The 541,100-nt window shown below is 45.0% G+C and overlaps 6 protein-coding genes, 1 long non-coding RNA gene and 1 pseudogene across 13 annotated transcripts; 4 read left to right on the top strand and 4 right to left on the bottom strand.

Moving 5' to 3' along the window:
• Positions 1–13,596: 13,596 nt before the first annotated feature.
• Positions 13,597–16,764, top strand: LOC118590693 (annotated as a pseudogene).
• Positions 16,765–38,637: 21,873 nt separating this feature from the next.
• Positions 38,638–76,855, top strand: Gch1 (GTP cyclohydrolase 1). The gene is made up of 6 exons (XM_036199473.1): positions 38,638–39,128; positions 56,271–56,380; positions 61,277–61,332; positions 72,281–72,312; positions 73,198–73,282; positions 74,792–76,855. The coding sequence occupies exons 1-6, from the start codon at positions 38,792–38,794 to the stop codon at positions 74,916–74,918; spliced, it is 747 nt and encodes a 248-aa protein (XP_036055366.1). The 5' UTR covers positions 38,638–38,791; the 3' UTR covers positions 74,919–76,855.
• A 59,825-nt stretch (positions 76,856–136,680) lies between these two features.
• Samd4a (sterile alpha motif domain containing 4A) lies at positions 136,681–360,160 on the bottom strand. Of its 4 annotated transcripts, none has more exons than XM_036198739.1 (13): positions 359,837–360,160; positions 357,816–358,445; positions 221,523–222,041; positions 187,017–187,280; positions 176,389–176,498; positions 174,247–174,333; positions 167,421–167,739; positions 163,967–164,052; positions 158,258–158,376; positions 153,958–154,159; positions 152,323–152,449; positions 145,355–145,438; positions 136,681–140,321 (listed from the first exon to the last, which is right to left on the bottom strand). In XM_036198739.1, the coding sequence occupies exons 2-13, from the start codon at positions 358,009–358,011 to the stop codon at positions 140,293–140,295; spliced, it is 2,142 nt and encodes a 713-aa protein (XP_036054632.1). In that variant the 5' UTR covers positions 358,012–358,445; positions 359,837–360,160; the 3' UTR covers positions 136,681–140,292. The 4 variants fall into 4 exon arrangements, with proteins under 4 accessions (XP_036054632.1, XP_036054634.1, XP_036054635.1 ...); XM_036198741.1 differs by lacking the exon at positions 359,837–360,160 and adding an exon at positions 359,165–359,185; XM_036198742.1 differs by lacking the exon at positions 187,017–187,280 and having other exon boundaries at positions 359,837–360,158.
• Positions 360,161–389,831: 29,671 nt separating this feature from the next.
• On the bottom strand, positions 389,832–416,572 carry Cgrrf1 (cell growth regulator with ring finger domain 1). The gene is made up of 6 exons (XM_036199983.1): positions 416,322–416,572; positions 404,987–405,126; positions 399,297–399,474; positions 399,018–399,165; positions 391,037–391,144; positions 389,832–390,818 (listed from the first exon to the last, which is right to left on the bottom strand). The coding sequence occupies exons 1-6, from the start codon at positions 416,423–416,425 to the stop codon at positions 390,498–390,500; spliced, it is 999 nt and encodes a 332-aa protein (XP_036055876.1). The 5' UTR covers positions 416,426–416,572; the 3' UTR covers positions 389,832–390,497.
• An 8,798-nt stretch (positions 416,573–425,370) lies between these two features.
• Positions 425,371–437,052, top strand: Gmfb (glia maturation factor beta). The gene is given in 8 exon segments (XM_036199972.1): positions 425,371–425,549; positions 431,083–431,179; positions 432,777–432,826; positions 433,335–433,384; positions 433,937–434,019; positions 434,715–434,788; positions 436,065–436,130; positions 436,132–437,052. Coding segments are annotated over 8 exon segments (465 nt in total). The 5' UTR covers positions 425,371–425,546; the 3' UTR covers positions 436,174–437,052.
• Positions 437,053–461,213: 24,161 nt separating this feature from the next.
• Positions 461,214–467,156, bottom strand: LOC118591435. Its single transcript, XR_004945928.1, has 3 exons — positions 466,569–467,156; positions 463,975–464,167; positions 461,214–461,275 (listed from the first exon to the last, which is right to left on the bottom strand). It is a non-coding gene; the product is annotated as an uncharacterized LOC118591435 (long non-coding RNA).
• Positions 466,693–478,965, top strand: Cnih1 (cornichon family AMPA receptor auxiliary protein 1). Of its 2 annotated transcripts, XM_036199747.1 has the most exons (6): positions 466,693–466,908; positions 470,738–470,806; positions 471,041–471,088; positions 474,677–474,789; positions 476,221–476,364; positions 478,100–478,965. In XM_036199747.1, exons 1-6 carry the CDS (start codon positions 466,828–466,830, stop codon positions 478,125–478,127), a joined length of 483 nt encoding a protein of 160 aa, XP_036055640.1. In that variant the 5' UTR covers positions 466,693–466,827; the 3' UTR covers positions 478,128–478,965. The 2 variants fall into 2 exon arrangements, with proteins under 2 accessions (XP_036055640.1, XP_036055641.1); XM_036199748.1 differs by lacking the exon at positions 471,041–471,088 and having other exon boundaries at positions 466,696–466,908.
• Positions 478,966–483,593: 4,628 nt separating this feature from the next.
• On the bottom strand, positions 483,594–496,060 carry Cdkn3 (cyclin dependent kinase inhibitor 3). 3 transcript variants are annotated; one of them, XM_036199453.1, is made up of 8 exons: positions 495,964–496,060; positions 493,945–494,027; positions 493,143–493,198; positions 492,486–492,530; positions 488,985–489,207; positions 486,779–486,810; positions 485,329–485,432; positions 483,594–483,806 (listed from the first exon to the last, which is right to left on the bottom strand). In XM_036199453.1, exons 1-8 carry the CDS (start codon positions 495,970–495,972, stop codon positions 483,720–483,722), a joined length of 639 nt encoding a protein of 212 aa, XP_036055346.1. In that variant the 5' UTR covers positions 495,973–496,060; the 3' UTR covers positions 483,594–483,719. The 3 variants fall into 3 exon arrangements, with proteins under 3 accessions (XP_036055346.1, XP_036055347.1, XP_036055348.1); XM_036199454.1 differs by lacking the exon at positions 492,486–492,530 and having other exon boundaries at positions 483,620–483,806; positions 495,964–496,034; XM_036199455.1 differs by lacking the exons at positions 488,985–489,207; positions 492,486–492,530; positions 493,143–493,198; positions 493,945–494,027; positions 495,964–496,060 and adding an exon at positions 488,431–488,803 and having other exon boundaries at positions 483,620–483,806.
• Between the last annotated feature and the right edge of the window lie 45,040 nt (positions 496,061–541,100).

The raw sequence follows: 541,100 nt of genomic DNA, 5'->3' as shown, positions 1-541,100 counted from the left end.
TATGCCACGCCTTAGGTGTCGGTCCTAGCCTTCACCTAGTTTGTTGTCTGCATCTAGCCCATGGGCTTCTGGGATTCTCCTGTCTCTACCTCTCATCTCACTGTAGGAGCCCTGGGATTGCAGATGTGTGCTGTGTGCTCAGCTTCATGTGGGTTCCGGGGATCATGTAATGGGTGCTATACTCACTGAACTATCTCCTCAGCCCCACATTTTATCTAGTCTACGTGGAGATTAATACAAACTGAAACACAAAGTATGGATGCAAATAAAGTGAGGTGACTTGAAATCAGGCATAGTGTACAGGTTGAAAGGAGTCAAAGAAATTGAAACTGTAGTACAGGAACCATAGGATAGTTCTCCCACAGTGACTGAGCTTGGGAAGGCTACACTTCAGCTCAAGGACAGGCACATCACTGAAGAAGAATCTAGCAGTTATTAAACACCGTATCAAGACCCTCGTTGGGTTTCCAGCACCCATATTATGGCTCACAACCATCTGTAATTTCAGTTCCAAAGAACTGGATATCTCTTCTGACCTCTAGGGACATGAGGCACACATATGATGCATGCACATACATGCAGGCAAAACATTCATACCTATAAATAAATCTAAAAAAAAAAAACACTTAAAAAAAAATCACAACATAGCACCAGCTGCACATCCCACACACACAGGCCTGTGGGGAACATCCCCGTACAAACCATAGAATTGCACACATACATGCCCCACACAGACACAATGGAAGTTCAATGGTTTGTAACAGTTACTTTTTGCCATTGTGCTATAGTTGTGTAAGATTAATGCTGAGGAAGGCTGGTAGGGGAGCAAGTAGCTGGAGACACCCTGAATCTAGTGATAAGAAGCCCTAATGTGGCACTTTTAGCCTAGGGAGGGAAAGTTAGATTCTTTAAAAAAATTATCCCTTTAATCCCAGCACTCGGGAGGCAGAGGCTGGTGGATCTCTGTGAGTTCGAGGCCAGCCTGGTCTATAGAGCAGGTTCCAGGACAGTTAGAGCTGTTACAAAGAGAAACCCTGTCTCAAAACACACAAACAAACAAACAAACAAAAATTTACATTTTTAATTTTTTAGATTTATTTTATATGTATGAATGTTTTGCCTGCATGTATGTATCTGTTCTCAGAGGTCAGAAGAGCATGTTTGATGTCCTCAGAGGTCAGAAAAGCACATTGGAATGGTTGCGAGCCACCATGAGGATGCTGGGAATTGAACCCAGGTCCTCTACAAGAACAATTGCTCTTAAATACTGAGCCATCTCCCAGCCCCTACATTTATTTATTTATTCATTCATTCATTTTCATGTGTGTGTGTGTGTGTGTGTGTGTGTGTGTGTGTGTGTGTGTTTATATGTGGCATGGAACATGTATGTGTTTAGGAGAGGTAACAACTTTCAGGAATTGGTTCACTCCTTGCCACCATATGGATTCCTTCCGGAGCTCAAACTCAGGTCAATGAGCTTGGCAGCAAACATCTGTACCCACTGAGCCATTGTGCCAACTTAAAGAGAAGTGATTTTTGATTTCACTTTCTTCACTGTATTTGAAATTTTTTTTAATCCCTAGAATTACAGCAGTCTTCTGAGTGAGTGGAGACACCAGCAACAGTCTAAGAATGACTATGGACAAAAGAGCTGGAATCTTTGACAACACACTGAGTGTCCAAGCCATTCTTACAACAGCACGTCCAGGCATGGGGTGTCCACATGGCTCAAGGCACTGACACTCAGCCTTGGAGAACAGGGCACTTGCTTCACGCCCCAGCTTCCCACAAATGGAATCAGATCTCTCCAGGACGGAGGCAGTTTTCCGGGGATTCCAGTGTGCATTAACTATGAGAACCACTGAATTAACTCGATTTTAGTAGGTATCCAGTTTCTAGCAGTAACAAAAAGTAATTACCTGGGACAGCATCTTACTAAAAACACTTATTTTAAGTGAGAGAGAACATAGGACCCTGGAGGATTGAAAAGATCAGAACCAGTTCATTTTCCCATCGGCTTTGGTTCAGCCATCTGTGAAACTTTCCTAACATTGACATTAATTTCCACAGGTTCTTGGATGACTGACTGGGACCAATGTACAGTGAAGTTACAACACTAAAAATAGAACCAGCCAGAATAACGAAGAAACATGGTTTGGTCCTCTGCCTTCTGGAACTTCTCACCTGCATTGTCACTGGTAGTGTTTCTGGCAGGATGGTGGCCCAGCATTGTGTCTGTCTTTTCCAAATGCTAAGAGATGCTGGCATGAGGATCCGTTCCATTAGCTTCAGAAACATCTGTCATGGTTTTTCACATCTGCCCTTAGAGGATCACTGCAAACAACGAAGAAACTAGCAGACAAAAAACCTTGGAATTAGAAGTAGGTGGCGGTGGCGCACGCCTTTAATCTCAGCACTCGGGAGGCAGAGGCAGGCGGATCTCTGTGAGTTCGAGGCCAGCCTGGTCTACAGAGTTGAGTTCCAGGACAGGCTCCAAAGCTACACAGAGAAACCCTGTCTTGAAAAACAACCAAACCAAACCAACCAACCAACCAACAAACAAAAAACCACAAACTGTTGGTCACTACAGTGTTTGACACTGAAAACAAGCTCTTCACTTGCTCAGTTGCTGCCTACACACAACTTGTCCTTTGACCCATTAAACAACGGGAAACAAATACAGATTTAAAAGTAAACCCGGGTTGGGGATTTAGCTCAGCGGTAGAGCGCTTGCCTAGCAAGCGCAAGGCCCTGGGTTCGATCCTCAGCTCCAAAACAAACAAATAAATAAACAAATAAATAAAAATAAAAGTAAACCCACAGAATTAATAATGAAATGTAAAAGCATCGAGGAGTGGGAAGATATCCATGTCTAGAATTCAATAAACTTTGGGAGACCAACAACAACAACAACAAACGTAAAAGAGGCCAGTGAGCAAGGCCTGCAGGCTAGCAGCAGCCTGGAGGCTTGACCTGCACCTGTCCCTAATGGTGGTGCAAACATGCAGATTCTGGTGGACCAGTCTAGGAGGGCCTGAGAGTCTGCATTGCTAACTCTTTGCAGGTGACGCCATCAAAACTGTTCTGGTCAGCGGGTCATAAGCCAGGTCTGCTTGTGGAACCTGAGAAGGACTTAAGGCTGAGAGGAGGTAGGGGTCGGGGAGCGGGGGCTGGAACCTCAGAGATTCATTACAGCTCTAATGTGGGGTCTGAAAACCCATTCTCCATTCCCACAGCCAGTCTATTCTGTAGAAATCAGGTTCAGAGTTACCCAATCTTAGTTTTAAAAAAAAATCTAGCATTTCCGTGAAGGATCCTGACTTTGTCCTATTTTGGGCAGCAGACGGAAGGCTTCTGTGTTACAGACAAGCAGATTTTTCTAGGGAGAACCAGAGTTGCACATTGTGACACTCCGGGTTCTTGTCTGCTCACAGCGTTGAGGAGGAGGGAGCAAGCTGAGGTGAAACAGCCTGCAGATGCCAGTTTGTACTGAGGATTCAAAACCACAAGGGTTTGACCAAGGGGCCTTAGACTGGGTAGTTTTGTCATTAGACACATTTGACACATTTGGAGTCATCTCAGAGGAGGAGCCTTAATTAAGAAAATGCCCACAGAAGATGGGGCTGTAGGCTAGCCTGTAGAACATTTTCTTAACTAGTGATTGATGGGGGAGGGCCCAGCCCTTTGTGGGTAGTGCTAGGCTGGTGGTCCTGGGTTCTATAAGAAAGCAGACTGAACTGGGCAGTGGTGGTAGACGCTTTTAATCCCAGCACTCTGGAGGCAGAGGCAGGCAGATCTCTGAGTTCGAGGCTAGCCTGGTCTACAGAAAGAGTTCCAAGACAGCCAGGGCTACACAGAGAAACCTTGTCTGGGGTGAGGAGAAGCAAGCAAGCAAGCTGAGCAAGCCATGAGAGCAAGCTGGTAAGCAGCACCCCTCCATGGCCTCTGCACCAGCTCCTGCCTCCAGGTTCCTGCCCTGCTTGAGTTCCTGTCCTGACTTCCTTTGATGATGAACAATTCAGCTGGTGTGGTGGTTTGAATGACAATGGCCCCCATAGGCTCATGTTTGAAGACCAGGTCCCCAGTTAATGGGACAGTTTGGGAAGGATTAGAAAGTGTGGCCTTCTTGGAGTATGTTTGTCAGAAGTAGGCTTTGAGGAAGCAAGTTTTGAGGTTTCAAGAGCCCACACCGGACCCAGTCTTTCTCTCTCTCTCTCAGCTACTGCTCCAACACCATGGTTGTCTGATTCCAACCCTCTGAAAATGTAAGCAAGCCCTCAAATAAATGCTTTCTTTGTAAGAGTTGCCTTGGTCTTGGTGTCTCTTCACAGCAGTAGAACACTGACTAAGACACCTAGGAAACACTCTCCCCGGAACAATCCATAATCATAGTGCTGGCCATGTGGAGAATGGATGCTCGCAGGCTGCTTGCTCTGCAGTGGGCCATGGCTGAAGTGATGAAAATATTAATACTTTTTCTTTTTCTTTTTTTTAAGATTTATTTTATTTTTTTGCCATCCATATCTCCAGTTCCAGGGGACTCATATGTGGTGCACATAATACTCATACACACAAAATAAATAAATCTTTAAAAAAATTAAGCCAGGTGGTGGTGGCACACACCTTTAATCCCAGCACTGGGGAGGGAAAGGTGGGCAGATGTCTGAATTCAAAGCCAACCTGGTTTACAGCAAGAGTTCCAAGGCTGCAAAGAAAGACCCTGTTTTGAGAAGAAAGAAAAAAAAAAAAGACTTCTTTTATTTTTTAAATAAAACATGCACATGCAGAGGCCAGAGGCTTCGCACTGGATGCCCTGGAACTGGAGTTGCAGACAGTTGTGAACCACCCAATGTGGATGCTGGATCTTGAACTTGGGTCCTCTGAAAGAGAAGCAGTGTATGCTCCTAACCACTGAGCCATCTCTCCAGCCCTAAGGTAAAGAAACTACGGATATCTCAATAGTGGCACCGACAATTAACATACAACAACTGCTTTTGTTTTTGCAGGGAGGGCAGACTTGGTGGCACACACCCTTAATCACAGCTCTCAGGAGGCAGAGGCAGGTGGACTTCTGAGTTTGAGGCTAGCTTGGTTACTTAGTGAGTTCCAGACCAGCCAGAACTACCCAGTGACACTCTGTCTCAAAAACTAAATAAAAATCAATCAATTAATTAACGGTTTGTTATTGAACTAAATAGGAGTGACGGTGGTGGAGGAAGATGGATTGAGCTTTGCCCTGAATGACACGCTTCACCTGAAAGCAAGCCAAAAATCAACAGGCAAGCATGGTTCAGCAAGGTAGAAAAATCTCTTCTACATGTGTTAGATAGTGTTATATTTATAGCTTTAGTTTGTGGAGGCTAGAGGCCTCTGAAAATTAATGATACATTTCAAGAAGCTGATATATTGGTTATGAGACTTAGATCAGATGCAAAAATAAAAACAAATGGCTATTAAAGGCCCTAAAATTGCCTGGGCTAATTTAGGCTTCTGACCTATAACATTCCATTTCTTTCCAGTCGTGATGGTCTAGTCAAAGCCAAGGCCCTTGTGAGATCTTTTGCATAGACACACCTGCTGTAGAGAATTTCAGATCACAGCTCCTATCGCCATCCATGTGCCACAGTGTATATGTTTGGAGGCTAAGTGTTTTCTGCCCCAGGAAGCTTGGAAGGATGTGATATAGATGAAGCTAAGTACGTGGGAGAGTCGTCTATAGGGGAGAGAAATAGTTGTCGAAGCCATTAGTGGAGGCGTCCTGCATCATGGCACTGTTGTTAGCCATCTGCTTCTGTTTCTTTTTGCCTGCCCTTAGCATCTGATATAACATGTACACATCACATATAACAAGAATGTTGTGGCTGATAGAGAACAGCACTTAAAACAGGCAGTGTGGTGCGATTGGTAATTCCAGTGCTTAGAACAAGGGAAGTCGGAGGATTGGCAGCTTGTTAACACAGCAAGAATGATTTTCTAAAAAAACCCATCCAAACCAACAACAATAAAGAAACAGGGACAGTGAGGTGGCTCCATAGGTAAAAATATCTAGAATGCAAGCCTGACCACCTGAGTTTGAGCTCCCCACATCCACAGTGGAAAAAGAACTGACTTCCTCAAGTGAGCTCTTTGATCTGCACCTTGTGTACCCACTCATGTATACACATACATTATGCACACACATATACACATCATAAACACATACAGCATACACAGAGTTGCAGAATATGTGTTTATTTATGCAAAAATGTGTTGCATTTGTTTAACTATGTAAAGATGTATTGCATTTGTTTAATTATGTAAGATGAAGCTGGGTGGTGGTGGTGCTATCCTTTAATTCCAGCACTTGGGAGGCAGAGGCAGGTGAATCTTTGTCAGTTCGAGGCCAGTCTGGTCTACAGAGTGAGTTCCAGGACATCTAGGACTGTTAAACAGAGAAACTCGGTCTTGAAAAACCAGAAAAAAAAAAATGTAAAGATGTGTTGCTGTTTTACCTTGCCTGCCTAAGGCACCTGATTGGTCTAATAAAAAGATGAATGGCCAATAGCAAGGGAGGAGGCATAGGTTGGACTTTCAGGCAGGGAGAGTAAGTAGGAGGAGGAATTTAGGCTGTGAGGTGGGGAAGAAGAAGAGATGCCAGGTAGATGCCAGGGGGCCAGCCAGACAGACATGGAGGAAGCAGGAAAGCAGGACATACAGAATGAAAGGTAAACGGCTTAAATTAGGTTTAAAGAGCTAGTGGGACAAGCCTAAGCTAAGACTGAGCATTCATAATCAATAAGTCTCCATGTCTTTATTTGGGAGCTGGTTGGTGAACCAAAGAAAATTCCAACTACAACACTCTGTAATTTACCTGACAAGACATTCCTCTCTGTGTCTGTAGTCATCTGATGGCTGTTTGCTTGATTCTTGTTTTTAGAGACATGGTCTCTTGTCACCTAGGCTGGCCTCGAGCTCACCAAGAAGCTGACCCTCCTGCATCCTCCTCCTCCTCCTCCTCCTCCTCCTCCTCCTCCTCCTCCTCCTCCTCCTCCTCCTCCTCCTCCTTCTCCTCCTCTTCTCTGTGAGTCCGAGACCAGTCTGGTCTACGTAGTGAGTTCCAGGACAGCCAGGGCTATAAAGCAAGATCCTGTCTCAAAACAAAACAAAACAAAACTTTAAAAATGTTGACACTACAATTTATAAAATAGCTATTATAAATGTGTATGTATCCTATAGCTCCTTCCCTCCCTCCCTCCCTCCCTTCTTTCCTTCCCTTTAGGAAATTGTAGAGTATATTGTAGTTTTATTACAAATATTTGTGTCCTTAAAAAAGTTTTTAACCTTTATTTTTATTTTATAGGTATGGGTGTTTTGCTTGTTTTGTGTGTCAGTACAACACATGCATGCAGTTCCCTCGGAGGCCAGAAGGGGGCATTGGATCCCCTGGGACTGGAGTTACAGATGGTTGTCTACTACCTGGTGGGTGCTGGGAATTGGATTAGGGTCCTCTGGAAGAGCAGCCAGTGCTTTCAACGGCTGAGTCATCTCTACCCGTGAACGTGTGTGCATGTGCTCTCTCTCTCTCTCTCTCTCTCTCTCTCTCTCTCTCTCTCTCTCTCTCACACACACACACACACACACACACACACACATTTTAGACATGAAGCAAAGAAGATGGGCTCTTTGTTTTTCAGACAAATGGACGAGAAAGGAAAGGAAACTCACAAGTTTCTACTGAGAGCAGATCAGTGCTCCGTGAACACTGCCATTTATTTAGGCACAGGGGATCAAACTCCAGTTTTACTCAGTGTATAAGACAATCTGGAAATAGTTTCATCAACTTGATCACTCTTAAAATCTTTCACAGATCTGTCCCATTTAAAAATCATTTTACAGCTTTCCAACACCGGTCCCAGGTTATGTTAGTCCCTGGCTCCGTTGACTGTTGGAGAAACACTCATCTCTAGAAACTGCCCCCTCCCCCACGATTTTCATGTTCTCAGAGAGCAGGCTTCATTTTTCTCACAGAGCTATCTCTCTTCTTCCTGTTTGGTTGGGTTATTAGTTCAAGGCCAGCCTGGTCTACAGAGCAAGATCCAGGACAGGCACCAAAACTACACAGAGAAACCCTGTCTCTTGACCACATGTGTTTCCCACAGGCCTGTTCATGTCTGTCTCTTTTCTCCTATCTTAATAAAAGCTTTTCTGCAGATTTGTTGTGTTTTGGGACGTTTCCTCGCAGGGTAAGAGCGCTGCCAAATAATTAATACATACCCCTATACAGAGATACATGCATGCACATACTTTAAAAAATAATAATTTCAAAAGGACTTGTTTAACATTTTTGGTTTCACTGTAACCTCAACATCTGGAATGGCTGAGGCAGAAGGATCGTGAGTTTGAAAGTCAGCCTGAGCTATATAGACTTTGTGGCCCCTCAAAGTGTTGAGAATAAGTGAGCACTGGATGCTTAGCCATAAGCGGACATCAAGCCCCCTCAGAGCCTCGGAACGTGGCGGAAGTGGGAGCAGAGAGAATGAAAGGGTGCTGGTGTGGAACTGGCTTTTGGGCATGGCAGGGCTGTTGAACTCTTGAACCCACCGCCGCTGTGCTTACCTGCAAAAGACCTGTAACAAGATCCGGCCCACCAGCATTCCATTGTGAAGGGGCCCCAAAATACCTTGACCACACAGCAGCCATGACAGGCTTAGGGGCCTAGACTCAGCTTCTGTGACAGGCTTACTGGTAGGCAATACCCAGATCCAGGAAAAGCCTTAAGCTGATACCACCCAGGGCTCTACCAGGGGTGAGGAAGTACCTGACATCCCACACATTCCAACCATTAGATCAGGTGGCCAGATGTCCGAAGCCACACTGAGTTTGGTCTTGAGTGTGACCATTAGCTAATTTTCAATACCTCTCAGAAAGGGATTGTAGGCAGTCTCCACAGCTGTCGTAGCTCCCTCAGTTGTTGAAACTCTCTTTGGAAAATTGATTCCTTATTTATTTATTTAATGTGTATGGGTGTCTTGCCTGCATGTATATCTGTATACTACATGTGTGCCTAGTGCCTGAGGAGGCCAGAAGAGGGTGTCGGATACCCTGAGACTGTAGTTGCAGACGTTTGTGAGCCATTTGTTAGGTGTACTGATGTCTCACTTCCCTCCTTCTCTCACTGAACCTGGAGAGAGGCTGATGATCAACAAGTGATATCCATCCTCCACCATCACACATTCCCCCGGTCACGGATGCGCCTGACCAGCTGGTTAAGTCCTTTTTTTTTTTTTTTTTCCAAGCTGAGAATCAAACCCAGGGCCATGAGCTTGCTAGGCAAGCACTCTACCACTGAACTAAATCCCCAACCCTGGTTAAGTCCTTTTAACATAACATTTTAGTAATCAGAAGTAGCCCTTTAGTGAGTAGAACAGAGAAGTCTATGTCCACCAATCTGGAAAAGCCTCCTTGAGTTTTCTAAGATTTCCTTCTCCTCCTCCTCCTCCTCTTCCTCCTCCTCTTCCTCCTCTTCCTCTTCTTCCTCTTCTTCTCTTCCTCTTCTTCCTCTCTCTTCCTCCTCTTCCTCCTTCTCTCTCTCTCTCTCTCTCTCTCTCTCTCTCTCTCTCTCTCTCTCATTGTTTGAGACAAGGCCACTCTATGTAACCTTGGTTGGCCCTCGACTCACCATGTTGACCGGGCTGACTTCAAACCCATAGGACTCTGCCTGCCAAATGCTGGGATTAAAGACTGCACTATCATGTCCAGCTTGCTTTCCTGTTTTATTATTGCAGGGTTTAGTCATTTTAGCAGTTTACTCTGGGTTTTAAAATACTTTCTATTGCATCAAAATTTAGACATAGCCAGCCATAAGTTCATATATATATATATATATATGTATACTTTTTGTTTTATTGTCCAGAGTATCTATTTTAGTCGATAAAAAAATAGACATATCAAATGGTCCCCCTATAAACTATAAAGTCAAGTTATCATCAGTTAAATTACCTAATTTTCTAAGTATTTATAAGTTGATGCACCATACTTATCAAATATGAATCCAGCGGGAGCATCAAATGATTCTTCCCAAATACTCCCTTCCTCTTGAATTGCTGTTTCTCATGTTCTCAGGGCTTCCATTTCTTCTATGCTACCTGACAGAGTGTGTTCTGGATTGATTTAGGTAGGAGTTTTGAAGGTTGCTTCTTGAGTTTTATCCCAAGGCTGGATCCCCTACTTGTCAGGTCTGTCCTGCATGAACCTAGTCTGGCATGCTTCAGTCACTGCTGGTCACACCTTACACTTGTCCTACCAGAGGAGCCAATAAAGTTGCTTCTGATCCAAGCATTGGGTCTGTTATTTCAGGACTTTCCCATGAGGCCAATGTACACCCTGGGGAGACTCCCTTCCCCCGGTACCTCCAACCTGTTGGGTTGGAGGGAATGAATGCCTTTTCAGGGTTTTTATGATCTGGTACTCGTGGACCATCAATGCAAAGAGGGGTGAGGTTGCAATGATAGGAGAAAAGGCCTGTGGTGGTACCTGAACCAATGGGGAAGGTCCAATGAATGGTCGTCTCTGGGTACCATGTTGAGTGCCAAAACTGTCAATGGATAGTAATGGCTCCGCTTTAAAGAAGACACTTTATGCTGAGTCACACAAGGGTGACTGTGGCCCAGAAATCGGAATTCAAGTTGCCCCGAATGGCATGTTCCATCTGGAGAGGACATACATGTTTCTTGTCACAGAACAAAAGGAGGTCATAATTTATTACATTCGCTAACCATTGCAGTGGTCTAGAGAACACCAGTGGGAGGGAGGATGGGGTCAAGGGTTGTAGCAAAGTAGGAAAGGCCTATCTGCGGATCCAGAGATACGCGCTCAGCTTTAGGCTTGGCAGACGCTGGACGTCTAACACAATGTTAACGACACATTCCAGGAAACTGCTCTCTTGGTTCTGTGACTGTTAGGTCAAGTGCAAAAGTTAAAGGGTCTATGATAATCAGCCAATGTAATTTTGGCTCCCGACCTGTAATGTCCCATCTCTCCACAATGGCCATGTTCTAACAAGCCAAGGTCAAGTTTTCTGCAGGTTCTTGAGTGTAGCTGTAGGTTCTTTCATTTAAAACAATTTAAAAAATCTATATCCGTTTATTTTGTGTCGGGGAGGCGTGTGCATGCCACAGTGTGAACGCAGAGGTAAGAGGGTAACTTGTGGGAGTGGGTTCCTTTCTTTTCCTAGGTGGGTCTCAGGAATCACACTCCCGGTCATCAGGCTAAGCAAGCATGGTTACCTTTAGAGCCAGCTTGCCTGCCCTTTAAATTTTCAATGGACTACTACTGTGGGTTTGGATGTGAGCAGGCATGCCTGCCACGCTGCCCATGTGGAGGCCAGAGGACACCTTTGTGGAGCTGATGCTCTCCTTCCACTTTTAGGTGTGTTCTCAGACATTGAACTCATCAGCCCGGCTTGTGCAGCAAGTGCTTTTTCCCACTGAGCATCTCACTGGAGCCAGGGACAGCTTCCTCAGGGAGCTTCAGTCTCCTGTGATGATGGTCCCAGTGAAATCGGTCTAAATTGACTATGCCAAAGTAAAGTGGCAGCTTCCAGAAAGGGGGAAGGGTAAGGAGTTAGAATACTAACATCCTTAGAAAGTAGGAGATAAGTTGGCTTTCTGTAGTGACTGGAACAAATGTTAAGACTTCATCTGTTGATTGAAGATATTTGCCCTTAGAAGAATTAAGAAAAGTGCTATCAGTATGGAGGATGTGAGCTGAGTAAGTGGGCTAAATTCCCGTCTTCCATAGTAAGTGAGTTAAAAGTCTGTGTCCTAAGTTAATTAGTAAGAAGTGCCAGTAAGGACGTCTGGTCACCACTGAAAGCCCAAACAAGAAGGGCTAGTTCAAAGCTGGTACCTTATGGGGCCGGAATGATGGCTCAACACTGGCTGCTCCTGCAGAGGATCTGGGTTCGGTTCTCAGCACTGACCTGGTGGCTCTCCATTTGGAACTCAGGTATCAGGAGATCTAACACCCTCTTCTGGTCTCCATGGATACTCAAACACACATGAATACGCATACAAGAAGACACACATACACATACATATATTTCAAAAAGAAGCAAGAGTTGGTGCTTTAGAAGAGTAGAGTCAGGAATGGCTTTCCATTACAAGTCAGCTCGTTGTTCACATTGATGCTTAGCCATATGTGTGCAATATGAGTAATAACGAACATGCCTATATCAAGTTACATGAGTATATAGTCTAACTATCCATGGGTACATGTTTAAAAGTCTGACAGAGGTGTGAGTTTGAGAAAACTGGTAGAGCAGAGAGTATCTCAGTTCATGTGAGAAGAAAACACACTGAGGGCTGGTGAGATGGCTCAGGAGGTGCAAACACTTTCCATGCAAGCCTGAAGACCTGAGTTTGACCTTGGAGACTATATAAAGATGGAAGGAGGGAACCTATTCCACAAAATTCTCCATATATGCATCACAACATGCATATTTACATACATCCCCACCCCCACCTCCCACATATACACATATACACCTACATATGCACACACCTACCTACACACCCACATACCCACAACACCCCTACACACAGACATTCACACTACACACACACACATACCTACATACACATATACACCAACATATACATATGCATATACCTAGACACCCACACATCCCTACACACAGACATTCACAATACACATACACACATATCTACACACACATAGACACATATATACCTACATACACATATTTACACATCTACACACACATATCTACATATACACCCTACAGTCACCTACACACAGAGACACATACCTAGACACATACCTACACACATACATATATAGACACATACATACATGCCTTAACAATCATCCCCACCTACACACAAACACACACACACTACAGTAGCCCCCACATCTACACATACATACATATTTACACACCTGTACACACAAAACAATAAATAAAAGAAAACACATTGAGTTCATGCACAGCACCAATTGACTTTAAGAGAGAGAAATAGATTAATGTTTACGGGATCTGCATGTCATTACCAGGGTGTGGAAATCTTTTTTTCAAGTTTTCTTTCAATCTGAAGATACAAATTAAAATGTTAGTTCTTCTTCCCTTCTGTGTTGCGCATTTTACCATCTTTGAAAAGCAGAAAAATCTGATGATGTAAAGGAAGACTCAGAGGGGAGAATGGACTGACTGTAGCAGAGGACCAGGCAATGGCTGAGTGAGTCCAGGAGAGAGGGGGCTGACAATCAGGCTTTGGTGAGAGATGCTTCTCTTTGCAGAGGGCAACAGTTAATCCAGAGTGTGGGAGTCTGTGGGAGACCAGCTCCAATCTGCTCCCACCTATTGAAGGGTTCTTGGATGGAGGAGAGAGGAATGAGATATTAGAAAGACAGAAGGAGACGATAGGACAGACAGATACAGGATAGCTTCAGGGGGGCCCTGGGTCAATACCAAAGCTTTATTCAAAAGGGCTTTTTATAATATGCCAAGGGGAGAGGCAAAAGACCTCCCTTTGCAAGATCAAAGCACACCATATAGCCACACAGCCAAGTGTAGACCCTTCCAAACACTTGGTAAACATGCCCCTGACAAAATCATCCCATTTTGCAGCCCTGCTGGGTAAAGCAAGCTCAGATTCTCTGACCCTGAGTAAGGTCTCACCAGGAAGCCTCTGTGGGCCACCACTAACTGGTGGAAATGCTGGAAGAAGTAACTGTTGAGTGCTCAGCCTTGAGGCAGACATTCAGTTCACCTTCCCCAAGACTCAGAGAACATTACGGAGAAGGGGGCAGAAAGAATGCAAGAGCTAAGGGATGGGGAGGAGTGTCGTGAGATGCTGTCTGCTGGATATGACATGGCTGGTGCATTCATGAACTAACAGCCACTGTGGTTGCCTGCCAAAGACGGGTCTCATCAGGGTTCCTATTGCTATGAAGAGACGCCATGATCATAGTGACTCTTATTAAGGAAAACATTTAATTGGAAATGGCTTACAGTTTCAGAGGTTTAGTCCATTATCATCATGGCTGGCAGTGTGCAGGCAGACATGATGCTGGAGAAGGAATTGAGAGTTCTACATCTTGATCTGAGGGAGCAGGAGACTGAGAGCCACTAGGCAGGCTTGAGATTCTGAGACCTCAAAGCCTCCTCCCAGGAACCCACTTCTTGCAACAAGGCCACACCTTCTCCAGCAAGACCACACCTCCTAATAGTGCCACTGCCTATGGGCCAAGCATTCAAACGTGTGAGTCTATGGGAGCTGTTCCTATTCAGACCACCACATAAGGGGTTCACAAACCTCACCCTTCCTGGTGGAGCCTTTTGGCGGTGACTGGCTGTGGGGGAGGGAGTTATTTTCTTCAGTGGACTAGCCTAAATTCCCATGTCCCAGCAAATAATCTTCCCCACCCAAGTTAAACATCAGGACAGGGCTGGAGAGATGACTCAGCAGTTAAGAGCACCAGCTGCCCCTGTAGAAGACCTGGGTTCAGCTCCCACACTCACATGGTGGCTCATAATCATTTGTAACTCCAGCTCCAGGGGACCTGACACCCCTTTCTGGCTTCCTCAGGCCCCAGATACACATGTAGTGCACAGTTGTGTAAGCAAAAACACTCATATTCATAAAGTAAGTCTTAAAACACACACACACACACACACACACACACACACACACACACACACCACCACCACCACCAACAACAACAACAACAAAAAACCCAACCAACTAACTTTGCAGGTCAGAAGAAAACAGACATGAAAACAGAGAAGAGGGCTTGCTGGAAAAATGAAGGGGTTCGGCAAGAGTGGATGAGAGCTGAGGAAGGAGGGTGAGGGTAAAAATGTATCATATATATGGATGAAATCATCTAAGACTAGTAAATAAAAGAAATCTTAAAACTTGCTTCTCTGCCTTTTGTCTAAAATCAAGGGAAAAATCAACTTACAGCCAATTTTAAATGTAGAGTTGGGGTTGGGGATTTAGCTCAGTGGTAGAGCACTTGCTTAGCAAGTGCAAGGCCTTGGGTTCGGTCCTCAGCTCTGAAAAAAAATGTAGAGTTACTACAAAATCATGTTCAATATAGTATTTAGACATGTAAGGACTGGAGAAACAGAGGTCCTGCTCTTTGAGTGACCTGTCTGTGTCTTGTCTGATAGAGCTTGTGACTGGCCTGGTGGCTGAGAAGTTCAGGCCTTGCCCAGAGGCACTGAGCAAGTGGGCAGGCAGAGGTGACTTGTCGCCGTCTGGAGCTCTTCCGAGGAGAAGACGCTGGCAGTTCCTGACAAAAGGCGGACTTGGCACTTCTGGGTCAGCCGATAATGTTTTTTATTGATCGTGTTCAGTGTGTTCCTTCAGGCTGCCCCTCGGCATCGGCTAATAATATAAGATAATCTGATAGCTATTAGTGTAAGTCCAATACTTTCTTTTTCACTTGTTTTGACTAGTAATTAATCTTGTTGAAAATGTGCATTACAGGGCTGAGGATGTAGTTTGGTAACGGTATGCCTCCCCAGCAATGGATCTGTAACACCACAAAACCAAACACATACACATCCTCATTTATTTGCAGACTGCTTAGCAAGTGAGAGGCACTGGAACCATTTGTGTGTGAGTGTGTGTGTGTGTGTGTGTGTGTGTGTGTGTGTGTGTGTGTATTAGACAGTCTCATGTAGCCCAGGGTATCTTCAAAATCACTATGTAATATCACAGATCACAGATGATCTTGAAAGTCTGACCCTCCTGCCTCTACCAACTGAGTGTTGGGATTACAGGTGTGTGCCACCACATCTAGTTTATACAGGGCTGGGGATCAAATTGAGGGCTCTGTGCATGCAAGGCAAGCATTCTACCAAATGAGCTACTTCCTCAATCCAAGCAACTATTAAATTATCATCATTCCCATTTTACAGCTGAGTCTGCTTAGAAAGGTGAGGGCTGGCATATATATATAAGTGATAGCACTTGCCTAGCATTTGCAAGTCACTGGGTTTGATACCCAGCCCCACAAAGCCCACGATATTTGTAAGGGAGCTGGAGAGATAGATCAGTCTTTAAAAATTCCTGCTTCCTACCAGAAGACAGTCACAGTGCCTAGCTGGAATGGCTTGATCTGAAGAAGCCCCATTTCCTCAGGGACTGGCTGTAGTGAGAGAACACTTGGTTCAACCAGCCAGTGCACAAGATCAGCCGACACAAGGTCTGGCAGGAGGAAGTACTTTGCATGCCCCTGCCCTGCGTCCTGCCCCACCAGGCCTGTACTGAGGTGCCCTACCTCAGTGAGATACCAACCCAAGGTCTGACCTGGCAGGGCCTTCAGCCTGAAAAACTCAGGGTGGCTGGAAGCTACAAGAAAGTGGCCCTCACGGTTGGCATTTCTGTAGACCCAAGGAGATAAAACAAATCCACCGAGTCACTACAGGCCAGTGCGCAGTGCTGAAGGAATACCGCTCCAAGCTCATACTTTTCCCCAGGAGGCCCTCTGCTCCAAGAATGGAGGCAGTTCTGCTGAAGAACTCAAAATGACCACCCAGCTAAGAGGACGACCTGTGATGCCCATCTGAAATGTCTTACAAAAAAGGAGAAAGCCAGATTCATCACAGAGGGAGAGTTGCACTATAAGGCCTTTGCCAGTTTTCGTGCCTAGCTCCCTGCATCCGGCCAAAAGGGTGAAGGAAGCTGGGAAGCTGCAGAACAAGATGTTGAAAAGAAACAGCACTGTTGGAGTAATAAACTTTCATTAAATTAAAAACAAAATAACAACAACCCTGAAGCGTGATCCTAATTAATCAATAAAAACCAGGAGTCAGATATTAGGGTGAAGCTGAAAGGTCAGAGAAGCAAAGGAGCAGCCACAGTCGCTTCCTACCTCTCCCAATCCTCAGACCAAAGAGGGGGAGCGCTGAGATCCTGTCTCCACCTGCCTTACATTCATGTCTTCACCTCCCAATTGTGCTGGGATCAAAGGTGTGAGCCTCCCAAGTGCTGGTATTAAAGGTGTGAGCCTCCCAAGTGCTGGTATTAAAGGTGTGAGCCTCCCACGTGCTTTGATTAAAGCACTTGGATTAGAGCCATCACTGCCTGACCTCTAGTGGTTAACTAGTGGCTAGCTCCACCCTCTGCTCCCATGCAAGCTTTGTCAAAACACAAATATCACACATATACTACCTAAAAAGAAAAAACTTACTTTTCTTGCAAAAGACAAGAGTTCAGTTCCTAGCATTTACAGCACACATAACACATTGCTAACAACTCCCTGTAACTCCATCTCCAGGGGGCTGATGCGCATGCGCGTGACACACACACACACACACACACACACACACACACAATAAAAACTACACTCTTTTAAAACTAGAAAACTACATAGTTTTTCAAAGGTCAAATCACTTGAGGTGTTCACTTTATCTTAAATTTTTACAAATACAGAGTAAGAGAATGTGTCTTAAATGCAAAGAGTAAGCTGTCCGTCTACACCTGTACAAATTCAGAATTCTGTTAAGTCTCAGAGTTTGTCCTATCATAACAGCAAATGTTGGACTCTGTTGTTAAGGTATTTTACTAAATTAACTGGGTAATAATAATAAGCTGTTCGTCATTTTGGAGACAGAGTTTGACTGTGTTACCTTGGCTGGGCTGAAACTGGTTATGTAGAGCAGGCGAGTCCAGAACTTCCAGAAATCCACCTACCTCTGCCTCCTGAGTGCTGGATTTAAAGGTGTGAACCATCCAAGCTGCCAAAAGCCATTTTTAAAAACTGGCTATATAAAGAACATGTGGTCCTTATATACAGAGGAACAGTATCTGCCTCTAGAAAATAATGAAATCTTACTACCTGGGACAGGTATGAAACTGGAGATCATTCTGTTAAGTGAAATAAGTCAGACACAGAAAGAAGGAAAGCCCTACATAGCCTCACTCATTGTGGAGTTTTGAATGAGAATGGTCCCTTAGAGGCTCATATCTTTGAATAGTTGGTCCCCAGTTAGTGGAACTGTTTGGGAAGAATTAGGAGGTGTGGCATTGGAGGAAGTGTGTCTCAAACAAAACAAAGCAAAACAAAAAAATGTGGGAGGGAATTCTGGGAGGGGAATGTAAAATATCTTATTACAGGGATAATTATTCCATCTGTCTGTTTAGAATGGCTTAAGCCAGTGGTTCTCAACCTTCTAATGCTGTGACCCTCTAATATAGTTCCTCATGTTGTGCTGACCCCCAACCATAAAATTATTCCATTGCTGCTTTATAACTGTAATCTTGCTGCTGTTATGAATCATAATGTGAATATCTGATATGCAACCCCCAAAGAGTTGCAACCCACAGATTGAGAACTGCTAGTTAAGGTGAGCCCGCTTCCCTGGGAGTGTTCTTTCGGCCAGGTGATTGACCTGCCCAGGTGCATTAACTTACTTTGGGTAGCTTGGAATGTGAGGACTCCATCCAGGCCAGAGAGTTCATCCTCTTGACCAGAAGGAGCTGGTGTCCTTTAATGGATCTTTACTATTGCACTGTCAGTTACAGCTGGGTAACAAGAAGAAGTTCCTTGGGGCTATAATATGACATGCAGCCCATAGACAATGATAATGCATTGCGTTCTAAAAGGCTACACGAAACAGTTCTGAGAATTCTCGCTATAGAGGAGTAATACATGGATGGATGTGGTGGTGCACACTTTTAATCCCAGCATTCCCAATGCAGAGACAAGCAGACCTCTGTGAGTTGTAGGCCAGCTTGATCTGCACAGTGAGTTCCAGGATAGCCAGGGCTACATAGTGAGAAATAATACATGTCTAAGGAGAAAAAGTAGGAAATATTTGAAGACAGCTGGTTTGCATGCTTTAAACATTATGCAATGTGTACATGTATTGAAACATTTTACTTTTTTGATATGCACAAATTTTGTTTTTATATATTGGAGGATAAATTTATTTAAAATTTAATAACAAGACCAGGCATAGTGGTGCAGGTCTTTAATCCCAGCACTTGGTGTTGTAAAATGGCACTTGAGAGGCCTTGGCAGGTTTGGACTAAGGTGTTCCTGGGTGAGGCCTGCCATGAAGATGCACTGGAAAGTCACTCACTCTATGCAGATGTGACATCCATGTGGAAAGTTTTATTATAAAGGGAGAGGGGAGAGGAGAGAGAGATACACAGAAAGAGAGAGAGAGAGAGAGAGAGAGAGAGAGAGAGAGAGAGAGAGAGGGAAAGAGAGAAAGAGGGAGTAGTATTACCTCTGGAGAGATAGGGGAGAGAGAGAGGGTGAAGGGGGAGGAGTCTTTTCTTAAAGTGATTGTAGGATAACGTCAGGATGCTGGGTGGGCCAGGGTATTATCTGCTTATTGGGCAGGATTCCAAGAAGTGCATCTGAATGCTGACCTTTGGGAGGCAGAGGCAGGTGGTTCTCTGTGAGTTTGAGGCCAGTCTGGTCTACACAGTGAGTTCAGGACAGCCAGAACTACATAGTGAGACCCTGTCTCCAAAAACAAACAAACAAACAAACAAACAAACAAAAAACAAAAAAACAAAAAAACCAACCAGCCAAAAGAACAATATTTAAATGCAAAGTGGCTGCCTTATGAAATATTTACAAAAATAAAAATAAAATAGAAAAACATGACAGAAAGTTTTGCTGTAGTATGGAAAATGTAGAATGGTGAAATAAAATGTAGATGATTAATGGAAGGTAATAAAGTAAAGGAGAAGAAAATGTTTGGATATAAGAAAACATTAAAAAGAAACACAGCAAGCTAGGCATGGTGGACTGTGGCACACACCTGTAACTGCAGTGCTCATCAGGAGTTCAAGGCCAGCCTGGGCAATGTAGGAAGAACCTGTCTCAAACAAATCAAGAAAGAACCAACCAACAACCATCCAGCAAAAATCCTCAAACGAGGCTGGCAAATGGCTGAGTACTCCAGGAAAGGCACTTGCTGCCTGACGACCTTAGTTCAATATCCTGAACCAATGTAAGATGGAAGGAAAGAGCTGACCCCACAAAGCTGTTCTAGACCTTCACACATGCACTGTGGAACATGTGTCCCTCTCCCTCAGGTCACACGTGAACACACATTAAAAAATTAAATAACTTTAAAGAAACGAATAGAAAAAAAATTGGATGTACAAGAAAATGACTATAAAAAGTGAAATTATGGGAGATTTAAATCATTTTAAGATAATTGTTATTTTTCCAATACCAACTTCTTATCGGGACCAGGGAAATGGCTCAGCCAGTATGGGTGCCCTCCACTGAACCTGTTGAAGAATTCAGTCCCTGGAGTCCACACAGAGAAGGAGAGAACCAATACTCATATATTCTCTCTCTCTCTCTCTCTCTCTCTCTCTCTCTCTCTCTCTCTCTCTCTCATCCTCACTCTCTCATTATTAAAATATGATAAGCTTGTTTATCAATCACAAATAAAACCCCTACTTAATAGATAGCAGAGTAAATGTCCTATCTGTAGGGATTGAAGCAGTACAGGTTTGCTTTCCTTTTAAATCAGATGTGGAAAGGATAAAGGGATTTAAAAGTGAAGAATATTTACACTTAAAACATGGAAAATTTATACACTGTTTGCTAAATGTCTTGGCAATAACCCGAGTGTTATTTTATCTTAAAGGTGCATGCCAGCCTGTCCCGATGGGAAGAGAGAAAATGTCAGGGTAGACCCTCTGTAGGGAAGCTAGAATATTTCCTGGGTCCTTTGTGACTATTAACAAGTGATTTTGAGGGTTCAAAGAAGGACTATATCTTTTCTTTAGGATCAGAAGACCTTGGGGGACAAATCTGAATATTTGCTCTATTTACATGCTTCTAAGGTCTGTGGCAGCTCAGTAAGGACTCTTGGCTCAGCATTGTATAGTCCCAGGAGAAAAACAGTGGATAAACATAACATTTGCTCATTTCCCTTAAGCAGGTATAATACTAATATTTATGGAAGCTTGCAAAGAGCCACTTGATGGAGGAGCCTGAATCGGTTCAAATGTGTGTTGCTGGGATACAGTGTCTGGAGGCAAATAGCCGAATTGATTTCCAGGATATGGTGACGCTGAGTAAGTGTGTGGACAGGTGCAGGCACACAGACAGCAGTTAGCCTTTTGTTTTCTAAAAGTCTTAGATGAAAGACTTTCTGCTGTTCTGTAGTAAAGCTGAGAGAAGACAGAGGAATGAGGAGAATAAGAGATGGGTCTTGGCTATGGGAATCTTAACAGTTCCTGCTTATCAGAGCCTGTTTGTATATGCTACTTCTTACTTTACAAATACGTTTTATTTCCTTCCAGCGAGAACATTGCAGTGCAGAGAGATGAAACATTTCTCCAAGGCCACAGAGTAAACGAATCCCAGTCGGCAGGGCTTCAGTCTGAGTTCTTTGCCTCAGTTTTGGGCTCCTTACCACAGTGGCCAAATGGTCATATTTTTGTGGTCAGAGGAAAAAACCATTTTTTTGGTAGTACTGGAGATTGAACACAGTGCTTCACCACTGTCAAGCAACTAAGCTACATCCTCAGCCAGAAGAACATATTTTCAAATACAACTTTCAAATACAATAAAATATGAGAAAGAAGTTGATCATGGCTTTGGATTCCAGGTTTTTTGTTTGTTTGTTTATTTGGTTCTTTTCTGAGGGGAATCAGATGTATGTTTGCCAGGGAAAATGTTTTCTGGAGTTTATCTGATACATTTTATGGGAAATATTTATGGTTTTAGTTAGGTTTCAAGTGTGCAGACAGCGTCCTTCGATTACGTGTTCTTGACACAGTGTAAAGGGAGGAAGTGTGGAGACTCTTAAGATGGGAATAGCCACATGCCACTTAGTAGTAATGTGACCTTGAGACATCCTCTCAGGCTGACTGAACTTCATCTTTGTGTAAGGATTATGACATCTAGATTGCAGATGTGGCTGAGAGATCTGGATTTCCACAATCTTGGGATAAGAGCCACACTGTTTCTGAATCAAGTTTAGCCTGACCCCAATCCCATTTGTCAAATCTGTGTGTGTGTGTGTGTGTGTGTGTGTGTGTGTGTGTGTGTGTGTGTGTGTGTGTGTGTGTGTGTGTGTGTGTTTTACCAGAATGGGGAGTTAGGGGCCTGCTTTGGGGTAAATGGGACACAGGAAGGTCTTTGCTGTTCAGTCCATCTGTTTGCCAGAGAGATGCTCTTTGGCCAAGCCGGCCAGCTCCCTCAAGGCAAGCACTTCCATGTGCCCTCTGAACTTGAACTCTTAGTCAGCCTTATAGACCAAGTGCCTCTGTGACCCAGAGAGACTCTTCCAGTCCAGGGAAGGTTTCCACATGCATGGCAGGTCGGTTACTTGGCAACACACTGTGATTTCAGAGAGCAAGAAAATGAGAGGGAAAGGAGAAGGAAGACAGAGATTTTTAATGTTTTATTCTTTGACGGTTTCATACATCAATACAATGAGTGTTCACCCCTCTTACCCTCTCCTATCACCCCCTCTCTCCTGCTGAAAACCTTCTCCTAGTCAGCCCCCTACTATTTGATGCCCCTCTTTTCTCACTGAGTTTAATTGTGATTGCTTGAATGAGCATGAGTTGGGGGTTATTAGTTGGAGCATGGACAACTTATCCATGGCTAGACCACTGGAAAAAATGGCAACCCTTCTCACAGCATCCATTAACCGCCCATGATCCCTGGTGATGGTTAAACAGTGACAGGTGTGGTGAAAGTCTTGCATCGATAACTAACCAGAGTGGCAGCAAGTTTGTGACCAAACTGACCACGGCACAGTTTCACTACTCCCCAACTTCTGACTCTTCCATTCCCCCAGGTCCTCTTCTGGATGTCCCCAGAGTCTTGGAGGGGGTGATGGCAGATGTCTTGTTAAGGGCCCACACTTCCCATCACTATTCTCTGCACTGCTAGGAGATGCAAGTCTACCACTGATCTTCAAATAGTACACCCCTCCAAGCCCCACACCAAAGCACCAATCCTTACTGAGAGTTTTAAAGTTAAACTTCATTCTTCTTGATTCTAAGTTGACACACCTTCTTCTTTTTTTTTTTTTTTTTAAATTTAGATTATGTGTATAAGTGTGTGTCTGTGTTTGGACATGTGTATGTGAGAGCTTGTACCCATGGAGGCCAGATGCATTGGATTGAGTCAGCCAACCTGGGTTTCGGGAGTTGGATTTGATCCACTGTAAGATTAGTTAGTATTCACTCTTGACTGCTGAACTATCTCTCCAGCCCTGTCTTTTATTTCTTTCAATATAATTAATATTGTGCGTGTCATAAAAGAGTAAAAACCGATTTTGACAGTGTAGAAGAAGAAAGAGGAAGAAGGTTCATTAGAGTTAGAGAGTTAAAGAAAATGAGATTGCTTGTGTGCCAGTTATTTTCATTTGTGACAAACACCGTCAATTCCCTTAACGGGGAAGAGTTTCTCCTAGATTGTGGTTACAGGGATCCAGCCTGCCATGGCAGAGAGGCACAGTGCCTCCAGCTCTGTCCAGGGGTACAGCCCGCCATGGCAGGGGATACACAGTGCCTCCAGCTCTGTCCAGGGGTACAGCCCGCCATGGCAGGGGAGGCACAGTGCCTCCAACTCTGCATCAGCAGAAGTACAATCCAGCTTGCTCATACCTCAGTGGATTTAGAAGCAGACTACCCTGCTGGGACCAGAGGGGTATCTCATTCTACAAGGAAGCCAAAAGCACCTCTGTTCAGAGCCACAGAATACATACATACATATATGTGTGTGTGTAATAAACATAATGATATTATTATTGTTGTTGTTGTTGTTGTTGTTGTTGTTATTTTGGTTTTTCAAGACAGGGTTTCTCTATATAGCCCTGAGGGTCCTAAAACTCACTCAGTAGACCAAGCTGGCCTGAAACTCAGAGATCTATCTGCCTCTGCCTCCTGAGTGCTGAAATTAAAGGCATTCACTTCGCTTCCAGGCATAAATAAATATTATAAATAAATACTTTTAAACCCACAGAGTCTTTTGTATCCAGGCAGTTGGCTTGTCAAACAGGGACTTTGAGGAGCTTTCCCCAAGAAGACACAGCTGGCCCCATACCATGGACATCAAAGGCTCAGTCCAGGTCCTTGCCCATCACAACTGCAGGTGGTCGGACGAAAAGGAAGCATCCAGATAGCACACAGGCCCCTGCAGGTACCCCTACTTGCAGCTTGTCTTCCAACAATGGGAGATGTAGGAAGAACAGAAGGGAGGAGGGCTCAGGAGCAGGTAAGACAAGGCTGTACCACCTGGCCTGGCTAGACCCAACACCTGTTTCAGGTTTTACATCAGCCAACAAACTAAGTGTGTGGCCCTGACCTCCCAGCGGGACAGCAACCAGGGACACAGACACATTGTGACAGTCTCTGAAGCTCACCTTCAGAGATCCTTGCAATGTGAACAGACACTCCCTGTACAGACAGAGCTCCAGGCATGTACCTGTGTAGGTGAAAAGGCCTAACTTAACATTAGTGCAGCCACAACAGGCTGAGACTAACAATACTAAGACCAGGCCTCACCCTTACAATCACCAGGAAAAGCCACAAACTGTATCCTGCAGGGCACAAATCAGAATTGAGACAAACAAGTACTAGATGCTCCAGAACATTAAGGATAGCTTACATCATATATATATTTCCTTGCAGCAATGCCAGCACCAATTCCTGTTTGACAAGACTTCTGTTACCCCACTCCTGCCCAGTCAGGAGTTCAACCCCCATCTGAATCTAGAATTCCCCTACCTGCTATCCTTTACTCCTTAAAATCCCTGCTTCAATTGAGCTCAGAGCTCTCCCTGATCCAACCACTGTGTCCGAATGGAAGGGAACCCCAAGCTCGAGCTTGCAATAAAGGCTCTTAGCTTTTGCATATGAACTCCGACTCCTGGTGGTCTCTGGGGGGCTCATGACTTGGGTATAACATAAGTTCTACAAGTCACAGGTTCAGCTCTTCACTCAGACACAGCTGGACAGAGACCACATTGATGGACCACCAGTAGGACCAATCCTGCCATCACAGAACTTAGGTCTACCATTCTTCCAGGATGGCCTTGCAATAGCAACAGATAGTTGCCCAACCTGTGTGGCAGTTGCGCCTCCATAGGGAATCTGTACCATCAGAGGCACTGGGGGGGGGGGGGGGGGGGGGGGGGGGGTGGGAGCAAGCCTGGCTACAGAAGCAGTGCCCTTAGGGAGTAGACAGCCAACCCCAAGCTTGTTGTGGTTTGCAATAGCTGTAGCAGCCAGGCCCCCTCCCATGCAGCTTGGTCAACACCTCAGCTGGGTGTTTGAGATCCATGGCTGCAAGACACTGGGTTCAGGGTTGCCCTTTCCAGGGTTCTCAGCATGGAGCCAGAAATGACTGTCATCTCAGACATCAAATACTTTGTCTTTTGGGGGGGTTCTTTTTGAAAAATTGAATTAGGTATTTGAGCAGTCCTGAACAGTCCAGAAACAAGAGGACTATAAACAAATACATATCACACATAAATTAGCATAGTCCTTACACTCAGGAAAACAGTATGTGCTTTGTAGTTAGACCCAGAGAAACTGTTGGGGCTTTGGATCAACTCAATCTATACATTTTTGGTCAGGAGTTTCCTTTGTGGGTCAAATTTCTCCACAGATGTTAAAGGACAGAACGTTAGCTAAGAGGTCCTTTGAGAGCCAAAGTTACATTTTAAGTTTTAATTACTGTGCCTAAGAGATCCATAAAACAAAAATGCCTCTGATCTGCAAGCCCCTTGCCCAAGGACAGATAGTTCCTGAAATGCTGGAGGCTATTGTTTAAGGGAGATAACAAGCCACATGTTTTCACTCCCCCAAACAAGTTTGTTTGACCCAGCTGCACTGGATGTGCTTGATCACATGTAGGCAGGAGGTTCACAGGCAAGAAATATATCAGGATGTATGCTTGCCCCTGATTGGATGCAGGTTGGAGGTACCTCAAGATGTGTGCTTGCCTCTGATTGAACCTGATGGGAAACGCAATGAATTATGGGTTTTCCTTCTTAAGCTTCTGCAAACTGTGACTCGGGGCCATTTCCCAGGTACCTGGGTATGGACATGGCCAGAGCCCATCAACCTGGTTAGTATTGAATTAAAGTTTGCTTCAAATTTGGCTTTAAATGGGAGTGGTAGTGGTCTGATTCTTGATGGGTGGGATTAACAGTAGATAAAGAAGCTTTGAGATTTTGAGGTAATATAGCAGAGAGGATTCGTTTGTTTGAGTTAATATAATATTCTTAGAGGAGAGACATACCTTTGTTAAACAAAATATCACTTTGGGGTGAAAAGTACATGATCATCTGGGCTGAGTCAGGCTGGGGCATTAGTGATATGCTTACACTCTGCAGTGTGAATGGTTTCTTGATTTTAAACAGGAACAGAAGGCTTACAAACTTTAGCAGAGCATTGCATTTATAGTGTTTTTCTACAATGTGAGTTGCTTCAGGAAATGAAAGGAATTAGGAAAAGAAACGGCTAGCCTTTGTGTGCAGTTGAGCACAGTGGTGATAAATGAAGCCTTTACTTCTCTACTTACATTCACATCTGTTTCTCCCCAGGTGAAGTGGTGTCATGATTTCAAAGGCTTTATAAGGTCTATCTCTACTGTGCGTTAGATGTCTCTCAACACATTGGAGATAGCTGAAGGCTTTCCCACATTGTTCACATTTATAGGACTTCTCTCTGGTGTGAGTTTTCATGTTTTTGAGAGAGCTGGACCATCTAAAGGCCTCATCACATTTATTACATTCATAGTCCTGATATTGACATGGTACACAGGTATAGACTGATGTGATGTTTTTCATAGGGGTTTAGTGACCAATGGCTACTTCTCCACAGACATGGTAATCACAAGATTTATTCCAGGGTGAAGTTTCTGGTTGACAACGAAGTCATTATGTTGTCCTTACCATCTGCCTAATGAAGGCAAGGGTACAAACACCACCAACTCAATAAATCGTTTTATATTTCTGAAGTCATGGGAATCCTCTAAGGGAGAAGTCTAGGGCTGTTGTTTTTGAGGACTGGGATCTCTCTGTCTTTCTACTCAGTAATCCCGAACTTGGGCTTGGGGTCTCCTGAACAGAGGAAAGCTATACTTCTAGTATAGCTTTGTATTCTTGTAGAGAGAAAGACTATGTGGTTGTAATTGAGTTTATCAGCTCAGTATTATCTGTCTTATCTATCTATCTATCTATCTATCTATCTATCTATCTATCTATCTATTTACTCAGTGTTGCTTTTCGCCTTTCCTGGAACTCTCTCTGTAGCTCAGGCTGGCCTTGAACTCACAGAGATCTGCCTGCCTCTGCCTCCCAAGTGCCTTAAAGGTGTGCACCACCACCACCCTGCACATTTGAGTCTTTAAAGAGGACAGATAGGCTGGGTGGTGGTGGCACCTTTAATCCCAGCACTTGGGAGGCAGAGGCAGGCAGATCTCTGTGAGTTTGAGGAAAAAGGCGCAAAGCTACACAGAGAAACCCTGTCTCGAAAAAACCAAAAAAAAAAAAAAAAAGACTCAAATGCCATCTGGCAACAGTAATAACTTATTGGATAAACTATGTACATGGCCACCATAGCTGTAAGAATTTGAAAAATGTGTGGTTTGTTGTTGTTGGTATTTGTTTTCTTAGTCAAGTCCAGGAACATGATTTCTTTAAGCAAAATTAAAAATCTTTTAGTAAAAGAAAAGGTTTAAAAACATTTGACTGGGTATCTAGCACTGACTTCCACAAAGCAGAGGCCCATTGGTACATGGCTTCATCTTACTATTCAGCATCCATGCGTAAGACATCATTGAGTTGGCCATTAAGATGCTTTCCTGCCAAAACTCTTGGATTACCACAGTTTTCTATGGGTCTTCCTTGGTTCTTCTGGGTATAAAGATATTTTCAATTTATATAAGCTTCTTCCTCTGGTTATTCAATGAATTAGTAGAATTTAGAAAAAAAATGTATTAAAATTACTTCAGATCTATCACTGTCATGAGTGATGCCAGAAAATACTTACTAGAAGCCAAACATTTGAACAGCTTTAAACAAGGCATCAGATAAACTACAATTATATCCAGGGAAGAACTGCTTGATGTGTGACATTAAAATGCAGTTCCCCAGGCAACTGGAAGATTCATTCAATAACAAGAGAGCTTCCAAGAATCACTAAAATTCTGCAGCACCTTTTTATTTTTCATTGACAGTTAAATTACTACTTGAAAGCATTTGTTGACTAGAAAACAAATCTTCTATTCTTGGTAAACCAGAGATTCTCCACAAACAGCCGCTGCCATCTAATTGACAGATCAGGCAGAAGACACAGGTCGGATGTGTGTGGCCTCACTCTCAGATGGCGGTTAGTTGACGTCACTTTTTACAGGTGGGTATTCATCTATGTCTTGATCGTTGCATCCCAGGTGAGAGCCTGCCCACTATTCTAATCAAACATAAGCTAGACAAGTTTTCTTTCTTTTTCTTTTTTGGTTTTTCGAGACAGAGTTTCTCTGTGTAGCTTTGCGCCTTTCCTGGAACTCACTTTGTAGACCAGGCTGGCCTCGAACTCACAGAGATCCATCTGCCTCTGCCTCCTGAGTGCTGGGATTAAAGGCGTGCACCACCACCTCCTGGCAAGCTTTCTTGTTCAATTGTTACATTGCACAATGCCTGGGAATATAGTATGTGGACATTCAGTAGTCAGTGTTATTCAGTGAAATGTATTTATACTTTCTGAGATATAATTCCCTATTTCTACAATCAGGTATCTTACTAAGTGAAAAATAAACAAACAGAACCAAACTTACGGTACTCCAGTTTCATCTTTCAGAAGACCAAGGTGCTGTGAGACTTTCTGAGCACTGGCTTTTGATTTCACAACCATTCAGATTTCAGATTTTTACGTAAGACTCAGAAAAGCTCATGCAGATATTTCCACCCCCAAAACCTCTGAAATATGAAGCACCTCTGGTCCTAATTATTGCAGATGAGGGATACTTAATATGGTGGTTAATTTTATGTCAGCTTGACATATGCTAGAGTCCTTTGGGAAAAGGGACTCAATTGAGAAAATACCTCCAAAGACTAACTTGTAGGCAAGTCTGTTGGGCAGTTTCTCAATTAATGATTGTTGTGGGAGGACCCAACCCATTGCAGGTGGTGCCAAACTGGGGCATGTGGTCTTGAGTAGCCTAAGAACATAGGCTGAACAAACCATGAGAAACAAGTCAATAACCTTGATGGTCTCTGCTTCATTCTGCCTTGAGTTCCTGTCCTGACTTCCGTCAGAGATGGAGTGTGACCTAAGAGCTGTGAGCTGAACTAAACCCTTTCTTCCCCAAGTTGCTTTTGATCATGCTGTTTATCAGAGCAATAGAAACCTAAGACAGAAATTGGTGGCAGGATCATGGGGGTATTGCTGTGACACTCCTGACCATAGACAGTGTTTTGTGGAGGACTGTGAAAGTGTTTGGAACTTGGGGCTGAAGAAAACACTGAATATTTATAACAGGCTTTCTTCCTTCCTTCCTTCCTTCCTTCCTTCCTTCCTTCCTTCCTTCCTTCCTTTCTTTTTCTTTCTTTCTCTCTTTCTTTCTTTCTTTTTTTCCAGAGCTGAGGACCGAACCCAGGGCCTTGCCACTGAGCTAAATCCCCAATCCAATAGGCTTTCTTTTAGGCTCTAACCAGCTCCCAAATCATGACCTGGAGATTTCTTATTGGTTATGAGTGCCTGGCCTTATCTTATGCTTGTCCCACAAGCTGTTATGACTTAATCTCTTCTTACCCTTCTTTCCTTCTGCACATCACAGTTTCACTGCCTCTCCTGTCTGACTGGCTGGTGGCTGCCTGGCTTCTGGCCTTGAGCATGTCTCTCTCTTTCTCCCTTGTTCTCCTTCTCTCTTGAGCCTAGATTTCTCTTCCTACTTATTCTCTCTCCCTCTCCTGCCTAGCTATTGGCCATTCAGCTTTTTTTCCCCCCTGAGACAGGGTTTCTCTGTAGCTTTGGTGCCTGTCCTGGATCTCACTCTGTAGACCAGGCTGGCCTCGAACTCACAGAGATCCACCTGCCTCTGCCTCCCGAGTGCTGGGATTAAAGGCGTGCACCTCCACCGTCCGGCTCAGCTTTTAATTAGACCAATCAGGTGCCTTAGGCAGACAAGGTGAAACAAATACAACACACCTTTACTAAACTAAACAAATGCAGCACAATCAAATGTAACACATCTTTACATCATTAACAAAGGCAGTAGAAAAAATGTAACACACCTTCCAATAGTTAAAGTAATATTCTGCCCCATAAACAATTGTAACATCTTTGCCTAGTTAAAAAAAAAATACTCCACAAGTATTCAAGGCTTATGGGAGCTTAAAAGAGAGTGTGTGGAGAGAAATGTAGGTAATGGAGGTCTGGTTTGTAAAGTTTCAGAGGGCCACTTGTGATTTTTTTTGGGTTAAGAATCTGTGGTTTATCCAGGCAGTAGTGGTGCATACTTTTAATCCCAGCACTCGGGAGGCAGAGGCAGGTGGATCTCTGAGTTCAAGGCTAGCCTGGTCTACAGAGTGAGTTCCAGGACAGCCAAGGCTACCCAGAGAAATTCTGTCTGAAAAAAACAAACCCAAACCAAACCAAACCAAAACAAAACAAAACAAAAGAACCTGTGGTTTCTGGTCATTCTGAGATGAAGAAACAGTTGCGATTAACAAGAGATCAACACTACTGAAGTGAAACCTTTTCTTTGCTGAGACAAAGGTTGAGTGTGAGTCAGCCAGGGCTAAAGAATCAGCTTGACTAAGAACAGCTTTACTGAGGTGAAAGCTTCTGTGTTTCCTCAGGGTTAGCATACAAAAGCTATAATCCTGAGGGGCCCAAGGTTGTGCCTCCTGCTGGCAGCTGGACTTGGTGGTGTGTAAACATTTCCTAGGCGGTACTGGTTTGAAGGAATGAATGGCTCATGGAGAGCAGCTGAGGCTCAGCACTCCGAGAGGCCATAAGAGACGGTTGTTCAGTGTTCAGCCTCATCTGTAGTAGTTTTAGGATTAAAAGAATCGTGAGGAGAAATTGAGACTTGGCACCATGTGGCAGGATCAGAGTCCCTGAAGAGAGTCAGGGAGAGGTCATTGGTGGTGGTAAAACCTTGGTTGCAGTGAAGAGCCCAGCAATTTAGAGATACTAGTATCAGGGAATGACCACCAAGGACAGCAGCAGCTGTGGATGCTGTGCACCGCAGAACAAGAGAAGCTGCCCAGACCCTTGGGAGCCCATGGGATCGTGCGTTGGGCCCAGAAGCTGAGCACTGAACTTTTTACACTGTTGACATTTTGCTTTGTCTTGATTGTGACTGTGCCCTGGGTTTTTCCCTCTTGGAATAAAGTATTTAAGCCGGGCGGTAGTGGCGCACGCCTGTAATCCCAGCACTCGGGAGGCAGAGGCAGGTGGATCTCTGTGAGTTCGAGGCCAGCCTGGTCTACAAAGCGAGTTCCAGGACAGGCACCAAAGCTACAGAGAAACCCTGTCTCAAAACTCCTCCCCACCCTCACCCCCCCAAAAGAAAGTATTTAATATGATTTTAATATTTTTTTAAATTTAACTTTATTTTACATACATTGGTGTGAAAATGTCAGATCCCCTGGAACTAGTATTACAGATGGTTGTGAGCTGCCATGTGGGTGCTGGGAATTGAACCCAGGTCCTCTGGAAGAGCAGCCAGTGCTCTTAATGAAAGGATGAATGGTTCTGGGGGGTTGGCGGGAGGGCCACTGCCAGGGTAGAACCCAGTATTAGTTTTTAGAGCTTTAATGGAGGGAAGGGGCGGGGGAGTAGGAGCCAGGCCTGGCAGGGGAGGGAAGTGGGGCTGAGCAGAGCAGAGAGGAAACAGAGAAGGTGGGGGTCCGTGTGCGGCTTTTAAGGCAGAGCGCCCCCTGATGATGTAAGACCTGAAGAATGAGAGCAGGATCCTAGCATTTAACCCCTGAGCCATCTCTCCAGCCCCTGTTTTTGATCTTATAGTAGCTCACAGTTGAGAGAAGAGTTTGACTGTGCTTAACATGATGATATGATCTCAGTATTAACTTGAGGTCTTGGGGATCCACAAGAAAGGAAAGTTTACGATATAATAATGATCTGTTTGTGTGTCGAGTTGACAAGGGGTCAGCTGTGTTGTTTAGTCTCGTGTCAACTTGACACAAGCTAGAGTCCTTTGGGAAGAGAGGTTCAACTGAGGAAAGTACTTCCATAAGACTGGCCTGTAGGCAAGCCTGTTGGGCAGTTTCTTGGTTAGTGATTGATGTGAGAGGGTCCAGGTCACGGGAGTGGGGTGGGATGGGGGGGGTGAGGTGGTGGTGGTGGTGCCAACCCTGAGCAAGTGGTTTTGACTTGTATAAGAAGGTAGGTTGAGGGCTGGAGACATGGCTCAGTGGTTGAGAGCACTGGCTGCTCTTCCAGAGGTCCTGAGTTCAATTCCCAGCAACCACATGGTGGCTCACAACCATCTGTGATGAGATCTGGCGCCCTCTTCTGGCCTGCAGGCATACATGCAGGCAGAACACTGTATACATAATATATAAATAAATCTTTAAAAAAAAATAAAGAAGAAGAAGAAGGTAGGTTGAGTAAGCCTCTAGGAGCAAGCCAGTAAACATCACTCCTCCACAGCTTCTGCTTCAGTATTTGCCTGCAGGTGCCTGCCTTGAGTTCCTGTCCTGACTTCACTCTAGGGTGGAATGTGACTGGAGAGCTTTAAGATAAGTAAACCCATTCTTCCCCAAGTTGCTTTAATCATGGTGCTTTATCACAGCAATAGAAACCTAAGACGCTCAGGTTAAATAAGACTCCCACCTCCTCTTAGTATAGTTTGGCTTTGTTTGGCTCTTAGATGTTTATTCTGCTGTCTTGCTATTTTTCTGTCTTATATCCATGTTTGGCTAACTACTTATAGACCCTCGATTTCTTTGATGTTATTGAAAGTGACATCTTCACATTTCCCATCTCTACCCCCTGGCTCTGCTATAGTTCAGAGCTTGAAGAGTTTGCATTAAATGACCTTTCTTCCATGAGGGATTATGAAGGTTAGAACAGAGTTTAGCTATGGGAGAGTCCAAAGATAACATCCATGTTGCTAATCATTCTTTTAAGATGTCAAAGTGCTTCTACTGGAGCAGCCAGTGGTTTGGGTTGTGTCTTCTCTTTCCTTGTGAGGGGCCTTTACTTTCTTATGGACTCCTGACTCTTATGGAGCCCATGAGTCTTAACTTAGAGCTTTCATTTTCTTAATTCTCCCCAAGAGTTATTCCATTCCCCTTCAGAAGAGAATATGGCTTCATTTAAATTCTCCATATAATGATGGATTAGCAGTATTTTAGGATCCTGTTGACTCCGCAGTCCTGCTTCTAGCATCAAGGTGAAAAAAGGACAACTTTCATATGTACCTACCTTAGGATTTCTACTGCTCTGGTGAACCACCATGATCAAAAGCAGCTTGGGGAGGAAAGGGTTGATTTCATCCCACAGCTTGTGGTCCATTATCCAGGGGAGTCAAGGCAGGCATATGGAGGCAGAAACCATGGAGGGGTGTTGAGGAATATTATTTTAAGGTGTGTTAACTTTGTTTATGTTGCATTTGTTTAACTCTGTGAAGCTGTGTTACTGTGCCTGCCTAAAACACCTGATGGTCTAATAAAGAGCTAAATAACCAATAGTGAGGCAGGAGAGAGAAATAACTGGGGCTGGCAGGCAGAGAGGATAAATAGAAGGAGAAATCTGAGCTCAAGGAATGAGAGAGGAGGAGGAGGCCTCAGCAGTTATATTCCCCAAACCTCCTATAAAAACTCCAAGTACCCCCTCCCCAATATCTTCCACAGACACTCCCTTCCCATAGGAGAGTGTCTGTCCTTCACTGTTTGAAATACAGTCAAGTCTGTTGAGGTCAGTTTCGGGTCTCTCTTCTGTCTCCTGTCTCTTTAATCTGCTTTAGAAATCTAACAGTATACCAGTCACTGCAATGACCAGTTTTGCAAAGGAGAGTTTATACATGAGGTGCAGTGTGAGTGTGTGTGTGTATGTGTGTGTGTGTGTGTGTGTGTGTGTGTGTGTGTGTGTTAGCCTCACCTCCCTGAAGACTGGCGTGTCTATGCAACTGAGTTGTGGGGAAGGGTATCAGAGATAAGCTGGAAATGACTGATGTTCTACACACATAATTAAACTGCATAGTTCTTCATATGATGCATGCTCAGAAATAGTGGCATTAGTGTGCCCTGAGGGTACATGCGTACGAGGCCATCCACTAGCCATTGGCAGGTGAAGTGTTAATGATTTTAGCCATTTTGAACTCTAAGTTCCTGAAAAATCAACTGTGTGTTATTATTGCAAGCCACCCATCACAAGTTTTATGAATCATACTTTGCATTGTTCTGAGAAAAGTACCCGAGAGAATAAGGTAAAGGGTGGTGGGGACGATGGCTGATTTTGTTCATTATTTTAGGAGGTTCAGTCTGTGTATGAGAGTTCCTATAAAGAACTGCCCCTTATGCTCAGCCTTCTTCAAGGTTGACTCATACAAAACTTCAAGATTGTGGGAAGTCTGGGATATTCCAATCCAGAGCCAAATTATTTTGGGCCATCTTTAACGCTCTTAATAGACATTTATTGCCTTTCTCTGTAAATGACCTAACATCTTTGTGACTATTAGGTACTCTGGTAGTTTGAAAGAAAATGGCCCCTAAGGAGAGCGGCACTATTAGGAAGTGTGGCTTTTGGAGTAGATGTGACCTTGTTGGAGGAAGTGTGTCACTGTGGGGGTGGGCTCTGCGGTCTTCTATGCTCAAGCTACTCCCAGTGGGACAGACCACTTCTTATTGCCCGCAAGTCAAGATGTAGGGCTCTCAGCTCTTTCTTCAGCACCATGTCTGCCTGCACACCGCCATGTCACACCATGACAACGGACTGAACCTCTGAAAATATAAGCCACCCAATTACATGTTTTCCTTTTTAAGAATTACCATGGTCATGGTGTCTCTTCACAGCAATTAAAACCCTAACAATGAGAGTTACATCCTTTGGACTATTCACAAACATCACTGGTTCCTCACCAACCAAAGGGATAAGAATGCAGTCAGGGGGATTGGTGATTTATCTCAGTGGTAGAGTGCTTGCCTAGCAAGCACAAGGCCCTGGGTTCGATCCTCAGCTCTGGCAAAAAAAAAAAAAAAAAAGAAAAAAAAGAAAAAAAAGAATGCAGTCAGGTCTATCCGAGGGGCATAGGCAAGTTTTCCCCAGTTTTTAAAAACCTGCCTATCCAGTGTGCCAAATTCTAAGCATTATGTATAGGAACTGTAATGACACCATATTTCTAACCCAATAAGAGACTCAGCAGCAGGTTGTACCCAGTCTAGTAATTTCTTTCTCCCGAAATGCCAAGGAACTTTTTTTTAATCCTATCATTTCTAGGGCATGGGGCAGAAAAAGAGGTAGATAAGAGAGACACATGGTGTCAAAGACTGATTGCTGCCAGACTAGGGAGACAACCTAGTCAGTTGCCAAGAACAACACATGAAGTGGCATTAGATATTGAACAATGGTAGTTAGAAACATGCAAATGTCTTCTGGTAAACTTGCTAAAGGTTCTATATTTGAAAGTCAAGCTTTGGGGGAGACTCTGGGTCACAGTGGAAAGGTCTTGTGCTGGCTAGTTTTATGTCAATGTAACACAAACTAGAGTCACTTGGGGAAGAGGAACCTCAAGTGAGAAAATGCCCCCAACAGATTGGCTTGTGGTGCATTTTCTTGATTAAAGATTGATGTGTGAGGACCCATGTGGGTAGCGTCACCCCTTGCAGAAGATTCTGGATTCTATAAGAAAGCAGGTCAAGGCATTCAGCAGCAACCCTCTGTTGTTGGTTGGTCTTTGGACTTTTGGCTCTTTTTTGGGGGGTGGGTGGCACTGCCACCCAACTCCAAAGTAAATCACGCACAAAGGCTTATTTTTACTTATAAGTGCCTGGCCTTAGCTTGACTTGTTTCTTGCCAACTTTTCTTAACCTTAATTATCCCATCTACCTTTTGCTTCTGGGCTTTTCCCATTCTCTTACTTCTGTAAATCTTACTCTTAATCCGTGGCTTGCTGTGTAGCTGGGTGGCTGGCCCCTGGTTTACAGAGAGAGTTCCAGGACAACCAGAGTGGTTACACTGAGAATCCCTGAGTCAAAAAACAAAGCAAAGCAAAACAAAACAAACAAACAAACAAAAAGAGTCCAGACAAGCTGGGTGGTGGTGGCACATGCCTTTAGTCCCAGCACTCTGGAGGCAGAGATAGGCAGATCTCCGAGTTTGGGGCCAGCCTGGTCTACAGGGTGAGTTCCAGGATGGCCAGGACTACATAGAGAAAATGTCTCAGAAGGAGGAGGAGGAGAAGGAGGAGGAGGAGGAGGAGGAGGAGGAGGAGGAGGAGGAGGAGGAGGAAACCCAGTTGATCAATAACATTTCAGTTTGTACCAACATCTGGGGAATGGATCTTTGTACTTAAAATTGATCAACCTCCTATTTCCCCACAAGACACACGTGTTTTTTAAATGAAAGCGCTAACTTTTTTCACTTGCAAATCAATTTTTCCAGGGTCAAAGTTCTGGCCACCACAAATGTTAGCCAGCAGGAGGCTTACCACAGGCAGGCAGCTAATCCGAAAAGCAAGTGAGGCAGTGCTAAACTCGGGGGGGGGGGGGGGGGGGGGGGTAGACTCAGCTGACGGCAAGAGGAGGGGCTTCTTGCTCTAGAGTGACAGTCTTAGGCCTGATGGAGGTGGCACACGTCTTTGATCCCAGCACTTGGGAGGCAGAGGCAGGCAGATGTCTGAGTTCGAGGTCAGCCAGGTCTACAGAAACGTTCCTGGGAAAGCTGTTAGGGAGGCAGTTTATGCAGGAGATGGGTGATTGCAGACTGGTGAGTGCCTTCTCATGTCTGTAGGTTTGTGGCCAAATGACTCACAACTAAACTGATCCTAATTGCTGGCCAGAAGATGGTTTTCAGCTTTGCAAATCTCAAGAACATAGATGACTCCTTCTTCATCTACTCGTTTTTAAGTGATTTGGTTTTTTTAAATCATTTTTTATTTTGTGTATGTATCTCTCTGTGTGTGTGTGTGTGTGTGTGTGTGTGTGTGTGTGTGTGTGTGTGTGTGATTGCTAATGCCCATGGAGGGCAGAGGGATTGGATGTTCTGGAGCTGGAGTTCTAGATGGTTGTGAGCTGCCTGACGAAGGCGCTGGGAACTGAACTCAGGTCCTCCGGAGGAGCACCAAGTGCTCTTAACACCTGAGCCATCACTCCAGCCCCTCTTGTCTCCTCGTGTCACTGATTAATTTGCCAAAGTTCCTGACACATTACACACTGTCAGACTGGAGGATGTAGCTGGCTGCTCCAGTCCTCTTGCTGGTCACCAGATGCAGGGTAATGAAAGAAAACAAGCTTCCCTAATCATTGTGAAAGACAAGGTCAGGGGAGGTTAAAACCGTGGAGCAGAGATCTGGCAGCTTACAAATACTGTACCTTCCTGGGCAGAGGGACTCCCAGGACTGCTCTTTACTCTAACTCATGCCTTGATGGTGGCCAGCGGGTTCTCTAGAGTGCCAAGTGTGTTGTATACATCTGAAGTCATCACACAAGTTTCAAGTCACAACTTCTCTAGCCTCAAAAAGCACCAGAGAGGCTGGGCACATGTCTTTAATCCCATCCGAGGCAGGCAGATCACTGTGAATTAAAGGCCTTCCTGGTGGTCTACATACCGATTCCAGGCCAGACAGAGCTATATAGTGAGACTTTGTTTCAAAAAATAAAACAAGGATGACACCAATGGACATGTGAACATGGACCGGGTGATGATGGTGAATGGGATGACTTCATGAGGCCTTTAGCTCTAGCTGAAGAAGGACAGGCAACCAAGAAATGTTGAGACTGGGAGAGTCTTCCCCAGGAAGAGCACACTAGTACCAAATGGTCAGCTCTGAAACTATATACATACAAGTGATCTTAGACAGACAGAGCAGGTTGTATTTACATATTTAGGAACACACACAGAGATGTAACAACTATTAAAGAAAAAGAGGCTGTGAATTTGAAAGAGCAAGGTGAGGAGGGGACAGGAATATGGGAAGGTTTGGAGGGAGGAAAAGGAAAGCAGAAATGAAGTTAATTATAATCTCCAAAGAATAACTAAAAAGTAAAAAAAAAAAAAAAAAAGTGTTTTTTAAAGAGTGCTGGAGTTGCTTATCACCAGCTAATTTGCTCCACCCTGCCTGCCCCCAGCAAGGTCACCTGTTAGCTCATTTTTCGCAGGGCAACCAGACCAGACCACAGCGGGTTTTTTGTTTTGTTTTTTTTTTTGCGATCACGCCCCCTTTGTGAAAGTGAAGTGGACCGGACGTCTCTATTCACTGAGGTTCCAGCTCCCTGGACTCCTGTCGCATTGCTGACTCAGTTCTTCCCATCATAAGCTGAGGGGGTCCAACCTGAAGCTGGTCTTGTGCAACCGCGGGGCTTAGGGGCCAATCGGGAGGGCGGGGCGAAGGGGCGGGGCGAGAGCCGTGACGCAAGAGGCTCGGGCCAATGGGAACACCCCGCGGCGCCGGCAGAGTGGCCCCGGCATAAAAAGAGAGGCGCGGCGGGGCTCCCCAGCTGGCCGCTGCCCTTCACTCCGAGCGTCTCTCTCCAGGCTGATCTCCCGGCCCCGGTGACGGCCACAGGTCCCGGCCGCTGGCGAAGCGGAGCCGCAGGGCTTGCAGCACCCCTGGGTGTCTCGGGAGCAGTCGCACCGGGTCCATGGAGAAGGGCCCGCTACCGGCGGAGAAGCCGAGGGGAGCCAGGTGCACCAATGGGTTCCCCGAGCGGGAGCTGCCGCGGCCCGGGGCCAGCCGGCCTGCCGAGAAGTCCCGGCCGCCCGAGGCCAAGGGGCCACAGCCCGCCGACGCCTGGAAGGCAGGGCGGCCCCGCAGCGAGGAGGATAACGAGCTGAACCTCCCCAACCTGGCGGCCGCCTACTCGTCCATCCTGCGCTCGCTGGGCGAGGACCCCCAGCGGCAGGGGCTGCTCAAGACGCCCTGGAGAGCGGCCACCGCCATGCAGTTCTTCACCAAGGGCTACCAGGAGACCATCTCAGGTCCGTGCGGCCGCCGGAGGGAGTGTGGGGCGCGGGGAGGCGGCTTCAGGAAGTGGGGGCAGCTCCGGGAACTTTCCCGAGTTGCTTCACTTTTGGCACTGGGAGCCAAGCTGTCACCTCCCAGCCCCAGCCGAAGCCCAAGCCCTGGAGCCTCCAGCGTAACGGAGGCGAGTTCCCCTCCTGGGTCGTGTGGCTGGCTGGCACCCAGGGGCCTTGGGGAGAGGGGACTCGAGTGGGCCTAGCCACTGACCCTGAGCTCCGGGGCGGGAGGGAATGCGGGACCCTCTCACCCGAGTTCTCAGAGCTAGATGGACGTAGCAGGTGCAGTACCCACCTTCCCCACATAAGGATCCCCTGGACACTTGTTGAAAGGGACGCTTCTTCTGTCAGTCTGAGATGCAGCGCTTTTGGGTGAAGCCAGGCTTCCTGTGCATCCAGTGAGCCTGTTAGTGAGCAAAGTTAGGTACTTGTAATGGCGATGGGGGACATCTTCAGAGAGTTGTAATTCTACCACCTCGAGTTTACTCCACTTTAGGACTTTGCCAGCATTCGGCACAATTCTGGGTTCGGGCTTCTGCGGTTTGAAGTGTGGGATTTTCTTGGGCTAATATTGTTAGTGAGGGCCTTTCACACTTGCTCTTTCAAAAGAGAGGGACCCCCTGGCTACTGTTCTGAGAGTTGAGGTTCAGTGGACCTGGGACTCCGTGCTTGTGTGCCCCCCCCCCTCCCGCCCCCAGCCTCAAATCAGCAGTCTGAGCTTGCAGGTAGTAGTCTTTCCTCCCCAGTGATGGGGAAGCAGTTGGTGTGGGTAGGGTACGGAGGCAGGGTAAGCAGTGTTGGTCTTTATTTTAAAACAAAAAGCTTCTGGTTCTTTTGGCTGAGCTCAAAGGCCTCGGGCTCAGTTTACATCGGTGCGTCTCTGACGTGGTTCTTGGCCTCCACTGATTTCTCCTGGAAAACAACAACAACAAAAAACCAGGGCTGCCATTTTCCTGAAGGTGTTGAGAGACTGAGAACCCGTCCCAGAAAGAACAATCATTTCTGCCGAACCTTCCCCCACTTCAAAGGAAGGGTGGGAGGGAAACCAGAGCCTGAGGAGGGTGGGGCCCCAAAGGAAACGGAACCGCTTCCTAATGCTAGGGAGCCGACCCAGATCTAGTTCTGAGTCTGGGTTTCATTGCTTTATGTTTTGATGGTGCAAGTTTGGATCCCGACAGCAGAATGTGAAAACGCAGACTGATGAACAGTCACTGGATTTCCTGTGGATTCGGTGTCTGAGAGTGTTAGTGTGTTTGGTAGTCCAGGATGTAACATGGAGCATCTGATCTTACATCTGCCTCTTGTAGATGTAAAAGGTGGTCCTCACCTCTAGATTTCATCACTCCAAGGGAGAGGAATCTCTAGCCCTGGTACATGTCACACAGTTCTCTAAAGAGACTGGCCTGTTTTTTGAGATCTGCTGTCACAGGCTTGCCTCATAAGCCGAGATTCAGCTACGGAGGCGTCTGGACTCCAAAGCACCCTTCATTCCAATTTATTAATAAAAAAAGTCCATTGGCCTGGAGACAGCAGATTGGCACCTATCAGCTGAGGAAGACGGAGGGCTAGAGAGTGACAGCCTAACTCAGAGTTTCCTTTTCCAGTGACAGAAATGTTCACCTCACAAATTGTGAATACTACCGAACAGCACACTTTTCACATGGCCAACATGAAGAATTTTATAGATATTTACCACAAAAAAATCACAGACTACTTAAGATTATTGATAGCTATTCATTGAGATTAAAAAAATTATTATGTAGCCTTGGCTGGCCTGGTACTAGATATGTAGGCCAGGCTGGTCTAGAACTTGCAGATATCTGTCTGCCTCTCTATCTATTAATTCCTTGTCTGGTGCTCTATCTATTAATTCCTTGTTGACTTCTGTCAGAAATCGTGTATTTGATACCCTCCCTTCCCCCATTCTCTTCCAGTTTCTTTTCCGTTCATTTCTTGGCTTGGGGGAGGTGGTCATTTCCCACCACCCTTCTCTGTCACACCTTTCCTCTCTTTCCGGTACCTGCCTTTCCTTGGGAGTGACTGTAGTGATCCATGACAGGGCTGGGTGTGTCAGGGTTACCAAGTCTCCCTGCGGCTATCACTACTGGGATGTACCTTGTGGGCCAGGAGGCAGGGTGGAGGAGAAGTCAGCACCTCGGCCAGGCCTGGCTGCCCTTAGAATCTAGCACCAGACTGATGCTAACTCAGACTGAGTCCTCATTCTCCATTTCTGTCTCCTTCCAGTTTAACCAGACTCCTCTTCTCTTCCAGACTTAAGATTTTAACCTTGGTGAGTTCTTCTATGCAAGGCACCTTCTCTCCACCTCCTGAGTGCTGGGGTTACAGGCGTGCGTCACAACCACTTTGCCTACACTTCTTCTGTTCAGAACCTTAATTAAGTTGGAAGGCCCTTTGGCTTGGCCCTTTCTCTGTGTTATCTTCTCCCAGGTATGAATAGTGACAACCCTCTTGTTGTCATTAGCCAGCAAAGGTTAAGTGCTATATCCGATCCCGTCATCAGATGAGCCTTTTCTGAGTTTATGGAAATCCCCAAGTTTTAACTCTTCTGTCACATTTCTTCATGAACATGTTTCCACTTGTCCTTCCTGGACTGCCAAGAGTTTTCATGATCATGTCCACAGTGTCCTGGATTTCGGGAAGCATATGGATAATCCAGCATGAGGTAGTGGCACTGTTGGGGACAGAAAGCCATGGCCCTCCCTCAACCATTTGTATTGCAGATTGTTCCTGCTCCCCGAAGAGTGTATTCTGACAATGAGATACTTTTAAAAAAAATAAAAACAGAGTCTTCACTACTTCAAGAGAAAATTTAGCAATTATGAAAGATTTTTCTTCTGAAATCACAAATGTATCTGATTTATTAAATCAGGTTGCATTGGGGAACTAAAAACTGACAGCCCTGAAATATCAAGATAGACAAAAAATAAAATTCTCAAGAGCTATTTTACTTTTTAACTATATGTAGGAGTGTGTGTGTGTGTGTGTGTGTGTGTGTGTGTGTGTGTGAGAGAGAGAGAGAGAGAGAGAGAGAGAGAGAGCGCACATGAGGACATCACATTCCTTGAAGCTGTAGTCACAGGCTGTTATGAGCTGTGCAGTGCAGTGTGGGTGCTGGGAATTGAACCTGGATCCTTCAGAAGAACAGTACTTGTTCTTAGCCTCTAAGCCATCCATCTAGTCTCAAAATAAAATTCTTTTCTATTCCCTACTATATCAGATGGAAGGTAAATTCATGCTCTCAGTTTTAAAGTACATATTATAGGGGCTAGGGAGATGGCTCAGTTGATAAAATGCTTACTGAATAATCATTAAAACCCACATTTGATTCCCAGCACTCACATAAGAAAGCAAGGCATGGCGGTGCACTTGTATACCACTGAGGAGGTAGAGACAGGAGGATCCCTGAGACTTGCTAGCTAACTAGTCTAGCCAAATTGGCAGGCTCCAGGTTTCTGGAGAGAGTGACTTAAAAGATGAGAAATTGAGGAAGACTGCTGACATTAACCTTGGGCCATGAAAACACACACACACACACACACACACACACACACACACACACACACACAGAGAGAGAGAGAGAGAGAGAGAGAGAGAGAGAGAGAGAGAGAGAGAGAGAGAGATTCATTTTACTAAGGGCTGAAATGTTGAAATGGACAAATATGAATGTGTAGCTCATTTCAATCTTGACTCACTAATACTTTCTGTTGTTAATTTGGTTAGAGAATTATTAAATAGAGCCTATTTGTTGCCAGAAAGAGAACCATGAATAAAGGAGAAAATAAGAAAGCCGTTGGTACAGTAGTTTATGTAGATCAGAGCTGTTGAGAACACAGGAGAAAAGCCACGAATAGGCACATAAAGGCACCACACACAACTTCAGAATGACAAACAAGTATGGCACTTGCCCCAGTTACTTTTCTATTGCTGTGAAGACACACCATGACCAAGGCGATTTATAAAAGAAATCATGTAAGTGGGGGCTTTCGTATAGTTTCTGAGGGTGAGTCCATGACCACCATGGCGGTAAGGGCAGCAGCAGGTAGGCTGGCATGGTGCTGGAGCAGTACCTGAAAGCTTACTTATCCTCAGGTTGGAGGCAGGGGTCTGGTCTTGGCATGGGCTCCTGAAACCTCAAAGCCTCCTACTCTTTCCCAAATGGTTCTACCAAATGGGGACCAAGCACTGAAACATGAGCCTCTGAGGGCCATTGTCATTCAAGCAGGACTACAGCATTGGTACTGGTAACAGTGTCTCGGCTGCCATAGAGAAATGCCACAGCTAGGGATTTCAGCAGCAGACATCAGATTTTATAGCCCTCGAGGCTACGTCTGAAAATGAGGAACCAGCAAACTCTCTCAAACTGTACTGGAGACCTTCCATGTCTCATCCTAGTTTCTGGTTGTGAAATTCAATCCCTGTTCCTTGGTTTTCATCCATCACTCCAATTTCTGTCCCTGTCAATGTCCACATTTTTGTCTTCTGAGGACACTGGTGATGGTAGATTCAAAATCTAGTATGTCTCATCTGAATTTACTGAGTTACACCTATAGCAGCACCGTATCCAACAGCATCTTATTCAGAGGCACCCAGAACTTCAGCATGATTTTCTTTGTAGGGTTCAATCCAAGCAATTATGAATATTATGTCTTCATAATATTACCTGGGAATTTTATCAGTGTTTCACTTAATTTTTATTTTTGTTTATTTGTTTATTTTGAGACAGGGTCTCTCTAGGTAGGCTTACCTTGAACTCACAGAAATCCACCAGCCTCTGCCCCTTGAATGCTGAGAATTAAAGGTTTACACCACCAGGCCTAGGATCACTTAATTTTTTTTTTCACTGTGTTCCAGGAATTGTGCTGAATGCTGAGAATGGGTGAAGCTGAATGTTGTTCTTGCCCTCACAGGAACTCACAGCCTTTTAGAGGAAAGAAACATTAACCAGTCACTGGAAGGAGAAATGTGACAATAACCACATGGCTCTGTGAGCATTTAGCAAAGGCACTTGACTCATGCTGGGAGATGGCCACATGGAAGGTACAGCCATGCTGGGGCTGCCTGGTGTCTTTGCTCACTGGCTTGGAGCCCTCCCCGAGTCCTTGAAAGGTGTCACCTTGCTCTGTCTTCATAATAGCCCTACAGGGCATGCAATATTCCCATGTTATAAATAAGGAAACTGAGGCACAGTGAGGGCTAGCTCCAGGTGGTACTGAAAAGAGGCAGAGCGGAGAGGATAACGAGCATCATGGGTCATGGCTTTCTGTTGATGACAGTGTTTTTCTAATTAACTTGGCTCCTTCTTCTCCTTTGTGTTTTTTCCTGCCGTTTGTTTTGTCTGGCTCGAGAAACTCCTCCACATCCTGGCATCTCCCCAGGTCTGCATTTGCAGCATCCTTTGGTTCAGCGTTTGGGTGAATGAGCCTGCAGTACCAACATTTACCAGGAGAGGGCTGATGTCTGATTAATGATTTCTAGATTAGGAGTCTTGGATTGGAGGGATCCTAATTCCAGGCTATGTGAAGGGAGATGTTTCTGACAGCTGTCGATTCTCTATTGAGTCTCTGGCAGTTATACTCAGGGATAAGCTAGAGTGAGCTAACTGAGATTGTCTGAACTATCTGGGAAATCTGTTATGCTCAAGGCTGAAGATACTGACTTACTAGAATTTTCTTTTACAGTAGAATGTGTTCAGAAAAGAAGGGACTGTAGGCATCCCTCTTTGAATTCTCAGCAACTGTCCCTCACAAGTGATGGACTTGATGGATATTGGATTTGTTTCTGAAGGAGAGAGAATATTTGGTGCTTTGTCTTGTTAGGATTGTGGATTTAAAAATTATTTTAAAAAGACTCTTCTTTTTATTTTGTGTGTGGGTGTTTTGTCTGCTTGTATGTCTGTGCACTGTGTATGTGTAGTGCCCATGGAGGCCAGAAGAGGTCATTGGATCCTCTGGAGCTGGTGTTAGAGATGGTCGTGAGCCACCACGGGTGGGTGCTGGGAGACCTAACCCTAGTCCTCTGGAAAAGCAGCTTGTACTCTGCTGAGCCATGTCTCCAGCCCAGAATTAGAAATTTTAAATCCTTTCTTGTAGAAGGGTTTCAGTGTGCATGAGAATAGGCTGTGTCCCCATCACGCATCCTCTGTGACTGTCAACATGAATGTAGGTCTGTCCTGCTTTGTCCCTCCTGGCCTTCATAACCCTTCTTCACTGAGTCACCTTCAAGCAAGTCCCTGATGTGACATTTATTGGTACACAGTCTACTGATCTCTAAAATATAAGGACTTGAAAAACAATAATGTATGCTCACATGTGAAGTTGACCATAGCCTCCTAATATCAAGTATCTAGCAAATGTTTGCAGTTATGATTCTCCCACAGGTTTCTTTGTATAAACTGATCTTGATTTAAACAAAACTCCTACATTATTCTGGGAAACTCTCCTTATGGTCCTGTGGTGGTATGTTGTGACATACATCACCACATGGTCCTTTCGTTGTTGTTGTTGTTGAGACAAGGTCTTTCATGTAACAGCCCTGGCTGTCCTGGAACTCACTTTGTAGACCAGACTGGCATCAAACTCACAGAGCTCTGCCTGCCTCTACCTTTGAGTGCTGGGATTAAAGGCACGTGCCATCACTCCTTAAGGTTTTTATAAGTCACCCACATTGACTTCTTAGACTCTAGTAAGTTGCTGAAGAAATGGGCCATTTGTTGTGCAGGATTTCCCACATTGTAGGCTTTGTTTATTTTATTCCCGAGTTAGTCTAACATGAACCTTTATTTCTTGTATTGCATACACAGTAGTTATCAGATTGGGAGACTTACTCATCTCTCTAAACAAACACTTTTAAGGTTAGGCAAGCCTGATTCATAGAAGGAAGCATACAATTCTGTCTGGAGAAGCCAAATATCTTCCTTTTCTGGCATTAAGCTTGATTAGCCTGAAGGGTCTCAGTCGAACTCGTCAATGAAAGAGTTCCAGCTTTTCACCTACTGCATTAGGAGCTATTGGTGACTACCTAGACCTGGCAATTATTAGAAGTGACAGACTAATGATCTTTGGTTGTTTAATTCATTTAAAACTTATTAGTTGGAATTCTTTAAAGGTATAACAGGACTCTTGTGCCCCTTTATAAAGGGATATAATTCAAAGAGTATAACTCTTTGGCAAGTTTTAAAGTATCCAAAGCTTAAAAACCATAAAAAGTTGTAATTTTTAAATGCATTTAATTCTGTAGTAGAAAGCTACTTAATTATGGCTTCAATCTAAGAGCCATAAAATATGACTGACATCATAAAAATTAGGAATTTTCATATGTTAAATACCAGTACAAATGGAGTCAAGTGATGAACTGTGAGGAGTCATTTAGCACCCCTGTCCTGGACAGTGGGCTGATAGTTACATAAGAAGAGATGCTGGGAGAAGGGTGAGCCACACAACTGGAAATTGCCAAAGCTTGTAAAGAGAAGGTTCTTAGTAAAGGAAATCCAAAGGGCTCCTTAAACCCCAGAAAATATGAATGATCTCACTCTCCACAAGAGAAACACACAAATCCTAGATATAGGTACATTATTCTTTGTGGGATTGACAAACATACAGAAAATTGATACTATCGTATTGAAATTATAAGAAAACATCATGTGTGTTCAAGGTTAGTTACTATCTAGAAATGACTTAAATACCCATTGTCTTACAATGGCTAAATTGTAGCTAAAGTTTTCCTGTGTCCTGCCCAGTCCTCAGCCACTCAGACCCAAGTAAACAGACAGAGGCTTATATTAATTAAAACTGCTTGGCCATTAGCTCAGGCCTACCACTGACTAGCTCTTACACTTAAACTCAGCCCATTTCTGTTCATATATACATTTCCACATGTTCCATGGCTTACCTGTGTGCCATTACATGCTGCTCCCTGGATGGTGGGCTGGTGTCTCCCAACTCAGCTTTCCTTTTCCCAGCATTCTCCTTATCCACTTATCCCACCTATACTTGCTGCCTGGCTACTGGCCAATCAGCTTTTTATTTATCAACCAATCAGAGCAACACATTCACAGCATACAGAGCATCCCACAGCAGCTAAATAGTGCAGAAGTTGAATTTTGTGTGAAAATGGTGTGTATAGAAACAGAATGTTGTGTTAAGAAATTGAATGATAATGCCAGCATTTGCATATTACTGAGAGACAAGGGCAAGGATAGAAATGCTCAACAGCACTCCATAGTTGTCTGGGAGTAATGCTGGTGTCAGGGCACCAAGCTCTGTAGAATTACAAGTTCCTGTCTAACTTTGAAATCTTCTAAAAGTTGATAATCTGCGATCGACAGGAAGCCTTACAAATAACAAACAGGTTAATCCAGAGGTGCTATGTTATGTGTATTATACACAATAAAATGTTTATAAACTATGAGAGATCACTTTTACTAGGTTATACAACTTACTAGAAAGAGGAACTGCTCAAGAGAAGATTGGCAGATAAGCCAACACAAACTCATGACAGTAGCAATGGGAGGCAGCTATGAAATTATGATGGTTCTTCAGTTAATAGTTTTGAGGTGTCAGGCATTGAACCTGGGGTCTTGTGTATCCTAGGCAAGGGCCCCACCACTGAGCTTATCACCAGTCCAGTTAATGCCTTTCCACTTATGACTTAATACTGGAATGTTTATTTATACTCGACTACAAATGGCACTATGTGGGCCATACTTACATGCATCTGGAAGAAGTTTCACTTTGTGTGAATGTATATGTATGTGTGGAGGTCAAAGGTTAACATTGAGTGTCTTTGTCATTTGCTCCTTCACCTGATTTTTGGGATAGTCTCTCCCGGAATTTGCAGCTCTCAGATTGGCTAGATGGCCTGCAAGCCTCTGGGGGATCCTCCTGCCTCTGCCTTCCCAGTGCTGGGATTATGACCACCATGCTCATTTTTTTTTTTATATTGGTTCTGAGGGATCGAAACTTAGGTGCCTAAGCTTATACAGCCAGCACCTTACCAACTGAGCTCTTTCCCCACTCTAAGTATTTACTTTCAAAATGGATTTGTGCATATTGTCAAGGTAGTAAATGATTAAAGCAGATTGCTGTCAGTGCATATTTATTTTATATATACCTTAATTTTAGAAATGTTGCATTGGGCGGTGGTGGCGCACGCCTTTAATCCCAGCACTCGGGAGGCAGAGCCAGGCAGATCTCTCAAAGTTCGAGGCCGGCCTTGGCTACAGAGTGAGTTCCAGGACAGGCTCCAAAGCTACACAGAGAAACCCTGTCTCGAAAAATCAAAAAAGAAAAAGAAAAAAAAAAAAAAGAAAGAAAGGAAAAAAAGAGAAAGAAATGTTGCTAAGCTAGCTGATTCTGATACCCTCCCCCCCAAAATTGTCAGAAATATCCTAAGCAACCTATATATAAGTAAATCAGCACAGTTCAATCTTATGGGTCTACTGTATATTAATATATTTAATTTTCTAAGTACATGTTTGGATTTTCAAATAAACTGAAAACATTGTGACAGCCATGGAATGTAGCTTTAGCTCAGCGAAAGAAGAGCTCCATGCTCATCTCACGATCCAGTGTATGTAGAAAATGGCAAGTGTATGAACTATGCTCAGCCCTGTAGTCAACCTCTGCCAGCCAGGACCTCCTTAAGTCACTCCATGATGGCTGTCCCACAGACTCCAAACTTGGCTCCACACTGCTGAGCCAGGTGTTGTTCAATCAAGACCAGGCCCTCACCGGACTGCTCAGGGCTCATCCATTCCAATATATCTCCAGTGCTCTCTACCTGGTTGCTGGTAGACCACCATTTAGCACCGTGAGACCAGTTTCCTCACAGGCTGCACAAACAATGTCAGCACATGTAGCTAACACAACACAGACAGCAGGTCCAGCCCTGTACCAGCAGGTGCTATAGCTGTTCTTGCTTTTCATACTGTTTCCCAGTATAAATATGCTGCAGGAGTCCCTGGTCCACAGCAGTATCTTAATACACAGTCACCATGCAACAGCCTGCTGTTCATGTACAAGGCCAAGGTCCTTGGATGGCTTCCATGTTGGCATTGGTCCCCTATCAAGAGCAAAGGCAGAAGTTGGGTGAACAGTTGTTTCTCTAATTAAAGCCACACACCCGACTCCTGCTGGGAAGGTCACTGGCGTGTTGTTGGAGGTTGATGACTGGGAACCAGGTCACAGGGTCGAGTCTCCAGGGTCTCTCCGAGCCATGGCTGATGGGTAGACTGCAAATACATCAAGCTGAAGAGGCTGCCCAGGAAGCAGCTAGCAGTGCCTTGTGGCTCAGCTGCTAAAATTGATCAGGGGTCATGAGTAGAACGGCATGCTTCACCAAAGAAAAATATCTAAACACCAAAATTTAAATATTAGGAAAACTTTGCAAAGTACAAAAATGAAAAGAAAAAGAAACTTTGACTCTTAACATCCCAAGAAAATGCCAGGTCTGGCAAGAAGTGCCAGTCCTATGTTACTTGACTTAAAAACAACAAACTCCCATAAAATATTTTATTTTGGGAAAAGCATTCTTTTACTCAGTTGTGTATATACATATAACATCTCTGTGGCATCTCTTTTCCTTTTATCCTTTTTTTTTTTTGAGTCTCACCATGTAGACTGGGCTGGTCTTAAACTCATAGAGACCCACTTGCCCCTGCCTCCTGAGTGCTGGGACTAAGGATTTATCCCACCACACCTGACAGCAGTTCTGCTTTAAGGAACAGAATTGATAATAAGTAAGGAAATGTAATTTGAATTATAAAATTCTTGCTTTCATAAAAATTCCTCAATATTATAGGAGCCTGAGCCTGGACAGTTTCCTCACAGGGTTTCTGATGAAGTTAGGAGGACAATGAAGATGTGAGGGTGCCGAGGTGGCGGGTACTGACAACAGGAGACTGTGGTGATGCTGTCTAGACTCAGGCGTTGGATGCTGGGAGAGAGGATGAATGGGGGATGAATGAGGGCTAAGTGCAGGGGCGAGACAGGCAGCCTTAAGGAGGCTCAACAGCTCAGCTCTCTCTCTCTCTTTTTTTTTTTTTAGAGTCAGCTATATTTTCAAAACAAATGCATTGAGGTTTCACCTAATGTCCAACTAGCTGTGGTGAGGAAGCAGGTCAGGGGGAGAAACACACTGACCAAGCTAGTTCAAATCCAAGGCTGGTAGAGCTGCAGTCCTCTGTGCTGGCTACTTAAACACTCATTACGGCAAGACCATATATACCACTGGACACTTGGCCTGGAACTAAAGAGAAGTGGATGCATATGCAGTTCTGTGCCTCCTGATGCTCCAGTCAGCATCACTCACGTACACTGAAGTGACCCCATAAGATTTTAATGGAGCAAAACCCCCTGATGATCAGGACAACCCATTGCCGATGTGTATCAAGCTCCTCTGTTTCTGTAGATTAAGAGCATAGCACATACAGCTATGCACAGCACCAATATTTGACTAATAGCAAGCCACCATGTTCCAGGGTGGTATATTTGCTATCTTAAACTTTTAATTGTTATTTCAGGATGTGCCCCTACTTATTCAAAACACACAACTATCGAACGCAGAGCCTCTTGGTCTTGCATACACCATACCACTTGATTGCATTATTTTCTCTATGCTTGCTGTAACCTTGTGTTTTGTCTGTCATGACCTTAAAACAATAGAATATATGCACAAATATGTAAGTATTCACACACAGATACACACCATTAGTGTTGTGGAGTCTAAGTGGATAGCAGGTTGTATAAGCATGTTCCATGGTATTCATACAGTAACAAACTGCTTAATGATTCATTTCTCAGAGCAGAGCCCCATCATAATCAGGCATAGTGGCATATCCTTGTAATTCCAGTACTTGGGAGGTGAGGACTGGCCTACACAAGACTCTATTTAAAAAAAAAAAATCCCCATCATTAAGCAATGCCAAGTTTGACTTTATTGAATACAGGCAGATAAGAGCTTACAAGTGATCCTGTCCCTTAGCTGTATGATTGCTGGCATGTCTATAAATTTGTCCTTCTTTTCATTTTATATATGGTGGTAATACTCCCAGAAGAATTAAAAACTGCAAAAAGCATTGGATGCTTGATATACCCCCACTTTGTGATGAGAGGGAACCATGGTATATTGGCTTACAATGTGTCTTAAGAATGTGAGCCACTTTGGGGCTTTGAGTCACCATAGAAACAACCCCAAGGCTTCTGCTCTCTGGGGCCATCTTGACCACATGGAGAGACCACTTGCTGGTGGTTGAGACATAGCTGAAACACTGGACGTGTGAGTAAAAGCCCCTCGTTCGACTCTAGCCCTAGGTGGAGAGGAGTAGTGGCCAGACACTTGTTCTGGGTCCTGTCTCGTTTCTGAGCCACAGAACCTATGGACCTCATAAGCTAGCTGTAGAACACTTCTGGTTATGCAGCAGAAGCATCTGGAACAGCTTCTGAGATGAGGCTACATAGAATTTGCATTTGTACAGAGCAAAGGGAGCAGCTTCAAGCAGTTTTAGGCTAGAGATTTAAATGTGTGAATTACGTGTGGAAGGCTGAGCCTGGGAGAGAGCCTGAGTACATGAAAGAGGGGAGGAACTTTAGATGTCTGCACTGTTAGTGTGAGGTGTGAGAGAACTCCCAAGCTAATTCTGAAGGGACCTTGTGTTTAACTTTGTCTCGGTGCATGATGTTGCAAGGGCACTGTGGAAATGCCAAAGCGGGAAGATGGAGCATTTACTCTGGCAGTCTGGAACCCCACGCTCTCAGTACAAGTAGCTGTGGAAGCCTGAGGCCCAATGACACAGTGCTGTGAGCCTTGACAGTTTCCCGATGTTAGTAACACTGGGGGGTTGGGCCTGTGATACAGATTTTCCCTCCTCGAACAGGATAGGCTTATCTTTGATGGCGCCTTTAAATGATTTAATTCTGGGTAAGAGCAAAGAGTCCCCATGCGCTGGGTTGCATTGCTGTCTTCCTAATCCCTGGGCTCCATTGTTCCTCCCCCTTACCTTTCTCTCTGTTGGCGGACCCTGTAATGTCCTTCTTGTCCCTAGGATGGAGGGATGCCGAAGGTTCCAAAGCCATCTTTCATCAGGTTTGAATGCTGGAAGATGCATCGAGGATCACACCCTGGCCTGGCCCCTCTCGCTCATGCCCAGAAAACAGTAAAAACAAGCTCCACTGACAGGAGTTTCTCCCTCTTTTGCCTTCCACCCTGGCAGAAACAGGTCTGTTTGTCCTAAACATGCACGTCCGTATCCGAGCATGTAGGAGATGTGAAGGTTCTGTGTAGCAATGCAGCCTCAGAATAGGAGCTCTCAGAGCATGGATCCAGCTAGCATCATGGATCTGGGACCTTTGCAGAAATCAGATTCTCAAGCCCACCCAGACCTACAGAGAGCCATGTGCAGATGGGACCCAGCAATTTGTGTTTTAACACAACCGCTGGAAGGGGCTGGCAACCCCTGCTGCAAAAGATGCTTAGAGAGCATCGCATTGTGGCCTTACTGTATTTCCAGGAGGGGTCCTAGCAGGCTAAAAGCTTGAGGGATGGGTGCTGAGCTGTGTTGCTTCGTTGTTTCAAACTGGTAAGTGCAGTGGTGGTGGGGTGGGCAAACCCTGACTTTGGGAGGCTGTTCTGGCTTCCTTTGTGGTTGTGACTAACAGACAGTGGAAGGGAGAGTACTGTGAACCCCGTTTCCAGGGTTACCTTCTTGCTACTGATAACGGGCAGGAAATTAAAACAATCTGTGATAAAACTTTGTTCTTATTATCCACAGATGGCAGCTCTCAGATATGCGGGAGCAAAACCTAAGTAAATATAGCCGGGAGACTTCATTATTGAAGAAAAATGACTTGGTGTGGTCAAGTTTCTGGTCTGGGTCCGTTGTAATGAAATGGGAAACAGGCGACATTCTAGTGTCTCAGTTCTACACAAAGCATTAAGCCTTAGGAGGACAATTGGGTTTCTTCCTGGTTTGATTTTTGAGTATATAAACATTCATATGAACTCAAAGTCAAAACGACATGACATGGGCTGGAGAGGTGGCTCAGTGGTTAAGAGCATCTGCTGCTCTTCCAGAGGACCCAAGTTCAGGTCCTAGCATTGCTAACTCCAGCTCCAGGGGATCCAATGCCCTCTTGTGGACTCCACAGGCCCCTGTGTTCACAGGTGCACACACCCTGCCCCATACACATAATTAAATTTTTATGTATACGTGTGTGTATAAATATAACTATGTATATATATGTGTATAACTATATATATAGTTATCAAACCACAAGGGCAATGACAATGTGGGCCTTTTCTTTTCTTTTTTTTTCCTTTTGGTTTTTCAAGACAGGGATTCTCTGTGTAGCTTTGCTCCTTTCCTGGAACTCACTTGGTAGACCAGGCTGGCTCGAACTCACAAAGATCCACCTGGCTCTGCCTCCTGAGTTTTGGGATTAAAGGCGTGCGCCACCACCGCCCGGCAATGTGGGCCTTTTCTATTACCCCAAAGGTTTCTTCCTGTCATTTTGCAGTCAGATCCTTTCCCACTTCTCTGCCTCCTGTAAGCCATCTATCTTCTTTCTCCTTCTATACTTTTGCCTAGGACAATCTTGTGTCACTATGCGGTTTCTTCAGACTACACGTAACTGACCTGAAGAGACTAGTTCATGACTAGGAGACTGTCTTCTCAGAGTACCACTGCATACGTGACCTGTCATTACCTGAATGGTGCAGTGCACAAGGGTAGCCTTCCATGTTTCCATGTGACTTTATGCCACTAAGAGACTGGAAGAATTGTCATGTGTCAGTAGTTCATTGTGTTTTTCACTGATCATACTCTGTTGTTTATACATCTTAGTTGCTGGATATTTTTTTGTTTAAATTTTGAAATAATTTTAGACTTATGACGAATATACCATTTCACCAGCTTCTACCAAAAATAAATAAATAAAAACCTTACATGCCGTAACACTTCAGAAGTCAATATTGGCATAATGCTGCTAACTTCATACTTTATTCAGGTTCTGCTTTAATTTTAATTGCACTTAGCTGTTATATTTCAACTCCGACAATTTCACAACTTTTTTTTATGACCTTAATGATTTAAAAAAAAAAATACCCAATTGAGCCATGCCTAATGGTACACTTGCCATCCCAGCCACTTGGGAAATTAACCTGAGAGGATTAGGAGTTCAAGACTAGCCTAGATCTCTTAATGAGACCTTGTCCCTAGAAAAAGAAAGAAAGAAAGAAAGAAAGAAAGAAAGAAAGAAAGAAGAAAGAAAGAAAGAAAGAAAACTCCACTTAGAGGGATCTTACAGTGTAGCCTATTCCTCACCTTTAATACTACACTGGTGGTATCCAGTGTCAGTATGAACTAGAAATGGCCCAGCTGCCCCGAGCTGCCCCGATTGGCCAGGTTTCTCCACTGAAAAAAAGCTCTTTTCCCCACTGTGTGCCTTGCCTAAGGTCCAACAACTGGTTGGTGACAGAACCAGATTCCACCTTAGCCTGACTCGAGGCCGACTCTGTGCGCTCTGTAGTCATGAGAACTTTGAAGATTTCCTTCAACAGAGAAAATGAATGACTGACATCCCATGATTCTCTTTTGTTCATTTAGAAACAGTGCTTTGTTTTCACTCTAGGTCATATTTTTCATGTGATTAAAGATTTTAGTGAACTGTACCTGCCCTTATCATAGTATTGAACTCTTGGAGAAATTCAGAGTACTTCTGGGAATCTCAAGGAGCTGTATTTAAACTGCCTTCAGAAATCCAACCAAAGGTTAGGGTAGAGGATTCTGCACAGGAGACTGCTACCAGAAAAGGAATATTTACTTAGGGAATGACAGAGAGCTTGTCCCTGTCTGTTCTTATCACTATTGTTCTGTGTGTTTAAACCCTACACACGTCCATTCTTGCTGGTCACATTGTCACTCTCCTATCACACAATCAATCCCAGGCGACTCCAAGTAGCCTGATGAGAGCAAAGGCTTATGCATGACTCAGTAGCAGAGCTCCTGAAGGTCAGGCAGTGGGGGTGGGCACTTGCACGTCTCTGACTCAGCCTGCCTTTCTGATGGGGAAATGGCTGTGGGCAGCTGCAAAGCCATGCTCATCTCCCCACGCTCATCTCTTTGTACTGTGTGGACCAGGTATTCCCTGAATCCTTGGAATCACACACTAGCTGTCTTGGTGTTCTCTGGTCGGCCAAGCTGTGAGATCAGGGTTTTCCTGTGCATGTACCTGTTTTATAAAAGTGAGAAAACACCCTCTGTGTAGCATCTCTTCTTAGTTGACAGTGACACACAACGTTTGTGTATAATATTAGGGCACCCATCCGTTTGTCAGTACCATAGCTGTGACTTATATTCCTTTATCTTTCTGTAGCCAGAACAGGATGCTCTTGCTGTCACAGGTTGAGTTCAGTGCTCCCTGTGGTCAATCTTCTCCTTTGCAGACGAGGAAGGGCCACTTACTAAGTGCAGTTTTTAAACATATAGCATTTTGTTTGAAATGTCTCTTATATGCCTGACCCTATGTCTGAGGTTCACACTTACACATGACTGCTGCTCCTTAGAGAGACATACATGTGCAGATTATAGGATTTATTTCTTTAGGAAGGCAACCATTTAGTATAAGTCCAATGCTTCCCAAAATAACTTTGAAGAACTTTGCGAAGTGTAGAAAATTATTTGGCTATAATAGAGGCCAAGTTTATAGGCATATTGGATCTGGCATCAGAAGTCCGAGGGCTAAGGCTTAATGTTCTTCTCATCTGTGGCTTTGTGCGTATCTGTTAGAAAATGTAATGGTGGAAAGAACGACCCATCTCTACCTCCAGAAGCAGCACTTTGTCATACCTGCTCCTCTCCTCCCTTCCTCCAGTTCACAATACAAATACACTTTGAAGTCTACATTTCTCATGAAACATTGCCCCAAGGATTTTTATATCAATTAAAGAAAAAGACTGCTCACTTAGAAGGGAAATTTGACTAGTTCTCATTTTTATTTTCTTAATGTTTTAGTGAGAGTTTAAAAATATTTATTGTCTTTTTGTGTTTAACCAAACTGGCTTTTCTATCTTGTGTTTTCTTGATTTCAGATGTCCTGAATGATGCGATATTTGATGAGGATCACGATGAGATGGTGATTGTGAAGGACATAGACATGTTCTCCATGTGTGAACATCACCTTGTTCCATTTGTGGGAAGGGTAAGATTCTTCTTGTTGCCTAATCATTTAAGAATGTATAGTAAACGTTTTAAATTAGGGTAGTTATATTTAAAACTGTCACCAATTCTTAATATTCTCTGTTCACAGTTTACGTAGATATTTTTATTCTATCCATTTTGCCTAACCTAATAATTGGAAATTTAAGCTGGGTGGTGGTGGTGCATGCTTTTAATCCCAGCACTCTGGAGGCAGAGGCAGGCGGATCTCTGTGAGTTCCAGGACAGCTAGGGCTAGCTACACAAAGAAACCCTGTATTGAAATATGGTTTTTTTTTTTTTTTTTTAAGGACACTTAAAAAGAGAACCAGCCAGGTCTAGTGGCACAGACCCATGACATCAGCACTCATAAGGGAGAAGCAGAAGGATAGGGGGTTTGAGACCAGCCTGACTTACACAGAGAGACATTGTCTCAAAAACAAACAGAACAAAACCCAAAGATGTCCAGAATCAGACTTTCATCTTTAACACCATGTTAGTATATTGGGACAATGAGGTTAAAATTTAATCCTTTGAAGGTGGTTACTGTATCTCTGAAAAGTTTTGCTGTATTATTTTAAAAGATTTATTTATTTATTTATGCAGTGTTCTGCCTACATGCATGCTTGCAGGCCAGAAGAGGGCACCAGATCTCATTACAGATGGTTGTGAGCCACCATGTGGGTGCTGGGAATTGAACCCAGGACCTCTAGAAGAACAGCTAGTGCTCTTAACTGCTGAACCATCTCTCCAGCCCAAATTTTTCTGTATTTTGAATGCACTATTTGATCTAAGATCCACATGTGCAGAATGTGACATCATGACATGAACAGGGATGACTGCAAAGTTTTTGGTGGCAGAGATTATGGTATTAGTGGATTTAATTGGATTCTATCCCTTTTTATATTAGGAAAAGAGAATCCAATGCAGGCTAGATAATAATAGTCTCATAGTCATTCAACACACCTTTGAGAATGTGTATGTTTACAACAAAGAAATGTCCTGTTATGCCCACTATCATAATAGTTCAATTCTATTTTGACTTTCTGTTATTAATTTTCCAACAGGAGACTTGTAGGAAATAATATCAATATTTACCCATTATCTAAATTTAATAAGTACTAATATCTGCTTTGCCTTTTTGTTAAAATATTTTTACTTTCTTATGATTGTAAAACATAGAAATAGCACATCACACAAAGATGTGTTTATTTTCATTGTTATACATTATTACATTGTAAAAACTGCAATCCAGCACTTGGTGAACATTTGTTTTCTTTTCTTGCAATTAAAAATAATATGGTTGCCAACTTTCTCTTGGTGCACATATGCATCATTTTTGTATGTAGGAGTGCAACTGTAGGATCGTAAGTGTGTTGCAGGTATTTGATGGCACTGTGACACCCTGAGACTGTGTTAATAATGTTAACTTTGAACGGGAGGGTAGAGCCAGGGACGAGTTGACAAGAATCAGTCACACAGTATACAGGATACGGATTGAGAGGCACAAGAAGGAATAGGGAGGGACTTGGAGGTTCATGGGCTTTTTGGACTTCCTCTTCCAGCTGGATAGTGTAGAGAGAAGGTCAGCTGGTCACTTCTCCACTGTTTTTTTTGATCTATCAGATTTTCACCTCAATACCTGACTCCTGAGATTTTATTAGTAATAAGTGTGTCCATATTCACCTTACTCCCTGCTGACCTTTGGCTTTGCAGAGTGGTTGTACCAATTTGCTTTCCCTGAAGCATGTGGAAGTTATCAAAATTTAATATTCTTTTTTTTTTTTTTGGTTTTTCGAGACAGGGTTTCTCTGTAGCTTTGGAAGCTGTCCTGGAACTTGCTTTGTAGACCAGGCTGGCCTTGAACTCACAGAGATCCCACCTGCCTCTGCCTCCCGAGTGCTGGGATTACAGGTGTGCACTACCATCGCCCGGTTCAATATTTAATATTCTAACAGCATTTGGCACTTTCCTTTGAAGTTCAGTATTTAGTGCACTCTATATCTACCTGTCTATCTATCTATCTATCTATCTGTCTGTCTGTCTGTCTGTCTGTCTGCCTGCCTATCTATCTATCTATATCTATCTGCCTACCTATCTGCCTATCTATCTATCTATCTATCTATCTATCTACCTACCTACCTACCTACCTACCTATCTGCCTACCTATCTGCCTACCTATCTGCCTATCTATCTATCTATCTATCTATCTATCTATCTATCTATCTATCTATCTACCTACCTACCTACCTACCTATCTACCTATCTACCTATCTACCTATCTATCTATCTATCTATCTATCTATCTATCTATCTATCTATCTACCTACCTACCTATCTACCTATCTACCTATCTACCTATCTACCTATCTATCTATCTATCTATCTATCTATCTATCTATCATCTATCTATCTATCTGCCTGTCTATCTATCTATCTATCTATCTTTGAACACATTTATAAAGGAAAAAATGAACATGTATAATGGCAGAAATACTAGTATTATGGAGTTCCATGTTCCCATCAACCAGCACCAGCAGTTATCAATACAGGACCAATCATATTATACATAGCCACTCAATGGTACTACATTAAGTCCAATCTCAGATTTTATTTCTTTCATTATATCTTTTATCATGTTTCTGTAAAAGATAAGGATTAAAAATTTTTTTGGTAAGTTATCAATTAGCCTTTCAACATGTTAATGAAAGTATCATGCATTATGCATAGCACTAATTATTAATTGGCATTTCTGAAATATGTACCACATGATGCTAATAATTAACATGTATTTCTAAAATATTTTCTTGCTCACAAATCACCACAGAAATTAATAATATGTCCTAAGTAGCATTAGTCTAAGTTTTTCCAGCTCTTTCAGAAAATTTTTCATGTTGGTCTGTCTGAAGAAGGATCCAGCTAATAGTCACATTAGGCTAGGGATGTAGAGACTCAGTGGTAGAATGCTTGCCAGGCATACATAAGGGCCTATGTGCAATCCTCAGTATTGGAAAGAAGACAAGAGAATTCTGTCTGTTTTTACATTGCATTTGGTAGATCTCCTGAGTGTTGTTTATTTTGGAATATCTCCACATCCTCCTATTGAAGAGCCAAAGCTGGTTACTCTACAGAGTGTCCAACCTTCTAGATTTGTTCATGCAACCTCTGGATTACCTATAAATTAGACTAGATTTGTAATATTAATTAGGCTGAACATTTCTGACCCAAGTAGTGTTCACAGAGTGCTGAAGGCTTTATATTATATCACACCAGGAGGCAGCAATGTCTGGCCATCCACAGTTAGTGTTGAGGGAACCTTTTTTTGCTCATCCTTGCCTTTTATTGTGGGTGAGAAAGCTAGTCTGTTGTCCAAGATGATGGGAAGGATTAGTGGCCTGGCTGGGCTAGACTCAGTACTTTATCCTGTTCTCAGCCCTTCTCTGTTGTGTCCTGCTACCTTCTGTGATAATCCCCGTGTTTGGGCCACTTTGCTTTGTTTCTCTATCAGGAAGACAGTTCTCAAATTCTTATAGCATAGTGCTAAGTACTACTACATGGGCTCTATAAATGTGTGATCAATATTAAGTGAACACGTGAAAACTGCTTAATGCTGGCATTTAGGATGCAGTTGTATTGGAACAAATTTTGTCGACTGCCAACAAATGACCCCTTATTTTATTAGTAGTTTGAAAGGTATGTTTTCTCATACTTTAATTCTTGGCTCAAAAAGTAGTAACATTTATACCACAGCTATCCATCCACTGATAGATTTTAAGATCCTAGTGTTTCAGGAGTTTGAGGCCAGTCTGGTTTACAGAGTGAGTTCCCGGACAGCCAGGGCTACATAGGGAAACCCTGTCTCAAAAAAGAACAAAACACAAGGCAAGAGAACCTGGGTCATACCTTCATGTTCTGTAAGAGCCATCGCATGGTGACTGTCCTTTTTCTTCTGTCGGATGATGGAGCTCTCCAGCAGCTTAGACAACGAAGAGGAAAAGGACATGGGAACAATGGGGCAGCAGGGCTCTCTGTGACACATGCGATAGCGACACTTACATATATTCCTGCCATCTAAAGGAGTCTCTTCTGATTACACCTTGATGTTATGGGGTCATCTCTCCCTTTACCGAGTGTCCTTTTCTTAGAGGAAAGACTTTCAGATTTGAATCAAGAACTTAACTTCACCAAGGAGCGTTACAACTTTACTTTTGTCATTTCAGCAACAAGTCTGTTCTTTTTATTAAAATTTATTTTACTGCATTGGTATGAAGGTATTAGATCCCCTGGAAGGGGGTTGGGGATTTAGCTCAGTGGTAGAGTGCTTGCAAGCGCAAGGCCCTGGGTTCGATACTCAGCTCAAAAAAAAAAAAAAAAAGGAAAGCTGGGTGGTGGTGGTGCACGCCTGTAATCCCAGCACTTGGGAGGCAGAGGCAGGCGGATCTCTGTGAGTTCAAGGCCAGTCTGGTCTACAGAGTGAGTTCCAGGACAGCCTCCAAAGCTACACAGAAAAACCCTGTCTCGAAAAACAAAACAAAATAAAATAATAATAATAATAATAATAATAATAATAAAAAATAAATAGATCCCCTGGAACTAGAGTTACAGACAGTTGTGGGCTGCCATGTGGGTGCTGGGAACTGAACCCAGGTCCTCTGAAAGAGCAGCCAATGTTCTTACCAGCTGAGTCATCTCTCCAGCCCCAAGTCTGTTCTTATCTAGTTTCCCTTTACTGTCGTTCATAATTTGAAAATACATGTAGAACTGATTCTCAAGTTTTAAAAATACATTGTTACAGTGATAAAATTACATGTATGTGTGCTATGGTCTTCCTATACCCATTTGTGTTGTTAAAAAGAAATGCTGGTCTTCATTTAGCTGATAATTTCTCTCTTCCATGAAGGTCCACATTGGTTACCTTCCCAACAAGCAAGTCCTTGGCCTCAGCAAACTTGCCAGGTAAGAATGAGTTAATAGAATTGTTCCTATCTGCTGAGACCCTCAAGATTTCTTACCTTCACCTCTGTGGATCCAACTTAGAAAGTAATATGTAACTTAAAAATCGGTACTTGCATAGACAGCCCTATTTTCAAAACCAGAAACACTATGTCTCTGGCTTTTTCTCTTTCACCGCCTGTTCCTCTCCCACTGCCCGTCATTGGCATATGAGCTCAGAGCTTTCTCTGCAGAGTTCCCCCCAACTGGAAAGGACCAAGATTACCTACCCCCAGTCTAGCCCGGGTCTTAAAGGGAGGTTAGTTAATGGTGAGGGGGAGAAACATGTGCATGGGTCTAACTGCACTATCTTTATATTTTGGGGGGCAGGGAATAAAAGAGCATCTACATATATGGAGAACAGTGTCAAGTGTATAGTAGGAAATATTATTGTGTTTATATAAGTCATGTAGGCAAAAAGCACATCCAGAAGCCTGGCTTTGGTTTCTTACTCACAGTGAGGCCTAGACTTATGAAGACATGTCCCATGCCTTCTACACTGACTCTCAGTGAATGCAAGTAGAGGCTTTTGATTATCTCACTGTTGAAGATTTCCTGCTAGGTGTATTCTTTTATGCTCATGAGCTGAACAGAAACAGCTAGAGACTACAGACTTCATATTCGTGAATTTTCTCCATTCTCATGGGTGCTAGAAAGGGCTTGCGGTGATGCAGCCTTCATATATTCTTTATTGGAGTTTCCCTCCATTGTGAATCCTTCATGTTATCAACAGAACTGGACTGATCGATACTTTCCAACATGCTGACACAGAGAAGTTTTCTTTCCAGTGTGAGTACATTCATGTTTGTAAGGGTACAAAAAGAAAAACAAAACCAAAACAAAGTGAAGAATTTCCCACATTGATGTACAATACGGTTTCTCTCTACCGCACACTCATTTATGTATTGGGACGTTACTCATAAAACACATTCATGGGATTTCTGTCCACTGTGAATGGAAAAACTGGAACAAATGAAGGGTTTCCCTTTTGCTTACACATAGGGCTTCTCTCCAGTATAAATTCTGTTACGTTATAGAAAGAATTATAACCAGGGAGGGTTTTCCCACATTCCTTAGATACGTGGTGTTTCTGTCTGATGGGAATCATTTCATGTTTCAGAAAGCACTGAGGATAGCTGAGGGTTTCTCACCCTCCTCGCATTTACGTCTTCTGTCCGTGTTCCTGGTATTCATGGAACTGAATTCAATGGGCAGACTTAGGGATGAATGGCCAAGAGGGACTTCTGTACTCTCACTGAGCCTGTGTGGTTTTACCTAAGGAGGAGTTTTCTTATTCACTGTGTGGTCAGGCGGTCAGGTAAAGGTTTCTCTGTATGGATCACCCTGTTTTGTGTTCTGAGTCTCTCTACCACTTCTTTGCAGCTTTCTTCTAGAGTTTTTGAGGTATTTTCAGTGTTCTGACCTTTCCATTATTTTCCATTTCCAGGTTTTCAGAGTGTTGTGGTATCTTAACCAGACTCTTGGAGATTTCACAGTAATGGGAGCCAAGACACTTGGGAGCTCTGTTAGCATGTGAACTATGTGTTTTTAAACCTTTGACAAACCTGCATATGGGGCTTTGGCTTCCACTTGCTTTTCTTTGCATCTGTGCCTTGTGCATTTCTTGGGGTCCTGCAGGCTAGTCAGTCCATTCACTTCTTGGTCATCATCTTTTTTCCTTACATGTTCAGGAGTTCAGAAAAACATTTTTGAGCTGGGCATGGTGGCACACACCTTTAATTCCATCACTCAGAAGGCAGAGGCAGGTAGATCTCTCTGAGTTCCAGGCCAGCCTGGTCTGCATAGTGAGTTTTAGGACAGCTGAGACTATATAGAAAGACCCTATCTCAAAAAATAAAATAATAAAAAAATTTTTTTGCCGGGTGGTGGTGGCGCTCACCTTTAATCCCAGCACTCGGGAGGCAGAGCCAGGTGGATCTCTGTGAGTTTGAGGCCAGCCTGGGCTACCAAGTGAATTCCAGGAAAGGTGCAAAGCTACACAGAGAAACTCTATCTTGAAAAACCAAAAAAAATAAATAAATAAATTTTTTTTCTCCCACTTTTATTTGGGATTTGGGGAGAAGAGGTGATATGTATACATGGTAATTTGTGTTTAACTGAAAGTCGGTATGAGGGTTTGTGTTCATATATCTCTGCTAGGCCCTATCCATTAGTGTTTTATTTCCCCCTAAATGTCCTTTTGTGTTTTAATTTGGTTTTATGGAGTTAGTGAATCTTAGGTTTTCTGGAGAAATACTGAGGGGTGTGTGTGTGTGTGTGTGTGTGTGTGTGTGTGTGTGTGTGTGTGAAGAACCAAATGGAGGGGTAGGTAATGAATGTGCAGTCATTGCATTTAAAGCTAAGTTTGAATCTCTTGATTGAGGTGACCTCAGTCAAAATTGGAACAAATAAATCTCCATGACTGACTGTTGGCTTTGATGGGTTATAGTGAGATTTGCCATAGTCCTGAAGTGGTAGCCCTCATATTTCTCATTTCGTTTTTGGAATCTATGCAGACCCGTGGTGGCTTGAATGACAGTGTTCCAATAGGCTCATGTGTTTGAAGACTTGGCCCCGACTGTTGGTACTATTTAGGGGGGCCTAGGATGTCTGGCCTTGCAGAAGGAAGTATGTTAACGGGGTTGGGCTTTGAGGTTTCAGAAAGCCTCATGCCATTTCCAGTGTGCTTTCTGTGCTTTGGGCTTGTGGTTTAAGATGTGAGCTCTCAGGTCCAGTTTCTGTGCCTGCCTGCTGCCATGCCTCCCCACCAAGATGGCGATGGACTCTTATCCCTCTGCATCCAAAAGGCCAGACAAACCCTTCCTTTTTTAAGTTGTCATGGTCATGGTGTTTTTATCACAGCAACAGAAAAGTAAGAACAGTCTTCTCCCCAGTCACTTACTCCCAAATAATAGGAAAAACAAACTTATATCAACTGTGAATAATAGTACCATCAGCATGCTTATTCTACACAGTCATAGGTCCAGTGTTCTAGTGTTCTCTTTTCCATCAAGAATACTCTCTATGCTTTTATCATGGAAATGCCGGCACTGTTGAAACTGTAACAGACTGTCTATGCAGCGAAGATGGAGTTGGGGGGTGGCTTCCATATTTAAAAGAAGTTTCACAAAGCACTGTAAGCTTAGGTGTGGTCTTTTTATTTCCCTCTCTTGGATGCTGAGGATCAAGCCCAGGGCTTCATTCAGTCTAGGCAAGTGAATGGCTCTGCCACTGAGCCACACCCCCAAGACCCCTGAAGACCTTGATGACCATCCTCTAATCATGACTGACAGTACGAGCAATGGTTTCTGGGGCGATCCAGTAGGGTCATGGGATGACTGATGAGTCAGAGGCACAGGAGGACAATCTTGATTCTGTCCTTTCCAAGGGAAAAGATCTTAAATAATTAATTCTTCCGTGAAGTAGAACAAAGAAGCTGATTGTTCGTATGAGGATTGGCCATTGTGCCAACAAGATTAAAATTTAGGAATAAAACGGAGCACCGAACCAAGACGTTGAGTGTGTGTTAGTTCCATGTTTTGTAAAAAATTGGAAGAAAGAGTCTGTTAAAGAGAAAAGTCAACTGAGATGTTTATCCAACAGCCCATTTCTTTTAGGAAGTAAGAATGCTCAGAGAACGAGGAATAATACAGAAAGCTACATCTTAGCAAAGCCTGACTGTTCATTTTAATCTTGCGTGCGAAGTTTGTTGTGTGCTCACCTTTAAGTGCATGACCTTTCCATTCCTGTAAAGTCAAATATCAAGCAGGGAAGCCTTAAGTAACAGGAAGACACCAAAAGTGAGTTGGTTGGGTTCTAGGGGAAGTCTAGAGTAAACTCACATCAAATAGAAATTCTCTTTGTTGCTAAAAATCTGTTTTCTTACCTTAGAACAATTGAATGAATATAATTAAATCTTGAATTTGGAATCGTAGTTCCAGGGGATAGCCTTGGCTAACTTGTGTATCTCGTTACCTAGTGTGGAAGGACTCTCTAGGCCAGCTACTGCCATGGCCAGAGAGAAGGAAGCAGCAGGAGAGTGAATGTGATGAGATAGCTATAGCCACAGAAATGTCCACCCTCATGCCCAGGGCCCTGGGTTCAATTCAAAGTGCCCCAAACAGGTTTGCTTTGAAACTTCAGAGTACCCATGGTAACAGTGGTGTGCCCAGGCAGAGTGATGCACAGAATCCTAAATGGGGGAGACCTTTGAAGGTGTAGTTAATGCCTAGACCAAGGCAAATAAGAAAGTGGGAGAGAGGCGTGTTGCATTGTGTGCAGTCAGACTCGTTAATGGAAATAGGGGATTTAACTTATGGGGGATGCGGAGACACTGTAAAGTTGGCTTTGGCTACAGAAGGATTAAAAACTGTGACACTGTGCCCAACACTACAACTTTCTTTACAAACATTTAAGCCTTCTTTATTTTACTTTATGTCTAAGAATGTTGTGCCTATATTCCTGTCTGTGCACTACATGTGTGCCTGGTGCCCATGGATGCCATAGGAGGGCATTAGATCTTCTAGAACTGCAGTTACAGATGGTTTTGAGCCACCATGTGGGTGCTGGGAACCAAACCCAGGTCCTCGACAAGACTAACATGTGCTCTTAACCATTGACCCATCTTTCTGGCTCCTTAAAGAATTTTTTTAAAAAGTGTTTAGAAATTCCTTGACATCTTTTAGTTCCCAAAACCTAACTTTACTGGGCTTCAATCCCAGCAAGGCAGATTTTTGTGAATTCCAGTCCAGCCTGGTCTATCTAGCAAGTTCTAGGCCAAGTAAGGCTACATAGTGAGAACCTGTCTCAAAAAGAAAAAGCCCAACTTCCTTTTCAGGGCCACATTACATTTCTTTGACTGCTTCATTCACTTGCCCAACTTTTTCACACTTGGCAGTTTGAGACTGTTGTCGAAATCAGGGAGCATTTGGTGATGTATTTCAATAAATTATTTTTGCACACTTAATCTACCAACAAGAACAGAACTTTCTGGATTGAGGTAGCTGAAATTTTGGTGTTGCTGAATTGTCCCCCAAAAGGTCATACCAATTTATCCCCTGATAGATTGGGGTAGTGTGGTTCTAACTCCACATGGTGACTCAAAACCCTCCATAACACTTTGAAATCTGTACCAAAAGATAAATAAAAAGATGTTCTCTCCCGCCCTTTCTTACTTTTTTTCCCAAGACAAGGTTTCTCTATGAAACAATCCTGGCTATCTTGGAATTCGCTTTGTAGACCAGGCTGGTTTCGAACTCAGAGATCCACCTGCCTCTGCCTCCCGAGTGCTGAGATTACAGGTGTGCGCCACCATTGTCTGGCATTATCTATTTTTTTAAAATTGTGATTTATTTCTTCTATCCCCACCTCACCTGCCATGCTAGGGACTGCACTTAGGGCCTTTTACATGCTAGACAAGCACTCTACCACTGAGCTACCCAGCTCATTTTGAACTTCTTTAATTGCATAAGGTTGATTTTTTTTCCCTCCAGAAAGGCTCTAATTTTCCATTGATTTGCATACATGTTATTGTTTTCCACATATGGGAGAGAATGCGATACTTGGTTTTCTGTATATAATTTATTTCATTTAATATGATGACTTCCAATTTCATCTGTTTTCCTGCAAATGTTAACATTGTAGTCTTCTTTATGGTTGAATGATATTGTCATATATGTGTGTTTGCACACATATATAAATATATATAATATATATATATTATATATATGTATATATCCACATTGCTTGTGTCTGTTCATCTGTTAACAGACACACCTAGGCTTATTCCATAACTTGGCTGTTGCAAATAGTTCCATGATAAACATGGTATAGAGGTATCTCTTTTGTATATGGGTGTCTTTCCTAGATGGATCGTATTGTGTATGTGGAGTTTCTGAGGGACTTCCATTCTGTCCCCCATCATGGATGTAGTAGTCAGCGTACCCATTGACATTGGGGAAGGTCCTTATTTCCCTACATCTGCCTAATGCTTTCTTTTTGTCATTGCTGTCGCCATTCTGACTAGAATAAGACGGAACCTCCTTGTAGTTTTGATCTAGATTTCCTTGATGGCTTTCCTCTTTATCACTGAGTCCCACAGCTCTTTAACTTTGCATACCTGTCAATGCTTTTCATCTGTCTCTTGATTTTGCTTTGTGGGTTTTTGTTCATTGGTATTTTGTTTTTGTTTTTGAGACAGGATCTTGCTGCATAACTAAGGGTAGCCTCACACTGTGTAACTGGGGCTGCCCTTGAACTTGGAATCCCCCTGGCTCAGCCTTGAGTGCTGAGATGACAGGCCTGACTGCTGTCCTGGCTCTGCAATAGTCCGTGTCCATAAAGAAACTTTATAAGCTGTTCTCTGGTCGCAAGCTCTGTACTAGTTTGTATGGCTTCAGGCTTTATTTTGTGTTCAAATCTTTGTTACATCTTGATGTATTTGGGGCCAGGAATAAGAAGCCGTTCATTGCTTCCAGATGCTCCTTGCCTCCTCCAGCTCCCGCCTCTGTCTGGTGGGGCTTCCTGCTTGCGGTCCTCCTCACTGCCACCCTCTGCTGAGCCCCCTCCTCTTCCTCCTGGATTGTCTATGAAGGTCCTGACTCTACTCTGCCTCTTCCAAGGGTCCTTGAATCTGGTCACGAGTGCTGCTGCAATGTTATTTCCCAAGTGCAGATTTAATTATGCTGTTCCTTTTGTGACTACCCATTGATTTTAAGACAAAGTTCAAGATCTTTGGAATAACTGAGAAAACTCCCAGAGAATAGAAGTGACAAGTCCAAACATTGAAAATACTGAATCAGAGATTCCTGACTGAGGGGATCCATGATAATATTTAGGAATGAGAGCAACATAACAAAAAGATACCTAAAAAGCCTCAACAATCGTCTTGTTCGTCTTGAGACAGGGTCTTACTAGTTCAGGCTGGCCTAGAACCCATGGCAGTCCTCTTGTATCTGCCTGCTCAGTGCTGGGATTGCAGGGCCCAGTCACCATGTCCAACAAGAGTTTAAGAAGCATTATGAGTGGGTTTTCAAAGACGAGGTAAGATCGCAGTGGAAGCAGGAGAGCTGCACGCGAAAATGAGGACAGAGGAGGGCAGAGTAACGCTTCGGTAAAGGAGGGTCAGAGCGGCTCAGTCTTATGAGTAGTCCTTCCTCGTGGACCAACCAAAAGGACCACTCAGTTTTGATGTATTGATAAATTCGTAGAATGGCTTTAATCCCAGCACTCAGACAGGAAGATCTCTATGAGTTCAAGGCCAGCCTGGTCTGTGTAGTGAGTTTCAGGGCAGGCAGGGTTACAAAGAAACACACTCTCTCAAAAAAGCCAAGAAGAACTCATAGAAGAACCTGTAAGGTCGCTTGAGTAACGTGATGGTGTCACTACTCCTGACAGCACAGCCTGATGAGACCCGGTAATGGTTGCTGATGGAGCTCATTTACAAATATAGTTGCACAAATTCTGAATGGAAAAACTTTACTCTAACGAGTTGGGTTCACTACTGCTGTCAGACCCGAGGCTCATTCCTATATAAGTGCTTTATACTGACATCAACAACCGCTCTCACAGAGGTACAGTGAATGAGGTTGTGGATGACTGCCGGCCCTGTGTATGGGCGGTCGTGCTCTGGGGGTGCATAAGCACCTGCAGTGAGAATGTGTAGGACTTTGGGGGTGCATAAGCACCTGCAGTGAGAATGTGTAGGACTTTGGGGGTGCATAAGCACCTGCAGTGAGAATGTGTAGGACTTTGGGGGTGCATAAGCACCTGCAGTGAGAATGTGTAGGACTTTGGGGGTGCATAAGCACTTGCAGTGAGAATGTGTAGGACTTAGCACCTAGCTAAGGTGTCTGTCCACACGGCACATCAGAGGAGGGATGTGGTCTTTGATTAGGAAGAGCAGGAGGAAGCACCCACAGGTTCATGCTCCCAAAGCCCTGTGCAGCTTTCAAAAGGCCCCAAGGCAGGCGCTGTAGTTGATGGTGATGGAGAGAGGCTCTGTCCCACAGTCTCTAAATATTCAATATTTTAAAAGTCCAAGTTTTCTTTACAAATCCACCATCTCTTTAAAAATTCACTATCTCTTAACTGTGGACTCTTGTTGGAAAAAAATCAAAAACTAGATAAATACTTTCATACTCCAAGAGGGAAGAACCAGGGCACAAGCAGGGCACAGGTCCATTCAGATCAAAGCCAAGCACAGTGTGGCAGTGTGAAGTTCAGTGTCAGGTATCTGGGACTCACATCTTCTGGGCCTCAGAGGCTGGAGCAGCTCCATCCACCCTCCCTCCATCCTTTCCACAGCACACACATGAGTCTAACAGGCCCTGTGGCTCCACTCTCAGCTGCTGCTGTCCTTGGTGGTCATCCTGTGGTCCTGGCATCTTCAGAATGCTGGGCTCTCTGCTGAGGCTGGACTGCACTTTCACCAATGGCCTCCTGTGCTCCTTTCAGGGACTCTGACCCTGCCACAGGGTGCCAAGCCTCAACTTCTCTCCATGACCTTTTCAACCCCAGTCCTGGGGCTTCTACTGCCACTGAGGCTGCACCTTCACAGTGGCCTCTCCTGGCCTCTCACAGTGCCGAGCCTCAGCTGCCCGCCATGACCCTTGCATATCTTCAAAACCAGTAGCACATGGGAGACTCCTACACATTACCAAGTTCGGCTGCCAGCACGAGATGCAGCCTTGGGCCCGTCTGGATTATGGCTTCTGTGTGCTGACCCTAAGGAAACGCTCTCAGGGCATTCCCCTCAATGACGCTGGTCTCTTCTAAATCACAACTCATTCTTCAGCCCCAGCTGACCTGTGTGGATTGTCCCGCGAAGTAAAGGTTTTGTTTCAGTGGTGCTAGTCTCTTGTTGATCACAGCTGATTCTTCAGCTCCAGCTTAGTAAATACTATAGATTCTTAATTCAAAATATCACATGAATAGCCCTGACAGACACCGATTCATTCTGAAACCTCACAAACTTGGCTTCCATTGTCTGCATCATTCTCAACATTGTCTTCAAAGTTCCTACATAAGGCACTGAACACTCACTGGCCTTTCCAGGCCAAAGTTCCTAAATCCTTCGCAAGCCTCCTATGACAACATGATCATGTCTGTCACAGTAATAGTCCACTCTCTGGGACCAGTTTTGGTCTTACTTAGGACTACTACTGCTGTGATAACACACCATAACCAAAGGCAAAATGGAGGAGGAATGGGTTTATTTCATCTTAGAACTTTTATGTCCTATCCTATCACCTAAGGAAGTCAGGGCAGGGACTCAAGGCACGCACCTAGAAGCAGGAACAGAAGCAGAGACTGTGGAGGGCCCTGCTTAATGCCTCGTTCTCCATGACCCACTCAATCTGTTTTTTTATTACTATCCTGGACCACCTGCCCAAGGATGGCACTGCCCACAATGAGTTGGACCCTCCAACATCAACCATTAATCAAGGAAATGCCCTATAGACTTGCCTTCAGGCCAAACTTGTGGGGACGTTTTCTCAATTATGATTCTCTCTTCCCAGCTCTATTTATGTTTATATCAAGTTCTTCCCAACTATATCCATGTTCATATCAAGTTAAGAATGTTTGCCACACAACTGCATAGGAACTCAATAAACATCTACATGAATAATCTACCCTCTGCCTTCCAGTGCTGGGAATGGAACCCAAGGCCTTGTACATACTAGGCAAGTGCTCTACCACTGATCCATACATCCAGCCATATGGATGGTCTTCTTGATATGAAAGCAACTCACTGCTAGAAATAGGCAAGCACTTTAGGTGATTTGAAAAATGTCAGAGATAGTCCTGTTAGAGTGTAGAGTGGAACATAGACACCCAGTGTTACCACCATTTGCCCACTCACACCCTCAATTCTACTTAAGAAAAAGAAATGCTAAAATGAACTTTTAACTATAAATCAATGACGTCTCTTACTTATTTGATAAACTAATCACCTTAAAAAAAAAAAAAAACACTGTCAGAAGTAATATATAAAAAAATTTAGCTCAGTGGCTCCTGTCTCTGGTTTTAAAAAAACCACTCTTTTTGCTCAAACTAAAACAATATCCTATCTCTTCAACATTTTAAACTACTGTGCCTAAGAATCAGTGTTTCTTGCCATGAGGGGTCTCCAGATTGGGCAGTAAACTTGATGGTATTACTGCAGCTGAGTGTATCCATGATAGCTAAAAAGGAGCAATTTGCCAGAGGTGTGTGTGTGTATGTGTGTGTGTGTGTGTGTGAGTGAGATAAAATGTCTCGTAGAAGAAGTGACTCTTAGATGGAGTCCAAATCATGAGCAATCAGTAATGTTTGAAAGCAAAGGTCTGTAGTCTGACTTACCACCTTCACGTGGGCCTCTCTGCCACCTGGCAGGTCTCATTGTCAGGCCAGGAGCCTTTCATATATTTAGGAGAGCATTAATCCTGTGAAATACTTACATAAACCTTTTGTAAAGAAATGCCTGAAGAAATCTAATCTGCTATAATCTGATTACTGTAATAGATTTAGCTGGTTCAGTAGTTGGCCTACTATTAATTAACAAATGCCTTTTTATTTTTAACTTGAACTTTAAGCTCTGATAAGACAATATGATTAATTAGAGCTCTGGAGACTTAGCCTGAAGTTGATGAGTGGGGAGCGTCAAAGCTTGTTACTTCCCTGTAATTATGTTTTTCCTGAGCGAATGCTACACTAGAACTCGCTAGTTCTCCCTGTCTCTCTTCTGGGACAGAGGAAGCAGAGCTGCGGTGTGAGTGGGGGTCTCTGCTTGAATGTGTCCCTCTCTTCTTCCCATAAGCCACCCCCTCCTGCCTGCATTCCCCCATTGCTGCCACAGAGTCCCTTTTGTCTCATGAGGGAGGTTTGCCAAATTCAAGTGTGTGACTAACTGAAATGATTCTTTCTTTTCTAGGATTGTAGAAATCTATAGTAGAAGACTACAAGGTAAATATTTACAATCCTCAGTTACAGAAAACATTTTCCCTATAGAACACAGACCTTTACTCTGTTAGAAGTGTAATAAATGCAAAGGTCAGAAATGGAGCCCTTCGAGGGAGGTACAAGAGAGTCTGTTTACACCTGTAGAGGAAGCCCTGTCATGCTTTTATATCCTTGTATGTCTATGCACGTGTCAACAATAACAAATCAGACCGCACCCAGTTGAACAAGGAAGCCTCGCTTCCCTCCCATTTCCTTTTCACTTAACGCATGTTGAACAACCCCCACACCTCACACCCCTAACCATGTCATTCACTTCTGTGGCTGTTTCAAATTCCATTGTGTGAACTAATCCGCTAGCCAATCTCTGCCCTGGTAGACATTTGGGGATTTTTGTCAGTTTTCCAACATTGGCACGATTCTCCGAACACCTTTGTATGTGTTCAAAGACAAGCTGTTTTTGACAGCATAAGAAATTGAGTTATTTAGGTTCCAACACTGGTTTTCAACAGTCCAGCAGTTAGCTTCCATACTAACTCTGCTGAAATGTAATTCATTCTTCACTCCACTCTACATCTATAGAGGATGCTTGTGAGCCGGTATTGGTTCTTCTTGATGCATATGGAAGAGATACTTGCTGCTCAAGTCCCTCCCCTGCAGAGGTACTAGAGGGCCAGGGGTCTCCCAGGACCTGTAGTGCTTGTAAGGATACAGACCAGGGACGACTTCAAGACTTAGCAGATAGAATAATCTGGGAGAAAGCTGGCATGTCTTGAATGTTAAATCCCACAAACGCCTGCTTTGTAAGATCACAACTATTCTAGAGGAAAAAAAAATCTTCCAGCTGTTTGTGTCTGGCTTTCAAACCTAGCGCTCTGTCACACTCCACAGTTCAAGAGCGCCTCACCAAACAAATTGCGGTGGCCATCACAGAAGCCTTGCAGCCTGCCGGTGTCGGGGTAGTGATTGAAGCAACGTAAGTCCAAACCGCCTTTGATAATGTCTCAGTAGCACCAGCAGCGACCTCCACCTCTAGCCCAGCTCAGCTTCTGTAGGACAAGCAAGGAGCACTTGCTGCTGCTGCTGGCCCCCACCCACAGGCCTGCCGCTGCTTTTCTCCTTCCTCACTGGGGTGCCGACCGAGGAGCCAGGGCATAGAAAGGGGATTTTTGTTTTGTTTTAAGTCGTCTTTGAATCCTGTGTACGTGTGTGCCAGTAGTGTTTGTGGAGGCCACAGGTAGAGTGACAGGTAGTTGTGAGTCTCTTGAAATAGGCCCTGGGAACCAAACTCAGGTCATTTGATGTCCTCTTAATCATGGAGCCATCTCTCCAGCCCCTGGTGGCTGTTTTTCCCTCTTTGGAGCTCTTGGGAATTGTGTGTATGATTGTAAAATTCTGTGTGTGCAGTCAGTCTGTTTGTGGCTGGCCTTTTTCCTCAGCTTTTTTTTTTTTTTTTTTTGTGAATGCACGTTTGCCAAATAGGAAAAAAAAAAAGTAAGAATTGGTGCAAGGGCACTGAAGACACTGTTTTTAAAAAGAAGAACAGATATTTTCTATTTTTCAATTTAACTGTTAACTGAGGTTTTAGTAAACATGGAAACAGTCTGCTGATGATCTACAGCATGGTGTCTTGATGGCTGTAAGGCTGCACTGTTTAAATTGGGGTTAACTGTCCCTAGTCCCCGGACACTCATCATCCCTCTATAAGGAAAGCAATTCAAATGCCTCCTCCTGCTTTTGAAATAATGCACACTCGGTTGTCATCTCCACTCACCCCACTCTGCGGCAGCAGGTCATGGTTCTCACTGGATTTAGCTGTGACTTCAAGCCCAGCTACCCAGCTCGGTGCTTCCAGCCTCTGGGAAGCACTGTTGCTGTTCTGTTCCACGAGATCAACTCTCTCAGAGCCCACATCGGAGTGCAAGCTTTCTGTGTCTGCCTTATTTCACCTCCTGTAAGGATCTGCAGACACTCTTGAAGCTGGAGTGAGTTACGAGAATTGCTCGATTGTGTAGACAGTTCTCCCCATGCTATGGCAGTCCCTGAGCTCGGCCCCCGTCTATGCTGTCCAGCTTCACCATGTTGCTTAGACACACTGACTGATTTTACCTTCATTCTGCTGGCAAGATCAGTGTCCTGGAGTATCGGTCTCTTGAGACACTGTTGTTGGCACCATGCCATCCTGGTCCCGAGGGTGGAGCAAGCATGATTTCTAAATTCCTTTTGATTTAGAACTTTTGTGCTTCTTTACCCAGGAAGAACATTCGGCTTTTCCCTTCTGCTTAGACTAACCACAAATAGGAATAGAAGCTGGATGACATAAAATGATTCAAGAAAATGCACAATATTTATTATCCTAAGAAGGAATGTTTTGACACAGTTGATAATGGTGAACTGGAGTTAGTCTTTGCCCTGCTTTTTATTAACTAAAAATATGACAGCACCATCTATGTCTTTAAACCAGCCCTGTTGTCTTATTTTATAGACACATGTGTATGGTAATGCGAGGCGTGCAGAAAATGAACAGCAAGACCGTCACCAGCACCATGCTGGGGGTGTTCCGGGAAGACCCAAAGACTCGGGAAGAGTTCCTCACGCTCATCAGGAGCTGAACTTCGGTGTGCACACAGGACCTGGTTTGCAGACCCCACTGCTACCGGCGTTATCTGTCTCAATCATGCATTCCAGTTTCAATTGGTACAGATGTGAATTTTGTTTCTCACCATGAATTGTATTTAATAATTATTTATAGACATGTCCAATAAAAGTAATTAACTAAGGGGTGAGCCTTCTGCTTTCTTCTTACCACCTCCTTAGTGGCCATGTTTAAAGTGAACAGCCGAGAGTATGGGTTATCCACATTGACCACTGACATTGCTCAGGATGCTGTCAAGGAGGAGAACTCATGCATTGCTTGAAATCATAGATGACTCATTAGCAGAGGGCACTGGACATTCAAGTAGCTGTGGCCACTGTGCCATGTTCTCAGTGGACACAGTAGAATGCAGAAGGATGTGCTGGGGACAGTGGCTGTACAGAGAACATTGCTCTCTGTACTCGAAGACCACAGACTCCACTCTGCTTTGACCATGTGCGTGAAACCACCAGTGACATTTTACTCTTGATATAGTTATTAACTGTCTGCCTGTAACATTAGTCTCTGAGGGAAGGTGGCAGGATGGCTGTCTTAACTTTGCTATGAGTTAAAAAGGCACTTTCTATATTTTAAATACGGAGTAGATGGAATTCATTCATGGAGTCAGCATCCATGGATGGTAGAGGGTTGACTCTGTGCCTTGAGGAGACTATTGCACCCTTTGGAGTATAGGTACTTTTTCCATCTTTTAGGAAAAGCCATTACTTCATAAGTTTATAAGTGCCAACTCTGCACCTAACTAGCCATTGTCGATTTCCTGTTAGACGGTCTTGGGAGTTTGTTTTGTCTATTCCAAGGAGATGATGCTTTCAAGGCATTTTCAAAAACTCTTATGAAGTATTTTTCTAAGTGTTTCCAGGATCTTTTGCAACTGCCTATCCTGTCGGCTCTGCAGACTCTTAGCTCCTCAGAACTGGAAGGAGCATGGAATGGGCTGAGGGAGGCCTGTGTGGGGGCTGTGCCTACGGCACCAGCCAAGTTAAGCCATGCTGCTGCTGCTGCTGCTGGCGTCTGTGCAGATGCACTGGGGACTTCAGTCTTGTTTCTTTCTTGTCGGTGTGTGTCTTGTCATCCGAACAAGTGGGTTCAGATGGTGAAGCTGTTCAGGAAGCTTAGCTTCTTACCACTTACTTTCAATATCCTCCACTGGAGCAGCATGGGCCATGTGAAAGCGCAGCATCCAGCTCCCCGCACACACATGAGCATAGGTGTGAGCAGAGGTCTCCCTCTGGCTGACACAGTGCTCTCTCAATGTGTCCCTACAGCCCTACCCCTGCCGCTTGGACACTCATCAGCTTGCGATGAAGCAAGATGACAGACAGAGCTGGCTTTTTATTTTATTCTTGTTACTGTTTTTAGCTCTATCTTTCCCTGACACTTTCTATATTTAGAGTTTCTAAAGTATAGTCAGATTGATTTGGAGTTTCCTTCCAAATCTAACCTGATTACAATGTCAGCCCACTTACTATTGAGACATTTCTGGGTAGAATGCTAAGTATCCAACTCATGTTTGGTATTTTAAAGGAAAACAAAACCTGTGTGAATTGACTTAGAGGACCAAAGAAATTGTTTGCCATATCTTTCATCTTTTGGGGATGATCATTTCTGAATGGCTCTGTTGGCTCATTCCCTAGAAGTTCTTAACAAAAAGCCTGACATGTCCACAGGCTAGTCTCCTCAGTACCTGCTAAGTAACATCCTTGTCTGTTTCACTCTGGTCTGTAGTGCTTCAAAATTACTTTTCACATCCATGACTCTGAGTCCATCTGGGGGATTTTTAAGAAGCTGACATATTTACATGTACTGTTCAATGACATGGTTTGGATTTTCTGTATGTGTATGTATGTTCCTGAAGTTGGTTCTATTTAAATGATTAAAGTATTATAATTTGTTCCTGTGAATGTTTCTTTTTCTATCACCAGTATAAATATAGCGTATCCATTAATTTGATTGTTTTGATTCTGTTTAGCTAAAATACCCATCAGGAAGGTGAAGGCTTTGTTTACCCAGTAAAGTGTGAGAGTCCATATCTCTATCATTATGCAACGTGAGGCTCTGATAGCTCCTCTTTGGTGTATGATGGTGTCACTAACTCCAGCCTCTTGCTGGTATTGGGGAGGGAGGTCTGGGGCAGGTGCAGCCTCCTGGGGACAGGCACTACTCCTGTGTGAGATGCTGTTGAGGAAGGAAAGTGGCCAGGGCAGGAAATGTACACGGCGAATGAGATGCAAAAGGTTTTGCTGGATTTTTTTCTGCTCTGTGTCCGGGTCCACGTGTCGTCTTACTCATGGTCTCCCATATTGCTCTCCCCGACAGTGGCTCCAGCCCTCACTGGTTGTCTGTGTGTCTAGGTGCCAGGCTCTGGACTTACAATACCCTGAGGATGTTGAGTGTTCAATCTTGCCAATCTGAGGAATGCTCACTGGTATAAAATAACTCCCAAAACAAAGTTCCAGGTGTCAAAACTGAAATGCTCAACTCAGCCCAATCTGTTGGTCCTGAGATTTTTCTCTGAAGCATGTATAAGTCCTTGGTCACCCAAAGTTGAAAGAAAAGCTTTCCAGAGACAGTGCATGCCTTTAATACCTGCGCAAACTAGGCAGAGGCAGGTGTATTTCCATTACTCCAGGGGCTGCACAGTGAGACCCCCTGTCTTAAAACCAAAATCAAAACAAGGCTTTCTACCAAACTATTATGACAGGCATGGGTCTTTCACAGACAGTGAGAAAAGGAAGCCTTAGGAGATAAGTTCAAGGGGAAGTGAATCCGTAACTACCATACTTTCCCCCAAAGAAACCTGGCTTGTTTTATTTTTTGTTATTGTGCAAAATAAAACATGTACAGCAGTAGAGACACTAGCATATGAACCCCACATACCTCTTCCATCTTCTGACATCTTCTGTATAACGGTAACACCTCCCATCCCTGCTGGACTGTTGCAAAACAATTTCCAGGCATTGTGTCTCCTCCTCCTCTCCTTCCTTTTTTCTTCCTTTCTTCTTCCTCTTCCTCTTCCTCTGTAATAGAATATCATTTTAAGATGTGTTACTTTTGTTTATGTTGCATTTGTTTAACTCTGTAAAGCTATGTTACTGTGCCTGTCTAAAACACCTGATGGTCTAATAAAGAGCTGAACGGCCAATAGGGAGGCAGGCACAGAGGATAAATAAAAGGAGAAATCTGGGAGAAAGAGAAGAAGTAGCCAGAGAAGGGGGAGGACTCCAAGGGAGCCACCCAGCTACACAGCCAGCCATGGAGTAAGAGTAAGATTTACAGAAGTAAGAGAACGGGAAAAGCCCAGAGGCAAAAAGTAGATGGGATAATTTAAGATAAGAAAAGCTGGCTAGAAACAAGCCAAGCTAAGGCCAGGCATTTATAATTAAGAATAAGCCTCTGTGTGATTTATTTGGGAGCTGGGTAGTTGGCCCCCCAAAAGAGTGAAAACCCCCAACAACACTCCTTTCTTCCTCCTCCTTCCTTCTCTTTCCTTCTTCCTCTTTCTCCTCTTCTTTTTCCTCCTTGCCCTCCTTTCTTCTCTGGTTCTGCCCTTTTGAAGCAGGCTTCAGTTTTAAAATATCTGCCACGTGGCTTCTTTACCTTTAACTAAGAGGGTTGTTTGGCTGCCAAGATTTTGGATAAGGTGGAAGGATGTGTTAGAACTGGAAATAATGATGCGCACAAGACTTTGCATCTCTTCTAGGGCCTATCCTGGGGAACTTCAAGAATTAGCTTGGGAGGTAGGAGTGCTTGGATTTCCCTACCTTGCCTTCAGTCTCATTTTGGTGAACCTCTGGGCAGGAATATCTGGCTTTGGCTGGGGGGAGGAGACACTCCAGGTCTCCCACCTCTGTTTCTCTGCCTTCCTCCCTCCCTCTTCCCCTCCTCCCCTCCCTCTCCCTGCAGTGCTGTGGATTGAACCTGCTGGGCCCTCTTTGAGGCAAGCACTGTAGCACTGATCTCCAGCCCCAGCCCTGCAATGTCTCTTCTAGTCTCTCTCTGACGGTTAGCGACACCCTTGTGTGTGGATCTCCTCCATGTGTGGTCCTCCTAATGGTCTGCTTTCCTTTCTTCCACTTGTTTTGAGCAACATGTGGACAGCCATGCCCTTTGGGAACTCCCTTGGCTGGAACTGACTCTGCTGGCCAGGGAAGCTGGTTTTGTTGGTTGGTGAGCACCGGGGAAGGCTGGGCTGAGGGGATCCTGGGCTGTGATGCCTGTGCTTGGTAAAAACTTCCAGAGGTGGTTCATTATTTTTTCCTGACTTTAGGAGGTGGGATTCTTCCTCTCCTGCCCTTTGCTGGATCTTCACACTTGAACACACTCTGAATAGTTAGACAAATACAACATGTTTTTGGTTTGTCTTTTTGTTGTTGTTTGTTTGTTTATTTGTTCGGTCTTGACTGTAAATTTCTTTATGGAGGTTTTTCTTGCTTTTCTTTTCTTTTTTTTGTTTTTTTGTTTTTTTTTCTCTTGATGGGCTTTTTCCTTGTAGATCAGAGAGATACAATGAATAGCATGGAGGAAAGCTGGGGCTGGAGAGATACTTATGTGGAAAAAGTGCTTGCTGCATAAGAATGAGGACCTAGGAAGGATGCATGGATCACCCAGCAAAAGAGAAATAGATGAGATCTACATGAGCAAACTGGGGGTGAGGGGATTAATGGAGGGCAAGGGATGGGGGATGAGAACATAGGGGAATGGGAGGTTTGAGCTAGAACAGGGACAGAGTGGGAGAACAAGGAAAGATACCATGATAAATGAAGACATCATGGGAATAGGGAGAAACAGAGCGCTAGGGAAGTTCCCAGTAATCCACAAGGATGACCCCACCATAGACTACTGGCAATGATCGAGAGGGTGCCTGAACTGGCCTGCTCTGATGATTAGATGGCTGAATACCCTAACTGTCATCATGGAGCCCTCATCCAGTGACTGATGGAAGCAGATGCAGAGATCCATGGCAGGTGCTAGGCCGAGCTCCAAGAGTCCAATCGATGAGAGAGGAGGGATTCTATGAGCAAGGGACATGGAGACCATGATGGGAAAAAGTACAGAGATGACTAGCCAAACTAGTAGAAATAAATGCATGTACTATGGGCCAATAGCTGAGGAGCCCCCATGGTACTGGACTAGGCCCTCTGGATAGGCAAGACAGCTGTTTAGCTTAAACTGTTTAGGGGGCCCCCAGGCAATGGGATCGTGAACCCGTCCCTAGTGCATGAGCCGGCTTTTTGGAGCCTAGTGCCTATGGTGGGACACTTTGCACAACCTTGGTGTAGCGAAGAGAGGCTTGGACCTGCCTCAACTGAATGTACCAGGCAGGCTCTGCTGACTCCCCATGGGAGACCTTGCCTTGGAGGAGGTGGGAATGGGGGTTTGGTTGGGGGGAAGGCTGGGGGTGGGAAGAGGGAGGAGAGGGAAATCTGTGGTTGGTATGTAAAATGAATAGAAAAATCTCTTAATTAATAATAATAATAATAATAACAGGAAAAAAGAAAAGAATGAGGACCTAAGTTTAGATCCCATGTAAAAGCTAGGCACACCTGTGTAACCCCAGTTCTTGAAGGCGGTTCCTCCCTGCTCCAGAGCTTGCTGGCCAGCCAGTCCTGCTGAGCCCCAGGTTCAGTAAGAGATCCTGTTTCAAAATCAAGGTGAAATGTGATTGCGGAAGATACCAGACATTGACCTCCGGCCTTGGCATACAAGCAAGCATGTGAACCTGTGTGTTTGTATACACCACACCACACACACACACACACCCACACATTACATTGCACACACACCCACACACACACACCACACATTACATTACACACACACACACCACACATTACATTACACACACACCCACACACACACACCACACATTACATTACACACACACACACCACACATTACATTACACACACACACACACACCACACATTACATTACACACACAAACATACACACACACACACACACACACACACACACCACATACAACACACCACATACACCACACACATATACCACACACACACACACCACACACACACACACCACACACATACACACACACTTCAGCTTAAAACAATTCTGAGTAGCAGGGACTCCAGAGTTATTTTCTGGCAGTCATTTGGGAAGTTCCCTTAACCAACCAGGGGCAGCTAATCTCAGGTAAAATTTTCTCACTAAAGTCTCCGCTCTGGGTTTCTGAATGTTGATGTGCATATAAGCACAGAGTATGGGCGTATAAAGTCTTTATCCAAGGCTCATCCAAGCACCTCCTGCCCAGTTGTCCAAATAACTTTCTTCCTGAAGGGAGAAGAGGAGATTGACCTCTGTGGCAGTGTTGACTATCCTAGCAGAATCTCTGTATTAATTTAATATTGAAAAGAAATCATGGGTTGGGTGTGACATGATGTATATATGATAACAGAGCTTTGGAAGCTAGGAGATGGCACATTCAGGGCCAGCCTGGGCTGTATAGTGACATGCCATATGTCAAAACATTAAAAAAAATTGTTGCATCACCTTGTAGTTCCATCCAGTCTTAATTAAATGCTCAAATTGTCCTAGGATTACTTCTATGGGTGTTCCTGTGCTTAGCACAAAGTTCAGATAAAACAAAACATCCCAACAGTAGAATGTGTGACTCTAGAGTGGGGAGTGGTTTCTCTAAGAATTAGAGTGTAAAATTCTTCCTGACTGTTTTTATTGAGTTCTTTTAAAGTTAGTGTATGTTAACTATGAAAAATGGAAAAGCAAAATTATCTGCATTAAAAAAAGGTGTCACTCTATAGAGCTTTTAACACCCTGGCTAAAGAGAAAGAGGCTTCAGGAACTGAGTGCCAGGGTAGACCCTCTAGAAACCTGGTTCCCTTCTGCCTTCACTTTATTTGATCTTATAACACACATGCACAAAGCCCTGAAAGACGGGAAAGAGAGAGAAACACACACCCCCCTTCCTGGCACCCAGCCCTCTTCTCTACCGCCCCCATTTTCTTGTGTATTCTTCCAAAAGGATCTCAAGCACATTCACACACATTTATTTATATCAGGGATTTGCAGCCACATGTGCCTCCCCCAAACCACCTAGGAAGCTTTTGCCAACACATATGTCTGCACCCTATGGAGAACTACTCAGTATCCTATAATTGTTTGGGGAAGGGGAAAAAAAGCCCTTGGTTATTCCAGTGAGCTCCTTTTGTTAGAACTACTAGCTAAAATTACAATTCCTTGGACCCATGAACTGGACCACCAGGAAACTAGTACGCTGCTGCCCGGGCAATTTGGACAGAATGTGGGGAATGGGCTGCAGCTTCCGGTTTAGGCCGTTAAGAGCATCTGCAGTCACTCAGTTGGTAAGTCTAAAGGTAAATTGCCCCTTAAGAGAGACTGTCTCCAGATTAATACAATCAGTGCCACAATTACCTGTGTATGAATAACTTATTCCTCTGGTATAATTCTTCTGAACATATCATATGTCTACTCCCTGATTCATCATGGAAAACTTAGAAAATAAGGTAAGGGAAAAAGAAAAATACCAGTTACTCAATTGTATCACTAGGAAGTAATTTCTGTTAATATTTGTTTTCTTTCATTTTAGTAATTGTGTAAATAGTACATATATATTTTAAAATATATGGTGATTTAAGGCTATTTCATCCAGACATTATGTCACCTGTATTTACCTCAGGATGTATTACTGATGGTAAGGAGTAAACAAACCCCACCTGACCTCTCAACGTATAATATTAATTCCTATCTGATTCTGACTCCACCCTGGCCTTTCTCAGTTGGTTTTAAACTTCTTTTAGGGTCAGACTTTGACATGTATCCCTCCAGTCTCTGCCCATCTTCTTTGATGTAACTACCTTGGAGACCCTGAGGCCCACATAGCTTTCCCTCCTCTTTCCTGGTGTCCTGTCTTTATAGCTTTATTTAAAAAGTTACATGGAATTCTACAGTATAAATAACAAAGGCAACAATTATTTTCACAATGGCAAACTTTTAATTGTTTCCTGTGATGAATAATGTTACAGTGAATACCTCTATTTCCAGAAGGTAGGATTCGAGTGTGGAGTCCTTGAAACAAACAACTCATCTGTCTCTCTCCCTAAAGTAGCAAGAATGGATGCCTTCAGATGAGCTATTTGCCTGCCTCTGGCTCTTGCATGGTATAATTGTCCTCATATATCTTAACCGTCTTATAGCTAAACTTTTAATGGCACAAAAATTTATTGGGGCGACACACTAATATTGAGATTGCTTGTATCTCCCTTGTGTGTGTGTGTTACGTTCTGTGATTAACTAACTCACTCTGGGTAAGTCATAATATCCACCATGACGGTGACTGTACTGAGCAGTTCCAGTCATGGGACCTTACCAAGTTGCCTATTTCATTCACCACTCTACCACCAGCCCCTTCACATTTTAAAGACTTTGGGTACATACTTCAAATTGTTTCCTAACAAGGTATTACTAAATTCATGACACACCAGCATTGAGTGTGTCATTTTTAAAGTGTAATATGTTATTGGGAAGGTGTATGCAAGGTTTGGGGCACTAGGTGTATTCGAGGGGGTGTCAACATGACTACTCCATTATTAGTGTAAAGTTTTTATTGTGAATAAAAGAGAGAAATTATCCAGAGGCATCTGGAAGAGTCAAGAACAGAGAGAAATAAGAAACTGAACATGGCCAGGCCTGGGGAAGTGGGAGTGTGGGAGACAGTAGTGGAGATAGTGAGTTAGCAAGAGATAGAGAGATGTGAGGTTAGAGAGGAGGGAGGGAGGGAGGGAGGCAGGGAGGGAGGGAGGCAGGGAGGCAGGGAGGGAGGGAGGGAGGGAGGCAGGGAGGGAGGGAGGAGGAGGGAGAAGGAGAGAGAGAGAGAGAGAGAGAGAGAGAGAGAGAGAGAGAAGAAGATAGTGGGTTATAGGGAAGATAAATAGCTATGGGGAGGGAAGGGCCAGGAGATAGTGTGGACTTTGAAATGTATAACAGGTAGTGCCAGCTTTGATATGCTGATAGGCATTATAGGTTGCCACAGTCCCTTCTGCCAGAAGTAAGGGAAATGACCCCTATGGGTCACAAATTCCTGAAGAATGATGGCTTTTATCTAACCCTCCAGAAACCCTTCTGAAGTCCAAGTTGAGCTCAGTTCTAGATATATGGACTGTTTGTGAAGCCTAACAATAGGTGAAGTCAGAGTCGGCAGAGCAGAGGCACAGGTCCCTGCTGTCACTCACAGCAAGCTTGCCTTTGTTACTAAATGGGGGAAAAAAGAAGAGAGAAAGAAAGAAAGAGAGAAAGGAAGGAAGGAAGGAAGGAAGGAAGGAAGGAAGGAAGGAAGGAAGGAAGGAAGGATGAGAGAAAGAAAAGGAAAGGATATGACTGCTCTTAGGTATGGTGGAGGGGAAAGTCGTCCCCCCTCCCCCACCCCGAGACAGGGTTTCTCTGTGTAACAGTCCTAGCTTTCCTGGAACTAGCTCTGTAGACCAGGCTGGCCTTGAACTCAGAGATCTACCTGCTTCTACCTCCCAAGTGCTGGTATTGAAGGTGTGCGCCACCACCCACCCAGCTAGGAAAAAGTTTATCATAGCTATGTGGGAGAGCATAGTCAGAGGCAGGGATATCAGGAGAGTCTGGAGTGGACATGAGCAGACTGAGCTGGGTCGTGTGGGGAGAGGGGGAGAGGAGTGGAGAGGAATGGAGAAGGAGAGGGGAACCAGGTGTGGCAGCCAGGAGGACAAAGGTCCAAAAGGGAAGGGAGGGGCGTGTAGCCAAAATGGCTGCATTATATAGGGAAGAGCTGCTGGGGGAAGGGCAGCCTAGTCCCTGGGCTGGAGAGTTCAGGGCAGATGGCAGGATATGTAAGCCACACCCCATAACAGGTAGGAACTGAAGGATGCTGGGAGAACCTGGCAGTCCTGTCCAGCTTTGGTATGTTAAATCAGCACCCCAGCTGTTTGTCCTGGGTTAGAAACTTAACAGTTACCAGCTCCCCCCCATAAGATCAAAGTGTCTGTGGATCAGTAAGGAGTCCCAAGATGAGCCACTCCAGGGACAGTTTGAGGAATAGCACCCGCTGTCATATAGTAGAAGCCTGCTGACCACGATTGGTTAGCACATTACCTCGGCTGGACAATGGGCATTTCCACCACCAGGGTCTCCATGCCGGAGAAGTATATAAAAGGAGACTCATCAGCAGACTACTTCAGGACTCAGTGTTCTGGGAATACTCAGGCACGTGGCGTGCCACGCTTCTTATTTAGAAGAGTGTGCCAAGAAGGCTGGCCACCGGCTCATTCTGTATTTTCTCCTCCAACTCTGAGGAGTTCCTTTAGTGTTTTAGGAACCTCAACTCAGGTAATACAGGATCCTTGACCTCAGTGCAGAAAATAATTTTGGGATGAACCTGTATGAAGTAGAGTTGGAGTTTATTAAAGATGTTTTTGACATGGGTTTTATGAATGAGGGTTAATAGAAAGGCTCTCAGGAAGAAAGCCAGACGTGTAAGAGAATGGGTCTCCTCAGACATGTTGGTGGCTCTCAGGTATGTCTCAGAGGGTTGCTAAGAAATTCCACTCCCGCCCCCTTTTTGAGAAATGGGATTACAGTGTGGCTTTGGCGGTACTTTGGATTAATATGGCCATCAGATAAGTTAAAGGGGGAGACTTTAGGGCAAACGGGGTTTAGGGCATGTCCTTTCACCATACATGCAGCTCTAGGTGAGATTTTACAGAAGACTATAGGCTTTCCAGCAGAACAGGAGAAAACTAAGTCAGTAGTTTTCAATCTTCCCAACGCTGCAACCATTTAATACAGTTCCTCATGTTGCGGTGATCCCCAAACGTAAAATTATTTTCATTGCTACTTCATATTTGTAATTTTGCTACTGTTGTGAATCGTAATGTGTAGCTGAAAGTTTTCCTGTGTCCTGACTGGCCTGAGGTCAGGACAGATCTCTCTCACCCGCCAGTCCTGCAGCCACTCGGACCCAAGTAAACACAAAGAGACTTACTTCAATTAAAACTGTTTGGCCATTAGCTCAGGCTTACCACTGACTAGCTCCTATACTTAAACTCAGCCCATTTCTGTTCATCTATAAATTGCCACATTTTCCGTGGCTTTACTTGTGTGTCATTACATGCTGCTCCCTGGACGGCGGGCTGGCATCTCCTGACTCAGCCTTCTCTTCCTAGAATTCTCCATGTCTGCTTATCCTGCCTATACTTCCTGCCTGGCTACTGGCCAATCAGCATTTTATTTATCAACCAATCAGAGCAACACATTCACAGCATACAGAACATCCCATAGCAATAATGTAAATATTTGATATGCAGGATATCTGATATGCAACCCCTGGAAAATGGTTGTTCAACCCCCAAGGGGGTTGTGACCCACAGGTTGAGAACCACTGCTAAGCAAATACTGTTTTTATGCTGGAATTCCTGATTCCCAGCAGGTGAGGGGTTTCCTGGACTCATGGTCAGGGGCTCCTTCCCTTCCTGTGTTCTCACATTTTTCTGTGTCTTTCTGTCCCGCCTCAGATAATACTGACAATGTCTATTTTTATGTCAAGTTTCTGGAACACAGACCATCAGTTCTGCTTCCCAAGTGTTCAATCATTCTCCTACAAGGAGAGGGACAGATGTTCCACCCCTCTGGTTGTCCAATACTCAGAAAGATTGTTTTCAGTGAAAACCAAATGACTGAAGCTGCAAAGTGCAATAGCATGTGGATTTTCCATTTTAACAAAGCTGCTGCACATTTTAGAAACACTGCTTGTGAGCTTGAGGCAGTATGTGTGCATTTCAGTTTTTGGTGCTGAGGGTCAAAACTAAAAATCAAAAAGCCTTACACAGGCTATACAAACACACTAAGCACATGCCACACACAACACTAAACACATGCTACATATACACTAAGCACATGCTAGGCTCTTGCTAATCATGCTCTACCAGTGAGTGACATTCCCAGCCCATGAATTATCCCTCTCTCCTTCCCTCCCTTCTTTCTTATCTTTCTCTTTGGGTGACCTTGAACTTCTGATCCTCCTGCCTTCATTTCCAAGTGCTGGAACTGTAGATGTGTACCACTTCCCTGTTTTTATGTGGCACTGGGGACAGAGTCTAGGGGTTGGTGCATGCTAGAAAAAAATTTTGCTGACTGAATTACATCCACAGCTTCCTCCAGCAGTGGTATTTCCTTGCTGGGTTTTCTGGGGAAAGGCAAACTGGAAAACTTTGCTAACATTGTTAAAGGAGTTTTATCTAACTCAAAAGATACTTTAAAAACATTTAATAAAAGTTATTTTCTTGAAGTTGAAGTCATCTTTCAGAGGCAGTGTGTGTGTGTGTGTGTGTGTGTGTGTGCATGTGTGTGTGCATGTCTCTGTGTGTGTGTGTCCGTGTGTCCATGTGTGTGTGTCCGTGTGTGTGTGCATGTCTCTGTGTGTGTGTGTGTGTGTGTGTGTGTGTGTGTGTCTGTCTGTCTGTCTCAGTTTCCCTGTTTGAAGACAACTCTGGGAGGTGGGGCTCAGTTTCCCTGTTTTGAAAATATGTATATTTTTTCCTGCTAGTTAAGCTAGGTAATACTGTTTCCTTTGTGGGGTCAGAATGCTTGCTGGTCTGTAGTGGTGTAGGTGGGGATCTGCCTGTGTTGTGAGCTCAAATTTCTGCTGAAGAGATTAGAGTTGAGGCAGTTATAAATAACAGATTGGAGAGTGAACTTGGAATAGAGAGGATCTCACCCTCTGTGTGGTGTAGAGAGTAGATGGAATGCAGAAGACTGTCCTCAAGCAAACGTAAGTGGGGAGGTACTTTGATCAAATATTTAATTTAGGATGAGTCAGTACCCAGTTAACCTGGAGGAATTAACCAAAGATACACTTTAATTTTAACCATGTAGTCATGCATATTTTAGATCAAGAAATTATAGATGGAGTATGGACAAAGAGGAACAGAGTCTAAAATGTTGTATATACGTTGTATGCATGCCATTTAAAAAAACAGTAATTTCATATATATTTGTTCTACTTTGGGAGCTTTTTTTTTTTTTTAAATTCCCCCCTCTCTCTCTCTCTCGTGTGTGTGTGTGTGTGTGTGTGTGTGTGTGTGTGTGTGTGTGTGTTTGTATATAAAAGTGACTCCTGTATATATGGTTATTTATTGTGGTATTTTAAAATTCTTGTTTATAAGTCAGTTCTAAACCCAAAGCCGATGCCATGATCTCATGTGGTTTGGATTGATTTTTAGGGTCCTTCTTCCCTGACCCACTGTTCAGCTTATGTCTTCAGCTCATCCTAAGCATAGTTCTGAGGCTGGACCTGAGCTTGGCTGGTTCTCATTGTGAATCCCTCAAAGCATTCATCATTTTGTGTATGAGCATATGTGGATTGGGGACCATTGTGGAATATTATTTTAAGATGTGTTACATTTGTTTATGCTGTAGAACATTTGTTTAATCATGTAAAGATGTGCTGCATTCTTTTATGTTGCATTTGTATAACTCTGTGAAGCTGTGTTACTGTGCCTGTCTAACACACCTGATGATTTACTAAAGAGCTAATTGGCCAATAGCAAGGCAGGAAAGGGATAGGTGAGACTGGCAGGCAGAAAGAATAAATAAGGGAAAAAATTTGGGAGGAAAGAAGAGCAAGAGGGATCAAGGAGGAGGACATCAGGGGCCAGTGACCCAGCTACAGAGAAGCCATGGAGTAAGAGTATAAGTAAGATATGCAGAAGTAGAGAAAGGTAAAAGCCCAGAGGCGAAAGATGGATGGGATAATTTAAGTTAAAGTTAAGAAAAGCTGGCTAGAAACAAGCCAAGCTAAGGTTGGGCATATAAATTCTTAATTTTATAATTAAGAATAAGCATCTGCGTCATGATTTGGGAGCTGGGTGGTAGGCCCCCAAAAGAGCCAAAGCATGAAAAACAGCCAACAACAGAACATGGCCTTCTTGCTTTTCTGTTACTTTCAGAGACTGGAGCAGGGAGGTCAGGGGGTTCTGGACAAGGTGCTATCCATACAGATGATAAAGTGGTTGTGGCTGTTCATTTTCAGGGGGACATCTGGGCTGTATAATTTGCTTTGTAGATATGCAATTGCTTTAGTAATCTGCAGGGTACTGTAATCAGGGAAGATCATACCTAGATACCTAGAACTTCTCACAGTTTTGTCTCATGGAGTTCCCCTACTAAAGCTTTCAAATGTGCAGCAAAGAATAAAAGAAGGAGACAGGGAATTCTCTAGGGCCCCACCTGTCCTTGTTGGGAGACACACATATGTAGTCACAGTGTGAACACCAGTTGCTGAGTTCACTGAAAACTGAGATATCTTTGCTCTCAGGAGGGAGGATGGTGTGAGTTCCATTCTCGTCTGTCACAACACCATTTGGGTAGCATCTAAACTGATCAGCCTGGAAGAGCAACCCAAGGGTAATTTTTGGCTAAGTAACTAGTAGACGGGATAGCCGGAAAGTCTCATAGGTACCTGCCTTTTTCAGTAGGTGATGGGGCCATGTGAGACAAAGGACCCCTTCAGTGAGACACTTTTTCTCTGTCACTATTTGACCATCGAAAGTTGGGTATCTATACTCCTAGCACTCAGGAGGCAAGAGAATCGCCATGAGTTTAAGGCTAGCCTGGGCTATATTAGGAGTTTGAGGCCAGCTTAGAGGACATAGGGACCACTACCTCAAAAACAACACATGGGGCTGGAGAGATACCTCAGCAGTCAAAGAAGACATATTATTTCAGAGGACCTGAACCCACTTCAGGTGGCTCACAACCACCTGTAACTCCAGCTCCAGAGGACCCAATGCCTCATTTGGTCTCCAATGGCACCTGAATTCATGTGTACATACCTGCTGCCCCCATCTATACCTGTGACTTGAAAAAAATAAAAACTACAACAACAACAACAACAACAACAATAAATCAGGTATGCTTACTTTGCTGAAAGTGAAAATCTTATCTGGCTTGAATTTTTGTATGTTCATTACTCTGTAACTTACAGGCTTTGAGTAATCTAAGTCACAGACTAGCAACCTTTCCCTGGAAAGTGCCTGGGAGTAAACATTTTTGACTTTGTGGCTGCATGTTTTTGGCCTACTCTGTCACCACAGTTTGTGAATATAGTGAAATTCTCTATAGAAAATGTCTTGGTCAGTGTTCTATTGCTGTGAAGAGACACCATGACCATGGCAACTCTTTTAAGACAAAACATTTAATGGGGGCTGGCTTACAGTTGCAGAGGTTTAGTCCATCGTCATCACAGTGGGGAGCATGGTGGAGTGCTGGCTGGTACTGGAGCAGTCTCAGTAACCGTGCATCCTGATCTGCAGGCAGAAAGAGAGACTGGGCCTGGCATGGGCTTTGGAAACCTTCAGTAACACACTTTCTCCCACAAGGCCACAATCCTTGTCATCCTTTCAAACATTCACTGGTGACCAAGCATTCACATATATGAGTCTATAGAGGCCATTCTTATTCAAACCACCACAGAAAATATGTAAGTGGATCAGTATGGGGTTTTTTTTTGAAGTAATTTTATTTATGATCACTGACATTTGGATTCCACATAATCATTTTTAAGATTTAGTTTTTATATGTGTATTTGTGCATGCCTCTGTGTGTACCATGTATTTGCAGGTACCCAAGGAGGCTGGTAGAGAACATAGCTCCCATGGTGCTGGAGTTACAGGTGGTTGTGAGCCACCTGACATAGATGCTGAGGACTGAATTTGGGTCCTCTGGAAGAGCAGCAAGTGATATTAACCACTGGGCCATCTCTCCAGCCCATTAGATAATTTTTATGTGTCATGAAATATTGTTTTTTCAATTATTAAAACATGGAAAAACCATTTCTTAACTCCCGGCACATACACAGACAGATGGAGGATAGGAGTTGGCCAGCAGCCTGTCATTGGCAGACACTTTCTCTGGATCTAACACATTGGTGTGGCTCCCTCACAGGCAGAGCAAGGAGCTCCAGCCATCTGGGCTGCTGTGGGAGCTTTTGTGGAGCAGGCAAGCAGTCACAGTGATGGGGGTTGTCTTAGAGGGCTTTGAGTCCCCATTGGGACTTAGAAAATTAACTTTGTTTCTCCTCTCTCGACCTTGTTCTCAATTATTTGTGTGTGTGTGGTGTGTGCGTGTGTGTACATGCACGCACATGTATGTGTGTTATTCATTTTTGTGTGAGTGCAGGTGTGTGTACATGTATGCTCACATCAGGCCAGATGTTGGGTGTCTTCCTCTTTTAATCTCAATCTTAGTTTTTGAGACAGGGTCTTTCACTGAACCTTGAACTCACTGATTCAGTGAGACTGGCTGACCAGTGGGCGCCAGGGATCCACCTGTGTCCATCCCAGCACTGGGCTTAGGGATGCATGCTTCCATGTCCAGCTTTTACACGGGTGCCAGGGATCCGAGCTCAGATTCTGATGCTTGCATGCAAACACTTTACATGCTGAGCCATCTCCCTCATCCTGCTAATGTGTCTTTAATTGTCTAAGTTTAGAGACATCCCTGCAAATGAAGCCATAGTCTAGTGACTACTTAGTTTCATTGGCATAGGCAAGGATACGGTCTGTCTTAGCTTGCTTCTCTGTTGCTGTGATAGACAACGCTATGACCAAGACAGCTTGGGAAGGAAAGGGTTTAGTTTGTCACAGTTCATCACCGAGGGAAGTCAGGGCAGGAGCTAAATGCAGGAACTGAAGAAAAAACCATAAAGAAATACTGCTTACTGGCTTGCCCTCTGCTTTTTTTTTTTTTTTTTTTATAGAACCCAGGACCACCTGCCCAGGGATGGCTCTGCTCATAATGGGCTGACTCCTCCCACATCACTCATGGATGGAGAAAATATCCCACAATCGCACCCATATCTGATAGAAGCAATTCCATACAGATAGAGAGTCCCTCTTCCCAGATATGTCTGGGCGTCTGTCAAGTTGACAGAAACTAGCCAGCACATTATTGATAGTTACAGAGGCAGGAATTTGGGCTCTCTGGTGCAAGACAGTTGGACTGGGCACCTTGGCCCCAGAAACCTCTGATGGTATGGACTTATCAGAGGCTTCCTGGGTGTCGGGCCCTCTTTCCTCCCACAGGTAGAAAAGCTAGGTAAATACTGGAGTGAGGTCCTACCTGTCCAGGGAAATAACACTGAAGTTTCTTCTTCCTGTCACTGCTGTTGTGAGGACATAGCTCTTTCCTGAAATGGCTGTGTAAAGACTTTGCTCTCTGAGGTTTAACTGTGCTGTATGTAGAAACACAAAGGCGAGCAAGACAGTCCTGCCTTTTCGGACTCAAGTGAGATGTGAGCAATGGGCACACATGTTTGGAACCCATTCAGGAGCTCTAGTGTGCATGGGTCCCACAGCAGAGGGGGAGTTCCAGAGGTAGAGGGTTGGAGAGATACTCGCAGGGCCAGATCACAGAAGACCTCACAGGCCTTTCTCAAGAATGGATCCAGAAGCAGTGGGAAGCCATGAAAAGCTAGTAGGAGGCTTTCAAGCAAGGAGATTTGGGGCTGTGATCTGAGTCTGAGGATGGACATCTCGGGCTACATTAACTCAGGGCAAAAAGCAGGTCAGTGCACCCGAGCCTGAGAAGAGACAGCAGAGAGGTTTAAAAGCTAGGAGCGGGTTGGGGATTTAGCTCAGTGGTAGAGCGCTTGATTAGCAAGTGCAAGGCCCTGGGTTCGATCCTCAGCTCAATAAACAAACAAACAAACAAAACAAAAAAATAAAAGCTAGGAGCTGAAGAGTGTGTTCACCACTGGGTGAGGGCTCATCCAGAGCAATCCTGCCTGGAGGATTGGATAGCTGGGGATTATGGTAGCACTGGCCACAAAGGGAGTAGCAGAAGTGGGTGGAGTAGCCCCTGTTCTCACTGTTAGGACCAAATAGTTGACAAGAAGCAGCTGAAGGGAGAAGCGATTTATCCGAGCCCACTGAACCTGGGAAGGCTCATGAGACCTGTGGGTTACAGCTGGTCAGGTTGGAATCCTGGAAAGCTATAGCCTATAACATCTGCCTCCAAGAGACCCACCTCCTAAACACAGCAGTCAGCTCCACAGCAGTAGGAACATGATATGAGGGGGTACTTTGCAATTCATCACGTCTTGGAGAAACAGGAAACAGAGCTGGGACAGGAGGGGAGGCTGGTCTATAAATCTCAAAGCCCATCTACCCCAGGAAAAACCCATCTCCCCCAAGTTCCACAGCTCCCCAAACAGTGCCATTAGCTGGGGACCAAGCATTCAAATATGCAGGCTATGAGTGGGTGTCAAGGAGCTGTTGGACAACGGTGGGCAGTGGAGCCGTCAGCTTCAGAGCTGCTCACTGAGGTCTCTGAGGGAGATATAAGCAGAAAGGGGGCTGGGCTTCTTGTAGACCAACTCAAGTTGTGCCCAGGGCTGAAGTCAGCCAGGGAGAGGCTGAAGAGCAAGGGAATGGGGAAAAAGTAACTCCTCAAAGATCATACACAACCGGGGCTCAGTAAACAACGGCAGATGGACCCGTCCACACTCAGGAAGGGAGAATGTGAGAGACTAGAGGGGCATGGGTGTGCACATGTGTTTCTATGAAGATGTTTACTGAGAAGCTTATAATACTGAGAATTTACAATAACAGAAATAATCAACCATGGAATTCTCATAGCGTGTCTTATGATATAACATCACCAAGTCATCAAAATGTTTTTAAAAAAAAAGTAAAGGAAAACACTCATGATTTAGAAAATACTGAGATGTTACTTCTGTCAGATTTGATATTAGTTAGCTTTCTGCAAAATATGCAAGTAATAGAAACTATTAACTTAATATTCATTTATAATTTAGTAATTATTAGTCAGTTAAATTTTCTCATTTTCTGTCTTTCCTCAAAATCTGTACAATAATTTTGTATCACTGTGTTAGCTTTCTGTTACTGAGGAAAAAAAAAATAACGGAGAAAATCCACTTAAAGCAGGAGAGATTGATTTTATTTTGCAGTTTCAGTTCCTGGCTGGCTGGCTGGCTCCACCGTTTTGGGCCTGAGGCAAGGCAGGCAGTGGTGATGATGTATGGCAGAAGGAGGCTGCTGCTCCATGCAGCCAGCAAGAAAGAGGGTGAGAGAAAGGGAGACAGAGGGGAAGGGCCAGGGAGAAGGCTAGGTTAAGACATAGCTCCTAAGAGCACCCTCCTCCCATACACACACACACACACACACACACACACACACACACACACACACACGCTCCCTCAAACTAGGGCCCACCTCCTCAGTCGCCATCACCTCTGAACCTATCAGTGGACCAATCTCTTGATGAACTCAGTGCTCTCATGGTCAAGATTCATCAGACATACAGGTCTGTGGATTTCTATCCTGAGGTATTTTTGTCTGGCTTTGATATCAGACTAAGACTGACCTCTTAAGCCTTTATTCCTCTTGACATTTTTGGAAGATGGGTAGATGGATTGGCATTGATTTTAAATTTGTGAGACTTTATTAATGAACTTTTCTTGAGATCTTGACCAATGAGTCAGTCTCTGTGCTTGTGATGGATGGCACACACTTTTCTGTTTCTTCATGTTTTAGATTTGGTATATTGTGTTTCTAGGAATTGGTTTATTCATTTCTTCTGAGTTATCCAGCCTGTTGGTGTATAATTAATTCATCATTGTAGTTTTGAATGATCCTTTTAAAATTTCTTTGACACAAACTATACCATTTTCCATTAATTTCTAATTTCATTGAATATTATTTCTTTTTCTTATTTAGTCTAGCTAATAGTATTTCAATGTATTTATCTTTTCAGAATTTTAACGCTTTATTTCATTTTTTAAAAACTGTCTTTCGGTGCCCTATTTTGTCTATTTCTGCTCCCATCTTTATTTCATTTTTTTGCTAACTTTGGGCTTAGTTGGTGTCTTAGGTTTCTGTTGCTGTGATAAAATACCATGACCAAAAGCAACTTGGAGAGGAAAGGCTTATTTTACCTTATACTTCAAGGTGCCTATTGCCGAGGGAAGTCAGGGCAGGATTTAAGCAGGGCAGCCATGGAGGAATTCAGCTTACTGGCTTACAGTAAGCTTATGGCTTACTCAGCCTGTTTTCTTATGGAACACAGGACCACCTTCCCAGAGGTGATGTGGTCCACAGTGGGCTGGGCCCTCCCACGCCAATCATCAATCAAGAAAATTCACCACAGGCTTGCCCAAAGGCCAGTCTGATAGGGGCATTTTCTTAATTAAGGTTTCCTCTTCCCAAATGACTCAAGCTTGTGTTAAGATGATGTGCAACTAGTTAATGTATGACTTGTTCTTTTCTAATTCCTTGAGGTGTGAAGCCAATTGCTTATTTTGTATCTTTGGTGCACTCCTTTGATTCCAGCACTCAGGAGGCAGAGACAGGCAGATCTCTAAGAGTTTGAGGCCAGCCTGGTCACAGGGAGGGGAGGGGAGCAGGGAGTTAGAAGACCAGAAGTTGAGAAAAATGTGGACAGTAGAGGCCCAACTCATGAGATCACAGAGGGGAACAAGAATTCTGTCAGGAACTGGGCTAGAGGCCATTTGTGCTACATTCTGGCAAAGAATCTGGCCGCATCCTGCCAGCATCCTAAGAACCTGAACGAGACTGAATTAAGAAGTAATGGATTAACACATTTGGCAAAGGAAATCTCATGACGGGACAATTCAAGCTGTGTCATGATCCCTGTTCAGTGCTGTTTATCCAGGTCCACAGTGAGAAAGAGCAGCACGTGGAGCTGAAAGACATGAAAAATGTGCCGCTTGGTAGGGAGAGGATAGAGTTTAAAGATGCAGACAGGTAGGTACAAATCCAGCAGCAATTGTTAGAGGAATTAGCCCCATTAAAGAGAGACCTAGAGCTTTGTGGAAAGTGCCCGTACCCATCACAGCCTTCAACATGTACAAATGGAAATGCATTCGAAAGGCGAGACCCTGAACAGAAACTGCAGCTGAAAACTATTCCCTGTCTGAAAGCAGCCATGTCGACACACAGAGGCCACTTCCACCTTGGTCCAAGGGTGCCAAGTTGTGTTTGAAGCTGGCAACAGAATTTATTGGCATTGTCCATATGGCCCTGGTTTTGAAAGCATGACAGATACACGCTTGAGGTCATGGCATCTTGTGCCATGTTTCCAGAGAGCCATTGAGAACAGGCAATGCGTGGCAGGGTTGGACTACCTGGTAGTGGTAGCCATTGTGTGAAGCCCAAGGTTCAGTGGAAACCCCAGAACCATGGGATGTCCACAAAAGAAAGCTGCAGGCACAGGGTGAAGCCAGCCCAAGAGAGAGGTTTTGCAAGTTTCAGGCAGCAGAACTGGGTGGACCAAGCTGCCCAGGCTGTGAAAGTCCAGACACTGGACATGGAGTTGCAGAATTAGGTATTTGCCTGATGGATTTTTATGCCCTCATCTCTCTTCTTTGGAATGAAAATGTTTATTCTGTGTCATTGTATATAGGAAGTATGTAATTTATGTTCTCCTTTTTTTAAGATAAAAAAAAAAGTATATGGGTATTTTGCCTGAATGTATGACTGTACACCACATACATTCAGTGCACATGGAGACTAGAAGAGATTGTCAGATCCCCTGGAACTGAAGTTATAGGGGGTTGTGAGCCACCATGTAGATACTGGGAACTGAACCCAGGTCCTCTGGAAGAGCAGCTAGCACCCTTAACTGCTGAGCCATCTCTTTAGCACCATAATTTATTTTTTGTAATTGTTTACACTTAATAGGTCACATTAAGCCTCAAAAGAGACTTTGGACTTTTGAGCAGTGTTGGGCTGTTAAAGACTATGAGGACTGTAGTTAGAGTTTTCCTGCCTGGCCCAGTCAGGACAAATCTCTCTTACCTGCCAGTCCCACAGTCGCTCAGACCCAACCAAGAAAGCACACAGAAACTTACATTGTTTAGAAACTGTATGGCCATGGCAGGCTTCTTGTTATCTACTTCTTCTATCTTAAATTAACCCATTTCTGTTAGTCTATACTTTGCCACATGGCTTGTGGATTACCAGTGTCTTTACATGTTGCTTCTCATAGCAGCGGCTGGCAGTGTCTCTCCCCAGCCTTCTACTTCCCAGAATTCTCTTCTCTCTTGTCCCGCCTATACTTCCTGCCTGGCCACTGGCCAATCAGAACTTTATTTACACAGAGCGATATCCATAGCACTTCCCCTTTTCTTTCTTTTCTTTTTTTTTAAGGAAGGTTTTAACTTTTACATAGTACAATTACATATAACAAAACAATTATCAAGTAAGAATTACAGTTATAATATTAAAGAAGATATCCTATCTATCATATATTTGTGAGTCTAAGGTTTTATATCTAACTTATCTTTTATCATAACTGAGGAAATTATAACTATCTAGTCTTCAACCACATCAAAGACCTCAGAAGGATATAATATTACCTGAGAACCGGGAGAAGGATGTAAGCATTTTTCAGGAGTCTTGCAAGAGTAGACAGAGACAGCTGGCAGCCTGGACAGTCACCTAATGTTCCTTTGTAAAGTTGGGGCATTTGTCTTCAGCCCACAGGGCTAGAGTCTCTTGGTCACTTCTCTCAGTGTCCTGTAGAATGTCCGGCAGTTTCCTCTGCGAAGCAGGAACCTGATGGACCATTTTGTCAAGCAAAGTTCAGTGGTCACCTTTCTATGGGTCCTGCATGTCCAGTTGATCGAGCAGTCCAGGCAAGAACAGCTTCTTGCCCAAATGGCTATTTTTGCCAAGGTGAAGATAAACTCCATATGAAGTGTCTTCAATGCCTATCTTCCTCTCTGAAGTAAAATGGTGCTGCCAGAGCAAACATGTCTCACTGTCCAGAAAGTCTAAATTTTAAAAATATTTTAAATGCCATATTCTGTAGACCTTTGAAGTATTTGAAGATTACCTGTCTATCTGAAATATCTCTATGTATACCTAGAAGACTTAACTAACATGGCTATGAGTATGATTATCATAGATGACCAGTTATTAATCTATTTTTAATTATCCATTACAATTTTAAATGAGCTATACAAACATAACACCTTAAACAAGAGTAGAAATATATACACAGTATAACAAAATTAACTTTAAGTTTGTATCAATAGACTAAAATCTATGCCAATGTAAAACATTTTAAATGAGTTGTTGTTCTTTAGAAGTAAGTTCATTAATCTACCCTTTCATCCTATCATATCTATATCATATCCCCTTTTTATCTTTAGAAAAAGATTGCATTTATAATCAACCTGTTTTAAATAAAATAGTGGTTTTTCTCTGTCCCACACCAGAGGGCTCTTCTGATTTGGGACACAAGAATCTCTTAACCTTTTCTTTTAGCAATATATCTGGGTTTAGAGAAGGAGTGAGCCAATTCCATTTCCAAAGCCAGCTTGATAATTTTGGGAATGTGGGCGTAGTTTCTCTTACTACTTCCTGCTGGAAGGGGGCGCTGTATCTTATGGGGACACAAAGAAAATTTTAGGATTATGGAGTAGTCCATGAGGGTGAACCTCTGAGCCAGTTGCCTTGAAACCATTCTGGATGTTGGATCATCTGGGCCATGGTGTCATTGGAGACCTTTCAGGTGGTCTTGGCTGATCAAACCTGATGTATCTTAATCTGGAACAAATCCACAGCCTCTGGCTTTCTGTGGAAACAAAAGCAGAGACTTTTTTCCAAAGCAACATATCCTTATATCCAAATTTTGAAGTCAAGTTACCTTTAAAATTTACATATTTGTTTAACTCAACAGCTTTTACAATCAAATCTTTTTCTGCTGTTAAAAATCCCAAAGACAAGACAAACCAGATTCTCTGTATAATATCCATCTTTGTAAGACTGAAACGCCACTGTGGCTGCTGGCTCCACCCACCTCAGCTTCCCAACATGGCGGTGGTACATTTTACTGCCAGCTCTGGGTCTGGAGCCATGTGTACCATCAACTGTCAGAAGCAGTTCTATCAAAGCAGTTCATAGCCCAGAAACTTTTGTTGTTGTTGTTTTTAACTAGCAAAGGCTAAATCTCCCACACAGCAGAGTAAAGTGCCGCTTGTAGATTCTTCATTCCTGCCACACTGCAGGTCAGACACACACACCAGGAACCCGCCAGGAACCCGCCATAGTAGCTCAAACCAACAGGCTGCCACTAACTTGAGAGAGACAACTAGGAAGCTGTTTTTAGCTCCGTTTAGAATCATTTTTCTCAGGTTTTAGGTGGAAACTCTTGCCAACACATTGGACGCCATTTGTAGTTAGAGTTTTCCTGCCTGGCCCAGTCAGGACAAATCTCTCTTACCTGCCAGTCCCACAGTCGCTCAGACCCAACCAAGAAAGCACACAGAAACTTACATTGTTTAGAAACTGTATGGCCATGGCAGGCTTCTTGTTATCTACTTCTTCTATCTTAAATTAACCCATTTCTGTTAGTCTATACTTTGCCACATGGCTTGTGGATTACCAGTGTCTTTACATGTTGCTTCTCATAGCAGCGGCTGGCAGTGTCTCTCCCCAGCCTTCTACTTCCCAGAATTCTCTTCTCTCTTATCCCACCTATACTTCCTGCCTGGCCACTGGCCAATCAGAACTTTATTTACACAGAGCGATATCCACAGCAGAGGACTCTTACAGATGGACCAATTCTTACAGATGCATTATGAGATGCAAATGAGATGTTAGGGACCAAGGCTGGGGTGGAGTGTTATGATTTGAAGTGATGTGCTTGAAGGTCAAGTGACAAGTCATGATTGTTAATCTTCATGGCCAATTTGAAGGGATTTGGATTGCCACAAAAGCACACCTTTGAGTGTGTCTATGAAAGTATTTCCAGAAAGGTTTAATATGACAGAGAAGACCCAGCTTGAATAGGGCAGCCCCATCCCATGGACTGGTGTTCTAGACTAACTAAAAAGGAGAAAATGAGCTGGGCACCAGCATTCATTGCTCTCTGTTCCCTGACTGTGGATGTAATGTGTCTCCCCACTCTCCTGCCAGCATGCCTTCCCTGCTATGATGCACTTCTTAAACAGTGAGCCTAGACAAACCTTGCTTCCTATCAGGTGTTTGGTCCATGTAATGAGAAAAGCAAGTGATCAATGTGGTCATCGTTTGAGCATGCTTTCTCTCTTTTCCGGCCATGTCATGTGAACAAGCCTCCACAACATCCTCTCACCACATAGTGGCTCTGTCATACTCTGCCATGCCTTTCCCACTCTGAAGAACTGAAATCCCTCTGAAACCGTGAGCCAAGTGAATGTTTCCTCTCTCGTTTTGTCATAGCAATGAAAGTTACTGTTTTTAGCCCATTTGAGCAGTGTTGGGCTGTTAAAGACTATGAGAACTTTTACAGATGGACTAAATGTATTTTGCATTATGAGATGCAAATGAGACTTTTGGGACCAAGGGTGGGGTGTTATGATTTGAAGCCATGTCTCTCTGGAGAGCTAAAACAATAAACTTCACTTTTCTCTTTTGTATAACGTCTACAGGTATTTTCTTGATACACACATAAAATGTAACAGTATACTGCTGTCAACTGGTGACAATGTAGCTACAACCACTTGCAAAATGATGCATTTTATTGATTTAGCAATTTACATCTATCCATACAATGCATCGCTTAACATACATTGGCTATAGCCATTTTTTATATTTTTGAATTTTTATTTCTATTATGCAGCAAACAATGATGCCCTCACTCTCATTACTGTGGTTACCATGTTTTATATGCGTCTACGAATTTTCCTGCATTAATGTGTTTAGTACTTTCCCATGCAACTGTGTTACTATCATCCTTTCATTTCAACTTGGACAATTCCTTTTAGACTCTAGACTCTAAAGCAAATCTGGTGGTGATGGACTCCTAAAGTTTTGTTTGTCTAGGGAAGTCTCCATCTGGGGTGTGTGTGTGTGTGTGTGTGTGTGTGTGTGTGTGTGTGTGTGTGATATGTGTGTAAGTGTTCCTGTGGGTCAGTGTGCATGTAGAGCCATAGGTTGACTTCAAGTCTTTTCATTGATTGCTTTTCACCTTGTTTTTTGAACAGGGTCTCTCACTGATCCTGATATCTCCAGCCTGGCTAGGCTGGCTGGACAGTGAGCTCATGGAATCCGCCTGTCTCCCTAATGCTGGGGTTACAGGTGTGTACCATTGTGCCCTGCTTTCACGAGGGTATTGAGGATATGAACTGGGGTCCTCATACCAGCGTAGCAAGTTCTCTCTACCCACTGAGTCAGCTCCTGGGCCCCTTCTCATTTTTGAAGAATATTTTTTGCTAAGCATAACATTCTTATGTTGAGTTTTTTTTCCTAGCACTTTGAAATTATTATTTTCACTCCCTTATATGTTTCTGATGAAAATTTGATGTCTCACAGAATACAATTTCTTGTCACATGAACAAGGAAAGCACTTCAGGGTAGAACCTAGGCTAGGTCACAACACAAGTCTTAAGTTTAAGGAGATTAAATGCCTTTTCTGACCACCAAGGGTGAATAGCATGGGAAAATAGGAAAATTTTAAAATCCATGAAAATGAACAAACATCAAACATCTGTTGGATCCAAGAGTGACCAAGAATGATCCAAGACATTTGTAGACTGTTGCTTCCAAAATTCTTGTTTTCATTGTTTGATTACAATGTATTTCCACAAAGGAAAGTAGATTTCTTAGTATTCATCTGTTTTGGGAACCTGATGTCTTCTTAGATATGGGTGTTTCCTTCTCTCAGATGCAGGAAGGTGTCCAAAAGTAAATCTTCAGGACTTTCCTCTTCTCCATCAAATACTCTCTGATAATGAGTCTGTCTAAGTACTAGTGTTTTCTAAGAACCTTCAGCTTCCTCCATTCTTTGCCAACTCTATTTCTCCTTGTTCTCCTGATCGAATCATTCCTAGACATGTATGTTTGGATTTATCGATTCTTTCTCCCCCACCTCCCCCTGCTTGATCTGGTCTGTTGAATCTCTCTAGTGAAAATTTTAATTCAGGTATCATATCCTGCTTCAGCTCCATTCTTTCTATTTCATACATTTTGATAATATCCATTTCTTTGTTGAAAATTTCACCTTGTTGCTGGGTGTGGTGATGCACACCTTTAATCTCAGCACTCGGGAGGCAGAGGCAGGTGGATCTCTGTGAATTCGAGGCCAGGACAGCCAGGGCTACGCAGAGATCCTGTCTTAAAAAGCAGCTCCCCCAGACCCCCACAAAAAAAAAGAAAAGAAAAGAAAAAAGAAAGGAAGAAAGAAAACATCAGTTGTTTGTGTAATTTCCCTTGCCTTGAGTCTTCACATTCTTTGACCTTTCATGCTGGTGCCTATGCTTTAGACAAAGCAGGCACCTCTCCTGGCTTCCACTATGAGGAAGAAATAACATGACCAGACTGTCCATCGGACTTCAGCCTGACCAGAGACTCTGGGGTCCTCTGTGACACTTTCCTTTGCTAGGGCAGAGCAGGCAGCTATGGCTTTGCTGTGTGCTGATGTGCTGAGTGAGCTCTGCAGAGGAGGCTATTACCACCACAGTCAAAACCACCATCCTCCTCATGGCTGGACCATGTCCGGCCTGCCAGAACTCAGCACTGGCAAGACAGGTCCCCAGACAAATGGCGGCACTGACTGTGTAGCGTCATTATTTTCCTTCTGGGGAGAAGCTGAAAACTGGGACATTTTTTTGTTCACCCATTCCAGGCTGAACATGGAGTAAACCCATGGCATCTTGCACCAGGCTTTTTCTTTTGGGCTACCAGCCAGATCCCAAATCATGACGTGGAGACTTCTTATTAGTTATGAATGTTCACTTTTATCTTACGCTTGTCCCACTAGCTCTTTGTTTTTTTCTTTTTCTTTTTTGTTTCTTCGAGACAGGGTTTCTCTGTATAGTTTTGGAGCCTGTCCTGGAACTCACTCTGTAGACCATGCTGGCCTCAGAGATCCGTCTGCCTCTGCCTCTCAAGTGCTGGGATTAAAGGTGTGGCCCCCCCCCTGCTGTCCCACTAGCTCTTAAACTTAACCTTTTCCTCTATAGTTACGTTTTGCTCAGGGCCTTTTACCTTTCCTTCTGTAGATTTGACTTTCACTACTTCTTGTGTCTGACATGCTGTCGGCTGGCTGGCTTCTCACCCCAGGTGTGTTCCTGCCTTCTTCTTCTCTCAAGCCTGGATTTCTCCTCCTACTTAGTCTCTCTGTCCACCAGCCCCACCTATCTCTCTCCTGCCTAGCTATTGGCTGTTCAGCCTTTTATTAGACCAATCAGGTGCCTTAGGCAGGCAAGATGAAACAAATGCAACACATGTTTACATACAAATGCAGCATAAACAAAAGTAACACACCCTTGCACAGTTAAAGTAATATGCTGCAGCATAAACAAATGTAACACACCTTTGCCCAGTTCAAATAACACTCCACAACAGTATCTTCCAATCCAAACTGTTGCCTTTCTCTTGCCCTAGAATCTAGATCGTTTTAAACCTGTCAGAACTGAAGCCCAGAGAGACAGAAGCTGGACTCTGGTCTCCTCAGAAAAACCAGAGTTCCAGGCACACAAGGAGATTGCTTTCTCCTCTTGGAGAAGCGGGGAGGTAGGGAGTCTTCGTAACTGTGTTGCTCTGTGCAGGGCAGAGCGTGTCACCAGATGAGTCTGATTTTACATTCACCTGATGTCCAGCACCATCTCAACTAGCTTCCGGATTTCTCCCTCCAGACATTTATCTGGGAACTGTTGCTGAATTGGTGTGTTTGTAAGGTAAGAAGAGGACCAGAGCGTCTTATTCTGCTCCCCTGCAGCTGTCTCTCTGGCTTAGACGTCTTTAAGTCTACGGCATGTATCCTCTCCCATAAATCACAAATAATGCCTTTGCCTTGCACTTCCAACATGCGTCTGTCTGCCCCTGAACATCCCTCTGTGGAATCCCAGCTCCCCCGAACACTCTTCTTCCTCTGTCGTCACCCTGCTTTCTCCCCTGCACTCCTCTGTCACCCTGCTTTCTCCCCTGCACTCCTCTGTCACCCTGCTTTCTCCCCTGCACTCCTCTGTCACCCTGCTTTCTCTCCTGCACTCCTCTGTCATGTCCCTTGGTTTGTGTCTCTTCTGAAAAAGAAAAAAAAAGAACCTTCCCTCTTAGGTTGGGGAACTAGACAGATAGTTACTGTTCTGACAGGCTGGCAGTGGACAGTCCCAGGACAGCCTTCTGCCACATCTTCAGAAGAGGAGTGGAAGGTGAGATGCAGTGGTGATGCTCAGTGGTAAAAGCGTGACCGAATCAGCATCTTTGAAGGAATGTATGGACAATGAAAAGGTTCTGAGAGAGCCAGAGTCAAAAGAAAGCACCCTTATCATGCACTGGGTCCCTTAGCTGATGACAAATGGCCCAGGTGTTTCACTCACCTGTCATTGAGGAATGGGCTGCATCTCTGTCGGCCATCCTAGCCTTGTCTATCAGCTTTAGTGATGACATCTGGATCGAAGCTCTTTCTTTCCCCTTGCATGCATGTGTCTTCCTGACTCTTTGGCTGGACTTTTTTCCCCAAGTAAGCTTCAGCACTGGGAAGGGCCACCCTGATATCTTCTTGGTCAAGCAGGATTTAATGGCCATAAGAGTAACCATCTAAGATGTCACATATAGTTATCAAGGTGGGTCCTGCCCTGCACAGAAGGACTGTGAAGAGTTTACCATACTATGCTGCCTATAGGAAAACATAATATTCATGGAGGGAGATTTGTCCCATTAAAAAAAAAATGTTCGGGGTTGGGGATTTAGCTCAGTGGTAGAGTGCTTGCCTAGCAAGCATAAAGCCCTGGGTTTGATCCTCAGCTCTGGCAAAAAAAAAAAAAAAAAAAAAAAATGTTCCTGAGCGGGGCGGTGGTGGCACATGCCTTTAATCCCTGCATTCGAGAGGCAGAGCCAGGTGGATCTCTGTGAGTTCGAGGCCAGCCTGGTCTACAGAGTGAGATCCAGGACAGGCACAAAAAAAAAACCCTGTCTCAAAAAACAAAACAAAACAAAAAAGTTCCTGTTTATGTGAAAGAAACACTAAGAGTTGAACTGCATCTATCTTCCTGGGATACACGCATTAGTTACTTTTCTATTGTTGAATAAAACACCATGACCAAGACAACTTATAAAAGAAAGTGTTAAATTGGGCTTTTGATTGTAGAGGGTAGAGTCCACAATGATGGAGTAAAGGCATGGTAGCAGGAGCAGTTGAGAACTCACATCTCAAACTAGAAGCAGGAATCAGAGAGCACACCAGGAATGGTGAGACTCTTGAAATTTCAAGGCCAGCCCTCAGGGACACACCTCCTCCAACAAGGCCACACCTCCTCCAACAAGGCCACACCTCCTCCAACAAAGCCACACCTCCTACAAGGCCACACCTCCTCCAACAAAACCATACCACCTAATCCTTTCCAAACAGTTTCACCAACTGAGGACCAAGCATTCAAACATATAATTCTATGGGGCCCATTCCCATGCAAACCACCACAATATATGTGTTCAAAGAAGTAATAGTATAAAGATCAGGCCAATGAGTACACATGCAAATTCCATGGATAAATGAGCAATGCTCCTTTATCTAGTTGTATAATCAAGGATTAGAATGTTCTACCCTCACACAAAACCTCCATGTCTCATCAAGGCTAATTATGAAATTAATCAGCATCACGACTGAGCTGTTTCTCGGTTCATCCAGGAAAAGGCACACACAGATCACAAGTTGCCGGGTGACTCAGAAGTTCCTTGTCCCTTTTCAGTCAGTGATCAATCAGGCAACACACTGAGCTTATTTTGTTAAGTGGTAACTGTGTTGACAGTAGCCAGAGGAAAGGCCTCCCATGTCTCTGGTACACATGAGCAAAGAGGCCAAGATGAGGCCAATGTGTATGCTGCACTCAGAGAGTGTTAACCGCGCATCCTATGGGAACATCCACTCTCTTGTTTATTTAACAAATATCTAATGAACAGTGTGTAGGTACCAACCAGGTCTGCTTTTAGATACCAGGGACCCAATGAAGAAGATATCAAAGTCTCTACTTTTGTGCTCTACTTGGAGGGTAGATAATATGAACCAAGAGAGAAGTTTTGGTGCATGTCTGGGGTGCAGGAAAGATGGATCTCTGTCGGTGGGGTGGGGTCACCAGGGGCCTTGTGGCCATTAAGCATGCCGACTTTCACTCAGCGGAAGGGGAACCACTGAATCACACTGAGCAGAGAATCTAGACCAGACAGGTTCAACAGGGACACTCAGGCTGTTCTTGTGAGACCAGAGTAGGGGAGAAGGTGGGAACATAGTTGGTGGCTTGTGTGGGCCATAGCTGGTGGCTAGAGACAGTGGTGGCTTGAACCAGCTTAGTCACGATGGAGATGTAGGAAACAGGCCGATTGCGGCTATGTGGTAAAGGGAGAGCAGACGGGATCCGGTGAGAGCTTGAGCATAAGGTGTAAGTGGAGCTGAGGGTAGCATGAAGAATCTTGGCCGTAGCAACTGGGAGGGTGGTGCCATACTGAAGGGAGGGATGTTCAGAGGCCTGGGGCACCAGCCACTCACAGAAGTGGGTCTAAATTTGGAGTGGGTCTTTTTTGTTTTTTCGAGACAGGGTTTCTCTGTAGCTTTGGAGCCAGTCCTGGACTAGCTCTGTAGACCAGGCTGGCCTCGAACTCACAGAGATCCACCTGCCTCTGCCTCCCGAGTGCTGGGATGACAGGCGTGCGCCACCACCGCCCAGTGCTTGCTTGTTCCAATGAGAAGGATTGTACATAGGCAACCAATACCCTCCCCCCTCCCCCCGGGGGGGAATGGTGGTGGTGCTGAATCTGGCTGGCAGACATGTTGGGTTTGGTTCCCAAAGTATTGTTAAATAACTACATTAGCCAGCTCATATAATTTTGTATAAAACCTTAGGTTTCCTGCTCCTTGGAGAACAGTGAAAAGCATGGTTTTGCTGGTAGGTGCTGAGTGACAGCTGGGTCCTTTGGTAGCCATGTCCCCACCCTCTACTGTCTTACAGCTGATTGTCACCCTCTGAACCCTGTCTTCCTCAGTGGAAAATCAGAGTCATAGTAATGCCTACTTTCCGGGGATGCCTACAGGAGAACAGAGATCATTTCCGTAAAGCACGGCACAGTGTTTACCAGGTGCTTAAAATATTGCTGTTGCTGCTGTTACAACTATTTTATCATCCTGATTGTAGCTATTACCATTGCTGTTTCGTCTCACCAAGCTTTGAGCTTTCAGGCAGAGTCTGGAGAGCTAGAAGATCATAGTCACAGGGCTTGAGAGGTGAGCCAAGCTTCCTTTAATGAATGATGGCACCAACCCAGAAAGCGGGAGGGGAGGAAGGGAAGCGGGCCCCTAGACACCTGGAAAATTGCGCCGGCCTCAGCGGTATCAGCACCGGCAGATCAGAGCTCATCTCTCTCCTTCCGCAGAGCTGGGCACAGTGGCCTGGCTCACCCAGTGACTCATCTAATAGCCCTGCAAGTTTGCCCAGCTTGCAGCCTCACAAATTACATTTGCAGCCTCCTTATCAGGCAAGCTAGGAAATTAAACCCAAGCGGCCACGGTGTTGCTAAGTAATACGGCAGCGTACACAGACACCCGGGGCTGAGACCATCACAGTCCCATTAAAGTGTCATTCCCCACTGTGGCTAATAAGGTTTGAAATCTTCTAAGGAAACCCGCTGTTCTTTTTTAAGGTCAGGAAATGGGATAATTTGGTTATAAGCAAGTGATAGAGCTTCTTTTCCTAGATGTGTGCACGTGCATGTGTTTGTACACGGCACGGATGGGACATCTCCATCTCCATTCTACCTCGAATAGAAGTGGGAGGAGATGACAAACAGTCATCTTGCCATTCCTGTACCCTGGACTCTGACCAGGGCGGTCCAGGGTCCTGTCTAACTCACGTGGGTGCCTCACCTGGCACGGAGGTGTTTGTTGAGTGGCTGCTGGCTCTCCAGACCCCGAGATTCTACTGAGGAAAATGCAGTACTGGGCAATGAGGACAGTCTAGGCACTCTCCTCCATGGGATTTTCTCCCCTCTTCAGGGGTTCTGGACACTTGAGAGCTGAGCCAGATTTGAGAGTGACTTTCCCTGTTCTCACTGGCCAGACCCTGTGTCCATTTTAGGGCTCGACTCCCTGTGGACACAGAATTCAGAACTGAGGGGCACAGCCCCAGAGATTAGGACAGTGGCTGACTGGCCACTTCACCCATGAAGGCTTGGATTTAGTGTGTGTGTGTGTGTGTGTGTGTGTGTGTGTGTGTGTGTGTGTGTGAGAGAGTGTGTGTGATTCTCCCAGTGTGGCTTTTCAGTGGCCCCAGAAGTCATACTTTACATGTGTGTAGTCAGGGGCTCAGGACATTCAGAGTTCACAGGTCTTTCTAGCTCAGTTCCCTGGGGGAAAAGTTAATATATCTAACCTGGGCTCCTGGGATAGCCTGGGCTTCTGGGAAAACCTGCCTCTTTAAGTTTTATTGTGAGCATATATTATTTGTTTGAGTATATGTGTGGTTGTGTGTGTGGTCAATGTCAGATGTCTCATTCCTCAATCACTTCTCACCTTATTTTTCAAGATAGACTCTCTCCCTGAAGCTGGAGCCAGCTTGTCTGGCCTGTGAGCCCTGGGGATCCTCCTGTCTCCGCCTCTCCTGGGTCACAGATGCACACTGCTGCTGCTGGCTTTTTCTGTTCGTGCTGGGGATCTAATGTCTGTATGCTCCCAAGTCAAGTCTGAGTCATTTCCCTAGTTCTTCGTTTTACTTTTTGAGAGAGTCTCATGTAGCTGAGGTTGGCCTGCAACTCTGTGAAGCCAAGGATGACCTTATGTTGGGATTACAGGTATAAACCACCATATCAGTTTTAGTCAGATTGAACCCAGGGCTTTGTACATGCCAGGCAAGGATTTCACTAACTACATGACATCCCAGCCCTGATCCCCTCCCCTTTAGAACAGTAGCTTTAATCTAATCTTGTCTCTAATACTGAGGATCAGTTTTCAAAACTCACTCCGGCAGGTTGAATGCCGTAGTATGGGCTTATAGGAACACACCCACAGTACAGTGGGTGTGTTTGTCCTGCCCAGATCTGGTCAGATCTGAGCTCCTTCAGCTGGTAGCTCTCAGTTATCTGGCCCATAAGTCCCAATGTTTGCAGAAAGTGGAGGAGAATTCTAGAGCTGTCTGTGGCCCTGTGTGAAGGGAGACAAAGCAGTATCCAAAGATCACAAGGCCTTTCAGAGGGAGAATGTCTTCACATCAGTCCTTCCCTTGTCAAAGGCAATCCGTGCAATTTGTGGGTCTGAGGCGTGCCTGGGCCCATTTCCTTAGGGAATGTTGTGCTCTGCTGGAACTGAGCTGACCTGTGGGACCAGACAGGCTGGCTAGTGGTCTGAGTGATCCCCATGTCCCAGCACTGTCCTCACAAGGGGGACACACGTGACATGAGATCAGACTTCAATGGTGCCTTTGTCTTAACAACTCATGCCATTTAAATACTGAAACTCAGTTTTCACACCACCAAGACATCACCCCATTTTGTAGAACTTTGCACATCTTCAATGGCTATGAGCTACAATTTGGTTTGTGTACATGTGACCTGCCACTTGGGTCTTTGTTGGCCACTTTTCACATGGCTGCTTTTGACAAGAATCTCACTCCTCAGGGAAGAGTTGCCAGGCCCCACTTCTGTCCAGTACTATTGCCAGGCAAGGAATTTTGGCCATGTCAAACATCACTCATTTTCTTTCTCTGGAAGGTCATCACTTGCTTGGTTGTATATATACTTTCTCCTTGGATTGATGCTACAACCCATGATCTTACTGTTGAAAAGACTTTCAAAGGTTGAGTCAGCCTCAAACCCAGGGACTGAATGTCTGGCTGTGTTGCTAAGCACATATATTGCAGGCCTCTGCATTTGCCTGCTCCTGGGATGTTCAGTTCCAGCTGCATTGCCTTGGATGATGTAGAAACAGCCATGTACCATTCTTTCAAGGGGGAGGGTAAACATAGCCATCACTGGCCAGGTCCCCTGGCAGATAAAGGTCAGGACATTATGATTATTTGAGGGCCACAGAAGGTACAGCTCCCAGGTTAGACTAGTGACATGTTATAGCCATCTGCTCTTGGGATGTTCCCACCCCACATTCCCACCCCATTTTCATCTCTACCAACTTGAAATGTTCTGGATATGTCTAAACCTGCAACCCGCCTTCATTTCCTGCAAAACAAAGACTGGTGAGAGCCCCAATTGTACAGATTTGACTGGGAAGGGCATTAGAAAACAAGAGTGTAAGATTCAGAAATCATAGCACATTCAAGGTGGGAACAATAGAAAATAAAGAAAAGGCCCCACATAAAATAAATCAAATAAAGCGAGGTGTGGTGGTACACCTAGGTGGAGGTAGAAGCCAAAGAATCAAGAGTTCAAAGTCAGCCTCAGCTGCAGAGTTAAGTTTGAAGCCTAGATTATCTGAGATCGTGTCAGTCACACATACACACACACACACACACACACACACACACACACACACACACACACACTACATACTTCCACACCCACTATTAACTGGTTGATAGTCATTGCTTCCTGAAACATGTATTTCAAATGTACAGATTCTTTCTTACACACATGTGTATACACATGCACATATCTTTTTTTAAAAAGTGGGATGTTACTTTTTTTTTTTTTTTTTTTTTTTGGTTTTTCGAGACAGGGTTTCTCTGTAGCTTTGGAGCCTGTCCTAGACTAGATCTGTAGATCAGGCTGGCCTCAAACTCACAGAGATCCACCTGCCTCTACTTCCCGAGTGCTGGGATTATAGGCGTGCACCACCACCGCCTGGCTCGTTAACCTATTTTTTAAACTGGTGTTTTCATTTAATAATTTAATGTTATAAGCAACATTTTCCATGTCATTAAATAACTCTACAACATCATTTTGATTGCCTGTCAGTCATGATATGGAAGGTGCAAGTCTATTTAGCCAATCTCTGTTATGTGACACTGTTGTTTGTTTCTGCTCTTTTGGGGGACCCACCATCCAGCTCCCAAATAAATCACAAACAGAGAGGCTTATTCTTAATTATAAATGTCCAGTCTTAGCTTAGCTTATTTCTAGCCAGCTTTCCTTAACTACCTTTTGCCTCTGGGCTTTTTACCTTTCTCTATTTCTGTATACCTTTCTTTGTTTCTTATTCCATGGCTTGCTGTGTAGCTGGGTGGTTGGGCGGCTGGCCCCTGGAGTCTTCCTCCTTCTCTTGCTCTTTCTTCCCCCCCCCACACCAGATTTCTCCTTCTATCAATTCTCTCTGCCTGCCAGCTGTGCCTGTCCTTTCTCCTGCCTTGTCATTAGCCATTCAGTTCTTTATTAGGCCATCAGGTGTTTTAGACAGGCACAGTAACACAGCTTTTAAGAGTTAAACAAATGCAACATAAACAAAAGTATTTTAAGGTGTGTACCTTAAAATAATATTCCCCACCATGACACTCAAGGTGTTATTTTTTTTGTCATTATAAGCATTGACGTGATGAATATCCACAGGTTTTCTTTTTAGTATTGAAGTTTAAGCATTTTAAACATTTATATTTATTTATTTAGTCTGTGTGGGTAGCTGGCAGGTGTGCACTCTGGGGTGCATTTGGGATCAGAGGACAGTTTGTAGGGACCGGTTCTCTCCTTCTGTTATGTGGGACAAGGGGCTCCAGTTTAGGTGGTTAAGCTTGGCAGCAAGCAACTTTACCTGTTAAACCATTTTGTTAACCCTGGAACTTTCCTTTGAATGTATGTTGTGTGTGCATGTGTGTATGCATGCATGCTCCCATGTGTGTATATGAGTGTACACATATGTAGGAGTTGATTAATTTCCACCATATATATATACATAGGGTCTCTTTCTTGAGTCCAGAGCGTGCCAATTGGCTAGTCCACTGGCCATCTTGATCTGGTGATCTTGCTGCTGTAAGGGCCTAGGATTACACATGGCCCACCATGTACACCTAGTATTTATGTGGGTTCTGGGGATCCAGACTCCAGTCTTCACACTTGCACAGAACCTCTTTTTCTGCTGAGATATCTCTCAAACCCAACAACTTACAAACAAACAAACAAACAAACAAACAAACAAACAACCCTTTGTTTGGTGTGGATTCGGCTGTACGCCTTCCTTTTGTTTTGTGTTGTTTTTATATCTCCCCAGTGCAGCCCCAGCTAATCTCCAATATCCAGCCTCAGCCACCCTCTACCCTCCCATCTCAGTCTGCAGAGCATCAGGACTGGAGACACACACAGTCGCTTCTGGCTTGTGTGTATTGCTAACCAGCTGTATGTGGTTTCCTTCAGTTATAAACAAAAATATATTTGTTATCTTGAAAGGTGGAATAGGCATTTCATTGTTAATACCCTGGATTATGTGCGGTTGAGCATTCTCCTCATGGGTAATTGGCTGGTGGGGCGATCTTGAGCTCCTGGATTTCCAGACAGTGGAGTTTAAATGCTGTTAGTTAGCACTTAGGAAGATGGAATTGGAGCGTGCTGCCAGGCAGCAGAGGGCTGTTAGAGCAGTCACTGTTAGTCTTCAGAGCCTTCATCTTCCTAAGTATCTGTTTTCAATCATCCCTGAGTCTGGCTTTTAGTCCAAGGCAATCTTGCTGGGCTAGGCCTGTGGCTAGCAGGAAAAGCAGGACTCAACAGGCTTGGGGGGTGGGCAGTACAGGGGTGGGTGTTCTATACTTGTAGCCTTTTTTCCCTTCCCATCATGCATGCAGACAACCAGGTAGCCACAGCTCTCGCTGGGTTTTGGTGGGTCTATTCCTTTCAGTGGTGATTCTTTGGGTCTGAGGTTGGAGGCCAGTGTGCTGAGCAGGAGGCTTAGGGGTGTAAACACTACTCAGTGTCTAGCATTAGGTGTAGAGGTCATGCCGAGAAGGGAGGGGGATGATTGAACAGGGAGCCAGAGTTTGGTGTGAGCACTGTGGGCAAGAATGTGCCCTGAGTTAGACCCTCAGACACTTGCTGTTTGGGGAGAAGCAGCCATCGACGCTGGGCTGGGCATTGAGGGCAGGTTGGTGATCTGTGCCGCTTTGATGATATGGATGAAAGAGGCTTTAGCATCGTTTATTACAATTGAAAGATCCAGGGACTGATCTGGTTACAGGAAGAGGAGGCAGGGTGTGTTTAGCCAGTTTCAATGGCTGAGATGCTGAACAAGACCCCAAAGGCCAGGAAGCCTAAGGTTACTGGCTTCTATGTAGCCAGGTAGGAAGGAGGAGCTGTTCCCACAAAGGCAAAGCACCGTCATGAACCCTGTCTGGTTAGGTGCTTTCAGATTGTAGGGAGGAGGCTCAAAGCATGTGTGTGTGTGTGTGTGTGTGTGTGTGTGTGTGTGTGTGTGTGTGTGTGTGTATTTTCTAGTTCTTAAAATCATATCAAGGCACAAACAACCCAGAGATGCAGCCTGGAGGAGAATTTAACTTGCCTGTTCATTGTTCTGAGAAGCCAGAGACTGAGGGATTTATACTTTGGCCTCTGACTCTAAAGTAACTTGGCCAAGGCCAAGTGAATTAAATTGATTAAAAGGCTTATGAGGTACCACAGTGCCTTGTGGGGATGAAGAGTTTCTCAGAGAAAACTCAGCTCTAATATTGGCAAGTCCTATGTTCTTCTGAGGCAAAAATACTCTTGAACGTTGCATGGATCTCTCGATGTCAGAGGCTGAGAATATGGGAGCACTTTGGTAGGGATTTACCTCAGGCCTCCACTGCAAAGTTCGTCATGGTCAGAGGAGAGGTGGCCCATGAGGTTGGCTGCCATGGAGAGGTCAACCATCCTTTGGAGGAATTCGGTTGAATTTAGAGTGTGTTAACACATTATTAATCACAGTGAAGTGGCTTTTGTGTTTTTCATAGGGCTTTTTCATAATCTGACTAGTCTTCATAAGATATTTTCCACTGGCTTTTTGAATTTAAGTTTGTCAGTGTTGGACAACTGCTCAGTATCATGGGAGGGCATGCTTTATCACAGGTGTGTAAGGAAAGCTAAACAGCACAGGCTGTAGCAGGAAGGTTATGATGTGGATGTGGAACCCTAGTCCCCATGGGGGCACTGTGGGGTCACCGATGGGCTGGCTGTGGCAGAGAGGGAGTCTCGGACCACAGTAAGCACCACTGCAGAAGCTCGTCTCCCATCCCACCTCAGCAGCATAGAGGCTTTGTTGTCTTTCTCAAGGCCTGTGTGTAAAGCTGTGTCTTTGCTGCATGGGCTGTAGCAGGTCAGCTAAGCTCTGCAGGCCATATGGATAATAACAGCATCCAGCTGGGCAGTGGTAGCACATGCATGCATTTGATCCCAGCACTTGGGAGGCAGAGCCAGGCAGATCTCTGTGAGTTTGAGGCCAGCCTGTACTACAGGGGGAGATCCAGGAAAGCACCAAAAACTACACAGAGAAACTCTGTCTCGAAAAAAAAAAATCACATCCATATTAAGAACGGTATGAGGATTTATCAGTCCATTAATAAAGCTGTTCAGTGTATATTAATCTTTATGGTGACTGTAATACTCACAGCAGTTGTGAACTTCAGAGTTCCAGACAGAAGCAGCCTCAGGCGATGAGTTTCCCCTGGACCGGTGTGGCTGCACTGTCCTTCTCCGCCTTGCCAGGAGCATGCACTGAGGGTAAGGATGACATTACTGTACTCCAGGAAGCTGCGTTCGGAAGAATAACACAGCCTGTGGCTTTATGAAATAGGCCGAAGTGGGAAAGTGGGCCTGGATGGACCTGTCCATCAACCAACTCCTCCTTGGGTAGGACTCCAGCAGTGGAAAGACCCAGGTCTGCCTGACAGCTGTGTGACCTGTTCCTTCACCGCTCGGAGCCTCCGCTTGCTTACTTGTAAGCTGAGTGAGAACAAATGAGTGGTGGTTATAAAGTCCGAAAAGTCAGATGGTATCTGAGCAAGCTAGTGTCTGGACACCCTGAGAAAGACTGATGATTGTGGGAGGTGGTAGCACCTCCCAGCACTCGGGAGGCAGAAGCAGGTGGATCTCTGAGTTCAAGGACAGCCAGGGATGTTACACAGAGAAACTGTATCACAAAAAAATCAAAACCAAACCAACCAAACAAACAAACAACAAACCCAGAAAGAAAGATCACTGAGAGTCTCCCATTAGTTTTATTATGTGTTCTGACTGCTAGAACCCTCTGTGGAGGTTTGAATAGGAATGGCCCTCATAGACTCGCCTTTGAATGCTTGGCCCATAGTAAGAGTGGCACTGTTAGGAGCTGTGGCCTTGTTGGAGGAAGTGTGTCACTATGGGGGCGGGCTCTGAGGTCTCATACACTCAAGCTGCGGGTACATAGTTCACTTCCTGTTGCCTGGGGATCAAGATAGTTAGCCACCTCTCCACCATCATGTCTGCCGGCATGTTGCCTCCATGGCGATAATTGACTAAACCTCTGAACTATACGCCATCCCCAGTTAAATGTTTTCCTTGGTAAGATTTGCTGTGGTCATGGTGTCTCTTCACAGCAATAGAAACCCTAACTAAGACATCCATTTTACAGCTTATAATCTACAGTATGGGAGTAGGGAATGCAGGTTACTCTCAGAGCAGGGCTTGTCCTATGATGGTGTGTTTACCCCCACCCCACTACCACAATCCCAGAAACTCCCCACCCTGGCTACGTTTTGCCTTCAGTGGTTGTCCATTCATAGAATGGGAAAAGGTGTTCCCCTTCTGGCTGCAGAGAACCTGGCTACAAGTCAACCGCCTGCCTCTGCCTCTGTGTGTGGATCTGCAGTCCCAGGAGTGAGAACCAGCTCCTATTGCACATCAAAGCTTTAAAGGATTTTGAAGTATCCAGACCCCAGCCTTCCTTGCGGATGACTCTTCCTAGTTTCTCTTGAATGTATTCCTGTTTGTCATGGCCTCAGCGGCCCTCAGTGGCTTCCTCTCCTGCGTCCTTCGTCTTCTGTCACACACACCCCTTGCAGATGTTCTTGTCTGTCTAGTTTCTGAGTTCTTGTCCCCATTGCTCTGATGACAACTTCCAGACTTTCCTTGAGTGTGTGTGGGGGGGGGGGGGGGCAGGTTCAGTCAGGAGGTGAGGGGTTGAGTCAGGAGGTGAGGGGTTGAGTCAGGAGGTGAGGGGTTGAGTCAGGACTGCATTCAGCTACAAGTAATCAGCAAGCTGAGTGGAGCGGCTGCCACAGAGGGATTATTTCTCTCATAGGGCAGTAAGTCTGATGGTGGGTGGCTGTTCCCCTTGCCCTTGTCTCCGTCTCTTCCGCTCACAGCTCCGGCCATTGCAGCTGCACTCCAGACAGGAAGAAGGGAGGAAGGAAGGAAGGAAAGAAGGAAGCATAACTCTTACTTATGCTTTTCCTTTTTCCTTTTCTTTTTAGTACAGGAAATTCAAGATTTTCCTAGTCATTCCCAGCATACCTCCACTTGTATCTCACCAGCCTAACCACGTTTCCTTAGCCTCCAAAATGGAGGCAGGCGAGGGAAGGGGGTGCTGGGTTTGACTGACTTAGCAGTCATCTGAGTCATCTCCTGTAGGCCCAGCTTTGTGGTATTGACAACTTACCCCCACCTTCACTCCTCCCACCACACAACCCCACGGGAAGCTGCCAGGTACCTGGATGTTGGGCCAGCCTGGCTCCAGGGACTGGTCCAGAGCTCCCAGGCAAGGCAGGGAAGGAGGAGACAGTGAGTGAGCTGAGTTCAGACTGCAGGAACCGTGGGGGGGTCAGAGAGGGACCTTTCCTTTTTGGCCTTGAGCATTGCCTCAGCCAGAACTGCTGGGCTCTTCAAGCACCCCTAAAAAAGCTGTTCTGATTCCTTTTCCTGACTGCCCTTGTTAAAACTTGTCTTCCTTTAGTTCCCATCCCCATCAATTTGTTAAGCTATGATTGATGTAAACCTCAGTGTTCAGTTTTCACCCAATGTCTTTTGCTTACCTTAATCATTTTGAGATTCACCTTCGCTCTTAGGTGTATCTGCAACTTGCTCTCTTTCCACCACTGGATAGTGTTCCATAGGCACACCACCTGATAGTATTCTAGAGGCACACCACCAGATAGTGTTCCATAGGCACACCACTGCATAGTATTCCATAGGCACACCACTGGATAGTATTCTAGAGGCACACCACTGGATAGTGTTCCAGAGGCACACCACTGAATAGTGTTCCAGAGGTACACCACTGGATAGTGTTCCAGAGACACACCACTGCATAGTATTCCAGAGGCACACCACTGGATCTATATATAAGTATATCAGGATGTCATTTGGAATCATTTTATTGTTACTTTTTTTTTAAGACCAAAAGTATTTTATTTTACCCTAGGTCTCTGGGATATCTAGTCTCTGGTTCTTAGTCACCCAAGCAGTGTCAGGTGTGGCGATCCTGTGGGGTAGGCCTTCAGTCAAATCAGACATTGGTTGGTTACTCCCACAAGGTTTGTGCCACCATTGCCCTAGCATATTTTGCAGGCAGGACCGATTGTAGATCAAAGGATTTGTGGCTGGGTTGGTGTTTATATTTCTCTTTTGGTAGCCTGCAGAGTACCTTCTCATACCAGAGACACTAGGCCCTGAGGGTGAAGGTTCTATGTAGGCACCTACTTGACTTCTCCGTGTTCAGTGAATTGTGTGGGTGTTGACTTCAGCAATGGGGTCTTGCTGTCAGTTTGTGAAGAACTTATTGTGTTGGCAATAGCTGAGGTTGTTTGAGAATTTCCACGGGACCCCTTTGGCCAACAACTCAATCAGATGTAACCCAGTCCCAGTACTGGAAGTTGCATTTGGTGAAAAGAGATGACCAATTGAGATTTCATCTCCCTCATTGTTTGGAGATTTCATTAGGATCATCTTCATATAGTTTAGGAAGTTTCCACTGAACTAGGTTTCCATACCACTCCTTGAATGCCCCTTAATTCTGTCTCTCCCCAAATTCCCTCCCTCAACTTTACCTCTCCTTCTCCCCACATAATCCTCCTGTTCCTGTTCCCAAACCCCAGGTCCACCCATAAAATTAGTTCTATTTCCCCTCCCAGGGAGACCCGTATGTCCTTCCTCTATACCTAATAGGGTCTACAGATTGATACACTATATTCTTTGGGGGGGGGTGATTTTTGTTTTTTTGAGACAGGATTTCTCTGTGTAGCCTCCTGGAACTCACTCTGTAGCCCAGGCTGGCCTCAAACTCAGAGAGAGATCTGCCTGCCTCTGCCTCCCAAGTGCTGGGATTAAAAGCATGTGCCACCATCACCTGGCAGAAAAACATCTTGTTATTACAAAATTGTACGTGTTTCTTGTAAGAACTCAAATGATATATAACTGTATGTAAAAAGCAGCAGCTCACGTAGAACCCTTTTTATCCCCACCTGGAAGTAAAACTGTTAACAGTTGTGTCTGCTTGAACAGCTCTGGTTTGGAGTTTCTTCTTTCTCTCCCCCAGTCCTCCCTCCCTTGGAGGCAGAGTCTCCCTAAGCAGCTCTGGATGGCCAAGAACTCATTATATAAACCAGACTGGCCTGGAACTCACAGACATCCTCCTGCCTCTGCCTGCCTGAGTGCTGGGTTTAAAAGCGCCACCACCACCCAGCAAGATCCATACAATATATTCTAATCATGGTTTCCCCTTCTCCATCTCCTCTTAGATCCACCCCACCTCCCCACCCATCCTACTCCATTCCTCCTTTCTCTCTCTGTAGAAAACAAACAGGCAAATAAACAACAACAAGAAGAAAGAAAAAGAACAAGAAACATATATACATCAAATAATGGAGAGGCAACCGAGCTGGACATCTCTTGCCACCTCCAGTACCAGGAATGGATTACATCTAATTGAGATGTTGACCAAAGAGGTGCCAAGGAAGCCCTCAAAACAGCTTAGGCTGTTGACAAAGTTTCTCCCCACAAATAGATAATAAGGCCCTATTGCTGAACACAACACTTACATATCTCATTGAACACAGAGAAATTGAACTGGTCCCTAACTAGAGCCTTCACCCATACTGACTAGTGTTCATGGTACTAGAGAGTACTTTGCATGCTATCTGAGGAGAAAGGTAAACACCAAACAGCTACAAACTCTAATTTACAGTGGTGACCTGCTTGCATGATACATTTGTGTGATAGTGGCACGAACATCGTGGGAGTAACCAAACACTACCTGATTAGATTTAAGGCCCGCTCTGTGAGATGGAACCCATGCCTGACAGTGCTCAGGTGGCCAAGAACCTGACACATCATGGACCTAGGAGAAAATCAAATACTACTGTTCTGCTACGGGAACAATTAAATGACTCCTAATGGCATCCTGCTAGTCCCATAACCAATGTCTCATTCAGTATCATTACAGACACTTCTTCCTGTAGTAAGTAGATGGGCACCAGTACAGAGACCCACAGTTGAACAATGTGCAGAGAGCAAGAAACTTTGGAACACTCAGTCCTTAATGTGATATCTCAATCAAATCACACCTCCTCAGGGCTCAGGGTACTATGTGGAAGAGGAAAGGCTGTAAGAGCCAGAGGGGACGGAAGACAACAAGAAAACAGTGTCTTCCAGACCATGAACTCTTGATCTTCCTGACTCCACCCCCTGGGATGGCAGGCATACACACTGCGTTCAGCTTCAAGGAAAGGTGTGTGTGTGTGTGTGTGTGTGTGTGTGTGTGTGTGTGTGTGTGTGTGTGTGATTGCACACCTGTAATTCCACCCCAAAGGAGGCTGAGGCAGGAGGATTACTAGTTTCAGATCAGCTTGGACTATATATGAGATTCAATCTTAATGAAACCAGACATAAAAACAAATAAAAACCAGAAACAACTTTAAAATATAAACATGGCAATTCCCAGACCACCCCCACAGATGAACGAGATGAGAAGGCACATTTTTGGTTTGAAGGGTTGGGGGCTTTGCAGAACATGAATCCCTGGCTGCTTTGGCCAGGCAAAGGTCTAGGAACAAAGATGGAACCAGGCCAGAGGTGACAGATCTCTGTTGAGGTCCTGTTGTACCAGGCTAGTTTTAGTATTAGGGATGTTTGTGGGCTTTCTCAGAGTTCTATATCAACCACAGCATCTTCCAGATACCTGGAGAAGCCTCTGCAGTCCTGGGGGGTGGGGGGTCCTTGCTGGATGGAATCAATTTCTTAGGAAATGAATAGCACCCTGCTTCACCGTGGCCCACCCATCAAACTTGTTCAATCTCGGAGACAAATATCAGAAATAGCATGACTCCAGATACCAGGAACAAAGAAACAAATTGGGAACACAGTGTGAAAAGAAAAAAAAAAAGATTTTAATAAAGATTGAGCTGGCTTAGTGTGTCAAGCCTGCCAGTCTTTTTATTATGATCCCAACAATGATGTAGGACCAGAATGAACGAAGTGACCTCCTCTGATGTAGATCACATTCCCCACACTGCCTCGCCCAGGCAGACTATAGCACTGACAAGAACGGTAGGTAGTTCCTTTCCTGGGGGCTGCTCCAGGGTGTGCGGGGTGGGGTGGGGTGGGGAGAGTGCATTTGTTCTGGACTCAGCTCTGTCAGCCCAGGATCCTGCAGCTGAGGTCCCTGCCCACCAGAGGCTGACGAAAGCAGGTTCCTGGACCCTTACTTTGCAAAGTCAAGCTTCTCTGCAGGCTTCTTTCTCTCTCTTCTTCCGCTTCTTTTTATTTTAAAAGTTCAGAGGCATGCACGACAGTAAACAGAATGGTGTGATGAACCCCTGTGTACAGACCAGCTTTAATAGCTCAAGATGCAGCTAGATTTCTTTCCTCACACCTCCACAGGGTTCCTGTTGCTAGGATGAAACACCATGACCCAAAAACAAGTCGGGGAGGAACTCACACTTCCACACCATGGTTCATTACGAAAGGAAGTCAGGACAGGAACTCAAAACAGGACAGAGACCTGGAGGCGGGAGCTGATGCAGAGGCTATGGAGGGTGCTGCTTACTGGCTGGCTCCCCATGGTTTACTCAGCCTGCCTTCTAAAAGAACCCAGGATGGCCAGGGTAGGGATGGCACCACCCACCATTGGCTGGGCCCTCCCCCATCAATCACCAATTAAGAACACATCCTACAGGCTTTCCTACAGTCCAGTCTTATGCAGGCATTTTCTTAATAGAGGCTCTTTCTTCTCAGACGACTTTAGCTTCTGTTGAGTAGACATGAAACTGCGGAGCACAGCTCACACCACACCTATAGCACTTTGAGCTGAATCTCAAATATACTATGATTCTATAGAGGACAGCCGACGGAGACTTAAGTGTTTTTGTTTGTTTGTTTGTTTGTTTGTTTGTTTTTTGTTTGTTTGTTTGTTTTTGCCAGAGCATGGCCTTGCGCTTGCTAGGCAAGCGCTAAATCCACACCCCCGGGTTTTTGTTTGTTTTACAGCTTGGGAGATTGAACTTCCTGCTTCAGCCTCCTGAGTGCTGAGATTGGAGCTGTAGACTTCCACAATCCTGTTCAAGTTTATTTCCTCTTAAGGCGATTGTCTCAAGCATTTTGTAGTTTTCCCACCTGTGTTACGAAAAAAGCGCGCTTCCCCAGGGAGTCTTCACCACCTCCCTGCCTTCACCTGAACTAAGGAGAAGGGATGAGGTGTCTGGCTGGATGCCAGGCGGACAATCAGTGCTGCCGGCCAGCTTCCCGACCGTCCTGCGCTCACTGGGATAGCTGTAAGGCTCCACCTTGGCACCAGGATCCCGATTCCCCATCTCCCCCAGATGCTGACTTGGAGTTAGCTGGGGTTCTCTGACCCCCAGAATCCAAGGCTGGTGGGGGAAGAGACTCCTGGGCTCTGCTGGCTCCTTGTTCTCCCTGCCCCAGGGGAGGCCTCACATTCAGTCAGTGAAGTGCTCCTGGGCTACGTTCTGTCTCCTGTGGGGAGTGAGCTTATAGAGGAGGCTGTAGGGAGGAGCAAGTGGAGCCAGTGTCTTCTCCTGTGGTCTGTTCCAAAGTTCAGGTGTGTTGTTAAGCTGTAAGCAGCCAGGAAGGTGGCTTGGCGCATCAGGCCACTAGCAACATAGTCCTGGAATGGGACTTCTTCCTTCAGCAGGGACCCCGGGTGGCCAAAGGAGGTATGGCACTGTTGGCCTTCATGTCAAAGGCTCTTTCTCTGCTTCCTTAAGAAACCTGGGAAGGTTGACATGCACCCCTGCTCCAGGGCCAGCCTGTCCAGGAGTGTCTGCTCACCAACTAGACACACCCTGTAGCCCTAGAGTCATGAAGGCACCAACCTGCATTAACCCTGGCCTTCTGGAGATGGCTTCCAAGAGGCATAGATGTGGGCAGCTGCAAAGACACATAGCATTTGGCTGATGAAGTCCCAGTCATGAGTTTGAGGACTTTGTAAGGGCCTTATACTGTGATGGTGACATCCTTGGCTTCGGAGTCAGGCGTTTCTAGGTTTCACTCTTGGTCCATGGGAGGGTCAGTTGGTGCAATGATAAAAGAGATGAGTCAGGTGGGTATCTAGAGTGCTGGTCACATATCCTTTAACTCAGCCATTCTGCTGTGTGGAAGGGTGTATGTGCAAGGGGATACACACCATGTGTTTGTAACAGCAGACAACCTGCAATATCAGTAGTAGATGAAGCTCACTTGGTTAGTCCATACAATGGACTCTCCAAAACAATGAGGTGGCTATAGGCATTTGTGGCTGCAACATGACCTTCCACGGTGTTAATAAATAGGAAAGGGAGGTTTCCAATAGTGTGTAGTATCTACCTTTTGTGTTAAAAACATAAAACCAAACTTCGGTGTGTGTAAAATATATAGAGAGACAAAGATAAGAAACTAACAACAGGTCGCCCCTGAGGTGACTTGGGTGCGGGGGTTGTGAGGGTGGGAAGATGTGTTTTCAGAGTAGCCTCTGTGGTAAGGTTTGAATTTGTGACATATGTATGTATTTAAAGTAGATTTAAGTCAAATCACCTGCATTTATAAACGGTGTGATGGGGAATCACACAGTCTCTGAGCCTTAGCTATAAAATCAGGAAAGCTCCAAGTCAGTGTCGGGATGAGGCTGTAAGGAGTGAGTAGGAAGTGATCAGCGGGTTGTGGACATAGTAAAGGACATGGTGAGTCGGGTGGGTATCCAGAGTGGTTTGCTGGTCATATTTAAGTTACTGTCCGGAGGCCAAGCCAGACTAGGCAGCGCTGTGGTCTGAGAAGACCGTAATGTCTCAAAGGCAAGGGCATCTCATTGTGGTTCCCTGCAGAGCAGGTGGAATGGGGCCCAGCAGACTAGGTCAGCTTCCGGCTGAGCACTTGGCGGCCCCCTCCTGGAGGAAGTGGAGAGGAGGCCGGCCACACTGTCCACCAGAGGGCACCGGTTACATGACTTCTCTCTAGAACTTCTATGCTGCCCAACTGTGGCATTCACCACTAAATAGTCTACTTAATTGGTCCCTGTAAGGCCTGGAGGACCTTGTCATCACAAAGAGAGCTGCAGAACTGAAGGGCTGAGCTGTATGTAGCTCAGTGGTAGAGAGTTTCCTTAGCAAGCGCGAGACTTGGAGTTCCTTCTTCAGCTCTGTCGGGGTGGGAGTGGGAAATTTTACAAGTAGAACTCTAGCAACCATGGGGATGGATGGGGAGTAGGCTCGTGTGTTCATCAGGGTGAGGGGCTGGATCACCTCTTGTTTATATGGTAAATCCTAGTGTGTGAGCGCATGCACACACACACACACACACACACACACACACACACACACACACGCTTACACGCACACACTCAGCATGCTGTTGTTATTACCCTCCTACCCTGGACTGCTGTCTCCAGCTGATGCTGTTTCTCCATCCTGCCACACATTCCTGATGCCCTTTAAGTATTCCTCCATGGGCAGGACAAGGAAGGACTCCCTGAGAGAACCCCGTGCTCAGGCTTACCTCTCTCAAATGTTCTTTCTGTAGGATGGTGTTCCTCCAGTCCCCACCAGCCCTGGCATTCACAGCCTAGTAGGTTGTATCCTCTTCTAGCAGACACAGGGTGGCTACGGAACTCCCCTTAGCAGCTCCAGAGTCACAGTATCAAGGGACTTAGCTCACGGCTCCTGGGTTTCAGATCTAACCTTCAAGTAGGAACTACAGCAGTCTGTCCACAGGCTGCCTGGCCTCTGTGGGTGCTTCTCAGATGAGGAGGGTGCTGGGAATGACCCTAGGTTCTGAGCTTGTAGCTCATGTCCTTTGCCACCGACCACCGATGTGTGGACTAGATGGCTCTTGGCGTTTGCTACCATGGTGACTAACGCGTGTCACTTGCATTCAGAAATACATCCTGTATCCTTGTGGTTCCAGGCACCCTGTATCCACAAACGCTGAACACCCACTCCACTGTGCGGCTGTCCTGTTTCACACATGAAGAAGCTGGCGTAGAGAAAGGCTGAGTCATTCATCTAAAGATACCCAGTAGTAGGCAGCAGAGCTGGGGCCTGAACAAGGAAACTGGACACGAGGGGTTTGAAGCCAGTTTGTGCAGACTCACAGCTCCTCTTCAAGGTACCCAGGTAGGGGAAGTCCCCATTACACAGGAGGAAGCTGCCAGCTTTCAACACAGACAGCGTGCATCTGGTTCCCAGGGCTCTTCTGAAGCAGGCAAGGCAGGCCCAGGATTAATGTTTAACAGAAATGTGAAAAGCAAACCATTTTGATAGTGTCTGTGAGTTGGGGTGCGGTTGGGTGGCATCTGGGCAGGGTGGAGCCTCTCCTGCCAAGAACCTAAGGCCAAGTGTACTATCTCCTTCCCCCTGGGTGCCCATGAGTCACAGGAGCAGGACCAGGATGGGAGGAGCACAGCCTACCCAAACGGGAGCTGGAGGAGCTGTGTATATGTGTATATGGTATGGTGTGGTGTGTAGGTGTGTGTGGTGTGTGGTGTGTGTGTAATGTCCTATGGTAGGTATGATGCTGTGTGAGTGCATGGTATGTTGTGATGCATGTGTATTTGGGGTGGGGTGGGTATGTTGTGTGAGTTTGTAGTATGGTGAGGTATGATGTTGTGTATGTGTGGTGTAGTGGGATATGCTGTGATGTTGTAGGTAGTATGTGTGGTGTGATGTGCTCTAATGTGGTATGTATAGTGTAGTAGGATGCTCTCTCTCTCTGTGTGTGTGTGTGTGTGTGTGTGTGTGTGTGTGTGGTGTCTATGCTAAGGTTGTGTCATGCCCCACACGGCTGGTGGGAATGGTGAGAAGCAGCAACCAGCACTTCTGTGCTGACTTCCGTTTCTTTCAATGTAGTTTTGCAGAGAGTCCTCAAAGGCTCAGGCTTGCTGGCTTCCTGCAGACTCTCCAATGAACCGGCCTTTGAGGGGAAAACTGAGTCAGAGCAGCTCAAAGGGCCCTGACAGCAGGAGCAGCTTCTCAGGGCACACCTGCAGGCAGTGCGTGGTCCTTGTCTGGGTCTTTGAACACAGTAAGGTGCAGGTTGTAGGCCAGCTAGAGAGGCGCCATAAAGGAGATTGGTGCCCAGGGAGGGGCTGGTGAGAGCTTATAGAGGTGAGGATGGGGGCAGTCACAGTGGTATCACTGCAGGTGAGTAGGTTCCCAGCTATCCAGGACACACCTCATCCAGAGATGTCACAGTATACTCCTCCAGGCCCCGAGGGCATTCAGGCTTGCAGAGAATCAGTTTGTTCTGTAACAGGACAATATCCACAATACCAGGGATGGGCCTCAGTGAGACAAGAACCCTGAGCCCTCATCCCTTTTCAGCCATTCTGTGCCTCTCTGGAGAGGAAGGCATCAATGCTGCCTGGCAACCCTTTCTGGGCAGGATGGGGCTGTATTTCCCAAGTCCCCTCGTGCTTGTTATAGCCTCAAATAGATTTTGGAGGTTGAAGTGTGAACAGAAGAGACACATTTGACTTCTGTGGAAGCAAAACCTTCCTTCCCCTGCCACAGCAAATGGCAATGCTCTCACGGATGGCAGCTCTGACAGCTCGGGTCGCAGCTGGTGTGGGAAGGACATGCTGCCCAAGGAGTGAGACAAACCTTTTATGGTTTTTAAGCCACTGGTGTTTCAGGATTATTCACTGATGGAGAGGAACCTGCCTTCAATTGGATGTGTGGACCTGGGCTGGCTAGGGCATTCCAGTTAAGGCATCACCCAGGTAGCGTGTGCTATGTGTCCCGGGCAACAGGTTCACCAAGCTAATTGAAGTCACAGACTGTAAAACAGAGTCCTTGCAGTGGGAGCCACAAGCTCCATCGGAAGTCAGCAGGGAGAGAAACTTGAGAGGGGGCGTGCTGAAAGCCCACTGCCTACTCTGCCGGTCCTGGAGGATCCTGGAGGCAGGGTGCCTTGGAGTAGTGCGGGGCATGAGCTTGTTCTTCATTCTCAAACAGAACCCCAAGTGGGTCCTCTTCCTCTGCATCTGCCGAGGCCGCAGAGACACTGCAGCCCAGACCACTTCAGTAAAGAGAAGCGGCTTCCCTAGACTAGCAGTTCTCAACCTTCCTAATGCTGAGACCTTTTAATACAGTTCCCCTCCAGCCTCTCCCTCCAGCCTCTCCCTCCAGCCTCTCCCTCCAGCCTGCCCCTCCAGCCTCCCCCTCCAGCCTGCCCCTCCAGCCTCCCCCTCCAGCCATAAAATTATTCCCATTGCTACTTCACAACTGTTATGAATCGTAATGTAGATATTTGACATGCAGGCTATCTGATAGGCGACCCCTGTGAAAGGATCCTTCAACTTCCAAAGGGGCCACGACCCACAGGTTGAGAACTGCTGCTCTAACGGGAAGGCCTGGCTTTCTCACATTTGCTGCTTATTAGGATCACCTGATGCCTAACCTCCTTGAGCCACGCTCCAGAACAATCAAACCAACATCCCCAGGTACAGAGCAATGGAAACATTGTTTAGCAAGTCCTGGGAGCGGCTGGTGGAGCCCACAGTTATATGTCTTCCTTCCATCACCTTGGGCTGCGTTTGACCAAATGCCTCCCCGATAGGCAGCTTGGAGAATTCTGATGTCTTTGGCTTGAATAGCCATGGAAAAGTGGGGGCTGGGAGACTCATCGTACCGAGTGTTCCTATGACATTCCCAGAGCCTCAGACAGCCTGCCATAGTTGCTTCCTGCAGAATTTGGGGCGGACATATCTGGATCCGGGACCTGTGGCTTCTACAATCTTTAGCAAGTTGCTTAGTGGCTGTGAGATGGTTTTCCCGTCTGCAAAGTGGAGTCCAATCTAATGTCCACAGATTATTCTCTTGACTTTTACTCCTGGTTTTTCTAGTTCCTTGGGGTCGAGTGATGGGTTACTCATTTGAAATCTGCTATTTCTACTGTTGTTACAAATCTCCTTCTTTTTACTATAATTTTTTTAAAATCAGCATATAATATATTAGATACCATAATGACGTTTTTTAACAAAGCGTGCTTTGTGGCTCCCCGTGTTTCCTACTGATGCCCCATTCCTTTCCCCTTTCCTGTCCCACACCTCCTCATCACTTAGCGTCACCCTCACTCTTAAGCCTTCCTCTTAGAGCTGCCTTGATGGGACCCCATAGGTTTTGCTGTGATGTGTTTCTGTTTTCATACAACATTTAAATTTCCTTTGTAATTTCTTCTTGATACATCGCTTGTTCAGGATGTGGCATAATTTCAAGTTTTTAAAATTTGTCAAGGCTTGTTTTGAGGATGAAGATATGACGTGTCCTGGAGCATGTTTTTCATTCCATTATGTATTCGATAGCTATTGGATGGGATAGTCTGTGGATGTCCGAGCAGTCCATTTGGTCCAGGCTGTAGTTGAACTGTGTGCTCTTTGGTTGAGTTTGTCTGTATGGCTTGTACGATGCTGGAAGTTTGATGCTGGGTCACTGGATATTACTTATTCCTTCATTCAGAGGTGTTAACATGTAGGTCTAATACTAGATTATTAGGCATACATACATTTATGGTGTTATTTCCTCTTGCCAGATCTACTCATTTATTGCTAATTAATGGCCTTCCCTGTGTCTTCTCACGCTTTTGACTTAATGTCTAATTTATCTGATATAATAGGGCTGCTTGCACCATTTTTAGTATGTCATTTGTGTGGAATGTCTTCTCTCACACCTCCCTTCAATGTGTAGTCCCTAGGGGTGAAGTGAGTTCCTCACAGGCAGCATGCATTTTATTCGTCTTTCTTCTTTTTAAAAAAATATTTATTTTATTTTTATTTATGTGTCCATGTGTGGGTTGTGTATGTGCCCAGAAGACGGTGCCCAATCCCCCCAGAGTGCCAGTCCTCTGCAAGGGCAGCGAGTCCTCTTAATGACGGAGCCACCTCTGTGGCACCTCTGCCTTATTCTTTCCCTTTTCCAGCAGTGGGTCTTGGAAAGGCTGATGTTCCTTTGTTGGTTCTCATTGGACTTATTCTGTTATTGTTGCTTTCTATTGTGTCCTTAACTTTCCTGCTCAGGGATTTCCATGTAACTATTTTACAGTTATTTTCAAGTCTCTGGTTTCTCTGGTCAGAGGGCCAAGTTGTTTCTCTGGGCTTTCTTGAAACTGTTAGTTTGGTCTTAAGCATTTGCATGGATGGTTGGTTTCTGGGATCTAATTTTACCACAGATCACATTTCCCTGCATATTTATATTTATTTTTAAGTGTGTGTGTGTGTGTGTGTGTGTGTGTGTGTGTGTGAGAGAGAGAGAGAGAGAGAGAGAGAGAGAGAGAGAGAGAGAGAGAGCGAGCGAGCAGGTGCCCACAAAGGCCATCGATGTTGGACCCCCTTGGAGCTGGGAGTGGTTGTGAAGCACCTGATGTAAGTTCTGGGTACTGAACTTGGGTCTGAGCCATTTCTAGCGAGGCCTGAACTTTTTTCTTTTCTTTTCTTTCTTTCTTTCTTTGGGTGGGTGAGTGGGTGGGTGTGGGGACAAGGTACCTGAATGAAGACCCAGCTGTCCTGGAACTCAATATTTAGACCAGGCTGGCCATCAAACTCACAGAGCTCCTCGTGCCTCTACCTCCAGAGTGTTGGGGTTAAAGAGTCCCCCCCCCCTTGATGTTTGCTGGGGTGTAATGATCTCTGTACATCAGAGGGTGCTGTTTACTCATTTCATGATCTGGCCTCACCTGTGGCTTTCCTTCCGGGAGCTTTAATCAGGATGCAAGTTTTCTCCAGAGCCTGTGGTTGTTTCTGCTGTTTGATAACTATATGGAGCCTTAAGTACAGGTTTGTCCCAAGTCTGTGGCTGGTGTGTTCTCGCTGTCTCACTAGTAGAGGGCACTCAAGACCAGATTTGTTACAAACTTGTTTGGTGTGCTTTTCAGTGAGTGCCTAAAAAGGACCCCTTCTGGACATGGGCCTGGGTGGGCCCAGGTGCCTCGTCACAGTCTCTGGCCTGTGCTCAGGTGTTGTGTGGAATTCTGCCTAGCTTTTTGAATCCTGGTGCGGGTTCTGCATGGTGCTGGGTTTCCGCAGCGCACTGACACTGAGTTCCAGGGCAGAGTCCTGTGTTTATTTCTCTGTTGTACCTGTCGGTGAGCAGGTGGAGTCTGCCTCTATGCCAATATTGATGGGTAGTGATGGGGGAAGACCTGGGGCTCCCTGACTAACAACAGGGGTCTGGAGGGTTGGGCAGATTTTGGCTCTGCTTTTCAAGGGCAAGGCCTGGATTTTCCTCTTCTTGCTTTCCCAGGTGGGAGGACTGTCCAAGTTCCGTTGCCAGGGGTTGGAGGAGGAACAATTGGGACACCTCTTTCCTTCTTGCCTCTTCACGGTGTTGTTCCTTCATTTTATGCAAAATACAGACTTGGTACGTTTTCATCTGGTGTCCCGTACTCTCCTAAGAGAGCTTGTGCCCGACTATCCTTCCAAATAGGTGTTTCTGTGAGATGGTCATAGCTGGAGGGCCTAACTCAGTCACCATCCCTTAACTATGGTCCCTCCTCTTAGTATTTGGGGTGTTACTCTCTTCCAAGTGACAAGGAATGAATGCTTCTCTCTGTGGTGAATGAGGCTTTTCTAGGGACCCCGAAGACCAGAGCAGAGCTCTGTCCAGGGCTCCATCCTGATTATAAGGGCCATCACGTCCTGCTAGGGAGGAGTTGGGTAGCAGGCCCACTTTGTTGCCTCTAATAGTCTTCCTAGGCTCATACCATTCAAGCTGAGACCAAAGGAACAGGGTAGGGGTGGTGGTGGCGGCGGGGGGGGGGGCGGGTGTTCTGAGCAGCTCAGGTTTTGTCGTGTGGGGTAATGTGGCCACCTCACTGTAACTCTGAACTTCTTCTATGAGTCCAAGAGGACCTTGGTGCTGGTGTTCTCTTTTTCCAGGTGTCTAGCTGGTTAGTGTCTCATTCTCAGGATGTTGTATGTACAGGGAAGACTTCAAAGCCCAGACCTCACACTCATGCCTTGAAATCTTTGTGTTTTGAAGAGCAGGTGGAACATGAACTGTTTGGAAGCAGACGTGGAGAAACTGTACTGAACTGTAGGTGAATGAGAACCTGGATTCTGGATCTTAGCAGAGCTATGTAAGGTTCCTTAGGAGATGGGCTGGCCCAGCCTCAGAGCAGAGAGATAAAAAAAGGCTGTTGGCTCTCTGTGCCCCCCTGAGGGTTAGCATGGTGCATTTAGCAATGGTAGAGAGAAATTGTCTGTAAAATGTGTCTTTATTCTCTCATCCACATGTGTGTGCACACTCTGTCTTGCAAGTCAAGTACTCAGACCAAAGTTTGGAGAAGTTCAGGGAGGTGTAAAAAAATGAGTGTTAAACCTCTTTGGACTGATCAGATTTGGAGTAAACCCAACAGAAATGTCGTGGTAAGGTTTGACTGGATAGATCTGAGGTTAGGGTTTGTAGATTCATTCAACCCCACTTAACTGAGCCCATCAAGAGTCTTATGGTACACGTGAAGGTGTATACACACACACACACACACACACACACACACACACACACACACACACACACTGGAAATATCTCCTGAGGACATCGAAGTAAACAGAGTTACACTCAGTCTGGCTGCGGTCCTCCAGGAGTGAGGCTGTTTGTTTAAGTCCCACCAGACCTGGTGAGGGACCATATCACTCACCAGGTCTCTGATTTTGTTTCTCCTGCACTGGACTTAAAACAGTAAAATTTCAAAACAAAACAAAAAACAAAAAGCAATAGCAAAACAAAAACCCCCAAAACCCAAACAAACAAACAAAAACAAATGCAATGCAGTATTTAAAAAAACAAAACAAAACATGTTCTCTGAGTCAAATATAAACACAAAACAGTCTTTATTTTAACATATAAAGTCAACCTTTATAAAGTAGCCCAAATACTTCCTTTTTTTTTTTTTTTTTTAAAGTTGAAGTAGAAGCCACTTAAGAGTTTAAAATATTCTGGGTTGGGGATTTAGCTCAGTGGTAGAGCGCTTGCCTAGCAAGCGCAAGGCCCTGGGTTCGGTCCTCAGCTCCCAAAGAAAACAAAAACAAAAACAAAGAGTCTGGTTATAAAAAAAATTAGTACTTTATCCAGGCAGTGGTGGCGCACACCTTTGAATCCAGCACTCGGGAAGCAGAGGCAGGCGGATCTCTGTGAGTTTGAGGCCAGCCTGGTCTACAAAGTGAGTTCCAGGAAAGGCGGAAAGCTACAAAGAGAAGCCCTGTCTCAAAAAACCAAAAAAAAAAAAAAAAAAAAAAAAAAAAGAGTTTAAAATATTCCACAGAGGAAATTCTTAGACACTGAATTCCTGAGTTGAAAACATAGAGGAGTCAGTGTCTGTGGACAGAAGCCACATGGGCAAGGCTGGCCAGGAGAGGCAACTGGCCAGGCTGAAGCCTGGAGGACACACTGAACATTTATTCAAGCAGAGCCTGTCTATGCCTGTCTCCCAGTTTTCCTAGCCTACATTTCCCACTTCATAGACACACAAACACGCACATGCATGCTCATGAGCACATGCACATACACATACACAAACAAACAAGTCACCCTCCATTCTTAATCCACCAGGGCCGGGAGTCAGGGATGGGAATGTGGAAAGCAGAGTTTGGAGGGTGACCTGGGAACGGCACTGTAATGACAGTTTTCTTACCAAAGACTTTGGCTTCTGTTTTGACACACCCACACTCCCACTTCCTGTCCCCCCCCCGACTCCCCCACCCCCATTTGTTTTCCGCTTTAGAGTGACTAATGGTCCATCGTTCTTGGGCCAAGTTCTAGGTATCCCTGGGACCTGGGAGTGACTTCTGTCGGCACAAGAACTCCACCATCCATCTCCTCCTGTTGGTTGTCCTCAGAGTCTTGCAAAGCAGAATACAGTGACCTTACCGGGACTGGATAGAATAATTTGCTTGATTTCATAAAATACAGCAGAGGGCCAGTGTGGGTTTAATATTTATTGTACCTCACAAAAGAGTTGGATTCTGTTAAATGGGAAAAGCCGGTAACCGTGCGATGTTCACAGAAGCACGGAGTAGAGTAGCAGATCCTGGAGCTACTGCTGAGGGATCAGAAGATGAATCACTCATAGAAGCAGGGGAGGGGTTCTAGTGTCAAGATAAGTGGACGGAAACAGAAAGCAGAGCTTCTTGTACGTCTCATGTCTTAGTGACCCTTCCCATTGTTGTGATAAAATACCCCAGTAGAAGCAACTCAAAGGAGGAAGGGGTTAACTCAGTTTGAGATTACAGTCCATCACAATGGAGGTTACAGAGCGGCAGCTCCCCGGAGCTGGTCACACCACTTCTGCTTCCATAATCACAACATCGAGCAAAGAATGTATGTGTTGCTGCTCGGCTCTCTCTCCTTACACTGCCCAAGATCCCAGTTAGGGAATGGTCCCACCCACAGAGGGCTGAACAGGCATGTCCAGAGGCGTCCATCAGGTGATTTTGAAGTTGACAATAGCCTTCACATCTGTGAAACACTATCTGCAGGCCTGTGGAGGGATGCCAATGTGCCGGAATGTCTGTGGAGAAGAGTGTTCTTCTTGTGGGTGATAGATGTGGTGATGGACAGTAGGATAACAGAGTAGACTCCCCCATCACTGTCCACTGGGCTAGGAGTTGATGACTCATCTGTGGCCTAGAGTCTTGAACTTACCTGTGGCCTCTTCCTGACAGCTACCATTTAAACATGACAGTTGTTCTCCTTTTTTTGGGCTATTTAACCCTGGTTGGTCTCAAACTCACTATGTAGGCCAAGTTGGCCTTGAACTCCAGAGAGCCATCTGTCTCTGCCTCCTGAGTGCTGGGATTACAGGTGTGTGCCACCACGTCTCACCAGTTTCTTTTAAAGTGTGTGTGTGTGAGAGAGAGAGAGAGAGTGTGTGTGTGTGTGAGAGAGAGAGAGAGAGAGAGAGAGTGTGTGTGTGAGTGTGAGGTGTGTGTGTGAGAGTGTGTGTGTGTGTGAGTGTGTGTGTGTGTGTGTGTGTGTGTGTGTGTGTGTGTGTGATTGGAGGACACTTTGCAGAACCAGTTCTCTCTTTCCATCATATAGTTTCCCTGGGTTGACCTCAGGTTGTCAGATTTGGTGGCAAGTTCCTTTATATACTGAGCCATCTCACTGGCCCAATTCTTTTTTGAAAGTGGAATTACATCTCTTCAGTGCAAGGGCTGCAGGATGCCCTGGAAGCTTTCTTCTAGGCAGAAGCTTTCTGTGGTGGTTTTGTGTTCCCCCCAAAATATTGTGCACCCTAATAAACTTATCTGGTGTCAGAGACAGAACAGCCACCAAATTAAACATGAGAATAGGCAGTGGTAGCACATGCCTTTAATCCTAGCATTCCAGAGGCAGAAATCCATCTATTCAAGGATACAGCCAAGCACGGTGACTCACGCCTTTAATCCCAGGGAGTGATGGCAGAAAACAGAAAAGTATATAAGGTGTGAAGACCAGAAACTAGAAGCATTTGGCTGGTTAAGCTTTTAGGCTTTGGAGCAGCAGTTCAGCTGAGGCCCATTCAGATAAGGACACAGAGGCTTCCAGTCTGAGGAAACAGGATCAGCTGAGAAGTTGGCCAGGTGAGGTAGCTGTGGCTTGTTCTGCTTCTCTGATCTTCCAGCTTTACCCTGATACCTAGCTCAGGTTTGATCTTATTAATAAGACCTTTTAAGATTCATGCTACAGCCTTCTCCAGGATTGAACATTCCCTTACAGAGGCTGATGTAGAGAGCTGTAGCTTTGCTTGTCAGGACCAACTACCACAACCCCATTCTAGGTGCAGTGATAATCCTGCCTTTCTCTTCATTCTGTACATTTAAAAGTGAGAGCCAATATTCTCTTGTGTGTTTTGTCTTACAGCTCATTTGGGTTATAAGGATTTAACTTCATGAGGAATTTCATTTTGTCTCATAGTGTAGCATATGTTTTCAAGCACCAATTTAGATTTTTCATGTCTCTTAAGCAGCTGAGCCTGGAGAAAGGGAATCACTGTGTGCTCGTTTGTGGTGGTTTGAATGAAATGGCCCCATAGACTCACAGGGAGTGGCATTATTGGAGGTGTGGCTTTGTTGGAGTGTTGTAGCCCCATCATGAGACCCTGGAGCAAGACCACCACAGAGCCGATATCAGATGGAAAACACACAGGGGTTTATTAATAACAAGCAAGCCCAGGCTTGGTCAGCGTCCAGCATCCGACACAGCGGGTGGAGGACGGCCCTGAGCTCTCAGGGTGAGGGGTACCATCCTCAAGCAGGGCCGTACAAGCTTTGGCATCGTATGATTGGGAGAGGGTATGTAACCTTTGAATTTACTGGTTGTGGGTTACAGTTATTTTTTGGGCAGGCCTGGACACGTCCCAGGCTTTGTCCTTGAGCTGCCATGGAGGCTGGCTGGCCTTGCACATTTACAGACCCATGCACATAGCTCTAAGTTGGTGAGGGGTCCCAGACAGTAAACAACTGGCTGAACCTTGAGTAGTCAGAGTACGTGCAGAAAGGGAGCTACTGCAAGGACTATGTCTTTTGTTCATGGCCCTCCCAGAAACTGCTTGCTTAAATTTCTGGAAACTGAAGTTAAGGCCAAATCTCGAGAGAAGACTGACAGCCTGTTATGGCATCTGCTTGGTCCTTTCAGGAGGAAGTGTGTCACTGGGGGTGGGCCTTGAGGTTTCAGATGCCGTAGCCAGGTCCAGTGTCTCTCTTCCTGCTGCCTGCCAATCCAGATGTCGAACTCTTAGCTCCCTCTCCAGCACCATGTCTGCCTGCATGCTGCCTTGCTTCCTGCCAGGAAGATAATGGACTAAACCTCCGAAACTGTAAGCCAACCCCATTTAAATGTTTTCCTGTATTAGAGTTGCCATGGTCATGCTGTCTGGTCACAGCAACAGAAACCCTAAGACACTACTGACCTAGTGCCAAGTGAGGCTACCTCAGAGAACTTTGGGGTTATGGGGTCATAGGTGGGACTAACCTCTGTCTCATATTTTGTTTTCACTTCTCTTTGGCTTAAAGGTCTAAAGACATAAAGGTTGAATCATCGTAGGCCAAAACAAAACACAAACACAAGGCATAGAGAGGTTAAGAGCCTTGCCTTAGGTCACGGAGCTAAGAGAATGCGGAAGCCAGACCTCAACCCAAGCCTGTCTCCCCGTCACACACTTACCCATAGAATGCTGAGAACTTACGTAGTTTGCATTTACTCTGGGCAAAGCATTTATTGACTATTCTGGGCACACAGAGATCAAGTTGCATACATTTGCCAACCCTTTCCCTGACCATTTCCAAAAGGAGCATGTGGCTAATGATGGACATCACATGGTGCTATCAGCTGAGAATAGTTAACCAGTAAGTTTATCTGGTTCTTCATTGAGGGCTGATTCCTAAGACTTGAGGGTTTTTTGTTTGTTTGTTTTTGTTTTTTGTTTTTGCTTTTTTGAGACAGGTTTCTCCATGTAGTTTTGGTGCCTGTCCTGGATCTTGCTCTGTAGCCCAGGCTGGCCTACCAACTCACAGCGATCTGCCTGCCTCTGCCTCCCAAGTGCTGGGATTAAAGGTATGTGCCCGGCTTGTCTTTTTTTTTTTTTAAATAATTGATGGTGTTTATAAAAAGAGAGGATTAAAAAGACACACACACACACACCCCAGTGTTACAAAACATTGTATTAATCATTTCCCGTCACTCTCAATATAACCATATGAAATATAGCCATGATTCTTAATTCTGTAGGAGGAAATGAATAATAAATACATTGTAGCAAGTTTAGACCACAAGGGTGTTGTCACTGGTAACAACATTTGAAAACTGTACACTTGCAAAGAACAGCATCTTCAAACATTAGTATATCTGTATATCAGTAAAGCTTTTACATGTAACAAACATGCTCTTTCCATATATGACAAATTTAAAAAATATGCATTGCTTGGCAACATGAACTAGGCAAAAATATTTCTTTGTTCACTAACTTTATACAGGAAAACAGGACAAAAGGCATGCATGTACAATACAGATGCCTGCACAGGGCATGCAACGAAGGAAGCCTTTTGAAGGTCAGCTTACGTTAGGCATAAATACGTGAGGGTTATATATTACTAAGGGAGGAAGTCTTCTGTTGGCCATTACTAACATTCTTGCTTTCTCCTTGCTCCTCCCAGAGGGATACACATTCACCTTTAAGTCAAGATAAAGGAATTTTAAAAAAAAAAGTCATTTTGCAAACATCTCTGATGAGTTGTAAAAAAGAAAAACAAACCAACATTAGTGTTATCACAGCTCCGTGGACAATTTATCCTTCTGCAGGTTCTGTTTGTAATAGGCACACTTGAGCACCCTGGGCAGGGTGCTTCCCCCCCCCCCCCCCCCCGACTTAGGCTCTAGTGGAAAGGCAACCCACTTTCCTCTACTTCCTAACTCAGCCCTCAGCCCAGGCTCTGGGGTGCACAGATCTACAAACCTTACATGAGCACTAACTACAAGAGGCACAGAAGAACAAAAGACCCGGAGAAGACTCCCATTCTGTAAAAGGCATCCAGCGACACCTCAAAAGGAAATCTAGTTTCCCTCAGTGTCGCCTTGGAAGAACGGGAAGAGGTGGGGCTCAGCTGCAGCCCCCATCCCGGGGAGCAGAAAAAGACCTTGAATCTTCACTCAGTTCAACCCAGGGCCTGAGAGCGTGGTGCAAACAGCAGCCCTTGGCAGGCAGACCCAGCAGCATCTAGTCCGTCTGCTCGATTTGTGTTTTCAAAAGTGAAACTCAAAAGTTCGTGGCGGGGAAGGAGAAAACCAAACCAAACCAAACCAAACCAAACCAAACACCATCAGCAGCAATGTTTCGTGTCTTGTACACAGTTTGTGTGTTTCTTCCTACTGTTTTCTGGTAAGAAAACACTGTGAGTAAAAAGCACCAATAAAACATCACCCATGATGCTGGAGACCAGCACTGTGCCTCAGACAGTGCAGAGACATGCTGCTTAAATCAGAGCAAGGGGTGGGTGGGGGGAACCTATGCAGTGAAATAGATTTTACTGTGAAAGTTTTAAACCTTTCCTGTTTATATAAAACAGCTGCATGGCGGTGGGGGTGGGGGAGAGGGTGTCAGTGGGTAAATACAAAAAGGCACTGCAGCTTATCCCTAAAGGTCTAACCTCAGCCTCAGGCATGCAACTGTTTGACCCTTTTTATAAATAAGATTCCTTTGCTTTAGGATTTTTAAATTGAGCTGTATACCTGCAGTCAACACAGGACTCAAAACAAGGTGGGAAGAGGCTCTTAAAATCATCAGAAAACTTAAAAAAAACATCAACATAGCAAACCACAACTAAGTAGATAAATCTATACAATCAATGAAAAATAAGCTTTCCTTTGTTTTCTTTTTTTAAAAAAAAAGAATTATGTTGTTACTAATAACAGACTTTATCATGGTTACCAGCCATAGCGAGTTAATAAGTAACATATCCAAAATAATATCTCTAATAATCAGATAGCCATTGTTTCTATATTCAATGAAGGAATAAATAGAAATTCAGATTTGCAAATACTCTGTGGTCTTCTTTTTCGAAGATTCACGCTCATGTGATTGTGTTTACAATCAGGTTTCTGAGTAGCCTTGTCCTTATGGATTCATGGCAGATCCGACACCCTTTCCTTCCTATAAGATGAGGAATCCTGTTGTTCCTCTCTATTCCTCCTCAGCATCCTCCAAACACATCCTCAGACCCTCTGGCCTTACCTTTGGCCCTTCGACATTTTGGCCTATTCTGACTTACATGTGATCCTCCATCCCAGTTCCTTCCCCAACATTGAACTTGTTTGGAAAAGGGACGTGAGGGATGAGTGTTAATGGCACTTGGTTAAAAACATTTATATATATATGTATATAAATATATATAAACGAAACATGCTGCCTCCTTCTGCGCATGAATTTGCATCTTCAAGACCTGGTCACCCGTGGAGTTGGCCTGAATCTTTTGTTACTGCTGTTGTAATGGGCTGCACAGGATAGTGCATCCAAGCCTTCCATGCTCACTAAAAGCTCTCTCTATCTGCTTACCGTGCCCTTGGCTTTTTGGACTGTCAAAAGACTTCAAGATCTCTGTTGCAAGCATCCAAGGCTGGGCTGGGTTTACATTTGTAATCTTGACAGGCAAACAAAGTTGTGTGGATCTTTACTAAGGCCTTTAAAGTCTGGATACCCTTCATTAACTTGAAAAAATAACCATAGGCAAGGTACCACCATTTCATGGTCTGATCCCTTTAATTTTGACTTAGACATCACATTTTCTTTTTTTTTCTTTTCTTTTTTTTATTTTATTATTTTTTTTTTAGAGAGGCGTCGGTCTTGCCCATTTAATAAACGGGCCATCTATTAGTATATTACCTCCTAGATCACGCCTCTGGCTAAGCACTCATACCATCACACTTACACAACTAATTTCCCAGTGCCGTGCACAATTCCTTTTTGATTTCCTATAATATCCTCCATTGCATCAAATTCTGAAATACTGTCTTTGTTGCCCTTAAGAAATAGAGCTATTACCCTGTGGTGCCACAGCGGATCTCTCATTGTGTACTGGGTACATGTGTGTTTTCCCTTTCCTATGTAGGCTGGATAAACCACCCCACAATACAGCCAGTCTCTGACTCACATGCATGGACAGAACCACTGTTTCTCTCACCCATTTGACCTTTCCTGCTTCTGCTTCACTGCCCGCCTTGGATGGTGGAGCCTCTGCCTCTCTGCACTGGTCTGTCTCTCTGTCACTATTGCTGGACCATTCTTCTTCAGCAGAGATGGAGTAAAAGGGATACAGTTCCCAGGCACAGGCTCCTGCGAGGTCTCTCTATTGCAAATGCTCTGCGTGGGAGACCTCTAGAAGGACTTGTACCCACTTGCGTGTCTGTGGAGTGAGACGGGGGTGGGGGGGTGGGGGGGTAGGATGGAGCCTGTGGGGATGGTGGAAAGCAAGACAGGCCTCAGGAGGGATGTAGATCCAGCCCAGAAAGGGGTTGCAAAGTTCATCATCTCTGGGTGACCAATGAGCAAATCCATAACTGATCACATGGTGCCACCATCTTTATGTCCTTGCCTAGAGCTGCGTCACGGCCACGTCCTCGCCCTTCAAATCCATCCACACACTCCTCCCACCTCGTGGTGGGAGGATGGCAACTCCAGGCCTCCTTGACTGCATCCATCTTCCCGAGAAGCAGAGCTTGGCAGCCATTTTAAAAGACAACCCTGCTACTATTATAAAAATAGATGAAACAAAATGAATCCATAACAATAATCAGTCTTTTACAAAAACAAAACAAAACCCATATAGTATGAAGAGTTCTACCCAAATGCTACACATTATGTACCCTTTAAAATTCTTATGTAAACAATACACAAATCAAAGTTTATCTGAAAGTTTGCTGGAGGGAATTTCATCCTCTTGCCCTTACTGCTGTACGGCCCTCTCTCGTGGCTGTTTCACGCAGGGCCTCAGGGAAATCCAGTCAGGGGAGACACAAACAGGCCAGCTGCCATCTTGCTCTGGTTGCTTGTATCCTCCGTCTTCTGCAGCCTGACTATGAAGCCAGGCTTTTGAGGAGGTTCCCTAGGGCAGGGCTGCTCCCTTCCTCCTGTGTGTCTCTCCTAGCCACACTCTTCCCCACCCCATTTCCATCCAGGAAGCCACTAGCATCCCTCCACCCCCTCCCATCCCCACATTTCCCTCAAGTCCCCTCCCCACCCTGCATACCGTCCCATCCCATGACAGAAACAAATGACAACATAACCAACCCCAGGTCTACTGATATGTTTACAAGGATGACCTACGCTCTCACAAAATCAAAATGGGCGAGGGACCAGGGGGAAAAAGGCTGCAAAGTGTCTTGGAAGATTCTATGCAACCCTGAAGATGGCTGACACTGGGCCCGCAGCAGTCGATTTCACGGCCAGCGCGGTCACTCTCCTCTTCAGTTTCTAGATTGTGGAGGTCCGGTCAACCCCATCTGTGAAAAGGAGCCACAAAGGACTGCATCAGCAAAATGGGTGCTGGGTTAGCCCACCGCCAGCAATGCCAGCCCCTTAAGCATCCTGGGCTCTGAGGTGATGTCTTTATTCACTCACCCATCCACCTACCCACTCACTCACCTACTGACATAACCACCCATCCAACCTCTGGAGAGTAACAGGAACGCTATTGAGCCTGGGAGCCAAGATGCGACCGTCCTTACTTCCCAAGTACTCACAGTTTAGAATTTACATTACTGACACGTAAATCGATAGAGATGCTCAGAGTGATGATGGGTCTGACCAGTGTGTTTCCAGAAAGATGGAACATGGAGGAAGGAATGTGTAGGTCAGCCCCAGAAGCCAAGGTTTCATAAAGAGAAACCAACTTCTGATGGTACTGGTAGGAGTATGTTAGGCAGGAAAGGATGATGGGCAGAGGGCAGGGAACAAGAGAGGTGGATGGTGGGACATCAAATAGAGGGGTTGGTGGTGAACTCTAGGTGTAGGGTGAGGGCTTGGGGGCCAAGTGGTCAGAGCAGGCCTAGAAAGACAGGAAGGGCTTTAATAGGAACGCAAATCCAACTGAGGAGCTCACACCCATTTCCTTACTGAAAGTCCTTGATGAAAGGCTACAGACAAAGAGCCCTGTTCCTGCCCACAGCGGGGCAATCAGGGGGATGGATGGATGTTGCTGATCCAAATTCTCAGCAGCAAGAAGAGGCACAAAGGCCGGAAAAGCAAAGCCAGGTGCCGTGTGCATACAGAGTTGGGAGCTCGTGACGGGACGGTAATTCCCCAAGCCTCATTGACACGTTAGAGAATCGGTCATACAGCAAGGTGTATGTCTGTGGGAGGGCACTGGACTGTGGAGCTGCTCGGCTCTGCTCTGCTGCCTGTTTTCACCAGGTTTCTAGTACAGTCCCCAGTAGCAGACCCAATTATCTCGCACACCAAGAGAAGGACCTTGGATGGGTACAGGGGGAGCTAAAAACAGCAGAACAATGCAGTCTCACTTTAGATTGGCTTCTCTGGCAAGTAGTCTGATGAAGGCAATGGTGGCGGCAGAGAAGCAGCGAAGAAATACCCATGCTGGTGCGTGCTGGAGCTGATGGGGCTACATACAGCAGGCAGAGAGAAGCGTGGATTGGTCATCACAGAGTAGAAAAGAAGATGTCCAGTGACTGCTGGATGAGGGCAATAGTGGACTAGCTATAGAATACTTCCTTGGCTTTGGTGAGCTCTAGAGGCCAGCCAGTGTGGCTAGTCCAGTCCCCATTACAGCCAGCTAGGCCTAGTGGGGAGAACATCTCTAGTTGCTATGCAAGACCCAGAGGCAAGATAGAAGTGCCTGAGCATTCCAGGGAAAGTTAGGGACCTGGAAGACATGAAAGGCAGTGAGTCTCCTGCAGGGGTTTCCTGACCTCCTTGCTGGTAGGGTCATATTGGCAATTCTGCCAGCTGGAACTTGGGGATTTTTTTTTTTTTATTGAATAGTTAATATTGAGATAATTATAGGTTCACATGCATTTATAAGAAATGGTCTAGCAAGATCATATGGGTACCCTGCCAGGTCCCATAGTGGTGACAATCTGTAAAGGTGTAATGGGACATTATAGTGAAGACAATGACTTTGATATAATCCATTATTTAGATTTCTCCAATTTTATTTGTACTTGTGTGTGTGCGTGTGCATGTGTACAGGCAAGAATGGACAAGCATATGCATGTAAGTTATGCCAATTTAGGGAGAGATTTTTAAGAGGGGACAGTGGTCCTTGCCAGTTTTGGGTGTTGGAGCATCAGCTAGCCCATAGGCATGAACTTCTGATCAATAACTGACCTTCTGTGGTGTCAACCTGAGCCTGTGCATAGGGCCTAACAATCTTAGGAGAACAGGAGTGTGTGCAGAGATTACTGTGTTGTGTGATGTCTATAGATATCTCTAGAAGTATAGCACACTCTTGCTTGGCTCTCTGGCCCACACATTAATGCTAAATCTTCATAGTTGTGAAAGTGAGGAGCCAGAGCCGGGAGTGTGAACATCTCAACTAGCTCAACTCCAAGGCACATTAACATTGCATTTCAACAACACGGTACAGCTTCCAAGGAAAGCCAGACTTACTATCTTCAGTTGTGAGGACTGCACATTGACAACCTCGGGGGGGGGGGGGGGGCACCACACCCAAGCAAACACCACAAACACCATAGGTTTTATAGTTATCACTGCAAGAGATGCTGTCCTAGTGCATTGAGAAAGTAATTTGCATAGGATCTCTGCATCTGTGACAGTGGGGCTGGCAAGGCTTAGGGAAGGGTGAGTTGACAAGGGGAGAAGGAAGAGGGAGAGTGTGAACTTAAGAACCCCCAAGAAAGAGCTGTGTGCTCTTCTCTCAGTATGGGCCTCAGACTCTGACTGTGGAATGTCCTATAGCTCTCGGAGCCCTTCTATGAGAGACCTGGAGGCTCATCTTTCCTGAACACCTCAGGTCACACACTTAGGCAAAACAGAGAGCCTGATGAAAGACTCCTAGCGCTCCACCTGGCTGTCCTTTTGGGTTTTGCTGCAGGGGCCTCAGGGAAAGAAGAGATGGAGAAGGAAGGCCAAGAGAAAAAGGGCTTAGAAAAGCACCAGGAAGGCCGCCGTTGCCAAGGAAACAGAGAAGCGCAGAGGCATCAGAGGCACCTGAAAGTTGGCACAGTGGATGGTCATCTGGGATACAGACAACTTGACGCCCTCCTTAATGCACAGAAACTTCTTTTCTCTTTTCCTTCCTTTTTATATGTCTCATCTCTGTACGCATGTGCACACACGTGTAAGTGCAAGTGTCTCTGTGTGTGGAAGGTCAGAGGTCAACATCAGGGAGCTTCATTACTCTCCTGAACCCAGAGCTCACGTTTTTTGATAGTCTGGCTACTTTGAAGACTCCAGGGATCTGTCTGTCTCCACTTCCCTAGTGCGGGCATGACAGGCACATTTGAAAGCTACTACCTGTAGCTTTTTGCGTGGATTCCGGGAATTTGAACTCAGGTTTTAATGCTTTTATGGCAAACACTTTGCACACTGGGCTGTTTCCCCAGCCCCAGAGGAACGTTAACTGTGCTTTCGTCTTGCCATTTGTCTTCCTATAAAATGATTTAATTTGTCGGCATGATGTCTCCAGCAAGGTCATCTTCCCTGGCACCTGGAAAGGCCTGGCCCAAAGAGACTCGGCCAGAGCTGGAGGCCACGGTGCTCCTGTACTAGGCCAAGCCGCCAAGCCTCAGGCCCTGAAACTGCTTAGGAGGAGGCTGCCCACAAGAGGGGATGATTGAGAGAAAAACGAAAACCCAAAAGCACAGCAATAAAAAGGCTTAGGAGATTAACAAAGATGAAAACATTCATGAAAACCCATCAGTTCCAAGAGGTATTCTGTGAAAATAGAAGAACCGGCTTATGAAAAAAAAGAAAAAAAAAAAAAGAAAAAAAAAAAGAAAAAAAGTCTGTCCAATGAAAACTTCCCCCGAATAAAGAGTAGTTGGTATTTTCACTGCTAAAGATAATAGCAACATTTAACCGTTTGATCAGAGCTTCCAACATGCCAGTTATCCGAGGTCCATCAGGCCCTGTGGGGAAGGTCAGGGTTCCTTGCTGACTCTCAAGGCAGTGGAATGCTGCACCAGGCTGCCCAGGCAGCCAGCAGACAGAAGGGCAGCAGTACAGTGGGCTGAGGGTTTCTGACCAGTGATGCTTTCACATTGGTCCATGTTGTGTTTACGGGCACTTCTGCCCTGGTAAGGTTGCGATTCATTCCACTGAATGGCTACCCCAGTTTGTTAATCCTTATTTGGGTGGTCTCCCACTATTTATTAAGGGGCTGCCGGCACAGGAGAGAAGAGAAGCTGCTGCCCCCTCCTAGAGGTGCCGTGAGACGTCCAGAATCAGTGCGACCAGAGAGATGGAGCATGATTTGCAGATAGGGCCCTGTAATGTCATGATAGCCCCAGGGCCCTGGCGCTCCCTCCTGACGTGAAGTCTGCTGGGAGAGTTCCAGCCCTTCACTCTGCTCCCTACAAACCATTTATTTCCTGTTTTGTTTTCAGGATCAGATTATATTTTCCCACAATCCTTCGCCTACAGAGATTAAACATCTAAAAGCCAGGGGTGGAGGGACCTGGCAACAGAATTTTCAGGGGCAGTAGTTGACAGCAGGCAGCCTTTCTACCCACTGATGCCAGAGGATGCTCAGCTGGGCCCTAGGTGTGGCAATGGCCCAGATCTCAGGTGGCCCATCACCCAGGCAGAGAGGTACATCCAGGGAGAAGAGGGCTGTTGAGGAAGAGGAGGACAGGAAGGGGTAGCTGGGAGGGTAGACAGAGCTCATTTCTTTTTCTCCTACCAATTCTCTACAAATGCCCTGAGCGTGGGCCCAGGAGGGCACTGAAGCCCCCAGGACAGGCATAATGGGGCACAAGCCAGACTGATGAGAGTAGGGGGCATCTGACGTGGGGAGCATGTCCCTGGCTCTAGTCAAGACGTGTGAGTGTATCCAACCCATGCCTGTCATGTGGCAAAGGGCACCTCAGCTAGCTTGGGGCGCCAGCGTCACGCAAGCCATTTGCAACAGGGAGGTATAAAAACAAGCAGGGATCTTTGTTTCAAAAATTCTATTTTTAGAGCATGTTGGGATATGCTTGGCCCAGACTGGTGGATCCAGTGCCGAGAGGGAACATATCCAACGCTGTGGGAGACACTGCCATTAGAAGCCGTGTCTTTTGTGTGTCTGACGCCTCCAGCTCCTGCATTTGGCTGGGACCACTGCTGTGGGGTTCCAGTGTGTGCTTAGGGGAAGAGCTTCCAGGCCTAGGGGGAATGGTGTGGGTCTCTCTGGCCTTCTCTGACTCATCTCCCACGAAAAGAAGAGAGCATAAAGACTGTGCAGGGAAGGGACTCCACAGCACCCCAAGGCTGCTCTCTTCCTATCCTGTGAGATCTCATTTTCTTCCCATCCCCCCCCCAAGTTGGCCCAGGTGTGTGGGGAGGACATACTGACCTCCCAGGGCATGCTCCGTCATACTGAGGCACAGGGACTCCAGCCTGTTGTTGATGTCAGGTTCAGTCACAGGAAGCTGGAATTCTGCAGGAAGGAAGAGGTACATTGATTACCGGGACTCCTGGGACAAGGAGAAAGTACCCATGGTGCCACCATGGTTCCAGGATAAGTGCCTAGTGTCCTCCTCTAGGAGGACTCAGGGTGACATTCAGGGCCAGCATGAAGAGTGACCACCTCTAAGGTCTGTTAGATTCATGGTAGACACAGGTAGCTGGAAGCAAACTGTTGACTAAAAATATAGCCAGTCATAGTCATAGGCCGTCACTCTTGCTTGGACCGTGTGATGGCTTTCCCACAAAAAGAAGAGCCAACCCCAGCAATGGTCTGCAGGGCCTCCGTGCATCCCTGTCCTCCTAAGATTCCCTCTTCCTCTGGTCTATCCCAAGTGCTCTTCTACCCTGGGCCTCTTCACTGCTGCTTTTCCTGCCTCAGTGTTAGCCCACAAATGTTCTTCCGGCTCAGGATCTACTGTCTTCTTGAAAGTACCTTCCCCTAATACTTTTGCTTCTTCTCTTTCTTTGTATCATTGACATGGGATGTTTCACACATTTGCCCTCCTAGTTTAGGGCTGGCATCATTGGAGCAGGGCTTAGCAACCAACAGTCACCGAGTCTGAAACCCAGCCTATGAATGAAATTCTGCTTCCCGGTTCCTGGCGAGGAGCAGGTGCCATACCCTCAGCCCAGCACATTCTCCTTCTCAGTGAAGAACTATGTCGATGCTTCTGCTGCACTGGCTCCTTTATTGCCCAACAAACTCAGTCCCCAACGGGGCTCAAGAGGACTGGTAGCCCATCCAGACTAGGTAGGAAGCATAGGGCTAGAAGAAGAGCCACGTCTGCCTCCCTACCATGGTGACCACCATGACTGTTCAGCACTTTTAGTCTCTAAGCACATTGGTTGGAAGAGCTGGGGGCCCTTACTCCATGGCAAGGAGTCACAGACAATCCATGACCCTCTACCATCGGGGTGTTCTCCATCTTTCAGGCACTACTGTGCCCTCTCCTCCATGGAAGGCAGCTCCAAGGGCCTCCTTCTCTTTCTGGCTGGGACTCAGTGTCAGCCTCCCTTCCTCCCTCCTCCTCTGGAACCTTAGAATGCCGTTAAGTGCCTAGAAGAATCTTGCAAATGGCGACGGTGCTTTGACTGTCTATATCTGACTCTCCTAAAACATCTAGTGCCCTCTTCAGCCGCTAAAAACTGTGACATCCTTATGGACAGGAGCAGAAAGGCAATCCTGGAGCAGGTGCTGGCAGTGGGGTATGTTCCAGGCGTCCGGGATGTCCCAACACGCCTACTACTTTCTACGTGACCTCGGGAGGCTGTTCTTTTCCTTGGGATGTACTTCCACCTGGCATGTGGGGAAAAGGATGGGGTGGGCCAAAGTTCAGGCTGTTTGCTTGCTCTTCCACTACTATACTGAGAGCCCATGGTTTGAGGAGACCAATGTTGATGGTTTGGGAAGAAAGCAACTTGAAACCACTGGCTAGACCAAAACGTTGGTTTTTATCTAAGGAGCTGTGCATTAACATCTTTCTCTGGTAGATGAGATGGTTCAGTGAGGCGCAAAACTGACACCCTGAGTTTCAGTCTCTGGAAGGAGTTCTCTAACCTCCACACTCACTCTCCTCCATGTGAACCCACACACAAACATACACACAATAATAACTTAAAAAGAATAATTTTAAAGCACTTCTTTTGCAGTTTGCATCCCCTCCATCAGCAAATCCAAGGCAGGTGCCATTTCCATCATTTCAAATTCTCGGATAAGGCTGGCAAAACCAGTCAATATGAAAGCACCGAGCAGCAGAAAGTGACCTTTCTATGGCAAGTTGCAGCATCCATGAGGTTTGGAAGACAGCTGGGCCCACTCCTGAGTGGATGGAGACCCATGAGATTTCTAGGGAAGGTGGGAGCCAGAAAAAGGATGGGAGGAATTTCTGCTGAGCCTAGAAGCTGCTGCTAAGAGCAGGGTTGGGGCAAGTAGACCATCCCAGGGGGAAGAGTATTTTCGTATTTTCATCCATTCATGTGAAAATTATATGCACGCAAAAATTAGCAGCCTTTGGGGTGTGAAACCTATAAAATAGAAACAGAATTTTATATATAGCTAGTTAGCAAATACGGAAGGAAAAAAAAACAAACTTCAGCAATTATAGCCATCCATATGCTCACTGGAAGAGTGCGTTTACTCTCCAGCGCTCCCCTTTAAACAAACACTGTGCAGAGATTTGGATAAATAAAGACGCTCGACATTTGGAGAGAAGAGTCTCAGCTGCAGGATTTCTTGCCAACACGCAGCAAAATGCCATTTTCCAAGCCCGGGATTGCGTGTTTCCAGGAAGGAGGCTGAGAAACACAGGGCTCTCAGCTCCAGGATCTCCAAGCCGTCATCGTGGCTGCTCTTTTAGGTGGGAAGTTGGTTTGCTTGCATTTTCTGTCTCTGCTCTTCATGCTGACACTGGGGAGCTGCGATTCTCACCCTGCTCAGAGCGGTACTGAACTATTCCAAGTCTTGGATAAGGCCATATGTTCACGTTTCAGAGAATGTTAACAATGTGACTTTGTAATTGTGTATTTGATAAAAACAGACCAATGGCATCTTGCCACACACATCAGAGAGGATGATCAGGTAGATCAAAGCTTCTGACTGGCTAGCATGCTTCAGGGGTGCCTCCTCTGCCCCCTCATGGGTAGAGCCCTCCTTATATTTAGCTCTAAGGGATGGACAATCGGGTAGTGCTGCTGGCCATTAATATGTGGGTGTCATGTCACTTATAAGAAGGTAGGGGCAAGTGCTCAGTAAGACAAAAGCAAGGGCTTTCTGAAACCTTCTTGCTATTATCCTCAGGCGGTCCATTCCTTCATCTGGGACCACAGCTCTGAGCTGCTGTAACATGAAAAGCCACATTCAGAATCCTTTACATGTGGACATGATACTACCAATACTTTGGATTTGGGTACATTTCAGACATTCAGATTAGGGTAAAGTTTATACAAATAGTCTAGAATTTGAAAAACTCTTGACATTTGAACATATGTGATCCTAAACACTCTGAATAAGGAATATTCAACCCATACCAGGAATTCTTCTTTCCCTCATCATTGGGCTATTCTAAAGTTTGGTGAGGATTCCAAAATAGGGCTAAGGTGGACTCAAAACTGAAAAAGACTTATTATTTTAAAAATTTTATGTGACTGTGTCTATGTCTGTGTGAATGTATGCTACATGTCTGCATATGCCCAGGGAGGCCAGAAGAGGGCATCAGATGCCTTAGTGCTAGAGTTACAGGAGGTTGTAGCCACCTGATGTGAGTGATGGGAAGAGCAGCAAGAAGAGCTCTTAACCAGTAAGCTATCACTCCAGCCACAGCTTGCGATTTAAATTGTGCCTTTTCGGAAGTCCTGCAAGCCCAGAGCACGATAATCTCAGCCCAGAGTCAAGAGATTCTGAAAGAAGCTGCTGCCCATCTTTTGTAGGGGACCACTGTGGAGTCCACTTCAATAGCCCAGGAGGCTTGTTCCAGGTAGAAATGGCTGCTGGGTTGAGTGGTGTGTGCAATATTATAGTACTGTTGGTGAGGTACACTCACATCGGGACTTACGAATATGCAAAGGGCAGGGTATTCCAAGAAGGCTGTACTAGCCACCTTGCCACTGACCACCAAGCCTGCTTTACTACACAGCTCAAAGGGCTTTCCGTTCACATGTGAGGGTAACAAGGTGCTGAAGGGGATGGAGTACTTGGACTGCTGTAATAAGATGAACAAGGGAGAAAGGGGGAGGGAGGTGATAAGGCAAAGGTGATAAGCAGCCCAGGTAGGGTACAGAGAGCTGGTGGGGTAGGAAGGCTGACCACACAGAAATGTTGGCGGCCAGTGGAAGAATGTGAGTAACAAGTGGCATCTGACATCACTGGGGGGGGGGGAGTAGGGGTGTGTGTGTGTGTGTGTGTGTGTGTGTGTGTGAGCGCACGCTCTGAGGCCATTCTATAGGACCCACACATCTATGAAAAGTTATAGAATCAGGTGATCTAGTATAGGACCATCTTGCCAGAGTGGCCTCTCAGAGGTAGGAAGGGGGATTTGCTCAGCTGCATTCTTGGCTGGGATTAGAGTTGAGTTATTGACCAATTGCCCTACCTCCTGTCTCCAAACCCCATCCAAGCTGTTTGCTTAAGTTTATTAGCAGGTGGGGAACAGCTGTTTACCGCATCCTTTAAATGGTCCCTCTTCTGGCCTGGGTCTGCACAGTAGCCCCTTTGACCTCTCTAGCGGACTCGGGGCACTAGTGATACCCTTCCTGTCGCCATTCTTTCTAAAGGCATCACACACTGAGGAGGAAATGAAGAACAGCCGCCCAGAGGGCTGCTCATCCAAGTATGCAGCCTTCTGAGGATGGAGGACACCAGTCATGAGCCAGGGCGTAGGGGAGGTTTGATGCACAGGGCAGGTATCACACTGAAATGCTGATGTTGAAGGGTTCAGTCTCACCCATCTTACACACAGGTAGTCTGGTCCAAGAGTGCTTGGCACGTTGGTTTTGTGCAAGTGAAGAGTGCCATTTCCAGAATGCAGGCTTGTGAAGTATACCTTGCTTGTGATTCTTCTTGTGGATCCTGCTCTAGGCTTCTCTGCCCCTTCTTTTTGGTCCTCCTGGGGGATAAGAAAACTTCATGGCCTCTGAGTATGCCTTAAGATCTTCTCTGATTGAAGCCCAAGGGCGACCGAGCCTGGTTCAACAGAAGCGGAACCGCTTCCAAAAGGAAGGGTCATTCTCTCAGCAATTTCCGAGTTTGATTTCCAGAGGGAAAGTACCCCACCTCTGCGCAGCATGGCATTCTTGCTGGGTGCCACAGGTGTGTTGAGTCCCCCCAGTCCCCTTTGGTGTCCCGGTCTCTGTCATGCTTACTCCAGGAGGCCCTGCTAAGTGTTACTCCTCATTCCAGGGGCCAGCCAGAATCATCAGTGATTTGCTGGTCTTCCCGATGGAACCAAGACACACTGACACACCAGTATGCCCATGGGTAGTCCCCAAGAGGTCCTACTGTGCAGTCCAGGGAAGCACTTGGTAGAACTGAACAAGGTGACTGATCGTCGATACACACCTGGAAGCCTCTCCATCGTCTCCAGAAATAGTCTTCCATTGTAAGGCAATTATTTTGAAGTTCAACACTTGTTTAGACTCTGTTGTAGCTTTCAGGATTTGAGACATTACTTGAAGTGGATGCTTTGAAGACATTTAGCAGCTGGGAGAAAAACATACCTTGTACCCAAGAGAAGTATTTGATATGGGGGTTCACCATCCCCAGTTCACTTTATGTTCATGTTTACTTCTGGCTGTGTAAAAATGAAATCCACATTCTGCTTTGCTGATTCTTGTAGTCCAATCTCAGCACATGCCCATAATCCCTAAGATGTCTCCATGGCTGGCCAGGTTGGGTTCTTCTGAAAGGCCTACTTCTAGGTCCCACTGATAAGTAAAATATCCCCCAGTAGTGGGTAACTCCACTGAGGATATAAACCAAATCAAGCTGAATTAAAGTCCAGGTTTTAATCTGAGCAAAGCATTCCCGGGTGGTCCCAGGGGAAGAGGAGAAACCTTGAGGCAAGCCTATGGGTCAGACCTTAAATGCCCTGGAGGGGTGTCTTGAGGAGCTCTGGGGGAAGAGCGCTGCTTGGCTGGCTTTGGGCAGGGTTTGGAACGAGGCCTGAGCTGGAGACTGCCAACAACCACCTCTCAGGTTAAGTCTGGTCTGGCCTGGAGGTGAGAGGTATTCCTGTGAAGGAAGCCGAGAATTCAGACAGGTTCTCACAGTCACTGTTGGATTGGCAGGGAAGCCTGGCAAAGGCCGAGGTGTGCCCTTAGCAGAGACTCTCCACAGCTCCGTTTCTCCTTAGTGAGGGGTTCTGGGTCTTGGCTGTGGCTGCCTCACCCTTCATTGCCATGTCCTAGAGGAACCAGCCAGAAGGTGCTGAATGTGTGAGGGCAGTACCTGGAGGGGCCTCTTGGTTGACGCTCCAACTCATCCGCAATCAGGATATCTGAAGTAGCATTGTCATTATGCCTTGGCATTATGAGGGGTTTAAGAAGGGGTTTGCAACATCCAAGGAAAAATCTTAAAAAAAAAAAAAAAATCCCAAGAGGTCTTAGAGTTCTAATACTCAAAATAAATTTAACTAAAGATTTTCCGGAAACACTGAAATCAAAGTCCCCTAAGCAATTGCATCTGGGACATGGTGCTGTGAGGTGGGGGTAAGACTACCAAAATGCCAGGTGCCATCTCTTGTTTGTGTCTGGCGGGGGGGGGGGGGGGGGGGCAGCTAGACAGCTAGACAGGTGTAGCCGTGGCAGGTTTGTGCAACTCTGGAGTCTAGAGTTTTAGGAGGCATGGTGATGGAGACCATGTCTCCCCCCCACCTGGCCTGGAATCCACTTTGTCAAGTTGCTCTTGAGTCAGTAAACGATGGCTCTATTTTCCAAGGCAGTTCCACAGTGACGTCAACATTCATGTTTTCTCTTTCATTGTCTTATTCTCTCTGCACACATTCTCCACACTCCCCCCCAATCTCCACATCCCACCGCTCCACATGGAACGCTATCAGACATCTCTCTCTGGTTTAATCAATCTAGGAATCTAGATATCTGACAAGCATCAAAAATATCCCTGTCAGATTGCAGCCGGTGCTGGGACTCCAGGCGTTGGCTCCCGGCCAGGCAGCCTCTGCTCTTGCTGGCAAGGCACGGTTTAAAAAAAGACTTCCAGCACCAAAGAATGTGTGGTGACAGTTGAGGCTCAGCACTTTCCGGCTGGGTCACCAAGGGCGTCCTGGGTCTCTCTCCTGTGTCATGGAGAAAGAGGAGAAGAGGAGAGGATCGTGTGCTAGCCATGTGCTAGCCAGGCCCTACCTGGTTGCTGGAACATCAGCATGTTTTGTGGGGAAGTATGCACGGGCAGTGAGCGGGTCTTCTGGACGGAGCTGTGGGTACGGCTGGGCATGCTGTTGCTGCCCCCGGGGTTGGCAAACCAGAGGTTCTAGGGAGGGACATACAAGAGGGGGGGCATTAGTCCAGACCCCCGAGGAGAGGCGGGGAAGCAGAGCTGTAGCCAGAACTCAGGAGACAGCTATCCTAGGAGAGATTTAGAGGGCCAGCGCCACCCACCCGTGGATTTACAGAGAGATGGTTTAGACTAGTCTGATGGTCATTCCCAGGTCTTGCTTTTAAGCTCGAGCTTACTTGGCCACCCTTTCTATCTCCAGAAGTCTTTTTACTCCATCTGTTGCTTTTTCCGTAAAAAGGGAGGGGGTGGGGGCACTGCCTTAGAAATGCTTGTAGCAAACAGTACAATGAGTTTAGGGCTCTTGTTTGATTTTCTTTTGGAGAGTCCCCAAATTCACTCCACCACGAGGAGAAAAGAAGACTCAGTACTGATGTGAGGCTGGCTCCATGCCACTCACGTGTCTCCTGTGGTGATCTCTCCTAGAACTGATGGGGAGGGGGGTGCTTCGCAGACATGCCCTTCCCTTTGGGAGGGAGTGCCACCAGCCTCGCCTGGGGTAGCCTTTCCATTCTGAAGTCACGCTGTCATGAGGACCTGAGCCTCAGACCTGCTTGTCTATCCCCAGTCCCAAGATCAACCTTCTTTAGCCCCATGGGGCTGAGGGAACATGAGGGAAAGGCAGTGTTGGGCTCATGGGACAGAGAGGTCACGGTCAATCCCACAGCAAGGGGCAGCTTCTCCAACTTAATCCTGTGGACTCTCCATTGCAGCTGGGACTGTGACAAAATAGCCATTTGTGACATTAAAAATAAAAAAAAAGTCAAAGAAAGCTTATTAAAGGCCAAGGTCTTCTAGAACCTGGAAGGTGATGAGGAGGTATGTTTGAGTGGGTCAAAGCAGACACAGTCCTTGCATGACTGTCTACGAGGGTCACTGAGATTAATGTGGTACTTCCCAAGCAGCAGCCATGGGTTATTCAGTTCCCAGGGAAACAACACAAACAGTGCTGGTTACCTGGAGGTATGGGCTCCATTCTCTCCCCTTGGTTTAGTTCTCCAGGGCGGGGGTGGGGGGAATCAATTTCCATTTTGGAGATTATCTAGGTTGGGGTCATCCTAAAGCCTCAGACCCCGAGCTTGTTCAACCTCCCCGCTGCTATGGATATCGCTCTGTGTAAATAAAGTTCTGATTGGCCAGTGGCCAGGCAGGAAGTATAGGTGGGACAAGAGAGAAGAGAATTCTGGGAAGTAGAAGGTTGGAGAGAGACACCGCCTACCACCGCCATGAAAAGCAACATGTAAAGACACTGGTAAGCCACAAGCCATGTGGCAAAGTATAGACTAACAGAAATGGGTTAATTTAAGATAGAAGAAGTAGATAACAAGAAGCCTGCCAGAGCCATACTGTTTGTAAGCAATATAAGTTTCTGTGTTGCTCTCTTGGTTGGGTCTGAGTGACTGTGGGTAAGAGAGATTTGTCCTGACTGGGCCAGGCAGGAAAACTCTAACTACACCCTGCTTCCCTCCCAGAGCAGAACCAACCTGTCTTCCTTGTTTCATAATGGTGGGGTTGGCAGCGGTGTGGCGCTGGTTAGAGCTGACGAATCCACTGGTGCCCAAGAGACCAAGTCGAGCAGAAGGGACATTCCGAGAGGCAATCTGGTACTGTCGTGGGTTCCGTCTGCCCATGCCGCCGCCCACTGAGCTGGCTGTCGGGAGGGAGTTGGACTGCCCAAAGCCACGACTGTGAGAGCAGAGAGAAAGGACCTCAGGTGTGCTCCACTCCTCCACAGCCCAGGCTGCCAGGGAGGCCTCCTTGGGACTGACAGTTAAGAGGTCTTGGGGGAAATGGCAATAATGGGCTAAGACTAAACCTGTATCTAGTATCTAAAAGCAACAGCATATGCTGGATGTTGTAGCTCACACACTACCCTTAACCCACAGGACAACCCTATGAAGTAGGCTCCCTAACCCTTACAGCTAGAAAAAAACCAGAAAGCTTGAGAATTTTTGTGATTGCTACACAGCCAGAAGGGGGCAGCACCCAAATATGAGCCCAGAAGGGAAACCCATATATTCATTCTCCTGCTTTCTCTCATTCTTGTTTTGTTCAACCTGTGGGTCTTCGAATGAGCGCATGGTGCCTTGCGGGAAGACACAAAGCAAAATAACGGAATCCACATCAGAACTGATCTGACTCCTTTCTGGTGCTCCTTCATTATGCCATGGTTCATTTCTGATCAGGTTGTCTGTAGGCAGCCTTGGATGGAGGACGCCATTGAAATATAAGAAAGGATGGCATGTGTCTTCCTCAGCCTCGAATGTTCCAAGTCCGAGTCAGGAGTAAGCCTTTTCCAATGCTGGGTTGAAAGTGGGTATAAGTAATGAATGAGTCGTCATGTTTCTCCAAAGGAAAGGCCAGTCTGGTGTGTGGGGTTGACTCCAGCCCAGAGAGCAGGGGCATGAGATGGCTGACTGTAATTTGCAAGTGTCCTGGACCTAGGACAGTCCTGTCTTTTCATTCCTTAGGCCCTTCCTGCAGGACGAGCCTCAAGCTGGAAAGGCTCCGCTCTTCGGATTCATGCAGGAGACTGCTTCTCAGTGGGTCGGATGAGCTCAGCAGAGAAGCACTCATCTCCTCCACCAGCCCCGGGTTCTGGGAGGCTTCAGGAATCGGCACATTCTTTCCAAGGGAGTCAGTCAGCTTTATTCACGAGGGTGGAGGGGACGTGCGTGGCACACAACAGCCACTAGGTGGAGCAGAGTCGCTTGGTTGCTAAACTGAGGAGTTCTCTACAAGCTTCTGAGCTGACTGCTGACGCTGACTGAGTTGAGCCAGTGGAAGTCCAGCGGGGCGGCGCCTCACAATACTCAGTTCCTAATTCAGAAGATGGTTGTGCGTAAATGTGGGGGAGGTAGTGTCTGAGAGGGCTGTGCAAAGGCTCTCAGACTTCCTAAATTTCCTAGGCAGAGAAGGGACAGCAAAGAAATCCAGGCAGCCTGTCTTCTTCTAGGGTTTTGGGGTCAAGAAAAGTGTTCTAGATGCCATTCAGAAGAGAAAGTCATTCTTGGGTTCTTGGTCTCTTTAACTTACCATCTCTTCACTCATTCATCCCCCCCCCCCAAAAGTGTAAGATTTTTAAATTGAAAATTAGGATGAGGAGAGCTAAGATTTCATGGAATCTGAGACACCCCCCGCCCCCACTTTGGAGGGGAGACAGTAAGGTAACTTGAAAATGTAGGAGCAAGAGGGGATTTTGGTTCTCAGCTCTAAGAACGGGTCCTTTGGCTTCTAAAGTTAGAATTTGGGCCACCTGGTAGAGAGATGATCAGTATTCTGCTAAGATTCCCCACACCCCTTATTTAGTGTGAATAGATTTTTCTCACTTCCCTTTTTGGCTGGATTTTTAAAAAGTTATTTCATATGCAAAACAGTAGTAGATGAGTGTTGCTAAAATGACTTGTTCTTCCATGAAAGCAACATTGTAGCTTTTATAAAAAAAACATCTTTTTTTTGAGAGAGGATCTCACTGCGTAGCACCACAAGCTGGCACGCTGGCGCTACCTGAGAAAATCAGACCTAGCTCAAGACTATTTTCTAGCAACATCATGTGCAGAAGGCTCTGGTAAGGGGCAGCCATTGGAGAAATGGAGAACCTTGAGACTTTTAAGAGTTAGATCTCAGCTGTTTGGGGGAGGGGGAAAAAGCCCAGAATATTCCTAGATTGGGGGGGGGGCGTTACCGCACAGTGGGGTGTGTCCTCAAAAGGTTGCTTTTACAAAGCCAGGATTGCTGAGAGTTACTCCCTACTGATAGCCGGAGTGGACTCTTAGGTCGCTTGTGACCACTCAGCTTAAGGAGAGAATTTCGATTTCTGAGAGAGGACAAAGAAGAAATTAAGCTCTCCATTCTCCTGCTTCTGTTCTGAGCATCTATGCCTTGCCTTCTCTGCTTTTCTGAGTCTAACTGATTTCCTTTCCTTGCAATACATGAAAAGTCTTTGATAAAAAATAACATTAATAAGAAGCAATTAATTTGGGATCTGTGAGATAATTTGAGCAGGGGCTTGCCTGCAGTTGCTTTTGTATGGGAGAAACAGTTTTTCAAAACAAATTAACAGTGTAAAAATATCCCAGAGGTAAAATGCGTGGAGCAGGCTGTGTTTCATGGATTTGGCACCATCCTTTTGAACAGCCGTAAGTGGTGAATGAATTCATCCTTATCTAGTCAATAAAAAAGACCCACGAGGACTCGGACCCGGCAGACCTCAGGCCGGCCCTGACCAGGGGGGCCTGGTGACAGTGTGGAGAAGCTGAGTTCTGTCCACGCTTCTCCCTCTGTGCAGCTCTCCAATGTGGATACACAGGGCAGACCGTGGTGAGGGGAGCAAGGAACTTCTAAGCCGTCTCTTCCACTTCTACTTCAGAATGACTTCCTCTAGGAACGGGGCTCCACGGGGTACTACAACAGGATGTCCTCCTCATCTGGGAAATGTAGCCTTGCTTGTAGAAGCAAGTGCTTGGCAGCAGCACAAGGTGAAAAGCAGGCCTCACCTTGCATCCAGGCCACTGAGCAGCCTCAGAGCAGGAGTGATCCGCAGCCCATTAGGGTTGGCGACCCCCAAGGGCTGGGGGGAGGGTGCTGGTATAGTATGCATTTGCAGGCACATCCTTCCTGTGCATAAGCCTGAGACCAGGACAGCCTCCTGACTCTGCATTGGTGGGGAGCACTGATCTGGTGCCCAACACTGGCCAGCTTGGTCCAAATCCTGGGCGCCTTTGCCTATCAATTCATCTGTAAATTGAGGCTAATAATAGCAGTTATGCTTCATAGGGTTGTTGTGAGGATAGAATGAATTCATATTTTTTTAGTGCTCAGATACCACTGGGCATGTGCTAAATAGACCTTTGCTTAATAAATAACAGTGCTGTGTGGTGGAATGTGAGAACACCTTAATTTTTAAGTAAATCTGTCATCCAGCTGGCCCTATTTCCTTGAAGTGATAAGGCATACTTATGCAAATGAGTGCCTCCCCCCTCCCCCCCAATTTAACAACATAACTTCTGGACGTGCACTGAGAAATGAATTCAGAACCTGTTAGGGGCAAGTGAAGACATGGTTGGTGTATGAAAACACAACACAAAATGGTTGTTGGCATGGTCGCTCTCTCATTTCCAAACCCTCCCCATCATTGTCCACACTGAAGTCAACCCTCCTTTGCCCTCCATTTCTATGGTAAACGCTCCTTCCCGTCACCACTCCCATGCACCTGGTTTTCCAATTTACAGTCATATTAAGGTAACATGTTCGGAAGTGTGACCAGGCTTATTTTTAACTGCATCCAAGAAGCTGAGCTACTATGAAAAATCAAGAATGGTACTGCCCCACTATTAGACTGCAGCTCCGACCAAAATAGCTGAGCACTGGGCTCTTCACCCCGCCACCAACTATAATTAGCTTGTCTGCAGCTGGGACGGAGAGAAAGGCATTACACTCCACTTAAGGTGCTGATAGAAGATTCCACTCAGGTCCTTTCTGAGCCCCACTTTGTGGTTCAGCCACCCATGATTTTGCTGGCACTCATTGCTTCTAGGCGAGTATCAGCATTTCTGACCCTGTAAACTGAGTTACACACGCCCAAATTCAGCTCTTCCTCTGGGAATGTTCCTCCTAACAGTTCCTCTTCCGCCACAGCCTGTTTAGGCAGTGTGACTTGGAACCCTCCACGGATGTCCTCGTGAACAGTGAGTGATGCCCTGCCATATTCCTGCCTGGCACTGAGGCAGGCCATGAGGCGCCAGGGAACCACCATGCCTTACAAAGAACAAAATCCCAACATACTTTCTTTGCTGTCGATATCCTGATATGTCTAGAAGGGTTTTCCGAGGGAAAGACCGAAAGAGCTTCTGCACCTGCTGTTTCCATGACAACAGTCTTTTTTTCTGTGTCTCTGTAAATGCCTGCAAAAACAAACAGGACTTTTAAACGGGTGACGCAGCCTGGCATTAGAGGGGGAAAACATACAATTAATAAAGGAACAAGCCAGTGTCTCCACAGCAGCCTCTTTTCCCCCACCTGTTTCCAACCTGGTCCAAACAGCAGTCAGTTTAAATTGGAGCCATCTGTGCTGAAGATGCCAGTTATTTGGCATTGGGAGCACCTGGTTCAGGCATTAAGCTCTTGACAACCTTGTTTTCCGGCTGCATGTGTGGAAGACCCACACCCATCTTCCCGTCCTAAGACTCCTTCCTGGAGTTAACCAAGGATGAGCTGCAAAATTGATTGTGAGGTATCTAGCTTTGCAGACTCCCTGCATTTTCATAATCAATGGAAATCCTAAGCCACTCCAAAAATCAATTGGCTTGATGGTGTATGGTCAGTCTGGAGTGGTCTGCAGGGCTTCAGGAGATGGCCACATTCTGTGTCTTGGGCTTTTTTTCTGAGAGATCTCTAATTAAACAGCCTTATGCCCTGTGGGAAACCCCAGTGCACCAGCCCTAACCTTAACCTTGCCTATAGTTGAGGGAAGGCCTGATGTCTTCTCAAGTCTTCTAGTTAAATTTGGAGTGCAGGGAGACATTTTGCCTAGTGTCTATAATACATGTCTACTCATCTTTATCACACAGCACACATCTATACGGTCTATAGCACACAGTATAAATCTATATCATGTTCCCTGTGATGCATAGCCTTTACATTCACCATAGTCCAGGGTCCCAAGTCCCTAATGGAGGGACTCTCAAGTGCAAGTACATTAAAATCATCTAAGGAGACTGTTGTATGTAAGTGATAGCCTCTCCCGCAACACCTCAAAGCAAGACTGAATGAATAATCTAGTTTTCCAATAAACAGTTTATAGAAAGTCCCCTGATAACTGTCCAGGAAGAGCATTGTGGATTTATGGTGTCCCAGAAAGTGAGGATTCCATGTCATAGATGAATCCCCCACTAGGTTCCAGAACTTGGACTTGGAACACATAGTGTGGAAAAACTGTCTGGTTGGATTGGTTAGCATTAGGAGTGACAGAGAACGTTCCCAAGAGGTTTTGTCAATAAGGCATAGAATCCTTTAAGTAGTAATACAATATTAGAGTAACAGACTAAATGCTTGCTTTCTATAAAGGAAACAGGTTTCTTGAAAATTGAAAAAAAAAAGAATGACAGCTTAATTTTCCCCGGAGGATGCTTAATCTTTTAGGGATGTAAACCCGAGAACTTTGTGAATAAAAGCAAAAGGGTACCACTCAGCTGTGGAAACGCTATCCTCAGCACACAGACCCTTCCTTCCTGGGTAACCTCAGCCAGACCCACTGAGGCTGTTCAGGGAGGGTTCTGCCCGACTGAAGGTCACGGTAAGGTCCCTATGGTTGTGTGGCAGAGGCTCTCATGGCTGGAAGGCGAGCATGTGGCTCTCCTCCACGGTCCTTCTCATTTGTTGGTGATGACCATTGCATGCCCATCGCGGCGCCGATGCTTATATCTGGACTCAAGGCTGACATTGCTGCTTCATTAGTAAAGGCGGGAAATGGGCTCTCTGACTTTGATTAGCTAATCCAGCTAAATGCTGAGGACACAAGATACAACTCTGCTGGCCAAGACAACTTGGGGAGGATGGTTCGGCCCAGTGGGTCTTAGGCACACGGGTAAGGCTCAAATCCGTGAATACAATTATCCAAGTCCTCTTATGGAAGACTTAGTGCTTCCTGGAAGGTGACACTCAAAAAACTCTGTGAGAATGAAATGCATTGGGAGTGGGTGCTGAAGATGTGCTTCATCGGTTCCACGTGTGCTGCGCCCGAATGCCCTAACCAGGTGACTTTGGTTACACAGATGGACCCTGTGGGGTCGTCTATGTAAGTTCCTCAGGGATGACTTTAGGCCTTAAGAGCAGACAAATCAAATGGCTTCATCGTCTTAGAACCACAAAACCCAGCTGTACCGGAGCTTGAAGAACAACTGAGTGTCCAAGACACAAAGGGCTCAGAGGCTAGATGCCCCTCCAAGGATGTCATTATGTTGATGACATCTCTCATGGTGGCACACAGCATCTAAGTAGATAGTGTGGACGCCCTCGTCCCCAGGACATCACCACACTCTTTGATGGGTGCCGAGTGAGCAGCTCTTCCCAGCTGGGAGGCACCTGGCAAGTGAGCTGAAGGCAGGTCACACCTGAAAATGGAGTTCTGTTTCTACAAGGCAGCTTCCCTTTGCAGGGAACCAGCTAATGGCTCCTCCCCTGACAGCCCAATACCAGAGGCTCAGGCAAGGAAGGAAGATTCCCAGCCTGTAGACTTCCCGGACATGACCAGTCATCCTGCTCAAGTCCTCTGCCCCTGTCTGGCCCAGACCAGTCTGTCTGGAAAGAGACAGCCACCCTCAGCCTTAAAGTTTACCCACTGGGTGAGAAGTCTCAACAAGGAAGAGCCCATTGCTCCAGAACCACTTCAGGACTGTGGAGTGGAAAGCTGAGTCCGAAGACTCAGACATCAAAGTGAATTGGCATCAGAGGTGAAATTCAGAACTTCCCTGTTCTTCCCTTTACTGCCTCAGGGTGTTGGGACCTTCCTCCTTAGGAAGGAGGTATCTCCATTTAGCAGCCACCTTCCTGATTCAAGCCTGCTAAAGAAGAGTCGGCCCTGGCTGTGAGAAGGAGCCCTGTCTGAGGCTCAGGACAGGAGTGTGCTGCTGACATGGATTAATCCTGGGCTGTGGAAAATTATCCAGTCAATAATCAAAGATTTGAACAATGCTTTCCCTTCCAGAGCAGAATGCAGACCCCTCTATCCTGACACAAGTTCATGCAGAGAGACCTGCCATGACACCCGTGTGGCCGGTGAAGGAGGTCCTCTCTGGTACACAGAAGGTGGGACCCACAGCGTGTCCTCTTCGCACCAAGCACTCGGGGTGCCAGTGAGGAAAAAGGGAAAGAAAAAAGACAAGGCAGGGTTCCCAGGGAGGGCATGAGGGTCGAAGAAGGTCAGGGTGACACTTCAGGGCCAGGTTAGACCAATCCAGAGGCTTGTGCACAGTTCCATGGAGGCAGCTAGACTCCGAATTTGGTCTCATGGGTCCAAATAACTTGGGCTGAGGTGAAAAGCACCCTTTCCTCTCAACTCTAGAAGCCTTGATGTTGGCCATTGGGAAGTCCCAATTTGCTTTTACACAGCCTAGCTCTTCTCCTACCCCACCTGCCCCAACCCATCCACAAATGTCCTCCTCCAGTGCAGACCATTGGATTCTACCTGAACACTTGTGTTCTTAAAAGTTGTGTCTTTTTTCTCCTTAAAGATTTTTATTTTAATTTATGCACAAGTGTGTGTGTGTGGGTGGGGATCTATATGTTAGCAAGCACACATTAGTTTAGGTGCCTATGGAGGTCAGGAGAGGGCATGTGGAACTGGAATTACAGGTAGGTGTGAGCTACCTAGCGTGTGTACTGGGAACCCAGCTCAAGCCCTCTGCTCTTTTTTTTTTTTTTCTTTTCTTTTTTCCAAAGCTGAGGACCGAACCCAGGGCCTTGCACTTGCTAGGCAAGTGCTCTACCACTGAGCTAAATCCCCAACCCAAGCCCTCTGCTCTTAAGCACTGAGCCATCTCTCCAGCTTCAGAAGTCTCTACCACAGTGCTAGGGCTGAACTTCCGGTCTCAGCTTTGAGACAGTCCTTTCTACTACTGGAGAGGAAGTGCCCTGGGTTCCAGGTCCAGGTTAGGTGCCCACTATTTCCCATCTTTGAGTTCTAAGGCACCCCGGGTGGGAACCTCACCAGAGGTCTTATCATCATGGACAATGTCCACCACAGACTCGTGTTTGAACTCTTGGTCCCTGCTGTGCATGGTGCTGGTTTGGAAGGCTGTAGAACCTTTAGAAAGCGTGGCCTCATTGGTTGAAGCGGGTACTGGGAGCAGGCTTTATGGGTCATAGACCCATGCCAGTTCTCACTCAACTTTCTTCTCTTCCGGGTATAGTGCTGAGATAGAACGGGACATCTCAGGCTCCTCACCAACAGAAGCTGCTCTTGCCTCGTACACTTTTCCCACATGAGGAACGATGTCTGGAAGCTGTTTCTAGTCAGGAATTTGATCACAGGAAAAGAAAAGTAATGTGTACACCCATTTTCCATTTATTTTCTTCAGTGCCTTCATGTCTAAGCCTCTTAGGCCAGGGACCGTGCTTAGCTGCTTCCTAAAACTGTGCTTGCCTTCCCTGTTCTCTGTCTTTTTTTTTTTTTTTTTTTCCCTAGACAAAAACAAGGGTAACATCAGGATTGCAATGCAAAGTGTTACTTGGGGTTCATGGGATGTAATCTTGTCCCTTCCTGAAATAAACACACAAGGAAGGCATCAGCCATTGTTAGGCAGGGCCTGCTTGCTCTGGAGTTATTAGAGAAATAGTTGTTTTTGTTCAGCTGAACGTCTAGGACTTTGGAATAACTGTTTCAGAGACTGATAGGCCCGAGTTCACAACCTAGACAGTTGATGACTGTGCTCACAGTGGCAGAGGGCTCTGGCTGGGTCAAGGGGCTCCATGACTTCATGCTGCCTAGAAAAGCCACTATTGAGATGATTTGAGCCTGGGGGAACAGAGAGTGATTGTCTGGGAAGGGACCCCAGGAGAACGGGAAGTGGATATGATGAGTTGGCAGCATCAGACCACAAGGAGGGCTCTAAGAATGGCAAGAGACACTTGTGCCATTGCGAAGGAGATTGAGTGCGAAGGCAGAGTGAAGCCAGGCCTCTGTGCTGGCTAGTGCTGTCCCCAGAGCCCCCAGAACTCTTGGGGTTCCGTCTACCAACAAGTAATTGGGAGAGGCTCTAGCCATCTCATCCTCACATCAAAATCCAACAGAAGAGTCCACTACCCTATTTATCTGGCCCTGTGTCTAATCTAGATCTCATACCGATCTGTCACTCTCGGAGGCAGGGCCCCCACAGAGCCACTGATTGCTTGGGTCTGAGCCCTAGCCACCTTCCCCTGTGAATTGCTGAGGAATTGCTACCCTCCTAATCATGCCCAGGATTCTTCCAGGCTTTTACATGAGGTCTACTCAGAGTCTACACCCTATCTGTCTCCATCTCCCTCCAAAGGTCAGATGGCAAATACAGGTCCTATAGCAACCATAAATCTAGACCGTCCCAGCAGCCTATCCGTACCTGCCTGGTCACTTTCTTTTGTGGGCTCTCTTTCTTCCTCTTTCCCCCAGTTTCCCTCATCAAAGGACACAGTGTGAAGAAGTCTCTACACTGTGGAGCTGGGTAGCAGTGCTGGGAGTTAGTTACCCCAGGTATGGTCACTTAATATTCCTCTGGAGTTTGAAGTCCTTCCCAGGTATCCCCAGACATCAGTGCTCTCTATCTGGTGAGAGCTGATGTCAAGGGGACACACATGCAGAGTTTTACAGGTGGCCACAGTCTAGTTCTGTCAAAGCTGTTATTCGTGGCCAGGTGCTTGTCAAAAACAAGTTGCTGGGGACCAAAAACGATCCCATCACAGAAACCCTGAGAAGCATTTCTAAGCAATGAGAGAAACAGGTTTAAACCAGTTGCCACTCACCTCATGTACGAGGCACTTGTCTAAGAGCTGGAGATAGGAACTTATGTTTTCCTCATCGGGTCTGGAGACCAGGAGCTGTGTGCACACTGCGGATTAAGAAAAGATGAATCAGAACACTGCACACTGTTCCAGTCTGGGCTCTGCCTCTTTCAGGACCAGGACCTCTTGAGGGACGTCTGCCTGTGATGTTACGTAAGGCTCACAGAAAACACAGGGGCTCGTCGTTCCACTGAAGTCAAATGCTCAGTTGCCACGGGAGCCCTCACCTCAGCAACTGCTTGGGTTTGTTCCTGTCATACCATTCTATATTAAGACCTCAGACAGAGGCCTGAAGACAGACACTCCGAGAGAAGAAACAAAGGTCTCGGGCTCTGCTTTTGCAGGTGGTCCAGAGGAAAGGAGCTGCCAAAGCCTTCTGAGCCCTCTGCCACAGTGGCAGAACAATCCCATTCTATGAATGAACCACACGCCCCTCACCAGGTGGGAAGGCAGTGGTGTTTGTGTGTAGAGAACGAGGCTGTGCCACATTTTGGCTGTGAAGCACGGAGGCGTGCATGGAGCAGAAGAAACCTGCCATTCCATCATTTGCAGGGTTGCTTCCTCAATGTGATATACACATTTATCCACATACGCCTTCACCTACACACCCAAGCATGTGCCAGAAAAGACAGGGCAGTGCTTGTCTGTGGGTAGAGGACACGTAGTACCAGGTTTCTTTTCTTTCATTTTTTTTTTTTTTTTATGTTTTTGGTTTTTCGGCAGGATTTCTCTCTGTAGCCCTGGCTGTCCTGGAACTCACTCTGTAGATGAGGGAGGCCTCCAACTCATAGAGATTCTCCTGCTTCTGCCTCCGAGTGCTGGAATTAAAGGCGTGTGCCACCACCGCCTGGCAATGTACTAGGTTTCTTATGACCATGCTCACAGCCCACTCTGCCCTTACCGTAAAGGCCACTGGCAAAAGGAGTCCGAGTTGGGTATATGTCAATCAAAGCACACCATGCTTGAAAGCCAGGGATCAGATTTCACCCCTTTCCCTTCCAACCATCCTGACACAGATCCCACCAATTCATGAGCTTTCAGAATAACAGTGTTTGCGACAAAAACATGGGAATGGCCTCAAGATCTACCCATGGGTGACCTTGTTAAATAACCTTATACACGGCGGAACAGTGTGCAACCTTAAAAAAAGAACGGTGCCCTTCATACTGACAGAAATGGGCAAATATGCCACGTTTATGGAAATACCACCAAGCTGAGGAGAGGATCTTAAAACCCATGTCAGAGTGGATAGCCACACATGCGTGGATGATGCTGAAGGTTCGGAAAGGACATCCCCACATCCATCAGTAGCCACTCCTTGAGAGGGATGGCAGAGCTAGGCAGGGGCAGCATGGAGGCAGTTGGTTTTCACTTCCCACTGTTTAATTCATAGGGGGATGCTGAGTGTCAGTTGGGTTGTGGCTTCTCACACAGTAGTTAGCCTGTCAACAGAGGTTGTGTTGAGGGGAACCATCTCCCAGGGCTGAGCCCCACCATGATCCCCTGTACACAGGGATAGGAGTATGGAGCACATTCAATTAGATTTGCTGGGCTGGGTCTTTCCCAGGATCCAACAGTGCTGAGGGGTGACCAAGAGCTGAAAAGGCCCGCTCTGGCTACCAGCTCATCCCCAACCCTGCCTGGGGAAGCTGTGAGTCACCACCTTCTATGTCAGAGTTTAAAGGATTTAGGTCTCCCTAGAACAGTTGTATCAAGGGCAGGGCACAGGGGTCCACTTCTGCGAGTGAAAATTTGGTTCTTTAAAAGGAAAGAAAAAATGGCTCCTCCTTTTAAAAGGAAAAGTACTAGCATTCACCACAGATTTTTTTTTTCTCAATAATCAGAATGTCTTGTGAAGGATCTCATAAGCACAAACTATTCAAAGGTGGTGCATTTTCAAAGATGTGGCCATAAAGGCCTAACTGCAGGGGATGCAGAGGGTAGTGCAGGCTGGAAGGTGTGACCCACAGGATCCTCTTAGCTCTGTCCTGCCCTGATGACACCGCATAGTTTGCCCATTGCTACTGTGTGCACGGTCAAGCTCCAGGCTCTGTGTGGCAGCCCCACCTTTCATCTCCTGGATCACGATGCTTATCAGGCACCTACCATCAGTCAGGCCCTGTGGATCCTGCGGCTATTAAAAGTGGCCTGATGGTACTCGGTTAATGGGTTTTACAGTCAAGCAAACACAGCTTCAGTGAAGTGTGAACTGAGTTAAGATGAGGAGACTAAGGGGCTGGCAGGACCTGAGGAGTGTACCTCATGCAGCCCAGAGGCCCTGTTAGACTCAAGCACTGGGCGGCTTGGCTGGCACTCAGAGGACCGGGAAGTAGAGCAAAGGTAAGGAACTGGAGCGAAGGAAGGCACTTTCAGCCCAAGCCGTCACATATAGATGTGCAGGTTGTACAATTCTTGAGTAAATTGACGGGAGAGACCACAGTCCGGTATGCACTCAGAACGGTTCCTATTTTGTAAGTCTGAGGCTCTTTTGGGGTAGTAGGACCCTGGCTCCAGACACAGGGAGCCTCTGTGCAATCACTGGGAAGCAAGAGATCACACAAGCTCCTGGGAACTGAGACGCGGAGTCTGTCTGACATGTAGAATTGAGGTGGTGGGGGCAGGCGCCAAGAGAGTCTTTGGGCTCCGCTATCAACGAGGCAAAGGGAGCATCCCATGGTATTCAAATGTGTCTACCTTGAGCTACGAAGATCTCCTGGTAACCCTGGGGGTGAGAGGCAGAGAAGCTGCAGGGTTTCAAATCCCTATCTTACTCATCTTGGATTCCTCTTCCGTGAAATGGGGTGTTTGGGGTTCACCTAAGTCCCCTAAGAGAACCACGGCTATACCAGCCTGTGGTACACAGGAATTATTAAGCAACCACAAGCCGACAGCCCAAGACCACCAAAGCATCCTGTGAGGTGGATGAAAAGGGAAAGGAAAGATGTAAACTGGGGAGGCTGAACAGAACAGCTTTGTACTAAAGAGTTGTCCAGGGCACGCCCAGTCTCTGAATTGCCCGGTGACTGGGAAGCCCCAGGGCCTGGGGACTCAGTAGGTGGTGCTTTCTGGGCTCTGGACCCAAGCTCTGGGGCTTCACTAGTTCCCAGACCCTGCTGCTTTGGGGAGAGGCCGGTAGTTGCGTGAGGTTTTTGTACTCTGAAGGATCTTTTCCATTCCTTGTCTGTCCCACCGGCTTCCCTGACAGTTCAAGGCCCAATTGGGGCCGTACTGGAAGGGCTTAACATGCCTAGAGGGGTCCACAGGCTGGAGTTGAGACCTCCCATGGGAAAACCTCATTTCTCTAGGGGTGCTAATGCCACTTACTGGGGACAGGAAGCCCATTTACATCTCCCCCATCCTATCCCAAGCCCCCAGGACTCTTGGCTCTGGCTAGGGCTCCTAGAGAGAACAGTACCTTTCCCCATGACGCGCGTGAACTGCCCAGGGAGGTCCCCCTCTGGCAGAGGGGCAACAGCCAGCTCTCCATCGCAGCTGCTCAGCTGGGGTGGTTGCAGCCCACCGCTGGCGCCGGCTGAGGCACTGGCTGTGACGCTGTTGGCCACCGTGGCACTATCTTTGCCGTCGGTGCTGGGATTCTCCGGGCCCATCAGGGAAGGCTCATGGCGGCGCGCCTCAGGAGTGGTACTGGGAGAGCTGTAGGCCTTGATGGGCGTCAGGATCATCTGATGCAGCTCCTGGAGGGGGATGCGCAGGCTGCCCCCTTCGATGATGTCCTGGGTGAGAGAGGGGGGGACTTCAGTGAGTTCAGGGGGCCTGCTGTCCCCATCCAGGCCCTTCTCTCTGGCCCCTGCTCCCAGAGATAGCCCCATACAGGACGGTGCAGGGCAGCTGGAATTTATCATACATAAGAAGCTCAAGGGACATTTTAGTAGGGGAGAGGCGGTTTTAGAACGAGTCTGAAGAAAATCATGTTTAATGTATAACAGAACTGACAGATGGCTGTAAAGTACCCATGGTGCACTTTAACAGCATAGGGATCTCAGTTCAGATCCCAGTACCCATGTAAAAACTGGGCCCAGCAGGGCACACCTGTAATCCCAGTGCTGGTGAGAGACAGGCTCCCCAAAAGGCTGGTCTAGCAGAATCAGTTAACTCCAGGCTCAGAGAAAGACTCCCCATTTCAAAAGAAAAAAAAAAGAGTAACAGAGAATGAAGAAGATGTCTGATGTCAACTGCTGCCTTCTGGTCACCCCCCACCACACACACACACACACACACACACACACACACACACACACACACTTGAGTGCAAACCCACATATATACTTGCAAACACAGGTTAATTTATGTAAGCATTTTTGTATTATGGACATTGCTTATTAGAAAAAGAAAGTGGGTTCTGGTGGGGATGATGGGTTTTGGATAAGCCCAGGTGGCTTGGGTCCTGGCTTGGGGTAGGATGGCCCCTCGTCACCATGTAGCTCCCAGAGCTTATGCAGTTTTGATATTGAGTCTCTCTGGGACCTAGGAGAGACCTACCAGGGCCCTGATTACAAACTTAGCATTTAATATCCCTAGAGCCCAGATTAGCAAGACCATGATTTAAAAAGCTTGACGCACAAAAGCCCAAACCATTTCTAAGATCCTCTTGTGCCAAGAAAATGGCTTGATGGTGTTTAAAAAAAGGCAGACTTGAGGAACATGAGCGCTTCTGACCCAAACCCTCCCCCTCAGCGGGCCAGACAAAGGAAAGCTGGCAGAACAGACGTGGGGTGGGGTGGGCCTCAGTTCTCAAAGACAGTGCACATTGGTAAGCCAAACTCTTTCACAGGTGGAAGGCTGCTCTTTGGGTGGGCTGTGTGTATGGAAAGGAAGCAAGAATTGTCATTTGGCCTAGTTGCCACAAATTTTATTTACGGAGGAAGAAAAATTCTAGTTAGCCACCAGAAATATCCTAACCCTGCTCAGAGCCATATACAGTTTAAGTTGAAGAGCAAGTCCACCTCCCTCTGTTCTCTATCCCTTAGCTTTTGGGTCCCAGTTCTTCCTCTATACAGCAGGTTAGCCCGGAAGTCAAAATCTCCCAGCCTCGGCCTGAATCACAGTCATGTGCCAGGACGCCTAGAGCAAGTCATCCATTTGCCTCTGAGAGGATTGCAAAGAAGAGTCTGCCTCCTCGATTGTGAACACAGTAGCAGGAGGAATCAGGGTCCCCTCAGCCTGTGCTACCCTCTCCATATGCTCGTCACTGTCCCCAGGCTCCCCGGAGCCTGGGTATCAGCATGGAACTGGCCTCCCTGACTTGGGCCTTGACTTGAGCTGAGCAAGGGGCAGGGCAGGTGAAGCAAGCTGGGTAGATGAGCCGTGCTCAAAGAATAACCTACTGCCTCTCCACTCAACCACACAGGAAGTGCTTGCCCTGAGGGACTTCCTGTCCAGCACATTGCTGAAGAGGAAGAGGGAAGAGAAAGTCAAGAAACGGCTCTGTAAACGGGGTGCAGGTGGGACAAGCCAGGGGTCACATATGGTCTTGCCATGCTGTCCCCGTGGCCAGTGTCACCCAGGTGAGCAAATGACAGTTTGAGACGCTGTCAATGGCCACTGAGCCCTTTCTGGCTTGTGTCACATGGCTCTGCACTTCACGGTATGTGTGGGAGATTTTGGTTATACTAAGAGCGGCAGTGTTCAACAGAAAACAGAAGCCCCTAACTTTTGCTCTTATGTCCACCTTCTGTAGGGGTAGGCAAGCAGCCACATCCAGAGAAGAAACCCTGAGAAACTGAGAAGATGGCTCATTTAGTGATGTGCTGGTTTTTGTGAACTGCACGACCGGTGTGCAATCCCCAGGACTTACATCAAAAACTAAAATTAAACAGCCATGCTTGTAATCCCAGAGCTGAGGGGACAGACAGGTAGATCCTTGCAGCTCACTGGCTAGCTAGCCTAGACTATTTGGTGAGTTGCAGGTTAGTGGCAGACCCTGTCTCTATAAACTGTGACCATCGGCTTACATTCCGGATCTCCGCTGAGGGCCCATATTGAGAAGCAAGGCAGGAGACAGTCTGAATGGAACTCGATCTAGTGTTCTCCTTGAGCTGTGGGAATTAATTTTCCACATTGACAAGTCGCTATTGATCCTTCATGCCTCAAACATAATCCTACATTATAAATACAAAGGCAAAATGAAGTTGTCCAGTGACTGGCTCAAAGCTGCCAAGCAAGGACTTGTCTAAAGCAGGCGACAAGAAGTCAGGCCCATTGGGTGGCACCCCAGAGATATCTCAGGGGGACAGTGGGAATGAAATTATAATATCATCGGCCTAGCACTGGCCTTAAGGCCTTGGAAAGAGGCTGGTTTGGTACCTTTAATGAGCATATGATAATAACAAGGTATAAGTCATCTGAAAGAGAGCTTGGGGCAGCCACAGTGCTCCCAGAACACTCCCAGACATGTCCCCAGCCCCATCCTTCCCTCCAGGTGGTGATAATTTGAAGCTTTCATAAAATATAGGGTTCCTATTTCTACCTAAATCTGTTCCCTCTCTTCATTCACCCACCAGTCAGCAGCTGAGCTCAACAGCAGCTGGGCACTGTGCTATGTTGGGAATATAAAAACAAGTCCTCATCCCTACCCTGAGAGACTCAACATTCCTAAGACTCATAGGGCAAGAGAGTGTGAGGACAGAGGCTCAGGGAACAGAGTGGGCCTGCTGGCTTTCGAATCCACAATCTCTCTCCCCTCTCTCTCCTTCCCCTGCCCCCACCCCATGTGTGTGTTTTGCTTTTCTAGACAAGACCAACAAATAGCACAAGGGACAATGGGATGGGAGGAAGGGTACCAAGAGATGAAGGGGAGGTGATTTTCCAGGGCTGACCATGCAGTGATTTGCTAAGGAGGTTGAGTTGCTGGGAGTTCCATTTTCTCAAAGGAGGCCTCTGTCCTGATTGCCTTGCGAGGAGGCTGCTGTAGGGCCGGATGCAACAGTGTGCACAAAACCTCTCTTGGCCGTTTCCACCAAATGTGCCTGGCTAGTATAAGGCATTATTACCTGGAAATATTTATTACTCAATACTATCAAGTTGAGCCAATATTTCTCTGCAGCAGTTGCTATAAACAGGTCACCAACGTGATCTCAAAAGGCCAAGGTCTGGAATGTCTAAAGAGAAGGCATAGACGCCTACAAAAGCAGGTGTCTCTGTCTGAGTAGGAATAAACAGAACTTGTGTGTGTGTGTGCACCGAATGCAGCTCCTAGCTCCTTGCTCAACATTAAGGTTGTAGGCCCAGAAAAAGGTTCTGTTTCACAAAATGGGAGTGGGTTGGAAAGGAAGACAAGGTATAAAAGCACATGGGGCCATTTTCCTTGTTAAATATTCCTTGTTAAATATTAATATTAAAAAGTCTCTTCCCTTCTGAATTTCCTTTTCTTCTTATTTTCTTTCCCACAGCTCACAAAGCCCACAATTCGGTGCTTCTGCCCCATCACACAGCCATACTCCCGATGCCAGTCTTTCTGCTTCAGATCTCCTCCGTTCTCCTGAACCCTCTTCTCACCCTGGCCGCAGTGCCCAGCTGGTCGCCAGTCTTCACGGTATACGACACATTCATGGAACTTGTTGGGAATCTCTGTCTCCCTCTCTGGTCCCTTGAGGCGGGGCTCACGGCTCAGCCTCTGTTACCACAAGGTCCTCTCTGATGGTACTCCTTCTTCAGCTCTTGGGGACAGCCACTTCCAGTTCCACATAGTTCACTAACATCTGGGTCACGTCTAGGACGCCAAAGTTGCTTTCTGGCTACCAATTTGCCATTTCCACCTTGGTGTCCCACAGGTGCCATGGCAAACTCAACTTCCTTTCTCCCAGGCTCCCAGTAAGTTTTATGGTTCTGTCCCCAAATGCCACTTCATCTGATTCAAACCTTCTAACAACTTCTGGCTCCCTCTACATGAGCTCTCCATTTACACCTTCTTTCTCTGTACTGGGGGAGGGGGGTCACAGGCCCCCAGCAGTATCTGGCCTCTACTAAGGTGTCTAGGGAAGTTCTCTTTCTGCCTTCAATGATGACACCAATCACCCTGGGTTGTGAGCTCAGCAGCTACAATAGCTTTCTGTCCCAGGGCACATTCCAAGATACCCAGGGCCAGGAACCACATACCACTCACGGTTATCCTGCAAGGATGAGCAAAGTGTGTCCAAACATGTGCTTAGCAAGCATCCAGGAACTGAATGGAAGGAACATGCAGCCAGCAGCTTCTACTGATTATGAACTAGCTACGGGCGGGGTCCCGGCCATCTCCTTAGAAATGTGGGTTCTATGTGAGGTAAGAATGCCAGAGGCAGGCAGGAGCATGCTGATGACATTTCCAACAGTGTCACAACAGCCAGGGTTGTGAGAATGCCTTAGCTGGGTCCCTGAGCCACCAGCAGTAGCGGATGACTAACAGCTAGGTATATGGTTCCTTTCCTAAAACGGCAGGAAAGTTTCCTGGGGATCAAAGGAGAGAGTCAGGGGCTCAGTCCTCAAGGATGGGTACTCCTGAAGGGACAGCCTAGCACTCAGGATAGCAAAACACTCTTGTGTTAGCATAATGTGGTCATCTGACAGGCACGGCTTTCCTTTCCCCAGGACGTCAAAGGGAATGAACTTGATCTCCTCTTGCAGTTGTAGACATTGTACATTTGGCATCTTTTTATCTTCTCCATTTCAGGAGGCCTTGGAGGGAGCATTTCGTATAGTCAATGTGACTCTAGGTGTAACTCCAGAACACAGAGTATCACTGACTTAACTGATGCCCAGTCAAAAGGCACAGTAGACACACAGTAGACCCCTGATGTTGACTTCCAAAGTCACACGTGCGCGCACACACACACACACACACACACACACACACACACACACACACACACGATACATGGATGTCAGCTCAAGGGTGAAGGCAAGAGGGAGCTGCACTTCCTCATTCACAGAAGCTATTAATGAATTCCTAAAGGATGTTCCAGAAACGAGAGGGAATAGGCTTACAATATAATCTTCATTCAAAACACTTTGTGTAGTTTCCAATGGACAATGAGTAAATTGGCTTTTTGAATGTTCTCCAAAAGAGAACAGTGTCTTAGATTAAAAATAGCCATAATCACTCTGCTAGACAAGCTGCTTGGCAGAGGAGTGAGCATAAAATTAAGAACACCCAAACCTCAGGTTTAGGTGGAGAGCTACATGTAATGTGTAATTCCCTTTGGTTAAGAACACTTTAATCAGGGGTGTGCATGTGAATAGTTCCTACCTATCTGCCCATTAAAAGATTTTAAAAAGAAAATGTCTTGATGCATTTTTATATGTTTGTTCTCCAAATATAAATGATATGTCTCATGGTACATATTAAATGCAACCCAACATGGTATATAACATTAAGCACACACATACCTTTATGAATAGCTTTTTTAAAATTCCCACCCCATTAAAACACTTGCCTTAGGAACCTGCTGGAGCCCCCACCTTGCTTAGTATTTCGTCTGTTTTCAAAGGCTCCCTGAGTTTGCAAAGAGATTCAGACTCTACACTTGTGTTGGCAGCTAGTGAGACTCCAGGCATCCGGAAACCACTCAACACCAGAGTAAGCAGGTAGCGCCCCAACCAAGGAACATTTGCTAGTGTCCAGGTATCTTTTGTTTCCATGAGAAAAATCAGCACAGAAAGGAACTTAGAACCCGTGATTCACTCATGCTTGGTGTCGGGAGCCACACTTGCAGATTGTTTTTGGTGTTGCTCGTTTTTTTGTGGTGGTTCCTGCCTAAGTCATGGAGATGCAGCCTGAGGTTAAGTCCATGTCTGAAGCCAACTCTACCTGTGCCTATACTTCTGACCCCGCTCTAGAACCTGAAGTCTACCTGTTGAAGTTTGCCAACCCTGGATGGTTTTCTCTAAACCAGATGCCCAGGGTAGACAGCAAGGATAGACACATTAGCATTTCCTGAGTGGCTCTCTCAGGCCAGCCTTTACTGTCCTCGCCGGTCTCTATGGTTACCTACAAGGCAGAGGTGATGGACACATAGAGGGAGCATTGGTGTCTTGTCACTTGAGGCAAGGAAGTCACGGGAGGTCACTGGCAGCTCGGACCCAGAGGAATTAGTTCATCACAACATCAGGATCCAAGGAAGATGAAGAACCAGGAAGTCACAGTTCACTCTGATTTCTAATAAACGACACTCTGAACTGAGTTTCTTTAGTCTATGTTCCCATGAAGAAGGTGGAAATGTCCCCTGGGCCAATTGTTCACTTACCCTTTCCAAAGACTTCAGGAGGTTTTGTCTTTCTTTGAGCTTCTGAATACTGATGACAATTTTGTGTCTTGCACCTTTGGTAACATTCTGTAATTAAATGCAAGAAAATATATTAGAACATCCCGTTTTCAAGAGTCAGCTTAGAGACTCTCAGAGGCTATGGATTACTTTGTCTTTTTGTTCCTACACACTCACAGGCTGGCCAACCTGCACTTCTCTCTTGATACCTACCACTATCCTCAACCTCTCCCCCAGCAAGTAGAGCAACTCCGTCTAGCTACAAGCTTGCCCATGACCTTTAGGACAGAGAGATATAAAGCAGCCAATTATCCCACCCAGCAGGAGATTTCTTCACCATCTTAAATTACATATATATGAAGCCATATATATAATAATAATGAATATATACATATATATCATAATATTAGTTCAGACACTCCTGTCCTCAGGCTGTATTATTTCAGTCCCTCTAGATTCCCTGGAGGCCCCATTCTTATTTGTTCTTCGGTTTTTCAACACCTTCCTGCACCTGCGCATCTGCAGAAGGCAGATGAAGCCCAGTGCCACCCACGTGCACCACCTCCCAGGGAATTTCTGGGCAATTTACAACCTTCCTTTTTCTTTCCATTATGAAAAGTGGGATTCACTTCACGCCAGGTAAATGTGCAGAGTTGTGGATTTTATTTTAAACTGGCTGCAGCAGTGAGAGGATTTCATTAGAGCCTCATTGATGCGAGATCAGGTCTCTAAGGCAAATTTCTGGGATTCTCTGTTGTGGTACAAGCATTCCCAAATTCCTCCTAGCCAGTGAAGGGACAAGAGTGACAGTGGCCTCTCTTCTGGAAACTCTGGGGACGCATTTCCGCTTAGCTGTCCTTCCCAGATCAAATGAATTCAATTATTTCAAAAAGTCTGTGTCAGCCTCTAGCACTGTCCTCTATGTCAATTCTTTCTTTCTTTCTCTTTATTTGAGCAGCCGATGACTTGGATTCTCTCTCAACTTTGACCTAAACACAAATTGCTCTTTGAAATAGTTCCCATCAACCCCTGGGATCTCAAGCCACAGCCGAGATCCAAGAAGTAGTGAGAGAAGAGTGTTAGGAAGTTGAAATCAGTGCTTTTCACTCTCTAGAATGGTCAGTGACTCTAGGCTTTGTCGTGCTCTCAATACCGGTATTTAGCCGGTACTGAATAAGTAAGCAATGGGAAAGCTGAGGTCGGCAGGGAAGCATGCGACCAGGCCCACCGTGCCCCACAGGCTACAATCTCTCCTTTCTACAGGAGAAATATTAACTCATTTAGACCACCAATTTCTTCAAATCATTGCTCAAAGGAAACTGGGGTCAATCTGAAACATGCAAACAGCATTCTAAACAAGAGAAACAAAGGCATCCATTAGATCTGCTGGCTAGAGCCTGGCACGGTAGAGACATTCTTAGTTTCAAGGGCGCTAGTGCCTGGTCTCCGGCATTCACACTTGGGGGAAGAGGTCTAAGGAGGAAAGAGGAATTCTGCCCTTTCATGACCCCAGAAGGGAAATAAATTCTGAGACCCGGATAGCTCACTCTCAATCACTGTTCCGTGCTATTTGAGGTGGTTAGAAGAAAATAGTTGAAACAATTTACTCCAACCTCAACTAAGACCAGCGTGAGTTATGTTGGAAAAGTGTCGTGGAGTGTCTGGTGCTTCTACTGACTGGTCCAGTTAGAAGGCAGTGGATATGTAACCAGATGGTACAGACAAGGAATCTGTCACCACCCAGACCAGTCCTGGCTTGGCAAAGGGAAGAAAAGAGCCAGAGGCAAAGCTCTTTGGAACATGGATGGATGTCATTTCTCAGTAGTGTCTCCAGCTCTTCCTTAGCACCCAGAACTTTGAAGGTGTACTTGGATCTGTCTTTCCCTAACTCCTTCTCCCTTCCATTGCCTTGTGAGTGCCTGCTGATCTTTGTCTTCTACTGAACTGTCAAGGCAAGAATCTAGGCTTACTCACCAGAGGGTGGGTAGCAGCCAGCACCAGGCAGTTCCTAGACCCAGGCAAGCTACTGGGTGGGTAGGTAAGTTATGGGGCCAAACAAGGTCTATTTGGGGTGGAACTTCAAGACCTTGTTTCGGGGAAGGGTCCCCTCAAGCACTCTCATACCTGAGCCTCCAGTTGACACTCGGTGAGGGCCATCATCTCCTCGTAGGTCATCTGTGAGAACAGCGCAGCATATTTGTGCAGGCGGAGGCTTTTTAACCAAGCTGGAACATCTGTAGTGCCAGATGTGCAAGAGATGGGGAGAGAAATGAGAGGAACAAGAAGAGGTGACAAAAGATGGGGGGGGACACAAAGGGGGGAGGGTGATGGTCAGAGGAAAAAAAAGAAAAAGTGTTATTACTTAATTTGGGCAGCAAATGATGCCTCAGAAAGCTTAGGGCTAGCCTAGGATAACCCCACTGGGTCCTTTATTCTACCTTAGACCAGGCATTGCTAACTTGGGGTTTAAGCATTTCATGGTGAACAGGAATTCTACATATATGGACAGTTTTCTAGGTAGTCTTCCATAGAGCCTTTAAAGTTATCAAATGAGTTTATCATAACAAAAAAATAAACTACAAAGGGCCATTGCCTTAGCTGGGCTGTTTGACTGGCAGGATGAACACAGAACACTGAGAGCAGACACAACAGTCTTATACCCTCAAGACACCTTTTTTTTTTTTTTGAGGCTCAATGCAAATCTCCACAAGCTATGCCAGCTGTGGGATGGCTGCTAGTCACTTTTCCAAGCTTTGGAATGCATTTGAATGTGTCTTTGACTTCTTCTTTGCATGCCAACCCAAGAGATATCACAACACCAAGGATCTAGACCACAGGATAATGGACACTCCAAGGCACAACTGAAGCAAATCCAAGTCCGGCGTTTTAGAATTAAGAAAATTACGAGGGTGAAAAGCCACTGAGTCACTACTTTACTAATCACAACCAAAATAAATCACTTGCCCAAACTCTTTTATGTTAGGATTTTTCAGCTGAGAAGATCTTCGAAATGTTTCTGGAATCATCTTCCCTTAACCCTGTTCACTGTATAGATGGCAACATAGTGCCATTAAGTCTAAATCACAGAGTAAGAATGTGGTCGAGGGGGTCTAGAACCCAGGTCTTCTGAGTCTCAGCTCTTTCCTACATTGTACCAAATCCTCACAAGAACTGCAGGGATCACCAGCCAGAGCTAAGAAAACAGAGATTGCAAGTATTTTGAGATGCTAAGGCACTGGGTAAGCGTCATTTGTGCTTCCTGTGAGGTGCTGTCCCATCAGTAATCATATTGGTCCCAAGATCCTGTACTATTGATTACAAAGAGTTTCACTGGGAGGCACTGATGAGCCAGCCACACACGTTCAAAGACTGGTGGGAACTTGCAGTTTTTCAAGGTTTAGAAAAGATAACTAGGTCTGATGGAAGACAGTCAACTCTGACATTAGGTTTTGTCTCCTGGGAAAACCAAGGCTCTGGGGGTGTGAACAGGGGGTGATGTCCTTAAAGACAGGCATAGCAAGTGATCACTAGCCTACTGAAGGGAATTGGTACACTGCAGTAGTGTGAGAACCACAGATGGGGATTTCTGAGAATTAGAATTGAACATCCAATTCAGAACAGACTTTGTTGTTTTCAGACTACTTGATTCTGTGCTTGGAAGGCCTTCAATCTACTGTGACAAAAAAGAGTCCCTCTGGGACCATCATTAACTATGCTCAGACAAGGCTTCTCCAGGTGCACAGTGCTAACTCCTAACACACTCCTCAGTGCCAAGCATCCCTGGGTCATGATTTCAGGCCACATCAGGCCACGAGTCTGGTACGTTTCCTGACATAACGCCCTAGAGCTCTTTGAGTAGGACTTCCTTCTCCACCACACACTTGCTTTTGTTGGAACAATACTAACACTTCTGCAGACAAGGGTAACCACAGTTTGACACGGGTAACCATTAACTACAGTGCTTGTGTTCTGATGGGCTAACATGCCATCACTTGGCCACCAAGCTTTGTGTTGGCCATTCTTTGAAAAGTCCCAAATCATTGCTCAGAAAACACAACAGTGATGATTCAGAGAAGTCTGGGTTACACTTGGACACAATTCATTACAAAAGAGGATGGAGCAATTCATGGACCATATTTTTTTTTTTTTTAACCAAGGACCCTAAAGCTTAGTCACGCCAAATCCACTGACAGTAAGATGAACAAAATCCTCAGCTTTAAAGATGTGTTGCAAACTGGGTGTTTTATAAACCAAAGTGATAATAGGGTATCTTGAGTCAGAAAGCACCAGGGGCAACTCTCAGCTCACTAAACTCTAGTTCTTTTCTAGAAAGCAATCTGGACAGCTAGAATCCCCTAGGACAGGCAGGATTGGGGAAGTTTGCCTCACTCATTTCTTCAAAATGCAGGTCACTGGGTGTAGTTGTCCTGGAAATCAGGTTCCTATACAACTTCACAACAGGATGAGCTAGACCTTCCTAATGACTTATTCCCAGGCATATTCCTGGGAAATGTAGGCTCCTTTGACCTTCCATTCCTTAAGGCAGTCAGCCTGCTAGTTCAGCCCTAGCTCAGTGCCTAAGAAGTTCTCCCTCCTTCCTGAGGATGGGTGAACGAAGAGCAGGAAATCTTAGTCCTGAAGAACACAGCCTTCCAGCTGTACAGTAAGAGCTCATCTCAACGACGACAATGGGTCCCAAAAGAACAACAGAAAAGAACATAGCCCTACCAACCGTTCTCTCTCTGGTTGGTGGGGGGCGACTTTCTCTTGCCAGAGATGAAAACAGAACACCATTAAAAGGGAAACAAGCAAGAGAACTGAGGACCTTGACTGTTTCACTCCCATCAGCAAGAATTCCAGTGACTGGGCTGCTGAATTCTCTAAGAAGTTAGCCAGGCATGAGCTCCAACCAAAGCTAAGATGCTATCCTGTTGATGCAATGTTGAGAACCATTTTAGCTTCTTAGCTTGGGTCCCATTTCTATGGCTGTGGCTATGGTTGGAGGATTCAGGCACCTGGGAGACACAGAGAGTGTATTGCAGAGAAATGAAATGTAAATTTGGAGTATATGTATTCAGGGTACAGCTATTAGCTTCATCTAAGTTGCTTCGGTGGTTGGACATAGTGATGCAGGGTCCAAGCTAGAAAGACATCCTCACATGCAGTGCAAGACAGAGACAGATGTTTATGCTTCACATGAGGCTGATTTCCTTGCCAACTGATAGAATTCTATTTGTTCAACATTTACTAAGTACCATTAGTAGAGGTCAGCCTCTGTCAAGACATGCCATTGTCATCATGGAACTTGTGATCTACAGAGCATGACTGAGTCCCATGCAAAAAGTATAACTGCTTCAGTATAAGCGCTGAGAATACCCGAATCCTGGGATAGCACAGAGCAATGAACATTTGGGTTTGCTGAGGCAATGAGAGGAAGCTCCTCGCATGCTGCTGCTTGGAGGAGCAGCAGCTTGGAGTCCATTGGGCAAACCACATTGCAGAGGCCATTTCCCATGGTAGGAACATCAGAAGCGAAAGTCAGAGCCACAGCATACTTAGGGTAGAAAAAAACGCTTGGTGAATGGTGGAAACAGCTAGAGAGAAGTGAGGACACACAGGCAGAGGAGTCAGGTGCCTGAGATATGAAATGTCCCAACAAGGAAAGTAGATGTTCGTCTTGTGGATGAAGAAAAGCCGTTGAAATCTGCACCTTGGAAGCCTGGGTTGCCTTAGAAAGATGATGGTGGTCATGGAAAGGTGGCTGGAGGATGGTGAGAAAAGGCCAGGACTTGAGTTTAAGAAGAGGACCCAGAGCAGTGCTTGAGAAGGACGAGAGGGGAATGGAAGGGTGGAAACCGATGGTACTTGGATGTCAGGAAGACTAGGGAAGGAGGGAAACAACCAGTGAACTGAACTGAAGATGACTCCTTTGGTTCAAGTTTGGTGAGAGAGAAAACAAGGGGAAAAGCCAGTGCACCAAGACCTTGGCAGGAGGCTTGTTAATATACATGGTTGCTGGTTCTGCCATGGAAGTAGATGCAGCTACATAGACATGGAACGTTGAGTGAGACCAGGATAAAGCCACGGTGAAGCCGTAGGGTGGCAGGCATTGTGGGTCTGGCATTCCCATCCTCCCCGAGGCTCCTTCCAGTTCTTGTTGCAGGCCACGCTGGTTTATCTTCTGGCTATTTTGGATAACAGGGCTATACACCCATCTTGCATATGTTCTATGTCTACCTCAGGTCTTTAGCAATGGGATCAAATTTTAAACTGTCATCATTGCTATATCCTTTTAGAGTTTGGACGCCTTGACCACAGAGGCTTTGGGTCAGGTCCACAGCTCACACGGAAGCTGGACTCCAGTGAGAATGTGGGCTGCTTTTCTCTTATGCCTGCTGCAGTAACCAGCCAGGTCAACAAGCCATGCAGTGCCCAACCTCAAATGAGAACAGCTGATAAAGGGAAGCAACAGGAGGGGAGAAATTAAGACAGCTCTTTGTCTAGAAGAGAGAAACACGAACGAGCAGATTCCCACAAGAGAGCTTATCTGTGGTACTCTAGGTACCTGATGACAGAAATCAACTCTTAATTCCTCAGAGAGCCAGACTGATCTCACACAGCCTTCTCTCTAAGACACAGGCTGCATCCTTGCTCTCTGAGGGAGAGAAGAAACATTTGTGTTTGGGCCGGTGTGAGGGGACTAACACTTCACAGCTGAAGTTGGAGAAAAAGCAAATCCTTCCAGAACAGAGAGCAGCAATTTAGTGACCCCCCCTAAAGCCTGTCTTTATTTTTGGCCAGAGCAGAGTACAGAGCCTCATTCTGTTCCAGACGTTGAGTAAAAGGAGGAGGTGTGCTTGTTGGGTCCTCAGGAGCTGGATCCTCTTGAGGGGAACTTCTTGACCCTGAAGAGTATCTAGGGTGTTTCAGGAGGGCTCCCTTCTCATGGGGACATACCACGAATCTTTGAACAAATAAATTTGGGGTAAAAGACTTCAAAGAACTCAATGCCAACACTGAACTGAACTTTCTCCAGGTGCTTCCGTTTACCACAGCGTTCCTCAGTGCTGTGCTTTAAGTGGCCTTTGATAAAGGGAAACTGAGGCTCTTAAACCCCTCCAGCTGGAGATGCCACACCTTGAGTATCTTCTGCTCAGGAGTGGAGGTTAAAAGTCCTCAGACCTTTAAGAACTAGGAGGAGTTCTGGAATTTGCTTTCCAAAGACATCAGAGCTCTTAGCTTATAAGAATTAACACAAGCCCATCAGGACCCATTTGTGCAGTGCAGGTCACATAGCTATGTCAGAGAGTTCACACACACACATACACACACACACACACACACACACACACACACACACACACACCGTACAAAACCCCAGTGAATTTATTCCAGTTAAATACATTCAAGATAACACCTGGAAAGACAACATTCTGAATCTAAGCCAGTTTCCATGACAGCTGAGCTGAAAAGTGTCCCAGGCACACATGGTACCCCATTATGTCCCACTCATCACTCGGACTGTTAAGACCCCCAGAGGCGCTGCATTCAAAAATCCTACAAAGTTTCTCACAGTTTCTTTCTTCCATTCTTTTCTTTCTTTCTTTCTTTCTTTCTTTCTTTCTTTCTTTCTTTCTTTCTTTCTTTCCTTCCTTCCTTCTTTCTTTTTCTTTTCTTTCTTTCTTTTTTTTTTTTTTGAGATCTCACTTCTAACTAATTTCTCTCATTTCCATTCTGAGAGAGGCCAAGGATCAAAGGCCTACATTTCAAAAACAGCTCCAAATCCTAAGCCAGCTGTTTGCTAGGAGACAATATATTTTATTTGCTACAGGGAGAAAAAGTTTACTCAAGTTTCAGCTGAGAGACTCCCTCAGAAAGACAAACATTTTTCACCGTCAATGGCTTTCTCCATTCTTTGTTACTCGGTGTCTGTCAAGGTTACTCCAGCCAGGAGTCCCCTCTTTTGTCCCTGTTATGTTTGTGCACACATAATAATCAAGTTCCATTTACCTTTGTATTTTTGTGCTAATGGGAAGTGGCCTACCACAAGGATACCCAGTTAATGTTGTTCTTCGATAATGGGACTGCAGCTCCCACCAAGAACATATAGTACCAATGTCTACTCCCTCATTCAGGCAACAGTTTTTCCTACAGCCAAATCCACAGGCTTTTCCACTCCTGGAATGCAGTCCCCCAGAGAAATATCCAATACCCTTTCATGTATGCACAACACAAACTGCGCAGCTGGGCCACGGGGGAGTGTGGAGCCCCTGTGGGGTACACTGAGCAAACCTCCACCAGATGGTTGCAAGTTCCCACATTCACCATGCCAAACTGTCCATCATTAATTCCCATAGGCCCTGCACTGTAGAGGACTTCTCTAGCTATCCCAGGCAGAAACCTGGGTGTCATCCTAAATGCCTCTTGCTTATCCCTGACCACTCACTTGTCACCAAGTCCTCAACATTCTGTTTCTCATGGAGATGATGGGACACACTCCATGGTCTCCACCCACATTGTCGCTTGGCTTGACCCAGCCTCACTGTCCTCTATGGCTGAAAAATCCTTCACCTCTCCATTGGCTTTCAAATCCAGAATCCCCTCTCCTTTACTTTCCATACTGGTGCGCAGGTTCCATTTTCTAATATGCAAATCTAGGCAGGTGATTCTGTCGTAGAAATTCCTTCAACAGTTTCAGAATAAAAGACACCATCCTTTTCTAGGTCAAGGATCTGGCTCCTCCTCTGCAGATTGGGTTCCCAACTGCCTTTAACACCCTAGCCATAGATTGTGCCCCTATCTCATACAAGTTCACAATGCTGTTCCCTCAGCACAGAATACCTTCCCTCCATCTATATTGGCTGACCTGTAACCATGCTTTGAGACTTAGCTCCAGGCCTTACCTCCTCTAGAGACTTTTGCTCTGTTTGAATTAGGGACAGTCTTGGTGCTTGCCTCAAGTCGGGACAAATGTCCCAATAAGTGTCCCCACATCAGGTATCCAGTGTTAACGTGAGTCTCTTGAGGGTAGAAGACCCCTCACCTCTGTCTCCTCAGAGCTTAGTAGGTACAGAGAAGTCCAATGGCTTAAATGAAGACAAAAGCGAATCAGGAATTTTTCCCTATATCAAAGCCACACCAGGAACTCTGACCCTCTGATAAATCTCTGGGTGTTGGGCTCATCATCTCAGAGTTCATCATGCTACTCTGAGGGGCAGACACATTCCTCTCACCACCAGGCTGCCTTCTTTCTAGGAAAGAAAAATAATTTAGTAATAGGAGACTTTCTTTCCTCTCCCACCTGAGATAAGAGCTGAGAGAGTACATTCCATTCACTTGCTACCTGGAAATGAGGGCTATTATAACTGAGTACTGACTCAGAATCAAGAGTCTTTCTCCTGGGATAAGTCACAGTGAAGCTTTTGAAAAGAACACAGAGACCTGAATTTAAAACACAGCCAACATGGTTAGTCCAAACATTTCTAAGTAGCCGCCTCCTGAGGAACTTGGTAACAAGACTTTACATTCTGGCTCAGGTTGCTGCTTGAGGTTTCAAGTGGAGTACTCAATCCCATGCATGGTTTCTCTTTAGCCTGAGGCCCTACGTATTCCATACAGCCAACCTAAACCACCAGGACAAGTGTTTACCAGAAGCAGCAAAGCACAAAGACACAGGAGGAAGCAATTAATCCTCTGAGGGCTTGTTCTGCACGCTTGACCCTGTGGTACATTCCCAAGGGAGGATGGTAGCCAAGCTATTCTGTCCAGATGAGAAGGTGGGCAAGAACAAACCCTGGATTTCAGCCATGCACACCCGGTGGCCAGAAAGATGAATGCAATTATTGTAGCTTTTATTGTTTTCTCAAGATGTGTGGCAAGGATGATATGTATTCCCAGGGAACATAGGAACTCTTCCAAATTCTACTCCAGCTTCCTTGTTCTTACAGATTAGACATTTGAAAATTAGAAAGCAGTTGCTTGGTCATGACCTGGGTGTCTCTGCCCCTGCCAAGGGACCTAAGATACAGGAAAGCAAGCATGGGGTTCCACAGGAGGAGCTGGCTTCTTCTCGGATGGACATCACTTAACTATACAGTACACTACTCAGAAAGTGAGAACTAATTTGGAAATTTACGTGATCATCTGCTCTTAGGCCTGGAGATCAAACTCTTGGGATGAGTATATTAAGGATTGCTTCTTAGATGCAACTTTTAGAAGGCATGCTGAGGAATCTTGATGTGGAGAAGTTCTTGGGGGCCACTTCACAAGAGGGCTGAATAAGGAACATTTGTGCTCAATAAATACTAGCCCTATGCCACATCACAATGTGTTTGGCGGTTAGGACATTTCTACTATCTGATATTGTCAGCTGAAAATGTTTTCCCTATAAATAGAATTTTATTTTTCCCTATAAATAGAATTAATCATCTATTATGTTCTGTCTCTTGATTTTTTTTCTCCTGTTACTTGCTAGTATCCTTATACATTGATTTCTCCATCTAATTCTTAAGTAATAGATCAAAGCATGTAGAAACACATGGAGAGGGTCTTTTGTTCCAATCAGCCACCAAATAGCTTCTTTTTTATTGATACCTATGAGCTTATGATGAAAATCTTGATTGTGATATTTTGGCTGTGTGATTCTGTGACTGAGTTTTTGAGAAGACAATTCTCACCAATTCTAGAGAAAGAAATCAAGAGAGCTTATCCATAGGTGTTCATTGAGTTCTGGAAAGTGCCTGACTTTTATCCAGAAAGCAACAACAAAAATACCCAAAACCCCCCCCAAAAAACCAAAAATCAAGCCAATGGGGCTGGAGAGATGGCTCAGAGGTTAAGAGCTGTTCTTCCAAAGGTCCTGAGTTCAAGTCCCAGCAACCACATGGTGGCTCACTGCCATCTGTAATGAGATCTGGTGACCTCTTCGGGCCTGCAGGGATGCGTGCAGACAGAACACTGTATACATAATAAATAAATTTAAAAAAATCAAGCCAATGGGATATTCATTCAGTTTTCCCTTTTGCTCATGTTTCTTTAAAAACAAACACATTATCTCTATTCACTTCTTACCTTAGAAGCCTGCAAGCACACAGCTGCCCACCTTGGGAGAATGTGTAAATGTGCATAAGCCCTCCAAACAAGTGAAGAAATAACAGAAAGAAAGGAAATAAAATGAAAGGAATGAAGTAAGCATGTTCAGACATCAGACAGTGAAGCTGGTATTCTCTGAGCAAATGGCCTATTTCTTAGTTCTCCATGTTGGTCAACACAGAGACAATGTTCCTCTGACTTACCAGGGTCCCAGCTGTCCAGGCACTGAACTTCACCTGGACGTAGTGTCATTTGGGAATGGGTTTTGCCCATCCCCCAGTGCTAGGATGCAGTCCCCTGAGCCCTGTGGAAGAGAGTTCTACACCCCGCATGCCAAAAATGACTCATTTTAAGCACTAGCTGTTCTTAAAGACTCATCTGTATGCTCAGAGGAAACCTGGAAGACACATCCTACTTCTATGGGTCTCTCATTGCACAACTATCATGGGAAGGGGCCAGGATAGGGAGACACCTCCAGAAATGCTGAGAACAAGACTGGAGGGCAGCCTCACTCCCTACACTGATGGGTTCCACTCTTCAGCCTAGCTCTCTCTTACATCTGGCACCTGAGAAGTAGAGGGCACACTCTGTGTGCTAGGTTCCCAGGGAGGTTGCGAGGGAGGAGGTCAAGAGCCTCCTCTTTTATAAGGGGAGGATTAGTAACAACAAACATCAGGAGTGTGGATTAACAGCAGCATGGAGGCCCCTCTGAGAGCCTGTCCTCAGCATCTGTCCCAGAAGCCTGCCTGGTTATTGTCTCACTAGCTAACGTTGTTATCAGCGTGTCTCTGATGAGCATCTTTCCCTAAGGACTTCTATCCCCCCTCAACAACTGGTGTCTAAAAATACAGAACACATGCATCCTCTGTGAAGCCATCATGGGTAATTTGGAAATCTCTGTCTCCTGAGGAGGATCTGTAGGAGAGGGTACATTGACAGGCGATGTAGGAACATTTATTTAGGTTGCACAATAAGTCTTTACCATCAATATGCAAATCTACTATCAGGCTTAAAACACTGAAGGTTTTCACGTCCTTGAAGCAGATGCAGGGAAAAGGGGCTTGAAGGCTTCTTTGACCATCAAACAAAAAGGAGGATAATAAAAAGAAATATTACTACACTCCACTGAGAGCAAATAAAGTAATAAAACCGTCAATAGTTTGTTTCTTTGAATTAGTGACAGGTCCCTAGGCACAGCAAGGAAGAGGGTGGAGTAGCTTGGCATCTTCTCAGATGACCCTATCCAAGCTAGCAGGAGTCTTCAATGTCTGAGAGTCAGGGTACAGAAAACAGAAAAAAAGAATGTTGAACTTTCTTGCTCTGGCTTCTGGGTTGGGGCAAATGATTATTGATCACTGATCAAAGATCAGAAACAGCAAACCTCAGTAGTGTCTATTAATGGCAGCTCCAGGGCCCTTGCAGAGCCTGCCCTTGGCATTGTCCCAAAAGCCTGCCTGGCTATCGACTCACCAGCTGACCTCGTTATCAGCTGGAAAGAGGCTTCAAGACCTTCCTCCAGGGCCAGCTCTAGAGTTCTGGAGGGTGTGGCTCAAATACACAAGCCTAACGTGAGGAGCTGGGCTCCATCTCTCATGGACCACCTCTCTTTCCCCTTGGACTCCGAATCAAGGGGGGCCTCGGTCCCTCTCATGGTCACTCACCTTTCATACCACTACCTTCTTCTTGGAATGTGTTACGAGCAGTGGTCTGATCTTCTAAGTGTTCACTCCCACCACTTCCTGAAGAGGCTACACTGCTTTGTGGAGACAGGGGGGCATGATCGGATGGGAGGCACTGGGGTCCTCTAGCTCGTAAGTCCTCATGAGACATCCATCCATGTCCTAGAGGCTGGTTTGGCACATTCATGGGTGGGGTAAGGGATACAGATCGTTTCAAAGGGCTGTGGTGTGCCTGGCCTGAGAGAACTGGAAAAAAAAATAAAATGAAATAGGTTATTCTCCCCACGTTAGCCTGGGACGCAGAATAACCCACAATACCTTTGCACCCTCAGAGATACCATGGCTAACTCTTACACTCCACTGGTGGTCATAGTGGGTTGAATCAGGTCTGGGGCTGTCCTTCCTTCTGGTGGTTAAATAGGGGGCTGCCTGGACCTGCTTGTGGGCTAGGTTGGACCCTGGAGCCCAAACTTAAGGTGCTCACACACCCGGTCTTCATGTTTGTGAGTTTGGATCTGGTTTTATTTTAAACTTACAAATCAGACTTTGGAGCAGCTGGGCCAAGCTGACAGCTTGGAAGAGGCCATCTGACCAAAGTGAACAAAGCGTGTCCTGGACAATATTTCTTAAAGAGCAAGAATGATATTACCCACATCGGGATGGAGGACCTGAAGGGCAGGCAGGCTGGTCCCCATCTGGGATCCAGGCAGGGCTGATCTAGACACTGAGCTAGTTATTCTAAATAGGAGTTAGGGGACTGTCACCTCTGAATGGTGGTAGGACCTCAGGGAGGGAGCCTGGCACTGACGTGACCTCAGGGTATGGGGCACTGGCAGTCATGCTGAAAAGGCCAATTCTTTCCCTTGCCCTCAGGGTTCATGTCAGACTTTATCTGGCAAACACCTTCAGGTAACAAGGCTTTCATTCAGAAGTCAGCAAAGCACTCCCACTGAGCATGCACAGTCCTTCCACACAGTGGGCAACATCTGCAGAGCTCCTTTTTATTTTCCAGAAAACTAGGAAAAAGCAACAAAGTGCTCGTAACTGGCCAAATTAAATTGAAGGCACTCAAAGGAGGGATTTAAGCAACATCAATGCTGAGGGAGCCGATGTTACCCTTGGTTGGTTTTGCTGGGTGTGTAAAGTGACTTTACAAAATAAGTCTATTCATAACTTTTCTCTCAGTCTATTTTGATTGCTGCTGTATTAATGTGGAGCTGAGCCACATGCATTTTTAAACATTTTTCCAGGGAAGCCATTGAATTCCATCTCCAGCTCTAACCCCTGCAATGGGGCATTTGCTGTCATTACAGCCATATATTTCTTTGCTGGCAAGAAATTTCTGTGTTTTTTCAGTAGGTAGACCAGATGGCCCAAAGAGTGGAAGGTACTGCCTTTAGATTATAGATGGATATTAGCTACATAAAGACCAGAGCAGGTGATTACCATGACTCCACCTACAAAATAAAGACCAGAGCCAAAAGGTGGGCTGCTGCCAAAAAGCATCTCTGGTATGGTCTGATGGTTAGCTGGCAACATTCCAAGCCGTAGAGTCTAAGAGCAACAAGGCTCAATACTTTTGGGGTCATTGTTTCCACTTGGCTTTGTGTATGAAGTGGAACAATCAAAAGGACTAACAACTTTTTTTTATTAACAAAATAGTGTGGGTGGGGGCGCTTCTGAATGTAACATTTGTAATCTACTTAGGAAATTTCTAGTTTGAATAGATTCTGTTGAAGGCATTGGATTTGTATCTACCTTAAAGATTTGTGAATGTGACTTTAAAAAAAAAAGGCCCTATCAGGTGTATTTTCACTAGATTAAAGAATAATCTATTTGAAAAGGCTTTCTGGAAAATGCATTGCTCCCAATTGGGATAAAATTAGCAAAAAGGGGGGAAAAAAAGGAAAAACAAATAGGAAACAGCAACAAAAATGAAGAGAGAAATGAATGGAAAGAAAAGCTAGACATTCAGAAAATTCATTTCATGCCTATCTAAGTATTTATATAAAATTGGGCAGACTTGTCTGGAACCTCCCCGAATGCTGGAACTTTCTGGCTTAGCTCTACATTTTTGTAGCTCTGGTGGGGACTTGAAATGGTGCTAGGCAGGTATGACCACATTTCCATCTGGGGTCTCCTCCACACAGCTGGGATTCAAGGGAGTTTGGAACTATAGAACAGGGCTTGCCCCAAAGGAATCAGGCAGAGCAGCTGGGATCTGTGGTAGCTGGAATGTTTAGATGGAATCACAAAATTGAGAAATAATCAATATCCATGTCTCATGGTTCATGGCTGCTGTTAGTATAGCATTTCAGGTGTGTGTGTGTGTGTGTGTGTGTGTGTGTGGTGTGTGTGTGTGTGTGTGTGTGTGTGTGTGTGGTATGTGTGTGTGTATGTGGTGTGTATGTGTGTGTGTGTGTATGTGTGTGTGTATGTGTGTGTATGTGTGTGTATGTGTGTGTGTGTATGTGTGTGTGTGTATGTGTGTGTGTGTGTATGTGTGTGTGTGTATGTGTGTGTATGTGTGTGTATGTGTGTGTGTATGTGGTGTGTGTGTATGTGTGTGTGTGTATGTGTGTGTGTATGTGTGTGTGTATGTGTGTGTATGTGTGTGTATGTGTGTGCGTATGTGTGTGTATGTGTGTGTGTATGTGTGTGTGTATGTGTGTGTGTGTATGTGTGTGTGTGTATGTGTGGTGTGTATGTGTGGTGTGTTGTATGTGTGTGTGTATGTGTGTGTGTATGTGTGTGTATGTGTGTGTATGTGTGTGTGTATGTGTGTGTGTGTGTATGTGTGTGTGTATGTGTGTGTATGTGTGTGTATGTGTGTGTGCACGTGTGTGTATGTGTGTATGTGTGTGTATGTGTGTGTGTGTGCACGTGTGTGTGTGCATGTGTGTGTGTATGTGTGTGTATGTGTGTGTGCACGTGTGTGTGTGTATGTGTGTGTGTGTGTATGTGTGTGTGTGTGTGTGTGTGTGTGTGTGTGTGTGTGTGTGTGTGTGTAGGAGGACAACCCGTGGGAGCAGACTCTCTTCTTCTACCTTATGGTCCGGGGATTGAACTCAGGTTGTCAGTTTGCCAGCAAGCGCCTTTACCCTCTGGGCCACCTCATCAGCCCTTCATTTTGATTTGGATGTTCAGAGTAATAAAATACATATGTAGTAGCTGAATTACATTATTGAATAGAGCCAATTTGTTTTCTTGTACCTAAAAATTTCTCAAAATCCATGTTACCTCTCACTCCTGGTGGAATGAGTCCCAGTGTCCCCAAATGCCATCGGCAATTGGGATTAGAGGTAGATGCTTTCCTCCCTGAATGGGCTTATAGGGATTGGAACAGACACAGATTGTTTTCCTGAGCTTAAGTGAAGTCAGAGGGGAGAGGCATGAACTTGGCCTTTCCTTTTGTCTAACAAGACACTAATAGTTAAGATGCCAGGGCCTTTTCTTGGTGACTTTCCATCAAAGGCCACCTCCTCTGTATCACAGAGGGCACCCATTTATTCTTAGGATTGCCCACACTCAGACCTCTCTGAAGTCATCCAGCTGGGGCAGCCAAGCACAGAGCCTTACACAAAACTTCTGATATTTAGAGAAGGTGGGGAGTTGACAGCCTTGCTGAACTTCACCCTAAACCAAAGGAAGGCTGTGCAGGGCAAGTGCTTCCACTTCTCAGAAAAGCTGAGACTGGTGGATGGTGGAGGCTGATTTCCTCACTGTTTTTATTTTACCTGTGTGGGTTTTGTCGGTATGTATGTCTGTGTATCATTTGCATGCCTGATGCTCTTGGAGGCCTGAAGATGGTATCAGATCCCCAGGAACTAGAGTTACATGCTGTTGTGAGCTGCCTGATGTGATTGCTGGGAACCAAAGCTGGGTTCTTTTCAAGAGCAGTACGGCTCTCAACCACTGAGGCATCTCTCCAGCCCTCAGTCCTGTCTTCTTGTGTGGAGGAGACTGAAGATGATCAAGAATGATCTGAGGTTAAGATAAAGCTGTAGGTTTGGGCAATGTTTGGTGTTAGGTTTTCTGGAGTAAGCTGGTCTAAAGTGGCAGAAAGAATAATGAATATTATAGGCTCTAAGACTAGTACGCATCTGCATCTGTGGGATCAAGTTGAGGTGGCTGGGCCGAGTATCAACCCTATGGCTGCATTTGTTTTAAGAACTCACCAAGTTTTAGGGAGAGAACATATGGACATTCGGGGGAGAGGGGGAACAATGAAAAAAGGGTTTTTGTTTGTTTTCTCATGAGTCAGGATGGAGGAATAGTAATAGCAGACACCTGAGAGGTTTTGCAGCCTGGCCAGTGGTAGCTGCCCTAGAAAGACAGAGGCTCTTGAATGCGCTTGCTAGTGACTGCTGTGAGGTAGCCAGTGGCTAAGGATTGCTTCGGAGGGCTGTCCAGGAGTCCTATTCAAATGCTGCAGTATGAAGTGTACCTTGACAAAACCTCCACAGGGCCCCATTGGCAAGTTCTGCTTGAGCGGAGGCCCTAGATTTATACTGCATTTGTTACCTTTACAACTGTGTGTGTGTGTGTGTGTGTGTGTGTGTGTGTGTGTGTGTGTGTGTGTCAGGGGTGGGATAGGGTGGGGTGGGGTGGGGAGGCACAGTGTGCTGTGGGATGGTTTCGTTATGTGAAAATTCACACTAAAATTTGCCCAGGGGAGCACAGCTGTGACTCTTTGGCATCACTGAAAAGGAACCTCAGGATTGTATATAGTATGTATTCAATTCTGCTTATAGTTTTAGAAATCTTGATGAGAAATTTCAGGTCTGTACTTGTCTGTATAAGTAGCTTCACTTACACATGCCATTGGGATGTCAGAACCTGCAGGGTATTTATAAATTCAAGACTCGAAAGTAAACGGTAAGTATTGAGTCTATTTGAAATATGGGGGGGAAAGCAAATAAAAATAATCTTGCTGCATAGCAGCCAAGTAGCATGGCAGTACTGAGGACGTCTGGACCACATGATAAACTCCATTTTGCCACTTGGGGACAGCTAGCTTCTCCGACCTCATGATTTCTTTCTCATCACCTAGCATCTTTGATGTGGCCCCTTTCAACACCCTGGAAAGGAAATAAATGGCAGCTGTCCATGGAGTCTGTTCTGAGCATTTTCCTGAAAGCTGGGAATTCAAATTTATTTCTCATTTTCTTTAACCAACTTAGACTTTGCCTTCATTTTTAATTAGTGAGATAAAATTCAGGCAGAAAAAAAATTCAGATTACTTAGGACTCTTTGGAGAACATTAAGTGAAATTATTGCTTCTGCCTCCGGCAGAAGGAATAAGGAGGTTTGCAGGGGGAAGGAAGGTATAGGATACTGGACCTACTGTCTTTGGTTCACGTTGGATGGAATCTTCTATAATGGGATAGAAGTTAACAGTGCAACTCTAACAAACTCTCGCCGGGCGGTGGTGGCGCACACCTTTAATCCCAGCACTCAGGAGGCAGAGCCAGGTGGATCTCTGTGAGTTCGAGGCCAGCCTGGTCTACAGAGTGAGATCCAGGACAGGCACCAAAACTACACAGAGAAACCCTGTCTCAAAAAACTCCTCTAGTGTTAACACAGACCTTTCATTATGCATCACACTTATCAGCTCTTTCTTATTTCGTGATATGTAATTAAAAAAAATTTTTTATGAGGACAGACTCCTAATGCTTGAGAAGTAGAGGCCTCTGAGAAGTCAGCATCACTCAATAATTTTTAACTGACAGCCGTGAGGCCCTGAAAAATCCCTATGCACACCAGGCCCTGCCAGGGAATAAAATACTGCGCTATGAATCTTATGAGCATGTGGACAATTTGGGAATTAATTTGAGATAAATATAAGTGAAAATGACCAATGCTGAGTTCATAGCCATTTTTGCTTTTGTTTTTGTTGGGCTCAGCAGATCTGAAGTGCCAGCACTACCTTTTCGTCTTCTTTATTAACTCACCTGGTCCCTTTGTATATTAATCTGGGGCACTGTCAGTTGACAAAGATGACTGTTCTGTCTTGATTGACAGGTGCTTCCCAGTGAGATCCAGGGGATTTTAGGAACTATTAGAGTATTTTCTGTGGTAGTGACTTCCTCATGTTCAAAGCAGCCATGGCTTCTCTTTGCTACCACTGGGAGTTTCTACCTATCTCAGGTTTAACATTTAGAATTTAGACTGTTGAAGATGTTGGATGTTGATGTTCCAATAAAGGCAATAAGTATCCCCACCTAACTAATATGGTCCTCTCCCATCTGACCAAGTAGCCTATGTTCTCACCTCAAGGTTGGGGTCTGTGGGCATAGTGACACAGATAGGGCTTTCAGCTTTTTAGTACATTCATTTTAAACTCAAGATGTTGCCTGTTTCTCCCAGAAATTTGGTAACTGGAAACTTTTTCCCTTTTTTTTTTTTACTTATGCGGATGGGTGTTTTGCTTTCAAGTCCATCGAAGTGCCCAAAGAGGCCAGCAGAGGGTGTTGGATCCTGTGGGACTAGAGTTACAGGCAGCTGTAAACTGCCACGTGAGTGCTGGGAATACAATTTGGGTCCTCTGGAAGAGCAGCCAGCTGGTGCTTTTAACTGCTTGAGCCACCTCAAATTTCTAGATGCTCATGTGATAGAATTTAATCCAATAGCACAATTAAAGTTTATAAAAGTAAGTTATTTTTATAAATGGGGGAATATATATCATATATATGTATATGAAAAGTTATTGAAACACATTATTATGTATGAGTAACATATGCTAATAAAAACTTAAAATATAATTCATTCTAATTTAGGGATTGGAAAGGTAAGGTAAGGAGCCCACATATCTGCATATTGTTTAAAAAAATTAACTTATTTCACAAATGAAAAGGTCCTGAGGGATTCCCTAGGACTCAGGCGACATAGGCGTGTACACTTATGTATGACATAGCTCCACAGAAGAGCACCCACAATGTTGCTGATGCTGCACTTTAACAGCTCCTCCTAGACCTGCCCTACCACTCCCGTTCAGAGCATCAGTAGAACCTTCGTTGAGACCATCTCAGGGCTCACAACACACAATTCATAAGTTTTACTGAAGGAGGTTGGTCAACACTTGTCAAGTTTCAAAAAGGTTGTTCCTTGAAAGGAACTGGAGTGGGCGGAGCTTCTCTTCCCCCGTTTTATCAAGCATAGTTAGGGTTCTATCCTGAGGATTTGTCTTGATGATATGTTTTCAGTGTGTCTACGAATTACTACTAGAAGCCTCCAGTTCAAAGGATGGAGTTCTACTATCATTACTTTGGATGTATAACTCCAGGCACTTGCTTCCCCTTTTCTTTCTCCTCTTCCTTTTTTTTTTTTTTTTTTTTTCAACTGAGACAGGTTCTTACTATGAAGCCTATGCTCCAGGCTACCCTCAAACTCATAGAGAGTCAGTCTCAGCCTCCCAAATGCTAGGATTAAAGGCTCGTACCTCCAAGTCAGGCTAAGCACCTTGACCAAGACTCAAGGCTAACATGATAAGTGACAATAGACCCTGAATTTTTCTTCTTTGTTTGGACTTGTGGTCTGAGGCCCTGTGATGGAAATCTTCAGGGAAGAAAAGATTCATAGTACTTCAAAAACACATTTTGAAAAATACAGTGGTAGAGACCTTGATCAATGACATCATGCAAAAAGCCCCCCTAGGAGTCACATTTATGGTCACGAGCAGAGTTAAGTAGTAGGGAGGAGAAGAAAAGAGAGGATAATTAATTATTAGGTCAAACTTCACATGCGTTGCCATCACTGCTTTAGAAAACAGATTACAAGCACATCCGGACAGTCAAAAGCCTCAACTCTGCATGCTGGCCCTCTGCTTCTTGCCCAAACGTTTAGAAAACCAGGGCTTAGAATGTGGGAACCCCTGAGGAAATCTCCCCATCAGGCTTCAGACTCCACTTCCTTTTTGGGGAAGACAAGAGAGCATGCCACAAAGCAGAGATGTGGGTGGGAGATGGGATGTTCCCAGCAAGCCGAGGGGGGAAGCTGCATGCTTTCTGTGAAGAGAAAGTGCTGTGGAGACCAGATCAAACCAGACAAGACTAATTCAAACCAAACCAAACCAACCAGACCAGACCAGACCAGACCAGACCAGACCAATTCAAACCAAACCAAACCAACCAAACCAACCAGACCAGACTACACCACACCAGACCACACCAGACCACACCAAACCAGACCAGACCAATCCAAACCAAACCAAACAAGACCAGACCAGACCAATTCAAACCAAATCAAACCAACCAAACCCAATAGACCAGACCAGACCAGACTAATCCAAACCAAACCAAACCAACCAGACCAGACCAAACCAAACTAGACCAGACCAGACCAGACCAGACCAAACCAAACCAGACCAGACCAGACCAGACCAGACCAGACCAGACCAGACCAGACTGAGGCTCTAGAAGGAAAGAATGCTGCAGAGAATGTTACAACCAAGTTGGCGAGCGCCTGTGGCTTCATCTTCCGCTCATTAAATCTCTTTTTCATACATGATTGAAATGAAAGTGTCCCGTGCAAGGATGGCTTCTGGAGAAGTCTTTCCAATATCATGAGTCCTTGTCACCGTGTCGGCTCTTATTACCTCCAGATGGTTTAGCCCTTGGGCAGAGCAGAGATGTTCGTCTCGGCCTTCATGCTATCACTTAAATATTTGGTTTTTAAGAACTAAATTAGAATGTTTCTATCAGGTTTTTATTACAGCATTCATCTTGGGAACATCTCACTTGAGACCTTGTCTGTTTCTGTAACGGCGAAACTGGGTGTCATCCTGTAGAAAATCTACTTTAATAACTGCTGCTTGACACCACAGCATCATTATTTGTGGAATAAATTAGACCCCAAACTAACACAGACATTTTATAAAAATCATTAGATTCACATTTACAATTTCAGTTTCAAATCAAGTGGACCTGAAAGGAATTATCCCAGAGCCACTCCCACAGTACCATCAAAACCAAAGACAGTGACTGTGTCGGTAATGCGACACCACTTAAGCAGGTGTCCTAGCACACTCAAGGGACCATGGCATTGGTCCAGCCCTTTTCAAGCCCGTATACTGGGTTCACTTTACTTTTCTGTGTTTTCCTTTTCATTTCTACATCTCTAACTATGCATGCCATCCGAAGCTTTGCCCAAGAATTTCTATTCACACAAAGTAATATCCAGAAATTAGTTCAGACAGAGTGACACACTTTGACTTGTTTTGTTCATGACGCCAGGTAAAGAAAGCAAGGACAATAAACAGGTGCCAGGAGTAGATTTAACCAGACATTTCCCTTAAAGTTTCCCCACATATGCATTTTAAAAAAAAAGTGTTTCGAGAAAAGTGAAACTCAGAGAGATCCTTTTGGGGCCACATTTTCCTTTAAACCCTTTCTCAAAAGATAACTCTCACATTGTACCTGCCGTCCCACCCACTTGCACACCTATCCAGGGAGAGCTTCCTTGATTTATATAATACAGCATTCATCTTGTGCTTAACAACTCTTCAACCAATAGTGAGTGTGGGACCAGCAAGGCAATCCCTATTTATTACTGCAAGTTGCCAGGACTTCACGACTGAGCATCTGTCCCAAGGCCATGCCTGGCCAGAATTACTGAACCATCATCCAGGTCTCTTTTTAACACCTTGTTACCACCAACAACACTTATTCAGAGAAGCCAGCTAACTGCTTGAAAGGAACAAACACTATCTTCAAACCCTGTCTACTAGCTCTTGTTTGGATCTGAACCATAAGCAAGGTCTTCACTACGCAAAAGTCCCACAGCTCACATGGAATAGGCTCTTATGTGGGCGGTCAGGCAAGGTCAGACATTCTTAGAGCATGCCTATACCCTACTGCAGACAAGGCAGACAAGCACAGCATGTGTTCCAGGATTTCTCTGAGTCTGAAACACTCAAGTTTGCCTTGACCAAACTGCCACTGCTCTTTCTTCTTTCTAGTGGTAGAAGACAGTTTATAAATGATTAGAAATGTATTATGTACTCCTAATTCTTAACTTAGCTTCTCAATAAGAAAAGGAGAACAAGAGTCCCAGCAAGGCACTGGCAGGGCAATTTACTGATTAGGGACTTGGCTCTTGTTTTCATTAAAGCATTCCATCTAAATGTCAAATGCAACAATAACACATAAATGACCATTCAAAAGGACCACAATTGGAGCTTACGCTGATAATTAGATGATTTTTTTTTTGTTGTTGTTAATTAAGAAGAATTGGATGCTTTAGCCTCTCCTGGCTTCTTGATTACACTTGATTGAATCACCACGTGATTTCAGACAAGTTATCAAGTTTCCCGTGCCAGTGCCCATTCTCCTCACCTCCATCCTTTTCCCGACCACTAAAGCATCGCAACCTGCCTCTCGGAGTGTGGGAACATGACGGGGGCGGTACTGAGTTTGGGCAATTGATTTACTGTGGTCTGTAATTACACACAGTGATTGGGATTTTTGACTTGGCATTGCATTTATCATTTAAACTGTACTGTTTTTCCCCTACCCTAGAAAAATGGGGTTTTCATAATTGCTCTCAACATCTCTACTTGAGTATTGTCGATCTGTCCTGTAATAAGACATGCCCAGACTCTGGGTTCCTGGCATCACTCAGTCCCCCAGGGCAGAGGCAGGATTTGAAGATCCTCATTTCTTGCTGGATATAAAGATAGAGAAAGCTGGCAAGAGGCTTCAGATCCTGGCAGCAAAGAGAAAAGGCCTTGCCGGCCACTGGGGCTGGGCTGTGTCCAGACGCCAATCCTGATCTTGGGGTTGATGTCCCCCTTTCTTCCCTTTTGATTGCTGCTGACCCCTTTACCTGTCCTACAAATCATGAAGGTGTGTGTTCGTTGATTTACTTAACACAGTTTCTTAGACACAACCACCCCAGATGAGGCCCCGTAACTGAATGTGGGGGTTGCCAAAGGGTTTGGTAGCATTAAAAGTTTTTCCAACATACAATGACCAAAACAATTCAAAATCAAGCAGGTAACACATCTGAGGTGTTTCTGGAAACACTGAGCCACGCTGCATCAAATGACTTCACTGTGGTCTTGGTTCTGAGCGTACAATGTACAATTAGCAGCGCCCACACCACCACACCACACTATGCCAACAACAACTGCCCGACACACCTGGCTCAGATTTGAAGCTACTGTAGGTTTTGAATTGTAGCATTTTCACTGTTCATATGGGAGTTTCTGCTCTTACAGAGTGGAAAGGTTTACAGAAAATAGACTTCTAACTTTCTCTTTCTTTCTTTCTCTTTCTTTCTTTCTTTCTTTTCTTTTTTCTTTCTTCCTTTCTTTCTTTCTTCTTCCTTTCTTCCTTTCTTCCTTCCTTCCTTCCTTTCTTCTTTCTTTCTTTCTCTCTCTTTCTTCCTCTTTCTTTCTTCTTTCTTTCTTTCTTTCTCTCTCTCTCTCTCTCTTTCTTCTTTCTTTCTTTCTTTCTTTCTTTCTTTCTTTCTTTCTTTCTTTCTTTCTTTCTTTCTTTCGAGACAGGGTTTCTATGTGTAGCTCTGGCTGTCCTGGAACTCACTCTGTAAACCAAGCTGGTCTCTCAAACTCACTCACAGAGATCCGCCTGCCTCTGCCTCCTGAGCGCTGGGATTAAAAGTGTGCACCACCACCGCCCATTTTCTTTTGGTGGGGAGAGGGTCAAGATAACCACTCTGCGACAAATGTTGTGAACCCCAGACAACTTTGCTTTCTGGGAGTCATTTTCACTCTCTCTAAGAAACGGGGTGGGGAGCACAGCCCAGGACTTTCTCTGAACATAGACCACAGGCTGAAACTTCACAACTTACTTTTCCGTAGCCTAGAAACACAGCTGTGGAAAGCACAAGCGATTCTCAACCTGAAACCCAAAGTATTCTAGACCCAGGGGTCAGCAGCGCTAGCACCTGCTGGCACCTTGATAGAAAGGCTGACTCTTAGATCTCTCCCAAGGCTGCCGAATCAGGATCTGTATTTTCACAGGGCACCAGGAGACGTGCGCTCACATTCAAGGTTAAGACACATTGATTACACACCCAGCTGTGGCTTGTTGTCTTGATACTTGTTCTGTTGATGTTGGGGTTAGACATCCTCCAGAGCCAACACGCTCTGCTGATGTGTAAAGAACTTGGGAATTCAGCTGGAATTCATGTGTTCCTTTTGTGCCCCAGGCATCCCCATCAATGGCTATCAAGAGCAACACCACAGGATTGCTGGGGGAGTGGGGGAGATTATTTAATATATACTAATGTGTTTAGAAAGTGCCATGGAAACTGTTAGACTAGTTGTCAGAGTGAGATTAACCTGGGCATGGGAGAATAAACTCAAAGTACTCACTAGTCTAAATAGTTATGCAGCATTTTCAGCACAGGACATTGCATGAACAGTATCTCTGATACTGTGTTTCATGGACCCTAAGAGTGGCGGTTTCCACATTTGGTCTGTATACTGACAAACTACCTGTTCTGCTCTGTCTTCTTCAGTCATTTTCAACTTAGCCTTTACTTACTGCCAATATGTTTTAGAGGGCTATGATACTGGGACTGAATAGTCTCTTCCATCCCAAATAAAAGTGCTGCCACTGAGTTATATCCCCAAGCCAATCTTACATGTATTTTTAGGTGTTCAGGTTTCATATTTATTTAGAGGGGGGTGTATTACAGTATATGACTCACTTCCTTTCCCATTAGTGACCAGGACTTACAAAACCTTGTCTATCCTAACATTTATAAGCAATATCGACTGACTAAAATTCTTATTGGAAATTCTAAATGTTTTCATTATATTCAGAAATTCAGGTTGAGAACCTGTTACAAGTCCGGGTAACATTTGGTTCCTCATAAGCAGAGCAAAGGGTTAGAGAAGATGAATTCACCAGACATGTATTGAATGTCCATGATGTACCAGGCTCTAAAACATGAAGACATAATGTTGAAGAGGCCATGAAGACCAGTAGATGATCTCTCAGCCCCTCCCAGAGGTGATCTTCCAGGATGCTATTAGCCCATCGATACAGGGGAGGTTCTTCCAAATGAGTCTAACTTATTTGGACATGCTATTATTTGCCTGGCCATTTTTATTCCTCTGTATCATTGAAAGTTGGCCTTGTGTACAATTCTCTGCCTGCATGTATGCCTACAGGCCAGAAGAGGGCGCCAGATCTCATTACAGATGGTTGTGAGCCACCATGTGGTTGCTGGGAATTGAACTCAGGACCTCTGGAAGAGCAGCCAATGCTCTTAACCTCTGAGCCGTCTCTCCAGCCCAAAAGTTGGTCTTGTAACATGGATAGAATGGCTAATTGGAGAAGGAGAAGAGAGCAGCTGCCAGCTCTCCGCAGGATGGATTCTGGAGAAGAGGAAGTGCCAAACCACACCTTCCTCCTGTCCCCTCTGGTCCCAGCACGCTCATTTCTCCTACACATCTAGGATCTTGTGATATCATGAATAAAGACACTCTGCTCTGTTTCTTCTACCTGCTCTAGGTTGGGGGTGCTGTATTGTCATTGTTACAAATGCACAACCTTGCACATCTTTTCCCAGTCCTTTATCCTCTGAAGAACAGGTCACATGGCAGGGAATACCACATCATCAGCTATCATTTGCTCTGCTGATTTCAGGCCAGGTACTTAATATGTCTGCACAATGTTCCATTTAATCTCCATGTAATATCTGATGAGGAAGGTAATATTAATCTTTCCCTGTATCCCCTCTTCACAGACAGGAAGTTGAGGTGCAGAGAGGATAAGGAACAAAGACGAGGCAGTGAGGAATAAGAGTCGGGGTTTAAAGTCTAAGGTTCTGTGATTTTTCTGGCCTGTGTTCTTAAGCCCAATGCAAACTGTTTCTCAGGACACAAAGAACTTTAGAATATCCATTCATCCATCCATCCATCCATCCATCCATCCATCCATCCATCCATCCACCCACCTGTCTATCCATCTAACCACCTATCCATCCATTCACCCACCTGTCCATCCATCTAACCATCTATCCATGCACACATGCATGCATCCATCCATCCATATTGGCTGAGCATCAGCCTTCTGCTAGTTGGATGTTAAAAGGGATGTTGGTAAAGGCCCACTAAAACAATATATAAGATAGTGCTTTTTCAAATGGATGAGTATTAAGTGTTAGTTTCCTGTAAAAAGAGTTTAAGCTTAATTTATTCATTCATTCAAAAAACAGTATTTTTAAATTTTTTAAGAGTGTGTCAGTGTGTGTGTGTGTGTGTGTGTGTGTGTGTGTGTGTGTATGCATGTGTGTATGTGAGTGAGTGAAGGTTTCCTAGGAGGCCAGAAGAAGGCATCAGATCCTCTGGAGCTGGGTTTACAGGCAGTTGAGTGCCACCTGTCTGCAACATCAACAAGGACTCTAACCACTGACCCATGTCTTCAGCTCTACAAACAGCATTTCTATGCACTACTGACTAGGGTTACAGCTGCCAAAAGACAAATTCACAAAACACAGGGCTGCATAGATGCAAACAGCATTTCTTATCTTTTATTAAGCCATCCCTCCGTCATTTGGGAGCCCACAGCAGCTAGGAGCCTTAAGGCAGCATTAATATTCTAAGTAACACTTTGTACGGAGGTTGCTGAAGAAGGTAAAGAAATTTAGGTGATTTCAATTTCCATTAATTTGTCACAGCTTCTCAAGAACTAATAAGTATTTCTGAGGAGACAGAAATGCACTCTGAATTGTGGCCCTCCCTTTCAAGGATGACGGTATCAGGGAAGCGCATGAAAGTCAGGAAGACCCGTCTCTTTTGCCTCTGTGGCAATGTTCACTTTCATTTCCTTGACTGCAAGTGGCAGGCACTTCCATGCAATTGTTTCAAATCCATGGCTCCAAGTAGCACAGACTCCCATAATTTGAATTAGCAGTTGCCTACCCAACCACAAAGAAAGTGTCTCATTGCACTTGAGTTTTCTCCAAATGGCTTGCAAACTTCATAGTCTGCTCGTGTGGGTGTTGAGGGCTGAGCTAGGCAAGCAGCTACATAAAAGAAGCCGAACCAGGATCTTTTTATTTTAAATTAAATTCTGGAGGAACATCAGAATTAAAAACAAAACAAAACAGAACAAAAAACCTAGGGCTGGAGAGATGGCTCAGAGGTTAAGAGCACTGACTGCTCTTCCAGAGGTCCTGAGTTCAATTCCCAGCAACCACATGGTGGCTCACAACCATCTGTAATGAGATTTGGCGCCCTCTTCTGTATACATAATAAATAAATAAATCTTAAAAAAAAAAAAAAAAAAACAACCCTAAAAATGTTAAGATAACCATAATGTTTCAAGAGCTGTGCCTCTGGGATGGTTTCCCTCAAAGTGAACATTTTGACTCACCAGGTAGCAGATGGGGTCGGAGTAGAGATTCCTTAGGCAAGCCCTCAAGAAAATCAGTAGAGAGCAACGCCAGGATTTTACTGAAAAGGAGATGTTAATGTTGTTTATATGCCCAATGGAAGTGGGCCTTAGGGAATTTTAATGATGGTGCTATATTTTATTTAAACGCTTTGGCCAAAACCATTCTTTTCAGAAGACAAGATGGTGTCAGTAATGGTGTCATTTGCTCCCCTCATTTATTTATTTATTCTTAAATTGTCACAAATGCTGACCCATAGGCTGGGAATGTAACTCAGTTGTAGAGCACTTACCTTGCAAGATTCTGGGTGTGAGCCCCCAACATTCAACAAATATATATGATTACATCCATATCATCGAATCCACCCTTCCTAGCCATTTTGTCAGTTAAGGCATCAAAGACCTCAGATATTACAGTTGTCCAAGGTCACTCAGAAAACTAGACCCTGAAGCCAAGCCTGGGACACCTGTGTTTGGGGCCTTCAAGGTCACCACATAACTTTAGTCATACCAATGTCGCTTTTTTTTTTTTTTTAAACAGCAGAGAATAGGCTTCTGATCCTATTCAAGTGGGTAATTGCTGCCTTGGTGGAGCTGGATCTTGCAGGACCCACATGTGGTGGTATACACTTTCACAACACACATGAAGCAGAGCAGCTTGGCAAAGGCAGCTTGTCCATCCCTGGGTTTTCTAGAACTAGTTTTGCCTGGTCTTCACTGCCTGGGATTTCACAGGTGCAGGCTCTTTGTATCTATACTTCTGGTGTTTACATGCTTACCACTACTCGGTACTTAACAGATCATGGGACTCTCCTGCTTTGGACCCACATGCCACACTGAACCACTGCTGTGAAGTCAGTAGGCATTGTCTATGCATTTACAAGGGCAGTACCTTCAATCCAAGTCCTCTCCCACTGAAGACTTCCACATTGCAGTCAATCTATTACTCAGTCTAGATAATATTTATCTAATTCAGATATTTTATATGAAAGTACACTCGTATGGCAGTGTATTCTTAGGGTTTGTGTATGTAGACTAGGACTGGCCATCATGTATAGTGAACTATACCTCACAGTCAGTGTCCAGAAGTAAGCTATGGTTTAGTGGAGATGGGGGGACAGCCTTCAGGCCAACACAGTCTCCCATGTCTGGACCTTTAGTTGCAACTCTGCCTGATGTAACAGCAGTTTGAGAGGACGATTCCCAGAATGCATTCAGCTTCTTGCTCTTAAGCCACATGGGGGCAGCCAGAAATACAGAGCCTCAGTTAAGGAGAGAGAAATATAGCTCTTTCCTTGGCCACTTTGGGGCTCCTTTTCTGGAGTGAAAAACCAAGATATAAACATGAAATACCCTATGTGCTTTATTCTTTCTTCAAGGAAGAAAAAAGATAAAAATCCTTTGTATTGACCATTTTAAACATTTGCTCAGGAAACTTTAAAGGCAGGGAAGAGGCACGTGGCTAGGGAGCTAGAGGGAGAACTTGGGTACCAAGAGGACCCCAGAACTGGGTGCTTCCAGGTGAGTGCTTAGGGAGCATTTTCAGTGGGCAACTGCCTCTCCAGCAGCCTGCCATTAGCGGGTTCCCTCAGCTGCACAGAGTGAGGTGTGGGGACAAAGGAACAACAGAAGCACTCCAGAAGCCAAAAGTATGCAGCTGTCTCTAGGGACAGTAAGGTCATCAACAGAAAACAGGGCAGGATCAGGACTACACAAACCTTTCTGTTCACGGACACACCTGGATGGAAAGAAAACCGTCAAGGAACACATCATTTGCTTGCAAGATATACATTTTCTCTGAGTATGGGCAGCATTCACTCCCGGAGAACAGCTCAGCCAAGCAACCCCACTGACCTTAACCTTGGAATGCACAGCTCAGATTCACATTTTGGGACTGACTGGCCTGAATCACATGGTCCATACTGTCCCCAAAGGGAGGATACTCTCAAGAAGCAAGGACTCTTTGACTTTGAAGTTTGGCCAGTAACGCTTTGAGATTTTTGAATTTGGAGCTATGTTCCCATAAGTAAACAGCTGTACAAATGTGGCTTTCTGTTTGTCCACCGCGCTTTATTGTTCTTGCAGTGAGCTCTGACTTTCAGGTTAATATCTGTATTTAACATTCAGATGAAGTGCTAAAAATGATGCTACTAAACCTAGCAGAGTCAATGACAGTGTCACAAGTGCAAAATAACATCTTGAATGACGATACGCACGTGTGAGCAGTTTCCTCACAGCCTAGCTCCCAAAGGCCTAGCGACTATAAGAAAATCCCTCCAACTGCCCAAGCACTCTGTGATCTTGAGTAGTCTCCCAGCACAGCCAGTTGAGGCAGATCCCTCCAGACCAGGGTGTACTGGTGGCCTCATGTCAGCACATTATCTCTCTCCAGCTCCTGGCCATATTTGGGAAGACCGTATTCTATGCATTTACAAGAACAGTTGAGGAGAGGCCAGACCAAACCATCATATAATAGAACTTGCTTACAGTAGAAAACAAAACTTCCTTCAATCATCCCAACATATGGAGATCTGCTATACACACCAGGAAAAAAAAAATCACCGCCAGGAACGCTTTCCATAAATTCTCTCCAACATGTTTCTGCTTATGAATGGGGAGAGAATCTCAGGAGATGGGGACTGGAATCTTAGATTTTAAGAGTTCCTGCTGGTAAAGATTAACGAGCTAAATCCAGACAATCTATACTACAAATCACAAGTTCAGTCAATGGGGAATGATTTGACTGTAACAGATGGTTTCGGGCTGCTTCTTAGGAATGCAAGCATGAAGTGAGATGCTCCATCTCCACGGCGTGTTTTCTGTCAGCCTGGATGCTGACAACAGACAAGGAAAATGTACTGCTTCCTCCTCACTTCCATTCTTTCCTCAGAAGGAGGCCGACATTCCAGCCGCAACAATGTTTGTGAGCCTCTGACACCCGTGGAGGCCAATCAGACTGTCTTGGGAACCCAGACCTGAGGGGTCGCTTTGACTTTGGCACTGGATGTTGCTTTGTTTGTGTTTTTGTTTTGAATCCACAGTGGAAAGTAGCCCCAAAGTCGCATGGCCCTGCTTCCACTGTGGAAAGATGGCTCGGACTAGCAATGTGCCAGTCACCAAACTCCTTAAAACTAAGAGCCTCCCAAGAGTTCACCTTGCTTCTCCAAAAATCCCACCGTGTGGTAAGGATGGTCTTAAATGGGCTGGAATCCAGGTGATTGACAACAGAGCCTGGTAGGTTTCAGAGAGGGGTGAGCTCGTGCACTCGAGGGTGTGTGTGTGTGTGTGTATGTGTGTGTGTGTGCATCTGTCTTTGTGTGTGTGTGTCTGTGTGTGTGCACACATGCATCTGCCTGTCTATGTGTGTATCTGTCTGTCTATGTTTGTGTCTCTGTGTGTGTGCACACATGCATCTGCCTGTCTATGTGTGTTTGCCTGTGTGTGTATCTGTCTGTCTGTCTATGTGTGTGTGTCTCTGTGTGTGTATCTGTCTACGTGTGTGTCTGTGTGTACACACATCCACCTGCTTGTTTGTCTATGTGTGTTTGTCTCTGTGTGTGTGTATATGTCTCTCTCTGTGTATATCTGTCTGTCTATGTGTGTGTGTATCTGTCTATCTATGTGTGTGTGTATCTGTCCATGTGCGCGCGCACACACACATGCGTCTGCCTGTCTACGTGTGTGTTTAAAGGAAAGAGAATGGTATGAGATGGCACAAGTCTGTAACTCTAGTAGTTGGGAGGTTGAGATAGACCATAGGAGTTCTAGGCCAGCTTGGGCTATGTTCGACTTTGTCTCACCCCTCACCCCATGTACATATCTTATAGCATGTTCTAGAATCCAACTCCCCTACCAAGAAATCTACCCTCGATAAGACCTGTGTTGATTGAAGTACTAAGGCAACTCCATGGAGTTAAAAGGGAGGTTTATTTTGTGGGGTAACATACAAGTAAAGGGATAGGTTACAGGGTCTCGGAGAGGTGATGTGCAGCCCAGCGATGTTCTCTGGAGAACTCTGCGCCATCCACCTCCAGCATCCAAGATCTAGGAACCAAGAGAGCCAGCAAATCCAGATCCAGGGTCTTAAGGGCTCCTGTCTTGGCCCCACCTCATATGCCAGGCAGTTACCGGAAGTCTCAATGTGGGTAGTGCTTCCAGGTCAAAGCTGGAACAGCTACCCACTACAGACCTGGACCAGCATTTCTTGCCCAAGTCTTTTTCTTTCTAAATGGCAGAAACTAAGCAACGTACAGCAATCCTTCTCCTAATAAGAAACTCCAATAGTTTCTCCATTGTCCCGTGCTCCTTATTTAGCAGAACTACTCCATCTTTTCTGTTAGAGAGCCTTCCTTCCATCCTTTCTCTTCCCGAGTGTCTTCATGCCTTCTGCTTTCTATACCTTGAAAGCAGGTGACAGAATGCTTCACCAGACTCACTGAGTGGTAGAAGGGAAAACATTTCCCTCTCGCAAGCCTAGCCCCCACACCCTGCTTCCATGTTCCGGGTAGCATCCACTAGGTTTCAAATCCTTTTTAAAGATATGAACGAGGCCAAAGTCCCACTCGAGCTTTCAAGCGAATGTGCAGAAAGTGCAGATTCTGGCGAGGGGATTCCTCACAACTTTGACTCATCCCGCTTAGTCATTTTATTCGAATTCCTTGCCACCTTCAGGATCACAGTGCTGTGCTGAGCACGGAGTGCTGATCCTCAGTGCTCTCTGGGCTGGAGATTTGCCTGTCTTGAAAACATAGAATTGGAGAACAGGGAAGGATCCTCAGAGTAATCAGACCTCAGGCCTTTGTAAAGGCTTGGGAGTCCCTGGGAGTCTATGACCACTCAGAGCTGCACAGTGGATTTACTAACCCACTGGCCTTTTCAATATGACACACTATTTTTCCTGGGAATGCTCTGCATTCTCAGGACTGGTCACACTTCTGTGCGCTGTATCTGTATGCTAGTGAGTGACATCCTGCTACTTAAGGGCTATTTTGATAAATATTAATGATACTCTTACTACTCATTAAATTTTGTTCCTAATTAATAATGGGCCTCAAAGGCAGGACATGAACAGTAGTTACCTTTACTTATTATTTATTCTTCCTTTGAAAATCAGATCAAGATTTAATAGTCACTGGAACAACCCTTGAGGGGATCTGGTGTTTACTGGGTCTTATTTCTTTTTTTTTCTTCTTATCACTATTATTATTATTATTATTATTATTATTATTATTAATTTTTGTGTGTGTGTGCCCAAGGAAGCCAGAGAAGCATTGGTTTCTTGCTGCCGGAGTTCCAGGCAGTTGTAAGCTACCTAAAGTGGGGGCTGGGAATTGAACTCAGTCTCTCTGCAAGAACAACATTTACTCTTAACCACTGAGCCATTTTCCCAGTCAAATACTGGGTCTTTCATACTGATCTTATAAGGGGCTTCTATTTTTTTTATTGAGAATTTTATGCATGCATATGTGTTTTGATCAAACCTATTTCCCCTGACTTCTCCCCTATCCCTGCCTCCTTTCCCCTCCCAATGTCACATGCTCTTCAAAATGAAAGAAAAAAAGACCACGACACTCTAGATAAAGAACTACAGGCGGGTTGGGGATTTAGCTCAGTGGTGGAGCTCTTGCCTAGCAAGCGCAAGGCCCTGGGTTTGATCCTCAGCTTAAACAAACAAACAAACAAACAAACAAACAAACAAACTACAGGCAGCCAAGGAACGCTGAGAGCAGGGGAAATGGTCATCCCCAGGGAGGAGCACACCCGCTGGGGTCAGCCCTTGAAAACACATACATACAAGCAACATTACAGATTGAGAAGGTTGTATTTAAGTGTTTAGCTGTGTGTGTGTGTGTGTGTGTGTGTGTGTGTGTGTGTGTGTGTCTGTGCGCGCATGTGAAGAAAAAGAGGCTATGAATTGTAAAGAGGGCAGGGAGGAGTATATGGAGGGTTTGGAGAGAAGAAAGTGAAGGAGAAAATGATGTAATTGTATTATAATCTCAAAAATAAAAGAAAGAAGAAAAGAATGTAAATGATACTGAGATAGGAGAAAATTTGGAATCATTATAACTGTTACATCTAATTAGGAGACTAAAGTTATCAGATCTGCAGCTACTGAAGTTGTAATCATTACAATGACTCCTCAAAAGAAACTTCTTATGCACACACACACACACACACACACACACACACACACACACACACAGAGGAGAGAGAGAGAGAGAGAGAGAGAGAGAGAGAGAGAGAGAGAGAGAGAGCGCGAGCGCAAAGACCAATTGCAAGCCTTAATGACCCAGGTCTAAGCATGAGAGTAGACCAGAATGCTGGCATGAGATTGTGACTCGCGCCTTCTATAAATCGCTCATTAGACAACTCAATAAAAAAAGCCTCACAGACAACTGTCATGGCCGGACTCATTGCAGAAGAGGGTAGAGGACTGACTCCTTCACGGGCTCACGTTCTGAACGGTGCTCGCTCTCCAGCTTGTGGTGCCCTCTTGAGGGCTGTGATGGCTTTACGCAGTGGGGCCTATCGTTCAAGGAGGCCATCAAGGACTGTGAGACTGTGGAGGTCACAGCCAGGCTTTGCTATCTGACCTGCTCCTCTTGCTTTGTCCTCATGATGTGAGCAAGACTCCATCACACACTCCCATACATATGAAATAAAATAATGTAAAAAAGATTTAATGGGGCTGAAGAGATGGCTCAGAGGTTAAAAGCACTGACTGCTCTTCTGGAGGTCCTGAGTTCAATTCCTAGCACCCACATGGTGGCTCACAACCATCTGTAATGAGATCCAGCACCCTCTTCTGTATACATAATAAATAAATAAATCTTAAAAAACAAGAAACAAACAAAAAAGAGAGAGACATCTGTTTCACAATAAGATGTCTTCAAAAAAAAAAAAAAAAAAGATTTAATGACTATGGATGGATGGATGTAGTGGGTAGCCATCCCAGCCTTGGCCTGGAAGTTCCAACCCCCATTGAGGCTTTGGTAATGTCACGCCTACAAGGCAGGGCTGAGAGAGAATGCTGAAGACCCAGGATCAAGAGGAGAGGCTTCTCTTGGTTCCAGGACCCTGGACGCTGGAGGTAGACTGAGCAGAGTTCTCCAGAGAACACTGCCAGACTGCACCATACCTTTTCCAGACCCTGCAACCTATTCCTTCATTTGAAAGTTACCCTACAAAATAAACCTCCCTTTTAACTATGTGGAGTGGCCTTAATAATTTCATCAATAGATGTACATATTCAAGTTTTAAGATAATGTGCTTAAGGTCTCATTCCTGTAAGTCAACGCTTTAAATGGCTGTTACAGTGAGCACATTCCCATCCTGAGCAGGTCGACTGAGAGGTCTTCTAATAAAACTTATTCTCATTTTATCTATGAATAAAGGTGATTTAGTAGTCAAACAACTTAACCATGACTATACTCCTAGTTATTGATCAAGAACACCTTATTGGGGGCCAAAGAGATGGCTTAGCTATTAAGAACACTGGCTGCTCTTCCAGAGGACAGAGGTTCAAATCGCAGCATCCACATGGCCACTAATTACCTTCTGCGACTCTAGTTCCAAGGGATCCAGTGCCCTCTCCTGGCCTCTGGAGGCACTGCACACATGTGGTGTACAAACACACACACAGGCAGACCTCCCACACACATAAAGTAAATCAATCTGAAAACAACCACCAAACAAAAACCACTTTGCTGTTTAGATCCCAAAGTTGAAGAGCTAAGACGCCACACACATCCTGGTCATTCCCTTTATATGACACTGCCTGTGGATTGTCTCTCAACAACTTCTGTGACAAGTATGGCCCTGCAGTGTAGCATGGGAGATGTGTGGGGCCTCTAACAGACAGGGCCATGTAGGAGGTCTGTAAGTCACTTGATGGTGCTCTTCTTGGGAATGATTAGGGTGGTTTTCACGAAACCTAAGAGTTCCCATTGAGGCTTGGCATAGAAGCCTGAGCCTGGCCTTGCCCAGTTCCTCTCCTCCTGTGTGCCACGTGGCCACTTGATCCCACACAGTTCTGAGACTACCCTCTGGCATGATGTGGCACAGCCAAGTGGATCCTTCCCATGTTTGGTCCCATGCAGGTGCCAAGCCCTTGAGCTCCCCAAACTGGGGGTTGAATGAACCTCCCTTTTTAAAAACAAAAAAAAAAACCCTTAGCCTGTCTCACATATTTTCACTGGTAATGAAGAGCTGGCCAGTATCAAGCTAAGTGAACCAGATCAATGCACAAAACAGTCTGTTATAAATCTTTTAGCTGTGGGAAGTCCAGCTAGCTCAGTAGTAGATGGATTTGCACACAGGCCCAATATCCTGAGTTTGATCCCTGAATCCTACAAGTTGTCAGGAAAGAATTGTCTCCAGAGAGCAGTCCCTTGACCTACACCTGTGTACGTCACAAATAAAGTGTTTAGTTCCACATAGGTCTCACTGGGGAGCATCACAGCAACGTTGACTGAAAACTTTCAAGCAAACCCTGTGTCCTCGTTGGTTGTTCTCAATGGTTCTGCTCCCTAACGACAGTGACGCAATCTGTTTATGACAACGGACCGAACACCTGGACCACAGGAGCCAGCTTGGGTCCTCCCACGCTCTTGCTTCTTCTTCCTTAAACACTAATTACTCTTCCTCATCCTTTCAGAGACACGCTGCATCCTTGGCTGGGCTTGAACTCAGCACCCTCCGCCTCTGTTTTCCAGGCTTCCTTATGCCATAGCCTTCTCTTTATTGGCTTAAATGCCATTAAATAGCAGGGGCTGGTAGGAGAAAGTGGCAAAGGCAGGCTGGTCTCTGTGAATTCAAGGCCAGCCTGGTCTACAGAGTGAGTTCTAGGACAGCCAGAACTACAGAGTGAGATTCTATCTAATTAAAAAACAAAAACAAAAACCCACCAAACTAAACCAAAACAAAATACACAAAACAAAAACTTAGACATGGAAACATGAACTTATAATCTCAGCAATGGGAAGAGAGAGACACTCTGGTTCCTGGGGCTTCCTGGTCAGTCAACCTAGCTTACTTGATGAGTTCCAGGCCAGGGGTATGCCTTCTCAAATCACAAGGTAGATGGCACCTGAGGAGCGATAACTAAGATGTCCTCTGTCCTCCACAAGCATGTGCACACCCACCAAGTACACGAGCATGTGTGTGGTCCCCTCTCCGCTGCTATCTGTCTCTGCCTATCACTGTCTCTCTCAGATTTACATTCATCTGGCACCTGAAACTTAAATTTAGAAGTTTTATCAGAGCTATGACACTTATATACACTCATGATACTTCTTTTTTTTCAGCATAACCTGATATTCCCCCCCAACCCTGAGATCTAACAAAAAAGCAAACGCGAAATGAAATGTTTTTCATTTATTTGTACAGCAGCTCTCACGCGAATAGGACTCTAAATCTGGTGAAATAAAAGAACGTATAAGACTGTATGGCTCAAAATGAATCTTAAGATGCCCCTTGCTTTCTCTTCCGCCCTGCCGGGCTAGTCCAACATAAGCCATTTATTGCAGCCAGAACACAACCTATTTTTAAAGACTAGTAGGGGACGAGGACATGACTATCTTTCTTGGTAGCTCATCTAGCGTTTAATAATCCTTGCTGTCATGAAAGTCTAAAAAAATCCTCCCAGATGAGGAGGGATGGCTCACCCTCATGACCTAAAGTATGTGGTGCCCACAGAGGTTTGGCCTTATCCAGGGCAGCGGGGTCTCTGAGGCAGGAGCCATTAGCAGCCTTCCTGCTCACTGTGGTGTTTTGTTTTTGTTTTTGTTTTGCTTTATTTATTTATTATTCATTCATTCATTCATCCATTTATTTGTTTGTTTGTTTGTTTGTTTGTTTGTTTATTTAATTGTTCTTCCCCAAGCCCTAGGAAACAAACACTAAATATTGTGAGGAAAACAGGGCCGGGTAAAACCTCTGGACTCTGGCAAAGGAGAGAGAGATTTGTCAACGGCAATACCGGTCCTCTGAGATATCTCCGAGCCATCTTTACAATGCAGTGTGCGTTGGGAAGGCCAATGCCATACTAAAAAAAAAGTTCCCCCAAAGGGGAAGGAGGCTACGGCTAAAAATACATCATGGCAGCTGTTACAAATGCCTCTCACAGGAAGCACACCAACTTTTTCAGTCGCTACCTCTTGGAAGAGCAAATGGGGGGTTAAGGAAATTGTGGGATTCTGCAGTTACTCTAGGCTGGTTAGATTTAGGGGAAGGGCTTTTCCACAGACAAAAACTATCTGTTGGTAAAAGACACACAAAAAATACTAATAATATTAGAATCTACAAGGATTAAGGTTCTCCAAATTTTCTAGTGCCGGCAAGACTTAGGGTGGGGACACCCACAGCCCACCAGGTCTCCAGCTCTCCAGGCCTGTTTCTGCGGAGAGATCTCTCTCTGCCTTGCTTCTCTTGGCCTCTCACAGGCTCAGTGGGATAAGCCCCCAATGCCTTGCAGCTTCGTAGGAAAATGTAGATGGCAGGGTTGGGAAAGGAATGGCTTCTGAGAGAGTCAGTCCTGCTGCGGCAGGGCAGATGCTGAGGGGGAGGAGATTTTCCCCTTCCGCTTTCTGGGCTCCCAAAGGAGCCATGGACCAGGCCTTCCTCCCTGCCGAGACCTCATCTACTACCAGTGTTTTCTTTGAGACAGTCGAGGCCAAGCCCACCAGCCCTTCCATAGATGGAAGGACTCCTTCCATCACCCAGGAAAACAAAAACAAACAAAAACAAGGACTGCACTATGGTACCCACCCACCTGCCTGAAAACACAGGTACTGTCTCTCCAAAGTTAGCTTCCTTCTTCCTTTTTTTTTTTTCCTTTTTTTGAAACAAAATTTCCCTATGTTGTTCAGGCTGGCCTTGAGCTTATTACGTAGCCGAGGCCGGCTTCAAACTCATTTTCCTGCTTCTACATCCAAAGCACAGGAATTACGTGTGCGCTGTCGTGTTTGGCTTATGCCTTTAGAACGTCAAGGTTGAAATAATTATAGATTTCTAAGAAACTGCGAAAATATTACAGCCAGTTCTCATGAACCAATTTACCCAGCTTCCCCTAAGTGACGCATCAGAGCCACACTATATTATCAAAGGCAGGAAATTGTCATTAACAGAAACTAACTAAACTAAATAGCATGCCTCCCACTCAGAGCCTGGCAATTTTTACCTATACTCTTTTTTTTGGGGGGGTGGTGGTGGTATGAATTTGTGTATACCCCATGGGATTTGATTACATGTATCAGTTCATAACACTACCTCCTCTGCAGTCCAGATCCACTTTATCCTTTAAAGTCTTTGATATTGAAACCAATTTGTTAGCAGACGTCACAAAAAAGTAGTAAAAATAAACATCACTGAGAGGACTGTGACAGAGGCTGAATGATCAGTCTCACGGGTAAACATTTAGTGTGTTCTGAGGGACATTTTCTTGTTTAGTTTGGAAATTCATTACTTTCGTGAACATCTGCCAGTGTGTGTAAGCCTAGGAATGGAAATCCCTGCCACTCCAAAAACATCTCTGCCGAGATGGGCACACAGCCTTCAGCTCTCAGGGCATCTCCTATTGAATTATAGTGGCTGCCTAGCGGGAGGGCAATTCGAGGAGGATTCAGAGGCCACATCTGGGCTTGTGAGAGGCAGCCATTATCTAACTGACATGCTCTACCGTGGGAGAGTGGCTCCAGATGCAGGCCAGGAACTTTCCATCTCCAAAATCTCTGTGACTTCTTGAGCTGCACAGTGTTCTGAATGCTGGGGAAAACGGGATAAAGAAATGCAGTCCTTGTTCCTAAGGAGTGCTAGGAGTTAACCATCGGGAAGGTCAGGGGTGAGAATGCTAACTGAAGGCTGAGTCAGGATGCTAAGAGCTCACAGCAAGGTGCTCTGTGAACAGCAGAGGGGTGGGGCAGCCAAGGAGCAGCCCCTCAGCTTTGGGGAGTTGAAGAAAACCAGCTGTTTTGGTGGAGTCTTATACCTGTGGAGACTGCCAAGGCCATAGGGTGGCTGGTCCCGGATGCGGAACAATCCAATGCCATTGTTACTGGCTACTCAGTGGACTGCTGAAGACAGCCTCAGAAGGGAAGGATGTGTAACCTCAAACTAGGAGAGTCTCTGGGACCTCCCCACCCTAGCTGAAATCCAAGCTAACTCAGTTTGTGTTCTCCATAAAGTTGCTTAACCTCTTCTCTGTCAAATGAACATAGCAAACGTGCCCACTTCATGGAGTTTGGAGGGTTAGATGAATTAACATTTGTGTAAAAAGTTCTAAATAGTAAATGCTATGTTGTTGTTAGCATCAAGTTACTTGTGTGTGTGAAGGGGGTGCCAATTTTCTTCCAATGGATTCTTTCTACCAACTAGAAAAACATGAATTAAGATTAATAAAACAAATCGTAACAATTGAAACCAGACTATGAACCTGAAGAAGGGTGGGGCACCAAATAGGGCTGTTGGTGTCATTTGGGTGTGTAAATTTCCCCGCTCATCCTGGTCTATCTAGCAAGACCAGTGTCTTTCTAAATTCAAATGTAGAGAATGCCAAAAAAAAAAGTGGTGTCTCATGTCTTTGATCCCAGCACTAGGCAGATTTCTGTGAGTTCTGGGTCAGCCTGGTCTGACCAAGTTCCAGGTCAGTCAGAGTTACATGGTGAGACCCTGCCTCAAAACAAACAAGCAAACAAAACACCATAATGTCCCCCAACAAGCAAGTATGAGGTAGGACGGGTGACCGATGCTTGTAATCCCAGGCTGAGGCAGGAGCATCACAAGTTCAAGTGCATTCTAGGCAACGTAGGAGACCCCTGTCTGAGAGGTAAAAAAGAGCCAGGTGTGAAGTGAAGAGGCTTACTGCTAGCATGAAGCCTTAGGTTTGATGCCCAGCCTTCCCCTCCCACAAACAGGAATCAAGCACTACTGTAATGTGGACAGAATGATTTCATGCCACTCACTGTTTTTTGTTGTGTTTAAAACCAGGTCTAAGCTGACCAGAAGAGAGCAGAAAGGCATCAGACAGTCAGAGAAGGTGCACTGACCTCCCCTGGAGGAGGCTTAGAAGCAGGAAATGCTCATCCTTTTCTGGGGTGGCTTCCCTATCCTACCTCAGACTACAGATAGGAAGCAACAGGTTCGCTGCTTCCTACATTTGCTCTTCCTTGGTGGATGAAAGAAAGTTGACTAAACCTTGTACAAGATTGTGACGACCAATACTTTGTACCTTTCTGGTCCTATCAGCTCCCATTAAAATAACCTGTACATTCTTTTGATTGGTTGGTTTGTTTGGTTGGTTTGTTTTGACAGGGTTTCTCTGTGTAGCCCTGACTGTCCTGGAACTCACTCTGTAGCCCAGGCTGGCCTCCAACTCAGCGATCCACCTGCCTCTGCCTCCTGAGTGCTGGGATTAAAGTAGTGCGCCGCCACTGCCGCCACCACCACCACGTGGCGTGACTAATGTTCTTAGTTATCGGGCTAAACAGACTGACAGAAGGGAGCACGTGGCTTGTCTTAGGCCAGAACACATCACGCAAGGCCCAGGTGACGTCTTGGGAATCTCATTAGAACTGAACAGGTGGGAATAGGTGGAATGGGGCTTAGTTGGGGGCCACTGTTTTGGGCCTTATCCTATCTTTTCCTTCAAATGCTTTGAGTGGCTGTTCCATTTGTTTTCAAATCTCCAGTAGATAACATTTTTCTCCATCTCTATGTTATAACATCTTCTAAAAGTCATCACCCATCCAAAGTCTAGCTCATCATCTTCTTCGAAATCACTGGCTCAACCTTCAATATTCACCAAGTGCCAAGAGCTCTCTTATTTATCTCTATGATCCTTCCTTGATCAATATGACGGCGAATTCTTGGTCCTACCAATACACTTTACTCAGCCCGTTACTCTCTTCTCTCTGAAATGCTTTCCCCCATTTGCTTTGAAAGGCTTCGGTGTTCCCTAACTGGGTGGCTCCTCTTAGACCCGCTTGTTACTTGGGCTCTGCTCGCCTGGGCTCCAGGTTGAACAGCCAGACTGTGAGTCTTTGGTTGTCTCACCTTGTACCATCATTTAGTCTTATTGCTTTAAATGCGACCCAGCCACTAAGTCTCTTTCCCCAAACACGCACCTACCCTACCCTACCACTTCCTCGGCATCTCTGATTCTCCATCACCCAGGCCAAGCACACCGGCGATGACACTGCGTTCTCCCCAGACTCCTCTGCCTGACGAACCCATCTCAACTGGAAGTGACATCATCCTTCCAGGAGTGGCACAGGCAAAACCCACTGGAGTCACATTGCCGTCCCCTCTCTCATTCCCTTTACTAATTGCAAAACTGAATGAGAGAGACATAGTGAGAAAAGAATTGACTTTTAAAGCAGGTGAACTGGTTGATGCATTGGCTGCTCTTCACCCGTCTACTGTGATGACCCTGGTTCCAGCCATCATGGTCTCTTCTCCTGGATGCTCCGCTAATTCCTGCACCCGCATCACGTCCCAGTGAGGCCTGCCCTGACCAGCTAACTTCAACCCCATCTACCTCACCACCTGGGCCTGGTTCTCCTGCTTGATTCTCCATGTGACTTACCAAGCTCTAATGGACCGTATGGCTTATTTTCCTACTCTAGTTTATATACACTAGACTGCTCACAAGTGATTGGTGAGTGGGTCTTATCCACTGATATGTCCAAGCTGTCTCGAGCAGTCTAGGCCTACAGAAGTTTCAATAAACATTTTCCACATGGATGAAAAAAAATGAGTCGATCAATAATGTTTGTCCAAGTTAACACTGAATCCTAATCTAATAATTTTACCTAGGAACAATTGCTTTCTTTAACTTTTTTTTATGTATTTTGAACACACTTCCCCTATGCCTTTCTATTCCCCTCTTTCCTCACCTTCCCGCCCTCCTGTTAGCCCCTCCCCCACACACCTTTCCTTCTACTTGCAAGCTTTATATATAACTGTGATGTGTGTGTGTGTGTGTGTGTGTGTGTGTGTGTGTGTGTGTGTGTGACTGACTGACTGACTGAAGAAAGTTCCCTTGTGTCTATCTACACATTTTCTTTATCCATTCTTTTGCTGCTGGACACTTGTTAGTTTTATAATTTAGCTTCTGTAAATAGTGCTGGAACATTCAGGAGTGGTTTAGCTGTGTTATGTGGAATATCAATTGCTAAATTTGTTTAATTAAAAATTTGAAATTAGGTGTCTCTGTATGTCTGTGTGTAGGTATGTGTGTGTGTGGCTGCAATGCCCACAGAGGTCAGAAGAGGGCGTTGCATTCCCGGAAGCTGGTGTTACTGCAGGTTGTGAGCGGCTCAGTGTGGGTTCTGGGAACCAAACTCTGGCCTCTACCAGAGCAGTAAGTTCTTGGCTGCTGAGGCAGCTCTCCAGTGGCCAATGGCTGGTTTCTAAGAAACCTCCATCCCAGTTTCCACAGTGGCTGAACAAGTTTACCTCTTATCAGCTGTGGATAACCACCCAGAATCTTCCTGCTCCTCTGCTCCTGCTCTCATCCTAGTGACGCTTGTAGGACTTCATAGCACAGGCTTTGAAATTCACTGACTTTGCGCCCACGGCCTGTTGCCCATCTGGTTTGCCTAGAGGTGACCGATCCCTGTCCAGCCCTGCTCGCTTCTCTCTTCAGCCCACTAAGCAGTGCTCACTGAGCCCTCCCTTCTCTCTGCTTTCACTCCTATCTCTTCACTCTCTTCCAACCTGCTGGCACACCCACAACTCCATCCCTCTGCTCAGAGTGGACATTCCTTCCTGAGCCCTCCTCCGGTCTTCCTCCCCACTTCCCATTTCCTCTGCTGAAGCTTGACCTCCTCCACGCCCCCAGATTGCAAGAACTTTTCCATTCCAAACATCCATAACCCTCCCAGCAGACAGCCTACTGCAGTCTGACTATGTTTCCCCAAGTTCATGAACTAGGAACCCGATCCCAGGGCCACAGGGTTGAGAAGCGGGGCCTTGAAGGACTGATAAGGTCACAGGGCTTTGCCATTATGAATGGCTTAGTGCTGTTAATGCTGTCTTGTTACAGAAATGAATTCAGTCCTCCTTTGCACACCCTCACTGCCATGGTATGATGCAGAAGAAGACCCTCACCAGAGGTGGCTCCTCTGAGTCTTCTCATCCTCCAGAACCATAAGCCCAACAAGCTTCTTTGGTATGTAAATGACCCAGGCCATGGTATTCTGTTAGAGCTACACAAAATAGGCCAAGACAGCCAACCAGCCAAATGACACTGAACCTACAGACTCTGTATAGCAGTCTCTGTGGGTCATGTTACACTTCGCTTTTACATAAGCCAGGGACGTGGCATTCTTTGAGGAATAAGTCAGAAAGAAATATTTAATTAGGACACTGATTGACACAGCCTCTCTCTCCCTGCAAGCAGGGTAATGCCTTCTACTTACGTTTCCCATGGATTCCAACAGTCTCAGCACAGGACAGACGGGAACTGTCTGCAGGAAGGATTGGGAACCTCTACAGGGAAGAAGCAACAGAGCCACTTTTTGGAAGGTATAATGATCTAAGAGGATATAAAATCAGTCTCTGGACTAAAAGTAGGTTAAAAATTAAAATAAGAGAGCTGGAGAGATGGCTCCTCAAAAAGAGCACTGGTTGCTCTTTCATAGGATCCGGGTTCAATTCCCAGCACCCGCACAGTTGCCCATAGCCATCTGTAACTGCAGATCCAGGACATCTGATGCCATCTTCTGGCCTCCCTGAGTTCCAGGCATGTCATAGTACACAGATATACATGCAGGCAAACACCCACACATGTAAAATGAAAGAATAAATCTTTTAAAGAAATTAACAAAACTGTAAGGGTGTGGCTGTGCAGTGAGTTCCTCGTGCACATCTACTGTGTGCTCCCTGCCGCTCTGGCCAGGACATCATCTTCCCACAGACTGAGAAGGTAAGCATCAAGAATGTTCTCATTTTACAAGTGGGAGCTATGTTCAAAGGAGTTAATAACCCGACCAAGTTGCAGTTAGCAAACTGCAGATTTAGTTTAGACCTTGGAGGGTGTTGGTTGACACTCAAGTCCACTCAAGTTTTCTACTTCCTCAGGCTGCCTCTCAGAATGTGGAGTGTTATTTTATAGACTCATGACCGAACTAATGACCTAAAGGCGTGCAATTTTGAAAAACACAACTGAGCTACCATGGCCATGCAGGGGAGTAAACACTAAAATTCAAAGTTGATGTGGCCTAAATGTTGGAAGGGAATGTTCTAGAAGGGAGATCTGAGATCTTTCACAGTTTCTGCTGATGCTCTAAAACTCCTTTTGTCTTCTAGATATATGTCACGTAGTTGTCTGGTTAAACCTCTAGTCCTTTGCAACTCAAGTACACAAGGGCAAGACAGCCATGGGAGTCATCTACGACCTTCTTGGGCTGGGCAGTCACTGTTCAAGGGAGTGGTTGCTGATGAAATCTGATGAGCATGTTCAAAGTGCCAGTATTGCCTAAACCTGATGCTGATAAATCAATCTGCAAAACAACATTTGCAATGGTGTAAAACTAAGTTCAGGATGATTGACACCGAGCATACAAACAGAGAAGATGGTGGGCTGCTCGGAACCTGTATCTCTTCAGTTACCAAGGTCTTTTGTGATCACAACTGGACCCCATCACTCATTTAGGAAACTCAGGCTAAGAGGCTTCATATCTGCTGTGGTGTTGACCATCACTCTGTTACACAGAGGCTGATTAAAGTTGTTCTTGATGGATTATGATTCTGTAAAGGACACTGACTGCCACGAGACTTTCTTACATCATAAATCACCATGGCAATACTCACCCCTAACTTACAACTGTTCAAGTCACTCATAGATAAATGCAAAAAAAAAAAAAGGAAAAACAACAAAAATCTTACATTGTGCCCAAGGCCGAGTATCATCTCCAATGTTGATTTTTCTAGTAATGTGCCGTTTGGACTCATGTCTAATTTGTCATTTCTAATTATTCGAGAAAGCTACTGAAAGAGGTCTAACAGCCAAAGGATTGGTGTGGAGGCCAAGGCATCCCTGCTCGTTTTCAAGCCTCCCTTATCTTCTTCCATCCATTTGTGGTGCCAGGGAGTGAGGCATGCCTCCCTCACACATGCTAGGGGGGCACTCTCACCGAGCTGCATTCTCAGCTCTTTCAACAAAGGGGTTTCCTGCATGTTGACAGGCATGTTGGCTCCAGTTGCACAACCTTTCCCCCAAGATAATGTAGAGTTATCTTGGGAGTGCCACACCAGTCACAGACATGTGCAAATCAACCCCAAGGATTTGATGTCAACCTCCCACAGCACCACTATAGACAGGCACGAGTGGAGGTTGGCCACCTTGCTTGGCCTAAGTAGGACACCATAGAAAGGACTCCCAGCCCGCATGCCCACTATAGAGTGGTCAAGAGAGATGAGGCTGTCATATGCTCTGTCTTCCCACAAAGCATTTCCTGACGCTCCTTGTCTAGCATGTTAGACTGAGTAAGAGGGAGCCCACATTGTTCACATCAGCCCACAGCACAGAGTGGCATTCTCGGTCAGCTAACCTGCCCAGGGCCACCCAGCCACTGGGGGTTCAGCCAGAAAATACAGGGAGAAGAGACCTTCCAGGTAATTTTTTTTAAAAAGAAAAACATAAATAAGGAAAGGAAGAGGAGGAGGAGGGGGAAGAAAAGGAGGAAGAGAAGGAGACAATACACAAAGCCATGAGGCTGGCTGGTCAACCATGGGTTAACGTCAGTTTCAGAGAAGCACACAGTAACTCAATGTCTCTGCAAATCCCTGAGCCCCGGGGTGAAAGGCATTTTTATTTGTGGAAACAGAATGGTTCCTTCTTTCACCACTGACTCTCTCTTCTCTCATTTCTTTATTTTTGGTCTGTCTAAACACTAATCTTGGACCATCCATCATTTTAACCTGCCCAGAATTTTCATCTTTCCAGAGCCAAAGAGCAACAAATACCGGGTCCAAAGAGCCCTCTCCCACAGCCGACTGCCACTAGCCCTCTCTCCTCCCAGGGTTACAGGGTGCTCAGAGCAGACGATGTCAGCAGGACGTGCCACACACAGCAAATCATCAATCCAGAATGCATTAAAGGGGTTCCAGGGGCACTTACTCGTACTTGTGCTGGTTCCAATCGTGTTGATTGTAGTAGGGACAGATGAGGAAGAGTAGAGGGGCACGTGGCCATTCTCACACCCCAGGCTTTTGTCCTGCCAGCTGGAGGCATTGATGCAAATCCCAGAATCCCGAGAGTTCTGCCATCCATTGAGCTTGTCGTCTGAGTTCTGTCTTTGGTGATAGTAGTGCGTCTGTCCATAATCCACAGAGTCCGAGCGGCCTCGGTTCTGGCTACCAAAGCTGGTCGATGTACGGTCCTCCAAATGATTCAGCCACATGGCTAGAGCACTTCGGTCTTCTAGGGAAGTGGCCGGGTGGATCAAAGCATAGGACAGCAGCTGCCTGCTCTCCTCAATGTGCTGGTTGTGTTCGATAGAGTGCGCCAGGATCTTGGGCAGCAGTTTCATATACTCTACTTTTGCGTCGAGGTTTCCTGGCTTCAGCAAAGGCAGGTGAGTTAACAGAAGGGAAATCACTTTATCCTTGGATTCCTGTTGCCATTGGTTAATGATTCCTGGAAGGAAAAGTACACAGGACACATGAGCCAATACACCCACAATCCCACTAAACACCACACTCTGAATTTCTGTGACTTAGAGTCCCAACTTGAGACACCCTGCCTATGTTCTCAAGACTCCCTGTGTATGAGATTGGTTAACTGGCTTAAGGTTTTCAGGGGCCTGGGACTTCAATGAGAAATAGTTCAAAAACTCTAAAGAGTGTGCAGAAAGTAGGCTGCATCCATAGCACTCACAAGCACTAGGCTTGATCCTTGGCACTGGGTATAGTGGTGGACACCTGTAATCCTAGTACTTTGATGGTGGAGACAGGAGGATCAGAAGTTCAAGGTCACCCATGGCTCCTTAGGAAGTTAGAGGCAGCATGAACTATATGAGACCTTGTCTCAGAAAACTAAATTATTGGGGCTGGAGAGGTGGCTCAGTGGTTGAGAGCACTTGGCTTCTTTTCAAGAGGACCTGGAATCAATTTCCAACACCCACAAGGTGGCTCACAGCTGTCCCTTACTCCAGCCCCAGGGCATCTGACGTCCTCTTCTGGCCTCCTCAGGCACTTTGCACATACACAGTGCACAGACATACACACATGCAAACACATATACATACAATCAAAATAAATACAATCTCCATTTTAAAAAAAAAGGTTTAAAAATTCAACAAACAAATGCTTAGATGTTTGGAGTCTCCAATTCTCATTCATGTCTCCAAAGAGATGATAACTACTTTAGTCCAACCAGAGAGAATTGGAAGCTGTGTCTTCCTTCTCAGATAAGACTAGGCACAACCTTAGACAGACAAGGGCCAGGGCTAAACACATTTCCATCAGCTGAGGGTCCACATGGAGGAGTTCATGGAGTGAAGCTGCTTCTCTGCTCCTAATGTCTGTTAAAACTGTCTTAATCCTTGAGAAAGGATGTGTGCGAAGCTGATTCAGCTTCCTACACAGAAGAACATGTCAGGACAAAAGGACTCTACACTTGCTTACAAATCTCAGTTCTACCAGCTGCGACTTTTTTTTTTATAAGAAAATAACTCAGAGTAACCTAGCTCAGCTCCAGGGACACCTTGGATCACACTAGTAGGTTATTTATCTTTATATGATGATGTTTGTAAGGTTTTTTTTAAAAAGACACTTTATTTTTAATTTAAACATTTTACTGGTATGGGTGCTTGAGTGCAGCACATGTATGCATGTGTATGCTCATGTGCATAGAGGACAGTGGACAACATCGGATGCTATCCTAAGGACCACCATCTACATCCTTTGAGACAAGTTCTCCCCAGAACTCAACAACTAGGCTAGGCTGGCTAGCTAGTGAGCCCTGGGAATCCTCCTATCTCTGCCTCCCCAGAGCCAGAATGACAACATGTACTACTATGCCTGACATTTTTACATGGGTTCCTGGGATTGAACTCAGGTCCTCATACTTACAAGCAAGCACTTTACCACCTGAGCCATCTTGCGAGACCCAAGACATCTTTGTTCTTACTGTGACAAAATAGGCGTCATGGTAAGCCTTTTCAACCTGCAGTTCAGTGTCATTAAGGGTACTCACAAGGACATGCAATCTACCTGACCACCTTTGTGACCTTCCAGATAGAAAGTCTTTCCTTATCCAAACAAAAACCTCCCGCTCCATTTCCCATCCTTTGGCAAGCCACCATTCTATTTCCTGTCCCCAAGAACCTGGTTACTCTAGGTGCCTCAGACAAGTGGGTTTGCCCTTTTGTTTTCTGAGGTAGGGCCTCTCTCACTCTGAAGACCTGGCTTGCCTCAAACTCATGGGTGACTCTCCATCTCAGCCTCCTCAGTGCTGGGACAGCAGAAGTGAACCACCCTGCCCAGTTATGGCACCAAATGCCTCACTTCATTGACTGGTTTCCTAGAGGTTCATGCACGTAAAGAACAGATCTTTAACACCTCCTCCCTGGCCTCAGTCAATGGCAAAGGATGTACGCTGCCTGCTTGTTTGGGAGGTGGACAGTTATCCACAGAGCTGGGCATCCCCACTGTCTTTCACACAGTGTCTTCAGGTTGGAAGGCTACAAATTCATTGGCATGTGTACCAAGGCCTCTTCACAATACTTAAAAAAACAAAAAACTCAGTGTTGTGGCTTCATCTAAGTTCCCTGAAGGTCCTATGTTAAAGACTTGCTCCCCAGTTTGGAGATATTAAAAATGGAGTTTACTAGCAGGTTTTGGGGATCACTTTGGGATATGCTTCTGGAATGGATAATAGAACCCTACCTCATCTTTCTCTCCTTTTGCTTCCTGACTGTCGTGAGATACAGTTTCCTTCACCAGCCATTATGGATTGGAATCCTCCAAACAGAATCAAAATAAACCTGTCCTCTTTTCAAGTGGATTTTCTCTTGGGTATTGTGCTACAGTAACCAACCAATCCACATGGCAGGCATGTCTAACGAAGGAGCATGGGAGTGAATCTTAGACCTCCCACCTAATTTGTAGCAGAATTTTGTTACATTGCTTAACCTTTTTTGGGCCTCAGCTGCCTCATCAGTCATGGGTGGTACCAACAGTTTCTGCCTTCCTTGGATTAAATGGAATGAAGCATCCCAAAGACCAGCTGAGCACATAATGGGGAGAGACAGTCCCTTCTTTTTCCTCTGCATCAGTCAGACCCATCATCAGTGACGAGGTAAGTGGCTTTGGACATTTCATTTTTCAAATAAGTAGAGAAACCAGGAAGGGCCCAAGGGAAGCCATTAAAAATATCCCCATGTTGGAAAAAAAGACAGAGTGAAGAGGGGGAAGAGTTATTGCCCTTTAAACAATAAGTGATATTGGACTGTCTCCATGGGTACTTCCTTATGATGCTGAAGAGTCAACATGTGGAGCAGAAGCCACAAACCTGGAGGAAGACCTAGTGAGACCACAGAGAAGAAATGGGTGGCCAGAATCATGAAAGGCACAGAGGAGTCCTGGTTCTAGAATCCCTGCTGTGGGGGAGGCGCATCTGAATACTATCAGGGCTGGGTGACCAAGAGCACAGTTTCAAAGTAAGATCATAGCTACATGTAGAGCCTGAAACTTTGCAGTAGTCAAGTTACAGAAGAGCACCAAGCTATTTAACCCAACACTGAAATATCATTTCAACATGTGATCAATACAGATCAGTAGGGAGACATTGGCCCTCTTTTGACTTGATTCAATCTTTGAAATCCAGGATGTATGTTATCACCGACAACATCCCCATTGGAATGAACCATGTTGCCAGGCTCAGGACCCGGTGTGGCTGGTGAGTAGGCCAGCACAGGCCAGAGATACTTGGATGGAGAAAGGCATGGGGTAGATGACCTCAGGAGGTCCTTCCTAACTCTCTATTTAGCTAATTGTCACCAGATGTAAGAACTTCAAGTGCCCCAGTAGGTGAAGCTTCTCTTTTAAAGGGGGTCTGGGAGATAAGTAAAACTCATCTTAATACCTCCATCCTACCCATACTTTGTCAGCAAAGACCAGGCACGATTTTCTGGTTTTTGTTGAAGTTTGAGGTAATTTTTATCTATTTGTTTTGAGAGCAAGTCTCACTATGTGGTTCATTCTGGCTTCCAACTCACAGGAATCCTTCTGCTCCAGCCTCTCAAGTGCTGGGATGATAGGCATGAGCCATGAGTCTGGCACGCTCTACATGATGACGATCTTTAGGAGGAAAAGAAATCTAGTCGGTCTGTCCAAGGGTCTCAGGAGTCCCAGGAAGGAAACAAAAGGCCCCAGAGGAAGAACAGAAGTGTCATAAGCCAACCGAGCAGGGGCAGGCAGGGTGCACACATACGCTTAAAATTAAATTTGGGAACAACTTTTTTTAATGCATGAGGCTGAAGAAGTTCCTAGCTTCCTGCTAGGCCACTTCCCTGTTTGAATATTCTGCCCTCCCACAAAAGGTTGATTAAAAAAAAAAAAAAGTCAGGAACAAAAATGAAACACAAATAGAACTCAGAGTGCAGGTGAAACACGTTATCTCCAGCAACCACTTTCAGCCAGAGACCAAGCCAGGACTCGGAAGGAGGAGGCGCAGCAGAGAAGGGAAATGGGGTCTCCATCCCTGGTCCCTTCTAGGGCTGAAATAGCCCTCCGATGGTGTGAGGTTGTGGTGTTGGCCAGGAAGACAATCATGGGTTTTGCTCTCCCGCCCCACCCCACCGCTATAAGGCAGCTTTCTGAGGCTAACCATACCTATTGGCTCCAACTTCTATTGCCATAGCTGTCAAGCTGACAGCTAACAGTATTGAGTGGTTTCTGGGGGCCAGAATCTCGTGTAAGCCCTGTGCATTTAATTACTCATTGAATCCTCTCAAGAAGCTTAGCCAGAGGGGGTGGGGTGGCAGATCTTATAACTAACCTTATCTTATTGATGAAGACAGAGGTGTGGGTGGAGCAACTAAGTTGTCATCAATCCCCTGACCAGTGAAGAGGCAGAAGGAAGGTAGACAAATTAGCTTAAGATACAGGTAGCTATCACACTAGAATGGCCATAAGCTAGTTATTTCAGTATTGGTGGTCGAGTCATTATATTGACGGTGAATAAATACGTAGCTATAGTTACAAAGCTGTGCAAATGTAAGAAAAGGAGCTGCAGAGACCACAGAGAGGATTGTGTGTGTGTGTGTGTGTGTGTGTGTGTGTGTGTGTGTGTGTGTGTGTGTGTGGTTGTGGATGCTCCTAATTTCTTTGGACACTTGTCTTTGGAAGGGAACCTTATTCTCTTGAGGTCTGGGGGTGGGGTGCGGTTTAATGAGTTGCAGGCTGCAGATGGAGTGTGGTCAGAGATGGCAATGTGTAGCTTCAGAGTTCCCCTCAAGGATGTCTTAGTTAGGGTTACTATTGCTCAGATGAGACACCATGACCCGAGCAACTGGAGGAGAAAAGGGTTTATTTGGCTAACATTGCCAATCACTTCACTGTTCATCACTGAAGGAAGTCAGGACAGGAACTCCCAGAAGGCAGGAACCTGGAGGCAGGAGTTGATGCAGAGGCCTTGGAGGGGTGCTGCTTACTGGCTTGCTTTTTGTTTGTTTGTTTTGAGACAGGGTTTCTCTGTGTAGCCTTGGCTGTTCCTGAAACTCACTCTGTAGACCAGGGTGGCCTCGAACTTAGGGATCTGCTGGGCTCTGTCACCAAAATGCTGTCACCAAAATTAGAGTCTGGGCCCTCCCCCATAAATCACTAATTAAGAAAAGTGCCCTACAGGCTTAAGTACAGTTGGATCTTATGGAGGCATTTTTCTCCTGGGCTTCTTGTTTTGTTTAGGTTTGGTTTGGTTTGGTTTTTCAAGACAGGGTTTCTCTACGTAGTCCTGGCCATCCTGGAACTTGCTCTGTAGAGCAGGCTGACCTCAAACTGGGTGATCTGCCTGCCTCTGCCTCCTGAGTGCTGGGATTAAAGGGACATGCCACCACCTTCCTGTAGAGGCACTTTCTCCGTTGAGGCTCCCTCCTCTCTAGCTGGATGACTCTACCTTGTGTCAGGTTGACAGAAGATTAGCCAATACAGAGACCTTCTGGCAATGTGCACCGCCCAGGCTTTAGCCATGTAAGGGTGCCCCCTTGCACAGGAGATCTCAGTCCTGTTAGATTTCATATGAATAGAGCTCCAGGCAGCATTCTGAGGGACCCTGAGCCACAGCCACAGATTTCTAGAGCCACAAAAACAGTATGTGATTACATATGTATTGTATTGTTCTAAGTGGCCAGCTTTGAGTAATTTGTTTCATGGCCAAAGATAAAACCAATGTATATCCACCCAAGTGTCTCTAAGAAACAAAGGAAGCTTTAGCCATGTTGCTTTGAATGTTAGGCCCCTGTGACATTCCTGTCCCTGTTCTGAGACTGACCCAGGACACTAACTTGCTGCTACTAAACATCTCCCTCACCTTGATTTTCTGCTCACCAACAATGGTAGACTGAGAGTTAGCTCCCTAGATGCCTTCAGGGAAAGAATGAACTCATTACCCGGATTTGAGCTACGTCCACATTGGGGGGTGGGGGTGGGCGGCAGGTGGAGATTTTTTTAGGGCATCTTGGAAAATGGTTTCTGATTATAATTTGGCTTCCTGTGGTGGTCTGCCTACAGGAGAATGTGTGCTGATTATCTGGATTTTCAGTATATCTCGTCAACAATGGTTCCCCAAGTCAAATTACCAAGCCAGCATTCAGGGTCTACCTCCCTGCTTTCTAGACAGCACCCGTCAGCCTCACAGTGTGAGCATCAAGGATAACACTACAAGAGGGAACTTCTCTAACCAGCCAACAGAAGCCAGATCCTCCATGAGGAGGCTTGGGATATGTTGGCCAGATGCCTATTAATCTTTGCGGTGTCTGCGTCCCTTCCAGAGACTAAGGGGATCTGTGCTGAGGTTTGTATTAGACAGATTGTCCCTTCTTGTGGACAAACCAGGAACCCTCGCCATTGTCCAAGGGTTGATCACCTCTGAGACTCAGTTTCTCCCTGACTCCCCACAACATCAGCACGTACAGGCAGCAACATGGGAAACTAAAGCCCAAAATTCATGAGTTTTGAGGATGCCAACTCATCTTTCTGTCCTCTGTGTACTTTCTCTGAGTAAAAAGTCCAGATGTGATGGGTATTTAATGTGGGGAAAAGTTAATGGCTTATAATTTTTAGTCCAGTGACATAGGAGTAAAGAGTAAAAGAAAAATTGAAAGAGGTATAGTTAAAGACCATGAGGATTGGGAAACTGTCCCATAATTCTTGGAGTGACAAGTTCGATATTATCGTCACACAATCGTATGTCAGTGTTTAAAAGGCTGCAATTGTTAGTAAATTACCCTTAAATTGCTATTTTATTATACCCCTGTTTTCAGTTTAATAACATTCACCATAAAAAGGCTTTCTCACAAGTGCATTTAGACAATTTGTTCATGCGAGAAATGGCTGGGAATTAAGTGCACACTCGCGTGAGGAACTGGCTAAATAAATGTGCTATAAAGCAATGGCACCAGTGGGTTTTCATGGTTAAATACTCCTGGTTGGAATTTACATTACAAACTTGATCCTGGACACCCCAGGAACAAGAGGCTTCTAAGGTTAGTACAACTCAGAATGACTCAAAACGCAGATGGTGACATCATTCAATAGGGTTGAGAGCTGACACGGGCACCCCAAAAACCAGGATAAAAATGGCAAATGCAGTATGCCAGTGGTGAGACTCCCATGTTGGCACCTACTATTATCGTCTCTTGTCTCTCAAAGTGTCCTCTGGCCCTGGGAGAATCGTCTGGGCAACCTGGTGGGGGTCTTTAAATGTGCTGATACGTCAGCTCTCATGAGGGATCTAAATGTCTAGAGTTACCAAGGCCCTATTGTAACAGTGGTGCTTTGTAGAAAGGAGTCAGGTGACAGGAAGCATCTCTCTCATTTGTCAAATGGTCCCAACTGGTCCTCTAATCCTGGCATTCACACCCTGTGCACTCTCCGACACCAGCACACATCTGTGTGACTAAGAAGGTGGCAGTGATGTCTTGATGAGAAGAGTTGGCAGTTTCTATCTTGCTCTTTGTTCCTTTGCTGTGGAGGAAGCCACTGACACCAACTATGAAGATGCTTAGGCATCTCCCGGGGAGGAGAACTCGGGCCTTCTGTTAAGTCAGCATAGGCTGGGCAGTCATGTCTATGAGCTACCTTGAAAGGACTTTTGTGGCTCCCGTAAGTGGCATGACAGTGCTGTGGCCAGAGACTTTGGACCTGAGCTACCCAACTAGGCTATTATTAGGCTAAGCCATTAAGTTTGGGGGGGTAATTTAAAAAAAAAGATTATTTATTTTACATGTATGTTTCATTCACATGTATGTCTGTGCACCACCTGTGTCTGGTACCCCCAGAGGTCAGAAGAGGGTGTCTGATTCCCTGGAACTGGGATTATGGATGGTTGTGAGACACCATGTGGGTTCTGGGAATTGAACCTCAATCCTTTGGAAAGTCAACAAAAGCTCTTGGCTGCTGCGTCACCTCCCCAGCCCCTAAGAGTAACTTCTTACACAGCAATGGCTAACTAATACAAAGGGCTTTATGATCGTTCCTGCCAAGGCTCAGGGAACATTTCGGAAGAGGAGGTAGAAAGAAGGTAAGAGCTGGGGGATGCGGGGGAGTGCTGTTGAGCACTACCTCTGGACAGGATACTGCTATTGGCAGGGCAGCTATGGTTACCTGCACTAGATCAAGACAGCCAAAATTCCGGCATTGATGGGGGAGGAGCTCATGAGGCTCCGCCCCTAAATGAGGAATTATCAGCAGTTAATAACCGCCGGGAACGGGAGAACCAATTCATCTTTCGAAGTGTGGCTACTGGCAAGCTGCCAATGACATACATAGCTCCAGGAGACAACCCCATACATATGCACAGACGGGTAGCACCAACTGGACTTAGTGGGTTTCTTTTTTTAATAGGACATGAAGTGGGGCAGTAGGACTCTGAAGTGAGTTGGAGTGGGGAAATGGCAGGTGGATGTGGCCATATTTCATTGTATACACACAGGAAAGTCTCAGAGAATTTCACTTAAAGAGTTTTCGGCTCCTTGAACTCACCAGAGAAGGCAAGGATCTCTATGGTAGAGCCATGAATCATGACAGCCTTCTCTGCAAGCAGGAGGCTTACAGATGCTGGTCATTCATGGGCACCTGGTCGTGTTCAAAGAGCAGAAATCAGGACTCTCTGACCTCAGTAAAGACCTGAAATGGCTCAGTCACCACTAAAAGTAGTCTTGTGGTGGTGGTGGTGGGGCTTTTCAACAAGGACCTTCTGTCTGTAAGACTTTCCACCACACCCTGGCATTGCAGGATGCTCCAGGAAGGTTCCTTTGCTCCCAAAGGACCCAGGACAGCTAGGAACTCATCCGGAGGTCTCTCAGCCAAGGGCTCAAGAAAGGGTTGTTATTCTCTTTCAGTTTCTGACCCCTGCTGGCTGTTTTTGACTTTTGTAGGTGAAGCACCCGTTTCCACAGAGTGTATGTAGCAAGCCAACTTCCCCATCCACCTGCCTGGGTTCCGACATCTGTCCTGTGACTACGTGGAAAGCTCCCACATTTGTGTTTGTAGTCCAGACGTCTCCCTTGACCTCAAGACATATGGATTCAACTGCACCCTCCAAAGCTCCATTCATGGAGTCTCAAAGCTACATGTCCAAAGATAGTATGTCCCTCTCTCTTTCTCCAGATGTCTAATCTGTTAGCATATTTACAATATATCAAGAATCTGAACATACTTTGGCATTCCACTCAATCATCACCAAAGTCTATTAGGAATCATAACCATCATTTTGCAAGAAAGATCTTTTAAGACTAGTTGATAGGTCACTCTCCAGATTAAAGATTCCAGTGCTACCCATCTGCTATGATTTGGGTATGGTTTGAGGATAGCCCAGAGGTTCACACACTGGAAGACTGGGTCCGGTGCGGTAGCACAAAAATGGTATGACTTCTAAGAGGTAGGGTCCTGTCAGAAGTTAATTAATGATAGATGACTGTCCCCAGAAGGAACTTACATAGTTCTTGTGGGGACCTTGTTAGGGCCCATGACATACCTCATCCCTTGACTTTCTAGCTTTTTGTCTCACCAAAGGTTCTCTTCCACACAGACTCTCCCCATTGTGATACCATTCACCACAAGTTCTCACAAGAGGCTCAACCCCACTGGGCTGGACTTGGTCTGCTCTTAGACTTTGAGTCTCCAAATCTGTGAGCTAAATAAACCCCCTTTCCTTGTAAGGTACTGAGTCTCTGGCACTTTGCTAGGACAGTAGGAAATGGACCAACATGCTGATTCTGCCTCTAATGAAACCTTGTTTACACTAACTTTGCCCGCCTCACCATCTCACCCTCCCCTCCCTAATTCCTGGCTGGGCTTTACTTCCCACAGTGTTAGCCCTGTGTGGCCTGCTGGATGTTTTTATCTGACTTCTGCCCCTATCCATTGGAATGCTAGCTCTGTGGAGGTTGTGATGGGCTCCACATTTCCCCATGTTTTAATATTTCCTTCTGAACCACTTTTTAATGGCTGTAGATTATTTCTGGCATTTTGTCTGATGATATTTTAGACTGTGAGTTTTTTTAAATTTATGTATCTAAGTATTTTGCTTCTATGCATATGTATAACATATGTGCCTGGTGCGCGCAGAGGTCAGAAGAGGGTGTCAGATCCCATGGAGCTGGAGTTAGAAGGGTTGTGAGCCATCACATGGGTGTAGGAACCTGAACCCCAATCCTCTGCAAGAGCAACAAGTGCCAAGCCCTCTCTCCAACCTGACTTTGGGGGTTTTTACTCAAAATGTTATTTTCTAGAAAATTCTTTCAAATAGCAGACACTGTTACATTGTGGTATTCTGATTGGTTTTAGCTTTCAAGTCAAATAAGCATGGCACATAAAAGAGAGAAAATCAGTTCAGTTTCTTAACATTCTGTTTGGGGTGGAAAAGTCGGCCACAGAACAGAGATCCTGGCTGCTCCCAATTGTCACCAACACCGATTAAAATCATCCTCACAAAAACAGATTTGAGAGGCCGACATAGCAAAATTAAACTTATTTAATACAACTCTTTTGCAAATGGCCTGTTGAACAGAAGAAAAGCAACCCCAATGGTATTGCATCAAGATTGTTTTACGTCCGAATGGTGATAGTTTTAATAAAACTTCCTAGGAACGGGTCTCCTAAACTCTTGGAAACACCATTCCCTGGCCCTTGACAACCATAGGATGCAAGTTTGTAAGGCCACTCACAGAGCTGCCAGCATAGGAAGCCACTGTGAAGGGAGGCTGCAAATTGTATAAAGGCTTGATTTCTGCCCTCACCCATCTTCACCTCACCCCAGACCAAACCCCCTACAGGATGAAGCGATGCTCTGAGTCTTTAAAATAATGGGTCCTTGTGCTGACTTTATAAAAAGAAAAGGCATGCTTGGTCATACTGCATGAGCACTGGGCATTGTCTCGCGGAAAGCACAAGAAATAAGAATTCTGACAGAAGTCCATAGTATCCAGGCTCTGCAATGTCCACTGCAATGTAAGATAGCCTTAGACAATGCTAAGGCCTAAGTGCCTGGTACTGTCCAGGAGGAGCAGTTCGGGGGTGGGTCATCTTGGCGGACTGAGCAGTCCTCAAAAGAACTTTGACAGTTCAGGCTTGATCATGTGGGCCAACCTGGATAATTAGTATCCACACAGTAGGGGTTAGCCCTAGGAAATATGGGGGAAATTACAGCCACTGTGTTCCACCCTGACACTAGGGACATGTTTTCTGACATGAATCTAGACTGTTACTTCACTGGCTCCCACACTTTCTAAACAAGACGAAGGTGCTTGACAACAGACAGACAAAATGTTCCATCTGAAGAGCTGGGAATCCAGTGTGTAAGTGTGAGTGCGTGAGCCTGGGCCATGGTGTGTAACTATATAAATACTGTCACTAAGGAACAACACATCAATATCCCCAAAATATGCGTGTTGGAGGTGTTGATAGTGAAGTTTATATATTGTGCATTTAGGCATTAAATCTGAAGAAGGGACAATTTTATTGAGGTAGGATATTTGAATCTCTGTCACAAACTGACTATGTATTGCATGATGAAGGCCCTGGTCAACCACAAGAACAGAGTTAGGTGATCCTGGAACACACCCATTGGTGCTCCACAGACAGCCCTGTAGAGGGAGTGAGAGGCACACCTCCCTTCCTAGTCCACTCCCAAGTGGTTACTCTGAGAATATATGCAAAAGCAAGCAGAAAAGGGCCGCAGACTTGTGCCACAGACTCATTCAGGTTACTAGGTGTGGGGATGTATTCAGACTCAAGTTCCAGGGTTTTTTGTTTTTTAATTTTTTTAAGAAGGGGAACTATCTCTAAAAGTTGAAGTCCTAGGGGCAGAGAGCAACAAGGACACTAGGAAAGGTGACAGTGAAGGATGAAAAGGCTGTGGGCATTTCCCCCTCGTTAGGGAATAAAGCTAGCAGAGCTATAGGTCAATGGCGGGAGCAGAGCTCAGAGGCAGACCTATCACTTCAGTTAACTTGGTGAGAAACTGCAGAAGATGAAACAGAGGCCATAGGTAGAATGTCTGTAACTCAAGCATCCTGAAGGATGCTGTCTGGAATTCTCTAAGAAAGGAAGACACCAAAACAAGGGTGGTGGGGGAGTCATGGGAAGGGAGAAAGAACAGAGTGTGGAAAAGCAGGCCCTGGCAGCTGCATCCAGACAGGAAGGAGCTTTGTCTTCACAACAGCTCGGGGCCAGCAGACCAAAGTGACGAGCTGCCCCATCTCACTGCTGAAAGGATAGGGTAGATCTGGCTGAGAGGGGCTCCTTCCAGGAGATAAATCTGAATGTTATGGCAGAAGGTAGGAGAAACAATGCTTCTGTGTCCAGGGGTTTTAGAAACTTGCCTACTGGCCCTCATCATTACTTCCAGGTCTTGAGGACATGGCCCAGTGAGGAGAAAGATAATGCAAAACTCTAGCCTCACTGGTCCTGAGCCGAAGATGACAGCAGTAGCGTGACACTTTGTTTTAGCATACCTTTTACACCGCCACCTTTAGAGATGGGTGCACCTATAACTTGATACTTTTCTTCAGTTTCAGTCACTAGAACCTGCCCTTTTCAATGAAATCGGTAGAGAGCTGAGAAAATGTGCTAAAACCATAGAAATAACGTCAATGCAGATAATTTGAAGAGAATCAGATAATAAGAGTAGAGAACCGCCCTAAAGGAGGCTTCCATATTGGGAACCAAAGGCAATGCTGTGAAAGGCAGTTGTTTTCTGATGCAGAGAGATCTTCAGCTCCCTAGAAGACCAAACACATTCTTGGCAAGAAGCACAACCCACCAGGACCTGGATCTATTGTCCCTGTTCTAGTAGAGATGGCCTTCAGCTGTTCAAATCCTGTTTCTGACATTAGCTACTCTCTGCTGGAGATGTGCCTTGTATAGACCCAAATTTCCTCCCTCCCTCCCACTGCTCCCTCGTATTGGTGGAAGATTCTGCCTCCCACCCTCAATCTCATTTTCCCACGTTAGCCACCACATATTTGAGCTCAATGACGGACCTGGCCATACGATTCTCTCTAGTCATGCTCCTATTTCCTGAGAGTAAGGACATTACTTCCTGTTCCTGTATCTGCCACTCCTTCCCCTAAATTGAGGCCGACCATAACAGTTTTGCTGGACTGGGAGATTGAAAGAGATGCATCCATTTTTCTACGATAGCTGACGACAACAGTCTGTCCCTTCTCCTCAGATACCTGCGCCTTACGACAATGCTAAGTATCAACGGTCGAAATCAAGGCAGAACTGGCAATGGCATGTGGGGTCCCAGAAGACAGGACCAGCCTTTCTCTACAAACACAACCTCAGCAGCTTCCCACCAAGCACCTCTAAGTCACATGCTCAACAGATCTCCATACCATGGATCACTTCAGACCCTGCTCACATGGAAATGCAGGTGAGGTGGGCGAGTCACCTGGGGACTGTATCCAGGACCCTAGTTTTATGCACCCAAGCTACGCTCTAGGAGTGCCTTTTGGAGGCCTTCATTTCCAAGAACTATAGAAGGCGACTAGGTATTCTAAGTGACTTGATTGGAGGTGGGGTGGGCCATAAAAAGATGGACCCTAAATCATAGTATTATCTGGGCTTGAATTTCTACTGAGCTGTATGAACTTGGTTGATTCAGTTTTCTCCCCTTCGGAAATACTAAATCTCATTCCTCCTACTTGCAGCGTGGGGGGTCAAATCCAGGGCTTTTACAGGTGCTAAGTAAGTGCTCTCCCAGTGACTTAATGCCTGAGCACAACTTATTTAATTTTTGCAACTGACTGTGAACAGTCAATTGAGATAACTTGCTCCGTTTGGACTAGCCATTATTTGTTTGTTTGTTTACTTATTTGTTTGTTTGCTTATTTATTTATTTATTTATTTATTGTTGCAAAATAAGCCTGTAACTTAGTCCTGGCATGCAGTGAGTACCATGTAACCATGAGCTATTACCACTGTCATCCACAGGATCAGGATGACTTCCCTCCGATTGGTTCTTTCCTGGGGAAGGGGGTGGAGTGGTCCAAAAGGCCTAAGTCCCACTTCAGGGTTAGGAGGCTGCAGGTCAACTTGTTAACTTGTTAGAAATGCAGACTCCACCTGTAGGTCCCAGCCCAGCTCCTGAAGGAGGGCCCTGTTTGACTATGCTTCCAGATGACTGAGATCAAGGCCCACATTTGGGAGCCACTGACAGCAGGAAGCCTCTGCATTCTAGCACTATAGTAATCCCCAAGTAAGGCAATGTGAAGCCAGGTAAGAAAAGGTGATTCATCTTATTTTATTTTATTTTTTGCCAGGAGAATGGATGGGAAGAATGGCTTCGAGAGTGACATGGCCTTTTTCTTTTTTCTTTTTTAAAGAAGTCATGGAGTTTCAAACAATAATAAACACGTCATCAAAACGTCATAATATTTCTAAGACAGGGCTGACCTCCCCATTTTTCTACCATCACAATCTGTCCGGTGGAAGGGGGTACAAAGTCCTTCTAAGGATGGACAGGGAAGCTAGGACCACACCTATTTGGATTTTAGGGTGCTGTCCAATAAAGTGTGACCCAGCCTGGGGTGGCCCACAAACACAATGAGGCCAAAAAGGTCAGTGCTGTCGTGGTTTTTCCCACAGACCCCCACCCTCACAGCCTCTACACAGTTCACAGAGTCCAGCACTGCTCTCAGCGGGGGAGGGGCGGGATGGCTCTGTTAGGCCATGGCAGCCAGAACATTACCTCGAAACAGCTGCTCCGGAGAGCCGTCTGGTGAAGAAGTATTAACTCACTGGTCTGCTGATGAACCACCAGACACGCAGCGAGAGGAGCGCAGTTCTCTTGATTAGAGGACCATAATACGGTGCTGCGTTTGAGGGGGAGGGCACAGACGCTGTACAGGTTGTATGGAGCTGGAAACATTACACTTGAACCAGATGTTAGATGAAAACTGTGCACGTGGATGGAATGATAGGTCACATAAGGGATCGCTCCATCTCCTCCCTCTCCACTTCGTCCTCCTCCTTTTCTCCCCTCCTCTGGTGTCTGCGGGGCATAGCTCCTCATTATTGAGTGGTCACCTGGGTATTGTGATGTCAGAGGCCATGCCGAGGAGGGGCAAGCGATGGAGGCTGGCTCAAGCGCTTGTGGCTGTGGTGTGAGCTCACACAGCATTTCCAGTCTCCCTCTCTTTACCTCATGACACCCCACTCCTCAAACATCTCCTGGACTTAGCCTCCCCATTCCAAATCCATATGGGAAACCGAGGCACAGTGCAAGCTGCCTAAGGTCACACACCAATAATACCCTGGTACTGCTGTCCCTGATCACTTGTCTGTGCCGGTCTGGATGGCCAAGCTGCTATTATAGAAAGTTTCCACACACCTTCTATTCCTAACGTTGATCACAAGCATTGCTGGGCCACGTGCTGCGATGGCACCAGCAGACTGCCACACACTTAGCAAGGCGCTCCATTTAGGACCATGATCACAACCTGTGTGCACTGGCTATCACTTCACTGGTTCCAGATAGTCTTGAGCTTTTGAACATCTTATCTCAAAGGCAGCTAACTAGGCCTAGCAATTTAGCTCACACAACTGAATCAGGTGGCAATGGGAAGAGATTGCTCATAACTGGCCACAGTGGGGGCGGGATCTATCTTTTTTTTTTTTAATTTTATTTAAACTGGCATTTGCAGTATCAGTGTTGAAGGAAAAAAATGAAGCTGAAAAGTCATGTGTGTCTTTCTCTGTCTCTGTCTCTCTCTGTGTATGTGTGCATGTGTGTGATTATCCAGGTGTCTTGATCCTGATGCGTAAAATGCTTAGGGACTTCGGAGAAGAAGGAAGCAAGCCGCTTGGAATAAGATGAGTGTGGAGAACAGACATGTAACCTTTAGCACACACACGGCCTGCTCCACTCATCAAGGAATGGATTCCAGGTCCTAAATAAAGCCCCAGAAAGCACACACATTGGAAGTTCTAGCATGTATATAAAACAACGAAGGGGCCGGGACCTAGAGTAATCAACAACCACGAAGGTGACTTGCTTTCTGAATCTGCCTTCCAACCGTGTAGTAAATAAAATAAAACTTCATTGTAAACGAGCCTCGGCTGTCTCCCCATGTGACGGCCTTTGCTGCCTCCTCATGTGACTAGCCTCCCAATTTAGCTCGTACCCAGCTCCCGATGACCTGTAATAACACTATTCCCAAATTAGAGCTCTCGATTTGACTTGGCCTGGGTTCTTCCCTCAAAGCAAAATAAAGCATCCGTTTTCTTATTTTCACATTCATAATACTCAGCCTCGGAGTCGCCAACTCAAACCCTGCTTGCTCCAGGCAGATGGAGCCCTCCCCCACCACCACCACCTTCTTCTGGTTAGCCAAGAGCTGGATGGAAAAACACCAAGAGACCAAAACAAAAACAAAATCAGACGAAAATTCCAAGTAAGTGACATTCAGCTGGAAAAGCTATGATTCACATGCAAATAAAAACCTCCCTGAATTCACTGGTCTATGATGCAAGCCCCTGGCTTCAACATAAAAAGGGCAGCATGAAATCACCCACAATTAAACTTACTCTGGAATACTGGAATTCTCAACTAATGATAAGAAACCCCCAACAGTAGCAGAATGAATCTAATTGAGTGGGAGCCTAGGGCAGCCCCACCTAAGCTGACAAACGATGCTGAAAACCCCAGGGGGAGTTCTGTGTTCGCTTCACATGTCTGCATCCATCCCTGGACCTCCCATAGCCTGCGAGGAAATAGGGCTAGGGCTGGGTCTCCCCGGAAAGCGCTCTCTTCCCAGTCTTCCCACGGACATGAAGACCATGCTAAGGAAGCTGGACTCACCATCCTGCCCAGAGTGCTGTATCCAAGGAAACTGTCTGTTGTGCTCTAGAAAGAGTTCCCCAACCCTGCACCGAATCTCTATCTAACCTTTGCAGTGTATCAGCCCCTGAGTTCAGGCTCAGGCTAGAGACAGTAATATATCCTGCTCCTCATACAGGCAGACAAGCGTCCTCTGACCTCCTTCCCCTCCCTCAGGAGATGAAGGTTCATCTGACATGGCTATCTCTTCCTCCACATGTGGCCTATAGAGAGTAGAGACTCCCTACACTGAACCACAGGGTTACAGAGACGGAAGGGGTCTCCTTTACTTGCTGTGAATGTCCCCACCAAAGGGTTCTTGCCTACTCATCACCCGGACCTGATGCTCCAGGCCATGGGGATCTCTTCCACTGTCAGAGAGCTGGGACTCCAAGGTCATGATTGGCCTCTTTAACATTTGTCTAGTTAACCGGGGTCTGTTTCTCTAAAACTGCAAAGGACAAATCTACGATACTTACATGCCAATGTTGACAGTAGTCAGAACATCCACGGAAGGACTCAAATGTCTATCAGCTGATAAAATGTGCAGCCAACAATGGAATATCATTCACCCTTCACAGGGAAGGAAGTTCTGACACCAGCTGCAATACGGATAAGTTTCAAAGACATGAAGTACATACACCCAGTGGGTGAAGACAGATTAAAAGGTGTCGATAATGTACACTTCCACTGACAGGAGTCACTTTCCTGGAGATAGAACGGAGAGCGGAGGCTTCTGGTGGCTGGGGTAAGAAGAAGGGGCACTCACTATTTAATGAGTACAGAGTTCTTGTTTAGGATGGCAAAAGAATTCCAGAGGAGAATAGTACTTAATGGCCCCTCAACTTTATCAGTGTATTAATACCGGAACTGTACTTAAAATGGTTAAAATGGTGGATTTTATGTTATACATATTTTATGACAATTAAATGTAGAAAAATAAATCTACTCTCCTTTTCAAAAAAAACAAAAAAACAAAAAAACAAAAAAAAAAACAACAGCTATTCTGCTAAATCTGTCTTAGTGGTCTAAAACTCACCAGCATTTAAAAGTAATTTTCTGAAATGTGACTTGTAGGTACCCCCTCCTCTTGGCCGCTCTCCTCTTAGTACATTCAATGTCTCTGAAAACCAAGAGTCTGGAGCTGAGCCTTACCCTGGGCTCAGTTGGCTTCGTCCCCACCAGACTGTTGTTCTGAGGCACCTCCTTTATAGCCTCCAAGTCGAGAACTTTGCAAAGTGGGTCTCCTGGCTGCCTGCTTTGGCTACAGGGACAAAGGTGTAGAAATTAAAAGAAGAAACAACCTGGGCCACTGTCTTAGACCTGGCTCTGTTCCCCACATGGCTGTGGACAGTTGTAGCTATGGAGGGCTGTGATGTGAGAGGGGATTCAGTTCAGCACACACTGGCTGAGAAATTTCAAGAAATTGTCCTATCGCTTCTGGGCATTGGTCAAATGGAAATGGCCAGGTCTCGAGAGTTGCTTCTCTGTACTCTAGCACAAGCATGGGGCCTAGTCAGGGTGTTCGGGGAAGTCTGCTAAATAGGTATAGCCCCAAGGGCTGAGAAAAGTGCATCCCACTGGATACCAAGGTACACACAGGACCCCTCAGCCCATCTGGAAAAGGTTATAAAATTCCAGGCAGGAAAGCTCCTTTTTGTATTTTGAAATCTGTTGAAAAGAGCAGCCTGGGTGTTGATCCCATTCCACAGAAGTCAGCCGTTTCCGGAAAGTGAACTACTCACCCTTTGGAAGTGGACCAGTGATTTGGGGGTACCATCTGAAGTGCTGTATACTTGGTAAATATTGACTGGCACAGTGTGCAGCTTTTCTAGGAACACTATTTATTTGTCAAATGAATGACCCTTCATGTGGCAACCTTTAAAAAGTTAATTCCTCTCCAACAGGAGATTGATACCTGAGAAAGGGCACTCTGTGTGTGTGTGTGTGTGTGTGTGTGTGTGTGTGTGTGTGTGTATTTCACCTCCTCCTTGGACAAAGTACACTTCAATAGGACTGACTAATTTCTCTACCTTCATTGTCTTAACTTCTGATTTTCTATTAATATCAGATTTCAGAAAATAATTTCCAATGCCAGTATATTTTGCCTGGAGTTTGAAAAGGCGGGATTGAAAGCCACTTTTTTTTTCCCCGGGAGTGTTTTGGTTTGAGGTTTTGCTAGGGATGTTCCTAAGAACCTGTCCTCTCCTGGAGTCTGTGCCCACCAACATGAGCCAGGGGTGGGCCTCTCTCCCTGCTGTGTTGGCCACCTGAGGCTGCACACCTACATAAGCATGAAACTCACTTTCTTGTGGGAGACAGTTTAGCTAGACTTCAGCCACCTAGCTTGGAACAGAGCCCTCTGCTCTGAAGAATAAAAACTCGATTTCTTCATGGCTCAAATGATCACTTTTCCCTTAAAAGAGACTCCTGCACCACCCCCTTCTCCTCGGTGAAACATGCGAGCTACAGGAATCTACAAATTCTTAGCAAAACTAGAGAGATGTAAGCTTGGGGAGCTCTATGGGGGAAGAGGTCAGGTTTGTGTCTGGTGGGCTCTTGGGCAGGAATAAATTAAACTGAGAGGTATTCTTGGTGAAGAATCACAGAAGATTTACAAAAGGCCAATCATGATCCCAGCACCTTCGTCATCACGGGCCTTTTACCTTTGTTAGAAGTAGCCCTTTCAGTAAAGATTACAGGAGTCACAAGTGGTAGCCCTGGGGTCTCCCTGTCATCCACCTGCATCTCCTGAGACGGAAGTGAGAGTTACGTGACTCTCCCTGACCCTGACTTATTTATGCCTGTGTCTTCAGCCTTCCTCACAAGGATTACCCCAGGGAAAGTTCCATCTGCCTTCCGTTCCAGCCCCTTTGGAGATGTCCTGGAATGGTGACTCTGGGACACTGGGACTCTGGGACACTGGCTGTCCTTCCTAGTCTTCTGCGGGTAGTCTTGTAGTAACAGAGCCTATACCCTAGAGGGCCAGAGCACAGGAGCCAGAACATGGCTTCCCTGTGGAGGGTCCAACTCAGGCGGTGGCGTGTGGCTTCCGACAGTGGAAGACAGCACACAGGCTACAGAGAAAACTTTGTTGGTTATCTAGGCACCAGCAACCTTTTTTTTTTTTTTTTAATTTATTCTTATTTATATGTAAGGGTATTCTGCCTGCATGTAAGTCTGTGTTCCATGTTTGTTCAGATCCCACAGAGGTCAGGAGATGGCAATGGATCTCTGTGACTAGAGTTACAGATTGTTGTAAATTACCATATGGGTGCTGGGAATCAAACCTGGGTCCTCTGGAAGAGCAGTCAGTGCTCTTTACCTCTATCTCAGTTAGGGTTTCTATTGCTATGAAGAGACACCATGGCCACGCCAGCTCTTCTAAAGGAAAACATTTAATTGAGATGGTGGCTTACAGTCCAGAGGTTCAGTCCATTATCATCATGATGGGGAGCATGGCAGCATACAGGCCATGCAGGCAGACGTGGTGCTGGCTACATTTTGATCAGAAAGCAACAGGAAGTGGACTATGACACTGAGCAGAACTTAAGCAAAAGATCCCCCAAAGCCTGCCCCTATAGTGACACACTTCCTTCAACAAGGCCACACCTCCCAATGGTGCCACCCCCGATAAGCTTATGGGGGCCAATAACATTCAAACCACCACAACCACTGAGCCATCACTCCAGCCCCAGCGATCTTGCAAACAGTGGGAATCAGTCATTTTTCTTTATGTCCAGCAGGCCTTTTCCATACAAGGCAGCAGCATTGGTCAAACAAGCCACAGAATGAGTGACAGACAGGCCTGGCTGAGCTGTGTTGCAGTAAGGCAGGACTTTCGTCTCTGTGTATCTCCTTTTATGCTTTAACGTATGTGTCCGTATCTTCCACTGCATCATTTTTAAAAATTCATTATTTTACAGAATGAAGCCAGAGAGTAGATCTATGACCCTAGATCTAGAGGGGACATTGTGGAGACCTGACCCTGCACAAGCACCAGGATCACCAGATTCCTTCCTATGCACAGCAGAAGCCCACACCCCTAGACATTAAAGGTGATACTGTGGTATGTAACAGGGATCCTTCTTTCCTGAGAGATTTGTGAAACCACACACCCCTTCCATCTCTGTGCATGTTCGAGCTATTCAACCCAGCAGCTCCCATCAGGCCAGTCCTGTAACCATAGATTGCATGTTATGACAACATAACTATTTTGTGGTCTCTCTTCAATAGCTATACACTTCCTACTGAAGTGGAATATTGCATCCATCATAAATCCTTCCGCCCTCCAGAACAGGGTTTGTGTTATAGCTCATTCCTACAGCTTTTCTTCTGGGATATTTCCAACTCTCTCTTTCTTTCTACCCACCCCTCCTTCTCCCTCCCACCATCCTCAGAGAAGCTCTGATAAACTGGCTTCTTGTACATTTTTTATTTGGTACTCCATTCATACTGCATGAAGCCAAACTTTTCTAAAATTACAGGCATCTCCCAAACCAAATGATGGGTAGACACAGCTGTGGTTTACCTATGCAATCCCTGATTTAATGTCTGATGTACTAATAACATCTCTACGTGTGCAACAGTGTTTTTGAAAGGTTGAAAAATCTCTTTCCAAGCACAATTACTTCTCATTTTCAAGGTGAGTGTGCCTGGTAACTGGTGGGGAAACTGAGGCTCACTCTTATTCCTTAGCAGCACTAGTGTCCACTGCCTTTCCCTGGGGAGGCCATGCTGTCACTGGCTGAAGAGATGGCCTGAGAGCTTCTTTTATGCTTCCTGGGTTTTTCCAACTAAGGAAGTTAGACCTTGACAGACCTTAGAAATGTAATCACAGGTGAAAAGCACATCCCAGCATGTCTCCACAGCGATACAGAATCAAATTCTGAAAGCAAACAAGTTCTTGCTTTATTCCCCATCCCTGGCTCTGCTGGCAGGCTGTGGGGGAACTGGCTGTGTCAGATGAGAAGGACTCTAGAACATACCGTTATGATTATCTAATAATAATAACAGTCTTTCTGGCAATGTCCTTCCAGAAGATTAAAATCATAAGATTTCCTTTACATCTCAGCAAGCTCCTGAGCTAAAATAACCAAGTTGAAATATAAATGACTTCATTAACTATCAGTGACACTAGTTCCTTTCTTAAAACCTGAACACTGGAAGCCAGAGAAGCTGCTGAGATGGAGATTTCAGGGTTTCCTCTCAACTGCCATGTTTCACTTTTCTGGAGAAGGATGTTTAACAAGTTTGGATAAATTTAAGTTAGTAAGTTAATTTCCCCCTTAAAATAACTATATCAAAGAATAACCACACAGGAGGAAAAAAAAGCTCCAATACAATCACAAGCATAAACATTATCTTAGCAAACAGTCCAGAGGCGCACCTCAGCATCACAGAGCATCAGCAGGAGGCCGCTTTGCCCTACAACCAGTGCTTAGAAAGTAAGCGCTTGCTAGGAAAGCCCAACGCACTGTGCACTCACAATCTTATTGATTTTTATTTTTTGAGAAGTTGCTTTTGTTCCAAACAGAAAAATCTGGTTGTTCTTATTAAAATCAACAAAACCTCTTTCTTGTATAGTTCTTTGTCTACAAATGTAGAAAGCCTAAGGAAAAAACAGAGTGACTTTAGAGAAGCCTGGGAGATTCTCTAGCATAGATATAGTGCGGGGAAAGCGTGGGGGTTGGGGGAGATGAGCACACATGACGTATGAACTGAAGAGATGGGATGTAGCTTTGGAACTGGAAACCTCTTGTTCATCCTTGCTTGGCCATACCTATTTGTCCCAAAGTTGTTTTACTTCCAAATCCTCCAGGTCACTCCAGGTCTTGTCTGAAGACTGTCAAGTGGAGGGAAATATTGCTCTTCAAATATCCTGAGGCTTTGACTAGATATGGCTCAGGGCACAGAAGGGTGTTTAGGCAGAAGCCAGCAAGACGGCAGGTATTTGGTTCAGCTCTGTCTCCTCATTCAACACAGGACCTCAGGGATGGAGCTCAAGGTTCTGGAACACACACTCTCTCTCTCTTTCACAGATCTGGCAAGACTAGCTCATCAGGGAGCTCTAGGTACCCTCCTGTCTCCATCTCCTCAGTGCTAGGATAACAGGCACATGTCACTGTGTCCAGATACATGCCACTACCAACACCAGTACATGGGTGTTAGGGGATATGAATGCAGGTATAAGGACCTTGGTGTATGAACCATTTCCCTAGACTCTGGAAATGTAATTTCTTATGCCTGAGTTTCCTTGGGAAGAGACTTTTCTCCACAAGCCTCCTCCAATAAATGTTGTGGAAAAGAATGGTTTGTGTACTCAGTGACTCGGTCCTAGCACAATGATTGACATCCACTCTGAACATCCTTGTCTAGGGTTCTTCATTTTCTCTGGGGCTAAGCCTCCACTCCCGCCCAGGCCTCATGGTGTCCATTGATATGCGGCTTTGCCTGACATCTGGTATTGGGGGAGCATGCTTAAACATTCTTGGTGGCAGATGAGTATTTTTAGCACTTTTAGAAAAGATTAGGCTGTTTCTCATACAATTCATTCCTCATAATATTAGCACTTGTGTCTTAAGAGCACGCAGCAGGGAGCTATTGTTAGAGAAGACAGGAACAGAATAAAGTGGCTGAGTTATAAAGGATATGTGCATTCTCTTCTGCTGAAAATATCTTCCACACATCACCCTTCCAATGAGCTACTCCAAAATATCCCTGCTCCAATGGGCTGTAAATTCACGAGGATCATAAAAATCCAACTTTAAATACCTGACCTTCTGTCTCAAAGGCTAATGGGGAAGTCTTATCAGGGAGTTTTGTTGGAGTCCTGCTGGTCCTGCTGGTCCTGTTGGCCTGTTGGGTACTAGTTCAAATGCAACTTAACAAAAGACATGCGTCAGAAGGGTCTGTCCTTGTTACCCTCATTTCTTCCTGCTGTCTGTCTCTTGGCTATTTACCACCCTTCCATATCACACAGCACACAGAGGGATGACCTTTGGAGTAATTTTGTGTCAAAGTCAGGCAAAGAAGGAAGCGGTGTGAAGGGTTACTACTGTCCAGGACTTCACGTTTTCCATAGTGTCCCCATAGACCTCCCGTAAACATGGGCTGACGGCGCTCGAACCAACAGCTGAAGCAAGAAGGTCACTCTCATCTACCCCTGTTCTCCCCTCAACTGGGTCTTAAAACTTCATTTCAAAGGAAGTGCTCCACACCCAGAGCAAAGGAACCCAATCATTCTCAAAGACACAGACATACCTGGAGAAACTAGACAGATGGGCCTTGGGCAGCCCCCATCCCAGATATTATCACTAAGCCACACCTCTTCCCTCCCAACTTCTGGATACTGCCCTCTTTTCAACCCTACACATCAATCCTGAAGGTTCCTGTGTCATCTAAAATTAGATTTACATCAATTTCTATACTTCCTTTTATTAAATTATTAAATTTTTTTTAAAGATTTTATTTGTATGACTGTTTTGACTGCATGTATACCATGTGCATGCCTGATGCCCTGGAAGGTCAGAAACACTGGACTCATTGGAACAGGGGGTTATGGATGGTTGTGAGATATCATGTAGGTTCTGGGAATTGAACCTGGGTCTGTCTGTAAGGGTAGTTAAGCGCTCTTAACCTTTGAACCATCTCTCCAGCCTTGAGTCTGTCTTTTGTTATTGGAACTTCAACCATGAGCCCAGTGATGGGGACGAAGATGATTCTTTGTCCCTCTAGTAGATAGATATGTGTAGGTAATAGGTAAAGATGAATGGACGGATGGATGGATGGATAGATAGACAGACAGATTATATATATATATATATGTAGGTAGATAGACAGACAGACAGATAGGTGATGATAGATTGATAGAATGTGAATTGGCTGTAAGATATTAGAGACCACTTTAAAAGCATCAGACACTAGAGTAAACCCCAGCAGACTGATTCAATAGACACGAATACTCTTTCAACAAAACATTCCAATCTATGAGAGAATTTCCTCCTTCTACCAAGTACAAATATTTTACTGTGCTTTATAAGCCTAATTAAAACAACATTGTGGTGTTCAAACATGTGTGGGTTACAGAGAGGAACAATCCGCGGCACAGAGGCCTTCCTTCCATCATGCAGACATGGACTCAGGGGCGAGAATTATGCAGGAACCTCAGAGACTTCTGCTTTGTTTCGTTGATATTCACGTATCCACTTGGGGAGAACTGTAGCTCGGCACCACCATTTCCATTACAAAGCCTCCAAAATGCCAGGAATGAGTCATGGCATTGTGCAGTCTGGGCAGTGTACTGATTTTCTCCATTAACTAGGCATGCATCCTGACAACTTCCAGGAGAAAAGCTGAATGAGTCAGTGTCAGGGATAAACCCCGTCAGAGTACTATGTGCATGGAGGAGCTAGGGTAACAGGGGTTGGGCTTTTGTTAATGTTTTGCTGTCTTTAAATAGAAACACTCAAAAAATCCATCTCTCAATCCCTTACAGCAAAAGAAAATTTCAACTCAACTACTACTAACTTCCTTATTTACTTGTGGGGCTGGGGATGGCACGGGGTCTGGTGTGTACTAGGTAAGCACTCTGCTGAGCTACTGTCTCGCTCCCCACCCCCAACTTTTTATCTTAAAATCGGGTTTCACAAATTTGCCCAGGTTAACCTTGGCCTTATTCTGTAGGGAAGGTGGGACCTGAATTTGGGGTCCTCCTGCCTCAGCCTCCAGAATGGTATTACAGGATTCTCATGTTCTCTCATCATTGCTTAGTAGGAACAGAAGCACAGCTAAGAAATACATTTAAAGCTGCAAGTGTAAAACAAGGTTCTGGACCATGGAGGCCTCTCCACACCTGTCAAGCTCCTTTATGCATTCTTATTCTGGTAAATTGGATCCACAGCCCTTTAGCCCAACACTGTCTTAAGAATTTGCTCAACTATGCATAAAATATGAAGGCTCAGAGCATTATAATCCTGGGCCATAGACTGAAGAATTTAGCATATTTCATAGGCCTAGAAATTTTCTGGAAACATGGAAATATCAAAAGGGTTGCCAGGCATGATGATGCATACCTTTAATGCCAGCACTTTTAAGGCAAAGGCAGGCAGATCTCTGGACTTCAAGGCTTGTCTGATCTGCATAGAAATTTCTAGGACATCCAGAGCTACAAAATGAGATCCTGTCTCAGAAGAAACAAAAAACAGCAACAACAATAAAAGTGTTAACACTTCTTCAGAGTGCATCTGCATCTGAAACTAGCATGTTACAATGATTCTGAAATTAAGCAAATGAAGAGGTTTTTAAAGCCATCAGGAGTGGGTAATTAATGAGGATGACTACCAGGAGCCTACAGTGGCAGGCAGCAGCATCTTCATCTCAGGTTATGCTGGGCTGTCTTCTGTCTTTCCCAATGTTGAGCCACAGGTTCTCTCTCTCTCTCTCTCTCTCTCTCTCTCTCTCTCTCTCTCTCTCTCTCGGCAGGGTGGCCTCCAATGCTTAGGTATCATTCAGCATACACAGATGACTAGATCACGTGAGCTAATTTAAGGGACTCTCCCAATTCTTTTCTAGTCTTCTACATTGAGATAAAAGTCTATGCCTGTTCAAAAAACTGAGTTTTCTAAACCTTGCAAGCAAAGACTCTCAATCTTGAGTGTTCTGAATATATGTTCATTGGACTCTGATGTCCCTCAAGCCCCAGAGTATCAAAACAGGTCCATTAAGATGGCCTCACTTGCACCAAAGCGTGACTTTCCAAAGCACAGTGAGTACAGACTGTGATGGTAGCCTGACTCTGAATATCTCTAGCTTTTGAAACTTGATAAAACTTAATTCGACATGACACCTCTCCTGAATTGCTACCAGAAGCAATCCTTTTGATTAAATATCGGCACTTCTAGAACTCGAATTTAGTAACACACTAAAGGACCCGAAGCTCTCCACTGCCAAGCCACGGATCCCCGTGTTCTCGCATTATTGTATAATCAGGAAAGCATGGCAAATGAATAAATAGATTTCAAAGGTTGCCCTCCAGCAAAGGTTCACAAAAATTCTATGGCTTTGGGGCTCATAATATACATTGCTGTCCATGGTAGTTGGGGTGTCTTCCTTCCAAAGTCTCTCTGTGCCGTGTATTGAGAACCAGTTGGAACACACCTATGTAGATGCTACTAGATTCATTCTGCAGTCCCAGGCAGAGGGTCACCTGAGTTTCTTCCCATTTTCTTGACATCTGAAGACATCTGCAGAAGATCAGACTCTGTCTGTGCATTCTCTTGGTAGAGAACTTGTCCCTGTGTCAGAACCCAGGCTCTAGGTCAATGTGATGGTCAAGAGGAAGGTTATGCTAACTCAGCATCTAAGGTGCTTTAAGGAGAAGAACCTATGGCTTTCTCTGTTGTTTCACAAACTTCTGGACACATGATGAGGTTAGGCTTTAACAAAGCTGCATTTATAGTGTGACTTTTAAAGTGAAACCCATGCAGGCCTGGAGAGATGGCTCAGTGGTTAAGAGCACTGGCTACTGTTCGTTCCGGAGATCACAGGTTTGATTCTCAGCACCTACACAGTGGTTCATAGTTATCTGCAATTCCTGTTCTAGGGGATCCAGTGCCCTCTCTGGCCTCCAAAGGCACCAGGTATGCATATGGTACACAGGCATATATACCGGCAAAACACCCATACATGTAAAATAAATACACCTAAAATATCTAAAAATAAATATATGTAAAACAATAAAAATAAATACATCTAGAACTAAAAGGAAGGAAGGGAGGGAGGGAGGGAAGGAAGGAGGAAGTAAGGAAGGAAGGAAGAGAAAGAAAGAAAGAAGGAAGGAAGGAAGGAAGGAAGGAACCTATGCAGAAAATCCACAGCAGAAGAGAAACAAAAGGAGCAGCAGAGGTCCCGTCCGTCAGTCTCTGCCTAAACGTGGAATGAACTTCTTTGGCAGTATGCTTGCTGCCACTGAACCTATTTACTCCTCAGAGGAGATAAGCCTCTTGCCAGGCTTCCTGCGGAGGTTGCAGAGACCCAGCCTTCCTCTGCATAAACTCTTCCCAAAGAAAAGGATGCCAGTGCCACAGTTTCGTATCTTGGCATTTCTTGCGGGGATTTAAGTAGGGTGTTAAAATGGATTTAGGTCGCAGTGGGGAGAAGTGAATAAATCTCCCGCACTCCTCTCTCCCTTAATTGTATGTCCCCAAGCCAGGATTTTTTATGACTCAGACAGAAGCTCTGTGTTAAGAAGCATCCGATGCCTCAAGTAGGAGAGTGGCCTTCCGAGCTCAGGCCCCCCAAAGAATCCAATCCAGACCCATGAGCTAAGAATTAATGTCTGTTAATATCTACACAAGGCTGAAGACAGACATCTCCTTTAGGTCAGCCAATGTGATGGTCAAGAGGACGGTTATGCTAGTTCTCCTTAGACTCAGCTGTCCAAGGGCCCTTTGAAGTGGCAGTGCTGGTATGAAAAAGCTTTCCTCTGAAGCACTGCAGAGCCCTTCACCTCACATCCCAGGGCCTTGACAGAGAGCCCCACCCCTGTGATGCCTGAGCATCCTGGTGGCGGTGAAGACGGGCTGTATTTCCAGTGTTCCTTTTAGCGGCTGAGAGGTTAATGAAATGAATCCAAGTTACAAGTGCTAAGCAGCAGGCAGTCTGCTTTGCTGAAACTGTCTTCAAACCCATGGTCGAGTACAAGGTGACCATTATTTCTCCACTGGCCCTGAGAATGTTTCTAATGTCTGTATTGTTTTCTAACTTTGGAAGAAGCACCAAATAAGGATGGCTTTTGGTTCAAGGTAGGAGCCAGGACTATTTATATGACCTCACTCTTACATAATATAACAAACAGACCTCTTAGGCCTGAAACAGAAAGAGCCAAGCTCTGCCTTTAGGCAAACATGTGCTGATTCCATTGAAGTCAGGGCGACTTGGCCCTCAAGCAGCTGAGGGTGAACTTCCCCCTTGAGCAAGGATGCAATGGGCAAGTCAAGATTTCCCAGCCCTGAATGCAGAACTCTGAAACTGAGCCACTGGAGGAGTATGAAGAAAATGTCTTGAAAACCCTACCCAGTAAATACTTTCCATCATGGGAGAACTAGCCTGTCTTCATTCCAAGGTGACAAGGTAACCCTTGAGAAAGCATGCCAGCTTCCTCTCTAGGGATTGCCCTCTCTCTGTAAGCCTCTGATGCAGGTGAAATGCAGTCTGGACCAGAAGTCCACTCCCCATGAACACGGCTATTTTACCCCCCTTCACTTCCTAGGAAGATGCACAGCCGGTGTGAGAGCAACCCATGACTTTAAACACATACCTGAAGTCTTGTTGTTCCCACACTACATGCAGACCATTTTATAGTAATTGGTCTTGATTTGGTTCATAGGCAAATTTACTTATGTACTTTCTTGTTCCCAAAAGAATTTTAAATGACATACATAGGGTCAGAGGAACTGCCTGCATTGCCTCAACATTAAAAAAAAAAGGATGTTACTCTTATATAATAACTTGGATAATTTTTTAAATGGGTGGTAGATTTATACAGCTGGAGTTGAAAATGATCAAGTCTATTGCTCAAACCATCCAATTTTAAATTTTCAAATAAATCCCAAGATTGACAGGGAACCTTTATGGGGACACTGTGAGCCCAGTCAGCCCTTTGTGATATCCTCCTGAATCTCACCTACAGATGTGCAGGAGGGACCAGGAGGCATAGGTCTCCATGTATGTAGACGATGATGAAGTCTTCTATGGTGGAACTCCCTCACCTCCATCTACTGCAGTGTATCCTCCAATTATTCTTAATAAAGGGGGCTGCACTTAAGTGAGAGCTATACACTCTAAGACTCGGGGAACAAAACAGAAAGGCAGCAAAGCTGAGTGTAATCTGAAGAAAGGAAGCAGTAGCTGCTGGCCATGGGTAATGTTTCCTGCTCCTCACCAGCCTCCTCCTGCCCATCTTCCCACCCTGCCCCTTGACTCCTAATACACACCTTTTGCCCTGCAGTCTAATTCCTGACTTGGACTCAGCTGGACCCTTCTTTGAGGTATCCATTCAAACCTGAGTTCTGAGCCCTGATAGTCCAAGCTTCAATTTCATGCCTGCTGGCAACTGGTTCACTGTCTGTCACTGGCACTAAGACACAGAGACTTGCCCTGAGACAGGTTTGGATTCTAGCTGCATTCACAGTGACTGCCGAATTCTAGAGGACTGAGCTCATTCCACATGTTCAGTAAAGTCCGAGACTCCGGTATTGACACTCAAGACCCCACAATCTTGTCCCAGCTTCCTCCCTAACCTTATCCTGCAGTATAGACTCTGCCTTGGCTCACGCTGCCCTACAATCCAGAAGGACACTGTCCATCTCTGCCACAAGAGCAATCCTGCACCTGGCATTTGACAATTGTAATGAACACTGAAAGGAGACTAACAATATGCCTGGTCTGTTCCAAGAACTCTGCATATCTCACCAAATCCTTACAACTCTGGATACCACTACTAGCCCCATTTTGTTTTTATTTATTTAAGTTTATTTATTGTGTTGTGTGTTGGTGTGTGTCTCTGCACTTGAGTGCACTTATGTGCGTGCCATAGCACACGTAGAAGTCAGGACAACTTGCAGGAGTCAGTTTTCTCCTACCATGTGGGTCATGAGGATCAAACTCAGGTCATCAGGCTTGGTAGCAAGTGCCTGGACTTTCTGAGCAGTCTTGCCAGCCCTGAGCCCACCTTGAAAGATGAGGAAGGAGAAGCATAGAGCTATGCCCTAGCTTGCTTATGGATTCCTTGTTCTCCATGAGCTCCATGCCTTTAGTTGTATCTCTTTTATGTCCTCAGTATTTTGATCTTTGTGGGCTTGTCCTCTTTCCTGATAGGTGTGAAGCTCCTAAGGAAGGCATCCACACCAGATTCTACTTTGGCCTTCATGGCTCACCCTTCCCCTGCTCACTCTGGGTGCATGCCTGTCAATATTCATGGGTGGAAAGAAGGAAACAAGGAAGAGAGTCAGAGTCCATTCAATAGGGACTTCAGCTGATGTGAGGAGACGCTTGTCCTTTGTTCTTACCCCTATGTGGTCACTATGTTTGATTCCCCATTTGCAGGGAGTCTTGGCACACAAAGCTATGTCTTCTGAGATGAGCAAGATTGTGCTACGTCTCCCTTTTGTTCTTCCCACATATAGAAAGCAGTGGGAATGACAGAATGTCAGGGCAGAAAACCACAGCAACGGCCACTGTAATTATACAGCACGGACTGGTCACTTTTATTCTGTATTGAAATCCTGCACACTTGACCTCAGCACTCTTACTTTACAGATGGGAATTAGATTCAGCAAGACTCAGTCATTTGGCCAAGGTTAAAAGCTGTTAGAACACAGTGAGAAGGCTTGAACTGAGATTGGCCACGCCAGGATCAGTCTGGCTGCATCCACTACACAGCAGCATCTCTTTGGGCTCCTGTGGGGCCAAAAAAAATCTAGTCAGCTGAAACCATTCATTCTGCACTTCCTGGATGCTCTTTGTGGTTTGGCCTTTTAAGAGCAAACGCGCGCTCGCGCGTGTATACACACACACACACACACACACACACACACACACACACATACACACACACATACACACACACGCTCAAGAAGCCAGCTGAACGGCAACCTATTTTTCCATAATTCAAGGAGTCTAGGAACATACTGGATGGTGAACATAGAAAAGAACCGAGACAGGAGACGGGGAGGTGGCTTGGTTGGTGAAGTGTTTGCATTAGGAAGATGAGGACCTGGACACAGATCCCTAACACACATAGAAAAAGCTGGGGGCAGCAGCATGGGCCAGTCTGGAATCTCAGTGCTGGGTGTGAGCAGAGATGAGAGAATGCTGGGAGCTTGCTGGAAAGTTAGTCTAGCTGAATCAGTCCATCCTAGGTTCAGTAAGAGACCTTGTCTCAAAAACAAGACCGGGAGTGAGGAGGGAAGGCAGACAGCATCCACATGTATGCACTCCCAGATGCATGTGTACCCCCACACATACTTGGACGTGCCAAGACAGTTGTGAGATGGCAGAGCACGGGAGGGTGGGGAGGCCCTCAGAGAGACTTGCTTGGAGTCAAACATGCAGAGAGAAACAAATGTTTCTTTTAAAAGAAAAGAGCTTATTACACTGTTTCAGGAGCCTGCAAAGCAGATCAGTTGGGCCACAGCACTCAAGGGGTGCTCACCATGGCCACAAAACCAAGTCTGTGGTCTGGGTGTAAGCTGCATACTTTCTTTATACAGGGAAAGTGATTCCCTTCCACCTAGGGGAGGGAGCAGGCAGGAACTCCCTCAAGATGCAGCACACTTCCTCATGACCCAGCTCTGACTCATCCAGCCTGGAGTGTAATTCTGCTCACTCTGGGATTCTTGGTGCGGTATTCTGTACACACTAGCAAAACCATCTTTCATGCTACTAAGTGACAGACCCATTCTCTGCCTCTTTCCTATGGCTATCATCAACACCTACAGGGGCCTAACGTTGACGAAGAATTCAGTGCAGACCCGAGGCCCCATTAGTTGTCCTTTGTCAGCGGTTTCAGCCCAGCCTAACGCTGGGTACCCAGTTCTGGTCAGAATGACCGTGAATGTGTGTCATCTTTCCTTGAGAGCCTGATGTCCTGGATGACCCTCAGGGAACAGCAACACAGGGACTTCTCTGAGGGACTCTGATCTGGGGACACACTGACTAACAGTCCTTTTGCTGAGGCTCCTGTAATGAATGGAATGCGCAGGGGAAAAAATGTGGGTGAAGGGTTCAGGGAGCGCTCTGTTTGCTCTGTTCTAACAGAAAGCCAGGTAGTTACCACAAGCCTTGCCACCCTGCCAGCTCCCACACAGATTTATAACTACGTTTCTCTTCAAATTAACAGACGTCAAAACATGATGACCCAGTCAGAATCTATGCTCAAAGCCCGAAGAGATAGCTCAATTAGTAAAGGATGAGCCATGCTAGCATGAATATCTGAGGTCCAGCCCCAGAACCCACATTAAGAAGCCCAGCTTGGCTTAGCATGTCTGTAATCTCTTGTGCTGGAGAGGAGGAGACATCTAGATCCAGGGGTTCACTGGCCAGCCAGCCTTGCTGAATAGACTACCTCCTAAAGATGTTAGCGGGCATGAATGAAGAAGACTGGTTTGGAGAATAAACCAAGCACCCTAGAAATGCCATCCGATCTTATCCATTTTCCTTTGTATCTTCTTTCACTTTCTTTCAACAAACCTTTATTCAATATTACAAGACACAGTACGGCTCCAGAAAAGAGGTAAATATTACAGAAGGAAAATAATTACTGGTCTGGAATTTGGGGGGAAATTTAGACTCTGGTCCAATGCCTTTCTTAAACACAGTGACCAGGATGGGCAGTAGATGTGCCCAGCTACCTAGGGCATCTGATAGAGGAAGAAGGAAAGGCTCTCTCTGTCATCCCCCTGCCTCCAAGGACTGATGGTTCAGGGAATGGCTCCTTGGTATTTCTCTCTTGCTGTCGCCTGCTGTTAAAGGGTGTCACCAGCCTTTTTAGGAATTTGGGACATCTCAGAAGGCATCATAGCCTCATGCCCGAAGACAGAGGGAGTGAAGGAGGTGACAGATGGAGGAAGGGTCACATCCAAAGGCATGCGGGAATTGGCAAACAGAACATCTTAGTTGTGCCCGAGGAAAGGATTTAGGAGAGTGGGGAAAAGCAGGGGGAACACTCCAGGTCAGCTTGCAGTGGACTGCTATGTGGTGAAATGGTGGGCGGTTCTGAATTCAGAGTTGTATCAGATGGCATCCTGGAGAGATTAATCTGGTGGTGGTTGTCAGAGTGGCCGGGTATCAGGAAGGATGAGAGAAGACAGCTGCTCTCTAAGGGGTAGGGAGCAGAGGATGAGAGGCATGGACCAGGCCTTGTTGGAACTCCCAGAACCTCTCTTATCTGATGTAGCTGTCTCTATTTCCAAAGAGGAGCCCCAAAGCTGTGCAGAGCACAGTGACCAACATGCTGAGGTACCTGCCAGCATGACCTTGAAGGCAAAGTGGCCGTCACAGAACAACTGTGACAGAAGACTCCCTATCCACCCGAAAGTCAGTTACTGATGAACAGCAGGTAACAGCAAGAGAGGGGGGTACAACTGAACCTTCGAAAGTCTTAGGGGACAGGTGACAGAGAAAGTCTTTCTGTGCTCCTCAATCAGATGTCCATCCTGGTCACTGTGTTTAAGGAAGACATGGGTTGCAGAGAACATAAAGCCAATGGTCTCTTTGTACCTGGAACTTTGACCTACGGACATGAGTTCCCAGAGGAAGAGGGGCCTGGCTTCTAAGTTCTGGCCTAAAGCCAGATAGTGACCTACCTACTGTTGGTCTCAGAGCCTAGGTCTGTCACAGCAGCCTACAGCACCTTCACTTTCAAGATAAGGAAACTCAGTCAAGGTCATCTGGTGAGTCAGCAACAGATGAACTCAGAGTTAAGGACTTCTCAGATTTGAAAACCTGTCTCTCATTCTAAATGTTGTCTGGGCTGTTTTGCCTCAACTGGCTTTAATAGATTGTTTTAAAATTTCATTTCAAAATAAAGAGCATAAAACTAGAAATAAAATAGGTGCCTTCATATCTGTTTAAATCTCATTGTTATTTATCATCATCATTACTACTCCTATTTATTATTATTATTATTATTATTAGTTGTATATGCAAGTGGCACACATGCATGCAAAGGTCAGAGATCAATGTTAGGTTTCATCTCTATCACTTCCCACTTTATTTGTTGAGATAAGGCCACTTTGTAGTTGGAGAGTTTCTCTCCGGGTCCCACCAAGCCCTGGCAGTCTCGCAGCCCACTTATAAAATAAACACACAGACTCTTATATTATTTAAACTGTTTGGCCTAATGTCTCAGGCTTCTAGCTATCTAGTTCTTACATCTTAAATTAACCCATTTCTATAAATCTATACCTTGCCACATAGCTCGTGGCTTACCAGTATCTTACATGTTACTCATGGCAGCAGCTGGCGGTGTCTCCTGACTCAGCCTTCCTGTTCCCAGATTTCTCTTCTCTGCTTGTCCCATCTATATTTCCTGCCTGGCTACTGGCCAATCAGCATTTTATTTATACAGAGCGATACCCACAGCATCCCTGACTGCATCTGAAGCTTGCTAATGAGGTAAACTGACTAGCCAGCAAGTCCTGAACATCTGCCTGTCTCCACATCCCAGCATTGGGATTATAGGAACACATCTCCACACTTGTTTTGTTTTGTTTCTGGGGTCCTGGAGTTCTGAAGCCAGGTCCTCATGCTTACAACAGCAAGCCCTTCCCCCACTTAGTCTTCTGCTCTAGCCCCAAATCCTATTCATTGTTAATAACTACTGTGATTGGGCCTCCTGTGAAAGGTGAGAAGTTGGCTTAAGTCTTGATTTATTTCTTAGTTGACTTGTAAAATGTCATTCTGTACAAGCAAAGAATAGGACCACTGAAAAATGTCACAATTGCCAGGCGGTGTTGGCACATGCCTTTAATCCCAGCACTTGGGAGGCAGAGGCAGGTCAGTCTCTGAGTTTGAGGCCAGCCTGGTCTACACAGCAAGTTCCAGGACAGCCAGGGCTACACAAAAGAAACTTTGTCTTGTTAGGGGGGAGAAAGAAAGGAAGAAAGAATGAGATAAAGAAAAGAAAAGATGTCACACTTGCTCAATTTTCCTTAAAACTAAGTCTCTATCTCTTGGGTACTTTCTCCTAGTTTCTAGTCTTGAGACTTGTCCCAATCCTCTAATGTAGGGTGTCTATACACTTGTAGAACAGTAGCAACTAAAGGGTTAATGCTCAGTGTCAATCACACATTGTCTTCTCAGTGAAGTGCCCCTGACAATGCGTACTATTTAGATGCTGGCAGCATCTGGCTCAGAATGGAGGCTAGTACAATCATAACAAATACAATAGTCATGCAATGGTTAGCAGGGGCGTGTCTGAAAGAGCAGGAACAAGCCGATGCCTGGGCCGCCCTAACGTGGAGGTAGATGAGGAGATGCGACCAGGGACTCAGAGGCTCACACAGTGAGCACTACCATGGAGTGCCACTGCACGTAGCACCTCCTGTAGATCCCTCATTGACCTGCCTGACCCCACATTTGTATCCAGAATGCTTGCAGGGTTCCCCTAAAATCAATCGCTATTTGATACCACATTCTGTAATGAGCAGAGGCCATTAGATGGCTGAGTCTCCACCAGACAACCTCAAAGCAAAGTCTTTTATTAAATTTAACTGAGTAAAACTAGAAGCCATTTGTCTCTTAGGGAGCGTCCTGCGTTTGGGGGTTCATACTTGGACCACTGTTTCCTTATTACCAGAATAGAGACACAACTGTTACTAAGAGCAAGCAAAATAAGATCTTTGGTTTAGATAGGCTCTTCCATCAGCCTGGAACACCACTTAACTAGTTTTCTCAGCCGGTTGTGATGTTAGTCACCACACCTTCGTTATTTCAGCCCTAGAAGACCCTCAGAGATCAAGGTTAATTGGGAAAGGTCAAAGGAGACCCAGATGGATGATGTCAGCCAAGAACCAGTGAGGATCAAGGAAATGCAACCAGTATCACCCGTAATCTCTGTGGCCACTCATCTTTTCTGTCATCTGCTCCAAACCAAGACCAAGCCCTGAGGTAGAAGATAGAGACATTAATCCTGAAAGCCCGGTCAGATGAAATGCCGCTGAATTGTGGTGTTGTACGGAAATTCAGGGAGAAATCTTTTCTAGTTAGTCTGGCAGCCCTCAGCTGTTCCGCCATTAATTGGAAAAAAGCATCTGTTATGCTTGAGAATAACACACCTCAGAAAATTCAAATTAAAGCCATAAGGGGTGGGCTGGAGGTAGTCGGCCCACACTTTCCCACGAAGCTCGTGTTCTGGCATATTTATCTTGGGGATCAGCATTCCCTGAGTAAACAGGGATCCAACAATCATACCTGCTTTATGATTCCAAGCATGCCATGTTAGCATAAGTTACAGCGTTTTCATATGGCTTTGATTGTGAAAGATAACTACCACGCTGTGGAATAGTATTCTGCCTGAAAGTTCTCAAGTACTTCCGTTAACATGTTCCAGGAGCTACAGGCATATCCATACACTTCCCCCTGCAAAGTTTAGACACAGAACTGAAAGAGATTATGAGCTTTCCTAAGTGGTTTTAAACCAGAGAGAAGAAACTATCCAGGACTACGAGGGTCCAGCCCCTCAATAGTCCCCTCCCAGGGTCCAGGAAGAATCTACAACCAGCTGATAATTAATCTTTGATGAAAAGAAATGAATCTATGTACACAAAACTCCTTAGTCCATACACTTCATTATTCTGTGACAGCTCTCTCTACACAGCTTCTATTCTGCTCTCGTGCCTAGCTCCTTTCTTGCCTGATTTCTCTCTATATTTAACTACTGTCCCCTCTAGGTTCTATCTTAATTCCTTCATCTAGTTCTATCCCTTCTAGGTTCTCATCCATCTACTTCTTTCCCCTGTCAGCACCTCTCCCATCTCCTCCTCTCTCATCTTATTCTTCCTCATCTTGTTTTTCCCCATCTGGCTCTTCCTCATTTCCCATCTCGTTCCTCTAGTTCTCTCTTCTAGCCCTTCAATCTGGTTCTTCCCCATCTCAGTTTGTTCCTCTCAAGTTCTTACCCATCTAGTTCTTCCATTCTCTTTTCTCTTCTCTGACCTGTGCCCTGAAGTCCCGGTATAAGAAGGGAGGATCTGAGCTAAAATGTATAAAGCTATTACTTAATGTCCACCTGACGCAGCTGGTGTCCCCTTCTGGAATTTACCTTAAGTCAGGAGACTTATATGTGGGCTGCCATCACTGTTAGTCCTTGAAAGTTGGGCGCCCACCTGGGCGGTGTCTCCTTGTGGAATTTAAGTCAGGAGATTTGCACATGGGCTGCTATTGTTAGTCCATGGAAGTTGAGCGCCCACCTGGGTGGTGTCTCCTGTAGTCCTTGAAAGTGGCTAAGGGAGATACCTGATTCCAGAGAAAGCCTTTCCTGAGGCTGTTCTCCAAATTCCTGGAATGTGGATATCCAGTCCACACTGTTAGCCCTTCTTAGGGAAAAGTCAATAGGGAAAACTATGAAGGCACACATGATTTTCATAACAGAATACAGCTGATATATAACAAGCCAAGTTGATATGAAGTCACAACATGCCCACACAGTTGGGCATGCCCGGTGGACCTAGACACTCCCGCCTAGTTATTTCCAGTTCAAAATAGCCATTTCGTGGCTTTGCATGGTTGCGTAAAGTGTGCCGCAGCCATGTAATCTACGTGCATGCATGGAATAGCCACATGCGTTCCTGTACGCATGCATAGCCCACCCTTTATAAAGCCGGCGCCATTTTTGCACCGGTCTCTCTCCTTTCTCTTGACCACATGTGTTTCCCACAGGCCTGTCATGTCTGTCTTTTCCTATCCTATCTTAATAAAAAAAACTCTTCTGTGGATTTGTCATGTTTCGGGACATGTTCCTTGTGGGGTAAGAGTGCCAAATAACTAACACAAGTAACACCAAAAGTCCTTGGGGTTTGGCTTCCTCTGGAGGAATTCCCTGACCCTCCAGGTAGTGACTTTGCCATCACCAGCTGAGTTCTTATGATCTACTCCTGTGGCCTGCAGCAAGAAACCACCCGAAAACACAGTGGACTTGATGATACCTCCCATAAAATTTATTTATTTATTTATTTATTTATTTATTTATTTATTTATTTATTATTATTATTGGCTACATCCTAACCTCACTCCAGGAGAAATAGATGTAGGAAAAAGCTTTGCTGGGGGTGTGGCTCAGTAGTAGAAGAACCCTTGCCAGGCACTAACAAGGCCCTGGATTCAGTGCCCGATGCCACGAACATTGAAGTGAAGCCTGAACTGTCTGAGGCATGGTTTGGTTTCCCCTTCATTTTGTTCAGCCAGAGATGGCATCTCTAGAACAGGCACCATGAAATGCACTCTGTGGTCCTCCTCCCGATGGTTCAGAGTTAGCGGGGGGGGGAGGGGGGGGGGGGGGGGGGGGTTACTTTAGTTCTTTGAACTCAGTTTCCTTGCCTGGGGAAAGAGGAAGAGAGAGGGAGCAAAGGAGAGGACCAGGGCCAGGAGAGAGGAAGTGTGTGTATTTGTGAGAGCCTGTGAAAATGGTCCTGCCCAGCTTCCCTCAAGAAGCATGGGTCCCAGTGAGCATGACCAGGAGGCTATGGGTCTGCTCTTCCCTCTGTCTGCCTCAGTCCTCGTGACGCTCACATAGTGAAAGTGTCGTGATATGGTTGGCGGTCATGTATAGCGTGTACAACAGGACTGGCTGTTACCACTCTAAAGGCATTTCTTCAACTTTAGCATAGTCAAGATGGATTCAGTGTCGATTTACAACAATGTCTGAAGTATATAATCCATAAAATGTTTATTCTCATATTTTACTTATACACATATATACAAATATATGAATTTTTGCTCATTAACAACTTGGTATAGTGACAAAACCTTGTCTTAGGAAAATGGTTCATTGTCTAGGACTCTGTATCATCATTCCGAAATAAACTCAGGAACTGTGCAGAATCTACCTAGATTTTATGGCTTTCTCCTCAATCTGTAGGCTTGTTCATATTTAATCTGCCCTTGTGTTTTAAAGCAAACTCAGCACTGATTAACAAGTCTTTCTGAGGCAACCACATAGTTCTCACATAAATAGCTCTTCATTCCACACTCACACTTCATTTGTTCAAACATTCTTCGGTTACACATATTAAACAGAGCAAGGACAACTGGTGTAAACAGCTTTGGGAGCACACCACTGGCCACAGTTTTCCGGTGGGGCTGGTGGGACAGTCCAAGAGCCCCTAGGGAACAATGAAGTCAGTGGACCACAGAGAGAGATTGGCGTGTTCATCCCGTAGAGGAGAGAGAGCAGAGGCTGGTCGGTAAATGGATTTCATAAATTTATTGTATCTCATCTGAGACTCAAAAAATAGCTAATTTCAACACTGGGGGGAAAGGGAGGGAGAGGGAGAGAGAGAGAGAGAGAGAAATGATGAACGGTGTATAGGCTGGTCTCTGGCCTGATGGCTTTCTATAAACTTGAAGAGTGATTTTTGTCTGTTCAGTTTCAATTTATAGACTACTGACCTTCAAAGGTGGGGACACTGCTTTTGACTGAGCAGAAGCTGAAAGGCAGATACAGATTTTTCTTTTTGCTCTCATGTTTCTAGTGTTTCCTGCGGTGTGGAGGTTCATGCTGTATTTTGAGATTCTGTGACTAAAATCTTTAATCTCTGAAATTCTGGCTGAGTTGAAAAATGAGTGTTAGCCGCCTTAGTTCAGTAGGTCCGACCTCAGTCCCCCGGATTACCTAGTGTTGCTATGACATGGAGCTCAGGGGAAAATATTTGGATAGAACCCATTGAGGCTGGATCCTGTGTCAACGCTGAGCACACACTGGCCAATTCTACCTCAAAACCCTTGTAGCTCTGAGGGACGGCATATTTTAAGAACCTTCATTTAGCTCTTGAGTTTTATTTATTTATGACTTATTATTTACATCCTGTCTACTTCCATGAAGGATTTGAGGCAGCTCCGCTCTTCAGTCAAAGTCACCCCTAATCATTTCAGTCATCTCTCTCATCCTGCTACGCACAACTTCAATGGAGAAGTCTTCCCAGTCCAAGTCAATTAACTTGGACTCCTGTGGTCCAGACCTTCCGCTGACAATAAAGGCTGTGCAAAGGCAGAGTCTGTGACCTTTGGTTAGCTTCCTGGTGTACGGAGAAGCCCTAGAAGTGCAGGAAACCCTGGCGGAACTTCGAAGGGCATCCCCTTAGGTGTGCAAGGCCTCTCTGGAGGACGGCGTAGAGTGTGAAGATTACCCATGAATGGGAGAGTCATTAGCAGCAGCATCCCTGTGCAGAGGGAGCCAAGGCCATGAGGACCCTCCCCGTTTATGTATATTCATTCCCAGCAAGTCCAACTCAGGGGTGCAAAAACCCCACAGGAATCATCTAAATCTACTCTTGATCCGTTTGGGTTTCCTCAGTACCCAACTTAACTGTGCCACAACTTATCACCTGCCAGAAGTATGTTCAAAGAACCTAGAGTGGCAGCTGCCAATAAAAGCCGGGAGTGTGTGTCCCAGCACCTGGAAGTCACTTTTGTCTGCCCTCTCTGGCTCCCCAGACCCTTGTTCTTGGCTCTTCCTCATGTGAATTGCCCCCGTCAATCTCAATTCTTACTTAATGTATCTTTTCTCCCCAATAAAGCTCTGCATACAAACATGTAATATGCTCATGTAACATGAGCATGCCTGTGGATCTTCTCTTTGAGAGAAAAAGCGTTTGGTACCTGGTTAATGGTTGCTAAGGTAAAAGGTGTCCTCAGCGGAGATGCTTCAGGCCAGCTGGAGATGTTTTGCTATTAGCAGTGACATATTTGATATATGCCATCCACACTCTCCCACGAATCCTTCTGCTACCAAGAACAGACATCTGGGAATAGCGGGCTGAATCTTTGTGTGGGATACGCAGTCGTGGAATAGCACGAAGCCAACTTGCATATGTGAAGAATGAATCCATGACTCACAATTCAAATAAAGACTCAGGTCAGTGCCCAGACGAGGCCCAGGTGCTGCCATGAACCAGGGTGGGAGAGATCTTCAGAAGATCACTTAGGTCAGTGCCCAGACAAGGCCCAGGTGCTGCCACTGACCAGGGTGGGAGTGATCTTCAGAAGATCACCCAGGGACTGTTTTTCTCTGCTAATTAGCACTCTATTTTAGCCACCTCGCTAACCAATCACAGACTTTTAAACACAACAAATTCACTGAAGCACAGATTTGAATTCCACAGAAATAAAAAGGCATCAGAGGAAACGCTGAAGATCTGAAATATAAGTATGAAAACGACAGTTTTCTAATAGGAAAATGCAAGTACATTTATATCTTTCTTCTCATTATAAAAATGTATGTAGACCAAAAAATGTGATTTGAATTGACGTTGCTTATTTACGAAGCACTTCCAGACCTGGAGATGTGGCTTAGAGAGCCTGCTTATCATGCTCAAGGCCCTGGGTTTGACTCCAAGCATAAATAAATAAATAAATAAATAAATAAATAAATAAATAAATAAACGCACTTCCAAAATTTTAGAGCTGTCATTGTTATTATTACAGTCTGCTTTGATGGACTTTGAAAGACTTGGGGGGCGGGTGTTTTTTCTGGGGCCTAAGTCTCAGATGTTTGGGCAAAGAGTCCATGGTGGTGAGTGAGATGGAAGGACTGACTCCTCAATTTACAGGGAAAGAAAGCCCTTGCAGAGCTGACAAGAGATCTGAACAGCATACAATTGGTTGGTTTACACGTCCTCTCCATGTCTGCACACAGAAATTCAGATTTTAATAGGCAAATGATTTTGAAACTAACAGGACTGGAGACATATGCCTGGCTATCAATCAAGTCTATGGTAAGTCATTCAAGGTTGCAGGTGGAGAATCACTTTATAAAATGGCTGTATAAATGTTGTTCACGGGACAGCTGTTAGACATAATGTGAGTCTAAACAAGAAAACTGTAACTCTTAAGTGAGTATTTTCTCTAGGCTTTCCACGAAAAGCACCTGAGTAGGTAAGCCAGCCAAGCAGAAAAATGAGTTGTGATGACTGGATTTTCCACAGGCAGATCAAGGTAGTCTGTCTCCTGTGGTTATTCCTGCATTGCCATCCTGAAGAAACAGATGATTCCCCGGGCTTGTGTCTCTGACCCTTCACTTCCTGGAACAAGTGACCCAGTTTCTCAGGAGTCTGACTTCCTCAATTAAAACATAAGGAAAGTCAAAAGATTGTCTACATCCCATGATTCTCCAAAGATGGGAGGAAAGAAGTGTTGGTCTATGAGTTTAGGTATTAATGAAGTCTCAGAAGTTAGACTTGCCAAGACCCTGGTGAAGTGGGAGGTAAAACAAGGATGCTTTGGAGTTCTCAGTGGCCCGTATTCATCATAAAGGAATTGGAATATCTGAGATGTGTCAGGGTGTCCAGTGAGAAAGGGCTTCAAGAAAAACTAGGCAATGACGCAGCATGAGTACTTTGCAAGCTAAATTTCCGGAGTTCGGTGTCTCTTACACTTAACTCTGGGGCTCTTGACTTTGTTGGAAGAACCAAGTGCAATATCGCAATAAATGTTTGTGGAGAATGAGGTAAGTCATTGGTTGTTGATTCATGGTCCAGGTAATGAAGGGTTCTGAAAGAAGAAATCACAAAACACACAACCCCCTCAGATTTAACAAGATGGCCCTGATAAGAATGAATGGAAACATCCAGAATGGAAGATGCTAACCTTTGGAACCCATGAGACTGAATCATGAGGCTTTGAGTGGCTCTGACTTATTTTGAATATACTGCATGCTGGTGGTCCTATCAGCTCTCAAGCAGCCAATAAAGCCAAGCATAGATGAATTACTCCAATACATGGGACAAATGTTAGCACATACCTGGGTAACAAAAAGGCTGGGAAAACCTCTGTAAGAGACCAAGAAATGGCCATGAAGAATTACAGCCATAAAGGTCTCCTTTTTGCATTACAGTCAGGACAGGTTCTAGTCTCGGATCCCAGGTACCACCAGTCTTGCCTCATTTCTTGCTTCTGATGTCAAGGTCTCACAAGTGCTTCATGAGACAGGCATCCCCATTTTAGAGATACACAAACTAAGCCTCAGAGAAGGCAAGCTACTTGGCCAAAGTAACCCCAGTCTGCGCAGAGGTGCCCAGCCTGTCAACATTGAGTTGATACCAAGTTTCAATTTCACATAATCTAGAATCATTTGAGAAGAGAATCTCAAAGAAGGGTTGTCTACACTGGGTTAGCCCATTGGTATGTCTGTTAGGGATTTTTGTGCTTAAGTTAATTGATGTGGGAAGGCACAGCCCGATGTGGGTGGCACCATTCCCTAGGGTTAAGAGCAGAGAAATGAGATGGGCACAAGCAAATGAGAGAGCATTCGAGCATTTAGTTTAGTTCTCTCTGCTCATGACCGTGGCTGTGAGCCGCTGCTCAAGGTTCCCGAGTTGACTTCTCTCAATGATGGTCCATGACCTGGGCTTGGAGGACGAATAAAGCCGTTCTCCTCTAAGTTGCTTTCTATCAGGGCACACTCTATCACAGTAACACAAATGAAATTAGGTCAAAGAGTAAGTGAAAACAGTTGAGGATGAGGTAATAGGAAAAGAGGAGAAAGGCCTGCAGGAGCACAGGGAAGGCCGGATGACCCTCAGCTGGAGACTCTGTGGACAGAATGATGGAGGAAGCGCCAAGGTGTTGACCCAGCAACTATGGGAGACCGTGAATGGCAGAGGAAAGTCCAGCTGACAACATATGCTGGGTAAGGAGTTGGGCTCGGACAACCTTGCGCAGGTTGGCTGTCCCTGGGTTGGGTGGCTACTGCAGAGTGTCCGACAAGCTGTGAGTATACAGATCTTGGGTTTAGCATGGGGACAGCTGGAAGTAAGGCCAATGGCTGCCCTTTGTTTAAAGAGTGAAACTTTGAGGCTAAGGCCTTGTCACAGTACAGACAAGGTGACTGTGACACAAGCTTGCTGGGCCCTTGTAAGGAGGAGTCTAGTGTGTGATAAGAAAGCCAACTAGCTACTTCCTCCTTAAGCTCCTCTCGATGATTTCATGAGTTTCAATTAAAGAATATTCTTGATTACAGGGTTCTAGAAGCTAGAACTGTCCCACTCTCTTACTGTTAAGATTATCCTCACATTTGCAAGGCTTTGGCTCTTGGAATGACTAGAACTTCACCACCAAGAAACCTTTAGACTCTCCAAAATATACCCCAAAGAGGAGATTCTTGTCTCCAAGGGATGGGGGTGGGGTGTTGCCAGGATCTTTACTGGCTGATGTGAGGTGCCCTGGCACCCCCTCCCCCACTCCTGTCTTTTTGAAACAGGGTCTCCCTGGCTGTCCTGGAACTCACAGAGTTCCACCTACCTCTGCCTCCTGAGTGCTGGAATTAAAGGCGTGTGCCGCCACTGCCGCCACTGCCGCCACTGCCGCCACTGCCGCCACCGCCACCGCCACCACCACCACCACTGCCACCCAGCTCTCAGATTCGAATCTTAAGATGGTCACTTGCTTGGCATGGCTGACCTGTCTCACTAGAGCAGTTCCCTGTTAGGACAGAGCCTGAAGGTCATTGTGTGTGGGCTTCAGCATTGCGGAGAACCACCCAGGTGTCTAGGTCATAGCAGGAAGCAAGCCTACCCTGGCAGTGGGCTGGGACAGTACTCAGTGGCAAACACCAACTACCAAGTTAGACAAGTCACCTCGCTGCTTCTCCTTAGAAACCACGGGTCTGTCTGCTGCTTCTACCGGACATGAGCAAAGGAGACAAGCACACAGCCAATCACATTGCTCCTTCTAGCTGCCCGGGAAAATGGGAGAGGTTCCTGGAGGAAGCCTGTGTTTAAATGGATGGGCAGGCAGCAGGGTAGTGAGCAAAAAGCCTTAGAGGCATGACCAGCCGAATGAGAGAAGGAAAGGGTTGGTGGGCTAGCAACGATAATTATATCATAGATAGACGGTGGATGGCAAGGCTGCAGGGCCCAAGGTGCCTGGATTATTGTAATGATCTACATTAAATGCAGATTGTCGCTGTAAGATGAGGGAGGAAACTGAAAAGTGATCCCAGTGCAGGTAACAGAAGCATCTAAAGATGGGATGTACCCATCCCTCCAGAGGGCATCCTGAAGCATCTATGGATGGGATGTACCCATCCCTCCAGAGGGCATCCTGAAAACCAGTCAAGTTGCCATTGACTTCCACTATAATCAATCGTTGGTTGTTCCGGGGGAGGAGAAAGCAGGGGAAATCTGGGTACTTGTTGCTTTGCCCTTTGGGCTTGGAAAGGCACTCGGGAAGCTCGATTTAGTTTCCCTCTTCTTGCCTATTTTAGAGATCAGCTGTGTGTGTGTGTGTGTGTGTGTGTGTGTGTGTGTGTGTGTGTGTGTGTTGTCTCATCAGCACCCAGTGCACAGTGTGGTAGTGTCAGGGCTTCTGTACCCACAACATAAACCAAAGTCCAAACTCAAGGAGCAAAGGCCAGAGAGTGGTGACCTCTGGAAGAGAAGCCTGGCCAGGAGCACCTGCCACAGATGGACCCTCTCCGAAGAGAGAAGCTTTGAGAGGGCTTCAGATCAGAGTGTCCCTCCATATGCGACCAGCTGAAAATGCTCCAGGAAGGGTGGTGTGGTCTACTGAAAAGACAAAGGGGAACAAAGAGGAACTAGAGGTGCGTGGAGAGCTGAATTCAAAGATAAGCAATATGAAAGAGAGAAGATTGTAAGCCAGGCTTGCTGGCACAGACCTATTGTCTCAGCACTGAGGAGGGTAGAGGAAAGATTAGGAATTTAAGACTGGTCTTGAATACACACTAAGTTCTAGGGCAGCCTGAGATCAAGAGAACCTGCTTCTAAAAACAGACAGACCAAGTCAAACAAACAACAGAGAAAAAAACAGCCCATTCTGCCCGTCTGATTCTTATTCATGTTTCCAATTCCACCACAAGCTAACTTCAACCATATTGTTGTAATCTTGAGTGCTAATCACTAAATGCCAAACACTCCTTTAAAGGTGCTTTACTTACACTGACTCCTTTCCTCGTCAGAACAAGCCTATGTAGACATGACCAGGGGCTGGGGCCACTCACAGCACTCACAGGACCCTGGGCTTGATTGGCAGCACCAGGAAAGACAGAAAGGAACCATGAAACTGAGGAAGAGGGTGAAGGAGTAAGCTGCTCAGTACCACGAAGCTATGGAGGTGCCAAGGCTGGATTTACACCCAGGCATTCCGGCTCCGTGACTATCCAAGAGACAACAACAGTGAACATCACCTGCTGAGCACTGACTGAGCATGTGCCCGATTGCGAAGAGCCACTACACACACGTCACCTCCCTCATTCACCCTTCCACACTCTCCCTAGAAGTCGATGTGACAGAGACATTAGGTGGAATCCTCCTCCTACTGATATTGAACTATTTTTTCTGTGTGAAAGGCGTGTGATATGACCATTTAGCATTGCTGTCTTTAATATCCTTACTTCAAGATAAAAAGCTAACATTGAGTTGAGCCGATTCAATTAAAAATATGATTCCTTTTTTTACATTTATTTTTTGTTTAGGAATGTTTTGCTTACATGTATATATGTGCACCACACGTGTGTCTGGTCTGAGGTCAGAAGATGGTGTCAGATCCCCTGGAATTGGAGTTACGGACAGTTGGTGACGGGAAGCAAAGGCAGGCTCTCTGTGGGGGCAATCACTCTAAACTTCTGAGCCATCTCTCCAGAGCCCCCAGACTTTCAGGTTTTTTGTTTGTTTCTAAGCGGGGTGTAGTGGTGTTGGCCTGTAATCTCAGTATTTGAAGCAGAGGCAAGTTTCTGTTAGCTGGAAGCTAACCTGGTGTATACAATGAATTCTAAGTCAGCCGGGGATAGATAGTAAGATCCTGTCTCAAAAATTAAAAAATGAAAACATCAACAAAACCTCCAAAAAGCATGGTTTTGGTTTTGTTAGATCATAAAATCCCACAGTGTGAAAATACTGGCCCAAGGGAATCCATGCCTTGGGTTTTGTCTGCCTTCAACTAGGAAGAACTCAGAAAACTGAGGGCAGTCCCCAAAGGGCTCGAACGTGTCCTTGTGAAGATGGATCTGACCTCAAGTTACTCCCCAACTCCCCAGGGGCTACGACCAGTAGGAATTCCCTGTCCTTCCTGGCCAAGTGGACATGCTGGGCAGGGTTCAGGACGCAGCTTTGGATGTGGCTTCCTGATTAAAAGGGAGACTCCAGGCAGGCAGGAAGGAACTCTAGATTGAATAGTCTATGTCCTCGTCATCTACCGCTTCTTAGGAATGAAAACATCAACAGAAATGACCTGGAGCAAAATAACATTCCTGGGAAAATCCCCAACTACCCAGCGAGGGACTCGTCACTTCATCTCCCTCCCGTGTCTCTGCACAGTAAAATGACACATGCAGTTCCATCATGTCACAGCACTATCTTTTGTTTTCTACGAAGACAGGGTCTCACTGTGTAGCTCTGGCTGTCCTGGAACTCACTCTGTAGACAAGGCTGCCCTCCAACTCCCAGAGATCCGCCTGCCTCTGCTTCTTTGGGGGCTGGGATTAAATGAGTTCCCAACACACCCGCCATTTAAATAAAACACTTTCAAGCTTGTATTTGATACAGCTAATGGTGACCGAAAGAAGAGAGCCCTACAAGAAGCCAGACACAGCAACCACAGTAATTCCTAGCTAAGGAGAGTGGTGAGATGTGGACCCCAAGAGGTGTTAAAAGCAATGAGGTGGGGAACTTGGTTCTGCTGCTAAGGCATCTTAGAGTCTTATCGGGGAAATCAGTTTCAGTCCACCAAACAAGATGTGGCCCATGCTGAACCCTAAACTTGTCTGACTCAATCACTGCCTGACAAGGAAGCATGAGCCACCTTCCTGAATCAAGGACGATTGTGCCAGGCTTTTTCTTCTGGGCTCCCAGATCGTGACACGGAGATTTCTTATTAGTTATGAATGCTCAGCCTCACTATACACATTCTGGCTAGCTCCTCTAACTTAAATTAACCTGTTTCTCTTTATCTACCTTTGGCCTCAGGGCTTTTTACCTGCCTTACTTCTGTGTATCTTACTTTCACTGCCTGTCGGGCCTGGCTGGCAGGCTGGCAGCTGGCTGGCTTCTTGCCCGGAGCCTATTTCCTTCTTTCTCCTCATTCTCTCCCGAGCCTAGATTTCTCCTATTTATTCTCTCTGCCCGCCAGCCCTGCCTATCTCTTCCTTTGCTTAGCTATTGGCTATTCAGCTCTTTATTGGACCACTCAGGTGCCTCAGGCAGGCACAGTGAAACAAATGCATCATGTCTTCACAATAATTAAGCACACGGCCTGACATCGTTAAACAAATTCAGCATAAACAAAAGCAACACACCTTTACACGGTTAAAGTAACGTTCTGCGGCATAAACAATGAAACACATCTTTGCCTGGTTAAAATAATATTCCACAACAGACAGGAAGAAACAGTATTAAGAGAAGGCCTTAGGACCAGACCAGCGAGGTGGCTTGAAGGGTAAGCATTTCCCCTCAAGTTGGACAGCCCCGAGTTCAATCCCCAGGGTCCTCATGGTGGAAGAAGAGAACTTTCTCCTGAAACTCTGACCTCCACTGTGTGCCATGGAGAACACTGCCCAACCCCAGATAAAAATAAATACTGAAAAGAAAAAAAAAAAATGACCTTAAAGGAAAGGAAGAACACGAGAGTGTGTCAGACCCTGCCTGGGTATGAGTGAATGGCAGCTGCCAGAGCAGAGCCCCAGGGGCATTTCTAGAGGGCTAGAGAAGGGAGGAAGGAGAGAGGAGGGAGGCAGGGAGGCAGGGGTGTGGCAAAGGCCTGACATACATGGGATCGTCCAAGCGTCAACAGTGATGTGGGAGTCAGCCTGAGTGAAGCATCATCTGTGAGGTTCACGGCAGAGGCAGGGAAGGGGAGAGCCCAGGAGCGGAGTGGGATGTGACAGAAAGCAGAGAGTAGAGTCAGGTGTCCCAGGCCACGTTTTTTTAATAGAAATAGGATTTAACCCTCACTGTCCAGTGTCCAAGTAAAGGGAACAGAAGTGAGGCACCGTGGCTAACCCTGTCCCCGTGAATTTTAAGCGATGAAGCCAAGAAAACTCACTCTCTCAAAGCAAACAATATCATACTATTTTCTACTATGTAAATTCAGATGTAGTTCATCTGTACACAGATATGGAAGGGAGAAAAAAAAAACTGAACCAAGAGTTCATAACCTTTGAAAGACCAAAAAAAAAAAAAAAAAAAAAAAAAAAAAAAAAGATTCTAGGCTGAGCTATCTAGAAATAGAACATTTTGATTACCAAATAAAAACTAGGTCAATAAGATAATGGCTGTGATTTAAATGAAAAGCACAGTATTTGTAGTGGTCTAAAAATGGTATCAATGTTACAGCAGAAAAAGAATATAATTAAATGTATTTTTAAACAGCAGTTTCCCCACCCCAGGCTGACAAATCCCAGCCTGGCCACCAGGATTCCTCCACCTCATTCGAGAGGAATGTGCTAGCAAGCCACAAGTTGGTCGGAAGAATGTGGAGTTTCCGTACTACTCCAGAAAATCCCAAAGGACTCTGGTTAGCTCCATTCTTCCATCCGTAGGTCACTGTTACTCATTTAGAAAGGAAGGAACGGGAAGGTTCACATCTGAACGTGTCTGTCATTCCTGTACTGTTTTTTATTCTCTGGCTGGAAACCTGTAAAAGCAAACATTAGCTGCCAGAAGCCTCTAGAATCTTTGAAACGAGAGCCTTCGGGAGAATTCCAGATGGTTTCAGGAGGTGGAAATACTTTGTAAGAGGTTTAACCACAGGGTAGGGATTAAGATAAAGGGTGAGGGGCCCACTTCTGGCTTTTTTTTTTTTCCTGCAACTGTGGTATGGTGCTGTGGAAACAGACTCGGTGTGTCTCTGGCTTCTTTCTGACAGGGGCAAAGAGGAGCAGGGTGAATGACACAGGGGTACTTTTGAAGGCCATCACTAAAGCACCAGCTGCCATGTGTTCTCATGTCCTCAGAGGTTTGTGCAACAGGCATGGCTGAGGAGTTGGTTTAACATGAAACTTGGGTGATTCTTCCAAATGTAAGAGACGCCTTCCAGGAAAAACAAAATCGAGCCAGATCCTATTCTCTGATCAAATATTTTAGGTGAGATGACAGGAGAGTGTCAGGCAATTTCCTTATAGAGAATTTCCTTTATAAGGAAATTGCCACCAATCCCAGAAATCTCTGAATAAGATATCAGTGTGACGACACATACATAATAATCATTCAGAATAGCTCATTTTCTGAATCTTTTGTGGGTAGTACATATTCACTAGTAAATTCATTAAAACCACCGATTCTTCAATGTATTCTAACATTCTGTCCATTCAGGCCCAAAGTTTATCCTTGGAAAGTGTACCTCCCATGAAGAAAATCTGTTAAGTGTCGATTGAACCTGCCAAGTGAGAGAAGCGGAGACCTTACTTCACAATGAGGAATGCAGCATGGACCTCTGGGCCAATCTCCGTGTCCACACAGCATCATGAAGGTAGCGCCTGTCACCTCCTTTTTCTTTGAGCTTTACAATAAAGGGTAAGATGATAGATTCCCTAACCAGGGGAGCCCCTCTATGAGAGCAGCCAGAGGAGCTTCAAACCCCAATTATCCTGAGGCCAGTGAGATACCTCACTGCAGGAGCCCTGAGGAATTCCAAACCAGGAGAAAGGCCACAAAGTTTAGGACAATCTGAGCTCGTCCCTGCTCTCTCGAGTTATTCTTATTGATAGTTTCCTCCCTCTCAACAGGATTTCTTAAACCTCAAAGTGAAAATAATGACAAAGAAACTCTGTGGCAAGGGTCGTCTGAAGCTAGGGAACCTCTGTGAAGACCCAGAAATCAAGGTGTCAGCTTTCTGAAGAAAAGCAGTCAGTCAGTGTGCGGTGTTAGAGACTCTTAAAGGAGCAAGGGGAGAACTCGCAGAAATGCTCAGTGCAAGCCTGTGAGCCAGGGCACTTGGCTCCGTGGACCCGGTGGGGGAAACTGGATTATTTCCCTGAGAGCGGAAGCAAGAGGATCAAGTAAGCACTTCACGGGGAAGATCAGAGCTGGTGCTAGTGAAGAAACCCCAGCAGAGCAGATTGTGCTGTCACAGGAGAGAGCTGCTCCTGAGGTGCCTGTGACATCCTTCGGCTTCTCAGATGGAAGAAGCAGTTGGGAGCTGGGGTAAGGGGTGTTTGGGGTGAAGAAGCAGCTGCTTGAGCACAAGTGTCAGAAGGGAAAGTCTCCTCCCTACCACTGACCCGAGAGCTGAAACTGTGGTGTGCTCTGACACTATTATTAATGCCTGATCTGACACGACTATTTATGCCTGGAGACCTTCAACAATGGGGCCACTGTGACCAAGGCAGTGAGAGAGAAGAAGTCACCAGCCAATGACATAGGAATTCTTGTTCACCAACAGTCGGAGTCACAGGAGGAAATCTAACTTTACCTGTTTAGGCAACTATTACTGACAGTTCAGGAACAGGCCTGAGTGAGGGTGTACCTAATACTTTCAATTCATGAATGAATGTTTTGTGGTCAATGGTTGAGAAATTGGAGTTGAAATGTGGTGGGGAATCATTGCTTTTTTATAAATGATTTAAAGGTTCATTTATTTTTAAAAGGAGTAACACTTCTGTATTAGTTAGTTTTCTATTGTTGTATTAAAAAACTATGACCGGAGCAACTTATAGAAAAAAGTGTTTATTTGGGCTTATGATTCCAGAGATAAGAGTCCATCATGGTGGGCAGGCATGGCAGCTGGATCAGGAAGCTGAGAGCTCACATCCCCAACCACAGCATGAAGCAGAAAGAGCAAACCAGAAGCAGGTAGGCTTTAAGCTCTCAAAGCAACCCCCAGTGGCATACATCTCCAGAAAGGTCACACCTCCCAAGCCTCACCAAACAGTGTTACCAACTGAGGACCAAGTGTGCGTATGTCTAAGACCATAGGGGACACTTCTCACTCAAACCCACCTATACCATCTGTGAGGAGGCCAGAGTTTCTTTGTGCGTATGTGAGTGAGTGCAAGTATGTCTGTGTGCTGTGTGAGGGTATATGTGCAACTGTGCACACACGTATGTAGAGGTCAAAGGACAATTTGTAGTCATCTGTTGGCACTGTCCAACTTTTTTAGAGGCAGGATCTCTTGGCCTGGAGCTTGCCAAGTAGGCTTGGCTGGCAGATCAGCAAACTCGAAGATCTGTCTGTTGCCATGTCCCCATGCTGGGATTATAAGTACATGCCACCATGCATTGCTTTATTTTATTTTAAGATTTACTTTTCTTCTTATTATTATTTGTGTGTGTGTGTGTGTGTGTGTGTGTGCCATGTGTGTTTGGGTGCCCATTGAAGTCAGAAGAAGGCATAGGGTCCCCTGGGGCTGGAGTTACAGGTGTTTGTGGGCTGCCTGATGTGAGCACTGGAGACAGAACTCAGATCCTTGGCAGCAAGTGCCCTTAACTGCTCAGTCATCTTTCTAGAACCCTGGCACCTTTTTCTTTTAATGTGGGTTCTGGGTATTGAACTCAGGGCCTCTTGCCTGCAGAGTGAGTACTTTAGCTGCCTAACTATCCCCCTAGGACCCTCTCCCCCACCAGATCAGGGTTTCTAACATGTTGTGAGCCTGATGGATTTAAGTTCCTTGTCCGTTGGACTTTATCAGGTGAGAATTGGTGAATGAGGAAAGGGAAGCCAGCAGAGGAAATTATCTCATTCAAGTAAGGGTTCTCCGAGCTCCTCCTTATTGGCACATTATAAGTCAGTACCAGCATAGATGGAGTGAACAAGACCTTCCAAGACAAAGCCAGATTTAAACAATACTTACCCACAAACCCAGCCCTACAGAAAGCACTAGAAGGAAAATTCCAACCTAAGGAAGTCAGATATAACCTCAAAAACATAGGCAATAGATAAGTCAGTACCAGTAGTTAAAAAAAAATAAAAAAAATAAAAAAATCTTGCTTTTTAAAGTAAACATTTGAATGGTTAAAAACTTAAATGGACTAGAAATAAATACCAAACAGATCATCCCTGGCTATTTTAATATTTAAAAAATAAATGTGACCTGTAGGTAGAAATCTTACATTTATACAAATGCAGGCAAGATGATTATGTGTGACAAATACTCACAGGCAAATGAGAAAAAGTAGAAAAACGTTCCCCTCTCTAAAATAAACTGATTTCTTTTTTCAGCATACATTTCTCCTAAATTCTGACATTTATGCTGGCTTGAAAAAACATTTTAAGTCAACACTTCCCACTCTGTTACTCAACCCCTGAGGCATGAAGCTTGATTAAATGGCCCCCAAATACCTTCTCGTACAAGGAGCGGGCACCAACTGCCTTGCCCTGTGACAAAGTCATCCCGGTGTGTGACTTTCCCTGTGGCTGTCTCTACTTCACTAAGCCCAGAGTTCTCCTTTGCCAACCCTCCCTCAGGACCGCAATGAAGCCATTGACTGTCCTGTGGCCTCCAGGCTCTCCCACACTATGCTGGTCTCAGCTTTCAGGTTTAATAACACCATGTCCAGGATAGCTCGCTCCTCCCAGAGACGGACTCCCTTCCTCCAAAGGGAGTCTCTGATTCTTACTTCCTAGGACCTCTGTCCCATTCTCAATTCTCTTGTTACCCAGCTTCTTTTTCTCCTCTGGCTCCTCCCTTCCCTTCAAGACCTTACCATGGCCCCCCATCATGAGACAACACTGGGGTCACATCTTCAGTTGCCTACTTGGCAGCCCCACCCCTAACCCCACATGTCTAATAGGAAACTGATTTAATGTGCTCAGAACGTGACCTCGGGTACTCATTCAATGTTTCTAGCTCAATAAAAAATATCAGTCCATTCAGAAAAAATCATTAGAGTTGCCCCACCTTCCTTTTTCCACACCATACGGCTCATCCAACCACAAATCCTGTTCACTGCCTTCAAAACAGCTCTCCCAACACTATCCACTAGTCCCCATACCCAGCACTGCTCTTCTGGTCTGAGCCATCTCTGCACCTGGCAACAGGAACAACTTGAACTTACAGGTCCTCTAACTCCTTCACTGGTCTCCTCTGGAATGTATTCAAGTGGTCGTTTACACAGTTCAATCACATTCTCCGTTTTCCTTCTAGCACCTTCTAAAGGCTTGTCATCACATTTACAATCCCAAGTCTCATCGACTTGCACAGCTCCTAGTACCCCTGTAGTCAATAAATCCTCCTGCTTAATCATGTTACTTCTCACTCTTTGCCTTGTTCACTCTAGTGCAGTCATACCAACAGTCTTCCTGAACTCGTGTGTACACGTATTAAATACTAACTGCTTACAAATGTTGCATTGATCCATCTCCCAATCTGCTTCTCTGATACAGCCCTGAGGCTAATCCTCCTCCAGCTGCCCCCTAGCTTCCTCCTGTCTCCATAAATGTCCTGTGAGTTCTGATGAAGGATTCCTTCTATGCTCAGGTCAGGTCCATGGTTGGCAGCTGCTTGCTGCCTCTAATGACTCAACTCTCCCATTTCCTTCTGTGCCTTGTACTGTTTAATATGGGTGTCCACTAGCCACGTGTGGCTGTTTAAATGCCAGCTACTTAAAATTAAAAGGCTCTGTTCCTCAGCTATACTAACCATGGTCGCGTGTGGCTGGTGGCTAATAAGCCACAGTGCTGTTCCGTCCTATCAGCACGGAAAGTTATCCTGGAAGGGTTACAACTTACCACACTCCCTCCACGGAACCTCATAATAGAGTAAACCACACACCCAAGTCCTTTCAACCAAGCTGCTTTCCTGAGGCCTTGGTTTGTAATTTCAAAGAGCTCCTGAGATCCACTCCCAGTTTTCAGGGAAAAATAGATTATATGCCCTATACCCTATAGTACATAATGCAATTTTTATTTCATTAGCCTTATTTGCTATGTAAGTATTTACACACTAATAATATTCAGTTTATACCTTTTCAATGCTGGCTTGGCTGTTATGTCTTTTCTGTGCCAAACATAGAAAACTCTTTAAAGAACACATTTTAATAAAGAGGATAATGCAGCAGGAAGGGTTCAGGCTTTGGAGTTCTCCAGGCCTAAATCTATGCTGACAATTATTAGCCTGGGGGTTATTCAATCTTTCAGAATCCTCAGTAGAAGCATTTATTTATTTTTTTAAAGATAATTTTTTCTTATAATGGTAATTAAGTGAGCTTATACCTGTAAAATTATCTAGCAGTGGGTTATACTTGGCTCCTGCCATTGCTGATACTGTAGACAGTACATCAATTACGCTGAAGAGTCATAAACAAAATAAATTTAAATAATACATGAGGAGGCTGAAAGCGTGCTGGAAAGAAAGTCCAAATGTAATTTCTTGTCAGACAGGGTCAAATGAATGTCTTCAGCTGCAATGTAATATCTATTCCTTTACTATCAAACCTTGGAAAATATGTTTGAGAGTACCATAAATTGGTGTAGAATTTCCAGTCCTTTGGAAAATTTGTCTCAGGGATGGTGAACCCATGCTTGGCTAGTTGAACAAATTTCCAGTCCTTAAATGCAAGAAGAGTGATTTTATTTAAAAGTGACATGTATGTGGGATGTGGCTACATGGGGAGGGACAGCTAACTATATCACTCTTATTCTAAGGAACCACAACAAATTCTACAGGGAGGGATAAGGGGCTTTGCAATCCAAAGCACACGAGAACATTGCTCTCACTGAATGTGTCTCAGCTCATCATCTCAATGGGGAAATAAAATAGGCGCATGCCTTCCACACATTTGGAGAATATATTTCCTTGCTTTGAATAGATGGAATTCAGAGTCAAGTATATTTGTACATGTCAACTAAAAACCAGTACAACTTTGTCATTCAGTCTCCTTTTGTTATGGCTTCTATGTGTCCTGGACCAGAGTTCTCCATGTGTGCAGCCTAGACCAATAGCAGCTGCAGCTGGGACCTAGAGCATCAGAACATCATCCCCTGCCCCAGGCTCTAACATATGTGCAGTTCCCCCCTCTACAGAGGATTCCTGGTGCCCCAATGTGAAAGTACAGTTCTGTCCTCTTTTTGAGGGACATGTGCTCTATGTCTGAGGCAGCTCCAATTGTGACATCATTAGGCCTCCTCGTGGACAGGTGATATTGAAAATATCTTTACCTGATTCTCACCTGAATGACACATAATGGGTTCAGCCTATTTCACTAAGATCTGATTCCCTGTTATGAAAATGAATGGCACCGTTTATAGTGTAAGCAGAGCCTAGGTAATGGGACCTTTGTAATCTCGGATACCCAAAGGTGGGCTGCATGGAGAACGCTAACCTCAGAATTACTTATTTCGTCTGACCTACAGACAGACTGGAGCCAAGAAAAACTTGGCTGAAAATTATATGACTTAATTTACTAGGCTTTTATAATAAGAATTGTTGATCTATGGTGATAGATGGGAATGTGGTTCAGTGGGGAGGGAATAGCTAACCATAAAGGACAGAGTAACTCCGTTAACTTAGGACAGCTCCACTCTAGAAAGCAAAAGTATTACAGAATTATGTAATGAAAATGAAATCTTACTGGCTATATGACAAAGTAAAAGGAAAAGACACAGGAACCCTTCTTCAGGTGTCTTGTAAAACAGAACATCTCTATGGTTTTTAATATTTTTCATTTTGTGTGTATGGATGTTTTGCCTGTGTGTGTGTGTGTGTGTGTGTGTGTGTGTGTGTGTAAATGTCTCTGCACCACTTGGGTGCCTGGTGCCCTCAAAGGCCAGAAGAAGGCATCAAATCCCATGACACCAGAGTTACAGACCCTTGTGAGCCATTGTAAGGATGCTGGTAATCAAACCTGTATCTCTCCAGCCCCAAGATGGAATATTTTTAACAGTCAAAACTCAAGAAATAACCTCTTTCTTTGGAATGCCAAACTCAAATAGGACTTAAAAGGACTTACGAGCAAGAATGCCTTTGATGACTTTTTTTTTTTTTTAATTTTTGGCATTTTGCTGAAAGATCCAAAAAAAAAAGGAAGTTCTTTTTAATACTTCATTGCATCTCTAATGTTGACAGTTATATTTTCGAAATTCAAATGTATTCCCCAGCAGAGTGTCATATTTATTTTTAGTGGAAGAAATAAAATTCAATATGCATAAATTTCATGTCTTGTGCTTCCTTAAAAACAAGGTTTAAGGTTTTTTTTTTTCCAAAGAAGATTGTTATGCTCTTTTTAATTAAGATAACATAAGAAGTCATTCATAAATCTGAGTAAAATATATATTGCAAAAGTTGAATGCCGGGCAGTTTCTGGAAGGAGAAAAATGTAACTTTCATTCATGTCTGTGCAGCCAGGGTAGGGCAGCACAAGTTTGCTCTTTTTCTCCTTAAACCCTCAGGTCTTATAGTTTATATGACTTTGTACATATTTTGTACAATTTTAAAAGTTGTAGCAGAAATAACTTAAAAGCAATAAATCTGAACTATGGGGTCATTAACCTTGGTGTCCATTACATGGAATGTCACATAAAAATCTCAGGCAGGCCTAAAAAGAAAGCAATCAGTAAAGTGTACAAGGACCCAAGTTTGATCCCCAGAAATCCAGACATGGTGGTGTACTTCTAATCCCAGCCCTGGGGAGGAGGAGACAGGAAAATCTTTGGAGACTACTGGTCAACCAGCCTAGTTACTAAGACTTCATCTCAGAAACCAAGGTGGACAGCACCAGGCAAACAACTCCCTAGGTTGATTTCTAGCCTTCCTGCACACACATGTACACATGCATACATGTACTCACACACAGATCCTTAGGTACCAGTTGGAGTGAACATTTCATCAATTTGGTACACACTCACTGAGTGTCACCATACTCTCATGTGGAAAGATTCGTTGACATTACAGTAGAAACCATAGGACTTTAAGGCCATGCTCAACTCTTTGCCATGTCGGCTCATACCCTGGTAAAAGTCATATCATCTTGCCTATCACAATTCCTGAAACAACATTCCCATATTCAATTCAAGGTCCAAACTGCACTCATGGATAGGCTATGGTTTTACAAACTTAAGAGTCCACCAGAACCAAAGTTGGATGCTATCACCCAGTGCCATTAACAAGTAGCCTGTGTGGTGGCAGACAGACAGAAGGGATAAGGTCACAGACTTGAATTCTGTCTGCCCACATCTGATTCCTCAAATTATCAGTTGTGGGACTAATCCTGTCTTCTGCCCGGCTGATGTGACAATTAATGACAATACCTCACTGTTTGATAAAGTTGTGACAATAAAATGAAATAATTGTAGTATGTAGTCAAGTGCCTGGTGCCTAGCAGATGCCCAGTAAAAGTTACCTATTACCAATCAGCATTTAAGTGAAGACACTAAGTAAAATTATGGCATCCTTTGCAACATTTGGTGAGATGTTCTTTTCTTTGAAGAGCTGTGTTTACAAGTCTGTGACAAAGTAAACATCTTGGTCTCTTTCTCCCTCACAGAATGGCCAAGTTCCCTCACACAAAAGTTGTACTTTGCCTTAGTTTATGGCTGGGAGTCAAATACACTTCCCAGTAGTCAGCTCTCAAGTTTCCAGGTCACACAAATGACCTTGCACTGCTTCCCCACAGCTGCTACCAGGAACATTTGTCCTGATGGTACTTCCTGACCCCACCATGTGGCCAGCTCAATGTAAAGCAGCCTCTAAGTCCTCATTAAGACCATCTTTCTTTCTATCCTTTGGTACAAAGGCCCCTGTTCTCTAGGCTGAAAGTGAAGAGAGAGAGAAATAAACAAAACCCTGTGATTAATTCTCTTTCAAATCTAAAGGAAGTAGTTTTCCACTCTTGTCTTGGCAGACGAGAAGAAATCAAATCCTTCTGACCTCCTTAACAAAACATTCTTTGATGGCACACGCAGACTCAGTAGGAACTGAAGGTTTAAACATACCTGGGATATTTGACCACATATACTTCTCCAGTGTCTTTTAACACTACAAAACTCCCAAGAGTATACTAATTCCTGATGGCCAGCCTAACTGAAAATTAAAGTGATTAAGCACATTGTCGAAACATTTCCAGAATATTTTGAATAGGTCACCAGGACTGGTAACAATGTATTGAGAACTCACTGGCATATATTTGAGCCTAGAAGACTCCCTAGCTCAAATCTGGTATTTCCATAGAGGACAATCCGTGCCAGGGTCTGGCTCAGTGACACAGTGACAGTTGAAAGCGCAGCTCTGGAGCTTGCAGCCAATCAAGGGTGTGAGACTTACACTTGTTGTCAACTGTGCTGACAAGGGAAGTTCACTGTTGGCATTGACTTCCGCCAAGCACACGTCTACGGCAGGAGTTCCCCAATGAGGGTAAAGATTTCTGGAGCCCACCTTCCTGTATCTTCCCTTTCCTGCAGTTCTTTCTCAAGCTCAGGAATGTTGAGAAGGAGAAATGAAGTAAGCCAAGGAAAGCAAGGGCTTTTTGCTTTTGTTTGTTTGTTTTTGGCAGTAGGGGTGGAGGTCTGTCACAGGGTAAGGACTTTTCCGGGGACCTGGGGAGAAGGTCAGGCCTTTGATATTACAGGGCCTTATGGATGGGAAAAGGAGTCTTTCTGGAGAGGCACTGCCCATGGCCAAGGTGACTGGAGGAGGAGGGCAGCAACACCTGCCCCTCCCCACCTTTAATCCCAGAGGACATGCCCTCTCTAGACGGGGTGTCCTTGTGTTGTACTTCCTCCTGCAGGATGACTACCCACCTCAATCAAGCTTCATCTACATTAGTGTGACCTCTGGCTCTACCCTTAGTGAGACATCTGAGAGGAAGTTCAAGGCCTCACCTGGGGGGAGACTAGACATACACACTTAGAGACTCATGTCTACCATGTGGGGAGCTTAGAATTTGTTGGCTTCTTGGTAAAAATCTCGGGCAATTAAAGGCTACTGTACACACACACACACACACACACACACACACACACACACAGAGCCCCACATAGAAAGCCAAAACAAAACTCTACTGGACTTGGAGTCAGAAGACTTGGGTTTGAGAACTGGGTTAGCCTCTTATTGGTTGGTTGTGTTAAACCCAACACACAGTCTTTCTGACCTGGAAGGAGAAGGAAGTGTTGGTGCCTTGTAGGGCTGTTCTATGCACCATATGCAAGAACTTCTGTAACACTGCTTTCAAAAGCTCATACAGAGAATGGATGGGTATAGGGAAACACGCCAGAAAAGAAAACACTAAAAGACCATTCTATAAAAAGACTAGTCCATAGAAGGGGACCCGAGCCTGGTGGTACAGCTACCATAGAGGTTGAGGCAGGAGGATTCCAAGTTCAGGGCTAGCCTAAGCTAGAGTGAGCTCAAGTCTAGCCTGAGTAACTTAGAGAGACCCTATCCCTAAAGAGGGAAGGGATTTGGGGGTGCAGCTTAGTGGTAGTGTTTGCCTACCACACATGAAGTCTCTGGATTTGATCCTAGGATCTGAAAGGAAAAAACAAAATGCAGAAATTGGTAACACATTAGATGTATTTCAAAGGAGATATGGGTCCTGATCTGTAGGATCTAAGAAACGATAAGACCAAACACACAGGAAGATCTTGTTTATAGACCCAGTGTCTTCCCGAGGGTGTTGGTGATGAAAGAGATACTGATGATGAGGCCTTTATTGGGTGACTGTGGCACATCTGGCATTCTATTGAGTGCTTGACATGCATTATTTCTTGTGTGTGCATGAGAGAGAATGATAGATGGGGAGTCAGAGACGGGAGAACTGTCACGTGTGTGAAGTCCTCACCTCCCACCTTGTTTGAGACACACTCTCTCTTATTCATCCCTGTGTCTGCCAGGCTGGCTGGACCTGGAGGCTCCAGGGATTCTCCCTTCTCCATCTTCCACCTTGACACATGCACATGGGGAGTATAGATACACTCTACTGCACTCAGCCTTCCGTGGGCTCCAGGGATTTAAAATTGGGTTCTCACGCCTGCACGGCATGGACTCTGCCCACTGAGCCAACCTATACACAGTCTTGTTCATCCTAAATACAACTTTGTGAGGCGAATAATACCACAGGTCCCATTTCACAGGAGAGAAAGCAACAAGAAGCTGGGAGTTCAAGCCCCCGTCCAGGGGGATTCCCTCAGCATGCATTTTCTTTTGAACAGATTGTTGTCTGAGAAGATGAAAGTCTCCGGAAATGAAAAACGGAGCCTTTATTCACCAAGACTAAAAGAGTGCAGAGGGGTGAAGAGAGAGAGCAGGGGTGGAAGGAAGTTCCAGACGTGGAGAAGAAACCTGCAAGAATCCTATTGTGAAGAGGGAATTCTTTGTAACGGCAACAAAAAGTCGCCTGTGTGGAAGGGGTCAGTGGGCAGCCAAAAATGTAATTGTTGAGAAATTGGTGCAGACACACCATGGCATTTTCCCCCCACAGCCTGCTCAATGCACCAGGCACACTAGTCAGCGATATTCTCATTCTTAGAGGCCTGACCTGCTGCTGTGACAATTGAGGGCTGGAGTTGAGGGCACGCTGGTGAAGCTCCTGCCATCCCTGAAGCCTCATGCTACCTGGGTGCACTCAGCACCATTCCTGTGAGCAGTGACAGGAGGAGACAGCTAGTGCTCGCTGTCACCACCAGACCGCTAATGGAAAACAGAAAGTCTGTAAACAAAACTGTCAGTTCCTCCACCATCAAGGTCGGGCCCTGTGCATGTGAGAAGAGGCTCTTTCCACTGGGGACAGTCATCCCCAGTGGGAGGGTCCCAGACAGGACTGTCTGAGAAACCATCAATGTCTACAAGAACCCCTTCCATCCCAAACGTAAGTAAGATACTCCACAGGTTAGCTACACATTTTTTACAGTTGCAAAATGAAGGCAAACGACCAGAGGACAGCATAGAATTCCTGGAACAGATGCAAAATTGTCAAGTGCTGGGGGTAAGGTGGGGAAGTAAGGTGTAGATATCCAAGAAAGAAAACAGCAGTGGTGAAAAGTTTGGCTTTATTCCCCTGGAGGCACCATAGCAGGAGTGGCCCTTCCCCGGCTTGCCTGGGTAGTGATCTGAAGACAGACTGCACACACAATCCTAAAGGTATATATATGTTCAATCAAGTACAAATATTTTAGACTTTCTGGCCAAACACAGATGGTTGAAAATAAGCAGAATCCCAAGGATCTAGTGTTTGAAGGGAGAGTCAATATCAGAATGTCGGATCTCTCAATATCCTTGACAAGAAGCCAGACACAGAGGGATCAGGAACCAGCAGCAAGAGTGTGAGTGCATGTGAGTTTCAGTTCATGTGGACTTGACCTCCCCTGCCCAGGACATCTCATTGAGATAGGCAAGTAGCTGGCAGAGTAACCTGCATGTTCCAGTCAAAAATCCCTGAGCAAAGGATATTCATTCAATCAAAGAACTGACTGACAGCCACTGAGGGCAGGAGGGCCCTCCTGGAGGGAGATGAAGGGCAGTACTGGGTCTGCCCAAGGGGCCACTTGGCCACTTCTGCTTAATGTGGCCCCATCGAGGGTGGCCATGAAGAGTGTCCCTACACATGCAGCTGACCACTTTTCTACTGCTCCTCTGGCCCTTTCAGCCCTGACCCGAAGCCTCAGCAGGATCAGAGGAGGGCGGGATGCTTTAGGGAAGGGTGGAGGATGCAGGTGAGGAAGACACACGTGCTAAGGTACCTCATCACATTCCCCTGTTCAAGCCCGCAGATGAGAAGAGGTGGGCAACAACAGCGTCAGGACAATGGCTACCACAGGCACTCCTGAGAACTCTACCTAGAATATCTGACTGAATTTGTATACAGCTTTATAATAGAGGCCGTTTTTCAATAACAGGGAAGAAGCAGAAAGTGAGAGGGGACCTAACATACTGGGGTCCACAAGCACTGAGAAGAGAGGCAAGAACCACAGATCTGATCGGCTACATCCTCAGCACTTAGGGAGCCCAGAGTGTTGAGACAAGATGACTGTCGTGCCCTAAGATGAAGAAGCATGAACATGGTCAGGTTTATAAAAGCAGTAAGTTTCCCAAAGCCAAAACAACTTGATCAGTACAGGGAGGGATTTTTCTTCAACAACGTTTAAAAATTGAGCTGCCAAGTGTCTGCTCTCCCAAAACAGCCATCGGCAGTAGATTCAAACAACAAAAGGAACTTTTCAATTTCGAGCCTGGCTGGAAATTATTGTAACTAGTTCCTCTGATGATATAAATTAGTTTGAGGATTGTGTTATAACTCACGGTGTACTCTATCTCGAGACAGTCTAGAACACTATAATAAATGACTGACAGTTGCCTATCCAAGTTTGCTTGTTGCTCAAAGAATAATCATGTTTTACTTATAGATGAATCTGCTTTTAAACCAGAAGCTGATAGTCCATCACAACGTCTCCTTCTCTTTTATGTTGATTTGAAAAGAGAGAATATATTTAAAGCTAAAACTCTACAATAGCCCTAATTTGCATATTCTGAACACCGATCTTCTAGAATTCTATTGCCTTTGTTCAAGGCAAAAAAAATATGAATGTACCCAGGGATCTGTGGGATTGACAGAGGCAACTCTGCTTGACAAATGGAGAAAATTCCATGCCCAACATGAATGGGAAACACCAGGTCAGTGTGACCAGCTGCTGTGTGCGCTGTGGCTCTCTGGTACAGGCCCACAAATCATAAGGAGTCACAGTTGCCCAAAGCCTGTGGCATTCACCAAGTGGCTGAAGACAAGACAAGACTTTGTTGTGCTCTGGGAGAGCAGAGTGAGGCCTCCATATGTTGTCATAGTCTCCTTGCTACAAAAATAGCTTTGGAGACGGATAGCACTTCCGGGAAGGAAGGAGGAATGGAGGGTGACCATTTGGCAAGTTATTAACGAGGTGGAGGCTCTGTGCAAAACCTGACCCATCCCAGTGCCTGAGACCATCCTTAAATAATGGTGCAATCCATTACCAGAGAGGCTAAGGGGTCTGCGTGTTGTTTATTGGTGGATAAGGAATTCTTAATAAAAAACAGCAAGAATTCAAGAGGTCCTGAGTGGCACATGAAACAAAGGAGGAAGAAATCTTATCTTCTTGGGATCCCAAAGGGCTATTTAGGACTGGTTTAATGTAACTGGTGTCACAGAAGGGTCAGAGGAACATGGCTATGTTGCTCAAAATGCTATTTCCAACCTGCTCATTTCTCTGTGCCTTGGGAAGCCAGACAGCTAGAGGAAGATGCCCCCTTCTCTAGGGCAGGAGGCTGACGGTGTAATCTCTGGGGCCATGAGGCAGCTCTCACCTCTTTGCATTTCCACCTAGTGCTGACTCCTCTGTCTCTCTCTGGGTGACAGAGGAAGCCTGTCCTATCCTCACTTCAGAGGATAAACAGTCCCCCTTGACATTCTTCTTGGCTTCTGGTGGCCTATGCGTCCTGGCGCTGTGCCAGCCTCACTGGTGATTCCCGATCATTCCTACACCTCTTCTTGGTTCTTAGTTCATTACTCGGTTCTTGGCCCTTAGCTCTGCTCTCTCCACCCTCAACCCTTACTGGGCTCCTGCAGTCTCTTGTCGTACAGACAGTTATAGACAAATAATCCCCAAATTTAGTTATCTACCATGTTCACTCTCCCTCGGACTCCAGGCTTACATCTCCAGCTGCCTATTCAATATTAGGGCTTGGTGGTGTACCTGCCATCCACCTCAACATGTCCCAGGACTGCTTTTCAGAGCTTCACCCTAGGCCCTTTGCCCTCTCAATCTCAGTTGAGGAAGTCTTCACCCTTCCAGTTGTACAGGCTAAAGACCTGAGGGTAATTCCTCACTGTTTCTCTCACATCCTGTATTCAGTCTGTCAGGAAAGTTTGGGGGCTCTGCCTTCCAGATTCAATACCTATCCAGAACATGACCAATCCCGGCAAAAGTGTCAGCGAGGCGTGACCCACTACTGCCTCTCTTACTTCCACCTCTTCACAGGTCTGCCTGTTGCTCCAATGAGTTGATTCTCACCAAAAAGCCAAACTCCACTTGTAATCTATAAGGGGTGGGGAGATGGCTCCATCAGCAGAGTGCTTGCTCCATAGCTTGAGGACCTGGAGTCACCCACATCCCCATAAAAAGCCGGGTTCAACAGCAGCTTGCACCGGAAATCCCAGCACTGAGACAGACAAGAGGATCCCTAAGGCTCACTGGCCAGGCAGTGTAGTCAACCAGTGAGCTATAGGTTCAGTGAGAGACCCTGTCATTCAAAATAAGGCAGAGACATGATTGAGGAAGTTGAAACAGCTGTCCCCAGGACACAAGCAACCTTCTCTCAAATGCAAACTAATCTTCGTGGCACCTGGATTCTTAAGACCCTTTCTCCCCTGAGGCTCAGACCAGGAGATTTCAAACTTTCCAACTGCAACTTCCTGCCTGCCTTTATTTCTACCTAACACTTGTCAGCTCTCACAGACCCCTGAGGTGCACTTCTCTCAGGCTGGACATCACCTGCCATTGTCTGTCTCCATCCTTGCCTCCAAGAAGACCGAATCTTTTTCTTTTCATTTTCCTCCCCTCTTGCTTGAGGTGTTCCAAGTGCCTGGTCCTGTGCCTGCCACACAGTAGTTGTTTGATGATTCTTTCTTGAATAAATGAATGAACACTTGGCTGTCGCTGTTAGAATAAGATTGATTAAACTTGGGGTCCTGCATTGTTGAAGTGTTTCTGCTTTATTTTTCATCATTTGAATTATTTAATTCCTAAGATTGTTTTATGTCTTTTTTGCTCTACATTTAATTATAAAGATATTTATGAACTATTAAGAAATGAGATTCATTTCTCTCTACAAATATCCTTGAATAACAAGTTCCAGGGTTCAAACAACATCACAGAGTTGCCCAGAGAACAAACCTTGGTTCTTGGTCCTGGGAACCAGAAGCCCAGAGAAAAATTTCACTCAAAAGTTCTGCTGACACCACTACTGGAACTGTGTCAGTATCTTTTCAAATTCTTTTAAAGTTTTATTCTTCATTATATAAAAAATACAAGTGCTTCCATGCTATCAATATTCCAGGCGAATATTACAGTATAATGTCTGTCTTGACATTTATTCAATCCCATTCTGCTTCTCAGGTCTTGTTTCTGTTGATTCAATCCTTTCATTCAACTGTATTTAATGGCTGTCTACTATATGCAAACACTACCCCATCCACTAAGGACACAGTAATAAAACAGAAGAGAATGGCCTCATCCTGTATCTCCAGCCTTCCCCAGCTCAATGTGGGACATCAGCTGACTTTATTTAGCACACACACACACACACACACACACACACACACACACACCCCACCTCTTACTCATACCACCACAGGGAATTGATTCTTTTCATTTTACAAGAGAAGAACATTAAAGCATTCATAAGAGAGATTATTATCCTTTAGTAATGGCAGAGCCAAGAAAGCATCATAGTCCTTAACTTTTCTCTTGTGTGTCCCCCTGCCCATTCCCCAGCCCTTTGTACCCAAGCCATCAGCCAAGTCAGCAGGCAGAATCCCTCCATGGCCACCCTAGACTTCCTTCCTTCCTTTCTCAACATGACCTCTTTATGTAGCCCAAGCTGGCCTCAAACTTCAGTGACTTTCCTGCCTCAGTTTCTCAATGCTGGGTTTACCAGTGTGTATCCCAACATTAACTACTGGCATACTTCCTAATCCTTGAGTACACAAGGGTTGTTCCTACCTTGGAGGTCCACCTCAGCTCTCGTGTGTCCAGAGCTTATGTAGTTAGTGCTCTTTCATCATCTAGGATTTAATGTCAATGTTACATCCACAGAATGGCCTTCCTTGGCCACCCACACTAAAGTATTCCTCCTATACCTTCACCCGCCTACCCAGCATTATACACTATGGCTATGACTGTGGATTGGCACAACCTCTTTGAATACCCAGCTGGCAATATCCATCAAAACACAAATGCATATATATTCTCATTTAAGCTAGAATTTCTTCCTCAAAAATTTAATTCTAAATATAAACAAGTACATGTGGGAAATTATACATCAGCATTATTTTTTGCTGAGTTGCTTTTAATAGCAAAATGTTGGCAATGATCTAAATGTCCATTAACAGGGCCTCCTTAAATAGGATTCAAAATGCATTAGGCACGTTCTATGTGCCAAGTAACAACTTCTGGAGCTAAGTACCATCACATACCCTATTTTATACAAATAAGTACTAAAGCATAGAGAGATTAAGGTATTTACCCTAGATGCATAGTTGAGAAGTGGTAAATTGGAAGATCAGATCCCATGCTCTTGATCTCTCTGTAAAACCATCTTCCAATACACATTTCTTTGTGGAATCCTATGCCACTATTAAAAAGCCCCCAACAGTATATGGGTTAAGGGGAAAAAGGGCAATGTCATATTGGAGCTTGAGAACCTCTTGGAGCTTCTCTTTTCTTTTCTTTTCTTTCTTAGAGAACACAAATACATATGTTATGTACATCTAAGCAAAGACATAGAAGAAACAGTGGGGAGGTAAGAAAGGTAAGAAAAAACAGCTACCCTGGCAAGACACACCCTGGGTGAAGGGGAGACTGGGAGAAGACCCGCAGTTTGCTGCATATTTGTGCCTTCTGATTTTTGTTGCATGAGCACAAACATACACATACTGCCTGTTCACACAAGTAAGAGTAAACAGATGGTCAAGTTGAGGGTTTTCCAAAAGCAAAAGAAATATGCGCAAGTCACTAGCATATTGCCTATGGCATTTCTTTCCTTGTCTAATAGTAAACAGCTTGTTTATTAGTGGCTACTTATTTAAGTCTCCACCAGAGTTAGTATCTAGAATGATCTGTGTTTTCTCTGCAGTGCTGAGGAGGCAGGCCATAGTCATTGCACTAGGGACTCAGACTCACTAGATCCTCTCACAGATTAAACTGAAAAGGACAGGGGGTGTTTTGCCATACAGTTCAGTAGCTCAGTTCCAACATGTATATACTCACTGGGGTACTGCAGCCCCAAACGGAGGATAACACATGCTAGAACTAAGAGCTGACAGATGCTAAAATAGTTAACAGCACAAGGATCTCTTGCAGGCCATAAGAATATATTACAGAGATTCAGCTGGATAGTAAAGCTATACCTAGAAATTTCAAGGTATTTTTCTAGAGGAAGCCATCTATCACAGAATATTTAGTGTTATTCAGTTTTTAATATTTCAGCTGTTTTCTGCTATGAAATTCTTGTGGGCCCATATACAGCTAGACCATTTGGCAAACAGTTCAGCTTCTCAGACCAGCTGATCCTCTAGGTAACTAACTCCCCCACTGAACCTAAGAGATAAGATGTAGATGCATAGCTTTGCTTCTTGTGCAAATGAAGCTCAGATCATCCCTTGCCTAGTGGCATTCCAGAGCCATTGACTGGGGACAATAGGACTTTTTGCAAAACCAGGTGCACTAAGAATTGGAGAATTCCAGAGGCAGCCAGAGAGAATTTCATGGCATGGCCAGGAGAAAAAGAATAAGGCAGTTTTTCTGTAGAGGGTAGACAGAGCCACATGGCTGGAGAGAAGAGAGGAATGCAGAGATTCCATAGATGGTAAGGTAGATCTCTTGGAGAGTTTTCTGAGAGCCAGGAGTAAAGAACTAGGAAAGAGAGATGGAGGAAAAAGGAACAGAGGATGAAGATGAGGTCAATAGCACAAGGGCTTAGTTATTACTGGGGCTGGCTACTCAGGACAGAGAAAGTAGGTACAGAGAGGAACTGAGACTCAGGACAGAACTGAAGCTATATAGATAGAATTCTGTCATAGAGGAATAAAGTAAATGGACAAGGAGCATGGTGTATCTAGATTCATTCCCCCACCACTGGAAGCATCTCTTCTGGGCCCCTGGGAAGGAATTTAAGAAGATGGACCTCAAAATTCCGAGAAGGAACTTTTGAATTAAAAATGTGCAAATACCATTAATGTGAGGTCCAGTCTGTTTCTTGGTATGAAAATTTAAAGTTAAAATCTTGGGCCAAAAACTATGAAAGACAGCTCTATTCAAGAGTGAAGAAGCTGATGAAGTACTATACAGGATGAGAAGGGCATGAAACAAAAAGAAGGTAACTCAAGCCTTTAAAAGTAGAGAAATTTAGCTGGGTGGTGGTGGTGCATGCCTTTCATCCTAGCACCTGGGAGGCAGAGGCAGGGGGATCTCTGTGAGTTCGAGGCCAGCCTGAGCTACAGAGTGAGTTCCAGGACAGTCTCCAAAGCTATGCAGAGAAACCCTGTCTCAAAAAAACCAAAAAAAAAAAAAAAAAAAAAGGTGGAGAAATCTAGAAATGCTGTTTGGGCATATATATAATATCAGTTGTATTTAAGCAATTTCCAATTTTGAAAATGTTCATTTGACTCTGTAATGGAAAAACTCCTTCCTGTTTGAAGCCAGACATATGATCCACCATCCCACCTATCAGTATACAACAAATAGACTTGGGAACAGGACCTCAGGGAGAAAGTTGTACACCCATGTTCATAGCAGCCTTATTCACAATGGAAGCAACCTGAGGGCCCACAAGTGGGTAACAGGCAAAGAAATTGTAGTGTCTACCTACAATGGAATATTACTGTCTTAATTAGGGTTGCTATTTCTGTGAAGAGACACCATGACCATACCAACTTTCATAAAGGAAAACATTTAATTGTGGTGGCAGCTTACACTTCAGTGGTTCAGTCCATTATTGTCATGGTGGAATGTAGCTGGGATTTCTCCAGTCCTGTCAGGGCCTGCAGCCACTCAGACCCAAGTAAACACACAGAGACTTATATTACTTATAAACCATATGGCTGTGGCAGGCTTCTTGCTATCTAGTTTTTATATCTTAAATTAACCCATTTCTATTAATCTAAAAGTTGCCACATGGCTTGTGGCTTCCTGGTACTTTACATCTTACTTCTCATGGTAGCAGCAGCTGGCAGTGTCTCCTGACTCGGCCTTCCACCCCCCCAGAATTCTCCTCTCTCTTGTTCTGCCTATACTATACTTCTTGCCTGGCTACTGGCCAATCAGTGTTTAATTTATCAATCAATCAGAGCAACACATTCACAGCATACAGAAAGACTTCCCCAGCAGTGGGGAGCATGGCAGCATGCAAGCAGATGTGGTGTTGACATCTTGATCAGAAAGTAACAGGAAGTGGACTGTGACACTGAGCAAAGCTTAAGCAAAAGAGACCTCAGAGTCCACCCCCACAGTGACATACTTCCTTGAATAAGGCCACACCTACTCCAACAAGGCCACACCTCCCAATAGTGCCACTCCCTATGAGTTGGAGCCGGGGAAAGGGGGCATTACATTCAAACTACCACAGTTACTTAGCCATAAAAGGGGAAAAACATCCTAACACATGCTACAACATGGATGAAGTGTATTATGTGAAATGGAATAAGACACAAAGGAACATATGACTCTATTTGTAGGGTACCAAGAACAGTCAGATTCATGGTGGTGGAAAGCAAATGGGATTACGGTGTTGCATACGTGTTTTGTGTGTGAGTACAGGCATGTGGAAACCAGAGGACAGCTTCAGGAGTCAACCCTTGCCTTCCGCTTTGTTTGAGGAAAGTTCTCTTTCTGCTGTGTACACCAGGCTAGCTGGCCCAGAGGTTCTGAAGATTCAGCTGCCTCTTCTTCCCATCTCCCTGTAGGGGTGCTGCAATTACAGCTGCATGACCTGCCATGACTTCACCCAGGTTCTGGGGAGCTGAACTGAGGTCCTTTCACTTGCCTGGTAGGCACATTATCTACTGAGCCATCTACCCAGCCCCTGGAGTTAATTTTTAATGTGTGTCTACAGAGTTCCAATTCTGCAGGATGAAAAGAGTTCCACGGGGGATGGTGGTGGTGGCTGAATGGCAAACTGAGTGTTCTTGTGTTGCTGAACTGTACAGAGAAATAAAAATCAAGCTGGTAGATTTTATGTGTATTTTATCACAAGTTTTTTTAATCTAAAAACTTAGCTCCAAGATACGCCAACAAACTTCAAAGAAAAGAAAGAGCCAGAAGATGCTTAGGATCCCATCAGATAAAAAACAAAACAAAACAAAAAACAAAGCTCTGCTTATCCATAGGAAGGAGATCAAGTGTGTCTAGCACTTACTACTAAGAGGGAATGGAGAGAGAAAGCTCATGCTCAGGGGGACTCAGTCCTGAGAAAACAGGGTCAGCAGGGACATGTGTGTTCTTATTAGCTTCTCAGGGTAGCTGTTACCAGCTACCACAAAGCCGGGCAGCAGTGGCTTAGGCCTTTAATCCCAGCACTCGAGAGGCAGAGGCAGGCGGATCTCTGTGAGTTCCAGGCCAGCCTGGGCTACAGAGTGAGTTCCAGGACAGCCAGGAATGCTACACAGCGAAACGCTGTCTCGAAAACAGGAAAATGGCGGTGGGACTGGGGAGGTGGCTCAGTTGGTCAAGTGCTCCTTGTGCGATCATGAGGACCTGAGTTCAGATCCTTAACGTCTTCGTAACCCTAGTGTTCAGCGGGCTGGGGGAGGAGAGGGAGGGACAGGCAAATGCTGGCACTTGCTGGCCAGCCATTCCAGCCAAACCAGGGAGCTCAGGTTCAGTGAGAGGCCCTGCCTCATAAACCCAAACGGAAAATAACCAAGAAAGGCGCCCAGTATCAACCTCTGGCCTCTGTTTTCACACATCTGCACCTACATGAGCATGTACACACAAACATTAACATGTACGTAGTCGCAGACCATCCACAATTTTTTTTTTTAAACTACTGAAGTCTGGGGGGATAGGAAAGTATTTGCCATGCAAGCATAACGATACGGGTCCAATCCCTAGAATCCACACAGAAAAGAGCTGGGCATGGTGGGATGTGCTTGTCATCCCGGCACAGGGAAGGTGGAGACAGGAGGACCCCTATGGCCTGCTGGCTAGCCAGTCTAGTCTAAATTGGATAGCTGTGGGCCCATGACTTTAAAAAAAATGTGGACAGTACCTGGAGAGTAACACAAATATGTGCATGCATACATTACATACATAATACATACATATATACATACATGCATAAGAAATAAATACTACAGGGCTAGGGATATAGCTCATTTGGCAGACTGATTCCTAAGTATAAATGAGGTCCTGTGTTCAGTCTCCACCCAAGAAAAAGAAAACTGAAACATCCAGTTCAGGTTCCTTGTATAATCCAGTTGAGGGTCATCTCTCAAGAGCACACGCCTAGAATTTATAAGCAGGATTGTGAAAATTAAGAGCCGGTTCAGGAGGCACTGCAACAGTTCAAATCCCAGCTCTGTCACTTCCCCATGTCACTGCATGACCTCAAGGAAACTCAGTAATTTCTCCATGCCTCGGTTTCCACATCTATAAAACAACACTCTGTAACTCAAAGGGTTACGAGAATTAAACGAACCACGAAGTGCTCCGACCCCTGTGTGAGGCACGGTAAACTGTCTATCAGTAGGAACAGCTGAGGTTACAACCACCCCAGTGCTGCTCACTCAAGACGGCCTTGGGAAGCATCGGTCACGAGGCACCTTTATCTCTGTCCCACCCACCCAGTGACAGCTCTGTGATGGCTTGCCCAGCATTCTACCTCACGGTCAGATCAGCAATTTCACTGACGCGGGTTAACTATTCTCCCACACAGGTATCCTGCTCCCCTCCTCACCCAGCCCCATCTGCAGTATGTGCCTCACAAGCCTGGCCACCTAAGCCGTCCGGGCCAAAGACTTGGCGCTACACATGCAGCCCAAAGGAGGTGTACGCAGGCCTCAGCCACCGGCCTCCCACTTTCTGTGATCAGGGTCCTATATTTGGATTTTGATCTCGGCCTGACTTGCTGCTAAATCTGTATCCAGTTAATCTTACAGGGTTGTGGGGGAGGAGTCACGTTGCTACGGCAACCCAACAACTCTGGGCAGAGAGAGAGGAAAGAGAATTTCAGGACCGAAGACCACCAAAGGACTCCAAAATGCCTATTTCTGCCTTTGTGTCAAACACACACACACACACACACACACACACACACACACACACACACACACACTGAATCTTGGTTTGCTAAAATAAACAGACTTCTCTTTTCTTTTTGCACAAATTTCCAACCATTGACAAAAAGAAAAGCCTGCTTATACAAGTACTGTATTCACATGCCATTTCCTAAGAGGACAGAAACTAAAATTCACACTTCATTCAGCTAGTCAGGAAGTCAGCTGGTTCCCTTATACCCCTCTGGGCATGAAATGAGCAATTGTCTGGTCTGGGTTTTATACAGAATATTACTTTTTGAATTGCAGTTTACAAATAAGCTAGCTGCCAGACACAAGTTGAACTGGGGCCTTCTTGTCATCGACTGGTTTGAGGAGCAGGGGGGAAGCAAAGAGTGGGGAAGCAAACTGCCTGGAAACGAACCCAGCCAAGTCATATTCCAGGAGAGGCTCCACCCACCTATGCAGGGACAGCACCACTGACACAAAGCCCATCTGGCTCCTTAAGATCCCTGGGACTCTGGAGCAACTCTAAGTCAAGTAATTGAAAGCCAACGTTTAAGAAGGTACAGAATCTGACCAATGGGATGGAGAGAGCTCTGGGGCACCTCCGGGATCAGCTATGGTGCTGTGGATGTTAACAGACAGTCTGTGCCTTTGAAAGCTACTGACTTAACCTCCGATCTCACACCAGAGAGTAGCACTTGAGACAGAGTTTCCTTGCTCTTTGCACTTTTTCTTTTCTCTGTCAGACCGTGGGGCATGGCTCACTCTTAGAATGCTAGCATCGCATGCACAGGATCTAAGGTCTATCCTTGGCAATCGAAAAACCAAAGAAGTCACCAGGTATAGTGGTGCACGCCTTTAGTCCCAGCACTCCAGAGGCAGAGGCAGGTGGATCTCTGTGAGTTCCAGGCCAGCCTGGGCTACAAAGCGAGTTCCAGGACAGCCAGGGCTACACAGAGAAACCCTGCCTTAAAACAAACAGGAAGAAAAAGAAAAATCGATAAAAGTCAGACATTCCTCGGTCTGATTCTCTACTTTCTGTCCCTTTCAATCTCTTTTCCTATGACATTTCTTCAAAGATTGAGTTAGAAAAATTCTAATGCAGTATAAAACATAACCCAAGGGTGGGGGGATAGGGAGTTGTAAAGGGTGTTGATTTGCTAAAGTGGTGAAATTTTTCTGGTTTTTAAAGAGAAAAACAATTGCTTAGAATTCTACAATACTATTGCTGTGGTCTGAGCTGAAGTATCCCCCACAGCCTGTCCCCCAGCCACTGGTGCTATTTGGGCTAGGCCAGGAGAAGCATGTGACCAGGAGCAGCCTTTTAAAGTCTAGCTCCCCCCTCCTCCCCTCTCCCCCCACTCTACTTCCTCCCCACCATGTGCTAACAGTCTTAGCACACAGTTCTCCCAACAACGCCACTGTGTCATGCTCATTCTGGTGGGCTAAAACCCTCTGAAGCCGTGAGACTAAAAATACTTTTTCTCACTCAAATTGTTTTCTTCAGGTGTGACAGTCAAAACAATGCAGACCAGATATGGGGGCTGGAGAGATGGCTCAGTGGTTTAAGGGCACTGGATGTTCTTCCAGTGGTCCAGAGTTCCCAGCATCCATATCAGAGGGCTCACAATGGTCTGTAGTTCCAGCCACAGAGGATCTGAAGCCTTTGGCCTCCGCTAACACCTGCACCCACATGCACATAATCACATGCGCGTGTGCACACACACACACACACACACACACACACACACACACACACCCCTACACAAAATTAAAATAATAACCATACATCTTAGAAAAAATGATGCCAAAGTAATTGATAAATTATATGGACAAACAGGAGAAATAAGATGCAATCAGAGGAAACAGTCAAGGAGGAGAAGATTCAAGTCCCTCCTCACTTGGTTCAGCCACTTAATCAGCAGAGTAATCCAGGCTATTTCAGTTTAAAGGGCACAAGGTAAGCCCCATGGTCCTGCTGCGTTATTAGGAGGACAGGATGAAGTCATACCCATAAAGTTTTCTGTAAACTGTGAGGCACTGAACAGTGATGCTTCTCCTCGGATCCCAACTTGACCATAAAGGATGGATCTCTCCTGCTGTGTATACACCCATTGGCCTCTCCTAGAGGTCTTTCTATCTGGCACCAAAAACCAAGAGTAACTGAAAATCAAAATGTGCTAAGCAATTATGCACATAGATTTCTGACCAAATTTCCAAAAGCAGGAAATTGAGAGAGAGCTGGTCAGTTTGGGTAGTCAATGCAATTAGCTATCGGCAAATCATCCGATAGCCTTCCAAAGGTACAGCACCCTGCAGGTGATGTAACTCATCTTCATCAATGGCACCATCCCCAGGAGTTCACTCACTGTTGTGAATGAGACAGCACTGTGCCTCGCAGAGACTTCGAGTCTGCAGATGGCAATCAGTTTCTCACCCCACCCACCACCCACCTCTCCACCCCCATTCACAGTGTTGGAACTAAATTAGAATGACTTACTCTCTCAACTGACAATGTAGAGGTCATTAAAATATAGGCCAGCCTGAAAGAAATACAGAATTCCCTAAAGGGGAGATTCTGACTGACAGAAGCTAACTGTGTGTTAATGACCCTGTAACCGGTGCATCCAGGATGCTGAAGCAGAGTCATTGCTTTTTCTGAACTCCTGGAACCTAGAGTCTAAGGTCAAAACAATTTAGGTATATGCACACAAGCATACAAACAGCAGTATGATGATGGTCCAGGAAGGAAGGTCCACCCTACCCCCACAGATGGTGAGTTGATAATGTTGACTTTGTTTAATGTGGCTTATAAACGGGTAGAAGTTTTTAACTGGAAGTCAAGAGATATCTCATTGTAGTGGGTACCCTTAAGCAGTGGTTCTCAATCTTCCTAACACTGCGACCCTTTAATACAGTTCCTCATGATGTGGTGACCCTCAACCATAAATTATTTTCATTGCTATTTCATGACTGTAATTTTGCTACTGTTATGAATTGTGATGTAAATATCTGTGTTTTCCATCGGTCTTAGGTGACCCATGAAAGGATCATGTGATCCCCTCCCCCCACAGGGGTCAGGACCTACAAGTTGAGAATCGCTGCCTTAGAGGCTAGATATGGGAAAACCTTCAAAAAGAATGAGTGGGCAGTAGTCACAAGCTGAACATCTCAGGAACAGGGATGAGGCTGCATGTTGGAGTTCAGAGATCTAGCTTTCCAGCTCTAGTTTTTAGGCACTTTCTATGTATTTCTGCCTAGTAAAGTAATTTCATGCTGGCATCTACTTGACTATGGGCCTCTTTCTCTAAGTATGGAACAGGTTTTTTTTTTTTTGGGGGGGGGGTTGAGACAGGGTTTCTCTGTGTAGTTTTGGTGCCTTTCCTGGATCTTGCTCTGTAGATCAGGCTGGCCTCGAACTCACAAAGATCCGCCTGCCTCTGCCTCCCAAGTGCTGACATTAAAGGCATGCTGCTCCAGCAGGAACAGGGTTTTGTTGTTGTTGTTGTTGTTTGTTTGTTTTAAAGATGTGTGAAAAGATTTACCATTTTATTCTGTAAACACCACCTGCTGATCAGAGTCACTGTCAATAAACAAGGTCTGTGGGACTCAGACAAAGCAAAACGGTTTCCTCTGAAAGGAAACATTGTTTTCTATGCTCACTGTTGGACTGTGGAGCAACTAATTACAGTATGGCAACATTTATATTGGTCCCTGACAACCTCACATCTAGTAGAGGCGGCTAGTAACTGGAGTGTTGCAAGGCCTGAACCAGGTAGGGGAGGTAATTGCTCACCAAGCCACAGAGTGTGTGTCCATCTATCCATCCACCACCTAAGCAACAGCAGGTAAGCCTAGGACTCCACTTGTTGAGATTATGCCTCACTTGAGTCAAGTTTGAAGAAACAGCTATAAAACCAGCAATGCACTATTACTGGCACTTGGAGGCAGAGGTGCCTAACCTCTTGAAACCTCTTTTTTGGGGGGTGGGGGCAGGGGCAGCAGTGATTGGAGGACTAGGAAAGGAAAGGAATGAAGAAAGTCGGGCGCCAAAGGACTCTAAATGCTACCAAAGCAAGAAAATGTGCCATTTTGTCCTAGTGATTGTGTAGAGGATGCATGGGAGACTGGCCTATGCTGTCACTCACACACAGAGCAAGCAGACAGCTGCTGGCAGCTCCAGATGTCTGTCTCGTAGACTCTATTAGTTGACAAGATCCTCACACATGTAAAACACTCTGAAATGCTGTGTTTTATCTGCTGCCTTTAAACACTTTTTTCCTGTATCTCTTTGCTGTTCCCTCCTTGCTTTAGTCATTTAGAGTCACTTTTACACACTTACACACACACACACACACACACACACACACACACACACACACAGAGTCTTTTCTCAGGTTCCCCTGTACATTGCAAAGTAGTTATAAGAATCAGTCATTGATCTTAGTCATTAAGAAACTTCATAATTACATTATCATACAAGTAAAACTTGTGCTTTTCTTGCCTGTTTGGTCAGTTCTCAGAGTCTGTTTGTAGTCCCAAGTGACTGAGATGAAGGCTGCAGTGACTTTCTGTGTCTCCACTGTACATACGGAGGGAGAGAAAGAGAGAGAAAGAAAGAGAGAGAGAGAGGTGGGTGGGTGGGTGGGTAGGTAGGGTAGGTGGGTGGATGGATGGATGGGTAGGTAGGTAGCTAGGTAGGAAGATGATACATATACACATGCATACATACTTACATAGCTAGATACAAAAATAGACAGGTTGATTGATTAATGATTTGCATGTGCAGTATATTCATGATATTCATGTGTCTGCTTGCTCAAAATAACAGAGGCTGGTCTCAGGATATTATCCTCCATCACTCCTCCACCTTATTTTTTGAGATAGGGCTTGTCACTGAGCATGGAGCTTACCCTTTCTACTAGACTGGCTGGCCAGTGGGTCCCAGAGAGCTGCCTGTCTCCACCTCCTTGTGCTGGTATTCTGGGCATTGCAGAGAAGGCGTGCCTGACTTCCTTTACATGAGTGCTTGTGATCTGAACTCATGTTCTGACGCCTGAACAGAGAGTGCTTCATACACTGAGCCTTTCCCCCGGACCCTTGTCCTGGCTAGTTTTATGTCAACCCGATTGACACAAGATGGAGTCACTGCAGAGGAGGGAGCCTCAATAGAGAGAATGCCTCCATAAGGTTGGGCTGTAGGCTAGCCTCTAATGCATTGTCTTAATTAATGACTGATGGAGGAGAGCCAGGCCCATTGTGGGTGGAGCCACCCCTGGGCGGGTAGTCCTAGGTTCTACAAGAAAGCCAGCTGAGTAAGCCAGTAAGCAGCACTCCTCCAGGGCCTCTGCATCAGCTCCTGCCTCCAGGTTCCTTGCCCTGTTTGAGTTTCTGTCCTGACTTCCTTCAGTGATGAACAGTGTTGAGGAATTGTAAGTCTAATAAACCCTTTCCTCCCCAGCTTGCTTTGGTCATGGTGTCCCATTGCGGCAGTAGTAAGCCTAATTAAGATAGCCCTTAATTGTAGTCTTTTATTTAAACCTCAGTGAACTGTAGATGTAAGTCTTATTAAATAAGAAACACAGAGCCAAATGCAGAGCTAAAAGCCCAAGAGGTCAAAGCAGTAGCTAAGAGCTGAGACTTAAAACCACCTTCTTACCCTTCCTGCCGCTGCTGTCCTTCCCCTCAGAAAGAGACCTACTTCCTGTGTATCTGTCTTTTTATTGACTTTCTGTTCTGCCTTCTCATTGGTTGTAAACCCAACCACATGACCTCCTCGTCACTGCCTGTCTATACTGAACTCTAGGTCGCTATGGTTGGTATTGAGATTAAAGGCATGTTTCTCCATGCTGGCTGTATCCTTGAACACACAGAGATCTGCTTGTCATGTGATCGGGTTTAAAGGTGTGTGCCACCACCGCCCAGCTTCTGCTATGGCTTGCAATTAGCTCTGACCCCCCCAGGCAACTTTATTTAATAACATACAAATAAAATCACATTTCAGTACAAATGAAATATGAAATATAGTGAACACAATATTTGTGCTCAGAATCATTGTTGCTGAAATTTCCTGCTACTCTTGAAGTAGATATCAAAACAAACTACATCCAAAAGGCCTTAAATTAGTGATGCTTGGGGCCCTCAGTACAACCAGGGTGTGTGTAATAAGGTTAATGGAGTGGTTCCAGAGGGGAGGTGTAGAGCCACACAGAGATGTATCCTTCCCACATCACACACTGCCACTAAAGTAGTACATGATTGGAGAGGATATGATAGAATCATAATAGAATATACAGGAATGTGTGACATTTAAATCAGTCCCTTTGAGATGACCGAAATGGATGGTCTCCTCATGCTAAATTCTTGACAAAGCAGAAGCACCACCTCTCACTTTTCTTCCTGGTTAAGGTGGAGGAGTAGAGGTCCTGGGTAGCCCTGATCCTTGTCTTCCTAAAACTTCAGAGAATGGAAAGAAGGAGAACATTGCAGGTCAAGAGACTCTGAGAGAAAGGTATAATAATGACCACCACCCCCAACTTGTGATCCCAACTGTGCTCAGCACATTTCTGATGGGTACCCACACTGACCTCAAAGCCAATTCACCTGAACCAAGGCCATCCTGTTCACCACAACCAATCCTAACTGTTTTTCTTTCTTCCAGTAGAATCTGCCCTTGGTTTTCCAGGTCCTGAGAAGAACTTTGGGACCATCTTTTATGTTTTTTTCATGTATTTCCGGATCACTTAACAGAGTTGCAATCAGCTTTGGGTGTGTTGGCTGCCTGGGGCCTCCTCCTCGTACCCCAGTATCCTCTGGTCTGATTCATACGAAAGTTCTCCCACCTGTTCATCATTTTTTAAACATGGAAGTGACTTTGAGACAGTAAAAACTACTTTGGGAAATCCATAATGGTTCCTCTGAACTTCCACCAAGGAATTCCATCTGGAAATGGGGGAAAGATGCTCAGCTCCCGGGTGGTACGGACTATAGTCCGAAATACTGCCTTTCTAGTTGTGACCCGTGGGACAGTGATATTCATTTCCGAAACAATAAGGACCTTTTGGAGACACGATCCAATGGGCTCAACCTCCGGACCAATTAACTCCACAGCTAGACAATTAAGCCACCTGCATTTTGCAGGCGGCATTTACACCTGTTAACTTAAAGGGGTCGGGATAAGTCTTCTCGGGCTTGGATGTGTAGACCCGGGGCTCTTGTTGAAATGTAGGTTCTGACTCACAGTTCCTGGGCAGGACACGGCGGCAGCATTTGTAATGCCTCCTGGGAGAAGCAGGTGTTGCTAATACACAGAACACGCTTTGCAAAGCAAAATCCCCAATGCCCAGGCTGCACTATAGTTAAACAAGAACTGGGCCCAAGGCCAGACATCTAGCGTCCTATCCGGGATAGCTGAGGTAGAGATGGCAGTCACTTTGCTTTTCCGGGGCAGAGGTCTTCTCCCAGCCTGAACCCCTTGAGTCATTCTCAGAAGCAAACCCACCAAGCCCTGTCTGCCCTCCCTCAGATCTTCAGTGTCAACGGGAGTTTCACAAGCTGCCATGGAGTTCATCAAGCCAGGGCCTTTAACACAAACTACAGCTCATTTGAAGATAGCGTCAGAAGCCCACTTCTGAAGACCACCACAGTCCTGTCTCCTGCCCACGCGACAAGCCATGAATAGCCCCCTCCTCCCATGAATTTCCCAGTCATTGAAGAAAAAGTTCATCTAAGAATTCTAAGTAGTTACCAAGTGGTGGTGGCACACACCTTTAAATCTCAGCACTCAGGAGGCAAAGGCAGTCAGATCTCAGAGTCCAAGGTCAGCCTGGCCTACAGAGTGAGATCCACAACAGCCAGGGCTACACACACACAAAAAAACTTGTCTCAGAAACCTTCCCCCACCCCAAACACACACACACACACACACACACACACACACACACAACAAACAAACAAACAAAAAACAGAATTCAAAGTGAAAAGCAGGCCATAACCACTGTTTTCTTAGGGAAACATGAAAAATAATTCAATTTAAAAAAACCAACCCGAAAAGATTATTTTCTAATTTAAACAAAACAGCACCATAGTCACACAAACAAAGAGCTTTTCACCATATTCACAAACCTTACCCTGTCACTGCCACAGAAGGACTCCATCTTGGAAAAAATTAGCATTTTTCCACTCAAAATAAGAAATGGTGAATAAGTAGCACCTTTTAATACTTAAACAATCAACAAATACTTCCTTTCCCCTAGAGAAAAAAAAAATCTTCTAAAAGAAAAATGCTTTGTCCTCTTTCTAAATTTCATGAATAACACAAGAATCGCACAGCAAACAAAATTATTAATTGTGTGTGTGTGTGTGTGTGTGTGTGTGTGTGTGTGTGTGATGTAGGTGTGGGTGTACAAATGGGTGGAGGCCAGAGGTCAATGTTGGCAGGGTTTTGGGGGAGGATTGTTTTGGGTTTTGATAATGTGCTACCTTATTTTTTTGGAATAGGGTCTCTCGGTGAAGCTGGGTCTCAGGAACTTGTCGAGGCCAGGGATTACAGACAGAGGCCCTCCTTCATGTCCATGCAGAAACACTGTACTTGCTGAGCCATCTCTCCAGCTGTGAATTATTTTTACAAGATGAACTTCTTCCTTCCCTCACCCCTGCTCTGTCGGCCTATCTGAAAGGAATTGAGCTGTGCTTGGACACACTATGAAAGTTAGATAGCTGTCCCCCTTTCTCCCAGGCAAGGCATCAATCAGATGGCATTATTGAGCCATAAGGGTTAGGGGCCAGATCTCTTTCTTTAGATGGAAAAGACCAAGAAGTAAGCAATACTTTCTGCCTTTATATTAATTTTATATAGATTAAGTCATACTATATGTGCTCTAATGTGCCATTATTATTATTATCATCATTGCTTAACAAGGTTTATAAGATCATTTTATTGAAATGTTATTTCATCATCCATGTTATTAGATCATTTTATTCCATGATCATTTTATTGAAATCATTTCTAATTTTCCGTATGACATCTAGTTTTACTCCTATGTTTTTAGTATTGTTGACTCTGTATATTTGAAGCGATCCTCGATTCTGCCTTCTCTCCCCTCCCCCCTTCCTTAAAGTACAATGGGTAAATAGTGTCTCTCTTCTCAATAACATTCTGTTACACGAATTCCATGTGAAATGGTTGCATCAAGCTAGTAATGATCAACTCGCATGCCTAGTCATTTGTTTGGGATGCAAACATTCAAAATCTGCTCTCTCATCAACAGGTGATGTGTCTCCTTGAGCCTCATCTGATTTCTTTTGGAGTCGAAGAATGTATTCCATATAACTGCAGTCTCTGGAAATCAACGGTGCTCTTATGGCTCTTGACAAGAACAACAGCAACAGGAGAGGAGGTCTAGAAGCTAGCAGTGCAGGCAGGTGCCTGTCCGCAGGACTCTTGCCTCCCAGTGGCCTGGGATGGTGCTTCCAGTGCCGGGAAAGGGGGAGCCTGTTCTGCAACTGGGCTCTTTCAGATGGTTCAAGAGTTACTATTTTAAAAAAATCCCACAGGAAATCTAGGCGTTGAGACTTGCCAGACTATTGCCTAGAGGTCAGAGCTTGCAAAACAGGCCTCTGTGTCAATGTTTCTCCCCTCCTGCCACCTGTCCTGAAACTAAAACCTCTGTGACTCACACGAGGCAAAAAGAAAAAGGAAAAAGAAACGATCATTTTTCCTTCCTTTTCTTTATCTGGTTGGGGAAGGGCCCAGTGTCTCATGGAGCCCAACCTGGTCTCCAATTATTATATAGTTAAGAATAGTCTTGAATTTGTGATCCATCTGCCTCTATCTCCCTCGGCTGGGATGATAGCCATGTGCCACAATGCCTGGTTTATTCGGCCTTGGGGATGGAACCCAGGGCTTGCACATGCTAAACAAGCACTCCACCAACTGAGCTGTATCCCCAAACCCCTAGGTTCAGTTTTTAAGTTATAATTACATTTCCTCAGGAACACCACAGCTCTAGCACATGTACCTCAAGACTTCCTTCCTACCTGGTTTAATTCCAGTTTAAAGAAGTTCAGGCCTAAAAATAGTGCACAGCATTCTGCCTGGAGAAGCTGGCTCTCGGCTGGCAAGGTGGGACTGGTGCTGTCTAAAATCTGCGCTATTCATCACCATTCAGCACATTTGGGGATCACCACAGGCACATGAAGGAGGAGGGCTGTCACCGCTGTTCTGATGGCTGGGCATTTGAGGACCAAGCTGACTTAATTTCCACAATGATGATGGCCAGGACTTACGTTTGTTTTATTTTAATTCTATGTGTTCTGAACAGTTCCATTTGCTTTATCTATTTTTTAAAACTTTTCAGAACAGTCAGGAGATGGGATCTGATATAAGGCCTCTTTGCAGATCAGTTCTGGTTTTAGGGATGCTGTGAGACCCAGGACAAGTTAAACTCCAAGCCCTCCACTCCACATCTGAAAGACAAAGACTGCAATAAGGGGATTCCTAAGACGGTATATAATGCACAGCCAAGGGTAACTGTCTCTATTAGCTGGATTCCTGGTAGAAGAAATGGAAGTTTTAAGGTCAGTTAGATGACAGATGTTCTTCTGGCATTAATAAAAAAGAAAGAACTCTTGCAAGTCCAGAGAATTAGTATTTTAAAAAATAAGATTTGTCTACTTCTGGTTTTGACTCAAGGGTTCAAAGGAAACAGGCTTGCCCCAGACAAAGCGTGATCACACCCAGATTGTGCAACAGGCTGCATGTGAAAGCTCCATCCTTCCCACCAGTCACACGGAAGGAGCGTCTGCTCTCCCACCCAAGTGCTAAGGTACATCTCGAAGAATGGGGAACCACCGGCAAGAAACAAGAGCCAGAGATTACCCTTCCCATCCCAGAGGGTTGGAGAATTCCAAGTATGCTTTAGGAGGGGGTGGAGAGGAAGTCTTCAGAACAGCTATATCTGTAGTAAATTATCATTCTTAGCAATCGCCCCATTTATAAACCATTCTATAAGTCACTGTTCACAGCAGATTTGATGGCAATGATATTCCCATAGAAATAATTCTATAAATCAACTCTCAAAACACATTATTGTGATATTTTCTCAGCCACAGGACTCTTTCTTATCTTTCTTTGTAAAAAAGCATTATATTTTGTTCTATTTTATTTAAACATGATTTATTTCTTTAAAAAACAAAAACAAAAACAGAATGTTAGCCCTATTAAACAGTTAGCCTTAGGAGAAATTACAATGCTTTACAGAGACTCAATAAACAGTGAAGTAAAAAACATTTTTTCTTTCCTGCCTGAGCCATCTTTAAGCAATTTTCCAAAGGACAAGTGTTAGCTTAAAAATAAAACCAACAAGGAAGGGAGCGGGGCAAACATCTTGTCAGCCATTGGTCGGCCTCTCGGAGTGGCAGGCATGAAGCAGCCTGAGGAAACAACTTTGGTAACTGTGCTGGGCTTTGAGACTGCAGACAAACCTGTCTCCAGAAGGAGCCATTAAATCAAACAAACATTTTGAAATATCCTCAAAGACATATTTATTCTAACTCCGGCTAAAATTCTCCTCCTTAGAGTGAGGGAAGGTAAGTATGATAAATGCTTGGGCAAAAGTCTGGGTAGAACTGTGATTTCTCAAAAAGTCCAAGGCATCGATTCCCTTTGTGACAGCACCTCCATAGATAGCCTTTAAGATCTTGAAGTCACAGATTTATCACCTTATGCTTTTTAAAGCACTAGTGGGCTGGTAAATGTTTTAAACAGCACATTGGTTCCCTGGGCGCACGGAGGAGGATTTATAGTCTGTGCCAATTGCCTTGGTGTAAATACTCCTAACATAGCTTGATTTCAGGCTACCAAGGTGGTGTATTGCAAATGCAGCTGCAAAAAGCTCTGCCCACTCAGCCTATGGGAGCCAACATGAGTTGATGTAGCATAGCACTGGAATTGAGTACATCAGTAACACCAGGCAGGCCTGAGCCAATTTAAACCTGAGCCGTACCAGAGCCATCTTTCGGGAGCCATCTTTTTTGTAAAGTTGAGGCATTTAGTTTCTCATTCTTACAATGTTTGTCACCAAAAGATTAACAATGTTGGAAACAATCAATTGCAAAGCCCTTGGGAGGAAGGCTGTTAATAAACAGAACGACTCCTTAATCTTAGCTTATACTAACGCTCTCCAACAGCTCAGAGCCAAGCCTGGAAGGAATCACCTGTCTAGATGTCATCTGTCAGGAAGGCTTTTGAGTCTTTCCCGCACAGTGCAATCATCAGTAAGCTTGTGAAAACATGATTGATCAGAGAAGTGGCAGAAAAGCAACCAGTGACCTCCTTTTTGTTTCCTTCTTCCATCCAAAAAAACTGCATTTTCCTAAGCCCCTCCCTACTACGTTCAGTGTCTCTCTATATGTCGTTGGTCCTTCAAAACCTCTATGGCTAATTTTGGTCAGATAGTAGCTAGCTCCGCCTTCTGATTCAAGGTAAACTTTATTGACACTGCAGAGCATCAGTGCGAACAATTCTCCTGCAACATTGTTATGCTTGGGTCTTGCATGGGCTCTGGGGAATCTGAACGTAGGTCCTCATGATTGGACAGTAAGCACTTTTCTCAATGAGCCACCTCTCCATCACGCCTGATTATCAAGCCTGTAGATGACGTGCAAGTGTCAGTCATAACTCCAATAACTATGATTGCATGACTTCTTAAAATTAATCACAAAAATTGACAGTTGCTGGGGGCTTGGTGGGTCATGAGACTCCACCCCTCTCTGAGGATCTATAGGCAGTTACTGGTTGCTGGGGGAAGGAGAGAGATTTTCTTCAGTGGGGTAGTTTATATGCTTGTGAGTAACTCTACTTGAATTCATTTGTTTTTCACACAGAGAGAGAGAGAGAGAAATGAAAAAGACATGAAACTAGAGGGAAGAATGGTTGGGAAAAGGAGAGAGATAAGAGAGGATAAAGGGGAAGAATACGATCAAAATTCATTGCATGCATGAAAAGTCATAATGAAAAGCACCATTATGTGTCCTTACTATATTAAATAATTAAAATATTTTTTAAACATTAATCATTAAATCAAATGTCTCTTCAAAATGACTGTATGCAACAGCAGCGCTTGGAAGACCAGACGTTTGTTCTGTTTCTCAACTTCAAAGACAAAAATGTGAAGCCACAAGGGAACTGGCCAGACCTAAGATATCTCCCTGTTTTCCTCGAAGACCGAGGAAGGAACCCTTTCCCTTTCATGTTCTCCTTACATAATCCTAAGAAACCAAGCTTGACCGTCTGTCACTGAGTGAAGAAAATGCTCCCGAGTTCTCAGTTCAGTTGCTCTTCCAGTGAAGAGCATTATGTGCTCCAACACTCACTTTGGTTGGTTATTCGTGTAGGTTGATGCATAGTTGTAGTTATTTTTGTTAAATGGGCCCAGGACAATTCTGAAGTCACAGCCCTTTCATGTGCATTTGAGAAAGAAACAGAATCCTCTGTCTTTCCCTCTGTCCTCAAAGTACTGCAAAGAGCATTACCATATTTAAACATCATCACACTAATTAAATATTTAATTTCAAAGCCTTTAAAACTCCCATGATTTATAAATATATTTTTGCTATTCATCAGGGTCTTGAATAAACTGTTTGACACGTTAGGGAAACAAGGACACATTTTGCCCTCAAAGGCATATTGGTTGGGAACAAATTGCAATCCTGGCTTCCTCATCTTTTATGAACTCACATTCAAATACCTTCAAAATTAAAGGTCACTGTTCCTCCGTTTCTACCTCTTAAAATGAAAACTTTCCTTTTAGGAAAATGCTAGGGCTTACAGGATGGCTCAGTGTGCAAAGACGCTTGCTGGGCGAGCCTGATAATCTGGTCTGTACTAATTCCACAAAGTTATCCTCTGATTTCTGTGTGAATATGCTATGCTAAACACACATGTGCACATGCACCCATACAATAACAGTAATCATTTTTAAAATTCAGAATTGTCACATTATGTATTATTACTTCAGAGAGTTGGAGTAAAAATAATTATTTGACAGGCACTTGGTTGAGTTGTCAAAACAAAATATCTCACTCGGGCCTATAATCTAAGATCTTGGGAAAGAGGAGGAGGGTCAAGAATTCAAGGCCAGCCTGGGCTAATTGACACTTCCTCCAAAAACAAACAAATAAAACAAAAGAGTAAGCAAAGGAAGTCATAGCAGTTAAATTTCCACTCTGAAAAGTAAAGAAATGAGCCCATAGGGGAGAGTATATTGATCACAGCCCAAAAGAGAACAATTTATTGTGGGTGCCTGGGATATCACTTGCCAGCCCTGGTGCTTAATCAGGAGCAAGGCTTCCCACACTGGCAGCCTCGGCCTGGCAGAGTAGCTCCACAAACTCTAGAACACATGTAATTTCAGACAAGGATGCAAAGCGCCAATTAGCAGAACAGACTTCCACCATGGCAAGGTGAGCACATTGGGGTGGTTCGTAGTATGTGGTCTTTCCTGTGGACACGCCCGTTCATCAAAGCCTTGAGTTCTAAAGATCGAAAGAAGAAGAAACAGGGCTAGGGGTGCAGGTCAATCAGTAGAGTGCTAGCCTAGCATACAGGCAGCCCTTGGTTCAAACCCTAGCAGTGCATAAAGCAGGTGTGGTGGCACACATCAATCCCAGCACTGGGGGGAGGGGGTAGAGCCGGAGGACCAGGAGTTCAAGGCCATCCCCCAGACACAGACTGAGTCTGAGGCCAACCTGAGCTCCATGAAACTGTGTCTCAACAAAACTAAACAAAAATAAGAACTAGGCATTGTGATAACTCAACAGCTACAGGCCCCCACGCCCACCCCAGATTTAAGGAAGAATAGTAACACCGGAAGGTCTGAAGGAGAATGAAGATAAATATAAAATAAAATGTAGGGGGATAAAGGGAGCAAGGTAATTTGTAATCTTCCCTTTGGGGTACTTAGCATCTGATTCTCCAGATGGTGGACAGTGGGTAGAGGTAGCTGCCTGCCCACAGTTCTCTTTCCCATAAACAGTGTGAGATTTGGTAGTCACATAAAGTATAGCATAAATTGTATAAATAAATAAATAAATAAATAAAATAATAAAAAAGGATATTTCACTTAAAATTTGAGTACAAGGAGATTTTATTTTTGTACAGAAATCCCTAACAAGAGAAAAAAGTCCCCATTAATCTGTCTTTAGTAAGGGTAAGGGAGGTTCTCTATATGTAATGAAAGAATAAAAAAAAAAAAAGCTGTTTAAAATATAGGTTTAGAATATAGTTTTGTCTTTTGTCATTGGTTGGTTGGTTGGGTTTTGGTTTTCAGACAGGGTCTCATTACATAGCCCAACTTGATCTCAAATTTCTAGAGATCTGCCTGATCCTGCCTCCCAAGTACCGGGAATAAAAGCATGAGCCACCATACCAAGCTCAAGTGTGTTTGTAAAGCCCTCATGTCAGGTAATATTTGAACACTTCAGATACTAGTAACACCATCTATTTCAAGGAAGTAACAAAAAAAAAAAAATGCATGAAGTAAAATAGAACATAGATAGTACCCAATTACAGAAGGCTTCATGTTCTAAAAGTTCACCTATAAATAGGGTATGTGGAATCTAGAAAACGGTTTTCAAGAAATAATGCTATCAGGGAAATCAAGGACACAGGATGGCCCATAAATATGTATGATCAGGAAACACTGCGCCCAGAACCTTTCAAGAAATCATTCAGAGATCCAACCTAAGGAGTGAACTATGTCTCCTGGGGACGAAGCTTTGAACTGGAGCCAGAGACCACATCCCAGGCACACATCCGCCGAGGCTTTATACTGCTAAGAAATGGAATCAAATGAGGTATCAACACTCCCTATCACACGATCTCAGGTGTCCCTGACATCTCTACCCCAGAGTCCTTTTTTTGAATAGATTGAAACAGTACACGAAAGTTACATTGTAAACTACAGGCACCCCTCCCACCCGCCCACCCGCCCACTCCCCACTTCCCCAGGTGAGGAATTCTTCCATGACAAATGACTCAGAAGCACCAGTAAGTTTGGTTGATAAATTCAGGTTTTAAGGAGAGAAAGAAAGGGGGGAGGGGGTAAAGTGGGATGGAACGAGGGACTCTGGACTTCTGGTCCACATTCCTCTACACTGGATTCACATCACAAATACCCTCTCTCTACAAGCCAGCACACCTGTCATATCTGCATACAGAAATACATTCTGCATTGACTGTGCTGGAGCAAGAAGACCAGGCCCCACCACGGGTCTCACCTCTGCCCTGAGGGCTTCATCACACAAATACACATCCAGCCAGTTTCTGTGTCACTGGGTCCCCAACTGGGGAAACCATACCACCTCTCCTGGCTCCTCTCAGGAACTGGTGCCAGAAAGCTTTCATTTTAAGGAACAAACAATGGACTCAACGCAGCGAGGTTTGTAGAGCTTTATGCTCATTAGGCCAAAAGGGCAGTACTGTTTGCCTTTCTTAAGTATTATTGGCAAACTGAGACATGTTATGAAAAGAAAATAAATAATAACTAAAAGTCTCCCACGTTTATAGAAGGCTTACATTAGACATTCGAGTTAGGGAAATTCAGTTAGTGCATGTGTGAAAAGAAGTGGGTAAATCCTCTTCTTTCTCCTCTCCACTCTGTGTGTGTGTGTGTATGTGTGTGTGTGTGTGTGTGTGTGTGTGTGTGTGTGTGTATGTGTGTGTGTGTGTGTGTGTGTGTGTGTGTGTGTGTGTGTGTGTGTGTGTGTGTGTGTGTGTGTGTGTGTAGACATCAGAAGTCAACATCAGGGGTCTACTGCTCTCCACCTTCTTTTGTAAGACAGAATCTCTAACTGAACCATAAGCTCACCAATTAAGCTACACTAGCTAGCTAGCCACTGTGTCCCTGGGAGTTTCCTGTCCCCACATCCCCTGTGCTGGAGTAACAAAAGCAAAGCTTCTGAGCCCTGCTTTGCACATGGGTGCAAGGGATGAGACATAGGTTCTCACGCTTGCATGGCAAGCACTTTCCAACTGAGCCGTGTCCCCAGCCCACAAAGACTTCTTAAAAGTTATTTTTTGTGATTAATGTCTAATTATATGGAATACACTGTTTATTAAAATAGGTGGAAGTTTTGCATTACCTTAGGGTGTGTGTATGGGGTGGGGTGGGAATAGTGTTATTTTGGTAGTCCTGGAACTTTATGTAGACAAGGGTGGTTTAACATCTACTTCTGCCTAAGGCCCTCTTGAGTCCTGGGATCACAGACCAGTGTCCATCCAAATTCTTACCTTAAAGTCAAGGTTCCTGTCTAGGTATGGTCTTGGAAGCCTTTAATCCCAGCACTTAGAAGTCAGAGGCAGGAGGATCTCTACCAGTTCAAGACCAGCCTGAAACTTTCCCTTTCATCTCTTTTCTGTATTTCATCCTAAGGGAAGCCCACATGCTAGGCAAATGCTCCACAGTTGAGCTACCCCATTGGCCTGCATCCCTTACAATCTTAAAAATTAATGGCAACTCAAAGATTTTTTTTATGTAGATTATATCTACCCAGTAACATATTATAAGAAACTTCAGAAGCATTTATTCACTTATTTTTAGAGAGCAATATGCATATTACATTAACATAAATGACATGTTATGTTATTTATGGAGCCAGCACTTTTACATTTTTGCAGACCTTTGTCATGCCTGTCTTAATGGAAATCAGCTAGAGTGCTATACCTCTTGTATCCCATCTGTTGTGCTGTGTCTTCTAGTTACATTATATAAAGAAAATGCAGACTCCCAGAACTGGACTTGGAAAAGGGAAGAGCTCAGTAGTTTCTTTGGGTAACTATTGATGTTCTTGATTGGTAGACACTAAAACTTGACAATGTGTTTCTTAAAGGCGGCATCAAAATCCACCCTGGTAAAGCTTTCACCTGAACATTCAAAAGATAATCAGAGGAGTAAATGAATGTCTTCATGTTGTAAAAATAGCTTTAACTTTTCAGATCCTCTGCAAAGGCCTTGGAGCCCTGGGCTCTCTAGATCACAGGTTCAGACCTGTACAGACTACCTTGTGGTGTGTAACTGGCAGAGGAAGGATGATGGTCTAGTTTCCTTCTAGGTTGCTGTGACACACACCATGACCCAAGGCAACTTAGGGAAGTGTTTATTTGACTTACAATTCCAGGCCACAAATCATCATTGAGGGAAGTCAGGGCAGGATCTTCAGGCAGGAACCATGGATGGATGAATGCTGCCTGTTGGCTCACTCTGTGATTTGCTTATGTAGCCCAGGACCACCTGCCTAGGGATGGTGCTACTCACAGAGGGCAGGGCCCTTCTGCATCAACCAATTAATAATCAAGACAGTCCCCAACAGACACACCCACAGGCCAATCTGATCTAGTAAATTCTTCCATCAAGGATTTCCTCTCAGATGACTCTAGGCTGTGTCAAGCTGACAAAGTCAGCTAGGACAGGTGGCATTATGTGAAAGTGAAGGAACAACACAAAATAACCTCGAGGTACCTGAGCCCACCTCAACTTCCTGGGACCTAGAAAGTGAGTCTGACAAGGAGGAGCTCAGAACGGCACCAGCCAGTCTGGGAATTTGGTTGCACCTTGATAAGTCTACACCTCTCCAGGAGGGTAGCTTTTATAAACAATATGTGAGACCCCTTAGGAACACTGTTAAGAGAGACGCTTCTCTTGTACCATGACTGTCCACAAGTGGCCCAATGCCAGCCCGGCAGGCCACACACAAGGAATTCATTACAGTTAGGCTTTGCAGGTGAAGGGTCCCTCTAGGCTCATGCCTCTGAACAATTTCTCCAGTGACACTGCTCATGGAACCTTTAGGCTGGAGGACTGCTGGGCTGCACTCCTGGAGGGCCGTAGCCTGGGAGTTTCTGGTCTAACTTCTCCGCTTCCTGCTGCTATCCACCATGTGACAGGAAGTCCCAGAGGCCGGATTCTACAGGCAAACTCTACCATGCCTTCCCTGCTGTGACGGACTAATGACACCCCACACACGTGAGCGGAGAAGATCCTCCCTGGAGTTAAGTCAGCTATCTGGAGGAAAACAACCAACATGAGGGGATCAGGGACGTCAGGTCATGGCAAAGCTACCACCTGCTTCGGTCTGTTTGAACCTGGTCCCCACTCCCTCAGGGTGCTGCCTAGTTCTTGGTGCAGGCCTCTGGCCAGGTGGAGGCCTGTTCCTGTTGGAAATGGAGTATGTGTTTGCTTGCCTTGGCTCTGGCTCCCCATGAGGATTGTGGCTCTTTCTGCTGTTGAGTGCCTTAGGCAGCCCCTGCTCGGTCCTGTGTCCAGCTTTAGCCCCTCACATCGAAGTCTGGTGCCTAGGCGCGAGGTTGGGTGTGAATCACCCCAGATTGGGTAATTAAAGAAAATCAATGTTTTCCGGTCTTTTTGCGTGGTCCCCACCCCCACCCCCGCTTCTTATTTCATGACAGAACACGGAAATCAGTCATCTTCGTGTTATTAGTGCATTTAGGGAAGAGGCTGCTGCAGTAATTAACCTAATGAAGATGACCCTGGATTGAAGAAACAGCAATTAGAATTGACAGAATAGGCATTGGGGAAATGAACACATTCACATTCAAAGAAAGAAGAGGTTTTTAAATAAGAGATAAAATTAATAACAGTCCAAATTGTATCAAGCTGGAAAAAGCTCCTGCAGACTCAAAAAGAATGAGGTGACATATGGAATCCAGTCCATCACCTTCTAGTGAAGACCAATGCAATGGTGGCCTGACACGGAGGTAAAAAAAAAAAAAAAAAAAAAAAAAAAAAAGGGTCATTTCAGGGCAGGCTGAAGAAAAGTAAAAAGTTATAAGAACCTGGCTGACTCTCAAAAACGCGAATTTTTCATGTGTATTTTTAATTATTAGCTTTTTCCCTTCCTGAACATAATAACTGCCTCTTAAAGTGCTCTTTCAAACCCTGTGAAACCACACTCCTGTGGTCTGCGCTGATGCTCTTCCAGCTCACCTCAGCCAAGGCCTGTGAGGCTCTGGGCTTGCAGAGGGGGAGAGAGGACTACAGGGTGTCCGTCCTCCAGTGGAGGAGACTTGTCCACATGTGCACATGCAGGTGGAGGCCAGTGGTTGACACCAGGCATCTTCCTCCATCCATCTCCACTTTATGTCCTGAGGGAAGATCTCTCCCTGAACCCAGAGCTCACCAATCGGGGTTCTCTCGCTAACTCTCTTGCCCCCAGGCTTTGTCTGCCTCCCGAGAGCTGGCACTTCCACGTGACCCGGCCAGCTTTCCTGAGGGTGCTGGAGACCTGAACGCTGGCACTTCTGCTTGTGTGGGAAAGAGTGTTATTCACTGAGCCATCTCCCCAGCACCAGGTGCTTCCCTAAGTCTCACAGGCCAGAGAGAGAGACAAAGGGATAAAGACAGGCAGAAGGGAACGTCACTCACTCCGAAGGCTGTGGTTTAGGTTCAGGCGAGGTGAATGGTTTCCTAACTGGGGCTGCCCACTTTCAAAGGCGGCTGATGTCCCGAGTGAGGCTTACTCACCTGAACAAGGGCCAAGTGAAGGGTCAAAGACCCCTGTGGGGACAGCAGGAGTGTCCGAACAGCATTGTTCTGATGGGGCTGATGAGTATACAAGGGACTTTTTATTAACATGCATCTTTATTAATCCAGCTTTGAGTATTTGGGGGCTTTTTTTTTTTTAAACCTTTCTATGTTCAGCTACAGTCCAAGGCTTCCTTTTACAAAGCACATTTCTGTGCCATTGCTCTGCACTATACAGCCTTGAGCCGTCATGATTAGCATGGTTTCTAAGGCAGAAATTAAGTATGCTGTAAACTCTAATTATCATCATGCTGGGCTTAGAGCTTGTTTCTAGGTGAGGCGTTAGAAAGATCTACAGCTATGTGGATCTTCACAGCTTTCTGTTTTACTCCAGTTCCACAGGTTTGGGAGAAAGGGGGGGGGGGGGGGGGGGAGACAGAGACAGAAACCAAACTTGCTTTTTCCATCTGAGTACGAGTGCTTTTTATAGTTTTTCTTTTATTTTCTACACTCAACCCAAAGAAGGTGCTAGAGCTAAACAAACCCAAAGACATATCAGTTCCAAGCTGTGTAGCCATTAGCTGTCTGCAGCTTCCCGTCGGATGGAACTGTCTGCAGATGCACAAAATCAGAATGGGCTTTCACAGTGTGAGACCTTATCAATAGTGACTTAGCTCAACTTGGCTTAAAAAAAAAAAAAAAAAAAAAGGACTGCTTCAGAAATTAATTTTATCGCAAAGAACATCGAGCTGTGAGAACAATCTAGCTATATGAGCACAGAACCAGAGTTCAAAGATCTACGCTCCGAAATAAGTACTTCTCAGAGCTGGGGCGGACAGAGAAGAGTGAGCCCGTGTCAGCCACAGTGGTGCCAGGCCCGGCTGGCTGGGACGTCCTCCGGAAGGCCTAAGGGCTCTCCGGGGCTATAATGGGCACTGTGTGAGCTCAGTCGGGAGCGCCTTCTCAGGGCCGAGGCTCAGCGCTCCTACGGCAGCAGCGGTGGGTGGCTCTCATCACCTCGAGTGGACACGCTGACTTGGCAGCACTAAAGTTTCCTCCCCGGTTTGTTTGGAAAAGAAAATGCTACAAACACCCGTATTTGTTTTGGAAACTTTTAAGAAATACTCAAAACAGAAAGGAAGTGATCCAGTTCTGGAAGAGGGGTGTCGTCGTGTTGTAGCTAGATGCACACTAGGCTGGGGAAGAGATGAAAAGATAGAGAAACGCACCTGCTGGCGGGGCTGGGGGGTGGGGGGGTGGGGGATAGGGGGGGTGGGGGGTGGGGGATAGGGGTGGGGGGTGGGGGTAGGGGTAGGGGTGGGGGTGGGGGTGGGGGTCGGGTGGGGGGGGTGGGGGGGGTGGGGGTGGGGGTGGGGGGGTAGGGGTGGGGGGTGGGGGGGTGGGGGGTGGGGGGTGGGGTGGGGGTGGGGATGATGATGAAAAATCACAGCACACACCACCTGCCCACCTGAGATGCTCCCACTTCCCATCTGTAGCACCAGGTCAGAGGACTGGAATCAGGTCTGGTTAGGGGTTGGTGGCAGGGAGGGGGGGGGGGGCTCTGTAATCTCAGCATTCACCAGACTGAGACACAAGGTGGCGAGTACAAGCCCATCCTGGCTACACAGTGAGTTCAAGGCCAGCCTGGGCTACATAGAAAGATCTATTCTTAAAAGAAGGCTCAGGGGTTACTATAGGCTCCCATGCCTCATAGCCAAAGAAAACCATGAGGACTGGGTGACTATTTCAAAGACTCACAGCTTCAGCCCTACAAACAAGTTTAACCTCTCCAAGATAGTCTAAATGATTCTGCCAACTTTTGATATCAGTCTGGCTAACTGCACATGGATTTCTTAACAGTTAAGAAGGGTCTGCTCTGGGGTTGGGGATTTAGCTCAGTGGTAGAGTGCTTGCCTAGCAAGCGCAAGGCCCTGCCTGGGTTCGACCCTCAGCTAAAAAAAAAAAGAAGGGTCTGCTCAGAATAAACATGGGACAGAGAAGGGAGTGTAGTGTGACCCAAAAGAGCCTGTGATAATATGCTGGTCAATCACACAGCTGTTGCTTTTACGTTCACATCCTGGGAATCACATCTTTCTCTCCAGATGCCGGAAGTGAGCCCTACTTGAAAGCGCCTGAGTGCGTGTGGACAGGTCCTCACTAGTGACCAAAAGAGACACAGTCGTCTCCCTCTGTGGTGGTCCTGAAGCTGTAGTCATTTCCTACTCACATCCAACACGAATGACCACAGTTTCAGAGGCTCCAAACCCTACAGCTGCCACCCTAGGGCTCTGGATGCCAGAGGTCTGAAGTGAGTCCCACTGGACTAAATCAAAGTGTTGGCCAAGCTGGGCTCCTTCCGGAAGCTCTGAGGGAGAGATCCTTGCCTTGCCTTGCCTTCCCCAGAGTCTAGAAGCTATTCACATTCTTTGGCTTGTGGCCTCCTCCTTCATCTTCAAAGCCAGCAACGGTGGCTGAATCTTTCTCACATAGTATCTCCCTGACACTAATTCTCCCACCTCCCTCATGCACTTAGAAAGGACATTGTGAGTATATAAAGTCTACTCCAATGATCCGGGACAATCACCCTACTTTAGAGTCGCCTAGGAATGTTTATCCCCTCTATAGACATAATCCCCCTTTGCACTAACAGCTCCCAGCTCTGAAGAGCAGTACGTAGACACGGGTCAGAAGTCACTCTTTTACCAACCACAGGTACCAAGGACAAAGCAAGCATTTTTTTTTTTCCTTCTTTAATTCTTTTACAAAGGCATTCTGAGTCATGTAAGGGACCTTTTATCAAGCGGTTTTAACATTATCCCAAAGCGGCAGATTCAGGCCTTTCTTTGGCGGTGACTGGCCAGGTTTTGTCACCGCACACCTGTGCAGGGAGAGATTAAGGGACCCAAGAAGACCCCTCTTCGCCTTCCTCATTGGCCCTCCCTCCTCTACTCTATGATCTTTGGCTTTGTTTTCACCTAAGAAAGCCACAGCCTTCACCTAGCACTAAAACCACAAAGGTGAATTGCTCTCAGCTTACCGCTCTGCCCCTAGCTAGTCCATTGCAGGAGAAAGTTAGCATGGCATTCAGGCAGCAAATGCAATGGCAGCACCTAGGGTGCTGGCCTGGCACATTCAGCTCTGAACAAAGGGAGCAGCTCCCAGCATGTTTCCATATTTCCTGGGTAACTACAGAAGCCAACTCTTTCCTATTACTGGCTCCCCTTTTTGGGTAATGCCTAGTTAAGTGTGTCTTCTAGAACATACATGCAAAATGAACCTTTAAAAATATGGAGGCATGTAGCAAAAACGGATACTTATTGCGACAGGTGAGGACCTGGATGGAGACACAACTAAGTTTTGTCCTGGATATCCATGGTCTGAGTGCTTCCCAGTGCATTTTCTCAGATCCACACTGTGGCTGGGGCATGCCTGCCAGGCATCATATCTCCCAAGAGGCAGTGAGCAATTGGGCTCCCCAAACTTCATTCTGTTGGCTGGGGCCACACAGCAAGTGTAAGGTCTGCCTTCCAGATGTAAACGAGTGTGGCTCCTTTCCCGATTGCTGGCTTCTAGGATCGCACGCTATGGCTAACTTCTCCTACCTCTTCTATCTCTCTTACACATCTTTTTTTTTTTTTTTTTAGCTGAGGATCGAACCCAGGGCCTTGTGCTTGCTAGGCAAGCGCTCTACCACTGAGCTAAATCCCCAACCCTCTCTTACACAACCTTAATTCTCTTGGTCATCAACCCAACTCTCTCTTCTCACAACCTTAAACAGCGGCTCTTCTCAAACGAGAATGAGTCTGGCCAGTGTGAGCACATATGAGGGACTTCTTCAGATAGTACCCCTCCATCTCGTCCCAGCTGCCCGTCAGGAACGTCTAACTGGGGGGTCTTGGTCACTGTTCTTTAGCTGTAGCCACCATGACCAAAGTAACTCTGATAAGGACACAGGGGACACGGTGCTGGCCCAATAGCTGAGAGTTTTGTGTTCTGATCTACGAGACAAGCAGCAGGTGTGGAGAGAGAGAGAGAGAGAGAGAGAGAGAGAGAGAGAGAGAGAGAGAGAGAGAGACTGGGCCTGGCATGAGCTTTTGAAACCGTAAAGCTCACACCCAGTAACACACTGCCCCCAACAAGGCCACACCCCCATCTTTCCAAACAGTTCATCAGCATCAGACTAAGCATTCAAACCTACAAGCCTATGGGAGGCTCAAACCACCACACTAGGTGATATTCTCCGCACCCTGTCAGCCATGCCTGACCTTAGCTTTGTCTCCTCTTGCCTTCTCTGGCACCACTTTCCAACCCACTGACCTTGAACTCAGCCCTCCACCTCTCCTTTGTGCTGGGCTCTGTCAAGGCTGCCGTATCCTGGTACTAATCCGCTCCCCTGTGCCTAGTAGGCTCCCCTCTGGCCAGCTACTCCCTGCTCTCCTCACCCTGCCTCTACCTCCCCATCAATCAGCCTCTGAAGCAAGCTTGAGGATTCTCTTTTCCTGGGGAACGCTGAACACTGTGATGCATGGTGGTGTGGTGAAGTCAGAATGCCTTCCTCCACAGCGTTTCTCAATGAAAAGAAGAACCAACCTGCAGGCTCTCTCCAGCCATACACTCGAGGGAGGGAGGGAGGGAGGGAGGGAGGGAGGGAGGGAGGGAGGGAGGGACAAGCCCTTTTAAGGGCTAAGTGCTACATATACAGCCTGTCAACTTCAAATTCTCCCAAGTCATTAAATCGCTGGACTTTTTGAAAATTAAAATTTCCTAGAAAAGCCCAAAGAAAGGTGCTAAGTGAATGCCAGGCCACAAGCCTGGTGCCGATTCCATGACAGGGAAATCAATCAGCTTGTGCCCTTCATCTTTGCGGGGTTACTGCACCTGCCTCAGGGAAGGGCCCAGCAGCCTCACCCCCACAAGCCTGACAATGCAGGGCAAACTCCCTGCCCAGTTCTGCCAGCCTCCCACAAAGGCACATGGTGGGAGCAGGCACATGCCACGGATTCAGCAGCACCCAGCAACACGCACAAACAGCTTGTAAACATCAAGGCTACCACAAACCTATGCCACTCATTGGCAGAGCGGGCACCCTGCAGGCTGGAACTCCTGCTGCTGAGGGTGGGACCAGGGTACAGGAGCACCATCACAAAAGTGGGGAACAGGGACAAACTGATGGGTGGGTACACACCACCTCCACCACCACATCACCAGAATTAAGAAGGCACAGCTGTCTATTCTACTCCTTAGAGTAAAGAGAACGTGTTTTGTGCTTCCTAAAAGGCAGGGCTGCTCCTTAAATTACTTTTAAAAATAATAACTTCTTCATCTTCCTTGGTCTTAGAAGATGGGAAGGTGAAGATGGATGCCTAATAGGCACTTGTCAAAATAGATGCATTGTTGTTTTATTTTAATTGTGCTCTGGTCTGTCTCTACCAAAGCAATCAGAGGAAAGAGGGCACCTGCCCCTAAATACCCGTCAGCAATGGAATAAGTATCTGGGCTCCTTGAAAAGTCTGTAGTGCAGGAACAGAGCAAAGGCTCAGAGGGGACGTGCTTCCCATACAAGTTTGACGTCAAGAGTTCAGTCCTTGGAAACCACCTAAAAGGCCAGATTTGCTGAGCACATCTGTAAGCCCAGCCCTCCTCCAGTGAGGTGGGAGACAAGACAGGAGAATCACCTGGAAGCTTGCAGACTAGATAACCTGGAGTCTGCAGCTGAGCAGAAACAACGAGAGAGACCCTGGCTCAGAAGAAGGCGTAGGAAGAGAAGTGGCTGCCCAAAGCTGACCTCTGTCTTTCACATGTGTGCCTCAACACATGCATGCATGGAATTAAACACACACACACACACACACACACACACACACACACACACACACACACACACACAGTCTGTAGAGGAAAGTAACCATTTTGTAAGACAGTTTTTGAAAGTTAGGTGTACATCAATACTATTATTTGAATAAAATACAGTATGACTCTCAATTATCTATGACACTAATCATAATAGTCAAAAACAAACAACTGAACAATATGGAAATTATTATAGACAGTTGTGGTGGGTATTGTGTTCCCTGAAATATTGGGTGTTCCCCGAAATAAACATATCTGGGGTCAGAGAACAGACAGCCACTAGAACAAAGCCAAAAATGGTGGCTAGAAAATGGGAAGAGTAAGCCATAACAGAAGTTGGGCGGTGATAGTGCACACCTTTAATCCCAGCACTTGGGAGGCAGAGCTAGCCGGATCTCTGAGTTCAAGGCCACTTTAGAAACAGCTAAGCATGGTGACCCACACCTTTAATCCCAGAAACCCAACCTTTAATCCCAGGGAGTGGGGGCAGAAAGAGAAAGATATGTAAGGCGTGAGGACCAGGAACTAGTAAAGTAAAGCATGCAGTTAGTTAAGCATTTGGCTGGTTAAGCATTCAGGTTTTGGAGCAGCACAGTTCAGCTGAGAGCCATTGGGATGAGGACACAGCAGCTTGCAGTCTGAGGAAACAAGACCAGCTGAGGAACTGGCGAGGTGAGGAAACTGTGGCTTGTTCTGCTTCTCTGATCTTCCAGCATTTACCCCAATAACTGGCCTCAGGTTTGATTTTATTAATAAGACTCTTTAAGATTCCTGTTACAGACAGTAAAGCTCCAGGCCTTTGGCTCTAAAGCCATGTCCCATCAGGGAAAGCTTTCAAGGAAACACTCCTGTCGGTCTTCAGGATCTCCATGAGCTTCCCCACCTCTTCTCTTTTTTCTTTGCTTTTACTGTTTTGTTTTGTTTTGAGACAGGGTCTGTGTATATAGCCCTGGCTGTCCTGGAACACACCAATGTAGACTAGGCTGGCCTCGAACTCACAGAGATCTACCTGCCTCCAAAGTACTGGAATTAACGTCCTGTACTAGCACGCCAGCTTCCATGCCTCTTTTTAAACACCATCATTCAATAGCTGCTGAACATCCCTCACTCTGTTGCTTTCAAAACTCAGATGTGCACCTAGTTCTTCTTGGAATGTTAGACGGTAACAAATAACCCACATCAGAAATAAAAGCGTAAATAAAGCTTCGGTGCTCCGCAGACACCCCCAGAAACGCCACCCGTCTCCAGAGTTCATGGGGATGAGTCAAAACAGTCGTCCTGGTTTTGGTTTCCTGCTTTTCAGTTTCTCCAGGGCTGGGCTGGTTTTCAGCTCATCTCTACAGCAGAAGCTTCTTGATTCATGTCTCTGCATCTTATGCTCCAAGAACCATTGTTGTGAGGGAAACGAGAAAACTAAGCTCACAAAGAGTACCTGTTTTATGAGCAGAATATCTGGTTGCATTGATGATCAACACTATAAGGGGTAAAATTAAACTGTTTTAAAGTCCAGATGAGAGAGAAAAAAAAAAAAAAAAAGAAGAAGAAGAAGTCTGAGAGTGTGGGCATGAAAAATGGCTCAGCCACTATCACTTGGTGTCCAGGACCAAAACATGGCAGGGCATACTCCAACGAGTTACCCTAGCCCTGAATGAGATTCTACAATGGTACATCAGACACTGGCATTGTTGATTTCTTGTGCTGCTCGAGACACATGGCATACATCCTGCTGACATTCACAACACAAAATAGTTGCTTATTCTTGTATGTGTGACAGGTCTCCTCATTTTATAAAGATTACACGTCCAGCAGAAACTCAAAATGTACATGTTACGCAGAACATGAATTTAAGGCAAAGACTCCTTTCCCTCCTTATTTTAGACTTACCAATGTTTACAAGAGTTTATAAGTTAGACTAATCGAATCGAATGACTTCTAGTGACGATCCATGAACAAAATTTTGCCTTGCATACAGCTCATGAACTTATTTGAAGCTCTGAGTTCTCATTTTAAGCAATAGGTGCTCATTTCCTATGTCAGAACAGCAACCCTAGGCCTCTCCTCCTGATGCCATACCTGGTTCTTTGCTTCTTGACTAGGGAGCTGCTTTCCAATCACCTCAAGCTCTTTGGTAGAGATACAGATCTAATTTGTGTTTCAACAATAAATCCAGAGAGAAAGTGATCGTGTGTTTAAATGGCCTGATTTAAAGACATTGTGGAAATCTAGTGTTCTTGCTGGACCAGCACCTCAAAATCCCCCAAAGGGCAAATCACTAATTACACCATCCACAATCAGCAAGGGTGTGTGGCAGAAAGGGAGTGTCAGAGGAAACAGTGGAAGCAGAAAGGGTCTTCTCTTTTCTCAAGCCTTCCAAAACGCTGACTATGTAAAATACAGAGGAACCCTAAGTATCTAGGAACGAACTCTCCACATACACCAGTTCCTAATGGTCCCACTACTAACACAGAGGACTGTACTAAAAACAGGGGCTCACTTTGCTCCATCATTCCATGGATATGGGCCAAATGCCTGTTCAAACATTTTTTAAAATCAGTCTCATGGGCTAATGGGCATAGTGGAAGGCAAAGCTCTACACACTGGACTCCAGATGCTGCTTGGCATCCCGAGCTGTAGAATGTCAACACTGGTCAGCTTCCACTAGCTCCAAGCACAAGGGAGCTGTTACTAAATTGCCAGCAAGCTCATTTAGGTCAGAGTTAAAAATCTATACTCATAAAAATGCCTGCACTATACATATTCTATGCCATTTTCAAGTTTAATTATATTTGAGCTAATGAAAAGTAAGATTTAAATGAAAAGAGATATTTTAAAAATAGTAGTAGTAATACAGTTAGCTTTGTCTATTATTAAATAGATCAGCTTTGTCTTGGGGGGGGGTCCAAGATAGAAATACTGTATATTAAAGGAAAACCCGACAGTCTCAGGTACTGTATAAGATGTGCCTATAATGGTCTCTTCCTCTCCTCCAGCCCCAACTGTGGTCATGCTGGTTCATCATGGCCCTAGCCAGCCCCCTTAACCCAGGATGACTACAGGGGGTGGACACCTGAGGGAGGCAGCAGAGCCCCCCCCCCCCCACTAGTGATCCTCAATCTCCAATGGGCAAATAGACCCACTGTATCCACAAAGAGATCCCGGATATATCCATACCGCTGGCTCCCACTCTGCCCTTCAAGGACCCAGACTTTTAGTCTGACAGACATGCTAAACAGCTCAAGAGGAAATATGAAGGGTTTGTGTCTCAGAAGTTTCCCAATTCTAGTGTTCCCAAGACTGGAGAGGATTCTGTCTGTGGGAGTCTCCTGTCAATCCCACGGCACTCTGGCATCTTACAGTCAATCCCCTACCCCTTCAGCTAGTGTCTGCTGATTTCTGTCCCTTTCAACACCACCCAGAACTAGAAAAGACACAAAGGAAGGGGCATTCATTCAGGAAAGGCACTGCCAGGCTCTTCCGGCTTGGTGCTATCCCGTCGTCACCGTCTTGTTTTTCAGATGGTCCTCTAGCAACAAGCACATTATTCTAGATTTCAAGTCAGCAGCGTATCAACTGATTCTGATTGGGTTTGGGCCTGCTCCACAGGAGGGAATTCCCATCTGGCACTGTAAACCTGGCCCAAAGCCTGCAGCCAAAGAGGCCATACTGCCTTAGAGGGGAAGGTACCCATCTTGTTTGCTAAATGGACATGTGGTTTCTGGCTTCTTTTCCTGCCCCATTTTTTTTTTTTTTATATCAATTTTCGCTCCACCATGATTACCAGCTATTTATGGAGTTTTCTTCTTTCTCCAGTGGCCGAGGGCTCTCATCTTATTCTGAAGCCTTTAAGGCATGTTAGCCAGATGTTATATAATTCTACAGCCCAGTTCTTACTGGTAATGACCGGAGAGTGGGGGGAAGGGCGTAGGGGAGTCAGAGTCTTCACTCCAAGCTGAGATCCTTGATTTCCACCTGGACTCCCCGCCCCCTTTTTACCCAGACGTGAGTGTCAACGGCAAAGCCTAACACTGACAGCTCCAGGGGAGCTCTTGGCCAGTCAGCCCACTCTTTCAACCTCAATATAGTCCACTCTAGCCCTTACCCAGGTGGAGGCTAACCCGCTGATTTACATAAAATTGAAAACATTTGTGCAGTAAGCGCTGAAAGCTAAATGTTTCGAGGTGCTGCTGGTGTTCCTAGAAGCGACCTTCCTCCTCGTTTGCTCACAGTCTCGATGTCCTCTGCATCAGAGCACGAAGGAATCAAAAGGACAAAGTTCAGAGGGAAGCAGGAGACGGACACCAAAGCCAAATCCTTGTGACCATGATAATAATACCGGTCGGTGGGGCCATTTTATTTAGACTCTGGACTCTACCTACTTCCAAAACGGATTTAAGAGGTCTTAAAATAAACACACACACAGGATGGCTGAAATAAAGAAAAGACTAGCTAATCCACATGGAAGGAGGAAGGATAACCCCCAGGAAACGGACCGTAGCGCTATTGTAACGAAGACTAATTCTGGCGGAGGCTGTGGGAAACCCAAGCTGGAAAGGAAACGCAACAGCAAATGGAATCTTGGTTTCGTCAGGAAGCACATGGACTCATCAGCAAAGAGCAGCATTTCTCACTGCTTACCTCAAAGAGGAACAACTCCTGGGACAGTCACCCCACCAAACACTAAGAAACCAGGAAGGACAATTTCAGCAGAATTGAAGAGCAGTTTGCTCCTTCGGCTCCAAGTCCGGAACCTGAAATGCAGTCAGGAAGACTGTATGGCTCCGAAGCCCCCCAGCCAGTTAGCGTGTCTTAGGTGGGCCTTGTTCCGGTGCTAGAAGGATGGGACCATGGCTCACGGCAGCTGAGGCTCACCTGTCCTGTAGCTTCCCTCCTCCTGGGAGAAACACTGAACAATGGCCGCTGCTGGTGAGTGTCAGGCACAGCCTGGCTCAGCTGCTGACCAACAGGCTCGGGAAGACATAGAACGTGGGGGAAAGGACTTCTGCCCTCGGCTGCCACCGGCCAGGCATATACTACTTTTGATTGCTTTTATTAACATGCCTGTTATTCCAAAGCGTTATGTGTAAGATGCCGATGCAATGTTTCCGACACCAGAGGAAAACCATTTTAGTCTAGAAAATTGAGGGCAAAGGTTATCTGGTGGCTGGCTCAGTCTCAGAGATACCGCAGTGCAGTTCCAGGAGAACATTCTGAGAGAAATGATATTCTGTGGCAGACCTGGTAGAGTGCGCCCAGCAGCTGGATCAGTAAGTGTATTAGCTGAAGTTAGCAAACAGCTTTCAGGAACAAACAAACAAATAAAAAGAAAGGAAAATAATCAATAAGGTCAATAATAACAGAGTCTTTGAAAATAACCTTGGGGGGAGGGGCCTAATTATTGGTATGGGGCCAGTAATGTCTTATCTCTCTTTCTCTTTTTCTTTCTTTCTTTCCTTCTTTCTTTCTTTCTTTCTTTCTTTCTTTCTTTCTTTCTTGCCTTCTTTCTTTCTTTCTTTCTTTCTTTTTTTGAAATAGAGTCTCATGTAGTCCAGGTTGGCCTCGAACCTGAACTCCCTAAGCAGCTGAGAATGACCTTGAACCCCTGGTCTCCCTGCCCCACGGATCCATGGGGATGACAGGCCAGCACCACTCACCTGGTTTATGTGATGCTGAGGCTCAAACCCAGGGCTCTGTGCATGTTAGGCAAGCGCTCCCCAAACTGAGCTCTATCCCCAGTCCAAAGCTGTAATATTTCCTAAGAATCTGTGTCACCAGGTTGCCTGGGTTTACGCCAAGACATGCTCAGGAGGAGGGGCCATGTTTCCCTTTGCTCTGCAGAAATCTGGTGTCTGACTTTCCCTAAACCAGAAAACAAATGTTTTGTTGTAATTTAAAAAAAGAAAAAGAAAAAACCAGGACATGGCCTTGCTTCCTGGATTCTAAAAGTGAAATTCTAGTCAGCCTCCGAGCTGTGGTTCTTCCTCCAGTCTGGCTGTAGGAAATGATGTGGGACAGGGACGGGAGCAGAAAGAAACGCCAGAGTAATGACCCAGGACTTACAGTGTGACACATGACTCTTCTCCCTGCGACCCAGGACTACAAGTTCAGAGTCTCCCCCAGTTTTAATCTCATAGGAGAGAGGCACAGGGCTTGAAGTTCCTGACTACACAAGTTACTGCCCCGGAATGTGAAGTGTGATTGGGAAAAGAGAATACCCTGGAACTCTCACTCTTGGGTCTAGGACTCTGCAGCTCCTAATGGGCTGTTCATTGTCACCTCTGACATGATCTCATCTAATTCTTAACATCAACCTGACGTGTCAGTGACAGTATTTTCCCCACTAACTAGACAGAAGACCAAGGGGCAGAGTGGCCCTTCCCCAGCCCACAGCCAGAGAAACAGCAGTGCCCAAACTGGAGAGTGGCCCTCCTGACTTCACCTCCTCATCACAGACATGAGAAACGGTTCCTCTTCATGGAATCCAAGCAGCACCACGCTTTGGGAACAGGGTCTCACTGAGCTCAGACATCGGAGAACTCCCTAGTTAGCCAGTAGAGACCCTGGACTGTCCACCCTTCTACCTCTGCCTCCTGAGAGCTGAGACCACAGGTGTGTGCCAACATGTATATGCAATGCTGGGGCTTGAACCCAGGGCTTCGGTGCATGCTAGGCAAGCACTCTACCAACCGAGCCACACTCTCAGCCCAATGCAGTATTTGTTTTCTTTTATTTTACAGTACAAATAAAAAAATGTGGGGGAAGAAATAGTAGGCCTCAGCTCTTACATGTATGGGGAAAAAACAAAACCCAGAAATTCAAGGTACTGAGATGGTGATGCTGGTGATGATGATGATGATGATGATGATGATGATGATGATGACGCAGATGATTTTGTTTTGTTTTGTTTTTGTTGTTTTTCTCAAAACAGGGTTTCTCTGTATAACAGCCCCGGCCATCCTGGAACTCACTCTGTAGACCAGGCTGGGTGTGAACTCTGCCTTTGCCTCCGGAGTGCTGGGATGAAAGGTGTGCGCCACCATGCCTGGCACTGAAATTATTTTTAAAGGAGGGTGCCAGTACATCAAGCTGCAATGTTTGTGGTGACCAACCACAGGTGAGATGTTATATATGATCTGAGTAGCACTTCTTCAAATTGTGGCTGTCACTGCATATATGAATGGCAATTTGACAAAGGGACTAAATGTCTTGAAAATAAAGACATTATTTGAGATGTCTATTAAACATTTAAATGTGTACTCCCCCCTCCGTTTTTTACTTTTTTTTAATTTATGCTAAAAGAATAAAGGTAACCCCATACAAATGTACGCAACAGGAAGTTCCTGATGGTGTTTGCACTGACACATTACAGATCATCTCCTCTCCCATCTCATCCTTACCTGTGGCTTGTTTTGCTTCACTTTGCCATGAGTCTGTTTCCTCAAAATCAGGAAAATAAATATTTTTTAAGGGCAGTGAAAAAGAGGAAGATAACTTTTGACATAGCAAATCTGTTTTTTCATAAAGAGTCAGATGAGTATTTCAAAATATGTGTCTAAAGGGCTGACAAGATGATTGGTGAGGTAAAAGCCCTGTCACACAGGCCTGATGACCCGGGTTCAATGCCCCTTGCCTGCATAAAGGTGGGAGGAGAATAGAATGCACAAAATTGTCTTCTAACCATCACACACATGTGCAGGTGCACACACACACACACACAGCTAATAACAATAAATGAAGTGTAAAGCATTTAAATGTATATAAAGAGGTATGTTGTCATATTTTAGAATGACGAAAAAGCAAGACCAACTTCTCTACCATAATCTCTAATATTTACAATATCTCCACAAGACTGGTCCCGTCTCTTACTTACAAAAATGTTCCTGCTTGCTGGCTGTTTCGTTCATGTAAAACAAGCTGAAAAGCAGGATATAAACACTGTTGCTTCCTTGTGTGTGTACATATACCATTTGCAGAGGATAAAGACTGAGGCGGCTATGGCAACATAGGACTAACCTTAGTGGACGATACACCATAGCCATGTTAGGCCAGGACTCTAGAACCAGAGTGAATCCAAATTTCTCCCTCCTCTGCACTGCTCTACCGAGGCCAGAGACCACAAGCTTGAATAACAGAGACAAAATGGATTCAAGACTCCAAAAGGGAGTAGTGGAATGGAGGTAAAGGGAGGCATGCCCAGCTCTGTAAGGGGCAGCTCCTGCTAAGCACAGCAAATTGTCCCACGTGGGAACAACCAGGACAAAGTTACTTTTCAAGGAAGTCTATTTCAATGTGAACCACCCCAAAGTCAACCTAAGTAGATAGTTTGGGTACCGGTTTTGATTTGTGTTTGTCTGTCTGTTTTCCTTTTGGAGAAAATGTTGTGAGCCCCTCCCAATGCCCTTTTGTGACATCTGAAGTGTAGCAGTCATCTCTGAGTGGGAAGGGCACTCTTCAGACCCCATGGCCTTCTTTCCTAGCTGTACCTTCTCTCTCTCCTTCAGTTCTTCCTGTACCTTTCTCTTCCTGGGGGGGAGAGGGCATTCAGCCTCTGTGCCCTGGGTCTCTGGGGGTCATACAATGGAGTGCCAGTTGGTAACCGAAGGAAAGGCAGGGAGGTCGGTCGGAGTATTTGCTAAGGCTGCAGGTGCCTGTCTAGTGCCTTCCTCAGAAAAGGCGCTCCTAGATTCCACCAGTCCCCAGCAGCCCACCTTTCCTGTTGTTATGAATGGGACCTTCTGCCTTCTTGTTGATCTCCCTGAACTCAGCCTACCACAGTGACAGCTATTCCCTGAAGTCTACTCATTTGCCCTCTTTAAAATACCACATCTTCTCTGTAAGAAACCTCCCTGATATGGGAAAGCCACACCCCATGGTCTAGTTACCATAACAAGCAGACACAACGAAGATCTTTTGGTTTCAGCCCCATGAGACCAATTCCACAGAAGGAAAAAAGCCAGGAGTGCAGCTACCTTGATTGATTCCCCTCCCACACCCCAGTTGAAAAGACACTACTTCTTGAACATTCCATGGATTCTAAATTCTCAATCACATTTCTGAATTATTAAGGACCTAAAACTAGCAACCTCTCTCTGGAGTGGTTAACATGAAAGACCAGAAATGGTGTCCCCCTGATGAAAGTACAATGTGGGAGTCAAGTGTAGCCCATGGGAAAGAGGCCCTTATTTTCCTAAAATACCCACATAGAGGTGGATAATTTCCTACAGTTTTGAATGAGCTAGGCCACTCAAGAAATGCTAGGCTATGCTCATTCTTCAAGTTAACTTCACTAAATGCCTTCAGCACTCAGTTTAATCCAAGTACTTAAATACCCAAATATCATACATTAAAAACCTGTTTTGGGAGACACTGTAGCCAGGCAGTGGTAGCCCATGCCCAGCACTCAGAGGCAGAGGCAGGAGAATATCAGATTGCCAGAGCTATACAGAGAAACCTTTTCTCAAAAAAACCAGAGGGATAGGCTGGAGAGATGGCTCAAGTGGTTAAGAGCACTGGCTACTCTTGCAGAGGACCCAGGTTCAATTCCCAGCACCTACATGGCAGCTCACAGCCATCTGGAACTCCAGACTCAAGGGATCTGACATCTGACGTCTTCTTCTGGCCTCTGTGGGCACTAACATACATTCAGGTAAACATACACACAATTAATTAATTAATTAATTAATTGATAGATAGATACATACATACATAAAAAATAGGCCTTAAAAAAAAACAAAACAGAGACAGAGGAAGACAGGAAGAGAGACCCTCAGGTCCTCTTATGACCTCCCCTCAGTTCTTTGCACTGTGATGACGGAAGTGACAATATTAATTAACTTCAGTAGAGTCATTGGATACCCCAGAACTGGAGTTACGATGGTTGTGAGCCACCATGTGGATGCTGGAAACCAAACCCAGGTCCTCGGCATGAGCAACAAGTGCTCTTAACTGCTGAGCCATCCCATGGGAAATCCTACTTCCCCCCTTCATTTGTTGATCAATATTTGTTCTGTGCCATAAGCTAGACTCAGTCACAGAGCTATAAAATTGTATGAGTTGATTTTGCACATGCTTCTCCATCTATCTGGAGTATGACAAGACTCTCTTCTGTGTGACAAGATCCCTGGTCACTTTCAAAGCCCAGCACAAAGGTCACTTCTAATGAACATGGTCTTATCTTCTAAGCTTGAGACCGGAATCCTCTTGTCTTTATAGCTCTGCTTTCAAGTTGGGGGCAGGGATGGTGTTCCATATTGTGTTAAAAAAAATAATCAAATGAGTCATATGACCACCGTGCATACTCTGTTACATAAATTCCCATGTGAAAAGTGAACTCAGAGTTACTGTTATGTTGGTACACCAAGACTAGTTCAATATCTTAAACTCATTCTTGAATTAGTCGTCGTGACCTAGTGCCTATCTTAATATGTTCCCCCCAAAAAGTCCAACCACACACCGAATCTGATTCACCAGTACAGTTTCACCTCTGAATAATAATAAAAGCCTGGGGTTTGAGCCCTCTATGTTTTTCCTCTGTCACAGTTTTCCACACCTGATGAGTCCTATCCTGTAATTAGTACTAATCAAAAGAGCCATCTGTGTTCTTACACATCAGAAGTCCGAACACTCACTGGGTATCTAATTAACACTACTGAGTTCAAAAGTACCTTTTTTTGTTTCTTGCCTTATGCAGATAATATGCTACTATAGGGATACTGACAATCAAGCTACATCTACCTGGAACTGTGAACAGGGCTTATCTGGTAGGGAATGCCTCACTCATGGGAGACTCATTTTCTGTGTTCATGTCTCTATCAGACATTCCTGGAAATCCACATTTTAAAATAGCAATCTTAAGTTATTTGCATAATAGAGGAAACACAGACATTTTCTTAGAGTAGGTGGGCACATAAGTCATCTTCCTAGGAGTAGGCAATCCTCAGATGTTGCTGGAGAAATCCCTCCAGAATTTGTGCAATGGCCATCTTGCCCCATTCCCACCAGGGACTAGTGACCTCACCAGGCTCTGCCTTCACCCCATGGTTCATCCTCCCATGGCTCACACCAGATCGAAGGACACCAGCTCCCCAGTCTGGGAAGGAACCCCTTCCGAAGAAAACTGCAAAGGGTTTCTACACTTAAATGCCAGGTGCTCTAAATCCTAAGCACCCTTGTTAAAAGAAGGGTGTAAACTGGTCCCAGGAGAACATTTGTGCATACTGCTTTCAAATGCCTTTAGCTTAGATGATACTCTTCTGGCCTTTAAAGGGAAACCATATTTCAATCAAAACTAAGTATTTGTAATTTTCCCAGGGCAAAGGTTACCGTCTGTGAGATATCATTCGTCCTTAGAACACTGCTTACTCCTTCTCCTGCTCCCATTAGCTATGAAGAAGCTGGTAAAAGCCACCTTCTTATGTCACCAGTCTTCAGTGTTAATCTCCCCTTTTTAAAAGCATAGAAAAGGGGCTGGAGAGATGGCCCAGCGGTTAAGAGTACTGACTGCTCTTCCAGAGGACCTGGGTTCAATTCCCAGCACCCACATGGCTCACAACTGTCTATAACTCCAGGGTACACCCTCACACAGACATACATTCAGGCAAAATGCCAATGTACACAAAATTAAAAAAATAATTTAAAAAGCATAGAAAAGAAAAATTTATTATTACAACCCATCTGAGATTCATTCTGACAAGAAATCCTTGATCAATAGAGAAAAAAAAAAGACAACAAAAACAGGCATAGATACAAAGTACAGTGAAAAGAAACCCACAAAATATGAAATTAACGATAATCAAGAGTTAATTATAGAGAAATTAATTAGGTTTCTAAGAAACAAGTATAATAACTATGTCCAGAAAGACTAAAACATTATAATTAGAGAAAACTAGAAACCATCCAAATTTTCAGTAACAGATGCATGGCTGAGGAAGTCAGGTACCATCTAAGCACTGGATCAGCCACACATCCCTGACACTGATTGTGTTGAAGCTCAGTGGTGGTGTGTAGGGGGTTACCACAGCATTGTACTTTTTATAAATATATGTTTCTAACACCAGCGTTCTAGAAAGATGCTCACAATAGAGCATTAAGTGAAATGTGTAAGAGAAAAAAAAAAGCAAAACACAAACTCCACAAAGTACGTACATCTTGTTTTTCTCAAATGTGAACACAGAGCAGATGGTGAGAAGTACATATCATCTCATGTTAGGCCTGAGTGGCTCTGGGAGGTAGGGTCAGTGAGAACAGTCTTCTTTTTCTACTTCGATATTCTTAAAAAATGAACTTAACTGTGAACATGTTCATTTTAGCAACTAGCAGAATGAAAGGTGGGAAAAGATACGTACATACTGGGGGCAAGACAGAGGCCCCGGACCATAGGCATGAACTTGTTCAGTCCAGAGTTTGTAGATACCACATGGGATAAGAAGACTGATGATGTGAACAGCCCATCTGGGAGCAGCTCACGAGCTATCTGAGGAGAAAACTTCACTGTAGGAAAGTATTGCATGCTGCCAGGCTGCAGGTGGGTGCAGAAGAACTTGCTATAGATGCTGGGTAGCTCTGAAGGAACAGAGAGCCCCAGCGCTGGAACAGACCTGGAGAGAATGTCACCTGGCCGTCCAGGGAATTGGCTTTGGTGGATGGGTGGGACTCAGAGAGGAAGATGGAGGAACCTGGAGGAGGAAGGGCAGCTTGAGTTTAAGGTACACATGGAGAGGGAAGAAAATGGGACAAGGAAGAAAGTCACCTTGGGAAGGCAGGATTCATGGAGAAGAGTGGCCCATGATTCAGGACTGTAAATCTAGGTAAGCGGGCAATGTGACCACGCCCCCTTGACTATACTGAAATGAAAATCAGAGACCAAATAACCTACTCAGCATATAATTTTAACCAATCATTGACCTCACTGAAAGGGGGAAATAAAAGAGAAATCATTCATAAGACTGTAAGATGCATTACAGAAGTAAGAATTCAGGCAGGACCTTGAAGAGACCCAGTGCAGTGGCTGGATCCTTGAAGAGATCCAGTGCAGTGGCTGGATCCTTGAGGAGACCCAGTGCAGTGGCTGGATCCTTGAGGAGACCCAGTGCAGTGGCTGGATCCTTGAGGAGACCCAGTGCAGTGGCTGGATCCTTGAGGAGATCCAGTGCAGTGGCTGGATCCTTGAGGAGATCCAGTGCAGTGGCTGGATCCTTGAGGAGATCCAGTGCAGTGGCTGGATCCTTGAAGAGACCCAGTGCAGTGGCTGGATCCTTGAGGAGATCCAGTGCAGTGGCTGGATCCTTGAGGAGATCCAGTGCAGTGGCTGGATCCTTGAAGAGATCCAGTGCAGTGGCTGGATCCCTGCCCCTTAGGCTACGCCACTGAGATGACCTGTACATGCACATTGGTGCGGCAATTTCAGCATCACAAATAGGGGTGACGACGTGAGCAGCAGCTCCTGAAAAAGTCTCAAGCAAGACAAAAGCAATCTTGCCTTCGTTTAAACTGTGCAAAAACTACTTTTGCCTAAAGAACAGGTTCTACACACACACACTGATGATGTTGCTCCTAGCTCTCCACTTCACGGTAGTCATTTGGCAGACATTCAAAACTGGAACGTGATTCGAGGAACAACAGCCTTGAGTTTCTCAGAGCATCTCACATCCTCGGCCCCACTAAGACTGATAACTTATCCCTTAACATTGTGAAAAACAAAGACCACCACCACAAATCTGTGCAGTTCCCCTAGACACTAGGGACAGCCTTACTACAAACTACTGGCTAGAGCTTGAATCATCATCACTGGTGACTTTCTGGCAGGAGCATCTCTCTTTTGCGTGGCAGTCTTGCACATTGCAGGGTACTGAGAATCTCCATCACTCTGTGCTGAGAATCATTCACTGTGATGCTCAGACAGCTCTCCACTCATCCCCTTTGGGTACCACCTTTGAGGGGCACTGAATGAGGACCTAGAAGATACTGCAGCAACTGAGAGACACAAGGCCAGAGATCAACTCTAACCTTTGAGTCCTCTGTGATGCAGCTCTCAGGAAATGGAGGCTCAGAGTCCTGTGGGTATCCAAGCAGCCGAGGAAAGCTGCTCTGGACGTGCCCCTGCATGTTGCTGACATCTGCCTGCCTTTCAGAGCCTGAGGCTGCCTCTGCCACATCTGGGAAGAGCTACCTGCTGGACAGCACACTACCCAGTGGACTGGGAAAAACGTGGCTCAGAAGTTGCCCACATTTATGTTTTTATGTCACTCATGGGAAGGTCATGAAGGTAACATGATGTCACTTCTTAGAAGGACTTGGCGCAGCTGACCAGGTGCATGACCAGCGTGGAGGGAGAGAAGAAGAGAAAACGCAGTGACATGAAGAGACAGAGAAGGGAGAAAAGCCAGACTAATCAGTGCCTCCTAGCCGTTGACAGTCCAGCACCTTGGAGACAGGTGTATTTCAGGATTTCCTGTCCCTTTACACATTCTTATCACCACAAACTGTCTGCCACACTACAAGCAAGCATGCACACACTCTGTACATTATTAATTCATTCCACACATTACTCCTAAGGCTGGGGGGAAAGAGTGTACAGGCCCCAGCACCCTCTTTGCATGGGCCTTTCATTCTAGATGGATGTTCTGATAATAGACAGATTAGTAATTCCATAGGTCACATGGCAAAGACGGCTGAGAATTAAATAATTGGGATGAGCAACACATTGAAATTGGTATAAATCAGACCAGACTCCAAAAGGGGGTTTAAAGAGGCTGTAGGGGTGCCTGTAGGAGATATAAAGGCAGAAGAAACTGGAGGGACTCAAAGAAGCGAGCCACACAGGCTTCAAAGGCAGCCAATCAGAGGGAACATCTGCCTCAGATGAAAAATCAAGCTGCTATCATGATTCACAAATCATGCAGAACAAATCAAAGCCGCGGGCTTTGCTTTCCAATTATGGAAGCGGCTATGTCCTAGATCTGGGGGGATCACTTCTAGCATGGCATTTGTCCTTTCTTACAGAAACCAGAGCTCTAAGTGTGCACAAGACAAGAGGGATAAGTGAGGATGTGAATAAACGAAGATAAATGAGTGGGGAAAGGAATGAACGCCAGCCATCTTATCCTTCTCCTAGAGAATCACTGGCTGAGGTTGACATCATTTGACTTACTAAATAATTCTGCATACTTGTGAAGTCTTGATACTTACGTTGAGAACATAAATTAGATGCTGAAAATATTTTTAAGTACACTGTTCATGTATATCACACATATGGAATCAATGGTCCATTTGGACTCTTGTCTTATCACTAATGTATCTTCAATTGGTATTAAATGGACCATAACTCAGATAAAAACATTCATTTGGCGGGGTGGTGGTGGTGGCACACCTGTAATCTCAGCACTCGGGAGGCAGAGGTAGGTGGATCTCTGTGAGTTCGAGGCCAGCCTGGTCTACAAAAGGAGTTCCAGGACAGCCTCCAAAGCTACAGAGAAACCCTGTCTTGAAAAACCAAAAAACAAAAAACAAAAAACAAAAAACAAAACAAAACAAAAAAACCTACTCATTTGAACACTGGGCATTTGAATGCCCAGCACTCGGGAGGCAGAGGCAGGCAGATCTCTGTGAGTTTGAAGCCAGCCTGGTCTAGAGTTCCAGGACAGCCAGGGTGGTTTACACAGAGAAACCCTGTCTCAGAAACAAAACAATAACCATAAACAAATAAACAAAACACTCATTTGAGTTCTTTGATATAGCCTTCAAACACTTATGTAAATACAGAAACTGTATAATTCTTAACACATTAAGATTGTAAATTCAACGGGGTTGGGGATTTAGCTCAGTGGTAGAGCGCTTGCCTAGCAAGCACAAGGCCCTGGGTTCGATCATCAGCTCAAAAAAAAAAAATGTAAATTCAGCAATTTAAAAACTCTTGTGAGAGGATTAATCTAAAATTCAACCCTTACCTCTTCCTAGGATCAGAAAACCAACCACAGGACACATAACATAAACTTTGTGTTGGTTTGGTCTATTTTGTTTGGGGTAGTCTGGTTGGCTTTGGCTTTTTGAGTTTTTCTCTGTTCTCTAGGCTGGCTTCAAATTCATGGTGATCCTCCTGCTTCAGCCTCCCATGGACTTGGGTTACAGGTGTGTGTCACTTAAGCCCAGCTGAAAACAAACTTTTAATTGAAGCATCACTTGCTCCTAAAAACACATTTCCTGCCAATAGAACAGCATACAAGTTTTAAATTTCCAGATGAGAGAAAAAAAAAATTTATATATATAAAAGAACTAATAAGTTAACAAAAATGCTTTAATGGAAAAAGAAGCAGGAGAATGAATATGACTTGCAACTGGACCATAAAACATGGGAAACGCCATCAAGAAATGCAGGAAGGACACTGGCTTCAGCAAGGCCTTCTTTGCTTCCACAGCACACCGTAGGAAAGGTGTTGAAGGGGTGAGCCACCTAAGTGTTCACAGGAGGAAGCCCTGGCTAGCAAACCCACATCCAAAATTGTTAGGATGTATGGCCCAGAAATGATACCTCCAGCCATCTGTATTCTGAAGTAATAACTGTGCTTCAAAGGATTTTTTACTATAGCATTCTTAAAAAAATAAATAAATAAAAATAACAGAAATGACTGCATGTCCAAGCCTGAGGGTGTGATTTAGGAAGCATGGCACAGCTGTAACAGAATGTCACATGGTCATTTAAAATGTTGTAAAAGAGTTTACAACGGCCATTAAAACCCTAGAGCTACAGTGAGAGTCGAGGGCAGTTCAGACCTGGTTTTCACTACATGATACACATATACCCTGTGCAATATGTTCACATGATTAGAATATTGAGGGCTTGTATAAAACATACATGTGTTTGTGGCAGGAAAGGAAAAGAACATGTTTCACAAACTGAAAGCTATGCTATTTTGTGGTTTTATCCATTTTGCCGGTTTTCTGCACTAGAATACAGTCCTTCCTGTAAGAATGCGGTCTTTAAAAACAAAACAACCTTTCCAGATCCTTTCCCAGGGTCTGATTTGCACACATTGATAGACTGTTTTCAGTGCAGGAGACAGTTAGCTAGCAAGTGTCTTCTCAGAAATAGCTCACTGGGTATATGTGCATGCAATGACAATTAGTGAAAGAAAGAGGTCATGAATTTGAAGGAGAGTGAGGAGGAGTATGTTTGTGTGTTTAGATGGAAGAAAGGGAAGGGAGAAATGTAATTATAATCTCAATTTTTTTTAATCTGGAAAAGAAAAGAAATAGCTCACATGCCAAACCCTCTTGACCCATTTAACTCTTCAGTTTCTTTATGCTATAACCTTATCTTGCGTAAATTTTGAGCAGAATGTTTATTTTAATCAGAAAATATGGTAATTGTGTTGCCAAGCAATTTGGCACAGGGTAGTGATGGAAAGATCTTTTATTTCAAGTCATTAAATTATACCCGAAGTTAAACAATAGCCCTAACATGGTTACCCAGTTCATTCTATCAAACAAGTTCCATTCGGAATGCCCACTATGTATAACGTACTCTAAAAAGAGTTAACTTGACAGTGCCCTCTCTAAGGCTTCAGGCCTGAGATCAAAGAACATTTCAATCCTAAGGGTTAATCAGAACAGTTGCCCTAACCCTACAGCTTGGAAGAGAGTCGGCCCCTCTGTCGGGTCCTGAAGACCCTGGTGTTTTCCCCTCAGCTGCCATGCTTGATCAGAAAATTTTCTCTCCCAATGCCACACACACATATGATGTCTCATTGTGGACCCAGAACTCAACACTGGAACACAGTTGCCAAAAAGGATGTCGATCTAACACACACTCACAGTTCAATGGTAAAGTAAGGCAGCATTTCATGTGAATCAAATTGCAGCGAAAGCAGGCCAACTGGGGCCACCTGTTCCACGTCTAGAACCAGCTCTCTTTCAGCAGCTCAACAACGAAATGCTATAAATATTCATTCCTAATGAAATTGCTCAAAGGTCACTCTTAAAAAGGGGGAGGGTTATCGGTGGGACAGCTGATAACAGGGTGGCTATTTTTAAAGACTGTCCACTTGCATTCTAGAAGGCACCGGTTGTTGAGACCATCATAATACACTATCACTAGATTGGGGGTGGAAATTAATCAAAGGCAGTACTAGCTGCAAGATCCTTGGAGTCTTTACATTTGATGCAATGTGTAATGTGCCTGTAAAAGCAAAGCCATTTAATTCTACAAAATACTTGCCTGAACAGGGGCACACCTTTTCCAAAGGTTTCTTGAATAGTGAGTGTTACAAATAACCTCTTTAACCTCCTGTAAAAACAGCCTCACTTTTTAACAGCTGTCAAAATAGATTCCAGTATCCATTTTACTCCACAGTGTTGGGAGAAGATCTTAAAATTGCCGAGGAGTGTCAGGATGTGGGTGACTTCGTTTAAAATGTTCCTCCAGCAACAGAGAAATGGAGAAAGCTCAGAAACATGATCCACCAGAGAAGACAAAGGGACCATGCCCCATTACACGCAAAGGCTGGCCCTGTGTTCATACCTGATCAGGGATGTCCTTCACCGCAGACAGGTACCTTTGTGCCTCCTACTCTTAGGGACTGGGGACATCCCTACTATGGGATGGAATTGCTAGATCCAGGGAGGGAAATCACAGGCACTCCAGTTAACTTCGCTTCCCAGATACATTATGAGTAATGTGTTTTTCTTTGTGTAGAATTGTACCCTGATTTTCATGGAGTATCTGTACTTCAAGGTTAATTGGGGTCCTGCCGTTTGTCTAGATTCCACACAGAACAGTAAGGCATACAAGCCCTGCCCTCTCAGATCCAGTGTTCCAGCAGAAGGAGCTCTGAGAGGCTAACTAAATGGTTAAAATATCGACAGTTTAACTTTCTCCTTTAAAAATTCTTTCAAACTGTACAAAAGTTAAGTCTGTAGTATAATCGACTTTCTCTTTCAGTGAAATTATCAATCCTTAATCTTCGTCACTTGACATTGGAGGCAGAGTAAGTCTGAAGACACTACATCCCCTCCCAAATAAAGACTTCACTCTGCATCTGCTAATCATGACATTTTCTCCCACGACGGAGGTACTTCAACACAAGGAAGTTGGTAGCTGACATAAGGACATGCCCTGCCTGACTACAGTTCACATTCAAATGCAGCACCTTGTTCCAGTTCTGTTCCTTATGGTCATGCCTTTCCCACCCAGGATCCAATCTAGAACTCAAGGTTGCTCTTATATGTCACCTCTTAGTGGCTTCCCTCACTCTGACAGCTCCCCAACCCCATTGCACCTCAGCCAACATACCACGTGCACAGCTGCATGGACAGAGATGGCATGGGACGATCAAGGGGCAGACCGGTGCCTCCTTCTTTGTCTTAGGCAAACAATTCTGCTTATCCAAGGCTGAACTGCTAAGGAATACCACTCACCGTTCTAACTCACAGAGCTCAACAAAATAACACAATACTAAACTGGTGAGGGGGAGGTCTCTTTCTCCTTCAGCGGGAAAATAAGAGAAAAGGTTGAAAACACCAAAACAGCAGATAGTCTCATTCAACGCTTCTTGATGAAAGTATTGAGTTAAGTGTGTACACATTCTACTGCCTGTCACCACAGCCGCCAGCAGCTTAAGATCTGAACCATGTGAGACTCGAGTTCGACCTTACTATTGGAGTTTCAGTATTTTAACTGAGTTCAGATCATCTGCGAATGCCACAATAATCTGGAAAATGTGCTAAGGTTGCCCATTTTCCCCCCAAAAGGAATGTGAAGATACAGAGGTTTTGTTTAAACAACAAAGAATACTGGAAAGGAAACTCATGCTCTCATAACCTTCCAAGGAAGGTGCAAGTAGGTAGGATACGGAAGAGTCAACAAGCAAGGCACCAGTATTCCCTCACTTAGCTGCAGTATGCAGAAATACTTGAAGGTCTTCTCGGAATAGTTTTAGGGTAAAGAGAAGCTTCTGCAAAGTGTTATCATTTTTCCAAGCAATTCTTTTAAACAATAATAAAAAATTAAAGGATGCAGACCACTAGCTAATATATAGAATATATATATTTAAAATGGCTCCATGTATACCCATACTAGAGTATTTACAGGCAGGGACACTGATCATAACATATGATTTTGTGTAGCTTTCCTCTAAAGAATTCCTTTTTTAATTTTCTGAGAATTATTGTTGTGTGTATGAATATTTTGACTGCATACACGTGGGTGCCTGTTGGATCTCCTGGAACTGAAGTCAGGGATAGTTGTGAGCCAATGAACCATCTCTCTGGCCCCATCTCCTTTGAAAATAATTCTTTAGCAATGGTCTGAGTCCTCTGTACAGGAAGAGAGTATGCAATTATGTAATTAACGAAAAGCATAAAAGTTGACACAAAGTTAACTTTGAGGGGATATGGGGACGTTAGACTGTGGAAGTCCTAACCCACAGTTTACAATTCCAGCTGAGCAGCAGACCCAGACCCAAGGTAATCATTGTTAATCAAGAGAACCATGCCTCGATTTCTGTTCTTGCTAACTGAGGGGAGGAAGAACCAAACACAGAATCTTCCTTGGTCCTTTTGAACATCTTCATTGCTGTCAGCTTCCTTTAAATAATAATAATAATAATAATAATAATAATAATAATAATAATGACATCGATGCAGTTTACAAAGAACTGGATGCACAGATAGTCCTACTAGTAGGCCTGTGTCTTCACAGTAAAAGCTCCCTCTCACAGATGAAGCGACTGAGACCCAGAAAATGTAGATAAAATCTAGAAGGTAACATGTTTATAAACCAAGACCCCCAAATCTCTATTTTCATCTAGTCTTTATTACAAACTTCTTGATAATAACCTTGTCTTGTATATACTTTTACATCTTTAAGCCTCTCTACTTTCCTCACAATCTAGATGGCTAGTCTCTTCAGAAATAGAGCTGCTTGTGATATTGCTTTACATCATTTTCCCCCCTTCTTTCAACAAAAACATACTGAGGTTGGTTGTACATGCCTTTAATACCAGCACTTAGGAGACAAAGGCAGGCAGATCTCTATGAGTTCAAGGCCAGCCTCGTCTACATAATGAGATCCAGGGCCAGCCAAAGATATACAGTGAGACCCTTTCTCAAAAACAAACAGTGTACTGAGATCCTCTGCGTGCCAGATCCGGTTTTAGGGATAGAGGATAAACAAGCTGTAGTAGACAGAATCAGTCTTCTCCTGTGAGTGCTGCACAGAGGTAATGCCAGGTGCTGGCCTACTCCTAGGAAGTGAGGCACACTGAGGTGGAGCCAGGGTAAAGAAGGAACCCCTGGTTGACCACATCCTCACACAAATAAACACCTATTCAGGATGTGCTTATGCAGTAGATGAATGAACTCCCCTCCCACAGGCAGCAGGCAGTCATGAATGACACCCAGTTCCTGCTGGGATCTAGGCTAACTTCAGAATGGCTGAGTCAGATTCTGCATAAACCCAGAGGACATTACTGGAACTGTAGATAAAACATGCTAAAATCCAGCCAAGCCTTCCTACACACCACTCTGCAAATTCAAAATATGACTGCTAGTCCAATAAAAACGAAACCTGCGGGAGCTGGGGAGCTGGTACAGTGGGTGAAGAGCTTGCTTGGAAAACCTGAAGGCCTGAGTTCAGATTTGCAGCACCCACATTAAAAACCGAGTCTGTCGTCTTCACGCTAGGGTGCAGAAATAGATGAATCCCTGGAGCTCATTGGCTAGGCAGTCTGTGTGTGAGCTCTGGGTTCATAGAGAGACCTTGTCTCAAAAACAAAGCAAAAAAAAAGTGGGAGAGATGAAGACACTTGTCTGTGTAGGTGAGAACACATATATACACCACAAAACTCTCTCTCTCTCTCTCTCTCTCTCACGCGCGCGCGTGCACATACACACACACACACACACACACACACACACACACACACACACAAATAAATCTTCAATTTATTATTAACAGAGAAACAAAGTAAGTTCCTCAAAGCATCTTAAGATCAGTTTAATGAAGGTCATCTTTGAAATGTGGGCAAACAGACCCTCTCTCATTCCCAACACAGAAAGTTATTCAATGTGGTCAGCATCTACCATGAGGACACTGTCAGATATCAAAAATCTAGGTCACAAATGGTTAAGAAGCAACTGGAAATAACAGCAGCTCTTTTTGTACGAAGAGGTGCCCATAGCTGACCTTGGTCTGTCTTCCCAAATCTTCAACAAAAGGCTATAGCAGAAAAGGTCCTTGACCAACTGGTTTTGTAACATGTCTTATAAATTAATATTCAGAAATATTGCACTATGTAGAGGCAAGAGAAGAGCCCATTTTGAATTATAGCTCTCAAGCTAATGCTTTGCCCCATTCGGCCCTAACGAGATCTGAATCTAATCCAGCCACTCCTACTCTGTCAATGTCAAGGACTCCTGAGCTACTGAGTAACACCTTCCTTAGTCTTTCCTCAGACTTGCAAAGCCTGTTGCCCTCCCAAAATCCTGCCACCCAAGCAGAGGTAGCAGAGATATCTCTTCCCTTTAAAGAAAGGAGACACAGTGAATGTCCTTTACATTGAAAAAGGGGGAGGAAGAGGAGGAGGAAGAAGAGGCTATTTAAAAAGAGGCCAGGCTACACAGAATAAAAATGGAACACACAGAGAGACACTGCAATGGGAAAGTCCGAAAGAATCCACCCGAGATTAAATATTTAAAATATTACAGCACCCCATTAAATGCAAATATCACAAATTCTAATGTATTTTTCTTTTTTTTTTTTTTTTTTTTTTTTTTGGTTTTTCGATACAGAGTTTCTCTGTGTAGCCTGGGACTCACTTGGTAGCCCAGGCTGGCCTGGCCACCACCACCTGGCTAGTATTTTTCTTATTTATTTATGCTGAGGATTGAACCAAGGACCTCGCTTATATAAGTTAGCTATATCCCCAGGCCCCAGTATTTTTTTTTAATGCAAGCATTTTCATTTCCATAAGAATCAGAAAGCCCGGTGGTGGTGGCGGCAGCGGCAGCGGCTGCGGCGGCGGCAGCGGCGGCGGCAGCGGCGGCGCACGCCTTTAATCCCAGCACTCGGGAGGCAGAGGCAGGAGGATCTCTGTGAGTTCGAGGCCAGCCTGGGCTACAAAGCAAATTCCAGGACAGGCTCCAAAGCTACACAGAGAAACCCTGTCTCAAAAAACCAAAAACAAACAAACAAAAAAGAATCAGAAAGATCCTCAGCATTCATGGGACAGCACCTCAACACGGGATCAGAAGCATCCTGGTGACCTCCGACCCCTTGAACCCTAAGTTTCCATGCCTATAGGCTGGAAATGTTAGGCCGCAGTTCAGCACTTCCTGTGTACAAGAAAGAGCCCTGTCTGGGAGCTGAGTGCATTATCTACTGTAATAGATTGCTTTAATTTCCCACCACTGGTTCTGCGCCCTGCGCCATTCATCCTTTCCATAATTGGAGTTTGTATCCACTCAGTGCTCAGCACACACAAAGTGCTAAGGAAAATGAAAAAGAGCGTGAAAAGGAGGTGATGAGCAGGGAAAAGGAAAGAGAAAGACGCTAGTTTGGCTTGACCACTGCTCATCCCGAAGCCAACTCGGACACACTGCGGACGCTGCAAAGTGATGAGCGCCGCCGGCAGACACTCAGAGCAGGAGCAACAATATTCATTAATCTCGTTGCATGGTTCCTTAAATGTGGCAGCCCGACCCATGGCGCTGACCCAGCTTACCTCGCTGCCTACTTCAAAAGAGGACAAAATTGCTCTACAGGAATAATCCACAGACAACAAGCCGCACACCTGCGACCCAAACCACCCGGAAGTACAGCAGGAAGTCCTTTCACGAGGCTCGTATTTTCTTTGCTCCTGCCCCTCCCCATGTCCCCCTCTGCCCTCCAATGTTTTGTTCCTCTGTCTTCTTTCCTGATGACCCACAGAAGTTACAGAGTCTTAAACTCAGAAAGGACTTTAGACGTCACCCAAAAGGTCGCAGCTTCTTTTTGAACTACATAAGCCTTGATCCCTGCCGTGGAGAGAACCTCTGAAGTTGGGTTGCCTGTCTGAGTGGACTGACGGTAGCATCCGCCCCACCTCATGAGGATGACCGAGGTAGTGGGTGAGTAACTCAGGAAGGTGCCTCACATGGAGCAGGTACTTAAGTAAGAGCCCATCTTGGTTAGAAGTATGTTTCTCTGTCCAGCCCAAGTCTCCTCTTCCTTGGTTGAAACCCTTCCTCTTTGGCGTATCCAGTGTCTGGGCAGCTCGGATTGGGATAGTTGTCCACTATTTTGAGCTGGCTACTATACAAATAGAGAATTCAAATCCTCTGTTCCAAACCAGTTCCCAAATGATCAACCACAAACAGTTCCCTGCTCACCTTCTTCTCAGCTTGCTTAGGTTTTCAAGTAGGCTTTCTTGCCACTCTCTCTCCACACTGGCCACATCCTGATTCATGCATTTTTCCAATGTATGCATCCAGAACGTCACTCCAGTCTCCAGGGATAGTCTGGCCAACAGGGCATAACTGTTCTGAATATAGCCGCTGTGTTAAAGAGTTTCATGGGAGGCAAGCACACTGTGACACCACTACTCATGCGTGCTTCCAAGTCTGCAAGAGAAGTTCCTTCATGGCTGCTACTGATGAATGATGCCTGCCCTAAGGCTTAAGGAGGACCAATGCAGGAGTTTGTTATATTCAACTATTTGGGGTCACACTTCTGCCGTCCAGTCCTCAGCTGCTCCTCAAAATTTGTCATCCTTCTAACAAACACACCTTCTCAGTAGTGTACTTTAAAAAAAAAAAATGTAAAACTCTGCTGTAGAGTTTCTCTCACGTCCTGGCGTGAGACACCTGTAGACATGGTTGAGCATTTTCGTGGTGTGTGCAAACCTGGAGCTGCAGAGGCTTAACATCCTGGGATTACCCTAGACACAGAGAAAGGCGAGCAGGGGGGGGGGGGGAGATATACCAACCCCAGCCCCTGTTCCTTGGCCAGTTCTAAAGCACATCCCACATGGCTCCTCAGAGTCTATCTGGGAAATGAAGCCCCCTGCTGCCCTGGGCAATGAGCAACTCCATCACAGGCCATACAGGTTTTCTGTCCTTTGCTTCTCTCTTCCTAGCTCCCTTTCCCGTTGTCTGGGATCAGTGCCCAAAATAAAACATCTGCATGGCCAGCCCTTGCCTTGGGCTCTGCTCTCCTGGAGCCCTGGGCTAAGGGAGACTCCACTGGCAGAAGGAGCATGCCTCCCTTCAGGCTGACAGCCACCAGAGCCCAGCCTGTCAATCGCTGAAGCCATCCTAAGGCCACACACTAGACTCACCCATTCCCAACTCTTCATTTTGATTCATCAGGAAATGTGGGCTTTGTCAAAGCTATGTTGAAACTTAAATGAGAGACGCCCACCCGAATTCCTGTGACTGCCCAGAACACAGAAGCCTCTCAGTGAATGCTCTCTCCTTCCCTCTCTCCCACAACCCTGTCAAAAGAGAAATGACATTAACCCTACATGGTACAACCTTCCCATGCTCAAAAAACAGAAGCTGTTCCCATTTCTTCACCCAGTGCTTGCAAGTCACAGTGTGTGTGTGTGTGTGTGTGTGTGTGTGTGTGTGTGTGTGTTGTACACATAAGTGCACATGCAGAGGCCAAAGGTCAACACTAGGTATCTTCCCCTCTCTATCATTCTCTGCCTTTTACCTTTGTTTTTGAGATAGGTTCTCTCTCTAACCCTGGAGCTTGCCCTTTCCACTACACTGGCTAGCCAGAGATCCCCCAGTACCCACCTATTTCCTCCTTCCAGTCTGGGATTCCAGGCATGTGTCTCACTTTTATGTAGGTGCTGGGGATCAAACCCAGGTCCTCATGCTTGTGCAAAAAGCACTTTATGCACTGAGCCATCTCTCCAACTACACGGATCATGGTTTCTATGCTCTTCCAGAATACCACATAAGAAAACGTGTGCCCTAACAATCCCAATGATGCATAGAACCCACCTCCTCCTCTTCTTCCTACTCCTCCTGTTTCTTTGGAGACAGGATATAATCAGGTAGCCTTAAATACTCAGTCTTCCTGTTTCAGCCTCTGGGGTACTAGGATTACAGGTATGCAACACCAAGCCCGACTTCCCTTCCTTTTCCACTTTCAAACTGGACCTGTCACTTAGCTGCAGGCTTTGGTGCTGTCTCTATCCATTAACTCTTCAAAAATGCAAGAGTACTTGCGCATCATCATCGTAGTCATGCTCTTGACTGCAGACATCGCACATCGGTGCCCATGCACAGACAGAAACGTATGCGGTGCCTGGCAACGCTACCTATGTATTTATGCTGCACACAGACAACAGATTCTACTGACAGATCAGGATATGCCATCTCAGAAATTCCAATGACTGCTGTAGGAGAGAAAGCTGAGGCAGTGGGAAGAGATTCCCGCCCGCACCCCCTCCCCCCCCACACCCCGGCCTCTGGAATTCACATTCTTGTTCTCTCCAGCTCACCCCTACAGACCCCAGCATCAGCAATCATTTAAATGTGAGACACAGTGTCTTTCCCAGAGCATCATCTTCTGTGACCGTGATGATATTAATGGATCATGTGCTTTGTTTTCCTACATGTAAATATCGTTGAAATCATGACTGCTTGGATTGACCCAGAAACCATCCCTGATACATCTCATCAAGATCAGGAAAATGAGGCTCCTGTAAAGGATCATCCGAATGCTTGGAAATTTCGGTAGAGTCAATCCATAAGGCTCAGGGCAATGCCATGACAGGGCCCAGCTCTGCCTTCCTCAAATGCAGGCTCACTTCAGGTTTCAAGAGACAAGTCCAAGAAGCAGAAAATGAATGATGACTGAAAGCCAGATATGAAAAGTCGGGTGGTGGAATGAGTGATCACACCTGGCTCAGGGCCTGTGTGTCTGAATAACAATTGAAAATGATGGTAGACCAGCAATTCCCTTGTATGAGACACATTAACATCACTGGTATACTGTATACACTTGGAGCAAAACGACCCATGAGGATTGTCCAAGGCCTGCCTGGGGAGCTAGCTGGGTATGGATTTCTAGTTAGGACTGACCACGTGGAGTCCCCAGAGGCATCCTTTCCTATCCTTTCCTCCCCGACCTTCCAAAGATGGCTGTCACCAGAGGAAAAGATTTGCCTCATTCTGTTGGTGAAGCTACCAGAGAACTATAGAGAAAGACTCGGTACATCACTTTTCTTATACACAGCAAGTTCAAGTTGTCAGAAGGAAAGTGACCAGTTTAGAACACACACTTGGATGAAGATGCTAGTGGCTAAATGACACTGGGTGGAATCAGACAAAGCAGAATAAGAAGTGAGCTTAGGAGAGTCTGATCCTAACCCTAGATCAGCTGCTCATGACTGTCAACCAAGGTCCTGCCTAGGAGCCTGGGGAAAGCAGTGTGTGGCCTCCGACTTTCAAACGTCCAGTAGGGCTGGGGCATCCATCCCCATAAACTTCCATGTCCGTTTACATGTGCAAATGAAAATTCTTGGGAGACACACCTGGAGCTTGATTGTGACTGCATCAAACTACCTCTCCACTTCCTGACCTCTGTAATACTGTGTTCTTTCTGCTCAGTCTGACCCACAGACCTCCAGCACCGACACTGCCAGGCAGAGCTCAGCTCAAATAAGAATCCAGCCTCACTGTGGACATCCTGAATTGGAGTTTCTGGATCAAGCCCCCAGAATGAATTTGTTTGTCTATGAAACTTGGAGAAAGATGAGCCTAAGCTGCTTCCTCTTTCAGTCAATGCTTGAGATGCTGTTGCTTAACGTGACATCCTAAACAAAGTTCCCTGCAAAAAGCATTACACTGTGAGGAACCAAGAGAACCATTAACATCTCAGACTTTCATGGACCTTCAGAGAGATTTTAAAAAAATATTAAAGAATCAGATGTTTTGTTTTCCAACATGTAAATGTCTTCGAAACTACAACTGCCTGGATTGACCCCAATATGTCTCATGCTTCTCTCTCTAACATGTTCATCTACTAACGGCTGTAATGCCTGCCCCTAATGTGATGCATACATGGAGCCTCCCTTTGTATGTGTGATTTCCCTGGTGAAATTGGCATCAGCCACACTAAAGAGACAGATGTCTTATGAGCATTGAAGCACACCTTCCAAATGTTATACATCTTGCACTACCCAAACCACTCAGCTCTTGCCCCTTCAGTCAAGTCCAGTTCGGTCCTATCAGTAGAATCATAACACAGAGTGACTGTTTATGGTCCGATTATTACGTCTGTGTTTGTTTCCCTCCAACTGAGTGGAAGCTCCTTAGATGAATTACTACCAGAGCTCCACTCCTTGGCAAAGTACCCAGGGCTTGGGGAGTTGGGGAGTTTGTGTGTCTTAAGAACCTGGCTCCACACTTTCTTACTGTGCATTCATCTCTTGGTACCACCCAAATAAATGGTCATATCCAGTGTGTAGAAGAAGACCCGGGACCATGTGGGCTTTATCCAGTAAACTAAGACCGTAAGACTGTATTACATGTTGATATTTGGAGTGGTAACACAATCCACAGACTGGCTTCTGAGACCCAAGGAGTCCCAGGCTCCTACAGAAGAGAAAGCCAGTTCTTGGGAGTTCCACACTGGCTCCGGGGTTTCAGGCTTCAGGACAGAGCCTGAATCTTGACTGGCATACTAAGAGAGAATGCTCACTCTAGTTCTGAAAGTTCTGCTTTCTTTAGGAGAATCCTGCCTCAGGCAGCTTCCACAGAAGCAAAAAATAGCTCAGAGGAGACGCCTGATTCGGCATCTTAATCTGTGACTGTGGAATGAGTTCTGTCAGGCCTCGGGAGAAGTGATTGGGGGGAATCAAAGGGCAGGGCCGGGCAACAAACTCAAGTAGTGATCATGTTAAGAAAACCAGCGCAAGGCCCTGGGTTCGATCCTCAGCTAAAAAAAAAAGAAAGAAAGAAAGAAAGAAAGAAAGAGAGAGAGAGAGAGAGAGGGAGGGAGGGAGGGAGGGAGGGAGGGAGGGAGGGAGGGAGGGAGGAAGGAAGGAAGGAAGAAAGAAAGAAAGAAAAGAAAAGAAAACCACAAAATTCTGAGCTCCCCATTTTGCCTGGCAAATAGGTGATATGGGCACTTTGCAGATGACTGAGGACCTTCCAACTCCTCTTATCCCTCGCCCCTTCTCTTCAGAATCACACCTCTGCAGGACTCTGGGAGCATAGGTTACTTCTCAGCCTGCCTAGCCTTCAGCTTCCCCTTGCTTGTTTATGAAGACATAAACAAGCCAACTGGACTGCTGTGAAGTCTATCTTGTGTTTGCTTTGATGAGCTGGATTATAACATTTCCTAGTTGCTGAAGCTGGTGGTCACCCACAGTAAATAACCAAACCCAAGTCATTCACAGCACAGGGCATGACCCATTTCACTGGCTACAATTCGCAGTTGTAACTTGCTGCACTATTCCAGACCATCCCAAGGATAAACGGCAATACCCTACCTGAACTGCATATCCTACAGAAGCCCTGTCTGTATATTCACTTAACCTAATGACTTCTCACATTCACCAACTGAAGAAAAAAAAAAAGGTCATTGGGAACATTAAGTCAGGGCTACAATTTTTGGAATAACCAAGCTAAAACATAGAAGCTGAGGCATGCTAGTCATGTCTTTCCAGTAGGCCCCAACCTCTTCTTGATAATTTTTAAATGCGAAGATCTCCACTGAGGAAAATACTACTACACCAGTTCCATATAATGACAGGCAAGTTCAAACCGGAAGGATACAACAGAGTCGTGTTGGGTCAGTAACAACGAACAATGACATTTATCACCATTATCACGAGAAAATTGAAGCTCTGAAATTAGCTTGGTAGTCTTGTTGGATGGATCTCAGATTTGCACTCCAAGAATCCTCTGTGACTTCTGCCTGCCTGCAGGTAGAGATGAGTGAGCTTGGGGACAATACCTTCCTCTTCTCTCTAGCTCAGTCCTTCTTTCTTCCCTTAACAGTGATGCTGACACCACCCACACCGCCCTGAGACAACTGTGCCAGAGGAAACTGTGCCTCTCTCCCTCACTTCTGTATACTGGGGGATGGGCATGTATTCCAGGTCAGCTTTTCCCCACAAGTCCAGCACTCACCACACACGTGCCCACATGTCACACTACTCATACCCACACATCATACACATTATACTACCTATGTTGTCCAATGCACCCACAAAGCACAATACTGTCACACATGCCATACATAATCCTATATACACCTCACATACCATACTACCTGTACTAAACATACCTACAGACCCATACTACTCACACCCATAGTGTATGCAGCATATATATCTGCACATACAACATACCCACATTCCTACATGGTAATCATACAACTCATACATCATACTACTCACACACATACAACATACATCCACCAGACACATTACACTACCCATACCACACATACAAACTCAAATGCCACACCATTTACACTCCACACCGTACATACACACACAACTATATACATGTCACACACATCATATGCCTACCACATACCCACCACAGACCAGTCATATACATCACATATACACTATACTATCAATATGCCATAACTCATACACCAGCTACACTACTGTGATACACCACATATATAATATCCACAAATGCCATATATCTGCATATGACATGCCACATGAACACACCACACACACTACACTGTCTATACCACATACAAATCCACATACCACAGTATTCACACCCACATGCCACGTATATACGTTGTACACACCACACAACCCACATAACATACAGACACACCCAACACATTATACAAATCTGCAATACTTGTACCACACACATCCCTCCCATCAGTGAGCCCCTTCGCTCTTCCTTCCCAGCATGTTCCCTGCATATGAGTTCACCAGGGCTTTCAGTCACTTCTGCAGAATGAACTCCAAATTCCTTGGCTGGCCACACCGTGCACACACACCACTTCCGTTTTTAGCTTCTGTGTCTTAGAGCTCAGCTACTCCACCTTCACGGTTCCCCGCCTGACCAGCACGGTTGTACAAATGCTGTCCTCTGGGCTTTGGAAGTACCACTTTGCCTCCTCATTGTAATCTTCTGGTTCCAGAACCAGTCCACAGTCACCATTCAAGATTCAACTTGACACATATTCAGCTCAATGAAGTCTTCTCCACCTCTGCCGGAGCAACTTGCTGCTCTGTTCACACTGCCCCTCAGTAGGGCTCCTTCCATGTGTTTTATAACCATATCCATGTTTCAGCACCTTCAGGGAAGTAGTTATACACTCAACCCTGAAAATATCTATCATGTACCAGGCACTGGAATGCAGTGGGTTACCATTGTATAACGCTGGGCCAGAGAAACAGCAGGCAATCAGAAAGTGTTTGTTGAGTGAATGAATGAACGAAAAAACTACAAATAATATCTTACACATCATCAAGAAAACCTCCTCTGCTGTTCTCTTCTTACTCCATCTGTGATCTAAAAAGTCAACTGAGGATAGAAAACAGCACACTGGTACTATGTGAACTCAAAGCCATAAAACGCACAGAACCAGCATCTCCACCAACTAATGACAGCAAAAGCACCTCGCTAGTGCCCTCCAACTTCCAGCCATTCTTGTCTCAAGTGTTCCCACTTTAGACAGTCCAGTCTCTGGTATTTAATTATAGGTAAGCAGCAATCTTTCTTTTTGACACTAACTTACTATAAACACACACAATTCCCTCAAAATACATGCTATTTGTGAGTTAAAAGTCCTCATGGATTAGCTTGTAGACCGTGATTTATCATACACTTTCCAATGACAAAATGTACAAATGACAATCAGTCATGAACAATGCCACATAATCTATTACTCTTTGCTATACTTTGAGTGCAGTTGTAGACTTTCTCTGCTGCCATTCTGCTAGAATCAAAGCACCTGCTAGTCCCAGAAACTGTTGCTATAAATGGAGACCAGCAAAGTCACAATGTGAACCTGGACTGGCTCACACTGAGCCCTTTTTTAAGGTCACGAGGGTTCTGGAAACAAGCTGTTACTTAGAGGGAACATGACCGCCATCCTTGACTAAGTCAGGAGTGCAGAGGCAAAAGAGTTGCACTAGCACAGGGGACCTGCATCAGTCAGTTTCTGTGACTGTAACCAGTGCCTGTGTGATCAACTTAGGAAGAGGAAAGGTTGGGGCTCATGGTGTTGGAGGTTTCAGTCCATGAACAGTTAGTTGGCCTTGTTGCCTTGGGACCACGGTATTACATCACAGCAAAGCAAAAGCATTCACCTCCTCAAGGTGAGAGAGCCAAAGAGATGAGGAAGGGGCAAACCCACTATTCTCTCCCAAGGGACACCCTCCATGATTTAGAGGCTCCCACCAGATCCCTCTTAGAGGTACCACCAAGTTGCAGAATTTCGAAGCTGGAAATCAAGGCTTTACCACATAGACCTTTAGGGACATTCCACATCAAAGCCACAGTAGGAACCGAGTCAACTACTCCCTTTGGATCTCTGATGGTTATAAACCCGAGGCAAAGAATAAATCAGTGAATCACTAGATTTGTTTTTCTTTTCTTTTTTCCCTTGTTTTTATAAGACAGGGTTTCTTTGTATAGCCTTGGTATCATGGGACTTGTTTTGTAGACACCTGAACTTACAGAGATCCACCTGCCTCTGCTTCCCAAGTGCTGGGATTAAAGGCGTGCACCACCACCACCCAGCCACTAGATTCCTAGTAAGGTTAAGGAAATGAAAAATTGGTGTTGAAGCACAACCCACAGATCTCCAATGAACCATGTTCAATGTGCAGCCTATTAAAGGTCAGTTCATAGTAATGCTTTTTTCCATGAGAATAAAATAAAGCCTCAGATACAAATTTGATCCTCATCTACCAAGTTTTTAAGTCACCAACCATGGAAAGAAATGTGCGTATATTTTAATTGCTGGTTACAAAATAAACGACACAGGGTGACTAGGGTATGGGAAATCTCAGCCACTCAATGAATGAGTCACTCTGCACAGCCTAGCTCTCTAAATTGCTGAAGCATACCAGAGCAGTTTGGAGGTTAATTACCTTGGGTGTAAATAGTCCCCATGTATACTGAACATTTTCTTGTCTTCTTAAAAAAATGTGTTTTAAAGACACCTTTTGATGCTTTGCTGCTATCACCAGGAGACAGCAATCAATCATTTATATTATTATATAGAGATGACCACAGAGCTAGTTACAAGTGCCTATCTTAGTGGTCCCAAGACTTCAAGGGTTTTGATCCAGTTCTTGAGTCTAGAGTCATACTTTTCTGTCTTTCCTAGGCGTTACTTGGAGTCACTCTTCACTGCTGGTTACAGAAGCTTCTCACCCTCTTCTAAATATGTAACTGTGTGGACTATTTTTTAAAATGTTTTAAGGGTTGAATGCACCTAGGGATGTAACCCAGTGTGATAGAGTGCTACACACACACACACACACACACACACACACACACACACACACACAAGGCCCTGAGTCCATTGTCCAACACCACATAAACCAGTGTGATGGCACACACCTCTGACCTTAGCCCTTGGAAAGATCAGGAGTTTGAGGTGCGAACATAGCAGGGTTGAGGCCAGGCTGGACTACATAAGGTCCTGAATCAGAAGAAAAAGGACGATATCTAGGAAAATAGTGTGTTCCGAGAATGTCGGGTTTTCTATGTATTTTATATCATCTTCTCTGGTTGCTAAGCAGATTCTTTTGCCCATTTCCTGGTCCTTGGCTAAGTTCCAGATAAGCAACAGGTTTGCTAGGACACATGTGGATATTCTTTATGTTCTCCACGCCCAGATTGTAAACCTCCCTGACAAATTGGCCACACAAAAGAAGAAGAGCAAAAGGCTTCCATGAAGGAAAAATATTTAGGTTGAAAGATTAATCCATAAGCAGGAAAATGATTCCTATCATATGTACTGGTTTCATATTTTATGTTCCTACATCCTTTAGACGCACAAATTGGTCAGTATTTTACTAGGTTTTTTTTAAGTTTAAGAGAGAAAAATTATCAAATGTGCCTCAAAAACAGAGAGAATTTCAATTATTTTTGTGTGTTAAATTATAAGATTTTTTAAAATGAAGCCATTTATTTTTAGTATCATACATTTAATTGCTTTACTTACTGGCTTGATGGCTACTATATCAGAAAAAATCCTCACCATTACTCAAAGGGAAAAAATGTTGCATCAATATCTGAATAGCATAAAGACAAATTATTGTTAGTTTAACCAGTCCCTGGGCTTCCTGAAGTCAACATTGGATACAAATGACTGTACTTAGATACTCTGCATTCTACAAAAGGAAAAGTTTACATAATCTTGTTTGTCAAACCCAAGGAAGCAAGCTGAAGCAGGTGAAAAGCTTTGCTTTGACATTGAGGACAGAAGCGAGGTGGACAGATCATCAGTTACCCTAGTCATACGTCTACACCCAGAGGAACGAGGTTGGCCTTCAGCTATTTATAAATGTAGCATTCAAGCTTGAGCAAGGGGGCCTAGCCGCTGTGCCCTTCTGAGTAGCTGATCTGGGCTGCCAGGCTGGGGCTGAGTGGAGTCTCAGGATGACCCTCCACACTTGGCAGTTCAGGACCCTTTGGATGCGGTCAGGAAAAGGGCCCGCAGGATCTCTCGCTCCACTTCCACCCTACGATTCTATATAAGGAAACATCCCATTCTAGTGCTTTCAGCATCGTAAGCGCTGTATCAGGCTGGAGGAATGAGGAAGCCACAAGCCCTCCTCTGTCTGTCCTAAAGGCTCACTCCCCTCAGCAACCTCCAACCCCCACGGCCCTGGGCTGGACCTTGTCAACAAATGGCAACCCAGCCCCCCCGGGAGTCTTGCAGACTCACAGCTAACATGGAGCAGCTGGAAGAGGACCCTGCGTTCTTTACTCTGCATAAACACTGGGGGCTCTGTTCACCCTCCTGCCGCAGCAGAAAGAACCAAAGAATTTCCCTGCCCCCCAAAAATATCGCAATCGCCGGGCTCTCCTACACCTCCCCCCACCCCCGGCCTCCCCTTACTCGAGATATAATTGGAATCTATCACCACCTATCACCACCCATAATGGCAGATGGCAAACCGCTGGACGTCCCGACTCTATTTACTTTCTGTAGTAGTTGCTGTGTCTGTAAATACTAAAAGGTTACTAAGAAACAATTCTGTTCTGTTCCTTAAAGTTTCCTCATAAAAGCCACACACTGTGGAGCCCAAGCCATGCCTGCTCTTCCCACAAGATCCCTTATCAATGCGGATAACGTCATGACCAATAAGTGTAGCCACATCACAGCCATGCTGCAAATGTCATTTTGACAGCCTATAGCGTCACCTACATATTACTCGGAAGACAACCCTCTAAAACCGTGCTATCCGTAGGGGTTGGAAGAGAAGGAATAATAAAATTTAATTTTCAGGTATTCTTACAGCCTGTCTGAGCTCGGCGACTGGAGGGGCAGTCCCGAGCTTCCTGGTGTATTGCTGAAAGCCAGCGAGCCACGTTACCCGAAAGGAGCGCGAAGGGGGGTCGGGGGGGGGGAGGCAGAAAATCCAGACTCTACGTGACCTGACTTACTTATTTCCAAGGAAAGCGCAGGAGAGAAAAATCAATCATTCCTGCTACCGTAGCTACCACACGGAATGGACTAAGGAGTTCACAATGGGCAAAGCCCCAAAGCGGACAGAGGAGGTGAAGAGGGAGCGGGTGCGAGGCTGATGCCCCCCGGGGGCCTGTGAGGTTGAGGTCCCCGCGGAGAGGAGGCTGGGGGGCGGGGCCCGGGCCGGAGGCGGGGAGTCTGGATTCCCGGGGAGCCGCGGCCACGCACTTACCCGGGCTGTTGGCCTCTCCTTCCAGGACGTGCAGCTCGGCGCAGTCGGCCAGCGAGTGCTCCAGGCAGAGCTGGAGGAAGCGGGCCTGGGTCTGGCTCACGCGCTTGAGCAGCGACAGCAGCGCAACAGTCTGCTCGCACTCGTTCCAGCCCTTAAACCAGCCCGCCAGCACCCCGACCTGGTCGCGAAACATCATGGTTAGGGGGCTGCCCTCCGTCTACGAAGCCTCTCGGCGCCCCTGCCCGCCCCAAAGTTTGGCGGAGCCGCAGCCCCGCGGCCTCCCGAGACGCGTTCCGGTTCCAAGGTCTCCTGTGCCCGGACGCTGCAGGTACTGACTCGGCTCCTGCCTCTCTCTCTCTCTCTCTCTCTCTCTCTCTGTGTCGGTTCAGTTATGTTCCGGTGGTTCTGGCTGATTCCTCAGAGACGGTGACAGACGGTAGCACAGAGATGTTTCTCTTGTAAAAAACAGCGATTGAAAATATAAATCCCTCACAAGGCACAAAACTGAATGAAGAATGCTCTTTCCCCTTTTCTCGTAGCTTCAGGATGGTGATTTCCGGCGTCCCGGGGTCTCCTCCCCGCTGGGCGGCAGCTCGGACCCTTCACACCCGCATTCCCAAGCGGCGATCACTACAGAAAGGACAGAAAGAGCTGCAGTGAGACCTCTGCCCCCCGGAGGAGAGCGTCTAGGGGGACCCCAGATCAGAGGGAGCCCGGTGGGGGCGAGTGTGTGGAAGCCAAGGTTGGTGGCGTCCCGCGGAGGCAAGTCCCCCAAATTCCAGCCGGCCCCTCCACACTCGGATGCGCAAGCTGAGCTATAGCACAGCTTCCTTCCCAGGTGCGGGAGGAGACCCCGCGGCTTCCTGTTGCTGCGGCTGTGACCCGCTAGTGCTCCCTTGCACGCCCCACCCGGGGTGGCCTCCAGGGCTGTGTCTGCGAATGCCAGCACCAGCAACAGATCCTCCCCGCGCTGAAAACTTGCAATGCGGCTGCGAAGGGGCGCGGGGGTGGGGTGGGGGCTAATGCAAAGCAGAGGCGGTGACAGAGGCAGCCAGGGTTCCAGCCTCCTCCTCCTCCTCCTCCTCCTCCTCCTCCTCCTCTCCTCCTCTTCCTCCTCCCTCTCTCCTCCTCCCTCCTCCAATTCCTCCCCTCCTTCCCTCCCTCCTCCTCCTCCTCCTCCTCCTCCTCCTCCTCCTCCTCCTCCTCCTCCTCCTCCTTCGGGAGAAGCAGCCGTACGGCTGCAGCTCCATCTACAGCAACAGCCAGCATCTCCACCGCCAGGCTCCCCTCTGGATTTAGGCCGTGAGCAGCCGCTGCGACAGCTCGAGACAAAAATAAACTCTCCCTACCCAAAGCTCAGCAAAGCTCAGTCGGAGCTCTCACTCCCTAGCGCCGCTCCAGCCCACCGGGGAGGTTCCCCCCCACACACACACACCCGGCCTGCTTGGCCCGCAGCAATCAGATGTGTGTGTGTGTGTGTGTGTGTGTGTGTGTGTGTGTGTGTATATACGCGCGCGCGCGCGTGTGATTTAGGCATCCTGCCCCCCCTCCTCGGTCCCCGCTGCAGCCTGCTGGCTGGAGTATCCTCGCCGGTGGGGTCCCAGGCCCAAGGCAATGCAGTTGTGGGAGCACGCCTTGCTTGGGGACCGTGGTAGCCTGTAGTACGGCTTTCCCCGAGCGGCAGGGCGGTCCCTGTGGGGAATGCAGATTCCTCCCTCTGGCACACGCCCCCTCCCGCCCCCCTACTCCCCCCCCCCCCACCGCGCGCGCAAGGACCTCAAAGAAGAAAGTTAGGTTTGGGGGCTCTATCGTCCCATCCCAGTTCTGGTGGCGCAGCAAGGAGGAAAGACTAAACGCCCGGCCCTGTGTGGGGCCGCTCCCTTCCAACATCTGACGCCTGGAAGTTCTGGGTGGGAGCGCGAACCCCCCACCCCCACCCCGCGCGCGCCCCGGTTAGGGTCGAAGGGACCGCGGAGCGCCTTGCCGGGGGCGGGCGGAGGTGCAGCAGAAGGGACGCTCACCTCTACGCGGCTCATCCCTGCGGCTTGGGGCCCTGCGCGCGGGTCCAGAGCCGTGGCAGCAATCAGCGGGGTTGGGGGCGCTCGGAGCGCGGGCTGCGGGCCATGCCGTCGGGGCTGGCGGCGCGCGGTGAGTACAGCGCTGCGGGTTCGGGGCGCTAGCGCAGCCGCTGCTGCTGCCTCCAGTGTCGGCTCGCGAAGGACTGAGCCGCCCGGAGCTCCCCACATGCTACTGATTAACATACACCATTACATCATGGGCTTGGCAGGGAGCGCCCGAGCGGGGGGGAGAGGAACCCGGGCGGCGGCGGCTGCACGCGGGGGAGTCGGGGGAGGATCCCCGGGCCCGGCGGGCGGCGGGCTGGGGGGGAGGGACGGATTCCTAAGCCGGGACCGTAGAGGAGAAGGGAGCCAAGTGGGAGGAGCGGAAGAGCACAGATTGGAGGATCTGAGAAGCGAAGCACAGAAGTTTGGAGAAGGGGAGGGGTCCGGGCGAATTCCTCCCCGCTGCCACCCGCGTGTTCTACAGCGGCCCGAGCACCGGAGACGCCAGAGCTGGAGCAGAAAGGGGACCCGGACCGAGCTGGAGCTGGGACGGTGCTGCCACCCGCTGCTCGCCCTTGGGAATGTGGCTCTCCAGATCCAGTGACCCTTTAGCCCTCCTGAGACCGGTGGGTGGCTGACCGGTGTGGACCATGGACAGCCAGAGTCACTGCTGCAGGGGGCTTGGACGGGTTCCTGGGGTCTGGAATGCGTAAAGTGGCAGAGGGCGGCGGAGGACACGGCGCAGGGCTGGACGTGCCTAGCCGCAGGGCTCCACGCGGCCCTTGTCGCAGAGAAGCCAGCTGTGCCTGGTCGACTACCCTCGGCCGAAGTCGGGCGCTGGATGCCGTTTGCTTTGCGGTCTCCCGGCCTCGCTCTCCGGGAGAAGGCCGACTTCAGCAGCCCTATCCCAAGCTATGCCTGGCGTGCGACTGTGGCTCATGGCCTGGAGCTGTGGCCGGAGACGCCCTGGGCGACAGAGAGGCGGGGCAAGACCACCTGTCAGAGCCGCGGGGTTGGGGTGGGGAGGTGCAGCCTTCACCTGCGCCTGCAGCGGGCGGGGCCCTCGGCTGGGCCTGCGTTTATCGCTGGAAGTTCTGGGATACTGCACAGAGTCACCTACTGCAAAGTGCCCGGGTCAGTCTCCCACATGCAGGGTTAGCTTAAAACACCCCAAAACCTAAACATCTCCGCACCTTCTAATGTGAGTGTTCACAAAGAGGACTCGGCCCTAATCCAGCCTGTTTTTAGAGTAAATGCCGATCCCTAGAACTTGTTTTCCAGAGACTTGGGGCGCATTTTTAAAAGAAGGTTGGGAAAACAAACGTGGGCCCCATATCCCGCCTGCTCTGCTCTGGCTAGCACAGTTTCTGAAGGTGTATCCGAGAGCTTATTCCTCCATCCTTCAGCTCCCGCGCTTGCATCATGATTTCCAACCCTGTATTAGTCCCTCCTCGGCTTTCGTTTCTGTCGTGAGGAGGTCCCGTCAGAGTGACAGCACCTACCATCTGTTATGGTATTGAAAGGGCTCGTGGGGCGGCATAATGTTTGCCAATGTTTCCATCACAACTGAGTTAGTGAATTTTTAGAAGTTCATTGTTAACCACCCAGGGGAGGTATCTGCATAATTTGATGAGAAGTTTGCTCTATTTGGGAAACATTCATCCCGGAGTCAGTGTTTGGCTCCTGATTTGTTTTACTATCGTAGAAGCAGAAAAACTATAAAACTTTTTATCCCGCATGCCAACTCCTTGGTAGTAAGTACTTCTGGTAGGAAATGGGGAAGACGATGAGAGATGGGACCACGTGGTGCTAACTCGGCCAAGGCAAAGACGATCCTCATCTGGGGCTTTTAGACGTCCCCGGAGTGATTTTTTTTTTTTTTTTCCTTTTGGTAAGGAAACCAGAGATACACCAATAACGTAATTACTGTCAGCTGCCACTTAAACAAGGAGAGGAAGGCAGGGGGGGGGGGCGGGCGGGGGTGGCGTGGCAAACACTGGAAAAAAGAAAATGGTGCCATCTACCGGACAAGTGTAGTTCTTACAGCAGCCTTTGACCTGGGAACCCATGTCTTCGCTAGTCTTTGAAGTCTTGCTGTTCAACATTATTTTGCATTTTTCCTCCTCCTGGGGAGAACTTGGAAAGGGAAGAAACTGGTGTTTGATTAGCAAATAATATTCCTGGTCAACAACTCACGTGTTCAAGTGTTTGAAAGATTACTGATTCCAGAAAGGTCAGTTCCACATTTATAAGTGCTGAAGAGGATTTCTAAGTATTGTTTTACTACAGGTATCCTTGAGGAGCCCGTGTTTATGTATTTTCGATTCAAACTTCTTCTAGACGGTTCAGTGGGTAAGCATGAGGACCTGAGTTTGAATCCCCAGAGCCCACTGAAGAGCCCCGAGAGGCCTTGGAGACAAGGGGGTCTTGGAGGCCTGCTGAGAAGCCAGTCTGGCCAAGACAGTGCGCTGCGCCAGACTCAGAGAAAGGCCCTGTCTTTCCAAATAAGGTGGGGAGCAAGAGAATACACAGCAGGGTTCAAGGGGAGGAGGGACTAGAAACGTAGGCATAGAAATACCAGCGTTAGAGCTGTTTACTTCGTGAATTAGGAAACATCGAAAAGCCTCTGCATAAAGCTATATGGCAATCCCTCTTTCCACTCAACCATTCAATAAATCTGTATGGAACACTGATTCTCAAGAACAAGTGTCAGGTCCTCAAGAGGAAACGCTAAAGTCAGAAGGCCTCTTCATCCAACATGGAAGCTCATGAGACACAGGATTATTTACTTTATGAAGAGATACATAAATAAAATCTGTGTTGCTCAAATTATGTAATTATTTACTATATTAAGAAAACATAAATAAATATTCATTATATATAGGCATCATAGGAAAATGTGTGATAGTACCCTAAAGTGTGATTTTGTTCCCCAGCATGGTAGAATTTTCGTCTTGTTACCTTGTCTTTTCTACAATGAATTTAAAAATGAAAACAAAGTTCTGCATGAGCTCACGACTGCAGCCCCAAAGTTAGAAGACATCCTGAAGAAACTGTCGTGCAGGCAATGTCCATGTAGAGCACAGTCCTGCAGATGAAAGGGCCTAAGCTTGATCCTAGCATCACAGAAGGCACAGTATTATAAAACCTAGGTCTGCCCCTCCCGGGAACTGGTGGTGAGTCTCTTCTGCTTCTTCCTTTAGTCTTGTCCTAGCATCCGGACCCCCAAACTCCCTGCCTCAGCTCTTAGCTTCCCTGACAGTTCAGACATTCACACTTCAGATTCTTCATGTTGGTATATAAAGACTCCAGATTTTGAGCATTTTCTGCTCCTCTGGGCTTCTAATTTACCACTCAGTCACTAATTTATTCAACAAGAAGCTGTTATCAAATACAAGGCATCTATGCTGGGCAAAGTAGGAGAGGCATTGATCTTCTGACCCTCTAACTGAAAGACTGAAGTATCTTTGTGATATACATGTACAGATGCACACACACACACACACACACACACACACACACACACACACACACACACACTGCCATATCAAGTGGGTTGGGTCAAGGCAAGATTCAGAGTTGAGAAAACCCAAAAGAGGCAGGCTTTCTGCCAGGAAATGAAGAAGGACACCTTCAGAGTCTGAGCCAGTATTATTGGGATGAATAGTATTAGCCAAAACACTGATGGCATCCAGTGGCAGGTGAATGTATAGAGACTGTTTACATCCACATGGCATCTGGGGAACTCCATGCTTGTGTGTTTTAAGTCCACATTTATTTTGGCAGTGATAGGTAAATCCAGGAGAGAGAAGGCACTCCTCCATGTTGGATGTCAGTGGCAAGTAGCCCACAATATCTAAGTTAGGAATATCCTTTTTTGATTACCTGGTAATATACCATTACCTGGTAAAAAACACCATTAGTGTAATGCAAACAGTATTAAAGTATAAGATAAGCAAAAAAAAAAAAAAAAAAAAAAAAAAAAATGTAATGAGTCTTTGTCCCACCAGCCAGCTCCCAAATAATGACATGAAGCCTTAATATCAGCCTTAACTTAGGCTTGTCCCACTAGCTCTTATAACTTAAATTAGCCCATTTTTTTTTTAAATTAATCTATGTTCTACTATGTGGCCTTTACCTCTCTCCCATTCAAGTGTCAGACTTGTTCCTCTTTTCCACAGCCTCTCTGCCTCTCTTCTTCCCAGAGTCCTCTCTATGCCCGGAAGCCCCAACTATACCTCCTGCCTAACTATTGGCCATTTAGCTCTTTATTAAACCAATCAGAAGGTGTCTTGGCAAAGACACATCTTCACAGTGTACAAAAAGATTATTCCATGCTCATGAATAATGTTTATTTCAGTGTCATTTGAAATAGCAAAAACAGAATAGAACCATGGGTCAGTAAACTATCAAACTTTTACACCCATGCACCTGTTTCAAAAGTAAGTTACATGAGGACAGTGCTTCCAAATACAACAGATTAATGGACACATAGAATAGATATGTAAATTAACGTGATAAAAATATAGCTGTGGCGGTTTGAATGTGATTGGCCCCTATAATCTCATAGGGAGTGGCACTATTAGGAGGTGTGGCTTTGTTAGAATGGGTGTGGTCTTGTTGGAGGAAATGTGTCACTGTAGGGGTGGGCTTTGAGGTTTCCTATACTCAGGATACCACCCAGTGTCCCAGCTAACTTCCTGTTTCCTGCAAGATGTAGTACTCTCAGCTACTATTTCAACACCACATCTACCTGCACATCACCATGCTCTCCACCATAGTAAAAATGGACTGAACCTCCGAAACTGTAAGCAAGTCATCCCAAGTAAATTTTTTCCTTATAAGAGTTGCCATGGTCATGGTGTCTCTTTACAGAAATATAAACCCTAACTAAGACAATTGCCAAAAATTAAGTATAGAAATGGGTGGTGAGTACCATTTAATTCTTACAACTTTTCTGTGTTTAGAAATGTTTATAGTAAGTGATTAAAAAGGGAATAAGTCAATAGGATAAAAATAGCCTAGAAAAATCATGTTCCAAAATCTATCCTATAATTCTAGTTTTGTGATTAGGAAAGTCATCTTACAGTTTCAGAGGTTCAGTCCATTTTCACCATGGTGGGGAGCATGCTGGTGTGCAGGTAGATGTGGTATTGGAAGAGTAGCTGAGAGTACTACATCTCAAGGGTCTGGAGAAATGGTTCAGCAGTTAAGAACAACAGGCTGCATTCCCAGAAGACCTGGGTTCAATTCCCAGCACCCACATGTCAGCTCACAACTGTCTATAATTTCAAGATCCAACACCTTCACACAGACATACATTCAGGCAAAACACCAATGCACATAAAATAAAAATAAATTAATTTTAAAAAGGCATCTCAGCAGGGTGGCAATGGTGCATGCACCAAAAACTACATGGAGAGGGACTGGAGAGATGGCTCAGAGGTTAAGAGCACTGACTGCTCTTCCAGAGGTCCTGAGTTCAATTCCCAGCACCCACATGGTGGCTCACAACCATCTGTAATGAGATCTGCTGCCCTCTTCTGGCCTTTAGTCATACCTGCTGTATACATAAATAAATATACCTTAAAAAAAAAAAAAAACTACACGGAGAAATCCTGTCTTGAGGGAAAAAAAAAGTCATCTCAAATATATAAAGAATGTTAAACTTTTTTTTGGGGGGGGGGGTGTTTCAAGATAGGATTTCTCTGTGTAGCCCTGGCTGTCCTGGAACTTGCTCTGTAGACCAGGCAGGCCTCGAACTCACAGAAATCCTTTTGCCTCTGCCTCTCAAGGGCTGAGATTAAAGGTGAGCACCACTACTGTCTGGTGTTAAAGAAAATGTTCTGCCATTTGTGTCAGGAAAATTCAGAACCACTTTGAGATTCTGTCACCCCAAGCTGTGATCAAGAAAACTGACACATACTGCCCAGAGAGGCACTGGAGTAAGAGGAACTTTGATGCAGTGTTGGTAGGGGATTAACTATTAACCACTATGGAAGTTGAACTGGAAGTCTTTTGAAGTGGAAAAAATAACTACCATGTGACTCGGCTACACCACTTCTGCGCCTATCCCTAAAAACGGCATCCTAACACCGAGATGCCCACACAAACTGCCCTGTTGATAATAGCAGGGGGATGGAGGCAGCCTAGTTGTTTTTCAGCTGATGGCTGGATAAGCGAAGCAGGAATTTTATTTAGTGATTAAGAGAAATGAAGCAGTGAAATCTACAGACGTAATTGCTGGAACAGGAAAGGCTCATAGTAAGTCAGGTGAACTAGTCTCAGAAAAGCACAAACTGTCCCTTGTACCATGAAAGTGGAAAAGAACTGGGGATGGAGAGGAGCCCAAGGGAGGCAGCAGGGGAAGAAGAGGGAAAAAAGAAACAACCGAAACAACGTTTTGAAAAGTGCTGTCTTATACAGGTTTCCATTGCTGTGAAGAGACACCATGACCACAGCAACTCTTAGAAAGAAAACCATTTAATTGGGGTGGCTTGCTTACAATTTCAGAGGTTCAGACCATGATCGTCATGGTGAGGAGCATGGTGGTGTGCAGGCAGATGTGGTGCTGGCTACATCTTGATCAGAAGGCAAGAGGAAGTGGTCTTAGTGTCACACTGAGTGAAATGTGAGCAAAAGAGACCTTAAAGCCCTCACTTCCTTCAAAGAGACCACACCTACTCCCCAAGGTCATACCACCTAATAGTGCCACTCCCTCTGGGGGCCATTTTCTTTCAAATCGCCACAAATACTATAATGAGAATTAAATTTCTGTAAGGTAATAGAAAATTTAGGAAGAGAGAACATCAGCTCTAGACTGGGAATCCCACCTTGGATCCCAGCCCCATCACTTACTAGCATGGTGGCTTCATAGGAGTCATTTCCTAACCTGAGCCTCATTTTTATTGGCAATAATCAGTCTCATTGTCATTATATTGTCACTATGACTAATAAATACCTCAGTATAGCTACATTTCCTAAAATGATGCCTAGAAAATGCTATCATTAATTATCATTGCTTGAAATAGGGTGAATGGATTGAGAGGAGCAAGCAAATGTGTGTCTCTCTCCATCAGAAATATGTGTGTGGACTGGAGAGAGAGAAGCGTGATGCAGAGTAGTGTATTTTTGTGTGTTTGTTTTAATGTTGGATGCAACTGTATGAAGAAAAATCAGAGACCTCCATAAACAGGGACAAGCTCCAAGATAGTTGACCCGCAGGCATAGTAAATTAAAAGAGACAAAAGGCTCATAGCAACCATGGGCAGCGTGTTCTCCTTTTGTTGCATTCAGATTTACAAAAATAGCTACGAAAGACATTTTGGGGGCAAGTGGGAAATTCTGAGCATAGGCTGAGAACTAGCTCCGTTAAGACACTGTTCTTGGTTTCATTGACTGTGGCCATGGCACTGTGCCTATAGAGAACATCTCTGCATCTGTTAAGGAATGTCATGCTGAGGTGAGGGTGAAGGGGCATGATGTTTGTCTCAAGAAATAAAGATGGAAGTGATGGAGAAAAGATACCTTACATCACCCTCCAGTCTATACACAGAGGCACACCCACATGCACAAATGCACACACCCACTCACTAATAAGTACCCACGCTATACTCGAAAAGTATTGTCAAAGGTCCCAGGAGGTGGCTCAGCAGATAAAGCAAGACCTGACTTCAGATCTCTAGCACCATGTCAAGGAGCTGGGTGAAACGATGTGTGTTTGTAATCTCAGCGCTGAGGATTGTGAAGGCAGAAACAGGAGGATCCCAGTGGGTATCCCTGGCCAGCCAGCCTTGCCTGTTGTGAGCTTTATGTTCAATAAGAGATGCTGGGTTTAAAAAACAAAACAAAACAAAACAAAAAAAAAGCTAAGGTGGAAATGAACAGAAGAAGATACCCAACACTGACCCCTCTGACCTCCACACAGATGTGCATACACAGGCATAAACCATTTACACAGAATAAAAAATGTGTGTGGCTGGGCATGTCAGCACATTCCTTTTATCTCTATGCTCTAGAAGCAGAGGCAGGCAGATCTCTGCAAGTTTGAGGTCAGCCTGGTCAACAGAGCAAGTTCCAAGCCAGTCAGACCTGCATAGTGAAACTCTACCTCAAAAAAGAAAAAAAAAAAAGTATGTATGGTATGCCTGTGTATAATTAGAAATAATTATGAGCTGGGGATATAGCTCAGTTGGAAGAGTGCTCCCTAGTGTGCACAAAGCTCAGTTCTCAGCACTACATAAGCCAGGAAGGGTGGTACATGACTTTAATTCCAGCACTTGTGAAGTAAAGGCCCCAAATCAGGAGTTCGATGTCACCTTCAGATATATAGCAAATTTTTGAGTTCTCGAGTTTATGGCTAGCCTGTGCTATAAGAACCTCAGTCAATAATAATAATAGCAGTAGCAGCAGTAGCAGCAGTAGCAATGCTTCTTCTCCTGAGCTTGTTAAGAGGTCTGAGAACTGGTGCAGTACTTGGGACTCAATGGATACTTCATAAATAGTAAATTTCCTTCTTCCACATGCATTAGAGTGCGTGATTTGGCTGGTATCCAATTTAGGTCGACGTCACAGGCTTTCCACCCTTGGATCAGGGTGTCAGGGCCTGCCAAGGGATTCAGAAAACTGCTACTAGACAGATGTAGGCAGGCCAAATCAGAAGCCAGCTCTGCTAAGTCAGAAACAATGAAAGGAGGGTAGGTAAGTCCAGGGGCTTGGGCTAAGCTGAGCTCAGAACATCTCAGTTATCACCAAGGTGGGCACTCCACTGAAAAGCCTGTGTTCTGTTAGGCCAGAGCAATATAGTGGGTGCCTGAAGCCATTTCCTGAATCACTTGCATATTTTTACACCAATGGGATCATGGCCTTTTGATTCTAAACCAAATCAGTCCTCAGGGACATTGGCTGGGGAGTCTCTAGGAATCTGTTTACATTCTTTTTTTTTTTCCAAGACAGGATCTCACTATGTAGCCCTGCAGGGCTGGCCTGAAACTTGCTATATAGACTAGGCTGGCTTCAGACTCACAGAGATCTGGTTTCTTCTGTCTTCCCAGTGCCAGGATTAAAGGCACATACCACACCCAGCCCCTGCTTACGTTGTTTATGAAAGTTCTTAGCACAGAGTAGTTTCCAATCTTCTTCAGTTTCTCAGCTTGAGATTTCCTCCAGATGAAAGACTCCTTGAAACCAGTGTGAACAGCTATGATTATGCCTGGGATATCAAAGTAGGATGTGGGTTGGGGAACATCAACTCAATACAGGAAAAAAAATCTCAACCTTTTTATTATGCTAACATATGTGCCCTCCTTTAACATTTGAGGTTTTTTTTGTTTTGTTTTGTTTTTGAAGATAGGGTGTTATGGAGTATTAGCTGAAGATGTGTTACATTCATTTATGCTGTGGATTTGTTTAACGATGCAAAGATGTGTTGCATTCTTTTATGTTGCATTTGTTTAACTCTGTGAAGCTGCGTTACTGTGCCTGCTTAAAATACCTGATTGGTCTAATAAGCAGCTGAATGGCCAATAGCTAGGCAGGAGAAAGGATAGGTGGGGCTGGCAGGAAAAGAGAATAAATAGGAGGAGAAAAGGAAGGAGAGGGAGGATCAAGAAAACGAGGAGAGAGGATGCCAGGGGCCAGCCACACAGCCAGCTATGATGTAAGAAGGAAAGAAAGGTATATAGAATAGAGAAAGGTAAAAGCCTAGAGACAAAAGGTAAATGGGATAATTTAAGAAAAGCTGGCTAGAAATAAGCCAAGCTAAGGCCGAGCATTCATAGGAAAGAATAAGTCTCTGTGTATTTATTTGGGAGCTGGGTGGCAGGCCCCCAAAGAACAAAAAGTAAAAAAGCCAACTACAACAGGGTTTCTCTGTATAGCTCTGGCTGTCCTGGAACTAACTCTATAGACCAGGCTGGCCAAGAACTCACAGAGATTCGCCTGCCTCTGCCTCCTGAGTGCTGGGATTAAAGACATGCACCACCACTGCCTGGCCCTTTTGTTGTTGTTGTTTTGTTTTGTTTTAACATTTCTTGAGTATGAATCTGAAGGTATGAAGTCCACTTACAGTATTAGGCAGCTTTTCCTCATCCAAAGTGGAAGCCCTACACCCATTCTGTCCCATTCTCTCCTCCAGTCCTGGCAGACACCATTCTGCTTTCCACCCATATGAACTTGAACACTCATATAAGTGAATGGTACAATATTTGTCTTTTGTGGCTGGTTTAGCACAAAGTTTTCCATGTTGTAACATGTGTCAGCACCTCATTCCCTCCTTGCTACCATCTCCAACCTCTGGCTCACAGAGAGGTGCAGACAGCAGGCACTCAATATGCAAGGCTTGTCTATCTATCCCATGAAGAAAAATTTTGAACAACTTTCCCTAGAATAGAGTCTGATAAAAAGGCCTACCTAGCTCTATGTTTTTTTCAAACACTTAGATACACTGTCTTCTTGACAGATTTGTAAACAATATAACTCAAACCAATTAACCGATAAAGTTAACCAAATTTGGGAAAAATATAAGCAAATGAGGCACAATCTCCAACACAAATGCAGATGGATTCACACCTCTTAAAAATAAACAAATGTGTGAAGCATTAATTATAATTTTTACAGCAGAACATCTCATAATGTGTCATAAACTATCAAATGCAGTCAGAAGGTTAACTGTAAGCACTGCAGATCCTATTTACAGGATCAATGTGGGTCAGGATCTAAGGGGTGGGAAGGAGAGCTTGCTCTCAGATTGACACAGGAAAGAAGTAGACATTGCCCCTACTGGAAGTCTTCAGTTCCTTCTTCTGATCACAAGCCAAGACTTACCTGTATGTGGCCAGGCATGGTGGTGCACACCTGTAATTCCAGCCTTCAAGAGACTGAGATGTGAGGGTTGCAAATAACATGCCTATCAGGGACTTGCTCTTTGGCAATATAATTTTCTATATGGCAAGACCAAGAGAAAGAATTGACTGAATCTTTTTTTCCTGAAAGTATAATTGAAATGTGCCCATAGCTTCAGGTGGTTGACATGCAAAGAAGAAGAAACTTAAAGCTATAATGGGAGACCCCAAGGGTCAGAGTCAATGGCAACCTCTGTATGACAGGAACAGTTGCTGACAGGCACAGCTTTCCCCTAAGCAGACACTACTGTTACCCAGGATTCCTTAGATCAAATGATGATCAATCCTTCTTATAGATTTCTGTTATTATAAAAATAATGTGACACAATGAACTTACAAAGAGCAAAGGTTTGCCTTGGCTCACAGTTTTAGAGGGCTCTGCTCATGAGTGACTGGCCCCGCCCACCGCTTTCAGATTGGGGTGAGGCAGCGCCTCACAGGGAAGCACAAGACAGAATGAAGCCCATCATCTCTTGGTGTGGTGGTATTGTGTTCCCCGAAATATTGTGCACACTAATACACTTATCTGGGGTCAGAGAACAGAACGGCCACAATATTAAACATAGAGGTTAGGCAGCGGTAGCACGCGCCTTTAATCCCAGCACTCGGGAGGCAGAGCCAGGCGGATCTCTGTGAGTTCAAGGCCACATTGGAAACAGCCAGGCATGGTGACACACGCCTTTAATCCCAGGGAGTGATGGCAGAAAGTAGAAAAATATATATGGCATGAAGACCAGAAACTAGCAGCATTTGGCTGGTTAAGCTTTTAGGCTTTGGAGCAGCAGTTCAGCTGAGATCCATTTGGATGAGGATTCAGAGGTTTCTAGTCTGAGAAAACAGGGTCAGCTGAGGAACTGGCAAGGTGAAGGAGCCGTGGCTTGTTCTGTCTCTCTGATCTTCCAGCATTCACCCCAATACCTGGCTCTGGGTTTGGTTTTATTAATAAGAACTTTTAAGATTCCTGCTACATCTTGGCCAGGAAGGAAAAGGAAGAGGCTGGAGTTCTACTGTCCCGTCAAGAGCACCCCCACTCAAGTGACCTGAAGACTTCTCACTGGGGCTCACCTTTTTGTTTTCTTTAAAGAAAACTTTAAAAAAAAAAAAAATCTGCTCTCTTCCAGTTCATGTTTGTGTGTGATATGTATGCGTGTGTACATGAATGTTTATATGTGTGTCTGTGTGCACAGGTCCATGTGGAAGCCTGAGGCTGATACCAGAGTCTTCCTCCATTGACCTCCAATTTGTCCACCCAGAGCTTCCAGTATAGCTAGTCTGGCTAGTTGGATACTCCTTCAACCCTGTCTAGAAACCTCTGAATCCTCATCCAAATGGATCTCAGCTGAATTGCTGCTCCAAAGCCTAAAAGCTTAACCAGCCAAATGCTGCCACACCCATCAGGCAATAAGAGTGCCGCTGGGGATTTGAACTCAGGCCCTCATACTTAGAGGGCAACTGCTCTAACCACTGAGCCATTCCTCCTACCTGTAGGTTCCCACCTTTTAAAGGTTTAATAACTCTAGTGGTGCTGCGTTGGGGAACAAGCTTTCACCAATGGAACTTTGGATATACAATATCCAAACTACGGTAGACCGTTCTTGAGGTGTTCCCCCATCAGAAAGTTTATGAGAGACTGCCCCCGTCCATAGTAGATTTTACTGCAACATCTTCCAAGCCTTTGTTTGACTAATGCTCACTGTGACTCTTCTCCTAAGTAGAGTGTATGGTAATTCCTAAATTTACCTCCATCTAAAACCCATAGCTCACAGGCCTTGTTGTGGCAGTGTTGTCCGGCACGTACTTTGAGATAATAGATTAAAGCAATAAAAATGAAAGAATTTGGAAATTGCGTAGACAGTTCCATGTTGAAGCACCACATATATATAGTACAGGTATTGTAGAAAGGCAACTGGAGTTTAGATGCTGTGGTAGTTTGAATGTAATTGGCCCCCCATAATCCCATAATCTCATAGAGAGTGGCACTATTAGGAGATGTGGCGTTGTTGGAATGGGTGTGGCCTTATTGAAGGAAGTGTGTCACTGTGGGAGCAGGCTTTGAGGTTTCATACACTCGGGATACCACCCAGTGAGTCAGTCGACTTCCTGTTGCCTGCACTTGGCTGTTTCTCCAGCACCATGCCTGCCTGCATGCTGTCATGCTCCCCACCATGACGAATTGAACCTCTGTAACTGTAAGCTGACACCACAATTAAATGGTTCCTTTGTAAGAGTTGCCGTGGCCATGGTGTCTCTTCACAGCAATAGTAAACCTTAACTAAGACAGGGGCACAGGTGTGTTTAGCCTGCTATCCACAAGCCACATGTACCCCAGGACAGCTATGAATGCTGCTCAGCACAGAATCATAAACATTATGGGGAGGGGTGCGCGCTCTAGGTTTTGTTTGTAACTTGATCATGTAGCTCTTGAGTGGGAGTTTTGCAGGAGGCAAGGTGGACCCACTAAAAAGCTGGCCGTACCTCAGGGCTACACTCCTGGTAAAGTGAACTGGGTTGAATCTTCTTTTTCCCACCAAACAGCTGTGTGTTTGGGGCTAAGTATTTAATCCTTTTCACCTCGGTTTTCTGTCTACCTGAGTAAATTGTGCCAGGATTGTATGAGATTATATCAAACTATATCGCTTGAAATCTAGCCAGGGGGCAGAATCTTTGATGAGTTTCTGAGATCATGAGTATGGAGCTGTTAACTGGAAACTAGAAACCACAGTGTGACCTGCAGTTGCAATTGCAGGAGGCTGAGGCCTTATAAAAACGTAGCCGTTTGGAGGAAGGGCTCTGCCGAGCTAAACTGCTCAGACCTCTAACTGGAAGGAGGTTTGTTGCTGGACTGGGTGAGGGAGGAGGTTCTGAGGGGGTGGGACAAGTTGTCATCTGGCCCCGGCTGCTGCTTCTAGACCATGACAGAGACTGGGGTGATGCTCAAAGGAGCAGGAGACAAACAAGAAATGTGTGGTTGTTGGTTTTAACTGTCGACTTGACGTAATGTATAACAGCGGTTCCAACCCACGGGTCGTGACCCCATCGGGGGTCACATATCAGATATTTACATTACAGTTCATAAGAGTAGCAAAATTGCCAGGCGGTGGTGGCGCACGCCTTTAATCCCAGCACTCGGGAGGCAGAGGCAGGTGGATCTCTGTGAGTTCGAGGCCAGCCTGGTCTTCAGAGCGAGATCCAGGAAGGTGCAAAGCTACAGAGAAACCCTGTCTCAAAAAACAAAACAAAACAAAACAAAAAGAGTATCAAAATTACAGTCGCGAAGTAGCAACGAAAATAATTTAATGATTGGGATGACCACAGCATGAGGACTGTATTAAAGGGTCGCAGCATTAGGAAGGCTGAGAACCACTGCTCTAGAATTACCTGGAAGAAAGTCTCAGTGGGGTGTTCTCTAGCTCAGGTAGGCTGTGGGCGTGTCTGGGGGGTGTATCTGGACTGGGTTAATTGAGTAGCATTGCACAGACTGGACTCTGGACGGGTGGTAAGCAAGAGAGTCAGTGGACACTGGTAGGCAGATGTGTGTTCGTTCTCCACACTGAACTGTGACTAGGGGCCTCATGTTCCTGCTGCCTTGACTTCCCTGTTCTAGCAAACTTGAAATTGCGAGCTAAAAAACCCCTCTCTGTTAGGTTGCTTTTGTCTGGATACTTCATCACCACAGGAAACGGGAGACAGGGAAATCTCTTCCTTCCCAGCTCCCGCAGTCGCTCCGTTTTTGGAAGCCTCGCAGAAGCAGCTGGCAATACATACGTGTTGCTGCCTGAGTCCAAGCGTCGGGATCATAAAGCACAGGAAAGACGGCTGGATGTGGATGCTGGGGAGACAGTGTGCATGGGAGACGGCGTGGTTAAAACACAAGTCCAGCCCGGGAAGGCCAAAGCTGCTAGCTGGTGAGGGAGAGCAGTCACCTGGCCATGTGGGTGAGCTCTGGGTTCACTGAGAGACCCTGATTCACCAAATAAGGTGGAAAAGTGAGCAAGGACGAGTGTCATCATCAGTCTCCTGCCTCCATATGTATTCATTCCCACACGTGTGCCTGAACACATGCAAACATGTATACACATGCAAATACCATACACATAAGAAAAAAGATTTGATACAAAAAATGAAAGTGTAATTTACTGGCACAGCGCAGAGCCTTTAATGCTTAGAAAACATCTGATCTCCAGTCTTCCTCCTGAAACCTGACCCAGTCCTGTACATGGTATATTTTTACAGAAATTCTGTAAGACAGTTAGAGTAAGTGCCTGGAGTGTCAACACACTCAACAAAACAAACAAGATGGGCTTAACATTACATCTCATGTGTAAAATGTCTAAGATTGAGCACTTTAGTTCTGTTTTTTGAGACAGGGTTGCTCTGTGTAGCCCTGGCTGTCCTGGAGCTCACTCTGTAGACCAGCCTGGACTAGAACTCACAGAGATCCACCTGCCTCTGCCTCCCGAGTGCTGGGATTAAAGGCGTGTGTCATCACAGCCCGGCTATGATTGAACTCTTGATTTGCTTCTCTGCTTTTCCCCACATATCTTCCTCCCTCAGGCTTCAGAAGTCTAACTCAAGCATGTCATCTCCCTAAGCTCACTCTCCCATCTTCCTGCTGTAGAGAAGACCCTGGCTCCTCACACCTGCCCATGCTCAGGGCCTGCCTGTGAACCCCCACCTCCACCACTGCCACACACACACACACACAAACACACACACACAAACACATCACACACTCTCACACATACACACATATATACACATACAAACACATATACACACATATATATACACACACATACACACACAAACACATCACACACTCACACACACACACACACAAACACACATACACACACACATATATACACACACATATACACACACATACACACACAAACACATCACACACTCACACATACACACACAAACACACATACACACATATACCCACACATATATACACACACATACACATATTCACACACACACTCACACATATACACATATACATACACAAACACACATACACACATATATACACACACATATACACACAAACACACACATATACACACACATACACACACAAACATCACACTCACACATATACACACACAAACACACATACACACATATATATACACACACAAACACACACATACACACACAAACACACAAATACACACACACATATATATATACACACACACACACATATATATATATACAAACACACACATATACACACACATACACACACATACATACATACACACACATACACACATACTCACACACTCTTGCTCATTTGGTTTCAGTCACACAGGTTTCTTCTCTGTTCTTAACACTGTACAGTTCTTTATCATCTTGAGACTTCAAGCTGTCTGTCCTTCGTGCAAATTTCTGGGCCCAGCTCTTATTAAGGCTGTTGTCTCTTAAGCCCCAGAACTCAAGAGAGTTCAGAGAGGCTTCCCTAGAACCACTTTAACTCCAATTACCCTCCACTGTCCTTTCATAATATGCAGCACAAAACTGTATCATCTTTGTTTTTCTCTTGCTGTTTAATTAGATGACTGTATGGACCAGCCCACTTTCAGATGATTAACTCTCTTTACCTCCTATCCACGCAAGTGGGTGCCACAAAGGCAAAGACTTCTGCTGTCTTGTCCTCTTCCAGAACAGCCTATAGGTCAAAGCACACCTCTAATGATTTGCTGAATGAATGAATGAATGAATGAATGAATGAAGAGATGAATTATCAAATAACTGAGTAACATTTTATAAAATATAGACACAAGTAAGCTAGAACCTAATCCACAGGGCCAACAGTCAATTGGAAAAGTATGTGCAGCAATCCAGTTTTTAAATTGATGTTGTTACTATAATGAAATATCTAAGGTTAGGTAACCTTTTAAAAAAGAGATAATTTAGCACAAAAATTCTAAAGTTCTTAGTGCTCACATTTGATGATAGCTTTGCTGAAAGAGTCTCTGAGCATCACATACATCATACGGTGCAAACCTGGGAGTGTTTACATGCGTGTGTGTGTATGTGTGTGTGTGTGTGTGTGTGTGTGTGTGTGTGTGTGTGTGTCCATCCTCTGATCTTTTTTTTCCTAACTTTTCTTAGAAGACCACCACAATTCAACCACAAGGGATTTATCTTGATTACTTTCTCTAGTCATATGCAAAGGTTCCATCTGTAAATACCACATTTGGATTAAGTTTCTGCCCATTTAAATCCTTCCTTTGAGGCTTAAATTTGAACACATGAGACACTGGGAAGTACTCAAACCATATCCATGCCAAAGCTGTGGATATGTGTTCCCAACACAGTTACTCCCCTGCCAAGCCAGATGCACACAGTGTCTTTAAACTAATTCTCCTTAAATGAGGCAACTCATAAATTAGACCTCATCACCGGGGCAACAAGGAAACGTTTAGGCCCTTAATCTTCTCATCTGGGTTACTGTAATACTGCCTTGATCTTGGTTTTCCTGCCTCCAGCTCCCACTTCAAATGCTAAACTCTTCTGCCAATTTGTACATTCATTTATAAGTGATGGTCCATGGCCAGCTTGGAATTAGTAAAATTCAGTGTCCTGTGTAGATAAAAATAACCATGAACTCTAATTCTCTCCCTAATGCCAACACCCTGAGCCATCTCTAATAAGAGGTGTGAATACAGTCATATTACTCAATTAAAAATTAGTGCAGAAATTCCTAAGGTTCCTTCTTAAGATTCACTCCATCATTTGGCAGGTATTCGTTAAATGGTAAGCTCTGTGCAAAGCAGTGAGAACACAGATCACCAAGCCAGATCCTGTCCTAAGCAGTTCTAGTGTGTTAGGACACAGAGCCAGCCAGGAACAAGCCAACAAGACATAAGATGCTAAGTGCAAGGATGAGCGTAAGCAGGGCATCTTACGTGAGAAGAAAGAGGGACCTACTCTGGGCATGAGGCAAAGCATTCCAGAAGTGACAGGAGCCAGACATGAGAGATAATTAAAGTGATGGCCGGGAAGAAGAAACAATATGCATGGGTCATTCTAAGTTCTGGGACATGGAAATAGTTTGGACTAGCTGGAGTGCATTGTGCAAAGGAGTAAACACAGAGAAGAAACCTGCACAGGTCAACTAAGGCAAGAACCAAGAAAAGGACAATTTGGAAGTTTTCCCTCATGGTAAAAGAGGCCATTGAAAGATTTTATAATCAAAAGTAGTTTTTAAAGCCAGGTATGGTGGTGCGCGCCTTTAATGCCAGCGTGGAGGCAGAGGCAGAGGCAGAGGCAGGAGGATCTCTATAAGTTTGAGGGCAGCCTGGTCTACAAAGCGAGATCCAGGACAGCTAGGGCTACATGGAGAGACATTGTCTCGAAAAACGAAATTAAAACAAAACAAAAAGTAGCTTTAAAAAATAAAAATGGGCTGCAGAGATGGCTCAGCAGTTTAGAAAGTGTACTATTCCTATACAAGCCCCAAGTTTGGTTCTCAGCACCCATGGCCAGTGGCCCACAACTGCCTGTAATCCAGCTCCAGGTCATATGATACCTCTGGCCCCCAAGACCACCAGAATTCACATGCACATATGCTCACACACACACACACACACACACACACACACACACACACACACACACACACACACTGGTACCCATAAAAATAACAAAAAAATTGGTGGGCTGGAGAGATGGCTCAGAGGTTAAGAGCACTGACTGCTCTTCCAGAGGTCCCTAGTTCAATTCCCAGCAACCACATGGTGGCTCACAATCATCAATAATGAGATCTGGTACCCTCTTCTGGTGTGCAGACATACACACAAACAGAACTCTGCATACATAATAAATAAATGAATCTTTAAAAAAATAACAAAAAAATAATTAAATAAAGGCATTCCTAGTTGAGTATGGGAAATGAAGTTATGTTGGGACAAGAGAGAGGCCACAGACTACTGAAAAGTCATTTAGTTGTTGGGGTGCTAGCCTGCAGGGGATGATAGGAGTATGCAGAAGAGGAGGTGCGAAATGGTGGCATACTTCTGGCTTGGGGATGAGGTTGCAGATGCTATCATTCACTAAAATGAGTGACCCTGGAAGAAAAACATGGAAGGGAAGCTTAGCTCTGGATATGTTGAGGTTGAGGAGCCAGTGAGACAGAGCATGGAGATCTAAGTGTAGGGATCAGGAGAAAGTTCTGCTCTGAAGATACATGGAGATCATTAGCACAGTGGAGAGAAGAACCAGCTGCAGGAGGGAAGAGGATCCTGAGACTCTGGGGGCACTTAAAAGAGCAGCGTGTATAGAGAAAGAGGAAGGTGTGGTAGACAACAAGGTATAGAATGTACAGGAAGGAGACAGACACCAGAATTAGTAAAATAGTGTAGAATCAAGAGTCGTGAATGTATCAGATGTCATGGAAGCAATGGGTGGGCAGGAGTGGAATTTGGGGATTTTGGATAGTTGGGAAAACAGTGTGTCACAGGCTGAGGAAGGGAGGATGGGAGGCAGATTTTTAGAGGAAACTGTTACATTTTGCACACTGCACTCTCGGAGAACAGCAGCCTGCTCTTGCAGGCTCCCCATACCATAGCAATGGTGTTCAACCAGGAGACACTGACTGGTGGGGTACCATGGGAACAACGCTATGTGACATTTAAGCTAGGCTATAAAATACCAAGCACCCCAAGGCCAGGCACTGGAAGAGGACCTGGTCTACTCCTATCCACTTCCATTCAGCATGATGCCTGAGCAGAGAGCTAGTTAACAAAGCATCCCATGGCTATGGAGCTAGAATCACCTAAGTCTCTTAAGCTAGCATAAAGAGGATTGGCTACGATTCTAGAGCTAGTGAGTTGGAATTTTAAGAAGGATGGCTATGAAGATCTACATTGTTATCTCTTCCTCAGAAGTAGTTCTCCAGCTACACTAAAAGTCAAAGGATGGTGACTCAAACCGAAGGATGTGAGTCTCTGGGAGGAGAAAATCGGTGAGCAGGACACCCTTCAGAGGGGCCACAGAGCACGAGGAAAGGAAAAGACCACGGGATGGGCTAACTGGGAGCTCTCTGCACACACCCTGCCCCCACCCGGTGTACAGAGACAGATCAAACGGTGAATGGAAGACAACAAGAATGACTGTGATTTTCGACTTGGGAGACAGCAATGACTGCCGAGGGAACTGGAGACTCAGTGTGTCCAGGGTCTGTTTTGTGGTTTAGATAAGTCAAATACCTTCTCCAGATGTTTGACACCAAGGAAAACAGAAACGGACAGAAGTTAAAAAACGAGCTGGGGGACGGAATGAAAAACAGGTTGGGAGTAGTGTGTCTCTTTAGAACTGGTAACTTTTTTTTTTTTTGCTTTTTTTTTAAATTAAAATTTTTTCATTTTACATACCAACCCCAGTTCCCCCTCCCTCCCCTTCTTCCGCCTCCTCACCTCCCTCCCACTCTACCCCCATCCCTCCTCAGAGTGGTAGTCAATAAAGTCTGGCATACCAAGTTGAAGGAGAGCCTAGCCCCTCCCCATTGTATCAGGCTGAGCAAGGTATCCCACCACAGGGAATGGGCTCCAAAAAGCCATAGAACTGGTAACATTTAAAGCTAAATTAGGCTGGAGGAAATAAGGCAGGTTGGAGATGCCAGAGAAGAGGCACACATACGTATTTGCTTTTCCAGGGCTGCCTGCCAGCAACTGTTCCTATCAGCCCCACAGCACATATGCTTCCTCTGCTGGGCCATCACACCAGCGTTTGCCTGTGATGCTGTTTGCTCCCACTGGGAACTAAACCCACGTTCTCCCTGCTTTTAATATAACAAAATCCTCTAAAGGATTGGTTACATTTGCTATCTCCATTTTATTCCTCTTATATTCCAGTCTTCATCCTGAACAGGTTTTCATCACACCTCAAGAACAGACCACAAATGACCTCTGCACTGCTAAATCCAATGGCCAGATCTCATGAAAAACAACAGCAACATTTGATTGACATCTCACTATCTCCTCGCTGATTTTGTTCCTAGTATCTAGGAAGCTAATTGGTGATGATTTAAAAACTGTAATTCAAAATTATTTAAATTATTTAATATCCTTTTCCATGAGGAAGAATCTTTTCTTTTCTTTTCTTTCTTTCTTTTTTTCTTTTTTTCTGGAGCTGAGGACCGAATCCAGGGCCTTGCACTTGCTAGGCAAGCGCTCTACCACTGAGCTAAATTCCCAACCCCAGAACCTTTTCTTTTGAACCTGGGTGGGCTTTGACTAGAAGGGTGCAATACCATGTGACCCCCAAGCTGGGTTATAAGACACTAGACACAAAGGAAGCTGTTCACTCTGCTCACTTTTAGTGGACATTGTTTTGGGAACTCTAGCTAGAGAAATTAGGAAGAAGGAAGGGGAAGGAGGGGGCAGAGGAGGAAGGGAGGGCAGAAACCTCATCTGTATTGGGAAGGAAATGACATTATCTCTGCTTTCACGTGAGCCGAGCTTGTATCCAGACAACTATTAGGACCACGAAACAGCTCAGCAGTCCAGAAGGGCATGCTAGCAGCACAAATGAATGGCCTTTCCATTCATCAGCAATGAACAATCAGAAAATGTCATAAAGAAAATAACTCAGGGCTGGGAAGGTAGCTCAGTGGGTCAAATGTTTTCTGTGAGAGCATGAGAAGCTGAGTTTGGACCCCCAGCACCCACATTAGCTAAGCACAGCAGCCCACATCTGGAACCACAGCACAGGGTTGTGGAGGCAGAGATAGGTAGATCCTTGAGGTCCCCTGGCCAGGCAGTCTAGCCAAAATAGCAGCCCCTATTCCAATGGCAGGTTCAATAAGGCCTTATCTCAAAAAATAAGGTGGAGAGTAATTGGAAAACACCAAGGTCCACCTCTGGTCTCCACACCTCCGCACATATACAGGTACACACACACACACACACACACACACACACACACACACACACACACACACACGGAGGGAGGGAGGGAGAGGGAGGGAAACAGGGACATGAGGCAGAAGGAAAACAGGAATGAAAGAAAACATTTCCATTTGTAGTAGCACCAAAAGGAATAAAGTGTTTAGGAACAAATTTTTACAAACTAAAAAACTGTATGCCAAAAACTATAAAACCATGTTTCAAAAGACATCATTATGAAAGTGAGAAAACAACTCAGAATGGGAGAGGGAAAAATTATACTTCAGATAGCCTATGGGGACTTGAAGCCAGAAATGATAAAGATTTCTTACAACTCAGTAACAAGAAGTCAAGCAGCACAATTTTAAAATCAGTAATAGATATGGATAGGGCCAACGAGATGCCTCAGTAGACAAAAGTGCTTGCCAAGCAAGCCAGGAGTGTGATCTCAGAACCCACAATGGAAGGCGAAACAATTCCCTAAAGCTGTCCTCCGGCCGCCACACATGTGCCAAGCATACATGTACCTCACTCACATATATACACACATACACAATAACAATAAAATAAATTTTTCTTAAAGCCTTGATATACATGGCTGAAAAATACAAGAAAAGATACTCAGTATCTACTCATTAGAGAAATGCAAATAAGAGAGCCATACCTGGAAGCTGGAGAGATGGCTCAGAGGTTAAGAGCACTGGCTGCTCTTCCAGAGGTCCTGAGTTCAATTCCCAGCAACCACATGTTGGCTCACAACCATCTGTAATAAGATCTGATGTCCTCTTCTGGCATGTAAGCATTCATACAAATAGAGCACTCACACATAAAACACATTTTAAAAAAAAAGAAATGCCAGGAAAATAAAAGAGACTGAGAGAAAGCCACACCTGTCTTAGCATGGTGGTTGTCTGGAGCTGTGTGTAGAGGAGTGAGTTCATAAGCATACGGAATGGTGGTTGTTGGGAGCTGGGTGTAGGGAGGAATTTTACAGGCATACATAGATTTTCAGTTTCTGGAGATGAAAACTGTCCTGGAGATCTGCTGCTGTGAGTGTGAATCTACTTCACATTAGCGTAGTTACAGTGGTAGATTTTGTTACACATTGTTTACACTAGAGTTTTAAAACAATACAATTATAGCACTTAAATCTGCCAAAATACCACGAGTCTGAAATGATAACAAATATTGGTGAGGACGTAGAGAAACTAATACACACACACACACACACACACACACACACACACACACACACCATACACTACTGTGTGAAATGTCTCAGTGGCTTTGCCAAGTTGCTGAGACATCCCTCATGAGGTTTTGCACATTACCATGTAACCGGCAAGTCTACTATTGAGGTGTCCTGGCCAGGTGATATAAAAAGTACTTAGAGAAAAACCGTGAGTTTCTGGACACTCTTACCTGCATAAAAGCAGAGCCTCCTAAAAGAACTCAATTGCCATAAATTCCCTCCCATCTCAAGGAGGGCTGGCTTATCACTGGAAGTGGGAAGTCTCCAGTACCATGCCTGGACAGACAGTTTAAAAACAAAACAAAATTAAACAAACAACAACAACAAACTTCTCACATTTCCCAACTGGGGCACATTTGCCCTGACAGTCATTTTCCTAAACACAGAGAATCCTGGAGAGACCAGCCTGGGCTACACGAGTCCTTGTCTTAAAGCAAGAAAGTCATTTTCCTGTAAGCATCCTTCTCGGTGACACCTTCATTTATTAGACCCCAGATTCCCTTTATAATTGTAATTATGTGTCTGTGTCTGTGTGCAGGTATGTGCACATGAGTGCAGGCTCCCCTGGAGTGTCAGGTCGACTGCAGCTGAAGTCACAGGTGGTTGTCAGCTGTGATGTGGGTGCTGGGAACCGTGGACTCAAGTCCTCTCTAAGAGCAGCATCTTTCCAGGCCCATGACCCCAACTTCTTAACCACTGCTTTCTTTTTCATTTTATTGTATGTGTATGGGTGTTTTTCCTGCATGTATATCTGTGCTAGGTGTGTACAGTGCTCTCAGAGGCCAAAAGAGGACATAGAATCCCTTGAAGTTGGAGTTACAGGTGGTTGTGAGCCCCCATGTGGGTACTGGGAATTGAACCCAGGTCCTCTGGAAGATCAGTGCTCTTAACTGCTGAGCTATCTCTCCAGCTCTGGGCCACATTTCTCTGTGAGCTCCAATATGTATACAAATAAAATGTCTTCTTTCCTATTAATCTGTCATCTGTGTTTCATTTAGACCCTAAACACTAAACCTAAAAGAGTAATTTTTCCTTCCTTACAGTAGATATCCAAGAGAATCTAAATGTATATACACATAAAAATGTGTGTGAATACTCACAGCATCATTATTCTCAACATATGAAAGGTAGAAGAAGCCATCTGCTCATCCACTGGTGAGTGGACAAACACAATGTGGCCTGTCTGCAGAATGGAATATGCTTTGGCAATGAAAAGGAGTAATCCGTGCTATGATGTGGATGAACCTTGAAAACGGTGATAATAAGTAAAATAGAAGCCAGTCATAAGAGACCACTAATGGTGCTATTTCATTTGACCCCACATGTGATTCCATTCATGAAATGACCAAAACATGCAGATATATAGAGCCAGAAAGCAGACTGATGCCTGCCTAGATCTAGAAGGTGGGGGAATGGGGATTGATCTGACAGATACAGGGGTTCCTTTATGAAATAATGAAAAATGTTCTGAAATTGAAGGTAAATGGGTGTAAAACATCCTGAGCATTCGAGATCTACTATTATACTTGTGTGTGAGTGTGTGTGTGTGTGTGTGTGTTGGGGTGTTCAGATCTCCATAATTTTTTTAATGAACAAACAGGAAAGGTTCACACAACTTTGGGCACAATCATTGCAAACACTCGTTCTTCAAGCCCTGGACCCCATTTAGAGATCTGCTTTCCCGGAAGCCACCAGGGTTGTATGGAGAGGCCACACTGTGTCTGAGTCATCACAGGCCAAGACTGGAGCCTCTGGGCCTTTAAATCACCCTGGCCTCTCAAGTCTTTTCCAAAGATGTCCCAAGCAAGGCAGTCTGCACCACACTGTCTAATCCCTGCCACAGACCCTGTGAAAACAATACAATGATGGTTCTGATCCAGTTCAGTCAGGGGATGATTAAGCACAAACAGATAACCATGGACCCCTCCCATGTTTTCCTCTCCCCACTTTCTTAATCTAGTGGCTCCTCCTTAATCTCCCTGAATATTAGGATCTCTAACCTCAGTCCCCAGGTCAGTCTTTTCCTGTGCGCCCTCCCAGAAACACCATGCTAATGACACAAATTTTCAGTCACCAGAGGGACCACCCCTCTGTCGCTATAGAGCACTAGGTATATTTACCTGTGTATCTGACACCTCCACTTAGATTTCCAATTGGTGGGTGTGACTAAACAGAACCAACATTCTGCTTTTTCCGGTTGTCTCCATCTCAGTAATCACATGGTCACCACCATGGCCTCTTATCTACATTATCACATGGCTCCCGGCCACCCTCAGGTGCCTTCTGCAAGGCCTGAGACCTTCCTTGACTGTGCATTTGACATTTCTACCCTACCCTCACCCTCCACTTTACCTACCTACACATGCCCACTTTCAGCTTCTTCACACCACTGTCTCCATCTGGTGCGAGACAGCCTCTTCTGAAAGGCTCTCTACCAGTGTAGGCTACAAAGGCAGCCTTTCATCTACTACACTCGTTGCTTATATCGCCAATGTCCACACACGGCAAACTGTCTCTGAGACTCCAGGAGTAAGCATAGTTGGGATCAAGAGTGCAAGCTGAATGTCAACCTCAAAGGAGATAAAACACTGCTGTCTAGGGGAGGAAAGAAGACGTCTACACGCTTTGATTAGCTAAGCGAAGCAATGCCAGGAAAGCCCTGGCTCACAGAGCTTGCTCTGCACTAAGCCTAGGTCTACACATTTCACACTTGCTACCCGGCATAGGCCGCTCAACAGCTGTGGATAGATATAGCATCATTTTGTACAGGAGAAAACTGAAGCCAAGTAATTTGTCCAAGGCAATCAATTTGACGGCAGCACTGGGCCCCAACTCTGAGAGCAGGAAGTGTCAGAGCTGTGTGGTACACAGCTGCTGAGAAAAGCAGGCGAGGTTTGGGAAGCAATGGGGAGTTTGGTGGGGATTAGTGGAGTAGTGCTGAGGGCCCAGATACACCTGAAAAGGTGGCTTCACAGTGAACTCCAGCAACCCATCAGGCCCTTGACTTCCTACTGCAGTCACACAGCTGAAGCCAAGCATGGCGGTGCACACCACAGTACTCAGGAAGCAAAGACGAGGAGGTGCTTCCAGTCTAGGGTAGACAGGGCTACACAGTGAAACCCTGTTTCACACACACACACCCCCACACACACCCACACACACACACACCCACACACACACACACCAACCAGAGTTAAGTTTAGCCACGTTTGTGGACTGGAGGACAGGAAATGCGGAGAGGTCAGGAAAACAAGAGAAGATGAAAATACATTTGAAATAGTTGGACAGGGAACCCAGGAGCAAGTTAATGAATTATGAGATTACTCAGGGACCTAGGAGCTAGAGGCCATGGTGACAAAGATTCAAGATGGAAACACTATAGAAAGCATCGAAAGACAGAGACATGGTCACTGGGAAATGCTCTGTCCAGGACCTAGAAAACAGATTTAGGATGCTGCTGAGAGAGAGGCAGGGCTTAACCTGAGTTCCTATGAGGGCAGGAGGCTAACATCATTTCCTCCCACCTTGCCCAAACTGGCTTCAAGGGTCACAAGCTTCATCAAAGCTCTTCATTCTCAAACTAATAGAAAGGGTTAAGAAAACCGGCCAACCCCACGGGGAGAATCCAAAGGCTCGTGTGCAGTGCTTGAGACAGATACATTCCCTCCCTGGAGTTTCTTTAGACATTTGAACTCTCAACAGGCACCAGGTTGAGAGCAGTGGAGTCACTGAAGGAGGAAATGGCTGTCACCCATGACACCGCTTACATATAGCAGCCCTAGGTGGGGTTTTTGCAGAATCACAGGACCAAATGTTTTCTCCAATAACGCACTCAGACTAACTGCTTTCCCACAGATGTTTTCACACAGTGCCACTGTTCGTGGCAAATTCTGACAGAAGCCTCTAGGAGTCTGTAGATATACTTAACACCATTGAATTTTACATTTCAAATGCTTAAAATAGTAAACTTTATGTAACATATATTTTACTACAACGAAGTTATGAAAAATAGAGTAATAATGCAAGGTTACCGCCCACAGTGATCCATATGAGTTCGTCTTGATAACAGAAGGGAGGCTGAAAACTGCACACAGAACATGCGTGGAACACAGCTCCTCCAGTCGACACCCTCACTGAACAGCAGAGCAGTGCAGCGCACCCACTGTTTGCACTCTCGATTGTGTGGCGGGGAGCTGCGTCTCCTGCAGATGCCATTCCCTGCCCGCCACAGGTCAGAGGCAGCTCCCTCACCCAGGAAAACAGACAACCTAACGTTTGAAGGCTTCTATGAATGTCCATCACGTCTGCTACATTGTAAAGTCAAAACTTCCCAAGCAGCAGCATTCAAGAAGTTGTCAACTGACACCCTGTAATCCCAGCACTGCACAGGCAAAGGCAGGTGAATCTTGTGAGTTTGAGGCCAGCCAGGACCACACAGAGAGACCTTGTCTCAAAGAGAGAGGGGGGGAAGGGGAGGGGGGGGGAGGGGAGGAGAGAAGGAAGGAAGGAAGGAAGGAAGGAAGGAAGGAAGGAAGGAAAGAAGGAAGGAAGGGAAGGAAGGAAGGAAGGAAGGAAGGGAAGGAAAGAAAGAAGGAAAGGGAGGAAGGAAGGAAGGAAGGAAGGAAGGAAGGAAAGGAAGGAAGGAGGGAAGGGAAGGGAAGGAAGGAAGGAAGGAAGGAAAGGAAGGAAGGAGGGAAGGGAAGGGAAGGAAGGAAGGAAGGAAGGAAGGAAAGGAAGGAAGGAAAGGAAGGAAGGAGGGAAGGGAAGGGAAGGAAGGAAGGAAGGAAGGAGGGAAGGGAAGGGAAGGAAGGAAGGAAGGAAGGAAGGAAAGGAAGGAAGGAGGGAAGGGAAGGGAAGGAAGGAGGGAAGGAAGGAAAGGAAGGAAGGAGGGAAGGGAAGGGAAGGAAGGAAGGAAGGAAGGAAGGAAGGAAGGAAGGAAAGGGAGGGAGGGAGGAAGGGAGGGAGAAAAGGAAGGAAGGAAAGGAAGAAAGAAAGAAAAAGAGGCGGTAGTAGCCAGCCATCTATACTGTATTACTTGATGACCTCACCAAGGTCTTCACACTAATCACCACTGTGGCAGGAAAAAATGATGACTTTAGCTGCAGCAAGGGAAAGCAAGGCAATTTATCCTCAGAAATCATTAAAAATAAACAGAAAAATGGATATCAAAATGTGAAATGATTTAGACTTCACAAAGACAGAAAGATGTGACGTAAACTGTAGCATGCATAAACCTTGAAAACACTGAGTGACCCCATTACATGAAATAGAATAGTTCAATCCTTAGCTTTACAGTGAACAGCGGCTACCGGAGACCGAAGGGAAGAGGGGCTGGGATTAAGTAGACACAGAAGCATAGCTTGGGATAGAGGAGTTCTGGAAATGGACAGTGGCAATGGTTACACACAGTGTAAATATACTTAATGCCACTGAGTGTATGTCTAAAAATGCTTAAAATTGTAAATTCTATGTAGCATATATTTTACTTCAAAAAAAAAAAAAAACTATGGAAAAATAGGGTAGATAGCGTTACTAGTAGAATTGTAGTTACCAAAACTGTACCTCTACAAGAAGGAATCGTCTAGGACCATTTGAGTACAAAGGCATGTAAAGGACATCAGGCTAGGAGGGAGGCTATCTTGAGGACTCTCCCACACGTCAGGGTGGAGCGGGCAATCAGGAATCACACTTCACTGCTGGCTGCAGCAGGGACTGTACTTTAGACAATCCTGCTCCACTGACAGACTTAGAGCCTCTGCTAGGCATGGGAATTGCTTCCAGCTGACCACCCATGTTCCCTCTAGGCACACAATACTGAGTCTGCTCCACTGCAGCCCAAACCCAGAAAGTCTGGTGGCTTTTGTTTGATTTGAGACAGGATCTCACATCATAGCCCTGGCTTGCCTGGAACTCATGTAGACGAGGATGAACAGGAATTCACAGAGGTCCACCTGCCTCTGTCTCCCAAGTGCTGGGATTAAAGGTGTGAACTACCACGTTTGACTCTAGAAGATATTCATTACACAGCGATTGTACGTAGAGAAAAGTTCAAATCATTTATAAAATGAAGAACAGATTTTTCTTGCAAGTGCTTCATGGGAATGGAAGGAAATGACATTTAAAAGTGGTGATGTGGGTTGGAGAGATGGCTCAGTGGTTAAGAGCACTGGCTGCTTTTCCAGAGGACCAGGGTTCAGTTCCCAGCAGCCACATGGTGGCTTACAACCATCATTAACAGGATCTAATGTCCTCTTCTGGCATGCATGCAGTCAGAGCACTCATACCTAAAAAATACATAAATGGATGAATTTTAGCTGGCAATGGTGGCTCTGGCCATTTGGGAGGCAGAGGCTGGTGGATCTCTATGAGTTCGAGGCCAGCCTGGTCTACAGAGCAAGTTCCAGGGCAGGCTCCAAAGTTACGCAGTGAAACATGTCTTGAAAAACCAAAAATAAATAAACAAATAAATAAATCGGTAACCCGGAGGCAAGGCATGGGTCTCACACAAACGTTACAGAAGAGGCTTCAGCATGCCCCTGGGGGTCTTTGTGTACTCACTGTCCTGGGACGCCCCCATTTCCCTTTCTGTTCTTGGTCACCTTGGAAAGAATGGTGAGGGTGGCGAGGTGGTGGGGGAGTGTCTATCAGGCTCAATGCTTACAAGGTGTAATGAGAAATACGGGATACTGGGTTTATTTGGGATAAAAATTGTAGAAAAAGAAAGAAGATGTTATTTGTTCCTTTTTTGTCTTTCTTCCTAGCTCTGTCCTTCCAGACCCCAACCTCTGGGTTGATTTGCTGCACAGGAGGAGACATGAGGCAAGGCGGAGAGGGCCCCACTGCCCTTCCTGGGCACAGCACATGCTGCTAATTTAATCACATCTGACAACCGAGTCTATAACTTAATTATCCAGGAGATTTTATTATCCAGGTGTTAGGTATCTGCCTCCTGTAGACAAGAGCCATCAAATCTATGACACATGGGAGCAATCAGAACTGTGCCTTATGTTTATGACTTCAAAACCTATATGACGGAAAAGTTAAAACATGTATTTATGTAACTTTGATAAGGAAAATTTGAAACCAAATGAATATTTATAAAAACAAATTTCAGAGGCAGTGGAAGGTAAAAAGCCCCTTCCAACTACTTTGTAAACTGGGGGACATTTAGTTACTTTCAGCAGAATGCAGTCTTGTAATTTCACTCCAGATTACATTAATGGAAAAGCAGTCGCCCACCCTGAAACTTGGATCTCCCGCAATGTCAAGTGGATGGGTTTTCTGAGTGACTTTTCTCACCCACATTACATGAAATCTTCCAGCTGGCCAAAGGCAGATGTTTACATTCTTCTCAAGAGCTGAGCGAGTTTTAGGTATCGATGAAGACAGCACTCCAGTGCTCGCCATGCTGAGCAGGAAGAACATCTTTGCAATCATCCAAGTATGACGTGAAAACAGAATTCCTTCTGACAGGCACAACTGTAGGGTCTGTGTTATGATCCTAAGGACACGGGGATCTGCACCTTGCATGGACAGTACACTCTCCGGCTATGACGGCGGCTTCAGGAGGTTTCCAGCATGTCCTTGTCTGGCTCTTTCTGACTGCAAAGTGCAAAGGATTCCTGCACAAACTGCCGGCACATGGGACATTGCTTGAAGTAGCACACACAGCTGTCACACAGGCACGTGTGTCGGCAAGGCAGGAGCACCCAGTTCACGCCCCCGTTCTGGCACACCACACAGTCCTTGCTGCTCTCCTCCACTGGCTCTGCATCGCTCCCAGCCAGTCCTGCCTTCTCCAACAAGCTCTGCTCGGCATTCCTGTCTGCAGGAGAAGGGGCACTGGAGGAACTGGGACTACTATTTGCAGACATGAAAAGTTGCTGAAAATCAAAGAAACCAGCATAAAGGCAATTGTGAACAACAGTTACTCTCTGAACCTGGGGTGGGGTCACAAAAGCTACTGAAAATGTATGAGCTAGCAAATTCAACAAACGGGCAGGAGTAGTTAACTTCCATAGCTAACTGAAAACCACAGTTCTCTTTAAAACAGCCATTCCTTGAATTCTATAAACAACAAATATCACATGGTATGACTTACCTTAAGATCATAAAATTGACCTTGAGCCAGGAGTAAATATTGATACAATATTCTGCAGGGAAGTTTGTAAGTCTTATCAGGAATATGAATTACTGACACCATGGAAATCTAAAATAAAAATTGGACATGAGTCAGTACTTAATACTCTTTCACAGAGAAGTGAAAAAATGCTTCTCAAATAAGAGCTGTATTAGAACATCTATATTATTTGTATATTAATTTTCACAACACTGAAAAGTAGCCAGCCACTGACACATTTTAATTATACTAAAATTTACAGATTCATGGTGGTCCCAATAAAAATATCAATGTGCTTCACTACAAGCTACAGGCACTGATTCTAAAATACTCACATAGAAAAAGGAACATATAAGAATAGGTAGGAGAGCATTCAACAGCTCAGAGCAGCCTAGCCTTATTTATTAAATATTAAATAGTGTTGAACTGACTCATAAGTAGATGAATGAATGGAAGAGAGAGAAGAAACAGTCCAGAGAAAAATAATAACAAAACAATTAGTTATGTGCAAAACTACAGTGAAGGTGTCATCTCAAGGCACAAGGTACAGGGAGGTTTGGATTGGTTTTCTTTAAGTAAATAGTTTAGAGACAACTGGCTAACAATTTGGAAAAACATAACTGGATGACTGCCTCACAGAGCACATCCATAACACCAATGTTGAAGGGTGGGCAGAGACAGGCAGATCCCTGGAGCTCCCTGGCTAGTCTTTGATTCACTGAGAGCTGGAATTTCAGCCCCTGGAAGGGGTGCCCAGCAGACAGTGTTGCTCCTAACCTGCACTGTGCATCCTTTCTGTAGAGTTGGCAAGTGCACATGTCTAGCTTCCACCAAATGCACTGGTTGAGTGGAAAACATTTTATTGGTAACACTTGGCAATCTACTTTCAGAAGCTTGAGCATACCTAGTTCCAAATGTGATTATTATGTAGCAGTTGGCCCCCACATTTTCTGATAAGCATTTATAAAACACTTTGTTGACCTTCAGCACCTGGCATCGTCCTAGCTCTGGTTTCTCTGTAGTGCTTTGATCCCTTGGTTGTCACATTCCTTTTCACATGTCTCCTGGCCTGACAGTTCTGCTGGATCCTTGACTCTGGCCTTTCCCTCCAGGCTGGTGAGTGCTTGACCAATGCAGCACTTGGAATCCTTGAGATGCCTTCACTTACACAACTTAAGTAAAACAGCTCTCTGAATGATGAAGACAGGTTTCTTCTGTGTCCCAGAATCTAATCAATATTTCTATGTATAATGCAGCTATTATTTGGCTTAAAAGGGCTTATTGGGAAATGTTATCATTTTCACTATTTTCTACAGAGAAAATATTTTCCAGTTTCAAATAACCCTGGACCTTTAAATTATAATCTGTTTTTATGTTCAAAAATAAATAAATAAAACACTTTGCTTTTTCCAGACAATAATACATAAATGGGTAAGTTTCTAAAATTTCTGGTGCTTCCCAGGAGCACAAACGGCCGATGTTTGATAGATCAAACAAAACAGTGGAGACCACTTTGAGGGGTCGTTGATAATCAACGTGAGGCACTCCTTAGTTTCCTGTGCCCGACTTTGTGGTAAATTTGACTTTCAGATTTCTAGATAAAACTAGTTCACCATCTACTGTTTGGTAATGCTGGAGGTAACCCTGTGTGAGCAGGTGTCCTTAGTTCAGAAGATCCCTGAGCTGCTTTTTTTACCCATGGAGGGAGACCTAGTACTATGTATGGCAGGGCAGGAGGAATACGTGGTACTTTAATGTCTTGGAAGTATCCTATATACAAGTGAGGGCACACTAACGCACCCCGAAGATCCAGCTCTCTACTCCCCCACTGAGCCGTTCACCCACTGCTGGAAATATGGTTTGGAGCTTATCATTTGTAGGTTTCCATCTTTGGGAGCTTTAGACTTTAGGGGCTTTGAGCTTTGAGGATTTCAGCAGTTGGTGGTGTTAGGAAATTCTGGCTGGCATCACACTCCATTATATGTGTGTGTGTGTGTGTGTGTGTGTGTGTGTGTGTGTGTGTGCAGAGGTCAGCTTTGAGTGTCTTGTTCAGCCACTCTCCACTTGCATGAGTGTGTTCCTGTGGTGTGTGCATGTCAGTGTCCTTGTGGAAGCCAGAGGTCACCATCAGCTATCTTCCCCAGTTGCTCTCCACCCTTTTTTTTTCTGGCAGGGTCTCTCACTGAACAAAGAGCTCACCGATTGGCTAGACCAGCCAGTTTGACTATAAATGCTTAGCCTGGTAAGAAGTGGTGAGATATACTTTGAGTGCCAAAATAGTTAAATTAAAAACTGATATAAACTATTGAGGAAGAGAAGAGAATCCATGAGGTCATTGGGATAACAGGTACTCAAATAAAGGGAAGGTTCTGGTTTGAAGGAGCATGCCAAGAACTGACTAGAGAGGGCTAGCATGGGAAACAGCGACATCCAAACACCATGGTAAACATAAACTCTGACAAAATCATCAAGGAGTATTAAAGACAGGCAATCTGCATAGAAAAGCAGGGCATCTGCACAGTCCTGGAGGGTCTAGAAGAGGGCAGGGCAATCAGGACCCTGCAGTCCACCTGCCCCATTCCACAGAAAGACACAAGGAAAGGAGGAAAAAGCGGGAGAAGAATGGAGGTCACACTCTCAGGTCAGCTTGATGGGAGATCAAGAGAGGAGCCCAGAGCATCAGAAAACAACTGACCAGGAGACCAACATTTCTATCGCCAAGGCCAGCAAAGAGCAGTGGGCTTCAGGGGCGGAGCCCTGGAAGGATGTCCATCACCTTGCATGGCTCACTGGCCAATAAAGCCTAACTGTGACCCAATCACAAGAAAACCTCTATGCTTACAAAAAGGATGTGTGTATATAGAAGTAGTCTAAAAATGCTGTCATAAAAAGCAAGCAAGGCTGAGCATGACAGCACACCCTTTAATCCCAGCACTCGGGAGGCAGAGGCAAGTGGATCTCTGTGAGTTCGAGGCCAGTATGGTCTACAAAGTGAGTTCTAAGACAGATAGAGGTATAAAATGAAACCCTGTCTGGGAAAACCAAAGAGTAAAGACAGTCAGAAAAAGGAAGGCTGTGGACACACCCAGGTAAAGGAGACTAACAGCGTGACAAAACCTGACCGTAGACTAGAAAATATCGAGATGTAACAGAAGGACAGAGAAAATGGAGAGGACATGGGGAAAAGGAAGGAGCCAGGCTCTGATTTACATCTCCAGCTGGCTCAAAGTCAAGAAATCCGACAAAATCAGGGCAGACTGCCCACAGACAGCAGTGAGGTCGTAAGTAGGGTGTCAAGATGATAACTATGCTGTGACCTTGAGGTTTAACTTGATTGGCACTTGTCTCCCATTCCTAACACCTCACAGATGACCTCACAGTTCCACCTGCTGAAGAATTCTTTAAGCAAGCATGTCATATTTTCAGCTTCATTTTAAACTTACTCTGGAAACTCTACCTAATCTTTAAAAACTCACTATAAATTACATCACTGGAGTGGTGTAAATTCAAAACACAAAAGCACAGGTAGATAGCTACCAAGACGTCTCTCCTCTCTGAACTCTGAACCTTTTTTTTTTTTTTTTTTTTAAGATTTATTTATTTATTATGTACACAGAAGAGGGCACCAGATCTCATTACAGATGGTTGGAAGTCACCATGTGGGTGCTGGAAATTGAACTCAGGACCTCTGAAAGAGCAGTTGATGCTCTTAACTTCTGAGCCATCTCTCTAGCCCAGGTTGCTTCTTTTCTTTTTCTTTTTCTTTTTTTTTTTTTTTTTTGAGACAGGGTTTCTCTATGTAGCTTTGCGCCTTTCCTGGAACTCACTTGGTAGCCCAGGCTGGCCTCGAACTCACAGAGATCTGCCTGCCTCTGTCTCCCGAGTGCTGGGATTAAAGGCGTGCACCACCACCGCCCAGCTCTCTGACCTTTTCTTAATCAATCCAAATCTGATTCACACTAACTTGTCTTGAAATGCTCTTATGTGGTGTAAGTCAACGCCTCAGCTTCCCTGGATGGAGGCCCTCGGCTAGAACTTCTCTGGAGACATTTGTAAGACCTGGCTGTCTTATGCTGCCAGAACATCTAAATCAGCTGGGAGGTTGGGATATAAGCACAGGTGGGATACGATACATTGTGAAATCTGTTCAGTACATAACTACATTATGGCTATATAAGAAAAGATCCGCATTAGGACATACACACCGAGTACCAGGAACAAACAGACACCACCCTCCAAGTTAACTATGAAATCAGTCATTTCAAATGCATGTATGATACCATGGCATTTGCATGCACAGGAAGATAATAATGCAGTTTTGGAAATGTCATTAGGTGGCCTGGGTCAAGTATACAGGTGTTCTTATTTTTGTAGCTTTTTGAAATTATGTACAAAAGTAAAGCTGTAAGACTACCAAGGCTGTAAAAACGGAACATTCTTCATGGGTTTTAATACTGCAATCAGAAAGCCAGGATGGAAGAGAGCAGCAACCCTACTGCCTCATTCCAGACTCCTGACGTCTGAGGCAGTGCAGCCTGGGAGGCTATTACCGTGACATTTACACACTAACGTATGGAGCTCGTGTGATACAGAAGAGATGTTCAAATAGGTCACTAAAAGAGGGCAATTCATGCAATGTACAATTTGATACTTTCCTTTATGTGCTAAAAGGCTGGCAAGACATAGGTGCCCATTCACCTTGGGATGACAGAGTACAGGCGATTACACTTTTTCTTTTAGCCTGCTTAGGCTTTCTAGGTTTTGTTTGTTTGTTTGTTTGTTTGTCTTCTGCCACAAATGCATGTTATTTGAATAATACTGGAATAAAAATAAAGAAATACACTAAAAATTCTGGCTGTTGATTCCTGGTATTCAGTGTGTACTTTCTAATGAAGATATTCTCTTATACAATTTATGTAAATATCAAAACCTTGTAATAACAACTCTTGATTTCTTTCATCAACTTAAATCAACAACAGCCAGGCTGTGGTGGCGCACGCCTTTAATCCCAGCACTTGGGAGGCAGAGGCAGGTGGATCTTTGTGAGTTCAAGGCCCTCCTGGTCTACAGAGCAAGATCCAGGAAAGGAACAAAGCTACATAGAGAAACCTTGTCTCGGAAAAAAAACAAAACAACAACAATAACAACCTAGCTCAGAATTGTACTTCACAAAATTAATTTTGGGCTGGGGATCTGGCTCAGTGGTAGAATGCTTGTCTAGCTTGCCTGAGACTCTGGGTCCAATCCTCAGTACTGGAGACTGACTGTTAGGTAAATATAATTTTATTATGTCACAACAGGAATGGGATCATTCCTGTCTTTATTTAGTGTTCACAAGCCTTAGATAAAGTACTTGGGAACCACACATGAAAAACAAATATGAGATATTTAGCTTGCCTTTAAAGAGAACCTGAGCATAAATGACGTAATGACAAGGACGCTCTATTGTCAATACCAGCCCAGATCTGAGAGATAATTAACAGAGAAAGGGGAGAACACCTAGCTAAGCTGGAAGGCCACACAAGGATGCAGATGGGCCGCCTTCCACAAGGGCAGAAGATTAGGCTGAACCTGGAGGGAACAGGCTGCCACAGCTTTGGCTCAGGAACCTGAAAGCAGATCCTCTGTATATATGTCACCAAATGGTGATGAAAATGGTAATTTCCCATTGTTTCCACTTTACCACATGTATGTGGTGATGGGGGAATCCTCCCTGTTAACATGGAACACAAAATAAGAAAAACAAAGAAGCCCAAGAACTTAAGTCCATATGGAGTGAGGTCAAAAAAGAAAGGACCTGACAGGAGCCATGAGTCAGGGTGACTAGCATCAGACCCTTTGTTTTGAATAGCTGGAAAAAGAGGGGACAGAACTCAAGGAAATGATAAGGGGCACACCATGGAGAGAAGGGTGCCATGCCCAGGAGGTAAAGAACTGTGACGCACCAACTTGACAACTGGGGTAGAGTAGGGCTGGGATTTTCTCTACTACGATTTAGTCTGTAAAGACACTCGCTCTAACACCCTATGTTGTTGTTGAAAGAAAACTTCAGGCTAATTAATGGTAGTGAATATATTTTGCACATTACACAAAAGTATCAAAATGTCACTGCATCTTTACTAATGAGCATACTAAGCACCAAGGAAAGTAGCAAACTGCGTATAAGGGCAGTCTTGCTATAAGTTTTCCTTCCTTCCTTCTTTCTTTTTTTTTTCCCAAGACAGGGTGTTTCTCTGTATAGCTTTTGGAGCCTATCTTGGAACTCGCTTTGGAGACCAGGCTGGCCTTGAACTCACAGAGATCTGCCTGCTTCTGCCTCCCAAGTGATGGGATTAAAGGCCTGTGCCACCACCGCTCGGCCCTTCCTTCCTTCTTTTCTGAGATAGGGTTTCTCTGTGTAGCCCTAGATGTCCTAGAACTTGCTCTGTAGACCAGGCTGGTCTCAGACTTAGAGATCTGCCTGCCTCTGCCTCTACCTCTGCTTCCTGAATGCTGCAACTAAAGGTATGCACCACCACACATAGTTCTTGCCATAAGAGTTCATCAAAAGTTTGTTACATATATGGGTTGTTTCTTTTATTGGAAATGCTTGGAAGTGGGAGGCAGAGGCAGGCAGATATCCATGAGTTTGAGGCCAGCCTACTCTACATAGGTAGTTCCAGGACAGCCAAGGCTACACAGAGAAACTCTCTCTCAGAAAACCAAACCAAAACAAAACAGATGCTACACAGAAAAACTGTCTCAAAAAACAAACAAACAAATAAATAAATTTATAGCAGGGCAATGGTGGTTTACACCTTTAATCCCAGCACTCAGGAGGCAGAGCAAGGTGAATCTCTGTGAGTTCGAGGTCAGCCTGGTCTACAGAGTGAGATCCAGGACAGGCACCAAAACCACACAGAGAAACCCTGTCTCGAAAAAAATCAAATATAAGAGATGCTTGGAAGCAAAAGTGGTTCAGATTTTAGATTTTTCAGATTTGAGTATATTTGCATATACATGATGAGCTATCACGAAGAAAGAGATGAGCCCCAAGTCTAACCAGGAAATTCGTTTGTGCTGTAAGAACATCTTATAAACATGGGCTAAATATAATTTTCAAAAGCATGTTTGGTGAATATACACTTAACTGGATAGGTTAGAATTTCCCACATGTGGCATATGTCAATGCTCAAAAATTTCCCAATTTTCAGATTAGGATGTTCAACCTGTATAAGTTTCCATCACACATAGAGGGTGGAGACTCAGGGTCTTTCTGACCACTTAGATGCTTTTATGCTCCAAGCAGGGAACTACCAGTCCAAAGAATCAGAACATAGCTGGAGAGATGGCTCAGAGGTTAAGAGCACCGACTGCTCTTCCAAAGGTCCTGAGTTCAATTCCCAGCAACCACATGGTAGCTCACAATCATCTGTAATGAGATCTGGTGCCCTCTTATGGTATGCAGGTATATATGTAGGCAGAACACTGTATACATAATAAACAATTTTTTTTAAAAAAATCAGTACATAGTGAGAAAACAAGATTCTAAAATGACTGAACAGAGATCCCACAGGCATAGCAGGGGCTCCGATGGACCATAACTATGGCCTGAAAAGGGCGGACCTGGTCTTAAAATCAAGCACTTCAAGTCATGATACTGATCAATTCAGTAATAAAAATGTGAAAAATAGACATGTATCCCAAAGGACATTTCTCTAAAGGATGAAATCAATTTAATTCAACAATAATCTACTTTTTATTTCATAAATAAAGCCATGTTGTTGTCATCCACAGTGCGGGGGAGGGGGATCATCATACTCTGAAGGTGTGTTACAGGATAAATTCATGCTTTAATTTTCAAGACATGTGTGTCCAAGACCAAATACATGTTTTCAGAAATTATTTTTTCCTATTTCAAAAATAATTAAGAATCACCCAAATCTTGTAAAAGTAAGGCATTCCAGATGCTTCAATTACTTACAATATCATAAATTTCCCGATCATCCTCATCAGCGAGGGTCAACAGAGCTACCAATGGATAGCGAGATCTGGGCACTGGACCAAAGTCTTCAATTTCAGTATCTCTTGGTAACTGGCAATATATTTCTTCTTTGCTGTGCTTTTTAATGCTTTTGAATATGTAAAGGCAAATTGCCAAAAGAACAAAGCTATATTAAAGAGTCAATAACTTGGTAACATTTTATTGTATCCAGAGAGTGTCATGTTTCTGTGCCAGTGAGTGCATCTGGGAAAAGGATACAAATACTGTTCTCGGTGGAGATAGTCACTGTACAGTGCCTCTTCTAATGCTTGCGGAGTGCTTATCCTGAAGCAGTAAACATGCTTCTGAAGAGCTTCATACAGTTTTTGGACACTGCAGCCCCAGAAACATGTAAGACGACTATCTTCAAGGCAATCTGTTGTCAAGGTCATGCCAGCTACAGAAAACAAACCAGAAAGAAACAGGTGTCACCCAATGCAGCAGATAATATAACAAGGGATAAGAAACACAGACTTTGTTCTTGTGGACGCTGGCCTAGCAGATGGCAATTTTAAACGCTGTTGAAGGATATGTATCTACAAATATAAAAATGTTAATAGCTATGTAGAATTTGAGCAATACAACAAAATTTTATTGTTATAATTTATCTTTAAAATGATTGGTCCAATTTTCCTTTTGGTAACTGTAACCACCTCTTTCTAACAATATATGCAATCATTGTGTGATTAGCACAAGGGTCAAAACAGCAGAGCAGAGCCATCCAAACAAACCAGGGGGTCCAGATGGCGATCACTGAGGTAGGAAAACACTAACAAGAAACCGAGCTCTATTATTAATATACACAATGGCACTTAATGTCCATCATATGGTTAGTGTTCCACGAGTATATAAAGCAGCCTGAGGAAGGGCTGGGGATGCCAACCATGGAAGGTTTATTAGCAATATTCTCCGTTTCTCTTTGCTTTCAACAAAAGGAGGTTGTTACAGTATAGGCAGACTTGATAAGTGGATAACTAAGTGCATACAAGTTGTATGTGTTGCTTTACTTATGGATTTTATGTTTACATAGCACGTTCAGTGCTCCCAACATGATTTTTGCCTCTCTTACTGGTGGCAGCTGAAGCATACCAAGTTCAAGGGCAGACTTCCCGTGTCTCATACTGTTGGGAGGGAAGCCACCACAGTCCGTGCGCAGAGGCAGGGTGTGTTTGACTAGACCTACATGCAGTCTGGGTCACTGTTCCTGGTACAGCAGCTTAGCTTCTGAACCTGGCCTAGGTCCACCAGCAAATCTGCAGGTCTCAGTGTGCCTTTACTGAAGGCTTTTCTGCTGCTTGTAACAGGAAGTGTGATTGAATGCTTACCTATTTTTAAAAATGTAATCAAGAAGCCGGGCGGCGGTGGCGCACACCTTTAATCCCAGCACTCAGGAGGCAGAGGCAGGAGGATCTCTGTGAGTTCAAGGCCAGGCTGGGCTACAGAGTGAGATCCAAGAAAGGCGCAAAGCTACACAGGGAAACCCTGTCTCAAGAAAAAAAAAAAGATATATTGTAAAAAAAGATACTGTGAGAAGATACACAAATTCAAGCAAATGCTTCACAGGATGACCAAGATGGTCCCCCTACTCATCTTCTACTTTGGTGGTATGTGTGACAGCAGTGACACAAGACTGCTATAATTAATCAAGCACAAAGTTTAATTAGCAGGAACTGCATAGGCTACTAGAATGGAATTCTATTTCAAATATTTACTTGATTTCAACCAGGTATTAATTCACCGGCAACTGAAAAGTAATCATACTTTAATGTGTCGCTAAAACTAGCACTAGAAGGTAATGAAAAAGAGCCATAGCATCTGCAGAATTCCCTCCACACTCTCTCAGAACCTTGACCATTGCATAAGGATACCACCTGATAGCAGGTCAAATACTTCTTTGCAAAACTGCTCTCCCTTTATTTTTCCCACTTCTTCTGCAGGGAGTTTCCCCTTCACATGTTCTTGTTCTTCCAAATTTCAATGCATACACAACTGCTTTATATTAATATCATTAACGAAACCTGTAAATCAGAAAGTTCAAAACCAAGTGGGTATGACTTCTTTCAACCCATCCTTATCCCACACAGCTTCACTGGGCTAATAGCACCAAGTGCTGGAGCCATCCTTGGCTCTGAGTCAGCACTGAGCCATTTAATAAGAGCAACACGGGCCAGGAAAGCCATCCTGTGAGGAGGTGACGTACAGAGAGCGTGTGTGAGGATGACAGACAGGACACGTGGACAGGACAGTTCAGGATGCAGGAAATGGAGGTTGGCAAACGGCTCTCCAAATGCTACTGTGTGCTTTGCCTAAGTCTTTTGCTTTATGTTCGCTCTCATTGGATCTGTTAGAACAGGGTGGGCTGAGGTAAGGGATACTCCAGAGTGACAACATTCTTCCTGAAGCAATCAATCCAGTTCAACTACCATATACTGAGTATCTACCATAGTTTCAGGAAAGCCTCTATCTGGGGACATGAACAAAACTCCAAACACAACACTGTTACACAACAGCAAAATCCCAGCAGCCTGCTCTAGCAAACCGAATAGCCATTTCTTGTTTGTTGTCCAGTTACATCATGTTTGGAGGTTTGTTCTTTCCTATGCAATCTGTCAGGTACTTGGGATACGGGGGTGAGAAAAAAATCTGGATTATTTTAAATGTCTGTGTAGGAAACAAAATAACCTTATAACCACTGTGCAAATCTTAAGTATATCGACCTTTCCATGGGCTTTGTTCCTATAACTTCCACCAAAATCCGTCTCCCTTTCCCCACCAGAAAACAAATAGGAAACACCACTCACTGGTGTTTTTAAGTGACTTCTTTTAGTAACTACACTCTGAGAGAACACATTTGTTTTTTTCTATTATGAAGACCGTCGGCACATGGGCACAGCTGACTGCTCCACAGACTGGCTGTCTTCATGTTCCTCAGACACTGGCAGAGTCGGCTCTACTTGAGACTGCCTGAAGGGTAGGGGTGATTTCCTCTGCTCTAGCTCAGTGGAGCCCATGTTTGACTCACAATATGATCAGCCCACCCCACTTCCCAGTGTACTTCCAGACTTGTGGACTGGACCCCAGGAAGTCATGGCTGATTTCTTTATTGGCAGTCCTTACCCAAGAAGCAGATGAGAATTTGTAGCAGGTTAAAATCTAAAGATGCTGAAGGGGGTGGGGGTGGTCATTAAAACATGACTGTATATTTTAATCAGGAATGCACGATCTCTGCCTTGTTTTAACAAAGGTAGTCTCTTTCTTTTTTTTGGTTTTTTAAGACAAGGTTTCTCTGTGTTGTCCTGGATGTCCTGGAACTCACTCCGTAGCCCAGGCTGGCCTTGAACTCACAGAGATCCACCTGCCTCTGCCTCCTAGTGCTGGGATTAAAGTTGTGCATCACCACAGCCAGGCAAGGCAGTTTCTTTTATGTCATATCATAAAATTTATTTTTCTAAAGTTAAAAAAAAAAGTCAGAATAAACATTTACATACTCTTAGGGGAAAAGGATCTTAGTTTCCTTCAACTTCTAGGGTGGCAGTGTTTATAGTTAAGGAGAAAGAATAGGAATTTCATACTTTTTAAGGAATATAAATCAAGATTTACTTGTTGGGAATACCTTGGACTGTATTACGAATTGCAGACCAGCCTTGGGCCCCAGCATGAGGCCCTGTGGAACAAAGAAATGAGACTGACCTAGACAACAACCCATACTGAGCACATGACCTGGTTTCTCATCAGGTGGTGAGCTTTGGGAGTGACAGACAGGATACTGAGCAAGAACGGTCCACGGAAGTCCGCGTGTGCCGTGGGAAGAAGGCAGGCTGCACAGCTCTGGAGGTGAGTGCATTCACTCCAGCCCAAAACTCCACTGGAGGCCACAAGTGGGATGCAGAGGTGGCAACCAGTGACCTTGGGGACAGCTACATCAGTAGATGGCTTAGGGGGAAGTCAGGCTGCATGGTTCAGAAGAGTTTAAGGGAAGAGGCAGCAAATTCTAAGAATGTGTTCTTTTCCCGTTTCTGTGTGTGTGCTGTGCATGTATGGGTGTGTGTGGGTGCACAAGCATGTGTGCACCTGGGCCTATATATGGCTTTTTAAGATTAATGTTGAGAATCTTCTCAGTCATCCCCACCTTCTTCACTGAGGCAGGATCTCTCAAACTCAGAGCTCAGATATGTCTAGTCTCACTAGCCAGCTTACTCTGGGACCCCATCTCCACCTCTGAAGCTGGAGTTACAGGTGGGCCACCACCCTCCTGACATTTTGTATGGGGCCTGGGGATCTGAACTCTGGTCCTCACACTTGTCCTTGACCCAAATTTGGACAGCTTTTATGTTTCTTTGGTTTTTGTTTTTAGCAGTTTTGAGAGAAAGTAAATGAAGTAGCGGCAAGAAAAGCTAAAAGGAATAGACTTCTAGTTAAGATAGGAAGGGTCATCAGGTGTCAGGGGCAGGCACCTGTGCCCAGATACTGGAGCTGCTTCATCTCCATCTCCATCGAACGTCCCAAAAATTTAGTTTCAAAGCCCACAGGCTCAAACTTGAATTCAATACTTTTCTTCCCAAACCCACCATTCCTCATTTTATCACTGTAGCAAGATCTGTCTATGGAAATCCATGCAAAGTCTTCTAGACTCTTCTCTCTTACCTACTGTCTTAGTCTCTTTCCCTGTATCTGTGATAAAATGCCCTCATAATAGGGACTTTAGGGACAAAGGCTCCAGTTATTCTGACTCCAGTTCCAGGGTACAGTCCCTCGTGGTGGGAAGTCAAGGTGGCAGGGGCATGGGGCAGCTGGGCACACTGCACCTACAGTCAGAAACAGCAGCAAGTGTGTACTGCTACTTACTTCTTTTTCTGTGTATATTGTCCATGATTATTGCCAAGGATCAATGCCAAACATAATGTGCAGGTCTTCTCACCTCAATGACCACAAGCAAGATGATCCCCCCACAGGCACGCCCAGAAGCCCATCTCCCAAGTGATTCTGGATTCTGTCTACCTGACAGTTAACACAGACCACCATCACACCTGTCCCACCCTGTTTGAGCCACAAACGGCTTTTTGGTTCTCTACTGCTCTGTATTTCTCACTTACTTGGGTGTTCTGTTCTTCTTCCACCTACAAGTTTCCTCCAGCCCCAGAAGACACCTACTTATCTTCCAATCAAGACTATTAAAAAAAATAGGTAGAAGAGGGGAGAGTGAGCACACTCTCTCTACAAGGACTTTCCCAAATACCTCTGCTGCAGCAAAGGCCACGCTTCCTTCTTTAGATTTCACCTCAATAGCTCCTGAGTAGTCCTTCTAACAAACCAGAAACAAACCTGCCAACTGTAATTATCACATCAAAAATAACAGTTGTGGTGGCACACGCCTTTAATCCCAGCATTTAGGAGGCAGAGGCAGGCAGATTGCTGAGTTCGAGGCCAGCCTGATCTACAGAGTGAGTTCCAGGACAATCAGGGACCAGACCTACATAGAGAAACCCTGTCTCTTAAAAACCAACCAACAAACAAACAAATCCCATATTAGATTAAAATAATGTATACTAAAATACAATTTCGGATAAAAAAAAATCAGTTGTTCTTAAAAAGGCAGCAAGCTTAAACTTACTGTTTCAGACACATTTGATCATTTCTTGTTGTACTGAAGACTACTGAATGTGGTACAGTGTCCTAACAGACCTGTCTACTAACGCATGAAATACTTCATTCTCCTCTGTATGCACACGGTCTCTGTTGACTACTGGATAAACACTTCCAGGAGGAAATCTATGAACTTTAATCCTGACATCTGCAGTATTCCGCTCAATGAGTGGTGGCGGTTAGTGAAGAGAAATAGAGACGAACACAGAAGGGCTAACGGCATGGGACTAGGGATGAGAGAAAAGCTTGGGAAAACGGCCACCAACCTGCTAGTGAAGCTGAGCACGAGTTCGTGATCTCTAAGCCAAAAGGGTTCTTGACTTGTCTCATTTGTTTCTTGAAAGCTCTTGTGCTGAACTGGGTCTCTTCTGAATTTCTCAGAATTACCGGAACATCCCAACCAAACCTAAAGAAAGGTAAAAATAAAACATAACTTCAACAAACTTGAAATTTTGACCACACAAACTCTTCCACACTGAGACTTTTGTTGTTGTTGTTGTTGTTATTTTTTGGTATGTTACTTTGTTTGTTTTTGCATTTTTGGGTTTTCTTGTTTGTTTTTCAGATATGAAGGGATGGGGAGATGGATAGGCTAGGGATGCACAATGTGAAATCCACAAAAAATAAATTTTAAAAGTCTTTAAAAATATTAGGCTTCATTACAGATTCCCTTTAAAAATAAGTACCAGGGCTGGGTGGTGATGGTGCATGCCTTTAATCCCAGCACTCGGGAGGCAGAGCCAGGTGGATCTCTGTGAATTCGAGGCCAGCCTGGTCTCCAAAGTGAGTTCCAGGAAAGGCGCAAAGCTACACACAGAGAAACTCTGTCTTGAAAAAAACCAAAAAAAAAAAAAAAAAAAAAGTACTCAGTCATTTTTTTTACAATTGTCTTGCAGAATCAGTCTAGAATTTAGGGAGGTCAGAGGTCTCACAGAACTGCACTGTATCATTTGGCTGAGTGAATCAGTATGCTCCAGAAAATAAGCAGCTCTTTCCTTTATATTGTGGATAACAATAGAAAGCACAACAATTATAGGTGAATTATACTTAAAATAAACAATATGGCCATTATAGAACCATATCCTCAAAAGACAGAAAAAAAACCAAATGTTTACTTAATGTACAGACTATGTGTTATGATTTATGAGGCCAGGGAACTATCAAAATATCAAATAGTCATTTACAATTTTTAAAATAACAAAGCAAAATGTCAAATACAGCCTTTCATTCACATAATATACTTTTAAAGGTCATATAAACTATGCAAAAGCATGAACTGTGACAATCCACACAGAACAAGCTTCCAAATAAAGAAACCAAATGAAATGTCTAATAAAATTACAAACTAGGCAAGTTTACTTGACCTAAATAGAGTGCCCTAAAACAAACCCACAGTTGGTGTTCGGTTGTATCCTCCAGCTCATTCCTGTACAGTCTGAGAAGCCCCATCGCTCTCTCTCCAGTCCCCACCCACTCTGAGAATCTCCAACAAAGAAAAGGCACCAAAAAGCCCAGTTCTGCATTTTGGCAGCTGCGGCAGCTCCTCCCCTGAAGTTGCCAGCAGCCCATGTCCCCACCTAAAGCAGTTTTTACCATACTGGGGCACAAACCCAGCTTGTTATGGACAAGTCATCACCCCTCACCTCCAGGCTATATAACCTCCATGCTTTAGTTTGGGTGCATGACTTCTCTGGCCTTGATCTCTGGGACTGGAGAACTCACCAGGGAGTTGCTTTGCTCAAATAAACCTGTTCTTTTACTTTTTAGTTCAGCTTGAACTGGCTTACTGCAGCAGCAAAGAAACCTATTATCCCACCACAGAAAAGCCTATTAGTTGGATAAGGGGACTTCACCTAAACAGAGTGTCCTAACATGATTCAATAGTTGAATCAATGGATTGAGCTATGTTCATACTTTGAGTACACCCTTTTCTCCAAATACATAGCAATGACAGGGATGAAAAAAAGAAATAGAAAAAAGCCTGTGGAAACAAACAGACATACTCACAAATACCAGGAAGAATGTATTAATAATCAGCACTGAAAAGAGATAATACATTGCTATAACCATGTAGATAATTTTTAAAAATATAAGATCTGGAGAGATGGCTCAGTGGTTAAGAGTACTGGCTGTTCTTCCAAAGAACCTGGGATTCAATTTCCAGCACCCACATGGCAGCTCACAACTGTCTGTAACTCCAGTTCCAGGAGATCTGACACTCTCTTCTGGCCTCTGTGGCTACCAGACACACAAACAGTACATACATATATATGCATGCAAAGCACCTACACACATAAAATAAAAAAAAATTTCAAAAATTTCAGAAAGGAGATACTGTATGATTATCTAATATGAAACCCTAAAAGAGGCAAAACTAACCTATGAAATAAGAGCAAGGTTGTTTCTGAGTATACAGAGCAGAGGTACCTGGGAAAGTGCATGAAGAACCTATCAGTGTACAATACTCAATTTGGGATTGTATAGATGTATTTGGTAACCCCTGGCAATTAGCATGCTTCAGATCTGCACATCCCATTGCAGGTAAAGACCATTTCAAAAGAAAACCTGGCTGGGTGTAGTGGTGCACACCTTTTAATCCTAGCATTTGGGAGGCAGAGGCAGGCAGATCTCAGACAAGGCCAGTCTGGTCTACAGAGTTCTAGGGCAGCCCATGCTATACAGAAAAACCCTGTCTTGAGAGAAGTATTAGGTCACTAGGGAGATGGCTCAGTGGGTAAAGTGCTGAGCAGGTGCGAGGACCTGAGTCAGAATCCATGTAAAGCTGGTGTGGGCCTGTGTGTCTGTTTAGTGCTCCCACAGCAAGATGAGGTGGAGACAGGAGAACCCCCAGAAGCTCCTGGGGCAACTAGGCTGGCATATGCAGTGGAACAAAGAGATTCTGTCTCAAACAAGATGGTAGGGGAGGACTCCACTGGAGGAGGCTGTCTTTGAATTTCGGGTGCACACTGTGGCACATGCGTACATGTGCACGAATGAGTGTGTGCACACACACAAACACATCACACACCACACACACACAGGGAGACACTGAACATACAAAAGAAAAGAGAACTAGGGGCTGGAGAGATGGCTCAATGGTTAAGAACACTGGCTGTTCTTTCAGAGGACCTGGGTTCAATTCCCAGCACCCACATGGCAGCTCACAGCTGTCTGTAACTCCAGTTCCAGGGGATTTGACACCTTCATACTGAAGCACATAAAATAAAAGAAAAGGGAACTATAAACAAAACACTGAACTTTATCTGGTGATAGTCATGCTCTAGTACTTAGGGGTGAAGAGAACAATTGACATTGAGGTCCATCCTGGAATAGGATGGACACACGGTGAGACAGAAGAAGGGATGAATGGGCAGATATGTAATGTAATAAATGTTGACGGCAGAATCTAAGCAACAGGTAATGTATTTCCTTATGCAATTCTCCCCTGTGTCCTGAATGTTTGAAAGTTTATATAGTAAAAAGTTGGAGAAAGTAGACATAGCTGGGTTTAAAGGCAACTACCTTTAGGGAAAATACACTGGGAAAGGCGACTGGCATGGATCAATGGGTGCTATGCCTGGAGCAGGTAGTGGGAACCAGGCCTACACAAAGGCCAAGACAGGTCATGCATGCAAGGCTTAGAACAAGGCTCACACCAAGAGCAGGTTGGGCCAGTGTCAATCTGCAACAGAGTGTCATTGCAATCCCTTGTCCTAGATTGGATGTCTAAGCATCTGGTAATAGGCACTTATAAAACAGTAAAGATAAGAAAAAGAATAAAACAAACAAAAAAAGTCCTGCCATTTGGATGCTGGAGAGATGGCTCAGTGGTTAAGAGCACTGCCTGCTCTTCCAGAGGACCAGGGTTCAATTCCCAGCAACCACATGGCAGCTCAGAGCTGTCTGTGACTCCAGTTCCAGAGGACCCAACACCCATGGCAAAACACCAATATTGGTGAAATTATTAAGGCCACTCCACGTAGTTAAAAGGGAGGTTTATTTTGTGGGGTAACTTACAAATGAAGGGGTAGGTTGCAGGGTCTGGCAAAGGTATAGGGTAGTCCGGCGATGTTCTCTGGAGAACTCTGCTCGGTCCATTTCCCGCATCCCGCATCCCGCGTCCCGGAACCAAGAGAGCCACCTCCTCTTGCTCCTCGGTCTTCCGCTCCCTCCTCTGCCCCGCCTTGTGGGCGTGATTATTACTGAAGCCTCAATGGAGGTTGGGACTTCCAGGCCAATGCTGGGATGGCTATCCACTACACACCAATGCATATAAAATAAATATAAAATTTTTTTTAAAAAAATCCTGCAGACTAAAATGTCATAATAAACTATCTAGGGATAAAAGGAATCTAAGAAAATTAACAAACAGAATAGACAGTTACTTAAGATGATAGACCTAATTTTACTGAAGTTAGATAAGGCTGCTGTGGTCCAGCCAAGTAAGAGGAAAAGTAAGCCTCTAATAGATCACATTGTTTCTAAGGAAATTAACTGTGAACCAGTAAAAAGCTTAAGAATATGTGTAAGAATATGTAAGATAATGGCCCAACAAACTCTAAGGAAAATTCATGTTTTCCAATGTTTATAATGCTTTAAAAAGTTAATGGGGGGGGGGGCGCTGGAGAGATGGCTCAGAGGTTAAGAGCACTGGCTGTTCTTCCAGAGGTCCTGAGTTCAATTCCCAGCGACCACATGGTGGCTCACAACCATCTACAATGAGAGATCTGGTGCCCTCTTCTGGCCTACAGGCTGAACACTCACTGTATACATAATAATAAACAAATCTTTAAAAAAAAAAAAAAAAAAAAGTTAACCAGCATGCAAAGAAGCAGAAAATGTTAACCAGGGGGCTGGAGAGATGGCTCAGAAGTTAAGAGCACTGACTGCTCTTCCAGAGGTCCTGAGTTCAATTCCTAGCAACCACATGGTGGCTCACAACCATCTGTAATGAGATCTGGTGCCCTCTTCTGTATACATAATAAATAAATAAATCTTTAAAAAAGAAAAGAAAAGAAAATGTTAACCATAAAGAAGAGATAAATGAATCTATAGGAATGTATTAAAAATGATGCTAGAATCTTTCTTTTTATACAAGTTGATAATCTTTTAACTGGGGACATCTACATAGTTGCCAGGACTGTATTCCATGTGCTCAAGAAGGCTTATGAGATTGAAGAATATCTAGACATAGACAATAGTTTAAAACACTCATATCAGTTTTACAGATGATAAGGCAATATTTGAGATGAAGAACATGCTGGCCAGGCTTCATAGCAGATCAGACACTGAAGAACAGAAGGGGTGTAAATGTGGAGGCACTACAGTACAAAGTGCCCAAGACGAGGGCGAGGGATGTGGCTTGGTGGTCTACTGCCTACCAAGCATAAGGCTGTAGGTTCAATTCCCAGGAACACACACACACACACACACACACACACACACACACACACACACACACACACACACACACACTGAGTCTCTGTCTCTGTCTAAAATGAAACAGAAAGAGAAAAGAAAATTGAACAAAAATGAAACATCCAACAGACAATTGTAACCAAAATCTACAAGATACAAAGTATCTTTAAAATATGAAGTGAAAATTAGAGGCAGATTAAAATCCCCAAAGGAACATCAGATCAAAGTTGTGGCTAACATGCCAACAATAGTTATTTAACAAGCAAAATGAAGAGTAGCAGCCGGGGAAGAACAAAGACAGACAAGTCATAAAAAACAAAGAGTACAATGGTGGACTTAAATCCAAGCACCCCAAGTATCACATCAAACTCAAATAATGCAAACTCCCTAACTAAAAGACCCAGATAATCAGAGAAAATGAAGAAAAATGCAGTACTAGTTATATGGGACATAAATAAGAAACCCCCAAAAAATATCAAGACAAAAATAGGTCTTAAGTAGAGGATGGGAAAAGATACTCTTGCTAATACCAACCAAAAGAGAGCGAGAAGTCCTGGGATGTGGCTCAGAGGCAGTTTGTCTACATGCTTAAGATGCTGAGTTTAACCCTGAAGAAAAGAACGCAAACTGTGGAGAGAGGGAGGGAGAAGAGAACCAGAAGCTAGCTATAATGGTTATGTTAATAACAGACAAAGCAGAAACCAGGGCAGAGGGTGCAAGAGGAAAAAAGCACTGTTTCATAATGAGAACGCAGTTAACTTATCAGCTATAATAATCCTAAATGTTTATTCATCTCCAGATAGTACTTCAAAATACAAAGCAAAAAGAAAACCACAACTCTAAAACTAAAGAGAAAACCACACAGAGATTTCAATACTCTGAACCAACGCAGTAACTGGAAGCAAGCGGTAAGATAGAAAATCAGTAAGGACAGCGAGGGCTTGAAGAGCAAGCACTATCAGCCTGTCTGGCCTGTTGACAGTTACAGCCACCTCACCAACAAGCAGCGAGGCTCTCCCTCCAAGTGCACTAGAATGTTTACTAAAGACAGCAGACTCTGGCCTGCAGGTTACAAACATCTAAAATTCGGAACTGGCTACGAATGAAAACATAGGTATCAAATTCTGTGCTCTGCTGATAAAGCTGTACTGAGAGGAAAACCTAGAAGCTGAAGAAAAAGAGAAACCTTGAACTGTCTCAAACTTAGTGCATCAAGTTTCAATCAACCAAACAAGTACGTGCTAACGCTTTGGCTCCAGAAATCCTGGAGCACATAGCCATATAGATGCATCTGACTATGTAACACTTTCCTTCTCTTACCATCCTAACAGAAGGATCTCCTATGGAGTGCACAGCTCCTATGGACGTGTGGCCCTCAACCTCCCTAATGCTGCTGAAATCCCCCCCCCCCCCCCCCCCGTCCCAGTAACTTAGGCTAAGAAATGCCATTCTGCAAGGCAAGTACTAGAAAAACAGGAGTTCATAATATGGTCGGCCACCCGGCCTTGGGAGAGATAACTATGGCCGGCCACCCGGCCTTGGGAGAGGAACCTTGAGTCAAAACAGGATATGTCGAACACCTGGCCTTGGGGAATAAACAGTTGGGCTTGGAAAATAGCCACTGTACCCTAGACAAAGCCAGGTCGGCCACACACAGCACATTTCTAAAAATTAAAGATATGTCCCCAAGTTCACCCTGGCCTTATTTGAATCAACCAATGGGAACCCTGTAACTATGCTTCTCGCTTCTGTAACCGCGCCTCTGGCCCTGGGATCCTATAAAAAGTCCCCTTTACCCTGGGAAGGCGCGCAAGTCTTCCGAGAGACTTTGTCGCCCCAGGTGCCTGTGTATTTAAATAAACCCTCTTGCTGTTTGCATCTGATCCGTGGTTTCAGCGTGTTCCTTGGGTTCGGGGTCTCTCCTGAGGGAAGATCTCCAGTGGGGGTCTTTCACTGCGACCCTTGAATACAGCTCCTCATGTTCTGCTGACCCCCAACCATGAAATTATTTTTATTGCTACTCCATAACTGTAAGTTTGCTACTGTTATGAACTGTAAAGGAAATATCTGTGTTTTCCAGTGGTCTTAGGCAGCACTGGTGAAAGGTCATTCGACTCCCAGATGAGTCAAGACCTCCAGGTTGAGACCCGCTGCTACACACACACACACACACACACACACACACACACACACACACACACACACACACACACGAGTTTCTAAAGTGGATGGACTACTTCTCAGTAGGTCAGCTGTGTCCTGGTGCAGAGCTCTTGGAAAGCAGATGTCCTAGTGGTACTACCACAGGGTCTTTCCACCAGGGACACCGGCCTTCTCACCCATGGAAAGCAGGCTGGGTCCACGGGAAAAAGGAGCTCAGAGCTCTCAGCTTTAACCTGGGCATGGTGGCTCTTTCCTCTAAGCCCAAGCACTCAAGAGGGAAGCTAAGGCAGGAGGACCAGTCCAAGTTCAAGGCAAGCCTGGTCTACCTAGAGTGTTCTGAGCCAACCTGGGCTACAAAGTAAAACCTGTCTCAAGAATTAGTAAATTCCAAACTTTCTTCATGTCTATCTAGATGTCCCCATTCCAAGTCTCAGATCTCCATTTCTTTCTAATCAGTAACATGGGAACACTGAAAAGATCATGCAATTCTATTGCCAGCACAATAAAAAAGATGGGGCAGTTTTCAGCAAGGTGACTATGGCACACACACAGAACAAAGGGGTTTAGAGCCCCCAGGAATTCTGTGATTCTCTAAGAGTGGATGAGAGTTTCAAGTTTGTTTTCTTCCTGTAAATAATCCAGCAAACCCAGGACCAGCCACTACTACCATCAACTGTCAAGGACTATAAAGATTTGCTCCCCCAGGCACCTAATTCAGAAACCACTCCATCACACTCAACCAAAGGCATCTTTATTTAAGTTGATTCCAATGCCATTACATGCAATGGGTCACTGGGATCCCATTTCTCATTAGCAGGGAGCTGAAGAATATCCCAATAACAACCAGGTGTCCAGGTTATAATCAACCCAACTCCCAAGCTCTATCTTTGATGGCATTTTGCCCAAGAATCCTCTTCTGAGTAATTCTTTCTTTCAGTCATAGTCTAGTCAGGAAACCAGAAGCACATGAACTATTTGAACAGGAAGAAATAAATGTATTAAAAACTATGAACCGGCACTGGAGATGTAACTCAGTGGCAGCGTGCTTGCCTAGCAGTGGGAGACTTGCCACCAGCTATTAAGTAACGGAAAGTAACTAAGACAGAGTAACAGAAGAGAAAAAAAAATTGGAGTTGAGATCCTATGGATCTACTGCAACTCCAATACAAAGAAATGAGACTCAAGTAGGAGAGTTGAAAACTATCAACTGGGACCAGAACACTACAAGAATGTAGTTGTTGCTTTGGAAGGCATACAAGAAAAGGAACCAGACAGAAACAACGTGCCCCTTAGGGCTGTCTAGACTTCCAGTCTGTATCCTTTCTCAGGGAAGCATTATCAGTAGACAGCTATCAAAGGAGAAATGTGCTTTAGAGTTCTGCCCCAGATTCACTAGCAGAGGACGCAGGAGCACTGTGGGGCTGACAGCCAATCCCCTACTAAGCTGTGGCGCAGAGGAGGCAGGGAATCGCTGCCAAGTCAGAGTCCTGGGTTATCTGTGTAAAGCACTTGAGAGCACCTGACTGAGGCTGTGGAGGCTCCCAGAAGCCACCGTGGAGGCTAAAAGACATCTGCTTCCTGCGGTGTGATTCTTTTTCTCTGCTATAGGATCTAATCATGAGATGCTCCTCATCTGTCAGCATGCTCTCACCACACAGGGGAACACTGCACAGTGGAGAGAAGCAAATGGCAAGAAACTCAACTGTAGCCAGGCAGTGGTGGTGCACACCTTTAATTCCAGCACTCAGGAAGCAGAGGCAGGCGGATCTCTGTGAGTTTGAGGCCAGCCTGGTCTACAGAGTGAGTTCTAGGACAAGGTCCAAAACTACACAGAGAAACTCTATCTCGAAAAACCAAAAGAGGGTGGGGGAACTCAGCTGTAAGGGGTAAGAACCGCAACTGTGAAACAGATAATCAATAAAGATCAAATGCAGACATTACCAAAACAAATGACAAGGACAGCAGTTGGCAGTTTACCGTGGTTGCCTTGGCTGGGATATTAGAAAGATGTCTGTAAGGTTAAAATAGTGTCCACGTCATCATTTCTAGTAGATAGATCTTTTAACTTGCAAATGACATATAAAAAGTTTATCTACATAGATGAAGCTAAGCTAAGTGGGAAGAATGGTTGGTTAGGTTCACCAGGACTGCTTGGGTCCAAATCAGGATGGAGGTGACTGGCACTTACTTACAAAGTCTTCCAGCCTCAGCAGTCCTCAGCCCAGACTTGAAGAAATAATATATCAACAGAAACTTGCAACACTTACGAAACTCATACTGATACGGGGTAGTAAAATAATCATTCATTCAAGTCAACCTTAAACCTGACAGAGCCAGGATATGGACCTGTGTTTGTCTGACTCCAAAGTGTCTGTCTTTTAACCAATGTGTGTGTGCGCACTCCCCCCCACAGACACATACATACATACATACATACATACATACATACATACACACACACACACACAGAGAGAGAGAGAGAGAGAGAGAGAGAGAGAGAGAGAGAGAGAGAGAGAGAGAGAGAGCTCCTGGCTTCCCTTTACCCTAGGATGCCAGCATTATGTGCAATATGAATTCCACCCAGTTCCCCAATGCTAGAGACAGTTCTAAGAGATCAAACTTAGTGGCCTATTTAGTAACAAATATAATGTAATTATCAACTAGATGCCAATTTTCCTTAGAGAGGAATATTATGTTAACGAGAGTAACACCAATATTATAGTCCTTTAAAAACTGTGTATGAGGACTGATTTTTTCACTTGGGAAACACCTTCCTAATTCCAATTCCAAACTTCCTGGAAGTAAATGACAGCAATTAGAACCCGACAGGTCGCAGGCGGTGGTGGCCTACGCCTTTAATCCCAGCACTTAGGAGAAAAACAAACAACAATAAAGAAGCTGGAAGGTTAATAACAACAACACTATGATCCAGGCCTAGCGCACACTCCTATAATCCCAGCACTTGGGGAGGACTGCATATGCTACAGTGAAACCACCCATCTTACAGAGAACAAAAATTTGTGTAAGACTGGGCTTCACCTTGTCCTGCTCATACCATAGAGAATTTTATGTTGTACCGTGGCAGGGAGGTGTCAGCTGGGAATGTTACATTTTTCTTTTTTCCCCAAAGTGGCATCTATTTTCAGAAACTGACAGGGACCTGTGCCTGTCTTTAATGATGAATATGTAATCAAGGGATATTTCTGAGCTTGATTTACAAAGCCCGCTTCAGTCCAATCCTGTCTGCTTCGGCTCATGTGGTGTTTCCAAAATTCATTCCCTCTCACTACCCCCCACCCCCCAATACCCGTTCTGCAACTATAGCTCTCGTCTCTTCCGCAAGGTCCTCTTCGGGCCGTGACTCTTGTGCACTTCAGGGGCTATGAAGGCTACAGCCTAGAACAACCGCTGCAGGCTAGTCCGATGGTTTCAACTAGCCGTGTTTATAAGGGTGGCCTAAACAGGATACAGCCACATCTCCTCAAGAGAAATACCGGGAGACTCTCTACCTTGAAATAATTGCTCCGGGGTTATGTAACTCTCCGAGAAGCAAAATACCTCCAACCCACAGAATAATTTACTCCTAAAATCTCGCTACTCTCAACAACAACAACAAAAAAAGTGGACTGCTTTCAAGAAGCTATTCAATTACCTAAAGGTAGCTACAGAATTCGGGTAAAAGTTCCTCCGAAAGATCTGAAACCAAGCCAAGGGTCAGGTCAGGTCAGAAACACAGTCAAGCTCCTTCGTAGCCCATCTGTGCCCGGTGCGGCGGGTGACCTGTCCTCACTGGGCACGGAGTAGGCCCGGGCCGGGACAAAGCCTCCGGACTCTCTGACCCCGCATCAGGACCAAGCTCTCCCCTCCCCCGGGGTCCCATCCCACAGGTGCAGCAGACCGCCTGGGCCGAGTGCGGGCGGTGGCGGCGGCCGCTCTGCCCGAGCCACCCGACCCCTCGGCACAGACCCCACACCCGGCCGGCGGTCCCTTCGCCCCTCGCTCCCAGCCCTGGACACTCACCATCCTAGTACCAGGCCGGTGGTGACGATGAAGCAGGTGAAAACCACCGCGATGTAGAAGAGCGGCGAGTATTCGTAGAGCGTTACCAGGAACACTGCGGCCATCAGGGTCTCCGAGGCGCAGACCGGCCCAGCCCGGCCGGCCGGGACCAGAGCCCGTCCGTATGGCGCTCCGGAGCGGACAAACTTTGTAGGTCCTCACTCGCCCAAGGCTTCTGGGGAGCTGGAAGCCGCGGGTACAGGAGCCAGGATGCCAATCACAAGGTTGATAAGCAAGCACGCCACGCCCCTCCTGCTCCTGTACCGACTATTGGCTGCATAGCAGGGAGGGGCCAGCTCTGCCCCGCCTATTCCACCCCGGGATGCCAATCACAAGGTAGCTAGCAGGCACGCCACGCCCCTCCTGCTCCTGTACCGACTATTGGCTGCATAGCGGGGAGGGGCCAGATCCGCCCCGACCATCCCAGGCCCCGGGATTGGTGGTCTGCGACTACTCCTCCAGCCTAGCCCAGTTCCCAAGTTCCAGACAGAAATTTGGGGTCAAGACGGACAAAACTTCAGCTGATACAGATTCTCAGACGCGCAAGGAATCCTGAAACCCTGAAAACCCTAGGCAAATTTTGGAAGAGGAGGAGGGCCGGCATCGGAGGGGCGGGGAGTGGAGGTTCTACAAAGTGAAATAAACTTACTCCTGTTCTTGTTCGATCTCGATTTACAAATAGTCACGGAAAACCAAAGAAGTGTTCTCTACCGCCAGCGATTTATTGGAACCTTGTCAGCCTTTTGAAAGTAAGTTTAATCAGAGATAATCCGGCAATACGTGTTCAAGGTTCTCTTAGAAAAAAAAAAAGCAGTTGTTTTCCCACGCCCTCTTTTATTAATTTTATTAATTGTCCTCAAATTAGAATTAGCCAGACCTTTGAGGGCTTTTAAGTAACTAATTCTTGTTTGTTTATTAGGAGACTATTTTAAGTACAGGAAGTAGCTTATAAATGTCTGCTCCCTTTCCTTACCCTTAAGGGTCAGTATCTCCCGGGAGTCTCTCACAAAACTACATTTATCTCTTTTACTAAAGCCCTAAAGGCCTAGTTACAACAGAGGTGGAGGAAACATCCCCCACCACAAATCTCACTCTGTTAGGGAGGAAGAAAGGGAAAAGGAGCATTAGGAGCATAACTAAAGGACCGGGCCATACTCCTAAGCCACCAGGAAATTCATGCTTCAAAAGGATGAGTTAACTTTGTCTAATGGCCTTGACCAAATAACCACGTTTTTTCTGGAATACTGCTATTTGAGAAGCTTGTTTCTATGTGACTTTTCATTACTAGATACTGACTTGTGAAGGTTATGTTTATTTAGTCTAGGCTCAGTTGTTAGAAATGTTTTCAGTACTATACCAAGCACTACAGTGAATATCCATAAAGCTAAATTATTTCTTTAGGCTATATCACTAAAGTAGGATTTTTTTAATGTGTGTTTTAAACATTTTAGAGACTAGAGTCTAGAAATGCTGTGTCAAACATACAACCACACCATTCCAACTGCAGCTTTAACAAAATTCTTGGCCAAGCTGAAGACAACTTTGTTACAATAAAATAAAAAGGTATCTTTATTGTGAAACAAAAATACAGAAAATTGCAGGTAAAGTTAAACATTAAACACAGAGATAGGATGTTGCTCCTGCTCAAACTCTATTGAACTTATAGTAAAGAGATTTAAGATGTAAGAGCCTAATCCCAGCACTCAGGGAAGCAGAGGCAGGGGGATCTCTGTGAATTCGAGGACAGCCTCATATATGAAATCAGTTCAAGGACAGCCAGAGAGAAAACCTGTCTTAGAGACAGAGACAGAGACAGACAGAGAGAGAGAGACAGAGAGAAGAGAAGAGGATTGGATTGTGGGGGCTCTGACCTAACCAGCAGAATAACGCTATTGATGGGTTCATAATTCGATGACGTTACTATGAAGTGGTGGAATCTTTCACAGGTAGGGCCTGATTGGAGTTATCAGGTCACTGGGGGAATAGCCATGGGAACTCTATCTTGTCCCTTTCTGCATCTCTTTCCTGGCTGCTATGGAGTGGTCAGCTTGGATCTGCCATACCTTCCTGCTCTGATATTCTGCTCTCGCCATGGCCGAGACAGTAGAGTCAGCTGGCATACACTGAAACCACTGCAACGGTCAGCCAACTAGACCTTCACTTGTGTTTCTATCAGAAATATTGTTACTGGGATTTAAAAACAAACACATCATCTACTGGGCAAAGATAAACAGTAACCAAAGAGCTTTCAACAAGACAAAGGCAAAATGACAGGTTCTGTTAGAAAAGGTACATGGGGCTATGAGGACTTAACATGGGGAAATGGAAGAATACGAGGTAGAGATAAAACAGATGTTTGACATGAGATCTGACAGAAATAGGTTTGCCGGTCTAAGGAGCAGCCTGTCTCACCTGCTCCTGTAGGATGCAAACAGACAAGGATAGTTATGGTTGCATCCCAACAACAACAAAAGACCATACGATTACATACAACAATCGTTGAGGACCAGGGATGTCATTGATCGAATACTTGCTGGCATACTTCAAGACTGGGGTCAATTCTCAGTACTTAGTGAAACCAGGCATAATGGTGCATATCTGTAATTCCAGCCCAAGAGAGACAGAGGCCAGACTATCAGAAGTTCAATGTTATACTTGGCTACATTGTGAGCCTAAGACCAGCCTGGGTTGTGTGAGACCTTGTCCGGAGAGAGACAGAAAGAAATTTTTGCATTTTTTTCTAACTTGATCATGCAGTTCTCCAGCATGAACTTTGTAGATGACAACATTGTGTTGAGATGTCAAAAAGTTGGGCACACCTGCCAGTGTGGCACAGACAAAGGCCCGGAGATGGGAAGTTGAGAAATGGAAAGGTTAGGCTGGGTGAAGTATGGAGAACCAAGAGAAATGTAGGGCCCTGGCCAAATAGGGGTTTTGCATTTTAACTGCTTACACTACAGCTACCCACTACAATATACCCTAAGAACAACTGAAACACAAGGCTGCCAGTGTATCTGAATTTTCAATAAATCACTGTGGCTAGTGTACAAAATAACTGATGGGAAGGACAGGAGAGTGTATGTAAGTAATGGGACACCAGCTACTAGATTATTTCAAAATGCCAGGCAGGAAAGCTTGGTGACTTTGATTAAGATAGTGACAAGGACTTTTAGAAGAGTATATTCTGTTTTTTTTTTATATGTGAATAACAGAAAACCAAGAGATATAATTACAATTTCCACTGAAAGTCCAGATGTGGCAATGAAAAGCCAACACTGTGTTTTGTTGTGGGAGGAACCCAGACTTCTATTTGGTTCCACTATTCACGGCCCCCATTCCTCAGGTCTGTTATGAAGGGGCCACCATCGTGTCTGTATCCTTGCTACCATGGAGGAGGAAAAATGGGAGACAACTTCCATTGAAGAAGATTCCAGGAACATATCATACATTCCATTGACCACAAGTCAGCCTTGTGTCTGAATTTAGCTGCAAGGAAGTTTGAAAACAAAACAAAACAAAACTACGGACTTCACTCAAGGAAGTCATGTGCTTGGTTAAAGACGAGAGTTCTAATCCTTAAAAAGGAGATGCAGGGTAAAATGGAACTAGAAGGCTCTCCTAGGCAAGGCATGTGGGCATAGAAGAGGAATGAGGTTCTGGGTTCTTCCAGTAGAAGAATGTACCTAATTCTGCTCTACTAACAGATTCTCTGCCATCACCCTGTTACCATTCACCTCAGTTCTTTTCTAAGCATAGACCTTAAATGGAATACATTAAAAATCTTCTGAACACACCGGTGATGGATGCAGGTTTATGTAGCCAACTTGGGAGATCCATTCTAACAGTGTGAAAACAGAATTGCAATGAGGAAATGAAGTATAAGGCCTGGCGAAGTTCCCCTCAAAACTTAAGCTTAATTCCAATTAGAGTACTTCACACTTCACATTTACCCTACCACTGAAAGGACAAGTAGGACGGTATGGCCTTTTAGGTACTGACTCCACAGAAGTGTGAGTACGTGTGGAGGGTGGGGCAGTGTTGAGGTTGGGGTTTTAAATTAATTTGTTTATTTTATGTATACAAATGCTCTATCTGCATGTACACCTTTATGCCAGAAGAGGGCATCAGATCCCATCACAGATGGTTGTGAGCCACCATGTAATTGCTGGGAACTGAACTCAGGACCTCTGGAAGAGCAACCAGTGCTCTTAACCTCTGAGCCATCCGTCCAGCTCCTTCCTGTCCCCTTTTTTTGAAAGATGGGGACTTATGAGGCTGGAGAGATGGCTCAGTGGTTAATAGCACTGGTTGCTCTGGCAGAGAACACAGTTCCATTGCCAGCACCCACATGGCAGCTCACAATCTTCTGGAATTCCAGTTTCCAGGAACGGCATGTAGTCTTCTGGCCTCTGCTGGCACTTGCACTCATGTATATACATATATAGACATAAATAAATTAAAATAAGTCTTTTCTAAGACTTAGAAAAAAAAGGATGAGGACTTACTATGTTGCCCAGGCTATCTTGAACTCCTGAGTTCATGCAGTCGTCTGCCTCAGCCTCCAAAGTAGCTAGGACTATAGGAAAGCACTATTGTGTCTAGCTAAAGGGATAGCTAACCTTAAAGTTAGTGAAATAAACTATGTGCAGATCCCAGAGTTGGCTATACCTATTGTCTTAGTTAGGGTTACTATTGCTGTGATGAAACACCGTGACCGAAAAACAAAGAGGGGAGGAAAGGATTTATTTGGCTTATACTTCCATGTCACTGTTCATCATAGAAGGAAGTCAGAACAGTTTGGGTCACTGCCCACTACCTCCCCAGTGCTAGAGTGACATCCTTTGACCGATACACAAGACTTTGAACTTGGGTCTTTGTGCTTTACACAGCAAGCAATTGATTGATTGAGCCATCTCCCCAACCCTAACTGGTCTAGTTTTGTTCTTGAACACTACTCCCATCCCAAATAGTATAGGTGTGAAGGAAGAGAGGAGAATGGGAACTTCCATTTATAAACTGAAGGTCTTATTAATATTTGGGTCTGGGGTGATGGCTCAGTGAGTAAAGGGGCTTCCTTGTACAATGGTGAAGGACTCACTTCAGATCTCCGGAATCTGTGTGAAAGCCAGACTGAGTGTGTAACCCTAGTAGTCGTGTAGCAAGATGAAAGATGAGACAAGTAAATCCCTACAAGGTCTTGAGCCAGGTAGCCTGGCATGTGCAGCAGCAGGAAGAGACTCCTGTGAAGATTGGCATGTCCTCTGACCTTCATGTGTGTACTATGGGATGCATGTACCTGTGGCACACACGTGTACACACACCTTGTAGCAGGACAGTCCCATAAGGTCGAGGAAATTGGCTCAGACCAGTTGCCAAGGCATGCACATTACATACTCCTTATGAGCCAACCTGGAGTCTGCCTGAGGGCCTAGCAACAGTTGCTGTCAGAGTTCCTGATCATGCCCAGCCAATGAGGGAGGACCACACAGACTGGGTGCTGGGAGGAGGGTATATAAGGCCTTCCCTGTTATTGAATAAATGAGCTCATTATTTACCTTCAATGGACTCCTGGTGTCTGTGCCATTGATGCTTTGCCTTCTCACCCCCACCCCCAGGAAGCTATTGGAATCCAAGCAACAACACATGAAGACTTTTAAAAAGGACTTTTTTTTTTTTTTTTTTTTTTTTTAAAAGTTTACACTTCTAAGAATCTGGTCTCTTTCAAGAAAATTCTTGTGGTGATATATTGGATACTGTAGTTAGAGTTTTCCTGCCTGGGCCAGGCAGGACAAATCTCTCTTACCCGCCAGTCCCACAGTTGCTCAGACCCAACCAAGAAAGCACACAAAGACTTATATTGTTTACAAACTGTATGGCTGTGGCAGGCTTCTTGTTATCTACTTCTATCTTAAATTAACCCATTTCTATAAATCTATACTTTGCCACGTGACTCGTGGCTTACCATTACCTTACATCCTTCTTGCCATGGCAGCGGCTGGCGGTGTCTCTCTTCCCCAGCCTTGTACCTCCCATAATTCTCTTCTCTGCTTGTCCTGCCTATACTTCCTGCCTGGCTACTGGCCAATCAGCATTTTATTTATACAGAGTGATAGCCACAGCCGTATACCCCAATAAAATTTGCCTGAAGATCAGAGAGCAAACACTAGATTAAACATAGAGGCCAGATGGTGGTGGCACACACCTTTAATCCTAGCACTTAGGAGGCAGAGATCCATGTGGATCTCTGTGAGTTCAAAGCCACTCTGGACTACATGGGATTGACTCAGTCTAGGAGAGAAACAGAACCATGTAGTGGTGGCACTCATCTTTAATCCCAGTACTTGGGAGTCACACGCCTTTAATCCCAACACTAAAAAGGAGGTGATATGGTGGGCAGAGAAAGGTATATAAGGCATGAGGAGACAGGAACTAAAGCTTTTAGGCTGAGGAACCCCTTCCAGCTGGAGCTCTTTCAGGCTGAGGAGTTGATGAGGTCAGAGGTGGTGGGTGTGGCTTGCTCTGTTTCTCTGATCTTTCAGCTTTCACCCCAATATCTGATCTGAGTTTTTTATTAAAAAACTAAATTAGATTTCATGTTACAAATTCTGTCTTCCACCCTGCGGTGGTGGCGCACGCCTTTAATCCCAGCACTCAGGAGGCAGAAGCAGGTGGATCTCTGTGAGTCTGAGGCCAGCCTGGGCTACCAAGTAAGTTCCAGGACAGCCAGGACTGTTACACAGAGAAACCCTGTCTTGAAAAAGAAAACAACAACAACAAAAAACCCAAAAACCAAAAACAACAACAAAAATTCTGTCTTCCCCTTTCTTTCCTCCCTTGTCTCTTGCTTCTCCTAAAATGACAATCTGATGACAGCAAGTGCTCATGGGATGTTGTGGGGGATGGGGCAGGAAAATGAGGGCTCAGTTCTGTACCACGATCATAGATCTTCACCAAGTTGAAGGAAACTTTTGACTTTCTGTCTGGGTGATACCCAGTGCTGAGATCTGAGGCTCCAGCCATTAACCCGTGTCAGTAAAGCCCACAGACACATACAGCCTCATAGCTCTGTAGGTCTGCTAGACTCCCCAGTGGTGTGTTATATATTATATGAAGATTCTCCTACATGTCACATGCAGGTTTTAGGGGGGTATCTTAGGATAGCAGATTAGGCCACTTCTGCCGCTAAATACAACCCCACCTTGTTAAAAGTGGTATACAGTCAAATTCAAGGCCTCTTCCCAGAGAAGAGGATTTTCTCTAATACCCCACCAATTTGGATCCTTCCATGACTACACCTTTCCCTCTGCCATTTCAGGCTGGAGGAGGAAGGCCAGAACAGGAAGTAAGGCTCTGCAGGTCTTGCAATCCTCCCCCCACCCCCCACCCCCAACACACACACACCAGATTCCACAGACCCAAAGCAGTATGCTTTTCCTTCCCACTACTGAGTTTGTCTCGGCTTCCCTAAGGAGTGGTGTACAGGAAATCACACTTTTATCAATATCTGGATTTTTAAAAAATGCGAATAGAGCTTCAAAACTGCCCAAGACCCCCTCCCTTGAAAATATCTGTTTTCCTAGGACTGGTGAGATGTTTCAGCAGTTAAGAGCACTAGCTGCTCTTCCAGAGATTCTGTGTTCAATTCCCAATAACCACACTGTGGCTCACAACCACCTATAATGGGATCTGATGTCCTCTTCTGGCATGCAGGTGTACATGCAGACAGAACACTCATAGATGAAAATAAATAAATAAAATTTAAATGAAAAGTAGAAATAAAAAAAAAAAAAGAAAGAAAATGTCTGGGTTTTTACTATGATTGTAGTTTGGAGATCCAAAACTCTACTTTTAGAAATCAAAGTTGCTCTTTGCTTTCCTTTCTTCTTTCCTCCCTCCCTTCTTTCCAGTCTTCTCTTCTTATTTTTATTTTTTTGGTTTTTCGAGACAGGGTTTCTCTGTTTAGCTTTGTTCCTTTCCTGGAACTCGCTTTGGAGACCAGGCTGGCCTCAAACTCACAGAGATCCGCCTGGCTCTGCCTCCCAAGTGATGGGATTAAAGGCATGCGCCACCACTGCCCGGCTCTTCTTCTTCTTCTTCTTATTTTTTTAAATTATTTTACTACTTTGTGTGTATGGGTGTTTTGCCTGCTTGCATCACGTGTGTGCAGTGGCCCCGGAAGCCAGAAGAGTTTTGGATCACTTGGAACTGGAGTTACACTGTGGCTACCACATAGATGGGTTCTGGAGATCCAACCAGGGTCCTCATAGAGAGGACCAGTGCTTTTAACTGCTGAGTCATCTCTCGAACCCCCATTCTTTCTTCTTTTTGAATTTCTGATGCCACTGTTCTACTAATTTTTTGAGGATAATAGTTACTTCTGGATGACCAAGGAGAAAGTCCCAAAAGGATATAAAATATTAAAGTATTTTAAAAATCTCTCACATTTTTTTTTTCCGCAAAGATGCCAACCATCTTTTTTCATTCATAGTCTTTCTTGTACCTCGTATTCTTTCACAGAAGGACAAATTTATCTCCGTTTTGGAATACCAATAGTAATAAAATTAAAAGGCCGTAACTTATAGTGTCATACTTTAGTTTCAGAATTCAATTTGGCAGTGACTTGAAAGTAAGAGACCGCATGATCAACACCGATCACCATTTACTCAGTATATGAATTCTATTTGGAAAAGAAATGTATTCAGCAACTTCTGGAAAACAGGCAGGGTCAGGAATGGCACTCTGGGACAAGTTGGAAGGATGGAAGCCGTGCCTACATTTGTAAAGCATTCAATCTGGAAGTAAGCTGTAATCAACACGCACATTCACCACTAAAATCATTGACTCGGATTTGTCATCATGAAATTCCTGCCGTTGAGGCTTGTAGAAAATGTGAAGGTACCAAGAACCTGCGCGCCGAGGCGAGGCTCTTTCCGCGGTAACTGGGAGGGCGGAACCTCCTTTCCTTAAGAGGCGCAGGGGACGCCAGCGTACGCGTTTTTTTATCGCTGAATTTTGGGCCTCGCCACCCGCCGTCCGCCGTCACGTGCGGGCCGCAGCGGCCGCGTAGTCAGGTGGGGACGGCTGAGCCGGGTGCCAGCCAAGGCAGGAAGGGAGGTGGCTGTCGAGCCATTCTTAAAGGGGCCCGAGAGATCCTACGGCGACGGGCCGCTGACGGCCGGAAGGAAAATGGTGAGTGGCGGCGGAGGGCGGCACCGCGGGGCTGGGCGGGCTCGCCGGCCCTTCCCGACTTCCAGCCGCGGCCCGGAGGACCCCCGCGCCGCGGGCCGGCGGTTGGAACGTGGCCTCCGCGTGCACAGGGCTCTGGCCCTTGTGGTCCCCGTGGCATAACGGGCTGGGCCTGAGGGGCGGCGTTGGTGGCGAGCGCTTGGGTTCTGGTTGCATCCTGGCCTCGTCCAGGCTTCGTTCTTCTTGCGTCCCCCGGTGCCCCGCAGAAGAGCTCCTGATCTCCGCATTCTTCCAGTCGAGGCCATTGGAACCCATGTGACCCGAGGGTCTCTGGTTTCGCCTCGAAGCAGCTGTCAGAGATTTAGTTTTGCGGCGCCTGGGGCCGTGGCTTCTGTTCTCCTTGACGATGGACCCCAAGCATAAAATAAAGTGGAGATTTAAGTCATTTGCCATCAGGGATCTTCTGGATCCTTTTAAAATACGACCAAGTTCCATGGAAACAGCAACAGGAAAACACTGTTGTTATCTGTAGCTCCTCTCTTGGGAACCACTTCCATCTAGCTGCTAGATTCTAGCAGATCTTACCGTGGTCACCGAACCCAGGAAACTCGTGGGTTTTCATCATTACGACCTTTAAGCCACATTCCAGAGTGTTGACAACTCAGGTTTGAAGCATTCCTTTCTTCATGCTTCCCCTTAGGCTTCTGGGATTCAGAACTCCTGGCTTTCCTCCTACTTCTGCTGATGATTCTGTTTCCCTTGGATTCCATTCTCCATTTCCTGGTCTGTGCTCCTAAGAGCCCTAGGCCATCCTGAGGCTTCATTTTCTATTGTATTTCCCTTTGCTGAATTCCTGGCTTCAGTTACCACCTACTTTGAGTTGACTTGTGAGTTCCTATCTCTGACCTTACTGCTGAGATCCAACCAGAAGTTAGATTCCACTTTTTGGTTAATATACTCAGGAAGCATGGCACCACACAGATGCCACAGAGGCTCTTCAGTTTGTCCAAAAGGAACACATAGTTTCCCCCTCACATCTGGTCTTCCTTCAGCCAGAATTCTGTAACTTGGTTAAAGGTGTCATTTGTTTCTGCTCCACAAGCCATAAGTCTTTGTAAGCCTTTGTTTCCTCCACATTGAATCTAGCCCAGGTCCTATGAGGTGGCTAAGAGAAAGAGCTGCAAAGGTCAGGCTGCCTGGTCGCTTCCTGAGTCCACTACCTATATGTCTTTGATTTGGGGGAAGATGCTTGTAGCCTGTCTAAGCCTTGCATTTCCTGCCAAATGGGGATGGGATGGTGTTAGTGTAGGTGAGATGGTTTGGAACACGAAGCAGGAATCAGCCTCATGCTACAGACATAGGAACTTAACTGATGTCACTCACTTCTTTATGCTGCTCTTCAATCTCTCAGCAGCTTGTCATCTCTTATCTGAAGTGGTCTTGCTGGTCACTGGTGCTACCATTTTCTTCTTGGCTCTCTGCCTATTTGCTGCATATCATGACAAATACGGTCTATCAAAATTCAAATGTGGCCATGTTGATAGCTTCCATTTGCTGATGGGATAGAAATCTGAGTACCTACAAGCCATTACCTAGCCTTGGTTCTCGATCCTGTTCATTGTGGGCACCTTAGTCCCACTGTCACTTCGTGATTTAGGCTGCCATGCTCACTTGAATCACTTCAGATGGCTTTTACTGGGGTCACGATGTTCTTCACCACACATCAGTTCTCAAAGCATCTTGTGGTTCTCCATTCTAACCTTTATCATAGGTGCCAGTGTTGATATAGATCTCTTCTCTACTTGTCTATAATGTAAGCTAGCACTTACACACAGTAAATGAACATTTGAGCTCAACTATCTTAAGTAACATTTGCCACCTAGAATTGTTTTTATAACTTTGTACTCATTCTTAAACACTTCCAAGTGTAAACAGGAGTAAGAGTTGGCTAAGCCTGAGTCCATTCCCTTCTCTCCCCACCCTTTTCTTCTCTCCCTCACCCTTTCCTTTTTAGAAGAGGTGATTGATCCTCCTGCCTCAGCCTCTCAGTGCTGGAATTACGGATATGTGCTACCACACCTGGTTTCTGAGTCTTTTTTGTAAGATGGGGTTTGGGGCATCAGGAAGGGAGAAAATACACTGAATTAGACGGAATGAATCAAAGCATGTTGTCATCTTTTCCACCGTGCTGGGGGTCACATGAGGCAAGTCTCTTACAAAGAGTTACACACTGAGCATGTTTGCATGGGTTTCTGAATCTATGATGTCAAGCTTACACTTGTGGCTCTGATTGTCAGTGTGTCAAATTGGTTTTGTCTAAATAAAAGTCAAAAGTTTTTATTAGTTTCATTAATTCTCTCTTTGCTCAAAGTGGATTGAATCAGCTTCAGGCAGTTCCCTGTGACTTAGCATCTCTCTGAAGAGAAGTAGAAAACTGAAAGCACACACCCCAGCAGTGGTTATTTTCTATTGGCTAGTGCCCTTGGCTGGGATGCACATCCTGATTGATTGTGTGATTGCACATCCTATGATACATGTCACATCAAATGATTATCAGAGTTCAGAATCTTTTTTAAAGTATTTATTTTTATTTCATTTGCATTGGTGCTTTGTCCGCATATATGTCTGTAGGAGGGTGTTGGAACCCTTTGAACAGGAGTTAACAGACAGTTGTTAGCTGCCATGTGGGTGCTGGGAATTGAACCTGGGTCCTATGGAAGAGCAGTCAGTGCTCTTCACCACTGAGCCATCTCCAGCCCCCAGAGTTCAGAATTTTAAAGACAGTTAAAAATGATAGCCATTTCCTGCTTTAGTGGATGCTGTCTTTAATCCAACAGAGGATCAAGCACCTAGGCTTCCATTACTTTTTTTTTTTTTTTTAACTTAAAATTGGAAGCCTTAATGATTTGAGGTTCTGATGAGAAGTGTCCAAATTTTCTTGAAAGTTGTGGGGGGGACTTCTATGAAAAGTCCAAAGTAGGTGAACTTTTTGCAACTTGACTCAAACCAACTGTAAAAAATGTAAATCAACGAGATTTGAGCACTAATTAGGTGAGAGACTAGAATTCTGGGAGGGTTTTTAAAGCAGAACACCTTTACATGTTTGTATTTCTGGTGACACATGATGTTTTTCAAATGACAAATGGTGCAACATTGCCAGGTGAATGGCTTGTAGCCTCTGGGTAAGACAGTCCTTTGGGCTGTTGTTGATATATTGTGGGCAGCGAAATGCAGATGGTAGTGATTGGAGCTGTATGATTGATACATAGGGTTTCACTATTCTCCACATTGGTGTGGTTTGGAAGGCCCTTTTCACTAATTATATTTTCTTCCTTTTTTAGAGACAAGGTCTCATTCTGTAGCTCCAGCTGGCCCCAGAGGTCTTTCTGCCTCTTCCTCTCTAGTAACGGCATAAAAGGTGTGCACCATCATGCCTGGCTGATTTTGCAGTTTTATCTACTAAAAGCATCATAGCATGGCATGGTGGCACACACTTGCAATATCTATGCTATTGGAGAGGCTAAAGCAAGGAGGATCCCAAGTTTGAGCCAATTTTCTCTTAAAATCCCCTGTCAAAAACCAGTCAGCCGAGGGCTGGGGTGATAGATGAGTATTTAAAGTAATTAATTACTGTACAAACACAAGGATCTGAGTTTGAAGCCCTGGAACAATGAAAAGCCAGGCACTGTAGCATGTGTCCATAATCTTGATGATCCAACAGCCAGGAGGGAGGCAGAGGCAGGAGAATGCACAGAAGCTCACCAGCTAGCTAACCTTTGCACATAGTGTGCAGAGGGACCCTGTCTCAAATATTGGAAGACTAAGACTAGCACCCAAACTCATTTTCTAGCCTTCATGTGTACACTGTGGAATGTGTATGCCCAAATTCACACAAATATTTGTATGTGCACATATAGTTTCTATCTATGCACCCGAAGACAAACCCAGCTAACTAAACAACAAAACAGCTGGATGTAATACCCTGGAATACTAGTATTTAGGAATCTGAGGCAAAAGACTTGAAAGTTCAAGGCCAGCCTAAGGTACATAGTAAGCTCCAGGCCAACCTGAACTACTCACCAAAATTCTCAAACAAAACAAACAAAAAGCAAAGACAAAGTAAAACAAAAATATAAAACTATTTCTGTCCTCCAGAATCCATGTAATGATTTTCTTGCTAGATTTCTGGGGAAGATCTGTTAGTATTTCTTCATAATCTCTAAGCATTTCTTTTGGCTTTTGTATTTATTTCATCTGCTTTTGCTTTTGTATATCAATATCTATCTATCTATCATCTATCTATATCTATCTATCTATCTATATCTATATCTATCTATATATATATATATAGAGAGAGAGAGAGAGAGATTTTTTTTTTTTTTTTCTTTTTCAAGGAAACAGATTTATTGAGTATACTACCAGGAGCAACCAGAGTATTGACTGCTTTTTTGTTTTGTTGGGTTTTTTGTTTGGTTTGGTTTGGTTTGGTTTTTTGAGATAGGAGTTCTCTGTGTAGTTTTGCGCCTTTCCTGGAACTCATTTTGTAGTAGACCAGGCTGGCCTTGAACTCAACAGAGATCCTCCTGGTTCTGCCTCCTAAGTGCTGGGATTAAAGGTATGCGCCACCACTGCCTGGCTGATTTTGTTGTTTTTTTAAGACAAAGGGTCTCTCTCTCTACATAGCCCTGGCTGTCCTGGAACTTGCTCTGTAGACCAGGCTGGCCTTGAACTCAGAGAGACTCTGCCTTTGTCTCCCTAGTGCTAAAATTAAAGGCATGAGCCACTGTGCCTGGCTTTTTTGTTGTTTTGTTTATTTGTTTGTTTTTGTTCTGTCCTGGAACTCACTTTGTATACCAGGCTGGCCTTGAGTTCACAGATATCCTCCTGCCTCTGCTTCCCCCAGTGCTGGGATCAAAGGTGTGCACGACCACTGCCCGGCTAAAGATTTATTTATGTGTGTATTTTATGTATATGAGTGCTCTGTCTTCATGCGCACCAGAAGAGGCATCAGATTCCATTACAGGTGTCTGCGAGCCATCATGTGGTTGCTGAGAATTGAACTCAGGACTTCTGGAAGAGCAGCTAGAGCTCTGAACTGCTGAGCCATCTCTCCAGCCCCCTTTTGTACATTCTTCATAGCTAATTTTATGTCTTTGTAGTCATCTAAGATATAAATTGTTGGTTTTTACTGTCAGGTTTACTTTTATTTTCCTCATAATTGTGAAACTTCAAAACAGTAAAATGATTTTCCCGTTCTTGTTCTTGCCACACAGTATGAGATACTGACTCAGGTGACGGCCCTTCACTCCACATTTCCTCCCATCCCCTCTACTTCACATGAAATGCTTGTCAATATGTGCTTGGTTTCTGAAATATTTATTAGCCAAAAAGAAAGTTAAAGTGAAGCTTGCATTAGAGATGAACAGGTATGACTAACCCATGTAGATCCAAAGGTTGGTAGATTTGGAATTTCTTTAACATGCACGAATATTGAAGTCATGACATTTTAAGTGTATGTATCCCCTCTCTCTTGTAGAGTGAGTCTTTGGTGGTTTGTGATGTTGCTGAAGATTTAGTGGAAAAGCTGAGAAAGTTTCGTTTTCGAAAAGAAACCCACAATGCTGCCATTATAAGTAAGCTGAAGTTGCCTCAAAATTCTATGATGTTAGTTTGTGTTCTCTTACAGTCCTTTGAATGTGCCAAGCCTTTAGACGGTAACAGTTCTTCCACCTGCTGTATTTGTCATTGTTACCTCTGCAAGTTAAGAAAGGGCTCGTTCTGGGGCTGTAAAGATGGCTCAGAGGTTAAGAGCACTGCTTGCTCTTCCAGAGGTCCCGAGTTCAATTCCCAGCAACCACATGGTGGCTCACAACCACCTAATGAGATCTGGTGCTCTTCTGGTCTGTAGACATACATGCAGGCAGAACATTGTATACATAATAAATAAATCTTAAAAAAAGAAAATAAACTGCTTGTTCTATTGCCATAGATAGCAATCCCCCTTGGGAGATTGTCTTGATCACTTGAGGAATGAGGGTTCCATTTGTAGTGATCCATGAATCTTTGTATGGCTCTGAGGGCTAACATTTGCCCACACCTAAGTGGTAAAGTTCAGCATGGAGCCTTATTCTACACTAAACTTTAGTAGTTCTCCTAGCCAATCCTCTGTGGGCGATGGTTTAGAAAGGTGAAGGAAGGTTGAGAGAGTGAAGATATGGAAGTCTGCATAACAGACCCACCAGGCAGGTGTGTACTGAATCAGGTGTGGACACCTTACCATTTTGGTTCTGTTACAGATAAATACTATCATGTGGTCCTATGAGTGTGTGTGTCTGTCTGTCTGTCTGTCTCTGTCTGTCTCTGTCTCCCCCCCTCCTCTTTTAAATGTATAAGTGTTCTGTCTGCATGTATATCACCTACATGCCAGAAGAGGGTATCAGATCCCATTATAGGCGGTTGTGAACCACCATGTGGTTGCTGGGAATTGAACTCAGGACCTCTGGAAGAGCAGCCAGTGCTCTTAACCACTGAGCCACCTCTCCAGCCCCTTTTTTATGTTTGTTTGGTATTTTTTTAAATAGTGATATGGTTCTTAATGGGGAAAATGTATAATAGTGTCATTTATCCCAACAGATGAGGCTGTTTGAAGTCATAGTGTATGTCCTTAGGATTAATGTGAATTTAGTGCAAACTCAAGCATAGTTGACTCTTTAGATAGGTAGAAAAGAATAAAGGCATAGAGGACCTAAGTTTACTCTGATTTGGGTTTGGATTATGTCAGTTATATTTGAACAGAGGTTGAATTGGTAATTCACTTTCTTAGAATAATGACCATCTGCCATGAAATTGTAATGTTGGAGAAGCTAAGGGTCTTGGGATTTCTTTCTCCTAAGCCCTGGTGAGCTTTTCTTTGGCAGTTCTGACCATGTTGCACATAGACAGTCTCAGTTAGTCTTCCAAGCCTCCTTTTATTTAAACAGTTGCACTGGAGTTCCGAAGTTCTCCATACATGCAGTACGTGTGAGGAGTTGATAAGAGTCTAAATAAGCACATTCCATGTTGGGGATTCTCCCTGGAAATGTAAAGCTAACACTTAAGTGTATTTATGCTGTATTTCTTAATGTCTTAATTTTCTGTGTTCCCCTCCTTTCATATAGACTAAAGCTGCATAGATTGGATAGTCAATGTCACCTAGAATCACACTTTACTTATGCTGTATTTTCCTTGTAGTGAAGATTGACAAGGACAAACGCCTGGTGGTACTGGATGAGGAACTTGAGGTTTGTTTAATGAGCTAAATACAATTTTTATAGTTAAGCAATTATTGTTGTCCAAACAATACTATGTTAGTTACATGTACTAAAACAAGTTCTGGACCTCCTTAAATACATGCTAATTTTACATGAAAAGCATGGGCTGACTGTTGGTTCCACATTGTCTTGCTGATTTAACTGCCTTCCTTAAAACATTAGTGAGATCCAGTGTTGGAGGTCTGCACCTAGTAAAGATGAGTTAGCTTCCTAACTGATGAGCTGTGCACAGAGTGGTATCAAACTGACGCCAGCCACTGAGTGTTTCGTAGAATTACTGTTTCCTCTGAGGTGCTGCTGTGTCACTCAGTCAACTCAGTGTCTCCTGACAATTGGAACACTCTCCTTCAGCCCTGTGTTTTGATAACAGAAGTAATTTGGTGATGTGATAACAGATTCATAGCTCTTAGCAGAATGAGTGCTCAGTGGATCTTTGGGGAAGGACATGCTTCAAAGTGTCTTTTCTCTCTGGTGCCAGGGCATCTCCCCAGATGAACTTAAAGATGAACTCCCTGAGCGGCAACCTCGATATCCTTTTCTAAGTGGTTTGGAAAGAGTTTTCTCAGTCACCAGGACTTTATTTATGAATCCATTTGTTAAACTTCCAAAAGACATTTTATATGTCATGAAAACAGAATGGGGGACTGTTGGGAGAAGGAGGGAACAGTGAGAGGGGAGGGAAGGACAAATGTGAGTGGAGTACTAAGTATATGAATGACTAAGAAGTTAATAAAAGGATCAAGACATGTCTTCAAGGCCCCCTCCGCATCATGACCACATTAAAATATGTATGCATGTGGTAGATGAGAAAAAGGAAAGTTGATATATTAGATTCTTTTTAAACAATTCTCTTTAAATGTGCACATAGAAAAAACTGAGAAAGAAAAAGTCCACATTGAATCTGGACTTTTAACAAGTTTCTTTTTGAGAAGCTGCATGATTTTATAATTTGCCCTTTGGGGTCTACTTTATAGACGGATATCAAGTGTGGTGTTTAATGAGAAGGCCATTCGCTAGCTCAGGGGTTGCCTGCTGCCTGACTTAGAGCAGTGGCTTCCATTTCTTTAACTTGAGAAAAACCTTCATTGTGTATAGTTACAAATACCAACATGATGATGGAAGAGTTTCCTACCCTCTGTGTTTTATCTTCTCCAGTCCTGTTGGTGAGTCAGCCTCTTTAATAATGTCTACTCGGCTTTGATCCATCTTTTGCTAGACAGATTTTTGCTATTTATAAAGATGAAATTGTTGAATAGCCTAAATGGAGGTCAGCTGCTGTTTGTGTTTGTGCACACACCATGTACACTGTAGAGAGCAGGTACTGTAAGGTGTGGTCTCTCAGGATGCACTTAACCTCCGCTGGTTAATTCCTAGAAGTGTAATTGTTGAGTTAAATCATACATTTTAATGATTCAAAAATACAATGACACCTTTTAGAATCAGAAGTATATATTTTAATCTTATTTAAGTATGTGATCTTTGTGTGACCATGGTAATATGCTTATGTTTGTCTTTTTTTTTTTTTAAGTTACTAGTGATATACCTGTAATCTTGAAGATGACCCTTATACTATCAAAATTAAAATAGTGCTGAATAAAGTTTTTAAGTGTCAAGACTAAAAATCAGGATCTATGGAAACCTAGAACCATTTTTAATGATTTGCTCACTTTGAATTGTATGTCTTTGTACAGACAGTGTACAGTGGAAGAATCATAGTATAGCTGTGTACATTTAGACCAAAGCTTTTGTAAACTTAGTAGTACAGGAAATCCTAAACAAATTTTTGTGAAAGATAAAAGTAATGGAAACCATTCCCTTTTCAAAAGCTATCCTTTGTCTCTGTGCTGATGTCTTCCAGGGTGCAAGCCTGAGCAGCAGATGATGTATGCTGGGAGTAAGAACAAGCTAGTCCAGACAGCTGAGCTAACCAAGGTAGTATCTGTGTTGGACATGCTTCCTTTAGAGTACAGGGCAACAGCTAAGCAGCTGATCCAGATGTATTCTCTGTAGCTGAAGCCCTGTCGACTAATGAGGTCCATAGTATAAGGCCTTGTATTCATGGGAAAGAGAACTATAGTAATCTTTGAACCAATGTGTGTTTTTAAAATAATTCAATTAGAAAAAAATAACTTTCAAAATGTGAGCAGCTTCAGAAAAGCTACTGTAACCATGCATGGTGGTACATTCCTATAAACCCAGCACTGGGGAAGCTGAGGCAGAACGATCAGGAGTTCAAGGCTAATTTGGGCTACATAATGAGATTATCTTAAAAAGAAGAAGGATTCCTAGGACACACATGGTAGAAGCAAGCAGAGAACCAATTCCTGCAAGATGTCCTCTGACCTCCATACACATACTAGGGCTCTTATGTACACGCATGTGCTTACACACAAATACAAGTGTCATTTTAAAGGTAAAAATAAAAGCAGGTTCAGAAGATGAATGCCTTGCTCAGGGTTGTGTGTTAGTTAGAGCTAAGATTCAAATTTACATCTGGTTCCACATCCCATCTGTGTGCTGTAATACCTCATCTCCCTCTAGCTCTCTGGACTGTGAATTCAGATTCCTGCTGGATAACTCTAACTGGGGACTTTGAGTGTAGCCTTATCAAGTTAGTCAACAGCTGGTATTAACATCTGATACTCAAACTGTGGAAGATTGATTGGCCTTATGTTTCTTCAGCTCCTGACTAGGTTGATTTTAGATATGTATGCTTGGCTGTCTTTTCTAATGGGCAAGGTTTACAGAATTGCTCTTTTAGCATGTATGTGCTGGTTTAGAATTTGTGGTTTAAAAGAGTGTAGGTTTTATGCCATCTTGATTACTACACTTTGGTAACTTAAGTATTTAGCACTTAAAAGAAGGTAAATATTAGCCAGGTAGTGATGGCACACATCTTTAATCCCAGCCAGCACTCAGGAGGCAGAGGCAGGTGGATCTCTGAGTTCAAGGCCAGCTTGGTCTACAGAGCTAGTTCCTGGACAGCTAGGGCTGTTACACAGAGAAACCTTGTATTGAAAACAACAACAACAACAATAAAAAGAAGTTAAGTATTGCCAAAAAGGGACATCTAATTTACTCAGATTAAGTCACGGTCATGACCAATATGAAGGAAACAGAATGTGGTATTTAATACTCAGTGCAGTGGAGGGATTTTTTTGTTTTAAGTGATGGAATATGACTTCAGTTTGTTTTTTCTTTCCTTAAGGTATTTGAAATAAGAAACACTGAAGACCTAACTGAAGAATGGCTACGTGAGAAACTTGGATTTTTCCACTAATGTGAACTTCTGTGTTTCTAAAGTATTTATGTATTAACCTGACCATACTGGAACCAGACATAAATAGTTAATTTATGCCTAAAAATGCACTGTTACTTACAGTCTGTTTCCTGCAGTAAAGAAACTTCATTTGTGCAGTTTGAACAAAGGGGAAATCATCTTCATAGTATTGGGACTTTGTGAAGTGTTTCCTTGTGTTTGTCATTCTTAGCTGGACCACTTTTTTCCAGGGGTGATTTGCACCCTGTGACTAATTTCTGTAATTTATGATTCAGATGACTGTTTGCAGACACTGTTGGAAGGTGGGTATTAGGCTGTGATGAACAGCAGTTCCTCCTTGACCACTCCTGGGTACTGGCAGTTTAGAAGTGCAGAGAGCGCCTCATCGCTTGTGACATCAGCGAGGTGCATTGGGCTAAAGTGACTGATGCTGAGCCAAGAGTCGTGACTGTCGAGCCTCTGCTGCACTCCCTAGTCCTCTCCTCTCGTGGTTTCCTGTAGCTGTTTAATCAAGTGTAGAAACTGCATCAATCACTCGTTCTTAAGGCTGGGAGTTCGATTTTAGGGTAGAGTTATGATTATTAGGTTTTCTTCTTATGGGAAGTAGAGTTCTAGTCTTAGAAACTGGTGAGTTATATAATCAAGGGCTTCGTTCCTGGTTGTGTCACTAATAGGAAGCTTAGAATGTAGCCTGGTAACTCTATAAAGCATCTCCTAATGTCTTGTGAGCACTGTTTAAATATGTTAATACTGTGCCTTTGATTTGTCAGCATTAACATTAGCTTAAGACTTCTACACTGCCAGTATTCTAGATTTGGTGAAATTAATACTTTTTTAAAGGGTTCAAGTAAACAATTTTCTAATATGTATAACTGAAGTTTGTAATAAAACCAACTTGTTATTTTTAAAATTCCAACTGTCTGCCCAAAGTCGTGAATATAGATGGTAGGTGAGAGTTATAATTTGGGGGTATATTTACTGTTAGTTTTGTGCCATATATAAGCATTATTTAAAAGTTTGGTCATAGTTAATAACACATCAATAGATGTCATACCTTTTATCCTAAATGCCAGAAGAAATTCTAATACAGACAAAGCCAGTCATATTAGATGGTGACACTACTGTTAGGAAGCGAGGCTTATAATGTACTTGTAGCTGTTACGTTACACTTAAGAAAAGAGGTAAGAAACTGCTGAGTAATAATTTGATTTAAAGAGAAAAGTAGAGAGACTGTAGAGGCTGACCAAATTTTTATGTTAAGAAAGTAATTATTTTGAGCTGAGCAGTGGTAGTGAGCAGGCCTTTCATTCTAGCACTTGGAAGGCAAAGGCAGGCGGATCTCTGAGTTCGAGGCCAGCCTGGCCTACAGAGCAAGTTCCAGGACAGCCAGGACTACACAGAGACACCTTTCTGTCTCAAAAACAAAACAAACAAACAAACCATTTCAGAACTAGCAAAAGCATTTTTATGTTGGCACGTGTTCATTGCAAAATATTTGTCTTGTTTAGGGCTCTGTACCAGCTTTACTGAAGGAAAGATAGTTGAACTTTCACAGTGGAGTAGGGTGTGCTGTATTCGCAGCTGTGTGTTCACTAACCTGTATGTCAGGAAGCAATGGCAAGTGCTAGAGGAGGTGTTTGCATTGGCTCATGAATGGAAGAGTTGCTTTATTTCAGTTTCTAGAGAGTGAGAAGACTTCACCCAAGGAGTTTAAGAGTTCACTACACAGATATTTTGTTATGGGCTAGAGAATAGCTTACTTATAATCCTACAGAAAGCAAACGAGGTCCACATGGAGAGTAACTTGAATGATTTGAATGAAGCAAATAAGCTTTTGTTTCACCTGATTGTTTAAGTACGCTGTTGAAAGTAATGCTACAAGAGCGTACGTTTTTTAATGCGGTTCTTCACTTGGGCTTGCATATTTAACTTCTTTTTGGAAATTAGACCTGCCGAACACAGGACTCTTACTTCCAGATCTCTAGCAGCAACACGGTGGTCAGCGGCTTCCTTTTTAAGCTTGTCTGACCCTTCCCAGTAAATGTGCCTTCTGCAAGGCCACATATTGGATTGGGGCATCAATAGAACATTTCTATTCTGTCTGTCCTTAGGCAGGTTTGTAAGTCTTATGCTCCAAAGTAGTTCTCAAATATTTATGTAACTTTCCCTTTACATTCTTTGAAAGTATTTTTATTGTTCTTTTTCTACTTTTCCATAAAGAGTCTGTCCAGATTTCATAATTCCAGCTTTTACACTCCATGTCTTTCTGGAACAACCATTCCCACTCAGCCTTAAATCTTAATCTTTCCTCTTTGGAAGCCACTCTTTCCAGGAACCTTTGTTTTCTAAGTCAGCTTTAGTCTGGAATTTCTGATCTTATCTAAGTTGTGCACAGCATCTAATGTCAGAACCAACTAAGAGTCACAGTGTGTATTTGGTAAGTTTGTGTGACACGGAAGTGGTGCATGAAGAAAGGTATTCTCAGGTTCCTGTGCTGAAATTCCAAAATGTCTTGACTCTTGAACAGTAACCCCTTTGTTCTGATATTGGAACAGTTCTGTGAGGAAAAAGCTGGTGGACTGTTTCGTCTAATGGACTTCGGAACTCTGAGTTGTCTATCTGGATGCCCAGTGCAGTTGAACACTCTCTTGTGGGAGGGCTGTTGCTAGACTGTCGTTAGTAAATAACGTGTGTGAGCGTCCCGTTCCCCCCCCCCCCCTTGTCTCCTATTTTCAGGAGCCAAGCTTAGCCATAAACTATCCTGGTCTGACACTTTCACTAACGGTTTCCAGTTAGAGGACTTTATTGCCAAATTAAACTTGGCTCTTCCCCCACCCAGATAGAAACTGAGGAAGTGCACATAAGACATGTTCGGACCCTTGTAAAGCTTGTGTGACAGCATCAATCTGTATATGGACTAGTGAATAGATATTTTCATAAGGGTTGAAATGCCAATATTAGGGAAGTAGAGAGTAGAGTATAGTCTGTCAGTTCTATCGACTGTTAATATAGTTGTACTCCTTATTTGTTCTGGAGACCGATAATACTGGAGTCCATAAAGTTTGAGCCTTTACAACTTATGTGAAGAAATGTTGCAGACATTTCTGGATGGATCTTATTTTGTATTTCTGGAAGAATGTAAATACTCCTAGGCCTCTTCATGCTGATGGTCCCCAGGCAGATGTTTCTTGTTAGGCTGTTTGACATTTTGGATCAGTGATCATATTCCTGTAATGTTTAAAACAATTACATTAAGCTTGTGGTATTCCTTGCTTTTTAGAATATAAATACTTGAATATTGTTTGAGATCACTAACATGCCAGGGCAAGTCCCACTGATTTTGATGGTCCAATATAATCTCATTCAGGAGGCTTGAAACATTGGTGGTTTGGTCTTGTGGATGTAACAGTTCTCTGTCACTGTTTAAGAACACCACCAGCTGGTACTACTGCTGAAGCTGAGCTTTCAGTCTCTGCTAGTTCATACCGCATGTTTATTTTGGAGTCTTTTGGTAAGCATGGTGCTTGTACTGGTTTAAATAAAATGCTAACACGAAAGGACTTCCAGTGTTTGATTTTTTTACCTGCCTTCCACCATCTTTTGTGCTACTGATGCCTGCCTGTCAGTTTCTGTGAGCCGCATGCCTATATAGCAGTTTACTTTATTACAATACTGAAAAACAGGAATCCTTGGGCAACTTGATGGAAGGAAAACATGATGACATGGAGCTTTCTAAAACACAGTCTGATGCAAAAATGATGGATTTTTAAAATGTCAGTGAAAAGCAGTAGAGGCAGAAGAGCTGGTTCCAGACGGTGAAGCTAGCCTTGAAAGGGAGAATTAGAAGTTAGGAGGTCTGTGTGCCTCTAAGCAGACCTGTCAGAGTCCTGCTATTGGAAATTGTTTATGATCATGCTCTATATGCCATGGGTGTCTAGTAGAGTGGATAAATGCAAATCAGATCACTAAAATGCTCTGTGGTTTACCATGTACTACGTATGCTTTAATCTGCTAATTGGAACAGTTTGTTTTGGTTATGAAAGGAGTAATTAATGCTTTCCTGCCTTTAAGAATCTCAAAAGGGGGATGGGAATTTAGCTTAGTAGTAGAGCACTTGTCTAGCAAGCGCAAGGCCCAGAGTTCAATCCTCAGCTAAAAAAAAAAATCTCAAAAGGACGGGTCTGGAGAGATGGCTCAGAAGTTAAGAGCACTGGCTGCTCCTCCAGAGTTCAATTCCCAGCAACTACATGGTGGCTCAAAGCCATCTATAATGAGATCTGGTGCCCTCTTCTGGTTTGCAGGCATACGTGCAGGCAGAATTTGTATACATAATAAATAAATAAATAAATCTAAAAAAAAAATCTCAAGAGAACTGGCCGCAGTCCTTATTTCTCAAATTTGATCACTTAGCTACTCAAAGAACCACTTTTTTTCCCCCATTATTTTGCCATCATTAAAAAGTATGCCTTCCTCCCAACCCGTTGGTTTTCAACAACAGAAAGTATCTGTAAGCTCTCAGGTCTCAACATGGGCCCAGAGTGGTTTGTGTGAGTGGACACTGCATCTCAGTGTATCTGGAGCTAGATCAAGGGCCCGTTAGGAAGAAGGTCTTACTGCTGAGCATCCTGTGCTTTCAGAGCTTTTATGGGGATTGCAAAGTTCAGTTCCCCGCACCAAGGTTAGACACAACTGCCTTGAACTCTAGCTCTGGGGGATCTGATGCCCTTTCTAACCTCTACAGGTACTTGGGGCGCGCGCGCGTGCGCGCGCGCACGCGCACACACACACACACACACACACACACACACAAATGAAAATGCTTAAGAAAGGAGTTTGTGGTCTGAGCTGTTACATGTTAGGTTTGTGATCCACCTGGAATTCGTGTAAGATGTGAAGAGGCTGAGGGGCGGCTTCACTCACTCACATGTAGACATGCTTGTGTTAAATTTAATTGACCGTTGAGGTGAGAATGCACTTCCGATTCTTCATTTTATATCACTGCCTATTTATATTTATGTCAGTGTTACAAAATTTGACTTTCCTAGCTTTGTATTAATTTAGCATTAAGGATATGAGTTTTCAATGATCAGATCTTGAAGTAGTTACAAACCCTGACCACTGACTAGTACATATAACTTGGAATCCAAGTAGCTGCAATTTTCAATGTTCTTTTACCTTTAAAAAATTTTATTGGTATGCCATGTTGTGGTGGCACACACCTTTAATCCCAGCCCTTAGGAGGCAGAGGCAGGAGGATCTCTGTGAGTTTAAGGCTAGCCTAGTCTACAGAGCGAGTTCCAGGACAGCCAGGGTGTTACACAGAGAAACCTTGCCTAAAAAAAAAAGAAGAAAGAAAGAATTACCGGTGTTAGTGTAGATACCCACTACAGCAGTTGTATGAAGGTCAGAGAACAACACCGTGGAATGGACAAAGAAGCCATGGAGTCCAATTTGTGTCTGTGAGCATGGCGCTGCCTGGAGCATGACTGATAGGCTGTGTTGCTCCTTTGAAGAATACAGATGTACCTTCCTCCAGCAGCTATCAGCTATGAATAGCCTCTTGGTTAGGGTAGGACTTCATGCCTACTGCCTCTCCTCCATGTCTGGCTTGAATGTATACAGATTTTGTACATACTGTCACAGTCTCTGTGTTCATATGTACATCTCCCCTGGAAAATGCCATTTCCTTGAAGTTGTCCACCAACTCTTGATGCTATAATCTTCCTGTCCCCCTTTCCACATAGATCTCTGATCCTTAAGGGAAGAGGTATGATAAAGATACCCCAATAGAAAATTGTCACGCCCACCAACTCTTGATGCTATAATCTTCCTGTCCCCCTTTCCACATAGATCTCTGATCCTTAAGGGAAGAGGTATGATAAAGATACCCCAATAGAAAATTGTCACGCCCACCTCGACCAGCAAGGATGACGCAACACTGGAGCTCTTCTTTAAGCAGTTTATTCAGGACCTTGTTACAAGCGATGTCTCTTCCTGGGCGAGCCTCTCCCAGCCCTTAAGTAGACATGGGCTGCCAACCCTGAGCACCCACGTGGGCGCTATCCATTGGTCCATGCAAACGCAAGCAACACTTGATTCCAGCCACAGCCAAATAAGGATTTGTTTACCACTTCGAGCACTCGTCCGGAGGGTGGAAGCCAGCGCCATCTTTAAGGTGCGGCTGCACGCAGCTCTCTACAGTTCCCCCTTTTTGTTTTGCAAAGCTACAGGAAAGAGTAGAGGTCTGACCTCTGTCAAAACTGGACATGTCTGTCCAGGCGTCATCCACCCAGAGGACACCTGACCCGTCCGATGCCCTTTTTACAGAGGTGGGAGTTGGGGTACCAACCCACATGCTATCAGACATGCTCTTCTCAAAATCGTATTTACCAATCTTGAGTGCAGTGCCCAAGCCTCGCATCCTGTGCTTAATACTCTTTAAGGTTCAACAACCAGGCTTGGGGAGACTGCCCTGCCTCAATGGCTGTAAAGGCTTGGATGATCATGGCTGCATTGCGACGCTGTGAAAACCTTATGCGACAGATACACCACAGGCATACCAAGGAGACGAGCACCAATAAACCTGCTAGGGCTCCTAGTCCCGGCCACTCCTTCAGATGATTCACGGCTGCAGAAATCCAGGATGAAAGTCCCTCTGCAAGTCCAGGATCCACTCGGGTGGAACAATTAACAGCAACAATGGCTAAGCGAAGCTCATCCACCATAGCATCAAATTGTCTATTCCAATTACCTGTAAGGTATCTAGAAAGCTGTTTAGACATATTTGTAGCATATGTAAAATTTTGATAGGCCACACTGGTGATGCATAATCCTGGGTATCGCCATTGACACCCCAATTGAGCTACTTGCCACAAAGTATCAACTTGTTCTTGTACTAAATCTATTCTTTGGTTCACTATCATCAGGCCTCCTTTTAACTGGCCATTTATGCCTCTTTGCAGCTCCAGGGCTGTAGCTACATTAGTGGAAAGATTATTCAAGGTTTGTGCAGTCTGCACTGTATGGGTCATTGCTACAGCAGCAGTGGCAGCACCGGCGGTGGCAAGGGCTATAGCTCCAATAATAGCCGCCGTAATGCCAAAATCTCTTTTATTTCTAAATATGCTCATGGCTGTGGGTGCCTCTACAGGTACTGGAATCCACCTAGGTATACGCACCACCATGGCTTGATAAAGTAAAGAAGCATTCCAGCATTGTGCATAAAAGCATGTCTTATTATCACAATTTTCTAAGCTACCATTACTAACAATAAACATGAAAGGAGTATGTACACAAACGGGAGTAGGCTTATATGATACATTTTGCCATGGTATTACTCCTTCATCCTCACATCCAGCATTGGTAGCGGACACACCCCTTGTTGGGTTAGCAGGGGAGGTCGTTACACGATAATCCTCTTGATGAGGTTTGTAGGAATCCCAGGATGCAAAAGGTTTTGAAGTAGACCACTTAAATTCACTTACACCTTGTTGTCCTCCCCCTATCATGACCATGGGCTCCAGATTCATACAACTGCCATTAATCCCACAGAGGAGCCAATTGTCAAACGGATTGGCTGGGCTATACAAGGATGGATCCTGGTTAGTATAATTGCATCCCGCAGTAGTTTGATTGGCAAAAGTACTAATGGTTGGTGAAAAGGTAAAGAACTTTCCGGCATTGGCCCAAACAGACCCTCGGCTCTGGCATCCTGTCCATGGCCAGGCTCCACCCCAATTATTTCCCTAACAATAAGGGGCCCACTTGGGCTGCATAGGTGGAGCTTCATTTGAGTGATTCATAGGCCACCATCCCCGGACTCAGGATGCACTAGTATTTAAACAAGGGCCACTAGTAGAGTTGGGGAGGTCAAACCAAGCAGCAGTTTGATTATATAATGGGATGCATTTTGGCTCTTCAGATCTATTATACAACAGTTGAAAACATACGGACTCTGATAACTGGAATGATCTATTTTCCCCAATGGGTGCTATCTCCTTTTCCAAGGGAAGGTAGGGTAAATCTAAGGAATAAATAATCGTGGGAACAAGCGAGAGTCATGTTGCACTGGTATTGGTCTTGGAAATGCCAAAAGGATTCCCCATCTCTGCTCCGATGTTCCCATTGATATCAGGCTGAGGACCGTCAGCATGGCCCTGAGCTTTTCGCACCAGACTCTCAGGTACCGTCGATCCTGTGGGAAAATAAACAGAACCTCGTGCCCATGTCAGCACGGGATCAGGACCATGCCAGATACCCGTTAAGGTATCCTTCCACTTCACCATTCCCTTTAAGGGGCTGTGTGGACACTGATGCCTGTCCGCAGCTGAGTAATTTGAAGCATCCAAATTTTAAAAATTTAAGGTAAAAAGCACAATAGAAAGTCTATCTTTCGGGGTACGCCCATAGCCCCCTTTTTGTTTTTGAAGCAATTCCTTTAGGGAGCGATGAGCGCGCTCCACAATGCCTTGGCCCTGAGGATTATAGGGAAGGCCATGTATCAGCTGTACATTCATTTGGCGACAGAAGGAAGCAAACTTCTGTCCAATATATGTAGGACCATTGTTAGTTTTTAGTTGTTGAGGTTTACCCCAGGCGGCCCAAGCTTCTAAGCAGTGGGCAATGACATGAGAGGCTTTTTCTCCTGCCATAGGGGTGGCATGGATGATACCTGAACAAGTGTCCACAGATGCATGGACATATTTGACACGTCCAAACTCAGAAATATGAGTAACATCCATCTGCCATATTTTTAGGGGGAGCAAACCACGAGGATTAACCCCCAGACCAGGGGGATGATGGAAAACAACACATTGGGGACAATCCAGAACCACCTTGCGCGCATCAGCACGTGAGATGGAAAATCGTTGTTGCAATGTCCTTGCATTTACATGGTATTCTTTATGGAAAGCATATGCGCGCTGAATTGTAGAGGCCACAAACATGCATTCCCTAGTGCACAAATCCACTTTAGTATTGTCTTCAGCCAAGGGCCCAGGTAATCTTGTATGTGCACGTATGTGTTGTACAAAGAATGGGCTTGTACGTTGCCATATTAACCCTTGTAATTGTTGGAATAAAGAGCCTACTGAGCTGGAAGGGTTGATCGGCCCTGCACATTCAAGGCTTTTTAGAGCATTAACATAACTTGAATCTGAGACTAAAGCGCCGTAACTAGTTTTGGAACCATCTGTAAAAATAACACTGGCCCCAGCAATAGGCTGCGAAGCAGTTATTTTAGGAAAAATTATTGGGTGCCCTTTAAAAAAATTTAATAGTGGATGTTTGGGATAATGGCAGTCTACACTTCCTTGATAGGAGCAGCATAATATTGCCCACTCATCCATGGTGGCACATAACACTTTTACTTGATTAGAATTATATGGTACGATTAATGTCTTAGGGGAAGTCCCGAGATGTAGCAAACATTGCTGAATGCCCTGCTGTGTAAGTAATGCTACAGCAGTGGGATAATACTCTATAGACTTTGCAGGAGAAATTCGGGGATGAACCCACAATAAAGGTCCCTTTTGTCATAAAATTTCAGTAGGCTGCAAGAATGTAGGTAAAATGCATAAGCTAATTTCATAAACATCCTGTACTCGGATGTAACCCACCCTCTAATTTTCTCAAGACTTCCCTAGCCTCAGGCGTTAAATGTCTTGTCGAATCAAGATCCGAATCTCCATTCTGTATTTCATACAACTGCTTTAACACATAATTGGCTGTTTGTAAGCTGCCCCTAATCCAATTTATATCTCCCAATAATTTTTGAAAATCATTTAATGTACGAAGATAATCCTTTTTTATCTCTAATTTTTGTGGCATGACCTGATGACTACCTGTTTTGGACCCCAAATAATTTATAATTTTGTTTTGTACCTTTTCCGGAGCAATACATAATCCCTTTTTTTTTTAATACCTCAACTAAAAAGCTATAGGCTGACTGTAACAGGCATTCCTCTTTAGCTGTTAAAAGTATATCATCCATAAAATGAAGGCACTTTAGCGTTGGGAATTGTCTCAAAAGTTCCAAGGCAGTTGCTACATACAATTGACATATAGTAGGACTGTTGGCCATATCCTGTGTCAAGACAACCCATTGATACCTTTTATCGGGTTCTTCATGATTTATGGATGGCAGTGTAAAGGCAAACCTCTCGCTATCTTTGCTATGCAATGGTATTGAGAAGAAACAATCCTTAATATCTACCACTATAATTGGCCAATCCTCTGGTAAGGCTGACAATAATGGGAGCCCACGTTGGACTGGACCCATAATCTTCATTTGCTCATTTATTGCCCTAAGGTCATGTAGTAACCTCCATTTTCCTGATTTCTTCTTTATAACAAATATGGAAGTATTCCAGGGAGATAGGGAAGGCTTGATGTGTCCCTCTTTCAGCTGTTCTTGTACTAGCTGCTTTGCTGCAAGTAACTTCTCGGAGGAGAGTGGCCACTGAGGAACCCACACTGGTTCCTCCGTTTTTCAAGATATGGGAATACCTTCCTCAGTGGCCCCTAAGAAAAATCCAGTCCTTGTCTGGTTTGTCTTGGTTGTGCTTGTATTGGAGTTTTTTTTTTCCTTGTAAAAATTTTCCTAACCCAAAATTAGGATGATAGCCCATATTTTTCATTATACCTTGGGATTCTTTGGAATATTCATTACTTAATTTCAGTCCCATAGACTGCATTAAATCCCTTCCCCAAAGAGAAATTGGGAGTTCTAGGACATACGGCTGCATAACACCAGAATGCCCCTCTTTATCATTTCAATTCAATAAATTTGTGCTGACATTTGGAACATTAGCGTAACCTAATCCCTGTAACGTTTGAGAGGAGACTTGTATTGGCCATCCTCGAGGCCAATCTTTACTAGCAATAATACTCCAATCTGCTCCAGTGTCCAAGAGTCCCTTAATTTTGGTGCCATTAACAGTCAATTGTAAGATTGGTCTCTGATCCAAATCTAAGGATAAAAATGTTAAGTCTGTTCCTGAGGATCCAAACCCCTTGCTTCCCCTTTCCCTATCATGTGCTGGGTAAGTTTCATGCAAACTAGGTAACAGGACAAGTTGTGCAATCCTATCTCCTGGGGAAATGGCAGTAATACCCTTAGGTGACTCAACCATGATCTTGACTATTCCAGTATAATCTGAATCAATAATCCCAGGATGGACCAGTAAGCCCCTCAGTGTTGTAGACGATCTACCAATGAGTAATCCTACCGTATCACGGTTAAGTGGACCTTTGAAATCCGACTCTACTATCTGCACCCCCATTTGGGGAGTCAATACGAGTCCGCTGGTGTCATAGCGAACCTGTGTAAAGCTTCCAACTGAGCCGCTGTGAAGGAGGCTGTGATATCATAGGTTCGGACAGATTCTGCCAATGATTTAATGACCTTAAAATCCAAAGGCTCATGGTACCTGTTACCTTGAGGATTCTGGAACACAGGGAATGCCACCTGCATCTCTGTCCTGACTTTCCTCCACACATCAGGGTTAAAGTATGCCCCCGCATTCGATGGCACAGGGAATGCGTCAGGATATGGTGGAGGAGTGAAAGGAGGGAGGTGAGACTCAGACTCCTGCTCCTTCTCCTTTTCACCCCGACTCTTCTCTCAGTCCTTTACGTCTCTTTCTTATTTTGGTACTTCGTAAAGACTCACATAATGATTCCATGTCCTCATCCTCAAGGACAGAATCGGAGAGACTGGAGGACTCTAAGTCCTCAAAATCTTCCAAATCTGAAAGCCTAGGGTATAAGCTATTCTGTCCCTTTGTTTGTGTTTCTCACCTTTACCGGCCTTCTCGGAGGCGGCCTTCTCGGAGGCTGCCTTCTCCGACCTCTCTTCCTGGAGTATCTCTAGAGCTGCCTGTCCATTTTCCACAGCGTCATTGCATCTCTGATCTTCCAGGCAACCTCTAACTAATTTCCACACTGGTCTTACCCCATTCTTAAGCGTTCCCTGTTCTGCAGCCAAGTCTAGGTCACGTCCTAGCTCCTCCCATGACACCACCGTGAGACTACCAGACACTGCGAACCAGGGAGCAATGATGTCACACTCTTCCAGAAACCTTTCTAAGGTGCTTTTCTTAATCTTTAATTTCTTGGAAAGAAGGAGCTCATTAAGAGCCAGAAAAATTGGGTGTGAGGAGGAAGCGCCCATCTTAGTATATTCTTTCTTCCTCAATTTTAGAGGTTTCTCGGAGCCTTTACCAAACAGCCCCAGCGTTCTGGTTTCACTTTCTTACTTTGTTTCCTGATTACCCGTCCGCTGCAGTCACGGCTCTACTATCCCGCTCCCCCTCTATTTACAGGTGAGAGCAAAACCCCACTTTTGTCGCGGATCCCCAATTTACCTGAGGACTTACCGGTATACCCCCTGACTGCAGAAAGTTCTGAGCCCCACGGAGAGACGAGGAGGTTCCCCATACGGGCCACCACTTGCCGTGCCCGCCTCGACCGGCAAGGATGACGCAACACCGGAGCTCTTCTTTAAGCAGTTTATTCAGGACCTTGTTACAAGTGATGTCTCTCCCTGGGCGAGCCTCTCCCAGCCCTTAAGTAGGCATGGGCTGCCAACCCTGAGCAGCCATGTGGGCACTGTCTATTGGACCATGCAAACGCAAGCAATACTTGATTCCAGCCACAGCCAAATAAGGATTTGTTTACCACTTTGAGCACTCGCTGTCGGGAGGGCGGAGGGTGGAAGCCAGCGCCATCTTTAAGGTGCGGCTGCACGCAGCTCTCTACAGAAAATTAGTAAATAGGTGTTTTTAAAATCAGCATTCCATTTAACTATTGGTCCTATTTAGGTATTATGTTATATCAGGTTTGGAATATAAATTGCACAATTAAATCACAAATTTTGAACTTTGGAAAGGGTAAGAAGCTGAATTAAACTAAACTTGAGTTTTGTGACTATATTGCAAAAAGGGATTAGTGTCTATAAATGATGTAATCTATCTTGTTTGGTTTTGTTTTATGGCGACAGGGTCTCACTATGCAGCCCAGCCTGGCCTGGAATTCACCCAATAGCCCAGGCTGGTCTCAAAATCCTGGTGATCCTCTTGTCTCAGCCTCCCTAGTCTTGGGATGACCAGAGTAAGATACCATGCCCAGCTGATGACTTCTTATGAATAAAACAATGATTCATTAAGAACATTAGGCTTCTAGTGGGCATTTTCTCCAGGGGAACAGCAGTTCCACCACCTGTTTAAACAGTGTTTGTGCACTGTTAAAAAAATGTTTGAAAATAACCTCAGAGTGTCTTCCAGATAAACTCTGGGATGAGACCAAGTTACCTATAATTTTTTTGTCCTCTCCTTGTCTTAATTAGGGTTTCTATTGCTATGAAGAGACACCATGACCATGGCAGCTCTTATAAAGGAAAACATTTCATTGAGGCTGGCTTACAGTTTCAGAGGTTTAGGCCATTATCATCATGGCAGCTTGCAGGCAAACGTGGTGCTGGAGAAGGAGCTGAGAGTTTTAGATGTAGATCTGCAGGCAGCAGAAGCAGACTGTACTGGGCATAGTTTGAACATATATAAGACCTCAAAGCCCTCCCCCATAGTGACACACTTCCTCCCACAAGGTCATACCTACTCCAACAAGACCATACCTTCTAATAGTGCCACTTCCTATGGGCAAAGATTTCAAGTCTACAGGGGGTCATGCCTACTCTAACCACTTCCTCCTGGGGAAATAGCTTTGTGGGTAAAAGCATTTCTATGCAAATATGATAATCTAAGTTCAAATCCCTAGAACCAGTATAAAAGTCATATGCATAGCATGAGTGTAATCCCAGTGTTCCTATAACAAGATGAAGACAGACCAGAGAAACCCTGGTAGCTCACCAGCCAGCTAGCCTGATGTAGAAAATGAAGGGGTAAAATCAGGAAAGGACTGACCTCCATGTGTGTGCTGTTGAACAGGCATGCCTGTGGTCTCACACAGTATTGTGTGTGTATAATAAAATTTCTTCTAAAAATGTATTTTTTTTAGCTGGGGTGGACAGTGATGGTGCATACCTTTAATCTCAGCACACAGGAGGCAATGGCAGGTGGACCTGTTGAGCTCGAGGCCAGCCTGGTCTACATAATGAGATCCAGGACAGACAGGACTATTACACCGAGAAACCTTCTGAAAAGTATGGTAAATACAGAAATATGTAAAAATAGGGGAAACTTAATATTCTACTCTTTAAGATAATTAGCATTTTAATATACATTACTTTCAATTTCCATGTATTTAAAAAGTATTGCATATGATACCCAAATCCAAATGATTAATGTTTTGTATTATCCATTAAGAACCTTACAAATGCTGGATGTGATGGTACATGCCCTTTAATCCTATGTATACCAAGTGCCACACTCCCAGTTCTAGCAATAGCTTTGAAAACTAGCAAGACATAAAATGGTTAAGTAAATCATGATGAATATACTCAAAAATATTAGGAGACTATTTGTATGTTTGTTTTGTAATGCTAGCACATGAGCCCCCCCCCCCCCCCCCCCCCCCCCGACCGCCAAGAAGCCAATTTCTGATGTAAGAACAAAAGGTTTCATTTATTCTGGCCTAGGCAGCGACCTCTCCAATACCACTTTACAGTAGGTGAAAAGAGGGAAGGCCCCGAGCACTCACTAAGGGGTTTATATAGGAAAGGGTCACATGCAGAATGTTACATATCTCAGGGGCTAGGGATGAGGTAAGCATAAGGTTGCTAATGGCTAACAGGGTTCAGGGCATCTACAGAGATAAATTTTTATTCCCTATGCACTGTTTTTGTTGACACATTCAGATTTATTGTTGCAGTCCTACACTCTGTTTTGAGTTCAACTTTTGGTCAATCGAGCCTATTATTCTTTATACCTTGTTTTGCCAAGTCTAGGATATATAGATTTATTGTCCCAGCCTTATCTTTCCCACAGGTTCAACTTTTGGTCAATTCAAAACACACTGGTCAGCAAATACCTTTGGAGGAAGAAGGGAGAAAGGAAAGGAACATCTTTTAAGATGGCTACTAATTTCTCCCTTTCAGCTACTAATTTCTCCCTTTGAGTTTTTTGTTTGTTTTTGAGACAGGGTCTCACTGTGTACTCATGGCTGTCCTGGAACTCACAGGCTGGCCTCGAACTCAAAGATATCTGCCTGCTTCTGCCTGAGAATGTAGGGCATACATGAGCTACAAAGATGGCGCTGAGAAGAAGTTAGCCTAAGTTGTTTACTCAGAGATTAGATACAAATGGTGCTCCAGGAAGTTAGCTCAAATTGTTTAAGCTGAGATAAGATACAAAGATCAGGAGATGATGTCAGTGCATAAACAATTTGTAAACAAGAAAATGAGTATAGGGTGACCTTTAAAATGATTGGTTGGTTCCTTCACCCCCTCCTAGGGTTCTGAGGTTTTTGCTATAAAAGAGGTTTATTGCCTAACAATAAACGAGTTCTTGCTTGACTTGACTTCTCACTGTGTCTGATTGCCTCCAGGTAAGATGGAGGCTGGGAACCCAGCAAGCAGCACACTCCTCGGTTCCAGGCCACCTCTTCAGAGGTGACCTAAGTTCCCGGTGGGGCAGGACCCCACAATGGCTCAGCAGTTAAGAATTCTTTCAGAGGACCCAAGTTTAGGGACCACCACCTGTGCAGGGGATCTAAGGCCCACTTCTGTCCCATTCCCACCCCAAGATACCTGCACCATGAGTACAGACACATGCCTAAGTAAAACTAGAACCTTCAAAACCATTTGTTTCTTACATGGCAGGAGTGGTTTTCTGAAGAAAAAAAAAAAATGTTCTAATATATTTGTCTTTTCTTTGATTCTTGTGCTCCGTAGCTCACTGCTGTCCTCCTGCCTAGTCTCCCAACTAAAGAAGACTAGTGTCACCAACCCAGCAGATTCTTGGACCTCAACCTCACTTATATTACTGTAGCTACATGTATTGCAAGTTGATTGAAATCAGAGGAAAATATTGCTTTGTTTATGATACTGAGGATTAACTCAGGGCACTGCACATGCAAGGAAAATGCTCATTTACTTAGTGAGATACAACGCAGGTACAATTTTCTTCCTTCCTTCCTCCCTCCCTCCCTCCCTTCCTTCCTTCCTTCCTTCCTTTTTTCTTTTTTCTTTTTTCTTTTTCTTTTTCCTTTTGACAGAGTCTCTCTAAGTTGTCCAGGCTAACTTCAAACTCTAAATTCTTCTTCATCATCTTCCTGAGAAACTGGAATTAGTGGATATGGCACCATGCTCAGATCTCTTCTTATAATTATAAATTTAAGCACACAGTGGTCTTTAAATATAAACAGTGAAATTAGTAATTATTTTAAAGTGTGTGTGTGTATGTGTGTGTGTGTTGTGTTTCTGCATTTGGGTATGTGCACATGAGTGCACTTGCCTCTGGAGGCCAGAAGAGGGCACTGTTTCCTCCTGGAATAGAGTTTCAGGTGATTGTGAGCTGCATGATGTTGGTACTGGGAACTGAACTAGGGTCCTCTGGAAAAGTAGATATATTGAACCACTGAGTCAGCTCTCCAAGCCCTCAAAATGTTTTTTAATAATAAAAGTGCATAAAAAAGTATACAGCTTACACATTAACCACACAAAACTATAAAATTTAAAGATTAACAAGTAATAAACAGATACTTTTGAAGAGGCACAGAGAATGTTTTTAAAATAAATTAATAATAAAAAAAAGATTCTGGGGCTGGAGAGATGGCTCAGAGGTTAAGAACACTGACTGCTTTTCCAGAGGTCCTGAGTTCAGTTCCTGGCACCCACGTGGTGGCTCACAACCATCTGTAATGAGATCTGGTGCCCTCTTCTGTGTATATAATAAATAAATAAATCTTTAAAAAAAGATTCTGTGACCTAGGAGCATGTGAGTCCTCATCAGTGCTACAGCTTTATTTGACAGCAGCATTTCCAGTCCAAGGTCACTTCTTAAGAGCCCAACAGGCATCTAGACACATATTGGGAGACTCACGGCCATAAACTGTGCACTAATTCCTATATTTAACTAATTTACTGGCAGCTGGTCCCATACATAGGATGGATGTAAAGATTTCTAAGGCATTGACTCAAAAAGACTCTGAATTTTTTTAACTAAGTAAAACCTTAAAAACAACAACTAATGAATAAGAGAGATTTCTAACACTTAAGAAAATTGCAGCCCAGTAAGGGCCAAGACTACATAAGACTTTCTGGCAGGTACTTTCTTCTATATCCTTTGGGAAACAATGAGACAGTGTCACCTGGTTAGGACTCTGTTCCTTACAATCCCAGTAAGCCTGACTAACCCACTCTTAGATCAGACTGGTTGTGGTGGTTGGCTCTTGTCAGTGTGACCCAAACCTAGGCATATTTGGGATGAGGAGCCTCGGTTGAGAGACTGGTGTCTACAAGATCCCTTGTAGGCAAGTCCATAGGTCATTGCTGTTTTAAATTGATGATTGATGTGAGTGGGTCCCACTCACAGCCCACGGGGGGTAGTGCCAACCCTGGGCAGGTGGCCCTAAGTTATGTAAGAAAGCAGGGTGAGCAAGACCATGAAGAGCAAGAAAAACCACTCTTGTGATTTCTGCTTCTGTTCTTGCCTCTAGGTTCCTGCCCTTGACTTCCCTCACTGACATATTAGATTGCAACCTGAGAATTGAAAGATGAAATAAACCCTTTCTTCCCTGACCAAACCTGCAGGAATAAGGGTTTTGAATGGTGAGTGGAAGGACCAAGGATGAGAAATAAAGAAGACAAAAGCAGTAGCTGGGACCGGGGGTTCTTATGTAAGCTGATGTCTTATGCCAAGCAAGTTTGTTAAGAGACAGCATCGCCAGGCAGTGGTGGTGCCCGCTTTTAATCCCAGGCAGAGCCAGGTGGATTTCTGTGAGTTCGAGGCCAGCCTGGGCTACAGAGTGAGTTCCAGGAAAGGCGCAAGGCTACACAGAGAAACCCTGTCTTGAACCCCCCCCCCCAAAAAAGTATAGCATCTTCAGTAGCTCTCAAACTTCCTAATGCTGCGACCCTTTCATCCAGTTCCTCATGTTGTGCTGATCCCCAACCATAAAATTATTTCATTGCTACTTCATAACTGTAGTTTTGCTATTGTTATGAATTATAATGTAAACATTTTTGGAGTAGAGGTTTGCCAACGGCATCGTGACCCACAGGTTGAGAAATGCTGTATACAATTTATAGAGGGAAAATGGGCCAATGTCAGCAGAGAGCTAGATCAGACTGTGCTGGTAAAGAGAATGCAGGATACCTCAGATACAGCTGCCTTAGGACTGGTAACCACAGCCCTTTAGAGAGAAAGCCAGGTTCCTAGGAACTGAAACCCTAACTCCTTCAAGGCACCATGTCTTAGGGTTTCTATTGCTGTGATGAAACACCTTGACCAAAAAGCAAGCTGGGGAGGAAAGAGTTTATTTGGCTTACACTTCCACATCACTGTTCATCGCTGATTCAGAGGTCATGGATGGGTGCTGCTTACTGGCTTGTTCCCTATGGGTTTCTTAGCCTGCTTTCTCTTAGAATCCAAGATCACTTGCCCAGGGATGGCCCCACCCACAATGGGCTGGGCCCTCCCAAATCAATCATTAGTTTAAAAAAATGTAGTACAGGCTTGCCTACAGCCAAGATTTTTTTGTTTATTTTGTTTTGTTTTGCTTTTTGAGACAGGGGTTTCTCTGTAACAGCCCTGGGTGTCCCAGAACTCTCTTCATAGACTAGACTAGCCTCGAACTCACAGAAATCTGCCTGCCTCTGTCTCCCTAGTGCTGAGATTGAAGGAGTGTGTTGCCATGCCCAACTACAGCCAAGATCTTTTGGAGGCATTTTGAGATTCTCTCCTCTCTGATGAGTCTAGCTTGTGTCAAGTAGACATAAAACTACCCAGCACACTCTGGCTCTGGCCCTTGACTGGCCCTTGCCAAGTCTGCTCCTAGACAAGGACACGGAACTAATGATGTCGCTTTGTCCTTTCATTATCAGGACCTCTGAGAAGTCTTAGTTCAGTCTGGCTCCCAAACACTTGCCCAAGTTGCTTTTGGTCAGTGGTGTTTTATCATCACAGCAATAGAAACTCTAAATAAGACACTGGCAAGAGCTGTCTCTAACAGCTGTTCAATTTCCTTCCCAGATTAAGTTCAGTAAAGAGGACATTGAATGTATAACTTAAGAATCAAACCTATAAAATAGTCATAAAGAGAATTAAGCAAATTAAGCATGTTCTTATGCTTAAAAATGTGGGTAAGTAATTCTCAAACCAGTTATTGATGCTATTTTTCTAATCCCCCTCTCTTTATAACCAGCAAGGAAGCTAGCCCTTTAGATCACCTAGTCTTGGGAAGCTTTTGAGGTAGGCTTGAAAGAAGTGGCTACCCAAAGGCCACAGATTTTCTTACCTTTTTCAAAATCCTTCTTTGCACAAGAGACACTGCTAAGGATTCTGTAGGGAAAGGAATAGGAGTTGGAAATAGGGAGTGAAAATTTGTGGGGCGTACAGAGGATCCAGAAAGACATACAGAGAGATGCCCAGGAAGGAGTAGGGAGGGACTTAAGAGATTTGTGGTCTTTTTGGTTTGGGGTGAATGGAGAGATAGTTTCTTACTGGGTCTTCAGCCAAAAGGAAGGTCAGCGGGTTGCTTCTCGACCCCTCTGAGCTATCAGGTTTTCACCCCAGCATCTGACTCCCAAGTCTTTATTGGTAGATAGAACTAGAATGATAGACACTCAGTTAAAAACTTCATTTGATTAAAGAGATGGCTCAGAGGTTAAAAGCACGGGCTCTTCTTTCAGAAGTCCTGAGTTCAATTCCCAGCAACCACAGCCAAGCAGCAGGGGTGGTGGTGGTGCATGCCTTTAATTCCAGCACTTGGGAGGCAGAGGCAGGTGGATCTCTGAGTTCAAGGCCAGCTTGGTCTACAGAGTGAGTCTCTGGACAGCCAAGGCTACACAGAGAAACCCTGTCTTGAAAAACCAGAAAAATAAAAGCAAAACAACAACAACAACAACAACAACAAACCCTTCATTTGGCAGCAGCGACAGAGCCAGTGCCAGCAGGACCAGTAATCCCACCAGGAGTGCTGACTGCAGGGCAGCGGGGCAGCACAGCTGCAGACAGTAGTTAAAAAATCAGTAGATTCAGGTGTAGCTGCTAAGCCAAAGGAAAAACAGCAGGGAAGTGACCAATAGTCCTACCCAGCCATAATGCATATGCACCACAATGACCAGCACAGCACAATAACTCTAAGGGTGCAATATAGTGCCACATATACCTTGGTAGCAACCAATAACTCTGTAATTGGACTTAGGACCTGCTGAACAAGAGAGAAGTCATACCTGGTACTGGAAACCTAGCCAACTACCTAAGGCTAGTGAGGGCATGAATCTTGGAGATCACTTTGCTAAACCAGTATACTAGCTATACTCTAAATATGTGTCCTTACACCATCAAGGAAACTTCCCTTTGGAACACACAGAAACCATCACAGAATAATGGAGGCATCTACAATACAACTCCCACCCCTAAGGCTCAGGGATCATTGAAGAGGGGATGAAAAGGTGTAAGAACCAGATGTGAAATTGTGTTTCCTATGAATGTGAGAAGCTACACCCATAAAGTCTCAGTGACATGTGTTGTAGGATATTATTTTAAGGTGTGTTACTTTTGTTTATGTTGCATTTGTTGAACTCTGTGAAGCTGTGCTACTTTGCCTGTCTAAAACACCTGACGGTCTAATAAAGAACTGAATGGACAATAGCAAGGCAGGAGAAAGGATAGGCATGGCCAGCAGGCAGAGAGAATATATAGAAGGAGAACTCTGGGAGAAGAGAAGTAGCCAGAGAAGGAAGACTCCAGGGGCCAGTCACTCAACTACACAGCCAGCCACGGAGTAAGAGTAAGATTTACTGAAATAAGAGAATGGAAAAAGCCCAGAGGCAAAAAGTAGATAGGATAATTTAAGATAAGGAAAGCTGGCAAGAAACAAGCCAAGCTAAGACTGGTCATTTATAAGTAAGAATAAGCCTCTATGTGATTTATTTGGGAGTTGGATGGAGGGCCTCCCAAAAGAGCCAAAAAGCAACTAACAACAGAAATGATTTCTTAAATGAGCTGAACAATATTATATTACTATAGCCTCGTCCTATGGACCAGAGCACATCTCTACTACCTGGAAAACTCATGGGTCTTTCTGAGCATGGGAGATGGAGGCAGAGGCAGTCTGACCTCTGTGAGTTCGAGGTCAGCCTGGGCTACATAGCATGTTGCAGGCTAACCATAGCTATATGTTTTGACCCTTTCTCAAAACAAACAAACAAACAAAAACCAAATAAATAAAAATCCCACAGGTCTTTTTGATTCCTCTCTGGTTTAAGATTCTGGATTCTCTCCTGTTCTCAGTCTGCTGCTGGGTTTTTTAAAGGTGGTCTTTGACTCTTGGAGGAATCACTGTCAGCTCAGATGAGAAAATCTCATTTAAACTATATATGCACCTTTATACACAAACTCAAATGTATTGCAGGGATTTTTTTTAAAAGTATAGTTAATAGTGTGATTCCTTATGACTTTTTCTAGCCATTCTTACAGTTATTTTGCCCTTCTCTCTGCTCCTGTATACATCTCCCTCCTAATTAGACCCCCTCCGGTTTTCCTGCCCCCACCATCAGATCACTTGTACCTTTCTATTCCTTTCTCTGTTGCACCCTCAGTCCCCACCCTAGCAACTGTCCCTTTTTGTTTTCCTGGCTTTTGAAGTTACTTTAGGATATGAACTCAGTGTAGGATTTTATCTAAACTCATTGACTATACTCTTAAATGGGAAATGTGTTTTATACAAGTCATAACTTAATAAAGTTGACTTTAAGAATGAACAGATATACAGAGCAGTGTGGAAGAATCTCAAGCAAAAAAGAAACTCAAACATTATGTTGAGCCAAGAAACACAAAGAATACATAAATGATTTCATTCAGTAAAATTCAAGGACATAAAACATCTGTGTTCTGGGATGAAAAGCAGAATATTTGTTACCTGGTGTGGGACACAAGGGAACTTTGTGGAATGATGGTAAGGTCCTTTGTCTCCTAGAGGAGGGGTGTAGATATAGATGGAAACACAGTGCATCTCATTGTGTGTCTCATTGTCTTCAAACTTGACGTTTTTGTAACATTATTTAAAGACACATAAAAATAAGAGGGATGTACTGGCTAGTTTCCTGTCAACTTGACACAAGCTAGAGTCATCAGAGGAGGGAGCCTCAATTGAGAAAATGCTTCCATAGCCGGCTGTAGGCAAGCCTGTAGGGTGATTTCTTCACTAGTGGTTGACTGGGAAAGGGCTCAGCCTATTGTGGGTGGGTGGGTGGCACCTCTGGGCTCATGGTCCTGGGTTCTGTAAAAAACAAACAAACAAACAAACAAACAAACAAACAAACAAACAAACCTGACTGAGAAAACCAGTAAGCAGCACTAAGCAGCACTCCTCATGGCTTCTGCATCAACTACCTCCAGGTTCCTGTCCTGACTTCCTCCAATGATGGGCTATGATGTGGAAGTGTAAGCCAAATAAACTCTTTCCTCCCCAACCTGCCTTTGGGTCATGGTGTTTCATTGCAGCAATAGAAACCCTGACTAAGACAAGGAATAAATAGATACAGTTTTGCACATATGAGATTGTTGGCTGAGTCATGTTTGTAAGTTTGTGAACTTACTGCTTTCATAATGGTTTTGTAATAGGTACTCCTCGAGCAAAGGCCAAGGTGTATGACCCGGCTATCTGATATTGAGAAACCACATCCTGCAGGTAGTTCAATGCTTTCTCATTGAACATAGCCTTGGCCTTCTGTTTTAGTGAGGTTTATTGCACTGGCTGGTTTGTGTGTCTACTTGGCACAAGCTAGAGTCATCAGAGAGAAAGGAGCCTCAGCTGAGGAAATGCCTCCATGAGATCCAGCTGTAGACATTTTTCTCAATTAATGATCAATTGGGGAGGGCCCAGCCCACTGTGGGTGGTGCCAGCTCTGGGCTGGTGGTCCTGGGTTTTATAAGAAAGAAGTCTGAAGCCAGCCAGTGGTGGTGCACGCCTTTAATCTCAGCACTCGGGAGGCAGAGGCAGGCGGATCTCTGAGTTTGAGGCCAGCCTGGTCTCCCAAAGTGAGTTCTAGGAAAGGTGCCAAAGCTACACAGAGAAACACTGTCTCGAACCCCTCCACCAAAAAAGAGAGAGAGAGAAAGAGAGGGAGAAAGAGAGGGAGAAAGAGAGAGGAAGGAGAGAGAGAGGAGGGAGGGAGAGAGGAGGGAGAGAGGAGGGAGAGAGGAGGGAGAGAGGAGAGAGAGAAGGGAGAGAGAGGAGGGAGGGAGAGAGAAAGAGAGAGAAAGAGAGAGAGAGAAAGAAAAGGCTGAGCAAGCCAGCAAGCCACACCCTTCCATGGTCTCTGCATCAGCTCCTGCCTCCAGGATCCTGCTCTGTTTGAAGTTCCTGTCCTTGAGTTCCTTCAGAGATCAACAGCAATATGGAAGTGTAAGCCAAATAAACCCTTTCCTCCTCAACTTTTTTTTTTGGGGGGGGGGTTCGAGACAGGGTTTCTCTGTGTAGCTTTGCGCCTTTCCCGGAACTCACTTGGTAGCCCAGGCTGGCCTCGAACTCACAGAGATCCACCTGGCTCTACCTCCTGAGTGCTGGGAAAGAACCATTTTTTTTTTTTTTTTTTTGAGCTGAGGATCGAACCCAGGGCCTTGAGCTTGATAGGCAAGCGCTCTACCACTGAGCTAAATCCCCAACCCCCTCAACTTGCTTTTTGCCATGGTGTTTTGTTGTAGTAATAGAAACCCTGCTAAGACATATATCATGAACAAAAATGTATTGGGTTTCTATTGTTGTGATAAAACCAAAAGCAACCTGGGAATAAAAGGTTTATTCAGTTTACATAGTTTAATCACAGTCCATCATTGAGGGAAGTCTGGACAGGAACTCAAGCAGGACAGGAACCTGGAGGCAGGAACTGAAGTAGAGACCATGGAGGAACACCGTTCACTGGTTTACTTCAACTCCCTTGCTCAGTTTGCCTTTTTAATACACCCTGGGACTGACCATGTGTTCAGGTGTGGCCTTTCACATCAATCATCAATCAAGAAAGTGCCTACCCCCTCCCCCCCCCCAGGATTGCCTACAGGCCAGTGTGATGTGAATATGTTCTATATATTCTCAACTGAGGTTTCTCTTCCCAGGTAACTCTAGCTTGTGTCAAGTTGACAGTAAATAAAATAAAATTTAAAAAATAGCATGGACAACCAGTTGTGAGCCCTTGCTCAGTGGCTGAGTCCATGGGCATCTTGGCAGGCAGCGCAGCAGCAGGCAATGGCACCAGAGCAGTTGCTGCATGCTTACATCCCTATCAGCAAGTGGGAGGCAGAGGGAGCCGCCTGGGAGTGGCTTGACTTTTGAAACCTCAAAGCCCACCCCAAGTGACACACCTCCTCCAAGAAGGCCACACCTCCTAATCCCTTCTAAACAGTTCTACCAATGGAAGACCAAGCATTCCACATATATAACATCCTCCTTCAAACCACCACAGAGTGCAAAGGAAAGTCATTCATCACTCTCAAGGAATGAAAGCTACCTTTTCCCAAGACTTTGGGCTGGGAAAGGTTCCTCCTCTGAGCAATAGTAAAAGGGCCATAAACCCTTGAACACACTCTGAGGTCTGCCAATGAGAAAGAAGTGGGCATATTTGTCATACTTAAGATGCTGTGACAATGTGTGACAAACAACCGAGTTCGGCAACTTTAAGGAGAGGAGACTTATCAGGGCTCCTAATTTCAGAAGTTATAGTCTACATTTTGCTGTGCTAGTGTCATTGTTTCTAGAAAGAACATCATCTAGAAAGAACAGAGCAGGGATGTGGACTAGAGTTGTTCATCTCTGGCAGCAGAGAGGAACAGGCGAGGGGCATGGTTATATTTCCAAGAGACATCCTGTCTTAGCCATTGTTCTTTTATCATGATGGGATATCATGAACAAGGCAGCTTGAAAAAGAAACCATTTATTTGGGGGCTTACTTACAGTTTCAGAGGGTTAGTCGGTTATCATCATGGCTTGGAGTGGAGTGTGGCGGCAGGCTCACATCTGATCTGCAAGCAGGCAAAGAGAGACTGGGTGTGGCATGGGATTTTGAAACTTCAAAACCCACCCTCAGTGACACACCTCCTTCAACAAGGCCACACCTTCTAATCCTTCCCAAACAGTTTCATTCTAGGGACCAATCATTCAAATATATGAGTCTATGGGAGCCATTCTCATTCACACCACTATATACCACTTGTGATTTCCTCATCCAATTAAGTACCACTTCCTGCTTACTACTACCTCCCAACAACGTCATCTCACTATGAATCCATCAAGGAATCCATTGATATATCATTTACCCAAAGTCCTACTGTAGGTGGAAGTTTTCATTCACAAGTTCCCAAATAACCAACACAGAGGTTTAAGATAAACTATAAATGCTCTGCCAATAGCCCAGGATTATTACTAACTAGCTCTTACATTTTAAATTAACCCACATTCCTTATTTATACTCTGCAATGTGATGGTACCTTTATTAGCATGGTGCATTCATCTCCTCTCCTCCCTCTGCAGTGACATATATTCATACAGTGTAAAGGAATATTTCACAGCAGATAGATATCACCTGTCAAGATTCAGGAGGTTGTCCTTGTTCAAACCTGATCCATATTAACCTGGAACAAATCCACAGCCTCTTGTTTCCCATGGAAACAAAAGCAAAACCTCTTCCCCAAAGCATTTTTTACTTCCATTTGACAAATGCATTTTTTTGTTTAACTTCTTTTTTTAAAAGTTAAGATAGCCCTAAAGTATCTAAGTTAGCTCAATTTTGCAGTCCTGTTCACAAGCCCATGTCTCCTAGAAGCTGTCTTTTGCTCTTCAGCATTCAAAGAATTCAAAACCAGCACAATAACATACAGGATCCAGACTGCTGTGTATTTCCTATGTCTGTGTGGCTTATTCTTTTTTATAATTTTACATCTCTATTTAAAGACTTTATTATTTTTAAGCTATTTTTTTGTCTGTGACTGTCCATGCCCTTTTTCTTTCTTTCTTATGCATACACACATTGTAAAACACACTGGATCCTGTTTAGAGGGTTTTTGTTTTTTGTCATCTGGACCTCTTTTACTGGGTATCATTTTTGGACTTGTGAGCAAACTTTAAACTACTAAGTGACACCTGAATCCTCCTCATGGTTCTCAGCTGGCTTGGGCCACTTCTCAGGTCGTGTAAGCCAAGCCTAAAGCTCATAGCCTGGTTGGAGGTAGGTGAGCAAGAACTGCATTCAACCTTCCTAGAGCTCTAGAATGCTGATGCTTGCACTGCAGCAGACATTTTTATTTAGGTGTTTTGTTTCTATTTAGTGTGAAAAGTATTGTGCTGTCGGCAGAGCTTCTTAAAGAAGCCATGTCCCCCCCCCCCCCCGCCCCAGCTTCCTCAGGCTCTAGATGGATATTCAGGCCTCACATTGGTACACAAAAATGTAATTATTGTTGTTTTCTTACTCTTTTGGCTCCTTTGGGGGGCGCACCATCCAGCTCCCAAATAAATCACACATGGAGACTTAGTCTTTCTTACGAATGCTCGACCTTAGCTTGGCTTATTTCTAGCCAACTTTTCTTAACTTAAATTATCCCATCTACCCTTTGCCTCTTGGCCTTTTCCTTTTCTTACTTCTGTAATCTTACTTTCAGTCTTACTCCATGTCTGGCTGTGTGGCTGGGTGGCTGGCCCCTAGTATCATCCTCTCCTACTTTTCCCATTCTTTCTCTCCTTCTCCCAAATTTCTCCTTTTATTTGTTCTCTCTGTCCAGCAGCCCTGCCTATTCTTTCTCCTGCCTTGCTATTGGCCATCTAGCTCTTCATTAGACCAATCAGGTGTTTTAGACAGGCATAGTAACACAGTTTCACAGAATTAAACAAATGCAACATAAAAGAATGCAACTCATCTTTGCACCATTAAAACAAATGTTCCATAGCATAAACAAACATAATACATCTTAAAATAAAATTTCACAACACCTCACCTCTGAACATTGCTAGGTCAGGAATCAAACCTTTAACACATAAATCTTTTCAGGGGACACTTAATGTCTAAACCATGATATTAGATTAAGGGCAACCCAGAATTTCTGTTACCCTTCTTGGCTTCCCCAATTTCATAGCTGTTCCCTCCAAGATTTATGTCTTGGTCACAGGTGTAGATTCCTGTGTTACCCACAGCCACTTGTAATTTCCAGAGACGATTACTATTTCTCCAAATACACAAACCTCTTGTGGCAGATTGGGAACTGTTGTCCTACATTATTCTTTGTGCTTGGTGAATCCTTACTCAACGAACAGTTCTCTATCCTCCTGTGGTGGTTTGAAAGAAAATGACCCCAATAAGCCCATAGGGAGTGGTACTATTAGGAGGTGTGGCCTTGGAGTAGGTGTGGCTTTGTTGGAGGTGGTGCATGACTAGGGAGTGGGCTTTGAGGTCTCAGAAACTCAGGCCAGTTCACCACCTGCTGCCTGCTGATCCAGATGTAGACCTCTCAGCTCCTTCTCCAGCACCAAATCTGCCTGCACATTGCTATGCTTTCTGTCATGATGATAATGGACCAAACCTCTGAAACTATAAGCCAGCTCCAATTAAATGTTTTCCTCTCTAAGAGTTATCGTGGTCATGACATCTCTTCACAGCAATGGAAAACCCAACTGAGACACCTCCCAAAACACTATGTAACTTGAGATAGCTTGCCCACCCCCATTGCTCTACCTTTATGAGAGTCCTGGAGTTGAATGAAGGTAGATTTCAGATCAGTTCAAGACTTGCTCTTTTCTGTTACCACCCAATCCTGTCTCTCTTGGCAGTGGCCGAGGGACTTCAGAGCTTCCTGAGCCAAAGAAGGATTGTCTCCTTGGTGTGGACCGGACTTGGTGCTGACCAGAAGGCCAAGATGGTCTCCCAGCTGGAAGAACAATGGGCGAAGTGCATCCTGTTGTCAGTTGGAAGCACCCACCGTGGACAGGTGATAAGAGGAACACAAACAAAAGAAAAACCAAGTTGGCCTGCTAAAAGACTCCCTAGATTTTGGCAAGATGGTGCTGGTTCCTGCTGAGATCTTATACAGCCCATGGCCTAGTGCCTCCCATTCATCCTGTAACACCAGCATTACCCAGTCTGGGGTGCAGACGTTTCTCAGGCATGCATCTGAACTGCTCCCAGTCTTTTTCTGAGACTAGATGCTTTGTAGGATTTACCTTCTAGGTCATCAATGCCTGACTGGCAGTGTCTCGTTATATGAGTTGGAGGGCCTGATCAGTAGGAGATTTGGAGGCAAACTAATAGGAAGAAAATTTGAGCCAGGGAGGAAGAGAGACCGGAGAGACATGGAAAGAGAATGTATAGATCAGTAAGCATTCAGCTCCACCTCTGTATACACTAGAAGCAGGAGCTTGATGTGTACTGTAAACACTCCTGTGTTTTAAGAGTTAATGTAAATCCCAGGTAATACTAAGGGCTGTTTGGATGCAGGGCACAGATTGTTCACTGTAATGGCCCTCCAAAACGTCAGGTAGACTGATTAGTTCCCTTACCTTGTATGGTTGGTTGATTTAATTAGCTCTTTGCCCTCATTAAAGTGGGTGTTTTCTCCAGCAGTTATTTTACTGTTTATCCAATAGAATTATTTTTTTTTGTGTGTGTGTGATGGTAGATGTATCCTGTATGCATAGTAACAGCCATATGAGTCACATGAAGACACTGAGTGCCAGCGATACCACTAGTTTGTATGGGTGTTTTGCCTCCATGTACTATGTGTGTGCAGTGCCTGTGGAGGCCAGAAGAGGGCATCAGATCCCTCAGAACTGAAGTGCGCCTCTGTCTATCTGAAAAGTACAATTTTCACATGCCATACAGACCTTCACTGTCCAGTACCTTAGCTACACGTAGCTATTTGAAGTTCAGCTGAGGGCTGGTGAATTGGCTCACTGGGTAAAGGCATTTGGCAAAGCCTGACCACCTGAGTTTCGTCCCTGGGAGCCACATGGTAGAACTGATTCCTGTAATTTGTTCACTGACCTATGCCTTGTTGTTGCATGGTCTCCAGGAATGGCTCTGATTGGGGTGTTGAGTGGATGAATAAAAGGTAGACACACACGTAAGAACAGCTGGGCAGGAGGACTGGGCTCTTTCTTGGATGGAGGAAGCTCAACATCCTTGAAGCTTAGTGTGTTTACTAAGTAGTGAACAGGGAGAAGCGGTTAGTGCATATAGCTGAACAAGGAAGGAGGCAGGTTTAGTAAATCTCAGTAGGAGCACATCCACACACAGACCACAGAAAGATTTTGCCATTTCCCGGAGCCTGGGAGTGTAAGGGGATTTGCCATTTTCCTGTGGATCTGAGGCTTTGGGGTCCATATCAATAGCACACCTTCACCCAGGGCATCCTCCACTCACCACAGACCAGGGAGTGTGCGCTCACACAATAAATAAATAAATTTAACTTTAAAATAAATTTTAATTGATTAAAGTGATGCAAAAGTTCAATGCCTCATCCCTCTTAGCCACTTTGTATCCACAAGTAGCCAGTGGCTGTTGAATTGCATGGATTCCAGTAGAACAAATGTCTACCACTGCAGAAAGTCTCTGAGACAGACTGAATATACCTTCTAAACCATTCTATACAATTTGCTAGTGTAAGCAAATTTCAATGCAAATATAGCATGTCTTTCTTGCTTAAAAGCCTGGAATAATGCTCACTTCCATCAGCAGCAGCTGGTAAGTAGGTGGCGAATCGCTTTTGTGGGTTGCAGCCACCATTAAAAGTGAAACAGGTGCTGTTCTGTAGAAATTTTATTTTGGTTTTGTTCTCCATCACTGGCTTTCTAATTTGTGGTCTTTATGATGTCACAGGGTTGCAATGAGAAAAAATCTTTGAAATCCTATGATAGGCAAAACAGTTGAAACACAACAAAACAAAACAAACCACAAGCTCCCCGGAGGAGGTCTGGGTGTAAACCTGAGCTCCTGACTGAACACAGTTTGCTGTCTATGAACTGACCTCTCAGTGCTATTTCACGTATGTTCCACTAACAGATCCATTGCTAGTTGCACCCAAGACAGAAGCTTTTCTTTCCTTTTCCCATCTCGGCCTTTGCTCATTCGACCTATTTCCCCCGTATTACTAGCGCTCCCTTCTCTGTGCCTGGATTTATCATCGTATGAACCTCAGATAAGCTCCGAGGAGGGATTTCTTTGACCTTTCATAGCACGCACGGGTACCTGTTTACAGGTTATAACACTATTATGGAGTCGCTCGTTTCTGGCAGGAGGTTAAATCCTTTCGATACAGGCACGTTTATGTTTACCTCTCAAGCAGAAGAACAGTCTGTGGAACAAACTGGGCATTCATTCAACGACCAGATCAACTGTGCTGACAACAGACGTGCTACGCAGACTCCGGCCATCAGGGGGCGCGCACGCGGGAGACCCTGTGCGCAGGCGCGCCGGGAGGTGGCCGCGGTGGCGGTGGAGGCTGAGGCCCGGGGAAGTGAATGGTTTTACCCAGAGGGCCGTGCGCCGCCTTTCTCCGCTGGCCCCGGCGCGCCCGGCAGCTCCTCCCCGGCCATGGCGTTCACTTTCGCGGCCTTCTGCTATATGCTGGCGCTGCTGCTCACCGCCGCGCTCATCTTCTTCGCCATCTGGCACGTGAGTAGCCGGGGCAGGGGGAAGGAGGGCGAGCGACGGCGCAGCATCTTGCACTCCGGGCCCGCGGCTGAGCGGGGCCCCGGCGGCCGGCGCGCGCCAGGACGTGGCCGGGCTGCAGGGGCCGTGGACGCGGGGCTGCGCGCTCCCGGGCCGGGGGTCGGGAGGGCCGGGCGTGCGGGATCCCGGTGTCTGCGCCGCTGCGTGCGGGCCCAGGCCGCGCTCCGCTATCCGCGAGCAGGGCTGGGCGGACGGGCGTGTGTGTGTGTGTCTGTGCGCCGGGCTGACTGCGTCCTCCATCGGGGAGGATGCCCAGTGCGCACCGAACGGCCGCTCTTTGGCGTGAAGTTTTCCGAATTTTTATCCTCGAATTACAGTTTGCCTTTTAAGGCTTCCTCGGAGCACGGCCAAAATCAGACAGAAGCTACTTTAGCTGCCTTTCCAACTCTGCTTTGATGGGCGATTTTCTAGTAGAACGCCGTGGTTCGGATACTGGTTCCTGGTGAACTTTGACGCAGCCTGGATTGATTACTAAGTTGGCCGCGTCTCCCGAGTTTTCCCCTTAAGTCATACTTGGATCACGGGAGCTTTTCAGGAGACACCCTTCCACCGTCTGTGGTCAGGGCTGCTTGATTTAATAGGGGGTGGTTTAATTTTATTTTGATAAATCTTCTGCAACCTTCACCTCCTCATATCGTTGTAGGGTGGATGTACGTTCATACCGTGCTCGGCCCTGGTGACAGTTCTCTTTGAGATAGAAAATCATGAGTTTCTCTACCGCTTAGTACTGAGAGCTCTCTGGAGATCAGCAATCCTCAAAAGTTGATCTCATTTGTTTCTACCCCTTGCAATACCTTCTGGAATAATGGTATAGTTTGAATGAAGGAGCGAGTTGAGCCTCGTGTAAATTTTAAGTCAGGTTTCATCACCATCGTGTGCATGACTAAATGGCCAGCAGTAACATGTTGCAGAAGTCTCAGAAGTCGAGTGAGACCGCAGGTCCCTTTCCTTTTGCTAAGCCTGTTTAGAGCCTGTTTGCTTGTGGAGTGGGGAATGCTGGTGTAGGCTGTTTACCGAGGCAGAAATAACTACTACTTCAAAACTCTTCTTAAAGGAGCCAAAAACTGTTGGAACATCTTCTGCCCTTTGGTGGAAGAACAGTAGGATAACTTACCAATGTGAGCTGACCCCACCGTGGCTTCCGATGAAGCTAAGTCTGGCTCCTTCCCATCTGTAGATGTGGCTTTAAGTCATTTGCTTTTGTAAAAAAAAAAAAAAAAAAAAAAAAAAAAAAAATGTCCTCAAGGATGGAAGAAGAGAGTTGTGCTGGGCACTTTGCCCACATTTTCCACATTCTATGCTTTAGTTTAAGAAACGCCTGAACTGCACTTTTAAAAAAATGGGTAATTTCTTTAGAAAGGAAGGTGCCTAGGTGAAGTGGATAATTTTAAGTACAGACTTAAGAAAAACATTTGTGACACAATCAGTGGAGAGCTAGCTTTTAGGCTCAAGGATTCCTTAGTGCAGATAATTACTGTACTTTTTTGGAAATAATTTCAAGTTTATGTTTAGTGAACGTTACTCTATTAGAGTCCCATTTAGCAATTTACCAAAAGATCCCTAGAAAACAACTGAAAAAAACTGATTAAAAAAAAAAAAAAGGATTGGTTTGACAGTAGCTCAGTTGGCAAAGTTCTTGCCTAATATGCACCGAACCCTACACATCTCAGTTCTGTATAAATCCCACATAAACGGGGCAGAGTGCTGTACACCTGTGATCCCAACGCTGGGAGGTGGTGGCAGGATGACCAGAAGTCCCCAATTCCTTCTTGGCTGTATTTGATTCTGAATTACATGAAGTCCTGCCTCCAAAAATGGTTTATGTTAATTTGCTATTCACTTGAGTCTTGCTAAATGCAAATAATCGTATTATTGCGGTTGCGGTTCTTGTCTTGAACTTCTGTTACTAAAGTAGATTGGGAATGTATCCCCAGATAGTGTGATGTAGCTGACTGTTAATATTCATAACTGATCAAGCTTATTTCCTTCTAACTGCACATTTATACTTTTAACATTTATTGTGTTAGAAATCATTGACAAAGGAAATCCCTTTTGTTGAGTACTCTACATTTAAAAATTTTAATCTAGTAGGGTTTTTGTTTCCTACTTTTTATGGCTCCCTTCCATTAAGTAATATGTTGCACCACATTAATATTTTAGACCCTGGGCCATAGTAATGTACACAGTGAAAACTTTGCTGCCCTGAATATTACATTTTTTTTTATCTTTCATTTTTGAACTTGAGATAATTTTATTTGTGTAATCCTAGGACTTTAGAAGGGTGGGCTTGAAAGTTACATGGAAACTGGAGTTTTATTGTGGCTTGGTATTGTTTTCTGCCTCTCTTCTCCTCCACTGTGTGTGAGTTGAAAACTTCTGTAAGGTTCATTTTCAGGCCAGTGAAAAGGGGACATGTAAATTCTCTTGCTGACTCCACACCTGGCTTGGGGCCCCATTTCTGCTGTTGATCAAATCTCCAGGGTTTCCTGCAGGTTCCCAGCTAGCCCCCGACACTGGAGTTCTGGAGGCCCATGTAGCCTCTGCTTGAGCAGGAGTTCTCTACCCAACAGCCATCTATTTTCTTTTCTTTCTTTCTTTCTTTCTTTCTTTCTATTTTTTTTTAAAGATGTCATCTATTTTCTTAATTTTAGTTTTTTAAGTAATTATTTTTTCACATTTTAAAATTAAAATGTAATTATACCATTTCCCGCCATTTCTTTTCCTTCCTCCAGCTCCTCCCATGCCCCTCCTCCTCTCAAACTTCTGGCTTCCTTGGATATTACATTTTAATATTTCAGTTATTTTCTCCTCCTGTTCCTGTTTAGTTAGGGTTTTGATTACAGAAGGTTAGGGTGTTTTATATGCATCTAGAGATTAAGAGAAACCTGTGCTCTTTTGAAACTAAGACCTCTAACTGAAAAGTGAGCACAGTGGAAGCTAGAAATAGGTAACCATTGGTCATGGATGATAGCCAGTGGTCCCATACACATCTAAAGACCAGAGAGGCAGCTAGGACCTGTGGTACCAACAGAACAGCTCTGTCTGATACCCGAGTTAATGCCACAAAGTGGTGTGTATCCCCAGCTTTGATTCTTTATGTAAGGATATTAAGACACTTAGGTTTAAAGCTGTCTTCTTTTAGAAGCGTGGGCAAAAATAGCCTTAGCAATGTGTGTGATTGGGAATAAGTGGAATCATTTGAGTCTGTCCTGGAGTCCCAGAGCACCGTGCCGAGGGAGAGGGTTGCACAGATAATTAAAAATGGTCGTTCTCCCCGAGGCCCGCACGTCCACTGGGGCAGACACACCTGCATGCAAATAGAGGATTCCAGAGTGAGAGATGCTGTACTGGCAGGGTTACAAAAGGAGAGATGCTGACAGGGATACAGGGATACAGGGATACTTATCCTCAGATAAGTCAGGGCACAGCCATAGAAGGAGGGGAATGGGAAGAGGGTTTTCAGGCTGAGGAAGACTTTGCATAAGGAGCGGTATAGGTAGGAAAGGCTCATCGTATAGAGAAAACAACCTGAACTTCCGGAAGCCTGGAGGAGACTGAAATTGAAGGTCACAGTGGGCTCAGGTCATTGTCGTCATAGTGACATGTTTTCAGGTCTTTAATTCTTGTGCTTTTTAGTACATTCAGTTTTGTGTAAATTGGTGCTGAAATGTTAAAACTTCTGTTTTATTCATTGATGTTCTGATGGTTGGGGCAGGCTTGTTGCTACTTTATATTAAAGTGAATGGTCCTAACTGTTCTAATTTTATTTTAGATCATAGCATTTGATGAGCTGAAGACTGATTACAAGAATCCTATAGACCAGTGTAATACTCTGAATCCTGTAAGTTATGACGTAGCCTTTATCTTTAGACTTTAACAACGTACTTGCTTTTAACTTGCTGTAACTGGAAATTGGCCAGTATTCTTGGTAGCATGCTATCTTTGAATGTCTCTGAAGTAGGCAGAATAAAAGTGTTCTTTAGTCACACTCAACTGTTGTTATTAATCTGCTGGTGAACTTGTCAGCTGCCATACTAACATTCTTCCAATCTGCTTTTTACATTGTCGGCCAAAGACAGTTGAAAAGGTCAAAAAGATAAAAAGAGTCAAAATTGCACTAAAGGTGTGTACTGCTTTTTATAAAAGTTGAATGTTTTGATGCCTCATCATCTCGTGGGGAGGGTTAGGGCATCTGTATCTGTATTGTTCTGCTCAGTGTGCTTGTTCATACGCTGTCGAGGGTTATGATTTCATGAAACTCCATATTTTATGCAAATGTTTGCTTGCTGGCCCAGTCAAGTAGGGAAAGCTGTTAAATGCGTATGCATTTTTACGTTATAGCCATAGGCACATCTATATTAAATTACTTAGTGCAGTGTTTGGAAGGTGGCCAATGTAAAATGACGTTAGTTGTGGGGAAGTTATTCTCAGGCTGTGACTTGGACACATGGACTCTAGTGTGGGCTTAGCTGCTGGATCTAGTTTCATCTCTGGTCCTGTGTCTGGTAGAACAAATGGGTTCATGCAGTGGTTGTTTCAGCTCTGTGCTTGGATCACAGATTCTTGTTTGTGGCCCCAAGATACCAGAATTTTGTAGCTGGCAGTTTGTGTACAGATGTCTGTGTGGTTATTCCTAGTCTGTTGTATTGGCCTCAGATTTCTAAAGCAGTCTCCTGGTCCATAGATTTATTCATAATGTGGCTCCGAGGTTTGGGTTGAGTGTGGATACATACAGGGCATCTGAAGGAAGATTCTTCTCTAGACTGTAGGTTGGATTTGGCCTCTTGGTCAGAAACTAACGAGTTGCTTGTGTTAAGGCCACAGACAAACAGTAGAAAAACAGTAGAAAGCAGGGCTACCCTCAAAGCTCCTTCAGGACAGTGAGGAGACCAGTGCAGTCGCGTGCCCAGGCTCTTACCTGGAAAAGCCAGTTTGCTACTAATTCTTGTTTTCCAGGTAAATGTGAGTGGTGTAGGTGTGTGGTTTGTCCGTAGAGAACCTTTACAGTAAGGCTCAGGGTAGGTACAATCCCAAGTTTTAATTCACTGGCTCCTTTGCTTGTAGGAAGTAAAAGTGAGAGGATGCCTTTTTTGGTTGGAAAGTAACAGGTATGCACTTAGAACATCTTTGCCTTGGTCGTTAAAACCAGCTCTCAGGAAGCTGGAATCTCTTTGGTTGGTTAGTATTTTCTGTTCTTCAGCAGTTTATTATTTCAGAAACTCATGATGAGGGTACTAGCTAGAACCACTTCCTGGCGTCAGGCTCTGCCCAGAAGCATTTCCCCTGGAGTTTTCCTTGAGGTAGGTGAGTAGTTACCCTCAGGGGTAGGACAGTTGGTTGAGTTGCTTTATGAGGTCTGGGTGCTCTGACCAAGGCTAAGGTCAGAGGTTAAGGCAGAGACCACACTTACAAGCTAGACAGCCTGATTTTTGAAGCTCAAACTGTGTTTTCTTAATTTATTGTAGCTTTAAGAGGGACAGATTTCATCATAGAATATAGTGTGTGATTTCTGGCTTTTCTCAATGGAAAGATATTCATACTGAGAAAAGACACGTGCTTGGATATCTAGCTCCAGGAGGGTCAAGGCCATTGTCCTAGCCCTACGCTGTGTTTTGGATAGGGTGCCGAGAATTGGCTGAACAGCAGTGCATCTGACAGTTTTCCCTATTGAAATTTGTTTTGACAGTTCTGCCAAAGTATGGGGGAAGACAAGTATTATTTAAAAAAATGTAAACTTAACAAGAGCATATATGTTTCAGGCCTATTCATTTCAGCCATGTTTGCATGAAGTATTGTTTTCTGGATACTAGTCTTAATATGAGCTTTGGGTGGAACATAGGATGAGTTTAGTGGTAATGGAATGATTGGAAAGCTCTGATTTTTGTGAGAAGTATATAATAAACGTTTCTGGACATTTTTGAGGTGCGGTCTGCTTCTTACTGGACCGGGTAGACACTGCAAGTCAAGTGTAGTACTAGCAGTCCTCTGAGGATGCCTAAGAGTGACGGGCCGTTTGATGCCAGCCCCCTCTGCTCGCCTCAGTCTTGGTGTAGCGGACAGTGATTGACTTGGTTAGGTCTCAGTGGCTTCAGGCTGAAGTAGGCTTGTCAGAGTTTAAAGCGGCATCCTGTCTTTTAAACTGGTGTTGGGAAAGCAGTTCCTGTGGCATTGGTAGTGCATGCTTTTCTCTGTCTGTTCTGGGTGTGGTTAGGGAGTTTCCAAGATGTCCTCTGGACATTAGCTTGTTTATAGTAATTTGACCTTAAATCAAGATATATATAATGTATATAATATTTGCATATGCATGCATATGTGGAGCTTATATTAGTTACTTATCATATTGCTTAAATACACAGAAAGTATCTGATTAGTGACTTAGATTAGTTGGCTCTACTAGGATTTTATTTAAAATAATGTTCATTAAAAATCTGATGCTGGGTCTGGGTATCTAGCTCAGTGGAGTAGTGTTGCTCAGTATGTATGGCCCTGGATTTGAGTTCCAGCACTAGGGAAACTTAGTTCACCATCTGGCTTTGAGCTGGAAAAAGTCATGTGGGAGTGTTAAAGATGGGCTTGAGTATACAGGATTTTATTACAGCCATGGCTTACACAGGAAGGCCTGACTCGAACACTGTGTTAACCTGCTGTAAAACTAGTTGATAACTTAGGCTTTGCAGCTGTGACTTAGGGGTTTGGGTTAGGATTGGCCTTATATAGTTTTGATATTTTATTTAATAATTCATTAGATTAGATTGAACCATTTAGGGTATAAAAGGATTTAAAACATATCACTAAGTCTTGGTCATTTTATAAGTTCACCTTGTTTGAATTAATTTCCTCATTACTGCTTATGAAAAGTCTTATTTTCTTTTTTGAGGTCTGAGGTTCTACTGGCCTTCTGCCATGTACATTTTGTTGATAAGTAGGCACAAGGGAACAAAAAGTCTAACGGGAACTCTGGAACCTGGCAATTTCTTTCATGGTTAAGAATCGCGTCTTTTCCCTCCTACATTGCAGAAAGTGTGTCTCCTGCATTGTGTGCCTCAGTGTTCTCCCCAGCTGTGCTGAGATGTTGGCTGGTTGGCTTTCCATTTAACAACTTGTGGGAAAGTGATGTGACTTGCTAAATATTGTACCTGTAACATTCTTGGTTTTGTTAAAGGCTTAAAAACACTAACATAAACTTACAAATGGGAATTTGTTTTATGGATTTTTTTTTAAATCATGTTGCATGTGCTCAGATTATTTTATTTTTTTGTATTTTTATTGCTGAATGATGGAAATAAAAGCATTCTACTTGATTCACCAGTAATCGAACAATCTGGGTGGTAATTGCAATTTAACTTGCTGCTTTAAGAATTTGAGTTTTAAATTTCTTACCTTACTGTTGAAGTGAAAGCTTCGTAACCTTTGACCAGTTTGCTTATAATCGTACTTTTGGTAAAAAGTCAAATATGGAGATAGTACTCAGTAGCATCTTTGATTTCCAATTCTAAGAAAACAGTGGTTTTTTAAGTGGAAACTTGGTTGCCATTGCTTTCCAGATAAGCAGCTACAAGTCAAATATGGAGATAGTACTCAGTAGCATCTTTGATTTCCAATTCTAAGAAAACAGTGGTTTTTTAAGTGGAAACTTGGTTGTCATTGCTTTCCAGATAAGCAGCTACAAGGCCCGCCCTGTGCTAACTAACGGCTTCTGGTTTTCTTTCAGCTTGTTCTTCCAGAGTACCTCATCCATGCTTTCTTCTGTGTCATGTTTCTTTGTGCAGCAGAGTGGCTCACACTGGGTCTCAATATGCCCCTTTTGGCATATCATATTTGGAGGTAATACTTAAATACACTTCAAATGTTTCTGTAATTAAAGTTGAAATCTGCTGTGGTTCATCAGTCATCTTTGATACTGTATGTCTGCACGACTGTTGGGTTAGCTAGTGTGGACTCAGCTCAGGACAGGTCATCTTTGTTACTGTATGTCTGCACGACTGTTGGGTTAGCTAGTGTGGACTCAGCTCAGGACAGGTCATCTTTGTTACTGTATGTCTACATGACTGTTGGGTTAGCTAGTGTGGACTCAGCTCAGGACAGGTCATCTTTGATACTGTATGTCTACATGACTATTTGGTTAGCTAATGTGGACTCAGCTCAGGACACTGTCCTCACAGTACTTGCTTCCCTAGTCCTCAGAGGAGCTTCGACACAGCACACACAAGTCTGACGTGGACAATAAGTGAATTGTCATGCACATATGTACACGTGAACTCACAAAGATGAAGATACAGCACTTCTGGCCCTCAGAAGATTTTCTGAGAGAATCAAGTTGTCTCCCCGAGACCTTCAACCTTTATCAGTTGAGATTAGTTTTGCCCATTTTAAACGTCATATGAACCAGAATGTACAATATTTGTCTTTTTTATACTATAATTTCTCATTTCTTATAATTTTTAAAACACGAAAAGCAGATTGCATAAGCTTATATAGTTAATGCCTGGCCTGAATAGTGGTTTTTTTTACCCCTCACTCCCTGTAAGTTGAAAGCTTTGTTTTAAATGGGCGTCAGAATCTCATCTCTCTCACTTTTAGTAAGTATGTGTAGACATGTTTTGGTGGAAAGTGCTGTTATGTCTTTAACTGAATGAAAATTTTCAGAAAAACTATTGGTGGTTAGAAGCAGAAAGAGAAGGGGTGCAGAGCAGAAAGAGAAGGGGTGCAGAGCAAGTATGGACAGTGTAACAAGGAGACTCTGGGAAAAGGGCCCTGCTCCTTCTGGGAGTGTAAAATTGTGTTGAGATAAAACGTTAAAAGGAACACTGTGGGCCTAAAGAGGTGATTCAAAGACCTGGGTTCAGTTCCCATCACTACATGGTGGCTCATAACTGTTGTAATTCTAGTTCCAGAGGATCTGACACCCTTCTCTGGCCTCTGTGGGCACTGCACACACATACACATGGTACACATACATATATGCAGGCAAATCACTCCTACTCATAAAATAAAAATAAGTCTTAGAAGAAGAATGCAAACACTTAGCTTTCTGATTTACAATTACTCCTGTTTTTCTTGGGTTTCTGAAATCTAAGAGTCCAGATGTAGCTGTCCATTCTTGTTATTTAGGGTCTGTAGTTTTAAGATTTACATGGTAAAAGTAAGGAATGGGACCTGCAAGCAGAGGTGTGCCCTGTGTCTGGAGCGCCACTCCGTGTAGCCAGTGCTGGAAAAGAAAACCCTCCTCACCTGTAATGACTGTGCTTATTTCAGGTATATGAGTAGACCAGTGATGAGCGGCCCTGGACTCTACGACCCGACGACCATCATGAACGCAGACATTCTGGCCTACTGTCAGAAGGAAGGATGGTGCAAACTAGCTTTTTACCTTCTAGCCTTTTTTTACTACCTATACGGGTAAGTTTGAAACCACATAGAGTTCCTAACTGTAACTCCATCTATAACTCCAGTTTCAGGGGATTCATCGCCTTCACCTGGTCCCTGAGGGTACTGCACACATGTGGTGCACAGGCAGACATGCAGGCCAAACACCCAAATACATAAAATAACGGAAACATTACAAATGAGCTGCTTCAGGTGGGATAATGCAGCCTCTGTTAATTTACATTTATTATCTGCTACGCTTCGTTTACATTTGTTTCTGTCACGTATGAGTTTCCATAATGGAAAAGGGCAAACGAAGTGTTAGGTTATGTTGAGAGGTTGTCATGTATGCACCTGGAGACGTTGCCTGGAGGAAGTCCAGTGAGTAGGTTCTGTCTCTGGTTGTGACCCTCTCTTTCCTGCTGCGCCATCTCCAGCTATGACTAGGTTCTGAATGGTGAGACTCCATCTGTTTTCCAATTTCTTGCTGATTTTCACTGTAATTTTTTTGCTTGTTTTGTTTTGAGATAAGAATTTGTTTTGAAATAAGATAAGATCTCTGTGTAGCCCTGGCTGTCCCGTAACTCGCTCTGAGACCAGGCTGGTCTCAAACTTGGAGATCTGCCTGTCTCTGTCTCCCAAGGGCTGGAATTAAAGGTGTGTGCCGCCACACCCAGTGTTTTTAGATTTTTTTAGATGCTGTCTGGATACTGCTGGAATGTAGTGGGCATTTAAAATATCCTTGATGAAAGAGAAAACATGAGTCTGGAGAGATGGCTCAGAAGTTAGGAGCACTCCCTGTTCTTCCAGAGGTCTTGAGTTCAATTCCCAGCAACCACCTGTAATGAGATCTGGTGTCCTCGTCTGGCATGTAGGCAGAACACTGTATACATACTAAATAAATACATTTACAAAAAGAAAGAAAGAGAAAAACATGAGTAAAGAGTTGCACAGTTGTAGGAATATTCATGTTTTGTTTTAAAATTATCCATGTGTTCTCAGCTCCTAGCTTTGTTTGGGTATGATAAGAATGTGCATTCTGCACCATCCCCAGTGCCTTTTTCCTTCCTTCCTTCCTTCCTTCCTTCCTTCCTTCCTTCCTTCCTTCCTTCCTTCCTTCCTTCCCCCCTCTTCTTCCCTCCCTCCCTCCCTTCTTTTCTTTCTTTTTCTTTTTTTAATGCTTTTATTTCCTAAGATTTACATGCACTGTTTTCCTCTGTTCCCCTGGCTCCTCCCAGTGCCTTTCTGTTGTCACTGTTGATGTAGAGTTGCCCTTGGCACTTTGTGAGCCTAAATCACACATTTACTGCTCCCCGCCTGGTTGTATACCTTTTTGCTGTCCCCATTTCTGTTGCTTAGAGCTGTTGTAGGCTGTAATGAAATGGGACCAGTAACAGCACCAGCTTCCTGAGAGTGCTTGGAGGGCTGAGTGAGGTCATGCCTGTGGAGGAGTAACAGCTGCAGCCCTGAGCCAGCTCTCCAGAGATGCTGCTCCAGACGGTGCTGTTTGGACTGCTGCTCTCCGCTCTGGTCTTCATTGAGTGTTCAGTCCCACTGTTCTGCTTGCAAAAATTGGAAAAGAAATAGGGGACAGTAGGCAAAAGTCCATAAATGCAACTTAAAAACACACTCTGAACTTGGCAGTGGTCTCTTCCGTGGTGTATGCTACCATGTATGAGCAGGCTATATAAAGCAGGCTCGGCTCTGTTGTGCTCTTGGGTTTTGTTATTAGGAGTGTTTGAATTAACAGCTTCTCTCTTCCTTTCAGCATGATCTATGTTTTGGTGAGCTCATAGAACAACACAGAAGAATCGGTCCAGTTAAGTGCATGCAAAACGCCACTAATGAAGGGATTCTATCAGCAAGGTCCTGTTTCCAAGAGTAGCCTATGGAATCTGATAAGTTACTTTAAAAAAAAAAATGACTCCTTATTTTTTAAATGTTTCCACATTTTTTGCTTGTGGAAAGACTGTTTTCATATGTTATACTTGGATAAAGACTTTAAATGGAATTACGTATAAATTAATATAAAATGATTACCTCTGGTGTTGACAGGTTGAACTTGCACTCTTAAGGAACAGCCATAACCCTCCGAGTTATTGCATTAATTACTGACTGCCCTGAGTCCATTGGGAGCTTTGTTTAGAGGGCTTGATGGGCTCAAGTATAAATTAGCTGTAGATACGAGGTGCTTCTGGTGAACTGAAATGTGTATCTGACTTGTGGGAAACATGGTAGGTTTCCTTAGTTATCACTGTAGATGATTATGTATGGACAGGACAGTAAGAAGAGTGGGGTTTCTTTCCCTGTCGACTTGACTATTATCCCTGTACATTGCATGAGAGAGGAGTCCCTCATTTCCACCAGAGTAACACACTTGCTTTGATTCTTGAGCATAAGTGATAGAAACATATGCTGATTACCTGTAAAGAATGCATTTAAAGCTATTTTAAATGTGTTTTTATTTGTAAGACATTATTTACTAAGAAATTGGTTATATTGTGCTTACTGTTCTAATCCAGTGGTCAAGGTATTAAGAATTTGCAAGTACTTTAGATTTTCAAAAATGAATGAGAGAACTGTGTAACTACCCTGCTGTTCCTTCAGTGCAACACAATAAAACTCTGAAATGAAGATGCTTTTCGGTGCCTTGTTTTAAAGATTACAAACAGCTATTTCTCATCCTCATCCAACCCATCATAATAAAAGACATAATGTGTCATTTTAAAAAGTAAGTCATTAGATTGTGTGTTTTCTTATAATACTTCTGGATGTAAAGACTGAATAGTTGTGAACGGACAGCCATCACCGTTACTGTTTAGGAAGAGTCTTACCTGCTGCAGGCACACACAGCACCATCGTTCTCTCACTGATTCTCAAGTTAGTAGGGGGTGTGAAGTCTTGAATGTCTGGCTTTCCAGAAGCATTCTTAGAATGGGGGTGAAGGAAATTGGAAGTACCGCAAGTAGTTTAGAAGTTTCTTTAGCAGTTGATAAAAGACAGATAATTTGTAGAGATTCCCTAATAATCAGGGCAGTGTGTGGACGTGTGCTGCTGTTTGCTCCAAGGTGTTCTTGTACTGTTCTGTTCTTTAGTGCAATAACTCTTCCCAAGCCTGGGGAGAGACGCTGCCAGGTGGGGCTTAGGTGATAGGGTAGAGATGTGGGAGAAGGGCATGAAGAACCAGTATGGGGAGGGCCAGGCCGTTTACAAAGAAAGCCTTATAGACTAACCATTCTGCAGGGCACCTGCTGGGACTCCCTCCTTTCCAGTTTGTGCGGGAGATTATTGAGTACTCCTGGACACTGAGGACTCATGCTTAGAGTATGGTACGATCAGTCATTTTGTCTCTAAACTTTGTAATTTCTAAAAATGCTCTGCATTTTCCTTTCTTGTTCACAAGGACTATTGGCCATGAGAGGCCTGGCCAAGGTTAAAATTCAGACAGACACTGCTTTCTGACATTTAAGAAACTTCCTCTTCTTTCAGATCCTCTTTAGGACTAGTTGAGATTTTATTGGTTTTCTTCCAAAATCAGAGACAGTTTGCAGCTGATTTGTAAAGAGAGCAGTGAGGTTCACTGTGTCACTCATTGACTTTAGTGTCCAGACGTGGTTGTGATCAGAAGGCTCAGTGCTTGGGTACAGACTCACTTGCCTTTCCAGTGTTTCCCGTTTTAGTTGATTCTCACAAGGAGAAAGCAGAAGACAGATCCCACCGGCTATTTTGTTCTGATTTGTTCTGAAGGTTAATCTGTTGGGAACGGTGCTGGCCTTGCCTCTGTCATCCTGGGCTCAGGCGAGGCAGTTAGTGTGATTCGTAATGTTTTGCAGTCGATGTCAAATGTTCACATTGTGCTTTCTTGTGAGGCATTTCATCTCTAACCTGCCGAAGCCATTTCCCCTAGATGGGCCTGTTTTACTGCATCTCGTAGAACCCTTAGTCACATCTGCGGCAGCAGCTGTTTGTCGCTGTAGATTACTTCGAGTTAGAACTTACACATGGTGTTGAACAGTGAGTGCTGCAGCATGCCACCAGACCCCTGGAGGTTGGTTTTTGAAGGGAGAGTGATAGGAAACGACCTGATAAGCCACTTTGAATGTGTATCTGAGTACTAGTAACCAAAGTTTCACTTACGAGACAACTGTCAGGCCTTTCCTTTAGGTTTCTGTGTTAAGTAACAATCTCACCCAGAACCAAAGGACGGGTCATTGGCAAGATATGTCTCCTCTCAGGCTAGGAGCTAGCATGGAGCTCACCTCTGCCCCCCATATTGTGAAGATATATCCTAATGCATAGAAAGGACGTAAAGTTGTGTGTGCCTTTTTAAATAGTGTTTCTAGATGTAATTACTGGAGAGTACCTAGTGATTTCTGTGTATCTCTCTCCCTGCAGGGGAGGCTCTCATTGTAAGTGTGACTATAAAACTTGACCCAGCCTGTTCAAATGGTCTATATTCAAAAGTATGTGTATGTCCAACCATTTGTCACTTAATATCCACAGGTGTACAGCTCAGTAATCACTCGCAAGTCAGAAGTTTGCGCGAGAAAAAGTATTTTAGAGGACAAAGAAAACCGTTGCTGTGCTGCCCAGCCTTGTTTATGAGTGTTCACCCTGCTGGAAGCTACTGAGAAGGGAGTTTCAAGTGACTGAGGTCTTACTCAGACCAATTGATTTGTGACCAGGGAGCAGTTAAAAAGTATCTGATGCCAGGTGGTGGTGGCGCACCCTGTAATCCCAGCACTCGGGAGGCAGAGGCAGGCGGATCTCTGTGAGTTTGAGGCCAGCCTGGTCTACAGAGTGAGATCCAGGAAAGGTGCAAAGCTACACAGAGAAACTCTGTCTCGAAAAACCAAAAAAAAAAAAAAAAAAAGTATCTGATATGGCAGTATCGCCTAGGAGATGGTTCTGAACGAATCTTCCAAAGCGACGCTTATAAGAGAAAAAGATCTTCTGTCGCTGGATGTATTCACTGGACTTCTTAGAGCCTTTTACTGAGACTGAAATTCAGAAATCTCCAGCTAGTGTCTGAAGGGAGTGTGTAACAGCTGCTTGTTTACTTTGGGAAGTAATATTAGCCACGAGGCCGTGAGTCTGAGGTAGAGCGAAGGGTTTGCTCTGCGTTCATTTTCTTGATACAAACTGTAGAAGACACAAGCATGTGGACATGCACAGCGGTATCTCCCAGATGTCAGTGTTATCATACAGTGTTTTATCTAAATACTTAAATTTGTTTCTTTATGCTTATGCATTCTGGGGAAAGAAGATTTCTTAAATGGATTGATAGCTTAGTAGATCCTAAAACTAAGAAAAACATGGAATCATGAAATGTCGTTAGCATGTAGTTCATGGTTTGTTAAAACCTAAGCTGGATAGTGTTGTGCCACTGTCCAAAGAAAACTCCTCACACAGCCCTCCCTTACCTTAGGCTTGCTCAGTTTGCGTTTGTGTATTTAATAAAAAACTGCCTCAGATACTCCTTGTGTAGTGGCTGGGTAGTGGTTGAGTCTATGTGATCTGTGTGCTGATTCAAATGCAGTTAGCTTTGGTATGCACAAGGACTCTAGATTGTCTGCTTTTGTTCCCCCAAGGCTTTTAGGTTTTTTTCCTTTTTTATTGAGCTGAGGATCGAACCCAGGGCCTTGTGCTTGCTAGGCAAGCACTCTACCACTTAGGGTTGAGGATTTAGCTCAGTGGTAGAACCCCCATTGCTTTTAGATAGGTCATATACTTTGGGCAGAGAAAATACTCTCGTGAGAATGTTGACATTGTACTTTTTTGTTTTACAAAACAGGGTTTTTCTGTGTAACAGCCTTGGCTGTCCTGGAACTCATTTTGTAGATAGACCAGGCTGGCCTCGAACTCACACAGCTCTGCCTGGCTTTACTTTCTGAGTGCTGGGATTAAAAACCTGTATCACCACTACTTAGCTAGCATTACACGTTTTTAAACTTCACTACACAAGTATATTTCAAGACCAACACCCATGTTTTCTTGTTGCAAATAAAAGTTTTCCTGTATGCTTGGTGTTAAAATAGTTTAGTCAAGCATTTTGAATGTAGGAGTTTGACAGGTACTTACAGTGGGAACTGAGAGGTTCCTCCAGTCTTCCCAGGTTTCCTCCACTAAGTACTCAGGAATAAGCTTTTTATTGGAAAGGAGTGACTGTAGGACTTGTTTGCCAGTGTCTGGGGCTGGGGAGCTGGTCCTGTTGATAGAGTGCTTGCCCTGCGAGCCTGAGAACCTGCGTTTGGTCCTTGATACCCATGGAGGAATCTGAAGTATACTTGTAATCCCAGGGCTGGGAAGATGGAGACAGGAAGAGTCCCAGGGCTCACTAACAGTCTAGTCTACTTGGCAAGGTCTAGAAAATGAGACCCTATCTCAAAAAGCACAGTGGACAGGTCCTGAGGAACCTCTGTTCTCCAATTTCAGCGACTGTCTAAAACTTTCTGGTGCTATGATTTTAAAATTGGTTGTACTATCAGAATTAGTTGTAATTGCAGCCTGTAGGGAAAAAAAAAGTTCCTGGATTAAACATTTGATACTAGTAGTATATGATTCTCCCATCTTTCTCGGTATTTTTTATAAGAATCTTAAATTCTAGAAGCTGCTTAGTTGTGGTGGCGCATGCCTTTAATCCCAGTACTTGGGAGGCAGAGGCAGGTGGATCTCTGTGAGTTCGAGACCAGCCTGGTCTACATAGTAAGAGCCTGTCTCACAAAATTAAACGAAGAAAAATCTTAAGTTGTGCATAGAAGCACTAGGTTGTCCCCATGGTGGTGGGGTGCGCTGGTGCTGTGGGAGGGAGTTGACAGAGTCCCTTATAATTCTGCAAGCAGTGAGGTAGAAAAAAAATTTCAGGGGGGCCCTAAAAAGCTTTTTAAAAGTAGTAGTGTGTGAGAGATGGCTCAGCGAATAAAAGCACTTGCCACCAATCCTGATGGTTGAGTTTGATCCTGGTACCCATGTGAAGGAAGAGACCTGACCCCACACTGCACATTGTCCTCTGACCTCCACAGGTACACTATCATGATTGTTCCCACACACACACTCGCTGAGCACAGGTGTGCATACAACACTTCATTCTTAGAGACAGTCAGATGAGGCCAAAGTGTGGTAAACAGAGATACCCCAGTGTTTCTGATCCTCCTTCCCTGGCGTCCTCTAGGTAAGCCAGGACAGCCAGTGCATTTCCAGAAAGACAACTGTATGCCAACTCTGCTGCCCTCCGATGTGCTGAAACGGCGAATTCATGACTCAAAGCTTTCGGAGTATTGGCACAGAACATTTATATTCAGGATGGTAGCACTAGTAGTTCGGTTTCAATACAAACTATGCTAGAGAACTTGGAAACGTCACACGTAGTCATATATTTGAAATCTTCATTATCTTGACACAGATCTTGATAGTGAATCTCTTGATGATAGATATGCAGCTAATTTGTCCCGGAACTCATGAAGATAATTATATTGCTGAGAAAAAGAGTAGAGAAATGTTGAAATGCACTGGAGAAAACTAGGACCAGAGCAGACCCCATACTTGCTAAGACCAGGAGGCGGTGCTGGCGAGGCCCGGCGGGAGGGCCAGGGGCAGAGGTGAACTTAAGTAAGAAAGCTGCCCTTGACAAAAGGCAGCATGGAATTCACAAGGGGGTTTTATAGGTCTGTAGAATGTTTCCTTTGCTGCTGGGACTAATATTTAAAGACTCTCTGGCCAGTGTGGAAGGGCCTACTTTTTGCTTGTGTTTTTTTTTTTTTTCTACTGAATATGGAAGGAGGCATTCTTGGTAGCAATAGTGACGTAATATAACAGGTGAGATGTACCTGTTGGTAGAAGCCCAAGCTACTGGTGCTTTTGATGACAGTCCATTTGGAATAATTTTCATAAATAAATTTAAAAACCAAACATCATTATACAGATAAGCTAAGTACGTGCTTTGGGCGGCTTATTAAAGTTTGAATGTCTTCCCAAAAGACAGCTCTGACAGCCACCATTCATGATAGTGAAACCCTGATCGTGCTGGCTTCCCTCCGGAGAGGTGGGGAGGGCCATTAGCTACAAAATGTTCAGGTGATGAGCTGACACCCACATTAGTGTGGGCTTCATTCTCAGTGACAACAGAAAACGCAACACATGTGTAATGCATACATATCAGACCGGGGCTTTGTTTGAAAGAGGAGAGTTGAACTTCCTGAATTTGAAGTATTTGATACTAACAGAACAAAGGGGGTTCTATTTTCAGAACCTGTATAGAAAAGTAGATCCAGTAAGGTTTACTTTACGAACGACTGTATTTAAACCTTGAGAAGCAGGGTGCTTGATCTGATGGGTTAGTATAGTAATCACGGTACTTGATGCTGAGTCTGGGAAGGCAGACTCAGACCACAGGCAGCCTAAGGGTGAGGATTCATAAGTACCCACGCTGATGACAGCCTAAAGCCGAGACAGAGTACCGAGACAGGAAGGCAAATGAACTTCAGAGATGTGCACAAACAGCGCCATCTGTGATCTGTCACATCCTGTGTGTTGCTGCTGCCTTGTTTTGAAGTGTTCGGGAGAATGGAAGGCATCTGGTATCCATGGCAACGGACAATAATATAAGCACTGCTGTGCAGTTTTGATACTATTCATCAACATTTCATGGCACAGTAGGATCTCTGGATAGGTTGGGCTGCAAATCTACCCAAGAAAATGAATATTTACAGTAGCCATTTCCTGACGGAGTGTGAGCATCAGCCCCAGAGCTGACTGGGACAGGGCTGAACAGTCACAGATCCCACAGATAGTGAAACACAAACTTTAACATCATCATTTTGTTCAAAATTCAGTGGCTTGTGCAGACACCTGGGCTGCATTTCAATGTAAACGTAAACGAGAAAACCATTTAGTGCATCATGGCTTTGGCATTTCAGCTTCAAGGCCCTCTTGTACTCATTTTTATTATACTGTATTTGAAGAGGCCGCCACAGCAGATGAGAACACTCCAGTTCTTACCTTAATAGTCTGTATCGCCCCAGATCCTCTGAGATCTCGAAGGCTGTCTATGGCTTGCTGTGGTGATACTGAGTCAGACAAGTATAGGAGGAGGCAAGCAGCTACTGAGAATGTAACAGAAAAATAATGGATTATTAAGAAACTGGTTTGGTTTTGTTGAAAAGAGACTAGCTAGCCAATCAGGTGTCTGTTGTCACAGCAAACTGTCCAGTGTGATTGCTGCACGGAACTAAAAGACCGCTTTACCCTGCACTCCTGAGGTTAGCCTGGTCTTCGAGTTTAACATGGTCCATACTAACTGCTTTGCTGCTCCGAACACTGGCTTAGACGTTTCTGTGTGAACATGGGTTCCATGTTTCATGTACAGGGCTAGGAGTAGAGTTTTGAGTCATGGTAACTGTGTTGCCATGGCAGAGAGACAGTAATTGAAGAGCACTTGCACTGTCTTACATCCCCAACGGCAGTGCCCAGGTCCTGTTTCTCCCAGGGCTCACCAGTTCTTTGCATTTTTACACACCGCAGCCATAGATAGCTGCGGACACTGCTAGGCATCGTTCTCATGTGTGTTTTGGGGAGACGTTTACTCAGATCGTCTGCTCACTGTTTAGTTGCCATGGTGGTCTGTCTATAGGAGTACTCTATGTATTCTAGATGTATTCCCTCACCAAATACATGCTGTCGTCCCCCTCCCCTTTCCGTGGACAGTCTTGTCATTTGACAGTGTCCTTTCATCTACAAAGGCTGTTGTTAATTTGGATCTTGTTTACCCTGTTTCACAATAAAAATAACTTACTACAGTGAGGCATTTCTAGAATTTTTTTGGCAGCACACTTTGGCTGCTCTTCTAGAAGTCCTGAGTTCAATTCCCAGCAACCACATGGTGGCTCACAACCATCTACAGTGGGATCTGCTGCCCTCTTTTGGCATAAAGGCGTACATGCAGATAGAGCACTCTAATACACAAAATAAATCAATTAAAAAATTAATATACAGTAAGTATAATATTGTTGCTGTTTCATATTTGTTAGAAGTTTGAGCAAGGGTCTCACTGTACGCCAGCTTGACCTTGAACTCACCATATAGCCAAGGATGGCCTTGAACTCCTGATCCTACCTCTGTCTTCAGAGTGCTATGGTTTTTATACTTAGGTCACTCAGATATTATTTAGCTTTTTCTGTCAGTATCATAACACTTCCATGGAAAGAACATTAGAAAAAACAAGACACAGGTGCTAAGACTTACAAGCGACCCCCCCTAAGCCAGCCGAGGACAGTTGGCAAGCCCACCCAGGCTTCCCAGGAAGAAAGCAAGTTTAAGGCTTTACTCCATCCCCGAGTCTTGGTAAACTTACATTGTCCTTTCTTTCCTTTAAATATAAAGTGAGATAAGGTCCCCAAAAAGGAGTTTGCCTACTTTGAAGTTAAACAGTCAATGAAAATAGATTTCTTACCAAGACAAGACCTTCCAAGTCCTCCGTAACAGCTGAAAGGCAAAGAGAGTTTTGAAGCGTGTCCATTTTCACTCTATCCCAAGTTACAGCTCAAGACTCACTCTCCTCTGCCCACTGTTACCTCTCTGACACCCAGCACAGCACCTTGCATACACAGAGTAGCACTGCGGAGTTAATCATCCCAAAGCAATGTGTGCTCACTCAGGTTGGGAGGTATTCTTAATACCTGTAAGGGCCAAAGAAGGCTGCCTTAGTGACTGCTGAACCTCATGACCTACATCTGAGTAATGGAGCACTAAACAGGATTCAAGGCTTTTTTTGTTTTGTTTTGTTTTTTTGAGACAGGGTTTCTCTGTGTAGTTTTGGTACCTGTCCTGGATCTCGCTCTGTAGACCAGGCTGGCCTCGAACTCAGAGATCCGCCTGGCTTTGCCTCCCAAGTGCTGGGATTAAACCACCGCCCAGCCGGAATCAAGGCTTTTACCTTTTAGGTAAAACCTGAGTGGTTCTGGACCAAGTGCCAACCACACAATGATCCTTCATCTATGTCAAGCATAGAGGTCTCAGATCACAGAGGGTTAGAGAGGACCAGAATCCTGAAACTGGCCAAGGTCTTTGGGCTTGCCTTTTTTTTTAAACCTTTTACCTGTGAAATGTACTAATAATAGAACCTATTAGCAGACCAAGGGCTGCATGAGGCAGTCTTTATGACGGGCTTAGAACACAGGCCAGCAGGGAGTAAGAAGCCAATGAATGCTAGAGGAAATGACCTAGCACTGAGAAGATGCCAACAGTCCTACAAAACTGCACTTTCCAGGAAAACAACGACCAACCATCAAAGCTGCACAGCATTGGCTTTAATCATTTACAGAGCATCGGCTGCTTTTATCTTATGGGAGCCTTATTGGGGTCCTCCCAATGCAGGACCTCACACCCACCTATCTACTTCCATCTCCGCAAAGTAGAGGTTGCTTTAAAACTTGAGAAAAAGATTTAGTATCTGTTGGAAAAATGGGCCTTAAACATTCATGTTTTCGTAGCTGCACCCGATGCTATTTTGTAAATACTTACAAAGAAATTTAGACACAGTTGTGTATTTGCATTACCCCGAGATGGGTCTGTTGTTTTGTTTTGTTTTTTGAGCTGAGGATCGAACCCAGGGCTTTGGGCTTGCTAGGCGAGCGCTCTACCACTGAGCTAAATCCCCAACCCCGGGTCTGCTGTTTTGTAAGAGATTCTGCCATGCCAGGCTTTTTACTTGGGTGCGGGGATCAAACTCAGGCCCTCCCACCCGAGTGGCAAGTACTTTATCAACTGGTCTACCTCCTTAGCTCCTTAAGTCATATTTTAGAAGGCTGCTTACTGTAGGGTTTTCTTTCCTGTGAATTTTGAAAGACAAGTGACTTCATTGCTATGAAAACTGACAGGCTGAGGTGATAAAAATAAGACGGGACAGTGCAAGAACAATGGTACGACTTCCTCTTCCTGTAAGCGGGCTAAGGTGACCTGTGAAGATGGTTCACTACTCGCTTGACCCAGAAAACCCCACAAAATCATGCAAATCGAGAGGTTCAAATCTTCGGGTTCACTAAGAACACCCGTGAAACTGCCCAGGCCGTCAAGGGTGTGCATAGCCGAAAAGCCACCAAATACCTGAAAGATGTCACTTTGAAGAAGCAATGTGTGCCTTTCTGGCGGTATAATGGTGGAGTCGGTAGGTGCGCCCAGGCCAAACAGTGGGGCTGGACACAGGGCCTGTGGCCTAAAAAGAGTGCAGACTTACAGAGCTCATTACAGGGCCGGACTAACCCGTACAGGAGCTCCCCCTGCCACATCGAGATGATCCTCACTGAAAAGGAACACATTGTTCCGAAGCCAGAAGAGGAGGTTGCGCAGAAGAAGAAGATATCCCAGAAGAAACAAAAACTTGTGGCATGGGAATAAATTCGCATAAAATAAATGCAGATAAAAGTAAAAAAAGAAGAATGGTATAGTTTTTGGTGGAGGTAGAAGGAAAATGCTTCTGTTCTTCATAAACGCTCAAATCCACTCATTGCGGTAATGGAAGTATGCGAGGGCTTCCCTCTCCCAGGGCCTGTGCTGGCACTCTCCTCCTGACAACAGGAGGGCGGCCATGGCTGGCCAGTGGGAGGTGTCATTTTGACTGGCATGTTGCGGGTGTGGTGCCCAGGGAGAGAAGAACATACTGTATCAGGGTTTTCCGGTTGCTCTTAAGGCAGGTGGCCAGCTCCTCCATGATTTCCCAGCAGCTGCCTATGTCAGGAGTCCCTCCATCTGGGATTGGGTGGTGATGGGTGACAATTCCAGACTGTTGGTACAGGTCCAGAAGGTTTGGGACTCTATATTTTGACAGCTCCCCTCTGGTGCAGAAAACAAACACATCTTGGATTCCGTAGCTCTTCAGTTCCTCTGCCAAGGCACACACAGACGCACACATAAAACAGGGCATGTTGAAATACCGACAAGAGAGAATATGGAGTCATGTTCTTCAACCAAAGTAATTAACTCGCGAGAATTCGTAAATCTGAAATAGCTGATGAAAATACCCGAACCAAAAGCCGATTAGAATTGGGCCAGATTGATTTATAAGTAAAATGCCTCTGAATGAATTTCAAGACAGGCTGATGGGATTCTTTTCTTTGCAATAAATACTGCCTTTAATAATTAGTATTTAAACCCTTGAGAAGGAAGGATAACACCATTTTTAAGTTGTTGTTTCCATGAAATCAGCCAAGTTCACTCTCATGCTGCCCTTCATTTGGGGGCAAGCATTATCAACTACCGACAGCTGAAGCTCCTGTGTCCTTTCCCCAGATCTGCACTCTACCACACCAATGTGGATTTCCTTTTATAGACCAGGTCTTGAGAAAATAAGACATTAACTGCACTAACCCTCCATGGTTTAGCTCTTTTCATAGTGTGAACCAAGAAATATTTCTCTAGGACTTTTTTTTTTAGACTGGAACTTAAAAAAAACAAAAAAGATTTCCTTTTTAAACTATGTGTATGTCTCTGTGGGGTCTGTGCACATGTGTAGGTGTGTGGAGGCCAGAAGAGGGCAAAGGGTCTCCAGGAGCTGGGGCTACAGATGAGTAAAAGCCACCCATGTGGGCTGTGGGAACTGAACTCTGATCCCCTGCAAGAGCAGCACCCACTCACTAGCTTCTGGACCTTCTTTATGGCATATTCATTCTGGATTATTTAGTTCAAAATAAATAATTCCAAGCCCCAACCTGTGGATATTTATCTATCCAAGTACAAAGCCTTTGCAGTTGAGATGTAAAACATAGACCTTATTTTAAAGACAAAGAGAATAAAGATAGAAATGATCATCTTACTAATAATATGCTTGATGGCATATTTCCTTTCACGTGGAGATAATATATGTGATATTATATATGCTATTCCTAGTATATATAACATATGGATATGTAAAATAGGAAAGTAGAATAGAGATTATGTGGAGAAGGAAGGACCTAAAGGGAGACTGAGGAAAGGGGGGATGTGGAGGGAAGAAAAAGATGACATATGCAACTTATATTTTAAATATACACATACTTAACCAGACAGGAAATCAGAGGGGGACTGCCTGGGGGGAGGAAGGTAGATGGTGAGGTGAACATAAGCAAATATAATAAAGTTGTAATAAATCCTATTATTTTGTACACTAAAAAAAATAAGATAAAAATGATAATTTGCTTTCTGCTTAAAGGCTGATTAAATGATGATGCTTAGAGTACATTAGATGAATTATTACAATTGATTTTGCATGTTTTAACTTTTTTGTTTTGTTTTTAGAGACAGGGTTTCTCTAACAGCTCTGGCTGTCCTGAAACTCCCTTTGTAGCCCAGGCTGGCCTTGAACTCAGAGATCCTCATGCCTCTGCCCCCGCCCACTCGAGTGCTAGGACTAAAGGCGTGCTCCACCACGTCCTGTGTTATATTTTAACTTCTTTAGTGTGGCAGCTAGAAGGTGTCATCACACACAGCTTCCATCTGTGGCTAGGATGACACTTCTCAGATAGCAGTTGTTTTGTTCTTTAAGCCAGGGTCTTGCTGTATAATCAGGGGGCCTGAAACTTGACATCCTCCTGCCTCAGCTTCCCAAGTGCTGGCATCATAGACACATGGACCATCAAGGCCCACTGAGTCTGATCTTGATAAAACGATTACATTTTTACAATTGTAAAATAATCTTAATAGACTTAATAAAGCCTTCGAAAGAGGGGATAATTTCCTATTTGTCTTCCATACACACTAGACAGAGTCTAAAATATGGTGGCTTTCAGATTTTCCCAGAGGAAGTTCTGGTCTCCTACCAAGAGTTTCGATCTGTTCTATATAATGAATTCTATGTGTGATTTCATTGTTAATAAAAAAAAAAAAAGATCTTCCTGTTATTAAATCCACCAAATAAATAGGAAACCCCAAAATGTTTGAGATTAGCTTTGAACCAACGATTTAAATGGTATTTGCTTATGCCCTCCAAACAGAACATACAAGTTATTTCCTACCATTGTAGGTATACCTAAAGCATAACATGTTTATAGATACCACAAGGGTCAATTCAACTATCAGTCTCTTTTTTGTCCTTTTTGTTTTTGAGACAGGTTTCACTGTGTCTCTCTGGCTGGCCTGGGGCTTGCTATGTAGACTAGGCTGGCCTTGAACACAGAGATCTGCCTGCCTCTGCTGGGATTAAAGGAGTGTGCCACCACAGCTGACTTGCTTCTCATCTTTTTGATAGGTAAGAAATAAAGTACACCACACAACCTAAGTCAGAAGCTCATTTTTTAGTAAACTGTTGCCTTGCTTGCTGACCTTGACCTTGATATCCTCCCTATGCTAATTCCCTGCTGGGTTCCACCCTCTTGAATGCTTAAGGGTTCCTTGTCTGTATATCCTGCATATTGGGCATTAACAGCTTAGATGCAAGATAGTAAAACATCAGTAGCCTTTGGCATTCAAAAAAGACAAACCAAACAAAAAGAAATAAAGTACATTAAAACTACCAGAACATTAACCTACCACATCAAGTAGGACAAACTAATGTGACCTAAAAAATTCTGTATTGGTCAGAATCAAACCGAGTGTCGATACTTCTGTGTGATAAGGCTCTTGGTATTATGAGTAGGTTACAGTATTCCAGCCCAATCAGGATAAAATATAGTGCAATTCACAGCCGTCACTGTCATATAATGTGTAGGTAGAATGTTGGGATTATGATTAAAGAGTGTGGACTGCAGTGGCAAGAGCATCCAAGAGCAAAGAAAATGGCTTAAATTGCCCACCTGCACGCTGGCTTCAAACTGCATCTGACCAGGAGTGGACAACTTTATTGCTATCCCAGGCCTCCCAGCTCAGGCTTGGTTCCTGCTACCACGGTCAAGTCTGCAAGGAACAGTGTGTTCCAAGACATGGGCACCGCAATATGCCAGTTTTCTGTTTACATACTTTACTCCCTTGAATGGACACATTCCAACATCAGACACAGTTTACATGTGTAACCAGAATCGTGAAAAAACAAAGTTATGTTCAGATAAATGCTGAGCCCTTGGGCCCTCTTCACATGCAAGAAGTTCACAGTTAGAAATGTCATAAAAATCTATTTTATATATGGAGAAGAGTTTGACAGAGATTTTCAGACTTAACAAACTAGTAGTAGGCTTTTCTCATAGTGAACCTACCTGTATCTTTTTGAATATTTCTTCTAACATCTTTAAATTTACAACCTATAGATAAGGCAAGTTAAAAAAAAAATTACTTGGGGTTGTATAAGAAAGTTTATTTGAATACATACAAGCCACTGTAGAAAGTCATTGCACATGGCTATTCATGTTTCAATTCCATTTTACACGTACATATTCATTTCTTAGAATCTTAGAGCTGTAGAAATTCGCAAATTCCACCAATGGAAGTCCTAAGGCAGGAGCTCCTGACCATGGTCTTAACCTCATTTGTACCTGGGCTTTAAATCTCATTAAACTAGGTCAGTCTGAAATGTAGCCCTGGGTGTGGAGGGTGTTCCTGAAGGCTTCCAAAGGCAAGCGGCCCAGCACCAGTCTTTGAGATGTATTGCGGACCGCACCAAGCAACCTGTCTGCTCATAAAAATCTGCCCTATCGCCGGGTGGTGGTGGCGCATGCCTTTAATCCCAGCACTCAGGAGGCAGAGGCAGGCGGATCTCTGAGTTCAAGGCCAGCCTGGTCTCCAAAGTGAGTTCCAGGAAAGGCATAAAGCTACACAGGGAAACCCTGTCTCGAAAAACCAACCCCCCCCCAAAAAAAAAAAGAAAAAAAATCTGCCTTATATTAATAGGAAGCCAACTGAGTGTTCTTACCTACCTGGAAGAGCACATAAGCCAAGAAACTGAGAACAGTTCACTCGTGACAGAGGCAGCCTGTGGAGAAAAATGTACCAAGCTTAGTTTTTAAAAAGCCAGATATGGAAATTTAGCCTACTCAACCAGAGTGTCTGCCACAGAGGAAGGGTGTGTTAACATTTTACAGAGGTCGCAAAACACCAGTTATTAGTTAATCAGGTGGGGAGCAAGAAAAGCCTCGAATGATTGAAGGAGGTTTGGAAAGGGGACTTACATACTTCAATGCCATTTGTGTCTTCAAAGAGCAAGCTCTTTTAAGTTTACCGAAAAGGTAATGACTCCTAGATCTCCCACAGGTAGCACCAGTGACCCAGTGGTATTGTATGCAACCCAAATGCTTGGGACCAGGTGTTTTTCAGAGCTCAGAGTTTAGGGTTCTAGAATGATTGCACAGACTTGACCAACTGAGCATCCCAATCTGAATATCTAAAATTCAAAATGCTCAGAATAAAAAAAATCTTTTCAAGTGCCAGTGTGATTCTCAAAAAGCTGTGGATTGGGCAGTGGTGGCGCACACCTTTAATCCCAGCACTCGGGGAAACAGCCAGGTGGATCTCTGTGAGTTCAAGGCCAGCCTGATCTACAGAGTGAGATCCAGGACAGGCACCAACTACACAGAGAAACCTTGTCTTGAAAAACCAAAAAAAAAAGAAAAGAAAAAAGAAAAAAAAAATCTAGAGTTAGCATAAGAGAATACTGGTTATTTTCAATTACATGCATTATCTTGCCCAAATAAATACCTTAGCCCTGAAATGCTAACATACCATGAAATTTGAATTGGAGTCTGTTCATCTTCAATAGGCTCTTCGTCTGAAGAATCAAACTCACTTGCTTGTATTGAAATGGGCTTCAAAAGAGATATTATATTAAATCACTTCAAGGAATATTTGCATATGATTTTCACACAGTCTACCCGTGATTAAACACCCAATGAATTATTATCTGTGATTTTTTCCCGGTCATTGATCTGGACTATCAGAGAGACTAGCAATATCAATAACAAATGATTACTGTTGACCATATGATCAATCACAGCACTGTATGGTGGGCAGAACTGGACTTGGACCAAGAGAAGACTATCTGGCTCCTGGAACTGACCCTTGGCTAATCTCCGACAAGGCCTGAGTTCACCCTGGCTCAGTTTTCCTCAACCCTGAAGTGCGATTTGCCTGTTCCTTTTCAAAGGTTTCTTGGACCTTCTGCTGACATGTCTGGAGAGCTGAAGCCCCTGTGACACGCTGTCTACCTTCAGGATAGCTAAAGTGACAGCAGTGTGCACAATTACAGAATGGCCAAAGTGTCACAATGGCAGAAACCGCGTGCTGGGGAGCGGAGGGGATGACTAGCCATGGAGGGAGCAGCAAAGGGTTCACAGCGACCATCAAGCCAAGCTCTGAAGAAACTGCAGGTTTCTAAGTAGACAGGGAAGTTAAAGCAGTCAGTGTGAAAATTCACCAGGTATGAGGGTGCAAGCCTTTGATGTCGGGGAGACGCTAGGGCACAAGTTCTAGGACAGTGGGATACATGGCCAGGCTGGCTCAAAAGGAAACACAAGAGAGCAGGTGGGTGGAGGATTGTGTATTCAGAAGAGACAAAGCCCCTTCTGAAAAATAATCCCATACAGCCTAGCAAGTGGGCGGACATACATGAACAAGCCTCCCTTCGTCTTTATGAACCACTGGATTAGAAGAATCCAGGTGGACTGTACGTGCTGATCTCAGCAGGTGCAACTCAGTTCTGGATGCAGCACTTCTAAATGGAAGAAAAAAACATCCCACATCATTCCAGAATGTGACTGAACCACCACTTCCCAGGCAGTGCTAGACAACCCAGGACTCCTATATGCCAGACAGCGGACCAGAAAGCAGGCAGACCTCAAGAGAGGAGGAAAGAGAGGGCTCGCTCCTTGTATTCAGTTCCTCTATACTCAGAGATCAGATCGCATATTCCTCTTCTCTGGGGACAGTGGAGTTAGAGGCAGGAGTGAAGGACAGCTAACATCTCCTGGACACAGGACTCTTAAGAGTAACCAACTAATGGGCTGCTTGACTTCCGAGCTCTTCTATAAAGGTCTTGGCCAGAGGAGCGCATGACAACTGACGTAGGCTATGGATTGGTGTTTCTTTGGACTGCTCTTCGGTATGAAAACCAACGGAACCCAAATGAAGCCTTTAAGTAGCGTGTTAGCTGTGAGGTAGGAACTATAGGTCAGATGGGGCTTCAACTCCTGGCTAGAACCTCTCCCCCCAACCCCCGAGGAAAAAAAAAAAAACAGAACCAAAACCAAAATCCAAAAAACCCAAACCAAAAACCAAGACTTGAAGCTTGTGTGGCCCATTCACTCCATCCCTCCTAGCTAAGTGTGGATAAATCTTAACAGGCTAGACGTCCCTGCTTTCCCAAGCCCAGGGATTCTGACTGCAGGGAACAGGATGCAGTGCCAAGAGGACCCCGAGGGCGGGTGGCGGTCGTGATGTCACCCACACACCGGGCCGTGACAAGCCTTTGAATTTGAGGCATCAAGCCACCCACAAACCAGGTTGTGACAGCCTTTGCATCTGAGGTTTCAAGCTTACGGGCTTGGCCCTGTCTGGCAGGGATGTCGTGAGCCCCCGCAGGCGGCCAGCCAACCGCAGTGCCCCTGCTCCGCTCCTCTCCACCTCCCCCGCGTGCAGAGCGGTTACTGTGAGGATCGCCCCGCTGCTCGCCCAGCCACGCAGCCGAGGCCAGCCAGCGCCTGTCCCTGCGGCGCGGCTCCTTCGGGTCCCGCCGGCCCCACTCACCGGCTTCATCCCGGGCCGCGGAACGCCGTAACCAGTGCGGCCCCCTTCGCAGCATCCGCGTCGCAGCCCGCGCCGAGTCCGTCCCCCGTCAGCCCATTGGTCCATCCGCGTGGGAGGTGGCGCGGCGCCTTCTAGCAACCAATCATATCCTCGCTCTGTTTCTTACTCCGTGCCCTGGATCAGCCTTTAACTGCTCATTGGTTCGGAGGAAGTCTTTGAAAGACGCGCGGGAGGAGGGCCCGGGAGAAAGTGGATTGGCTGGAGGGCTCCGCCCCTCAGCCAGTTGGGGGCGTGGACGTAGCAAGGGGCGGGGCGTGGATCTGTAGAGGCTGGTGATCTGAGATTCAAAAGATTATAGTTCAAGGTCAAGGGCAGACTCCTGTGGGACCAGAAAAAGTCTGTGTTGTAAATGAACTGTGAAAACCATAAGCCAAAGAATCTTCCTTGTGCAGGCAGGGCAAGTCTATCTTTTGTAGTAGTCAGGCTTTCAACTGAGGGCTATGGAAGACAATCTGCTTTGCCCCAAGTCTAGTAACTTAAAAGTAAATTACATCCCCAAACATCCATAATAGTGATTATCCAAATATCTGAGCCCCTGGCTCAGCTAGGTTGATGTACAAAATTATCAACACAGAGACCTGCTGGGATTTTCTATAGACAGGGAACACTTGTAGATTTCTGCTTCTGTATTGATTGCTTATCTCGAAAATCAAAAGTTAAGTTAGAACAACAAAGCAATAAATGCTACTTTATAGCTCTTTTCTTTTCATGTAAGCCTGCTTCCTTAGATGATGTTTCAGTAGACATAGGGAACTAGGTACCACTCACCACAAATTTACTATTGGTCATAATACAATAGACAAGAGCCTCCATGAGGGTATATAGTTCAAAGAATCATCCAGCATTTAAGTGCCTATATTCTGATATGTGACTAGATAACAGGCTGTTTAAGTACAACAGCTTTGCAAAATTTTAAATAAATTTTCATTCATTTCACAGAAGACCAGAATGGCCTGTGTGAAATTGGGAAATAGGTAAAGCGTGGCTGTTAGTGTCTGCTTCCTCATAGTTTTTCTCTGAACACACTCTCTCAGAAGTCAGTCAGGCTAAAACATCTGCCACACTCTGTGACCTCCCACGACACTGAGGGGTGAGCAGGACCAGGAAGTGGGTGGGATGTGGGGCATAGGGGATAGCAAGATGAGGGCAAGGCGTGTTGAGAAACAGTACCCTGTGTGTGGAGTAAGGTGAGGAGCTCAGGGATGGAAGCACTGGATAGGGAGGTGAGGAGCTGACCTAGAGGAGTAGCTAAAGCACCCAGAGCCCACAAAACCACATCCCACATCCAGCCTCACTTGCTTACCCATAAGCCTGGGTTATGGTTTGAATCTGAAATATCCCTCACAGGGACATGTCTTGGATGCTTCATCCCAGCTGGGGGGACTATTTTGGGAAGTTCTAGAAACTTGCGGATGTTGTGTATGGAATTATCTCCTTTCATTACGGAATGTGTGTGGTGAGTTCAAAGTCCTCATTTGAGGGAGTAGGTCCCTAGAAGTGGACATTGTGGGCATATTATTCCTATCTACTTCCAGCGGCCTCCTGCCAAGGTCTGTAAGAGCAGCAAGTGCTCTCGACCCCCAGCATCTCTCCAGGACCCTCAGCTTGTTTCTGAGCCAATCTCTTCCTGAGCTGAAGCTTTATATCATCTGATGTCTCCTTCGGCTTAGGTAAGACACTAGATGTTAGTTTACTGATCTGTTACATGGCACAAATGAGCTGAAAATTTTAACCCACTGTTTCTCGACTGTGGATCAAAGAAGACTGACTGCCTTAAGCTCTCGCCACATCATAACAGACCGCTTTCTCAAGTTGTGAACCAAAATAAACTCTTTGTCCCTGAAGTTGATTTTGTTAATATTTTATCACAGCAATTGGAAAAGTAACGAGTAAAAATGGTCTTTAGCCCAGTTTTTGGTAGAGTCCTTGTTCCCCGAAACCTCATAAGCCAGGCCTCCACTGTCTGCATTTTTCTTGCCTCCCATACATCTACCAGAATGACTCTTTAAGTGCCAGTCCCACCATTTTAGGGATTTTCTAGCCCACAGCTGCAAACTCTTCCACATTCTTTCCACAAACCAGTTCAGAACACCAAAGAACCACATGCTCAGCTTTATCACAGCAACAGCCCCACCTCTTGGCTCCAGTTTTCTGTTTAGTTTCTCTTCTCATTGTTAGGACCAGATTCCTGACAAGAAGCAAGGTAGGGAGGGCGGGCTTATTCTAGCTTCTGTTTCCTGGGAATCAAGCCACCCTGGCAGGGAAGAAAGGAAGCAGGTAAGGAGGGCGTGGTGTCAAGAGCAGGAGTCCAGCTGATCCCATTTCATCCGCAGTCAGGACCAGAGAGTGACTAGAAAGCAGAAATGGGCAATAAAGCCTCCAGGCCTCCTTCCAGTAAGGCTCCATCTCCTAATTGTTCCATAACCTTCCACAATGGTGCAACCAGCTTAGGACCAAGTGTTCAAATACATGTGCATAAGGGTGGTGGTGGGTGGAGACAAATGATGTTTCCCATTCAAACTATAACATACCACTTAACCTGAAAGGCACATCATGTTCAACTATCAGTCAGGACAGAATCCTGAATTTTCAGAAAGTTTGAAATTGAGTTGACATTATTCCCCACTGCTTTGTTTTAATCATGTATCCAGTGAGCAGCCTAGAAGAGATCGGTTCTGTTTTCTGGGAACTTCTGCATTTGATTATCAAACTGCCATCAAAGCTATGTGTACTGAAGAAAAGGATAATAGAGAGAGAGGCCATCGATCCATGCAACAAACTAATGTTTACACAAGCTATAAAAGTCACACATTCCTGGAGTTGGTTAGATTCCAGTCTACCACCGAAGGTGTGGAGGGCAAAGTCACTGGGAGGTGGAGCTTGGGTAGAGGTCACTTGCTAGAAGACAACTGGTCTGTACCTCAGAAGTGTAGAGGCAGGCAGTGGCTCAATTTCAGGTGGTCCCATCTGAAACTAAAGCCTCTTCCATGGCCGTCTACATAAGTCTAGCCAGTATCTAGTTATTAATAGTTATTCCATAGCTTATATCTTCCCCGAGGGCTGTCTCCATCTGAACAGGTTCTCCCAAGTTAAAGTCTTTTTCATTAAATCTAAGCCTGCTTACTCCAGAGAGTCATCATAATTGGTCCTGGAGCAAAACTCACCAGCAGAGCCACTATCAGATTTTAACTTAAAATCCCAAGAATTAGGATCTATGGATTCAGGAGTAAACAGTCACAACCCAAAGGCTTTTCTTAGGCGGTTCCAGAGGACCAAGCAACGTGTTCCAACTTCAAGAGACAAACGTGGCTTTCCCGAGATCTCTTGATTAGAAAGTTGGTCCAGAGTGACCCTCTTAAAACCAGTTAGAAAGCTGAGGGTCTCTCTGAGGGTTAGATGATGAATTGGGGAGAATTTATTAGCAAAGCGAAAACTATCCATTAAACTTCTAAAAGTAAGGCCGGAGAGATGGTTGGTTGTTAAGAGCACTGGCTGCTCTTGTAGAGGACCTGAGTTCAGTTCCCAGTACCCTCATCAAGGCAGTTCACAACTGCCTGTAACTCCAGTTCTAGGGTATCCAGTGCCTTCTTTTTGGCCTCTGGGGGCACCCATATATGGCATACACTCATCCAGATGCATATACATACATAAATATTATCTAAAAAAGATTTAAAGACTCTAAGCATGTCTCTAGAGACTGTTTCATCTTTCCCCTGCAGCTTCTTCCATGGGTAAAAATCACAGTGAATCTCATCAACTCTGGAGATTGGTATTGTTTTCCACACTCAAGAGTTTACATTTCAATTCACCAATTGGTGCAAAGAGCACAGTGCTCTTTCTCCTTTGCCATTCTCTTTGATTCAGGTGAGGTTTCAAACATATAACATTTACATCAATTGTTAGCATATACTAGATAACATAAGGCTATTTCTTTCTGATTTTTTTTTTTCCGAGACAGGGTTTCTCTGTGTAGCTTTGCGCCTTTCCTGGAACTCACTCTGTAGTCCAGGCTGGCCTCGAACTCACAGAGATCTGCCTGGCTCTGCCTCCCCAGTCTGGGATTAAAGGCGTGTGCCACCACTGCTGGACTTTCTATGTATTTTGTAAGAAAATGATTTCCCATGTTTAGCAGTGACTTCAGCCTTTAATGGTGAATCCAGTGTTTCCAAGCCAGATTCTGACGGGAGTTTGAGGGGTGACAGGACATCACTGTGGCAGGGCTCAGTTGGGTTGAAGAAGAAAAAATGGCAGGAAGTTTGAATACCACCCTCCACCCCCAGTTTATCCAAAGCTCTGGTCTTACACTGCAAACAGATGTAACTTGGAAGCAAAACCAATATGCAAACTTTTCATTTTTTTTTTTTTTTGGTTTTCGAGACAGGGTTTCTCTGTGTAGTTCTGGTGCCTGTCCTGGAACTCACTTTGTAGACCAGGGTGGCTCCAAACTCACAGAGATCCACCTGGCTCTGCCTCCCACCTGGCTCTGCCTCCCGAGTGCTGGGATTAAAGGCGTGCACCACCACCCAGCACACATTTTTAATTTATTCTGAAATCCATCTTTGGATATTTGGAGGCTCTTCATTTTCCCAACTGAAGAAGTGAATAAAATTGAAAGATGTCAGGGTTGGGGATTTAGCTCAGTGGTAGAGCGTTTGCCTAGCAAGCACAAGGCCCTGGGTTCAGCCCTCAGCTCCAGGGGGAAAGAAAAATGGAAAGATGTCACTGAGTTGTAGACCTCTCCCCATCCCTGTTGGCTGAAATGGCCCAAGGAAGCCAGATGAGCCTTGTCTCCTGGGTTTTGAGATAATAGGTCATCTCAAAATTCCACAGAGAACACACAGTTCACAACATGCATAGAACAGCTGCCGTTCAGTACGCTGGGGAACACCATAGCATCCAGGCATCAAAAATCTGCCACCTTCTGCCTCTCCAGACTTCTTTTCCTTTCCAATGCTTTTTGTCATATTGCAGTGAGTCAGGACTGTCCTAGCACATCCCATTTCTGATGCCAACTGGGTCAGGGGGATTCCTTATGCTCACTTCCAGGTTTGCTGATTCGCTGGGGTATCAGGGTTCAGTAGCAGAGTTGCCCTGGTAACTGTGCTCTGTTAGAGCAAAGGACCACAAAAGCAAAGGCAGAGGGCTGATATAAAGGTGCATGAGCCGGGCAGTGGTGGTGCACTTCTGTAATCCCAGCACTCGGGAGGCAGAGGCAGGTGGATCTCTCTGAGTTTGAGGCCAGCCTGGTGTCTACAAAGCGAGTTCCAGGACAGTCTCCAAAGCTACAGAGAAACCCTGTCTTAAAAAAACAAACAAACAAAAAAGGTGCAAACTCTGGGGGAAGATAGGTCCGAGCTTCCAAGAAAGTTCTCCCAGGGAGAGGTACGCAGGATTTATTTATTTATTTATTAGATTTATTTATTTTTGTGTATACAGTGTTCTGCCTGCGTTCCTGCAGGCCAGAAGAGGGCACCAGATCTCATTATAGAAGGTTGTGAGCCACTATGTGGTTGCTGGGAATTGAACTCAGGACCTCCGGAAGAGCAGCCAGTGCTCTTCACCTCTGAGCCATCTCTCCAGCTGCAACACAGGGTATATTTAATTTCCCCAGTGATAGGTTTGACACTAATGTGAAAAGTTGTTAACTGAAAAAGCCCACTAGTCAGTGACCAGGGTTTCTATTGGGCACTGTGTACATAGGTGGAGAGGGGAGGTAATGAAGCTGGGCTTTGTGGGAAGCTTCTGAGCTATAGTGTGCCAACTTTAGACAAAAACCAACCAAACAAACAAGCAAAAGCAATAAACCCACCACCACCACCACCACCACCACCACCACCACCACCACCACCACCACCACCAACAACAACAACAACAAACAAAAAACCCCACCAAACAGCACAACCACCTCCCTTCCTCCTGTTGAAGAATTCAAGGGAGGCTTCAGGTCAGCTAATTCACATCTCTGTATGACTATGGGGAACAATTTCTCTCAGTGCTTTTTAGGGTATCTAATATTCCCTCACTCTAGAATAGTGGTTCTCAACCTTCCTAATGCTGCAACCCTTTATTTAATACAGCTCTTCATGCTATGGTGACCCCTAACCACAAAATTACTTTGTTGCTATTTCATAACTGTAATTTTGCTGCTATTATGAATTGTAATGTGAATATCGGATATGCAGGATATCTGATATGTAACCCCTGTGCAAAAGGTCGTTTGACCCCCCCCCCAGGGGTTGTGACCCACAGGTTGAGAACCACTGCGGTAGAACCTTCTCTATTTCTCTGAGTATTTTCTCAGATTTCTTCCTTGTTTTCCATCATCAAGTATCTTACCCATCTTCCCAGATCATATTCGCCTACTTCTGCTGCCCAGGGAGTTGCTTCAAATGGTATGCAAATTCTGCATCCAACTTCAACAGGTGTGAGTGTTGCTAGAGTTTTCCTGCCTGGCCCAGGGTCAGGACAGATCTCTCTAACCCACAAGTCCTGCAGCAGCTCAGACCCAACCGAGTAAACACAAGAGACTTATATTGCTTATAAACAGTATGGCCGCAGCAGGCTTCTTCTTATCTAGTTCTTCTATCTTAAATTAACCCATTTCTATTAGTTTATAAGTTGCCACGTGGCTTGTGGTTTACCAGTATCTTATATCTCACTTGTCATGGTGGCAGCTGGCAGTGTCTCTGTGCCTCAGCCTTCCACTCACCCCAATTCTCTCCTCTGCTTGTCCCGCCTATACTTCCTGCCTGGCTACTGGCCAATCAGTGTTTTATTTATTAACCAATCAGAGCAACACATTTGACATACAGAACATCCCACAGCATGTGGGTGTGAGCACAGCCCCAATCTGGTCTAGCTCTTGTCAACCCTGCAGAGAGAGGAACTCAAGCTTTGGTCCTATGGTGGGAAGGAATAGAGGGTTAGGATACAGGAAATGCTGGCTGTGTTCAGCTTCCATTATTCTCTTCACAGGCAGGACTTTCTCTATGCCCCACCTTCTCAAATTGACACATTTTGTGAACCGTTACCGGAACACAGTATACCCAATCATTTAGGGATTGCCCACGGACACCTTTGAGTCTAACAGGATAGTTGAGTACTTACAGCAGAGGGAGTGTGCCTGTCTTAGAGTTTGGACCTTGACTATCCTACAAAAGCCCATGTGTAGTGAGCTGCGTGTTGCTGCACCTTAAAGATGGCGCTGGCTTCTGCCTTCTGCCTTCTCGACGGCGAGTGCTCTTTGTGATAAACAGCTCCTTATTTGGCTAGGGCTGGAATTGTGTGCTACTTGCATATGCGTGGACCTATGGATAGTGCCCACGTGGCTGTCTGGGGTTGGTAGCCCAGGCATACTTAAGGGCTGGGAGAGGCTTGCCCGGGGAGAGACATCGCTGTTAACAAGGTCCTGAATAAACTGCTTAAAAAAGAGCTCTGGTTGTGTCATCCTTGCTGGTCGAGGTGGTCGCGACACCCATGTGCTGATGGCCTGGCTTCCTAGCCCGTAGCCCCACTGGAAGGCAGTGAGCCCTAGTAGGAGGACATTAGGTCATTGCAAATGTGCCCTCAAACTTGGGATTGTCACCTTGGCCCTCCTCCTGTCTTCTCGTTGCTTCCTGGCTGCCATGGGACGAACTCTTTATTTTTCTGCATACCCCCACCATGATGTACTGCCCAAGTACCCACATCCCTCCCCCACAAACACACAAAACAAGGACCAAGTCACTATGAAACAGTGAGCCAAAATGACTCTCTTCTTTCAAGTACAACATCACAGATGTTTTTGGCAGTAACAGAAAGCTGATTAACACAGAGCCTAGGATTTACAAGCAATGTTTTACAGAAAAATTTGCCCATGCCCACACTAGTCCAGAAAAGAAACATGTAGCTCTTCTATAACATCACTTTGGGTCTCCATCCTGAAAAACAGTTAGCTTGGACTTATCAGGCTAGTGTCTTCTCTCTTGCTGCTTGTTTCATTAGGGAAGTTCCCATACAAAGAGATGCAGTCTCTGGCTGAGCTGCTGGGTTCAATGGCATTGCAGTCACCAGGTGTCTTTCCGATCCCCAAGAACCTCCTTAGAGAGGAGAAGCAGGGGCTTGTTAGCAGCTCAGGGCTCTCTCTCTTTCTCTCCCTTACTTTTTCCACCAAGATAGGGTTTGTCTGTAGCTCTGGCTGTCATGGATCTCACTCTGTAAACCAGGCTGGCCCTTGAGCTCACAGAGATCCACCTGCTTCTGCCTCCCGAGTGCTGGGATTAAAGCATGCACCACCAGCCTGGCCCAGCTCAGGGTTTCCAAAGTGTGACTCACAGCTATTATTAGAAATGTGCGTGGCCAAACAGTGTGGAAGACTTTTAAAATCACCAGACAGAAAGGTGCTAGCACATGTTCCTAGCTTGATGAGTATTTTGAGAAAGGCTCACAGATAAATTAAACCTGATTGTTCTCAGGCCTTGTGCTTGGAGATGTGTTTTACAACTTGGTCCATGTTTAAATATATTTTAATATTGTTATTAATGGATTTGGCCTGTGGGCTATGGAGAAAACACTGGAATCTTGCAGCTGAGTGCAGAGGAGAAAACATACTTCCTCATGACTGACATATAACAAACTTTTGTGGGACCATCAGCTCCCCAGTAATGACACAGAGACTTAATATTAATTATGAAAGCTTGGTCTTAGCTTAGGCTTTTTTCCAACTAGCTCTCATGACTTAAATGAACCTGTCACTATTAATCTACATTCTGCTACATGGCTAGGTCACCTCTGTTCTGTACTAATTTCTTTAGAGTCTCTGGAGAAAATCTGTGTGCCTAGATTCCTCCTCCTCTTCCTTTCTCTCCCCAGAAATCCCACCTATCCTCTCCTGCCTAGCGGTTGGTGATTCAGCTCTTTATTAAAGCAGTCAGAAGGAGCCTTAGGCAGAGACTCATCTTTACAGTGTACACAAATACTCCGCAACACTGACAAGCCAAGTTTAGGACTTTTTCCTGTGAGGACGGCCAATGCAATAAGTGATGTCTGCAGTAGACATCTGTTGTTTCTCCCTTGCTTTAACTGTGGCAAACTGTCTCACTCCCACGTCATAACAGTATTATTTGGTTCACAATGATATAGGTAATATAGAACCTACAATATAGGTCCTCAACCTTCCCAATACTGTGACCCTTTGATACAGTTCCTCATGTTGCAGGGACCCCCAACCATAAAATCATTTAGTGGCTGCTTCATCACTGTAATTTTGCTACTGTTATGAATTGTGATGTAAATACCTGATATGCAGCAAATCTGCTATGCAACCTCCAAAAGGTTGCGACCATAGGTTGAGAACCACTGATGCAGACCAACCCACAAACGCACCCTGTTCCTCTTGCATCAGTCTGCGATCCAGGGAAGACATGTGACTCCCACAGGAATGTGCTTCAGTTTGTCTGCTCTCATTTCCCTCTTGATTTACTGCAGGGTGATGGACGGCTAGTTCTAATTTGCATTGGATGGTTTCAGTAGATTGCAAGATTTATTTACAAAACTACTTAAAAATTTAAGTGGTATTGTGTTTTATAATCGTAATAGGTTGTACTTGCTATTCTAATATTGTTGATCTTACATGCTTTTGTGAAATGTGACTTTGATATTGTCCATCAAAATGTGGAGTCTGAAAAAAAAAGTAAGGTATCCCAGATTTTCTACCATGGTTTGGAAGATTCTACAATGTTCCAAAAAAAGCACCACTAGTTGGGGGCCAAGTGTTCATCTACATGACTGTGCGGGTGACATTTTATATTTAAACCATCACTAATCTTATAAACAACACACTAATCAAAACATGGAATATTCCCAGGTCACCAAAACCTCTTCTGTGCCTCTGTTCACTCTCTTGTGATCATCTTTATTTTTACTCAGGAGACATTTGCCTGTTTGTACACTGTACACTCATTTATGGAAGGTGAATCTTTTGCATCCGGCTTCTCTTTCTCGATGGGATGTTTGTGAGATCCATTCATGCTGTTGTTTGTAGCTGTACTTGCCTGTGTTCTCACAAAGCATTCCACTGTATACATATAGTGTAATTTTTCCTTTCCATCTACTATTGGGCATGAGGTGGTTAATCTTCATTAGATTAAAAGCACCTAGGACACTGGTGGAATACACCTTTGGATGTGTCTGTGAGGATGTTTTCAGAGTTTAACCTAGAAAGGAAGACTGGTCCTTAGTGTGTGTGAAACCACCTGATCAGCTGTAGTCTTGGGCTGAATGAAAAGAGGGGAAGGAGAAAGCTGGCCGATGGGTGCTGTTCCTACCATTTACTTCCAAACTATGAAGATGTGAGAGGTCCCAGCCCCCTCCCCCATTGCCATGGGCTCTGCCTTGCTGTCTCTTTATAATTAATGATATCCTCTTAAACTCAGAGTTGAAACAAATGCTTCTTTCCTTAAGTTGCGTCTGTCCTGTATTTGTCATAGCAACGAGACAAATAAGTCATACTAAAACTACCAAAGAGTGAGGCTGTGGCTGTGACAGAGCTGACCAGGCAGGTCTTCGGAACTGGTTTGTGGGAGGAATGTGAACAGACCTGGAGCTGCAGGTCAGAGGAGCCCTGGGATGCTGGAAGCAGAGCTTAATGGGCTGTTAGGGTGGGTTCATGGGAGAGCAGGATGCTGAGAGAAGTGTGCACAGAGGAGGCCTTTGGGGTTTCTGAGGCCATTCCATGGGGATCTGCAGCACAGATAAATCAGGTTATATTCGGGCAAAGGATCTGGGTTTGTTCTTCCCACGCCTTGAGAACTTGCTTGATGCTGAACTGCAATGGACCAAGTTGTTTGATGGAGGAAACTCAAGACAGCATCGCACCCAGGCTGTGCAATGTGCTCTTTCTGGCTGCATTGAATGACAATTACAGTGACAGTTCAAAATGTCAGCAGAGTAGGGTCTGGAGAGAATGGCCTAGGGATTAACATATAGAGGATGTCAGTTGGCAGAAGACTGGATATCTTTTCTCACCTGGCTATGGGCAATGAAAAGAACTCATGGGAAAAGCCTAATATACAAATGTGAGAGAGACAGGCACCATGTAAATGACCAAGCACTTTTGAATGTGTGCTTTTTCCCAGCTAACCAGCCCACCTGTGGTATTGTGTTCCCCCCAAAATATTGTGTGTTCCCCGAAATAAACTTATCTGGGGTCAGAGAACAGACAGCCACTAGATACAGAGCCATAAATGGTGGCTAGAAAATGGGAAGAGTAAACCATAGCAGAAGCTGGGCGGTGGTGGTACACGCCTTTAATCCCAGCACTTGGGAGGCAGAGCCAGGTGGATCTCTGTGTGTTCAAGGATACAGCCAGCATGGAGACACACGCCTTTAATCCCAGAAATCCAGCCTTTAATCCCAGGGAGTGATAACAGAAAGCAGAAAGGTATATAAGGCATGAGGACCAGGAACTAAGTGAGTTAAGCATCTGGCTGGATAAGCATTCAGGCTTTGGAGCAACACAGTTCAGCTGAGAGCAATTTGGATGAGGACTCAGAAGCTTGCAGCCTGAGGAAACAAGACCAGCTAAGGAACTGGCGAGGTGAAGTAGCTGTGGCTTGTTTTGCTTCTCTGATCTTCCAGTAGTCACCCCAATACCAGCCCAGGTTTGTTTTTATTAATAAGAATTTCTAACATTTCTGCTACACCCACCCCCATTCTCAAGTGGAGTGCTTTTCTCTTTCTTAAGAAACTCTCTCTTTTGATTGTCTTACAGTGTGTCCCTGGTGCAGTTCTTTGTCCAGGAGCATGGGAATCTGGACATTTCAGCCCACATGCCCTGGACTACTCTTGTTCATTTCTAAAACAGAAAGATGAAAAACATGAATTAGCAAAGAAAGGAGTATGAGGTTTTTTTTGTTTTGTTTTGTTTTGTTTTTAATTGAAAATAGAGCCAGGTAGTGGCGACGCACACCTTTAATCCTAGCACTTGGGAGGCAGAGGCAGGTGGATCTCTGTGAGTTTGAGGCCAGTCTGGTCTACAAAGCGAGTTCCAAGTTCCAGGACAGGCTCCAAGTCTTGGGGGAAAAAAAAAAAGGTTCTTCTCTTATATAATACATCTCAACTACACCACAGTTTTCCTTCCCTCCACTCCTCCTAGCTCCCCACCACACCTCCTCTCTCCCCTAGATCCACTCATGCTTTTTTCCTCTTCAGAAAAGAGCAGGACTCCAAGAGACAACAGCCAAACAGGACAAAATAAGATACAATAAGACAAGGCAAAAGCCCCCATGTGGAGCCTGGACAAGGCAACCTAATAGGAGGAAAAGAGTCTCGGGAGCAGGTAAAAGAGCTAGAGACTCACCTGCTCCCGTTGTTAGGAGTCCCACAAGAACAGCGAGCTAACAGCTGTAACAGATGCACAGAGGCCCTGGTGCAGACCTGTTCAGTACCTGCGCTTGCCATTTCAGTCTCTGTGAGTCTTAGTTGAGTCTGTTGTTCTCCTGGTGTCCTCCATCCCCTCTGACTCCTGCAGTCTTTCCCATCTTCTGCTTGGTTCCCTGATCTCTGAGGGGAGGGACCTGATGGAGACCTCCAATTTAGACTCTGCATCATGTCTGGCTGTGAGTCTCTGCATCTGAGCCCATCTGCTGCAGGAGGAAGCCTCTCTGATGACATTGGTCAAGGCACCAATCTATGAGTAGCAGAATATCATTAAGAATAATCTCTCTCTCTCTCTCTCTCTCTCTCTCTCTCTCTCTCTCTCTCTCTCTCTCTCTCTCTCTCTCTCTCTCTCTGTCTCTCTCTCTCTTTCTCAGTTGTGTTTGGTTCTACCCTAGGTCTCTGGGCCATCCTGTCTCTGGTTCCTTGCCATCCAGGCAGTGCAGGGCATGGGCTCCCTCTTGTGGTGTAGGCCTCAAGTTAAACCAAACACAAGTTCTACACCACCCTTGTCCCAGCACATCCTACAGGTGGGACAGATGTAGGTGGAGGACTTTTGGCTGGATTGGTGTCTTCTTTTTTCTGTAACCTGCAGAGTACCTTCTCACACCAAAGGGACTAGAATGCAGGGGTCAAGCCTTCAAGCCCTTACCAGCTCAACCTCTCTACATTCAATGAGCTGTGTGGATGTTGTCCTTGGCAACAAGGACCACTGTCAATTTTCAGAGAGTGACCTTCTGTCTTAGCATTAGCCTGGGTTGTTTAGGGATCTCAATGGGAACCTATTGGCCAACAACTCAACTGAATGTAACCTGGTCCCATACTGGAAGCCTTGCCTGGCTACAAAAGATGGCCAGTGCCAGAGGCATAGTAATAAAAACTGCATGGTATTGGCATAAAAACTGACATGTTGGAAATGGAATCAGGTTGAAGACCCAGACATAAATTCACACACTTGTAGTCACCCAATTTTTGATAAAGAAGCCAAAAATACACACTGGAAAAAAAAAAAAAAAGACAGCATCTTCAACAGATGGTGCTGTTCAAACTGGATGTCTGCATGTAGAAGAATGTAGTGGGTAGCCATCCCAGCATTGGCCGGGAAGTTCCAACCCCCATTGAGGCTCCGGTAATGGTCGCGCCCACAAGGCAGGGTGGAGAAGGAAATGGAAGACGGAGGATTGGAAGGGGAGGCGCGCTTGGTTCCGGGACCCTGGACGCTGGAGGGAGACTGAGCAGAGTTCTCCAGAGAACATCGCCAGACTGCACTATACCTTTGCCAGACCCTGCAACCTACCCCTTCATTGTAAGTTACCCCACAAAATAAATCTCCCTTTTAACTATGTGGAGTGGCCTAAATAATTTCACCATTAGAAGAATGCAAATAGATTTATCACCCTGCATAAATCTCAAGTCCAAATGTATCAAAGACATTAACCTAAAAACCAAACACACTGAACCTGAGAGAAGAGAAAGTGGGGAACATCCTTGAACACATGGCACAGCAGACGACTTCCTGAGCAGGAGACCAAGAGTGTAGGCACTAAGATCAACAATCAACAAAAGGAGTGTGAACTTTAAGATGCAGACAAGGAGGGTTTTGCAAAGCATCTGTAAGTCTTGAAGAAATTAGTGCCACTAAAGAGACACCAGGAACTTTGTATCGGGACAACAGGGAAGATGCTTTTCACTCCACATTCTGGTCTTTGTTAATACTTGATAATGTCTGTGTTTTCATGGTGACCATTGGGCAAGTGATTCATTTTATTACAAAGCATTAATTTCAAATTGTAGGAAAACTAACATTCATGAGCTAAGTATTAAAGAGAACCAGCAGATGTCATTCTTTCCAAGGTACCAAGCCTTGATAGTTTTTAGGATGTCTTTAAAAACCTCTCTCTCTCTCTCTCTCTCTCTCTTCCTTTCTCCATTTTCCCCTTGCCTTTTTCCTCTCCCTTCCTCTCTCCCTCCCTTCCCCCCATGTGGTGTGTGTGTGTGTGTGTGTGTGTGTGTGTGTGTGTGCGCGCGTGTGCGCGTGCGCGCGCGCGCGCGCGTGCGCGTGTGTATGGAAGCCAGAGGTTGATGTTAGCTGTCCTCCTCAATCACTTTCCCATGTTATTTTTGAGACTTGATCTGTAATGAGCCTGGAGCCCTCTGCTGGTTGGCCAGCAGTCCTCCTTTCTCTTCTCTGCTTCCCTAGCTCTGGGATTACAGGTGTACACTGCTGCCTTGGGACTTACATGGGGCTGGGGGACCTGAACTCGTGTCTTCACGCTTTGTTGATGGAGCCATAGTCCCAACTCTTAGAATATGTTTCTAGGGACTAGAGAGATTCAGTACACACAAAGAAAGGTTTAAGCCTTTATTATTCTCCAAGAGGGACCTGGTTTGGTCCTAACATCCACATTGAGTAGCTCACAACTGTCTGTAATTCCAATTCCAGGGGATCTGATGACACCCTTTTCTGGCTTCTGTGGGCACCTGCATGTTCATGATGCTGATAAACTTACGCAAGCACACATACATACATATAAATACAAATAACATAAATCTTCAAAAAGGAAGTTTCTATATGCTAAGAACTATCATAGAATAGCATGTGGTAGTTTAAATGTAACTGGTGTAGGGTAAAAGGGCCAGCCAAATTACATCCAAACTACCTGAATGGGATTATAATACCCCAGGGGGTACTCTAGCTAGGAATTGATTTATAACTTGCCTCCTAGCTGGTATTTGCAAGGCCGCCCTTAAGGTAGTAAATTATGAAAAAGTCCAAGGGGTCATCTAGGAAAAGCATGAAAACCCATCTCGATTCCCAGACCACCTCACAAGGGCCCTCTTACAATATACCAGTCTGGATCCTGAGACCCCAGATGGGAAGCAACTCCTTAGGGCCTACTTCTTCTCCCAGATATTGGGGTCAACTTAAACAACTAGGGAGAGGACCCCTGACTCCACAGGCAGAAGTCCACTGTGGCCTTCAAGGTGAACCCTGGGAGATACGAAAAGCCCCAAATAAAAATAACTAACGATATCTAAGGCTGCTAGGCTGGCTGAAACCGAAGCTTAGCCTCCCTGTTTTCCTAAAGTCCAAGAGCCTCTGTGTCCTTGTTTCAAATGTGGTCAGAGGGTCACTGGACCGGGGCCTGTCTGAAACCGCGTAAACCACCCAGACCATGTCCAAGGTACCATCCAGAAAGGTACTGGAGTGTTGGTTGCCCCCATACCCCTTGAGGCATGAGGATATCAAGCCCAATCACCCTTCATTCCACCTCCTTGGTCATGAACAACTGAGGGGGCCCTGGGCTCCCTTGGCCTGACCACCACCATCTCCAACAGGGAGCCTGGGGTAGTCATCATAGTATTGGGGTGATCTACCTCATTCTTTCTGGATACCAGGTCCACTTCTTTTGGTTCTGATGAAGCTCTGGGGACCCACCTCTCCTTTTCTTTCACCTGTTGTTGGGGTAAGGAGACAGCCTGACTGGGCTCCCCAAACCCCAGCATTTAGCTGTATCTTTAGGGGTATCCTCTTTCCTAGTGGTACCACCCTGTCCCACCCCCTTTCTGGGAAAGGACCTCCTAGCCAAAGGGGGAGCCTCTGTTTCTTTTGCTCCCCCATCCACTTGACCCCAGGATCACCAGCCATCCTTCTCCTCCTTCTCCTCCAAACCACATGATCTGACACACTTTTCCCCTTACTGACCTCTTAGGTAGATCCCTGGGTATGGGACACCCAAAACCCCTCTATAGCCAAATGTCACCCCCCCCCCTTATCATTCAACCTCAAAACCCCAGCAAATATGTAATCCAGGCTCAAAACCCACTTTCTTTCCAAAGCCTCGGGGGACTTAAGCCTCTCATCTCTAACATAAGAAAGAATCTTCTGCTCCCCACTTCTCCCTTTAATAACCCCATCCTCGCAGTTATGAAAACCAACGGAACCTACTTCGTGGTTCAGGACCTCTGACTTATCAACTTCAGCCCATAGTGCCCATGTCTTAACACTTCAAAATGATTCAAGTCACTGACTTGACTCTAAAGATGTATGCAGACCATTTGTTTCTGCTGGCATCTGCTGTCCATCATATTTGGTTCTAAATTCTTCAGCTGCTTCTTCCTCCACCTGCTCTCGACATCCATCTCTCCTCGCCTACTTGGTAAATGTCCTCTCTCTGGCTCCTGGAGCTTGCTACACCCCCGGGGCCTCACTACGTGGGCACTCTCTATTTATTAAGATACTTGCTTCTCTCCCTCTATTGGAGTCCTCCCTGTTTTCTGGCCTCCTCCCCCAGGAGCTGCCTGCTGAGCCCCCACAGCTTCCTTAAGCCCATCTGGACCTCTGCAGCCTTGTCCCTCCTGACTCTCAGCTCCTGCCTGGAGCTTACTCTGCTCCCTCCAGCAGAGTTCATTTTCAGACCCCTCCCCTCTTCCTCCATGGACTCTGATTTTATTCTAGCCTCACTCTGGCTTCAGCGCAGTTCAAATGGTCAAAACTGGCGTGCTCTATCTTCAATGATGACGACTTCTGCCGCTGCACAAACATATGATCTTGTATCTAAACCTTGTTATCTCCTCCATCTCTTCTCATCTACACCTATCTGGGGCAGCTCTTACGTCCAGGAGACCCCCACCTCTAACCAACAGCTTGTCCTAATCGGGTCAGGCAATTACTCTATAGCAGGCTGTCAAAGGCTGATTCAACTCCCTATAACTTCCTCTCCCATCTCTCCTTCACTGGGGCTTTACCCCATGCCTGTTTTCTCTGTCTTTGTATGATAATTCCTGTCCTGAAAACAAAAATAATAAAAACAGGGTTAACGATAGAATTTAAAAACAATGCTTCTTTAATAAACTGCACCTCCATGTACTCATACAGGAACTTACCTCAAGCTGGTAGCCAAACTAATATAAGAGTCACTTAGGTGGTGTTAGTTTAAAAGGACATGAAGGGGTCATGGAGAGCAGCTGAGACTTGGCACTGTGTAGAAGGACTGAATTCCCAAAGAGAGCCCGGGAAAGGCTGTTGGTGAAAATTTAGCCCAGTTTTAGTAAGAGTCCAAGAAAGTGTTATAAAGGTCTGAGAATGTGAACACTTAAGTAAGTACTGAGGATAACTTAAGTTCTGAGGGTCCAAGAAAATGTTGTCTGAGGATGTGAAAGCTTAATTAAGCTCTGAGGATCCAAGAAAGTGTTATATAAATGAAAGTTCTGAAGGTATAAAAATTAGATGCTCTCACCTCACTGCTTGTTAATTGCTCTGAGCTAAATATCACTACCACCTTTTAGCCCCCCCCCCCCATCTCTCTCTTCAGTATCACAGACTGCTTTAACTCCTCAGGATCACACCTTGTGGGCACCCTGGATTCTGCAGACTGCAATAACACTACCACCCAGCCCTATGTTCAAACATTCACAATGCCTCAATTCTCTGTGGCATACAAGTTTACCACTGCTTACCCACTAGGGGGCTGGGACTTGTGCCCTGGTGTTCCTTTTTCCAAAGCTAGGGGTGGTACCTGGTGAAGAACCCTTGCCAATTCCCATCACTGAATTTATGGCATGAGAAATGAGCAGTTCAGGTCATACCCCTTCTAGCAGCCCTGGGCCAAACCACCAGTGTCAGCAGTAGCAGCCTTGGGCATAACTACTAGTATCAGCACCAGAGTGGCAGGACTGACTACCTCACTAGCTAGTTACCGTCGGCTTTCCTGGATTTCCATCCAGGATCTCCAATGGGTGGGTCAGACCATCCTAACCCTCCAGGGCCAATAGACTCTCTGGCCACCATAGTGCTACAAAATTGGTGAGGATCAGATTTACTAACAGCAGAGAGGTGGTCTTTGTCTCTTCCCTAAGGAGGAATGTTGCTTCTAATGTTAATCAATCAGGTGTAGAAAAGATAAGATCCAACAACTTCAGATGGATCTTCAAAAAAAAAGAAACAACTTGGTGCCTCTGGCCAGTGGATCACTGATAGTCCAATATGGAACTGGATGCTACCCTTCTTAACCCCTCTTCTCCTTTTCTTTTCTTCTGTTCTCTTTTCTTTTCTTTCTTTTTTCTTTCTTTCTTTTTTTCTTTTGGTTTTTTGAGACAGGGTTTCTTTGTGTTGTTTTGGTGCCTGTCTTGGATCTTGCTCTGTAGACCAGGCTGGCCTCAAACTCATAGAGATCTGCCTGGCTCTGCCTCCCGAGTGCCACCGGTGCCCAGCTCTTCTCCTTTTCTTAATCCTGCTAGTTGCATGATGCCTTGTAAACTTGTCTAGATTCCTTCAATAAAAGATTCAAAAGATTTCTAACCAGATTTTTAACCAGTTACTATTACAGGATTACCAGCCCCTAGCTATGGAGCCAGAGACCTGTAGCACCTGGTCCTGACAATGAAGATCAAGATTGTCCCAAGAACCTTGACACCCCAATTCAGCAGGAAGTAGTCTAATGATAATGCTGTCTCTTTTCTCACCCCCAGTTGTTTTATTAATAAACAAAAGGGGGGGGAATGTAGGGTAAAAGGGCCAGCCAAAGAAACACACCCTGACCTTGAAACCAGAACCAAAGAAACACACTTTGGGCCTGAAACCAGAGTCAAAAAAACACACTCTGCCCCTGACCAACTCAACACAAAACCCAACTAATCCCTGATCAGGAAATCCAACCAATTCCTGAGCACAAAATCCAGCCAATCCCTGAGCTTGTCCAAACTCAGGGATTGAAATCTGACCAATCCCCACTCTGAAAACATTACCCTGAAAAACTCTGCCCCTAAGAGGCCCCTATATAAGCCCTGTACCTGTTCAGTTGGGAGCTGCCTTTGCCTATCCTGGCAGAGGCATCCACCCTCCTGGATTCTTCCCTGCCAATAAATCTCTTGAACGAGGTTTGGGTGAGACCTTGTTTCAGCAGAGTGAAGCAGAGGGGAGCAGAGCAGAACACTTTCACTAGGGAAACCCTTCCCTGCCATGGCAGAGTTGTTACACTGAGGGGAAACTTTTCCCTAGAGCAGGGCTGTAAGCTGCTACACTTACAGTGACTTCGTGGTATTCCTTGGCTCCCAACTGCCAGGATACTTTTTCATCAGAGCTGCAATGCTTACAATTCACCCCTATAAGCTCATAGTGGGTGGCACTATTGGGAGGTGTGGCCTTGTTGAAGGAAGTATGTCACTGTGCAAGGCTTTGAGGTCTCTTTTGCTTAAGCTTCACTCAGTGTCACTGGCCACTTCTTGTTGCCTGCAAGATATAGGACCCTCTACAGCTCCCGCCTCATGTTTGCCTGCACACTGCCATGTCCCATCTTGATGATAATGGACTGAACCTCTGAACTGTAAACAAGTCACCCCAATGAAATGTTTTCCTTTATAAGAGTTGCCGTGGTCATGGTGTCTCTTCACAGTCATAGAAACTCTAAGACAACATGTATAGATATTTTCTTGCATGATCTTATAAATGCAAATATCATTGCACTGTATATCTCTGCCTACTTTATAGACTAGAAAACTACTGATATGAAGTGAGTGTCCGGGGAAGTACCCCTTTACTCAAGAAGGCTCTTTGTTTAGACCCCCCCACCCTCCACCACTGGACAAAAATGACATCTTTGGTGAATTCTCTCTCTCTCTCTCTCTCTCTCTCTCTCTCCCCCCTATGTCACAGGTGTCCAATCTTCTGACATCATGACGTGTTGTCACATTTGTGGGGCCACACTCGTACTGTCCTGGGATGCCTGTGGCCCATAGGCTGTAGCTTGAATGTGTCTAAACTATGTGGTACTGCAGCTCTATAGTCCTCAAACCAGTTCAATGAGTACTCGTGGTTAGGCTCCTGTGTATGGTGAGGCACAAAAGCAAGCCCCACCCTTCTTCTGGACCTCCTGCTCTCCCTTGCTTGGGTATTGTCTAGAATGGCTGCCCAGTCCTACAGCTGACTGCCACCTGCATTCTAGACCACCCCTGCATAGGCTACTACTAGGTATACGGTGCCAACCGTTCTCCTCTGTCTCTGGGGAAATGGCTAGCGCATGATTTACCCAACCCCACCTCTTCAAGAGCTTTGAAAACTATGACAGCTCTTTTAAATTTCACTGACTTCTAAAATCTGTAGATCACAGGACAGAGGATGTTGGGTGTGGCCAACCCTGGATGGTGCTAATCCTGTCCTTATAGCATGGCTTGCTGTCACTGAACTCAGTTCACCTGCTCAGACTTTCCTTTCCCTCATGGTGGGGTACTTCCCAGGAGTCTCTGTCCTGTCCTGTAAACAGTCCTGAAGATCACACCTCAGCTGTGCCAGAGTTCTCAGCCTTGGTCTCAAGCACAGGCGTTCAGTCCGTCTGTGTGGGTCCAGGTCAGTCCTGGCTAACGGCTGCTGGGCTGTAGTAATTGTTAACCCCTCTGTTCACTCCCAGAAGAATCCTTGTTGGGACAGCAAAATGTGGATGCCATTCCATAGCCTAGCTGTAAAGAGCAGGGAAGGGGGGCTCGGAAACCAGGTCAGTGGTAATGCTGGAATTACCCAGCATTCACTTCTGCCTAGTTTTCCTTGCCTGACCTGTGCTGCCGGGACAGTTCCAACCCTGACTGAAGCCCTGATGGTTTCTAATCATGTCTCCAAAACCTGGCCTTCTCTGTGCCTGGAGTCTCTGTCATTTGGCCTCTATCACCAGCTGAGGCCTTCCCCTCGAGGCCCGCCCAATCCGCTGTCTTCCCAGTATGCTTGCTTTGTGCTTTGGAAGGCATGCTGTGCTTAGATGTCATGGTTCCACCAGGAAAGAGGGTGCTCTACCAGAAAGGTCAAGGGCTTTGAAGCCAAAAGATCCAAATTCAAATTCTACCTTGGAAGTTAACTGTGTGATATTGGACACGTCACCTTAACACCCAGCATGTGTGGGATGGAGTTATTACTTGGAACGGATGGATTAACTTGTGCACTGGAGGATTTCCTAGAGTGCTCAGGGTGAGTCAGTTACCTGAGGCTAGGGCAGTCTTTGGGAAAATCAGATTTCTGAACTAGTTAACTTTAACTGTCAACTTGACATGGCCTAGAATCACCTGGAAAGAGAGTCTTAATGAGCAGTTGTCTAGATCAGTTCAGCCTGTAGGCATGTCTGGGGTGGGAGGGCTTTTTAAAAAAAACTATTTAAAGATTTACTTATTTATTACATATACAGTGTTATGTCTGCATGTATGCCTGCAGGCCAGAAGAGGGAACCAAATCTCATGGTAGACAGTTGTGAGCCATGTGGTTGGTTGCTGGGAATTGAACTCAGGACCTCTGGAAGAGCAGTCAGTGCTCTTAACCTCTAAGCCATCTCTCCAGGGGGATGGCTTTCTTAAATGTGAATTGATAAGAAAACCCAGACAACTGTGGGAAGCACCATTCCCTAGGCATGGGGTCCTGAACAGAACAGGAGAAAGCTAACTGAGACCAAACAGGCCAGGACGTGTTTATTCTCTCTCTGCTCTTGACTGTGGATGTGACATGATTAGTTGCCAGAGTTCTCCCAAACATGGTTTGTTTGTTTGTTTGTTTTTATCGGAATATTTTTATCACACCATCAAATGTGAAATTAGAACATGGGGCTATATGTAAAAGAAGCTGGGAAAGTCAGCCAGGACCAACCGAGCTGATTGCCCACCTTCATTTTAGGGGGATGACCGGCTAGTTCCTTCTGTCCACCCTTTTTGGCACTCCATGCCTAGACTGTTCTCATGGAGGAGTGCAGCTGACATCGTCCTCCATCTCATCAGCTTGTAAAAAAGATCCAGGAGCGTGTGCCAGGAACAGGGGAAGAATCTCTCTCCCAGCAATCCTTTCCTCACTTTAGATTCAAGACAACGGGAAAAGCATTATTTCAGCACTTCACACTGAGGTGAATTCAGAAGGAATTGGGAACATGTGTGTTATAAGCATCCATATTAATGACCTGAAATATAAAGCATGCTGGCAAGGCCACATAGATAATAGTTCTGTTCTTCCTTGGATGGGAGACGGTGCAGAAATTCAAGATTTCAGTAAACATCTCCCTTCTGTGTAGAAATCCCCAGCCTGGGACTCAAATCTGATTAAGTGAGTCAGGTTTACATTTATTACGGTATATTACTAACATTTTTCAGCATTCAGAAGTGACTGGTGTCTCTGTGGATCTGGTCGGTTCCTGGCAATTATGCACTTGGCTGCCAGTGTAATCCAGCCTGCCAAATGCTGGAATGATGCTTCATGTCTGCGGCTTTCAATCTGGGGGGACCCTGTCCCCCACCACGCTCCTTCCCAAGGTGGCCAAATCCTACCTACAGTTTATTTACGTCTGTTTGTCCTGAAACTGGACCAGAAGGGATACAGCCACATCCTTTTGCCTTGTTCAGCTTCTGCAGAAAACATCTGGGGGACTGTGCACTGATTTTACAACCTGTCTACTACTTCTTTTTTCTTCTAAGAAGTCAGTTGATGCATAGTGCCTTAATCAGAAAATCACATTCAAACATAACCCGTTGGATGGCTTATTCAAAAACACTAATTCCTCAGAGACCATCAAGTCTACATCCCCGTTCAAATCCTAAACTGAATAATGACATTCTTTGACTGAAGGGTTCCTGTGAATGTGCCTGTCTCAATGGTAGCTGTTTTACACTTGCTTGTCCAACGGTCTTTACTGAGTTGGGGCGGGGCTTGGGGGGAGTCTGTGATTTAGCATGAGGGTGCTGGCTAAAAAAAAGAACTTTAGGGAACGTTTACAAGGACTGCTTTGGTATACATGAAGATGATGGGGGCAATGTGCTCTTCAAGGCAGGGGTTGATTTTCTTTTTTTTTTTTTGACTACAGAAGCCATTAATCGAGTGAATGTGTGTGAGCACAGGAGTACTGCACAGTGACTAGCATTTTGTTCAACTTTCGCCCTTTTCCCACTTCCTTCTTTTTATTTCATTTAGACAGAGCACTGAAACCACCCTGGGTTTGATCTTTTTCGTTGCCAAACAAACAGCAAGCAAACCCCCCCAACATTTAGATGCATAGTTGTGGTTTGAATAGGAATGTCTCCCATAGACTCGTGTGTTTGAATGTTTAGCCCATAGGGAATGTTTAGCCCATAGGCACTATTAGGAGGTGTGGCCTTTGTTGGAGTAGGTGTGGCCTTGCTGGAGGAAGTGTGTCACTGTGGAGGCGGGCTTGGAGGTCTTATATAATGAAGCCATGCCCAGTGTGACACACAGTCTCCCCCTGCTGCCTGTGGATGAAGATACAGAACTCTCAGCTCCTCCCGCACCACGTCTGCCTGCACGCTGCCCTGCCTCTCGCCAGGATGATAATGGACTAAACCTCCGAAACTGTTAAGCCACCTCAGTTATATGTTTTCCTTTATAAGACGTGTCGTGGTCATGGTGTCTCTTCACAGCTATACAACCCTAACTAAGACAAGAGTCAAGCACATTTCTCTCAATAGGGCCAGAGGAAAGTACCAGTGTCTGCTTTAGCCAAGGCTGTGCACACATTGGTTAGTCTCTTTATTTGCCCCTTCTATTATTTCCCCCACCATTGTCTCCAGAGGCAGCCCCCCTTCCTCTGCGTTCTTGGGGGGTAGCTTGGCCTTCTGACTGATTCTGTGTTAGCGTGCGGCCCTCGCAATGTTCAGCTCTTTTTCTTTAGTTCGTAGGAGGTGTTTTCTTCTACAGGACCTTTTCTCCTTCTGTGCAATCTTCCAACATCAGTAATTCTTTCTTTTTCTCCATTAAGCTTTTTTTTAAGGAGTCCACAGAAGAAACAAAGTGTCGCGATAGTCAGACAGACACATTAACAGAGACCAAACACCAGCCTCCTCATCCCCAGCACCACGACCTATCATTGTTATCCTCATAGCCAAGTTTTTCAATGGAAAGAGCTACACTCTGCTTGCTTTCTCCTTTGTGAAATTTAACAAGAAAAACAAGCTCTTCTAGAAGAAAAGACAAAAGCAGAGGACAAGAAATATGTCCGTTTATGAGATAAGAACCCGATCTTTTTTCTTTCTTACAGCTAGATTTTCTGCCCACGGGGGTGCGGGGTGGGGGTGGGGGCATTTCTACCTCAAACCCAAACCTCAGTATTCCAAGAAGCATAATACATTTGTATTCCTTTCACTCCCTAGAGGAGTCTGCCTTAAGTGAAAAGAAATGACAGGTTCAATGAATCAGCCGGGCACTTCATTTGCTGAGCTTCCTTCCTTCCTTCCTTCCTTCCTTCCTTCCTCCCTTTCTCCCTCCCTCCCTCCCTCCCTCCCTCCCTCCCTCCCTCCCTCCCTCCCTCCCTTTCTTCCTTTTTGGTTTTTTGAGACAGGGTTTCTCTGTGTAGTTCTGGCTGTCCTGGATCTCGTTCTCTACACCAGGCTGGCCTGGAACTCACAGAGATCCGCCTGGCTCTGCCTCCGGAGTGCTGGGATTACAGGCGCATTATTGACACAAGGAGAAAAAGTACACGGAGACTCCTGCTTGCTGGGGGCTGGGGAGACAGCCCCGTCAGTAAAGCTCTCGCTCTGTGTCTTTGGTGGAGTTTGTCACTTGGTATAAGCTAGAGTCATATGGGAGAGGAACCTCAATTGGGAGAGCCCTTGTTAGGCAGACCATGGGCAAGTCTGTGGGGACATTTTCTTGATTGATGGTTGATGTGGAGGGCCCAGCCCACTGGGGAAAGTATCAGCTCTGAGCAGGTGGCCCTGGGTTCTACGGTAGGGTAGGCTGAGCAAGCCAGTAAGCAGCCTTCCTTTATGGTCTTCCTGCCCTGAGTTCCTGCTCTCCTTTCTCTCTGGGATGGACTATAAACTACCAGCTGAACTAAACCCTTTCCCTCCCAAGTTGCTTTTGGTCACGGTGTCTTACCACAGCAATGAACAAGCAAACACACTGTGCAAGCATACGAACTTGAGTTCGACCCCCATAGTGACATGCACCTGTGATCTCAGTGCTGGGGAGGGGACAGTTGGACAGGCTGATCCCTGGAGCTCACTGGCCAGTCACCAGCCTACTTCCAGGCCAGTGAGAGACCCTGTCTCAAACACCAAACCAAACCAAACAAAGCAAGGGAATGATACTGGGGGTTGGGTTGTCCTCTGGCGCATGCTCTCTCTGTTTCTGTCTCTCTCTCTCTATGTCTCTGTTTCTCTGTGTCTCTGTCTCTCTTTCTCTCTGCTCTCCCCACAGGAAGAGAATGACTTTAAATATTCTCCTCCTCTGGCAGTTACGGATCCCTCATAATCCCCAACGCTTAAACATAGAGAACGTGGTGTTTGGCTATTGCCTTCCACAGTCCACTGAGAATGTCAGCCTCTACTCCAGCACCACTCCAATACCCTCAGGGCAGGTCACCCTGACAGTACCCTCATTCACCTGCTGTAATGCGCATGCCATGGGACCTCTCTGTGATGTGTTATTCTGACGACCCATATTGTCTTAAATTTACATTTTTTTCTTCCCTCACTTCTCGAGAAGCAATATGGTCAAGCATGGTGTGGCCCCAAACCTAATTCTAGATGTTGGGGAGGCTGAGGCAGAAGGATCAAAAGTTCAAACCCTGCCTGGGCTAGAGTTCAAAACCAGCTCTGTTGATTTAGGCCCTTTCCTAAATATATATGTATATATACATATATAAGTGTATAATACACATATATTTAGCTACATCCCCAGCCCATATATGTACACATACACATGTACACACACACACATATATGTTATATATACACATATAACACACACTCATATACACACATACTATACATACATACATACATACATATATATATATACCACACACATATACATACAACATACACACATATATATACACATATAACACACACTTATATACACACATACTATACATATATATATGTATACATATATATATATGTATATATATATATATATATATATATATATAAAAAACACACACACACACACACACACACACACATGTATGTTGGGGATATAGATCAGTGGTAGAGTTTGCCAAGCAAGAGCAAGGTCCTGGGTTCCATCCTAAATAAAATTGATTTAAAAACAGAGAGAGAAAGAAAAACTAAGAGCCATCTTTGGTGATTCCCCTCTCTGCCTCTGGCTCTCCCTGTCTTCTGAGTTCCTAGACTATTTCTGTTTCCCATCTTTGCGGTTGTTGGGTAGTAAGAATCAAGACAGGAGCTCTGTCTGTCTCATCCTCAGACTGACTTTCCTTCTAAGTCATTGTAGCTCTGCTCCTGGTCATCCCTGCCTTCGCTGGTGTATGGAGTTTGGCATCCACTGGTGTATGGAGTTTGGCATCCGCTGGTGTATGGAGTTTGGCACCCACTGGTGTATGCAGTTTGGCATCCGCTGGTGTATGGAGTTTGGCAGCGACTGTGTGTTGTCTTTTAACCCCTTCCTTTCACATGCCTAGCTTCCTCCCTCCTCTCCATCTCCATGGCAACCTTTGTTCTGTTTGGAAAGCCTCTGCTCCTCCACATAACGCTTTTAGTCCACTTTAACTAAGCACCTGCCTTGCACTTTGTAAAACTCGTGAAGACCCTCTCCCATGAGTCCTTGGCACCTCTTGACATCCCTTCATGCCATTTTTAGTGTGACTATTTCCCTCACACTCCAAAAACAATCTATGGAACTTTCCAAATATTATTTCTTTCCATGGTGCGGTCTCTAGACTTTAAGCTTTCAGAAGACAGATTCCATTTTTTTTTTTTTTTTTTTTTTTTTTGGTATCCATAGTGTGGCAACGGGAACAGTAGGAATTCATTATCTGTCACATGAATAAACTAGATACTCTAAAATTACAACTTTAATTTTTTTTAATAAATGTTGCAAGGATGGCGTATAATGTTAAGCCAGGTGAGGTGGTGCACATCCTTTTTTTTTTTTTTGAGCTGAGGATCGAACCCAGGGTCTTGTGCTTGCCAGGCAAGCGCTCTACCACTGAGCTAAATCCCCAAACCTGGTGGTGCACATCTTTAATCCCAGCACTCGGGAGGCAGAGGCAGGTGGATCTCTGAGTTTGAGGCCAGCCTGGGTTACAAAAGCAAGTTCCAGGGCTATCAGGGTTACACAGAGAAACTCTGTCTCAAAAAACAAAACAAAACAAATAAATGAACCAACAAAAAAAAGCAGTATTATTTCAAGAGGGTCATGAATATTAATGCCTCTTTTGGAAATTATCCAAAGCTGGTCTGTAATAAAATATGCCCCAAGTATGCTTGCTTCTATATCGTTCCCTCCCTGTAATCTGGGCTGGCCCAATGAGTTGTGGGTTTTTGTTTGTTTGTTTGTTTTTTTAAATTGAAATATTTGTTTTATTTTTATATGTGTACATATTTCCAAGTTATCATATGCCATGTGTGCCAATGTCCCCAGAGTTGAGCTGGAGTGGCAGGCAGCTGTGAGCCACCAGATGTGGGTGTTGGGAACTGAACCCTGGTCCTCTGAGAGAGCATTAAGCACTCTTAACTGCTAAGCCAGCTCTTCAGCGCCATTTGCTTTTCCACCAGCATTATGAGATGGAAATGTCAATGGATGATTTCCAAGCAGGGCTCCTCAGAGGTCACAGAGTGTCTGCTGGAGTGTCTTGGAATGCTTGCTCTTGGGACACTTTCTCTGGGAATTTAGCAATGTGCTGTGCTCCACAGGTCTTAGGAAGAGGCCAGGTGTAGGCCACATACAGACCCCTGCAGGGCTGGCCCTCAGCCAACAGCTAACATTAAGTGCCATGGCAGGAGTGAGGTGTGAGACTGAGCAGCCAGCCCACCCCATGACATCCCTGCTGTGGGAACTGTCCAGCTGAGCCCATTCAACCCACGGGGCTATTGGGAATAATGACAAAATAATATTTTGAGCCAAGAAGTTTCATAGCATTTGTCAAGCATCATTGGACAGGCAGGACACCTTTGAAGTGAAGAAAATATGATGCTTGAAGTTAGTGCCAAGAATACTTTCAACTCTTGTACAGCGGACCTTGGGAATTTATGCTGCCTCGTTTCACAAACAGCCTGCTTGAAGTCAAGCTTCGGCGCTGCTTTTCAAGCCGCACTTTCCCGTGCTTATATCCTGGTGATGGTTTTACGTATTTGTCTTTAAAAGTCTTCAATTAAACTCTCTAACAAGCTCATACACATCAAATCCTCACATGATGAATGGTGGATACACGATAGTGACAAACGGCAGCGTAAGCTCCTTTCAATGGTAGCACCCATGATTTTTTTTTTTTATTTCATTAGAGTAATATTTCAGAATAGTTTTTTTTTAAAATTTTTTTTTTTTTATTTTCCTTTTTAAAAAAAGGTTCCGGGTGGGGGATTTAGCTCAGTGGTAGAGCGCTTACCTAGCAAGCGCAAGGCCCTGGGTTCAAGCCTCAGCTCTAAAAAAAAATAAATAAATAAATAAAAAATAAAAAAGGTCCTTCCTGGCGGGTGGTGGTGGTGCTTGCCTTTAATCCCAGAACTTGAGAGGCAGAGGCAGGTGGATCTCTGTGAGTTCAAGGCCAGCCTGGTCTACAAAGCGAGATCCAGGAAAGGCACAAAGCTACACAGAGAAACCCTGTCTCGAAAAACCAAAAAAAAAAAAGGGGGGGGGTGTCCTTCCTATGAAATGGGCATTCTCCAGTGAAATGGTCCATGGCACATTATAGTTGATAACTATGCTGGCTAATTTTATGTCAACTTGATACAAAGTAGAGTCACTTGGGAGAGAGCTTCAGTTGGGAAAAATGTTCCCACTGGAATGTCCTGTGGGCAAACCTGTGATGCATTTTCTTGACTGATTATTGATGTGGGGGGACCCTGTTCAACAAGCAGTGACACCCCTGGGGTTGTGGTCCTGGGTTCTATAAGAAAGCAGGCTGAGCAAGCCAGCAATCCCATCCCTCCATAGCTCCTGCTTCAAGGTTCCTGCCTTGAGTTCCTGTCCTGACTTCCCTCAGTGACAGAGTTGTAAGCTGAAATAAATAAGCCCTTTCTTCCCCAAGTGGCTTTTGGTCACGATGTTTTATCACAGGATTAGAAACCTTAACTTAGACAGTAGCACTAATTTCATTTTGGTCTGTTGGATAGATCTTCATTTTTAAAGTAAATTGTTATTATGTGCAGTAAAAATCATGCTTATTTGTATACCACAATGCAAATTTGGGCTGCTGAAGACAGCTGAGTGATTACAGCTACAGTCAAGCATACAACAGTTCCATCACCTCTCCAGAATTTTTTTCTGCCCTTTGTACAAAATTAAGCATTTCTCCACCTTAAGCAATCTCAGATCTTTTAAAAAAAAAATTATCCGGGGGGAGTTTTTTGAGACAGGATTTCTTTGTGTAGCCCTGGCTGTCCTGGAACTGTAGACCAGCCTGGCTTCGAACTCATGGAGATCCTCCTACCTCTGCCTCCCATGTGCTGGGATTAAAGGTGTGCACCACCACCATCTGCCTCAGGGAGAAATTCTTATAAAATTTGCCATGTTCGAGTAAATATTTTAGTGGCATTTATTACATTCACCATGCAACCGCCACTTCTGGTTCCAATATCTCTCTACTAGTCCAACGAAAACCTCCTTAAGTGTTCTTGCCTATCACTGCTCCCACAATCCTTTGCCACCACCAATCTGTATCCTGGCAGTACTGATGTATCTATTCTGAATATTTCACATAAATGAAATCATACAGTATGCCACCCTTTGCATGTCATTTAACAGAGTATTTGGGAGTTCGCAGAGGAAGTGTAACCCAGCATTTCATTTTTCCCCACTGCTGAATATTTCATCGTATGAATATGATTTTCATTTTTTCCCTACAGCTGAATATTTTGTCATATGAATATGATCTGGGCTTTCGCCCCTCTGGTTTTATTTTATAAGGACTCCATGCATGTGAAGTTGTAGCCTCTGGACACTAAGAACATGTGGATACCTTTGGCATGCCATCACTTGCTAAGCCTTTTCTTCCCGTGTTTCTGTGGTGCCATGTCATGGACTAATAATTTGTCTGTCCCCTACTCCTTTATGCTTCTCTGGATCTGCTCGTCTTTATGTGGAAGTCTCCCCTTGAGGGTGACACCCAGCAATAGTGACCATTACTTTAAGGAAAGGTTGGTGTGGACCAGGTACAGTTCAAAATCCTTTTGATGGGTCTAAGTAAGATTTGTGAAGGGATGTGAGAATTCCTGTGTTCTTCCCCTGACCCTAATGAGTCATGGACGAGAAGAGAAAAAAACACGGCATGGTAGGAGAAGTGAGGTGGTCAGAGGTGGCGTCAGACACTGTAGATCAAGTAGCCCCCGTGGCCTCCCGCTTCCTCCCAGGAGCATGTGTGAGAGAAGGGATAGTTTGGAAGATGCTTATGGGGACAGAGAGGCGAGGGAGCTTGTGACTATGGGAAGGCTTACCCTGGACTTCCTTCCTTTACCATGGGGCATCCTTGAAGAAGTGTGGTGGGACATGTCAACACAGCAGGGCCACCTGGGCTCCTGATACCACATGTCACAGTGGAGCAGATTCATCCCTGTCGCTGAGGAATGGCTTGCTAGGGAGCCAAAAGGAAGTGCAAGAGCAGATGGGCATGAAGGAGCTTCACGGTCGAGACCGGCTGTGGTGAGTGTGTGTGTACTTTGTGACCGGAAGGCAGGTGTGGGTTCATTCCTCAGTCAACCTTTGCCTGGAGGTCATCAGACTGAGGGCATCAGCAGGTACCATCTAAAAACATATTTTACTCAGCTAAATGTCTTAGCACTTTAAAAGACATATTAGTTAATTTGATATTAGCATGTCAGTGCAAATGGCCATTGCTAGGAATTAATAGCCCAGTGTGGTATGTGGTCTGGTTTTGTCCATAACTCTTTCTTCCTCAGACTCACCTTGCACATTAGGACATTTTCAGGATTGCTTTGTACTTGTGGTTAGCATTTGTCAGTGTCTAAATACTTAGGCACCCTTGGCTTTGGTCTGTTAATTATTCCTTGGGATGTTGTGGTAGTTTGAATGTAATTGGCCTCCATAATCTCATAAGGAGTAACAGTATTAGGAGGTGTGGCTTTGTTGGAGTGGGTGTGGCCTTGTTGGAGGAAGTGTGTCACTGTGGAGGCAGCTTTGAGGTTTCCTATGCTCGGGATACCACCCAGTGAGTCAGTTGACTTCCTGTTGCCTGAAAGATGTAGGACTCTCAGCTATTTCTCCAGCACCATGTCTGCCTGCGTGCTGCCGTGCTCCCATCACGATGATAATGGACTGAACCTCTGTCCCAATTAAATTTTTTCCTTTACAAGAGTTGCGGTGGTCATGGTGTCTTTTCACAGCAATAGAAAAAAACCCCTAAATCTTTCGGGGAACTGGCCACCTTTCCAGTCATGGGCTGTAGCTTTTCTCCTGACCACCCTTGTCTTGGGTCTCTTCCTATTTTCAGATACCATTTTGCACTCATTTATGCAGAAGTTCATAGTTCTGAGAAGGGAACTAAATGCCCGGTTCTTCGGCACAAAGACTGAATAAAACATGACCCACGTCAAGTCCATTCAACAAAAACACACGTCATATCAAAGAACAGAACAGTGTTCTCTGGCATCATTGTGTCTTCTCTGGGAGACACTCAGCCCCCACAGTGCGCACAGGTTAGTCCTGAGTGTTCCGTGGAAATGACGTCTATGTCTAGATCTCAGATGTTAAACTCTCTATTATAATAGAAAGGATTGCTTTTGTTCTAAAACAAGCAGGTTTTTCTGATGTGAAATCTGTTTGTGACTATATATTGCAGTGAAGTAGTTGGAAACCTTTCCATTCTGGGGACTTCTGGGCACAACAACATGCTCCACTGTCTGAACATGCGTCCTCCGTGAAAGAGGAGCTGGCACTAAACAACCAACAGGGGGCGCTGTAGGCCCCTTCAGCCCCGACACGTGAACTTCACACAGAAGCAGTACTTCCAAGGCAACCACAGCAGGCTACTTTTAGGAAAAGAGAAATCATAGTTTATTTCCTTAACTCCGTTTCCTGCCATGTTGGAGACTAAGCCCAGGGCATGGACCCTGTGCTAGGCAAGTGCATTACTGCAGAGATACTGTCTGTTCTCTCCTCTCCCTTCTTCTTCTCCACTTCCACTTCCCTTTTCTCTCCCCCCTTCTCTACTTTTGACAGGTTCTTCCTTTGTTGCCTGGGCTAGCCACATACCAAGAACCTGAACCTGAACTTTCAATCCTTCATGAGTGTGACACCACACACAGCATTGTCTTTCTTTGCAGGGTTATTTATTCTGTATAGTGTTCTGTCTGCATGTGTCCCTGCAGGCCAGAAGGGGGCGCCAGATCTCATTACAGATGGTTGTGAGCCACCATGTGGGTGCTGGGAATTGAACTCAGGACCTCTGGAAGAGCAGCCAGTGCTCTTAACCGCTGAGCCATCTCTCCATCCCCATTTTCAGTGTTGTGAATGGAACCCAGAGCCTCACTGAGCCACACTCTCGTCCTCCTGGTTTATTTTTAATTAATGCATTCAAAAGCTTCTACAGAGAACTTCTCTTCTAAGCTGTGTGAGAGCCTCCATAAGCCTGAGGTCGAAATGCAGCCTAGAAACAGTCGAGCATCGTAAGAACATGGACACAGAGAAAGAAGACCCGGTGCTGCCATTCTGGGGATTCTCTCACTTCCATTTCCAGCCTATCATTGAGTCAAAAAAAGCCAGCATGAGGCAGGTCCCTCCCAGGGTTTGCTCTTCATGGAGTTCAACCCCGGAATGCCTGAGCTGGGAAGCCAGCATGGTGTAGTGGGGTTGAGGGGAGCCCCAGCAGCTGGTGAATTATTACTTCATTCCTGGCTGAAGCAGCAGGAGGCAAGATGATGAGTGAGTGAGAAAGCCTGTGGACTCCCACGTGGATGGGGGGAACCAAAACAAACATGGAGAAGACAGGCCGGCATTGAAAGCTACTTAAGGACTGAGCAAGCAGGAATGCTGGGCCACAGTCTGTCTAGTGAATAGACCCGGGTTTGCACTGGCTATCAATCAATCAGTGGATACAGAAGGGCAGGATGGAGTTTAACACCCCTACACACACACACACACCCCTACACACACACACACCCCTACACACACACACACACACACACACACACACACACACACACACACACACACACACCGGTGGTTCTCAGGGACAGTTTCCTATTTTGGTACTTAAGGTGGACTGGATATTTTTGAGGAGTGAGATCCATAACAAACTCCTGTGCTATATTTAGAGGCTCAGCATATCTTCCCTCTCTTTCTCTTTCCGAAATAGACCTCCCACCCTAGAATGTTGAGGACAAGGGAGCTGCAGTGTGTGGTGTGTGGTGTGTGTGTGTGGTGTGTGTGTGTGTGTGTGTGTGTGTGTGTGTGTGTGTGTGTGTTGCTTAGATACTTGCCCTTGGCTACTTTTTGTTTAAAAAAATCTGTCCCCAGGGGAGGGAGATTTTTTATCCTTGGGGAGGGAGATTTTTTATCCTTACGACATATTTTCTTGCTTCCACTCATCTCTCTTCTCTCTCTCTCTCTCTCTCTCTCTCCCCCCCCAAGATCATCCCCCAAATATTATCAAATCTTCGAACATACTCTCACCGTGGCTGGCTGGCTGGGGTCCTGATCCTTACATGGTCTCACACCGCTGTTACTGGGGCCAAGACGCCTGTATATTTGTTAGTTTATACAAACTTTTGCATTTCTAAAGTGCTTTGTGTTAACCAAACATGAGACAACATTCAGCAACATTGTGTTTCCTTACAGTTACATTATGAGGTAGAATATTGGTTAGTAATCTCTTCCCTCATTCGCTTCCTCTCTCCCTTCTCTCTCCTTTCAGTCTACAGAGGGGAGATGATGAATCTGTTTATATTATAATTGTACAAGAAAGCTTTAAACTTTACTTCCTTTATATATTTCCCTCCAGCTTTCAGGAACACGGAGGAACTGGCTTGCCACGGTGGAATGAGCTTAATGGTCATTTGTCAGTTATAACTATTAATAAATCCTGTTTCCGGCTTCGTTTATTATTAAGCTGCAATCCAGATTTTCACCTGTAGAGGGCACTCCTGTTTTAATAATAGCATCGCCACTGTCCACTAGAAAAGAAGTCAAGAGCACCTTTTTACTAGTATGTAAGTTAGATGGGGGAGAGGATAAGGTGCCCCCCCTTTTTTGGACAGATAGTAAACTCATTGTTACATATTACTTGTTCCTTAGTAATAAAGTTATCTTGTAATTTGTAACTTCTGGTTACAGTTCTGTTCAAAGTGGGAAGGCTGGGCTGTTTAAAGTGATCGCTGCAGTACCTGTGTTGCCCTTGGGAGCACTGAGTTGCATGCTGGGAACTGTAAGGGGTCATTCAAAAATGGAAACAGGCATTCTTCACCATAAGAGCTTCCGTTTAGGATGTATTTCCCGCTTCTGCGCCTACCAGGGTTCTGGGGGACCTAGTTTCTCCCCCCATTATAACCTCTCTCCCTCCCTCTCCCTTTCTGCTGGGGACAACTGAGGAGCATGGAATCCACCCGGCCCTTTCTCCTCATTCCCAGCACTCAGCTCCCCCGCACACCCTCCAGCTCCTTGGTCTTCAGTTTCATAGAAACCTCTCAGAAAAGCCTTATTCTTTTTCCCCTTTGTCTATCCCATCTGAATATGTTTCTCCACAGCCAGACATTTTTAATTAAAAAATTAAATTATGGTATAATTTCACCTATCATGAAACTCACCATTTGGAAATGTCTAACTTAATTAGCATATTGGCAGTATTGCAAACCACCAGCAACCCCTTTAAAGTAACCCGTGCCACGAAGAAGTCACTCCTGGGTGGTAAGATGGCCAGTGATGAAAATTGCCGCCAAGCGTCATGACTTGGAGTTCAGTCCCTGGAACCCACACAGTATGAGGAGGAGAGGGGTGGCTTTTGTGGGCTTTCCTCTCAGCTCCGTGTGGGCACTGTGACACGCAGACACCCACTTCCCCCACAACAGAAATAAATGCATGTAAAAAGAGAAAGAAATTCCTTCCCTTCCGCCCATTCTTCCCAACCTGGCATCCCTAGACTCACTCCTTGTTTCTGCATTTATCTGCTTTGTAATCCTTCTCTCTCTAACTCCTCAGACCAGAAACCGGGTTTGTTACTTTTCTGACATGGCCATTTACTTAACACGTTTTCTCTTATTCCATGAATAACATGTGAGTTCCCTCACAGCCTGCCTGGCAATAAAATGAGTGGGCCTTGTAACATAAGGAACTAATCAGCGTGGGATGTGACCACTGGTGAGCTACTGTAGAAGAGACCAGTCTGTGGGCGGGGCTTATGATCCTCATTTCCGTCCATCAAAAGGACAGCTTCCCATCCACCCCACCGCCAGCTCCCTGGGCCTCATGTCTTCCCCAGGAAGTTTCTGCTTTTTACTTGCAACCCACAGAGTCTAACTACAGGGCCTTGCATGGGTTTCTAGAAGACTCTTTCAGGGATGGGTTATGATGCAACAGGAAGTGAAAACAGGATTCTCTGAGAAGCCTCACCCCCAAGCATAAGATGAACTTCACTTGTGTTGCTCCACAGGGTCTGTTAAGACCCTCAGGGATAGTTCCTCTGATTGCATCCATTTTTAAAGACATCAAACAGAGGTCCAGGTGGTGCATTTGACTCAGCTGGCCTGGCCGGAGTCCTGACAGACCAACCTTGCTCTCAACTACTGCTTCTTTGCAGCCTCTCAAACTCAGTCATACATGAGATCAAAGCCACGATGCAGTGTTTGCATGGGACAGCTGCAGTTACATTATAGCTCCCACTAAAATGGCTCACAACGGCGTCATAAACAAATATGTTCCTCCTCCTGAAGCCGCTGTGCACTAATGTCCACCAGCTGTCCATGGGTTAGAGACTGCCTTTAGGTGGCAGTATTAGGAGGTGAAGGGTGTTGTTTGTTTTTGCTCTTTTGGGGGGTTCTGCCACTCAGCTCCCAAATAAATTACACACGGAGGCTTGTTCTTTTTTTTTTTTTTTTTTTTTGAGACAGGGTTTCTCTGTGTAGTTTTGGTGCCTTTCCTGGAACTCACCCTGTAGACCAGGCTGGCCTCGAACTCACAGAGATCCGCCTGCCTCTGCCTCCTGAGTGCTGGGATTAAAGGCGTGTGCCACCACCGTCCTGGCAAAAGAGGCTTATTCTTAATTATGAATTCCCGGCCTTAGCTTGGCTTGTTTCTTGCCAGCCTTCCTTAATTTTAACTTATCCCATCTACCTTTTGCCTCTGGGCTTTTCCCATTCTCTTACTTCTGTAAATCTTACTCTTACTCTGTGGCTGGCTGTGTAGCTGGGTGGCTCCCCTGGAGTCCTCCTCCTTCTTAGACTACTTTCTTCCTCCCAGACTTCTCTTTCTATATATTCTCTCTGTCTGCCAGCCCTGCCAGTCCTCTCTCCTGCCTAGCTATCGGTGGTTCAGCTCTTTATTAGACCATCAGGTGTTTTAGACAGGCACAGTAACACAGCTTCACAGAGTTCAACAAATGCAACATAAACAAAAGCCACACACCTTAAAATAGTATTCTCCAACAGAAGGGATCTTTGGGAAGAATGGTCTAGTCCCTAAGTCACTGGGGATGTACCTCTGAATATAGAACCCTAGCCTGGCCTCTTAAAGACGTTGTTACATTTCTCCCTCCCTCCCTCCCTCCCTCCCTCCCTCCCTCCCCCTCCCCCTCTCCCTTCCTCTCTCCTTCCTCTTCCCTCCCCTCTCTTTTTCTCTCTCGTGTGTGTGTGTGTGTGTGTGTGTGTGTGTGTGTGTGTGTGTGTGTATGTGTGTGTGTGTACATGGAAGTTGGAAGACAACTTGCAGGACTCAGTTCTCCCATCACACAGGTCCTAGGAGTCTAACTGAGCTCAGGCCCGAGGCCAAGTGCCCTTTCTCACTGCACTGTCTCCCTGGCCCACCCTGACACTTGCTTTTTGTTGTCTCCGATGTAAGCTGTTGCCCTGCCATGGCTCTTTCCACATCGCTTAGCTCTTCCCCCGAGGCCCACAACGATGAAGTCACTTGTTTTTGAGTTGTAACCCTCCCCGCCAAAAGGAGCCTTTGTAAGTTAATTGACTCAAGGATTTAGTTATAGGTAACAGGAGGCTGACCAATAACCCAGCGAAGTAATAGTTTTTGTTAGACACGATTCTCTCTTGATCTTTGCCACGGGAAGTGGTCGGCAGAATATCCTCGGAAGCAGAGCAACTGAGTGAGCACTGGTACATGGGTGTGCCTCCAGAGCAAGTGGCCCTTGGAAGGGGGTTGACCCAGGAGACTGGTCCTTCACAGCTGAGGCAAGTGTTTTAATTAGGCTTTTCTGGGGTCAGAATCGGGAGAGTATGCAAATACAAAGATGGAGATGAACTGTAAGGAATCAGCTTGCGTGCATGGTCATGGAGGCTGGTGAACCCAAAGCTTCTGAGCTGGCCCACTGGAGAGCCAGGGACAAACAGGACTGCTGGTCAGATCTGAATGCCCTCTGAAACAGAGTTCCCTCCGGTCAAGAGAGGCCAGTCTTTTGTTCTATGCAGGCTTTCCATTGATTGAATGAGGCCTGCCTACATCCCAGAGGCCAGTTGGCTTGACTCAAAATCCGCCAATTTGAGTGTGAGTTTCATTCCCAAAACACCACCACACAGATCTCCAGAATTATGTTTGACGATGGTTCGGGGTTTTGTGGCCCAGCCAAGGAGAATTCAAATTAACCATCCAAGTCGATACAGTATTGTTGGTCAGTGTCAGAGCTCCCTGCACAGATGTGGAAGTCCAGCCCATGTCTCCCATCAAGTGCTACTGAGGGCCTCTTGGGGAGGGACACATGGCAGACTCCTTGAGGTTCACCTGGAGAACAAGGGCTGGCCAGACGTCCGTCTTTGGGATGGCAGGTCTGTGGAAGGCTGGTTTCAGCACTTTCTAACTGGCTGGGGGAGGACTGGTCACCATCTACCCAGAGAAAGGTAACCACCATAGATACTAACCCTCTCCTCTTGTGTTCATTCTCTTGACATTGTTAGATATTTATTAAGGTCAGGCTCTGTGTACTGGGGACATACCAACGGGCAAACAGCCAAGGAGCTCTGTTTGGAAGAATTCTGTTTCCTGGGGAGTAGAGAGACAGACAGATAAATAAATAAATATATATACAGTGGAGCAGAGAGCGTTAAATGTCTAGAAAGAAATAAAGGCAAGAGAGGAAATGGAGGCTGCCATGGCGAGCTGTGTGCACGGGCTGCTCGTGGCTTGTACCATGAAGCAGCACGTCCAGAGAAGCTTCCCAGTAAAGAAGGAAAGAGATATTTCCAGTAAGCAAAGACTGCAGTCTTTAGAAACCGGAGAACTCCAGGCTGAGGAGTCCCAGCCAGCAGCGCACCTGAGAAGGCTGGGAAGGGAGTCAGGGAGCAGAGGCAGCCGGTGGGGTCTTCAGACTCACTGCAAGGGCCCAGGCGTCCTCTGTGGGAGCCACACTGCTGGAGGGTTTGCACAGAACAGTGACATGGGCTGGCTGCTCTGCTGGGAACAGGCTGTGTGGGAGAAGGAGGCAGAAGCAGACACACTTGCCAGCGTGGAGGGGCGAAGGGAGGGAGGGAGGGAGGGAGGGCGAGCGGGACCAGTGCCGTGGACAGCGGCCAGGATTCCAGCATCTGCTTGCAGGTCTGCTTTGAAGGCCAGGAGACAGGTTTTGCGGCGTTCAGGGTGGGCTCTAGGAAGGACATATGTGTGCATATGTGTGCTGGTTGCAGTGGTGTGTGCGTGTGTGCATGTGCGCATGTGCGTGCGTGCGTGTGTGTTAACATTCCCACCCCAGTCTAGCCCTCTTCTACATGATTTTGATGCTCTTTGTGGTTTTAGGATTATTGTCTTTAACAGGCCTGTCTGAGGACTACATATTCTGGGGCTGTTCAGGATATGGACCAATTGAATCCTCCCCCACCTCTGCCTTCTTCTTCTTCTTTTTTCTTTTTGTTATGGTTTTTGGATTATTTTTTTTTAAGAAAAAGTTTTATTATTTATTTTTAATTATGTGTACGTGTCTGGGCATGTGCATATGAGTGCCAGTACCCCAGAGCTCAGAGGCATTGGTTGTGAACTGCTGGACATGGGCACTAGGAACCCAGCTCAGCTCCTCTGCAAGAGCAGTACACTCTCTTAATCAGTGAGACATGGCTTCAGCCCCTACCTCCAGTTGGGTGTTGATGGGAGAAAACCCCCTTCCAGGGCAGGGGCTGATTCCACCACCGTGGTGGAATGTGGGCTTGCCTGCCTTGTATGTGCACTGCAGACATCAAGGCCCAGTGGCCACTCAAAGGAAGTGACCTCATAAATGTGCCTCCCGAGCCACACAGGATGGGTCGGGGTGCGACACTGGGCCACTTGCTCTGGTTTACAGCAAATCCAACAGCTTGTGGCCTGCAGATCCTCAGGATAAATAGCTGGGAAAGCCTGACCCTGACAACCTCATTTCTCATTCCTTTCTTGTTACAGGTAATAGAGCTGAAAATGTGGTTTTAATTATGGCACTAATGAAAACTGAAAATCCAGACAGACACTTGACGAACTCTGCTGCGCCTTATATTACATTTGTTCTAACTACAAAGTGCCCAGCTGGATGTAACATTATCCCCTCCTGAGCATCCGCCTGACTGAACCTGTATAATTGATGTGGACTTTGGCAGGAGGTCAGCTTAAAGGTATTTTTTTTTTATTTTAAAGATTTAAAAAAATATGTATATCTTTTAACGGTATTTTGGGGGAAAGGAACACGTTTATTACCTGAGGTGGGAGAACATTTTCTCTGGCTCGTCCATCTCCTCACCCCATCCCACAGGTTGAGAGCCTTCCCAAACTTACCTTCTGGAGGAACACCCGAGCCACAAGAGAGATCAGAGACCCATTTTTAACCTGGTGCAACTTTGTCATTGGTCCCCATTTTTTTCTTGTCAGGAGTATGTGTCCTTAGTCTGAGCTGGTACACTGTGACCACTGACTCCCATGCAGGCCACCTCCCTGTTGCCCTCCGCTGCTAGCTCAAGACTGCCCCAGGCCACTGGAAGCTCCTTAGCCCAACATACGTAATTCAGGACACCTGGGTCAACTTGACGTTCCGACAAACAAAAGCCCCTTAAACATTTTCGTGTGCACACGTATGTTGGTATATGTGTGCACTGTGCACATGTGCTCTTGGTATGAAGACCAGAGGTTGGTGTGTGGGGGTGGGTGTTGGCCTCAGTCACTCTCCTTATTTTTTGAGACAGGGTCTCTCATAGAACCTGGAGCTCACCAATTGACTAGGCTGGCTGACGGGGAACCTCAGAACTCCTCCAGTCTCTGCCTCCCCAGTGCTGCGATTAAAGGTTCATGTTACCATGCCAGGCTTTTTACACAGGTTCTGGGGATCTGAACTCAGGTTCTTACCTTTGCACAGCAGGCACCTTTTCCTTGCCCTTAAACCTTTTGTAATCATCTCTTTGTCTCAGAGGAACATTTGTTCCAGGACCCCCTGCAGATGCTCAGATTCTTCGGCAGTTAAGGATCTAATACAAAATGGTGTAGTAATCATATTTAACCTGTTCACATCCTCATGTATATGTAATTTTACTGCTGCTGCTGCTGCTGCTGCTGCTGCTGCCGCTGCTGTGTGTGGGTGTGTGCGGGCTTCTGTGTGGAAGTCAGAGGACAACTTTGAGGGATTGCTTCATTCCTTTCACCTTGTTGAGGCAGAATCTTTCTTACCATTTCAGCATACCCAGGTTAGCTGGCCTGCAGGCTTCCTGGAGGTTCTGTTCTACTTCCCACCTTACAACTTTGAGCTAGCAAACCTCAATTTTTAATATGGTCCCAGGAATTGAACGCAGATCCTTTTTTTTTTTTTTTTTTTTGGTTTTTCGAGACAGGTTTTCTCTTGTATAGTTTTGGTGGCTGTCTTGGATCTCACTCTGCAGGCCAGGCTGGCCTCAAACTCACAGAGATCCTCCTGCCTCTGTCTCCTGAGTGCTGGCATTAAAGGCATGGGCCACCACCACCCGGCCTTGAACTCAGATCCTTAGGCAAGGACTTTTATTCACTATGCCATTTCGCTGGCCCCTCTTCTATATTTTAACACCTTTAGATACTTACTATAGTGTCTGCCTTATAATGTGAATACTTGCTGTCCTCTGCTTTAAGGAAACCCTGACAAGACAAAGAGATTGTATGTGCCCAGTCGCAGAGGTGATGTCTCCAAACACTTTTGTTCAAGGTTGGTTCAATCTGCAGCTCTGGAAGTGGTAAACGGAGAAGACCTACTTATTTGTGGTTTGTATGAAATGTAGTGTTGTGGTCCTCCTGCGGCCTTGTAGTTGAGTGCCTTTTTTTTTTTTTTAAGGTTTGTTTATTCTATGTGTATGTGTATTCACTCACATATGTGTCTGTGGACCAGAAGAAGATGTCGGATTCTCTAGGTGTAGAGTTAGAGACAGTTGTGAGCCTCCATGTGGGTGCTGGGACTCCAACCTGGATGCTCTGCAAGATCAACAAGTGTCATTAACCACTCGGCCACCTCCCCAGCCCAAGTATGACATTCTTACCTACAGGATGTCTGAGACTGAGCCAAGATGTCTCATAGGCTTCCAAAGAGTCCTTACCTTCGGCTTTAAGCAAACATGAATTCTCATTTGGAGGCACTGTAAGTCCGTCTGTACCCCAACTCAGTGATAGCCTTCAGCTCGCATCTGACCTAGACCAACACCCTCCAGTCCTGTTCTTCTTAGACTGAAGAGAGCACCTTGAATTCACTAGGCAGCAGGAGTTCATGGCATCACTGACCTCAGAGTCTTACCCGAAGTTTCTGGAGAGATCTACCTGCTACTGACACTTTAGCTGGCTTGGAGGTGCTCTGGCTCGAGCTATGTAATCTTATTCTTGTTGAATTTGTAATCTTTTTTGTTTTATTTAAATGTAGCAGTGGTAGCCTATTCACATAACCTATTTGCATGTAGATTTGGATAAAACATGAGGGGTACGTAGTAAGCATTTTCTATTACATCTCTTGTCTAGTGACACAGTTCTGTCCCCGGAGGTGGCACGTATTGCTAGTTTGTGATTTTTTTCTTCCACAGATACTTGTTCATATGCATACAGATAAGTATGTATTCTCCCCTTCCTTCTCCTAGTCACTTGTTAACCAGCTGAACCCACGGCGCTCGTTTCCAAAGCGCCTTCCTTTTCTTACGTATACCAGCTAGGTTGTAGTCTCGGGTCAGGATATAAAGAACTCTCTTACTTCTTTCGTACAGTTGCATACATGACACTGAGCGGATACATTTGAATTATTTGGATGGGTAATAATGCAGGTTCCAGTTGTTTGTTCTTAGAGAAAAAAGTAGTGCTTGCCTCATTGTGCATTAATGCAACTATGTTTTAGGCTAAATGCTGGGACAGCGAGTCTACAGGGCCCAGGGTGCGCATCCCTAGGTATGTGTGGATAGTCAGACTTCAGTGTGCGTTAGTGTTCTTCTGCTGCTGTGAGGAACCGCCACAAGCTTGTTGGCTTAAATGACAGTTACTTTATAGCCTGGAAGTCGGATGTGTCAAAATCCAAGTGTTGGTCCACTGCGCTCCTTCAGGAAGATCATGGCAGAATTGGGGGATGGGGAGGTTGGGGGGCAGGGGGAGGGTAGGGTTGGGGAAGCGAATTGATTGCCTTGCCTTTTCCAGCTTCTAGAAGTTGCATGTGTTCCTTGGCTCGTGGCCTCCCCCATCTACAACCCCAGTATAGGAACATCTTTGAGTCATTTTTTTCTTTGATCTTTGCGTTGGTGCCACATTGTCTCTGACTCTGATACTCCTACTTCCCTTCCGTAAAAACTTTTGTGCCTGTGTTGAGCCCACCCAGACAGCCCTTATCAGGCCGGTTAAGTTTAATAAATGATCTCTCCATGTGATTTTTACACTGAATTCCTGAATTCCTCAGCCACCTATCTAAGAGGGTTCTCTCTCTCTCTCTCTCTCTCTCTCTCTCTCTCTCTCCCTTTCTTTTGTACTATTTGGAATGATGTGCCATTGTTTATTTTTCAACAGTCAACCAGGAAGGCGAAGAAATATATTAGTAACAATAGTGTTTCTGAGAAATGAATTACACATTTAAAAAACCTTGAACATTTTTTCTTTGTAAAGGATTTTGTTCTGTCTCTGATTCTGTATATTTATGTGTATCCATGTGTGGGTGGGTGTGGTGTGCACATGAGTGCAGGTGTCAGGGGCAACAGGTAGATCCTTCTGAAGCCGGAGTTACAAGGAGGTGTAAGTCTCCTGATGTGGGTGTTGGGAACTGAACTCAGGTCCTCTGCAAGAGCAGTGTGTACTCATAGCCACTGAACTATCTTTCCAGTTCCAAATTACACCTTTCCCCCAGCTTGCCCTTTGTTTTTAGTTTGCTTGTGGAATAATTTTTACCCTGCAGAAGATTTTATCCCTATGTAGTTGAATTTGTCACAATTATCTGTGGCACCTAGGCTTCTATCTAGGTATAAAGATCTTTCCCAGGTAGTAAAAGAACACAAATTATTTTAAACTTAAATAATCAAAACAACAACAACAACATAGATGGGGGCTCCAGCTGGTGTAGATGCATTGGTAGAGTGCTTGCCTAGCAGGCATGAAGCCCTGGGTTCAATCTCCAACACAATATAAACTGGACATGGTGGCACATGCTGGTAATCCCAGCACTTAGTGGGTGGAGGCTGGAGAATCAGAATGCAAACATCATCCTTGGCTACATATTGAGTTTGAGGCCTGCCTGGTCTACATGAAACCTAATCTTAAAGGAGAGAGAGAGGGAGGGGGAAGGGAAGAGAAAGGAAGGGGAGGGGAGGGGAGGGGAGGGGAGGGAAAGGGAGAGAAGGGGAGAGAAGGGGAGAAACGATTTACTATGGAAGTTTATGGCTTTGTTGAAATGTAAACAGTGTGATAAACAAGAAGAAAGAAAACCCACGTACAACATATATTCTGTTGTGCATTATAAGAGTGGTCTTTGGTCCGCAGTTTGAACATGGGGCTAGAATCTAGAAGATGACTCATGTGGACTGTTGAGCAGTTGCGCTGATGGTGAGACCGTGCTTCTCACACCAGGCCTGGCAACATCTGTCTGGTGATCTGCAGTAGATCCTATTGAGAATACACACACTAAAGAAATGAACAGATGCTAGGGATCCTCACTTCCTCTAGTGGAGAGCCAACCGTTAAACAGTGGCACCAAACCAGGACTGTAGACCTGTCTAGGAAGAGGAACTGGGACAAGGGAGAGTCATAGGACACAAATATAGCAAAGAACATGATATGTGTGAATGAAAATGTCATTACAAACGCTGTTGCTTCTTACAATGAATGCACATTGGCTTCTTTTCCATGGCCGTGATAAAATACTATGACGAAACCGGCTTCCTGGGAGAAAGGGTTTATTTGGCTCGCAATTCCAGGCCCATCATTGAGGAGAAGTCAAAGCAAGAACTTAAAATGAGGACTGTTTCACAGAAAAACCCTGTCTGGCAAAACCAAACAAAAACAACAAAAACAAAACAAAACAAACCTTAAAATGGCTAGTCACATCACACCCGTAGCTAACAGTAGAGAGAAATGACTGCATTCTTTGTACTCAGCTAGTTTTCTCTACTTCCGTACGAATCAGGAGCCCAACCCAGGG

Source organism: Onychomys torridus, chromosome 9, assembly GCF_903995425.1.
Source record: "Onychomys torridus chromosome 9, mOncTor1.1, whole genome shotgun sequence".
NCBI classification, from domain to species: Eukaryota; Metazoa; Chordata; class Mammalia; order Rodentia; family Cricetidae; genus Onychomys; species Onychomys torridus.
This window is presented reverse-complemented; position numbering and strand designations above follow the sequence as displayed.

What these genes read in the sequence shown, in the direction of transcription:
- Gch1 (XM_036199473.1), top strand. Translation starts at nt 38,792, where the DNA reads ATGGAGAAGGGCCCGCTACCGGCGGAGAAGCCGAGGGGAGCCAGGTGC. An exon ending in TTGTTCCATTTGTGGGAAGG is followed by an intron (nt 56,381 to 61,276) that starts GTAAGATTCTTC and finishes TCTTCCATGAAG; the next exon opens with GTCCACATTGGTTACCTTCC. An exon ending in GGCCTCAGCAAACTTGCCAG is followed by an intron (nt 61,333 to 72,280) that starts GTAAGAATGAGT and finishes TTTCTTTTCTAG; the next exon opens with GATTGTAGAAATCTATAGTA.
- Samd4a (XM_036198739.1), bottom strand. Translation starts at nt 358,011, where the DNA reads ATGATGTTTCGCGACCAGGTCGGGGTGCTGGCGGGCTGGTTTAAGGGC. An exon ending in TGGAACCAGCACAAGTACGA is followed by an intron (nt 187,281 to 221,522) that starts GTAAGTGCCCCT and finishes TTTTTTTTCCAG; the next exon opens with TTCTCTCAGGCCAGGCACAC. An exon ending in GGATATCGACAGCAAAGAAA is followed by an intron (nt 154,160 to 158,257) that starts GTATGTTGGGAT and finishes CTGCTCTCACAG; the next exon opens with TCGTGGCTTTGGGCAGTCCA.
- Cgrrf1 (XM_036199983.1), bottom strand. Translation starts at nt 416,425, where the DNA reads ATGGCCGCAGTGTTCCTGGTAACGCTCTACGAATACTCGCCGCTCTTC. An exon ending in CTCCACCGAGAACAGTATTT is followed by an intron (nt 399,166 to 399,296) that starts GTATCCTTTTCC and finishes CATATTCAAAAG; the next exon opens with CATTAAAAAGCACAGCAAAG. An exon ending in ATCGGGAAATTTATGATATT is followed by an intron (nt 391,145 to 399,017) that starts GTAAGTAATTGA and finishes TTTTTATTTTAG; the next exon opens with ATTTCCATGGTGTCAGTAAT.
- Cnih1 (XM_036199747.1), top strand. Translation starts at nt 466,828, where the DNA reads ATGGCGTTCACTTTCGCGGCCTTCTGCTATATGCTGGCGCTGCTGCTC. An exon ending in TCTTCTTCGCCATCTGGCAC is followed by an intron (nt 466,909 to 470,737) that starts GTGAGTAGCCGG and finishes ATTTTATTTTAG; the next exon opens with ATCATAGCATTTGATGAGCT. An exon ending in TTGGCATATCATATTTGGAG is followed by an intron (nt 474,790 to 476,220) that starts GTAATACTTAAA and finishes TGCTTATTTCAG; the next exon opens with GTATATGAGTAGACCAGTGA.
- Cdkn3 (XM_036199453.1), bottom strand. An exon ending in AACCGGAAAACCCTGATACA is followed by an intron (nt 486,811 to 488,984) that starts GTATGTTCTTCT and finishes TTTGCCTTTCAG; the next exon opens with CTGTTACGGAGGACTTGGAA. An exon ending in GGGCGATACAGACTATTAAG is followed by an intron (nt 483,807 to 485,328) that starts GTAAGAACTGGA and finishes TCTTTTTCTCAG; the next exon opens with CAATATAATTATCTTCATGA.